Source organism: Bombus vosnesenskii, unplaced genomic scaffold, assembly GCF_011952255.1.
Source record: "Bombus vosnesenskii isolate JDL3184/JDL3185 unplaced genomic scaffold, Bvos_JDL3184-5_v1.1 scf7180000013395, whole genome shotgun sequence".
NCBI lineage: Eukaryota > Metazoa > Arthropoda > Insecta > Hymenoptera > Apidae > Bombus > Bombus vosnesenskii.
The window spans coordinates 216,002-715,937 of record NW_022883020.1 but is presented as its reverse complement, the minus strand read 5'-3'; the positions used below and the strand labels follow the sequence as shown (position 1 = coordinate 715,937).

The 499,936-nt window shown below is 40.2% G+C and overlaps 6 protein-coding genes and 1 pseudogene across 26 annotated transcripts in view; 4 read left to right on the top strand and 3 right to left on the bottom strand.

Annotated features, from left to right (window-relative positions):
* The first annotated feature begins 1,043 nt into the window (after positions 1-1,043).
* LOC117237651 lies at positions 1,044-3,418 on the top strand. The gene is made up of 5 exons (XM_033501821.1): positions 1,044-1,093; positions 1,428-1,716; positions 2,126-2,296; positions 2,399-2,573; positions 3,074-3,418. The coding sequence occupies exons 1-5, from the start codon at positions 1,044-1,046 to the stop codon at positions 3,328-3,330; spliced, it is 942 nt and encodes a 313-aa protein (XP_033357712.1). The 3' UTR covers positions 3,331-3,418.
* A 20,255-nt stretch (positions 3,419-23,673) lies between these two features.
* On the bottom strand, positions 23,674-438,438 carry LOC117237668 (polypyrimidine tract-binding protein 2). 18 transcript variants are annotated; one of them, XM_033501880.1, is made up of 17 exons: positions 437,662-438,438; positions 245,984-246,035; positions 223,834-223,896; positions 180,132-180,185; positions 143,539-143,643; positions 114,677-114,826; positions 87,523-87,672; positions 66,015-66,155; positions 44,547-44,598; positions 40,812-40,870; positions 34,391-34,619; positions 32,067-32,284; positions 28,880-28,913; positions 27,494-27,586; positions 27,038-27,254; positions 26,575-26,716; positions 23,674-25,730 (listed from the first exon to the last, which is right to left on the bottom strand). In XM_033501880.1, exons 4-17 carry the CDS (start codon positions 180,132-180,134, stop codon positions 25,662-25,664), a joined length of 1,662 nt encoding a protein of 553 aa, XP_033357771.1. In that variant the 5' UTR covers positions 180,135-180,185; positions 223,834-223,896; positions 245,984-246,035; positions 437,662-438,438; the 3' UTR covers positions 23,674-25,661. The 18 variants fall into 18 exon arrangements, with proteins under 18 accessions (XP_033357771.1, XP_033357773.1, XP_033357764.1 ...); XM_033501882.1 differs by lacking the exon at positions 437,662-438,438 and adding an exon at positions 340,096-340,942; XM_033501873.1 differs by lacking the exons at positions 180,132-180,185; positions 223,834-223,896; positions 245,984-246,035 and adding exons at positions 269,178-269,332; positions 302,643-302,695.
* On the top strand, positions 370,828-377,310 carry LOC117237667 (esterase FE4-like). Of its 3 annotated transcripts, none has more exons than XM_033501870.1 (11): positions 370,828-371,140; positions 371,374-371,511; positions 372,584-372,758; positions 373,133-373,331; positions 373,816-374,080; positions 374,508-374,676; positions 375,003-375,172; positions 375,579-375,732; positions 376,065-376,151; positions 376,624-376,765; positions 376,914-377,310. In XM_033501870.1, the coding sequence occupies exons 1-11, from the start codon at positions 370,904-370,906 to the stop codon at positions 377,239-377,241; spliced, it is 2,064 nt and encodes a 687-aa protein (XP_033357761.1). In that variant the 5' UTR covers positions 370,828-370,903; the 3' UTR covers positions 377,242-377,310. The 3 variants fall into 3 exon arrangements, with proteins under 3 accessions (XP_033357761.1, XP_033357760.1, XP_033357762.1); XM_033501869.1 differs by having other exon boundaries at positions 376,059-376,151; XM_033501871.1 differs by lacking the exon at positions 376,065-376,151.
* Positions 438,439-440,382: 1,944 nt separating the features above from the next.
* LOC117237648 lies at positions 440,383-442,878 on the bottom strand (annotated as a pseudogene).
* A 19,202-nt stretch (positions 442,879-462,080) lies between these two features.
* On the top strand, positions 462,081-470,785 carry LOC117237656 (pancreatic triacylglycerol lipase-like). Its single transcript, XM_033501826.1, has 8 exons — positions 462,081-462,332; positions 462,700-463,658; positions 465,204-465,475; positions 466,031-466,301; positions 468,881-469,120; positions 469,530-469,763; positions 469,941-470,268; positions 470,434-470,785. The coding sequence occupies exons 2-8, from the start codon at positions 463,487-463,489 to the stop codon at positions 470,537-470,539; spliced, it is 1,623 nt and encodes a 540-aa protein (XP_033357717.1). The 5' UTR covers positions 462,081-462,332; positions 462,700-463,486; the 3' UTR covers positions 470,540-470,785.
* A 4,466-nt stretch (positions 470,786-475,251) lies between these two features.
* On the top strand, positions 475,252-498,209 carry LOC117237655 (pancreatic lipase-related protein 2-like). The gene is made up of 10 exons (XM_033501825.1): positions 475,252-475,519; positions 493,459-493,613; positions 493,711-493,865; positions 494,037-494,156; positions 494,528-494,674; positions 495,121-495,349; positions 495,697-496,128; positions 496,777-496,903; positions 497,399-497,614; positions 497,843-498,209. Coding segments are annotated over exons 1-10 (1,686 nt in total). The 5' UTR covers positions 475,252-475,517; the 3' UTR covers positions 497,946-498,209.
* Positions 498,210-499,815: 1,606 nt separating this feature from the next.
* LOC117237652 overlaps positions 499,816-499,936 on the bottom strand; it is a 7,534-nt gene continuing 7,413 nt past the window's right edge. Inside the window, exon 11 of one of the 2 annotated variants that reach the window (XM_033501822.1) lies at positions 499,816-499,936. This exon is cut by the window's right edge and continues 191 nt beyond it. In XM_033501822.1, the coding sequence (XP_033357713.1) occupies positions 499,933-499,936 (4 nt within the window). In that variant the 3' untranslated portion in view covers positions 499,816-499,932. The other variant, XM_033501823.1, reaches the window with a different exon arrangement.

The following is a 499,936-nucleotide window of genomic DNA, read 5'->3' as shown; positions in this document are numbered from 1 at the left end:
TGTTTCCTTTTACGTATACACGAAATGAAATTTCCGATAGACTATCTCGCGAAACTTGATAAAAATCCTGTTTCTTTCATTTAGTCTCGTTGTTGCAAACGGAATTTATGAAAATATTTCTATTCTATTCCTTTTATTCCTTTAATTCCTGTATTATTACAGACGTCCCACTCTTGTTAATTTGGAATTACAGATATTATTTCACTGCCTAACGATCTTTTCGCTATTAATAGTATGAGTAAAGTTTATATCAAATAAAGAATACGTCACACGTTCATTGCGTAAAAACAAAATATTATCGAGAAAACATCATAGAATTTTCAACTTGCGAATTGCGCTCTACACAATCCACGCACGTTACAACGCACCGTATCGTACCGTAGTTCGTACATTTTATATATTTTCCGTACCGTATTCTATTCATTTTTACGTCTTCAAATTTCCCATAAATGCGTGAAAAACCTACCCGCAACGTGCCTAACATATTCGCGAAAGTCATCTACAGGCGTTATCTACTTTCCTAAGCTTGTGTAACATCATAAAAATTCCTTATCCACGTATTATTTTGTGAAACGGCGTGAATGGAAGATTCTTGGCAGATCTCCGCGGCGAGACGACCGTGAAGATCGTACATATTAGGGCATAGCTGGATGTTCAGGTTTCTAACCGAGAAAAAAATACTTGGTGAAAATGTTCAAGAGCCGGATTCCAGACGATAAAGTCCTTGAGGACAGGCGTGACCAGTTTCATGCACCTCCGATCCTCGCGTTTCCGCGACCCGAGCTGGTAACACCCTCGAGGCTCGCGTGTTTTCTATATAAAGTGGCGGATGCGTGAGCGAAATTTAAAAGAACTCGAATCCAATCGCCATGAACAGCGTATACGTAAGGAAGAACGTGTGATTGCGTGGGTGAATGGAATGGTGGTTGCTTTGCTCGCTTTACGGCCAAGTGGGCTGGTCTTACGGGGTTGCAGCAGTGTTTCTCAAGCTTTCGCTCGCTCGCAGATGTTATTTCGATCGGATTAGTTTCTTGTTACGTAATATGTTTATAAATTACGCTGATTTCACGTTATTCAGTGATTTTTCAGTTGGGTAACTCGCGTGCTGGATCCCTTGCAGTGGATTCTTGTATTTAATAATCGGATTTAGTAATCGGATCGAGTAATAAGTTCGTTCTTTCACCAGTGTCTATTAGCTCGAACGATGTTATTTGATTGTTTCTGTATTAAATATATAAATTTATGAAGAAGCGGGAATAGAATTTTATTTGAATGTAATTTGATTTGCTGTTTCAAAAAAATGTGAGTGAACGTATTGCTCGACTTGATAGGGAAGTTTAAATGCGATTAATAGAATTTTGTTCATGGTCTGGTAATAGTGCAATTGTTGTAATACGATGATACGAAACAAGAATTAATTGTCTAAGAATAATAATCTATGTTCAGGTCCTTCTTTTCTCTTGTTCTCTCGTTTCTTTCGGCTTGGCCAAGCCGACTGCACCTATCCTGGGGTATCAGGACAGTTACGGCCAGTACAGTTTTGGCTATAGCGCTCCAGGCTCTGCAAGGTCGGAAATCAGAACGTTGAATGGCGAAACACGAGGTGTTTACAGTTACGTCGATGACGCAGGCTTTATTCAAACAACCCAGTATACCGCTGACAGTAAAAATGGCTTCCGAGTGGCGGCTACCAATCTACCCCAGGCGCCATATCCGGTAAGAATTAAGGGTATCGTAGGAACATATAACAGTGGGTAATAACACGAATATGTTACAATTCTGTGCACTTAATAATTTTTTGACCTATTACTACTATATTACTTGGTACTATCAATTAATATACTTATTAACTAATGTAACTTGCTAGAAATATTTGTTACTATTAAAGATATTCAGTGTGTTATTATTACTTGATATTATTATCGATATTTGATGCAATGAATTACTTTGATGTAATATTATTAATATGTTATACTATTAGCTGCTTGATACTACTTACACTTAAGGATATTAACTATCAGATATTACTAGTATCTGAACATTAATCAATAATTAGTTGGTATTACTAACATTTGATGTGTTTTCGATGATTTTCGTTCAATTTTATTAATTACGATTCTCTCAGGCACAAAACACGCAAGGCGTGATCTTGGCTCGAACTGAAGCTCCTCGAATATCTGAAATAGCTCAGCAAGAATACAAAATAGGGGAAAAGAATGTATTTCTGCAAGGATTGCAACAATTAGAGAGGAAGACTGTCGAGTCGAATGAAAAAGAGCAGTCGCGAACGAACATAGTATGATTAACTTTTATTAATACTAACGACAATTTTTTAATATACTGAGATTGTTTTTAAAAGTAACTAATTTATATCACACACGTATTTTTAACGAGTCAGACGCAGTCCGAAGGGGAATCGTCGCAGAACAAAAGTACCGAGATTTCAGTCAAATCAGCCACCAGTCCAATTGCGTCTAAAATAATCAAACAGACCGCGGTACCTGTCTTCCAAATTTCCCAAGGAAATCTCTTGATCGATCCATACTCTATACGAGTACCAACAAACGTCGAAGGTAAATATCTTACACACTTTTTGCAAAATTAAATTTTCCGTAATTAAGCATAGCAGAAATAATCCAATTTTTAATAACAGACCATAAACAAGCTCTTACACGAATAACTTGATCCATGTTTTTATAACTCAATCGATAAATTATGATTCTCGTTAAGATTGCACGTTTATAGGCACCAGAAACGAAAAGTAAGAGCGAACCGATTACTTTCTTTCCCGATTAAAGGATCTCGAAATCAGATCGAGGCGTAAGAATATACCGAGCAGATATTTTATTCCTCGCGAAGGTCATTCTGGTTCCGGTGCCAATGATCTTTCAAGATCACTCTGTCATCAGCCTTTAATTACAATTTCACATTTTTCCTTTTGTCGTTAAAGAAGATGCGTATCGAAGTAAATTCTAATCAAAACCAACTTCTTAGTATATTTACATAATAAAGATTTACGCATTTGAGAAGGATTGAGAAATTAAGTAATCGAAGACTTTTCCATTTGTCACAGGTTCTTCTAACACTTTTGCGAGCGCTACTTCAAAGATCGATGAACAGTCTGTTGAAAATAGCGAACAGATTAAGACGAAAGAATTGCCTGCATCAATGAAGGAGGAAGCAGAATCAGAAAAACAAGATAAATCGACTGATCTACCCAAAGACGTAATCGCACCTCTTAACATTCTACCTCTGAGCTCAAATTATCAACCCACTCCTATCAAATATTCTGCTATTCCCACTCTTCATTACGTTGTTTACAGCATATAATTCATGCGTATCGTAATACGAGATTTTATTTTTTCTATATTTTGATTGATATTTTCATGTTTGAAGTATTAATAAAGCATCTGAAATAGAGAAATAATCGCTTGCATCTTTTTTTATTTAAATTCCACAAATTTTCAGAACTTATTCCTTGTATCGAACAGACGTTAAGTCATTGAGTTATTCACGAGATATCTTTAGATTTATAAAGATATTTTTATTCGTGGTATGCAGGAAAAGAATCAGTCGAGCGGTACTTGTACATTTGTCAATTTATTTTTATTCTTCTTTACAAAATAATGCCGGCTGCCATAGGACAATGAAACGTAGGAATACACGATGCATATATAATTCATGTCAATAATTAATATCGATCGAAAATTAACTCTAACATTCTCCATCGTCCTCTTCGTCATCCGCCATCGTCGGTTTCCCCATAGAAAATATGTATCACGCTTATAAAAAACAGCTGAATCGTTGAAATACAATTTAAATCATTATTATCATCCCTTCGTTCGTCATTGTGAAGAAACTTAATCTAACTTAGTAAAGGCCTTCGTTAATCAACAATACATCATCGTTATACTTTGTCTTCGTCGCGCGAAAAACTTACGATAAAGAAAACCTATGTATGTACATATATCGATTGAAAGTGGTGAATAAAAATGAAAGTTATCTGATTGATCTATGAAAAGAAGGAAAAAGTATAATTCTTTCTTAGACAACTATAAATATTTTTGTTCGCTTAATTATCATATAATGTATACAGTCTACTTTGCAGCTTCTTGTTGGCTGTAAATTGTTTATCAATTATTTCGAAGAGAAGTGGCATACAAAATAATGGGAAAACGATGAGAATTTAATTAAGAAATAAAGTCTTTAACGGCCACCGTAAAGAACGTTGGAATGGAAAGATGCTGGAATTATTCGAGAAGTACAGAACAACCCTTTTCAATTTTCTTGTGCACGATAGTTTGAATTTTCAATCGATTAATCCTCCGCAACATCTCTTTGCAATTAGCCAATTCTAATTTCATTTTTATTTCATTCATTGTACTCGCATCTGAGCTGGTGATTACTTTTGTGTCTTTTATTATCCCCTGAATACTAACTTCGATTAATACTGAAAAAAAACGCCGTCGAAACACGATCGATAGATCTCGTCCTCTTCTAATAACCTCGACTCTATGCAAAATCTTAATCACTATTAACCATTAAATATAATTGATGATTAACCCGACAATAATTAGAGGCGTAAGATCAGACGTCGACGTCGGTAATAACGAGGGCTAAATTTCCCATTGCTATAATCCATATACTATAATCTCGTTTAAAAATTGTAATAATTCATATATTCAACGGAAATATTTGCTTCATCGCTAATAATCGGTAATGGTAATGAATTATTAATAATAGTAATAAAATGACGCAAATGTCCCCTGTGTCACTCGTTTCTTTTTTTTTTTTTTTTTCATACCCCGCCGTTGCCACAATCGCAATATACGTCAACACATCCCCCTATACATATAATATAAATCTAAATATTAATATATATATATTTTTTATAATATTCATATTTATATATATAACATATTCGTCCTAAAACTGCGCGTTGTTCACGCGCGATTAAATCTGATTAGCAATGTTTTTAAACACCACCTCTCTCAACCCTTCACTTTCCATCCCTTTCTCTTTCGCTACTGTTTCTCCTTTATCATTTTCAATTCTATGGAACCTGAACTTCTCCTTTTGGTAAATAAAAGAATTTTATTTCCTCCTTATTCCGATTAGAAGATATAAATAATTTAACAAAGCCAGGAAAAATAATTTCAATCTTGATATGTAGTATTCAGTTAATGGGTTTTTGGTAGCTTTGTTAAATTATTGATCAAGTAGCTTGTACATCTTTATCTATATCGATAGTCTTATTAAATACTCTTCTGAAAAAATACCGACCAATTTTCTCAAACGAAGACAACAAGAATTTTCCTGTATGAATAATTACGTACGTTTTTGTTTATAGATGGATACAGATGAATTCCAAAATCTCCTCTACAAAAACCATTGCAGGAAATTCTACGTGAAATTTATAAGAAACTGTAATAACAAATGTTATTCTTAGAAAAACTTCTATTTTTTATTATCATAGAGAATTGTAAATTTTAATATCGAATAACTTTGTTTTATCAATTATATCTCTCTTTCTTATTACGTACCGAATAATTGTTGACGTTCCATAGAACTCAAATATCCGTACAATTTTTCCATCTTCCATTTTTGTAGAGGGTGGAAAGTGAACGAATTTGGAGAATGAAAGAAATACTGCTGGATCGAGGAGTATTTTACTCAATGTCCTCCCCTCTATTGCCGCACAGCTCTAGATTTTTCAACTAATTTCACAACGTACTCGACAGTTTGATATATCGATGCTTCGACAACTTCTCCCCATCTTTTCTTCTTCTTTCTTTTTTTTTTTTTTTTTATTCGAATTCGAACTTTTCACTGTGAGTTAACCCTATCGCTTTCTTCCTCCTACAACCTTCGACCTCTCTCTTTTCTGTTTTAGTAACGTGGGCGGTATTATCTTGAAACGTCAACGAAAGAATTCACATTGAGCTATTTTTCGTCCGATTCGTATAACAGCTTTCTTTTTTCCCATTTTTTCCTCTTTTTTATTTTCGATGATCGGAAGTTACAATGATTCGATCGATTTCGCTTGGGCCATGAATCTTTAGTTATTTTAGAAAATTTTTGTGGAATCACACAGCGCTTTAAGAGATGGAAGAAAAGATTCGAAAATTACGAAGATATTGTTGTTGACAGCCAATGTTACTGAAATTTTTTTTTTTTTTTTTTTAGGATTTGAAGAATCCAATCTTTCATATTTTAGTTATTCAGCCCAGGACGAAAAATGGCTCGACGAATATTTTTCATACGGCTCCCCTCTTCGATCTTTAATTACAGGCTAATAATTCGCGAAACTACGTCGATTTACCTTAGCGGCGATAAAACATTATACAACGTTTCTTAATAATCTTTTTTCTTTTTTTCTTTTATCCTCGTATAATATATGTTGCTGTGTATCGTGTATGTGTATGTGCGTGTGTCGGTGTGTGCACGAGTATATCGAATAAAAATTGCATAGTTTACGACAGCTTCCTTCTTCCTTTATCTTTGACCCTCGGAATTATTATTTAAACGATGTTACATAGCCAATAATTACCTATGTGTAAATTTAATACGACGATTTTCGAGCCATCGAAATAAAACTCAATGTCACTTAGAAGTAAGAAATAGAAAATAGAAAATGTGTTTAAATGCACTTATATTACAATGTTTGTCAACTGATTGTCGATATCGTAAAATTTCTAACGATATTAGTACGGTACGCTACAATTTTGTAAATTTATAATATTAGCAAATAATTGTTCATCTGAAATTTAGTAATTCTACCATATTATAATATCATGTAGTAATTACACTATAATAATAATACGATAATTATGCTACATCAGTACATTATATTAGTATGCTATAACGTAGCATATAGTTAATAATAATTCCAAGTATCAAACAGTTTTGCTCGTCGAAGTACGATTATGTATTTTTTCGAAGGGATACATCGTTTTTCTTGGAGCACGTTCAGCATTGACTCTCGTAGCGTCGTTAATCGTATATCTATACAATACTGTTTACGAGTATCGAATAATCTTAAGATCGAGACTAATTACCATCAGCGACGAGTTGTCCAACGTTAAACGATAGAATTACGAACAATTGACTTTTTGTCGTCCCTATATTATATTATAGTGTTCAGACGCACGTCTCGAAGAGACGAATTCTCGATATTATAGAAATAGAAGGATGCATTCTTTCTTTCTTCGTCCATCATTCACGCTGCAGCTTCATTTTCTCGGAAAGATACGAGTCTTTATCGAGATTTCTTAAAAGTGTGCTTTTTCTCTTTTGTTGCTTCGTTCTCTGTATACTCGAGTTTTCGAAAATTTTCTACGAGAAAAATGGGACATCTTTTTTTAAAGAATTTTTCACGGTATATATAATTAGATTATAGATTGAGAAAGTTAAGCGTATTTGGGATTTTCGGTGCAACGATGCACAAACTCGTCCAATGTTATTTTCTCAACTGGATTTTGAGAAATATTACGATAAAAAAATATTATTATCGTTTCTAGAGAAAAATACTTTCGTGCAGATGAAATTAAATTAGATTAGAAATTTTATTTGGCGAAGATACCATAAAAACGTTGCGATTTTAGTAATTTCATGTTTCTATTAAAAGGAGTTTATACATCGTTACTTGAAAGAAAATCGATAGAACACCATACACAGAGAACAGAAATATTCGGAGAGAAAAACGTCGACATTATTCCAATTTCACGATTAACAAATTGTTTTTCATAATTGTACAACCACGTTTTACTGTCGATACTCCAACAATGCATTGTCAAATTTCGACCAGAATTCTTCAAGTTTATACTTGTCTAATTTCAGTAAGATTGGGGTAATGCAAGTTCTATAGTGCGATAATCAGTTAATTAATCCTAAATCATGATAATCTTCAAGTTAATAAACAAATAACAAATTATTATGAATTATCGCTAAAACTGTAATACCTCTTAATCGTACCTTTTAATAACAGGTAATCTGAGATAAAAAAAAAGACACATTATTCTAAGACAAATACTTGTATCTTTAGAAATAAGAAAATTCAAGGGAAATAAATTTTCCGAGATGCTAACTTGACAAAATTGAGTCAGATTAATTAATTATCGCACGCTATATCTACGAATACTTTACAATTAATTATCGTAACACTATCAATACGCTTTTACAAGGAATTATCGTCGAATATTAAACATTATCTATAATTAGTACTATCATTATTATCATAGTTATCGATTAAACGTTAACGATACTAATATTTTCTTAACGATATTTCTCGATTTTACTAGAATTTTCATTTTTACCTTTTCTATTCTACAGAATCGAGTTTCACTTTTGCAAACGCTCTCAAAATTTCGGAAATTTCTTTCGACAACACGCTCCTCTTATCACAGATAAGATTTATGATAGCTCACGTCGCGTTTGCAACCGATCGATCGAAATTTGCCAATGCACTATTCCCTCGATCGGATCGAAGCTTATCGGAGAAAAGAATCGATCAGGACCCCATTTTTTGATGCGGAAAATCAGAACGATTTCCTTCCCGTTTTTTTTTTTCATCGAATTGTTTATAACAAAATTTGTGATATCAATAAATCGATCTACTTTCAAGTTTGATTTAATGCAGGACAATGTTGCGATTGAATCGTGTCGAGGAATTGTAAGAAAGACACTCTATAATTGATGTTCTTAGGCCTTGTTCAAATCCTCACATTTTTCCATATTTTACGAAATTATTTTAGAAAAATGAAAAGTTCCAATTTTGTCAGAAATTATAGTTTAATTTGATTTTTCGATTTGTTCTGTTTTTATTCTCCAATCAAACACATTGTTGAAATTTTTGATTTGTCAATACAAGGCGAATAATAATGGACAAATAATTTCTTATACTTAATATTCCTTTCTTAGAGTAAATTTTTCAATAATTCTAACGAAATTGTTTGAAACAGAACAATTGGATTTCGTAAAATACAATTTGAACCTGTTTGTCCGTGTTTGTACATGTGTTTGACAGATTTGGCATAATGGTGTACGGAGGACAGCATCATGCAAAAGATTTCTTATTGAGAAATTATAGTCATCGTCGATTCGTAATTTCATCACGTAACATCGTTCACGTAATTTTTCAATACTCTTAAACTAATTACCGTCCCATTCTACCCAACACTAAATACTACCATATACTTCACGTTCCATATTACAAACTTTAAAACAATAATATCCACCAAAAACCTCTGATTAACAAACATTTTGTCCAAGTCTAGTTTCTTTCGTTTCGCTTTCTTTTACGTACTGAACAATATATGTTACATTGAAAAAATAATATTTGTTATTGACGAAATTTTCAATTCTGACGTTTCGATCGAATCTTTCGAACGTGCATAACATCGACCATATGCATTTTGATAATTCGTTTTTTATCGGAACGATGGAAAGTGCGATAACGAATCAGCAATGACACGGGCGATAAAAATGCCCCAGTGAACGTTCACGTGCTGAGAAGATCGAAGCTTCGAGTGAGAGTAGCAGCAAAGTAAAAATAGGGGAATTTCTGCAAAATGGAACCTTCCTTCAAAAAACTGAATCTTCCAATTTCAAAATTACGCATATCGTGCAATTTTCCTAGAAAATAAGGTGAACAATTTCTTTTTCTTCTTTTTCGAAGGTCGAGCTTCCCTTTTGCTGTAATAATTGTGAAAAATGACAACAGTAGTAGCGATAATAGGCCGTTCGTGAGTTGACGAAGAGGAGGAAGACGACGATAGGCAGTAGAGTAGTGAAATGGTCGATGATCGGTTTTCGAGCTGGAAGAAAAGTTAGTGGAAACAGAAAAGGCGCGAACAACACACCGTTCAGACAAGTGAAAAGAAAAGCGAAGAATCGTAAGAGCAACTTTAATTTCGCGATTTGTCCATCTTTTCTAATCTTTCGATATCGATAATTAAACGTTTGAAAATTTGTCAAACTAATAAACATTATAATAAAGATTAACATTATAAAAATATCCAAAGAAAAAGTACTTGATATATTAAATTAATATAAAAATTATACTAATATGAAATTAATTATACGAATTTTATTAATTAAAATTAATATAAAATTTGATATTCGGCTTGAATTTTTCTTATAATATTTGATTTTCATATACTAAAAGAATATTTCGATAAAACGATGAAGTGGTCCATGACGTGGTTTCCCTTCTCTCTCTTCATTCAAATCTCTTCCTTTTTCTTTTCGTGACAGAGTTCATGCTGCAGATGAAAACTTTCAGAAGATAGAAAAAGGAAATGGTAGATGTATATACATCGAGTAATTACAGTGTACATACTACTACACATGTATATAGAACATATAGTATATAGATATAGAGCTACATATAGAATACCATATCGCGAAGCTTGAAATTATAAAGTGCTATTAAGTGGAAAATTTCTTGTATACTATATCTGTGTTTCCTTTTTCCTCTGATTTTTCATTTAAGAAAAAAGCTTCAGAGTCTCATAAGAATTCAAGACCAGCAAATTACGACTGATATTTTCGTTCGGAAAAACGAGTATGGCCCTCGTGCTGCTCGATTCTCAGAAAAAAGGATTTTATGGGATGGATTTTAGAGAAATTCTATTGAACAGAGAATCGAGCAACGCTTGATTGGATTTGGAAAACGACGAGTTTCGTCTGTTTGAAGGCAGAACTCGCAGAATCGTTATTGTTTCTTTTTTCTCTTTTTTCGTTTGTTGTTTGCGCTGCATTTTGGATTTGTTTAATTGAATTTCGGTGGAATTTAATATGTCTCGTGATGGATGGTCTGCGATTGTTAAATTGAAACTTTTCAACGGAATAGAAATGTTTCTTCTGTTTCATTTTCTGAAAAAGAATATGGGTATGTGTGTTTTTTGGATCCGACAAATTAAATTGAATTTTCATCTTTTGAAAATTAAATTTTCAGTCACATGGATGTAAAACTGGAGTTTAAGAAAGTTGACTTAATTTGTAGAATTCTTTAGGCTACTTTTTGAACCTTATATATTACGTAATTTAGATTTCCTATGATAATTTAGAATTCTACGAACTTGTTTATACCATTTATAACAAATGTCTTACTTCGCTACGTAGCTGAATTATATTTTAGCTTCGAATAGACCATTAAAATTTTCTAGATTATTGTAAATATTCGAATCATCGAACGAATCATTGATTTCAAAGGCAGACAGAAAAGATAGAGACAGAACAGCGTGTCAAGGTTTTAGAAGAAAGACTACTTTGTTAGAAAGAAACATCGAATAACAGGCAAAATAAAATATTGAAATTCGAAGAAAAAATGCTGACACGTCGTCTCGGTGCCATCTTTTCCTTTCGTTCCATTGGAATGTCACGAATGATCGACAATTGATTATCGATCATTTGTGATGTTCGATCTAAAAAAAAAAAAAAAGTGAAATAGAATTAGCGTGGATAATTAGTGAAGTGAAAAGTGATCGAACGCGTAAGAAGTTTCTCGTAAAATGGTCTCTATATCGAAAAGAATTTTTATTATCACAGTTTGAGTAAGTAAATGATATTTCCTTCAAATTGTCAATAATTGCCAATAATTCTACTAATTATCGACACTAAATTTTGGAAACAATGTCATAGGAAAAGCATCCCCTCGTTTGTGATATAACCTTACTATTTAAATATCTTTTATATTTCTACCTTTTTGAAAGAAAAATCTGAGAGCCACTTCATAGAAGCTTCTTACGCCTCGACTTAAAGATTAAAATATAGTTTTAAATAGAAACAAAGGAGAAGGGGTAGGTAGTAGCTGGATACACAGAAAGAACACAAAAAACGGACAGGTTTATTTATCTTTTCCATTCATTGTTGCTTTTTTTTTCTCTTGACAAATCGGCTATATTTTGTATATGTAAATTACCCGCTCGCTAGCAATCATATTCCCTCATCTGTGCTTGCTTTATCTTTATCGCGTTTAAACCTCTATCCCTTTTCATTATAAACTTTCCTTCCCTTAAATTCGACTCACTCGATTGCTCGTTTCATTTCCTTTTCTTTTTCTTTTTCTTTATCTTTTTCCAAGACGAGAAAACCGTGATTGGATGGTGGGATGGGGCATGAAGATTAGAGAAAAAAGAACTGAAACTCGCGTGTTACAAACGAGAACGGCGTGGAGAATCAAAAGTACGAAATTATAATTAGTATAATATAAAAATTAAATTTTTTTTTAATATTTATATTATATCGATAGGGATAGCGAGAAAGGAGAAAAACTAAAAGTTGTGATTTTCCTTTAGATTACAATCGATCATCGCGAGTATAGTAAGAAAGAAAAGCAAAACGAACAAACAATGGAACACCGAAGTGGTCGTGAAAGAACCACCCCTTTGCCTTCTTCTCGTCGACTATTCACACCCTTTGCGCCCCTCCATTCGATTATCGCTTTTTATATTTCGATACAAAAGTTGCCAGGGGTTTACAGAGAAGTATTCTTCGGAGGAATACTAGATTGAGGCCGGTGCGGAGTGGAACTGAATTTAGGGGTTGCAAAGGGTGAAAGAATTGCATTATATTTTATGTGGAAATTATTTTTGCGGACTTCGAGGACAATGGTTTTCAAATTTTGCAATTTTTATGGGACCTGCGTCCTTGAAGCGGCTTCTTAATTAGTATCGACTGAAAATTCATTTTAAAGAACATCGACAGTGTTGATTTCGAGGTTGTCGATAATTTGTCAAAAAATCTTGCGAAACTCGCATTCTCGAAGTGGCGGAAGTTTCGTTTTGCTTATTCTTTAATCAGATTCAACGGAAACTTAATTTTAATTTAATCAAGTTTCAATTGTTAAAAATTGATAGAAAAATACTTCGGGGGCATTGGTTTGCAAATTTTTGAGTCCTCGAAGTATTGAAAATTTCGTCGACGGAAATTTAGGGGTGGTAACCATTAGGGGCGAAGATAATAGAGCGCTACTAGTAGTAATAGTAGATGGATAGATAAGTGGATAGCAAGATAAATAGTATAGTAGTAATAATAGTTGTAGTGATAGTTATAGTAATAGTGATAGTAATAGTAATAGTCGAAACGATAAATACAGTTGTAATAGTAGTAGTAGTAGTAGCAGTAGTAGTAGTAGATTGATGTAGCAGTATAGTTTAAGTAGTAGTAATAATAGTAATAGTAATAGTCATAGACGATAGATGCGACGGTAGTACGCAGTAGTATTCGACGCGATAGTTATAGATATAGGAGTAACAGTAGTAGCAGCAATAGTGGTAGTATAGTAATTATAGTGTTAGTAATAGTTATAGACGATAGATAGATACAGCGACGATATTGGTAGTAATAGTTATTAGTCACAGATAATTGCAGCAGCAGTAGTAGCGATAGCGATAGATATAATAGGTGTAGTGTTAGTAATAGTTATAAGTGATAGATGCAGTGACAGTAATAGTCGCGAACGATAGATACAGTGGTAGCAATAGATAGATATAGTATTAGTACTGATAGGTGTAGTAATAGTAATAGTCACAGACGATAGTTAATAGTAGTAACAGCAATAGTGATAGTAGTAGTAGTAGTTATAGTGTTAGTAATAGTAATAGTCGTGGATGACAGACATAGCAGTAGCAGTACCAGTACCAGTAATAGTCATAAGAGTAGTACTACAGTACAGTACAGTACAGTACAGTACAGTACAGTACAGTACAGTATAGTAATAGCAATAGCAATAGTAATAGTAATAGTAACAGTAACAGTAATAGTAATAGTAATAGTAATAGTAATAGTAATAGTAATAGTAATAGTAATAGTAATAGTAATAGTAATAGTATAGACGATATAGTAAGAGTAATAATGATAAGAGTAAGAAGTACAGTATAAAGGTATACGATATACGTATTAAGATAGTGAGAGAGAGAGGAGGACACAGAAAAATGAGAAAGTCAGAAAAAGAGAGTATAGTGTGACTACTAGAAAAGTTACAAGCCAGACAGTAAGAAACAACGAACAAATAAATCAGAAGTAGAAGAAGAAGAAGGAGGAGGAGGAGGAGGAGGAGGAGGAGGAGGAGGAGCAGAAGAAGAAGAAGAAGAAGAAGTAGAAGAAGAGAAGTTGAAGAAGAGAAATAATTCGAAAGGGTGAGAGGCGGTGAGAGGTCACACAGAGAAAATAATAAGAAGATGGTATGAGGGGGGGGGGGGAATCGTAGCGCCGAAAAGAGTTAAGAAAAACAGGAAAGATGAAGTGTGTGATTGGCGAGCCTGACAACTAAAAAATTGGAGACCTTTTCCCTTCCTTCTTAACTTCGCTTTTATATCATTATTCTTTCTTTTTTGTTTACGAAAAACCGAACCAATCGAAAAAACGCTCGATCTTACAAGAAAAAAAAATCGTTTCTTGCGTGTCCGTGTGTATACAGATTTCGTATGTGTTCGTACGTGTATATGTATACGTGTATCGCGTGTGTTCCTTAATGAACTCTTTATTTCCTTTCTCTTTCCTAATTCGCTTGCAGCTATGTTTTACATAAATTCTAGCATTTTTCGTTCGCTCGTTTAAAAAACTAAGCTCGTGCGTCGCAATAGTTGATACAGCCTAAGAGTTACAGAATTAAAAATAATCAAGTAAAAAAAAAGAGAAAACAAAAAATAGTATGATAGCTAATAGTAGATAGCTAATAGTAGTAGTGATATAGTAAATAGTAGTAGAGGATACGAACTAGGGAATATCAATGACAATGTTAAGGAGTAATTAAATGGGTAATTAGCGCTAGGATTAATTATAATAATAGCGAATAGGTAATAATAATAGTAATCTTAATAAAAAACGAACGCGTGGCGATTAAAGAGAGATAGTTAATTAATTAATAGCGACGACGAAACTGTCGTATGCGTGTGTTGTCTCTGTTCGTATTCGTTTAGACGATTAAAAAAATAGGCTAAATAGGTTAATAAATCTTAAAAAAGAAACAAAAGAAGGTTGAACATCGGATGAATAAGAAAAAAAGAAAATTAACATATATATATATATATATTTATATATATATGTATAATGTATATGTTCAGAGGCGACGTGAACGCAACGCATCAGTAATAGCGGAAATCAACGAATCTACAATATGCTCCTTCGGGGGCAAGTTGTAGGGAATCGCGAAACACGTGACCCGGAAGTGACCTTATTAATTTTCAATTAAGCGACCATTTCCTATTTTTTAAAAAAAACTTTTCTGTCGAAGAACGATAGTCGTATTTTCGTTCGTCCCCCTCTCCGACGAAATTCCATTTTCTGCTCTTGAATATTTCCACGTACAATTTTTCCACTTTATTTTTCAATTTATTTTTCGTTTTATTCATTTATGTAGAAAATATTCGACGAGTCTCGAGGGAGAAATACGTAGTTTCATTGAAAAGAAAAATTCGTTCGCAACTTTCGGGTTGCGTGAATCGCGAGTATTTTTCCAGGATACTTTTGTACAGGGCGTAAATGTGCATGTGTGTGTGTGCGCGGGGATGGCTCCGTTCGGTAATCGAGGTATAAAAATCCGTAAATAGTAAATCGTGTATAATAATAAATCGTGTCGTGCCGAAAGAAGACACGTGGAAGAGCGATCGTAAACGTGTCCCATACTTACTATCGGTTTTCTTTTCGGAGTCAACTCGATTCGTATGGTTGTGTGCGTCTCTGATTGGCCTCTGTGTGTGTGTGTGTGTGTGTGAGTGTGTGTGCGCGCGCGCGCCTATGTACGTGTATTGTGTGTTCAAATACGAAGAAACGCGAACGTGAACGTGAACGTGAACGTGCGAACGCAATTCTGATAAATGCTTCGCGCAGATCGTCGATCGTCGTCGAGAAACGTTTGTTAAAAATTCAACCATTTTACGTGATTTATTTAATTCTACTTTTGTTAATTCGATTTTTTTTTTTTTTTTGAGATTTTAATTTTTGGTATTTTCTTAGAATTTCTAGGTATCTTAATTCTTATTGTGTTGAATTTTTGGAAGTTTCTAAGTCTCGACAGTCTAAGTCTTGAATAGAAAATGATTGTCGTCAATTGTTTAACCTTGCCCGGGTTCATTTTCCCAGCGTTTATGAGCTTCGGAATTTGCAATTTGAGGCGGAAAGAGCATTGTGGAATTTCAAAATACTTTACAATTTTTGTTGAAATGTCTATATAGAGAAAACACTAAACAGCACTAGATATCGAATATCAGTACCAGTTGTCAATATTTAAAGTACCTATGCAACATCATTAAAATCAACAGTCTTGAATATCAGAAAATAATATTTGTCCAGAACACTAAGTGTAATAACAAACACTCGTAACTTAAGTGAAACTTAATTTCCTTACTTGGAATAATTATTTGAAATTTGTATTTCCTTGACAAAGTGGCGTAAAAAGATCCACATTTCCAATTCCACTCACAAAATTGTAAATCCTTCGAATCTCGATCAAACAAACAGTCTACGATCCGCTGTGCTACTTCCAAAACAGACGTCTAAAAAAATAGATATCACGATCCATAAAAAATCTATCTCTATCGTGCAAGTCACACATGACACATTTGGAAGTTCGTTTCTCGAATAAAAACAACTAAAAAACCCATCTTACTATTTTTTCTTGATTACAGTTTCACCGATAGGATTCGACGACGATCGATCGACGAGAAAACGAGTTTTCTTGGCTGCCTCTGCTTTCGTCCCTGAACTGGGTATCGATCGCTAAATCTCCTGATCCAATTCTCCTTAATAAGAAAACTTACTACGAAACAGCTTAACCTTTAAAACACCCGCTCGGACAAATCCACGGAATAATCCACCGCGGCATCTTACTATGTGTATATTCCCGTGTACAAAAAAGCAAAAATTGATTTGTCTTGCGAGCTGATTGTGACTTGCAACGCAATTCCTGGCCCACGATTCCGATTCCCTTGATCGTCTCTCTCGTGTACTTTTCCATCTCATCTAAAACAAATCTTTTCTTACCAATCTAAGTTTTAATAAAATTATCGATCTTCTATTGTTTCTATCTATAACATATTCATATTTTCCGCTTCGATTCTCAGTTAACGATTCGGAAAAGAGCAGAAGAATTTCTAACAACACCAATATAAAAAAAGAAACTGAACACGCAACCAACCAAAAGAAAACGCGAAAAAGTGGCGCGACGAAAGAGAACTCCCACGGTCGTAACAGAAAGGCTAGAAGAGTGCTCGAGGAAAAAGAAGTAGAAGAGAATACTGGAAGAAATCCAGCGGACACTAGAAACAACAGTTGCTGAAAAACAGTAGCAGCTTTTACCGTTTCAGAAATTCCCTTATAATCATCCATGTATTTCCTTTCCATTCTTTTTCTTCTTTCCATCCTTTTTTTTCCATTTTCTTTCTTTTTTTTTTCTTTAAATATTTGTTTCCTCCCCTCGAGAATTATCGATACAGAGAGTCGAGTGATTGTCGAGTTCAACTATACATTATAGTACTCGTTAAGATCTGGAGGCTTAATTAGAAAGGGGGAAGGGGTGGGGGGCTACTACACAAGTCTAACACGCTACATCGTGTGTACATTGTGTACGTATGTGTATGTTTATGCATGTATGCGTTTGCCTGTGTTTTTTTCATCATTATACGTGTCTCACGATTTTTTGTTTCTTTTTAAATCATTTTTTTTTTTATTATTTCTGTGTTTTCGTCCACTTAACAACTACCCTTAGATAATCCTAATGTTCTGTCTCGCGACTGAAGGCTCTCCTCCTAGCCGGTAAAGAAGATCGTCAATATTATTTTTCCCTATATATATTCTTTCTTCTCTTTTGTTTCTGTTTGTTGCTGTTCGAAATTCGATTCGATGGGGTCGTCGAGAAACTCTTTCGTGTTAATTAATTAGGCTTAGTTTTCCAGCTTTCTCTTCCCAGCTCTCCTTTCGCATTTTTTTTCGTTTTTCTGTTTTTTTTTTTTTATATATCGCTTTTTTGGCAATCATATCGACGTCAAAACGACTATAACGACCAGCTAACGACCGATAGAAGTCCGGCTTAATCGAGGCCCGTATGAGAGAAGCGACATTTCACATCGTCTCGTCACGGAGCCTCCTAATGTCTATTACAGCGGCCGTAGAAGAGAAAAGCGGACAAAAAGATCGCAGAATCACTCAACAGGCACACCAGAACGTCTATCATCCTGATCGATTTCTCATCGAGGCGCCGCTATGCCATGAATAACAAAAAAGAGAAACGACAACAACTTTGGAGCGATCCCAAAGTACAACGTTATTTTTCTACGAAAAAGCGCGAATTTTTTATTATAGATTTAACATTGATATGTCAGCGACTTTAGAAGAAATTGAAAATTTACAAAGAATAAGGAGTACGAGAAAATTCAGATACTTTTGAATCGATCGTCGACCACGTGTGTCTCTTTTCAGCTGATAGCGTTCCTCTTTGATTGAATTCGTGTAACAGCCATCGCGTATGGAGAAAAGCTTGCTCGAACATCGTGAGAAGCGTCCCTTCGCTATCTGTGTCTGTTCGTTGGAGATCCGAGCGAACAGCTGGCCCTGGTTCCCTTTTAGTTCTATCGTGAACGACGTCTAAGGCCCTGATTAGGCAAGCAAACTATCCTGAACTTTCAACGAGGATACGCACGTAAATTCCTTCGTACGCGTATTTCGGATATTCCCTGGATTCGTTCATTCGTTCCATTACATTCGCTCTGTCCCTTTCTCATATTTACTTTCGTTCGTTCTTTCTTTCGGTTTGTCGTGCTCAGATCTCATCGTGTCTCTAATATATATATATATTATATATATGTATATGTACCGCGTGTGTTACGACAGATTCGTAATAGATTAACTCTTCTCTGCTCAATTTATCCATTAAACCGTTAACGTCGATAATCCTAGTTCCTTATCAGTTATTAATAAAATATAGATTATTGGGATGCAGCTGCTGCGCACTTTTGGACACACTTGTTACATTGCGATATATCAAATATATATATATGTATCGTATAGGTTTCCATGTGTATTTGAACGTGTGGTTTGAGTACCGTTTGAACGTGTTTCAGAATACTTGAGTACCGTTTCAATGTTTTTGATCCGTATTTCAGGGTGTAAACCGTGTTTCAGGATGTTTGAACGTGCATGCACGGCGTGTATGCGTGCGATCGTTTGTCCGTGTTTCGTGTGACGGTGTTCGCGATCGGTGTGGGTATACATGCGTGCCTCTTCTTTAATTATTTATACTCCTAATAACCTCTGTAGGCTAAGCTTCGTCTACTGCGTGGCTCGAACCAGACCCCGAATTTCCTTGGTCCGAACAGGTTTTTCGTTTCAATGGATTTTTTCTTTGTGTGCTTAACGTTGGAAGTTTCGCTTCAAATTTTGAGCACCCTGCATCTCCTTCTTAATGACTAACTTGGCATTTCACATCCTCATTGCTGTTAACCTACTGGGTCTTTGGCGATGGATGTTCGACCATCGCTTTTGTCAAAGTTTGAAAATGTTTATGTTTAGACTTGTAAATAGCACCTAACATTTTCAATAATCACGTTGAGTTCGAAACATTTCAATTTGATTATAGGAACAAATTAATCGAACGGGCAGTTAGATTTTAGATTTATATTATCAGACTTCTGTCTATCTGTAAATTTCGTGAAACATACAATTTACAATTCGACTGCAACTTATTTGAACCTAAAAGGAGGTATGACTTTTATTAAAATTTTATACAACCTGTGCGATTCTATAATGATTGGATAAAGATATTCGATTTGTCAATGATGCTATGATAGATTAATCTGAAATAGTACACTAATATCATAATGTTATGTATTAATGGCACAGTAACAGTATACCGTAATAACAAAATATTATATTGATAATAGTATGCTATCTTAACAAATCCCACCGTATGATCAAATTTGTAATTTGTAACAGTACAAACAAAAACACGGAGATTATCAGATTCCACGATTAAAACAGTAGAAGAAGGAGAGCGCAGGGTGTACAGTTAGCCGGGATCTCTTCAACCATTACGCAACCGTTATCTAAACTTTCGTCCCGATCGAGATCTTCATCGAGATCTTCGTCTTATTTGGTCTCTTTCGTTTCTATCTCTCTGTTTCTCATTTTCTATTCATATAAAAATACGTCGTCTATATGAGGAAGTCGCGGGCGAACGCGCGTCGAATAATCTGTATACATAATATATTTGAACGACTCGCGTAGAAATTTCGCAAACGAGCTTTGTCAATTTCTTTCTTATCAATTCTCCACGATATTTTGTTTGAACTTGGTCTGAAGAAATTTCGGAGCCTGAATATTTGCGACACCATGTAGCGAGTGCTGGCTATCCCAACCCTCACCTCGGCCCCCCTCAACCCAGCTAGTGATAATACTCCATGTCTGAACCCTCTACAGGGTGTGTGTGTTCCTTCAAGGAAATCAATTAACCCTTTCAAACCCCCGCAAACTATGTCAAACACAGAAGCATTCAAAATTGAACAAATGAAATATATTTTAAAACAAAATGTTCGGTCAATTTTGCAGGCTATTAAAAAGAAGAAAGACGAAATTGAGGAAAAGAGCTACACGACGTTGTGCTATATGATACGAACACCCTGTAGACACCCATAGAATTCATAACAACCTCTTAAAACTTTTACTACTGTCATCTAAAACGGAAATCGAGCTTTCTTCCCCTCTGATTCCGGAGAAACCAGGCAAAAAAACGAGGAAATCATTGTCATTGCGTGCCTTCAACGTCCGAAAGAATCAATGAACGAGTTTTAACGATGATGGAGGAGTAGCATGTTTGGGTTTCACGCCGAAAGAGCTCGAACGTCGCCAGAGCGTGCTTCAAACATTGTCAAACGGGATCAAAATCCTTTAAACGAAGCAAGAAAACAGCAAAAATCCGAGAAAACATAATTCGAACTCGTTCAGCGTGGACCAACATGTATGAATGCATAGGTTTCTGTAAATGTGTACGTGTGTGAGCGTGTTTGAACGGGAATGTGTTCAGAAATTCCTCGAGAACGCTAGTAAAATGAACGGAGAATGCAGCGCCTGCGACGGAGCGTGTTTTTATTTGCTTTTTCACTTTTTTCTTTTTTTTTTTTTTGGAAAATTGCTCCGTCGCTGTAGCGACTCGTTTACACAGGCTTTTCAGGTACGCTTGCAGACATTGTGCTGGGAATACTATTGTGCGCCAGGCCCTCGATCGATCATTTCGCGCGGGAACATCCGGAGGACCGACAGTTTTGTGCGCTTGCGACTGGACCAGCCGCGAATCGATTGAAAGAGCCTGTTTTTCTTTGTTTATAGATTTTTAATACTTGAATGAAACGATAAACACATGCTAAAACTGCGAGGCAACTCAAGAGCGAAGCTGACGCTCAGATATTGAAAATTGCCAAGGAAGAACATACATGAAAAATTTTGTTAACCGAAAATTTGATTTTATTGAAATAAAAGATCGGTATATTGTAGAGAATTAATGTGGATTATTTCTCTGTAATTTTAAATAATAAAATATTTCATTCTAAATTAATGAATATCGAATTTACATTTGTGAATGAATAGTAGTAATTGGAATGATTGACTTTTCCATAATATTCTGTCAATTAATTAAAAATATTTACAAAATTGTATTCTTTTCGTATACTATACTGAATGCCGCCCAATTTTCTCTTATGTTACAAAAACTGAAGTTTCGTTATTAAAAGTTTAACACTACTACATACCACAAACAAAAATTTTTTTTGCAGTTCCCAGTAATTTGTAGTAAAAATTCCGAACCAATAATCTATATCTACACTAAAACATAAGAAGACTATTATTAATTAATCCAATTATTATTATGTAGGATTTATTTAATTCTAAAGAAAGAAAATATGGAATTCCTAAATTTTAGACCCCTCCACAATAGTTTCCGTACCCTACTAAGTATTTCAAAAATATATCAATATATTTAAAATTACTTAAACCAACCCAAATAAAAATTTCAGACACTGTCCAAACTATATCATCGACGGTTTCCATATCTTACCAACCATTTCAAAAATATATTGATTCACCCCGAAACAGCAGATCCTTGAAATCAACCTAAATACAGCAAGCCACTTAAAACAATTAACAAACATCCTCCTGAACGTCAGCATCGAGTCGAATACCAGAAACAAGCCCGTTCTGAGGAAGCCAAGAATTAGAAAAAAGAAAAGAAGAAGATATGTCAACCAAACTGTCATAAAAACCTAAACTCTAGCATGTATTCGTGTACAGCCAGTGTGTCATCGACGCGAAACGAGTTCAGATGCGTCCAGGATAGGATCTATAAATGCAGTCGTCGGATTAAACAATGTAAATACATCAGAGATTCGAAAGACAGATCATAATAGATGCAAAGACTGGCCCCTTCGCTCATGCCGGCTACTCGCTACGTCTCTAACATGATTGGTCGAATTCTTCCCTCTCCACGAACCTCATCCAACGCCTTCCGATCACAATCGTTACATCTTTCAAGAAAGTTCATTATCAACTAGCTAGAGATTCTCTTCAAAGGCGTAGGATCGACGTTCGATCGTGAGAAACATCAGCTGGCTCGTCGAGAGACCCATCCCCTAGAGTCAACAGCTAGCCTACTTTGGCACAAACAACACTGCCCGGGCCGGCACTCGCTTTGTAATATATATTTTTTTTGTAGTTTTCTCGTTTTTTCATTATGCTTCGTCCGCCACACTCACTCCAGCCGCTTTTTGGATCAGTCACACTCGCGGAACAGGCTCTCTCACTCGCTCTCGTCAGCTAGTAACGTCACGTTCATCTCTCTTCTTGCACACACATACATACATACACAAGCACGCACGCACGCACATACACACACAATCTCTTTCTTTCTCTCTCTCTCTCTCTCGCTACCTTTCTACGGTTGATATATGTATATTAATAAGATTTAATTGACTCCAACAGAACCTCGGTTAGACAAAAATCGATAAGGCCCAGGAACGAGTTGCGACGTCCCTGGATCAAAGCCAAGATGGCGCTGTCCGTTTCAAACAGCCAGTGGCGTCGCAACCATTTTTCTCGTCCTGGCCCAACCTTTTATCACGACTCTACGACACTACTGATAATCTTCGCTTCTTGACACGAGGATTCGATCTCGCTAATATCGCGCGCCACTCTCTGATCTTCTCTTTTGTGTAGTGTATATTTGTGTATAATTTGTGTATATAAGTCGTGGCAAATTTCATCGTCAGGACTCATCGTTCTCTCTCCCCTTTCGAACCTCCCTCCTCGTGATACCTCTACGATATTAATTTGTTACGCTCTGCGGACTATAGGCTACTTAGGTGTGTACCATTATAGCGTTTCTATGTTTCTGTCTGTTCGTGTGTGTGTGGGTGAGTGAGTAGAAGTGTTTCTCTTATAATCTTATTATCTTACACGACACTAGCGCATCTTAACAACACAACAGACCAGCCCTACGAAGAAAGATGCCCCTCTCTCTGAGTGCTCTCTGGTCAGATCGGTTCGTTCTACGTCGCCTGCGGGCGCGTTTCTTGAAGAAAAAAAAAGGAATGCTCGGTGATCAGGAACTAATCGTCGACCGGACCTAAACACGAGCCTGAATCACGCGACGAGCTCGCTCTACTTATCGCTCTGTGACCTGTTTTCTTCTTTTTTTTTTTTTTGTTCTTTTTCTTTATATATTTTTATCCCTTAAACGGAGTCAAAGAATCGCGATTCGTCGCGCGATGGAACCGCTCTCTGCCGGAGCAATCCCGAACCAGCGAAAATATACCAGCTCGCGAAACACATGCGCGTGCCTTTCTAATTAGCGATATGTTCAACGGTCCTTCATCCACCCTCGTCAATGATACTTAACGACGGCGCGTTTTGTCTCCTCCTCAGCCTTACTTATACGATTAAGAATCTACGCAATCCTAAGCACCTATCAGCTAAGAAAACCTGCATCTGAATGTCTCTGCGTTTTTCTGTGTTATCTATTTGTGTATTGTTCCTGTACGTGTATGTATGCGTATGTTTACGTGTCTTTATGTGTTTATACGTGTGATTAATACTTATTATATATAATATATATCGTGTGTTGAACATACAAATTATAAAAATACCACCTGCAACGACAGTGCGCGCCGCTCCGCCACGTGTTGGCAGTCGCGTCGCGAGCCAGCCGTCGTATTGTACATGCCCGAATCCAGCTCTCTCTGGATACTTTGAATACTGAAAGGGATTTTCTTTCTATTTTTTTTTTAGAAAAGTCAGAACGAAACAAAAGGAGGATGGTGTGTCGTGTCTGGACCACGAGGACGGCGACACGTGGCGGAGGAGACATCGAGAAATAATCGTCCCCTGTCCCTAAATCGATCCGACAATAATCGGCTCGCGTGTTTGGATCGGCCCCAGGGCAGAGGGCACGAGTGTAGCACCTCGCGAAAGCTGCAAAGGGTCCCGTGACAATTAGCCTTAAACGACTAATCTGGCTTGGTACGCGCGCTACTTTCAAAGTCGACCTCCCTCGTTCTCGCTTCGATCGTGTACTCCATTTCCTTTATTTTTTTCTTTTTTTTTTTTTTAGTTTTTAAATTTTCATTTGATCGGATCCTTCATCGACGAAGCTTTTTAGTTATTTTGTTTCAGCGCGTTCGAGACAGATTCTCGCGACGGTTAAAAGGTAGATGTGATATAATATTTATATATATATCTATATATATATATATAGAACGTAATTTTTTCTCTTCTGTCAGCACACATACACGCGAATTCAGCGTGCATGCGTGTGGTTATTTGCGGGTCATATAACGCGCGAGGCTCGCGGCCAGAGTGCGTCACCCTTGTAAAATATATCATATATATATAGATTTATGTGTATATAGAATATACCTTAATGCTCGAAAAATTGTTCTTAACTCTGTACAAGAACCCAATCGGCCCTTTTTCTTACTTCTCACCGAGCCCCTACGTTTCCTTTTTTTCTTTTTCGTTAAAAACCTAGTCTCTCCCTCCTCCCTTCTTGAATAACATACACCTATCACGCAAAACACACGCTTCCTGTGTCTCTCCTCTCTCCTTTTCTCTCAATATAAGATCGATCCTGGCTTTCTCCTTATCTCTGGCCTCGTGAAAGCCAGCAGTGTATGATTACTTTCTTAATATTTTCTCTTTCAAACATAAACCTCCTTTTCGCTATTTCGCAGCCCTAATCCTTTTTTATCTTCGTGTATTTAGTTTTTTATTTTGTATCTTTTGTATCTTTTTTTTAGTGTGTGTGTGTGTGTGTGTGTGTGTGTGTGTGTGTGTGTGTGTGCATGTATGGAGATAACAAATCGTGTCGATCTGTACGCTGTTCGGAAATAGTCTTAGAGACGGTCTGTCAAGAAAAATAGAAGTGCACTGCACACAATTGTTAGGTCGTGTTTTGTATATCTGCTTCGCAGAGGAAGCTTTATTCCTTCGGTTCCCAAGTAAGATCCAGAGGTTGGCCAGTCAATGGCGTCGCGGTAATGGGACCAGCGACTGACCACACACTCAGCGAGGATCATCATCATCGCTTGTTATCATCATCAGTCGTACACTGAGCCGGGTATCCAAAAGGGGACTAGGGCGTAGGGCTGGTACCACTGCCGGTTGCATATTTGTGACTCTTGTTAGATGTTGCTCTTGGAAAATGACACTCTCAGGTGGTTGGATTCGCTCAGCTGGTAGTTGTGCATTTTCTGGAAAAAAAAAAACGGAACAGTTTGGGTTAGCATGATTTTTAAATAAAATAGGTTAACACATTTAATACCGCATGGACTATCGGTGGTCCACGGTGGACTTTTCATTTAGACTATTGTAGTTTGTGTAAAAGAAAAATCGATCGTAAAATGCTTCAGAATATAATCAGTCGATGTATAACGGTCATATATTATGCAATTATAATACTACTCACGGTCCATACGATTTGAATGAAGAGTCAAAACGAAAATAGTTCGTTCACCATTTAACGTGTTAAGTAGGCCATTTGAAAAGACTCGTAAAGGTAATATCGAAGCTTCAGGTGATAATATTCTTAATATTCAACGTAATAATATTATCGACAAAGCTGAAGGTACTAGTAACGTCACATTTAACAATAAATAACTGGTTGGCTTCGATGAAGAAACACGTATGAAACACGTGGAAAATGACGAACAATTATTATTTTATAACGAGTTTTGAAACATTGTAATATCGCACAAACTTAACATAGATTTGTTATGTATAATTTCGCGCAATTGTATCAGAGGCGAACATCAGGCACCAGTGACTAAACTAATTACGCCACTGATGAATTTTCATCGAATAAACAATAATAAATGAGCTATACATTCACAAGCAACATCGTCAACATGAAACAAAACGAAAACTGCAAGTATATTCGAGCGAACTATTAAATTAATCAACTTTCGAGTTCTAGATTTTACATTTTAGAGTCCAATGGAAACGTTAGAGTAGAACGAAATTAAAAATTTCAAATATTAAATCCTCGACAACAATCTAAGCTTGTAGCGAATTTAAAAAAAGGCAATTAAAACTTACGATCAAAGCAGCTACGGCGTCGTCCATGCTGGGCATCTGTATGAGCGCCATTTTTCTGTCTTTTGGGAAGAACTTGAACGCCTTCACGGTGAAGCCATTTTTGGTGAACGCATCCCTGATCTCGTCTTCAGTCACAGTTGTACTAAACACATGCCAAAAATATTTCACTATCTTATATAATATTACAATTATATTTATTAACATACGATACTATATATTGAATTATTTAATAGCGCATATTTATACGTAATATTCTAATATTTTATTATCAATTCTAGGTACATAATATTCTAACTATCAAATATCGGAAGATTGAATTATCCAATATAGAAATATAATATATCCAATATAGAAATTAAAGAATCTGATTAAAAAAAATTAATTATGTAGTGTTATATTTCGTATCATACGTTATCTTTCAATTACAGAAAAACAAGGATGAATTTGGAAACAATTTACTTACGGAATATTCGATAAATGCAGAGTGGAGCTCGGTGGATAGATATTCTGATAGTTCTTAGAACCCGGTTTCTTGAACCGATGAAGAGGACTATTGGTATAATCTTTCGTCAATCCAGCGTCTGGTTGGCCCTCCTTTGGTAACTGTACCGTCTGATGTTTGCTCAGCATTACCTTGATCTGCTTGCCAAATACTCGCAATTTATCCATGTGTGTCAATGCTGTGATTTTAAACAAATTATCAATACATTTCTCACCGCTTCCATTTTAGTATAATCCCAAATTTTGTAAATTTTCGTTTTTAAGAAATTATACCAATCATTAAAGTATTCTCCAAAAAAAGATATGTTCGTTACAACATTACGCGTACGTTTCATTTTTAATTTATAAACATCGTAATTCTTTATTTTCAACAGTTTAATAATTTTCGATACTACGTAAATTATTAAAGAAAAATTACCTAAGTGCGCCTGATGCGGTTCGGCCATTTGAATCAGTGCCGAGTCCTTCTTGTTGTAGAGAATCTTCACACGCTGAACATCCCCGTAAACGCCTACATGCACAACACGCAACACATCATTTTAATCAGTCCGATCTCGTTATCAAATTACGAGCGTCTAATCATTATCGAGTCGAAGACGAAACGGGACAATAATATAATAATAATCGGTAATAATAATCGATCGAGAACGGGGTACGATCGGACAAGATCTGGGACATGCAAATAGGCAACCGATTCAGCCACCGATTTTATTCAAAGCTTGTGCTAAATGTTTCTCATAAAATTTTATCTGTATGCAAGTTTGTCTTATCTTTTTACACAGAAGTTTTATAAAAATTCGAGTTCTACGGTAGTCTCGTATCAATCATAGTTCTATAGAAGTTTTATAAAAATTCTATAAAAATAAAATTTATAAATTTTTACTTTGAAGAACGAAACTCTTTCAGGCTGGGCTGTATTAAAAATTATATAAAATGGCTGAACCGTTTGGCCCGCGAGAAGTGAGCTCCTATGGAGATATTACGATAAAATAAGCGAAAGCTTATGTAATATTAAAAAAGGTGTCTGGAACTGATATTAATAAAATATTAATGAAACAATTTAGAAGAGATGCTTGGAAATAGAGAACGGTGAAAAAAACGGTGTTGCTGATGAGAATCGAACAATGATCATGGGGGTCGTGGTGGGTGGGCGGGGGTGAAAATATCGATGAATGAGATTGCGAATAAGAACAGTTATAGCGAATAAATAAAATAATAAAATAATAAATCAATAGAATTAAAGATCGGTAAGAGACGAATAAAAATAAATAAAATAATACCAAGAAAATTCACAGAGGTGAGTAAAATAATAAAAATAAAATTAAAATTAAAAAAAAACAATAAAAGGAAAGAATAAAATAAAAATCATAAGTACACGTGACGAGGAGAGTGATATAATGATTTAAATTTTCCACAAAAATACTTTTTCTCAAAAGACCAGCAAAAAGATAAAAATGTCAGAAATTAACAAAATAATCATGACGTACGATCGATGATTATAGACTATATACATATATATTCTCTGTTCGTGTTCCCATGTATCACATATGTAAGAAAATTTTGTAAAAAAAAAAAAAAACAAATAAATAAATGAACAAAGGAAAATATTGCTATTAATATTTAATTTTATTTGTTCACTCTCCAAAAATGCTCACAGTTACTACTGATCCATGTAAAAACACGTCTAAGGAATGTCACTGTGTAAAGTGTGTTTGTGTGTTGCGTATGTGTCAATGTGTTCCGCGAGTGTAAATACAATAATTAATAATGTAATATAATTAATAATATAAATGTGGAGACGTACCAAACAGGGTAAAGAGAGCGTCAGGCGTGACCATCTACACAGAGAACAGACAGAGTCCAGTCAGTAGTCAGCGAGTATAATAGGATTCAAATGTATAGTGTTGGCACGCGCACAAGTTTCGCTGGCCTCACGTGTATACGGGCCACTTTTGGACCTTACAGATCTTCCAGATCATTTACTGACTTTGAAGAATATACCTGACCAAATCGTGTCACTATGACGAATCTTTATAAAAACATAAAATCTCAAATGTAAATACAATTTGGAAAAATTGTAGAAATTTTACTTCAGAATTTTTGGAAAATTTTCTGAATTCTAATTTGAATTTTCATTGAAGTGGATTCTTATCGAATTCAAGTTTTGTCTAATTTGGATTTTTAGCGAATTTAATTACTATCGAAATCAATCTCCATTTCATTCAATTCTTATATACTTCGATTTTTATAAAATCCAGTTTTCAATTTACAATGGCATACATTTTTTCCAATTCAAACATATAATATAATTCTACAACTTTTATGTAATTATTTTCGGTACTTTCAGAAATGCAAACTTTTTATCAAAATAATTTTTAACTCCGTAGATCATCTTCTGGCAATTTAGAGAATAAAAAGTAAAAAATATGAAATTCTTTCTATCATCTGACTGAATTTCAAGGAGCATCCAAAAATTTCACGAATTAGAAGGAAAAAAAATTTTCTAAAAGAATCTCGGAATCACAGTGACCACAATTTGTATATATATATAAAAAAAAAGCAGATACAGAATGAAAGTCAGCGAAAGGGCTGGAATTTCTTTTTACAGTCGATTTTCCTGCGGTCGCAATCGAAAGAGGAGAAGAACAGGAGAGAACAGAGAGAGACACAGAAAGACTTAGAGAAGCAGAGAAACAGCGGGACCTTCTCGTCAATATGAATCCCTCGCGGTTCTTATCGTTTCTCGATATAGTGATATCACGTGGGGTTAAAGAGAAAAAAAAAACATTTAAAGGAAGAATATCGTAAAAATATGTATATGGATAGACCACACTATTGTCACAGAGGTCACACAGTTAAAAAAGCACGTCTTTCGAACTAATTCACGGAATAACGTGTTACATTATGTTACATATAGTTTTTTGTATTTTTTGAAAAAGTAATGTTTTTCACCTGTGTCACTTTTGAAACAAAAGGGCGATATGTATTCAATCATCCACAAAAGTTTTCGTGCACCCTGTAGGAAAGCTATTTTTATTCCAATAAAATACTAAAAAAAATTGCATTACAAATATCGTTGTAATATGTTATATTCTATCATTAATAAATGTTAAGAAATGCGAATAACAAGGAAAAATATTGGACGACGTTGTACTATGTTTTGTATAAATAAAAATTGCCTTTTTCAAGGTACAAAAAAGTTTGCGTGGTAGACTGTATTTATATATAAAAGAGAGAGGATGATAGACATAGTAAAAAAAACACTTGATCGTTTGCTCGCCAGAGGGAAAAGACACTCGGTTTGGAAGCTTGTGCGCGCGGCGCAACGATAGTAGTACACATAGTTATAGTACAGTAGTGACAATAGTTGCAGCTGCGAAGTGTGACGTTGACATACAGTTTCTTTGTAAGGCGCCTTTCATTTCCACGAAATGAATTTAGATGTTGAGGGAACCATGATAAAATAGAAATTCGAAACTTTGCAAAGTTAAAATTTCTAGATTAGTATTTTCAATGTAAAACTGTACTAAAACCTTCATTTCTCGTATTTATCTTAACATTTACGATTTCCGCATAATTTTCAGAAACAAAAGACGCCTCGCCGGAAATAACGTTGCGATTAACAACGCCACGAATTACTCAGGACAGAGGATGATAACGTTCGGAACGATATCTATATATGTATTTCGAAAATATGAGGGGTAGTGGGGGGTAAAAAGGTAAGATAAGAAGGGACGTGACGTAAAGAGGGCACATACGCATCGAGAACTCGATTTATTTTACTTGTCGAACCCAATACTCTATTCGAAGATTAACAAAAATTTATTTAGAAATAAAAACGATCGCTTATAAATGCAAAAATATATTCGATTACATTTGAAGATACATTCAGAAACGATCGACAAGGAAAATTCGAGTACAGGGATGGAGAAACTGCTAGAGTTGCCTACGTAGCACTACATTATAATTATATCGTTGTATTTAGGTAAATTTTTAGTAGATAAGTACATACCTAAGCCATTTTCGTGTACATAGGCAGACGCTGAGAGAAACGAAGAATGTAAAAAGAAAATGTCTTCTCTTTTAATCTCGATGTAATTAAAAATTGAATTTGAAAATCAATTTGAATTGAATTTTAAAAATCAAAAAATAAAATTTATTTTCACCATATCATTATATCTATTTAGCGTATTACTTGTATTAAAAGAATGAAATTGAGCAAAGGAAATATATTTCGAGCTTATTGAGAAAAGTTATAAAAAATAATTTACCAATGACTACAAATTGGTGTATCGTGGAATCACGTTATCAATTGCAATTCGCTTGTAGAGAAATCTAATGGTCCATTTCTCTCAGCGTTAAGTGAAAATCATCCTAATTGAAAGCGTACAGCACGTCGATCACAATTTGCGTATTTTATTAATGTTTATTTTGCTCAATGTGTGACAACGTTCTATACGCTTCAGCGGCGTTCCCTTGACAAGGCACGAAGAAAAATTCTATCCCGTTAATTCAATGAAATTTCGTGAAAATATAAGAAAAAAAGCAAAAGCAATAATAAAGATTCAGCAAAATCTTTTTTATTTATATTGGACGTGCCAATAATCGCTATTTAATTCTACACTTTAATCAAAATGATCATTAATTTATGTATATAACAAATTATGAATAACTTTCCCGATAAAATTAAAAGAATAAATATTCACACATTACAGTATGAATAATAATATTAAATTATAAATCATGATTCTCTGCAATAGTATGAAAAGAAGGAATATTCACATACTTTAACGAGCTTCGCAATATTTTACGAGCAATACGAAATTAATCACCAATTAAAAGAAAAAAAAAGGAAACAAATTTTCGTTCCTTACGCTCCTTGATATCTTAATTCTTCCTATTGTAATTTTTCTTCGTGCCTCTTCTTGGATCTCCATGTCCTCGACCACGTCACAGAACAATTTCATCGAGTACCATGAAAAACCACTCACCTCTTCGTTGAGATTGCTGACGAGCAGGACCGCGGAAGTTTGCGCGTTTGTAGGAACGCGTACTCCAAGACCAGCTGCACCCAGAGGGAACCCACCTAAGCCAGCCAATCCGCCGGTAGGTGGGACCCCGTTGTATGGGCCCGCTAAGGGCGAGGGTAGACCGTGCATGGCCGCAAAGGGCGTGGGCAGCACACCCGGTGCCCCTGCAATGGACTCTACTTCAGGAAATTTACAAGCTATAGTTAGCATCGTTTCTCTAATTGGAATTTGTGGCGGTGGACCAATGGTGGGTGTACTAGCGGAAGAATCGACTTGATGGTGAGGGAACTCGAGGTCACGAGAGACAGAATCGAATGGACCTATACCTGAGCTGACGAAATTACTCCAATACTTATGGATACTTTTTATGAATAAATTTGACTCGCCATGTTATAAGACTCGACTATCGAGGCTTGGAACAAATACAGAAATAGACGTAGATACAACAATTTTTTAAATCATTATTGTGGAATTTATCTGAAGTTTATTTCACGTACAAACATGTGCCTTTCGAGAAATTTGTCTGTTTGGTAAATTCGGGAAATTTGAGTGCGAATAATGGAGTATTGTATTGAAAGAACACAAAACATCTTGCTTTCGTTTGATACCAAGCCACAAATGACAATTTAGGGAAAATTTGAATAATTTTAATTTGTATTCAGTGTGTTATTACGCAAAATATAGGATGCACAGAGCAAAATTAAAATATCCCGAAAGTAAATGAAAAATAGTAAACGCTGGAGTCTGTCAGTTTTTTGAAATTTCACGTGCCAAGTCGATTCTTTCGTCAAACGAAAATTTTTTTTTATGTATTTGTGGGACTCTGTGGGATGAGATATAGGGAATCCTTCGATTTCGCAAGTTTTCAACGTTGAAGATTGTTTAAATTTTAAAATAATTCGAAATTGTTCAAATCGAAGGATTACCTGTACTTCTCTCATAATAAAATAGAATTTCAACAAGAAGCAAATTCAGGAGGTAAAACTACGTTAGTTGATACAACATTAACAAAATTCTTTAGGCATCTCAACGTGATCTGACAAAGAAGCTCTTAAATCTGAAACCTTCCTAGGTACTTTCATATAACTTACATCAGACTGCACAATTTAGAAACTTAGCGAACAATCCCTTTAAACTTCAACAATTTCGCACCTTCGCTGTCTTTTAACGCTCAAAATCTTTTAACTCAACTATTTAAATCCTCATAGTATCATCTGCATAGTATTTTTAATAAAAATCTTCCAACACACTCCAAATTCCAATCGCCTCTATAGTGCAAAAAGAAACAAATTATTACAAGTTTCAAAACGAACCCTCGTTTATACTACTATGATGAAAAAATGAATCCAATAAAATCCAAGAAGAAATACAATGAAACAACAAAACAATTGAGAATGTAGGAACAGGAGGAAAGATCGATGATAGGTAATCGTCAGGCTGTATCGATCAGCAGTGGCGTTGCAGCGTAATTAATTAATTTACCCCAGGAAATAATACTGTCTAACCGCGTGCAATTCGATCCCCCACGGAAATGAAACTGAAAACGAGCGGCAAATTGGAAACGGACCGATCGACTCGATATAACAATTTATCATAAACCGCGGGCGAGACACGCTATTAATATAATTAATTCTAATGGACTGGACCGTTCTGGGTACACGGAACTAATTGATCGATCGATTTTTATGGGTTCCCTTGACGATCGATGTCGTGTGACAACTTTATTAGAGCACTGGGTGTACATAGGGATGCATAACATGTAATGCGTTATTGGTTTTTTTATGGTTATCGATTGTTTTCGATTTTCGAATTTTGATAACGTCGTTTCAAGGTATCTAATTTCTATATTCTCTAACGTTCGAACTTCTCAAAGTTTAAGATTCCAAATTTCATGACCCCGGACATTCAAAAAAGTAACAGTAAAAATAATCTAATGTACTAATACTTTATATAACTAGTTTTATCTCCTGAATATTAAATTAATTATAATAGAAATCAAACATAAAAAATACTTAATAATTAATTTCATTTCAAAGAAATAAAGAAAACAAAAATAATAGAAAAGCTGTATCAAAAGATGTCATGAATTAAAAGCAAACTGTTAAAAATAACAATATCAAAAAAAAAAAAAAAAAATAAAACAAATTGAAATTTAAATAAAGCAACTTATTTTACCACTTTGTTTTTATTTTTCTACGAAATTCCGAATTATTCCAAGCAGCGTATCCATGAACTATCTTTCTTACTATTTTCATAAAAATTCTATAAAAATTCACGGTTCTCACCGGGTATTCTTGCACGGGGCTGCGATCCAGCGCCCATTAACAACTGTGGAAGAAGCTCGCCGCCCAAAGCAAGAGAAGCCGCGTCCAAATTCGCGTCACCAGTTGGCAGAGAAGGATTGGTATAATCTCTCGACTTGTCATTGTTATACTTCACGTTCAAGTTCTGCATCTTGCTATAGTCGATACGCAACGTGCAACAGGAATTATAGATGTTCTGACCCTCCAGCGACTGAAACAGAAATGAATAATAAAAATGTTAGCTGGAATATTAGATCTTATGAAAGGTGTAGGGAATCGAATAATGAGACTACCAATATATGTAATCGTCAGTGTATTTAAAACAGATCTTGTCGCGAAACGGTATCTATACAGTCGTTTAGTCACAGTTTATACTGACTCGTTTGCGATCACGTTCGCTTATTTATAATCGTCAGGAGAAAGTCGAAAGACACAAATTCGTCTTGTTTTACGGTTACGTGTAGCGGCAGCATTGTTTTGCCCGGAGTATATAACTCCTTACAATACCTGTGACCTAATGGCCTTGATACTCCGAAGCAAAACAACAACATGATTTGAAGCAAATTCTAACTCTTGTGCCGCTACATCACCCCCCTACCAGTGATAACGTTTTATTGCCTTTGCAGAGAAAGTCCACGTGTGTAATTTTTTGTGATGCCTACCCGAAACCTGCCTGTTATATACAGCTATGGTCAGCATTTAGCCCCCTGAGTATCTCATATTGAATTTAATTTTTTACAATTTCTCATTTATAGTATTGATTAAGTTGAGAATTACACGAGATTATATTAAAGAATTACACGATGAAACAGAACCAATGGCCTGATATTAAAAGCGAGACACGTAGAATTAGCACGCGTAGTTAAATAAACTTCGAGAACAGATTTCCAACCATAATCGCAGCCCATACTTCGTGTAATTGTAGAGCTAACTCCCAGTGCTGTTGGACTCTACCAGCATCCACCAATTACACTAATTAGACCCTCCTACCCTTATTCGAATTACCACAAAACACAAAATCCAGTCAAGCCTTGCCTCCAGTGGAAACCGATATTCCGCCGAAATGATTCGAGGGAAACCACGTTTGCCCCGTTCGCGTTCATTCTTCACTTTTCACCGCAAACAAATCGTCTAGCCAAAATCTACGCTAAAAAAATACTTCCGAGTATATATGGCGGCTCGCTAGAACTCGTTTCGAATCGATCGCTCACCCAAGGTCGTTCACTGCTAACTCCTAATCCTCCCCTCACTAATTAATCAGCTGGCGTGCTTGCAATATACCGGTTTTAATCGTCGCTCGCTCGATGCTACTATACCAATCGAAGAAAGGACAATCATAGGGAGCGCGTTCATACATTTATATCAACGGACGTTACAACAAAAAGTCAACCTTCTTGTGTAATTCTAGTTGAAGATTACAAGAAACAGCAATAACAACCTTATTCTTTTGCTTCTAGATCTTGTAACTCAAAACACCGTTAGTGTTCCAACACATAATATCATGGATCTCTCCCAGTTTTGAATTTTCCGTTTCAACTTGAAACTTTTTCTACGGACATGAACTTTTATCAGAAATTCAGTAGCTTTTTCTATCGATAATTAGCAAATTTAGTAATTTTTAATACTAGAAAAATGAAATTTATTATAACTTTCACAATTCCCCACAATTCTTAATCTCTCGCTCTAAATAAAACAAATTTTAGCCAATTTCATTCAAATAATATCGAACCACAAGCCTGATATCAATATGATTATTACCTAATCGTTGGATGGACAACAGATGGACAAAAGACTGTCTCCTTAAATACCAACCTACGCAACTCATATATCTAACAATTTTTATATCTTTCGCTCTTTCTACTCGCTCTATTCCCTCTGAATACCCTAGGAACAATTAAACCAATCTAAATAATACTTGGCAAGTGTATCACGAGTACGGTCATCGCCTAATGCTTCGAAATAAAGGTATAAGTTGGCGAAAAGGATGGTCAGAGGAGTAGATCCACGCCACGGAGAATAGCTGGACGTAGGCTAACCGGTAATTATGTATGAAATTCATTAGCCCGTGTAAATATGGCCGGCGGAGAGATACAGCGAAGCGTGTACACGCGTGCATGCTGCAACAATGCACACGCAGGTCAAACACCATGGCCTCCGTCGAGCAGGGTTTGCTCTAGTCTACGCCTACGCGGAGAGTCGAACGCGTGCATACGTAATTAGACTGCGTCTTTCCAGCCCTGCAACTGCATTAGACCAGCTAGCTAACATTGTTATTAATAGGGCTGAAACGCGTTGAAAGGGCTAGCTTGCTGTTATCGTTATCCCTGCCTTGGCTCTATCCTAACTTGCCCGAATCATTATGGAAACAATGATTTCGGGATCTAATGAGTCGTTGGCTTGATGAGCGCGGACTTTGGAATTTTGGAATTTTAACGTCACGCGTTGTTTAATATTTTTTCCTTGCCACAGTTGATTGGCGTCAGGTTGGCGTTAATATTCTAGTACTTATGGGAGTTACTTCTTCCTATCGGTTTGAGATAGGTTTGTACCAGTTTGATGTTGATTGCGAGCTTGATGCGTTGAAACCTTGGTATGCAATATTCTTTGTTGTACTAATCCATTAATGCCTGTTGTACTCACAGAAATACACCATCTGATATATACCATCGTAGTAATTCCACAATGGGCAAACATCGAATGAACCTTAATAGGACAATATCTTGTCACGCAAGGAATAACGAGAGACAAAAAGTTCCGTTTAACCCTATTATTACTCGTTTTTGTAAATATATGAATTTGTATAAATGTCGCAGTCTACTCATCACCAATCCGTCCGCTTCCAAATACACTCACCGATGTTTGTTCTATAAACACAATTACGTTAATTTGCATTAATTCGACAGCAGAAGAATTAGTTTCGATTATTGGCATGGCCGGGCTATCAAAAGCGCGTCGCGTTTAATTAATTGGCTGCGCGACAGGATAAATTTCAAACTGATTAGTCGGTCGGAAGGAAAATCGGGCAGAAAAATTCAATTGAAAAATATTCCGAGACTCTTGAACGCGAACGCGGAACTGCGCATAATACCAGACGCAATATTCCACGTCCTTCCCCCTTTTTTTATCGTTTCTTTTTCTCTTTCTGTATGCCATCACACGGCGTAGCGAAATGGCAGGCTTCTATGACGTACAAAGAATACGTAATCTGGGTTAACAAAGTTGGTCGGATATCTGCAATGAAATTATTTTAATATCGTGCCCTGTCGCTCGAACGAATGGTATTAAGCTTTGAAAATAGTTTGGAAACTGAAAGGAGGGGGGAAACTTTCCGAAAGAGGCTCGATGTGCTGTTTTTTATTTCGTCGTTCCTCTTTCTCTCGGGCAGGGTGGATTTCGAGATGCGATTGTGGAGAATAACGACCCTATATATAATGGTGTAACGTATAATACTAAAATTAATACACTAAATTATACGTTATAACAAAATAATAATTTATATATCGTATAGCAATATAATATTCATCGTTTATTGGAATAAATTTGTGTACAAGAGTAAGAATAAAAACACTAATGCACATAAAACACAGTGCTAATTTTGTAACAAAATCTTCATTTCTGATAAAGAAGATTATACGGACGATAGCAGATGATCTTCTAATTTCTGTAGGGAAATACTGGAAGGTGAAACACTTTTTTGATTACAATTGTATAGGAGTCGGAAACAAAAATGAAATAATTCGCAGGCAATATAAAGGGTTAAAAAAATAAAGGAGAGATTCGGAAAAAGACCAAAATATTGTAGATTCACGTTTCGGTGACCAATGTTTCATGGAACTCCATTAAACGAAAGGAGGGAGAAAGAAGTGGCGAGTGGAGCACGAAGAGAGCACAGATGTCTCCGTTTCTGCCAGCCAGATTTTCTATCCAGGAGAAATTCAACGCGATTATTTGCATTTGCCCCGGACGGTGATGTAATTGCCTGCCGCGAAACGTATTTCGCCGCGTTCAATTAATATTTACGGTCCGCGAGCGAGTTCAAACAACCGGGATTATAATATCATCGCTGGATTAAGTGCACGCCGATGTTTCCGAGTTATGAGACTATAGACGTGGAAGATTGCCGAGGGCTCGTGTGTGTTTAACGTGGACTGTTTGCAAATGCGCGCTACGCACTTTGTATTTTATCGTTGAAATCGTGATCGAAGAATAATAGAATGGTTGACTTTAAGTTGCAATAAAAAATTCAGTATCTACATCGTACCGCATTTTACAGCAAGAAATCAATAATTTTTGAAAAGTTGTCAAAAATCATTTCATTCCTGTTTAAATTTGAGTATTTTACAATAAATCGTTGGACTATTTTTATATTGTTGTCCGCACGAAGAAGATGTTAAGTTCCATTAAATTATTATTATCATTAAAGATATATTATTTAGGTCGTTTTAGTTTCTTTTCGAGGGAAATTGGAAGGAAGAGAGAATGATAAACACGATCGAAAGAGCAGCTCAGAGGGCCGACATAAAATTCCATTTAGTTTGAAAGCAAAGCTAGCTCCCTATAAAATGGAAAATTATACAGAATAACATTTTTCTTCGATTGACTTTAGAATCCCATAAATCCGATCGATCGGAACTTGTTGATAGAAACCGGGGACTTATATCTAAGAGGATTGCGGTGAAAAAACAAACTCGAAAAAACGGGGAAACAGAGAATAAGGGTTCGTGAAAACAGTAAAAGTCCTTCGGCTTCGACTGGAACTCTTAAAATATCCCCGAGTACCAAGATTTTTTTAATTTAATTCACCAGCAACTTTCTCAATGAAATTTCTCGATAAATTTCTATCCTCTTCTATCGTAAAATTGCGAGGATTTTCTCGAGAGAATAGACTATGAATCTCTGACAAATGTGTTAAAATATTCTCTTAATTACTATGAAATACTAGAACGTATAGAAATATGACTGCAGATTTATGAATTTCGAACAGATATATCATAAAATTCAAACAAGAACCTATATAGTATAGTGAATATAAGTAAAATAAAGCAAAGTATAAAGTATGGATGGTATATCGGAATAGTTATGAATACTACTGTATATCCAAAAGAATTTATTCGTTTATTTAGATAAATATTTCAATCCGCTCCAAACCACTCGAAAGCCCCTCGAAACTACCAAACGGAAGAAAAGGTCCAGACGTTAATTAACCTAAAAATCGGGATTCGAAAATCAACGTGGAATCGAACAGAGCCAGGTGAAAAAAAAGACAAGGACTGGAAAAATATCGAAAAATTCGGTTGCTTTGATATCGAAACCGGCGGATAATTCTGGAAATAACGCGACAACCGCGTCGAGCAAGCGTGTTGCAGCTTAATTTTGGCCGCGAAAAGGGAACATTTATTACAGGAAACGTCGACTGGTAACCGGCTTTCGCGGATTTCCACTCGTCGAGTGGTCGAATTAGCGTTCGTTAACGAGCAGATTCGCGACGAAAATTCCAAACCAGAAATCGCGGCGAGGACTCAGCGGATTCCTTGCTAAGAAGCGTTGCTGGCTTTCGGAACGTTGTTGAGGTTAGATGGAGTGTCCGAGGGAGAAGAGGTTTCCTCCGGGTGAATATTTCTTTGACTAAAATACAGTGGGATTTAAAAGTGAACATATATGTAGATCTTAGACGAATTCAAAAACTCTCGAGCATATGTTGCACAAAGTGGCACGAGTGTTGCATAAAATTCATCGAAAAAATATAGAACAAGAACACCAACCGAGGAGCCTACGTTGCGTTAAGAGAGAAGATGTATGAATTAAAATATTTTGAAATATACTATCTTGTTGTTTGTTCCTTCTTACTATGCAGTAACAATTTATCATCAGTCATATAGGATTCAAGTGAAAAACTTGTAATAAAATAACATACATACGAATACAGAAATAAATTAAAAATATTAAACTAAATATTAAAATATTAAAATGTATGGTTTAAAGCTCCGAAATAGGAACTGAAAAAAACAGAACCATATTTAACCACATATATTTAAAAATATATAAAACTAAGAGGACACTTTAAAATACAAAAAAAAAAAACATAAAAAAATAAAAAACAGTACTCCAACGCAACGCATTTTCTTTCTGATAAAAACAAGGCTGGGGAGGAGATTAAAATTTACATTATTTGCCTCATGGCACCTGGACCTTCTAATGGATGACACTTCCGTTGGTATTCCACGAAAAATGTCGATCTGTCCCACGAGAGGACAAGGATAAACTGTGGCTGCAGGAGAAACACTGGTCTCCAGACTCGAGAAACGAAGAAGAAAAACGGAGAGAGAGAGAAAAAAGAGGGAACACAGAGAGAGGGTTGGATTTTTGCGTGCGTTTCGGCGGAAAAGTTTAAGTGGATACTCACCAGTTTGGCGGTTTGCGCCGACAGCATGTCCGCGTACTGTATTAGTGCCTGGAAAGTGTCTGAAACAAAGAGAGAAGTATTTTGTTAGATTGGGTTACGAAAACTGTTAACTGATTCGTTCGGAAATTACGGAAAATAAAATATTAAAGCGCTACTTTGTGTACAGTGGCTGGTGAATTTCAATATTTAGAGAATATATTACGTGTGTGTACTTACGAAGTATTTTAATAGAATTATTACATTACGAATCGATTATGAATAATTATGATTTATATATTATCTGGTGAATATATTACGTACGTAACATGAAACACTTTGAAACATCAGTGGTGTAACGAGTAGTAAGCATAAAAAGTGTTAAAGATACTAAAAATTTGGTAAATAGAAAAATATTTGTTCTACGATATGAAACTCCCAACAATCCTCTTAAAATGAAAATGGTAGAAAAAATACGTAGCAAAACAGGGATTATCGTTCGATTTTCGAAACCAAATGCCGTTCTCACGGTGGTTTGCGCCGGTGAAAATTAAATAAAGCCGAAATTAAATGGAAATAAAGGGAGATCTCACTGGATTCGCGGTAATATGTTGTGACACCGGTCACTTTTTCCCCTCTATGGAACAGAATTTTTATTATCTTCCCGATCTCACCCCTGTCGCACGATCAAATAACGATGGAAATTGAATAACGTTGCTACCGGCGAAAAACTCGATCCCGTTATTGCATTATATCGCTAATAAAACGTTTTCCCATGTATTTTTCGCGCTTTTTCCAACTTTTGTCGGCGAACGAAAGGTGATATTAAGGGTATAAATATTCGTATGTAATGCGCGAAGATCTGAAATAAAATGGAAATCGACTACTATTATTGTTCCATAGAGTTTTCTGCTATTTTCATTGCTTTCTCATTTCCATCGACTTTTTTTTTTATCTAATTATTACGAATACGACAAGCGATGTTTTATTTACAAAGGCTGCGACTTTTAATAGGATTAAGTTTCACACCAAAAGCCATTAATTTCGTTTAAGCGTCCCTCAACATTCTCTTCAAACACTCTGCAACATCTCCACCGTATCTTTCCACCGAGGGAACAGCTAGAAATATCTGTTCCAGCGTTAAAAAACAATATCGACGCCGAATTGTCTTGGCGACAATTGGTCAGGGATAGCCAAAAGACGTTCAATCAATGGACGCTCGATCGAACAAAAGGTGGCTGTTGTTCGCGATTGAAAGGGATGCGACAGTTTCAAAGAGCCTGGCTTTGAGACAAATAGCGGTTGATTGGCGAAATCACGGAGCCACGGGCCCTAAATTAAAGCGAAGACGCACTCAGTGTCCAATTAAAGTTCGATTCGGTCAAGTGGCTATTCGTTCGTTCCATTTCCATACTCTCTATTCGACTCTCTCTATTTTATTTTATTTCATTATTTTTCTTTATTTTATTATTCCACTTTTCTATTCACATTTTTCTCTTTCTCTTTAGTTTCTTTCTCCTTATTTTGTACCTCGTTCCGATGATAATTAGTTGTTTGACTTTTTGGGTTATTAGTAGATCGTGGGCGGTGGTTATGTAAATTATTCGTACAGAAAATTACTAATTTGACATTCAGAAATTTGTCTTACTGCCAGATTTTACTTGAAATATAAAATAAAAGATGCTTAAAATTCATAGCTCAACGTTATTTTTATCTCGCGCACGCTTCGCGTGTTTGGTCGTTAAAAAATCTACGTGGAATAATATTCGCAAGAAACAGAAACCTGGAGATTAAAAATTTCGAAGATCGAAGCACAGAGATTGATAGTTCGACTCTCGAAAAATGTCTCGATATGAAATTTCTCCAATCGAAACTTCGTTCATAGAGCGTCGAATATATCTATTGAAAATTTACGAATCGGAAGTTTTCCAATCGGAACTTCGTATAAATCGGACATTCGAAAATTCCATTTTTCCAGCCACGTAAGTACGAATAACGAACAGAAGAAAACAAACGGCATAGTCCAACGAATTCCCGCCATTCTGTTCGCCAAACAAAACCTTTAAAGAAACGGAAAAGACAAGGAAACGAGGTAGAATCTCAAATGCGAGGCACTTGGTGCTCGGTGTTCCTCGACGTTGCGAGCTGACTGCCTCGAATTAAAAACATACGCGCGGTTCTTTTCTTTCTCGCCGCTCCTTTCCACGGAGAACACCTCAGGCTGATTGGGAGATTCCCACTTTTTATTTCATTTCGTTTGAAACGCTTTTCTGGGACGGATTCCCCCTAAAACAACTCGTTTCATTTGCTTGCCTTCTTTATGTCTTCGACTCGAAAATTGAATAATCCAGTCCACGGCCGATTTTTCCGTTCTGTTTATCCCCTATCGTATGTTTCGATAAAGTGATTTATAATCGTACGAGTGGATTCAGATATCAGATATTTTCAATACACTGGCTATTGATAAAAATAGCGTTGGATTGTAGTAGACGCATAGAATGCGTCGTCGTGGTTGCAATACAAGTATACCAATATACTTGTAAGATTACTTGGCAGTACCATAATGAGTAAATAGACGTATTCGATAACGTTCAAACAAACAAAAAGAAACTTGTTCTGCTACTCTCGTCAAGTTCTCTTTCCTTCCTTCTTTTCTTACTTTTTCTAATATCGAAGGGACTCTGCAGAAATACAACAGAAGGAAGCAAAGTTGATTGGTCGTGAATCGATGTTACAAAAGTGTAGGAATATCTATTTGCCTTTCTATAATTGCCAGCCGCGGAAATATATCAGGAGCAAAAAAGGAAGGTTGCCACGTCGCAAAATAAAATACTCGAGACTTTTGCTGTCTGAACCGACATGAATTTGTAACGCATTTTTACCGTGGGTGAAGTGAACTCTTTCTATGTATATAACGGGCGTGCGATACGAATGCTCCGTGTTGAATCAAACGTAAGATGTATATTTCGCTGCATCGTACAATTTTAGTAATTAATTTATCAGCTGTGACGTAACAAGATGGAAAAGATCGTATTTGCTTCTAGTTTCTTATTTCGAAAATACATTTATAGAGAGATTAGCAGCAGGGTAGACGCATTTGAAACACCCGTTAGATTCGAGTACAACACTGAAAGTACTAACAGCGTCGACGTCGTCGGGCCAGGATACACTTCAAGTGTACACTGAAGTACTAAAGTGCCATGGCGTGTCTGCCAGCAAGAGTGGCGTCTATACAGGGTGGTCCAGTAGCTATTGCACTGGAGGAGGAAAACAAGAGCCACTTCGAAACGTTCGAAACGCTACGGTCTTTCCCCACTGCAGTCTATCTCCTTCGAGATAAACGCGAAAAGTTTCGGTGGATATTTGTGAAAGTCTTTCTGTGTAACAGTCCCGTGAAAATTTGGCAAGAAAATTCATCGGTGTTGAATAGAAGATCGGGTAAAAATTGGTTAAAGATTAAGGTAACTTTAATGAAGCGTATATACGTTCTTTTAGATTTTAATCGATAAGATAAACCGTGGCGAAGTTTTTCAAGATCTCGTAAAAATTCTCCAAGTATTCAAACACTAGGGTGGATTTTTTTAGACCATTTAGGAATTCCGTTGTTTTACCGAAAAGAAAATTTTTAACGTCGAATGATATAATCCTATTCAAATTATGCGATTTCGGCCAAATTCTCGTGATACTTGAAATTCAAGCTTCTCTACGAGGTACTAATTGCGTAACTGTAAAGTATAAATTTCGTAAAATGCCACTTACTGTTTTTCGTGAAGGTGACGATCTTGAGGACCTTGCCGAAACGCGTGAATATCTGCAACAAAAATGAAAATACGAAATTAGTGAAATTTTTAGTTAATTCAACGCGAAATAGAGAACTTACCGTGTACAAGATAAATTCGGAAACGATCGATATGTAATCCAATTATGATTTCCAGCATGATCGTTCTACCAGGGGTAGTTAAGCTAATAATTCCGATACTCAAACGCGAACTCGTTAGTTTCGCAAATTAAACCAGGATTTTATTTATTATACGAAACATTCTCGATATGATGGAGAATTCGCGATTCTTCACACATAGATGCACATTCCATGCATTTTATTTTTTAATTGGAAAACTTCGATAACACAGATATTTCGCGACACATTTGAGAAATTTTGTAAATTCGCGCTATTGTAAATAAATCAACTACATATCTCGATATTAAATATTGAACAGGTGCGTTTAATTAATTAACGTCATTTTTGCTAGCGTCCCGATGATCGACAAACTCTTCTCAAAGCAAATAAACTAATAATACCAAATACGCTATAAGAATATCACAATTTTTGTAATTTACGCGTGAAATTAATTTGGCTATCCAGGATGTGACAAAATTCTTTGACACAGGCTAAATCATTAGACGAACAGAGTCTTATTTAATTTGTAATATCTCAATTGAAACAAAGGAGGAGGAAACATGAGATAATTACGTAGTAAAGTATGAAGAGATTAATGTAAATGTTGAGGGTTCCTACCCCATCATCAAGGTAATTAAAAGCTTCGGATTCGCGGAAATTTTACGCTTTGGCTGGGCCTCGAATTTTTATCCGACTCGAAAAAACGAAATTCATTAATTAATCCCTTGATTCTATTCTTCATTCTCACGCCCAGCGTAATTAGAATATCGTACGGTTTAAAATTATCTTCATTTTCATATTCCGAAGTGCTTGCGGAAGCACATTTGTTTTTAAATAATTTATTTACCTTTAGTTGGTTTCTAACTAAATTCGGACAAATAAATTTCAATATCGTTATCGTCCTAATTTCTCGAACAATTTTTTCTCAATTTGGAAGACAATTTCTCATTATCGAAAGCTGTGGAGAGACTCAAATCAATAACCAAACTAATTTTCAACCACACAGGTCATCGCGTGTAACAAAGCACCTATCTTCTCGTTTCGCTATTAAACCTCCAATTCTCATATAGTTGGCCAAAATCGTTAAAAGCGTAATCGAGTAGATTCAAAAATGGTTATCGCAGCTTGGAGCAACGAAACAAAGCGTGTGCAGGCGAAAATTGTGCTTCCAGCCGCGGACTGATAATCGCGATCAACGTGAAATCGTCGTCATTGTCATACATTTCGTCGGTCGAGTAGACCAGGCGATCGTATTAATAATACCAGGACCAATATTTGTCTTGGTCCATGGACTTGCGATCACCTGCGCCAATTCCCACTGAATCATCGTACAGAGTTGCCACTGGTTGCTCCGTTCTCTTGTTATTGCGGAACTTGTGACAAGAAAATTACCGGAGATGGGATAATTATGTCTTATTGATGTTATTCCAGCGATAGTTAATATTGTTACCTGATATTGATATTTTAATAGATTGTTCACGTTGAACGATAATTTAGTCTTCTTAGCTTATCGGGCGTACGTTTCAATTCGTAATTTCTCTGATATTATTTGATCCTTTAATTTCTAAATTTTCACGAGATAATTTTTTATACAGCTGGATATTATAGCTTTAAGTGACATTTAAATTAAAGATATAATATGATAGTACGACGAACCTAAAATTACAAGAACATCAAACATTGACTTTCGTGGACCGTAAAAAATAATTAATGTTCGTATCTCGGGAATTTTAAACGAAAAGAATTTTTTACACACCGGGATTTAAATATTCCACGGGTTTAAAATTGCAAGAAATATACGAGGTTCGCATTGGTAAAATTCGTAACACGAAAATTATAGTAACCATGACTTTGTACGAATATTAAATTGCGACGAAGAATTTAAAAATGCATAATAAATAATACTTAACATATATAAAAATCGTATATGTGTGTCAAATTTTGCGAATAAACGTTTCCCCATTTAATATAAAGTTCTAGCTCGTACATTCCCGAAGTTATCATCTGATATAACTGGTGGTTTTTATGAAATTTAAATTTTAATGACGTAAACGTAACAGTACGTTTCAATGAGAATTTTTTAACGAGCCACTCGTTTCTCCTAATATCGGATAAATCATGACCAATTAGCGTATGTACAAAAAAAGAGAAGAAAAAAAGACGAAAAAGATGCATCCATATATTCTTCGTATTAAAACAGTCGATATAACGGTGAAGTCGTCGTCCTTGTACGATATTCGATAAAAATAATTAGACGATCGATCATCCGATCAAATTACCATTAGTCCACAAGTAAAAAAATTACTCGGTATTTTAAAAGATCCGATAACAAATACGACGTGTTTACAGACACATACTGGAATATTATATATCACATACATGTTTCGGTAATTAATCGGATATGCTTAATCCCGAAGATTGTGTCAAAATTTTTCTAGATGAAAAGAACGGTATTGATTTGTAATCGAAATTCTGAATAAAAATATCGTACAAGATAATTTTTGTCACAAATACATAATTTGGATCCTATAATTTTTCTTAATATTTTTGTAATTAGACTGCGTTTATCGGAAACTGAAAATCGCGAAAAAGGACAAAATACGTATAACAAAGATAAAAATTATAGTATAACTCGCTATGATATCTAGAGGGTGAAACAAATCTCTGTGTAGATTCCATTTCTTTAATTACGTGTATAAATACCAAGTTACATAAAAGTTTACAGTCTATTCATAGCCAACTCCATCGTCAATCTTCATCAAAGAGCCATAAGCTGTAAAAATAAACTACGTATGAAACCACCCTCGTGTCCACCGTAAAATCCACTGTAAAAGCACTACTACACTTGCAAAAAAATGTCTCTCTCGAATGAATCCCCACAGTGAAATATTTTTAGCGACGGATTATACTCGTCAAACTATTATACTAAATACTGTGGTGCGCGGTTGATATACCGTGCATACGTCACGCAAGAAACGCCCTGAGAAACGTCCCTGATTTAGCTCTGTTTTAAAGAGTTCGTCCTCGTTTTAACCGCGGGACGCTCTAAAGCTCGGATAATTAGATTTTTCGCGTAAACAACAAAAGGATCGTCGAGCGTATTTTTATCCATCCGGCCGCGAAACAGCCGTGAAAACGGAAACGGAAAAGAGGAGAATGTAACGGACGATACGAGGGACCCGGCTTCGTGGCCGCAATTAAAATTTTAATCTCTGTCTCAGGGATAATAACTGCACCGTTATCGTGCTCGATTAAGCATACAGTCTCTCACGAGATGCAATCTCTGTCGGTTGTATCGTGAAAAATCCGCGTGACACGTACGTGCAACTAAGGAAATATTAGCGTGTTTAAATAATTTTCCTAAGGATTTTTTCATTATTTAATTTTCTCATTCGCAATTTCCAAAATAACTCTACTGCTCTCAAAGGTCCCTATTGCTCAAATTTCCAATTCTAAATTTTTCCTCCAACTTTACTTGATGCTACCGATGGTATGATCATCCACAAGAATAAGGATAATCTCCTTATTCAGATTATCACATTCTTGGGGGAAAAAAAATGAAAAAAAAAAAAAAAAAGGGAGAAAAGAATCACATAGTCCTGATACCGAGTAATACCAGAAACATTAGTAGTACTCGTTCCAGAAAATAATCTTCTCACCACTATAATAAAAAGTAGTAATATTTCATTGTACAAGTGTGTAATTCCATCAGTAAATAACTGAATCTCATAAAAATGCATGGCACCGAGTTGACGCCAGAAATATCTGCAAATGTGAATGGGAATCGCGCGACGGAGGGGCTGGATTCGTATAACGGGGGTGAGAGGTCGCTAATGCAAGCAGTGTCACGCGTTTTAGTTCTCATCGAATATTCAACATCAGCGTTGTGACGGCTGAATGAAGAATTTATATTTTTCGTCGTCGCTACGATAAACCCGCCGCGTTCGAAAATAAATAGGATGGTGAATGAGAATGGGAGGGAGCGGGAAGAAGGGTTGTGACAGCGACGTACTTAAAAGGATCGCATCGGTGCGCTGATCGGCCCTTTTCGATTCGGTATAATATCCTCATTTCGTCTTTTAGACTTGTCAACCGCAGTTGCCGTTTTCATTAACTTACTAACCCACTGATTTACTAACTCGTTTACATACCAGTTTGCTAACTTGCTAACATACTAATTTTAGCATCAGAGAGACTGATCAACATCTTTCATCCGTTACAAATAACGCAATAAACGAAATCGACTGTTTTTTCTGTTGCGAATTCGTGAGAAACTGGAAATGCAGCAAACCAAGAGATGAATAAACAAAGGAGGCTAAAAGCACGGGGGGAAAGCAAAAAGTGATCCGAAATCAATGGAAATTCTCTGCGCCCTTTCTGAACCATTCGGCCGCTAATTATTTAAGCTCAACCCTTATTTTCTGCAAACGAGCCGTCGGAAAAGCAATCCCCTTCCATTGCCTCGCTGGCGGATTCCGCGAAATTAACCAGAAAATGAACAGAAACCGTACGCAGAGGCGCGTAAAGCGTCGCTAATAACAATAAAAATTGCTACTTTCCACAGACAGATGCTCATTATCGTTAACACTCGCGCTGCTCACGGAAATGGCTCGTTTTTAGGGTAATTGCGTCCAGATTCGAACTTACTCCCCCGAGAGTGAAACGAATGTTTAACATTTATTCGATTTTAATCAGTGCCGGTTTTATCGAACGATATTATCCGACTTTACCGCCACTAATTTAATCAAATTACGAGGAAAACGTGTTTTCCTTTGTTGCGGTTATTACGAATTATCATTTGCACGGGATTATAAATAATAATATTAAGTGTAATCTTTGATATATTTAAAGCTGAAGTTGTTTAAACCTTGTACCGTGAAGTTTTCATTAAACAATTTTGATAATAACGTAGAACATGGAAGAAGGACTTACGATACGTGTATATGAAAGTATAAATATGTAAATGTGTGATACGCATGTATATTAATCGATATATACGAACTTTATTTCTTTACGAATATTAAACATCCAAATAATATCGGTGGCATATATTGTGGTGACGTTATTCCACCGTTAAAAAATTCTAACAATTTCATTCTTCAGAAAATACCAATTTCAATGGAAAATTTTAACCTGATTATACTTGCCAGAAACCATTAATAACGATATTAACAACTCATTAATATCAATATCATGTATATCACCTTTAATCTCTTTAAGCCAACTAAAGCAAATTCTAGTATCAATTACGTAGACAACAAAACACTACCATCGTTTCTCCATTACAAATTTTAAAACGATTATACCCACCAAAGATTCCCCATTGACGATAATATCAACTAAAACCTCCATGAAATCCGATTAAAAAGATAACAAACTTAAGGCCCGATAACTTTGCAAGGGATGATCAGAGATCGATCGAACGATCAAGCCCATACTTGAAGATGCCATTTGGTTCAGCCCGATCGGACTTTCGCTTTCTAAAATATCGTCGTTGCAAGCGAAATCTAATTTTTCTGGTTTCGCTATCGCTGTCCCGCTCGCACCAGCGCATTAACCTATCGCAAGCGAGTCACGTGCGCGCTACTCAACAACACCCGTTGAATCAGCGAGTTTTTACTACTACTAGTAGTAAGTACTCACTTCCGGGAAAGAATGTGGGGCACGCCGTTGACTGGTATCACTGTGTCCCAGAGCTAAACTTTGCAAGTCCATATGTTAGGAACGCGTGCATATCGACTTGAAACAAGGTGGTTTTCTTTTGAGAAGATTTTCGGAATTTTAAAATACTCTGTAGTATTCGTATTTCGTGATTAAACTTTGAACTGGATAGGTTTAGATTAGATTAGGACATAGAAATCTGAATACAAGAGAAATTTTTACCGATTATGTAAGAATGGAAATTAAGAAAGTATTATTATGCAAATATGTCTAAAATATTCAAAGCAGTGAGCTTATTATAGTATCTCATAGGTGAGGTATAATATCCAAATCTAAAAGAGTAACGAATCAAATCCTCGGCAGATCAAATTTGCCACTCGACGAACCTTCGTTCGAATCATTAAAAAATACCCAATTAAATACTTCGCCGTACGATCACCGAGACAAAGAAATCTATTAATCTAACGACCTAACGATTTGACGTAATAATTAAAAAGAAACGGTGTCTTTTCCAAAGTTCGTATCAAACGAACGATAATTCCTCGCAGCATAAACGCCCCGGGATAAAGCAAGCAACGTAATTAACGAAAATCGAGCCAGTTGCAATCCCCGTGTGCACTCCGATTCCGATTGCATTTTCGAATTCCGTAGAATCGATGACGTTTCTTTCGCCAGCGGCCACGATTCGCGCGCGGTTTTGTTTAATTATTGCCGACGGTTATTTCGTCTGCTCGCCGCGGTTATTTCGGCTATCAGTGACGGGCAATTTGCCCGTTTGCGTTTTTCAACCGGCTCCTGGCTTCCTCTTTCTCTGTCCAGCCCCATAGTTCCATTCGTTCGGTTTTGATCGCGGCGACGAAACTATGATCACGAATTAATGGAAGGAAAATTCGTATCGTTTTGGCGGACGAGATTTCTATTAACAGTCTCGGTACGACGCGGCGCAAATTGCATTTGCCAACGCTGTTTTCGAAGAAGGGAACGACGAATCCCAGTGAATATTGCTCGCAATTGTTTCTCAGTGCCTCGGAAAAATAGTTTCATTGTTCTAATGTAAAGAAACGAAGGAACGATCATTTTATTGGTAATAATTTACGACGAATATAAAACTGTTAACCTTTTGCCGTGAACGTTCAACTATCGATCAGTATTGAAAACGACGTGGACGATAACTTTCAATTAGTATTGATAGCGATACAGAAAGAGCAATGAAACTTTCGTAGTAGTTCTATCTGACTACGATTACTCGCAGAAGTTTCTATATGTCCAATGAAAAAAGTAGTTTTTATTATTTTTTATACTCTTTATTAGCCGGTTGCTCAAGTAGTATATTGACCACTTCTTTCTTCTTAACTACTTACTTGGGTAATCTGTTAATTAAATACAATACTTATAAAGAATCTGCTACTTACTACCTTAACGTATTATTGATGTAATTTAAAAAAAGGAAAAATCATTTAAAAACAGTAGAAATTTTTGAGTCTTCTGCTACGACATGTTTATGAAAGAAACGTATAAAAAGATAGATGACAATTAAAAGACTTTCGACGAGAGAAAGAATTCTTCAAAAATCATTTAAATATCGATTCCCGACGCAATTATTCCCAACTCGAATCGCGAGAATATCGGCAAAATCGCGCTCGAAACGCGCTCTCTTTTTACCCTGCCTTTCGATGGTAAAAATTACGCTGTTGTCGTTCGAACGGCTGTACTCTTTCTCGAACGCGCCAGCCTTTGAACAGCTTGATTTCCCGCGGGATTTTTCGTTGAAAACTTGCTCGAGTACGGCCGCAGGATCGAAAGTATCGACGCGAGCGATACGGCGATTGAATCCCAGCCGTGGGCATAATTCATTCTCCCGAAAATGGGAAATTTATACGCGTTAGTATCCCTAATTTTTCGAATATTTTTCATCCTTTCCGTAATTCGGTTTGATAAAATTACGTTTTTACAACTCGGTATTTAATTACATATGCCGCGATTTGATTATACATTTATATATTTTTAAAGGAAGCTAATAAAATTACGTCTTCTGCTATAAAGGATACCTTTCGAATCGATACAAATTATATTTTATTGGCGAAATTAATGTCGCGAGAAGAATATTTGTAAGAGGAAATTGGAAGAGCTTAATGTTAGAAAGTTTTGACACAGTTTCAAAGAAAAAGTTATAGAAGTTTCTCAATAATTTTATACAATTTTATGGCAGAAACCGGCATGGCTATGATTAAAACGAGTGACATAATTTATTTAAAACGAAATGAAGCGGGATGAGGGATTAATTAACGCGGAGAAAAGTTTGGCTTCCCCCTATCGTACTTTGAAAGCAGAATTAGTTAATAAATTAGTACTATTATAAATTCTGAATATAAAAGAGTACAGTCAATATGAAAAGTATCATTATACGTTATATAATACTTAAAAGTATGATATTACAATATTTAACGCAACTAGAACAAAATATGAACAGCGTAACAAATTCTGCGAAATAAAAATGAAAGAAAGTTTCAGGCTCCATAATATTATTCGTCTAACAAATTTATACACGCAGCGTCGTAAAAAAATTTGAATCCTTGATATAGCCACGATCGAAGGGGGCGGCGTAATTTTTTAAATCATACCTCGTCTTTTGATTTGTCAATATTTGCGAAAGGAACTGTAGGTTGATTAAACATTTATTCGCATCAGGACGTTGAACGTATCGTTTTTCAGCAACAAAACGTATTACATATCGTTTGTTTGATAGCGGGGCATAAAAACGGAGCGAAACAGAGGGGTGGAAATGGAAATGAGAGGATAAAAAATTCAACGGCAATCCGCGGTTTCGTTTAATTAAAATACAGGCAACCGGGCATGATTTTTTTTCAATAAATATCCACCGCCGTGGACCGCGCTTCTATCGCGTTTGACGTCACTTGGAAACTACGCTTAACACGTAATGTATTTGTTATTGCCGCGTTTTAATACTTAACGCGATATCGTCCGCCTTCTCTCGTTTCCTGCCATCTCCAATTTCTCCTCTTTTCATACTTTTCGCTTAAAATACTTCCTTCTCTCCCTTTTTTAGTGCATCCATATGAAATTTCTGAATCCTGAATAGGAATTGCTTTCTGAATACGAAGATTATTGTTATTCGTATTATACGCGACGTTGCTTCGGCGCAATGATTTTATTGACTTTCCCAAATAATTTCATCCACTTCGTTGCGAAAGTATAGAAAGCTATTATTGACTCTGAAATTACAAAATAAAATAACACCACAGATGATATATCACGGAATCATCAACTGCAAAAAATTGCCGAAACTCGAATGCTTTCTTCTTTCCTCCATTCACGTACCACATCAATTTCCAAAACTCGGTATATCCCCAACCAACCCGCGGAGAATTCAATTCTGACAAAATTAATGGTATTACCGAAAAACGAAAGGCGTTCGAATCACGTCTACCAATTTACACAGTAAGTTTAAGGTCGATACCTAGAAAGTTTTCTCATCGCGGTGGCAGGTCTCGATTCAACTGCAAACTCGAGCGAAAAATTCTTAAACGACCTCCATTACCTCGGCGACAGAAGTCCATTTCGGTGGCTGCAAGAGGCCGGTCTAGTGGAAATGACGACACAGTGAAGGGGCTGATAATAAACCATCCCCGGCTGTATTCTCGGCGAATTATATTCCATCGGTTCTATCGAAAAATTCAATGGACGTTGGACAATGGACGAAAGCTATGGACGATACGAAAAAATGTTTGAAACAAATGTTGTGCAATTCCTAGGGAGACGTATCATACCGATATTTATTTTCTCTTACGACGATCTGGGAAAGCACCGGGGGATCTAGGAAATCGCGATTATATTTTCGAATGGAAACTACATTTTTGTATTCCATATTCGTGTAACCGACAGTAAAACATTTTCAAAACGCCACTTGTATTTTTCGCACAAACCACTATCGAGATATTAAATGACAAAATTGACATGCCAGCGGCATTGGCGTTATCCAACGAACACGTCAGCCGTTCTACGTCACGATGGTTCTAAAAAGAGCCGATTCCACGTGTACTAAATGCGCGAGTGTACTAAATAGTATTCCGAAAATAGCTAGTCGCTCGTCCTTCTACATGTTCGTCATTTAAAAGGACGCAATTTTCCATTCTACTCAAGAATTAATACGTCGACAGCAGTTTATACAAAGAATGCAAGTAAATAGTGTTTTGAGAATTTTTTCGTATCAGCTACGATAATAAGGAATAAAAAAGATGTAATTACCATTTCAAAATATAACCATGATCGTCACAGCACTTTTCAAGATCATCGCAAGATACAGTAAATATCGGTACGATGTGCGATCCTCGAAATGATACAATATTTGTTTCGAACATTTTTTCGTATCTTCTACAGTTTGCGAGTTATTTACGCGTCTCCAGGTAAAACGAATACACTGTATAACAGCGATGGTTCATTATAAACATCTAGGCGTCTTCGACTGAATACTAATTGAGAACATCAACGATTGCATCCCATCGCCGATATTAAATACAACGAACAATGAATTTATTTAAATTCCTCTGAAATATTCCTATTTTCCGGTTTCGTAAATACATGAATTATTATCCGCAAATAAACTAAATGACAACGACGACAATTATGGGGCGAAACGATGTAAAAAGGCCGGGCGAACGTTGCAAAATGGCCAGCAATAAAAAGAGCACGACACGTGCTCGTAATTAAACACAATCACGTGTACCCCTGTGACAAAACATTTTCCAATAAACTCTCACTTTCGATGCTTTTCAATTAACCGACCTTTTCACCGTGCAAAAATTCCTCTCCGTTACGCGTCTCGTTATTTAAAAAAAAAAAAAACCATTCCGTCTAGCTATATTTCCCTCCAAGTTCGAATTTCTGCTCAACGAGGCTATCAACTGTTGATTGGCATAACTTTCGATCATTTAAAAAAATTTTGCGAATTTTTTATGATTTATGCGAGCGTTTTGGATCCAAGCTGTCGAATTTTTTAGGAAAAGTTAAGAGAAGAGGAAAAATTAAAAGATCAGATATTGGAGATTATTATTCGATCGTAGTATTTCGCTGTATAATAGAGGGAAATTGGAAATGTATTAAATGTATTAAAATACAAAATAATTAAACGGTTGTACTAGTAGTAATATTTCGCCAAACAGAATGTTATAAAGAAGCATTCAGTTATTATACGATTGTAGGAGTTGTTATGACTCGCAAATGAAAAAATATGATCAACGAAAAAATAACACTAACAATTCACAGGCATTCAGCCTCCGAATGAAATATTATATTTCACAATTTTCCATTCATTTATTTTCCACCTTTACCGTGTTATTTGTATCCATTACAGAACACGCGGGAAAAATTCAGTCTTCTATTGTAACCAATCAACATTCAATTTCTCCGATTTTCCGAACAAATTTTAGGCTGCATTTGAACGTTTAATAAACATTTCCTGCATCCACATACGAAGAGAGCGACTATTTTCAATATTTCTCCAGTGAAATTAATATCGAATTTCGTGTCAAATATTCTTTAAAAAAAATATCCAGACTCTGAAACTAATATTCGCTATGGAAAAATGAGAAGATATTTAGAAAACTAGAAAATGTAGGAAATAGAAAAAATTAAAAATTGTATAAAAGAGGGACGTTAAAAAAAAGAAGAAAAATGTATATAAAAATCGCTCTTCATTTGGATGATTGTTCCATGCTGGCAACAGTATGTTTGCCCGTTGATTGTCAAATCACGTCACTGTCAACGTGGTCAAAATAGAGAACAGCAATCGCTTCTGCCGAATATCGATGAGAATCGATTCGTGGTATATGTAGTGTGAAAGCGGCATTAAAGCCGCTGATGTAATTCGAGCACGTTTCACGTAACACACAGATGTTTAAACGTCTAAATAATCTCCTTAAAACGTAATCTCTATTCTATGACGTTATTTAATCCAGAAATTATTTATTGCACTTTAAATGCAGATATTTTATATTACAAAACGTTTTAAAGATACTGTATACATTACACATTGATTTATCCTATATGAAATAATACTAATATAAAATAAACTTTCAAATATACCAATGCACCTTCATCGAACGTAAAACCAACCCTTCCTATTAATTTCCTCTACATAAAATAAAGTGTCCTGCCCCAACTTTTGAATACACCTGTACGATCAATCTCGCAAAACACAAAATCCACAATTTCTACTATATGTCCCTATATAAGGTAAAATTCTGAACTTTTGGACTTTTGGAAATTCGGAACTTTTGGAAGAAAGAAAAAAAGACGAAATCCTCCCTTGTCATTATATTTTTTGCTATATAAAATAAAACTCCAAACCTTTATATATATATATATCAAATAGGGAATGAACACTTCGTACTCACTAATTTCCCCGTAACACCGCGACAACAACCATAACACGAAGGAAGAGAGAGTTCATTCGTTTACTCCGTGGAAATGATGGTCGTTCATCGGTCTCCAGGGAACCACCTACGTCCGTTGCCAACCATAGCAAACATCGACCCTTTCATGGTCACCGTGGCACGCATCGTCGACAGAGGGGTCGCATTGTACATATTGATTGATGTAACAGTTATTAATTCGCGTTCTCGATTATCGACGCGTCTGTGACCGTCTCTCTCTCTCTCTCTCTCCCTCCCTCCGTCGTCGCTAATGCAATAACGAACAATAATAGTAACGTAATTTCGGCCATATCCGCGTCGACGATCCGACATTATTCGTGCTTGATGTACACGTGATCGAAACTACGCGAGTAAATTTGGATCCCGGTCGAATTTTACATTTATGGTTGTATATCAGTTGTATATTGACAATGTGAAAATATAAACCGCTTTTCTGGTTCTAATATAGCAACTATATTTTATTATACTGTAAAATTTCAAAACGTACCACCTTTTTTACTTTTTCATAATTTCAAGAAGTTTTACGGGACTTGTTTGTCATAACAACATAGAGATAAACAACGATCCAAAAAGCCTTGGGTATAAAAATAATTTTTAACTTACTTCTAATCTAACTTAAACAAACTTAAGGTACATTTGATATGATCTATTGTGGATCTACATACGTGGATACGTCAGATACTAACCATTTTAACTATGTACAATGGCATTTTAAAAATTCGGGTTTTCTTTTTCGAATGTTTCATATTTTCATAAATCTTTCTCGTGCAAAATAATCTAAAAATTAATTAACAAGATTTTTTTTATCTAGGACATTAAGAAACCTGTCGACAATTTTCTACAAATATATTTATTCATATACATTACTGCTTCGTGAAATATTTCTATAATGAACCAGTATATAATTTCCATAACTCCCGCGGCTATAATTAAAACAACAAATCCTCGAAATGAATACTGAATCTGTAATAAACACTCCTATATAACAAAATAGCATATTACACGAGGCAGACGGTTGAATGAAATAATTCATAATCCCATCGCAATAACCATCCACGTGTGTTAAACAAATTTTTAATCCACGGTAGTTATTAAAAATCATACGTCATAACAAAATATGAATTTAACACAGCGTATCAAAAAATAATCTCGATGATCGATCGATACACGTGTACTTGCATGCGTACCTGGTGCAAAAGGTGCACAAATCACAAATTCTCATTGCTTCGTGAAATTTATCTGAATAATAGAATCTTGAATCACAAAGAATTCGTATTGAAAGTTAAATGTTGCAATGGCAACATATAACGTAAAATTTTGATTTTTGTTTCGTAATTGGTATATAAGCATCGCTATAAAAGCGTACTATAGAAGATTAGATCTGTCACTAAATATAAATATATAGATATTAACCTATCAACAACCCCTAAAACTCAACCCACCCTCCACTTCGCTGTTAACCAAAATATAACAAAAAACACTCGACAACCCTAATTTCCATTCCAAAAAGACACCGAACCGTTTCATCCGACGCTGCTTTAATAAGACGAGATTTAAAGTGTCCCAGGTGTCCAAGCTACCCCGTATACCCCATCCACTTTCGCTTCTCAAAATTTCCTCCTCCTTTCTTCCACGGAATAAGTCACGAAAAAGACAAAGAAAAAAAAAAAAAAAAAATAAAAACGGTGGAAAAGGAGAAATCGCTCGCCATTTGAAGCAACTACGCGCGTAAACGTCAAAAGACCGGCATTTACGTTTCCTGAAGGAGCGTTTTTCAACACAGGACGTTGAGGAACGTGTTCAGAGAGAAATTACAGGGAGGAAACGACCGGTTTCGAGGATGCCATGCCGCTTTTACGAGCCTCCATCCAACGACCGTATGTATAATCCGATTTACGAACTCGCGGCCTGCCTCTATTTCTGCTTACTTTCCCTTCGTTCCTCTCTCTCACCCCCCCCCCTTCTTTCCTTTCCGCCCTACCTTCTTACGTGCCTTGTAACCCCCATGTAGCACCGAGGGTGGTTTTTCACGGTTAGCTGCGGTGTAACCGATCGTCTCTTCGTGGCTGATGGCTTTTTTACTTCCCCTGTTTCCCTTTTCCACCGACGAATGAACGAACGATTAAGGGCTGGTTTTACTTCGTCGTTCTTTGAGAGATCTAGTTTGTCTTCTTTATTTTTATTTATTATTTCATTTGTAGAGATCCAGTTTCTCCGTTTAATTTTTATTTCTTCTTACTATTTTTACAGAAATCTATTTCCTTCTCTTAATTTTTGTTTATCATTACCTTATACAGATTCATCCTCTCTCTTTAATCTTGTACGTTGATTACTACCCTTAAAGTATTTAAATTATACAGCGTGTTCGTAATAAAGTTTAGATACATTTTTGAAAAAAACGCGCGAATGCATCGAAGTTTTATAGTCAGCCTGTGTTTCAAATGTTATTTTATTACTAAATGTTTTTTATTTAGACGAAAATGGTCACTGATGTGATTTCAAAGATGACGAAATCGGTTACGCGTGCCTACCTACCCTTGTAAACCTTCGATGCATAATCAAGGAATAAGACGAAGAAAGAGTGGCCTGTCGAAGTGACGCGATGAAAACTTGATAATGCAGTGAGACGCTATTACTCAGCGTCTTAAAATTTCTAATGATCCGTGAAGTTAACGAAACGTATCCTATCGAGGGACCATTGATCGCAAAACTTTTAACGACCCTCCTGTTTTTATCGTCGATTACTCTGCTTCGCCCTGAAGACCGTGAATTCTACGATTACGGGCGTTGTTCACTTTTTCATTCTTCGGAGTGATGAGGATCGTAGTTAATAAAATTTTTTGCGAGATAATTTGCTGCATGTTAAATATCTGTACCAAGAATTTTCTCCGATTATCAAAGCGATACATATAATCGACTTCATTCTTACTTTGCAAATTGGAATTGGTTAATAAAGTAAGAAAAATGTAGGCAGACCATTAAGATACAAATATTAATATTAATTTGAATCGATTATTCGAATATAAATATTACGACCAAGCATATTTCTCAGACTTCCTGACCGTTATTAAATTTCTCGCGTTTCAACTCCACGGATAACCATCTCCTCTCTTGAATTCTCCATGTTTCAATATTTGCAGATTTCTTTGCAGTTGTTCTGCATCGATTTCATTTAAATCGCGAGGATTACGTGCTGCGGGCAAGGAATTGCAGTCGAAGCAGCTACACGACTCGCGCAAAATTCTCACAGCTTTGCCACTGCTCGCATTTGCTATTTTATAATTTCATATAACTTACCTAGTCTTTACTTGCGATTTAAAATTTTCCGTATTTTCCGTGATTTTTGAAAGTCATAATACAATTTATTACACGCAATTTATACATTTTTCTGCATCAAGCATACAAATCTCCATCGATAATCTCCTCCATTCGTATTTGATTACTACTAATCAGGAATTACATTATGAATAATGCACCAGAATGATCCATTAAATTACGAGTAATATTAAGCTAATGTGAAAGCAACACCGTCGTATTAACTAATCTCGATTACCTACCACTATCAAGCCGCTATGAAACGATATGGGTAAAACATAAAATTTAATAAAATTCATAAATCACGGACCACCTATAAACACGTATATTAATTAACACGTATATTAAAATATGGAAAATACGCCAAGTAGAGTACTGGTTGTAATATTTAATAAGTATATGAAACAAATTTCTGCTTAGGCTCTGTTTCTTTACTTGCTTTTATATCAATACGAATTTCTATAAATATTCAGAATCTAATTGCAAAGGGTGGAAATCTATTTTACGCTTTTCAACTCTTAAAGGTCATCATCGTACGTGGAATTGGAGCACGTGGAAATTTTGTTACAATAACCGTAGTACTATAAAATCAGCTCGATTCTCTATTCAATTTTCGTCCAAACAGAGATTCACAAATTAGATAGCGCGAAACACCACGAAACTTCGAAATAGCTGTTACAGGCCTTGGTTACTATATAATGCACATTGTAGCGAACAAAGGCAGCGGAATAGCACTTCCGGTCAGCAGGCAGAATCGACTTAGCGTGATGGCCGGGAGCTAATCTTTCGAAGCGATCGCGATGCGTGTAAATTCGGCGTTGAAATCGCCGCGTAAGCCTACTTACGCGGCCAAACAACGGCCAATGCCAGGGTCTGTAATCCAGCCGTGTTTTCTAGTCAGTCCATTATCGGCTTACCACCTTTCTACTACTCTGTACTTCTACCAAAATCCCGTGCATCAAGTCACCGCGCGAAATCTTCTCGAATCTCTCGGCTCTTCCTTCGATTCCAGAATGCATCTGATCTTTCAGAATTCTCGACTTTCCTATAAATTATTTAATAATACAGCAAACGTCAAACCTTCGTAATTATAGACTGCGAATTTTTATGGAAATTCATGGTTTTATAAAAACAAGCTGGCCGCTAATCTTTGAGAACTTTCGGGTTTCACATAGAATTATTTAATGGTATAATAAATTTCAAATCTTTGTAATTAGATTGCGAGTGTTTACGGAAATTCATGCTTCTATAAACACGATCTAGCTAATCTTTGAGAATTTTCAGCTTTGGTAGAAACGTGAAAATTTCAAACTTTTGCAATTGGGAAACCTTAAAAATGTCAAACCTGCGTAATACGAATGTTCATGAAAATTCATAGCTTTCTAACTACAAACTATCTCGCCTTAGAGAATTGCAAGATATCTGGCAAATGCTTAAGAAAACACGAAATAAATCTCTATTACCCTAAGCCCTATATTATTCGCAAAAAAGCGTGGAAAGCAAGGAAGAAACGCTTTTTACACTTTCCATTTTTCGTCGCCTCGTGATCTCGCGAACCTTCGTTCAAACTAGCCCTACAAGCCATCCCGCGCGCGTTCTTCTTCTTTTTATTCCTCTTTTTCCTTTTTTTTTCTTAACCTGAATCCAACAGAAAGAATGGTCCAAGCCATGTTTAGCATACCGTAACCACGGTTGGCATTACGTATGAAAACACGTGACATTCAGCCGGAAAGAAGCCCTCAATTTCCGGATTCGTGGGCCATGACGCAACGAACCTCCGAAAAATCCACGGAACTCTCTCCAAAACGGAAATAGCCGCGATTATCGCATTCAACGGCTTCTAAAGGGGTCTCGTTAAAGGGGAATTACTAAACATATCCAAATGCACGAATTACACGCAACTAATAAACAAGTAAGATAATCCAACGATAAAAATATCTCTGTTACCTTCAATACGTACATTTGCGAAATCATATACAAATTCTTTCGCTTGTACTTATTAACAGGTTTTCAATTTCACGTTCGAATAATTGGAGATTCTATTCCCCGGCCTTTATTTCTCGCTCAAAATCATTTTAGTACATATATTTTTTATAAGAATAAAATAGAACCGTCTGTACTATTTCACTTTCCTATCGATTCTTTGTTTCCATTTTGCCTTATTTTAACAAAAAGCCCGCCGTTACAATAGGTATTGTCTTACGTTTCCTTTTTTTTTCTTTTTTTTCTAAACTTTGATTGCGATCAGCACATTCCCCCCACAGTGAATCACTCTTTTGTTATCTCTTACTTTTTATCGTTCCTTTCCCTTTTTTACTCTTTTTGCCACGTCGCGAATTTTCTATTTTTTCGTGTCGAAATATTGACAGAAGAAAAAAAAAAGCGGAGGAAAAGTTTAGATGAACGCAGTTGTGCTCGATACTGATGAAGATTGGTTGCATTCCTTTCGAGATCGATCCCACATGTCAACGCGGTGAAAAAGTGTTATAGGGAAACGGCAGTTTCTCGTAAGCAAAAATTGGTGAAATATCGCGCCGATTTTTTTCAATTTCGATGTTCCCTATCGTACTTCGCTCCTCGAGTATTTCGGTAATAAATTACGACGTATTTATCAAGGAATTTGTCATATTTTTGGTTAACCTTTCACTGAAGCGTTACATTTATCATAAATTTATTACAAGAAGTAGGTGCGTATATATTCGGTGCACGATTTGTCAAATATTTGTCGGAAAAAACTTTGTGACTGATTGTTAACCAGCATAGTTTCTTATGTTCATTTACCGTAACAAAAATAAGAAATTGTGTATTCATTTTGAGAAGCAGAATTTTCTGACGTAGAGAATCTGACGATTGCGTTACGTTACGATTTATGATACGTTGTACGTATTTTTTAAGAGATTGACAAGATTTCGGTAAACGACCTATGTATATTTTATAGTGATCTATATAGGATATAAGTATATTCTGTACATCTGTTATAAGCAGCTACTATACTTGACACCAACACTTTCCATTTTCACAATTTCTACGGCGCGTAAAATCTCAACTGAAACAACTGCGCGATGATCTAATGGCTTCGATGATATGAAATCTTTTTATTTCAGCAACGGCAGTCGCAACAATAGTGGCGATAATGTCGCGATAATTTTAATCGACTCGTTAATCGAGCGTCGCGGAACGCCAATTAATCGTTCACGAGAATCGGTTTCTATGTACCCGAAACAAGCAAATTAATTCAATAACAACGCGGCTGCATAATTCCCGCGTATCGTTAATTGCTATTCGTAATTCTGTAAATATGTAATCAGGCGGGGGAAGCCGTTTCCTTATTACGAATTGGTAATCCAAAATTGGTGCGACGGACCATGTGACGCGATAGCTTCACACAATTGCCTGTTTCAATGACTTTGCATTATGCCAATCAATCGCTCGTTTTCGTCCTGCTTAGTCCAGAGAATTATATGTTAAATTAGAATTACATTTGAAACGCTGATGGAACCTGTGTCACACATAACACTGTGACATACAACACGTGTACCTGTGTAGCGACAGCTTCTGAAACACTTGGTGTCGCCTGAAATCTGTATACACAGGATGATCCGTAATTCACGGTACGAATAGGATCAAGGATGATTGTATGGCTCAAAACGACGCGAAAACGAAAAATAATAAAATTGCATCGAACATTTCAGTTTTTTGACAAAATTGAGCCCGAAAATTTGGCAGAATGAAAAAATAACGGAGGATAAGTAATTAATCGGAAAACTGTAATTAGTATTCCTTGGATAATTAAAATTATTATCAAAATTCTAGTTCTAGAAGTATCACGGCTCAAGTATAATTCAGAATTTTTATAATTATCTCTGGCATTTAATAGAATTTAAAGGGACAAAAATTCAGGAACAGTACGGAGAAAATAAATTAACCGCCTTTATGCGAAATGAATCAGAACTATTATAAAACGTAGCATAAATTTGCGAAAATAGTGGATTAAGCGGATGAAAAGGGACGAACTAACAGGGAATATTTGCTGGGAAGTTGTTCACGTTCGGCTGCAGCGAAAATCCGGATATTTTGAACGGAACGCTTGCCTGGTAACATGCTTCCATAAATTCACGTTTCAGATGTCGAACTCATATTATACTCTTCAAAAATACGTATTGTGATATAGGAATATATTTCTGTCTTTTCTTCTTTTTTTTTTTTTACAGTCATATAAAAGTACGTATTTTAGTTCGTCGAAATCTTGCAGATTTACTACACCATTATGAAATAATTCTCTTTGGTTTAACAATCCCTATGGAAAATAATGCGTGCAATTCCCGCATCTACTACGTTTTTATAAATGTGTCCAGAAACTTCTGTCTACTGTTTATACCTATTCCATTAATCCTCTAAATTATAATTGAATTCGAGCCAAAATCTAAAAAATCACGATAATCAATTTTATTGTCAAAAAGTAAGCAATTAACTTATTATTATTATTAAATTATTAAGTCGAATATCATAACAAGCTGTAATTTTAAAAGAGGAATTTTAAAGAAGAGATACTTGCGAAGGAAACTGACAAAAATCTTAAAAAATTTGCCAAAACACTGCTTACTGAACCAATAACAAATAGTTTATAATACAAACATTTCCTACATTACCGACCGTCCTAATTTCGTCGTCCATCTTGTCCTACTACTCAATAAAATGGCGACAAACCCGGTGGAAAATCAAATTATGGATCATAAGCGTGACAAAGAAGACTCGAAGTAGTGGAAGATCGGAGGTTGGTCGAATTCTAGCGAAACGGTAAATGTTTCGCCACCTAACGCGGATTGTTTAATATTCCATTAACGAAAACGAGACTAAAAATCTAGCGAGCTCGCGGCGGACGAAATATGCCGCGGTCCTCTTCCATTGTAATCCACGCGCTCGTCGGCGAAAGAAGAAAATATCCGATTAATCGGGAATCGAATTCGCCGGATACGCCGCGAAATCCGATTAATTTCCCATCTCCTGCATTATTCCCAACGATTTCGACCGTTTTTACCACGCGTGCCTGATCCCTAGTATAGCTGTTGTTTTCAAATAAATTTCGCGTTCGCGCACTCGGTCGTTCGTCGACCCTCTCGCCAATGCTTTGAAGATGAATAGCTTGTAATCTGTGGTGTAACTCGGAATTTGATAATTATTCCGTAGATTTTTGGCGAATTTTTTTGAGAATGATGTACAAAAGGAATTTTTTTTTTAAATATACTTGGATCTTCTTATAAAATATTAGGAGATCTTTCAAGTTGTTCACAGGTAAAATAAATACGTACGATGGTCGAGTTGATCGAAATTTAGCAATTTTTTGTTTTTAGCAATTATTTGGCTTTTTTCAGGCTTTTTTAGATTGTTCTTTTGCTTTTTTTTTTTAATCGCTGTAAAACGCTGTAAAACTGTCTGGTAAAACTCTATGAAATATAGACTTTTGGATTTACATCGCCGGTGTTCACGCTGCAAATAATCTATTATGTACTTTGTGACTCGAGAATTGGGACGCGTTGTTTAAATCTGTTACCTTCCTTTGGGAAGATTCAGCCAATCCTTTACAACGTTTTAAAAGTTTCAATTCTTTTTAATGCTACCGGACACAGATTCTTAAATATTTATATCTGTCAAATTCTAGAAAAGTCACTGGTAGCCTGTATTTATACGATATAAATTGTAAGTTTCGCGATTTCTTCCAAAATTATTTACTGAACCTTTACAGAGCTGGGAAAATATATTAGCGAAATGTCCATAACCTATAAAACTTACAAATTATCGAATCTTGGCAACGATAAGAAATACAACACGATTAATCATTGCTAAGCGTTAAAGTTACCGAGAAATTAATCGATAGTCGGCGAAACAGAAGTCGTAACTTACCTGATAGAGGACGTCCAAGGAAATTGGGTAGACCATCTGCTCGACGATGACTCTGAGAACGGTATTGGGCCCCCCTTGGGTTTCTGCTTGCGTCTGGGCCACCTGGTTCTGTCCAGGAAGCGCAACTTGGTTGTTCGAGTTCTGTAACAAACGAGAAAAACAACGACAGTTAGTTATCTATTCACTTGACAACGTGGAAGAAACTTTTTTCAAGGAGTCTTTCATTTTTCTTTTCCAACAGTTGACTGGGAGTTTAGATTTGAGACTGCAGTAATTTTGACGAGACTTTTCTTTAAAAAGTAGGAAACTTGAGTGGTGGGTAGAAGCGTTTTAGAAGAACAAAAGCGGGGAGATTTAATTTGTATCAAATAACTTTTGTTTACAACAATGTTTGATGTAAATTACGAAATTGTGAAACATTATTTTGTAAGAACTACTTTTGCACGAGAGATGTGGCGTATACGTAAAACACTATTGGGATAAAATTTCATTGATGTTATTTGGAGTATTTTGAAATACTCCAAACAAATGTGAACGATATTTGTAAAAATTTCATTAGCGATTATTTAATTCGTTTCGTTTAAAAAAAGAAGTATTAAGTATATATTGAGATCATCGAACGCACGTGTTTTCAGTAAAGCGAGATATGTATCCATTCGTGAAAATGAAAATGTATATAAAAATTCCGATCAACATTTCCAACTCGATTCAAATTGCAACTTGATTATTAATTGAAATGCAAAACACAAATACACAGGAGATCTCGCTGATTTTCAATTTCTCACATAAATATATAATAAACACAGCTTTTACGAATTTTAACTTCCAGTGATACGTTTCAAAAATAAATATAAATTATTAAATATGCGACGAAATGTAATATAATTCTCTAAAAGATTTAAGCGGAGGACGTTAATTAACATTGCTTTATGTTCCAACAATCTAAAAATTGTTTCTTTATTTTCTGAGACATCAAAGAGGATCAAAATCCCATGGCCGTCATCAGGTGTTGCCATGGAACCAACTTCGCCAACGATTAGCATAAAATGCAAAAGAAATGCGGCACATTAAATTCACGATGGAGATTAAAACGCGGCATGGAAGCCCGACGGCACCGGAAGTGTCGAGAAAGAGGAACTTGTTACCGAGTTAGTCGCTGGACTGACGTGGAATCGATCCAGTCATTCGAGATAAGCTTTCAAAATGGTTTTTAACAATCTACAGGACTGCAAAGAATCGAAAGAGAATGCGGAATATATAAAACTCTTCCACGTTTCGTGTAATTACAATTTTTTGGCTACGCGTAAAGTCTTTTCCATTTCCATTTAACTAGAATTTTTCAACTTCTTAATTTCATAACGTTAATTCGTTGGTTCTCCGATTCCACTGAACTACTTTAAAGAGCCTTTTCGCTTTAACCAGAATAAGATGAGGACACGCTCGACTGACACACGCGTACATACTGGAAAATAGTCCTGTTAAATGTGACGTCTGCGATATGAGACCATCGATCACTCGCATAATCGTAGTGTCCTATATACGATACAACGAAGAAAGGGAAAAATATAACGTTCACAATAATCTTAAGTAATAACAGCCTCACATCGATCCGGTTCCAGCAAAAGATTATCAACTTCTCTAAAGAAACGAAGATATGCAACAGAATTTAACAAGCCATCGAATATGAGAAATCGCTAATGACCATGGCAATCCGCGCGACTTTAAACGAAATAAATAATAATAGTAACCTTTTCGATGAAAAAATCGGCGAAAGATCTTCTCAAAACGAATTGGTACGTAAACTTTTCGGACAGACGAGCACCAGACGCACGTAGATAATTCGACGCGACAAAGTTGAACAGAAACTTCCTTCCGGGACAGCGAATTTCCGGTAGTTTTGAAGTCTGTGCCATTTATGGCCGTCGTTGGTCACGTAGACCGTTGGTGTAAAATTAGAATGACCACGGGGTATAAGGACGACCGACGTGTCGAAGTATTTTTATGAAGCAACACGGGTATGAAATTACGGGAAATTCAGCGGCGTGCAGGTCGTAAAACGGATAAAATAAAATTAACTAATAAAAACGGGAATCTCTGTCGATGTCTTCGTAACTAGATCTTCCAAGTTCGTGATATTTTACTTCGTATAACGATGCCAATTTTTCCTCCGTGGATTTACCGTTATTGGATATTAAAAGGCTGATTTTTATTTCGGCTTGATGTCACGCGAACCCTTCAGCGAATTTTTTCTTTAAATTGCCCTCGAATCGCGTACAAACGCACGCAAATAACACGGATGTTTGTTCGTCAGTTCGATTACGGTAAATTTTGAATTCCTATTTTAATCGAATTCTTTTTCGATAATTAAAATACTTTTACTACAGAAAGATACTGTTTACCGCAACGAAACGTAGCACGGTTACCATAAAATTGTTTCTTTATCAAACAATAGAATCGATGGATTCACGTGCTCGATGCTACTGAATTTTTCAACTGTACCATGTTGGCAAACACATTTTTCGAGATTATCCGCGGATACAGAAAAAAAATAAAGTTCACGCGTCACAGGAGCGTATTTTCATCCATTTGCGTCATCCACGTTCAAATGAAAGTAAACAGGTTGTGTACATCGACAAAATAAAATACGTGGACCAATTACTTCGATCCCCGCAGCACGTTTCAGCGGAGGCACGAGAGTTTGAAAAATGAAGATCAATATGCGACAGGAAATTAACGCAGTTTGTCGCGAATCTAGACGCGAATCAAAGAACTTTGGTTATTTAATCTAACGAATTTTTTCAAGAAGATTCGTAGCTTAACTAACGAACCTTCCGAAAAATGAAGAAACGCGGAGAAAGGATTTCTCCCTCGAGTATTGCTACTTATCAGCATCCGCAGAGCGAATAAAAAATAATTACAAAGCACGTGTCCAACGATGTCCGAGTTTAACAAAAGTTAAAAAGTTTAACAAAAGCTCGCAAAGTTTCATCAAACAGATATAACAACAGTGGTTGCAAAGTTTAACAATCGCGCGGCGATCTAAATAAAAGATTCACTGGGCGGAATTCCAGAGTCGTTACATGGTAATCAAGATGAACGGATGAAGAAACAGGATCATCCAGATTCACGACGGACCACGTTACCGGGACGCGGAGATAAAACGCGAGTCGACGGGATACAATTGCGACGACAACAGTTTACGAAGCTGCAACGAAACGCGGTAACGCGAGCTTTTCATTCCCAAACATACGTACTACGTTCCACGAGTAATTTCCGGTTATCTTTCTTTACGATTCCGCGGTGACGCTTATACCCGGGCTCTGTTCTTCTCTCTGACCAAGATCTGACACGACTGATCGAGAAATGTCCGAATACAATGTTCGCGCTTTATACACCAATGCTTAATTTCGCCCTTTGAATCCTAACTGTGCAAGTTTTCCTCCTACGAAAGATCCAAAAACATCGATGTACAATTTTTTGTGTGCCATACAAAATATTCCCGAGTTGTGGTGTATCACAGAAAGGATCTCCGTCTCTAAACCTGCATATATCGTACAAAGAACTTTCAATTCTCGATAAATACTTCCACGTAAACTGAAACTTGACATTCGAATCGCCAATCGAAATTCAAAGAATTCAGGATTACCAACTAAAATTCGAGGAACCCATCGCTATCGAGTAAAGTTCGAAGAGTCGTTCAAAGGATCGTCAACTATTGTACAATACACATAAACAGCATCAACCCCATTAAAATATAAAGCTCGCTTGTCTGAAAGCACACAAGAGGAACCATGAAATATTTACACAACCAACGAACACGCTTTGCTTTCGCAACGTTTCCAAGTTTGCATCGAATAATCCTCCTTACGGCGTCTAAAACAAAATTCCCAACTTTTTCACTGCGCCATCAACTATTCAAGGACTAAAATAACTTCTTAAACAGCGAACGACGCGTCGTTAACAGTCTTTGGATCGAACTGCCATGGCAATAATAATTTCAGTCGTTTCATCGGTGCAAAGTGTTTTCTGATGAAAACTACACGTTGTGTTGCAGGATATTCAGTTTCACGTCATAAACTCGCGTTTCCCGAATAATGGCGAGTCCGACGAGTTTTGTTAGGATGGATTAAAACTTTCATCGACCAAGTAAATGTGTTTTGTATGATGGTTTTTCGGGGACTGTAGAGAGAATCGGTTTAATGGTTCGACCGATGGAAGTGAATTTTGATTTTCATGGTACGTTAAAGGAAGATTAGAGTACTTTTTATCCGGTTTTCAGTCGGCTCTATACGTATTTATGTAGAATTTTGCGAATTTTTTAAAACCTAAAACATTTTTCGTTGCGAACTCCTACACTGCATTGTGAAAGAATAATATTGTGCTTGTGCATGAGAAACTATAATTGACCTACCTATTTTCCTCCGTTTCTTTTAGTGTCATATCGTGATATGAAATATCCTGTTCTTTAAAACAATTAATCGAAATAGAAGAAACTCTGACTTTTCAGAAACTCATCGATATTAGAAAAAATTATTTTCCATATTTCCATTTCAATTCGAGTTAAATCTGATCGAAAATCGATTTCATTAGAAACTCTCAAGCTTACTGGTCGAAATACGGTGATAAAACCCGGAGGAAATTAAATCTGATGTAAGAGGGTGAATTTTCGCAGGCGCACAATGCTTTTCCATTTCTTTGCCTGGAAATTCCTTCGATTTCACGTGCCTCCTTGGAAGATCTACGAGTCTGATGGGATTCTTTTGAAAAAAAAAAAAGGAGGAAACGTAGAGAAGGGAACCCTGGGATCAAATTTACGGTGAACACGCACGAGAATTTATCGGTTGCTAATTGCAGAAACGAAAGCGAAAGCCGAATGGGCGAAAATTACCGTGGAACCTTAAATTTTGGGATCCTCTGCAATTTTCTGATCGCCGTGAATAGAAAAATTCGTATAATTTCTCGTGCGTATTTAATTAGCAAATAAAAATCCATACCGACATATTGTTCAAAAGGAAGAGGAAAAATTAATCATAACACGAAGCAATGAATTTTTCAGACAGACGATAAAATACGATAATTAATTCTTTTCTAAAAGAAGGGGAGATCGATAAACGGATAATGAATTGAAATCACGTTTTTTCTCCACAGAAAGAAGGTCAATTAATAAATAAGTAGCGCCCTCAAGCTACAAATTTTCTTCGAAAAAGAAAGAAAAAGAAAGGTCTCAGTCGACGAACGATACATTGAAATTACCGAATCAACCGCAGCGACAAACTAAACACACCTGGAAAAAAATTTATTCAACTCTGAATAAAATTGCACGAACTTAGCCCTGAATTAAATTTCAATACAACGAAATTCTATAACGTTACTTACACCCAAAGAATAAGAAGGACGAAGCATTTCGACCCAAATTTCTGCAAAAGAAAATCACGTGAATTCACGCGTTCTCGAACGAGAAAATATTCTTAGAACGTTACTTCGTATCGTTTTCTCATCCGGCGAACAAACTTTCGAAAGAAAATGGGGGGGGGGGGGGAAGGAAGCGACGGTTTGCTTCTGCCGAGGAAGCTTCAAAGAAACGCGCACTTCTCGCCGCTTAAAAAGATGCAGATGGTTTAATTATACTGAATGTCGATAATAAAGTCGCCAGCTGCGAGCTGGAAAGGCTCAATTAAACTTGTACCTTAATTTCTGGACGGAGGTCGATGGAGGGTGGAGATAAGAAGAAAATCGTGGCCACTGAAAGAAATGTAAAACAGCTGGAGGAAGAGAGAGAGGGAGAGAGAGGGAAAGAGAAAAAAAGAGGAACGGAGGAAAATGGAAGAAGCGGGGAAAAGGGAGACGAGTTAGCGAAACGCGCGGCGAAGGTGCTAAATAAACAAAAGGGAAGGGTGGAATTTTAAATGAGGCAGAATTAGAGAGATGCAGTTGATTGATAGAGAAAAAAGGGAAAGAAGTGTTTCGATTTGAAGGACGAAATTGCGAAAGGCATATTGAATAGAATTCGGATGAGATATTAATCGAGCGAATTAAAAAATTACAAACGTTTAAAGGTGGAGTGGGCGCAAATTTAAATTTCTAAATTTCGTTCCATGTTCGTCTAAATTTAATTTTGATAATATTCATTAGACGAAGATGTTAGCGGTCAGAGGATGTTTATGCACAATTCTGATTGCCACGAATTTCATTGGAAACGTCCAAATCTTAGGAAAAAGAATTTTTCAAATAAGCGAAACCAATTGTCCAACAAAATTTACGATTTTATTCGACGCACAAAGGTATTCGCGAACCGTTGCATCGAAATACGAATCGCGATATTCATGGGTGAATCGAGCGATTCTGCGAGGTTGGCGATCGTTTTCAGAGATTGCAGCCACCAAAACAACCGTTCTGAATGCAAGTTTAACGTATTATTGTTGCCCGACACAATAGACGCGTCCGTTGTTTCCGAGTCGCTCTTGTAAATCGTGCTTAATGATAGATGAACGCGGATGCGCTGGTGCCTGAAGGAATTGCCCCGGAGTTTCGGCCAATTTATAATTCCGAAACTTTTAACCCAGTTTTTGCTTGCAACTTCCTGAAAATTTCCCATTTGTACATTGTGTTTTTACAACGGACGTGTCCTCGTGTTTTCCGAACCGTGACAGCCTTTTTAAACGAGAATGCAATTTATTTGAATTCGATTTCGCTTGGTAAATCGTTATTAAAGAATGTAATTAGTGGAAGAATAATTTATGCACGTATGTATAGTAAGTGAAAGAACTGCGAGAGCTTAACGAAGGTATAACGATCCAGATTCGATCTTGCAACTTCAAGGAAAAAATTAGAAACTTCCATTTCTACGAAATTCAATTAAAACTAGCTATCGTCAAAAGGAAAATTTAAACGATACACGCTACTTCGAAGAAACGTGAAAAAGTCCAAGGAATTCTCGGAAGCGAGGGTATAAAAGAATAGTTTTCAATCTTAAAGAGTAAAATACATTTCACGAAAAAATTAATCAAATTTCCATTTTCACAAAATTCAATTAAAACTACCTGTCACGAAAACGTAAATGGAAAGTAAAAGAAAAATTCATACGATATAACCTAGTCTACCTTACAATGAAAAGTTTAAATGGAAGATCGACGGAACCATGGAATGATAGAAACACATCATTTTTTGATATTTTAATACGCCAGACTCAGGAAGGAAGAGAGAAACGAGCGCGTGAGTTATAAGTCGAAATAATCCAAGAACTTTCGACGAGCAATCTTGCCTCGGCGGAGACCGTTACTTTGACTATGCACTCGAATGGAGCAGCTTTCAACAGGCGAAATAACTACTCTAAAGGGTAGTTTCCAACCCCTTCTGATGGCTCGTCCCTCAACTAACCGTAAGTGCTCGGACTGAGAACATTACCATAACATACCACGCTACTTGTTGCAACTGATATAGTCCGAGCCTTTTACTTCTGCACTCGGATCCAAAGAGTATAGCGCGATTGAAAGCTTTTATATCCTCGTTCGACCGCGGATAACGAGGGTCGAGGGTTCCTTATATATGCATCAAGCTTTCTTATAGGTTGGAGTAAAGTAAATATACCGAAATAGCATCTTTTTCCATTTCTTTGTTGTTTCAGAAGAAATTATTTACATTCCGTGTTACCAATATTATTGATATCCCAAAATGCCAACACACAAAGTAATAAACTTTTTCCTCTTTACATTTTATTTTTTGGAAAACCGTTCTGTTTATTTTTGAACGAAAAATTAGTCGAAAAAATTTCGACTATTTTTCAGGAAACATCGTCCAATTTTTTTTTTCATTCGAAAAATGAAATCCATATTGCTTTGTGCGCTGTAAATAAAAATGTATCTCTCCGTCCAAATAAAAATTTCCTTTTTCTAAACAAAAATTAAATGTCTAAAAATATTACTGATTGGATAAAAGAGGATCGACATAAATCAAGTCAACGGTAAATAGCAGTCATAGTATACGATGCAAGAATGTGCGTAAAACTCTATAAACCTGGAACAAGTCTCCAGAATATTAATCAGAATCCGAAGATTCGAAATAGATCTCTTTCGATTCTTTCTGTTTCCTCGCAATCTTTCCGGAATTGTCAGAGTAGATAACATACGATTGCACAGCATCTCCGCATTTCTCAAATTTGATGTTTATTCGCGTCCGGAACCGGCCAATTCTCGTATTTCCTCACGGTGCAGCCCGGTTTCTTACGCTTTTCCATATCTCAACGTTTCCAGGGTATCCACTATTTCCAGTTGTGTTCCTATATTTCACAAATCCTCGATTTCTCTTCGTTTCCTATCCAACATGCCGCTGCACTGTCTTATACACGCTGTAAATCCCTTGGATCTTTATTACAGTTGTGCTCCCGTATTTTTGTCATTTTCGTTGAAGCATTCTCGGATTTTTATTTGATCCTTTGGTTGGTTTACAGCGAAGGATGTTGCATCGACGGTCTTTCTTCAACTGCTTTAGGAATCGTGGAGATTACGATGTACAATGACTCGCCAAACTATTCACTTCCCATATTTGCTGCCCATAGGAAATTTATCTTCACATCGTACGTGTCACATACAACGTTCTACAATTTCGTTAACACTGCAACGAGTCATGATCGTATTGGTCAACTTCCGACACAACGTGTAAGTGTATTGTACATGCGAAAAGAAAAATAACTACGAAGAACAAAAGTCGAATCTAATTAATAATTCCACTCGTCGCACCAGTCCCTTTCACAGCGAAAAGCCCGAACGCGTTCCAACATCGACCCTTCGAAGCACGAAAAGAAACAAAGAGCACGGAAAGAAATTCGCAAATTCACCCGGTGATACATTATTCCCCGAGTTAACAAAGATAAACGACGAAGAAAGGCGAACGTGAAAGACGAAGTGATAGGGAGAAGCGGCTCGTCGAGTGACCTCATGATCCACATTCGCGGAAAACGTTTCGACGTAGCGAAGAGCAACCCCACAGCTCGTCGTCCGGTTAAATATGCATCGATGGAGAGCACGCCGCGGGATGTGGTTCTTTCGAGAACGGTAACGGACCAAATAATAGAAGCCGCGACGATAAATAACAATGCTGGTGGCGTTCTATCAGTTGCTCGACTTTTCAACCCTCCAAGGCTATTGCAGTTTTTTGAAAACAAAACAGAGGTTAATTCCATAACTGGACGATCGCCGGAGTTTCGCAATTTTTTGAAAAGATCGGTTCGTTTGAAACATTTTCGCTGCATCGATGTTTGATTGCTAAAATTAATAGCACATACCGATGTAAAACATCGCGCGCCACGGTATTGGCGTGATTTCCTTTCGTGAGAATATTTAAGGGTTAACGGGTGTTGAAAGAACGTAATAAATATAAAGCCTCATAACTAACCATTCTATAACTAACCATTGACCACTAAGACAACGAAGAACGTTTATGTATAAAATTCTTCAAGTCTTAAGCCATTAAGTTTTACGCTGGAAATAGCGTTAATGGTGTGTTGCATAATTGGTGCTTCGTAATCGTTAATTTCGTGTATCGGAGGTAATTCTGGACGCTGAAGTTGTGAAGTTGAAATTGAAGTTTGTTGGAAATTTTGGATAGCGTGTCTCGTGTTTCGAGTAGAATTAGTGGAATATTGGGGATGAGTTGGTATTATAAGTTAAAGGATTAATCCTACTATGGAGTTAATTCTACAACGAGGTTAATTCCGCAACCTTTTACTTTCAAGGGAATGGAATTTTCTAAAAACGTAGAATTCCGCTAGAACCTACTTTCCAAGACTCAAGACCAAGGCTCGATTCCACTCTATAAACCAACAATTTCTGATTAAAAGGAGAAACAAATTCGCTTCGATCGATCTGGAAAAACAAAAACGAACCGAGAAATGCCAAGCGTCGGAACAGTTTCAAATATCCTCCGTTCAATTTCCCGGTGTACGATTTCGTGCGAGGCTTTCCCGTTTATTCGTCGAATCCGAAATATTTAAACGGTTGTTTCCGCCGGCGGAGAAATGGCGAACGGCGTACGCGCCGCGAAAAGAAAATGAAGGAATTAAGAATTAACACGATGGAAAGACGGTACAGCGGAGAAAGTCTGTAGGAAATTGCCAGTCTGTTCTACCCGCCTCGAGGAACCTGCGATTTGTTTGCGAAACGAGCGAGCATCCTGAGCCCGCCAACCCTCTCTCTGTTATCCTGAACGAAGCACAGGGTGCTCTCCGAGTCGGTGCCACCGAATCGACGAAGGATGGTTGTTGGAAGTTTCGATGAGGGTGGGAGGGGAGGGGGGCGCCCTGATGAAAAATTCGTACGCTACCTCAGGAATTTGTTTTGGCAAGCCTGTCTTAGGATCCTAATATCCGATTCAGGATCATTTGTCTAGGAATGAACGTAGAGGCAGGGGCCAGTAAAAGTGAATTGATCCGAGAAGTGAATTTTTACTTGTATCGTATAACATGTTTTAGAGACGAAGATTTGATTAAGAAAGGCTGTGAAGGCTTCGAGGGGCGAAAAGTGGATTTTTCTTGGATCGTGTAGGGTGAGTTATATTCCAGAGAATGACGATGTGAAACGTGAATCGAGAGATTCCGAAGATTTGTGATTTTGATCACAACGCTATCGTTCTCTTAAAATCCAGATTCACCCCGTAAAATCAACAGAAGAATGGGAAGAATCGCGAATTGAGAATTTCTAGAATTCTAATACTGGCAAAAGGTGAAAAAGCCCGTAAAGTAATTTCCGAGCACCCTTCAAGCTAAAACCGAGCCCCGCCAACTAGAGTTTAGTGGAAATACTCACCATACAACTTCATCTCCATAAATCTGGCAAAAATATCACGGAGGAAACAGGAAGAACAAGGAAGGTGGCGGTATTTCGTCAGAAAAAGAAGCCTGCCTGTCCAACTTTGCATTTCGCTTAGCACTCTGATCGCGGAAATAGCATCGGGGACGTAAAAGAGAGCGAGAGGCCCCGTGCAGTTAGGCAGAAAGAGAAAAACGAGCTGGGCGGAAACAGGCCGAGAAGACTGATTATTCTGGCTGCAGAAGAGTTCGTCTGGCTGCCTAGCCACTCCATCATTTTGACGGCCGCGGATCCCTCCCGTAATATTGTCCAATGAACGCGCTCCTTTATCCTCAACGAATGAGGTAGCAGCATTAAAAGCGAAAACCAGGGAAAGGGACGGTTGACTGCCGAAAAACAAGCTAGCGATGGAATCCAGGAATCCTTTGGTGGCCTCACGCAGAGAGAAAAAAGCCGCAAGTCGATGGAATTGCACGTGATCGAAGTCGATGACGAACGTTCGCTATGAAGCCTCGATGATGCTTTGTTCCCTGCGAGCTTAAGGTGTCTTTCCTGACATCTTTATTTTTCCTTTCTTAGTTAGTTTAGTTGATAGTAACGTAGTTAGCTTCTTTTGCCTTTATTTTAAATGCAAACGTTCGTGTTTCTCCGAAGTCAAAGTTATATCGTAGGTACAGTCAACGTTACTTAAATGTAGCAATAAGTATAGATATACTTCCAAGTGGCAATTATACGAAGAATATTTGCCTATTTCATTCTAACGCCATATTAGATATGATCGCTATCGCTAATCCAACACCAGCGTAAAGAGTCCATCTCGCGTCCACTTCCATCCATGTAGATATAGGAACTTGATAAATATAAAATCCATAACCTTAACTCCCGAAACAAAAATCGATCAAATAGACGTGCGACGGCTGAATCGAATATGGCCGTCGGAATTCTTTAATTGGGCACGCAATCACGATTCCATTTAGGCGAGCGGCGTTTAGCTTCTCGTTTCAGGATTTTAATCGCACGAGCAGCAAGCGATGTGCATCATCATTCCTCGCGTTTCAGGTTGACTACGTGAGAAATCCAAACACCAGTCCCCGTTCTTTCAGCCAGTCGGGTTCCATTTTCCGGCCGCAACTCGTTCGCGTTATCCATTTTACTCATATTTCATCCCCCGGCAACGTCGAAATGGGGCGAAAAAAAAAAAATATCAAACGAGTATCTCGCCTCGTGTTGCCAGTCCTTTCACCCCGGCGACAGCTCTCGTCTTTTCACGAGATCGCAAGAATCACTTTCTTTTTATCACCTTTTACTCTGTATAATACTTTATACGCTATACTAGTACCGATTATAAATTGTTATTTAGCAGATACTTTATATCGGTACATTGATTATATTATAGTTCTCGGAAAGTTGCTACTGAAGAAATTTGTCGCGGGGAATTAAGATGGAGAGATATGTAAATTGTTTTTTTAAACTTCGACGATGATTCAGTAACGATAGCGATACGGTAATATGTATAGCGATGATATTTCCAATATATTCGTGTAATACAAATTTTTGATGTATTTTAAAAACCCTATGCTATTTGATTGTTTGAGCTAATTACTGATATTTTGTTAAATATTTGGATCAGTTACGGCTATACATTTGCTTCATACATTACTATTTGCTTGGTTGGGCTGTTTATTATTATACAAATATCAAGCATCATCTACTGTACATTATTTAATTACCTTTTCCCAACCCACATAAAACAGTCGGTCTTCCAACTGGCAGAACAGCCATGGTGAACAGCCGTCATTTTCCATAAACACGATATCTGCACGCGTATTTCACCGATCGATACGTCGGATACAAGTTTGCCACATTGTTACTGCGAATTCCGTCTGAAATGCCAAGGAGCCACGTGGAAACGGCGAGGAAGGGGTTGGAGGGTGGTTATGCTGCCAAGATGGCGTAATATTTTTAATGGAGGGTGTCTTGGGTGATCTACGACGCGCTGCATTGTCTCTGCGAGACACCTCGCGCATTCTTCTCACCCTCTACCTTTTCTCCCGCCCTTTTCCACCGCCAGCCGCTCCTTTTCCTATTTCTGGATGTATTTTCTGGAAATCTTTCGGGATCTTGGAATTTTTGGACGTTCCTAGTAGTAGTTGCAATATTTGACAATGTTTTGTGAAAGTTGCGACTTTCGACATTCCTCGAATGGTCGATGAAAATTGTGACTGCTTGGAATTTTTAGTCGCGTTCAATTTCAAAGAGTTTGTAGTTTTTGATATTTCACGGAGGTTGAAGGATACCTTTAAAACGTCGTAAAAGTAAGCTGGCGTAGAAAATGTAATTTAACTAGTATGCTCAACTAGTATCATTAGGCCACAGTTGACTACAATGAAGCGAGTTTCTGTTGGGTTGCTCAACTCTTTCGTATTCTATATTTCACGAGATTTTATTTGCCACTATTGTCATATTTTTTATTGATAGGAATAAAAATGTTTTTATAAACCTAAGCCAGCAGCGAGAATATTTATCGCTATTTTGTGACGTGGTATTATACGGTTTAAGACGTCCGTTGCAAGTTTTCCTCGCAAACCGGCAAGTGTTAAAGGCTAACGTTGTCGTCAACGCGTACACAGGCATGGCACTGACGTAAGTTGGGCATTGTTTTCAACGTCAACAAGGAAACGGCTTGCTCGCGTGTTCATGCACTGAATAATTGATACCAGACTATAAACTGTCCTGTCATTCTGTACGGTATCTTAGAACGTGCTGAATTTTGCCTTCGACTAAATTTTTATCCTCTATGCTCGCACTACGAAGCCGAAAATACCGTTGCTTATCTTCTTCGAACTTTCATCGGTTGATCAATTCCAAATAAAATCATTAAAATATTCTCTTTTCGTCATAAATATCGCTAAATCCAGTCGTCTGTTTCAGGTTTCTCCTTTACGCATCGAATTTCCTTCTCGACGCCGTCAGTTCGGAAACTTTCGCGTCCCTTTTCGCTTGTGGTTAAAAGGAATAAGAGGGAGAGAGAGAGAGAGAAGAGGTCAGAGGAACCGCGGCCGGTGTAAGGTAGAATTATGTCACGGCTTTACGCGGGACACTTTTTATGGGGCTTCGTAAAGGCCGGCGAAACTTTCCTTCTCGCTAAAACCATTAGCCAGACCCGTATATTCTCGTCACAAAGGCGAGCCGGTCCTCCGCCTCTCTCAGGCTATTGGAAACAGGTGTCTAAGCCGTGTCGCGAGGAAAGAATCGCCCGTGTCGTGTGACGATGCGTCAACCGAGTGTCATTCTTTGTGCACAACCTCGCTAGGATCTTGATTAAAACGAGGAAACGCGAGCAGTCTGTGGTGTCAGTTTAATTATGGCAGAGGCGAGGTGGAAATATTTATAAATAGCGCGTACTTATGCTTATTTAATGGTTATAAATAAGGGGCGAGGGGAGACTAGTATTCAGTAGTTACTGTTTACTTCACTATTTAATACTTAGCATCTACTACCTGCTAGGCATTTAGTGCTTAGTAGTTAGAACATGGTACTAATATTACGTTAACGAACTTACGCGAAATAAGCGAACTGTTACGACATGGCAGTATCTTCCCATAAAAGAGACCAGCTAAATCTGTCGTTACTATATAACGAAACGAACTAAAAAAGATGCGCGTAAAATCTCACGAAATTTTCTGTATACCCACTCTGAATTTCGCTTCCGAATCTTTCAAACTATAATTCCATTTATGAACATTTATATCAAGGCGATGTCAATACAACATATGTAATAACGTCGGAGGATCGGATCGATGCAACTTGAAGATATCCTGATCGCTGATAACTTATTAATTCATTTTCTACCTGAAGAAAGTGAGACGGAGACAAACATCCATTGGGACGAGAGCCTGTAAATTAATTACTATAGAATACAAGGATGTTTTGTCGCACGGTGTCTATTAAACGAGTTCAGAGGCGAGCTTCACTCGCGTCTCTTTTACTTAACCGACATATTAGCCCCAGGGGCGGTCGATGTATTAACCGTGCCCCACGTAATTCTTTCCTCTAGCACCAACCAACGAAATCCCCTCGTTTCGCGCTTTTGTTTATGCAATAAGGGGCCACGAGACTCGATATTGTAGAGATTACACGTTTCACTCGCCCGTGGAGACTTAACAGGGAATTTGTGGTGTTGCTCGCTGAAATATGCACAGGATGTACTAAAACTATGTGCTTTTTTAAAGCCACTCTTAAGTCTTGTATGTACTTGTAATTATATGACGAAGCTTGTAATAGTTACGTTCCAACTGTTTCACTATACTCGAATATGTATAGTAAGCAAATTTTAAGGAAAAAATTTTTTTTTAAGAAGACAATGGTATAAAAATGGTAGAAATGTAGAAACTAAATTGCATTCCGTTAAAAATAAGCAATAGAGTGTCCACATACTTTCGAACGCGTCAGTGTAGGGAAGCCAATCGCAGTTTCCTATTTACAATACATGTACGAAACAAATACCTGCTTTCTAAAAATCACGGGCCACCGGAAATTCAGAATGAAATACCGCCGATGGTCCGGCATTCCGGCGAGTTCCTTGCACACGCCTTGGACAAGTCCGTTGCTTTATTCTTCCGATGCACTTTATGTGGCTAAAATACTTCGCATTCGTGGAAATTTCCGCTCGAACGACACCGGGAAAAGTGGTTTCCAGAAATTCTCCGGCGTCTGTCCACGCGTGACTGCGTTTAATTTCGAGCTTCATTCGGGGAAAAAACGACCACCTGATCGAGCCTCCGACTGCATCATAGAGAATAGAACGTAGAGAAACCGTGGGAATTTCCTTCAATTGTTTTCGACCAACGAATTCCACGATTCTACGAAAAAGTGTATTATATTTCACGCATGGAGTAATTTTCGAAATGATTTATTCTAAAATCGAACGTCGACTTCGTTCTTGAAGATTCCCGAGAACGTAGTATAGAATAAATATCGTATAAATTACGCTGTTTCGCATGATCTCAAAATTGTTATTAATTTACTAATATCGTTCACTATACGAAAGGAGCGTGGCCCTTGAATCAGGACTGCACGTAGAAGAGCATCATCTTGACTTCTGACAGCTTAAAGTGAATATCAAACTTCGACAAAGTGAAATTTCATGTACACCAACCCAATAACGAACAACCCTCCAAAATACATCCTAATTTTCACCTGAATCTGACGAAATTCGCAAAAATCGCTACCTGTGATCTTCCTGTAGCTTCAAGAATTTTCTGTTTCGACGAAGACAGATGCAAATCGAGTTCCGTAAAGGGTCGGATGAAGAAGGTCTGATTTTCTTCTCGCGCAGCCGCCCCCGTAAAGGGTCGAATGATTTCTCGCTGAGCATCCTCGTGACAAACGACGTCGAGGAAAGCAATCGCCGTGAAAGCCTCGCTTGCATGCACGTGCGGTTCTTGATGTTGGCCAGCTTGTACAACATCGCTTGACCAGCGTGTTTCATGGCCCTCGTGAAAGGAAACGTTCCAGAAGCTCTGACGCTCTGCCGATCGTTGTGGGTTTGTAAGAATTTTATAAAGACACGTAGACAGGACGTAATTGGGGTTACAAGGATGTATAATCCACCAATTGGATTATGCAGGATATTCTGTTTTGTGATCATTATCAGACTCTGAGAAGATGAAATGCGTAGTTTGATTTGCGAGCTGTAATAGCAAAAATTACAAAAGACTTGTTTCTTCGTCTGGTTTTTTTGTCGAAGAATTAACAATTTCTAACATTTTACGTAATTTGTGTTCATCGATGATCGTTCACTTCGTAGAAAACAAAATTAAATTCTCACGCAAAAACGCCGTGTCAGGAAAGCAGGAAAAACATGTAACAAGTCGATAGAATCGGAAAATATTCCAATACTAGTTTTCGATGTCCACGAAAAGAAACAAAAAAAAAAAAAAGAGGGAAAAGCAACGCATAAGTTGTTCGCCCTAGAAACTTCGCCCATAACCTACTTCCACGCGATTTATGATTCAACGATGCCTGAAACTTATCATCTCCTCAACAAGACTATAAATCTATAGGAGAATGTAGGTGGGTACTTTTGAAAAATCGAAAAGTTGTCATTCGATGGGAAATTTCAGGGTTGATCTATCTGGTCGATCGATCGAGCCACGATCGAAAACAGTTATTATTAATAAGCAGCCAGGATAAATTGTGGCATAGGGGATGTCCCGAGTTTCTCGATGACACGCAGTCCCCAGGCGAAGTTGCCGGGAGTTGTCAAACTGTTCTTTCCTCCCCAATGATCCGGCAACTTGCTGGAAACGGACACCGATTCCAAGGGGAATGGCAGGTTTAGCGATCAGCTGAGTAGACAAGTGACAAATAAGGATAATGGCTCTTGTTTATGCAGGTACAGGTACACTGACTCACCCAAGTGTCTGAGCACTTGCTAGTACTTTCCACATACATATATTAAATGAATAAGAAATGATACCAGCTACAAATCTTAAATATTCCTTTCTTACGCCTTCTTTCCTCAATAGTTAGGTATATCGTAGTTTCCAATACTAAATACCGATATTTAGTATTACATGCTAAATATACAGTAACTTCATATTAGGTAATCAATTTCCACGTTAAAAAAAAGTTACTTAATCCAAGAAATTATTTCATAGCGATAATTATACAATGATATTCCTGAAGTTTTTTTTATGCAGAAAGCTCTCGACTAACTCACTAACATGATAAAAAAAAGTTTGCAATGTTCTCCAACTATTTTATTAAATTTGCCAGATATTCATCATGAGATTTATTTTCAAATTTCCCAAATTTCGAATTCTCTCTCAGTTATAAATATTTATATCAGGGTTTATTCAATGTATCTTCGTAAACCAGCATATTCTTTTTCCGTCCTAAGATGTATTAAAACTATTCTTGATTAAAAAAGAAAAACGGAGGACAGAGAAGGGAGAAAAGAGGAAAGCTCGTATTTCCGCGCCCGTACGGCGGCGAAGAAAACTTTCGTAATTAATAAGTAATTTCCTCGCTTTATGGCGGAGAGAAAACTGTCATAAAAAGTTGGCCCGCTCGTTTCTTTCTCCCCGTGGCAAAAACAATAGAAATAAATATCGAGGATATCGGCGCCGTATTTCATCGCCAACTAATTCCCCGCGATCCTCCCTGCCAGATACGCTTCTCCAAACGTGTGAATGCTATCGATTACCGGGCACGTAATTAATTTCGTTTCCTAGATTGCGATTTTTCTGTTTGAAAGTTAAGGCGTTGAAAAACAGTTGAAAGTCACGTTTGCGGTATATACAGAGTGTCGTATAATTGCTGATATAGCCAATGAAAATTTTAGGTGAAAAAGCGAATAAAAGATTTAGACGAATATTTGCCCATTTTGAAAGTTCGTTTCTGAGAAAAAAATCAGTGAAAAATTTAATCAGTGTATTTAACTGCTTTTTCAGAACAAATTTCAATAATCATTTATATGTATTTATTACATTCGATAATTACTGGGCAAAATTAATACAATCAAAACGAAATGTAAAACATTTATAATTGTTTAATTAGTAATTTTATCAATCCCGAGTCAAGGAAAAACAAAAATGGCAATTAAAATACGAGAATACAAACTCTTTCTGGTACAAGCAATTTAGTCCACTTTAAACATTATAAAAATAACATCGATTAAAAATAAATACTGTTTTATTGATCGAAGAAATATTTGTGAGTTAACGTTCAACAAACAAACGCAACAAACGCAAACGAGACTTCATCGATATCCACCGAAAACCAGCTAATTTATTCGAATTTTGAACCTTCGTCCTATTTAAGCCCGCGTTTGACAAATGATACGCTTATACCACTTGATTAATGCTTCCTTCGTTCAAACCAATTGAAAGGCTTGTAACAAAATCAATTCGTATAAAATTCTTCGATTTTCTTTCGCGTAACGGTGCATTTTAATAGGTTCGAGTGAAATTCACAAAATGATGGAGCACGAAATGACGGAAGGTAAACGATTTATACTACTGAAAAATTGCAAGTTCCACGTTCTACGCTTATTATATTTTTCTGCAAAAAGATAAAAATCGGCAAGAGTTATTTCCGTCACGAACCGAACCCTTTAAATATTTATCAATCTCCAAATATGAAACCACAGGTGACTGATTTTCAAAAATGACACGATACGATTGTCCACTGTCGGAAAAATCGTTGGAAAATCGGGAAGTTTCGATACGAACGAAACAAACCGATGCGAAACAATGGAGGAGGCGAGGCTTTCGCATGTTGCAAGTGGATTTGTTTTCCATGGCACACGTGTGTACAGGAAAATCGAGCTCGTAGAGAAGTACAATTGACGCGGCTGACTGTTTGAACCGGCAAATTCAAGAGTAGCTGAAGTGGGGAATTTTATTACCGGTAACAAATCGAAAGAAAGAAACGAAAGGACAAAAGAACCGGAGAAAAACACCGGAGTTTGGTTTACATTCGACGAATAGCTCGCACAGCAGCTGACATATCGAGCATTTCCTTTTTTTCCCCGCGTCTTTTATATCTCGTTTCCGTTCTTTTAACGTAAAAGAGAGAACCGAAAGGTACTTTCAAAATTGATTCCGTTGGAAGGTTTCGATGGAAGTAATTATTTCGGAATTTCAGAGTTTCGTCGAAGATCGTTGTCAAGTCGAACGTCTGACAATTTATTCTGTTAAAAATTAATTTCTGTTAATTATCAAATTATTTCCCGAGTATCCAGGAATATCATCAAACCAACAAAATCTTTGAAAAAATCAGCAAAAATTTCTTCGCGTTTGATAGAACCCTTCCTAGTTGGAGTACAATACTAAATTATACCGAATAGCCAGAGATCCACGACCACAATGTGTCCAGCAAAAGGATGACAGCGGCAAAGAGAAAGAGGGATACGTGCAAGAGACACGTAACACTTGCAAAGACAATGTCCGTTGGACTGAGAATAGAGCGGAAACAGAATCAACAAGATGGAGTCCGTTGCCCTAGGGATTGTTCATAAATTATGGACGCGTTAATTGTAATGGAGTTCCCAAACCGGACTGTTTATTGACTTCGCGCCGTTGATGAACCTTTGTACCATGTATTTTGCCGGGAATTTCGAATATCTTGCGATGATGTTTCACAAGTTTAATTTACGTCATATTTTGCGAATTAAAGAGAATTATTTCTAAGAATTAAAACACTGTCCTTCGGATTGAATTCGTTCGCCCAATATTCTTATGCGTTTTGTCGAGAATGTTGCGCATCTTGTACTGTTATTTTAGCAGTTTCATTTATATCATATTTTGCGGATCAAAGAACAAGTTAATATTTCAAGATCGCAAGTTTCTTTCGGGGTTTCTTTGAAGATACTTCGCAGAAAGATACGCGTGTAGATACTTTCTTCGTCCATTACACACAACATGCAACCCCAATCACAGAGAATCGAAAGTCTATCTTTGGATCGAAATAGACGCTCATTGCGCCAAAGATTTGTAACATAGCCGAAAACCTGATCAAATAATGTTGCTACGTAGGAAAGGAAACTTTTCGAAAAAGGATTCAACGATTCTCGAGTCACGAGGTAATAGATAAGAAAGAAACGCGCACAGATGTTGCGTCTTATACCATACGCGACATGCTCGCGCCTCAATTCTAGCCGCGATCTCTACTTGCCGATACCTAATGATAAAACTAAAAACACCGGAGCACCTCGGATAAAAAGGCTCTCGTATTCTTTGATACAGGTATGGCGACAACAGCTGGCGCGAACACGGTTCTCGCGCATAAGCATTTTTAATGCGCCGCTGTTCTGTACTTTAGATGCATTAAAAGTTTAAAAAACGGTCAATACCGGTTATTTTAAACGCTGTCCTCTGCTAAAAACGTATGTAACGCAAATGGTGTAGACGGCGCGGGCGGAACCGCGAACGTAGCTAGTATTATATACAACGAAAGGACATGTTTCAGAATTACTATTATTACCACGATCGTTATTAAATTCGAAATGAATTTATTTGCGCGGAAAATGTGAGAACAGTGTACCTGCTTCGATTTTGATAATATTGAAATTGTTTGTGGGTGGAGTTCATGCTTCGATTATCGGTATCTTCGCTGCTGTATCTCCCCGGAAGCGCATAATCGAAGCTTTATGCGACAATGTCGGACCAGGATCTCCTCTCAAAGGCTGCAAACGCGTTTTCGAGATTCAAATTGCCCCTCCGTCTACCCCTACATCCCTCGAACGATATTACTCGACGAACGTGATTAATTAACGTGTCTCATTCGTACGGTGTAAAAGGTAAATTTTACGTGGTCGTGAGAACTACGACAGCAGTAAAAAAGAATTTATGGCGACTGGGAAATTGCTAGAATTTTATACGATAAATTTTGATCTCGATCGATTTTCCGATACTTCGCTTTGTTTTTCTCTCGTGTGTCGCTCTTTCAAGGAATATCATTTTTCTAATAAATGATAGAAATTCCTATAGCAACACAGAGACAGTTTAGTTTGAGATTAGGTTTTAAATAAACTTTAATTTGGGGATGTAATTGGTTGATTTTTTAAATTATTTGCTAGTTAATTATTTACTAGCTTATTTTGCTTACATTAGAAATTGCTTATCTTGAACGTTAATGCAGTTCTATATAGTGTAGAATTCGTAAAAGAAAATTCTATAGCGAAGAGTCCAAGTACTCACCGCATTGTTGGTGTGCGTTTGATCGGTTTTGAGTTCTCTATGGTTGCTGAATTGAACGTAAACTGCCCTGCCACGGAGCTGAGCCATACACGAGGCATAGTAATTTACCATCGTCGCGGCAGCATTTTCATCCGCCATTTCCAGGAACGCCTGCAACAGAAAATCATCAGAATATGGTTAGAAAAATCTATTAAATCAGAAAATTTAACTAGGACGACCGCTTTTTTATAAACAAGTGATTTATTGTAATGATCTTTTGCCATCTCAAAACATCATTTTCCAAACATTCTATAACACATTCCAAAGAAGAATTGCAGTTTGCAAATCTGAGAAATCTTGAGAATGCCAGAACAGAAATAAGAAAAGGAATTCCACTTTCGTGGACGATTTCAATATGGTCGAAGGTAAAATCGGGAAACGACGCGTTTTGAAATCCAAAAGAGAGGTTAGCTCGTCGCGCAATGCAAATATTAATGCAGAATTATCTCTGTAATTGAATTTCCGCGTATTCTCCGTCGATGTTACTTAATTTCCACTCGAAATTCCCTCCTGGTCGCGGAATACAACTTAAATATTTGCCAGAAACAATAAAAACTACTTTGCAAGGCAATGAAACGTCAACATTTCGATTGCATCGTCTTTCGAATGTGTTTTTAATACGATAATGGGGCAGGAACGACTTCGAGCCAACGACCATACTGTCCCGATGAAAATCTTAACAAAATTGAGAAACAATAGCAAATTACCTTAGAATATTTTAATATCATATTATTTCTTCAATTTTACTAAAATTTCGCGAATTTAACGATTGTATGTTGAACTATACCGACTTCGATGTAGATTATGTAAAAAATGCAAAAAATTATACCATAATTTTAATCTAGCTTGAAATAGAAATTCTAAAAGTAAAATTTAATTGAAATTAAATGAAATGAATTTAGTTTTTGAGGCAAAATTTGTGATAATTTTGATGGTAAATGAATGTTGAAATTATAACGATGGATCAAAGGAAGAAATTCTGATATTGCACTGATAATTATGATACAATTAATAGAAGTGTAATGATTAATTGTAGAATGGATAGACTAATAATGGGAAATTTAATTGCAAGAGATGTTTATGCTAGGTAAATTGTTATTCATTCGAAATTCTACACCGCCTGTCCTGTGTATCATTTTGAATAGAATAATTAGATTCATTTATTTAGAGAAGGTTGAAATTTATTTAAACGTATAATTTTTCTATCTCTCGTCATATACGTCGGATACCAAAAATATTCATGTTGGATAAATAAGAATTTATTTATAATGCATATCTTAAATAGCTCTTAATTGTAGAAATGGGACAGAGTTTCTTTTCCATCGTAAAAACGAAAGGAGTGGCAAAGTCAGTAATATTTCAAGATCTGTATGGAATGCAAGTTGCAATATACCGCTTAAATAACGTGAACGGAAAAAAGTAGGCAGGTTGTAAATTCCCTTCATGGGGCAACTACCGAAGAAAGTATGTTTCTGAAAATGATAAATAATTAATTGCACTTCGTTGGCAGAAGTGCCTTAAGAGATATCGATTTCTCGTTAAAACGTCTCAAAGGACACTTTTTCATTCTTCTCTTCCCTCCACCTCTAAGCGTTCTATATTTTTTCCCTCGAAACGAGGCATTCTTCTTTGAGCTCGCTGGAAAATGGAGAACAAGGGATACTTTTTAGAAAGAAAGAAGAATAACAAAAAATTCGTGAAAAATTAATTTTTCCGTAGAACCTACCCAGAGAAGCTTCCAAGAAGATATAAATTCGTCCTACTTGCCACGGAATGTAAAAATTAATATGAGAATATTTATAAACAGAGAAAATAAATATAATAAAAATAATTCACGATTAAATCGACAGATTTATATATCGAAAGATTATTGGAATAATCTTTAAAGAATTCCGTATAAATATCATATAGAAATTACGTTAAATAGTAGACAAAAATTTTAAGATCGACACTGAAATTTCAACAGACAATTAATTTGAATGGCAAATAAAATTTAAATTAAATACTGGTTAAAATTAAGATCGAAATTTAAATAGAAAATTAGCCGAGTTTAAAAACAAAATTGAAAATTAAATTAAAATAAGATTACATAGAAACTGGTCCAAATTAACATTACGATAATCTTACTTAAATATTGGTAGACTTTTAAAGAATTCATAATACTCCTCAAAATATTCAGAAAACTCCTATTTTGCTCCTTTACTTATCTATATAAAAATATCTATATCCGAATATTCGAGTCATCTTTCCAAAAATGTTCTCACAAATCAACCTCCTCTATTAAAAAGCAAAAAGAAAATCATTCTACCTCTCCATGCAATAATAATTTCTTTCGCCGCCCTTAAAAGAAAAGAAATGGAAAAGGGAGGAAGAAGAGGAGAAAAATCTGTCGAACGATCCAGAGAGCAAATTCGAGATTCCAGGTCGATTCGCGGAGGGAAAAGGGAGAAACAGCTATGTGCTTGGAAGGCATTTTTACATTTGCCTCGGAGCACAGCCGCCGCCATAATGGAATATCTGAAGTTCAGCTCGGGTAAACACACTTGGGACACGAGGAAATTCAGCGGAAAAGAAGCAGGATGAAAAGGAAAACAGCCCGTTTTCTTTCCTTTTCTTTATTTTTTTCTTTTTTTAGAAAAACGGCGCACACAACGAAAGCTTTCATTTCAATTACGCCATCCCATTAAAAACTATGTACAGCTTCGATTGTTAAGAGAGTATTTCTCTTCTTTCTCATTTTCTATTAATTCTTGCATTTCACTTGCTCCTTTTTGTTCGTTTGTGAATATTTAGAATTATTTTATTTATTTAATATGTTACTTTGTTTAACTAGAATCCAAAATATCTTTTTAACATAGTCCTGACATTCTGTTTTTTAGCACATAATAATACGAGATCGATTCGTAAATGTTATTCAGTTATCAAACTTTAAATTACTAATTACAGGCTGTACATCTAATTTCGCACGCGAAGCAATTCCCTTTTTCCCTTCTTTCGTAATTCTTTGAAACTTTGAAATTTTATTTCGCTCTCGTTTTCCCTGTTTTCCTTTTTATTCCGTCCGTTCTCGGTTTCTCGACGTCTTTTTCTCCACATCCCTTATATTTTTCTTTCGTCGAGCTTTTGCTTCTCCTTGCTTCTCCTGTCAGTCTACTTTTAACGAATTTCTAGTCTGAAAACTATATTATAAAGACAAGAGTGAAACGCTCCCCGTTCCTGACGATTCTCTGAATTTCCATGTAATTCCTCGAAATAAATTCTTGTATCACTGACGTGACTATCTAAAAATGTATGTATTTAATACAAGAAAAGAAACGATACAAAACAAATAGTTACTTATGAATTGTAAACGTAGTTCCGTCCGGCTTGAGTCGCGGAAAAAATTAAGAAATAAGATTTTCGAATGATCGAAAGAATGGCAGTCGCGTTTCACCGCGTTTACAAAGGGTGAACAGCTCCAAGAGGTTGAATACTTAAAGCGTACCAACCGGAATTTAATAAAGAGAATCCGCTGTTGAAGATCGACAACAGGAATGCGGGAATTATTTTATTATTACATTCTGTTGCGTTCTTGAAAAATATTCGTCGATTCGAAATGCGGTTCGTGAAAGAAGTCTCAAACATATGTATCGTTTATACCACCAAGTAGGAATAAGAAAAAAAACCAAAATCTCTCAAGGTCCGAAAGGGTAAATCAGATCAATAAATGAAAATTGATTCTCAAACATTTCTATCACAAGAAACATAATTTACGAGCGTTTGAATCGTTGAATCTGTTGAGAACTGTGGATCTTTGAAGCCGAAATAATGTTATAGGAACGCTAAATTTATACCGAGGATTAATATTAAAATAATGATATATTTATTTCATGGACGAATCGATACACACTTGCACGCGTCTCAGCGCTTTCTTCTATACCCGACTGTTAACCGACCGTAAACGGACTCTTAACGGATTGAACCGTTTGCATTCTTTTGTTTTCGAGACGCTTCGGGCACGCATACTTCCACACACTGATATTCACATACAAGTATCTCCATTACGCATTTAACCTAGTCCAGCACAGAAAATTATACATATCTCAACAGCATCAATCTTGAAAAAATTTTCCGGTCCTATTCTGCTTTAAGAAAAAAATGTTCGATTGATACGAATATTTTTTGCCATTAACATTAATTGTACAACCCAATTTACCCAATTATTCGTCCCATATGCGGAGGAATTATTTTATACAAAAGAATTCACGCAACAAAAGCAGCTCGACCGAGCTATAGTAACGTGGAACAGCTTCGCTCGTTCGCTTTAATTCTAACGCGCGATTCCCATTAAACGAGTCGCAAAATCCGATCAAAGAAAGTCCCGGAAACTTCCAACAACTGAAATTAACGACATCGAACTATTAAATTTCTGCAAACTGTCGCTGCGACTACGTAAACAGGGAAATGAGGCGCGGCGGAGGAGCGAAGGTGTTTTAGAGAAACACGGAATTGCAACGGGACGACGATCACGCACAGGCCTCGGAAGGAAAACGAGACACTGGCATGATTGCTCTCTCTTCCATTGCAACTCGGATTTTCTCGAGAACCCGACGAAACGGCTCCGATTGTCTCGGTTAGGGTAATGCAAAATCTCGATCCTCATTTTGCATCAGAATTTTCTCATTTTGAATCGGAAATGTAAAAAACGAAGGAAAGAATTTTCCAGCCCCTGTTTAGAAAAGCTCCATTGGAAATAAAAGATTACCACCCCCGTTGAATCATTTTCTTATCTAAAAATAAAAACATTGCACTTTGTCATTCCCAAGACAAATGTGAAAATCCAACGCCCTTTCAAACGTATCCGCATAATACCCCTGTCAACTAAAGACAAAAAAAAAAAAAAAGGCAGAAATAGGAAAAAAAAGAAGGAGAATTGTGAAAAGTCATAGAAGGGGCTTCGTTAGAGAGATTTCCGGATGTGGGAAAAACGAGGGTAAATCGAGTTTTGCGGGACGAACGATCATTCATTCGCATTTCCATGGGGTTAGTCATCGCCCTGCGAGAAGTACGACGGGGGAATAATATCGTCGGCAGTACGAGAACACCGCCAGTCCTGAATTTAACCCCGTTAACTCCGTTTCGAGGCGCTAATGACGCATAGAGCCGCGCAATTGGGTTTTCGTTTGGAACGCGGGCCGAGCGCGCGGATTTCTCGCGAGGACTGGACACACGCTCGCGTGTCCTAATGTCGAACCGTGCTCGGCAATTGTTACACCCTTGATTGCCGTGAAAATGATCTATTCACCTGGAAATGAACGCGCAGTCGGCCTCGAAAGTTCCGGCGATTTGGTTGACACTTAACCTTGCTACGAATTTTTATGTTTCGATCTTGCTTGCCTTTTAGCGTGTAAAAAGAATTTTTAACGTTCTTGATTGTGGTCAAGTTTCACAGCGGGTCAATGTTTAAATGGCGAAACCCGTTTTTGAGTAAAATTAAAGCTTAATTAAGCAAAAAGGCAAAAAATAGATAAGACACCAACCTAGCGAATAAATACCCAACGATAGCCAGCTTGCAATCGTCCCGAAATAACGACGTACTCGATTCAGAACAAAATTAACCCTTGATAAGATTCCTAATTTTCTATCCTTCGTATATTTAAAAAAAGCTCGCTAATAGCCCAAAAATAAAACGAGAGAATAAAATATATCTCATGAAGGTAACGTAAATAGACAATCAGAAGGAATGAATAAAAGAAATAAGAATTACCTAATTACCTAAAGAATGGAAGCCTGTTGACGATGCAATGATAATGCGAAATACGAGAGAAATTAAAAGAAACACACGGTAGAGCCCATTGAAGACGACAGAGGAAGAAAAGAAAAAAATAAATATCGAATGAATGGAATCATCGTACACCGAAAGATACAAGAGATTAGAGAGAAGAAATCTAGGAAGGAAAGAAGAGTACTTAAATGTTAAAATTCCACTGAACGCAATAAAAACAATAGCTCAACTAAGGCTAGCTGAGAAAAAAACACTCTACCACAAAGAAAAGCATACGAGAAAACAACGTAGAAAGAGAATTATGCGCATTGCGCAACAGGTACAAAGAGGGGAATGTAAAGCACACGTTATTAGAATATCCCCTATACGAACAGTTATAGGCGGTGCATCCGAAGGGAAAAGTAACGACGAACGAATTGCTGATAGTGAAATTCGAGAACGGAGCACGAGAACTATTATACGATGTTTAAAAGCAATAAAGTTAAGGGCATTTTTCGGTAATTACGATAAAGAATTACATACATACGTACATACATACATATTTAAAAAAAAAGGCTCGATTAAAAATAAGAAAGAAACCAAAAGATTCTTGATACGTCGTCCGAATCTCGCAAATAAATAAATATAAATAAATATCCAACGTTAGCAAACCTGCAATTGCCCCAGCAGGGTGAACAACAGTTTCCCCGAAAATAAATAGAATGCAGCGAATTTCAAGGAAACCACCGTGAAAGGGTAATACGGAGACGAGGTTACGACAGTGGTCGCGTGTAAAGAGCCGTTTTCCCGATCTTAAGATCCCGTCCAGCCCAGACGAATCGTGATCCCTGGATTACCACGCGTAACCCATCCCCAATGGCGGCGGGGCAATCTTCTCTCGCCGCCTGTGTTCGCCCTATGTCGCCCATAAAGACGTTATTGGATCGAATTCCCGTGCCACGCCGTAAACAATCGCCTTGCTGGTGTGTTCTACACAGAATACAGCCTGTATGTCGTTCCGATGGACACGCGACACCGTCAATGGGGCGACTCGGCCATTCTTGGCGCTTGGATAGTGGACGCTGCGAGATTTCAGAATTCTTCCGGATTTCTAATAAAAATAATTACGGGAACTACCGTAATTGAGTTTTAGAATTTTGTATAATGCTTAGCAAGTTTATTTGGAGCTTATTTGAAACGTTACTGCGATAGATTTAAGGGCTGTTTTAATACCGAAACTATTAGGATTGGCTTTCGCTATTTCGTATAACGTTTAGTTCATTTGCAACTTCTTTGAAACGTTACCGTACCAAATTGAAGGGTTCTTTTAATATTAAAATCAGATTTAAGGATTCTTTTTAAAATTTCGAAAACTCGTTGACCCTCGTGCCTCATAGCAGTGCCAATGAAATTTCGAAACGTTTTATGTAACACATACGACATGGACGCGAAAGTTTCCTACGATAAATATCCAAATACTTTCGTGAGCCAATGTACGCTTCGATACAAGAAAGTTCGATATAATTTTCGCCTGGAGGCGAAAGAAAATTCGCGAGAAAAATAGAAAAGTATAGTCTTGGGAATGTACAATCATCGGAAGAATGGGTGGCATGACGATAATCGTAGAGGCGTGGATATCCCTCGCGGTAACCAAGCCCATTACAAGGGTAGAGACCGCGTTTATGGCCTCGTAAATCAACTAGAGGGGGTGGCCATCGAGCGATTATTATTTTGTGGATACACCCGCCTCTCTGTCTCCCTCTCTTTCTTTGCACATACGCTACCCGTGAGAAGTTAGGAATCACCTGGTTTAAGAGCTACTGTGAACCGTTAATCATTGTGGTTTATGAATTTTCGAACCAACCCCTTAGTACAAAATGGAAATTGTCCAAGGGTTTCTTTTAACAGAAAATTATCAAATTGTCTCGTAGCGCCTATCTAGTACCATTATCTCTGAACAATTTTAAATAATTCAGCAGAAACATTTCGGTCTTTAGCCATTAATAAAAATTCTTACAACTAGTTTTTAGCTTTGTCAGATACCCACTTTTCTTGCTAAGCTCTGCGAAATCATAGATTCGTGCTACTTCGATATCCATAATTTCAATTGGGAAATAAGTCTCCGAAAGAAACTGTTACACTTGCATTCAGAAATTTCTGTCCCTATTCTTAATACTAACTTCGACAAAATGGCAAAATGTTTCATTCGCAATTACCAATTTAATACTCGAAGTAAACAACGCAAGAAACACTTCGCTCAGATTATCAATAATTTTCCATATCCGCGTCGTTTTACCAATTCTAAAAACGTTGAAAAATTCACACGCACTATAACGCTACGGAAAAATCGTACACGTAAAAATCATTTCAAACGAGACTCGACGTTTCCAGCAGATCTCTGATCCCTCCGAGTTCGTAGAATGGAAAAATGGAAGAATGGCAAATATAAGGACACGTGTAACACACCTACACGGTCTTATACACGTATACAAATGCGATGGAAGTTTCGCAGGACAGGTCGTCCCAAAGGATCAAGGAGAAAAGCCGCTTCTGTCCTCGAACGGAAACCAGCGGAAGAAGAAAGAGGGTCAAAAGAACAGGATCATCCTTCTCTTTTTCTCTCGTATTTCTCTGTTTTTCTTCCTGCCCATGGAGGAGGGAGTCTTCTTTTCTGGACGCTCGATCAAAATTTATTCACGCGCGGCAAAATTCTCCGCGGACTTCCGGCTCTCCCTCGGAAGCAGCGATATTTCTCGACACTGTCTCCCACCGTTCCTCCCGTGAAATATATTTTCTGATTCTTATATGGCGGGGCTGACGGTTTTATTACGATTGATCTTCTGCTTGGAGATTTTCTTTTACCTGTTTAGATGGATTTCTTTTAAACAATTTTTTCGTCATTTACGAAGTTCTAATCCTTAATCGTTCAATGATATAGAGACACTCGTTTTACGTTTCTTTCTCCGTGCATTTTCCATCTTCGCAGAAAATTTACAATAACAAAATAAAGATATCTAATTGTCTACAGCTTTAAACGATACCCTAATCTATCAACACGTACACAAATTTTAAATTCGAATCGCGTTAACAAGCACTGAATTCGTAATAATAATTGGCATATGTTAGCTAATCCGAAATAACTACTTTTTCAACAATCTTAATAAACAACCTAAACTAACGCTTCACTTTATAAATTCCACCGAAATCTATCAAAACAGCCCCTCTTTTATTTCAAATAAAAAGTCTTCGTCGCTTATCAAAAAAGCATCAAATGTACCGTAAGGGTAATTACGAAACACCAAATTTCCAACGATCTTAAGCAACCACATCATAATTAGTCAACCTACTTCGCAAGCTCGGTCCAACCCAAGCCGAAGCTCTTCCAAATAAAAAGTATCGTCATCTTCAAACCCAAACCTGACCCCCTCCGCCCCGTTCGTATTTCCGCGATTGATGAAAACTGTAAGCGTCCGGGTGGCAAACTATCCCCACCATCCTCTCCACGAAGAGTAAGAAGCCGAGTTATTTCTGATTTAAATAAACTCGGAGGATCTCGTCTCGACGATTCGAACGAGGAGAGCCAAGGCTTGTTTGCTCGTCGACGGAGTCACAGGGGCTGATAGTGGGGGAGCCGGAGCATGAATGTAATTTATCCGGGCTATAAGGGATGCGAAACGACTACGTTTGAACTCCTCCATCCCCTTTACTGCCTCTTTCTTCCTCCATCTTTCCACCGTGCATCCCTCCAACTCCTTTTTTCTCCGTTTAAACGAGAAACGCTGCACACAGAGGGAAATATCAAGGGTTGGGCGGCCGTGGGGGTTGTTAAGGTAGAAGCTCCGGTGAATCAAAGAAATATTATATCATTAATACAGACCCCAGGGTGCAATGGCGCCGAGTGTCTGCGCCGAGTTTCTCTTACCCTCTCACCCTTCTCGGACCAACCCCCTTTCAACTCCCCACCAGAGGGTCAAAAGAGGAAAAAGAGGTTTGGAATATATATCTTCGTAATTTGACGCGGCTTATGTACCGAGCGTAACCATTGTTTACGGCTTATAGGCGCGCTAGATGGGGCTCGTGCTTTATGGCGTGTGCGAGGAATCGAAACAAACTCGTGGATCGAGAAATAGTTTTTTTATAAGCTGTTGAAGAGCGTTCTTAACGCTTGCATTGCAGTTTTGCATTTTTGATGCTGTGGTTTGAAGCGTTGTCCGGTGCTTCTCGTCGCGACGATGACAATATTTTTCTCTATAAAATTGTTCGATAAATCTATTCGACATTATTCGTCACAAATGAAACACAGGATCACCTAATATTTAAAATATCGTAATCCACTAGCATCCGTACCGCCGTTCCAAGCTTCTAGCAACCAAAATTCGAACGTGTTTAGACGACAATCTTCAATTTTCATGCGAATGTATGATTTTGAATTTTTGACAGCTGTCCTGCGCCAAATTTTCACCAGAACCACTCATATTCAACCACTCTAAATTTTCAAAATCCTGATAAAATCAATAATAGGCAGAACATGTCAAAAGTAATATAAAAGAATGACAAAACAGAAAAAGAAATTCCGAAAAATTATAATAATAGACAAAGTTCGATCGATTGAGACATTAATACATACACTTTTATTTCCCTTTGGAATAAATTCGTTCGGTTTTCCTCGGTTTTCTCGATCGGAACGGGAGATCGGATTTTCACCCGAAAAATTAATAAACACCCGAAAGGCTAAGAGGATTACCTCGGTTTCGGTTAAAGCTCGTGTTTCCACGAGTCTACAATGACGCGTGCACACGGCCGGTTCTCACGGCCGCAACAAAACTTGATATAAACCCCCCACCCTGTCCCTTCTGGTGCATTATGGTTTTCGCCGGACGAAGCTGCTTATAATAAATCATTCGGACCTCCTGAATGTTACTTCCCTCCCGGAGTATGCCTCAAATGAACAAAAGGGATCTCGCGGTCGCGTGATTCAGCTCCGAATGATGAATCTACGCGTCTCGTCTCGTTTCCTTGAATAATAATTAGTCACATGGTATTTAAAGACTCTCTTAATTTTGCAACGATTAATTTAATCGAATTTTTCTTCCTCTCATATTTATCTTTGCGGATGCAATTAGATTGTTCGTTATTTAGATAGGTAAATCTTAATCTTCGAATTTTTATTACCACTTACGTCTTTACTATTATTCGACAGAGTTTTGTAAAAGAGTGAGAAAGTTACAAACACGAAGGCGTACCTTTCGAATGCACTCAATGCGCAAAAACATCGAAAATATCCAAATTAGGGCTACTAGCTGTTTAAAAAAGTCCAATTGGAGACAAAAGCTGCAGTCACCAAATACCACGTTATAATAACCCTGGAACGCACACATTCAGTCGCTCGCCAACTATCCCGTATTTTCCAGCCAATGGCTATATACATATATATGTATATAGAGAATACGCAACGAAGCAAACTATAGTCTGCTATACATTGCACGTTGGAGAGTTTTTCGCCCGAGCGGTTCGCGTAATAATTTTCCACGGTTCCGGAAGCGAGGTTCCTGCAGGTTAAGCTCTGATATCCATGCATTCTCAAGGGACACGTGGCTGGCTCCATTGGTTCGATTAATTAATTAGCACCCATTATCGAGTTTCAAGAGCGAGTCGAGAGTCCGCGCCGCGGCTCTGTGTGTTTTCCGTACCCTCGAGGAAGCAGACGGCTGAGCTGGTCCGGAAACGAGCCAGAACCTCAGGGAACATCCGCGTTACGAACACATACCGTAGTATAGGGTGAAATGATCGGCCCGGTTAACATTTTTATTTATTTCTGAGCCTACAAGTTGTTTCAGAAATGAATGGCCAAATTCTACTCTCCCTAACGGACAGAGATTCAAAGAATAGTATTTTATTCTCTGTAGCAGCGGCTCCTAAGCTTTTCCGACCCGCGTACCACTTGGCAACCAATTTTCCTAAACTGTGCCCACCGTATCAGAGAAACAGCGTAAACGCCAAGCAGTCGAAGTGCCGCCAACTCAGTATGCTTGGTGTATTTTGCATTTTTCAATCTCTTTACCACGCCCGTGAAACAATAATCACGAGAGATTCTAAAAACTATGGAAAAATGTGGGTTGCGTGAGCAACATCCTTTGGGACAAAAGTTATGAGAATATCGATTGGAAAATTGCAATAAAAATCACGAGTGAAATTATTTGCATCGAAAAGTTGAATAATATACGGCAAAGGGCTGATCAATCGAGAATCGATGAATGCATTGTCCGTAACAAGTATTTCGATCATCGTTTTGTAATTATCGCGAAACTTCCTCAATTCACGGTTTGGTAGATTCGGAATATTGAATCACCTAATGGTTGTTTCTGTTTCTCTGAACTCGGTGAATGGACTAATAGCGTTGCATCGTCTACCCAACTTTCAGCTAACAATTCCCTTCGATAACTTCTCGTTTTAGTCGCAAATTCATACCTCGTGTATTTCAAAAAATCATTTAACGGGTATCAATACAATCTTCTATTTATTTTAGTATATAGGAATTTTAGATTTCAATCAAGTAAAACAGGAAATTTATTAAAAATAATGAAAACATAAATCATAAACGTAAGTGTACACATTCCTTAATTAGTTTACTCCGATAGGAACGATATCGCACATGTTGATTCTACGCCATAGATGAAGAAATTAATTAAACATCGAACAAAAGAAATGACAAGCCAATAAACAATTTCAATCACGGAATAATACAATCTTTCGCTCTTTGCAATCATCATTAAATTGCTTCTCCAGAGCCAATATGCAATAATAAAATTGATGTTCCATCTGTCAAACTTTACGCAACACCAAAAACAAACGTGCTAATAATGGAGTGCAACTTGCTACTATTAACTTGTCATGAATTTATGCACCTCTAAAATTCACATTTTATCTATATATTTTATCTATATATTTGTTCACGAAAACAAATCCCTTGGTATATAATGTAGAGAAAGGGGATAAATAGACGAAGCATACGTTATGAAGTATATATACGTGGATATAAATTACAAGAAAAAATAAACATAAAATTTAGACGCGTGTACCTATAGCAAGCGTATTAAAGAGTAATATTAAAGAGTGAATCATGGGCCTGACCGGATACATCAATTCCCGAATATACAGCGCTAGTATGGATAGCTACGCGATTTACGCGATTAAAGTAGCCATATACCGTACACCGTTGCCCAGAATGGAGCAAATTGAAATTCCTCGGATTTTCAGAAGGATATTTTAGTTATATAAGACATACATACCTACCTAACATAAAAAATCCGAGGTATTAGGTGTATCTACTTAATATAAAAAAAAGAAAGAGGTGTACACGACGAGGAATTTGTCGAGGAGGGTTCGAAAATCCAAGTAGCAACCCCAAACGGCTGCAAGTCGGGATGGAAAAGTTTGGCGGGTGAACTTTTCGCGAATGGATCGCGAGAGAAGTGAAAAACGTAACTAGCAACGGGGACAACGGGCGACACACACACACACACACACACACATATACAATTCATCCCTTTGGGAGTAGTGAAAGAGGGAAAATACCGGCCCGCGGTTGGCCAATGGGAATCGAAGCCGCAGAAAAGCCCCTGTGAAAACTCTTGGCCGACCTCTCCGCCCGGTTACTTCCACCCTCGGAGCAACAACCCCCGACTTTCTGTAATTTCCTCTTTCTTTTCGTCTTCATCGCGGCTTCCCTCGTGGGGAAAAAAAGTCGCCTGCAAGCCGAAAAGCCGATCGCGTGCCTCTTTCGTCCCAGACTTTTCGGACTTTCCATGGGATGCTCGCTGCTGTGGAGTGGGTCTGTGGTTTGTTTGGGTATACTTTGGTTTGTAGGTATGTAGCATGGTTTTTTGCGTGTATTATTAAGTTAGTTGTAGAATTAGTGGATAATGTAATGGATATTGCCAAATATTTGATAGAAATTATCAAGTAATATGATGGAATATATACGAATGGTTAAGGCTCGAAAATTCAGTGTGCGATTAATCTTAAATTAAAGTCAAATTTAGTAATTCTTCAGCTTCTGTACGTACACTTATTATACGTACAGGTTATCACTCGTAGCAGTAGGATACATTACGGAAATATTTCTTTCGCTTTTTATTTGTATGGTGAAGCCCGTAAGATAGCCATTATTTTAATATATTTTTACATCTTGATAAAACGATACTTTTAAGTTACTGTATGTATATCTTTTTAATAATATAATGATTGTGCAATTTTTATGCATTATTTCACTGCATAGTTCTTAATGGGTTTACGACGAGACGTGCGGAGGGAATTGAAACGAGTAATCAAAAAATTTCCTCGAATACGAAGGCACTCCACGATTTTCCATGAAGCTAGTTAAAAGGAATTCGAGTCCCTCGAGTATCTTCCGGCAAATCGGAACGTGGATAAAGTTCACCTGCATTAGAAAAATTTGTTTTCGTTCGTTTTAATCAGACAGTGTTAGAAACCAGCAGATCAATTTTCAAAATGGATTTTCAACTCTCCAAAGTTGAGTAAAGTATATCGAAAAAGTTCAAAGTCCCAAATGATTCCACCACGGTTTTATTTTATAATAGATTGACGGTATGTGGTTAAAATAAGCTAAAAGCCCGTACATTTTTACAAAGGTAATAGGACGCTACGTTGATAAATGTTAATAACTAAATATAATAATTATCATAGCAAAGCCAAGTATCACGACAAACAATCTTTTCCGTCTGCTTATTCGTTGAAAGAATATGGCGCAGAAATTCAATGGCAAATTTAAAGATCTGTACTTGCAATTTATTAAAAAATTTCAAATTACATCAAAATATCTTAAATTCAGATTCGCAGTCGAGAGATTCATACCCTTTGCCTGCGCTGTCTTTGACTTCACAGTCTCCCTACGTTTCTACATCGGCTATACGTGTTTAGCGGGGCAATCTCGACCAGGGGCCAACTTTTCAATTTTCCGTCGGTCGATTTCGTTGCACAGAGTAGCTGGGAACACGTGTGCCGTGTGATTCGTGTGTGAGCCTCGCTCAATTTCCTCGGTGACGAGCCGGTCGACTACCTGTAGACGAGCCGATTTATCACGGCCTATAATTGAACGGAAGCAATTTATTAATCGGCCTCGCGCGGCTATACGATCGATCCTACGCCACTGCGCGATTCTTTCATTCAAAGGCTCTATTCCAAGGCCCTGAATGCAGATCCTGGCCCAGTTTTCACGTTTTTATGCAAGCTTCAGCCAAGAGTTATAAGTTAAGGGACTGAGGACCTGGACCTTTCTACTTCTTTTTAATTAGTTTAGAGCTCTCTACTTTTCTTTCTCTTCCGGAAATATTGGAATTGTTGTTTTATTTCCTCGTGTTATTTCGAGCAACATAATTTACGAGAAGAAAATAACATCCTGGGGATTTCTAAATTAAAAATGGATAAAAAAAAAAAAAAGAATACAGGGGAGAAATGTTTCACCGTTAATGGAAGTTTGCACAGTGAACAGAGATAAAGAACTGACGCGAGCAAAAATGTTGGAAAATCTTGAATGAAACTGTCAATCAATTTTGAGCACATCGAGCAGATAGAGAGTAAACACATTGTACGATACACGAATAAAGCGCGATTGTTTTCCCGGGCAAACATTTTTAATTAAAGCAAAATTTGGGAATTTTACTTCTGGATACTTAACTGTACTTTTATATTTGTATTATAATAATAGTAATTATTCAAACGTTCGAACAATTCGACAGGTGCTCTTTTTTTTATCGTAACCCCCTGAAAATTCATTCAAACGGCATAATATTTCTGGCGGAAAATTTCAAATTAACGAAATTGAAGCTAATTCGCGATCGACTCAATTCTCGAAACTACTCCACGTGAGTTTATTTTTGGCGATCGTATCGGCTCCAAAGATCGACTTGTACGGCTTGACAAAATTATTTCCGGTTGACCGGACGAAAATTCAGCACGACGCGACGAGTTAAACGACAGGATCAATGCCGAGGTTAGACCGAGCCAGGTCTTAAGCGAGTTACTTTAATCCAATAGCAAACAGGATGAGATCCGATTAAGCCGCGTTAGCCGGCTATTTCCAGCGATACCGACGCACCGGCGCGTCTTCATTTTCCAACAGCTTCCTCCACCTCCGCGTTAACGTCAACGTTATAGCTTCTAATTCGCACAATATCTGGCGAATGTTTCTAAAAATTAGAAGCTACCTCGGAAGTTAAATTGGTTGGACGAAAGTTTGTTGGTGTTTGTTGAGATTCCATTTATTGCAATCAATAGAACATTCTGACGAGTCTGTGGTTGAAAACCTTTTATCTACGTATACGAACAATAAGTTCATTTGCCTTTGCCATACTAGCTATTTACCAGAACTAATAAAATTTCACTAAGATATAATTCTTATCGTATAATCTTCTTCGCTAATTTATTAAAAATTAATTAATATTTCCTCTTCGGAACCATTCTCGTAATATAAATAATAGGACACGCTGAAACGATCCGTCTAATTAAGATCGAACGCGTGGAATTACGTCCACTTTTGCAGCGTCACAGACATCTGTCATTTCATAACCGACGCTCGACGAGTTCATTCAACTCGACAGTGAAGAAGTTCATTCACGTCTGGCTACTATTGCGATATTAGACGTCTCTGAAGGGGCTTCTACCAACTTTACATCTAATTTACGTAGAATTATAGCCACAGAGTTAATCACCAATCTCTCTCCCTCTTTCTCTTTTTCTCTATATCTCTTAACGTAGGAAATAATTTTGGTGTAAAAGTAATTAACGGTCGAGGATGGATCGTTTTCGTTCGTAGTGAATAAATTCACTAATTATTCTAATAATCCTAATTTCCTAAATTGAAAGAGAAATACTTGCAAAAATTCTTATTTTTCAACTAAACTGTAAACTGATAAATTCTTAAAGAAAGGAAACATACTTCGAATATATTTTATTTGTAAATGTTATTATATATGTATTTGTAAATGTACTTCAATATAGAATTACCTCAAAAGAAAATAATTATACGATTATATAAATAAGTAGCTAACAAAATTACAGATAGTGGATCTGTTAAATATCGTAGAAAAGTATAAATAACATGATAGCGAGAGTAAGGAGGTCGCAAGAACGACGATGCCGCATAAAAAGCCATTAACCCGGCCGATTAACCGCATTAATCACAAATTAAACGTGACTCTTCCGGGATAATGATCAACGATCGTGAGCAACTTCTTGCACAATGAGTTTTCAGATAAATTCGCCACGCAGCAGTGATAAAAGTGCTAAACAGCTGTACAATCCCGCAAAATCTCGATTCACTAGTTAGAGAGAAATAATCTTTTTTGATCGATTAGTGTATTAAATAATACATGGTTCTACCTTTTTCCATAAGAAAATAGTTCCATATTTTCAACTTTCAAATGAGATTTCTAATTATATTTCCCGTCCATATTGACACATCATCTAACATTCATAAAATTCACGGAATTAAGCGCATGAAATTCTCAACCAACTCGTAATTTCAAAGTTACTTTCAAAATACGTTTTAACTTAAAACAGTTTGATCGAAATCAAAATTTTTTTAGCAAGCGAGGGCATTAATTTAATTATCAGAATGTTCTTCTCAATACCGATAGAAATATTATTGTAAGATCGTTATTAAATTTTATAATAATGGGAGAAATAGAAATCGTCGAGTTACAAAGATAACAAAATTCTGAAATAAAATTTCCTTAAAAACAACAGCTAAATTATTTTCATAACTGCAAAACCAATCTTAGAATCTCAAAGATCTTCTTAATTAAAACTTTCTCGTGTCATCATAAAGAATCAACCAAACTTTTATGTCTCTTCTTGCATAAAACGCGAACTAGTTCAGGAACGGAAAGAAAGAAAAGAAGAAAAAAAAGGAAAGAGGAAAATGGAAGAATCTGTCTACTTCGACGCGAGATCGGTAAAAATGTTCATTTCCGCGGGAATTTCGTATGGCGGCCGGAAGTGACCCTGATAAACGGTATTAAACGTTCCAACGCGTGCTTTGAGAGGTCTGAAAACGGTTTTCAGTGCTTCCGCAGCGTGATTCCACGCTTTTATTTGAATTTTCAAGCCCCGGTTCTCTGATAACGACATTCTAAATTCTCCAAATCTCTTCGTACCGGAAGTAGTGGTCATCAAGCTCGACTACACGTCGCATAAATTATCTTTCTGCGTCTGTATATCTTTGAAACCTTAAGTATGATTCTCGATGTAAAAATTGATATATCCTAATTTCTTTCCTTTATTATAGTCGCGTTTTCTGATTCAGAAACATTATCATGCAATGCCCATTTTACGTTTTCTGGAAGATACACCGCCAAGGGAGCACTATATTAAGCCATTGCAATTCGTTCTAGTTTCTGACGGACGGAAATTAAGAAAAGAAAAACGCCCTGCTCCGATTGATTTCGTAGAGGATCTTTCCATAAGCTGGATTCTGAATTTCAACTGAACGTACCGATGTTACTGGTCTGAGCGGAAGAGAGAAATCTTTGATCTTAATTCGAGTATAAAACGGAACTTCTCATTCTGCAGCAAGAAACAATTATTTAGAAAGAGAGAAAATGATCGGGCAAAGAATTCTATTTTTAGAAAGGTAATTTGATCTTTCCATTTGACAAGGGAATGAATGATCGGAAAAGCTACATCGAAGGGATCGTAAAATTAATAACGTTCCGTGGAAACGCTAAATAACAACGTCGAACGAATCCTCGCCTACACCCGCTGCTTTCAATTGCAACAAATCTCGTTATTCAGTTTTTCCTTTTGTCAAGGAAAATAATTAACAATTAGACACAGACCGTTGCTTAAGGCAATTACAGAATTAATAGCGTTCATGGTGGAATAATAAGTTCGGGGTAGGGAACAATGTAGTTACAAAACAAAACCATCACAGCCCATAAACCTCCACTTTCATCTCTTAAAACGAGCCTTAATCCTTCTCTCTGGCATACGAAAATCGCCTTAAGAACCGCACAAAGACGGATATAACAGTTGTAAAATACGACGGCACGATCTAATTCACGCCTCATAAAATTAAAAAAAAGAGAGAGAAAGAGAGAGAAAGAGAGAGAGAAGGAAAGAAAACGGGGGAGAAATAAAAAGAGAAGAGAATAGAGAAACAAAAAGAAGGAAACGGTCGCGCCTCATAAACCGTAATTCCCAGCAATACGAGAAGGAAAACGTGAACAAAACAGGAATTTCCTCGATTATACCGCCGGGACGTTGATTTCAAAACGAGTCTGTTGCGCGCGAAATTTAAAAAGATACACGCCGACATGTTTTTTTTTTTTTTTAATTCCCATGATTTCACAGAATTCGTGACTTTTGTTACACAATATATAATACGATATCAGACACGCAATAACATTTTCATCGGCGAAATAACACTTTGAGCATGAACATGTGTGACAACATTTTAAACTCGAGAAAGATGCCATACATGCCGACGAAATAAAATTTTCTTCCGTATTACACACGAAACGTAACAAAGGGGAACCATGTAATAACACGATACAAGCCTGGCACGAAAATCCGGGCTCGAAACCGAGCGTAAACAGCAAAATTCAGCAACTTCTTGAAAAATAAACGAGCGATTAATTAGCAAAATTAAAAGCATCCAGGAACACGGCACGCCGTGTCGTTCCAGCCTAAGTATTCTTCTCACGCTGTGTCTTAAACAAACGTAAATCTAAAGCGTCGAGTGTACAGCAAAGCTGTACCAGCCTACTATTGAATTTATTAATCTCATTACGAAGTACAACGATGAGATTTAAAAAATGAAATTTTCGACAAAAGCTGTGACGCAGCGAGTCGACCGCGTCGAGAAAGTGGAATTTTCAATTCTTTGATATCCGCTCCATTTCTGCCATGTGTTGTTACTTCGTTGCTAAAAGAATAATAAATAAAGAGAGAAATAATAAGAGAGGAAAGAAGATCGAAGAAATATTTTTGTTGGACGGATAGGAAGAACTTATGGGGGTTGGAGAATGTCAGGGTAAGTAGGTCGTGAATCACAGAGGTATGGGGTTGATATTCAGATGAACGAGCTTGTTACACGCGATACACCGTGGAAATCGATAGGTGCACGCAGCCAGCCCACCCTTCGATGCAATTTTTCCTCACCCCCTTTTGCGTAATGGGAATTTAATATTAACTCGATACGTCTGTTTGATAATCTAGCGATACAATTCTAAGGAATTTTCTCGTATTTTTATTCCTCCTGTTCTTTTAAAAATATCAATTCCATATACCTTCTGGTATTTTTACGCATGATTATTATTAAATTTTATAAAGATTGACATAAAAAATTCAAGATTCCTTCAAAATATCTACGAAATTTTCTCTATTAATATTGACACGTTGCACGTAATAACTCGAATAATAAAAATATATTTTACAGAAACCAGCGAAAAATTCTATTACCAAAAAATAGCATTACAAGCATATAATTACTCGTAAGAGAAAAATATATTGCCATAGAAACCGGTGAAAAGAATTGCTAAAAAATTTCACGATTTTGTCAAACAGTTTCTCAACGTTCTCTGTCTTCGACAATCCCTAAGCTTCATGGATGATTCAATCCGATAATCGACGAAGAATACGCAAGAAGATTCGCTATAGAAACTATAGACTGTAAATAAAGAGAGTGGAAGAAAATGGAGATATAATAATTAGGGAAGGAATCGAGGACTCGCAGAAAGTTGTGCTCTCGTTTTGCCAACAAAACCCTCTGCTTCGTCTGTTTTCATTCCTGTTCACTTCGAGGCATCCAACCCTCCACCCTTACGAACGTTTGACCGATCGTTTAAGCAGTTTAAGCGGTCTGTACCAAGTTTAATCGAATTTAAATTGAATTTAAAATGCTAATATAGAGAAGCACGGTGTTTCGATGCTCACGTTTTATCATATACTTCGCGTTCTCTCGCATAGAAGTATCCCTCCGTCGCGAAACGTTTCCATATTTACCGTTCCCTCTACCTTTTTATCCTCGTTTTGCTGCACTCTCCTTCTGGCTTGTTCTTTTCATTCGCTTTCTTTCAAATACAATTTACATTTCTCATGCGATGTATAATTTTTCCGTAATTTATTCTCTTTATTGTGTCTATTTATTTTATTACGTGACTTTTTACGTTTTATAATTTGTATGCTCACATTTTCATTATATTATACCTTTTGTATCGCTCATATCGTACAACGTGTGTATGCTATGATCGTACTTTGATGCGTTTCACAATGGAAATACATCGATGATTTCTACAAAAATAAATAAAATTACTCATTTAGTCGGGAATAAATCGCGTTCGTTTTACAAACTTTATTCGACGAAACTTCGTCGTGTCGCGTTATAAACGAATTTCTCTTTGCGGATTTTCATTCGGAAGAAGCGATAAGTGGTTTCCGAGTTGGAGAAAATTTTGTTTTCACCAAGTTAAATTTATTGCGCCAGAAGAATTAGATTTTGCAGGAATACAGTGAAATTTCGTTAGGCAGAATGTTCCAAAATGTGTAACGCAAACTGATAGAAACTAATTTATCTCGGCGAAATATAGAGCTGGAAATTAATTTCACTTATTTGGAAGAGTTACATTCGTGATTGTTCACTTCCATTATGAATTTTTTCCTCGCGTACGAATGTGTTCCTTTCGCTTCCGTGTGGTGAAATCATCGTTTCGAAGTTGATGGTAGCGAAAAAAAGAAATTCGATATTTCACCAACGTGTTTCGTCATAAAATCGTAAAGAAATTTGAAGGGAAAAAGAGTATGAAAACTTTGATGCGACCGGGAAACAGGTAGATCGAAGTGAGAACAAAATTCATGCGGAAACTTTACATGTTATCGATGATCGGAACCATAGTAACCGCGATACTCATCGGGAAAACAAGTACAATTATGTTGAAAATAGAAAACAATGCACATCGAGCTTTTCCCTTCTTTCGCCGCTTGCTCTGTCACAATTACTCAACAAGAACAAAATTAAAATCTGACAAGAAAATAAGTAAAATTACGAACCAAGCTCTTTCAACGGAATAATTCAGAAATTGTGGTATATTTCAACACCACGAGCAAGTTGTTAATCGCACGTGAAACAGTTACAACTTGTACATTTAATAACAAAAACGAGGCAACGAAATGGAAGATTACTTCGTTTCAGTTAGCCGCGTTAAACTTAGTAACGCGAGTTAATATTAAACCACGTAAATAGAGCGGGAGATTCTTCGGCCTGATACAGAGCACGAAACAAGCGGGATAATGCGAGAGGTTCGGCTTTGTGCCGCAACACGTCGCAGAACTGCGATTAAATATGTTTGAACTTGAACCAGGAACTTCTCTTCGTTAGATTCTGTCTTTGAATAAAAGGAGAACGAAGATAAGAAGAAAAAGAAATGTTCAAAGGATGGCGCGAAAAAATTCCACGATCTAAAATAAATTTATTAAGCGTGTAAATATTCCCCCATCCTCTTCACAGCTCAAAAGATATTGTCACAACGCTAAAACGTCGTTTGCCGTAACGATCGTGCGTTTGCCTGAACCTGTCAGATTTTCCATAAGAATCAACGAAGATGCGTTTATTGTATCTACTTCGACGATCTTCACCGGCATTAACACACCACCCCAAACATACGTTAGCTCATGAAATACATTATAATGTAATAGATTCTTGAAATCGTTGATAACATAAAGCAATCTCTAAGTATTTACACATAACGTACTTCACGAGTATTCAAAAACGTAACATATTCTATAAGCGTTCACGGATACTTTCGCAACTTGCTAACCCTAAAACCAACTAAACCCAAAAATGCACCTGCCATTCATCCTACGCAAATTCATCCCAATCAAAGATCAAGTCAAACAGCAGTCGTACACACTGAAGCATCGCTTCTCCGCGTATCCAAAATTTCGTGGAAAATCCCCCTCAGCCAAATTAGTCTTTCTCTACCGAAAGGACCGCGGACTGAAGATATAGCAAACGCGAGAACGATATCGAGAATTCAGGAGGCCTGGCGGGTCCGCGGAATCAGACAAAGAGGCCGACCGGCCGTTCCGGTAACCAACTTAACCGGAAACTTCGAATCAAAGCAAATACAGGGAAAGTGCCCGCGGGGACCAGTTCGTCGGTTCATCGTGAAACTCGATTTACTATCCGGCACACCACCGCCAGCGTTTTCGCCCCTTCTCTATCACAAGCGTAGAGAGGGGTATCGGATCCAAGAGGGGTGCGCTTTGATGCAACACAGCCCAAGCACCACCCTCATTGTCGTGTTGCAACAATGCGAGCTTACAGTCAGTTTGCGTGTAATTGGGAAGCCTGTTAGCCCCATGAGCCAGCGAGTGCACGATAATGATGAGAGTTTCCTGGCTGATCGAGTTACTTGAATTGTCTTAGACGAGGCTTTGGAGGACAAGCTTGTACCTTGGAGAGATCGAGAGCCTGGTGAAAACGGGGATAATTTGTTTTTCGAGGTTTCGCGAAGGTTTAGGCGTGATTCTGGCAGGATTCTGCAGAAATACGATTACCGACAGTGGAGAAACGCGAAAGAAGGAATGACCTATTAGGATTATCTAACGATTATTGAAAAAATCGTTAGACGTTGGTCGTAAAAATACCAAGAATCGGCCTATCTTTTGAAATCTTTATCAAAATCCCGATACAAATAGAAATGTAAAAGAAAAAGAAAAAATGCTCTTTAATTTGTCCTCGCTTATACTATTTTATTCGAGAGTATCGGAACTTACAACTTTGTAATGAATCTTATCGAATGCTAACGCCCTCAAATCGAATAAATAAACGAAATACCATATTAATAGTCGCAAAATACAGGAAAAGATAAAAGTGGGGAGAAATTCGGGTTATCCAAGTTTGCTAGAATCCTGATTACGGATATTTAATGCATGTTAACGGAAACGTGAACGTTGTACGCAGGCGAAACGCGTGTAGAGCGGTCAGTACAACAGGTACGATAATGCGTGCTCTCGGTTTGTTTATACCGGGGGGGATTAAAATAATGCATCGATGCGTCGGTCCGCCGCATTGAGCCAGATGAAGAGATTTAGCCGGAGCGCAAATTACATACGCATTAACGTGGGAAATATACCGTGGCCGAGGGTATGCATAAGCCACGATAAACGCATGTGCGTATATGCGTGCTCTTTGTTCAAAGGAGCGGGTAACGGGATTCGATGATTTCCTGTGATCGAGTGTGTCCACCAGTACGCGTCAACTGTCTCCAAGAATTTATGGATAACACGGAACAAGCTGATTTATGTATCGTGATGCGATATTATAACTTTTTCGGTGATATGGCGAGCTATGAAGGTTTTTGGTTAGAGTGGAATTTCGTTATAGCGATGAGAGTAAGGAATCGATGAAAAACAGCGTCTTTAGTTTCACGGCGATGCGTCGCGTTGAGGTTAAAAATCTTTCTTTTTTTTTTTTTTTTTTTGGTTTTTACTTATAGTTTATATATTATGTACAGTAGTATCTATGTAAAATCGAAACTTGTATAATAGAATAAATAGTTTTTTTTAAATTTTACACCACTTTCCTGTATAAAAAAGATAATCCAAAAATCTCTGGAAACACGCGCTATCTTTTATTTCAGTAACTGAGACAAAGAGCATTCCGATTTTCTTTACACTATTAATAAATCAGTTTGCATAAAACAACCTGCACGATATAACCCAAAAATAATTCAAAAAAATATTTAAATTCAATAACGCTGTAAAACCCAAACAAAAATTAATTTCATTCGGTAAAATAAATTAAAAGATTCTATTTACTGTGTAAATGTTATATCCTATCGAATACTAGATCGTCGATTAAACCACGCCACAGTAACTCCAAGCAACTACAAAATGCGACCTCTACAACAAAATCGAGATGTTCGCCATCTTTCAGTAACGTTACATCGTTGCAATTGAAACACGTTGATTTAGCGATGCGTTTTCATTTAGGCAAACCTTCCGCCGGAAAATTACGCGTGTCCAGAATGAATGCAATCCTCTGCTAGGTCGAATATTTCGGTTTGGAACGATACGTTCCGCGGGATTATTTGTCGCTTCCTACGCACGTTACACGCAATTCGGGATAAATTAATATTAATCGCCGTTAAACATACCGTTTATAGTTCCCTACGATTACTGACTCGTTGAATATGATTTTCGAATGACTTCTCGAATGACTAAAGAGTAGAATATGTTTGTACGCTACTGGCGAAATTATGCGATTACAAAGTAGAAAATATATTTGTAGAATTTTCAGGAATACCGAGTTATTCGTTGAGTAAAGCATACGAGGAGATAGCGAAAACGACGAACGGATACTCGTACGATTTTATATCTTTCATTTAACCGAAGAAATAAAATCTAAATAAATTTTGGTACTATCACGCAGGATTCGTTAATATTTTGAACCAGATTCGTGGAAATTTAGGCTTCTCGTGTCTGTACATATGTATGAGCGATGTCTGTAGTTAGATGGAAGACTGTTTTTACTTGCGGTTCTTTTGTTAAATCTGTAGTTGCGGAGAAGCGTTTTAAGTGGAAGGAAAATTTTTCTGAATGGCAGCTTGCACAAAATTTTCTTTTTCTCTCTGACAAACTAGGTTACGAAGTTGGTATTCCGTGAAAAGGAGAGTAACTGTATGAGCTGTCGGCGTTGAAATGCGAAATTTTGAAGCAGGTTTACGTTAATTTTAATTATCCTAATTCGCTGGAAAAAAGTTTGGAAAACGTGGCAAGTACCATCTCCCCTTTTTCTACTAAATAATTAATATTAATAATAGCGAAACCAATTCCATTTCCGGAAATGCAACATTGCTATTGTAGAGATAATTAAACAAATGATAAATATTAAATAAATATACAGATGATCTCACGCTACTGAGTCAAGACATAGATTCAACATAGCAAAGGGAGAAGAAAAATGTTATTATAGAAACTTTCGAATGATGCATACGTTTCGTTTAAATTTATTCTATATTTCATATACTATATTACATTGCATTTAACTATTTAAACTGCGTTTTAGTAATTACACTCCTAAGGAACAGTGAAACAATCAAGAGCATTTGAATTAATTAAGACTCATCAAGATTTCTCAATATCTTTTCCATGACAATTCGCAAACTTTTTACCAATCTCCCAATCGGTCGACAATTTCCACAGAGAATACTAGCTTTGTGAAATCGTCACGCAAACGGATAATAATAGATAATGATGGTCAAACGGACGGCCATCGGGCCGAATCGATGATTCGATTGTTTCTGTTATTACTCTGTTTGGCCATCCGCGTCCTGCTCACCAAGTGACTCGCTGGCGCGGCACAAACTGCACTTCCTCGTACGGATCAAATGCGTTTTTACATGGATTTGGCCAAGGCCGCGACTAAATCGAACCTAAGTTCCAGTTTCGTATTCTGTTCATTTTCCGATCATTTCAATTATCTCTATTAGAATGACTTCGATCTTAGAGCCATCGTAATATTTATAAAAATAAGAACTTCAAAATTTGTAGCAGTCACGTCGTTTGCCGCTCCGTTTTTTCAACTACAGTTCCATTAATTTTAAACTACATTCGGAGCGATTTACCAGGAATTCTGATAATTCGACCGAAACATTATCTAACTTTTGATTTAAACAAATTGAATAATGACCATCCACTTGGTAAGTTTGGGAATTTGATTAATATCTCGCCTCATTACCATGTTAACAAGCCCTACTTAATTCACAATTATTATTAAATAGTTCATTCACCCGGCATTTTGCGCATTTGACCGACATTTCAAGCTGCACAGTCTGTACAAGTGGTTTTCACCGAGAAATGAATAATTAAATTCAAATAATTACCTATCTTCTCTATTTAGCTCGTAATCACTACCATTAATTGACAATTCTTTCAATCGAATAATCTTCTCGTTTAATAATTATTCATTCAGTCGCGATTCATTTTCCGCGATCTCGTAAATTTGAAAAATTCTAGAATCGGAAAATCTACAACTGAGAATTCTAGCAATGAGAATTCAGGAAATAAGAATCCCAGAAATGAAAATTTACAATAATTTACACAAGAATTCGAAGAATCAGCATTGAAAAAATACAATGAAAGTTATAAAATTCAAACTACTTAAGTTAAATTCCGAAAGTCCGGAAATTAACAATAACGTTGGAAAGGAATGTGAATTCCGAATGCGCGGTAACCTCGGCGAAAGAACATTGATATTAAAAAGCTGCGTCTATTTTTATTCAATTTCTAAAATTTACTTGGATTCTTATAGGACTACGTAAAATGAGATTTTAGTAGGTTGTCACTTACCTGATTTTTGCCTTTGAGGACGAGAACGTTTGTAACACGGCCGAAGGGGACGCCAAGATGGATGATTTCACCCTCTGATACTTCGTTGGGGATGTTTCTGATGTGGATAACCCTCGAAAGTTTGCCGTTGTGGCTCTTGTCGAGTTTAACCTGCGCATACACAAAATTCTCATAGTTAGTCAGAAGTTATGTACTATACAGTATGTGTGTATAATAAAATTGCAAATAATCCACGACAGTCTCGAATAATCGAACCCTGTATTTCAAAATAAACTTTTCGTTTTTTCAATTATAGCGAGCTATTAGAATATTTGGTACGTGGACGAAACAAATCCTTCTCTCGAATCTCATCTCTCTATAGTCACGTGCGTAAAAATACAAAAACGCATAAAAATCCGCGGTCGGCTTACAAACGATATAAATAAAAAAGCATGCACGCAAAATATCTCCAAACACTGTATCGAATAAAATTGCATTCGTTCCTCAAGGGTGCCGGCTTTTAAAATTCCATCAACCCTCGTTAAAACGGGGGTGGCATGCGTGCAGACCTACACCACTTCCGGCCTAGGAACGAGGCCCCGGTGTACAAGTAACGAAACTTTTCGCCCGCTTTCGTATAAATTTAAATCGAAATCCCGCCGCCGGCGGAATTTTCAATCACGGCTCAATCTAGTCGAGACTCTCGGCAGTCACTGCGTCCCTTTTCGCCCCTCTTTGCCTGTTCTTCCGCTTCTGCCGCGCGTCTTTTCCTGTTCCCTTCCAGCCTTGGTTCCCTTTATTCGAGGCCCGGAGCTTTCCGTCGGGTTTAACCGATCGGAAAATGCGCTTCTTACCGAGTTACGGAAGACAGATACTTCTGCAGCCTCTGTAAACCCTTTCCAGATATTTTTCTTCTTCAGGGGACGGGGGTGAAATGTTGGTTAAGGTTTCGCGGCTGTCTGCTCGACGTGTAGGAATCTTTTCTTCTTGTTTCGCAAGTAGTTACTCGTGAAACGGATGTGATCTCGCTGTTTTTATTGTTTAAGTGAGTTTATGAAATTCATAAGCTCCGAAACTGCGAGAAGCGTACGAAGTTGAAACGGTATCGAATATGCAAGAATAATTTCTGTTCTTTGTACCATCGACGAAAGAGCTGTCGGAATTATAGCGTACTTTTTGGTGAAAGGATGGTTGGAATGAGAAAAGCTTTTGACAATACTCAGCAGAATGATGGGACTACTAACCCTTTGCGGACGCGTCGGCATACAGCCACCAGTGCTTATCTATCGTTTTTAGCGATAAAACAGCTAGGGTCATAGCATAATAAACAATTGGAGTCAGAATACAGCCCGTAGAAAGATACCCTGACCAAATCTTATCTCTGTTTCAGATAAACTTTTGTAACTGTTTCGGATAAACTTGTGATTGGGTTGTTTCACAGCGTATTCCTATCTCCGACGTCGGTCTTTTGTGGAAGCTAACAGTCATCCAATCCGTTCAAAAATTTATCTACCTATATACATATGTGCCTACATTGAATGAAGACACACTTTTCATTTCTACTACTCGAACGTGAAACGCCATTAAACAAAGATAATCCGTAGAGCTATAAATAAAGAATACACTTTATATTATTATTATACTTATTATAACTCGAGATATAAATAGAGAAAGAAGTAAGGGAACGCATTATGCGGTAATTGAAGAGTAACGATTCGGAATCTTGTGTGTATCTAGTGCATTGGAATTATACGAAACGATGCCCTCATTATGGATTGCACGCGCGCGCTCCACTATCGAATAATACACGAATATAATACGTCATTATACAAGCACCGAGAGAACCGATTACTTCGCATTCAAATCGTACAATATCGTCGTCAAAATCTCTCGAAGGTAAGGCAAGATTTAATCCGTGCCGACATTATTCCTTAGAACCACGATAATTCGTATACTATCACTGTTATTATCCACCTTATTTACATTCGATACTTGTCTTTAAAATACCTCGAATATTAATGCCAGATATTGTTCCTTTGAGGCTCGTACTTTCCGTGTTTCATTGGATTTATCTCATTTTCAATTTGACGCTTTGAGAGCTGATGCTGATGAAATACTACGATTAGTAGTAGTAGTAAGTTAGAAAAATATTTTTTCTTTGATAAATCGTTATTTTGCGAAAGGAAATCAGGTAGGTCAAGAGAAATTACGTATCTAGGTATTTATTAAAAAATTGGTCTCCTCCAAGTGACAGTTAATAAATCACGAGGAATATATTTTTGAACGATACATGATCAAAATTTGTAGGTGTACCGCTATTGTAGACGTCGATTTGCCTGTCATCCTCGTGCTTCCCGGAAAAATACATGTGGCAGATCGAATATCGTTTCTCTATCATTTATCTTGTCGCCGATAGAATGACGATTTTGTAAAAATTTGCCGACAAAAATTCCAGCCAGCTTTTCTGAGAGTTATTCTCATAAAGAACAAATAAAACGTGAAAATGGACCAAGGAATAAAATATAGTCAGTACAATACGCTCTATTGTGTGATTCGATAAAAACTTTGTATAAAATTGTCGACAAAGGTTCTACTCATTCTTCCAAAGCATCGCTTCCTAATTAAACAAGGAGGAAAACTTCTCAAAAATGCCGATTCCATGAGTTCTCAAAAATGTCCATCTAAAAATTTCCATGTCAAAAATTTTTAAGAATTTCTTTGAAGAAGAAACTTTTAAGAAAAAACTCCAACTTATTTCAGAATACGTATCTAAAAAAAGTATTGGAGATATTAAAATCGCCGAGATTCTTCCGCATCTCTAAATTCCACCCCAGTTACATCACCCTTCTCAATGTCAAAGCACTAAAAACGTTCAACAATGCAACATAGAAATCGAAATAGCCAGGAAGGAATAAAGAGGAAAAAAAAGAAGGGTCACTTTTCGACGTGTAACCACTGAATACTCTTTCCGGTGCCGTGGACAGGGGCTTAAGGGGTGGAAGAATCGCCGCGGGAAAGAAGTCGAGGGTTTAATTTCAAAGGTTGGCCGAATCCGTCAGAAGCCACTCGAGGAGATTCGAAACTCGGAAAGAAGCGTGGAAAACTCGTCGAGTGGATACTTATATTATGTACCTAAAGCTCTTCGAATGAGAAACAGACAATAAACGAGGGTGCGTTATATAAATTTTATTACAGTGACGCGAATAAAAAAAGAAGTGACAATAACGTAAGATTTAATTGTCTTTAGAATCATACATTTAATTGATAAATTTGAAATTGAAAGATGCGATTGTAACATGATTCTATAGTATCAATTAGAGCTTCTTTAGTATCTATACTACTATCTATAAATCGCATAATATCGATTAATTTCAATTTTTATATTATTCCTTGCTTCCGTAAACGTAATTTCATTTTGCAACGTTGCAACATTCTTTCTACTTGTTACGTTTTCTTTCGTTCGCTGCTATAAATTCAAAAAGAAAAGGGAAACAAAAATTACTTTAAATTCGCCTAACATTACAATCATAAAAAATCAGCGTTAACGCAAAACCGAAAACGAAAATAGAAATATAGGGACGAAATTGGATAAAGGGCCGAATAATATAGAAAACAATCGCAGTGAAAAGAAGCATGATTGAGAAAAAAGATGTGAGCTGGAAAGTTGAGCGCGAGCAATTCCGAAGAAGTGGCTATCAAATGAGACACTCGAGATGTCGAGGACGAAACGATGCGGTACGCGAGTGCCTGTCGATCGCAGAGAAGAAGAGGCTTAATTGGCCGGCGTTTTCCTCGTTTTTGCAAAGGTAGCTTAGGCCACCGAGAAACGCTGCAAACAAGATTCGCTTCGAGGACCGTTCAATCGTTCTCAACGACGACCTCGAGGACCTACTCGTGTGCCTGGACAACGTGTTCTCGGTGTCTTCCTCTCATTCCACTTAGCTGTCCAAAACTTCGATTTGACCAGTGTCTTTCTTCCAGTTTTTCTTCTTTCTTCCATGAAATTTTGAGACAATTGCTATACGTTCATATGTTATAGCATTAGTACTTTTTTAATATTACTAGATTGGAAGGATAACGCGAAAGTTTGCCTACTTTTGTACACGATACTAATTTATTTTCACAATTTCGCTGCAATTATTTTTATGAACCCTTTTATTCTACGTTCCTTCCTTCTACACAGTTCATCTTTATACGCGACACCAGCACATTTTTAGATATAATTATACGATTATAATAGATAATAATTTTTTTTCTCCTCCTTATGTAAGAGAGAATAAAAATGCGAGTTATAAAGGGTTAACCCTAAGGGACGATAAAAATCCTACTTTCACCCCCTTTCCTGTTTCCAACCAGCCTCTCGTCGAGAATACGTCTTCCTTCATCCGAGCCGATAATTGGACATAATGGAGGCAATTCGCGGAAAATCGCTTGTAGGAAATGGGCACCGTGACCTCCTCCCACCGGTTGATAACGAGGGAGGATGCGCTCCGCCAACCGGAAGTCAACATTCCAATTCCGTTAGAAAATGCCTCGACACGGAATACCCTCTCTACATCGCAGGGAACAAGGGATACCATTTTGCTCTCTGTTTTCTCTTTGTTTTACTACACTCTGTTGTTCTCTCATTCAATTTTTAAAATAATTACAATTAGATTGTGAATTTTTGTGCAAATCCATATTTTTATAAATACTATTTAGATTCCAAGTCTTAATTCCGAGTCTTTTAAGACTCTCTAAACTGTTGCAACCATGTGTCAATACTATTGTTTCAATACTATTAATAAAAAGAATACCATAACTGATTCGTGATGTTAAATAAATACAAAAACTCTAAATTAAAAGGACGGAAACAAAAAGTGGGATTCCCAATTATCGCATCGCTGAAAATGGAAGGCAAAACTATAACGTGGCTCGAACACAAGTCAAATACCAAGAGATCTCGTATTTCAAGACGGGACGTGCGGCAATATGCAGCGGCAAACAAGTTCAAACACGCGAGGAGCAACCGATCCTGTCCCAATAATAAAAATCAGCTGTCGTATTATTCGAGGAGAGCCAAGCATGGTCCACGTAAAAGAGATTCCCATCGATATCGCCCTGCTTATCCTGTTTCATCTCGCTTGCTATACTAGAAGTTCCCCATCTTTTCGTCCTCCCTTGGCTCGATAGGATCTTTGCCAGCACGATAGAAAATTCGCTTCGCTTAATAAATAAATAATATACACAAAATATTAAACGTTAAGTATTAAAATTTCCTTGTATTTAAGATTCTAATTCTTATAAGCTGTTTACTAAATGTTTTACGCTTAGGATCGCGTAGACGGAAACGTCGTACAATACATATAAATCTTTTAGTAATGTGACAACTATTTCTTACACTTTATCTCGAAATTATATAATCTATCTCAAGGCAATGTATTTTTAGGAATAAGAGTAGAGGTAAATATTACAGAGAAATTTCTTGGAAACGTATTGTGATCACGCAAAGACCTACTGACCACGTTTTGTTTACATACTTTTCGTTTCTTCTTGCATGGCCATGAGCTACATCAGAATGAATCGACTGCGTTCGTACAGGAAGAAAAGAAAATAATACGTAGCATGTAATATTTCATCTCAGACTGTGCAAAAATCTGTCGATTTTAATTGAAGAATAATTTGCCCGCTAGAGCAGAAAATACTAAATTTATGTACAGTTCCTAAAAAATTAAACAACTCGAAAATTAAAAAACGAGTGAAGTATTCAACTGAATGTTTACATGTTTGTATAATAATCTTGTACACGAAATACCAGCAAATAACTATAACCAAGAGATATAGGAATAAAATAACAAATTTCAGTAATAATAATTTTGCATGAAGCACTCTCAGAGAAATTTTTAAATATATTTATATATTAGTATAATAATATCCTCTGTAATTGTACTCTAGCTTCCTATATGCAATGCATTAATACGCCTGTCAAATACCATATAAAACACTAAATAGTTATAACCTGCATATATCAAGAAACAAGAGTACTGAAAGATAATTATTATTCTTTGAGAGCTTCCTACTTTGCTACTGTAAAAGAAACACATCTTACGAAACACAACAGATATATAAACAATGCCGCCATATTGCGATATGCAGTTTGATTCTCGATATGCAAGCAATCGATATAAATCTTCAACTATCGAAACACGTATCATATCTTTATACCTAACCATTAAATAAAATGCGGCCAATAATCAGAAATTAAAAACTTACGCGTACAGGCAATACATCCAGCAAGGAATATGGACCGTTTGTTGTCATAGAGTTCGCGTTTTAGATCGTTGCGCATGTCCACGGATCGTTCGAACGTCGACACACGAAACTATCACTGATGCGGCACAGAAATACAAAAAAGCACATGTCACGCAAAAAAATATACAACACTAACGCTCGCGAGTATGTTAAACGATGACGCAACGGTTTCCGAATCAACACATCCAAAATACGACGGAAAGCAAGACTGAACGCGGGAAAGTGATGCGAAACGACGACCGGTCAATGTCACGTTGATGCTCGCGCGTCCCCGTCACTACTCGGTTTCCTTCGGTTGCGCGCGCTGTCGGTATAGGAGTGGGGAAGACTGTCGCCCGCATGAAATATAAGTGCGCGAAAAATGAATATAAATACGCTGTTTGCGAGAAGTATTTGTATTTATGATTAATTAAGCATGTCGAAGTATATTAAATTTAGTATTATTTAATCCACTGAATATTTTGATATTTTGTATATTTTTGTATACTATGTGTACTTTTTGCATTTTTGCAGACTTAAAATTTCCTACAAGTGAATAAAATTCTGCAGTCCAGTTATTAGTATTCTACTATTTTCAGTTTAGTCAGATTTACACTTTATCCTGTCTGTATTTTAATTAAGAACCAATAATACGCCATAAATACAATCTAATTTTATAACAACAATATTCGATAAGATTAATGATTATCTTATTTGTTCGATATTTTCTATTTTATAAAAGTTTATTGCTTTGAACCATCACAATGCTTCCTTAATTAAAAAGGACAAAAATTATCTGTATCACCTTGTAAAAGTTATAGTATAAAAATATATCTGAAAAAGGAAGTAGAAGGGAAAACGCACGTGCCGGGACGCAACAGGCGACGCTACTCTTGCATCCCCATTAGAATTCCAAGTAGGTTTCCCTTTTTCTCTTTCCTCCCGTTTCGCTAGCCATAACTTCCGTCCTTCAGGCATGTTTCCACCCTCGACCACCGACAGGAAACCCAGATTCTTTTCTTCGAAGACGAACCAGAGTGCAGATAAGCCAGCGCCATGTCGCCCTTTCGCGACAAATGCATTTCAGCGACTCCTTAGAGTGCACTGAGGCAACCTCTGATTGTGAGAGTATTATTATGGAGAGATACGCTTTTATAAATCTTGCTTTATTAGAAAATGCTTTTTCTATCTTTTACCAAGATTATTGAAATTTTTCAGAATTATTACGAATCCTTAATTCATTACCATCTTATCGTGTATTTTTACTTCGTTGTGAATTTATCGTCAATTTTAGGATTTTTCTAATATATTGCGAATTTTTAAGTACTAAAAAATACGCCATTAATTATTAATTAACATGCAAAGTACTATAGCGTTAGTCATAATTTCTCACACATTTTAATTACTCCTCATTAATCTCTGCGTGAAAATAAATACTCGCGATCTCGAACCGGGACAATAAACTAGCATACATATCATCGTTTTTAAAAGCATCGACGCACGATAAATCAACTCCTTGTTCTAGTAGCGAGAAGGAAAAGCCCCGAGGAGCATCAATTATCCGGACAAGTCAGAAACATACTAGTCGAAGCGACGAACAGAAAAAGAGAAAAGAAAAAGGGAAAAACAGGAGAAAACGCTGTTCGAAAAGAATCGAATGCAAAAGAGCACTTTGGCGTTCAGCCATCGCTCTCGATCTTTCATCGAATCGAATTAATTGCGTCTGGAAGAGGGAGAAAGATGCAACGATCCGTGGCGAGAGGAAACTTGCGTGAAGCAGGCGAAGAAAAATCGAACGTGACTCGTCTTTCGTTTTTCAATTATACGTGGTAAAGGATATCGACGATTCTATAAATGAAGACCGAGCGTGGTGGAGACTGATGGATGAATACAGAGGCAGGAAAAAAGCAAAGGAGCCTGCTGTTCGTTTAATTGGTCGCCACCCCTTTCCAAGTGGAATCGCCCGAAGACGAATGAGAAACGCGAAAAAAGGCGAATCAGAGCAAACGGATGGAAACGACAAAAAATTATGTGAAAATTATGTGAAGACATTTCAATATTATTGTCGGTTGGCGTGTAAAAGTTTCGATAAAAAGGAAAATTACAAGATGAGATAATGCGAAAGTTTTTCTTGAAATGATTCCCTGAATGGGTTGTTTTGATGAAAAAAAACTTGGTGACATCTGATTAGATTTTTTAGACGTTTCGAGTAATATAAAAAATTGTGAGTCCCGTTTAATATCCTTCTGGTTCAAGAAAATTCAAGATCAAATCGAGAATTAGAGTGTTTCATCTAGAAAATTGTCGATATAAATAGCTCACATTTTTTGCGTTTATAAAATTAATTTTACGTCAGGTTTAGACTTAGTTTTAATATAGAATTAAGAATTAAGAATTGGAATTGTTCGCGATGCTTTTGATGTTTTAGACCTTTTAGACAGCCCTTTTCGATATATTGTAATTTGAAAAAAACTTTCAGCATATAGTATTTAATACCTCGCATATAGCAACCCTAGTACATTAAATAGTTACATGAACATAAAATAAAGCAAGGAAAAGAAAATATTCTGGTGTTACAAAAACACGGTCCCCGAGAGCTACTCGATCTCCATCCCTGGCGTTCATCCCCTGGAAAGACTCGCACCGGTATTATTACAAAGCGACGCATTAAACTACACGATATTTTACTTTTATCTCGATTTGCCCTAATAAAATAGCCAGCCTTCCCTTCGGTAGAACGTTGGTGTGCGTTCATGTAAAAGCCAGTTGCCACCATTTTTCATCCCTCCGACACGTCCCCTTTAGACTCATGCTCGCGTTTCGATCACGATGAATACACGCCACCCGATATCGATTTCGATAGGTCACTTGTCCTTTTTATACGTATACATTGCGAGTTTCTTTATGATTTCTCTGCACCCGGCTACATTTTCAATACCACCCCCTAGCAACGATTCATCATTCCATCGACGAATTTACACGATCGGTGGTGGTGTAATATGAAAAAAAGGAAAAGAGGAAACAGGTAGAACGAAGCGTGCTACCTGATTTTATTTATTTGGTTTTCGATTCGTTTGATAATTAGGTGTGTCAATTTTCTGTAATTCGTATAAAATAATAACTTTGACGACTATTTGTTCTAGTTCGATATCTCAGAACGAATATTTGTCAAGGTGTCGATTCGAACATTGAACTTTAAGGTCGGAGTAGGTGAACGAATATTAAACGAAAAAAAGAATAGTACAACTACCTGACTAGAACGAAATTCAGGCAATAGAAGCTCCGAAAAACAGCACGGTACTTAGATACAAAAAATTCAAGTGAAATTCAGCGAAACAATTGTCATTCGCTAGTACCAACAATCAGGAAAACGCTTCAAAGATGAAGAAAATATAAAACAAAAGAAAGTACATCCTTCGATAGCAGAGGTAGCTACGCAAATGACACTAAATTTGCTTGTATTCAACGAAACAAAGGCGCTAACAATTCTCTCTCTGCATCACGCAAGATAAAAGTTACGGAAAACTGAACGAACGAACCATCCTCTGTCTCCCAAATCTATCAGTATCGTATCGAAAAATAAAAAAATGAGTTGGGAAAAGATATCCTTTGGCAGGAGAGGACCAATTGCAACCAGTGTCACAGTGTAGTCAGTAGGTAAACAAGAATGAAATTCGATCTACGTAGAAACAAGGAAGCCTAACAATTTCTATTTTCGTTGGATCAACCCTTTGTCTTGCAATATTCAGATACAATCGAGTACGACGCTTCCTAACGCAATAAATCTGATATTAGATCATCCTGAAAATTTCCACACGAATATTTGGTTTATCGAACAATTTCTAAAGAATCGGTAAGTTTATAATTCACATTGTAGATCGTTTAATGTATCTAGATAAATATTATCGATTCCTTCTAAATCTTTCATAGTTAGAATTTTGGTCACTTATTTTAATTATAAAAGATTATAATCGATTACAGACGAGACAGAGCAATCCATCAAGCGCAAGAAACTCGAGCTACGTTCGTTGGAGATTGGCTTTCGTGAAACGTAGAGCTTCGGGGATAGTGCTTGCAAGCCGTGCAATCGAAAGGGGTTGCCTAAACGCTCGTATGGTCGACGAGGTAATACATATTGACGTTTCGCCAATAATTTCGCAACGTCCCGACGCTAGGCGTCGATGAGATTCCGAATGATGTACTACACCCCTCATAACGGCTGCAGAAATCGGAGACACGAAATTTTATCGAACGCGTGACTTTCAGAAAATGATTTCTCAAATTTTATCCGAGTCACGGTGTTTTAACAATTTTTCATAGCCGAATTTGGCGAACAGCGAGGCAAATCGCTTAGCTTGATCCGAATATCTTTCCGACTCGTTATAAAAATCGTTCTATCTCATCCTACCGACAAAGTTTCACTGTTCACTCCTGGGACACCCTGTATATGCGATAAATTCCGGACGAATAACAAGAATAAACGGATGCACGAAACGCACGGTTCCGTTCGACGTATATTTCTCGGTTTTAGCTTTCGCCCCATGCTTTTCGCAAAACAGAGGGAAAACGTCAAAATGCGAAAACAATTCGCCCGCTAATAGGAACAATTCCGAGCAATACAGGCGTCGTTAAACTTTATTTATCACGATGAACAGAGATAAAAGGCGGAATGGAAAACGCTTGACGATTTTTTTTTTCAGGCTAAAGGGCGAAAAAAAGAAACGGAAGGGATGAAAGTAGAGTTTTCACGATTCTATATATTCGTTCGTAGAAGACGAGGAGTCGTGATTAATGCACCGTAGAGGATGATAACGGCGACATCAAAGAACGTCGATGTTCCCACGTAAAAGGGGATCTTTCTGTGAAAAAATTTGGTCAGAGGAATTCGAGTATGATCGCTAATTAATTAGGAGTGTTAGTGGTGAGTCGAATAGAGCTTTGAAATTTTATATTTTCGTGCGAGTGGAATTTTGTACATTGGCTGCTGGGTATTCAGGCATATTTTCGAAAGTAGTAGAAATCGTAGAAATAATCGGTAGAAATGAAATATAGGAGAAGAATTATATAAAAGATTATAGAAAGAAATTATATCAAAGAAAGAGAAATTTACTATTGCAACAACCCAGAGATTCGACAGAGATCGAAGGCAGATCATTTCCCATCGGTCATAAACAGCGACAATAACTCGGGCGATATAATCGTCCCTAATTTTCTGTCACTATTTTCCCTTGGAACACGCATTGTCACGCTATCCCAATAAGCAGTAATTGAACGACGAAAGGCACATGGGAGAATTGCGAAACGACCCCGTTCCACTCGTCGCCATTTTGCTCGAGGAACCATGTCCGTCTGTTTACGAGACTCTGTCTGCTACATCAACGAGAGAACACTGCGATAATCGTAAAACCGTATCCAACGGGTAATCGCTAAATCGAAAGAACAGACAGCTGCGAGCTCTCGAATTTGACTGTCTTCGTCGAATTATAGAAGGTCGTATATTCACGATGACAAGACGAGTAGCTGTTTAATTGGGAAATAATAGCCATCAGATGTTTTATCCTCGAGTGGTCTGCTTGTAATTTAAGGATTTTGGATTTAAGGTTCAAAATGTTGAAAGGCTTTGTATTCGATGTCAACAAATCTTGACAAGTGAAAGAATTTTTTGAATTTGTGTTTCAACTGACATCGTTGATCTATATGTAGAATTATGAATTTCACTTGAGAACTTCATATACTCTCTCAATACATACTACTGAACTAAAAGCGAAGTAAGAAAAGTTATATTAAAATAAGTATAATTACATGTACAGAGATAGTGTATGCCGGTTTTAATCGTCGCTCGCACAACGCTACTATACCAATCGAAGAAAGGATAACAATACTCTTCTAGGGAGCACGTGCATACACATTTATATCGACGGATGTTACCACAAAAAGTTAACCTTCCTATGTAACTCCGGCTGAGGATTACATGAAACGGCAATAACAATCTGCCCCGATTTCATTTGCCTCTAGACCTTGCGAACCAAAACAATCGTTAGCATTCAGAGGCGCAATAATATGAAACTCTGCCAGATTCGAATTTTCCGTTGACATTTTCTACGCTCATGTGCCGCCGCTACATTAGATAATAGCGAAAGGCTGGCAAAGAAATTTCTGTTTCACCCCTCAGGAATCCTACGTTTCCGTGCGGCTGTCGTACCGTAGAAGATAACACGGGACGCTATTAATCATGTCAGGTGATGCACCGCGTCGAAACGCGTTATAAACGCGGCGTACGCCATTGTATCGCGGCGTGCAGACGCCACTGGACATAGGAAGGGGTGTCGCACGGGTGGTAACGGTTCATCAATAACCGGCATTTCCAAGCTGACTGTCCGTTCTACGGTTCTACATCCTTTCCATAAAACTGGCAAGACCGTCTATCGGGCCATCGGCCAATTTATTAACCCCTCGCCGTGTCACCCTTCGCCTATTGGCACCCTTTCGTCGTCAGAGAAATTTATCGCAGGCGCAGTCTACGATCGCACACATCCTCGTTCTACATAGATTATGTTATAGATTATGTCTTTTCTAGATAAAATTCCGTAGCTCGGCTGCAAAAGGTACTTGTGTCATATTTTTGCAAAAACGAATTGAAACCGTTATTGAATTTTTAAAGAAAAGTATATTCTATGTGAAAAAAGAAAACGACAATTTCAGATTCTACCTTAGAAATAAACTTGATGAAATAAATTTTCTAGAAAAAATAGCAAAGTCAAAATAAAAAGATACGAATAGCATAAGCTTCAATTTTCTCTTCTGGTGTCAAACAATAAATTAGAAAAGGAACAGTAGAATGTTCTGTGTCAGAAATTATTTGGACATGAACTTTTTAACGTATCTTCGAGCGCTAGTATCTCAAATTTATAGATATCGACGTTGGAATTTTTTGCGCCAGGTGGCAGAATTATTTCGAGAGAAATCGTTTAGTTGAAATTTTGGTAATTATTTAGAAAAAGGGACAAGGTAATACCATTATTCCTGACGTAGGGCGATCATGGTTCAAAACATAATTAATGGTTGAAAAGTTATAACCGAAAGAAAATGCTACTTGTTGCATTACTTCTTATTAGGATTGTGATACTAATGGTGATAAAGTATGGCAGATTAGATTACGTTAGATCGCGTGGGTGGTCCAAAATCCAATTTTTTACATACTATCACTGACATTTTAATTTAATTTTTAATTATCTTCTTTAATTAAGATATCTTGTTAGGTATGCACATTGTATTAATTATAGGTTAATTGAAACGGCTATTAAGAAGGCTGAATGGCGATTGTTGTTGAATAGATAATGTGGTCAAGGTTGCGTCGTAGTAATGGAATTCGTAGGCGGGTGAATTGAGTTTCTGGAACTGGGGTGGTTAATGGGAATATATAGTGGATACAAAGGCTAATTCTGTGCTTCTGTTTGGCTTGTGTTCTTGCTTGTTAATACTGCAAGTAGGAGGGCATTTGACGAATGCATTCCTGATTAAGTGGCAAAGAAGGGGTTGAGAATTAAGAATCGAAATATTATTCAATAAACTACAATCGATATGTTCAAACGATACATTTTAACAATTCCTCGCTGTATTAAAGAGATATTCCTATGCCGACAAATAAATGAACAGAGCAGGAGACAAAATAAAATTCGAGCGAAAGCTTCCACTTTAAAATACATTCGCAGTGTGAAAATCATTTATCAAAATATAAAGCTCCTCGCAGTAAAAGATCGCGATCTCAAGAATTCCCGTGGCACTTCTCTTCTAATGGCAACAAAGAGGGACAGAATCTCGATAACGCCACGATCGAGCAGTGCATTCGAGCTTTTCAAAGCTGTTAACGAACGAAAACGCGAATAATCGAGTCGATGACGCCGGCAATGCCTCGAAGTAACGTCCATAAATCACTGATGGCGTTTTCCGCTGGATAAAAAAAAAAAAAAATGTAGCCCGGAAACGAGACGAAACGAATTGAAAACCAGCCCCGATAGTGATCAATCAAATTGATATTTATTCTGGCTGTTTAATACGTTTAATATGACTTCCATCGACCGCGGCAAATGCACGGATGGTCGCAATGATTTCCAACCCCTCTGACGGTGCGTGCGGACTGAAATATGAACGTTGTGTTTCGCTCGATCGCTTCGAGATTTGTTTTCCAGCGAGAATGCCCCGAATCGATTGATTTTTTTTCACAGACTCGAGAGAAGCTTTACTGTTGGGGTTAATTTTGAAAATTATTTCTCTTTTCGTTTTATTATCTTTAATAAGGAAATTTCGAAACAGTTTTGAACTCTTCCTTGAAGAATTTCTTCTTTTATCAACTTCTCGATATGCCTGTTTTTCAAAGTAATGTCATTTTCTTTTTCTATATCGATCACTTAAATTAAATTTGCAACGCTGATATTAGGCAATTTCTTAAGAACCTTCAAAAGTTATTGGATAGTTTAAAGACTGTTTTCAAGAATTGCAAAATATGATAAGACGACAGCCACATGTACAATGAGAAAGAAGTTGATAACAAGAAAGAAACAGGTCTTCGTATCTTCGAAAATCATTCTCTGATTCTTCGCATGGAACATCATTTAATCTTCGTTTCCACCCATTTCTTAACGTCGATCGGTTCTCGAGAGAGCTTAAATGTTTGCGCGAGCCAGGAGGTTGCGTTTGCTCGAATTTCACATCGAATTTCTCGTCGCTCTCGAAACGGTGGGTCGGGATATTTCGAATCGACCGAAAGTTTCTCTTACGTATGTTTGGATTCGCCGGCAAATATAACCCTATATTAACCGTGCGATCGGAGAGTGCACGGTGCCCCGGGGGTGCTTTTGACGCTTTCGAGCTTCTCTGTCTCCCTGCCTGTCGCACGCGTTCGGCTCACGCTTTCTAATTTGCTCCACCACCTTCTCCGACTGATGAATATCGGCCTGAATTGTCGCCAACTGGACCGACGATCGATTCGTAGAATCGTGGATGGAGAAACGCTTTTTCAGAAAATTATGTCGGGAAGATCGAGAATCTGAGAAGCGTAGCGAACGCCTCTCATTTGTTCGGCGAAGTTTAGCAAAGTTTGGTAATGTTTGATAAAGTACGAATATCGATTATCGGAGTTCTTGGCGCAGGGTTACTTTCGTGAATTATTTTAAGAAGAGTGGAAATTCAGGTAATGTGTATGTACGTGTACAGCGAGTGTTCGGTGAAGTTTAGTTTCGTTTGAATAGTCGTCAATGTGACAAATAATTGGTTAGTAAAATGATAGATGAAGAATTGCTTCTTCCATCATATACAATAAAATGAAGCGCAGCGATTATGCGAATACTTGGATCATAATTTGAATATTAAATGACTAGTTATGCACTCACTATTTATAAAAAGTACTTAAATCGCTCAATTATATTTCGCTCGCTAGAAAACGTTAAATATTTCAACAGGATTTCGTAGCACCCTAAAAGCGTTCGAAACGACGCAACATCTGACGCTGGAGGCGAATCTACCTGCAGCCATCGTTGTAGAAGGTTGGTTATCTTAATCCCCAACATTATCACCAACGAAATATTTCAGAAGAAAACGCTTACCATAAACTTACAGTCAACGTGTTAAATTCGAGTGAAAGACCAAATATTAATCACGTGTTTCGGTATTAAAACGAAACAATTTTTTAAAAACGATTCAATTATCGATTAGAACCTCTAACATATTTAACATCATCGAGAATAACAAGAGTAACAAAATGTGAATATTTGGTGCAAAAATTGTCTGAAATTCGACTAAATACTGAACTTGTTGTCTCGTCACTGCTACACACCCTCCTTGAACCTTCGCATTTATTTTAGCCTCGATGAACCCGCACTTTTTCAACATTGTTACGTCCAGCGACGCTCTACCTAGACCAGACCACACAACCAGGCTTACTGCGTACCCTCAATAGTCTTAAGAATCTACCATAAATCTCAGGAATTTTCTAGCTAAACTCCTTCAGACCCAACAAACATCTCTTTACTAAATCGTTTTCTAAAGGTTTATTGTTTACTACGGGAAAGTTAGTTATCTCACGCATGATGCTTCCCACTAGCAACTGTCTCTCTCGGGGGCGGATAGCACCCTTCCTCGCCCACCGACCTAGAAAACAAGTCAATTGACAGCGAAGTCTTTCCCTCACTCGGCCAACGAAAACTTGTCCTTAACAAATCGGCTCTTTTCGTGTCGTTAGACCCACCCACAGCAAGCATCCTCCGCAGCATCATCTTCACAGAAAGTCAGTGATCGTCTAAGCGTGCTACACATCTCTCTAGTGAAGAAGTTGTTTGAATAAACATTGATTTATATCTGTTAAATCAGTGTAAACTCATTTGAACCATCCCTATTATCGTAACAAAAATAAGGGGATCGATCAGTTCGTGGCGTCGATTATTTAATCGTAACGGGAATTTACGACTCTGGTTGACGTGCTATCTCGCGACCGCGTCTCTCCGCGAACGGTCGAAACAAACATCAAACTCCGACGAAGGCTTTCAACAAACTGTCTCCAAAATCTAACCTAACAAACGTCAACGATCCCATAGGAACGAAAGAAAAACAACAGAAAAAATAAACAAAATAATGAAACTAGATCGATGATTCTTCGAGGTCGAAGAGGAGACGACTTTTTATCTACAACGCGAGAACAAATTGTCGTCGAAAACGGAATATTAAAAGCGTAAAGAGGTAGCGAACTTTCGACCGTTGCTAGGCTTATTTATACTGGACGAGGCTGTTTAACGCGGAACCGTTTTCCTTATTTTTACGCCCGGCCCCATTAAGAACTTCCACGCTTTTATACCGTGACGTCCAATTTTTTTACGACCACGCTTTCGCGTCTTTACGACCGCCAATATCTTTTTATCGTCGTGGTTCACGGTAGCGCCCTCCACGTTTCGGTTTCGAAGCACCGACCGTTTAAATCTTAATCACTGGCTTCAATTCCACAGCGGTTTGCCCCATTCACCGGTTTCTTGTTAGACGCCACCCTAAGATACTTCCGATGCACGTGGCTTGCTGATTTTGGCGAAATTTAATTTTTTTTTCTTTTATGTTATTTTGTGAAATATGCTGCAATTGTAAAATATTTATCTCGGAGACTTTGCCATTCTCTTCCATAATCTTGTTCCGATTATTTATATGTATATCGTTTTATAAAACGTCAAACATTTTTATCGGGTTGCAAACATTTTTACAATAAAAATTCTCATTTCTGTTATAAAAGTACGTTTCGATTCGATTAGTACAGGATTTTAATAAAAATAAAGGCAAAACAGAAACATTCTCTTACTACTGCATCGTATTATAAGTAAAGAAAGATTTACAATTATCTGTGGGAAAGTGAATAGCAGTGTAGCTTGAGAATCTTAGTTAAGTTTTACATGGAACAACTTTCAGAATAATGCGCGTATCAAAAGTCACTGCAAACTATGATTGATCTGTACTACCAGCCGCTGGGATGGACTGCAAGTGAAAACAGATCGTGCACTGTCAGACACGTTTCGCAATTGATATCACGTAGGAATTACGTCTCTAATTTTTCACATTGATCCAATTCTCTTGCACAATTGAACTAACATTATCAGTGAATTTTTAAACCAATGATCAGACTAAATTTAAGCGTGAGTTTTGTTTTAGATACGTAGTATTAATAAAATTTGAAGGAAAAGAATTTTCTCTTGGGAAATATAAAGAATCAAAAACTTAGAAAATATCGACAATGTAAAGAGCGCAGAATTGTATGAAACTAGAAATTAAAAAAATCGAAAATTTCATACTTGAGAAATTCAGTCGATGATTTAGTAGATTCGGCAAATTTGTAATTTCTAAATTATAGTCGAATATATTTATAAAGACGGAAAAGCGAAGCAAGGGAGGGTGAGTTACGGTAAGATTACAAGGAGAAACGGGCGAAAATAGCAAGAGCAGAGAAAGTAACGGGGTGGAAAGGGAAGTCTGGCACGCAGCCAGACCCGGATCTCAATGGGAATCGTGTTACCTGTCTCATGCTACTTTGTAGCGCTACCCTAATCTCGCATCCGGTGTGATTTATCGGGCTGTGGCCTTACGGCGCGTGCCTTACGATCCCGCTGGATTTGTTCCTGCGGGTAATCGAGAATCGACCTAGAAGAACGTTCTAGGAATTGACGTTTCCAGGAGAACGATGTGTCAGAGCACAAAAATATTCGCAAATGCTGAATCGAGTGAGACAGGGTTGTTCGAAATGAACGAATTTCTCCACTTCGAGATTCGAATCTTTGTCTCGTTACTTTCTTCGTTTGAACAAAAGGTTTATCTGATCCAAGTGTCTATGATAATCGATTCTCATGGTGGCAAAATATTCGTAAACGAATCGAAGTGAACTGAACGAATTCGTGGTAAGTAGACGCAGAATTTGAGAGAATAACCTTCAACGTATCTTGCACTACTCAGCCAAAGCTTTTAATTATCAAAAAGTTGCTCTCAATTCACTTAACTTCCATCCAGTTCGCGAAAACACTTCCCAAACCAGCCATCAGAATCGGATCAAATGAAGTTCGATGAAAGAAAACAGCAAAAACAGCGAAGGAATAAGGAAGAAAGGCTTAAGAACGCGTTTAAAATTCAAAAGCGAATCGTTTCTACTTTCTAGGCGTTTTCGTCGATTAGCAAGCGAAATTAACAGAATACTACAAGATACTTGGCTGTACGGTACCGTATGCTGGTAACGAAGCAAAATTAGCAAGGAAAGAAATATTTCAGCCACGCGAAAGAACCAAAATTAGATAAATGCGAGGACGGTTTTTCTTATGGAGAGCAGAATGGACATGCAGGTAAATCCCCTGGAATATTAATGAACGAATGCGTCCTTTTACTGCATGTAATTTTTGTCATTTTTAACGTTTCGCGAGCTTCGCGTTTCTTATGATACAGAATATGTGTTTGAATATTTTATAAAGGAAAGCAGAGAAAGGCGAAGCATTCGAGTCGATTCGACAGCGTGAAATAAAATTTTTAAGAGATTTCGATCTTTTAAATATTCCGCTAATGAAAATTTGTAAAAATAAACATATAAATCACAAAGAGTCGAGAACATTGCCAACGAAAAGAATTCTTTTAATCAGACTCGACGGGAATTCGAAATTTCGTAGTCAAACTGAAAAAATATCTGCAGTACGTCGGTCGAAAATTCCACGTTAAAATGCAGAATAAAAAATAGAAGGGAAAAAGATGTAATATGGAATCTTTTTGCAGGCTTTTACAGCGGACGGGAATAATTATTCCCCCCGTAGGCGAAACGGTCGTATCGAAGCTTATTAACGACCGTTTAATTACCGGCTGCGATAATTATATCTGGCCGCGTCGATTAAATTCGCTTAAGGGTACCTACATGGCCTGGGAATATCGCAAGGGTCCGATTGAAATTTCGCGAAAATGTTTACGCGAACGTAAAAAAGAGCCAGCCGAGTAATTACGTTTGTTATCAGTTTACAGGGTGAAAGTGCAGTATTGTTTGGTAAATTACATGTAGCTACTAATGAACGTACTGTTTCTCCGCTCTGGATATTTCCAAGGTTTGCTTCCTGCTTTATCCACGTTGATTTCATTCGATACAATCGATTGGTCGTGATTTGTCTATACAAACTATTCATGTCTGACGATAAGATTCTTTCATCAAATCGGTTGAGATATCGTGCAGAAATTGTCTACGGGTTTTTGGACTTTTAAATTTAGAATCCTGACAAGTGCGTAAATGGCTAATTTTAAATTTGGAAAAAAGCAGCGTAAAGGTTGCCGAAAATAAATTTAGCATCCAGAGAACGTTGAAAGCATTCGACATTTCCACACGGAAAGAATTTTATTTTTGAAAGAAGATATTGCGAAAGCTCGGCTGTGAGAATTTTTCAATTGCGGCGCTAATAATTCTCATAGACCTAAAATAATAGAGGAAAGTACGTTGAAATGTACATTTCAGCAATCTCGGTGCAGTTTTATTTGAATAAACGACATTCCATATGCATAAACTTAATAAGTATTTCACGGGTAAACAGCGAACGAAGATAAAGGAAGGGGAAAGATTGGAAATTTGAACAAAAGAGACTTTTAGTGGGATAGCGAAGTTTTGAAATGAGATTTTTTAAATATTTTTTTAACTAAAACGAGCAAACGAAATTATGACAAAAAATTGCAAATTTCTGCTGGATGAGCTTTTAGTAGAATATTGTATATTTTTAGAACGGTTGGAAATTATTTTCGACGTAAAATGAGAATTTTTAATATCCTTTGCGATAAAGTGGCAAACGAGATGAAAATCGAAAATTTTTAGTAAAAGAAAATTCGTAATGGAATATTATGTTACGTTTCACGTTCTGTACGTATAAGGCAAATGAAAATCGAAGAAGATGAAAATACGATATTTCTAATAAAAGAATTTTCGCGAAAATATTTCGTAGCTGTGGAAAATTGAAAATTTAAAAATACGAAAGATTAATAATCTTTGCCTCCAGGGAAATGAAACGTTATTTCTCAAAATTTCCAATTCCAAACATTACCATATACATATGTACATTTTCCACATAAATTACAAATATCACACTTTTCTGTAATAAAATAATACAAACTAATATAGAATAAGAAACGAGTGTATGCTTCCTCGTTGGTTTATCGTCCCTAGTTATTTCACCTATGGATATTATCCGATCGTTACATCGATATTACATCGTCTATTTTATGCTATAAAAAGAAAAAGAAGGAAAAAAGAAAAAATAAAGAGACGAACAGCATAATAAGCCTCAAAAAGAGAAAAGTAGAAGGAGAAAAATATGCTACAGGCTGATAATAAAAGGAACAAGGACTAACGAAAGGCACCGCCTGATGCTGGAAGCAATTTATCTAAACGGTCGCGAGGTCATTCGAAACGAAAGGCAAAGAGTCCATCCGGAATATTACTGGGCATTGGGCGCCATTGCGCTTTGATTCTTTTGTGCGTGGCTCGTGGGACCTCCGTCTTGAGTTATCGAGGCCACTGAGGGCAAAACGAAGCGAAGAAAAAAGAAGAACGCCCGAAGAATGGACGTACTTGGCGATCTACGGAATACGCAGGGGCCAAGAGGAAAAGGAGGATGAGTACCAGCTTTTTTTTCTTTTCGAGAGTCGCCATTTTCTGCACGGGAAATTTTCAATCGATGAGAACGGAGTCCGTACGACGCGAAAAATGTTAATGAATATAAGCTTGCTCGAGATTCTTAAATTCGGTCTGCTGGATTCGATCGTTTGAATTACACTTGGAGCGTAAGGAATATTCGTACGGCAATCAATTTCGACGAAAACTTTGTGAAATTTTGTAAAGTATGTATCTTTGATAATCTTAATGACAATCAATCCTGACGCGGATATATTGAAATTAATAAGTATCGTTTATTTGTCAACGCGTCAATTATTATAATAAGCAATTAGAAAATATAAATAGGTAATTATGGATTGTATCGATAATCGAATTAACATAAGTATCGATAATTATCAATTTTGAAAGGTAAAATGTGCATAATATAGGAAAATAGACTCCAAATTGTAGTTTTATCAGTAACGACGATAATAAATAATTTCGGACGCAAAAATACAGAACGTCATTGATTTCGATAGTAATTAACCTGAATGGCAAATTATACGAGATAATATATTAGAAGAACGCAGAAAATAATTAAACGTAAAGCGTATTTTAAGCGTATCTTCGAAGAAATAATTGGAATGATAAAGCGTAGAATCTAGAATAAACAAGTTTATTATCAACAAAAATAACAATCGCAGATAATAAATTTATTGAAATAAAATTCCATATCCGAATCTGTATCCAGAATTCATAACTATCTTTTTATCTTCGCTAAATCTCTTACTAAAAGGTAAAGTTCTCCCTACGTTCGAATTTTCTTCATTTTCTATGTCTTCCCGATCCTTCGAAATTATTTATTACGACATCTATTCCGGCATCGAAAAGAGACTTCTATTTTTAAGAATATTTTAACAAATTACAGAAAGACTTAAATTAATATTTGACAACCGAAAAGAAATATAATACTCTGCATTTATCTTTCTCGAAAATGTTGATAACCTGACATTCTGATCCGATTGCGGTGGCCACTGGTGAAAATACCAGGTGTCACGAGATTATTGGTGAACGAAGAAAGAAAAGCAGGTCGAAATAGAAGCGGCGGAAAGGCCAGTGAAATCAGGTTGCCACCGAATTAAGCGACGTCCCGGGGTTCGGAAAATAGACGACCCGATACGTGTTCCTTTAATAAAACTTATCAGAGATCGATTTATCATCGTTCGAAAGCACCGGTTAGATACGTTTGCGGCTTTAACTAGCACTTTCCTTGGTTTTTTCATGGGTTTCGCTTCTCCACTCTTCTCCTTCCATATCTTTTTCAACTAACATTAATCAGTAACTTGTAATTATTTCTACACTAATTTACGCTATATACGCGATGTATTATTTCATCAATACATAATTACATCAGAAACTAAGCAACCTTCCTGTATTCTTTACATTTATACTTATATCCATCGAGCTTATATCTATCTATATTTACCTGTATCTTTACATTAAGTTCATATTTATTAATTCTCAAATATCTGCTTGCACGAACGACCATGAACTTTTGATCACACAATTAAAAAATTCAGTGTGTCGTCAAACTTCAGAATATACCGAAAACCAGAATAGTAAAAGCCAGATTTCATGGATCAATCGTTGGCCGCGATTCGCAATCTCCTCTCTCCGACGGTACAATTGTTTTCGGATTTTCGCCATCCAACAGCGGAATGTCATATCAGAAAATCCGGAATGAAAATGGGAAAGGGACGGACCAATCGACCATGGGGACTTCTGAAACCTGGCCGAAACTTCTGCTTGGCATGTCTGACATATTTCATGCTGGAATGTTTCTCTGCGAATGCACCGGAACGCACACCGCGATTTCCGGGATGCCATCATCAACCCCCGACCGCTATTCTCGTGCGAATAATCACCATCTCTCGATTTTACGGTTCGAACCACTTTTCCATTCGCTTTACCCTCGTCGTGCATGGAAAACACTGTTAATTAACTATCGAGGTTGGTCGGAACGATAGATTTTTCAATAGCACTAGATCGTGGATGAAACGTGAAAAGCGAATGCTTCTGTAGAATCGTGGAGATGTTGGCTTATCGGTGTAAGCAGATTGTATTGAATTCTCTTGAATTATTGCGGTAGGAACGAATAAAAAATTGCAAGAGTTTTGAAGAAAATATGATATCAGAAGACAATAGCGAAATAGGATATTTTATATACAAAATAGATATTTTTAGCAGATATAACCTAATATTCGTATAAAATATTGTTTTTAGTATAAACTAACGTCAATATTCAAGTACCGATCAGCTTTCTATGTACAAAATCTGTTTCGGTATAACGCAGGCACCGATCTTCGAGTACCAACTTTTTTTAATTAAAAAATCCTCTTCGGTATAAGCAAAGTCAATTTTCGAATACCAACCGACATTTCACTGGAAAAATCCACTGAAATGAAAAGAATGAGAAAAGAATGGACGCCAACCAATTTTGCACGAACTCGCGCCAGAAGCCTCGTCCGCGAGAATATCTACGAACATGCCTCGATTCATCAAGTAAATAAGAAACTGGCGAGACTCCTCGAGAGCGAAGAACGAGGAAACTTCTCTTTCGAAAGGTTTGCGTCATCTTTCCGAGATTCGATCGAGAAGAAAAGCTACGAACAATCGACTGTCGACGAGGCAAAGGTGATCGAAGCACGGGGATAACAACGCGGCGGAAGATAAGGTTGCACTTTTGAAATTAGCTCGCCAGGCCGGAAACGACTTTTCTTCGACGAGGCAAGAAAGAAACAGGGTCTCTGGCCGTCGTTGCCGGGGCTTCCGTCGAGCTTAATCGAGAAAATGGCTGAACCGTGGCGCAGTGAAAAGAGGGATAGGCGCGTGATCTCGCGAGATCGGAAGCCATTTATGGTCCCTGATCGACTTAGAATCGTCGACTGCGTGTAATCTGCTTAGACGATGCTATTCTCCGACGTAATTACCGATAGATCGCCTTCTTCATCCCTTACCCGTTGAGGAAATTGCGATTTTCACGGAGCTCCTTCATTGTACATATTCCAAGATCATTTTTAGCTCTTAACGGTCCACCAACTCGCTCATTCTCCAACAAATTACACCTTTCTAATATTAAAATTCCCTTTACTCGCCAAAACGAGGAAAAAGCGTGTACGTTTAAATACGACAGAACAGAAATCTAAATAAAACTCGCCAAATATCCCCAATCATCGATACTTAATCCGAAACCGTATCACAAAGGAAGCCAATTTCACAGTCATTCGCCTGTTAACAACCTTCACGCCCTTAGACTAACGAAACATCAAAAACTTGGAGAAAAAAAACTTCAACGCCCTCGAGCGACCACCACCGTCTCAGGGGTCGTCAGCCGAGTTTTTCATCAAAGGAAGAAAGGCCATGACAAAAGAGAGAAGAAAATGACGAAGGTGGAGAAGGAGAAGAAGAAGCAAGCCTGAGGGAGTACTAGAAAAAAAATAATGTACGGTAATTGACTCCGGTCTAACACCTTTAACGAGACTTACGCGTGAACCCTTTCATTCGATGGGGTGAAATCCACGCGAATGAGTGACGCAGCATCGTGACCATTTGTGGATAATGGGACGGAACGAGGCGGAAAATGGCACATCAAAAAGAAACTGGGACAAAGGAGACCAGCCGGTTGTCCACCTAATAAAGCAAAGTGGCTAACGATACCCAAGATGTTAGGGCTGATTTTCATCAGGTGTCCCTTCAGACGCCATTTATCTTTTATTATATTTTGCGAAGAAGCTGCTTTTTCACGATTCTGCTATTTTTAGCTAAATTAATCCTTTCACCGAAGATTTCAGACTTTTGCAGACTAACGTTCATATTCAGCAAATAACACACAGTAACAGTCTGGCAAGTATATCGTAGAGTGATACGACATCGGTGTTTGGCATCGATAGTGGCACGAATCTAAAAAGTTTCTGCTTTTATCGAATGGAACATTATCGCGCTATTCTTATTACGCAAAACAGTATATTTGTAATTCGATCGGTTTCGCGTTGCAAAATTATTATTTATACCGCTATCAACCTGGTCTTAGTTTTACGACACTGAATTCGGTTGTATCGTGACGCTACAAGTGAAAGGTTCTACCGCTGTCGCGAATATCGGCGTATCTTTCGTTAAATCAACGTTACAATGTCGTTGAAACGATTCGCGAAGATGTCTTTGTAAATTTTAAAAACTCTCTCGCGTAAAATTTACATATTTTTGGATGAAACGAATCCTTAGATAAAGATGAAAGGTTAGATAGAAAAAGAATTTAGTCCAACTACGTGCCACGTAGGAAAGAAGTTCGTATACAGTTGACATGTATCTGGATGATTTTCGCGAGAACGATGACGAAGCGGATCGTTAACTGCAAAGGAGAGACAGACGAGAACAACGGGGGATTCGGTGACAAAGCCGGCCGCGTTCTTCGCTTTTACTTTGAAAACATACACGTTCTACTTTCCGACGCTCTATACGTTCGCCGCCGTTTCATAGCATCGCCGAAAAAGAGCGCGAAATTGTTAGCGGCCCACGAATATTCACAAAATTGCCAACGACAGCTAAATAATTAGTACTTTAATTAACACTTTTAGGTCTTCTGGCGAAGCTGCTATCCTAATCAAATATTCTTCCTATGTATAAAATGCCGTTAAATCGTAATTTTCGCAATTGGCCGTGTACAAATTGAGATTATCGTAAAACATGTGATACAAATTAATCCCACAGTCTCTAAAAATTTCTAGAAGATAAGACGGTCAATTTTTACAAAATTTCTACATTCTACGTACTATTATTATAAAAAGATTTATAATAAATTAATTTATTCTTGGGAAATCGTAGAAAGAAACTTGGATTTCTAACATTATTATAAGCAATAGGTATAAAATGCACGTCGACTAACCGCAACCAAGTAAAATATTGCGAATTGTCGTAACACCTAATTGTCGTCATACCTAGGGAAGGCCTTGTGCAATCCATTTCAACTTAACGTAGCAAATATCAGTAACAAAAGACAAGAATCGAAATCTTTGAACCATCCCGTGGCTGACAAACTCTTGCCCCTTTTTTCCCTCCACTTTTTCCAGTCATGCAGCCGAATGATTAACGAGGGTTGCAAGTTTTGATGCACCCGGTGCACGTGCATCATCCACAGAGCTTACGAGCGGCTCACACAGCTGCCTCTATTCGCCTAAACTTCCGACATTTTTTCGCTCCTCTCACGTCACGCCTGACTGACAATAATAAATATTTCCCTCTGCCACCCTTTACCCTCGTCGACATCGCCAAGTTTTCCTTTTTTCACTCTCGGTCACCAGGGAAAACGTATTTTTTTTTCAACAAGGTTGATACGAACGATACACTAAATCGGACAAAACGGCGATTTTTTACAGGGATTTTACGATATTTAACCGCATCGTGATACGAAGAACATCTATTTTTATTAAATTTACACAGTTTGTTTAAGAAATTGTATGGTTTGATAAAAAAAAAAAAAACTGTGTTTTCCTTCGACTCGTTGCCATTTCTACGATCGTTCAAATTTTTGCAAAATCCTATGCTATACTTTACCTCGTAGATTTCAGTTTATGAACCGAAAAGAATTTTCTACTTTAAACTTTTCAATTTTCGCAGGGAGATGTGTTCTACCAGAAGAAACATAATATCGACATTTTGGAATATTTGGAAACTGAACCAATACTAAATCGAAAAAATCTGGACATTTTGTCTTATAATCGTTTACGAAAGAAATTCTCAAACTACATACACCTATTTTCAGGATCTGAAAATCGTTTTATCGTAACCTTCGATGCATCATGTCATCTTTACACACAACATTTTATTCTTCTATTAACGGAACAGTTTATTATTTCATCATCGTCACATTTCCAATTTTATTTTACTTTTCCTTAACTTCGTCAAAGATGGCCGCATAATTAATGTTGCTTTGCGACCAACAGGTGTGTCCGATTAATTTCCCTCGACCCGAGGCACAATTTATTATCACCTTTTTGCGGTTAACGTGACATAGGATGAATATTTCACCGTGCATTCCCATACCCCGTTAAGTATTTCATTTCAATTTCTGATCATTTTTTCCAACTACGATTCTGAAAGTGTAAAAGTGGAAATTGGTTATCGTCGAAGCTGGAATATGACTGACGGAGTGATATTTTTGCAAAGCTGTCATAGTTCGAAATTTCCACAGCAGGACAGTGAAAAATAGATACGATTTTTTGACAGAGACATGGAACGATTGGTTAATCCTGTCAGGTGTATTTTCAGCGCAGAAGGGTACAATTTTTGAACGTGTTTTCGTTTGAACGAATGAACCTCGTTTAATGATTGGAGCTTAACTATCCTCTTCGAGAACAAATTTTTCCATTCGGAGTTAAAAATCAAATTTTTATTCAAATTCTTTATTCTACTCCACCCTTACCTTCTAATTAAATTATTTTATTTCTTCGTAACAGTATCACGAGTTTATTTTAATTCCGGACGAACTAGGTCATTCGTGCTGACGATTACGAAGATGGTGCAGGTCTAAAACTTGTTTGAAAGTTGGATTTTTCATTTACTTTATGTTCCATCGATCTATATCGCAGCGAAGATAATATACAAAAAATTTTGTATGAAAAATATTTGACTTAAGTCACTTTCATAGTTGCTGGCACGTTTCAATTTTATATTTTGATCGATTTATCTGTTTCCCAAAGAATTTTTTGTTCCTCAACTTCGACAATATTACTTTTCCGCGAAGCTACACGTTTCTCTCTTCCTCCCATTCGGAGAACAGAAAACCAGCCTACATCTAACGGAAATTCGGACGCACAGGTGTATTTGAAACCGGAGCAGAGAGATGCCAGGTCCTCTGACCTACTCGATCTTTCGCTTCCCAACAGAAATTTTTCGCCGAAAGGACGAAAAATTCATCAAAGCTATAGGATCGCTTTTCCCTCGAAATACGTTATTTTTCAACTTGTTTTTATCCTGACCTGGCTCAATTATTCCAACAACATGGTATGCCTTTGCCCTTGTCCAACATCCATCCGCGATTTGTAATGTTCGAAGATGGAACAAGCGATTTCTGAATAGAGATCGTATCTCTCCTGTGCTCCATCTTGTGAATATATTTCTACTTTTTACGCTTTTGGAAAAAGACCTGGTGATTTATCGAATAAAAAAGAGATATCATTGTACAAACGAGTTTTAACATCGCTACATCGTATTCCCTAATTGTTTTCTCTCTTCGAGTTACTTTCACCTACGAACGCAATTTCTTGAGGTTTTAAAAATATCCACGTATTTTTTTAACGATTGAAAAAACAAATTTAGGACAGTAAACTCAAAAGAATAAGAATGATCGAACTGTTCGACGAATTCGAGATGCTTGAGATATTTCGCTCGAAAAATTTAAGTTTAATAATTAATTTCTGTTGCCACTTACCTTCTTGGCGTCATTGTTGTTGTCGGCCGCGTGATGTGGTTGTGGACTCATTGCAGCACCATTGCTAACTGCTCCGCTTTGCGACAGAAGCTCGTCGCTACCCCTCTGCAACAATAAGAGAGACCAACAAACGTCAATATACGAACGAAAACCGTTTCAACGTAAGTTCAAACTATTTTCACGACATAGTTCAATAAATATTCGTTTCCTAACACTACCCGAGTTCAAAATTCTTCCGCTTTTAAAAAATGAACCTTTCCATCCCAAATTCAAATTCAGACCACTTCCAAATACAGTCAAACAAGACTTGCTCCTAAATGATCTACGTCCGAATAAAACTCTCTATTGAAAATCCATGACGGAAAACCTTTCATCTTTAATCCCAATTCAGATCGCTTTAACGACACGGTCGAACTAAAAATTTTGGTGTCCACCGTGACGGACAACGCGTTGAGTCTAACTCGGTGCGCTTCTCGTACCGCAATCGGCAAAAAATTCGCTTGCCAATCGCATGAACACCGAGAATCAAGACCCCAGCAAAGCCCTCTCTCTTCAAATCCAAAACCACTCCAATCCCCTCTCTATTCCCAACCTAACCTTAAACCTCTCTGGCAAGAAACCAGCCAGCTTGCCGCTTATACGAGTCCCCAGGTGTATTATTAAAATCCTTCCAACTCCGTAAACACGTTTAACCGGCGATTCTCCGCGGTAACAGGATCAAGAGTCTCAGTCCCTGAGTCTAATTCCTCGAGCTGATCCCTCAAAGGAAACGCGACGATAAACGGGATACTCGCGTGTGCTCGATCGCGAGACCTACGATCCGATCGCTGGAGGCTCACAAACCAAGGAAACCTCATGGTGGATGCCCTGGATGGAAGTATGGCGACCTTTCAACGAGGAAAATACGCAGCTCCAGCTTCGAGATAATTCATAAGCTCGAGAGAGAGAGTGAGAGAGAGAGAGAGAGAGAGAGAGAGCAGGTCTGCCAGTCACCAGCTTTGGAGAGACAGAATGCTAGATCAAAGAGTCCCGCAGGATCACGCTTGCGAGCGGGTAAGAAAAGACGCGACTCCATGGATCTGAGAGTTGAAAACCCTTTGACGAATATTTATGGAAATCCTTCTTCTGGTCTTTAGTCGATAAGATGCGCTGGTGGTTGCATAGATGAAGATCTCTCGGCTCTTGTCTTGCCACAGCGAACTTCTTTCAGAACAGTAGACAATCGATATACGCTAGAGTTACTTTAGAACTTAAAGGCGTCGAGATGACCAATTTGTAACTTTGTACGGATATTCTATAGATTTACAGCGACGCATTCTGGAGGCGTTGAATGATCTTTTATAAAATATATGCAAAGCTTTATATACTTTTTCACATAACTTCTATTTTCGTTGAACGAAGTGTAATGGGCAAAATGTTTATACAATGATAAAGTGTTTGGAGATATTTAAATTTTAATTGTATGCTTTTGTGGTTATGTGTTATCAAGTTTACTTTTAGTTTTATTTTATATTCGTGAACAATGTAAAATCAGGTCCAATTTCTAGGTCATCAGGACGAAATAAATAAATTCGTATACCTTTCATTTCAGTTTCTTTGATACAATTTTACGCTTAATTTTAGTCGTCGGTAGTTCTAACGTTGATCTCATGTATTTTTATGTATTTTTCGTACACATGAAAATTGATTCCTGCAACATTGCTAAAGTTAGATTTAACGAAGTGTAAATCATTTTAGAAACGAGTTCTTCGATCCTCCTTCGGTAAACGCAAGAGAGCGATTTTTTTCAATTTTAGTAATTTCGCTTCTGTCTTGTAATTTCCTAAAAGTTCATGCAATCCGTTCGCCATTCACTGAACCACGAAACCCATCAAAGATCTCGATCCGGTCCGCGGATGAGTGGAGAGAATTGAAAGACGAGAATCGGGAAATCTCTCTTCCGAAGATTCCATAATCCATAGATTCGCGGGAAGTAAATAATAGAGTAGGTCCGGTGGTGGTTTGGTTGCGCCGGATATCAGCCAAAGGATGAAGCTACCGCCGTATATCCGGCGAATATATGAAACTCTCCTTTCTTCGTTTCTCCGCGTCGTAAGACGCTCTTAAAGAAGAGTTTTCCTTCTTCCACAGAGTCGGCTATGTTGTTGTATAATTGTATTTTATTTCTACTACAATTGATGTCGTCTTCTTCCTTACAAACCCCTCGACCATAGGAGAGAAAATCCTTCCAAATAGTCCATTTGTCAGAAATCTTATTTCAGTAAAATTATCACAAGTTAGTAGACGAAACGATAACTACGAAACAAACGGAACTACCTAAACCGTCTCTTCTCCATAATTATTATAATAAATCATTATAAGAAGAAGGGTTTTTCGTTACAGAAAATGCTGTCTGAGCAACCTCGATCACACCTTGGTCTATTCAAACCACTCGGAACCCTCGCAAACGACCACAGACCTTCAGAAAATACAAGCTTGAACGCCTCTATTCTTGGTTACATAACGTACACGTGCAGACAAAAACCGAAAATCAATGATCGTGTAAGGCCTCCGTTCGTCGAACCACTTCAAACAAGTCGAAAATCTCAAGAAACCAAATTCAAACGTCACTATCCTCGATGAAACAAGGCACACGCGTACTGAAATACGAAGAATTTGCTCGCAATTTCTCGGACGCTTAAAGTCTGGATCTCACGTGTCCGACGAGGCGCATAAAATCGTCTCACGATCGTCTGGCCAGCTGTCTGCAGTCCCTTCGGAGGGTCTTCGCCGGTTGACAAAGCAATTTCACGACCGAGCTGCAACGCGATCCGATGAGTTTCCTCACAACCCACCTCTCTCTCTCTCTCTCTCTCTCTCTCTCTCTCTCTTGCTCTTTCTCACCCCTGCGGTTATTTGCTGGAGGATTCGCGCGACTCGCATTAATTGCAGGGCAAACACGCGGTGCGCTCCGCTTGCTTGACAATTTGCTCGACGACATAGCTAACTGGGCCACGTTTCCGGCCCGTTACGAGTTAAGTTAGGGTGGACAATGGATCCTCTCTCTGACAGCCATGTTGGTCGTTGCGGGTTAATTGGTCTTTTTGGTACTTTCCGGAGATTTGTTTGACTAGCTCACTTTGGGATAATAAGAATGTTTTTGTGGAGATGTTTTGGATCCGTGTAATGTCGTTGAAATTTTGGAAGCCTCTTTTGTTTTAGAATTTTTATAATTTTGTTTCATTTGTGACATTTCAGGGTTATTATTTCGCTTCTGTAATTTTAGGAATTTATTTCAGGAATGTATTTATCGCGTGATGTTTTTTTTGGATATAAATAAAATTGAATATTAACGATAAAGTGATATTGTTGCGTTCAATTGTTTTGTTAAACTATGAACATAGAAGACAGAAGCTGTTGGTTAATGCAAATTTAATGAAAATTCAAAGTTCAAAATATGAGCTAGCAAAACTCGATATACGCTTTCAAGCTTCCACGATCTAATCATTATCAAAAACAAAGAAGCTTAATTTCCGACATCGATCTCAAATTCGAAACTTTAAACCGCAGAACCAAAATCTATCCTCCCGCGCTCCGCAAGATTCAAAACCAGAGTCCCGAACTACAAAATCAAAACCGAAATATCCTTCGATCGACGGGAAATCTCTTTCAACAAATTACGGACTTCACCAAATCTTTTCAAATTACGTCAAACGTCTCCTAATATAAGCAATTCCGCGACAATTTCGCAAAGTCCACCAAAAATAGAACCTTTTATGGAATTAACAAAGAAACATCTATCGAATTCGATGAAAATCCCGTAAAACTTGCCCCTAAAATCGCGACAAGATGATGGATCGTGCCAGACGATCGAACTACCCTCGTGAAAGTGAGTTTTCACGCGAAATCTTTCGAAGAGGCTGTCGAGGATGAGCGTGGCTACACTTTGAGCCGGTGAAATAATATTAGCTCGAGATAGTCCTCGCGATAAGACGCTGCAACACAGAGCCGGTTATCGTTTTTCAAGATGGATGGCTCTGGTACCGCGTCACCGGGATTCGTGTATCGTTCCGGCAGACGCGTATAGGTACCTGAAAGGATCTTTCGTGTCTGGAATTCTTTGGAAAATTGCGTAGGGATAAGCTAGTTGTACTTGGAATATCGCCCTTCTTTTCTTTTTTTCGGGGGTTTTAGGGATTTCGTCGTGGCGATAGTGAAAGAAGACGCAAATTCTTTTCTGAAATAATAATAATAATAAAAAAAAATTAACAAATTTGATACAATCACTGCGAACGTTCAGAATAAAAAAATACCCTTCTCGGAATAGAAAAAGACTTGGAGCAAAACTTCCAATTTTCTGACCTATTTGATACATCAGGACCATCAACTACAATACATAAATCACGTTGAAGCATATCAAGCATATGGTTCACGACACGCTATGTGAAAATACAGTTACGTTATGGTCGGAAGGTCAACAATCAAGCTATCGAAGAAACGGACAGGAAGGGTTGTTCCTACCCTCCGGCACAAATGGATCGTGATCCAAGTCTAGCTTGACCAGCAGGCTGCCAGAATCAAGAGTAGATCATTTCGTGTTACTACGACATTGTGTCCAAGATTCAGCGTCTATTTGTCTCTTTATTCAGTCATCGATTTCTTATGGAGACAGTGATATAGCGAACGATGTAACACAGAATATTAGAAATATAACGATACTCGTTGGCATAGTCGTTGTTTCGTGTTTGACGATCGGGAATGGTCAAGTTGAAAACTTTAAAACAGAAACTACTTTTAAATAAATAAAACCTAATAATAAATCGACAGATCAAGAAACCAGGCCGTAATAATACACCGTAAACTGTAACAATAAAACCAAAAACTAAGAAATCCATTATTATCAGATCATTACATTACATTATGTTATTGAATTAAAAAATTCAGGATTAAGAACGTAAAATTCACTATCCATAACAAGATCTCTGATTGATCGTCGAGATCAAGTCCGAAACCAAAAATCGAAGAACGTTAAATAACAAAGTTGCCCAAATCAACCCTTTCTCAAAGCCTAGAACCGAAGAAGGAAAGGAGGCAAAAGGGAAGATCCAGAAGTAAAGAAGGAAAGGGGAAAGAAGAAGAAAAAAAATTGGAAAACGACGAGAATTCGAGTCAGCGAGCCAGATAACCGAATGAAGATTTGTATGAGCCGGAAGATTTGTGTCAGCCTGTCGTGATTTTCATCGAGCCCCTTCTCTGGAGCAAATGACGCGGAAACAGGGCAGAAATTAAAGCCGCTCGTTAGGGTGAAAACGCTTCGAGCCGATGCAATGGGGGAGCGCCATTCACCCGCGAACACCGATTCGATATTCGAGATACAAAGAGAACCGAGAAAGAAAGAGAAGAAAGTGGATCGTGCCTCGCGATTCCTGCTTGCCATATTAAATTGGATCAACTTGCGATCAGAGAATACGTCTCGTGGAATTTATTTCGTCGTCTCTTCTTACGACGCTGGTAGTTTCTCTCGTCTTTTTATTATATTTAATAGTCCTTTCCAATCCTGGCAAATTCACTGTTTCTGTGAGTTACAGGATGTTTTCGTCGAGTTCTAGCAAGTTTGAGCGACGATTTAACGATGATTCTGTATTGTAGATTATTGATTTGCCCTTTCAGTTAATCTTCGAATTTTTAATTATTCTATTCTATTTTGGGCCATTATTATTCATATATTTAGGAACTGATTTATTAAGTGATATCTTCGCATAGACACCATGATCGTTAAATAATTTTTTAGCGATTTGAAAAATTACTTGTAACCTGTAAAATTAGCTTCTTTATAGTTCATTCAAAAATATATTCAAAAGATTCTTTAATTCGAACGATGGTAGACTTTAGCGTTGTCCCATATCGAAAAATCTCTTTCGCGAGAGAAAATCAAACTTTGATCACAGACTGGCGTAAAAATTATTTATCCGTTGTCGCAGTTTAAATTCTCGTTAACATTCATCACGAATGAAAATTTCTACGATGAAACACCCTCTTCTACCCTCGCATACGCGGACATTATCAGCAATCGATGCCAGATAAACACAAAATTGAGGGGAAACATTGAATTGCAAAACCGATCGAGTAGGGAAATTTCGTCCTCGATATTTATTCAACAATTCTTCTCCCCCCCTTTTTTTTTTGTATTTTTCATCTCGTTGTACGAAGTATAAATAACGCGAAACAGAAACTCGAGTTAACGACGTCCACTATCGAACCAACTGGTAGCCATACTTTCGTAATCATTTCATAATTAAATATGCATCTTGCTCTGCTCGTGAAACACTCGTGTTTATGGGTTAATGAGGTTGATTAGAAGGTTCCATCTTAATTGGTACATCGAGCTAGACTGGCGGTTTCCTTTCTAATTTTCTACATTCCACCATCTATGCACGTATTATGGAAGTTGTGGGGTTAAAATATAGTAAGAACGTAGAAACGCGAAACACAGAAATATGATACAAAAAGAGAAAAAGTATAAAAATACGAAGATGCAAATATACCAAAAAAATATAAAAATTATAAAACAAATAATAAACTTAAAGAATTGCAAAATATCGAAAATCCATAATTTAGATATGTAAAGCGTAGAGATTGGAGAAACGTGAAGTAACGTAGAAATACATAAATGCAAAGACCCACGAAGGTGCAGCAACGTAGTAAATTCCTGAAGTGGAGAAACATTAAAACAAAAATAATTAATACTCGAAATGTAAATCTGGAAATGTTGCATGGAAAACAATTCCTCGTTCATTAACTTCCCAACAACTCTACGCTTAATGACACAAATTACACTTTCGTATTTTCAATCGACCAATTAAACACATTTATATTCCACATTCAATTTTCCTGAACTTCGAGCACAGTCGAACATTTTAAAAAACCAATTAAAACACAATATAATAACAACGAACGAAAAAAGAGATTGTAACAAAAAAAAAAAAAAAAAAAACGGAAAGAAAAAGAGAAAGAAAGAGAATCATCCTCGCGTTTCTGTATGCCATCATTGTGAACTACAACATCACGTTTGCCATCTCGAAGCTCAATTTCCCCCATTATACGCGCCCTCAATTGAAACAATCAAAATCAAAGTTCCATTCTCTGCTACATAATTTCCCTCTCGCAAATTTCAATCTATATCGCTACCTTTTAACGTTACGAAACTATAATATCAACCCTTTCATTGATCCCAATTAAAATTCTAGCCGACGATATGGCCATTAACGCGCGATTAAAAATAATACACTCGTACATTGAATATTTTTGTATATACGAGCTTCTTACAAGACAAACCGATTGACTTCACTTTTTACTCATTTCTTAAGTCTGTTACGTAAGTACAGGTTCAAAAGTTACAGACGCAGAACCTAGAATGTATGATTTTCTACGATAACGTTGGTTTAATTGTAAAACTTTCCAATTCCATTTTTATATACTCTATATTTGTTATCAAAGCATTTAATAAATAGAATTTTAAGTACACAATTTGTTCGATAAATTCGAACGTTATGAACCTACGAGCTTAAAAATAATTTTATACGTATGTCCCGCAATAATGTCAATTTAATCGTACAATAAGACCTTGAACTAGAATAACACGCTAAAATAGCACGCAACCGTTCTTTGTCGTAACAGAAATTCGTAAAAATCTGAAAATTTTAGAAGGCCGTTTCTCATTTTCTCGTTGCTCGGTCGCGAAAGTATCGCGCTTTAAAAAATGTCCTCGGACAGATGGATTTACGCGCGTTTCCGCTCGCATAACGACACGTGCCGTAGGAAGAATTCCTTTCAGTTGTGTTATTTTTTCCTCTCCTCCACTTTCATTTTTTTTCTTTCTTTTTGCCCTTTCGACACGCATTTTCAGTCCCGCTACTTTACTCCGCTCCTCCCCTCTGTGTTTTATTACTCTTTTCTCCTTTTCTTCTTCCTTTTTTTTTTCGTTTTTCGTCGAAAGAGAAAGAAGGGAAAAGCCGGCAAACTCACTTTGTAACGCCGGTAGCTTTGTTGCTGAAACTGAATCACGGCCAGATCGCCGGGCAAATGAAGCGAGCATCGTTCCTTTCTGTTTTTTAATACAGCGTGACGCGAGCGGGAAACAAAGGGACGAGTTAACGACGCTGAAAAACGACGAATTCTCTGGACACTGCACAGAAATGCTCGCCCACGCACGTGCGGGGGTGTTCGTTAGCGGAAAATTTGGATTTTGTTTCGATGTTGCAATCCGCGACGGCTATTTTTACGGCTATTACTAGTTGCAGAACATTCGGTGTAATTTCTTTATTGGATTATCGATTTTAGTGGCAGTGTTTCCCTGGCAGGGTTTCGTTTGTTTTGCGTACGCGGAATTTAATTGGGATTATGAAATTGGGCGAGATTGCGATTTACCAAGCGGTTGGACTTTTGTTTTCAATTTTTACTTCCTGTTACAGCGTATAACGATCGTTCTTATTTTCTTACGATCATCTCGATCGTCTTCGCATATAAACATTTTCCACTTCTCTCTGACTACCCGCATGATTTTCGAAGGATTTGACGATCATTCGTACGAGGATAAAATTTTCTTAATTATTCTCCGAGATGTCAGTCTAATATCGTAATCATTGGAGAAAGCATTCAGACAAGGGATGTTGACGAAAACGAAAAGCAGCGTCGACGTTTCGGCAAGTTTCTAACAGAGACTGGAATAGAGGAAATGTAGTAACACGGTGTAAAGCAATTATAATCCATGCTGTTAGACTGCCGCGAATCTGACAAGACCGCGAACAGTTTGCTGGAGAACGACGATGACGAGGGTATACGCGCCTCGAGAACGCACTTGATCGGACAAACTTATCGAAAGTAATGGAAGAATTTTTACGCAACTTTCTACGATAATATTTATCGTAATTTAAATTTGAGATCAATTCTTTAAAGACCAATTGTGTTCCAACTGGGTCGTATCACGTTTGCAATTTGTTTCACGTTCCAGTTACAGAACTTGCAGGTTTCATTGAAACTGTTCTAGTTACGTTTGAGTTATGAATGATCACTGACCTCTGACTTTCTACCGGACATTATAATTCAACGAAAACTGATCAGCTACGGGCGAACAAAATTTCACCAACAAATTTTTCCAACAAACACAGAGATATTACACCAAAATAACGGACCAAGAGTAGAATTGAATGCAAATTTACTCTCATGTCGAAGGCTCTTCGAATATCCATCGACAAGTTTCAAACACAAAATTTCCACCCTTCCACAGATCGCCGAGAGAAGAGAATCCTAAAGAACAGGTCCCCAAACATCCAAATTTGTTGGTTTCCGACAAATCGCGTTCCAATGTTAAAATAAATCACATTTCCAAACATCCAAACCTCTGCTCCTCGAACATCCACAAATCCTTTAAAACGAAACAATACGAAAGAACATCCCCCCTAAAGGAACTATCTGTCTAAACGTTAAGCGAATTAATTAGCGAAAATTCGTGGGACGTGGAGCAAAATTCCAGGTTTTTAACCGACTGGTTTGGTTTCGACGTTCCAAGAGTGGTTTATTGAGGTTCCCTGAAGCAAGCGTTGGATCTGCAATTGAATATCGTTACCGCGATTCGGTCCGGTGATATTTTCTTCGAGGACTAGGCCGATTGTTTCACGATTCCTATTCAGGCCGGTTCAACGGTTTCGCGGTTTATTGGGATTACCTGGTCTTCCCGTTGTTTTACAGACGATTGTGGCGGAACATCGTAATTGAGTATTGTTATACCGAGTTGTTCGGTGATAGTTTCCTTTCGAGACGAGGAATATCGATCCGATCCAAGCTCAACAAGTTCATCCTCCGGTGTAACTGACTCCGGTCTTTGTCGTCTCGGGGGCTTCTGTGTTTCAGTTTTCGATCCATCCTTTGGACTTCTTAATGAATTATTAAGTCTCGGATATTTAATCTGATGTAAGAAACATCTTTTCTTTATATTGGAATTTTTTTTAATCGCTTCCAAGGAATCTAATGGTCGTAATCGTAACTTTTTCGAGCAATCATAGATTCGTTGTACTAAAACATAAACGAGCACATGGTGTGTAACAGCAGACATTCTTTAGATTCCAAGAAATTCACTTTTCTCGACCCCCAAATGCAGCAAATTACGACTGGTCGACTTCATAACGGTATATACGTATCAAACTCGGAGCAATTCCTCCATCTTCGAAATCAGTAGATTAAACAAGCTGCTTGAAAACCTGCTTACATCGAAGATCAACAAATCAATCCCACTCGCCCTTTTCACAGACCATTAAATTTCGATAGAAACACGGATAATTCACATTCTCGCCCCTAACCCTGATGTAATCGGAAAACGATTTATTCCAATTTATTCGAACCAGCCTCCGAACATTCTTCGAAAGATTTTCCGTATCCCTCGACGAAAGACAAACAGTCGATGTTTCAATGTACGTATTCAATTCGCAACTTCTTCGTCGCGGAATTTCTTTCTCTTGGCGAACTCGGCGCGTTTCCGCGGACTAGAACAAGCCGAAAGAAAGCGGCGGCGGGGTGTTGCGCGCGGAGCGAAAGGGGTGGCGACGACCCTTGCAATCTCGTTCGAGGCAACAACTCCCAAGCAGCCAGCAATCGCATTTAATTTCAACGAAAAGCGGATATTCAAATATCGAGGAAGCACTCGACGCCGTGACGCGCAAATAGGGAACGCGTTTTACCACCGCGCGACTTTTTCCGCCGCGAAACTTCCTTTCTTACGCGGTTAAGCCATTCGTCCTCATGAATTTCAAAGCGACTCGGGGAAAATACCAGCGTCGCGGAAAATAAACCTTCGTGACCGGCAAAACCTGGCTGCGTGAAATTCTAGTCCTTTTTCTTTGCCTTTCGAATGGATTAATGGTAAAGGGGGAGAACGAGGGTTGCCACGAATTCGTATAACCGATTTGATAATTGGCGCTAGTTTCCTTCGATATCTGTGACATTCACGAAACGGCAATTTTTATTTTTATTCTATTTTATTTTATTTTACTTATAAAGGGTATAACTTAATATAATAAATATTTTCAGACACAAGTAGCTCAATTCCTCGATAAAAATTTGCGTGAACCGACTACAATGAGACGGACAAATACGAAATATTCGTTATAAAAATATCGCAAACCAATCTTTATGGAAAATTTGCACAAAATTCGAAGAAAATTCGCGATATTCGGCCCAGGTGGCCAGAAATCGTTGGCGGGGAAAAAAGAACGGCAACTTATACAGCGAGAGCTGACCGACATTCGAATCAGCAACTGTAAATTTTCATCTGGCTAGCCGTCGGATATTCTCCGGGGATCGTTTCGATCGCCTGATCCGGACCGAAAGTTATGTGCATACCATCCCATCGACTCGAGAACCATGCAGATATAGAGAAGAATTACGAATAGACGCAAAGTTGATCGATATTCGGCAGGAAACGCGATTTCTTTATACTTGCGTTTCGAATTCCAACCCTCTGTCGATCTCTGGGGATGAGAAACGATAGATTTTCGGATGTGGCAATAGGCTATCCTTCGAACGTGTTACTGCTATTCGCGAGAATTCGTATAATTCGACGAACAGCCCCGATGTTTCCGTGTAATTTATTTTTATATCTTACTGCGCCTGCTGTTTAGTTAGCAGTGTTACGAACTGCTTTCTGCTCACTACTACAGCTACTAAATAAATATTATTACACGCACAGATGCTAGTACGAATACTATACAGGCCGTTCACGCTGTTAGTTTTCAGTGAAAATAAAAGAGGCAATGAAAGATGAATGGTTCAAAACGAACTACGTATTATCCATACGTTACAATGGCTACCAAAAGTATTTGTACACCGTTCTGGTCATTATAGAATCTATATATTTACTAGTTTAATACCAATTAAACGTAAAACGGCGACCTTTTGCACGTATCAAGATGTAAATTGAAATACCGTGCGCCAGCCAAAAGAAACGAACGAAATTACGATAGGATCCCCCAGAAAGTAAAAGATCACGTTGGATGACCAGAAGGGCGCGTTATATTTCTGCTATGCCCGATACGATTTCGATTTCATCGCCGTACAGCGCTCTGTCGGCGTTATTATTGCGCCAGCGATGAAAACGGTCCCGAAGGAGAACCACGAATGGGAAATTTAGTCGGTCGGATGCGATTAAGGTCGGTTCTGGTGCAGATGAAATTTAAAGCATCCGCTTCCTCGCGAAGAGCAACCCCTTCGAGAGATCGCCGATACAAATGGTCCGATGGGGGGTAGTAGGTTTCGCGGCTTCTACGACGAGTCGCTACCGACGTTACTCTTTGCAATGCTGATATCGACAAGAAGGGATCCTGCAAATATTCTTACACCTCTGCTTTCCTTTATTTCCACCTAATTTTTAGATAGATGTCGTGGAATTTAAAAAGAGGAATTTTCGGGTTTCGAGGGAACAACTACCAGTTGCTGCTAAACGATCGTTTGTATAGCAAAATCGAACATTTCTTTAGTCTATGATCTACCATTGAAGAAAGTAAGAAAATTTATTTACCCAACGATCTTTTTGTTCCATTTCTGGAAATATAGGAATGCCTGTGGCATCTTACGCAAAATATACACAAATTTTCGACGAATACCTGAACGTTCTATGATTTGAACTTGCACGAGAATTCGAATATTGGATCGGAAAATAATGTTTACGAAAGAATAAAGCAGAAAAAGCGGCCGTCGTTATCATATTAATGGTCGCGTCTACCAGAGAAAGTTTTTTAATATTCACCGGTTAACAGGTTGTTTAACTTTTAATAACCGAAGAAGTAGTCAGAACGATTGGCTGCAGCGAACCACGATTCTGTAAAAATAGAAGCGAACCACGCTTCTCGAAACTTTCCTTTCTAGACTAAATTAATTTGAAAGATACGTCCGAAAGTCCTCTTTGTCAAAATTTTTAGCGAATAGTTCAATAAATTACTTTAACTTTTTACAATTACTGGTTTATAGGGTGAAATTACTTTCATCTAGAATTGATTTGTTTTCATCGTCGCTATAGAGACGCGTTTCTCTCGATTCTTTCTGTTTAATTCTCCTAATGTCCTATTTCAGTATTCCATTAAAAAGAAACACAATTGTCGCTTCATTAAATTTACGTGCATGACTGTCATAACAGACGAAGTGCTATTTACTTTCCGTCAAATAAGACGTCAAATAAGTTAGAAGATTAGGAAAAGCAATTAAGTTTATGGTACTATAAAATGTTCAACTTTCTCTTAATGGAATAGCCTACTTTCTCGCGAATCATTTCGTAGATTGCTACGGACATGTAAATGTTCGTGTCATTGTAGCATACGACAACGTACGATATTCTAAATTCTTATTCCTATTGCGGATTAATAAGGATTCCAAACTTTCCAGGGGATGAATAATTAAACACGAAGAATAAACACGAATATAGTCCAAAATAAACATAGAAACCAATCTACCCATAAACCACAAAGTTCAAAACAGTCCTCGAACCAACAAATTTCCCATTAGCGTTTCACAGACGCGTCATTTTCCCCGCGAAACTATTCCTGGAATCCAATCTGTAAAGAGGGAGGAACGGTTTTCTGGTGGATAGCGATCGTCGGATGGACGAAAATCGCGAGAGACGCGCAATCTTCAACGGCATCCGGACAATCGTGGAGCGTCCCTTCCGGTTCCGGGCCGAGCCGGACTCGATCGTTCCTCCCGATGTAATTGCTATTATGTGGCAGGGAAAAATGGCCGTTGGCCGGTGTTCGATGGCTCGATTTTACCGTCGATCGACTTTCGGGATACCGTAACCGCTAGCAACCGCCATTTTGTGGCCTCCTGCCCTCCGACAAATTGTTCTCGGGGTAAAAGGAAAGGAAAATTTGCTAGAAAAACCATCCGGCTACAGGGCCGGCTTGTTTGATTCCAATTATTTTGGAAAACGAAGAGATGCTTGGTTTTTTGCAAACTTGTACGTTACGCTTATAGTTATGCAAATGAACGTAGAAATAAGCTATTTATGAATATCCTTCGGATTCATCGGTTTCTTTACACTCGATCAAATCGACAAAATCAGATCAATTCGGTATTTCATTTTTCCGAACTGGAATTTCGAAGATCAAAAACGAAGATGAGACGAAGAATGCGTAAATTTTCCTTTTCGTAAAATTATTATCCTTTCTCGAAAAGAAAAGAGAAACAGAAAAGAAAAATAATGCGAAAGACGAGAAAGAAGAGAATTTTCGCTCTTTTGTACGTTACATTTACAACATCCTCTCCTCCCCTCCGACGTTTCCAAACGTTTTCAAGCACATCGAAAAGATTGCATCCGTAATACGTGCACTGGTCGTCACACGCCCCCGATCCCCCCTGCCCCGCCCCGCCGCTCTTTCTGCATCCCTTTCGACGACACGTCCCAGCACCCTCAGTGAACCACCGCGACTGCCTCGAAATTGGATTGTTATTCTATTTTCGAAAGCAATTTGCAAGTGTTATCAAAAAGTTTCCTCGCGTCACGCCTACCCCTACACCCAGCTCCTCTCTTTTCCCCTATTCAACCCCCTTTTTTCACTCACCGGATCTTCTTCAGTTCCTCGCTGTTTCATGTTTCTTTCACGACTCTTTAATCGAGTACGCGATTAGGTCAATTTTCTAAGTCGACTCGCTCTCGAAAGCGGAAGATTCTTTTCGTAGGTGAGCGTTTTGCGGATTTTTTCGAGCAGTGATAAAAGCAAATAGTGCGATTAGTTGGTTTCGTTGGATTTTGAGTAGAAGGAAATGCGCGATGAATCTTTCTTTGTAGTTAATACTTTATTTTAATTTGATCGATATTGGGTTTGTATTAGAATTTTTTTTTCTTTTTTTGAGAAATTCGTTTGTTATACTTCTTTTCAACATAATTTGTTCGGGTTTTGCAATTATCGTAACTATAGCTCCACTAATTAATTTCAAAATGATCTTCGACTCGAAACTATCCAGCAAAGCCAAAGAAGCATATTTAAAATATACAAGTTTGAAGATCGCCGAAGAAACTAATAAACGAATCAAAATACGCTTCTTTCCCTAATCGTTCCTCGTGATAATTCTTGAACATTCTTCGAATGGGACAATAAAAGAGGAAAATATCAAATCTCAGATTCAAATCAAGTATCAGAATCTTGCTGGTTATAAAATCTTCATTTCTATCCTGCTTCGTATTCCGCTGTCGTTCTATTTTATTTTGAAATCAGAAAAATCCGAAACCAACCGTTTCAAAAACTTTAACGTACATTTCCTTCTATCATTTCCAAATCCGTATCGTTTCGTTATTCGGCTCTCGACGAGCCCGCCATTTCGATTTTCATCGGTCAATATCGTCGCTCGTTCGCTCGCCTCGGACATCAAACGACGAGGATCCCGCGACCGATCCAATTTCTGTCGCAACGAGCCGTTTAAACTGTACACGACGAAGTCATTAAGTCATCTCATTACGGCTATCACGAGTCTCGCATCGGAATTAACGGACGCGTTGACGTTTCGCCTCGTTCCTTATACAAATTTCCCGCGTTGCGTCGCTCGAGTGTCACTTAACGCGCGTGCGCGCGTAGCTTCAAATGTCGCCTTTAATTCGTATACACGGATATCACTTTACGCCTGGCCTAATGTCACGAATTAATTAAACTTTCAGCCGTCTGCCAGCTCGGAGGGACGCAAGACGTCGACAGACGATCCTCGGAGAAACTGTTGAGAAAGATATAACGCGGAAAGGTCGAGTATTTCGACGGGTTTTCAGTTTTGTAAATGGCGCTCTCAATGCATTCGCGACGAAATTATGCTGATTTATTAGTTTCAGAGGCATCTCCGATGTTTTCGTTGCAGCCTCGAATTGATTAAATTAAGTCGCGAGGTGTTTTGCGAATTTTAACGTAGAATCCTGCTGTTAAGATACTTTGGTCCTTTTCCTTCTAATATTCTTCTAAAATATCGAGGAATCTTCTTTACGTAGCAAGTTTTTCCTGTTTATCGACCACCTTAACCACCACGATGTTACAAAACTACGCTAAGACTCTGTAATTGGCGTGTATTAGATAAATTGGACTCGTACCTTTCTAAATGTCACATTATCAGATAGTTGCGTAAAATGAATCCAATTCTTTTAAGCTGTAGTCTATCAGATTGCAAAAGCGTGCTATAGTTTCCGAGACCCATCAAAGAGAATTACTAAATTAGCAAATCGGTACGCCGATGATGAACTACTTATTTCTTCAAAATATTTTTCCCTCCTTTTTACCTTTCTCTTTCTTTCCTTATTTTGCTTACATTTTTTATTGTTTCGTACTTATCATTTGAATTGGCCCATATAGTAATAACAATAATAATAATAATAATAATATTAACAATACGTTCGTAGCTTGATATTGGTGCCATTACTCTTCTATAGCAATATTTATAGAGATTCCTCAATCGTTTCACGAATATCGATAATCGTTTTACGATTCGAGGGAGATGAACTAGTAGAATTATTATAACACGTAGAGCAATTGCACGAAAGAGTTTCAAAAGTACGTGGAATAAAGATTTCACTCTATATTTTACAGCTTCGTCGTATTTTTGAAATTGGTATAAACGAGTAAAAGATCTCAAATTGGAAAAGATGTTCGAAGAACAAGCTTTTGAAATTTAAAATTCGTATTTTCATTGCAAAAGCGGTATTTTCATTGCGATATTGCATTTAAAACAGAAGCGGGACGAAGGGAGTAAGAGAAATCGGGTCGTTCAAATTTAATTTTGAATATTGCCGGACCCTTGTTTCCCCTTCGAGGAAAGGAAACATTTTCGCGACGCGTTCGATAAGAGACACTCTCGATATTACGACGCAAGTGCATTTCTATCGGCTCGTTAAGATATTACTGCGGATCGAAGCAAAGTCGAGGGACGTTTACCCTCTCAGAAACTTTACTCCTCTTTTTATTGTCCTATCGCTTCGTGTCAATGATTGCACGCTCTAGAAATTTAATTTCCCCGCAATTTGTAGATAATAAATGCATCCAATTTTAATGCTCGATTATTTTTACGCAGTGCAGATGACTACTACAAAAAGTTGAACGAGACAGTCGTTACTTACATACACATAAATTGATGTGGCGAGAAGATAGCACACAACTGAAAAATTGCGACAAATATGTACGAAAAATAATTTCCCACGTTCGCTTCTTTCTTTGCGCTGCACGTATATCGTTTTTTAAATATATTCTCGCCTTTTAAAATTATTCTAGGAAATACATTAAAGGTACAATATTTTTGTTACACGCTATCAAAACCACCTACTCCCATAAACCACCTTAATAAATTCTACGCGTTACGTTTTTTTCATAATTAATGATATCGTTACCCCAATAAACTTGAATTTCCAATCGTTTGCAAAGTCATATCATATAATGCAAACTTAGAACCGTACTTCCGCCATCGGAGCACCATAGTAAATCCATCAGCCCCCTAAAATCTGGAAAATCATTAATCCAAAGCGGAGGGAATCGCTCGACAGAGAATTCCATAGAGTACACAGAGAGAATCATAGGAGAGAGGCTGTCAAGTGGCTGAACCGAGCTCGAGTCCTGTCGTCGAAAATAAACCGGATTGCAGGGACTTGTTAGCTCACAAACGCTCGAGCAGCCACGAGTTACTCCATTTCCGGCGTCCGAGAGTAGGCTAACGTCCCTTGGGCGACGGATGAGCTAACTAATTCCATTCGAACACTCGGAAGGAAAGCTCCCTCTCTGCGTTCTCTGTTTCTTCTCTTTTCACCCCTCCCTGCACACCCTCCAGATATCACGCCTCGTCTCGTTTCAAAAGCACACGGATTGACGCTTCCCTTTTCTTCGTTTTCTCTTTCTTTTACCATTGTAGTAGCCAGATTCCTTCCTTCAACCATCTTGTTTCATTTTCTCGTTTCCTGGGGTACGGAGTATTGATTTAGCATGTTCGTGTTATTGTAACAGATTATAGTTGTACTTGGTATATTAGTGTTGATATAATATACTATTGATTTACGGTTTAGAAAATTTCAGTTGCAATAACTCCAAACATTTCCCTTAGAAAATGTCGAAGAAAATTTTATACAATTCCGCAGTAATAATTTCTACCAACGATCGTCACAAAAAAATAATTAAACGATAGATTCTATAAAACTCTGGATAATTCGAATAACTCTAACACTTTTCACTGAAGATGGAAAATAAAATAATTAGAAAAGCGAATAAAAGTCCAAATCCAAAGAATTGCAAAGAATTTCAATGACTCGAAATTAACAATTTTCTCTCTTCTTCCTATTACAACTTTCCTATGTCACTTTAAACCCTTCCTGATTTAAAACATCTAATTTACATCTCTGTAAGTTACATTTTTCTCCCTCTAACGTTTACATGAGCTCTTAAAATAGTTCCAACTCTGACGAATTAATAGCAATTCCCAGAACCGTTCAGTATCTATATCGACTAACCATCGAAAACGGCGAAAGAGCGTAGAGAACAATGCGCTTGGTCGGCCCGAAGAAAACACAGCATCGAAACAGATCGTTTGGAAAGGAACCATCGTATCGCAGATAATGATCCGTTTCTTTTCTTCACTGGAGGAAGGATCTTTCGGGTCACCGAACGTGAAACGACCACGCTTTCGTGTCCATGGTCCAGGATGCAACAATTGGGTGCGTTCTAATTCCCATAAGAATAATTAAAGGCCACGATCGAGACGAGGAACGCCATTGTCCGCCAAAGAGGGAAATTCGCGGTCCAGTTAAGTCTTTCGAACGACAATTGAAACGTTTCTTTGTTTCACGTGCTTCCATCGGTATAATTCGAGTGGGCACTGAAGAATTTAATTGCTGAGATTTCGTTTCTATCGATGGTTCCTTGTGAAGCGTTCCTGCTATACTTTTATTCCCTTAGATTTTTTAGTTTGAAAGGAAATTTATTGTCGAGCTCGTTGTATCGTTGAAATTAATTTTTTTTCACACTTCCTCGGCATCTCCGATTATGAAAGACTGCAAATTTATCAGAAACGTCCAATAATAAAAATCGCAACTAACAGTTATTTGTCGAACATACCATCTACAGCAAATTCATCCTGGCAAAATTTACTATCACAGAAAATTCTACGAATCAGCAAATCTTCTCAAAATATACCACAAAACGATTCTCATGCCAAAAATCCTTCGTACGTTCTAAAAGCTGAGAAAAGCTGAGAAGAAATTTCTTAAATATTTCAATATCAAGCCTACTATTCCGAAAAGTTCTTCTCGATTTAAATGTAGAGCCTGCGTTCTACGATAAAAAAAAAAAAAAAAAAAAATCCGAGATCCGAGCGAGCCATCGATAGCATTGCAGGTTTAGAGTAGCGCGACGCATCGCGAGGACGTACGAGCGTCGAGTGGCGCGTAAATCAAATTCTTCGCTGGTCCCATGACGCGTCCGGCGCGTTTCGTTCCGGTCATGAAAATACGTGGCCCCCGGTTCTATAAATACGCGAAATAAAATACCACGAAGAGAAGAGTTTTGCCGCGCTTGGTTCCCGCGGGTGCCGTTTCCGATGGGCCGGTCTGTCAGCCTCTCTTTCTCCTCCAAATTGAATCAATGGCCCTTTCTCCGCTCTCTCCTCTTACTCCCATTTCAACCCCCTCCCATCGGTGACGATCCATGAACGACGATTATTGGATTTTAATTCGATTCGACGCCTCCAGTGACTCGACTGTTTATTCGATTTTTACGTACGAGATATGTCTAATTAGCCTTGCGTGATTTGGGGTCGTTTGGTAAAGTTTGAGGTAAGACTAAATCTAGTTACTTGCGACCGTAAAGGATTTATTATGATCCGAAATAATCCAGGAAAAGAAATCAGTTTATTAGGTTTTGCGTTGTTTGAAAATCGTTCCTTAAAGTTTGAGTTAATCTATGCAAAAAGATAAGCGAGGTAGGTAGACGGACAAATTTAATTAGTTGCGGTCGTTTAAGGGTTGTTACGGTTTGAAACAATTCTTCCTGAAAGACTTTCAAATGATCATTTATTATGAAATATATATATATATATATATATGTCGGGTTAAGATCGGAATTTTGGGCGCGTGACAACTCTTCGCGTGGACTAGCCATCGTTTCACAAAGCCGAGATTATATGTACACGTATATACAAGGCTATCACTAAGCTTAACAAATAATTAAGTCTATTGAATGATAAATTTGATGAACAATGAAGTCAATGAATAATATAATTTACGAATAATGAATTTATGTACACTATTAACGATGCTTTTTGGGGTTCAAACGAATCCACGGCCAATGAGATAACTCTTTACTAAGCGTAAAAAAATGATCTTAGGCGCAAAATACGATTGACGAGAAACGTTCGATGAGTCACTCTCAAAGGCAATCGCAAGAATGCCAGCCTCCTCTGCAATTCGATACGCACTCGTTAGAAGCATCGAGAAGTTTCGAACGCCGTTGTTAGGCAGTTTCTGCCTGGAGTTTGGTTATTGATACAATGTATGCCCCATCGTCTTGGCACCTCCGAGGTAACCTCACACGTGGCTAGGCCCGCTCAAGAGGCCGCATGCCGCCACAATCACACTTCTCGGAAAACCCATACAACCACTCCAGACCTCCGTTAGGCAAAACGCTTATCTCGTGACCGTGACTACGTTCGGCGACCAATTGTCACCTCGAACCCAATCTCGCTATCACAAATTTTAAACAATTACAGCTATAATAAAATCTAGACTAAAGTACTAGAGGATGTTCCCAAAATTTCCAAGGAAAGGCTTCGGCTTTCCTTTCATCTCCGACATATATATGATTGAAATAATAGTTCCTCACGATGAGTGTAAGTAAAATAAAGCTTATTTTTAATTGTCCTGATACATTTGGTACAATTTTGTCGAAACAAACGTCAAATCACCCCCTACCCCGAAAGAACAAAACACGAAGTTAAGCCAAACCTGCAACCGCTACATGACGCATCTTCGAATCTCAAACCCATTCCTATTAAATACCATTCACCACCGTTTCACCCTCTTTAAAACACGGTGAAAGGACTCGACCGACACTCGTACCCTTTCGAACTTCATCAAACGTCCCTCCTCGATTGGCTCTCGCGGCAAAATTGAGGTTCCATCGTGCTGGCGGGACGTTTAAATTAATCATAGGCGAAAGGGGGAGTGGCTCTGTTTTTTCAAGCCTCGAGCGTTTTTTAACCCCGCAAAAAGGGGGTGGTCGAGCGCGAAAGGGAAACAAGACCGACGCTCGCACACGACTACGTGTGATGTGTGCACACTTTTAAATGGAGAGGCTGGCCCCCGTATAAATATGGAAATTTCAAAAATCGAGTTAGCCCCGGCCAAGTGTCGACCAGCTCTCTCCTTTCTCTCTCTCTCTCTCTCTCTCTCCAAGGCGTGGATGGTTGTCTCTTGATTTTTCCGCGAACTTCTCGCGTTAAACTCGTTCGTTTGAAACAAGAATAGAGGTTGCCTGGAAGCAGGGGATTTTTATGAAGAAATTGTTCCGTGAAAGGATGGAATGGGGTAAGGGTTGATTATCTTTCGACACCAAGCGATATCGAATTTTTTTTTTTTTAAGAGGCTCTCTGGCTATTTTAAGAAGTTATTACTACGCTTCATTTTGATATCGATGCCTCGAATTGGTTTATCTTAGGTGCGTTTTTTTTCTTTTTTATAGTTTATAACGATGGAGTGTATGGTAATTACGAAACTTGATGAAGAATTGATGAATAGTAATCTATGGCTGGATATTACGATAATAAAGCTTCAAGAGAGAGTCAACATTTTTTAAGGGAACTCCTGAATTTCGGCGGACATTTGCTATTTTGGAACTTAGATTCACGAATTTTTTAATCTTCGAGAAGCTTTCAATCGCCAATGTTTTAGCATGTAATTAACGAATTTTGATACATTCCACTCAATCCAAGTCTTTAAGCTGCCAAGCACTGCTTCGTACTTTCAAATTCTCGAACTTTTCAAGCTTCTTATTCTCTGACTTCTCAAATTCATAGGTCTTCGATAGCTTCGAACTTCCGCATCTTTAAGCCCTCAAACTCTCGCTTCTTTCAGTACTCGCATCTAAAGACTTTCGAAAACAGTTATGGTTTCCTCTTCGCAAATACCATATAAACTCTCGAAGTACCAAAACTCTAACTTTAGGAACTTCTTCAATCCGGAAATTTCGAATTATGATCAGATTATTTACAGATCTTTATGATCTTGCTTCGTAATCTGCGATACTCGAGCCAATCGAATCAACGAATAATTTGATTTTGTTTGACAACGACGAACGCATCCAGCAAATCGATGGGCGCCCTAATTTCACAAGAAAATAGCCACAGAAGAGAGAAAGATGATAAGGAAAAGAATGTCCAGCTGAAGCAGGCAAAATATATATCTAAGAGTTCTTGTACTCTTCGTCGTGCAGCCTCATTGAATATTTACCTGACCAGCGCATTGAATATTCTCGGCTGGCAATAGATTTGGAGTACGGTGTAATGCGAGGTGTCGTGGTGGTAGTGAGCACTTTGTATATCGGGTGTTCTTTTCATGCGCGATTCTCGTTTCTCTCTTCTACGTATTTTGAGACATTTACCTATTTGTGTTAATTTATTCGTATTATTTAGTTGTCGCTATGTTATCGTATTATATAACACAATAACAAGTACTAGATTTATTTATCGTATTCAATTACTGTCTTTTAATTTTAGATTAAAGCGAATCGGAATTGTAAGTTGCCTCGGTCGTAAGTAAAAATTCTGATCCGAGAGGAATAGATTTGTCTGTTTGTGAAAGATTAATCCGGACAAATCGATCAAAATTGTATTCACGGAGAGATACCCCCGGAGAAATTTTGCGATGTACTTGAAAATATATTTCAAAGTTTAAAGTTACGGGGCAACTTTTTCCCCGGTTACTTTGATAGAGACGGGCAAGTTGGAGTTTTCGAAACTAACTTTTCGAAAACCAGCTTTAGAAATTCAAACTTGGAATTACGTAGGTTCAACTATGCGAAAAAGATTCTGTAACTTCACTGAAATACGATCGATGCAGTGGCAATGATTCAGATCGCGCGATTTTAACGCGTTACACCTTGCCTATATCTGAAAAATCATTTTTGCGACAAAATTTTTAAACGTACAAGACACCCTATAGAAGCGTTGAAGTCGAGGCGAAACGAACACCATGAGAAATGGCGGAAGACAGGGTGGCGTGGAACGACCGATCGAAGAGGGTAGCGAGTATCGAATTTTCACTCCATCCGAGAGCATTCGTATTAATATTTTACAGGATGCCGGTGAACCTACTAAACCAAGTAGAAACGAAGCTCGACGGTGCAAATGCGTGGCATCAGTGGCGAAGAAAGTTGATCCTTCGGAGCGCGTCTAACTTCCGCGATAATGATGCGCGGGGAAAATAGAAAAGATACCGAAGACGCCCGTCGATAACGCGAACACGAAAGTCGAGATATTTTATAAGAGCCTGAATACCGTAATTTTAGATGTTACGAGAGGAATGATAGGAAATTGAATACTCTAGATAGAAAATGGTAATGTAACACAGTGGCTTTTATATTCGGATAGACTGTGAAACTTGTAATTTTGTTAGTCTAAGAGTTTATCTCGGAAGTTTCAAGTTAAAATAGAAAGATGTTTGTTCGACGGATATTCGACGAATAGGAAGTTTCCGGTAGAAAATTTTCGTAGGATGTTACGACCGAAGATGTTTCGACGTACTCGTCCGAGCAAAAGCTCGATATTTGTATTCCTTGTTACACAAACGTTGTAACAACGATACGTTGATTCGTTGGTAAAAGTATCTAGAGCTTTCGAAGAGCATTTTATAATTCGAAAATCACCGAGATCGAAACGAACGGACTCCATATTTCATTAGAAATATCTCGTTATTTCGGTAAAATAGATAGAAAAAGGCAAACACGGGAAAGGAGTGAGAAGGGTAGACAGTGATTGCGGGGAAAATACCGAAAAGGAGCTAAAGAACAGGAAGAAAAAAGAAAGGAAATCCCTAATAATCCAGGAACGTTTCTTCCAGATTATTTCTGCCACTCTTTCGCCCGCCTCTTTTTCTACGGGGGTTGAAGGGGGTTGGAGGCGTCTCCGTTACAGGTGAACGTGCACGAGATTTATCTCGTGAGTTTTTCTCGTCGCAGCTGCGTGAAAACTTGCCCTGTCTCCGGCCTTCGCCCCTTCTGACAGTTCTCCTGGCGATCTTTTATTTATTTACTTAAAGTATCAGCCCACGTACGGCGATGTAATGGGATTTCTCGTTGGACGAGATAAATCTCCGATTATTTTCTTTGGATATTTGGCTCGTTAGTACCGTCATTGTGTCGATCGTGATTTGCAAAAGATAGAATCGATAGTTTTCTAACGGTTGTTTCGCCTTTTTGATTCAATTGCCATGGTTTATATAATAGTAGCATTATTTCATTCGGGGTTAAAAAAGATTCGCTTTCGAGGAACACACGACAAAATTTCATTCCGTTGTTTCTCGTTGATTCTAAAATTTAAATAGAGGGAAGTACAATTAGTTACATTAACGATAAAATATTACAATGAATTTTATAAAAAAAAAAGTTAATATTTAATGTTGCAGAAATAGTCGAAAGAATAAAAGGATACGGTTGAAAACGAAAATGTAACAGAAATACGAAAATTTAATTAAATGAACGGTGCGTCGATCAAAATTCACGCAGCGGAGATCTACAGTAATAAAACGTGGATTAATTTCAGATAAAACTAATTAACTTGTAACGCGGCGGATCACGTCGCATTAATTAACTTCCGACTATGGTGTCGTTTCGCTGTATGATCCATCGATTTTCCTGGAAATTAAACAGCATTCCAAAACGTAGACTCTCCGACCTAACCGAAATAAATCGTGGCGTGGAAAGATCGACGAGTAAATCTTTTTTTAAGAAAGAAGAATACTTTGAACCCTATTCTGGAAAATTACGTGATATAACATGGGGAAGGATGAGCCACGCGACGAGATTTACGTGTACGTTGATAAGGCATGCCGTTATCGGTATGCCGTATAAACAGGTTTATGATATGTTCGTGTAAAGTTCGAGGAGATCCAATATTCTCGAATGGACGTAAAGTGAAAAATACATCGCACAGCGTAAACTACTTTCCCGTAGCCTAATTTCCCCCTTCTTTTAATTAAACGTTTTTCGATAGACGGGCACCGTTTACCGGGTTAATTGAATCATTTTTTAATGACGCTTTAGACGCGCGTTACGTATAACGAACTTGTTCCTCGATATTAAACAGTCTTTTTTATATATTCGGAAAAGGAACTTTGCGCTGAACTAGAAACGAGGAATCACTCGTCCTGACAGTTTTTCCTCTCTTTTTACGTTGAAAATTGTTGAAAGAATCGAAAGAATTTCACATTGAAAAATAATTCGGTCAAAAATCAAGTAAATCGAGATGGCAAGAAGACAGTGTAAAAATAAAGAACGCAGTAAACGTTTAAGAGAAAAATTCCACTTTCCTATCGAAAGAGAGCAGCACCACTTGCAGAGAGATGGTATCGATGCAGAGCAATTACCCGAGCAGCGGGCAATTACCCGCGAGGTGTGAGAAAAATTTAAATAGTCCGTCTTTTGCAGCTTTAAATTGCCCTGGCCAACCCTCGGCCCTGTCCTTCATCCATCTTCCCGTCATCCGAAAATTTATCTGCGGCCACGAGGCCCTGCCGGGATAACCTAGGATAGGATCAGTTAGGATAACAACAAAACCGGAAGCTGACTGCGGCCAACTATCCTTCGACTAAGAATCTCGTTGTTCCGCGGATTGTTTCGATCGTCATTACAAATACCGTTTCGATTCTGGTTTCAGGTGAGCTGAAATCACTCAGAAATCACACGGATGGACGAGATTCACTGTCGCCAGCTTGAAAAAAGAAACCGACCTCTTACAATTTCTCCTTTGGAACGTCGAAAGCGTGGAAAATCCAGGAAGGTAACCAAGAAACAGGTGATCACGAAGGGAAAGTAATTTCAGAGATCCCTATCAACGATTATCGCGGCAAACTGGCATAATCCAGCGAGTTTTCAGGCTGGAAATCCATTAAACCGGCGGTTGCAGTTCCAGAACAAAACGAGAATCAGCTGCCGAGCGAGAGAAAGAGAAAGGAGCAGAGACAGAGAAGACCAGCAGTTTCCTGCCGGTCGGTGATTAATGCGAATAGGGGTTCGAAGAAACAACGAATCCTCGCTGGTAGAAAACTTTTTCCTCGCGCTCGTGAACGAGTTCTTTGGGTATCATTGAAAATTAGGCTGCTCGATTAAGGGAAGCTTTGTTGAAGAAGGGGTATCTCTCGGATGATTCGAGGGGTGAATTCTTGAAAGGATTTCTGGAAGACTCTCAGAGGTTGGGGGATGCTTTGGGGATAATGGTGACTGTCGGAGCTTAAGAATTATTATTTGATAATGTTACCGTACAGCTCGCTCGATAATATATAGCTTTTCGACTGCGAATGAAGCGTAACGAAAGACCGTACGTATTTATGCAAAAATTCGCATCTTCGTCAAGATAAACAAAGAACGCGGAAGTTGCGTTAAATTTTTTACTATCCTTTTTTACACTCTGGCTCGATAGTAAAACAAAAAAAAAAGGTTCTCTTAACGCCGCATTAGCGCCCTAATAAAAATGTAAGAAACTAAATATTCATAGATCGGACAAAATTCCTTTCTTCGCCTGCCTTTACTCCATCCAACGTAAAAATAAACAAAAGCGAAAGGGAGTAAAATACGCGTTTATTGGTTTAATACAAGTTTAACACGCGCCCGTTGAAGAGAAGTGGAAGAAATGGGAGATAAATCGGAGATGATTTCTCGTTTCGTAGATGATTTCTCGTTTCAGAGAAGACGAACGACGACGAGTTAAACGTCGAAGAGAGCGAACGAGAGTGGAAACGAACTCGCGGAGGGAATTTATGCAGGGGCCGTCGACAGGAGGGCGCAAAACACGCCGACTAGCAAATATTAATGCGCTCATTAGCAGCGCTTCATATTCATGCTATGAAAATTCATCGTTTATTATGTAACGATCGCCAACGGGCACTCGCTGGATAAAATCCACGCCGGATTACCGATTAACGCTGATCGACGGTTCCGCTAGGTTTCGATCGCTTCCGAGATCGTCCATTTTAATCCCTTCTCTCAAATTTCCACTATAATCATCCATGTTTTTTTCCATGATTTTCTACAAAAACGTTCTCTTTTCTTTTTACCGTAGTAAGTATTTAGTACCGTATCTTGAATTTAAATATCACAAAACGCGTCGCAATAAATCTTCCTTAAAAATATTCTCTTTTTCCACGTCCTCCAAATTCAAACCAATCTGTACTGACAAAGTTGACAAAACATCCGAATCTTCCAACTTCGAATTCCGACGAACTGAAATATCGATATCGTAGTCTCCTAGCTGAGAAAAATCTTCAGAAATTCTAATTCTCCCTGGAAGTCTCAAGATACAGGATGTAATTTCAGCTCGAAAAACTCGAGACAAACATCGGTAAAAAGTCTCTTCGAGTACGAATCGACGTAAAGCGATAAAATACTCTTTCTAATCCAGCCTGGGATATCGGAATTCGCGATCTAACAGAGTTACAACGCGACGAAACGTCATTCAGCGACGCTTATTGCAATAACACGTGCATCCTACACACACAGTGGGTTCCTCGAAGTGCCTGAAAAAGATTGCTCGTGCCAGTTTCTCTTCAGCAGCATCCCCCTTTGTCGTCTCCAACCCGCGAATCGTCGAGGAACGGGGCGCAATAATGCGGCCTGGCCTCGTTTGCGTGTCGCTCGCCGCCGCGTATACAACCGAGAAACCGGAAACGAGGTGTCCGCGGTTATCTTTTTGGAGCAGGCCGTGCAACAGGGCCGTAGAGAATGGCGGAGCGTTTGTAACGCGGTGGAAACCGCCAGCGATACGATTGTGCCCAGCGAAAAACACGCGTCGACCCGGTTCCATTCGCGATAGTTCCGTCACCGTTTCCGGTAATCGCGTCGCAATCGTCGAGGATACGATACCGTAGTACGCTCCTAAGTACGCGAACGTTTCGCTCGACTTACAATACGTCAACGACACACGAGTACCGGTACGAAATTTGTGAATGGATAAGAAACTAACGATCTGTACCAAACTTGTTTAGTATTGTTAATTCTAATTGCTATACCGCGGACTTGCCTGCAAATTCACATCTTTGAAAATGTAATTACGGAGATAGAATCTAGGTAGAGAACTGTTTTATCTACTAAGTATCACAGAGAGCATTACTACGTTTTAGATATTTTACACACTTTTCCACATCGTGTGCATTCTGTGTCCAGTAATCGTTAGAGTATCCATTCAATTTGACATTATAACCATCGACGATTAAAATATAAGGCACGTACCGAAGAAATCAGAATGGAAATTAAGTGCGAAAAACGCGCAGCTGTAAATTCACAACGTATCAAATTATTAGGAAAAATCACGATTATTTTTACCACTGTGATACGGTCAATTATAATATTCGCGAATCGATATATCATTGAGAACGACTGTAAAACTAGGATCTGCGACGATCTTAATCGTCGACCGTTCGTGAGAAATAGTCTCACCCTTTCCATTTCTCAGAAAGGTACAATCCATCGCAGCACATTAATCACAGACCAATTTCTTTAATTAAACCGCGACAGAGCCTACAATTTCCTGTCCCTTGCCAGTTCGAACTTCCTCGCTTATCATCGAGGAGGGAGAAAGGGGCAGCGTGAGAAAGAGAGTCGATCGGGGAAAAGTCCTTTGAAATCCTACTTCAAAGGCGGTGGAAGTTTGACGGCGATGTCACAGGCAATCCACTTCCGGCCTTATTTAGTAAATCGACTCCAACCCCTATCAGCAGAGGAGGTGAGGAGAGAGACGAGTCTTAGAAGTATCTCAGCAATAAATATATCGGCTTATGGTCGTCTCGAGGAGTTTCACGAGTCATCAGAAGCTCGAGAAGCCAAACTCTCTGCTCGATGAAATAGCAACCGGTCCCTTTGGACCCTTCCCTATTTCTGATCGCGGCAGAACCACGATATTCCAGCAGATATCGACACAGGCGAAAAACTCGAAAAGATTCTCTCTCTTGGTTTCGACGGTGGACGCTGCTCGAGACGGATTCGATGGAAGGTTTCTACGTGTTTGACGACATTAAGGGTGATTCAGGGATTGTTCGGCGTGTAACCGATGGGTTGTGATAAGTTTTTCCGCAGTTCTCCGAGTAATTGGACGCAGAAAGTTTTGTATACGGCGTAGCAATGCGTAGGATTTGAAAAAGTCATCCGAGAGAATTTATATTATGCAAATAGTATATACTTGATACTGACGCTGATGTTGTTGGTAGTCTTTAAGACGAGATACATAATCGAAATTCCGCAATGAACGCTAAATTGTTAAAAAGAAACGACACTTGACAGTAAACGATAATTTACTCGAACGTACATTAATTTTTCATCCTTCCGACAAAATTCCATCAAAGCTATCTTAGAAAATGTACCGTATAAAAAACTAGCACCAAGTTCTGAAAACCAAGTCTTAAATTCTTATTATTATAATTCGAATACTAACAACGAGCACGTAAAACGTTCCAAGGATCCACATGGGGAAGTTCTTCGAAGGATTACGTAAGGATAACGATTGGATATAGGCGCACGCACTTCCGGCCCGATGCAACCGGAACTTCGGCGCTGCAAGCCCCAGCAGCAGCTGCTGCTGCTCGATCGTACCCGATAAAGTGGATTCGATCGAACCTCGAACACGTAACTGGCGCGTTATCTATTAGCCCTCCTAGCTTGATAAACGATTCACTTCCTTGCACGAACGCGAACTTCGCGCGTAAATCGACTGGAAAAGGGATAAGCTGGTTGGATATTCGGCTGCGCTGGTTTCCTTTCTTTACAGGGTTAGAGAATGTTCTTCTATCGTGCGAGAAAGAACGTCGTAAGGTAATTCTTGTTTAGAATTCGGATGCACGGCGTTGCCACTCCAAGACGTAGATTTACCAGGCTCGCGGACTCGTTCATAAACGTTAGAACGCTTATAGAGAAATAAGATCAAGTCGAGTTCATCGTATCATTTTTTTTCAAGTGTAACGAAAATAGCGCAATTGATCACCGACCCTATTTTATTTTGATAAAGAAACCACGTAAATGTCAAAAAGCAATGCCAATTACAATGTTTAAATGAAAAAATCTACGTCCGTCGAAACTTTTACCCTAAAAAAAATCACCTGCAGTTTCCTTCCAACCCCTTCACCTATCTTACATCCCAATTGATCTGAAACATATTCAACTCGATTACGCGATACGTATACGAATCTACAATAGATCCGAGAGATATCCAGCTTCCGCGTGAAGGATCCCCGTGAGCCAGGATATCGCGTTATCCGTCACATGATAGATTACTTTCACTGAGCTACGAATACGTCAGCCCGTCGCGAGAATAGATTCCTCGCCATAGAAATTCCATTCGTCGAGTCAGCCCTGCCACGAGCGAAGGAAATGACGCAGCTACGAGAAGAAACGTGCCCGAGGGATTCCGATCCCGGGAATCCTGGAACGATTTTCCTCTTCTGTGAAGTCACGGCCGCCAATTACTAGCTGGCTCCTTGAAAAATTGGAATATAGAGAGACACGCTCGATTCCGAATCGTTTCGGTTAACTATTCATCGTCTTACGGTACTTTTCTTTACGTTTGACGTGATTTTATGTGGCTAGACGAGGTTCGATTAGAAGTTTCAATATCTTAAAATGACGAAACTCGATCATAGAATATTCACATATATTTTTCATCAAGTTCCAATCGAAGTTTGGATATATAAAAATATATTTTGGTTTTGATAAATCAACGCCTATACAAAGTATAGAATACCTTCAAAAAATACCTTCGAATAAATAATTCTCAAAAGAAACAAAGAAATAAAAAAAAATAAAAAAAAAAAGAATGCTGGGAAAGATATCGAATTCACACGAAATACATTCAATGTTCGGAAAAATGGCCTGAAACTCCCCTAAATAGTAGAGCGAACAAACGACCTCTTTTCGAACGACTCTGTCGCCATTCATCGCCCTTCCGGTTAGATGAAAAATGCGGCTGACACGGTGTCGAACGCGATCGTGGCTATTCACACTGTACACGGAAATGAGCCTGCACTTTCGCGAGTTCGAGCTTTGAACGAGAACCTGCTCGCCTCTCCTTCGCCAGTTTCGGGAGGCGTCCACATTTTTCACGGCTTCTCCGCCGCTGGCAAAAGAACGCCCATGGGTAGTAAGTTCGCGTCCTCTCGACGGTGCAGGAATATCAATCATCCTGACGAATATCGTGACGAAAGCGGGCGTAATTAATTAATCAACCACTCGTGAAACGACGCGTCAAAGGGGTAAGTTTCTTGATGCAGTAATTGGAACAGTATTTAAGGGTTGTTTTTCAAGTTCTTTTAATCTTGCACGATATCTCGTAGTTTTATCTTTTTCTACTTTCTGATGGAGCTTCAATAAACGATGTTTATTAACTCGTTTCAGGTATTTAATAATTTGGATTATTCGAAGGGGTGAATTTCTAGAAATGCTAATTTTTTAGATCATTCTGCTATTCTGATCACGTAAAAATGTTCAAGTGTACTAAATGTTTCGAATATTTAACGAATTCTTTTGGAAGCAGAAAAGCTGAATTGTTATTTAAAGAAGACGAGCGTCTGATAGTAATTATTTAATGTCAAAACAATAAAAAATTCCTGCAAAAGCTATTGGCAATGGTGGACGGAGCAAGAATTCACGAGCAGATCGCTCGAGGTCAGGACGGTTTACAATTTTACGATGAATAAAACTGATCGCCAGGGATAAGAGGAAAGTTCAACGAATGACTTATGCATGTTTCGAGGCGAACGACATTCCATGGTTGAATTTTATGGGGATGGCGTGTGGCCATGGCGAGTGGACTTTATGTGAAACAGCAAGTTGACTGTTTTACGGTGTTCTCCTCGGGACCACGCACGCTTTACGAGCTGTCGATGAGAACACAGAGATTCCTGGTTCGATGATAGATCGATCGACTCTTATACTCCGTTCTATATTTTGATCGAGTCTCTTAAATACATGGAATCGTGAAATCATAAAAACATATGTAACGTTGATGCAGTTCGGGAGTTTGTTTCCTGAAAGACTCGTGTATTATTAATAATTATTATCAAATTTCCATTATCATAAATACGTAGGCGATCGAATTAATAATAATACCTTCGAAGCTGTTATTCATCTCTACAATACGTGACATTATAACAATATTATTCAACAGTACGAGAATAAAAAGGGACGTCCATCGTTTAACAATGAATTCATGGTTGAAAAATTAATTAAAATCCCCCGCTCTCAGGGTTTCCTGATCCATAAACCAAATGAAAGATTAATATCCCCCTGTATCCTATTTTATTGTACGAACACACACGCGAGTTTCATATTAATTAAAACGTATTCTTCAAATATGTTCGAAAATTACGAATCGAAACGGGAAATCTGGTCTTCTGTCACATTCACGCTTCCATTCCATTTCGATGTAATGCGCAAACAATATAAAAATATAAAATTCCATTTTAACATGAATGTTTCCGATAGCACGTTTTAATTAATTAATAAATAATTAGCAGATCGATATAAAAATTATCTCTCATTTCGGTCTGAACGAACAAACGCCGTTCTTCAATAATTTTTAAATAAATATATTTTTAAATACATCGTTTCTGTAACCACCAACTGCAATATTCGCCAGTCTTCGCAACTGCGAAGTAATTAGCACCGGAAAACTTTTTCTCTTGCATAAAAAGATTCTTTAAAGCCGTCGAAATCGATCTGCACGAGACGTAACAAGAGAACCAGTAGAAGAAGGAACAATATCGGAAGAAAAAGAAACTAAAACGCGGTCCATTTCGTCCAACGGACTTCCAAAACGCGAGATTCCGCTCGTTTTCTCGCGATCCGTCTTCCCGAGAACACGAAGTACACCCTCTCCCATTTCTTTCGCAACTCTCTTCGCCACTCGAGCACATCAAAGCGTTCGCCTCACGGAATTTTCTCCTGCAAATTTTTCTCCTCAAATGGAAAACGGATCGCGGACCAGAGAAATAGGGAAAATTGAAATTTCCAAAATTTTTGCAAGTAATTCGTGCAGACATCGAAGACAAAAAGAAAATAAAAAGACAGTGTTCTTTCATTGGAACGGTTATGTAGAAACTTTAAAGTGTCTGTTGAAACAGCGAGGAACATCTCTCGAATTAACAATTATTCTATATCCTCGCGAGATCGGTCAAATTTATTACGAAAATTATACAGAAAATACTAAAACCACGTAGAATTTTCTCGCACTCGACACTCAACCAATTTTCATTTCCGCTATCGCGAACACGATATCATAATGAAAGATACAATTATACCCTAAAAACGAAAGAGGAAACGGAAACAGGAGTAAAAGAAGAAAAGAAGAAAAAAAGAAAAAACGATAAGGCGAAGTTACAGCACGATGAAGAGACACCAAGTGTGCCGATAACGAGGCGGAAAAAGGGAGAGAGGGCACCAGGTGTAAGTGGTAATAGGCAACTTGCAGCGGCGTGGAGCATGTCAAGAACATGTTTGACTTTAACGATAGCCGCTGGCTTTAGCCGGCTGATAAGGCCTGTCCTCGTTTATGCGGAAAATAAAGATAAGCCACGGCCGAGGGCTGAGAGGCTTGTGCAACAGTTCCATTAAAAGAACGAAGAAAAAACAACGTGGCTGCGGTGGTAGGCGACCAGACGAGAAGGGGTTGCTCGGTGGAATCGATGTGTATGCACAACATGCACGAAGGCCGGAGGAGGGGATGACGTTGGGCTTTCGAAGCATAATTTGCTATTTACCCTGGGCGAAATAGAATTTTAACGAGCAAAAAGCTGCCGAGTGATCGATACTATACTAGGAAGATCGTCTTCTTCGAATCGACGGTTTCACGGGGGTGAAGGAGACGTTTGCGCAATGAATTTTCTTCGACAACTGTGTCGATAATTACGTGTTGTATGGCTTCGTCGTTGATTATTGATTAACGTTTGTTTATGTATGATGAATTTTTAACGTCACTGCTTTAATCCGCTATCACGATTTTGTTGGGGTAAAGTAAAAAGAAAAAATATTTTTCAAATCAATTTTTCATATTTTTTTTTATCAAATAAATTTTTTTTTATCAAATAATAACGAGGGATGTGCGTTCTATTAAAATGATCGAGAAAAACGGCCCTTTGCAGGGGAATGGCCGGTCTCGCGGTTCCTTTGTGGAAGCGCACGAGGAAAACACTTCGCGCGACGCGAGACCACGAGAAAACTGTTTCTGGAAACTGTTTACACACCCCTTTGAGGAGCTACAAATTGAAAGCGAAATAGGGTCGGATTTTCGGGCGTCGCGTGCCTCCATTTTTCTCCTCCGTCAGACACTTTAAGACCGTCACTTCCACCACCAAACGAGGCAAAACTGTGTATACGTGTAACGCGGCTGGTGTCTCGTACAATCTCTCGTTATTTCAGCGACGTACAAACGACGTGGAATCAGCGTTTAAGTAAGTGAAACTGTTCTATCCGTGGGGGAATTTTCCTCGGCGAATTATCTGCCCTAGAAGTGTCTGTTACGTGGCAAGATCCTCCACTTTCGCGGAATTTCTGCTCCAGCAGAAATTGACTGTCTTTGAAATTTCCACTCTTGGGGAATTTAGGTAATAGATAATACCGATGAGATACTTTGGATAATAGATACTTGCCGACCAAAGTATTTCGACACTTATGTATGTATTATACATCTTATGTATATACATACGTATAACGCGGGGTATCTCCCGCCTAACTTTATCGTCTGGAATATCCCGCTTGTTTTTCAGAGTATTAAAAAATGTTTCACGAACAGGTTGGATGGTTTCAAGGGGGAGCCATAACTCGTCATGATTAGTTCTGACAAGATAAATATACGATTCCATAAAAAAAAAAAAAAAAAAAACAACATCGGTAACCTTCGTACGTCTTCTACGCGCTCTTCTAGGGAAAACATTCAACTTATTCCTGAAGCATTTTTTAATATTATCGAAAGCAAGGGAGATATTCCGGGTGACGAAGTTAGATGGGACAACCCGTATATGTGTCATATAAAATATTTTGAAGTTTCATTAGCGTTGCTAACGCGGGTTTTTATACATTTATGGAAAACTTGGGAATGCAAAAATGCACAGAACGCAGATAACAATGCACGTAACGTGGAAAATTGTCTAAAATACGATATACAAAATATCCAGGATATAGACGTCCATAGAAAGTAACCTTTTCTAATATTTAACGCATAAAACAATTCTTTACGCAATTCTAAAGCAATCATTTACTCGAATTTTAGTAAAATTTCCGTTATAATATTTAACAAGGTGAAACAATTTTCCAACTAGCTCTTTTAATTGTATCTGTAAAAATATAAATTTACATAAATATGCGCAGTCTAGTAACGAAACACGGCTGTCATGGTCATACTGGTTAAGTTTGAAAGCAGCCTGAAAATCTATATAGAAACTGCGAGATATTTATTGCAAACATATATTTAGTGAAAAAATTAGCATATGTTACCTCGTGTCACGCTATCATATTATCAACGTAAAACGAGGTTAATATATTGATCCAACGCCAATAAGGGCACGTTTCATCCCAGTGACACAAAACGATTTTTCGCTGGTTATATGCGTTCCAGCCCTTGGTGGCCATTCTGACGATATACAAACACATTCGTCTACATCTCTCTCGAGATACGTCTTATTTTACAGCGGCAGTAACGTAAGAGGATGAAACTTCCGGACGAGAGCTGATTTTCACTGTTAAAATTGTCAACCTCGCTTAACTTTTTATATTTGTTCAATAAAAGTTGTTTACTTGGAACACCTCACTAGTTATATTTCTTTCCCTGTTAGAATATGTAGAAAAGTACGCAAACTGGAATATTTAATTCCATCCTTTCAACGTTGAAAAAGTTTTCTGTCCTGAATTCCGAAAACTATTGCGTTCTAATTACAGAAATTTCTCTCTACAGACTCTCGAAACAAACCCTAAAATCCATGCCTTTCGATATCCTCAAAAATCTTTAACACTTTTTAACTCTTCTCTTTAACTTCTGAAAGCTATAATTTTGGAGAAATAAATAATTCTTTATTAAAAAATTATTACTGAAATTCTTCGTTCTATCTATCCATCAAAACTATCCACGTCCGACACGCGTATCCCTCTCGCTTCCTCTTGCACTTGTCAGAAACGGATCGCAACGTTGTATGTTGTCAAACTGCTGAAGCGAGAGAAACGTACCGCGAAAAGTTAATTAATAAGGATGTCCGTGGGCTCGCGTGCTATGTTCGCTGAATAAGAAACTAGGGTGGGACTGGCGCGCGGAAACAGGCCACGTGGCACGAGCAAAGCGGTTTGCACGACGCACGAAGGCGCAGGGTACAGTGCTTTATGGCTTACCATCGTAAGGGACGCGCCCGTCCCTCGAGCGTACTGGAATTCCGGGACACTCACCTGAAAGCAAAAAAACAAACGACTCGGTTAGAATTTCTCAGAAGCTTCGAATAAACCGTTTCAAACATTTTCGAATTTTTTGACAAATTTCGTTTGCGGAAGAATCGGGAAGTTGTTTTTGAACGTAATTAAGTCAGATTCGTGGACAAGAAGAGCAATGCTCGTAAAACAGATCCAAGTGCTCTTCTGTCTTCCATTTTTAATTCTTAACCCTGGGAAATCTTGTAGTCAGGACGCAAGTAATAATAGGACACAGTTTGTAGGATACGGTACAGTGCCTCATAAGTCAAAACTCCCGGCCAAATTATAAAGATAAATGAACAAGATGATATTTTCATGGCGACAACTCGAAAATCGATATGTACGATTGTACGTTAAATCGTTTTTAAATTCGCACCGTTATCAACGTTTCGTAAAAGCGTTAACAATTTCTTCTTACGGGAATGAAACACTCTGCTTCTTCCAAATTTCAACAAAATGCTTTATAAATATCTCCTTGCTACATCCAGCCCTAAAACCTTCTATAAACCAAGTTCTATGAATAAAGTAAAGGACAACATTTGAAATTTTCAGCGAATTTTTTAAACAAGACTGTGCATTCTTTCATTTGCAGTACAATCTATAAACCATAAATATTAAACTATAGTAAAGTTTATTTAGGAGTACGGCGGCTGTTTTCTTCTTGTAATAATCGGCGAGCTGGTGGAACCAAGCGTCCGCGAGTAGTAACAGTCGACGCATCGTCAGACGCCGGAAATTAATCCACGGGAATGCGTTTATATCAGCGGGACGCTCATTCTGCCAGTGAATGCCGCGTCAGTCGATCAATTTCGCCAAGATATCCCGCGGTCTATTTAAACGAGCAACAACAAAAGCCGTACACGAACAACAGAGGGAGCGGAGAATTTCCAAAGAACGATTCTCCACGTCGCGATTGAAAAATTATGTCGCTGGTTTACTATACCCACACCGATTTATAAACATAATATCGTAGATGCACGATGTTTCTATTACACATGTACAAGTCACTTCTTCGTTGTACGTTAAATATTGTATATCTCATGAAACGAAGAATAATACTTCGAGATAAAGTTCTTTTTATCAAATGTCGCTTCTACCGGAGAATATTCGTGAAAAATTATGGAATATCCATGAATTATAGCATATCTATAAACTTCTAAAATAGCCAATATGTGTAAAAAGTTGAAAGATATTTAACATGTCACTCAACAAAAACCGTAGAATACTTGACATTATCGGAAATTAAAAAAGTCTTACATATATGCGAAGAACTGAAAACATTGCAAAGAATATCAGACATTTGTAAAAAAATCACAAAATAACGAACGATCATAGAAAGCTGTGGATTATTCGAAACTTGTAAAAATGAAAAAGTCCTAAGAGATCAGATACCGATAAAAGTAGGATAAAATTCTCTTCGACCATGGAACACCGTAAAATAATTAACATTTTTAGAGAAATTTAAAAATAGCAACGCGGACAAAACTTTTGCGTCACGCGTGGTTCAATTCGCGTAAGAACAGAAGCTGGCAGTTTCATCGCGTCATCCCCCGTAGAAATGCAGCTCCTTTTGAAAAGCGAAGCCGCGGGCTTGGCCTCGTCACGCCATGTCCAATTTGTGCGTGCGTTTTGAAGAGCTGTCACGCACGACCTGCTTTTCCAGGAAAATTCGCTTATTAGCATCGTTTCCTATCCTCGGATACAACGTTAACGTTCCGATTCTACCGATTCCACGCTACCATTTCTTTACATCACGATCCTTTTAAATTTCTTATTCGTTCATTTAGTCTTCTAAACGATAAGTTTAATTTCCAAGAATGTTTGCGATAATAGTATTTACGAAGAAATTGTCGTTACAACAGCCTATGATAATAAATAATAAGAATTCGAAGTCGCGTGAATTTTTCTAGAAATTTTCTCAGCACGAATTAGGAATGAAATTTTTCGATAAATTTCAACCACATGGAAAAGTACACAAGTACATAGGGAACTTTTTGTTTTTCGCGATTAATTATAACGAAGATTATAAATAATAAAAGGGGCACGCATGAATTTCCTCCAAATATTCTCAACATGTATTAAACATCAGATTTACCAACGAATTTCAGCAACATTTCCTTTGAAAATGTACGTGCATCGCAAATGTTTCATCAAAATACTCGAAACATTATTAATGTACACATTTCCATCAGAAAAAGATTCAGCAACTGCATAATTCATATGGAAAGTTGCGCTCGCGAGAAAGGTTTTCTAGAAAGACACCCCTCTCTTTGAGCCCCTCCAACTTTTTCTCATAAAACATTCTTCTACATGCAATTAAAACAAGAATCACGACTTTCCTCAATTACTGGACGTTCTACAAACACGAGGAAACCTAAGAAAAATTCTCCCTCGAAAATTTCACGAATTTCATCACAATCACAAATTCGTTAAAGTCTCGGAATCGTCATTTTTTTTTTTTTAACAAAGATTTTTAATATATCGAAATTGCAGAATCTAATTTTAATCTTTGAAATCTTTTTAAAAGAAAGCGGGGGGTGGGGCGGTGGAGAAGTAAAGCAAAGGAAAGAAAACCAATTCAATCTGAGCTACGTAGCGTTTAATTAACAGCTCTCTGCAAATATCGCTTCTTCGATCTTTTCACAATGCGTGGGATACACAACCTCCGTGTTATCGAAACCAACCGTTTTCTTCGTAGCATTACGAAGGAAACGTTGTGGATATTCTGGATATCCATATGTGATTCCATTAGCTCCAGGCCTGGAAATTCCAATTAGAATGAAGAATTCGTCGTGGACCGTATTAGCCGCAAAATAAAAATTTGCTTCAGTTATATCATAATAGGTATTGCAGTAAGTAAATAGTAAACAAGCACTATAACGAGTACTCTAAGTACTCTTAACATGCTATATTTATTTACATTACATGCTACTCGATATACTCTTACACTAAAATATAGTAAATATTGTAACAAGTACTCTACTTTGGATACTTCATATATATTTTTGCATACCATATGCATTTTTCCGTCCTTCGTTCTCCCGAAGGTATTTCTATTTGCGGTCTATATATAAACATAGTGTATAATAATAAATGTAATATTGTAGATGTAAATTTTGTAGCCATTGTGAAAAGGAAGAAAGCAGAAGTACATGGAAGAGAAGAAGAATCAGAAGGGATCGGCCAGAGAAACGATACGCAAACGGTTGGAAACGGGTCGATGTTTTATCAGGCTGGTCACGCAACTTCCACGATTGCCGGCATTTTTCCCCGCCCCGCTATTATCGGACACCCTTTAACGTTGGCAACGAGCGCACGATAAGATCGTGTCGTCCTTCGATATTCGCTATTTATGGGGATGGCGGAGCGAGCCGCATGTAAATGGCAATCAAGACGAAACTAGACTCGAGGGTGGATTGCAACCGTTTCAAAGGAGTTTCGCGGGTATTTTGTGCGGTTGTTGCAGGCTTCTGGCCACTCGAGTATTGCGCATAATTTTCTAGTATTTCCATTCTAGTACTTTTGCAACGACGAGTCAAAGACCGGTTGTTACATTTCGAACATTTCCAGATACTAAAACTATAGGAGTTAAAAGAAGAAGAATATTTAAACCACGTCCAGAATTAGAATAAAAATTCCACCTGCCTAAAAATAACAAGACGAACATTTCCAATAGATAAATCAAAGATAAACAAAAGTAAATATTTCTCTAAAATAACGAAAACCCTAAAAAAAAAAAAAAATCCACATCGCGATCAAAACTTTCTGCACTCTACCTAAAATCAATCTCACCCTTGCGTTTCGCCATTCACACCGTAATTCCCTCAAGCTGAAACGAAACAAAGGAACGAGAGAAAGAAAACGAATTTAAAGAAAGATAAAGAGAAAGAGAGAAAAGAAATACAGGAAGGAAGAAATCCGGCGGAACGAACGCTTCCAGGGCGAGCCAACCACCACCTTCTTCTTCGCCTTTGCGCGAAAGACGCTCAAGAGGGTGGTTACAGAGACGGTGGGTAGAAGAGGAGAAAACTCGGAGGCCAGGGTGTAACGTTGCAGCCAGGCAGGGCAATTTATCTTGTTGTATTAGCAAATGGATGATAATGACGTGGAATGGGGGCGTACAGTGGGGGTTGGTGGAAACTGTCGGAAGCCCCTGTAAGCAGCTGCAGTTACCGTCGGGTTCTATGCGGCCGACTTAAGTGTACATGCATTAGTGTGGCACGGTCTTAAGTGTACGGCCGTGTAGTCGTGACAGTTTCTATCCGTAGCGGGGCCAAGGTGTGTCTTTTTAACGCTGTGTATTTTGTACGTGTGTTGCCGGGGGGAGGAGGTCGGAGTGTCGATACAGCCACCCCATCGCCCTTAAGTGAACCAAGTGTTTTGTTATTTAAGGCGGCCTTCTCGAGAAACGAACGATTCTTCTTTCTTTTGACGAGGATGAATGTTTCCTTTGCTGGAAGGGGTGGTTTCTTAGGCACGTTCTTCAGGCTGTTCAGGCACAGTGTGTGTTAATCAGAGAAATAGGAATTTGTGTTTTTCCTCGGGGCTCTTTCGACAGCAGCTTTGGATTTTTTAAACGTTTTAAGGAAAAGGTGTTTGTCGTTCGATGAAATTGTTTATTACTTGATGGATCGAAGCTAACGGTGGTTCTCAAGCATTGGAAGAATAATATTTCGTATTATTGGAGGGCTGCGCAGGCTATGATTAATGATCGAAATCTGACCTTAAATTGATAAATCGAGGCGAAAATTCCCGCGTAAATTGTTCTAGATCGAATACGGAAATGTTTCCGTCGAATTTGCAAAGTGTGTAAAGGACAGCTTATGCGTATTTAATTATTCCATTCTCATCATTTATATAGGCAGGAAATGTAAATACACAAAGAATAGCATCTCGTTTCGAATTCAGGCACGCAAATATACATCTGTATCTTTTATATATGCACAATATAGCAACGAAAGAATAAACGAGAAACGTCTTCTAAAAGTTTGGAAGAGCGTAGATATAAAAAAGACGCGCGGAGTCGCTCATAATTATTTGTCACGAAATAATGGAGTTATTATACAATTATAACGGAGAATGTGCCGGGCGGCAAGATAGGGCACGATGTTGTAATAAAAGAACGTAGATTAAGAAGAATACAGTACGGAATGGGAGCAAGAAAAACGCAGACGTTATAACGCAACATTCCGCTGTTTCCACGCAAGCCAAAATAATAAACATTTATTATGTTCTTCGAAATTTCATCGTCGTCCGAAACGAGAATCAGCCAAGAATCGAAACGTCGTCGACAAGAACAAGCGCGTTCTTTTAAGGACAACGCGTTACGCATTTTCCTACCTAAAAGTCAATCCAGCAAGAAACAGTGGCGATAAAACGACAAACTGTTCCACCGATTAAATTCATTAAAACGTAAAATCTAAATAAAAACGAAGGTCTCTTTTCATCGTCAGATCGGAGAAGATCTTTCGAAGAGCTAGCTACGAAGCAGCAAGCCCGAGTCGCTTATCTTCCTATCTTCCACGATTAATTCTTATATTCGTCGTAAATCAAACGAAAATCCCACGCAAAATTCGATCTACGCTCGAACTAGGATCGCGAGGTCGTGAAAGAAGACAGGCTGGAAGCTTTGCCGTCAATTTACGCGAGTCGTTATGCTTGCTCGTTCATCCCCCATTGTTACAACCTCGAGCAGAGAAGTTGCAGAAGGGTTGGAAAAGTCGATCAGAAGGCTTTGTGGCAAGGAGCCACTCTCCGGATGCTTTCACCGCTGTTTACCAACCTGTCCATCACCGACTACCAATTAGTATTGTAACCGGTGGACGTTTCTACCACGCGGCGAAGAAACAATGAAGAACACGCTTGCCATCGCATCTTGGAACGTTCTGACGATGATGTTCGTGAAGGTAAATTCGTGACAGAGGATTACTGGTTCCGGGTTTACGTTCATTTTATAGAGTTCTGTGTTGCTTCTTTGGGAAAAGGGATTGCGGACGGAGGCTCGAGGGCTCGATTTATAACGTAAAACGCAAAATAAATTCAAGCTCGTTAATCGCCAAATAAATATCTGACATTTTCACGATCATTTTGGACAGGGTAGAGGTTCTAATACGAAGTTGATCTCTACGGCGGTGTCATTTTTTTAATACATTACGGTTGCCAGAGTGTATACTCTACGACGAATCCAACGTTCACACAACGTAAGGGTTAATAAACACCTTACATACTAATCGATAGAAAAAACAAAGGTCAACGTCGGTGATTTCACCGTGGAAAAAATAAATCTTCGTTAGTACCGCGAAGTTCGTTTAATCAAGAACTTAACGAATCCTAACGCGTCCTTCCATTAATCTTCCTCCGATTCTCCAGGCAATGGCAGTACGCATGCATCGCGACTATAATGCAGTCATCGTAACTCACGCCTCACGAGTTTCGAATACCCACGGTGATTCTAATTTACTTGCGAGGACCGAGCAGCGAACAATACAACCCGAGGGCCAATTTACATTTTCGTTCGCCTGATGAAATAACGACGGGGCTGCTGGCAACGTCGAAAAATCATTGCTGATTTTCAGGAATTACCCAGCAGAAAGGTTTCTATACGAGCAGATCTATAAGTAACGACGTCTCTTTGATATAGCGTTGGTCGATGTCCTAGCGTATTACATATTTTGCATAGTTCTTCGTCATTTACATATTATGGTATTTTTTCTTCGTGCCGATCGTATTTGTGCTAGAGTCCTTGCCAACTTAATTGCAAGATAGCGTTACTATTAGCAACGATCGATTACTAAGTATCGATACTTAATAGAATAGTTGCGAGTACTTATAGCTCTTAATATTTATAAGATGTTAATCTTAAGATGCTAGTCCTTTCTTTTCTTCCTTTTCTTTATCGATCTTCGAGGGACAAGCGTTATATCTGGATAGTCGGGAAAAAACTCCGTAACTATATTCCTCGTTATAGTTGTATAGAAAATTTTCATAAACTTTAAGTCGGAGTTTAAAAGATAGACCGGATTTTAAGCAAGAAATAGAGTGACTTTAGAGTTAAGAGAAATTCAATTAATTATGTCCGTTCCCGGTGAAAACCGTAATTTCGAACCAAAAAACTTCCCCCGGGATTATTTCGGTTCTGCGCAAAACCAAGTCAGCTTGTGATTTCACTGCATTAAGGAAGAATGACAGGTTTACAGGGGGGAAGATTTAATTCTGATATTACAACAGTTCAAGAATCTCTCAATATATTTTTATACAGATAAAAAGGTCGGATCTCTTCTCTGTTGTTACGAGAAATTTAATTGAAAAATATAGCAAAATTTGCTACGGCACTGCCAAGAGAGGAATTTATCTAGACTTTTGAATTAAATGTTAAACAAAAGCAAATATTCCGCTCAAAGTTCAAACTAAAATTACTAAAATTACTAAGATTACTAAAATTGCCAAAATTAAAATACAGTACTTGTCGCAACGTTCAATGGATGAAGTTTTCTGCTCCCATTTGTACAATTAAGTTCGTAAAATTACGAATCTGCATAGAAATCCCGCAGTCTGATTATCACGAAACCCTTTACCAAGAGTCACACACATCTAAACACACTGGCAAACTGCCGTACTAACTGCGAAAGTTCCCTCTCGCCTTTCGAACGCGTCATTACCGCGACACAATGCACGCTAATCCTCGATACCGATGGGAACGCGATATCTCGCCAGCGTCGTAGGATTTGTTCCCCTTGGTGGATAAGATTGAAAAACGGATTACTCGAAGGTGATCGGAGCATCCGACGAAAAGGATCGACGGCGGAGGCCATTCAGCTGGCAGCCGGGCTTTTGTGATTTTCTCATTACCGGAGGCTGGTGCCTCGACTTCGATTCACCAGGCGGCCCGCTTTTCATCCCTTATTTCTTCCCACTCTCTTGCACGCGAACCCACGTAATACGCTTCCTCCTCTACACCGCTACGCCAGAGGAGAGGATCGGTTGACCCACGTACCGGAGAATTACGCTCCCTCCGAGCGTATTTCCGCGCCGGATGCTGATTCCCGATAACCGCCGGGAAATCATGTTTCCCAATCGTCTTAGATACTATTCGTGCTTCTTGCTTGCTTCTCTCGTTACGTTTACACGAATTAGGGAAAGATTAGAATAAACACCAATGCTCGGTTCGATGGCAGATACGCGATAGCGTACAGTGACAGCGTATAAGTGTATTTAAAAAAACAAATATATATGTGTAAGACGAGATACGCGTTTTCGAGATGGCAGCGAGGATGGATGCAGGTTTTTCGACGTGGTGTCAGTCTCGCCCTGTTTTATTTTAGCATTTCTCACGGATTTGTAACGATTTAAGAAACTATCGAACGAAAGATTAGGACGAAAAATCATTATAATCAATTAAAGGAATTTTATGCCGCTAGAGAGCATAATCGATAATATACATTTAACGATACATTTAATAATAACAATAACGATGGGCTTGCATATATTTTCATACGATAATGACTGGAATAATACGATTAAGGACATAGTCGATCATAATTACTTCATCAATTTATTATTTCACCAACGTGTACACACAGAAATATATTTTCGACTCTGAAATTATAATAATCTCTACCATTCACATCCATCAGCGGCCAATCCGCTAATTACGAAATGAAACATCGAAAATGGAGGTTCCTTTCTCCCAATTCGTACGGCTACAGGTAAATCGAGTTTACCAGAAACTTTTAATGGAGCCAGCCGGAATAATCGGCGAGAGATTTCGGTTTCGCCTCTCGAAACAGAATCCAGAAAATTCATGTTCATTCAATTTCACAGGAGCAAACAGTGACAAGGCACTTCCGCGAAATTAATTTTCCACTCGTTATGTTCGAATTCTTTCGAACATTCAAGAATATTCCAAACTCGTTACCGCTTTTTTTTTTTCATAATGTTTTATTATCAACGAATACGATATTTTTTTAGCCCTAAGCGAAAAATGATGGAAATCCATACAAATTATGATTAGGCGATAAATATCGGTAATAGACTATATCGTTGAATAGTTCTATATATATTTCCTGAAAATACAAAACGAATATCGAAGCTGTTTCTTTTATCAATTTTTATCGCATACTTCGTTAATTTCAAAACGTTTAATTTTAGAAGATTTGCTTTGAAACCATCGTGTGTAGATATTCAAGAACACGTAGCAGCTATTAATACGAGATAATGATACGAAGGGTAGATAGAACGAAATTAAAGCAAAGGCTGACTGAGCTGTTTCCGGTTTTTCTAGCCCGGATACCGGTAATTGAAAAGATCGGAATAAGCACTAACATACATGACAGAATGTGCGGTCCGAGGTTGGCGATTTTGAACGTTTTGTTTCTACGGGGTGAACAATTCGCAGACAGCTCGTTTCCTGTTATTTCAGTCAAGAACCTTGGTAACATTCTACGTTACTAATTTTAATTTTGAATAAAGCTAGAAAAGATTCGTGATTTTTTCGCTTTATGTATATTTCTGTGTTATAACATATTATTTAACGCGTTTCGATAAGACTATCTACAATTTTCAATAATTTACGATAACCATGAACCCCCGAAACAGGACAAATACAAGTTGTCTTTTGAACTTGGTTAGTTAAATTAGTTTTATTAAACAATCAATTCCCCCAGAAACAACAATCGCAAAAAACCATCGATTCAAAAATTTAATAGAAACCACTCAACGTATACAGAGCAAGCAAAATAAAAAAACCCACTAAATCTACTCATGACAGTCTACCAAACCCACCTGCAACCACAGGGAATTAACAAACCCAATTGAAAAATTAAAAAATCTGCGAAAAAATCGACCAAACCTAGCTACAACTAAAACTTCCGATTCCAGAAACAACGATCAAATACTAGTCGATGCGAGAGCACGCTGCTGCCTGCGTGTAAAAATCGCAAATAAAACTTTCTCATAAAACGTGGGGCGGACCTCGAATGGAGAAAACATTCCTCCGCGAGATGAACGCGTGTCGCAGAAAATGGGGGCTGAGGGCGATGAGAACAATCGACAAAACAAAAACGTGGAACCATCAAATGCGTCATGGGAGGGGTGAAAGTGGTGAGTTTCGCGAGGGTATCGAGTGGAACGCGCGAAAGGGGCGCAAACGCTCGGTCCAGCGAAATGACACGTTGCCTTTCGTCGCTTTGTTTCGTCTTCCGGATTCGTTGGATCGTCGACGCACGATAAAGAGGTTGAAAGCGGGTTGGAGGGTTAATTTCGATGAATGACCATAACCGAAACGTTCATGGTTGGTGGTTACGGAGTCATAGTTGCGATTCTTTAACATTTTTGATAAATCAAGCATGAAATATCCCAGCGTGCAATAATTACGGTCCAATAAAAAAGATTTAATCGAACGTTTGATGGAATGTTCCCAGTTTGTCAATATTTCGTGTGGTACTAACAGCAACTTTTCCTCAAACGTTTCTCTTTCTCGAACGAAAAACGTTGATTTCGCGGTTGCTAATGAAGCGGTCAATGAAGCAGAAACTCGCCAGAGACTGGAAACGACAGCCTTTTGAAGGCATGCGTTAATCCAGACCACCTAAAAACTACTAGGCAAATCGCGAGAAAAAGTTCCTACGAAACGAGTCTGTCGTTCGTTCACCAAACGCACATTAATTGGTAAATAAAATCAATATGCGTACCAGTACAGCCTCTGGTGTGCTGAAATGCATCTTTTGTAAGAGAAAATTTTTATTTTATATTTATTATTATTTTAATTAATTTAATTAATAATATATATATTATTATTTCTATATTTTATTTATACAGCCTAACAATTTGTAAATTCTCGTTAAAAGCAGAATGATTCGATGCAAAATTTATGAATTCTCGTCAAAATACGCTCCACGGATTCCTAAATTCTTCTCAAGATCCACTCAACGCATTGAGAAGACTACGTCGTTGAAAACGCGCTTTATTTTAACTGGATACCTCGATCCGTTCGCGAGATATGGATCCGAAAGGCGAGCTCCGAGACGCAGGGATGTTGGTCAACGGCGTGACCCACATTCTTTCCTGGAGGTGAGTACTCACTATTAGTAGTAGCAAAAACCCGCTGACTCAGCGGGTGTCATTGAGTAGCGCACACGTGGCTCGCTCGGGATAGGTCAGTGAGTGAGTGAGTGAGTGAGCGAATGAGTGAGCGTGATTGGGAGGTCCGAGCGAGCGAGCGAGACAGAGATAGAGAAGGGAGAAAAATTAGACTTGGCTTCCACCGACGATAACTTCGGAACCGGAAGTCCGATCGGAATGAATCGAAGGGCATTTTAAAGCGTAAGCTGCCACTCTTCCGACCATGTCAATTTGAATAATCTGGGATGGTTTGTTGCAAAGTGGTCGAATAATTTTTGCAAGCTCCGTTTTAGCGATCTGTTGGATTTTTGCTATTTTTTAATTTAATTTAATGGTAGATATAATTTTGGTAAAATCAGTAGTGAAGAATATGGATATTAACGGCAGCTTTGTACGTTCATTTCTGCGTACTCGTTTGATTTGTTCAAATGGAAATTGTTGTCTTATGACTGATAATGGGAGGTTGATAAATCATGTAGTTGGTTTGAACTGAATAAATCTGAGGGAAACGGTAGTTGGATAGAGATTAGATTGTCGGAGCAGCAGGATTATGTCAGTATTAAATGTTTAATGTCGTGTATTAAGGTTATCAACGTTTATTGGGATATTAATTGTAAATAAATGATGCATTCTTTCGCAAGAGTACGAAATGATAATGCTGTCTTAATATCGAGTCGATTATTTGATTACTAATAAACATTTAACTGTAATCGCAAATTACATAAACTGTTATTCAAAAATAAGGAACGAGATTGATTTTACTTGAAATTACCTTTCACACGAGGCAAATCAATTAAGCGACAGTTTTTATTATATGAACGCTAATTTAGTAACTTTAATAAGATAAACCAGTATAATGTGTTAACTAGGAAAACCTTGAATAAGACGACGAAGATCTTCGTTACGCGATTTAACAAGCCGAAGACAATTCGAAGGTGCCAATTAAACAAACCATGGAACTGTAACACGAAGACTCGAGAAGTTTAATGAAATAATTCAACAAACTCTAACGCGACAATTTGACAATAGAAGAAAAGTTTCAGCGTTGCTGTTCGTCGAATTCGAGACAAGCTGCCAAAAATTCTACCCGTAGAGTATTATAAATTTTCAAAATTCTGACTTCAAACCAAAGATTCCAGCGATCACGCGAAATTTAGATAAATTCGGACGAATTCTAAAGAATAGGAATTCAGATTAATTGGAACTTGGTGCGGATAATTAGATAAACTTACATAGATTAGACAAATCCCACTGATTACAGTTCTAGATGCAATCTGACGAATGTAGAAGGTAGAGATCTAGATGCATTTACATGAATTCAAGAGAGTAGAAGCTGAAATAAATTTTACTAGATTCTCATATTTAGCGAAGATGAAATTAAATAATATTTAAATTTAATATTCGCTACAGAAACACTCAGAACTCTAATTAGTGTACTGTACTGTACTGTCTGTTTAATAATAACTACTTTATTCCATTTTTACTTATTCTCATTAATCTCGCTGTATTTCTTCCTTTCGCTATTCATCCGTTAACAACCTTCTAATATTCGTTCTTTCGATCCAACCCCCTATCCTTCCTGCACTATTAATCTCATAAAAATTTTTCACAATTTCCCTAGATGGCAATAACGACTAGAGTGCAGAATATGATAAATACTATCGAGTCTTCGATTCCCTTTACACGTCTTCGTCCTCGAATTCAATTCGGGGGGCTCGTTTTCAACGTGCAAAATGACGCTACGAGCGCGTCCGTGGCACAAGAGAGGGGTTTATGGGGGGAGGGGAATTACATGTTCCACGATAACGTCATTAATCATTCTGTTTCGAATGTTCACCGTGTAAATGGAGGATCGTTTTGAAGGGCGGCCGTTTCCGCGCGGATTATCTCCCCGACGTCCATGCGAAACCGGCCGGCCGGCCGCAGTTTGTAAGCGTGCATGAAATATTGAACTATTAGCCGGCGGCGATATATCATTTTAATATCGGCCGGAATCAATATCGCTGTCCGCCGGGTTAATTACACGCCCTTTCCGCCAGATCATTCCGCGACAAACGCTTTCACAGCTCTTTCCTTCGCTTTACGTCTCTTTTCCATCTTCCATCTTTTTTTCTTTTTCCGACATCTGCCGCGTTTCACGGAACATTCCTCCATTTAATCAGCATTTGAGTCGTTTAAGGAGATATTCTAGTGTAAGCTTTCTTTGCACTTTCTTAAAGAATATAGCTTCAAAAGTATATGCGCAAAACCCTGTATCTAAACTCCCAAAATTCAGGAAGCTGCTCTTGAAAAATTTTTATACGAATAATCGCTATCGATGTGACTTTAAACGCGTTTTCCTCGTCCACGCTTAACACGGCGTCCACGATCCCTTAAAATCTACTCGACCAATCGGCTTAAAATTTCGCGTGTACCTTCGATTAAAATGAATTCGGTACATTCCTCTTTCCCACCTTTTCGAATGTTGAAAGACGACCGAAAACGTTGGCAATGAAACTTCTTAACGTTGTCATTTTTTTAATTATCGACTTTTCTATTCTGTTCTAGTTCCTTTAGTTATAGACAAACTGAATTTAATTAAGGATCTTCTTGAGTTTATTTTAGATAAGTAGAACGACCGCAATCATGGACGCCATGAGACGAGATTTTTCTGTCAATGCGACGAGGATGTATATAAAGAAGGAAAAAACGAGGATAAATGTAAGGAAATCTAGAAAAATTGAAATCGTCGAGGCACGCGATATACGCAGGACAAAAGCCGCAGTAAATGAAAGAAAACGTGGACGAATATAAAAATGGAAAGTGCGAGAAAAGTAGAAGCAAAAGGGGTGATAAAACGGCGAAGGATGACGAATTCGCGGAGCTGGCGTCGATATCCTGGCACTTGCAGCGCACTTTCGGTTTCCGTGACTCGTTCCAACGGCAATGATCGTTCAATCACACCGAGCATGCGATCGTTCCGATCGAAAGTAATCAGCGATCGAGTTCGCAGATCGAAAGCCTGTCGACCGTAAAAACGGATTAAAATAACGCCAGGGCTCCAGATAAATGTCATTGATAACGCTGGTAACCAAGTAACGATAGTTAGTCTCGACGTTGATAAGCGCGATAAAGTTGCAAAAGGTATCGAGGCAAGTTTGAAACAAGTTCTTTAAGCGCAGAGATTCTTAATTTTTTGTTTTACGTTCGACTTTGTAATTGGAAGTTCTTAATTGCACGCACACATTTCCCCCACAAATTCTGCCGAAAACAGCTTCACGATATTCTTAATGATAAACGCCAGAAAGAGATCGTTATTAACGCCTCTTTAAAATTAATTACCAATTTCCTTACGACCCTCTATCAGATCACGCTAACTTCACCGCATTTCCCAAATTTCACTAATAAGACGACTCGTTATCACCGTCATCAAGATTCTTCGTGAATTAACGTTATCGTCGAAACTTAACCAGAAACATGAAAACCACGTTATAACGAGGTAAAGGGTGGGCGAGAAATCGCGAAAGAGGGCCGGCCCTAGTCGGCATTAGCCGATTCTAATCGAAACTGGGTAAAAGCTCGTTATCGGAATTGTCTCGAGCTAAACAGAACGGGGCTAATAGCCGAGCACAATAGGCACGGGCCGTGATCGTGTGAAACACGGCACGTTGTACGGAATCAGGCGTGCTGCTGCGGGGCCGAGTCGGGGGTGCGCACCCCCGGCACGTTTTAACGCGCAATGCCCCCAGATTATTCTATTCTACGTTATGCTAACGCGTCTCTCTTCTTATATAAAATGACGAAGCCTGGGTTGCGTTGCAAATATTTCTATTTAACCCCTACAACACGTAACAATAACGACCGAGTTTTTGTAAAGTTTTACGATACAACAGATACGGTATAATAATAACGGATAATGGTGGATCGTGGGAGAGTGTAGCATTAGCGAGATAAAAAGCAAAATACTGCACCTCCTACTCGTCCTTGCGTAACTTTTTACTCGTAGTACTAAAACGAACGATTAATTTTCCCTTCGATGAATTCTTTAGAAACCAACTCGAATTATTTTTTATACGTACAAATTCCCAAAATGGGATTTTCAGATCCCATCGTTGTAGTACAGTGTCGTACACAGATACACCGAATCGTTTTCATCTGTATGAGAGGGCGGCGAATGCGATGCGTTTCATTCGATATGGTCCCAACAGGACTGAGAAGCGCAGTCCAGACGTGCCACCGTGGGGATCGAGGAGCTTCTATTATTTTTCAATTGGCCAGTCGAGCACGCAGGGCATCCCGTATCCCGTCTGTAATTGAAGTTGGCTTTGCCACGATAACACACCGACGAGATAAGACGGCAGATCGAGATAAAGAATAGCGACTGTCGCGAAGGCCGAAACGACAAGCCTGGACTTTGGGGAATGAAACTTGTTTGGTAGATTCCCCCTTAAGCGTGAAAGCTTTCTACCAGTTAGCGACCGACGAGATTTTACTTTATTATCATTTTTATTTGACTTTCTCGCGTTTTATTCGCTCCATTGCTAATAATCAGACTGCGGATTATTTATCCAAATATACTGTCGTTACATACTTGTTGGCTCGATATACGACACAAGTGGTTACTGCTTTTTTTTTTTTTTTAGAAATATTTCAGATTTATTCTTGTCGAACCTTCTTATTTAGGAGGCCAGCGGCGATCGGAGCCTAGAAATCTGTTCGTTGTTTCCAGAAGAATTAATTATCTCCATGTAAATCCTCAACGATGAGAAGGAAGAACAAAGAAAAACAAAGAAGAACAGAGAAAAGAAGAGAAAGAGGAGGAGACGGCGACGGGAGCGAATCTCCAATAAACAAGAACAAACAAAGGGCTACAGGCGATCGGAGTGACACGCATCGGTGGATTTCGGGATTTGCCAGATCCCCAGGGCCTGGACACCAGGCGAACGGAAGGTGAAAAAAATGAGACAGCAAGCGGTGATCCACGTAGAGCGGACACTGGTGAACGTCGTCGCTCCGTACGCTAGATATATATTCCATTTCAGAGGCGTAGACGAGACTAGCATCCGTGAAACGCTCGTGCAGATTTTCCTTTTTCTTATTCCTTGCGCCCCTTTCGTTGCACGTAGCTGAGCGGAATGTAGAATTTCTAAATTTTTGAATTTTTCCTGCTGCTCGAACAGAAAATAGCGTAAAAAAGTAAACGCGATAAAGATATTTTACAATCTCAAACGTTTAATGTAAATATTCTTTTCCCTCGAGCCTTTCATACAGTTTTCTTTCCGAAGGCATTTTTACAAACATTATAGATAGATAGAACATTATAGATAAAGAAAATTTGAATTTTTTACTTATATTCTACAGCTTCCACAAAGTGCTATCAAAATTACGATCCGAACAAGTTCCTCGAATAAAAAAAAAACGAAGGGAAAGGTATCAGAAGGATATCCGGCTGTCAAAATGTCGACAGGATCACAAAAGCTAGGACTGGTAAACTACGATAAATGCTAATTAACGTCTGTAACCGGCAGTTTACAACTCGCCGCCATAAATGTCCAATCAACGGGCAAACTTCGCGACGACGGTTCTCGCTCCTTAAGCTGTCGAGTTAGTTTCCGCCACGCTAGTTTCCAGCATTCCTTCTTTCCCCTCTTTCTCCGTCTGGTTACCAGTTAGATTAACCCTCTCCTTTACTCCGCCGGTCTCCTCTCTGGACTCGTATTTCTAAGTAAATTTCGTTGTATAATTAACGTTTAATATCCAGGCAGACCTGTGCGCGCCCGCTTTTCGTGGTTTGCGTCACAGCGTAGCCGGATCGCCTCGAATTAACTGCACCGACGACGCGACGTAATCTGAAACGCGATAGCGGCGGGAGCCTAGTCTCGTTTGATCGGGGATCAAGCGACCATTTTCATTCCCGTTTCCATTTATTTCCTCGGTATTTCCGTTTCTACAGAATCTTTTTGGAAAAAATGTTTATTCGAAGGGTAGTCACGCGCGTTTCTTAAGGGACAAAGAGTACTTCTAGCCATTCTGCAGCTTATTCGGAGTCCCGGGATTGGCGTTCTTGCTATTCGCAGCATAGGAACGTACATTTTCCAAACAAAAGGTATCGTTCGCTCGGATATCCCTAAAACACGCATCAAACGCCCAAAAGCCTGCTAAATAAACTTCTCGTCTTTACATGCCATCGGCAACGTCCGAAAACTGTCGCCAACACTTTCTTGACCCTAAAAACTCGGAAACGACGTAGCACAAGCTATTAAACGACCGTTCCGCGTACCAGTTACGACATGTCCAAACAATCGAACGCTTCGCTATTCTGGCTGCAGGCGGTCATAATGTAACAGAAACTCACGGTGACCAGCGTCGGTGAGACACGTCGTCCACGTCGGCCATAAAACTGATACATTACAGACGCGGTCACGCGGCCATAACCGGTGGTTTGCAACAAAGCCCCTAAAAGCAGCCTGTACAATGCCACCGAGTTAATTGGTTTGACAGGGTTGCGCGAAAGCACATCCCGAAGCCGGGAGCGTAACAAGCACCGGAAAACTACGCTAAGCCGTGCTACGATAAGTCTAAAGGTATTTATTTTAATGAACATACGTATACGGAGTCGTGTCCACCAAAAGCTAAGCCAAGTAACATCGGTAACGCGGTACTTGAAAGTAACGCGATGCAGAGCCGAACCTTCCTGAACCTCAAATCCGTCGATCATCGACAAACACCATCCAACTCCGCGAAACACAGAGTTTCTCGCCGGTAACGACGTTCCGCCGTGAAAAATTCTATCCTAAATACCTAAGCCAAACCTGTCAATCATTAACAAACTCGATCCAACTCCAAGAAACTCGGAGTTTCTCGCCAGAAACGACATTCCACCGTGAAAAATTCTAACCTAAATATACCTAACCAATGCCTTCGTCGGCACAAACTTCGCCACAAGGCCTTGACGAGAGTTCGAAACCACCTGCTCCGCGCTCCAAAACCGGCAACCGAGAGACGTCAGATTTTCAGCGCGAAACTGCTGGATCAATGAACCGTGGTTCGAGAAAGGTCGACTCTGGTGGACATACCGAGCCAAGCCCCTCTCTTATTCGCCCGAAAAGTGTCCGTTGTGCGCGCACACCTAGCCATCCCCCCAACACACGTGTAATGGCGTGTTCGTCACGCAGGGGTCGGTTTTAATTAGAGAGGCAGCGCGAGATCCTACGTTGCAGGACCGAAACAGGCTCTTCGATTAAATTATTAATTAACGTTCTCCTGGAAATACCACATCACACACGACTCCGGTGTGCCCGATACGATACGGGAAAAGGGAGACGGCGAGAGGGACGAGAAGAGAAACGAAGGCCACAAAGAGACGTAGGGCGGGATTGGTGGGGCAGAACGGGGGGTTTTCGAGCTGGAGGGATTTTACGCGCGCGCGTAATCTCCAGCCTGGCCGACGGTATGACGACGAAAGTGTATTATGCCGGCCCGGTACACAGAGCTTTCAGCTATTCACCGAACCCCATTTGGCTTTGTATGGGGGCTCCGGTTGTGTTGTATCGATTTCCAAACCTGGTTTTACGTAGATTCCCGTATTTAGGTAGCTGGCTTTCGCGCTATGTCCTGGCGTACGATTTTTTGCAGGTTGAAAAGAGTTGGATGGTGTTCGACGGTATGCACGTTCATAAGGCATCTTCGGCTGCTTGGTGCTTCGCTCGTGACAGTTTGCGACAGTAGGAATTCTTTAGGACAGAATGATTCTCGGCTAAATATCTTTATCAGGATAATGCTTTTAACGAATCGAACGTTGGTTCGCTTCCATCTTTAAAAATTGTCACGATAAGAGGTACTCGTGGCAAGAATACGTAAAAATCGTTTTCTACAATAGATAGCAAGGAGCTAAATTTAAAAAAAAAATGCGTTATCGCGCCCAGATATTATTAGCAACCAAAAGGCAAAGTCACCGGAATTTCGAGTAATAATTAGCCCCGGAAGCGGGCTTAAACCGAGGGGAAAATCCAAAATTACGGCAGAAGACAAGCAAGACACCGAGACTTTCACGGAACACGCTAAACCGGCGGATGTTCACCGTAATATTACATCCACTATTAACCCGCGTAACGAGAGCTCATAAGAAACGTACACCGTCGTAAACAGAATATTTTATTACGCGAGAGTAATGAGGAAAACCCCACAGGTCTTCCTAGGGGGCACAGCTTAGAATCAAGCTACGAAATATCCTAACTTATTACGCCATCGCTCCGACGTTTTCTCGTGACTAGATTTTCGTTTCTGGTAGAATTTTTATCTGATCGTTAGTACGGAAATTAACGCTTGAAATTTTGTTGGCCAATATTGCGTGATATTTGGCAGAACTGATATTTGTCAGAGTGACACGTATTTTAACTAACCAGGGAGACCGAATTGGACTGGATGCTTACTTGGAATAGGAAAATTACAAAATTACGTTATGGTTGGCTAGAAGTCGCTTTTGGAGGATCTTGTAACGTAAGAAGAGAGAATGTCTTATTCTTCCAAGATAGTTTTATTGAAAATAGTTTATAAATATCTTTAAATAAGACATTATTTAGATTATAAAGATCACAGCGTGCGAAATATCAAATAAAAAATATTTCTAACCTACAATTTCCATCAAGATTTTTGTCGTAATAATATTTAGTTTCTTCATAGTTGTATTGTTCGTTTTCAATACCATTGAAATAATCAGGCTACTACCACGTTTCAGTGTGAAATAATTATCAATCTAATTTAAACTTACTTATGTTATGTTCCACATAATAGGAACATGAAACGAACACCTCACCATGGATTAAAAATTCAACGACAAACGTAAAACGTAGAATCGGTTTATCAACATTTTAACTAAAACAAACAAGCTCTAACGTAAACACGGAACAATGAGTTACCTCGAATTTCAAGCAGATCTAAGCTCCACGAGTTTATGACTAAAACCATCTGAAATTCAGATCAAAAGTGGAAACCTATTTCTGTAACTCTACTCCAATTTACATTTCGATTTAAAACATCAAAGAATTAAATTTCAAATATACATTTTAGTAGCTGATAGCAACCTCACGCAACGAAGCTTCGCCGATGCTTTCTTTTCTTACGCCAAACATAATACTTGAAAAATAAAAGAAAATACGTATCAATCGACATAATAAATAATATAACCATAATATCATCTTTCTTCGGCGTTTTGCAACATAGTCACAGTCGCGACACAGCGTTGTTTCGATCCACGGTTGAAAGGGTTGAAGCATGAAAACCTGCAATGCCACTGACTCTTCGAAAACACGACGCTCTTAATCCTCCTTCTCCAACGGTGCCCGGGGTAAAACCCTTCTTACCGGCTAATTAACACAGAAAATAGGTAACAGAGAAGCGATGGAACCGCTTTGATAACCAGGATTGACCCGGTGAAACACCCTAACAAGATTGTAGTCTCGCGTTGAAAAATTCAAAGAGCTGGTTCGTGTGACGTGGCTGATTGGCGAAATTAGCGTGGACTAAGACTTAAGGTTGCTTAGACCTGCACACCCTATGGGGATGAAAACTCTGGAGACGATATTAATACCGGCTCTTTGTGTGACGCATCGTCTAATTTCCTGAAAGTCCATTAGAGGGATCATGAGAGCGGTTCCGGGATACAGAGTCTGAGAAACTGCCCTTCGACCGAGATGCAGACGAAACTACGACGTTTATGGATACTCGCTACCTAAGGGCAGACAGCAGGGAACAAAATGCGCCACTTTGCCCTTTGGATTTACCGTGGCGCCAGTTTTTAGAGTCTAGCGTAGGGTTATAGGGTACTTTCGATGTTTCTCGGACAAACGCGGAGGATTCGAGAACATTTCGGTGGGTATTTTCTATAATATTTATACAAAATTTAATCAACACTAGATCAGGATATTAGTGGGTTTTAAAGGAACGAGATACGCGTTAGTTTGTTCCGTAGATTTTTTGTACCGCGAGACTCTGAATTCTAACAATCAGTTTGGGTTACTTCGAATGGTTTGAGAGAATATTTCGGAATGTTTTAGAGAAACCAGAATTTACGAACTTTATACAAAACTACCTACGAACTTTCTCGATATAATTTACAAAAATGACGGCGAAAAATAACGCAATAAATAAAAAGAATAGGACACCTCTAACTTCTGATCACAGAGCCGACCCTCGAAACATCAATTTTACGACTTTCTCCTCCGAAAAGACTAGGCTTTGTAAAAATCAACCCAAGCCTCGTACGCTGGATCGAAAGCTGAGAATCGTCGGTATAGAAACGAAATCCCCATATAAAACGATGTTCCTCGGTGGCACGTCTCTAGAGACGCCTAATCGCGTTTTCCTTGGGCAATCGGGCAACAGGGACTGGGGAAAAATGCAATCGCGCGGTACGATTAATGTTTAAAAAGGCGCAAGCTCCATTCCCGGAATTGCGGGACGGCTTCGTGACCCCGTAGAACCCCGCAAAACGAGAGGAATTTTTCTCCATGGCAGCCTCTGAGCGAGATTAGTCCCACCCTAACTGCTACCCGCCGCTCCATCAGGCTTTATTAATCTTTCTGATGCTGCATCCAACCTTCTTCAAATATTTCTCACATCAAGATTCCCTATTTTATCGAACTCTCGAAATCTTCATATTTTATATTCGATCTCTTCTCCTTTTTATAAGAATCGATGCGTTGTTGCTATTATGGTCATTCTCTGATATTTCATCGTCGTTAGTGCCAATTCTATCGTACCGTACACGGTATTACAAATGTAACTTATCACGTTTCTCGTCTATGATCTTTGGTAATGCAAAGCATCGTCGTCGTCAAGTCGCAGAACGTCGAATCACGTTCGAAACAGGCTCTCGTCAACTACGAATAATTTCGTGTATACCAACGTCAGATATTTATAAAGACACCCTGTATACGCAAATCTTGCAACAGTGGAAGGAAATCAGACGCTTTTAACGACGTGATCCTGGCAGAAGGTTGCGCATCCGCTCGCCTAATCGAGGCGTCTCGATCTCCCACGCTTCAGGGACCTTCGACGTGCAAACGAGCAACGAAATCCGTCGCGCGTAAATATCAAAAGCCTCGACGACCAGTTCCTCGACGACCAGTTCCTCGCCACCTTTTCCACGAATAAGCGGATATTCTCAGCCGAGGAGAACGCTTCCGTGAATATCTTCCATTCCAACGAATAAGGGTTGAGCATCTGTCGTTCTGCAGAACGAATCAAGAGTGCGAGGAGAAATGTTTTTCCTCGATAGATTCCAGGGCGTAGATACAGCCGGAAAGAATGGACAAACGTTCGAATCGACTCGAACTTATTTCTTCGAGAAAACTTGTGGAAAGCGCGAAAGGGCGGAAAGTGGTCGCAAGTGCCGAAACTCGAAGGAACAGGCTGAAATTGGGCATGTTTGCCTTTCGTTACTCGACTTACGATAAGTACTTAGAAAATCCGCGCAACAAGTCGCTGTAATTCGCAACGAATCGTTCTTTCCCACCTCGCCGACCAATTTTCACAAACTGTATCAACAACGACGCATCGGATTTCCATTTTTCACCACCAGGCTAAAATAAATCGAAAGTACAACAACAGCGAAATAATGGATCGATCTAGCGCTGTTCCTGATCGCTAGAATCTTAGAAACCTCCTCCTATCTTCATTCATTAACCCTCGCTTTCCTAACGAAAATCGTGGACAACGAATCCCTTTTCTTCGTTCAAGAAGCACACCCGCACCGAGCTTTCCTCCGTAATAAGACGAGAGCGGACGGGCATTCGAAAGGCCGGCGTCAAGAAGTCAAAAGTACGGGACCAAGTCGAAAACGGTAAAAAAAATCCGGCATCAGCTCGTAAAACGCCAACTCGAAAAGAGTCAAAACTTGGTCGTCAACTCGACGAGTTGCTAATACCTATACGAGTCGAGCACTTTGAACCTGATTGCAAAAGACATTACAATTCGACATCGTAGCCTGACCCACGAGTATCTCCGAACATTCATGTAATCAGCGAAATCAGTTGTTGGAAATAAAATATATATAATAACCAGTTAACCGCAGTGTTATACTAACTCAACCACCCCTAACTATCCCAACGGAAATAAGGGGATCGACTCCCGTTGACGCGCTCTCTCGCGATCGTGTCGACAAAACACTGTATAACAGATATAATGTACGCTGTACAAAATAAATATATATTTATAACAATCCTATATAGCAGTAATAAATTCTATAACAATAAAATCCTATCCCTAATCTCGTTATTAACAATCTTTTTTTATTTCGCTCCTCCTTCACCCTCTCGCCATTTGATTCCCGATAAAATCTTATCTTTATTCCAACCACTAACTTTTTTATTCCGTTTTATTTTATCCGTCTTTTCGCGCTGTCAGCAACCCCTCGAAAACTATACGAAGAACTCACCGGCGAGCTAAAATAAACGAAAAGGAACGACGACGAGCTATCGCGCGATGTCTCGCGGCGCACTTTTCCCGCCGACGGATGCGGCGAGAAGCGTGTGTGCGCGAAATTCGGCTGATGCATAGTCAATCCCGAAACGGTTTCGAAGCGGATGCCGGCTGCAGCTCCGCGGAAAGTCAAATTTGCTCATGATAATGCCGGAGAATTTCTCGGGGAAAAGTGAAGAAACTGTTTGCGCCCGCAGCTCGTCGCGCTACGTTTTACGTTACCGTCATTTCGCTTCCTTTTCGAGCTAACTTCCGCTACGTTGGGTCGAAGAATACCTCGAGAGACACGGAACAGAGAAACCTCGGTGTGGATTCAAGTTTGTTCGCGACTGGATAATCGTCGAGTTAATCCTTTGGAACGATTGTTCGGTGAAGTTTTAATCGTGCACGTGTGTTTTTCTGCGTTCACGAGACTGGAGAAGGAGATATGGAGGGCTGCGAGTCGTACAGGTGCAAGTCGGTTCACCGTTACTTTTCGCAAAATAAACGTATAAAATTGACGCATAAAATAGATATCCTGCGATTATTATTACAATAAATTGACTATATTTTCCAGTCTATATTTTTAAATACAATATCTTTGTTGAAAATTTCTTTAATCTGAGAACACGATTAAATTACTCTACGAGACATAAACTATAAGAAATCGTAGTCAGCTCAGACATTATCCAGAAACCTATTGTTTTAAACCTTTCGAAAATTACAAAGGAAACGATGAAAGAGGAAAATTGTTGGAAAGCGGAGGGAAAAGAAAATCGAACCGTCCTACTCTAAGGATAAATGTCGCTCTAACGAACCGTGGCTTCCGGTTTTAAAGAAAACGATTCGCCTAGCTCGAGGAGCGAGGAGGGACTATCGGCTTCTCTGCGTGATACTCGAGGGGCTACTTCAGGATCGATTACTAAACTTGGGACATCGATTCCCGGCCGCTTAAGCCTCGCCCATCGATTCCCGTGTCAATTCCATGCCGCGGTTATTCGTCAATCTTGTCGATTTTCATTTAATACCTAGCCTTCTTCGAAATCGATGCAATTTCAAAAACAACGGGCGAACGGAGACGGAGGAACGATGACTCTGCTCGACGAAACTGCAGGCGACACTAGCGACGTCGAGGAAGCGAAAATTTTGCAGAACGAAATTCTAACTTGCATCGGTGTTTCTTGAAGGAAGGTTTTAATGCCCATCGTGGATTTTTGGGGATTCGGTTGGCGTTTATCGCGGTGTTTTTAGTTGGTGCTTATTGAAAGACGTATTGTAAGAATAGAATCCCAGAGATAGAGGTAGAGGTAGAAACGTCGGTGTTCGCTGTTGGTCGTTTGGTGTTGCTGCTTGCAGCCCGCGTGCAGCAAATACGCGTCATGATAGGTTGATTTTGCTCGATTCCAAACTTCGGCCGATTTATCGGCCTATTTTCCTTAATTATTTTTAGAATGGTTCGATATGTGAAAAAAGAGAAGATGAAATACAACGCTTAGGCGAGTTCGATCACTATCGTATTCACACGTTTGAATCCAACTTCAACAACTTTCCTATCGTTTCTTGGGAAAATGATACGAATATTTCTTGTCCCTTGGGAGACACTCATAGATGTCCTGCGTGAATTTTTCAACTCCAGACGATACCAAGAATGGACATTTTTTTTCACCATCCCTCTTTGTCTCCCCTAATAAATATTTACTCGAAATATTTTCTATATTTCTGCGCGATACGTAAACTTCTATACATACAAATTTCCCACAAATACGTGACGCCATACATATAAATTTCCCATAAATGCATGGCGTGTACGCGCGCATCAAATATTGAAAAAACATTTTGAAAAAGTATTTCGAGAGCCAGCCTCGGCCGGTGAAAATGCATTTTTCTAAGGGAAATTTCTCGCTAAAGATTCCGCAACAAATTCAACCGTCTCTATCTCTTTCCTGAAATGGTTTGGAGATCCAAGTATCATCGATCTCCTGCGGCGAACATCAAAAACCGAGTCGACGCCGTGATTTACGGGTCGAAATTTTGCCAATTCTCGGAGGAGCCGACGGACCAGACCTGTCTAGGAAACCGTAAAGCACGATCGAGCATGACAGGCAAGTTTTCCGTAGCTAGGAAAATTTCAAGGGAACAGAGTCGAGAAAGACAGACAGAGAGAGAGAGAGAGTTAGGGGCACCAGGGGCACCATAAATCCTCTTAAATTGCAGCGACGACCTTCGATCTCGCTGCAATTATTCCCTTGGACTGGCACGTCCCTTTCTTTCGCTTCGTTACCTCCGACCTTTCGAATTTCGAATTTAGAACTGCAGTTTTTGAATCAGCTGAAATTTGCTTGTTTTACCGGTGGTTATGACTCATTATTGAAATACCTGGTTATAACATGTCGTATGAAAATTTGGCTCTTTAATTTCACTATAATTATCAACGTAATATATTCCGACATGTTATACAACGAGAAACCGATGTGACCGATGAAAAGAACGAAAAGAAAGTGTGTAAAAAATGTACAAAAAAAATTAAATAAAATAAATAAATGAGTCAAACAAAAAAAAAAAGAAAAAAAACAGATGAATTCACACAGAATGATACAGAAATTGAACAATATAGAAATACACGTATATCTGAATTTCTTGATAAAAGATATATATATACACTCATGGAAAAAATAGTACAAACAAGTTACTTCTCGATTGGATAGATCTTATAAGAAAATAATAACACTTTTCTGTTTTTTGTAAAAAAAAAAAAAATATGGATTACTCAAGCTAATAAATTGATAAAATCATTCGAATAGCAATTCATCGTCTCCAGCGTACTGTGAAAGATAAAGTTTCTGTGCGTGTTCGAAGCTTGGTGAAGTACACGTGAGCGGACGATCAAGCGGAACACGACGATAAAACCGGTCACGTAGGCGAGCGGAAACGCGTAACAGGGCGACATTTGTTTCGGCCGCGGAGAAATGGTTGCGCGATCAAATTTGCATGAGTCGTCCTCGAGAGATTCCACTGTCGCGTCATTGGGTGGCGGTTTCAATTTTTCGTTAATGCTTCCGGCATTATACTCCATTTTATACGAACTTTATAACATTAGAAATTGGATTTGATTAAATATTATCGCATAATCCTTGAAATTATCCAGCTAGCGAAAGAGTATCGAGCTACACGAATTATTGTGTGTGTTTTTTTATCAAATTTTACAAAAACATTTAAAAATTGGACGTTTCCGCGAAGGATGTGCTTCGCTTTGTTAACAAATTGACACGCACGTACTTTGTTTTGTTTTACTAGCAAATCTTCGCCAAATGTTTCATCCATGTACCTTTATAAATACTAAACACAGCTAAATCTCTCCATCTACATAACGTGTATCGTTTGATCAACAGAATCCTGCAAATTCAACACGATTTCTCAACCCTTTTCTACAGCCAAAAACCCACGCACAACGCCCACGAAGAAACGGAATTAAATCAAACTTTCGAATATAACCAATTTGATCAACTACTTTGTTACATGAATTTAATCAGGAACTGCGTCATTTCCCCAAACTGGCACGTGCGATTAACCCATTAATCGTAAACGCGTAAAAATCGTGTAAATGGAAGAAGAAATTCCTGGAAATGGAATGATACAGAGCAAAATACTAACTAAATTCTTGGCATTTCTTTTCATAATTTCACCGCGAACTCGATGGAATCCAGTAATGTAAGTTGACGAAGATGAAATTGCGTTAGCGCAATTTTGACGCTTAACTGGTTAATTATCGGATGTTAAAGAGAGACAAGGAACATTTTTTCTTCTTCTAAGTAGAATCAGATATAGTTAAAAACGAATTCAAGGCGGGTTTAAGTGGATAAGACCGCAAACGGTAGACCCACAGCTTTCGACCTACGTCTGACCATCACGGTCTGTTGCTACTTCCGCGAAAGTTTGGTTTAGTCTCTTGTTTCTCGTCTTCCAACCGCTACGCGATAATTTTTTGCTTGAGGTACTTTTATATTGAGATTTAGGCATTTTATTTTTTACTATACAGAGTGGTTCGTCTAAGTAAGGGCACCTAGATATCTCTTTGGAACTGTGATGTCGCAAGGAATATCTTTTACGTATCGTGAATGGTCCGGAAGGACCAACATCCGGCAAAAATCTTTTTTCCCACATGATCTTGAAATGATCTTCATCTCCATAGGTTAAAGTTTCATGAAATTTATGTCTATCGAGATCGCGGGTATACTACGCGAAGGACGAAAATGGATAACTCCATAATTCACAGAACCAATTTTCTAACTGAAAAAAAAATCACTAGCAGTAAATTATCCTCTAAGATAAAAGAAATAAATCGTACAAATTAATCGAAAGAGAAAACTTTCTGAGAATTCGATCAAAGAAAGACGGATAATAACTAACTATGGGAAACGAACTTCTGGAGGATAATGGAAGGATAAAGGAAGAGTAGTAACGATTTATACCCATTCTTTGGCGGATACGATAGGTTGCAAGAAAAAATGGCTAGCCGAGACAAAAAGGAATTGCGCGCTGTGGAACAGAGTGTCGTGGGACGTTTTAATTGAAACGAGAAACGAGGGAATAAAAAACTGATCATGATGGAAAGGAGGAAGGAAGGAAGAAAGGGCGGGAGGAGAAAAAAAGGTAGGAAGGAAGGAAAACGAAAGAAGGGCGAACAGAACGAACTCTTTCAATCTGACAGCCAGTAGCTACCGCAACCTGTTGAACTTCAGACCACGTGGTTAAATTGCTTCTCGAGGAAATATCCCTCGAAAGAATAAATTCCCAGTTAAATAATGTGCCGATTAATGAGATTCTTTTTCTTGAAGCTTCGTTTCTTTCTTTTTTTCTGAGTTTTGTTCGGGATTAGAAAAATCAATTTTTCGCGGTTGTTTCAACATCAATGTAATATTATATATAACGATATTATATTTACAAGGATAAAAATATTAATCGAAAAGAAAGAAATTTGGAAAAAAGGAAAATATAATAATAATAATAATTTTGTTTTGTACTTTACACCTATAACTTTACACTTATTGCAAGGAGATTGTTGGGTTTCTACTTCTAATTTCTTGCACTGTACTATATTCTTACGGTGATCTCTTAGGAAGGAAGGAAAATGGTGGAACAAAATATGCTATTTTATACGCTAGAATCTACTACGGATAAAATACATAATAAAGTTGGTAAGGTTAGCAGAGGCAAGAAAAATAATTATTCGCGAGACAGAAGAAACGAAAGCAAGTTAAAGGAAGTATGTCGATTACCGCGCCGAATAAGAATTACAAAGAAACCGCAGAGCAAACGTTCGAAAGCGAGGACAAGGGCAGCCAGTTCGTTTCTTCTTCTTCGTGTCTGAGAAACGAGGGCCTTCTGTCCCGAGGACGAATCCTCTTTTCACCCAACCATTCGATTTGTACGTTTTTCCCTCGACCAACGAAACGAGATTATCGTAACACATTGTTCGCCGTGGGTTTCGGAAGAATTGTTTGTTGAAATTTTAACGACGCTCCTAAAAGAGACCCAATTTCAAGCTTAGAACGTACCTTGCTACTTCCATGCTTGCTTGAAACAACAACTTTCGTTCTATATTTTTATACGATTTATCTTCTAACGATCTTTTTCACCATATTCGTCATATCGCTGCCCTCGTCTTTCTTCTTCAAAGAGAAAATTCAAATTTTGACAATTAATTTAAATATAAAAAAAAACAGTGAACATTAAATCACAAAAAACGTGAGCAATCTGTGATGGAATTTAAGATAAATTGTTACAAAATATTGGAATAAAAATACTAATTGAAAATTCATCGATGAATAAAATTCAATAATCTAAAATAATTGGAAATAGATATGGGTCAAATTTTTGATAAAAATCGCCGACAGAACGCAAGATTATTCGTAGTAACAAGTTTTGGTTCAATTTCAAAATTAATTACAAGAAACATTGATCTCATTTTTCATATGTTAGCCTGTGAAAATAATTTATATCGATGTTCGGGCGAATATACGGAATAATTTGCTTCTAGAATTTAATTATCGTAGAAATACAAGGAAACGATTTAACAATATTTCTAATAATTAAATGAGGAGTACTCGACAAATAAAAATCAAAGCAAACTCGATATAGGTAAGTGAAGCGAGATCGTTTGCATACCAAATTGCATTTGCATTTTATGCTGCTTAATGAGCTGTTCTATAGTATCCCTAGTCAATTTTAATTAATTTTCGGCCAGTTAACATCCTCTCTTACAATTAATCACAATTTTACCATCTATTCTCCTCTACTATTATTTATTACGCACTCTAATATTTTTTTTAAAGATAAGTCTCTTTATTTTTGACTCACCGATGGAAGAGTAGCGAAAAAGTCAAGTTGACGGTATGGTACAAAATATTCGGATGCTTACCTGTAACAAAAAAGAGGCAAAATATTTATTTGTACGACCTATTACATTTCGTTAATTCGCGATGGTAATATTATAAGTAGAAAATATCTTTTCAGAATTTACAGAACGAAAATTAATTTCCCAATGTACAATATTAAATCTTATATGTAATGATATCGTACGTTATAATACTATCGTTCGATCTTTCGTTCATATAACTTCATTTTAGACGGATCGCAATTGCCAACTGCAATTTTATCACAACATACGCGTACATGTCTATAATAATTTGCTGCTGTTAACCTAACCACAAAATCAAATTCCGGTCTCCTATTGTGTGTTTATAACAAATTAAACGATCAAACTTGGCGAGGTGTTGCGAGCGTGCTCTTTGAAGCGCGCGTTCACGCCGAGAGCCAATGTGTGGAATTTGGTAGCGCAATATTCCCTAATGCATGGCGGAAAGATCAACAATCGGTGAATCATGGTGATTGGATACACGAAACCGTCTGTGTTACGTTTGATCGTAGGTCTCGATGCAAACAAACGAACGAACGTTACGGAATGAGTTACGAGTTACTTTGTCGCAGCGTGAACGCGGCTTTGCAGTTCACGCTCCTGCGTTCCAGTCGCCAATATTAACTCCATTGTAGCAATGCACGGATATATCCGACCCACACCGCCTAACAATATCGTGACATTTTTATTGTCAAACGTGTTTTAGTAAACTGGAACTTTTAACTTTGAATTCTTATTGTTAGAATTAAATTGGGAAAGGGGGAACTTTTTTGGAATTCCTAGAACATTTCAAAATTTCTAGACGCTTTTGCTATCAATAATTTGAAAAGTAAAAATTTCTCCACTATTTTAGAACAATTCGTTCCTGGAAGAATTAACAGATATCCAGCCTTACAACTTTTTATCTTACGCAAGGAAAATTCGTCGTTCCGTGTGTATTTCTTCGGGAATCACGCGTCGAATAGCCAGACTGAGAATATGGTCGCTTAGGTGTGCCTTGACCTCAACCTTGGAGCAGAGGAATGCACAAAGATGCAGCTCAGCGTAACGTTACTGCTCAACGTTGCACAGCCGATGTCTGCGCTTCTTGGTCGTTGCACTTCTCTCCTTTTTTTCTTCTTCTGGTGACTTGTGCTATCTTTTTACAGTCCCCTGCCATTCGCTTCTATTTTAAAACCCACGTTCATCCTCGTTATCATTCCTTCGAAGCTTTCTTCTGTTTCGTCGTTAAAATCTTATTTAGAGACTGTGAAGAAAATTTGATGAATCTCGCGCGATAAACCAGTGGTAAATATTATTTTGAAATTTTGTCTATTATTTCTGATACGAAGGTCTCTCGGCTAAATAAGACCGCCCAAATGTCTGTCTTGTTTACGATGTCTGGAAATGCTTTGAAGAAAATTAGCGTACGACACGAGTAATAATTTTAAGCATACAATTAGTGCCGAAGATGTGGTCGCTAAATATTGTGGCTAGTTGCTATAGCGAATAATTTATTGTTCAAATGCTATGACGATCTCTGCGAAGTGCAGGCGTCCAATAAATATCTTGTAGCTTCGTTGTAGCCTCGTTACAGTGCTAACGAGGTTAGAAAATGTTTTGTGTAATATACAGGGTGTCTTAGCTAAATGAGATCACCTAAATATCTGTTTTATTTACAATCGTACGAGGAAGCTTCTGAGAAAAAGTTAAACTACCTCAAGGCGCACGTGTATTTTTCTTAAAAAGAACTCTACGCATATTTCTTTGTGGTTATATTTTATTCTTTAAGAGATGCTGATGTTTGAAAATGCTTAATTCAAAAGATATTTCGATTTTAATTTCGTCAAACGTAGAGCACGGAAGAGAAGAAAAACAGAAAGACAAGAGTATCACTTTGCATCTTTCCTTGTCTTTCACGCCAAGTTTTACGAAATCAAGGTTCAAATATCTTTTAAGCCAAGCCATTTCAGACACAGGTACCTAAACACTTTTGCACAGAGAATAAACAAAACGTATCGATCGACGGATAAAAAGATAGAGGGTTTCGTTTAAGGTTATACGGATAATCTCGAAGTCTCGCGAAGAAATAATTCTGAGAGAAATCTCTTTCCATCGTTACATCCGTCCCCTGGAATAGTTTAATTTTGTCCATAGAAGTTCTTTCGTGCAATCATAAATAAGGCACATACTTAGGTGGTCTCATTCAGTCGAGACACCATGTATAGGTTTTTAGAAAATTCGAAGCAAGCAACTGCTTAATCGTATCGTACGGAGGGGGAAGCAGCAGTTGCGAAATTTTTAGTCTGTCAGTTATAAGATGTTCGACTGCAATCTATAGGAAACGTTTCAAGAATTTGCATAGGAATGATTATTCGTCTGTACAGTTGACGTTGCTAATCACCTCGTAGATCACACGGGTGAAGGGTCAAAAGTCACGAGTTCTATCTTCTAGATGGAGCGAGTCCTGTGAAATGGAATCAGCTGTCGGGTGAGGAAGGCGAAGAAAAAAGCGACACGGCGTTGCATCGAAGAGCCGTCGCCCTCAGACTTTTGCCCCGACGGAGCCAGCGCTGGCAATTTCTCGACACTAAAAGGTTATATGGGCCGGCTTGCGAGCTGACACACACGTAACTCCACCGTGAGCCTTTGATTTGAATTATTTCTCCCTTTGCCTCGACGCCACCGCCTTCACGATATGCCCCCTTTTACTGCACGCCTCGCCTCCTCGCCCTTTTATTATTCTTTCCACTTTCCTACAGCCGACTGAAACGCCTCCACTCAGTCCACTCGCCTAGGATCGATGCTTTCTACTCTCCAAGCTTCGTCTTCGGGGATTTTTTTATGACAGATTCCTTTATACGCCGAGATTCCAAGCGTCTCTTTATTTGATTTCGTCTGTAGGATCGGTCAGGCGACTAAATTTCGAATTGGAATGTTATTTTTTAATTCATACTGGCATACAGTGGCTACAAAAAGTAGTAGGAGACTCTCGTCTTCGAGGATAATTTCACGGTGGATTTCTTTATATTTCGAGATTCCATGTTTCCAAGTGGTTCTCCATTTAATTTCGTCCGTGGAATTAGTCAGATGACTAAATTAGTGGCTCGAGTGTTATCTTTTTGTTTGGCATACGATGGAAAGTAGTAGTAGCGGAAGTAGCTTCCGATAAAACGTGGTCGAGGACTCTGGATTCGAAGATTTTTCCAGCTTACAAGTGTTTGACACTTTACGAGTAATTTTAACGTTTTACGCGGAATCTTGTTCTAAATCCTGTTAATATAACAGAATCCACCATCGTCATAACAGCACACTACATTTCCTTCAAAGACCATAATCAGCTGAAAATGATAAAATTGCTCAAAGTCGGTTAAAAACCATTTTCCCTTTGTTGAAATACCTTTGAAATAATGAAATTCATAATTCCATCCTACAAACAAGTTTCTTGGAAATTCGTTAAAAAATATCTGGTTCCCGTGGCATATAAAATTTCGTGGAAAAATATCACGTTTACCTCTCGTCTTTCGTTAAAACACGACCCACAATTAATTCCATGAAAGAGTAAAAGAGTAGAACGAAAGAACGTTTTAACGTAAGAGTATAGAAAGTATTCCGGTATAAAATCGAAAAAGTACGATGTTTCACGTTTCCAAGGAGTCGACAGACGATTTAAACGCGTTGCCAATCCTTCTTTTTCCAGATGATCGATGTCTCGAATCTCTTTACATACTGGCCAAGGGGAAAAAGTTTCGTGGACGGAATAAAATAAAGAACAGATGGAGAAATGCTATTGTTTGAGAATATCGATCGAGAAACGCCGTTATTCGTCAAATACATGTTCGAAAATTTGAATATTCCAAGATTTGGAAATTTAAATATTTGGAATAATGAAAAATTTTGATTTGACGAGTTCCGCTGTTTCGGAAGAGAAGCTTTTTCCGGAACTTTGCGCGAATTTATCGATCGATCAAAAAATTGAACATTGCCACGAAACTTTGTCCATTATCTCGTGTCGAAGAAATCGCGATTCTATATCGTGTCGGGGAACCCGTTTGGAAGGTTGTCTGGTCACAGGTAGGATGCGACTACAGACTCGACGACCTCACGATGACTAGCCTGCATTGTGAACAGCCCGCTGAGCCTCACAATGCTATGTAACCTTGATGCACTTTGTACGAAGTCGAAATAAGAGTCATTGAGTGGAGAAGATTGATCGCGTACGCGTTGTAACTACACTTTTTGGTAAGTTCACTCGCTTAACATATTCGATAACTCTACAGCAGTAGCAGAGGTAAAAGTCAGAAACCATTTTTCAAAGATTCGAAAATAATCCTTGGAGAAACATTTCTGAAATTATTACAAATAAGCTAATGTACGGAACGATTTTGATGAAAATATTGTCGCGCGTTTCAGTAGACTTAACGCCTTTATTAAAACGTGAATTCTACGAAAATAAATAGTCTAGAAACTTCCACTAACACCGTCTAATATTTCCACTGTTCAAATATAAGCGTTCCTATGGAATATAATAACGCGAATACTTTCACGGGCTTCTGTACAAAATTCCTGTTTAACCTTGGAATTTATAGAACAGTCCGTTTGAAACGAAGTTGCCCCGATAAAAGTCCATTGCCATTGGCAGTCTGATCTTGTCGGAGGAGCCGAATCGAAAGAACAGACGAAAAACGTAGTGGTTGTAATGGAACGACAGTGTTTCGCCGCTTTATAGAAAGTAAACGGTCGCATTTCGCCAGGATGGCGAGGGAAACGCTGCTCTAAGGGCTTTCGCCTGTTCCTCGCCTGTTCCTCGCCTGTCACATTATCCTGTCCGCTGAAAATCCCTTTGTACGCCCTTTCTCTGACGCCACACGTGTCTCGCTCAAGGGTTTCGCAACGTTCTCCTAACGTTCTTTAACCGAATTTCAAACTGACGGATTATTATTTCACTTCTTTTTCCAACATGTATCGAAACAATATCCAATCTTTCATTAAGGTACGATTATTACATCGTTTCACAGCTTGTCGATCGAACGATGGTGACTCGTTCAACCCTCCGTACGTATACTGGCTCGTTTTCCATCTTTCATTTCAAGTAGTTTTTCGTTTTCTCTATATTTCTGTTTGAATTCTGCTCTGCTCGAACAATTGTTAAAATCATTGCACGATATTCTAGAAACTTGGAAGAGTATTTAAGGATCTTTCGGGATTTTTTAAACAGAAAAACCTGAAGAAAAACTGCGTTTAAATCGGACCCGGTATGCAAACGACGTCGATAAAAATAAAGTTTAAAAACAACCGCGAGCCTCGCCTATAAATTATGTCGATAAAAATATAAATCTTGCACAAAAATCTGCCGCCGGTTCTAACAATATTCCAATTCGTATCAAAATAAGAAGAACGACGGGGTGAAACCCGAAATCCTTTGGTGCGGCGTACTGCAGCGAAGAAAGTAAGAGGCGAGTATAAACACGCGAAACTAGGGAAAAAACAGAGGGATTTTCGTGAGCCACGTCCATGGCGACAGACCAAGCCTGGACTGTCGAGGCTAATGTGACAGTGGAGGAAAGAGGCGAAAGCCCTTAGAGTATCCAACGTTCCTTTCTCCTTTTTTTTCTTTTTTTTTTGCTTTTCCTTCCCTGTGGATAGATGTTCTCCTTGTATTCGCTCGAATGGTTTCAGTTCTGACGAAATTCGTGCAGGATATCGAAGCAGAGGATGTGGACGATCGAGAAGCTTTGTCCGAGAATCGAGTTTTAGGAGAAATAGGAGCTGGGTTCTGGGGATTTTTTGGTGTTTTTATTAGGGACATGGTCAGGGGATTTCTGAGGGATTTCCGTTCAGATGGAAGGGACGTACGGTGTTGAGATGGTAAATTTTGTTGTTACTTTACGGGGAATTCGACTCTTACGCTGAAAAATTATAGAACGTCCCGTAATAGTTATCATTCTATGTGATGTAACGAATATCAAACGTTAGAGTATTAAAAAATATTTCGGTGATAAAAATTGCAAGATAAGAATTGATTATTTATTCGTATTTTTCGGAAATAACGACCAACTTAATTTAACTAGTCCAATTACAGATGTTTGAGCTCTACAATCAAAAAAGTGAACGTAACCTTCCACGTTCAAAATTTCACAAAACCAAAACAAATAAAAATCATCAGAATCGAATCAAATCGAGCTCCTCGACTCTAACGATCATCTTCGATCCTTTCCTAAAGCAATTCGACCGGCTCTAAAAGCTGGTAAATTAAAATCTGTGATCGACAAACATGCGAAAAAAAACCTGCTAGATTTTTCGACGTTTGCTCGGAGCGCGGTGAAAAAATATTCCACCCTCGAAATCGACTTCTCTCGCTGTGTATACGTTCATATCGAGACGTGCAGCAGCCAGGGACTGTGCATAAACATACTTATCGTTGGCGAGATTTAGAACGCGAGCGGGCGCTTCCGTTTGAGCCGGAGAGAGCAGATACACCGTGAGCAACATGAATATCTCAGTTGGCTTATTTACATACTCCTTCTGCCGCTATTCACCGGATAAGGCGCTCGATAGTATCGAAAACGCGACTTTTTCTTTTCTCTTTTTATTCCTTTTATCGAGTACAAGCTTTAGACCCTGGCGAATCTGTAATCAGCAGTATCGAATGTTAGTTAACGATATAACAGCGATATAACAACAATATCAAGGTAGAAAAATAGTCAATAGCAGTTATAACATAGTTAATAGCAGTAGTGGCAGTGAGTTAGAGCTAAGAAGAAAAAACTGGGTGATTGCGAGGATTTCCTTATAGTCTCAGTTGGAGGATATCAGACATTTTACGAGTTCCGTTTAAGGATAATTTTCACAGGATATAAACAAAATATAAAACACATAGGGCACAGCGTATGGTACATTCTGTAGAAACAAATTGAAAAACAAGTTACACGTTTACCGAAAACGAAAGTAATAATCGTAGAAATGAGATACTACCGACGATCGACTAATTATGCTAAAAAATTATTAAATGAAACCACTCGACCGTTCATCGAATATCAATATCACGACGTATCCTTACACGTTCATCATCGGATACCGATATCGCATGTTCAAAAACGAAATAATAATTTCCAATAAACAATTTCCTACAACCTCCACTGTCGTGCGTATTCTCTTTTCCCAATTAACGATAATTAATCACGAACAATAAATAATGCACAATATCAAATTCACCATAACAAACAGCATGAAAAAACGTATAAAACGAACGGACTTTGCACGAATACGTAGTATCTCTTACACTAACGAATTTCAATGGAATCAACGAAACTATCAAATTATTGGTATTGTTCGCGATCGACGAAATCATTTTTCGTATTCTTAGCTGTTCCTTTGGAACGCCCTACAAATTTTCTTTCGACAATTCTTCAATCTTTCCAACAGAAAATAAATTCAAGACGATAATATCGATAAAAAGTAAAATCATCGAACTTCTAATATTTTATTTCACGATTAAATTAAAAGGAACAAGCAAGCGCTTGAATATTTTTAAACGAATACTATGCACTATGTACTAATGCGTACTAATTCGGATACTAACGTGTATAGCATACATACTAGTAGATTCGATCGAAATGAACAAAAGCAGCAAGGTATTGGAACGACTCGAAATCGACGAGAGCTTTCATCGAGATTTCATGGCAACCATGAAAAGCAGAGGACCAATGGGGATGAGGAGTGGTTGTTGCACAGGTTGCAGCGAGCTCGTCACCTCGGTAAAAGCTGTGTCCGATTTATCGAAGGGAAAATATTCCCGTATTGTGAGACGACGCCTCTTTCAAGAGTTTCTCTGTACGAATACCGGTTCTTCACCTTTTCGCTATAGAAATAATCGTTTCAAAGCGTTCGATGGAATAGATTCGAAGCGGACAGGCGTGAAATACACCCGTGGATGCAGATAGAAAATTAATAAACTGTACTTTGACCGATATTCTGCGATTATTCCAGGAACGTCGGATATTTGCTTCGATATATTGATTTTTCAAGAACAATTCTTTCGATATTTCGGTAGAAACCCTTCGCGCTGCGGAAAAGTTAGTTCTAGGCTGCTTTCTCGTCCACTTACGGGAATTTAACGGGAGATTTGTTACAATATTTCTTCCGGACCGTTCTCATAACAATCAAAAGTTACTGAATAAATCGTAAGATTCCCAAGTTGTCCCGGTAGGCTTTTAACGTGGGTTTATATTTAATTACTTACACGAAGTTTAAGCGGGTTACGGAACATTGGGCGTAAGTTAGCTGCGATGTCTCGACAAAATACCGGTTACCGAACAACACGTTAGTCGATCGATGTTGTTAGAGCTTCGGTGGCACGTCTCTGGCATGTTGGGTAATAACGAAAATCTTTGAAACCTATTGTACGCTCCTGGAACTTCGATTAATAAAACTTAACGAAAGGTAAATATTTTTCTCGTTTCTACTACTATTACATGTCGCAATAATACGTTTCAATGCGTCGTATCAAAATCAAACAGCAACTAAAAGTTGGCCATTTCTACCGATATCACGATACAACAGACAAAGACACATAAATTTTCCATAAACCCTAAATGTGAACGGAAGTGCAACCAGGCGAAAAACGCGTGAAATACGCGAAACACTTGAAAAGGACTTCTCCGCTCTTCGCTCGCTTAGACGTTGAAAGCGGCTGTACGAAGACCAAACATATCCTCATTTTTGCGCAATAAACGCAACTATGAGTAGCGGCAGCGTTTGACTAACAGCGAGTATCATGTCAGGGAATAATTAAATGCGAGACGAGAAACTAGAGCATCAGGTAGACTTAGGGGTTACTTTGCCCTTCCCTTACACGTTGTAATAATCTCTCCAAGATTCGTAAACGCGGTGCGTTTGAAAGGAATGAAAAGGCAGCCGCGCCTTTGCGCGCCATATTGCGGATTCGCGCGACTGTAGCGAGCACGATTCTCCGCCGAGAATGGGGGGCAAGTGAGAAGAGGAACGGGGAAGATCAACCCTTTTTGCCCTTTAATCCGCGAGACTATCCCATCTGCCCGGGTAAATTCTCCGTCTGTCAACTGGAAACTGGAAACCGGAAACTCGAAAAACGGTTTTTCCCCTGATTTCGTCTGCTTTGCGAAGGAGATGATGCGATTTGTATCTTCCGACTCGCGGTATTTTTACTTTCCTTTTTCTTCCTCTGTACTCGAGTTTAAATGCCTGTACGAGCGAGTATTAAGGAAATTCCGAGGGCAGGAATTTTCAGAAATTTTTGGTAATCTAGACAATTTGAACTGTAACAACCAGTCTGCAAAAATCGTAATGGTAGAACTATCTGCCGTCATTGAAAATTTAATATAGCGAAATATAGCGAAAAACACGAATACCTCGGTTTCATCCACTTTACGATAAATACGATTGCAATATAAAGATTCACTTACATAGAACTAACTACTCGATTTCTGATCACGAACTAATTAATTGTACGCAAGAATACAAAGAGAAAAATATTCTAAAAAAAAATATTCTCTAATAGAAAAAGGAAAAGAAACAGAGAATAAAAGAACGTTTGAAGAAGGACTTTAATAAAACGGAAGGAAAGATAACTAAAATTCGCGGAGCTAGCGAGGGATTCGCTTTCAAAGAAATGTCGAACCAGCCGGATTTTCATTCTCAAAGGGACCAACCAGTCGTCGGTGCAGCTTCAATAAAGCGTCCTTGTCGGTTATAGTTGCACGACGGTGTAGCGAAAAGGCCCGATTCCAGCCTCCAATTCGTGCCAGCCTGTATTCACTAAGAAAATTACCCCGAGGGCAATCGGAATCGGGCAAGAATTTAAAGAGCACGTCGCTCTTTTTACAAACCCTTTTGGCCTTTCGCCTTTTCCACGCTCACTTGTTGCTGTCGACGTCCGTTGTTTTTCGCGAATTAAAGCATCACGAGCGATTATCAGCGTAATTAATAGACCGAGTACATGTAAATTTAACAAACAAATAATTCCTACCGGAGAACGTAGCATCGCATCCGGAATTTTTTTTACAGCAAAAACTTTCCTTCGAGATTATGTGCCGTTATCTTTGATTATAAATAAGAGAAACTTTAAAATTATAAAGTTGCCCGAGAATTCAGAGGATTCTCAGTTAGAAACTTTAATCGAGAGAGATGTACTTTACAACTATAAATTTCTTAGTAATCAGAAATCTACCTTTATACATTTAATTAAGAAATAACATTTACACGACAATTACACAGCTAGTTATTCCAAGAAAAATACGTGGAACAATTTATATTCATGGCAGAAATTCCTGAATTTTATTTTGAACCATTGCTTTTACTACGTTCCTGTATAATTCCAACGCGATCGCATAATTTTTGTTATTTTCCAAAAATCAGAACGCTGTTTACAAATCAAATCCCTCTGCCTAGAGCAAAAACTTTCCATCTAAATATAACTTTGATATTTTTTCAATTTATAACTTTGATTCTACGGTAAATTGCTGCCAACTCTAATTCAAAGTTTTCGCCGATTTTTCAAACGATTATCGATAAATTCATCCGCGAAACAAATATAGAATAAAACTGGTTAAACGAAAAATATAGGAAATTGTCTGGTAATCACAATTTACGCAGGGATAAATTGTTGATGCGGGCTGCCAATCGCTCGGAGCAAAATCGAAACTCGAATTAGGGTGAAAACAGGGTGGCACGTTTGAAGTCCTGATAACTGGAACCTGTCACCGTGCCAAAACGTGACGACGACATTTGAATTCGAAATCTCACCCCCTGAGCCAAACCCTCTCGCTTCGATCCTTAGAATCTCCTACCACTAATTGCCAGAATCTTTAGACCACGGAATAGTGCAACTCCCTGGTAAGCGTTCCAGATCCAATCTGGTTTGCTGTGCAGCCAAAGCGTGACAGCTCGTCTAATTCCTCGACTTCCGGCTAAATTTACCCGGAAACACAGCGTCTAGTGTACGAGCTGTTTCGTGTTTCCACGGTATCTCTGAATGTATTATTTATTTTTCCGTATATTTTGCTATTTTTAATTGGTTTCTCTCGTACGGAAATTTCGGTATCGTTCCTACACCAGTGAAATTGGACGTTGAATTAAGAAAATCGCATTTCTTCTACTGTCGCAAAATACAAAAATTTCACTAGATGTCGTAATATTATGAGATACGAAAGTTCTATTAATTACGTCATATAACGTTACGAGATGTAAAAATTCGACTAATTATATGCCATTGTATTACGCTTGTATTATATTATAAAAGTTCGATCAATTTTATATTGTCACGGGCAAAAATTTTATTAATCGTACGAGACGATATTGTGAGACATAAAAAAATTCTATTAATTACACAACGCAATGTTGTGAGATAGAAAAGTTCTATTAATCACATGACCCGATATTATCAGACACACAAATTCTATTAATCATACGACATAATATTGGGAGACTCGAAAATTCAATTAACTATACACGAGCCGCTACTACAAGACACGAAAATATTCTATTTCAATCATAGACTACAAAAGCTCTACCAATTTTTTATAAAATCCAAAAATATCCCTCGTGTCGACGAATATTCACAAACATCGTAACGAAACGTCAAAGACAATTTTCATACGCGGTCAGATCCTTTCTTTTCTCATTCACTTTGCATTAAAATATGCAACCGACGGTACAAAAATAATAAATCTTCGAGTTGTTTCGTCGACGACGCTCCACCCGTGGAATTTCATTTCCTGAATCGTCGCAACGAAATATTTCGTTTTCCATTATTTATTACACACGCACAGAGTGCACGCGTGAATACAAACGCGCGAAGAAGAGAGAGAAAAAGAAGAGTACGATTCTTTCATCAGGCACCAAGATATCTCATTTCTCGCTTGCAAACGCGTTCGCTTTTTAACATTTCAAATCCGGCGAGAATTCTTCAGCCTCGATAGACCTTTACCAGGGGTACTTTAATCCCCGCAGCAGGGGTCGCAATCGGCCAAACTTTTAATAGTTTTTTCTTTTTTCACATCCTGCCCTCGACATTGTTGCAACGTCAGAATACGTTCAACGAGTTTAACCGAATTCTTTTTCTCATTAAAAATACAGGAAACTCGATTTTTCGCTGGCGAAGGATCCGTTTCAGTAGAATTGGAATTTTTGTTTTATTAAATTGATTATGCGGATTTAGCATGAAATCGTGTTAGATGCAAGTTCCGAGACCAAAGAATTATTATCGTGGAATTTCGTAAAAACGTGCCGGGTATATAATGTACGAAATACGTTATACATCAACAGTAGATAGTAAATTTAATGTTGCAAGATTCCTAGCCTCGATATTGCTACTATTTTAGAAACTGCTAATACGAGCAGTTCAACAGCCGCGTTTCATCATCGACTCTATGAATCGAAACGTGCAGAAAAGCGTTCCGTGAAGCTCCTACGGTTACCAAATCATCTATGAGATCTGAAAATCTTTCGTACCTATAATACACGCAATAAATTCGTAAAAGTGTTGAAATACTCTCATGAACCAGTGTATACACGCATCCGGAGTATGCAACGCGCGTTATATCCTAACCATTCGATATTCCGTTGGGCGACAAGAGGAGGTGAGAGAGTATAGCGTGTATAGAGAACGGTCTACACAGGCTGGAGGCTCAACGCGGCACGTTAATGACAGGAAACCGGCAATATGAACTTGACGGCTCGGTACCGCATCGTGTACCACAGTAACGTACCGACAAACCGCAGGTGCCCCGACGACGTGGCTGCTTCGTTGCTATCCGTTACCCTCTCGCCCCTATGCCCCCAAACCCTCTCGCCCTCTCATTATCTGCCTGGGTTATGCACTTTGGTCCTGGCTCCGCTGCCTCTCTGGCTCGCAAGAGCAGGGACGTCCTCGTTAAGGAAGGACTTTCACGCTGTAAAAAAGTTTCCGGATCGACCGACGGCCTCTGATCGTGCTGTCTTTTCTTTCACCTTGTTCCTCGTTCTCGCGTTTCTTTCTTTCTTGTATTTCGTTTTTCCTCTGGAATTTTGTCAGCGGTTACCATCGTTTCGTCTGAAATGTTTTCATCGATACGATTCCACCGACCATGTTTCCGTACCGGCACATTGAAATCACCGGTAATCATTTCGACGACGATAATTGTCATACTTTGCACCGTACGTTATCGTTGATTACGCATCTTCATCTACGTGTTCGCTTTCGTCCATAAAAGAATAAAGAACGGTACAAGATAAAAGGAACAAAACAAAATATAGTAATTGACGGCAAAAAACGGTGTCGGTGATTTCATTCGTTGTAAGAGGAACTCGGTGTCGGTCGGTGAAATCGTGTCGACGAAAACATCGTCGATGAAATAAATGATCGTCGTTGATTCGAAGGTAACCCTTTTGCGAGATATAAAGCCAGCGAGAGTAAAGCTGTGTTGGAAGCTCGCCATTAATCCTACTGTCTTCTTTCGAATTTTTTTTTTTTTTTTCAACCAAGCGCAGTTTTCTCGCGTTAAAATATATATCAAGTACGAACAGAGTGCGAGAGAATTGTCGTTGGTTTCAGTTTTATGTTAAACATTTTCCTCGTGCTAGAACTACCGATCATCGTATAAAAGTTGTATCAACGAAATTAAAATGGCAAATTAGTTGATAATATCGATTGCGACTTACCAGTGGAAGGAATGGACCGTTGTTGATTGAAAGAATTTTAAGTGAATTCTTTGAGGAGCTTACCTGTAACAAAAAGGGATATATTTTTTAAGATGTCCGCCACATTTCCTCAAATATACGTTAGAATAAGAAATTTTTCTTCAGATACATGAAAAGTTTAAAAAAAAAATGAATATTTATTTTATTTTGAAACGCGACTGTTTCAATGCATAGTACATTAGTTTAAGAAAGTAGATTTATTAAAGGTAATGAATTCTATACAATTTCTGTGTTTATTTGTTATCATATTTTACAACCTTTAATGCCATACTCCAGCAGTGCACATGTATATGCTACGAGTTATTAATTATGCTTGGCTTTAAAATACATGATATACGATATCTTGCTCTTGTTACTTCCATAGAATTTCTCATTCTGTTACAGTTTCACGGTTATTTTGTAAACTACAACTGTAATTATTCGATTAAATCGTATCTTAAATTAAATCAATTTCACGTGATATTTACCGGTACGAAAAAAAGAATTTCTCGTCAGTTGTACCGTAATGGTTAATCCGTCTTGCGATATTTTATTCTTAAACATAGAATACTTATAGGAAGCACTGCATTTCAAAAATTCCACGCACATCTGGCCACAAAACCATTCCTAAGAATTGCCAATATCAAAGCCTTACACGCAAAATCCATTTTACGACCTCAACCCCTAAAAAATATGTTTCCTATCAATTCTGTCGATCTAAAAATCCTCCAACCCCAAAATTTTACACGGACCTAGTCTCACCCCAATCTCTCTCGATATAAATCGTCAATACCGAAACCCTACACTTAAAATCAATTCCTGTATGAAACAAAATGGTTAACAAAAATGGCCAGCGATTTAACAAATTTCCTTGATCGAAGGGTTTGCAGCGTTAAATTTACTACAAATCGCATACAATCGATATTAAGAAGAATATTCGCGCCACGATTTTTAATGCGATTTTTAATGCGATTTTTAACGCGATTTTTAACGCGAATTTAAACAACGATCTGAAACGCAAGAACACCCTTAACTCGCTTTCAAATAATTGTCCAACGATCCGAAAGCGGGATAAAAATCGCAGAAAGATTAGGAAACTACAAATCGGTAATGGAAATGGAAGATCGTTTCGTTTGAATCGTCCTGAAAGACGTGTAAGGAAACGGAGTCGCACGTAAGGGGTAGCAAGGTGGCTAACGATAATTCCTATCCGGCGTCACGTGCCGCCAATATAAATCACCCCTTGCTTCCTCGGTCCTCACTCCCCCACAATTACCTAATACGTCCGCCACGCTATCCCCAGACACCATCGGTGCAAACCACCCCCGTGTACTTCGCCAGCAGCCCCTGCGGCCACTAACTTACGTTCCAACGCCAATAATAGATCCGGACAGGCTCGAACCGCTTCTGACGAATTCCCCTAAATCACCGTATTTCTCATCGAACGACCTCCTCCCTTCTCTTAGTCGTCGACCAAAGGGGGTTGGTTACTGGATATTCGTCACGAAATCATTTCCTTGATGAGATATTAAACCGTACGTTCGAGGATATATGCGGATGGGGTGTGTAGAATTAGTTGTTGGCATGGATAGGGGAGACAACTATGGGATTAATCGGAGGACGTGTGTTTGGGAGAGGGAGGGGTGGTTGTGAGATACGTTTCGGAGAAACAGAGGTGGAAAGTCGAGAATTCTTGAGAAGAGATTTAAGTTTCGCGATATAATTGCTTCGTTAACGAAGATTGTTGTATGTTGCTAGGTGGTTGCGTGTAAGATTCGAAGCAGAAAAGGTAGAAAATTGAAAATTCTTGGAAACAGATTTCGATTTGACACTGTAATCGAGCGTTTGATCAAGAACGAATTTTAATTTGGCATTTTTCTCTAGGAAATTATCGCGTATGGCGTTCGATTCGAAGAAAAGGGCTGAAAATTTGAGAGTCGATCTCGAGAATAGATCGATTTAGATTTTTCTTCTACACTTTGCGATCGTTCTATCGAACAAAAATTCTAGTTTGGAAAGTACGTTTTAAGATGTTGTAGATCGTCGCCGATCGAATATTAAAAACACTACGATATTATTGAAGAAAATAGCTCGAGGAAATTAATTCACAAGAGAAACAGGTCCTGGAACAATTATCTTTGCATAGGAAATAATCTACACAGAATCTAAAGAAAACTAACCGCCCCTTCGGTGATAATTCCATCCCCATTAACACGCGATAATTTACAGAGCATATTTCCCGGTAGCGAGTATCTTTACACAACGTCAATTATCAGCGACGTTTCAACATGGCGGACGTTGAAATTCGTTACGGATAATAAGTTGCGTGGCATCATTTTCAAGCAGCTCTATCGCCAAGCCATCGTGGTACGACTATAAATTTCCGGGCAAACCCGAGAACCCATTCCCGTGCAATCCCATAGAAACTCGCTTAATCGTTATTAGTCTGCACCCCAGCGTCTTACGGAAACATAAATTCGGTCTTCATGCACGTGAACATCATAGACACTCCCATTTTATTGACACGAAATCTTTTTAGTCAACGCTTTCATACAATAATACGTTGGAAGAAATTTTTAATTCGAAGAAACAACGTATCACGACGATATTTATTTTATCTTGCAATTCGTTCGAAAAGCCCTGTGAAGATCACGTCAAGTTATATTTTTAAACGGAAACTATATCTCTTCGGTTCATATTCTTGCAGCCGATATCAACAAATTGTCAAAGCACTTTTACGCGTATCTTTTGCATAAACCACTATCGACGTATTAATGTTTGAAAAGGATGGCAAGTTGAATCCTGTTCAATGGTGAACATCAAACGGAAGGACAAGCGACTAGCCGTTTTGGGAACAGTATTTAGTACACACAAATGTACACACACAATCGGCTGCTTTTAGAGGTACCATGATGCACAAAGTCTGACGTGTACATTGGATAACGCCAATGCCGGCGGCGTATCAAGTTTGACATTTAATATCTCGATAGTGGTATGCTCGATATGCAAAAAATACAAGTAAATAGCGTTTCGAAAATGTTTTGATGTCGGTTACAAGCAATGTGGGATACGAAAATATAGCTGTTACTTAAAAAGATAGCCACAAAAATAGTGACCACGGAAGAGCTTTTCCAAGCAATTGCAGAAGATAAAATAAACATCGACATGATATGCCTACCTCGAAATTGTACGTTTCTTTCAAACGCGTTTGTGCGTAGCGTAGTTTTCCAGCTATTTACGTGTTTTCAAAGAAAACGCACGTATTTTATATAACACAGGGTATTATGCAGTGACTCGGTTATACACCGTAGTAGTCAAAATACACGAATAAAGATCACAAATGGGGAAAAATGTGATTCATTTTTGCCGATTAATTTTCGTCCATTAATTTTCATCGATTTCCTTACGTTGGGAAAATCGCCTGAATATTTACGAACCTTCGAACCTTATCAACCATTAGGTAGTAGAGACCTTTTCTCACGATTTCCACGGTCACTTATCCCCACTAAAGGGAACAACCCCTGGACCAATACGAATAGACCGCGCACGTACAATGCACACACTCTCTTTTATCATTTACTTTGCCCGTAACTGATACTAGGGGCATTACTTTACCTACGATATACAAGGGAATGGTTGGAGTCGATGGCCTCTCGTTGTTACGTACACCTTGACGTTTTTCAACTTCAGACAATTTTCCTGGCTAATTTCCACAATTTGATAATTTATTTCGAAAACCTGTAGCGGATTTAATTAAAATTAAGTCCTTGTTCTATCGGCTTTTGTAATTAAATATATTTCAGTTCAGCTGGAAGTGTAATATTATTAACGATAAATTAAATATACGTTGTATATTAAATTACAATCATATCACGATAACAGATAGAGAAATAGATAATATCGTAATAGAATATTCATCAGTTAACTGCGTTCGACGCGTATACACGTCAAACCAAAACTTTATTTCGCTGCGGTCGACGTGTATACTCGTCGTGTAAAATAAAAAATTACCATTCACTGTAAAAACAGAAGATTTTAGTAAAAAGTAATATAAATGGCATTTACTGGTATGTCTCCTTTCTACTTCCAGTATATAGTAACGCTATTATATATTTTATAAAAAAACGTTTGATCAATCGATTATTCCCTTTGATCATATCGATTATACTCCCTCCTATAATGTATTGCTTTTTATAAATTCAGTTGATTATTTTCCTCGATCCATCCTCATTTGTGTACTTTACCGCGTATATCGGCTATTCTCCGAATTCTTTTGTGCACTTTATTTTATTATTTTTTCGCAATTTCTAAGTTTTCGATAGCAATACCTTTTTCAACGACGTATTGCTAATTTTTCACCGAATAAAAATGTAATCTTTCCTCGTTTTGCTTCGCTTTTCTCGTTAAATTTATAGCACCAGCACTTGTCCTACGTTCGACGTGTATACTCGACATTGCTCGATTCCAATTACGCAACCCGCAAAGGATTTTTAAAACTAAATTTCGCGGTCAAACTGGTTAAGTGTAACCACTGGTACATCGATATTAGCAACGTTCAACAAATATTAGAATTATTTTAGTATCACTGAAGCAATATGGAATTCAAGGATAGCGAACGTTTGCGATGATGCAAACAGAAAACATTCGACGAAGAATTTTCAGAAATAGAGGCATAGATTCAATGACAACAAACTTAAAACGGAGATCCTTGAGAAACACCTAAGAGAAACCTACGTGACACCGATTTTCACTTAGAACGAAATAAACAATTAATATAAGAGGTAGGATAGATTCTAAAAGAATTTTACAAATATACATTCGTCCGGGTTCTTCGTAATATTTCATACGGATTAAAATTACTTTCCTACGATTTAATTAAAATATGAAGAATCTCGATGTTATTTTTACATATACTTGAGATGTCTTAACGTTATGTAAAAGTTCAATGAATCCACACGTTATTCGTTGGACGACTGAGTTCAGTAAAGTAAACAACCGTATAACGAATATTTATGAATTTTGTAGCTGTTTAAGATAAATACCATTATATTACAGATTCTCTGAATCGAGATTTTTATCGCTTTCAACAACTTGAAATTACTTGATCCTGTGCTATCGAAGTACGTCGGTGGGATTATTATCCCGCATGAATAGCAAGAATACACTTCGATTAAACGGAGAAATGTTAAACTTTTGGGCAAATATGACAATTTGTAAATGAAAAGTAAAAGGAAATTTATAATTCTTCGTAATCGAAATGGAAATGGAAATGGAAATGGAAATGGAAATGGAAAGTCGTATCGTTAAACGCGTATATTTATTTAATCGAATCGTATAAATTGACGACTGAATACAACAACTAATCGGAATTTTTATAGACCAGATATTTTTTTACTATCGCAGTGATACATTATCTGTTATACGTTTACAATATTAATTTTTCACGAGAGAATCGTCTGTTATTTCACTCCTAGATACAATTCCTGCGAATTCGTATTTTTATTGAAAAACCTTTCAAACATTCGATTCTTTCCAACGATAAATATTCTTACGTATCGTTTTGACAACGTAGAAAACATTACAAACGCAAAGCTACGGCACAAGCGAATCAACTTGCTTACAAAAAGCAATAAAGCTCTATTTACTGACGCAAAACAATCATCGGTGTATACAACATTGTGCAATGTTACACAACTCGGTATTAATATTATCGATTATTGCGTAATCTCTACCTTATTGCATCTGTAGAAAGGAAAGGCGTATTGAGGTGCTTGGGGCGCTTGGGGTACATTCACACGGTCGTAGAAAATCATGGCGGACGATCTTCACCGATGCACAAGCATACGATACTGCGACAATACACTCGCGCACACCACGATCACTCGGAACAAAGGAAACACGTGAAAACTGGGGTGAAAAATTCGAGCAACACGACGAAGAACCAAACTGTGCGACGGTCGAGGGAAGACTAACAATTCGAAAAGGTCGACCAGAGGGGACGAACCGAGGGGTTTTGAGTACGCTCGGGCCTGCTCGACGTCGCTTCAGACCGATTGTGTTTACATTACCGACAGAAACATTCTATTATTTACAGTTAACGTTCAAACCTACGATCTTTTAAATATAACATAAATTTCGTTATTTTATGTAGCACAGTATATTCGTCCGAAGATGGATAAAAAAATACGGAAAAGTGATTCAGACGAAATGGTGGAAATTTAACGGAGATTCTCGAAAGAACAATCTTTTCAAAAATATTCAAAACCACTACGCTACCTATTTTTTTCGACAACTCTTTCCTTCTTCTTTGTTCCTTCCATTCTGTATTCCTATTATGGCAACGCTGATTTTTATAATAAACGGTTCTCTTATTACGTTACCCATTACATACTTACATAATAATATCTTTAACGTACATCTCACCCGATCTCATTTTATCACTTGTCTTTTTTAGTCCACCAGCCCCTCTAAAGCACCGATGGTCTTTAGAACATCGTCCTACTTATCCCGCTCCGATGCTGTCGACCTCTTTTGCCCAATATGCACACTTGTTAATTGTATTAGTGAGAAAATTGACCTTTTTTCGGGCAACGTAAATACGTTAAAAACCTCGCTCTAGAACACTGTGCTACTCGATAACGACGGCCAGCTTCCCTCCGCTAAACCGATCTGTCTCGTTGCTTTCGTCAATTGTTCGTTCTCTTTCTGCTGTGCTTCTTTTCTCCGTATTGTTACTTGTCCGTCTGGTATTTTCTTTTCTCTTTATCTTTGTACGGGGAGGGTATTCAACCCGTTTAACCCTCGAACGATCGTGATGGGTTTATCTTGATCCAACGTGATATTTACCAGCGTCCATATATACGCGAAAATCACAATTTATTACAATTTAATGCAATTAATTTATAACAATTTAAAATGTTGGTTTATGTAAACAGAGGAACACGTACGGAAGTGCTACGAAAACGAGGAGAATACGAATTGGATCGACAACGAACCGTTACGAGACTCCGTGTCGGTAGTCCGAGGATTACTAAATCAAATCAAATTAAATTAAATTAAATATCTATGGCATCTATTACCTTCGAATTATTAACAAAAAAAAAAAAAAAAAGAAAATTCCAAGGATCAATCGCAGCCAAACCATCCTTTCTTCTCTAACTTCATCCAGTAGCAGCATCTCAGCTGAACCTTTCGTGAACAACAGAGTCAGTCCGAAAGGCAGGGGGAGAGAGAGCGAGGAAAAGAGAGCCTACAGGCACGTCCTCACAATACCGCATTACGATACCACCCCATTTACACCCTTTCCTTTTCTTCCAGCCACCCTTTCGTGTCTCGAACCCACCCTTTTGCCAAGGGAATTGCCGTTGAAGGTTCGAGGCGGCGCAAGATGGAAGGCGATCCTTGAAAATGAGATCGAAAGTAGGCCCCTGCGACACCCAAGACACAAAAGAAAGAACAAGAAACGAGATTCCCGCTCGTTCGTTTACTTCTCTTCTCTTCTCTCTCTCTCTCTATCTATCTATTTCGTTCCTTTTTCGGGCACAAAAGGGAGGGAAAAACGGGCGGCGAGGTCTCACTCCTTTCGTCGGGACGCCGTTAGAGCTCTGGATTTTGAATTTAGGTCGCGTGATTCTTCTCTCTCTCTCTCTCTCTCTCTTGTTTTTAACCTTCCGGAACTCACAAAGATTGGAATTACGATGTTCGCGACACTCGCGATGCTTTCTCGCATAATCGAGCGAGCTGGAAATTGATGCGTCGATCTTTTCTTCATGGAGGCTCTCATTGTCTCGCGTTTCTCGCGATCGTCGATGCTTAACTGTGGAGGTGCGAATAGGAATTCGCGTCTTACGGAATGAAAGTCGTGGATTAAGATTTTGGAACGCTTAGCAGCGTTTGAAACGTGTTTAGAAAGCTAGTATAAAAATTCTTCGCAGTACCAGATCTTTATTATCGCTATGATTCTTGAATATTTAACTTTAACTATTATTTAAGAATCTCTCATAACTATTTTTCGAGGATATTAAACCGCGGATGAAATTATTTTATTTCATTAGTATTTTAAAATAGGGAAACATTGATATTTCCTAAGTTTTATATATTATATTGTTACCGAGATAACCACATTCGTACTGCGATAAGTAATGGCCACAAGGCTTTATAACACAAGGCTCACAACTCGAAAATAAATAAATCAATCGTACTTTGAATTTCAAACTTTCACCACGATGTCTTTTAGATATTTTAATATTCGCCTTTCGGCATAAGATATTCGTGTTTCGATTTTGCATTTGTACCTGGCATTTGGATTTTGGACCGACGTTTCGTAGTCACTGCAGTCTGCTTCATAAGGAACGTCTTACCAGAATGCAAATGTGAAACGCAATTGCACGATCGAAAAACGATCGTTTATCCTGAAATACAAATATCGAAATAAATGAATATATCGGTAGAAGAAACTAATTGTTTCATTCTTATTAGAAGAAGCACATCGGCGAATAATAGAAAAATAACGAATCGCATTCCTACTTTTATAATTTTATAATTTACAATTCCAAAAGCAAAATTTCGCAGTTGAAAGTAACATTTTATTCGAAGCAAGTACGGTATTCAGATCCTTTTAAAAATTAAATAGGAATTTAAAAAACCATTCTAAAATTATAGAAATAGTAGAACAATATAAAAGTTCCATAAAACCAATTAACCAATTACAACGCTATTCTGTGTGCCACCCGCTTTGCACGAAAATTCGTTTCAGCGGCACGGTGGGCAAAATAACCGATAACATCGTTGTTCGAGCGTGCCGATTGCTCGTCCAAGTTCGATTGGGAATCAATCGAGTGCATCAGGCGGTGCTTTAATCGAGACGCGACGGTAAATCGTAAGAATCGGAACGGTTCTACCGGTGGAAGCGAGGGGTGGCGGGAATAAATTGAAGATTCGTTGGAAACTTCGAGATCTCTGCGAAACTTTGTTTAACACGACGCCCCGTAGATATCTCGAAAAATTTGCTCGATTTACAAGGAAACGCTCGTCGACGCTAAAAAAATTATGTAAATTTTGCTTTCTACGTTTTTAACGACGTAAGGCGAAGAAGAAGATAGGTTTGTTACTTCTTTTAGAATATCTATGTTTGTAATATTCAAAGACCGCGTGGAAAAAACGAGATAACTGATTCCTTTTATTTCCTGTCTTTTCTGTCGCTTCGTGGTCAGATAGGAATATTTTAATACGAAATAGCTGAGAAAAGGAATAACCTAATAGATTCGAATATACAATACATCCACGATGTTTTTCAAGAAACGAATAATACCAGTGTACTTTAACTTGACTAATATTAGTCCGCGTAACTAATGTTATTAATATTTCGTTAAATGTAAAGCGCGAGAAAAATACACGTTTAAAGCCAAAATTAAATCCAAAGACAGTTCCGATGTGGAATCGGTTTTTAATTTTCGCATTGTGTTTACTTTTCCATAAGAGACGTGAAACGTGACTTGTTATATTTTTCGCGGATACTCTGCAAATATTACAAACGAAAAGAATAGTTTAAAATATAGTTCCATGAACTTTGCAAGCTTCTGCCATCTATTCGAAGGTGTAAAGTTAAATAAAGTTAAATCTCTGTTTCGTTTTCGATGATATATGTCATATGATGTTTTTATTTTCTTTTTTTTTTTTTACTTTTTCTTTTATTCGTATTTCGTGTTTTAGCAAAATGCAAGAGAGACGATGTTGGAATTATGAATGACAGGGATGGTTGAAGCGTATTAATATGTTCAACGATGAAAGGTTATCGGAATGGATTTTTACTTTGCTTGAAATATTTCGTATTAAATATTCTATGTTTCCATTTGTGAAACAGGCAAAAATTATTTTTGAGTTCTGTCTGTGTTTTCGTTGCTCTGTTTTATTCGCATTGAAATTTTGTGTTTGGAAAAAGAAGATGTGTGTGTGTGTGTGTATGTAGTTGAAGAAGATATACATATTTCATTCTGATTTTTATATCGGTAATGTAGAAAACGTATTATGTGCGTTCTGTGAATTTATTTTGCACTTTCAAATTTCCTATAAATGTACAAAAATCCGCAGTCTACGAACGATCGACGAGATAAAAATTTGTTCACGGTTCTAACATCGTTATGTTTTACCAAAGTAGTTGGTCAATGAACGAACAATCGAACTGCAAACGTTATTGCAGGGAAATTTAGCACCACGAACAGGAACAGAAGTTCCTCGAATCCCAATCAAATTCCAGTCGATAAAACCGTGGAAATTTATCGCGAGTGGCCGAGATGTTTCGCAAACTCGTATCGAATCGACGCCTCGATACACAGGGGTTGGAGAAGCGTCGTAAACTCGAGGCTGGACGAGTCTAGGGAAACTACGATGGAAATATGTGTCGCTGATAACACGGATCGTTGCAGTTTCTGCAAATTATGCAAATGCAACCGGTCTAAGTGGCTTTCCACACAGGGCTGTTTGCGTATTAGAGTGGTAAAGAGCCACACTTGTTTCGGGGTTGCTTAGAAGCGTTAGTTAGCTCGAGTGGAAAAGTTGAGTTTTTGCGCAGGAAACTCGATCGAGCGTGATATTTGAATTTTATTTAATCGTAGTCCTGCATATTCTTTATTTCCTCTTTTATCTCTCTAATCCTCTTATAACGAACTTCATTTCTGAATGGATTTCGTAATTATTATTTCTCCAATGAATTCTAACTTGTTGGAATAAAAAATAAATTTACTTCTAGGCTACATTATAAAAAATAAAGTTACTTCTAAAATTAATGCTGTCCTCGAGTAGAAGATAGGGAATGGCGAATAGGCGAATGTTTCGAGAGAGAAACGTTCGAGAATGCATGCTCGAATAATTAACCAGTGAGTAGGATTTTTCATGGCATCCACGGGCCGGAAGTGGATGCAGACGATACGGTTCTTGAGCACAGCGAGGAAGACGAACAGGTAGCGGAGGAAGAGAAACAAGTCACGGGGCTCACTTCCATTTTTATTGTCAGCGAGCTCCTTCCGCTAGACTTTTATAATAATTTAATGCAGGACCGATTAAGCGGCGATATATTTATCCTGTGTTAACGACGCTGATACCGCTGAATCGACGCAAGAGTCACGCAATTAGGAGAAGTGAATTTTCCAGAGGATTTGCCTCTTCGACGCTCCTCCGCGCTATGAAAGCTGCATAAAGAAGATTCGAAGATTAATCTGTTATGTTTGTACATTTCGTAGTATTTTTAATGCTGTAGAGTGGGTCGAAGTGGAAATCTCCCTTCTTGCGAAGGGCTCCTAAGACAAAAATTTTCAAGAACCACTCGCGATAAGCTCGCCAGGAAACGGAGCGAGAGCTTCCCTGGCAATTTTCAGCGCAAGAACATTGCTCTTGCGTTATTCATGCGAACCTAAAGTAGCGTTCTTAAGAAGCATCTCGTGGATGATGTGCCGCTTTGTGAATTTTTCTACGGTCACTTTCGCATCGACGGAGTTATCAAGAATTTTCTACCATTTGAATATTCAAAGGGAGATGCTCGTTTCGTGATAACGATAACATAGTGGAAATTTCAACGATTCTATTATATGTATATGAGTTACGAGCAATTGATGCGTGTCATAAATCGATATCTTGTAAGGAAAAATCTCACTTGGTACGTATTTTTTAAGGATACAATAGCGCGTGTTTTAAATTCATATTTTTCTACAGTAATCTGGCCAAGTGTTGCAAGTTTAGCGTAGCGTTAATTCCAATATATTTTTCGTATACGAATTTTTCAATTTTCAAACTGAACGAATAATCTTGATTTGCATAAAGATAAAAATTCTGAATAGGAAGGTACATCCTAAAATATCATCCTTTATTTTTTTCATTTATTCTGAAACCTACGTATCGTGTTTCCTCCTCTGCTCTTCAATTAACAACGTCTCGAGAATCACAGAGGGGCAAAAACCACCGTTGACCCAACAAATCCGTCAAACACGAGAAACCAAAGAAATGGAAAACTTGTTCGAACTTCTCAGTGGCCGAGAAACGCCGAAGCCCAAAGGAACTTGGTTCGCAAGGTCCCAAGAGATCAAACCAAAGCCCCGACAGACCGAAGCGTCTGATACCAACTATTTCCCCGCAGCAGAGTGCTAATTAGCCGGTGTACACAAGGAACGGACCGTGAAGATAGCTCGAGACGCATCCCACCGCATATCGCCGTCGGCCCGCTGACGTTTCCTTCGAGCTTCCAGAGAAATAGGTGAACAGACGCTCGTCTTTCGCTCGTTTTATCGACAAACAACGAAAGAAGTTTCTCCCATCATCGTGGACCAGTGAGAAACATGACACAGAGGTTGTTTATCCGAATCGTTGTACGAATCGTGTTTTGCCAAATTGTTTGGAACAAGGTGAATTTAGGTATTACATTCTTTTAACTGGAACGAGACAAATTTGGTGAACTAAAAAGTTTTCGACAAAGCGAATGCTTTGGACGATGCTTTTGCAGAAAAATGTGAGCGAATGCAATAATTGGCAGAAATTAAATGTTATGGCACGGTATACGGTGACGTTGAACCAAATTGTATCGAGTCCCCAATTATTTACACGAATATATACGAATATATGAAATGTAAAGCGAAATTCAAAGCTGATAATTTTTCATTAAAGAAAGAAGGAGAACTGAAAAATTCTATCGACAATGACGTGTTCAAAGAGATTACAGAAACTAATCTACGACAAACGGTGAGATAAATAGCGTTTCAAAATGAAAGTAAACTATTCGTCCATTACACGTCACTTGTCCCAAATAGGAAAAGCACGAGAAATGACAAATGGTGTTTGTGCATGCGTGTTAAGCGATGTACAGAAGCTTAGACAAACGGAGATAGCCGCCATTCTAAACTTTGTACATTTTTTAAAACTATCAGCGCTTCTTCTGACAACAAGCGAATCTTATATGACGATCGAAAACGTAACGGTAGTCTGATAAAGATAAACGTGCTTCTCCGTCCGAAGAAGATAACAGCGACTGTGTGACCCAGATATCGTGTAATAAGGAAAATTAATCGTAATAAGAAACGCGCGTAAAATAATACACCGAAAATTCTAAATCTAAAATTTTGAAATTTACGAAACAATTTGTGTAATAAAATTGGTATTTATCGCATTCCTTCGTAATGATTTGACGGCAATCGCCAAATACCTACTAATGGTATTTCAAAAATCATCATAAAGACGTTCCAAAATGAATATCGCCATTCTAAAATATAAAAACCGATGAAAATCCAAGGTACAAATTTTCTAAACGTTATTCTTTTATTTGTAATAATCGGAACGACGAATATCATTCGGAAACCTTCGTAGAACAACGATTGCAAAGTGAATGCTGGCTACGAGGTGCAAATTTTCCCACAATTTCATGATTTTTTAGGGACACGAAACATCTGGTTTTGCGGAAGATGGCAGAAGAAAGACGCGAGACAAAGCTCCGGCTAACGAGGTTTCCGGTAACGAGCAGGGCATGGTAACCACTGAATCAGGAACAGATTTAGCGACGACGATGAATCACCCGACGCGTTTGCTGTGTAAACAGGGACGAGTCTCGCGCCAAGGGAACCCCCGACCTTGCCCTATCACCTCCGACGAACGCCTATCATCCCTTCTGTTTTCCGCTGCTCCTCTCTTTCTGTTTGTCGAGGTTCGCCAACCAAGACGCGGCATCCTCTTTAATCCCGCTACGATCGACAGGTGTCGAGAGGATGCTGATCGAGGATCCTGAACAAACTCGGGCTTTCCGCTCGATCGCGTCTCCGCATGAAATCGGGGTGGTAGAAGAAGATGTGGTCGTAAGCGAGGGAAGAAATTGCGTTCTGGTGTTATTGGACGCTACAACATTTTTTTGAAACGTAATTGATGGGATTTTGGTGTGATTCTAGGTTGGGTTTGTTCGATGTTCGACGTTGTTGGCTGAAAGGAGACTCCTTTCGGAGGGCGACCGACGAAGAAACTATTCGGGTTTTCCATGTGATTTTGTTCGATGTTCGATGATTGAAGCAAAGTAGTACAAGCGAAAAAATCAGTCGTTTAAGAAAACGACCGTTTTAATAATCGTATTCGCTCCACGACAGTGAACGACGGACTTAAATTCCATCTGAATGACTCGCGTTGCACCATATCCAACTTCCAAACCTGGAGAGCCATCTATCACTGAAACTCCTTTGGAAATATCTCAGGGACATGCGGAAATTCAATGCAACTCTTTTTCCTAGTGGCGGCAAGAAGGGAAACCGTGTTCCGCCGCGAGCTGGCCGCGGAATCGTCGAGTCTGGGGATTTTTTCGCGAGATCCAACGACGAATGCAGCTTACGTCACGCTCGAGGAGCTAGGGGGAACGGTCGTTGCCTCTTGACAGCCCGTTTCAATGCACCGTTGCTGAAAAGATTTACGCGCGCGAGCGTCACTCGCGATTTCGTCGCGTCAAGATGTCTGTGAATTGTATTACGAATTTATATACACGTGTCACGACTACACGCACGTTTTCCCAAGGGCTGAAAACGCAAATTCAAAGGATCGAGAATGCTGCCCCATCGGAACTCTCAATTTGTTCGCGTTCGAAATATGGATTGACGTATTACACCTTCTGACCCAAATAATCCTAATTTACTCTACTTTGGAATGGAAAGATCGTTCGCAACAAAGAATCGGACACTGCTCTCCTACCTTCGATCGAAGGTTCTGATTTAACCGTTGAAGAAAGCTACCTACCACTCCCAAGCAATTCTTACTTCTCTAAACTCCTTCGTCCGATCCTGAAATTGTTCTCGAACGCACTAACCACCACAATCTCAGAGACCTAATATCCTTCGATAAATGGAACACTATCACACAGATTAAAACGTAACACGGTAACTCCGAAACGCGAATCGATCCTCGAACATGGAATACGTAACCAGTGCGCTCCAAGTTCCGCATATTGACCCAGCTTATTAGTCGAACATAAGCAATCGTCGAATAGAGTATTAAACCCGCTTGGCGAGCGTCGGGGGACAATCGCGTCGTAAAAGCTGCTTAGTGGTTCGGAGCGGCGAACAAATGGACAACCAGGGGATCTGTGGCTAATTTATGCGACGGACAACGATATTAACGAGAGCCCTTTAACCTGAAGGACGCGTCGTGGGACTGACCCAGTGTTGCGAACTTCCGACTTCGAAATGAAACTCTGACTCGGTCGATTCTCTGGCGAGATCCCTAGATAGGTTTCTAATTTGCAAAGATCGAGGACTATGAATCGTTTATGGTTACGCTGGCTCAGAATTTTTACGTCTCTATCGCGCGTGGAAAGTCTAATTTCCTGTAACGCTTATAATACAACATATTCGTGAAACGTATACATGTTGATGAACACATGTTTAAGACAAATGTCTTACGATCCAAGTAAAATTATAATTGCGTGATTAGCACGGTCAACAGATTACTTAACTAACTTAATTTAGTTAACTACGACCGATCAAACCGAACATATTATATCGGTGTTTCTTGCAATCCTGTTTTGTAAACTGCGTCTTCTTGTTCGGGTCTGTCCCGAAGAAGAGACACGGAATGTTCGCGAAACGCCGACATAGAGCGGATCGTACTAACAACACGACGGAAACCCGCGAACCTCGTCGACATCGAAAATTCTCTTTTCGCGTTACATCGGCCGAAAATGCGCCACGAAAGAAACAAATCTTCCACTCACCATGGTGTCTTTGATGTGTTCAACCGGTTGCAGGAGGACCGTAGTGGCAGCGATGGGACGATGATGATGCTGTTGTTGTTGCTGATGATGGTGGTGGTGCTGCTGCTGATGCTGATGGTGATGGTGTTGTTGGTGGTGCGGATTGCAATTGGCGATATTCGTGCAGGTGCAGCTGCAGCCAATGTTGCAGGCTTGCTGGCCGGCGAAGAGGTGTCCTACCAGGCCGGGGGTGATCGCTGCTGCCGCCGCGTTGTTGATGCTGTTCAGCAGGGGCGGAGGCAGGGACACCGCACCACCCGGGACAAACGGGTACGAATGAAAATACGTGGTGATGGAGGAACGTGCCTCGTCGGCGCCTATCGTCTCCGCTAGCCAACACTTCCCGTTCCCCGTCGCCGAGGGTATGAACAAGCCTTGGCCGCCCAACGAGTGCAATCTCCAGAAAAACCTGCCTCGTTGTTCCTCACCGGCCCAGCCGCGTTCCAACGACGGCTGATGATACCGAGCTTCCGTCTTGCTCGTTCGGCCCAACTCGCACGACGGCCACCACAGTTTGGCCGATTGCCGCTCGATCCCTCTTCAAATCAATTTTCGACTCCTCCCGCGAGTTCGAGCTCGAACTCGGCGCGGAGATCGAACCGCGAGGCCAGCCAAGTTCCTTGAAATCTTCTTAGAGAGATCTTGCCCCGATTCGAATTTCGGTTAATTCAATTTAGGTATAGTCGTCCGGACGTGAGACGTCAGAGAGCCTAACTGGTACACCTTAAGAGCTAACACGCGCGTACATCAGATTAAACGCGGTCCTTATTGTACTAGACACACATACGACCGGTGACACGCATACAGAGAGACTCAGAAGACGTTGGTTTAAGCCTAGAGCGATAGTGTGCGGTTTAGTCTAGACGAGCGACCGCTCTGTTAGATATACGATGATTGTCAAAGTGTGTGAGCGAGTTAGAGCTAGGGCAAGTAGGTCTGTGCACCGAGCAAAGATAAAAACAGGTGAAGTGACACGGCCACGCGATTCAGGCGCATGCATACGCGCATATACATGCAGAGGGCAGAGCGTACCTTTCTTTTCCTTCTTTTTTCGACGGGTGTGGGGGTAGAGGGGCTCTCGCACGGTTCGCTCGCACGTTAATTGAAACGTCGTAGGTACATACGTGGATTCGTGATTGTTCCTTCTTTTCTTTCCGTAAAAACAGACACTTTAGCTAAGAGAGCTAGCTGAAAAAATGATTGTCACGAAGATTGACGAGAGGACGCCCCTTGAAATAGGGGCAGACAGGGAAGAAACACGGTCGGGCCTTGCTCTACTTCCGGTGCGGATCAGCTGGCGCGGCCCAACGATCGGATATGTGCGAAGGGTGTATACATATAAACGTATGTATATATAAGTGTAAATATATATAATATATATATATATATATATTTTTCGTATGTGTATATATATATATATGTAGAAGTATATATACATAAATATCTATGTAGAATAATATATGTACGTAGAGCGTGTACGGAAGTAGTACAGAGGCTGGAGATCACATGAAGACACGAATACTCGTTTACTCTCTTTCAACCGGCTAGACTCGCACGCGGACGAGGAGGAGGAGGAACCGCACGTGGTTGCCGTTCCTTCCCACCTTTCCCTTTTGAAAATGTCGTTAGAATTCCTCTCGGTTACGTCCAACCTGCTACTGTGCTTGATTGTCTTGACGCGATTCTCTTTAGTGCGATCGGTCGCTCATTATTCACGCGCGACCATCTCTTTATATACGTTACGTTACTTAAATAGCCTAATTTTTACTTATACATAGGGACAAACACAGATTCGTGTTTACTTCTAAGAGGGACTATACTTATTATATTTATCCGAATCTCCCTCGCGGTTTCTAGCTATACAGCACGTTTTATTCTTTTTTTCTTTTTACTATAAGGTAGTCTCTCTTTATAGACGCGTAAGCCACGTCTAACGCCCGAACGACTAACAACAGCGTTCTCTAGTACCGACGAATCGCGGCCAGCCGCGGCAAATAAAAATATAATTCTCTATCCCAGCCTCGCGATTCTTCCCGCGAGCCCCCACCTCTTGCCAAGCTTCGCCGGCCTCTTCTCGCCGCTCCGCTTTAAATGATCCTCCTGCTCCAGATTCACCGGCTCCTTCTCCCTTTCTCTTTCTATCTTCGTTCGACTTGGTAGCACACCGACGAGGGAGGTCTCCGGCGATTGAACGTGTGCGACCTTGAAACTCGTACACACGGCCGGCAAATACGAGGAAGCCTTATCTCTTTCTCCCCTTCTTTCGCTCCGACCGATTCCTTCGCTGGCCGATGCTCGTAGCACGGGGACTCCCGTTCGACACACACAGACACACACACACGGTCGGACAGTGGGAGAGGGCAGTGAGACTGTGATCAAAGAGCCGGTGCATGCATGTGCCACTCTGTGACAGCTGGCTTTGCTCTTTCTCTCTCTCTCTCTCTCTCACTCTCTTTCTCTTTCTCTCTCTCTCTCTCTCTCTCTCTCTACGTTGCTGTCGTTGCTCAAACTCGTTTCTCGACACACTGAAGGGAGGGAGACCAAAGTAGCCTCTATGGGGCTCTCGTGCACACGGCGTATCACGTGTCGACCGTTTTCACACTGAGCGTTTAGGGCTGGTCCGCGTGAGATCTCTCGGCCGGCTGGCACGCGCGCGTGGCCAGCGACACGGGCAGGCGTAAACAGTGAGAAAGAGGGAGGCAGAGGATATAATACACCGGACAACGACGGCCGATCGGTGGAGGACCAGGTGGACACCGTTTTCGAGAGAGACAGGAACGTACGACGACGATGCGACGTGTCGAATCGTAGAGAGGACGAACTTAAGAGACGTATCGCAGTGGAACTAACTCTGCTGGAGATATACGGGGTAGAGAGAAGCACGGAGTTAGATATGACAGATATCGGTCGGGCGCGCGTGTGTGTCTGTCTGTGTGCACGTGTGTTACTGTGTGATGTCGCGTTGGCTTTCGAAGAGCTGGTTCGTTGCCGCGGTTCGGACCGACCTGCACGGGGTGTTCCAGAGAAAGAGAGAAGGAGAGAAGTGTGTGTGGGAGTGTGTGTGTGAGGCGGTGTGTGTGTACGTGAGAGAGTAACTCGGAGGCGGGAACGATTAAAGAGCGTCCTACTCGATCGCCTAGCTTGACACAACTGAGAGCAGCGTCTCTCTCGCGGCGCCCGCGTAGGCCTCCACCGCCACCGTCGCCGCGGCCGGGTCGTGTCGCCGCGTATACGCGGCTTTCAAACGCTGTCCCCCGCTCCGAGCGCCCCGACGCGCCTGGCGTCGCCAATAGCGAGCGAGCGACGGCCGAGCGCAGGCGAACTTGCACGAAACGACTCGAGTGTGCGCGCCAGCGCGCATTCGTGCCTCTCCGTGCCTCTACGCCGCCTACACGATCGCACATACGCTTCCCCCACCACTAACACTCATCCCTACCACCGAGCGACGATTGAGCTCGGCCGAGAGAGCAACGGTGTGGGTCTTTACTAACCCTGTTTCGACCGCTTTCGTCTCTTTTTCTTCGAGTCGCGTGTCTATCTCTCTCCCCTTCTCGCTTCTGATCGACCGACTCCGTGCTCGCTCGGAGGCACTCTGCGAGTAAGTAGATTCTCGCTGGCCAGGTTAGACCGATTCCTTCTTCGCGGGGCAACGTGGCTGCTTTGGTGACTGATCTTTCGCTTTTATAGGGTTTTCTCTACTGGTTGTGCGGCGTTTTCGTGATAGGTGGGGAGAGGCTGAATGGTGAATAGTGGTAGACAGGTGGAGGGAACGTGTGATTTTCCGCATTGTTGCACGGTTGTGATGTGTTACAGTGGTTTTACATTAATGGGCTTGGTAGAATTAGGACTCGTATTAGGATGATTTATGGAGTAGAGATGGGAATATCGATGTATCGAATGGTTACGGCGGTCTATGTTTCATATGCTTAATGGATTCCATTTGATCGAGTTTAATAAGTTTTTTCGACTCTCGGTGAGGTTTGCGTCTTGAGCGACGCAAAAAAAAAAATTGAAAAATTTTGTTTACGCAGTACAGATTGCTCAAGTTTCGAGTGGCTCGCCGAGCTTGACTTCCTAACGTTTCGGTGAAACGAGAACCACGAATGAATCGTGTGTAACTTCTAGGTTTTGCGCACAATTCGTTTCTAAGATACATTCCTTAAACGGAATAAAATAGAACTGGAATTTACGAAATTGTCAGTTGGACTGACAAATGAGAAAACGAAGCAAACGATGAATCTTTAAATCGAGGACTTGCGGAAAAAATATACAAAGAAACCAGGAAACTTGTCTTAATGGATACGATTAAAATTGACGTTACTGAGACGAGTTCTTGATAGTTGGCAGTATCGTTAGAAACGAACAGTCTCATCGGTATTTCTTCGATATTTCTTTCGAAATTTGAAAATTCAATTTTCTCTTCCGCTCGCGTTATCAAGTTTCTTCGAGTTAGAGTCGTTCTTTAACTTGCTATCCTGTTCCTTCAATCTTTCTTAATCTCCCTGGATTTTTCTTTAATTTTTATTTCAACGCGTTTCCCTCTTTCAATGATAGTAGAGGAACCAAGAATTCACGATCGCAAACAAAAACCCCAATCAACCACCTTGAGAAGAACAAAAGTACGCCCTTCTTAAAGAAAACGTTCAGAAATTTAAAAAAGGAAGAAAAAGGGGAGAGGGAAAGAGAGAAAGAGAAAAGAGAGAGAAACAGAAAATTGGAAAAATCAGAAAACAAGGTTCGTAAAATTCGCTCTCGAACAAATAAAACACGTTCCTCGAATTGTTTGCCAACGGCGAAGATTACGATCATTGAGGCAAGTAAGGGATGAAAAGCGGAAGAAAATGGGGGAGGGAATCGAAATTCGAAGGCGTGATCAGACAGTGGTCCTCGAGGGAAAAAACGACGGGAAATTGGTGGCGACCACGAGCACCATCGATGGGTTCTTCGGAGCTCTGATTGTTCAGAAACGAGCGGCGTCGATCAGGATCGACTGCGCAACGAACCGATTCACCCTCGACGGACTCGAGAATGCTCGAGCAATCGGCTCCCTCGAAAGTGGTAACCTGATTATCCGCACTGGACGAATAAATGAGGGAACGAAGCCGCGGTTTTGTGCAAGAGAAAGATTCTCGCTTCCCCGAATTGGGAAAAGCGCGTACGAGAACATCTCCGGATGAAAGTGGCAATCTTGAGAAACAGTTGAAAGTCTTGTTTACGTTACGTTAGTAATTCGTTTTATATCGTTGATACGATGTTATTATCTGTACTTGTATTAAGAATTAACGTATCGAAAAGCGAAAGAAGAAAAGAACGAAATTTAAATATCCCGCTAATCTCTCTAGAGAAAATTTCGAGACTAACACCGAGGAGTCTGCTAATCCCTCAGACACGAATATTTCCGTAGACCAGGGGGTGGGGGGATGGTGGAGGAGGGTATCGTTAATTAAACGCGACCGCGGTTCCATAAGGTGAGACGAAGGTTAAACAAGAGGAAGAACGGAGCTGACTTCACGTCTGACGCGCTAATACTCGTTCGACCAAGTGGCTTCGTTAATTACTGTCAAATCGAGAAGTGGCAAATGAAATAATTACAAGGCGTCGCGGCTCTTCCAGATCACGGCCATCTTTAATTAACGAGGCACCGGTGCTGTTCGCGTTTTCAATGTTGTTATTTTTCTTTTTTCTATTTTCTTTTTTTTTTTTTTGTACGTCCTTGGCTTTGAAGAAATCGGGTTTCTTTAAGTTTGGGGCAAGCTGCTTCTGATGCCTATTCCCTAGTCACTACAGAATCACTGTTTACAATATTCGTGAGATCGTGCTATTATTAAAAGATTATTTACGAGTTTCACGCTACAAAACACACCCTACAAAATTCATCTTTCCATCAGAAACATCAACAACTTCGGTAACTATAACTCAGAAGAAACGCTTCGTTTCCTAGATCTTTCAAATAAAATCTCCAAATCTTTTCGTTAAATTAATACTAAATTAATATCTTAATTTCGTCTCTAAAGTTTGTAAATTATCCCGATTTTCTCAAGCATATTCAACAAAATCTTCAAAATTGGCACAAAAATACAGAGAGATCTGTCTTCAATTGCTCGAAGTATAAAGTCTAAGTAAAATCCCTGAATCGGTACTCTAAGGAAACGTTATTTGTAACCGTTTCGCTCAAAGATTTACCTAATTACATCTCGCAACCGGGTTTTGTACAGAGAAAGGTGTTTTGAAAATATTAATTGAAAGAGACACGTAACGAAGCTTTCGTAGTAATACGGGCTACGCAACAAGCAGATAAATTTTCTTTGATCTTTTTTTTTTTTTTAAATTACGGCGGTGGGGTGTAGTAAAAGAAAAATTTAATTAACTTACCGAGCTGCTCGCGTGCCAAAGGAAACGGAGCCAAAGAAGCCAGATATCTTACCTGCAACAGAAATTAATATACTTTCTTAATTTAGTAAGACACCTCGACGAAAGCTGCGTGCAATCGCAAGAGCATACAGCGTGAATACAGCCGTCAAGCGAACTGACTAATTTTTTAAAAAATATTATAATATACGTATAATACGATCGGTAGACTGTGGATTTTTATGCAATCGTGAGAAATTTAAAGATATAAAGACGCATAGAATGCGCATGACATACGCAAAAACGTATAAAATATTCAAAGTATACTTTTCATAATGTTTAATAAGTAAATTGAATTTCTGCCTAGGTCCTACTCCTTCCACCGTATTCGCGAAAATATGAATTTGCATAAAAATCCGCAGACCAGTGGTCGGTAACAATATAAGAACATAATACGTTACAAAAGATTGTCAATCCTTATACGAATACGTGGTGCAAAATATATAATATGACAAGATCTAACATTTCACAAAAATTCATCCAACAACTAGGAGAAATAATTAAAAATACTGAAAAATTGCTGCATTCATATACGGTAATTCGGTGCGTTTCCATTAGAAAAAAACAGACATTTCAAGCCATAAAATTAAATCCTTTAGCTCGTATATCACGTATTCAAGTCTGTACAGGGGAAGCTTATCAAAAAAACTTTACCAAGTCTTCCTACGTCATTAGCGCATATTTTGGTACATACGTGTATAAAATTACAAGACACTGTAAAAGTATTTCTCCACATGAGAATATCAAACCTTGGTGCAGCACGGTAGCTTGATTTTTTTTTAATGTTTCCCTTCGTTTTGGCGAAGATTTAACGAGGAAATTAACCACCTGCAGTTTAACTACGTAAATGGTTATTTTATGAAATATTTCTGTCCAAATATTTACCAGATTACCAAAGTCGCTGGTTAAAACGATATAACAAATTAAATTATAAAAGAGTCGAATACCAGGTGGAGGGAAAACATGTACTTCGGTAAATTAAAAATCAGAAATTAGGTTCTTCCTAGGAAAATCACAATTTATTATATTTCTTCGAATGGTGTAATTTTGCGCTGAAAAAATTTTCACAAAACAATTAACAATTTCCCCAATCTTGAGCTGACGTACTACTGAATCAATCTCTTTGTTTACGTTCAAAGAAGAAACTCACTCGCGACATCGAATGTTCGTAAATGATAACGATCGATTTTACGTCGACAGGATTGATCGCAGGGCCTATGTTGATTGCATATTTCTCGCTCTACTCGCCGAGTATCATAAACCCTTAAAGTATCGCATCCTCTTCCTTTTTTCACACGCGACATATAGATAGATGAGAAGTCTAGTCCTGGTACGATTTTTTTTGCCATCTGCTTCGTATGTAATTTCGCAATATTTTCCTTTCGGCAGTGAGATTTCTGAAAGGCACGAAATCCGGATCTAATTCCAGCTCACACACGGGTTAAGTGCAAACGAAATCGCGAGTCGATCGTTAATCCCGGCGCGCGGCAACGACTTAATACGTTGGGCAAACCGTTTCGTGCGCGGCGTCAGCCGTTGGGAACCGAGCCTAAGTCCCTGGGAAATTACTCCGGGCGGGGCTGAGCAGTATGCAGATCGCGAAATCGCGACATACGTCGGGGATTAGCTCGGTGGAGACTGCTAGCTAAAGAGGATCCGCGAAATCGGCAGATCGAAATGTCCCTAGGAATCCTATTTAACTTACTCCGCGGCGAGACGACCCCGCCCTTCGCTATAATTTGTGTAATCGCGCCGTTCGCGGCGCACAGCCCACAGGATTTTCACTCCCGTGATAGATTCGTCTTTGGAACGGGAGACTTTCGGGCTGGCTCACGTTTCTCCGGGATTTCCAGCGTCTTCTGGGAAAATTGTTCGTCATGAGAAATTCGTTTACTCGCGTTGCGTCGATATAGCTTGATTTCGAGGATTAGAAGCGACTTTCGAGAATTAGGTCCGCAGAGAAAGAGAGAGAAAGGGAGAAAATATCATTTTTCATATTTTATAATTTTATTTTATAAAGAGGATTTTTATACTCTTCTAGCGAGACTTTCGACCGTGTGATTCGTTTTTTAGTTTTGTGACTTCACTCTGGACAATTTTTCGACTTTGCCAACGATAGTTCTAATCGTAAGAAATTCTCTAATTTACGTTATTTACAAGCATTGCTTGGTCACTCTAACGTACTTTTCCAATTGCTTGAATTTATTCTGCGAGATTTCTCCGATCTTTCGGTGGAGCTTTTCACCGTAGAGAATTCAAGATCCGACTACACACCTAACAACTTCAAGTTTGACCTAATAGATTACTTAACAAACTCGAAATTACGTATTATTAACCTAAATTACGTATATACAACATTTTATACAGACATTATTTCCCACGAATCACAGTTTTTAGATACTTTGGAACATTTCTGAACTTCCTCGCCGACCAATTTAGAAGAGAATCAAACCTCTTAGATACTTGGACGTTAAACGAAATATTTGAACGAATGATCTGCCATTTTTATCGATGTTTGTTTCGACGCGCCTTTAAAGCACCGTTTGGTCCATGGCACGACATCAATCATCCTTCGTAATTTAACACGTGGAACAATCGACAGCTGCGACCGTAAATGGATTTACCGGCACGTATGTACGGATGACCGCAATAATGATTCGTTCAAACAGAATTATGCACGACCGATGCCACGATAACGACGCCGCTAAACGTGGACAAATCGCTGTTACACAATTCCAAGCCGGTGACTGGCGTCCCCCGGAACCAACCATCGGCAAAATCGATCGAAACAGAGATTGGCTATCGTCTTTCTTAATGTTCTCAGTATTTGATACTCTATTGTTAGCTTCCAGATAGATTATAGCGGTGTGCCGTGACAGTGGTCGAGGAAAAGAAACAAAAATTTCCTTTGCTTTTTAAAAAGAGCGAAGGAAGATTACTTTCAGCCACCTAAGATTCTATTCCACTAAGGCACTGTAAAAGTATTTTTTCTACGTGAGAATATCAAACCTTGACGCAGCACGGTAGCTTGATTTTATTAAATGTTTAGCTACGTAAACGATTATTTTATATAACAAATTGAATTGTTAAAAGAATCGAATATTGCCAGTTGGAGAAAAAACACGTACTTGGGCAAATGAAAAATCAGAAACTAGATTCTTCCTGAGAAAATCACAATCTATTACAGTTTAGCACTGGGCCAGGGTTACTCGTCGTCATTAACATACCGTACAAGCTCGTAGAAAAGATAAAATCTAGTTACGAATACATATTTCTTCAAATAGCGCAATTTCACGCTAAGAAAGTTTTCGGATTTAATCGGACGCGAGAGTCTTATATTCGCCTTAACGTTCATCTACGATAGCGTTTCACGATCTTTACGCAGATTACAGCGACGCATGCGACGCGAGATTTTCACGGTCCGTAAAAGTGAAAAGAGGAAGGGAAAACATCCATCGACCGGTCTCACGCAACGAAGCTGTCGCCCTTCGTTCGCACACGATCTAACGCGATTTTTATCGCCGGCAGCATGGTCACGCGACGCGCGGCAAACTCGAATTCCGGATGAAAGACCAAGGGAACCGCAACCAGCGAGAAAGTTTCGCGGAAACGCGATAAAAACGAGACTCGGTTTACGATGATGGATGATCAAGGAGGCAGGGTTTAGATCTTACTTTCTTTCCACGTCGTTTATTCGTCTTGTTGGCGGACGACAGCGGTTCATAACGACGACGAAAGTATTTGCACACTCGTGGACACTTTTCCCGAATACGTCGTGTCTGTTAGGTATACGAACCATTTCGAAATTTCATCAAATTTCGCGACTATTAGGTACATACAAGTATATACGGGGAAATGAAACGTTAAATTACGAAAAAAAAAAAAAGATACAAGAAAGAAGATTACTCGAACACCGATCGCTCGAAAAGTTGATAAAACGTACGAGCAGTGCTCGAAATTGCTTCAAGTTTATAAAAAGTGCATGAAAATATTTGAAATCAAAATATCACGTTTTACTCGTCCAATACGCATATTGGCGAGGCAAGTGTTAACAAAGTTATAATTACTACACAATTAATATAAGAGTAGTATTTTATAATTAGTACAACGTGTTATAATTTCGATTAAATAGTTGAATTTCGCCACATCGATCAAACGTCAGTTTGAAATTTAACCAGGTGGTAATTCTTCGTTAAAAGCTGAAAATGAATGAAAAGGGGAAGACTAGAAAATGCCATTAACAATAGCGTTTTAATACGTATCGCTGGAACTAATTCGGAACAGCAAGAGAAACAGCGTTTCGAACGAAATTAATCCATTCTACCATTATTCGCCTGCTGCGTGCCGTTTAAATTGACAAGTTCCTAATTCACCTAGAACTGCGACGTATATATACGATATCTCTGTTATAAATTAATATATCACAGAGTCAGGTTTGTGTTTTGGATGAGACGGGAATAACTTCAATCTTCGTACGATTGTTGGTTTATTGTTCACGAGTTGCATTACGCCTCGCGTATCCTTACCTGCATTTACATTTCTCGGATTTCTATGATAATCAATAGACCGTAGATTTCTATGACGATTAACAGAGAGCGGGGTTCTATATAATATAATATAATATGCAAAGGCATTCAAAATATCGAGAGTGTAGTAATTATTATAATATTCGATAGATGAAATAACGAGGAATCTTGCGTCGAGTGATACTTTGCGACGAGACATCGATCATTACGAATTTTCTGGCGAAACATGTGAAAATTCGTTAACGCGTCGGTTCAAAAATTCTTCTTCGTGTTCGATCCGATATGGTGGATGATACGTTTCAGAAAATTCTTACCACGGCGGATAATTGCACACATCAGGATTGGATTTCCGAATCCAACGATATTGGCCATATCCAACGAGCCATACAACTGTCATAAAGTGACTGTAACAGCCAACAGTTGGGCCACCACTTTCGTATGTGCAGTAATATTCCGCGATTGATGTTCATCCGGTTTCAACCTCGTCGAAAAGTATTAAAATGCGGTGATGGCTTTCCACTATGACAAAATCATTATTATTAAAGCTATGACCATCGCTTTAGTTTTGAAAATTTACTTTATACCCTTTTACGTTACGAATATTAGACGAAAGTTCTATGAAAATTCGAATACCTTTCGACATACGAAGATCTAAATTGAAATTCGTTTTTCGCGGCAGTCGGCGAAGCCTCTGGCAATAATTTCTTAAACTATTAACTTCACTTATCAAACTATTAAAATTTTCACACTTTTCGCCTCCTATATTCCAGCAATTAATTGTCCGTTCAACTGGGGAATTCGATTCTTCTTACTTTTACTTCTATTCTATTCGTTTAATTAGATTTATAAAAATATAAATTCTACTAATAACGATTGGTCAAAATGGTTACGTACAATGCTCGTAATATGTTCGTAAGGATATTTCTTAAGTAAAAAAAAAAAAAAAAAAAAAAAAAACTTTTCCATATTAACTATTACGTTACTCGCATCGTTTATCATTCCAGCTGGTTGATTTCACAAAGATCCAATGAGATATTTACTAATCGAGAAGGCTAACTCATTTCCCCGAATTTTGGTTACATCTAGGCAGTTAGGCTGCGAAGGGTAATAGGACTTGATGCATGGCTCCCTGGATGCCGGTCCCCTAGATCTACCACCATTCGTCCTGCCGCCGCGTCTTTCCCCTTCTCGAGCTCTTTATTTATTTAAAGCTCGTCACCGGGTCCGCGTGTCCCCAAGGAACCCGAATGCTCGGGCGTATTCCAGAGTTCGACGGTCGATCAGGACGATCCCTCTCGTTCCAGCCAATTCTCTGTAGACCGATCGCCACTTGGACGTCGTCTGCGGCCACCGCAGGCTGAATATCGAGGATTTTTCGGCCACGGCCGATTGCCTTTTCTCCTCGGAATGTTCTATTCCTTCTTTTGTATGTTATATAGAACACTCTTGAAATTTTGATGTTTCCATATCGGAGAACATGCTTGAAACTTTTCTAGATTAGACAATATTCTTGGAATATTTTTTTTTTCTTTCCATAGATATTACAGAATTTCTTATATTCTTCGAGTTCTTAATTTCTTACTTCCTTCTTAAGTTCTTCGAATACATTCGATACTCTTCGAACTCTGACACTGACACTTTGACATCCACGTCAGGTATTTTGTTTAAAGCGAAATATGATAGAAGATTCGACGCGTTCAATTTCCTGGTAACCACTTGTCAAGAACTAACCGAAGGAAGCTAGAAAAGTGGAGGAAAGCGGGGACAAAAGCTGAGAGTGCAATCTACGAAAGAAGAGTTACAGCACAACGGAGGATCCATAACAAGAAGGAAAATTCACGGTGAACCGGTATCGAAATCCCTTTCTTCCACGACCTTTCCGCTAGTCCGAGGGATTAGCGAGAGGATCGGGAACTGGTGATTTGTAGACGACGGGCAAATAGATTTCTGGCAAGTAGAATTTCGTCGACAAAAAAGAACCTGTTTGCATGGTTTTGTACCGGATATACATTGCCGATTTTCTCGAGGTTTTCGCTTCGCCTAGTTACATACAATTTATTCATCTACTTGTTACGAATAAACGCATTTGCAACGACAGGTAGTCACCGGATACGAACGCTAAGAGAAACAAAAGTGTCGCAAAATATAGATGAAAAAGAATAGCTACTCGGTAAATTTAGAACGAAGATAACGCCTCGTAGATCACTCGCTTGAACGATACGCCGCTGATGGAGAAGAGATCTACGCGGTTCGAAAACTTACCTCGACAGGAAATATCAGAGATTTAGGATATCCAGATGGAAATATGCAGACTTGTGAGCGTAACATTGAAATACTAACGGTTTCCTGAAAGGTCTAAGTGGCGCATTAAAATTGATCGATGCAAGAATATGCAAACTTTTTATGCAGCAAACACGAATCACCGATCAATCTACGCTCCACCAGAGACCTTGCATCGACTAACGACGTTATCGGTCAATAATAGTGGTACGTTCTGTTCACAGGGCAGTGTGGACGACTGCGTGCTGAAATTGAACGTCGAATTATCTCGAGAAGCATTATCGCGTGTTTCATAAGGTAAGGGGACCAGATGAACGATGCGTATTCCAAGTGGAGCCTGACTAACGACCAGTATAATAATCTAATCGTCGAAGGCTGGATGAAATCAGAGGAACAGCGTACAACGAGTCCTAAGGCTCTCGAGGATGTGTTTCGGATACCTTCGAAGCGTATAGAGAAGGTTAGGTCATACTGGCCAGAGCCATAATGATAGAGTCCAAGATGACGGATCACCGGAAATGAATAACTAATAATAAACTTTTACCATTTCACTCCAATACTTTTCTACGTGGAACGACGAGAACGGTCTATCTACGTAAAAAAACAATATGCATCTCTAATTGAAAAAATCATGCGATTGTTGATCGAATATACACCATTGCACAACAGAAAACAGTAAACAGAAAAGAAACACGATCCTACGAACGTAGTACTTCTTCTTTCGACATCTTTCTCTATCTACACCGGTAACGACGATGTTACAACCCGAAACAATTGCGCGTGATCTATTTTGTATATGTAATATATACCATATATATTGTAAGAGGATTATTAAAAATATACGACAAGTAGTACATTTGCAACGTCGAGTACGATAAGTAGGTGATATCGGTAAAAAATTACTTATTTCCAAAGAAAAGCAGTAAAAAAATTCCATCTTTTTTTATCCCACTAAAGACATATTCTTCGTGCTCCAAATTAAAATACAAATACCCTTCCTCGACAACCCAACTTCTGAACTAAAAAGCTCTACCAAACCACTAAAATTCTTCAAGTAATAGAATTTCACGAACAAAATGCAAATGGAGATTAAGACGTTCTTAAATCAGCGATTTAAAAACACAATTTAAAGTCGAGCAGGTGCGTGCTATCTCTTTCGGCGAAGATCGAGAATTTCGAAATAGACGAGGAGCAACGTTGAACATCGGATTAAAGTAAAACGTCGGAGGAACAACCGGAGAACCGAGTGACCAAATAAACCGTGGACCGAGATTAATGGAGCAGGAGAAACGCGGCAGTTTGCTTAATTTTCGCGGGGTTAAGGAACGCGAAATCGAATGGTAACCTGCTGGAGATTTGCTGGAAACGAGGAAGAAGAATCGATTACGGGGTTGAATGTCCCTAGTTGCTTCGGATAATCGAAATTGATACGTTTCCCGTAATTCGGTGACGTTTTCCACGTCTGGTTACTTCCGATGGGAAAACATCGATTTTTTTGTACTTTGTGGTTTAGATAATATTACAACGCCTGCGTATTTCTCGATAGCAAAATATCCAATTTTTATTCGTAATACAACGTACGAGAATATTTAAATGTTTCCTTTATACTCTAATTTCTCCTTAAACTACAAATTTAATTACAAAGTTAATCACCGTGAGAAGGCAAGAAGAACTATATTTGTGACTGTCGAGAGCAAAGTTGCTTTTTCTACGGTAGATGAAGAAAGAAATCGAGGGGGAGAGATTTCTTTCGTGATCGAAGGCTGGAGCCGATAAACCGGAAGCCGATTAAATTTATAGACCAGGAAGAAAGGTCCTTTGTCGTTTCTTGTGAATTTCGTATTACAATGGAGGATTAAAGTGTGCGACGGACAGGCTCATTGTATCTTGCTGCCAGATTTCATTTTCGAAAATCGATTCGACCAGAATGTGCCCAGTATTTTCACTTCATTTTTCATTTATCTTTATCGAATTAATTTTTCTCATATTCCTTTCAAATTTTTTACGAACGAATACTTCCATAAATATTCGTTTGTTCGTTTAACGTATATTTCGTTAATTTCTGCGCTACTCTTCCCAATTCTTTATGAATACAGATGGATGTTTGAAGAAATATTTATAGACGATATCGTTCGTAGAAAAAGTTTTGAGAAATTATTGACAAAATATTGAGAAATTAACGAAAAGAAGGTACATGAAAAATAGAGTGGAAAGAGGCAAGTACAAGCTTGATACATTAATCAAACGCTTTAAATCCAGTTAAACTATACAGAGTATATTTACAATTTCTGTTTCTTCTTTAAATAATATTTTGTTTTAGGACTTGTTCAAGAGTACATGCATGTGGTAAGTTTTATTCAAATAATCTTGCACAGTAATTTACCGAATAATAATATCATTAAACTGAGAAATTAGTAAATTGAAATTGTACGATGTAGGGATTTATCAATTTTGATGATTCATAAAACAGTCGTGCATGGCATGCATTTCTTGAAACTTGTGAAAAGGGATTAGTTCAAAGCATAGGTACCTTTCTCCGTTACTTTCTCTTTCTATGCACCTTTCCTCTCTTTCTAATTTCATCGGACGATGGCGAACAATTCGGACAGAGCAGCTGTATAATTGTCGGTAATTCGATTCTCTAACACAGTCTAAACGGAAAAACTGTCGCGTTCGTTGCGCAGTCTGTCGCGCTTGTGCTTAATTGAGTACGCTAATTAAGGACGCGATTGAGCGATACCTCACACCCTCGAACCACCCCGTCACACACGCTTGTCGACACACTCGTGCCCTGCTCTTGTCGAAAGCCTGCGCACGCGATTTCGCTCCTCTCGCGTCCAACCGGAGACAAAATGAGCAGTTTAACAACTGTTTAACCCCTTATTGTCCGATTGGCCGAATTTTCAATGTGTCCAGCATTAATGGAACCTCCTGTTTTCCGTTTCGCCATTGAAAGAACACCAAAAACACATTCGCCCGCAAAAATATCGTCAACGATAGTCGCCTATCAAAGCAAATCCTGATCAACGCCACCTAAAAACGCTACGACTTTTTGTTCGACGATTGTCTCTTTCGACTACCGCGAAAATCTAAAAAATCGCGATTAAAGCGGTCGCCTGGATAGGAAAGTGTATTAGAAGCGGAGCTTCGGGTGTCACGAGCGAAAGCGTGGCCTCGTTGGAGAAAGGCTCGACGCCGGAGCGCGCGCGGCCGCCAGGCTGATCAAATTTTCGGCGCGGTTGACGGGCAACATGGCGAACAAAGTTTGCCGAGCGCGGCAGCGTTAATTCGGTTTGCCCCGTGTTTTTCCACCGCGGAAAGACGTCCCGGGGCGATGTTGCTCTCCCGTCGTAGACACCGTGATAGGCGAATTTTAAAGCGTGCACCACACCCCTATCCCGTCACGCGAGCCTGATTCTCTCGTGAAAAAATTCGATTCCCGCGGCTCAATCCGGAGTTTAATATGAATTTCATAATCAACGCGCTTTAAGCACTTTCTCTCTCTCTCTCTCTCTCTCTCGTTTCTACCTTAGTTGCATTGTTATCAGTGCATTAGGATAATTGTTAATATGGATAATAAAGAGATTCCTCGAGGCTCATCGTAAAAGCCTATAAATTGTTGTACCTATGCTCAAAAACCAATACAAAAGACGCAAAGTCAAACTAACCGTTGATATTCACGCCGACTGATTGAAAGAAATTTGCAGTCTAAACCGGAAGATGTCCAGAATCCCCTAGACTTCGGTAGATGTCGATATTATCAGGAAGGCGGATTCCAGAGGTTTTCGTTACGGTTCGACTCTTTACCACCGGTTGGAGAAAGAGGAAAACGCGACGATGCAATCGAAAGGGGATGTGTACGAAGCACGTGGCGCACTAAAATCGTACGAGGGATCCGTTTTCCATTTGCCAGCGGCGGGGTACCGCGATTTCCCCATTTTCCACGATCGTACCCGACAATGCCCAACCTTCTTATTATCGTTCATCGAATATACGCGGTCCTCTCTGCTACTTCCTCTGTATATAATTTCTCTCCTTTGTCTACAGCGGATTTTACATTTTTGTAAATACACACGAACAATTAAAACACTGGACTTTATTAATAGAATTCGGAGAATTGTTCTACTCGTTAAATACATCGCAGCAGACACCGTACTTTGAATATTCTACGTAAGGTGTTTCAGTTGACTCGATCAGATCGATCGAAAGCAAAGAGGGGAAAAAATCCTCTAAAATATTATAAATCGTTGCGCGAAACAACTTTCGGTCAATACGAATACATTAAACTAAATGCTGGTTGGTGGATCTAATAAAACTTGAAAACTGTTTAAAGTCGAGCAACTTACTTAACCCACTAATTAATTATATCTTAAACGCTCCGGCGGAGCCATTAATCACTCTCTCCCGAGCAACTGAATCCATTATTTCCCACCTGCGCGCAGTCTTACCCGTGAAAAACTTTCGATCGAGACGTTTCCGAACATTCGCCGTAACGAGCCTGAAGGATACCATCCCCGTCTCTCTACAAATAATTATCCAGTCTAGTGATTCGATACGATGACTCAAAAATTCAGTTTTAATACAGCTTGGTCCAGCGTAATTTATACAATATAATATGTTTTGCTTACTTTTCCAACTACACATTGTATTCTTTAAATACAGTCGATTGTCTTAAACCGACCTACAGCCTATAAAAAGATAGTTAACCAGCGGTAACCACGAACTACAGCGTAGTTAATCTCGTTGAGAAAAATAAAGAACATCAAATTATTTTAAATTTCGGATATTGCTTCTACCCTGGATTTTTAAGCTTTTTTGAATAATAATTTTTTTCTGGTTATTTATATTTATTTTTAATATTAATGAAGAATAGAAATTTTTCTGCGCTTCCTACACCCGTAAAGACTATGAAAACGGCATAAAAATTGCACGAGAAAAATCTACCGACGAAAAAAACCCAAGATTTTTTGGACTTTTATGGAAAAAGTTGCAGAGTGGTGTCTTGTTTTAGTCAAGAGTTGTAACCACCGATGCGTTTCGAGAAGTGGATACTTCAACCGTTTCTCTTTTTTTCGCCCAGGAGCTTGGTAAAAAATCTGACACCGGAAATCAATGGCTTTCTACAAATACGCGGTGGTCGAAAGCAAGGGAAAATATTGCTTTTATTTATATTTATCGCTTTGATCGACAGATTGAAATTCGTATAATTCGTTTGCAATTAACATACTACGATATTTCGTAATATTGTCTATAATAATACTCTCTTGAAGCGATAAAAACGATGAAAATCAAAAATCAAATAAAATATATAAGGTAGCGGTCATCCCAACCATAAGTCAAAATTCGAAACGAATTTACAGCTCGTTAATTCAGACGTCAAACAAAAACCAACACGCAGAAACTAAAAATGCACGGAGAGAAGGTTGCCAGGGAATTTTATGATTTTTCAGAGCGTACGCGTTGGGGGAATTTCGCGGCTTTCAACTGACCCAGTCGCCCCGCGAATTTCAATGGTTTGGCGTCCCGATGTTTGTCCGTTTTCACCCCCTCCGGCTTGTACTCCCTTCTGTACACCACCCCTCGACTCGCACAAAAGCGCCGGCTGGGTTTCCATTAGTTTAATTACAGACAAGGTCGTCGTCGTCGTCGTCGTCGTCGTCGTTGCCCGAAACATCGTTTCGAAGCTGTTCGAAGCGGCGGAAGTTAATTTCGTGGAAAAGGTAAATCGCAAGACGTCCAACCAGACCTTCCAACAACTACGGAAAAATGCTAGCTTTGAAAACAGGATGATCATCGTTTTGACGATACGACGATGCGAGTGCAAACCTCGTTATAAATTAATCTCATAAATTATCTCAGCGCGCAATATTATCGTTAAATTTCAGATTATTTTACAAACGCATATCTTCGTGTCCACGCATAAAGAAGTGGAATCTGAGGAAAAACTTGTTGATTTATCGAGTATTACAACGAGTAGTATATTTTGGATATTCAGTATTATGAAATATTTGACACGGCGGAAGGAGTTCGAGATGATTCGGGTATGTTTTGGCTTCGGCGAGTCGAGCTTTTAACAGAGAAGAAGATGGGAAGGTGAATGGAGACGCGAAACCGGCGGACAAGAAGTTTGTATCTTTGGGGAATCGTGGTTGAATAGGTAAGGTTTGAAGGTGGATATTTTGGGAAGTGGTTGACTCGCTTTCAAGAGTATCGAATTCGTGGATCAGAGAATTTTCAAGTTTGACAAAGTCTAAAAATTAACGTCGTCTGAAATCTAGACAAGTCTGATACTTCATTTTCCCGATAACTTTCTTTCGTAGCATTTTTTCAATTTCCAATAATTTCCAAATTTACGATTACCACCGATTTTATAAATCGTGGAAACGCCATCGTTATTAATTACGAATAAACGATCTGCCTTCTTATTGTTCAACATCGATCGTTCGTGACTGTAATTCATCGCTCACCTATTACCTCTCATTACCTGCTATTAATCACTCTTGATCACAGTCATTTGTTTCTAGTCATAATTCAGTATCACACCACTAGTGATTACTATAAAGACCTCCGTCGAACTGTATCGATCATCGATGATGAGTATAAAGAGTTATTGACTGCTGTTATATCGTAGCGAATGGTACATTAACTGCCGTAGATAATTACGCACTACGATGCATCAAACGATGCAAACAGTTCTATACTCCAAACTTGATCGAACAACGCACACTGCCCAAACGCAAGATATTATCATACATCCATCGTAGCTTTACAATCGGTAACATCCACTACGAGAACTTTGGTACTTTCGCATAATTACATTTCTATAAATCGCGTTAAACCAGAGCAAACATCGTCGTTTCTGCAGAGAACGTTCGTCGTACGATCCTCGTAAATCGTTATCATTTGCTGCAAAAAATGAAGTAGAAGTTGCGCAAAAATTTTCTATAAGCATTATCCGATACGAAGAAGCTCGTATCTCAAACTATATCGAACAACGCTGATTACCGTCACACGACAAACCAGTTAAAGGCCGCCAAAAAGAATTTCCGCGACGTCAAACGACGCGCACAAGCGCATACTTCGCTTTGATACTAAATCAAACAACGGCGGTTGTCGCGAGCACAGGAAGCTCGATCATCGGCGACGTCGCGATGCGAGGCAGCGAATCAAAGGCTGGCATCGAAATGCCTCGAGTTCGGGCTACGGAAAGCGAGGGTGGGCCGTTCCACGACGAAACGTTCGTTCCATTGAAATATGCACACGCTCCCGCAACGAACGCGCCACGAATACTCGGCCGAAGATCTTGCAAAATACACGCTAACTTGCAGGCAAACGGGCTCTCGATCTCCAACGAGGACGCATCGCGTCCCGACCACGGTTATCTCGAATCAGCTCTTTGTTGCGACCACCCCCTCCTTTTCCATCCGTTTTGCCGCTGCACCGTGCGAATCAACTAAATTAGAACCGAACCGTGCTACTGGCGACCAATATCGTTCCACGCCGCCCTCAGCGACGCTGTCTAATGCTATTAGGGGCGAGTTTCACCAGTTTCGAAATTGTGTAACGGTAAGTGTAGTGTGTACACTGTACAGTGGCTACAAAAAGGAACCGAACGCGATTGAATTTATTTCATAGTTGGACTACGCATCTACCAGTTTGGGAAATTTCAAAATAGACAGATGCGCAGAATATAAGTAATACGGAAAAGCGTATGAAATGTACAATGTCGAGCGCTTATTTTTACATCCAGCAGATAAGAAATAAATTCCTATTTGGCCCAAAACTTGCCCCAAAAACCGAAAAACCTTCGGGAAAACTACCAAAGCGATCAAATGCCTGGCAACTCCTCTGAAACACTGACTCGAGTCATTAGCCCGATCGCAAAAACCAAACAGAACCGGAAAAAAGAGAAACACGAGGGAAAACACGCGAAAATCGGGGGGAATGGCAGCGGCAGTAAACAAGGGGGAACTTGCACGGTATAAAACACGAGAAAGCGTGTTAGAAACGGTAACGAGAGAGGCACAGGTCGTCTCTCCTCTCTCGCCTCGGACTTTTACTTCATCCAGCTACTTCGCTCCAGCCGATTTTTCCGCTGCCGCCGCTTTTTTTCCACCGGCGGCTTCCGCGCATTTTATTAGGCCCGTTACAGACCCGTGTCGAAACAATAACCATTGTTAAAGTTTCGCGGAGCAATGGCTGCCCGCTCGCTGTTTGCACGGACAAGCTTTCCGCTTTGTTTCGACCTAGGCGCTGGATTTCAGTTGGCCGGCTTGACTACGGCCCCCATTACCACCATTCCGGCTATGTACACGCTGTACACCACCTACGGCCATCTACCGCTTTCTACGGTCGTTTCGGAAAGCTCACAATGCCCGTTGCTGCTTCGTTTTCGATCTAAGCCGCGTTTTTTTAATTACATTCCTCACCGGAATAACGATTTTCCTTCAATGGCACGTGCAAATGGATCCTTGAAGCGAATCGACGACACCGCTTTTTCGTGCCTGCGTGCAACTAATTGCACGATTAAAAATTTGCAGATTTCTTTTCCTTTTCTCATCGCGTCATTACCGTTTTTGTTAAGGTTTCACGCATAGATGGCTTAAACCGAGTTTACGACGCTTCGCAGCTATTTTCGACTGTTTTATTTTATTCGCGTATCGTTATCATTCACTTTCATTTAGTGTCGTTTAGAGCTGCAAGAACTTCTGACTTTAAGGTTAACCGGGGATAATACATAGTTTCTTCCCGCACCTCGATAGCGATAAATCTCAATAGCATCGTAAACTAGTCTTAGTCCCGGCACTACGCGAGCGATAGGTATCGTTATCTTGGGTTCTGTGACGCGTGATCCGCTCCAATATCCCGAAGCCGATGTTTTCACGGACGATGCCACTGTCCAAGAACTGATAATTAGCCAGTTCCTGGTCGGTCGGCACTCAGCCATCTATCAGGAACAGAATCCGATGCATCCTACCCTCGTGGAAGGGGACGAAGGATACGGGTCTCAGACTCTAGACTGGCACACGATCAGTCGCGGCCGAGATATAACAAGCTACTCGAACGTTCAAACTAAACGCATCGCAAATTACTCGTCGTGTATTCGCTGAACCCGTTATATCGTGCAATCGATTTTAAGGTCGCGAACCGCCAACTATTCGCGACCTTCGAGAAGAATCATGCATTTACGCGTTAAATCTGAAGCTTACGGCCCCTATAAAGCGTAAAATATCCAGCCCGTATAACACGACGAGGTTCTAGTCGCCTTAGGATGAAAAATTCAGCGCCGCCTCCCTTGATCGAACTTAAATTACCAAATCAACGATAACATATGCAGAACCAAAATGGATTCCTCGACGGTGAGTAACTCGGAGATGGTTGGTCCGACGACCACGTGCTGGTTACGATCAAGTATTAAACGCGTTATCAGCAGCCCTCTTTCCTAATTCCGGCATCCTGAATCTCATCAAAATTATCGGCTCCCCGTAGTGTCTTTTCTTACGTTTAATTAAAGACTACAAAATTAATTAAGCGATTCAATTAACTGGCTACAGCGTGCACCTGTGAAGAGGTTGTCACCCCCTTTCCACCCTCTTCTCTCCGGCTTCCTCTTGGCGGGGGAATCGAGACAAAGCTGATCGTCTGCGATCTATCTTTGCACGAAATTTTCCTTCCACCTTTATAATTAGACTATTTTTAGAGCTGTTGTACGCTCTATGGAGAAGAGGAATCTTTGTATCGTAGAAAATCTTCGAAACCAACGACGACCAATAACTTTTCAAGAAACTTTGTGAAATCAGAGTCCTTTTTGCTCAAAAATGCCTGGGGAACTTTCAATTCGGCGTTCTTAGTCGACTCTTTTAAACGACACACTGCGACAAACATCATGCTCTTTGTAGAAAAAATGAGATTAGTTCGGCGAATAGATATTCGACGAATTCCTTTCTAAATTTAAGCAAAACAAAGCTTTTCCGAGCATAGACTCCGAGGTCTTTACTTTCGAGGATTCGACAAATTTCGAAACGAAGAAGATGTCATCGGATAGTAATTTCGCGCGGCCGCGACTATCGCTCTTGTTCGTCGGCGAGAAATAGCTAATAAACTAGAATTACGGGATAAATCGGTGTTAAGGAGGGCGAAGACCGAGAAGGGAGAGCAGTGAGTCTCTTCGGCGTAATAAGGACGCCATCGAAACTTTATAAACTGAATATTATTGAGATAGCGCGCGAGCCGCGGCGTGACAGTGAGCGATGAGGCGGTTCCCAGCCGATTTTCTATTAAACGCCGATTTATTTATGGAATATTCGATGGGACGTGTCCCGGGAAGAGCCGCGGGCGCATCGAGAAAAATTCAAATCAGCCTTGTCGCGCCATCACGCCCAGAATTTTCCTCGCAAAAATAATACCGCGGCATAGACGTCCTCCTGAAAACCGGAAGCCTTCTCCGAACACCTTTGATTCTCCTCTCGATTTTTCGTCTGTTCTCGTCTGTTACTGAATCTTCTGACAGAAAATTTCTGTCTATCGTATTATATACGTTTCAGAACGGAGATGATCGCCGGTATCGTTCGAACAGCGAAGAATGCTTCTTAATAGACAATTAACGAACGTCTCACGATCGTCCCAACAGCCGAAATCGTTCAAGTTAAAAACAAGGTAGACTTTTCGTAGTCTTCTTTTTTTTTCTCCTTTTTTTTTCTTGACTAGACGTGGAATACCGCATTTTTAATTTCATTATATTCGCTACTTTTGCCATTCTCTTCTTCTCTTCTTCTCTTCTTTCTTTCTTAGAACAAAGCATTCGATCAATCTTCAAAACTGAAAAAACGCCTTTCTTTAAATTATTGTACTCCATTTTCCAAATGTCTGCCCGTAATTCAATTTCCAGTTGAAAAAAGGTCTTCGACTCCCTTTGAAGTAATATACACGGGAGGAAATCGATTTTCGGTAATATTCTTTTCATCGTGGCTACCAGGAATGATTTTTAATGGGTAGAAGGTCCGATAGATGTGCAATCATTTACCCTACGTCCCACGTTTTATCGAGGCAAGATAATTATTTGCGTGAATAGAGGTGGCTGCGACGGAGCAGAAATCCATCACACTCGATCAACCGTCGTTTCATCTCCAATAATGTCTAACAGTCAGTCAATTGACGACGTATCCCCCGGTTCGTTTATCTTTTTATGTGCTCTTTTACCATCCAAAGGACAACCTCGCCGCTTTCAAAATGGAAAATTCGTCAGGATATACAGGGTGTCTCGTTTTAGTCTACCCACTCGCGTATCTCCCAGCATGTTTCAAACACGACATGTTTTACGAGATCAAAGTTAAAAAATCCTTTAAAACTCGTTCGTAGAAATCGTTCGTCGACCCAAGTACCTCGATGCTTAATACGAATACTTGATATTTTCCTGTAGGGCTTTAAAAATTGCATCGATTGGCGTACAAGAGGGGATAGCGTGCAGTTTCACTTTGAAAAACAAAGATCAGGTTGAAATCTCGAAGGCACGTATACCCCTCGAAACAAGGTAAGTTTCGTTCGAGACGAAAGTAGCCTCGATAACGAGACAGCCTGTATAAAGAGACAGATTCGTATTCAAAGGGAATTGAATTTGGAAATTCTGACATATCGATTGTCTTCTATATTAAAAAATATATATGTCGGGTTGGCATTAGAATTAGGGTTAGGGGCGTAAAGCGAATCTTCGTTTGGATTACGCGTCGTCGTTATGCAATAGAGAAGACATTGGCTAGTGCAAATACGATTACCATAGAACCGGACAAGTAACCGTGGTTATTAGATACTCGAGAGACTAATGACAATGATCCTAGGTTCAATAACGAATCCGCGGACAACGGGACGGTAGTCGTACGCACTCGCAAAAATCTAAGTCGGATTCTGTGTTAATATTCGCTGACCGTAAGGAGTTAATCCTTTTTTGTCGATGAGACCGCAAGAGAGAATGACTTTCCGTCCCGGTGATACCCCAGAGGAAAACTATGACGGGGTGTGTCTAAGGACACGAGATCATCGGATTCGTCGGGGACATCTTACGTTCGGGAGACGTCGTTCGTGGAAAAATAGGTCTCTCCTGTCTTCCCGTAACTGGGACAAAGACTGTGTATCTGTTGAAGGATTTTAGGTAACTAGATATTAGTGTTTATGACGGTCCTCGGGCTAGCCGATCACGTACTGTGGAGACGCGTCGACATCTGGTAAACATCCTGCCCGGAGAATAGGATCTGCGTGTGGCGAGCTACGGGACAGAAACCGTTGGAATGTTTACTGCCACGTGCCGCTACAAATCTTTCTTTTAAGGAGAGCTATAGGATTACTCAATGCCTTTGTTAGATGGAGAGTTCGTCCCGTTGACCGCGGCTACGTTCGGCGACTAATTGTCGCCTCGAGCCCAAGCTCATTGTCACAAGTCTCAAACAAATACAATTGGTTAGAATGACGGCAAATCGTTTAGTTACAAATGTAGATTTTAATTACAATGTTTTTATGGATTTTCCCGAGGTTTCAGAGGGAAGGCACCGGTGTCCTCTTATCTCCGACATATATATTAAAATTATTTCTATATTAAAATTTCGTTCCTTTTTAATCGTTATTTCCATTTCCTCTGTTCGACGGTAAACATGGAAATTAATAATACGCGTTAAAGTGGCAAACACGGAAATTGATAATACACATTACACGTTCGAGGAAAAATTCCATTCGAAGGTGAAAATTTCACAATTTTTAACGACGAAAAGAGGTGGACGTTAATTGGTAAATCGGAAAAACAAATAAACGCACGATTATTTACCTAAAAGGAAAGGGACGTGGCAGATTGGTCAGGCGATACCACGTGTTTCACATCGCGCGAACCAACTAGTACTTTGAATCCGAAAATAAAAACTAGGGCAGAGAAAGAAAAGTTGAGTGAAAAGTTAGGTAAATGTTGCATAAAGGCAGGGAATGAAATCCAACGCGATACATTCGGAGTCTTAACGTGATTCACAGGTCCAGTTTTCGCGGAAGAGGCCCGTTTCGTTCTCCGACTACGAAACGGGGCGTCGCATTCGCTGTTTTGCATTCCAGCCTTTATAAACTCGCCTAACGGCAATGGTTATCGCCGTGAGAAAGCCCCGGTCGTTTCGAAAGAACGCGATCGAGCTGAAACGGCACGCGGTTCGGGAACAGGCGACCATAAAATCACGGCGAATCCCTTTAATTGCCGAATGGCCGCTTTGGGCGCGAAAATCGTTTGTAATTTCGCGCCACTAGTTGCTGCTCGCTATAGCAGGGGGCGAGATATTGCGCTTCGGATCGTAGAAAATGGTCTTTAGTATCTCGTGAATTTCGTAAGTGATATTATCTTTTGGCTAAACAGAGAATCTGAAATTTAATCGCCATTACCAATTATCGACGAAAGTATCCTATGCTCTTTGGATATCAACGAATTATCCCTATTAACCAAATCTTTTCCAAATTTCAATAACCCAAAGTTCCTGTAATATACCTGCAACATTATTAAATTTAATATAAAATACCGTAGAGACACGACGATTAAATTATGCAAGGAATATCTATATCGATTGAAAAAACAGTAAAATTTATCAGAAAACAAATTACTGTTCGACTCGAACGGTATACGAAAGAGTGTCTTATAAAACATAAAACAAGCCGCGCAAAATCTCAAGGAAGAACAAAGAAAGGGAAATATTTGAATGCTTTAAGAGGCGAGAGAGGGTTTGGCGTGATCGTCGACACGAAGCAAACAACGGAAGAATTTTTAAAGGTGCATGAAAATGCGGAATAGGGAAAATGGAAATGGGCGCGAGGGTGAAAGAGGATTAAGAGGAAGGCCTTTGAACAGCCTAATAGACACAAAGTCACCAGAAATAAGTTTCATAAGCTCACTGAACCGATTCGGATCCTCTGTCCGACGCGGAATGGCCACGGATAGCAGTCGAGACCTGTTGCATCGCAACGCTGTACCGGCTTTAGAAAACCGACTTGGATCTAGATATTCTCGTTTCACGAATTAGAATTTTCGTGCGCGACCTCGCGCCGCGACAATTTCATTCTCGAGTTTACAAGCTTTCAAATTTTTACATCGTCGGATCGTGAAAAGATTACAAAATATCGGATATCTGTAGATCTCGAAATTTTCGAACTTTCGAGTTCTCCGATTATCAAACGCGCAAAAACTTCGGACGTTCAGTTTCGCGGTATTCGTCTGCGGAAATGTAGAAAATACAAATAAGAATTCGTTATTTTATGGAAATAAAACGGTTCGCTCAATATGAAAATTAATTCCCTGTTTTCGTGTTTTCAGGACACAAAACCACGCGGTAAATTAGTCGCGTCCTCGACCAACACATCGATAGATATCGTATCAGTGGTAGCCACGTAGATTCCTCGCAAGTATTTCCGGAGGAATTTTAATTAATATACCGTGGTTCGCAGACATTTAACAACGTCATTCTTCATTCTTTTTCATTCATTTGCAAATATCCGTCTTCTATTTTCCTATAAATTTCAGTGTAGCATATTCGACATATTTTTTAACCACTTATTTCATATTACTAATTCAGATATTTTCTAATAGAAGAAGAAGAAATTATAATACCAATTCGTACAAATTAGCGATATAACAAACTTATATTTAGCCGATCTAATAACACTACATAAGGCATCGCTGCGAATTTAAAGCGTTCGTTCGATAAAAATGGAGCATCACAATCGAGACAAAAAGCGAAACGTTTCTGCTAATAAAAGGGATCGTAACATCGGTCGAAAGTTGCAGTAAAAGCTAGCCAGCCGTAAATATTAAACAGTACGGTTCGAAACGAGGGCCGTTAACGCGAAAGTGCGATAGGAATTCGGATGGAACGACCGCGACCGGGTTTACGCCTCGATCAGTTTCGCCAACGATGCTTCTAACATCTCTCTGCATTAACGCGTGCGTCCATTTGCCGAATTAAAACATCAGAAAAAGCGTATAACGGACAAAGAGTCCGAAATAGCGACGAATTACGCGATCGAAAAGAGCAAGAGTGAAAATTGATTAAAACCCTACAGATGGAAGAAAATCGACGTTGTTTGAAATTTCTATTTCAATAGGTAATAATATATTCGTCGCGTGTTCAAACGGTGTCTCGCGGATACGTACGAACGTCGCAAGAACAATGGCATCTGAAAAACTTCGTAGAATTAACTTTTCATCACTTACCAGACATTGGAAATTATCCAGCCAAAGAACGACCATCGAGACACACGAATACATACATATACATGGTATAAAAACATCTTAACAACGACAAAAGCATGCCTTCTTCACATTGATAGAGAAACTGAAGAAAACACGGAAATAATAAAGGAAAAAGGAAATGACGCGTCACGTGCTCGCGACGTGGAAAAAGAAGCAAGCTCTACACGCCATCAAGTACGCTTTCGGCAACGGTGCTGTACAGGAAAATAATCACTGAGACAAGAGAAAGCTCGGAAAGGGTGTACGACGTTGGTTCACTTACCCCTGACACCGACTCATCTTTATCCTTTTTATCCAAATTCAACGTTCTCTAGTATTTCGATAATTTTCGTTCGATCGATCGTTCATCCACGACGTACCGATTTCTTGCTCCGCGGATCGAATTCGCGTTTGATTAATCCTTTCAGCGGCAACCAGTTTTTTCAAAACGGACGTATCTGGAGAACAAGCTCTAAGATAATTTCTCAGTGCCACGAATCGTTTGGAAAGAATTTACACCGAATTTACACTCGAAGAACGAAACTTGCTTCCTTCAATTTCTTTTTCATGCTTGTGATGCCAACTTCTCTCTCTTTTTTTTTTTTTGTATTGCACGTAATAGGAAATTCTTTCAACGGAATGAGAAACATTTTTATCACACGCTTGTAGGATATTTTTTTCGATGATTCGTATCTGATATCAACGTTAAATCGTTTAGCGCCGTAATGTGGTACGCGCACAGAAATTTCACAGAAATAAAATACGTTTCGCGAATGTTTTTTAGCCAAGTGTCGTTTTCTTTTTAAAATACGGTAGATAAAAAAATATCGACATTTAACGTCTTAAAGGAACGATAACGATAAGCAATGATATTATTCGTTCGTGTCATGTTTTGTGGTTTCTTGTGCTACAATATATTTGTGCTAATCGTATTTTACCGCTGAAAGGATCGATAGATATACGTTTCGGCAATAACGTTCGATAAATGCGTTCCTTCGGAAATTTCCTTATTCTGTGAATTCTGCAGAGATTTCTTTTAAATTTGTAATTTGTAATTTCGTTGAAATTTGAAAGATACGCTGCCAATCCAAACTGGATGATGGCGACTCACCTTTATTCCGAGGGTAGGAGTCAGCATCCCATAGTCGGTAAGGGGTGGCAGCATAACGGGGGGTAGGTTTGCCATCATCATACTGTCTAGAATCTTCGCACGTACTTTCCCTTCGTGCACAGAACACAAATCAATTTATTGCTTACTAGACCTACCTGGAACACAGAAAGACAAAGAAAACGTTAGCTAAGCACGACAAAAGTGAAAGAAAATTGGAAAGGTAAAAATAAACGACGAATTATTACAGAGACGAAGAAATACCGTTAAATTAGCGCGGTAAAAGATTATTTGGCAAGCTTACAAGGCGAGTATTATTCGAGTCGAAGTTAGAAAATAATCCTCTCGGATACTATTTTCCGTTTTTGGGAGCGGTGGCAATGTTTACCGAGACGCTTTCGGCCGAAAATTTGTAAAGTGGGCTAACTGTATCTAACGCGAAACAGCAACTGCAGTCTGGAACGCTGCGATATCTCAGTAAGTAACCGACGAGATCAATCGGCAACGGCGGAAACTAAAAGACAAACGTATTCGCGCTGTAGCTTCGCTTGGAAATTTATCGTCGAATCCAGCCGATCGTTGTTTCTACGTAATTATCTATCAACGTAAGAGTATCGAAATATTCATTTTGCCCTCTTTCGACGTCAGCGTGTTTCTCATTTTCGAAAGCTTTTAATAACATCAGGTGTTCGCGTTGAGTACAGTTACCCTGTACTATTGGATTTACTATTCGATAATAGATAAGGCAGCGCGAGGGCTCTCGAGAGTCGCCAGCTGATGGCCGGAACAGCGAAAATCGTTGGTAGCAGAATCTGGTTTCTTGGAAACGAGTCGCTTCTGGCATCGAGATGGTAATTCCGTATCCGCACGCATCCTCCCCGTGTAAATCGCTGGCTTAGGAGCTTGATTGTTTGCTCGCCGGCTAATTAAAGTGTACTTAGAGACCGGTTTCGTTCGTTGCCGGGATCGTCGCCGCTGTAAATCCTCAACCTCGTTTCCAGACCGTAGGGAGCTGCTTTTTGTAGCCGACAAATATTATTCGCCGTGTTTTTGCCGAGTCTTTCGAACGATCCTTTAAAATTCAAAAGTTGAAGCGCGAGAGTGAAACTAAAGATTTCAAAGTTCCAGGTAGTATTTTACCGTACAAAGATATTTACAAATTGAACGGGGGACTCGCGTGTAACAGCGATAAATGCAACTGATTTTTAAGAACTTTTCTTAGATTATCTACTATCTGCTGGTCATATGGGATTAGATCTCTTTCAGACCTAAATGAATAGTCACGAAGCATAAATGTCATCGTTATTAGATACGCCACTGCTGATACCCGATCGAATAAAATCGAATAAAATCGAATAAAACGAACATTCACGTGTCCTCGAGTTACCACGAGCCTTCGTCGCGTTTAAACGACTCGAGAAATCAAAGAAAGAGGGTGGTCGTGTAACAGCAGGAGGATAATTTCGTCCCTCAACCACTAAAACAGCGCGGCAACACGACGTTCACGGAAATAGAAATTTCGCCGAAGGTCTTACTTCGGCTTTGCCGGTTAAGCCGCCACGGATCGTGCTGTTACAACGTTTCCCTCGACAACCTCGTGGCACAGCAACCCTCAACGTCGCCCCTCATCCTTCGGTCCAACCCGCGAATCGACCGCTGCCACATGACACAGATCTAATTTACGAACCTAAACTGTCGTGCTGGCGTTCAAGATTGCGACTCGATGACGGGGATAAGTCGTGAAACGAGTCGGTAAAACGTCTCGTTGGCCAAAGACTTACGCACGCGCCTTGCGTTGGTCGAATATCGTCGAGCAACGCTGTCGTATTCCGGCATGCTCACACAGAGATTCGATTGAAATTGCAGTGCAAAATTGTTAGAGCTTAAAGTTGATAAAACGTTCTGATTCTGCGTTTCATTCGCCTTTTGTCACGTTACGTACCATTTTCTTTCGTATATTATAACAATTCGTAGACATGCGAATTTTCATCGATACCGTCGTATAATTATAGAAAATTCGAAGACGCGAGAGTACAGTACAGAGTGCACGACTCTGATTAAAGCGAAGTAAAGAAGCGCATCGAGTTTAGTCGTTTCGAATAACGCGCTTGTCTCTAGAGCCAATTCGAATGGACAAGCCATCGAGTAACGTCGAAGGTGCCGCTCGGAGTGTCGTCTCTTGACGTATCCCTGTTCTTTGGTTCCATTCTACCACCTCTTCGATTCTATTCGCAAACCCAGGAAATTCTATAGAGACAAATCGCAATCTAACGACAAATAAACATCGAGAATATGCCATAAAGAAGAAAAGAAAACGAGGGACGCGTGAGAATCGTCAGACAGATCGATCGCTACGCACCCTCCGGCAACTCGACACGCGGAAGCTTGCCCGTGTCGCTTAATCCTCCGTCAGATGAATTTTTTTCCACCGAGTTCCTTTCTCCCCTGTCCACTAGGAGGCGAATCCTGTCTTTCTCCCAGCCGTCGTGCCTGGAGAAAACGCCTGGTTCGCTGTTTTATGCAAGCCTCGGGTTTTATGCAATGAGACTGCGATATCAAACGGCCGCGAGAGCCGAGAGCCGTGAGCCGGTCGAGTGCCGCTGAATAAAATATCCGTTCGCGTAAAAAGAAAAAGGAAAAAGGAAAGAGGCAAAGGAAGAAACAGATAAAAAGAAAAAGAAAGAAAAATGAGGCTTGACCAGTGTCGGCAGGGTGAAGAAGCTCGAGGGGTGGCTGCGAGCCAAACGCGCCACGATTCCCCGTATTCCACGGTTGTTGCACCGCTGGATCTTGCTTTGCTCGCGGATATATCGGACGTTGTTGCTGTTCAAGCTTTTGTACGTTCCGATGCGCGCATTGTCGATGAACGCGTTGCTAATTCTCGTTTTTTCTTCCAGGTTGGAGGATTGCAATTTTATTTGGCAAACGGGATACGTAGATTTGACGACTTCTTTGTTCTCGAATCTCTGTGTGTTTCGCTGCGTTCTTCGTACCACGTGCACGTTATAGTTGATCGCGTGTTTCTCATAAGCGTGATAGTTTTATATCGTATAATTATAATTTCATTTTATATCGGTACAGGGATTACGTGAGATTCTTAAAGGCCATGTCGATCGGTTCTACTTTATGCTAAGTTCAATTTTGTTAATTTTATATTCAGATACGTAATTTTAGTTAATAATTTTAGATAATAGTACAAATATTACAATATTATTACAATATAATCTCGAGCCTCGCTCCGTAAACGTTTCAACGGTTATCAGAAACCGAAATCGGGCTTGGTTACATTCGTCACGTTTTTCAGTGGACGAAAATCTTCGAAAACGCGTAGAAAGATTCATACGGCATTCTCGAGCCTTCCAAATAGATTCTTAATGTTACCTATCCTGTAACTTTGTTTCAGGAGGAGAGCCAAAGGTCTGTCACCTGCCCGTTTTGCGAGAAACCCACGAAATTTTCCAATTTGCTCGTTCAAGAAAGATCCCGGTCTACGGAGTAAACATGGTACAAAATCCATTGAAAAAAATATGTGCCGCTACTAATGTGAGCCGATAGACTAAAATTAACAGATTAAAACGTTACAAAATCACAGAAACTCGACATTCAACGATAGACGATAATTACCGAACACTAGCACGATCGGCAAAATTTCAACTACGGTGCAGAGATCCGTAAGTTATTCTACGATAATAACTATAACTCAAACTATAACGTCGCTCCTTTCCTCGAAACCAGTCTCCATTCCAAACGAATCAAGCAAGCGTTCATTTATCATTCGAGCACGCGAACGCACACGCACATTCACGAATCGTTTGCAACAAGTCGCAAAGAGGAAGAGAGAAAGAAACAAACAGGCGGACAAATAGAGAGAGAGAGAGAGAGAGAGAGCGCGCGAGAGAACAGAGAACGCTCGACATTTCCATTCTCACGTCGCACATTCTCGTTTTTCCCTCTTTTTTCGCCCCTTGCTCGGAGTTAATCGCCGGAGAATTAGCCACGGTTGGATGCAGAATTAATCAAACGCGACCCGTTTCTCCGCGTGCACGGCGGAAACAGAGGGTGCAAGAGGAACTCGCGGCCAGAAATAAAAGGAGAGGACGTGGACAAGCGTCACGGGCGCTTTATCCGCTGGTATTAACGCGGAATAACGTGTGCAATTATCGCTTTGAGCAAAGTGTGGCTCTCTCGTCTATTTCCACCGAGCTCGCAGCTACGTTTAGCGCGTCCATTTCGTTGTTTTTATTGGAACGAAGAAGAGAGGAGACCCGACAAGAATCTTCTTGATGTTTACGATGTTGATGACGCGGGCGAGTTTTAGGGTGCGTTTGAGAGACGATTTATAACTGGATGGTGGACTAACGGCACGTTAGTCGATCTCTGGCAAACCAAACTGACCCGCGTTTTCGTTTTTCATCGAGTTCTTGATTTCACTGTACGGATCGGTACACGATCCGTATTCGAGCCTAAAAAAACAAGCGATTTGCTCTCGTAAGCTCGTCCATAGCAAGATAACGTACATACAGGGTGTCTTATTCTCCGAGGAGACGAAGCTCGACCGTGAAATCGGGGGATGATCGCGAAGATCCCAGAGAATTCTCCGATCCGAGACGATGGGTTCTTTCGAGGTTGTCGTTAACGAGTACGATCGGTCGACCGTGCTCAGCCGGTGGCTTACGATCGATCGACATCGAGCCGCTAATTGGCAATCGGTGTATCCGCATTACGGATATCGACGGTGACGCATGAACGATGACGCCACACCGATGTTTAGCACGGTTCTCTGCTAACGATGTCTGCCTTCTCCTACTACCGGTCCGTTTCATTTCGTAAAATCTTACGAAAGCAAAGTTAAACACATAGATATACACAGACGGTTTAATACTCTTATACGGAGAGTGCAAGATAGGATTACGTTTGTACAACCGCGGTCAACGACGTGTATGTTGGACGGCTACCAGAAAACGCCATCTTCGAAGAGCAGTTCGGCGCAATTTTAGAGAGTAGCGGAGCGGAAGTCGAACGGTACCGGAAGCGATGCGCCGGGACCCCTCATCGTAGCCGGAGATGACGCGTGTTTTCAATTACTTCACAGCCGATGCGCGGTGCGCGCTCGAACGAGGGACAATTTGCATTTTTAGCCAATATTCGAGTCATCGGTTTCGACGACCGTAACGCCTCTCCCTCTCTAACACGCTCTCTCCCTCCTGTTCGTTTCAAAACAACGATTTGGTTTCGATGTACCTGTTGCCGATTCGATCGCCCGTCAACTCCTCGCGACAACGAAAATTTCTTTCCACATTTGGAACACGCTCGCTTCACTTAGTATTTCTTTATTATCGTCTGAGCAATTTGAAAGACTGCGACGCGATAATTTGATTGGTTCTAAATGAATTGGTTATTGCACGCAACGCAAATGGAAACTATAACTGACTGTACTGAAATTCAATCGCTGTTACCAGCAGCCAATTTGAAAAAGTTGCACCAATTTCCTCGGTTTCATTTTCCAATTACGATGGCAATTCGGAGAAAGTAAACAAAATATCAAACTAACTTATCTCCTTGCACAATTTCATTCTCGTCGTGACAGACTCTGAAAAGTCGCGGAACCTTCGAATGAAATATATGTCGGGTTTACATTAGAATTAGGGTTAGGGGCGTGAAACGAATCTTCGTTTGGGTTACACGTTGTCGTTATGCAATAGAGAAGACATTGACTAGTGCAAATACGATTATTATAGAACCGGACAAGTAACCGTGGTAGTTAGGTACTCGAGAAACTAATGACAATGATCCTAGGTTCAATAACGAATCCGCGGTCGACGGGATGATAGATGAACGTACTCACAAAATCTAAGTCGGATGCGTAATATTCACTGGTCGTAAAGGGTTACTCCTTTCATCGGTGAGATCGCGAGCGAGAATGCCCTTCCCGTCCCGATGATGCCACAGAGGAAAACTATAATGGGGTGTGTCTAAGGACACGAGATCATCGGATTCGTCGAAAAAAGCCTTCGTTCAGAAAATAAGGGAAATTGGCGTTGCTGTTAATTGGTCAATCTTCATATCGGTGGTTAGAAAAAGATGCTAGCCGCCCTCCAGGGAAAGTTGCTAGTGGGAGACGCCGCTCGTTGAAAAATAGGTCTCCCCTATTTTCCCGTAGTTGGGACAAAGACTGTTTGTCCGTTTGAAGGACTTTAGTTGACTAAATCTTAAGATTTATAACGGGCCCTCGAGCTAGCCGAACATGTACTGCGGAGACGCATCGACATCTGGCAATCATCTTACTCGAAGAATAGGGTCTGCGTGTGGCGAGCCACGGGACAGAAACCGTTGGAATGTTTACTGTCGCGTGTCGCTACGAATATTTCTTTTAAGGAGAGCTATAGAATTACTCCATACCTTTGTTAGACAAAGCGTTCATCTCGTGACCGCGGCTACGTTCGGCGACTGACTGTCGCCTCGAGCCCAAGCTCACTATCACGACTCTCGAATAATTACAATCGGATTGAATAACTACAATTGTTCAATTACAGACTCCGGTGTTCTTTCATCTCCGACATATATATTTCAATTACGATCAGGCTATTTATTCGTTCCTCCGCATAACTGCTAAATCAAATCAATTTACTAATAAATTATTTGCCGGCCTGCCATGAAAGTCGACGCGGTTTACAATTGTTGTTCTTATCTGCCTTGCACTCTTAACCGTACTACACCCTCAGGACATTCCTCTCGCGAGACTGTTATTTGACTATCCTCCTACCGATCGAACTAATTTCCACTCACAGATCCCTGAAATCGTAATTCTTCGTAGTCATTTTTCTAAAACTTATCTTCTAAATGCAATCGTCCAAATGTAGAATCACAAATTCTCGAATGGCCAGTGGCAAAGAGATGCGCGACGTTAGCAGAGCAAGCTGATATAAGACGTTTAGGTTGTAAGACTCCGAGATAGAATGTCAGCGTAAACGTAAACGAAGATGTAAGAGAAAATGGTCGAAAGTCGGGAAGCGTGGATAAAGTAAATCTGACAACAACAAGTTGCGAATTCTCGTATTGACGTCCGATCGAACGGATATATTTTTAATCGATTAATTTTTAAGGATTGATCGTTCTTTTAAGCGGCCAGTAAGGATGCAGAGCGCGGAGCGAAGCTTTTTCGCTTTAGATCGAAGGCTGAGAATCTAATCCAACTGCAAAACGGGCACGTACACGGGTACTTTACTTTAAAGAGGACTTACGCGAACGCGAAATGAACTAACCAGGCAAAATAACAAAAGGCTCGATTATAGTAATCACGCAGCCAAGTCCAGGAACGTTTCCCTGATACCGAGTTTTGCTCGCGCTTAAACCTTAAAGATCCTCGATCCAATAGAGCAACGAATAACCTAAGATCTTCTTCTTTACTCCGATGAAAGTAATTTTTACCCGAGGCTTCTTCGAAAGTTTTAAGACGGCGTTTGGGTAATTGCGAAAGCTCTCAAAGTAGAAAATTATCGATAATTAATGCGTAATCTTTCGGTTACGTACCTACTTCGCGCGTATCGTTCTATAGGGTTAATAAACTTTAACAATGTTCGAAACTTTCAAATTCACGAATTTGTAATAATCGTAATATCGATATCGCTACTGTGCAATCGGGAACTTTTTAAATTGAAAATTACCCAGATCAAGCTCGTAATTTAAAGTTAGGATAATTAGAATCGGTGACGTTTAAAATTTGAAATTACGACGTTTTATAGTTTTTCTTTGGCTCTTTTTAAACTTTAAACTCGGTTCTTCGAAGACCAAAGGATTCGCAGGACTTGGAAAACGAGCGGGACGTCAGCAAATTTAGAGATTGATGCAAGGACAACGCGGCTCTATAAATACATACTAACTCGACTTCCAGTTTGCTTGCCTCTGGTAAGGGACATAGTTGGTGCAAGAAGGAAACATCCCCCGAGACTAGAGAAATCCTGCGGGCATCTTTTGCTACCAGCTTCTTCCTATATCCTTCGGATAGGGGACGAAGTTAGGGTATGGATCGTTAATTCTGATCCGAATATGCCCGGCAAGAGGGCAAAGTCGAGTCTGATTCGGTCGATTTTCGTTTCAAAACTTGGCTCCGATCCTCGGACTTTTTCTTCCGATTCTTATATGTTCGATTCTACTTTCCAGTTGCATAGAAATATTCAACAAAGCGAAACGGGAACGTTTCGCTTTCTTAAAATTTGCTGCGAGCTTGTAGTAAATTTAAATGTCGCTGATATTGAATTACGACCGAAATGGCGAGTTTTTCCGCCAAAAGATACTAAATTAATTTCAAATACAAATAAATAAGGCCGCTTAATTCTCGTCTCTCTAGGGAAAATTACAAATTACTTCGTAGCCGCGCGTTCGTAAGATGACAAATTCCAATCAACCTAATCTCGAACCACGAATTTCCGAAATTATAAAACGCCGTAATCGCAAGATACTATATACCGAATATAAACAGCAATTTCCAGAGTAGATTAGAATTAAGTTTTCCAAGAACAGCTAAAACACAGCGTAAAATAAATTTCGACAGGGGAATCTAGTTATTTTCGAAAATCTACTCTCTTAATAGATCGTTACGCTTAATCGAAATATTCGAAAGGGTGGAATATCGAAGAGGGGTTCGAATAAGACTCGGGGTAAAAAGGGCTTCTCGTTAAAGTAATGCGATTAAGTTGGGCGCGTTTTGCCCAACATGAAAGTTCCATAGTGCTCTCTCTCCTCTTCGGTAGTGCGGTGAAAAAGAGGCAAGTGGCCGCGCAAGAGCTTTCGATATTGTCTTTGAATATCGTTGAATGTTTTACGAGATGCACTCAAGCTTTCGCCCTCTGTTCTTGCGACGTTTAACGGAGGAGAGCGCAGGATAATTCGAGAATTCTCCTAAGCCGAGACTCGATGAACGTTCCTCGATCGATCTTTCTGCTGGAGTTACGAACAAGTTTTCTTCTTGGAATTTTAAAAAAAAGTTTAACAAAGGTAAGCGGAAGAAGGTTGCTCGGTAAGAGAATCGACGATTGTAATCAGAATTCTGCGGAATTACGACCGAATTGCTCTACGAATATAACGGAATGATAATTACTAGACTGCGGATATTTACGCAAATTCACATTTTTATGAATATAAGTACAAAAAATCCAGCCGTTCTATTTACCGAATGTTACGGCGAGTATTAGAGTTTGGATATTTTATATGTTGTTGTATATTTCCACGTTCAAAGTGTTCAAAGTTGCGTTTTCAGTTTCTTCGGAAAATTCTCTACTTTTTCCGCGTACGTACGCGCATTTAAGTACACTACCGATGGTATGCACATGGAATCGTGCACGCCGTTTTTCGCTTCTACCGTACTCCTACCGTAGTACGAATGACCGTTTAACCCGTTGCGATTTCATTGGATTCGAGTCAGAGACAATGGTCGTTGATTACTGCGAATCGCCGCCATTTTCAGCACAAGTCGAACGTCATAACGCGGCACGTGCCACGACTGCAATCGCATTTGCAATCTGTCAGAATCGAATTGGAGGCTGCGTCGCATAGAAACCTCGCGGAACCTGTTGCCCGCGGGTTTAACCAGACTTCTGGGACGATCGTCGAATATAATCTCGTTCCGTCTTTGGCGGGACGTCCGTTTAATTGGCGATTTGCTCGTCGTTGGGATAAGTGGTTCTACCAATCGTCGATCAAAGCGCCTGTTAACGAACGCGTAGTCGAGACTAGAAAAACGTAAACACCCGCAGACAACGAATATTGGCAGCGAAACAGATTTCAGATAAGATCGCTAAAATTCTTGAGAGCGCGCTAAAATAAATTCCACGGGAAACGTTTGAATGTTCGGAAACCACTGGGCTAACATTCGCGTAGTTTGTCTCGGTTTCTGCAAGTATTTATCGCGTATTCTTCGCGATTTAGACAGATGCGATCCAGCTAGCAGCAGTTCGAAAACATTTACCAGCGGATTTAATATCGGATTTGTGATTTTACAGCTACTCGTATATACGTACGTATTAAAATTTAGCTATCCTTTTCTTTCCAATTCGTCTTAACGTAGTACGTAAAATGACGTAGATATTTATGTTTCTCGGCACTCGGATATATTTTTGCGATATTAAATTGCCGCAATTACGCGTTCATAAACTTTCCGAATAAACATCGCAACTTTCAGCGAAAGAGTAACGAAGATCGGCAAAAGAAATTTGGGAAAGATACATTTGCGAAGGATAGCAAAGCGAAATATTTCAGAGGCTGAATCGAAAGTTACGAAAGGTATTCCAAATAAATAAATTCTCGCAGAGGCAGAAATATCGCTCGTCGGCGGGAGAAGGCAATTTGCTACGTTAAATAAACGTTTTATAATTGAATAAGTCCAGGTGGAGCACGCGTAAAGAATTCAATCGCGGGTAACCACGGAGTCGAGGCAAAGTTCGCGAAATCTGTTCTTTCCTGCGAGATTTTACCTCGAGCCCGCGAGTCCGAACAATAGGAAAAAGCACTTCTGAAAAACTTGCACGACACAAAAGAAGACGCAACGCGGTGGAAATAGTTTTTCCTCTCCTCTCTCGTCTTATTTTCTTTCTTGCCTTCGTCTTGAACGCGCAACGCGGCTACGTTCGTTCTCATCCCCTTGTGCAATAACGATTATCGAAACGAACTTGCAGCAACAAAAGGAGATATTCTTTTCTCGATACGTTCCCTTCCTATAATTCGCCAATTTCTTTCTCTCCACCCTGCACCGCAAGTATGCCAAAGATGTGAAAAATCCGTTCTACGATTAAACGTTGTCGTCAGGAAGTGTCGTGTTCGAACGGAAATCAAATCCTTTCGGTCGTATATCACACGAAATTTATTACCGCTGCATCCAATTAACCGCCGTAGTACGTGTAAACGCGATGATTACCAGACCGCGAATTTTTACGCGTTCGTACGAAATTTAAATTTCATTTGATAATATAAGAAATGGATGTAACGACTATCGAAAGTATAATACCTATTTATAATATTCGGTGGATGAAGCGCGTCTCTCTTTAAATTCCATTCGGTTAATTGCGTTAAATAAGTACCTTCTGTATCCACTGTACCAAGGAATCCCCGATACCTGTCCAATCCTTTTAATTACAGTGTCAACAAAATTCCGATAAATTTCCCGAAAAAGGAGAAAGAATTCAGTTTCGTGTCTAACACGTTCCTCGATTCTCATCGTTGTAAGATAAAATACGTGGTGTACGGTGGTAAGTACACGTACACACACACACAGAGAGAGAGAGAGAGAGAGAGAGAAAATGTCGAGAACCGGGTGCTCTCGGCGGAAGGTAACACGGTGATTCGTTAGGTTGGAGAAGGGCCACGGTTCGATGATCGTTCTTCGACACGCAGATCCTCGATACGGCCCGATTAAGTTTCCAAACGAGAATCCACGACAGGATCGCGCCGCTTAGTTAGCAGACCGAACGAGGTTAGCCTGGAATCGGCCACTCCATAGCTTCCACAGCCAGGAATCCCGGTTATTCCGGCCGAGACTCGAGCCAGCGTCGAACGACCGCCGGAAACCGGCCAACGTGCAGCGTCGAGTGGACCGACCGACAGAGCGATGCTTGCCAGATGGAGATCGATTTTTCCCTGCTTCTTCGCGCGATCTATTCGCGATGCGGTGTTTGCGGCAGCTGGGAATTCGGATTTTCCGAGTTGCAGATAGTCACGGACAGCGAGATACTTCGTTGATCGGTTACTTCATGCGAAGCCTAACGTTCACTCGTGCACGGTCAACAACGCGTTCGGAGACTAGACTGGAATTTTTTTAAACTTCGAGCAGGATTCTTCGTTCCAAGTATCGGCGATTCGGCGGACTCTAAACAAAACGTTCTATCGGCGGATTAGAGTTCGGGGAAAGCTCGAAAAATCTCAGTTCGTGAAACTACTACCATCTCGAAATATCAAAAATCTCGATCCGAAAAGTTATCGTTCGAAGGTCCACGAACCTGGATTCGCAAAATTATCGTCTAACGTTGCAGAGATCTGGATGAAAGTGTCTAGGCGCTGGATATGCGTGGAAATCAATTTTTTTTACAAATATAATCGGAGAATGGAACTTGGGTCCAACGGTTGTCCGTAATACGATTATCGCAAAGAGCGGTACGCTTTTAACATCGTGTTCGCGCAGCATCTTTCTATACTTTGAACGCATCTCGAACACCGTATCGAATTTATCGTGTAAAAGTTGAAAAATATCGGTGCTCCGCTCCCCAGCCCGTAATACCACCATAATCCAGCATCCACCGTGAAATAACTAAGGAAAACGTTTCGATTTCTCGAGTAAGCGGCGAAAGAAGGCTGATACCACGCCCTTTGAGGATTCTTCTTCGGTGTGGAGGGGGGAATGTCGGAGGCAGGGATTCGTTAATTCAGTAAACACAGAAGGGGGTTGCATCTGCGATATTAAGCAGCGTGGATAGTACAGCGAGAACAGGTCGACGATAAGGGGATGGTTATAGAGGGAAAATAAGGCGGTCTCGTGACAGCAAAGCGCCTTCCTTTCACCAGGCGGAGCGCTTCCTTATCGAAATTCTTAATTAGAAAATTTTAATTATGTTTCGAGGCCGCGCGGCCGCGTCAGACGGGGCTGGCTAAAGGCTTTTGGGAATGGGTTGGAGAAAGAGAAACAGGCGCGAACGGCTCTGCGACGCGTTGATAGTGAATTTCCGCGAGTTCCGCGAGCTTCCAGGCCACTGAAGGTAATTAAGCTCGCGCAAAGACGTCCCTGTCCTTCCCTTAAACGCGATATATTAAATTTCACCTGTAGCGTTCGAATCTGCCGCCATAATGATTACGGTATTGTCACTGCCATCTCGAAACCTATTCTCGCAATCTTCGCGGTTTTAGCGTTTCTAACGCTTTCGGCTTCAGAAATCAGCGGTTTTCCGCTGACGTTAGATATACCAGCCACTTTTTTCCTTTTTACGAGAAAAATCATCGACGAAGAGATGATCGTTGTTCGAACAGAAGATCATCGCTAAATCTTATTACTGATTATTATCATTGGTAAGCAAAATCGGTTAAACTGTTCCACTAATTCTCATACCGTGATTTTTGTTCATTTCCCGCGCATTTTACCACTTATTTACAGTAAATACAGGGTAGCGTCGGGGACTCGTTTCGGCGATCGATTCTGCGCGAGGAAACAACGAAAAGCGTTCGTACAAACACGTGCCCTGTTTCATCTCGTTTTCCAATTCTGGTGAATTTCTCCTTCGACGCGGTGTATCTGCATACCTGCGCAAGGAATGGTCAAAACCACCTTGCCATCGACCGCCTTATCCTTTCCATTTTTCCAGCTATCGTTCTCATTTTCCGAAAGCCTCGTTCGATTCTCTCGCCAGGTATTTCGATACTGTCAACGGGCGAATTATTCCAACGTAAAACTCGCTAGAACTCGAAAACAGAGTCAAACAGGGCACGTGTTTGTACCAACTTTTTCATTGTTTTCACGTGCAAAATCCACCGCCGAAGCGAGTGCTCGATGCTACGGGCACCCTGTGCATACACGTATTTGTTCGTGTTTTTCTTCTGAAACAGACGCGATAAAATTGAGAGCAGTTTAAGCGAAAGAAATATATGTAATAAATTGTGAATGTTTCTCTTCTTTCGAGCAGTTCTTTTGCTCGGTTTGTATCGGACGTTCAGCTATTTGCTACAATCGCCATTCTAGCTTTCTTTCCGTGTTTCTTAATACCGAATTCCCATTGCTACGAAATTGTACAATTTTTTTAAAGCTTCGAAATTCAACGAAATTTTTAACACGCAGTACGTTCGTTATTGTCGCAAGATCCACGGCAACCCTGTTATACCAGCTTGTTTATTTCTCCAATTTTCTATCGTTGTAAAGAGGTTTTCCAGCTTCTCCAATTCCGCGCAGAAATCGCTCGATTCGCCTAATTCTCCGAAGAAGTCGCTTGCCGAAAAACACCGAAACTGCCCTATCGTCGATCTACTATTCGTAGTCGGTCGGTTCGTCGATGCAGTCTCGACCTTGCAAGTTTACGCTACTTCCGTCCTCCCATCGGTCACTCCGTGCTCGATGGCTAATTACTTATTGCTAATTGCTCCGAGTAGTTCGGTGGTCCCGATCCGCCGGCCTGGACGAAGATACGAGACGGATTCAACTTCTGGCGAAGACGCCACGTGCCACCACGTACCGAGTTCGATAGAAGCGTTAGTTTCCGCACTGGGTCGCGAACTCGGGAGTTCCACATCGATAACAACAACTTACGAAGCGTTATTTCTTTTAAACAGCAAACACGTCCTCGAAACTCCATTCTCGAACGATTCCGTTGCCCTTTAATCCAACTTTATACGTTACATTGTACACGTTAGGGTAGGTACTAAGTTCGGCAACTCGAAAAAAGAAAATTAACGAAGAGTGACATATATTCCAAGCGTGCGAAAGATCAGAAATTTCTACAGGACACGTCGATGATGTCGGAGACTCGCAGAATGAAAGGAAACTGGTCTCTCTTAGGGTGAGAAGCAAGCGAAACAAGCGAAGGTAAACTATCATTACCACTGTTATCGGTCTGCTTGAGAACCCGCTTGTTTCACTTGCTTCGTTCTCTCGCAATCAGCTAAATAGTACGTGAGTTACGCCGTGACGCCGCAAACCTGCTCGCTATGTTCTTATCCTTTGAGTACTTCTCGTAAAGATGATACTATTTTTTTGATTTTGCGACCGATGTGCGCGATAATACGCGTACTGTATTCTAAATGGAAAGAGCCTGGCCTTTACTCGCGGCACGATTCGCTCGGAACTAGCTCCTGGAAAGATAGTTTACATGATCGTTGATACAAATTGGCCAAAGTGTCCACGCACCTCGTACCGGGCTTTCAACAAGGCTTATTCGAGAAACGTCGACAAGATTTTGATGATGCGATTGCTTGTAACCGAAGGATCGATCGGCTCGGTCTTATCCTAACAATCGTTCGGTGAAACGACCGCGCGACATTAGAGAGCGAGGACAAGGCTCGGGAGACACGACAAAAGACACGGTCGGCGATTATTTTATTTATAGACACGCTAATGGCCCTCTGCAGGAAGAAAAAAGTCACCGGCCAAGTCGGCTCGTTATTTCCTTTCTCCCTGCAGCTCTTCCGGCTGCTGCGCCTGGCACTCTTCGCTCTTTTAATCGTCTCAGACGTCGACGACGATTTCCACGTCGTTCACAACTAAACGGCAACCCGTCACCCTCGTTCCATGTTTGCCAGCCCCGATTATTCCCAACGAGTTTCAACAGCCTCGTCCAGCTTCGATTCGTGCCGCTTTCCATCGTGTACATTCTTCATCCTTAGCATAGCTTGACCAAGTTACCGGTGAACACTATCGAGGATTAATTTTTAATCGAATAAAGTTTTATTTCTCGAGAGAGATGCAACGTTCCGAAAATTTAAACGGACTTGTGAATTTACTGAGAACTGTACTCTTACTATAATAAGCTCGATTTAAGATATACGTATTACGTGGAAAAATCGACGAAACATCTTTGCGTTTCCCGACGTTCGAATAAAAAACAAAATTCATAAATATTCAGCTTGGAAAAATAGTCGATGCAAAAGCCAATTTTTGAAGGCATTTTGAAAACCGTTCAAAAAAAAAAAAAAAAAAAAGACAGAAAGGACAAGAGGGAAATGGTCGGAAATGGTGCAGGAGAATTATCGAGCGACTTCGTTGAACAGGTGATTATATCGAGCGAGCGTCAATTGAACGGAAGCAATCGGACGAATCGTGGAAAATTACGCGATAAAATTGATTTTAAGTCTGCTAAAAACGAGAGAGCCAAGTGATTCGTAAGAGAATAGCGGGACGATAATGCCCCGGCTCTTCCTATACAAACTATCGAACGACCCGGGCTACATCGAGCTCGTAAAATAATTACCGATCAATCGAATCGGCGTTAATCGGGTAATTAGCCATTAACTGGACCGTAACGCTCGATCCTCTGTAACGTGTCCATACGCGAAATAAACTCGCGAGGAATATCAGCGATACCGTTCGTTTTAATCTCTTCAACGTGTCCCGCGGTGCACCCTTTGCCGATATTTTCATAATCGCCGAAATTACGGCTCCTGTTTTGCGCGACGTGTAAACCGTATACAGTTACAGTAGTGGTGCAAGCCTGCGTATGTCTATCGAATTTCGCGTATCTGACTTACGAGCGAAAGCGAAAGCTCGCTTCGTCGAAATTTTTCTAGAAATAAGACAGAGGAATGGAAGGTGGGAGATCAACGTTTAAACGCATTTTTGCGATCCACGAAAAATCAAATACCAAAGAACCGTGTGTCACGTCTGGACTGGTCGCGAATCATTCGAGTTCTCGCACCATTGTCCAAGCCTAACCTCCAATCGGCCATTGAAACGCGGGTCCGAACGAAGATCCCGCATTTGTCCAAATTACTAGGCGATCTTCCGTGAAAAGAGGGGCAGAGAAGCGAAAAGCTTGGCCGCTTTCTGGGGCTAACGGCCGCCATAAAACAACACCAATAGGGTAAAGATAATTCGATGAAACAACAGCGCTCGTTATTCACGGCAGAACAATTCGATTCTCGCGGACAACGGCGCGTCGCGAACCGGTTCGTTTCGTTTCGACGGCCCGCCGTTTCGACCAGGATCCTTTTACAGAGAAATCGGGTCCGATAAGCGTGGCGCGTTCGCGATTTTATTAATTGCAGAAATTAATTCGACCGAGCGTCACCGCTAACGCTTCAATTAAGGCTGGACAGCCAATCAAAGCTAATTGAAACCAGGAGAGGAAAACGACACCGTTGATTGGACGTTTCTTTTTTTCAACGCGACCATTAGCATCGATACATCGTTTACAAACGCTTTTCGTTCGCGCGGAAAACCGTTCTCCTTTCTTTCCCTCGCTTTTCTTCTTTTATTCTCGGTCCTTTCATCGACTTTTTATGGAAACGTGATTAGCGACGTGTAACGAGCAACCGTTAATGGAGTTACGGGCTCTGGTGGCGCTAGTGTGCTCGTTCGAACGTAAGTTTCGATCACTGTGCGTTCTCTTTGGTTTAAAGAGAGTTTGAAAGGACTTTTGCCTATTATGTCAAGCGTAGAATATGCTGCAACGGTTTTGAGTGTGTTACGTGCGAGAGCACGAGATGCAGAAACATTTCAATATATATGTATATACGATTCGTTCTAAATAATGGGTTAAATCTGTCCAAAGAGTAAATTATAATTGAAGACTAGATCGAAAGCTCGCGTAAACGATCGTTTCAATATAGTAACATCCCGAAATGTTATATTCTCCCATTTCTCTCGTTTAAAGCTACGAAATCTGCGAGTCCCATTTGGAATACCTAACGTTCGAACCATCTATTTCCAATATCGATTGACGTGTCATAAATCCACGCAAAACGCCAGGATCGAACGACGCGTCTCTCATTAAACCCTATTTCCTTGTTCCAATTAAACCATAGTCGATTAATTAAAGAGTACAGAAACTGGCGAGCCTTCCGGAATCATTCGGAATCTCTGTGACGTTCATCAAACCATTCGGCATAATTCGACAAAGGATCGATTACTTGCTTGTACAGTGGAACGCTATAATCGAGAAGGTAGAAATACGCCAAAAACCTTTTGCTCTAAAACTCTGAAACTTTGAAGTTAGAAAAACAACAATTTCGATGAATTTCTTTCTGCTTTCTTCGAGAAGTAAGGATTATACTTATCGTAGGATGATGAAAAACTTGATATGTCCTGATTTATAAATTCGTTACTTTGAAACGATATAAAACGAAAAATATTTTACATCAAGCTTATATCACCATCGTTTCCATTCGATTTTGCGACGAAGTTTTTAACACCTAACTTCGAAAAGACTGCTTATCGTGATATTCGGTATTCTCTTAGATTTAACATACGTTTTCGGATTGTTCGGAGTCTCGTTACAATAGCCATAAAATTTCATAATATTCCGTACAAGGCGTACGATGCGAACGTACGAATTTTCTGTAGTATAGTTACTCGGCCAGTATATGTAGACATACGTCGAAACCAACTGACTAACTGGGACGAAGATCGATCTAAAGCCTGGGCGAAAACTTTCTCACGAGTAAATTCTCCTTTTAATTCCATCCCGGCGGTTGAATTGTTCGGCGTTTCGGGGACCGCGGTCGAAGCCAGCCATCGAGCACACTTGGCCAGCTGAATGGGAACTCCCGGCGGATGTGTCGATAATTCCGTGGGTCCTCGATTAGCGCGGCCGACCGCTTCTCGAGAGCCATTACTTCGATTACTTTTCTAGCGTTCCTCATCGACGGCCGTTTGACACCTCCACCTACGCCGGTTAATTAATATAGCGGAATAAATTCTGCGTTTCCTTGGCGATAAAGAGTCGCGACCAAACAAACTTTCACGGGGAATTCCAATGACGTTTCGAACAGAATATATCGTTAGGAATTTTTGTGAAACTTGGGCGTAATAATTCAGGAACGGTGACGATGAAAAATAAATTCGATAAATTTCAATAAATTTAACATCGAAAGCCATCTACGCCTATCACAGTTCGTTTATGGTAAATTACGTTACGGTCTTCGTTATTAAAGGTTCAACATCGACATCTATCTACATCTACTAATTTATGCACGACAAAGTGTATTGGCTTTTATTGCTAAGAATTTTTCTTAAACTTGGCAATATTGACAACGCAAGATGAAACGGCAAAATCTATCCGTAACAACTAATTCATCCAATCGATATGACAACGCTCTCGACAACGTTTAACGAAAAGAACCAATTGTCTCAAAGTGTTTCCTAGAGAAACTCGTTGCAAACATTGTTCTTATCAATTCCTGGCCTCTAGAGATCTCCGGTGGTCAGAACAGAGATCTCTGTTCGTGTCTGCAAAAGGCAAGATGCTTGCGAGAAAATTCTGATCCGAGCGGAGCCCCCGCGAGAGATCCTCCGGCGTTTCGATTTTTCCCGCGCTTTTTCCATTACACCGCGTTTCATCGTCGACTCTCGCTGGCACTCGGCTGCTCGTCAAAGAGAATTATTTTTGCTCGATAACGAATTCCATTAAGATAAAAGTATGTCTTCCATTCGTTGGAAAAGCTTACCCTTCGTTTCTCCTCGCTTCTTGTTTTTCCAATTCTTTTTGCACCTCCCTTTTTTAGTTCTTCCATCTTTTTGTAATTATTTTGCTAACAGAAAGGCAAATGAATTAGTCGGAACGAAGAGCGGAAGCAAGGTTTGCGCTAACGCGGCTGCCTTTGACAGAACAGTTTTACCGATTCTACTGTAATTTCGTTTGGTAATCGAATTACGTTCATAAATTGTCGCAGAAAGTCCTTCGTCGAGAAAGGTCATCTTTGGATTTGAAAAGGCGTAACGGCGACCGATTCTTCTAGAAAGAACACCGACGGACAACAGTTTCTTCTTACTAAGAGATTAATTGTGTCAAAACGAAGATTAAGATCGATATGTGAAATTTTGACGCGTCAAACGAATCTCGCAATTTCCAAACTTCTATCCAAAGTCTAAAAAATTCCAGGTAAATGTAAAATTTTGATCCCGATTGTCAAGCAAAATTAAATTATCAAACTGATCGAACCATGCCAAACCGAGTCGAGATCTTCAAAAAAAAAAAAAAATCGCAGCAAAGACGAATGATGAATAGCAAAGGATAAAATTAAAAATGCTCGGCGCATTTCAAAATATGTAAAATCTGTGGAGAAGGATCGAAATATCGCCCGTTGGAGAAAACAGCGTCGCAAAATGGCGGACGCCATTAGTCGGCGCGGGGAATTTCGGACCAAGTTGTTTCGTGCACGCGGCGCGCATCGGAAAAGCCATCAGTGCACCATAGAGTCGCCGTGTTGTGCTCTTTTCTATTATTCCGAGGATTTCGAAGAAATACGAGCTGTCACGCAGCGACTGATGCTGTCTCCATTCGAGAAAAGGGAAAACTCGCGTCATATTGCCCCCGAAACGGAGATTCCACTCACGAATCGAGGAAAATTCTTGCCACAATTGGGCAACAACGAGGTTTTTCGTTGATAACTTTCAACGTAACATTCTGTCAAACGTTTTCACGCGGACACTAAGCTTCTTCTCGATTCAATTTTTTTTTTATAAAAAATGCATCTCACCTTGGAAGAATAGCACAAAAAATGGAATTACTCGTTTCCAATGCAATTACCGCGAGCTGACCACGGACACAAACGTATAAATAATAAATTTTTCGAAGCTCGAAATAGCGGATTACAAACCTGTTACAAGTACAAAGAGCGAGAAATGGTAGCGCGAATTTGAACAGGTATAACGGAAAGATCGATACGCGAAACGAGCTGTAACGAATCTTCTCGAAATCACTGGCGAAGGTAATGACGCGTTGAAAATCGTAAAAGGTCGCACGCGAAACGACGATTTTCATGAGAGTATTCGGACATTTGTAGACACCCACTTGCGCATATAAAATATACGCTGCACGAAACATTTTGAAATATCGTGCACATTGTTGAGAGACTCGGCTATCGCGCTTGTATTGGCAAAGTTCGTAACACATCAGAAATTAGAACACGTGTAACGAACCATTCTTAAAATGGTTTTTAAATTGGTTTAAAAATGTTTAAAAACAACATTTCGAAGGGACGATTTTTAACAGCGACCGTCTTCGTTGCGATAACTTGCGAATTCTCTTTCTTCGAAAGAGCAAACCACCGTTGTTCGAACACAAAATCAAGATGCAGAGAGTGAAGAGACTAGAGGGCGAAAAATGGCAGGCAGCGGGGCTAAGAAACGAATGTTTCGTTTCGATATCCAGAAACGAAATTGCACTCGAGCTAGCAATCGGCTGGTAATGGTCGACGTACGTTCCCAGTAAATCTAGCAAGATGCAATCTCCAACGACTAACGAACCGTGTCTAAGTGCCACCGACCCGAACCCCGACGCCTTTCCAGGTCTTTTCTATTCTGGAAATATTCGACCTACGCGAAAGCAACGATTTCCAATTCAACTATCTACTCTCTGGCGCTATTTGCAGATTTTAACGACAAGAATCGAGATGCGAATTCGCGGATATATACATTTTGAAATGGCGGTCGCGATGGGGCTGCGGTTTGAAATAATTTTCAGACGTCTCGGCCATAGCAACCGAGCTTTTTACTTTAAACATCGTTCCACGAACCTCTCTACTTGGAAACAGAAACGTAGAAATTTACGAGAAAATAGAGAACGATAAGAAGCTGTTTATTCGAAAATAGAAAAATGGGAATTTGCAGAAAAGCGAAAAGGCCAGCAGTGTAACGTGCTCGAAATAACAAAAAAGTTCAATTTCTGTAATCTTCCATCGTGTAATTCACGATCGGTAACCTTAAAACGCAAGCCAAAACCCAGGTGCGTAGCTCGTCAAGTAAGCTTAACAAGCCACGCGTTACACGCATCATTTTTTCACCAACATCCGTTCGACCAACAGGAATCGTTACTTTTTCGCGGTTAACCCGGCCACCGAATCGGCGATTAAATCTAAATTCTCGAGAATCGAATGATACCGCGCAGCTGGGTGTCCATCGTGGTTCTCGTGGATCGTTAGGCTCATGGTACACCATCGAAACAGCCTGATCGTAAATCAGAATATAGTCGAACGAACGTTCGTCACGCTCGTCCGAATAAAGGGATTCGATCGCAGCTGTGGGATGACAGGCTCGACTATAAAAATGGCCAACATCCTCGCAGATTTTATCGCCGCCTCGCGATTTACGCCTGTTACGTGGTTAGGGCAGGTTTATTAGGCCAGTGGTTCCACTATCAACAGCACGGGGCTACGACGGGAGTTTGTGGGGTTGTTTCTAGTCACCGAGGGTTGGATCGTTCCATCGATTGTTCCGACGGACGCGAAGGGATGAATTCTTTTGGTAGAAACTGTTCTTGCAGTTACGATCGCCAACGTTACAAATTGGTAGAAGCATTTTCGACTGTTTCGTTGAAATTATTCGTTGGAATCCAGTTGGAATCGTTGAAACGTAAAACGTAGTAAAACAGGTTCTGGTTCCTAAAGAAATGACCGAATCTTTTTCATGGAAATTGTTCCTTCGATTACCGTCCAAGATACATAAACGAGTAGATACAATCGTTTCCGACCATTTAGTTGGAATTATTCGATTATAAGATACGGTAACAGCAAATTCTAGTTTCTAAAAACTAAAAACCACTAAAAAGTCTTTCGGGTGAAAATTGTTAAGATAAAGCCGATCGATACGCACAAACATATCGTTTCCTGAGAAAATCGTTGAAACGGTGGCGAAAATTGTTCTTTCGGGGAGAACAATTTTTAGAGACAAGCGTGATAAATGCTTATATACTTTGCAAGATTCCTCGGAAAAGGAAAGGAGAAGGTACGACGAGAATAAGTTGGAGTTGCCGGTCGATATTCACAATTAAAAGTCGCTGCGTTAAGGATTAATTACTTTTACAAATAACAAATTCCGCGAGACAGGCTGCTGTTTACGTCAAAAGGATTGGTATCGCCTGCAATAGCAACTTGGCTTGACGTTTCTCCCCGTTTAGCATCTGTAATTACGAGAATTCGAGTTGGAAGAGCGAGTTGGCCGTCACTCGTTCCTCGGTTTCGCGATTAAGTGATTGCAAACTGCAGGACAAACCGTCTGTCCCGGATAGGGACATGGATAGCAATTACTCTTAATTAACAAGAGACGTAGAGGATGTGAGCGACGTTGCGCGGTTTCGGGCGATTGCGATTATGTTTAAGAGGCTAGGGTGACGTTCTACGATGTTTTCGAAGAAGCTGCGAGCGACCAGCGCAAAGAAACGAAGGCTGTATATCAACGCGAATTATTCTCGCGATAATTCGTCGTTTCTCGCTCCTCGAGACGAGAGTACGATGAAAGATCGCACTTGAAATAACAGATATAGCCTTTTTTAGAAACTGCAATTTGCTGCTTACGACTTTCAGCTTAAATTACAAAGTATGCATTTTTGTCGCGATTTGATCGTCTTTCGCGTACGACTGGAATCAAGTTTAACGTATTAGACTAAAAATTCGTTCTAAAGATGGACGACGATATTTGCGAAGAATCTTTTGGACTCTCGTTGGAAATGAGAGCAAGGCTCGTTACTTGCCTTTTTACCACGAATCGCCAGTCTCTGTCTAGGGAATGTGACGGCGCCACTGGTGTTAGAAACAGAATTCAAGGATCGCAGAATTTTCGTTCAAACGAACAAGTACCGTGGGACAATCCATTAACGACGGGAATATATTTCGGACGTTTCTGATCCATCGATGCTAATTAACGTAATGAACGAGCCGGTGATCGAGTGCAAATAATAGACGGGTGATTAATGACGGCAAAGTGGCCCGCGGCTGTTCCAACTTTAAACTGCAACGAATCGTTGACATTTGGACGGCTGTTTTTGGTAGATTAATTTGTAAAGGGACCGTCGAAATTCTGGCGGAAATTTATCGTTATTACGATCGTTGCGCGATTCGAAGCTAAAAGGCCACGAATCGACGAAGAAATTGGACAAAACGTCGAACGTACATGCTCTGAATATTATTTAGCCATTTTGGCATAATATGAATTTCGAAGAACCGTTTATTTCAAATGAAAATAACTTTATGCACGCAAGTCGTACGCTAAGGAAACAATTTTTAAAATCTGTCGACTTTTAAAATCAAACGTCATGAAAATACGATAAATGGTTCGCATGTTCGCGGAATAAGCAACGCGATATTTAAAGGATCCGCTCTCGCGCAAGACGGCAAATACGATCCGAATATTAACGCGAGTAACCGTAAACTGTTGGACGGCCAAGAAGTTCCGTAATAACGTAGCTCAGCTGCACTCCAATTCGCCAACACCAGGCACGTTGCCCAACGCAACGTAGATGGCGCAGCTTTGATCCGCAACGCAAACATCTCTGGTGGCGCGAACGCGAAAAGCAGCGGCGCAGGACAGAACATAAATTAATGATCTTTGCGTAAGTACCGTAGATAATTTAACGGGTATTAACTAACCCCCGGTAGCCGGGCCAGCCGTTAAAGCTACTCGGCCGGACTGGTTTATGAACGTTATTAATTAATTTGTATTTGTCGCGCGCCGCATGATCGTTACGGCTCGGGCGTCGTTAATAGCCGACCAATCAGGCTCACGCTGGCTCCTACCCGCCCTTCACCCTCTGCCCGTCGGCCAACTTTCAGTCTCATTAGCCGAAATATAATATCGTTTCCGCAGAGAGGAGACCGCCTCTTTGCGTATCGCCGATTTATTAAATATCCAACCAACTCTTTTTTCTCTCTTCGCGAGCCACACGGCCCGTCGCGTTAATTAAATATGTTTATCGATTAGTACGTCGATGAAAAGTACGATTTCAAGGCCCGGTAATTAAGCGGAGAATTTCCCTGTTCAAAGACTGCGTCGATGGGCAAAGTTTCCGAAGAGGGATCCAAGGATTTCGCACGAATCGCGGAGGATTGCGCGTGAACTTGGTTCGTAGATTCGCAGCTCGGGGTTGCTCGAGTTTTACCGAGGTCCGAACATCCTGTTGAATCTTCTAATGTAAAAGGACGTACGGTATCGAGCTGCGGAGCGCGGCAGCTAGCAGATACATCGCTGAATTAGCAGCTTCTACCATCCGTGAGCTGAGATCTCAGTGCTCGGGGTCACAGCAGACACAGCAGTGGTAAAGGTTCGAAGATCAGATTAGTCGCTGAGGAAATTGGTCCTCCAAATTCGGTTGATCGTTCGCGTATTAACGTTACTGTCGTCTATTTACAAGAAGAGATCAAACACTTGCGTCGAGTAGAACATTTTGCAGTAAAAAATGCAACATTTTTCGATTTAGGATGCTTCGAGTATCTTGGAGTACTCCGAGCGCTTAAGAGTTCTTAGCGCTATTCGCGCAAGATCACTCTCCTTGCCTATAGACCACCGGGGGTAGTTTCGATACGCAAAATACTTCGAGTCGGTCGATTAACCCCCGTAAGCCAAGAGGGTGGCTCGAACGCAGGTGCGTGAACAAGTTTTAAAATTTATAACCGTCTACAAATTTCCGGACCGTGCACACTGTAACTGGATTAATGTGGCAGCCCTGCCAATAAAGACCCAACCTGCTTAATATTAAGGGGCACTTAAGACGACCTTCTAAGGCGAAACATCGTCACCCTTCGTGGCCACCGTAACCGACTCGTTGCTTTCTAGACGTGTCTTCGGACGGTTCAGAACTAGTCTAGTTAAATTTCATCTCTCAACGGTTTGTACTCGCAGAACTTGAATTTTATTTTATTTCCTGGGTCGTTTCGGTTCTCGAGACTGGCTATTCGAAATCGAGTGGCAATTTAAATTTCTACGCGTTAGACACGTAAATTAGACTTTAAACGAAAGCAAAGTCGGAAACATATCGAAGCATAAAAATCAAGTAAATTCCGTAAAGCGCTATGAAGTAGCCTAGAATCGAAGCATTCCGTAACAATCTTCAAAGAGGCCATTTCCGTATAAATTCTTGAAAAAATCTTTTGAAAATTCTGAGATAAATAAGAGAAAATAATTGTTTCGGGATAATATAAATATAATATAAAATATTCCATCGCAACTCGCAAAAATGATTACATTCGCATCGATTCGTATAGATACTAACGCAAATTTCACGAGAAAAAATAATTCTTTCGGGAAGAACTCGCCGCGTTATTGATAGAAAGATAAAACCAGCAAGAAAGTGTACTCCGAAACAATTACCGTACATTTCTTTCACAGTTAAAGTAGAAGCTTGCTAAATGGATAAAATTACATCGTCCTTTGTTAGACAACCTATTTCCTAAGCACACAAGCTAGACCCACGTGTAGGAGACAAAGAACGACCGAACGGCCACCTTTTAGATCCGGAAAATATCGCCCTCGTTTCGACTTTTAATAACTACCGGCTTTTTTCTCTTATAACAGCGCGTCGTACATCGTTGGAAGCGTTCGCCGAGTCGGTCGATGATTTACCGTATGTACAATGTACACGGTGTCGTCGAGTGAATCGTTATTTCCTGCCCAGAAGAGGACGGTGCTGCAGGCTCGCCAACGCCACGGATATCAGGTTCGCGAAGCTTTATCGGCCGCGCTGAGGGCGGCTTAATAATTTACAACGACAAGACGCACGCCCCTGTTATTGGCCCATAAAGCATACCCGCTATGCTTCCACTCGTTCGCTTTATGTTTTCCTCCTACGACTCGGTGCGCGATAAGGGCGGATTGCCATGGAATTTTTGGTCGCAGGAAGAGACCAAAGGTAATGTTATTTCTAACAAATTTCGATGAAAGATTTTCGTCGTCGAATGGTTGTCGGTAATTCAATCGTAGATTTCTTAAAATATGTTCCGGATTTAGGGTGTTTCTCGCTTGGTCCGTTGATTTATCGTAGAGGGGTAAAGCGTCTCTATCGAAGATACAAAAATATCTTACACGTAACGATATTCGAATTATGGTAATAAATATGGAATTTTCGGAGTTTCGAAATTCGTTCAAGCGCACCTGTTTACGATAGTGAATCTCAGTTATCGAGAACGTGAACGTAGAAATTTTACTAGTCTACTGCAAATTATTACTATGATCGCATCTACGACCCAACGATGCTATCCAAGCGTTAATCTTTCCTTCGTCCGCCACTGTAGAAACCCTGGTAAACGAAGAACAGAAGAAGATATTTATGCAAATTCATATTTCTCCGAATACTGAATCGAACAACTGCAGCTTGGATGAAAAGTTACTTCGTCTATTAAATATCATAAAGGTTACTATATTTTGGATATTTTACATCATTTTACATAATTTTACATAATTTTACATAATTTTACATAATTTTACTCCGTATTTTTGCATCTCCAAGTTTCACCTAAACACATAAAAGTCCGCAGTCTATTAATAACAATTAAAAATTCAGGGATACCGTCGTATGTTATAACAACGTTCTCGTTTGTGATTTAATTACCATGAAATTTGGCTTCTGTTACCGGTCGAATCAATAATGGCCGATCGTAATTTGGCGATGATTACAAATGAAACACAATGCTCGCGATACGAATTCGCGATAATGTTTTGCATTTACGGGAGGAAATAACGGGATGGTTTGTAATAATTCATCAAGATTAATCAAGCTCGGGGCTCGCCTGCAGCCCGGTTTATTTACAATTCGCGAGTTCGAGCTTTCATTAAAATTCGTAGGCTCGGCACACGCGAGGATCACGACAAAACGGAAAACTCGTTTCGACTAGTAACAGCTCGCTGTGCGTGGCTATTGTTTCGAATCTATTCCTGAATTTACAAATGTCATTTCGACTGTATAACGTGATTCCAGCCGGAAGATGGACAATGAAAACGTCGTTTGCCAGATTTGGCATCGCTGTCGTGCGTTATCCGCTTTTCCAGGGTATATTGTGAGTTCTAATTGCGTTACTAGTACCACGATTATGACGTTCATTGCTGCTATCTTTGTTGCTATTACAATCGCCGTAACATACTGCTCTCGAGCCGCAAAATATCGAAATTCAAATCGAAGAATTCCAATCCTCCCTTCTTCGGCAGAATTTTATCAGGCGAATAGATAACTTTATTTTCCTGTCCTTCGGTCTTGAAAAAGGCTGGCACGTGGCTCTGTACCTACAAATTAGACATACACATACATCGATATCGTAATACGCAATTACGACACTCAAGCCGGAAAAGTTTGCTGCTTTGTAATTGTTGCACGACGATCGTGCGTTCGTTGTACAACAGCTTTGGAACGCAGCTAGACACGCGTTGATTTCGATATCGATATTCGGCGTGAGCACATGGAAGAGAAGAAGAAACGTTACGAACGACAAGATGGAAACAATGCAATCTCGAGCACACGCGAATCAGCGTGAATGCGACAAGCAGCAAAATCATCTATACTTTCGTTTGATCGATGGTTTATCATCGAGTCAATTAGGCGCACGAGGAACGGATTAAATCGCGAAAATTGGAGGCCGTTGAGACAGTTAAAATTAGCTTCCCCGAGCATTTCCTTCCTCGTTCTTGTTCCTCGTCATCTTCCATTCTTTCTCTCTTTCAACTTTGCTGCGCTCTTCTATGAGTCATTCTGTCTTGCCCCTGTTCGCACGATCTACAATTTTTCCCCTCTGCTTTTACCCAGAATCGATTAACTCTTCCCTCGTTACCGCGTCCGAATCTCGCCAACGTCCATCGGATACCCTGCTCTCGCCACAGTTTTATTACTTTTCTACGCATATACGTATGTACGATATTATAAATAACAAAATCTTGTAAAAACAGGTACTAATTTTACGAATAAGGTAAAAAATATTTATAAATATATAGTAAATATATTTAAAAAATATCAACGTACGAAAGATGCTAATTCGTTCGAACAAATCGAAAGGAAAAAGCTCCAACGTCTCTTCTTCGCCCCCTAAAAATTAAATAAATCTCAGCAGACAGAGCCGAGCGAAAGCCGCAAAACCTTTCGAAAAAGAAAGACGGAAATGACAAAAAGAAGAAAGAAAAAAGACACGTAGATGGCAGCCAGTAGTCGGGCGTGTTAATTGCTGGCGCGAGGGGTGGCTGAACGATTTCAATTATTCCCATCCCTGAACCGTCGATCCTTTCGTCCCCTGTTCACAGATCTTGTTCACCGAGGTGGAAACGCGTCGGGGGACGGAAAAAGTTCCGAGATTTTAATTAGAAGGCTCTCTGGTGATCGCGTCGAAGATCAGAGTCACGGTACAAGGGTCGTCGCGTCGATGTCGGCGACGATCCGCGGGGGTGCAATATACGGAGACCGCCTCTGGCTGAATTCGTTCGTTCTATGCGTGTACTTTGTATCAGAAACGCTTGCAGGTGTCACGTATATACATGCACGTATACGAAGTGTCGAAAACGAAGAAAGAAACGAGAATGCTAAAAGGTGGCCATTTCTAGACCCGCTTGCGAACGAAATAATCTGAAAACGTTATCCTCGTAACCGTGAATAGGATGGAAACAGAAAGCTGCCACGTTTTCGCCTCCGCGCTCGTTTCTTTCAACTTTTCTAAAAAAAAAAAATAGCCATTTTTTAAGATAAGCATTCACACGTAGTTATAGAAATGGGTAGTAATTCTACGAATAGTTTCGAAACTTGCAAATTTAATTTACTTTTCTCAATTTACTAATTTTACTTACTAACTTTAACTTTCATGGGACAAAGGATTTATAAAATTTGACTTCTTCGAGGAGTAAAAATGAGCATGGAAAAACCAAACCGAAAGAAATTCTTCCGACGATCATTTTCCCACCACTCCTCCTTCAAACTCCTTCCAAATTTTCGAACGCAACAAATACATCACACATCTGAAAACTGCCGTACAATTGGCAAAAGTAGCGAAATTACGTGGATAGAAAACGGAGGGGGTATGGTGGAAAACAGAAATCGTTCCGTTCGTAGTGGAGCGTAGTGGGGGAAATAGCGAGGATGGCTGAGGGGCGGCGAGAGAGCGAGAAAGAGAGAGAGAGAGAGAGAGCTTTCGGTGGGGTTGGAACGACAAAACGAGGCTGTGCAGGCTGGCCTGTGCGTGGAAATTTTCCCCACCTGTTGCCAAACAATTCCCATGGAAACGAAGTTATGGCCACGGTTTCCGCCAGATAAATACCGCGTGCATGCGCTCGCGCTCGACTACGGGACGACAACGTTCCCCTCTCTGACAAAGGGCCACCTGTCGCGATTGTTTGCGATCGTAGTGACTGAATTTCCGAAACAGGGATCGCTAATGTACCTAACTAATATACGCCAAAGTACCCCCCTCCCCCCAACACTTGCGCGCGTCTTTTACGAACGTATTTTGTGCGTCACGAGAACCATTTTGAAATTATATCGGTAATATTAGGAAACTATCGCGATCGCGTTGATGCATTCATAGACTCGTATAGTTTCATTCTTGTTTCCATCCTTATTCCATTGGCAACTCTTATTCCACTTGAAATCAGTTTGAAAATGTATACGCAAGTTACAAGATCACGACAGTATTTAAATATTGTTCGGTACGTAGACTTTAAATCGTACGAAATCTTGATCAAATGTCGTTGCAGATGTATCGGGCCGACAGTACGTGTCTTACGACGTCTTTCTACAGCAACCGACCACTTATGCGAATATTCGAGAAACTTGGGAGAAAATGATGCGTTTATGAGACACAATATCGTTGGGAAAGTACACTACCAGCTAACTTTGTACAGAGTAAATGAATCTCGATGTTCGGTCAAATCACGCTTAACTTTTATTATACGCTTTACGTGTCTATTCGTGCCGTATACTAATTTCTTACTAAATATACGTCCGCGATAAATGACTCGTAACTCTTTGTCTTTCCAGTAAAGATAGATAGGCAAGATCTTTAGAGTAAACAACAAATGCTAGTATCTAACAACTGAGAAGAAACAAAGAATTAGGAACAAAAAGGGGGAATAAATATTTACGGGAAAGTGACAACCGGGAGGATGAGTCGAAACCGGTAAAACAATTTCGTTTTGCGAACGGGTAACGCAGTTTCCTGTTCGTCGAGGTTGGCAAACGAATCGCCTGGTGGTTGATTCTCTGGGGTGCAATCGGTTATTTAGAATTTCACCGGCAACACGGCCCCATCGATTTCCCAATCGTACGCCAGTCCATCTCTTTCCTTCTTTTTTTCTCCACCGCGATAACCGTTAATTCTACGATCGTTTGCGAATTAGAATGCCAACAGCGTCGATCCAAATGAAAAGAAAAAATTAGCCATGCGTCGAACAGACGAGAGAAGATACAAGCCGCAATTTCGAAAGATCGCGCGTATTACGCAATTTTCCTTTGCTGCCTAAATTCGCCGTAAGGGGCGGCGAGATTGGCCTTCGAAAATCCAGCTATTTTTCTATCTTGCGTTATACAAACCGTAAAAAATTGAAAAAATGTTTCCACATAAAAGTCGTTCCTTTTAATTAAGACCGTCCTTTGGTAAAAAGAACTTACCGATGTTACGGCGAGCTATAACGAGAAATAGTTGGACTTTCGGGAGTTTATTTTGGGTTAAGGATCCTCCCTTGCGAGCAGACTATAGATTACGTCTGAGAAAAGAAAGCAATTATTAAAACGACTCTTCTTCGAATATCGAATTGTAACAACAGACTGCCTAATGCGTGACTCAAAACTCGCATCGCTTACCGCTAAACTGAGAATTCGAATTAACGTTGTCCTTGTTTTTCAAGTTACAGACTGAAATATAAGTCGACGGATAACAGAACGAAGGGTCTTCCATTTCGTTCGTGCGTCGTGGCAGAAAGGGAATTTTATTACAATTCTTCTGCCACATCATGGAAAATCCTTTATTTAGCAATCTTTATAAAAGGACCTCCGTTCTGTACACGTATTCTATCGTAATTTTACCGAAATTTATCACAGTTCCCTGTACCACAAAAACGCAAGATAAGAGATTCTTTATTTGAGGCTTTTTCCGCGGGGAAAGATTCTTCAAAGAAGTTTAACGAAGTTGAAATAATGCATTTATAAGGTAACTTCACGAAGAACGATAATTATCTTTTCTCTATGAGAATTTCCCTATTTCGAATTTATGTTAAATATTTCTATTTGGATTTAACCACCGTTCAGTTGTACTCCGATTGTGAAAGCTATGAATATTCTCTCTCCGTGAATCGAAAGAGTTACGACGAGACTCATAGAAGAAGTCTCTGCAAAATATTTTTGGAAATAGAAAAAAAGAATCTCTGTTCCTCTTCGCCCCTCCAAAAATGTCTTTTAACGAATAACGATAGCGGTGTAACCGGCAAATTTACTCTCACCTTTGTATTATATATCAGCATTTCTCCCAAATCGATTCGTTCCAAAATAGGAAAATTAAAAAGAGAAAAAAAGAAGAATCTTTAACTTCAAACGCGACAACCCGATAAAATCTAACTACGGAAGATATTTCTTTCGGAATAAACCAACTCAATATCCGAAATAAGAAAAATACAAAATATCGAAATAACAATGTCAAAGAGATGCCCGACTCTCCCACGCTACACGGCATCACACAAAGTCTAACCGCACAAAGTCTAGCGATACCCGAGCACCATCCGTTGCAAAAAAATATCCCGAAGAAAACAGACGCGTGAAAAGATTTGGTCATAGACGTGGACGAGAAGCTGACAACGTCGGCCGTCGGAGAGCGGAAATATCGGCTCTGAAACGGGAAAGGCGAGGAGAAAGCAAGCATCCCATCCTGGGTGTCGCGATGGCACCTTGGCTATTTTCACGGGGCAATTTCGTGTGGCGTTCGACGGCCAGGCTAATTAAATGTTTCGAAACGGGTCGCGCCAGGGAACGTAATAAAAGGGTGGCGTAATAGAGCGTAATTAAAAAACGGCATTACCATGGCGTTATTAGCGTAACGCGAGAAAAGAGCCGCGCTAATTAACGACAATTAATTAACCTACAGCGGCCGAATTAAACAACCCACGGAATTTTTGACGATACGTTGTTAACGCTCTCCGTTCGAAAATAAAATAATTCGCTTTAATCTTTTTATTTCGTTTTTGCTCGTTTTTAATGCTCGAACTTTTCATCGTATCGTCCCGTAAGTAACGTCGTTTGTTGACTCCAGCCTTCGATAAAAGAAATTCGTTATTTTAGTTTGAAACGACCGGCGTTTTCTACCACCTTTTTCCATTTTTCAACTATCTTCTCGATCGGCATTTTCAAAAAATCGTCAAAAAATTGAGGTTTTGAATTTGAAGGACTCGCTCGGTGCTGATTCTATTTGATCACCATCGTCGAATTTTCTGCCGGTTAAAAACCACCTTTCCTCGCATTTACGACGCGTTCATCGTATAGTCGACAAATGCTTTTGAAAAAAAAAAAATCTGATCGCTTCGAACGCACGTTACACAGACGCACCGTATCGAGAGAATACTCTTTAAGAAACAAAGGGAAAAGTACGTACGAACGCATCAGCGAAACACGATGCCGCGCGTTTATCTACAGTAAGATAAAACACAACGTTTCCTACGACTCGATACCTCTTCGTTTAAAATCGATATCGTCTTTCAGCCACTATATACCGATTCGAACGAAGGTTTAATTAATTAACGAACGTTTGGATAACGTTCGAAATTCCCTCTTTGCATTATAGTCGTTTACCGGCGACTGGTAATCTACTAATTCTTATAGCGAAACTTTTTTCATTTTGATCGCACGCGTTACGACGATCGATTTTAATTCTCAGGCTTATGACCTAATTTGTCCTCGTGTTTGAGTACTCGAGCTAGTTTTTACGCGCCAGGATCATTAGAGGGACAATTCTTCTTCATAGACACTGGAAGGGTCATGTTTATGGTGATATACGCGAATATGCTCGGTCAGACCCTCCGTCGATCCCTTAACGGCAGGGATTCTTACGAAACTTTTAGCCTTAACTCACCAACTCGCCGCGAAAAGTCTTTGGGTTCCTCAGGAAACGGGGAGCAAACTCACCTGAAACACAGAAAAGGGAAAAAGTTAGAATCCACTGGGAACTGTATGCAAAATAGCGTACCGATAACTAATTTTCGTTTTTCCAAAGAATTTCAACAGATTTCGATGCATGACGATTTTACTTCGATTCGTTGCTTTGAATATTTCCTAAATAGCGAGTGAAAATTCTATTCCGATCGACGAAATGCGATCGAGATACTACTCGTATCGTCTTACTATTGCGCGTTACGTCGTTTAAAGTATCATACCGTAAAACCATATTATTTGCAATTTCGTAACACCCAAATAAATTTCACTATTTCTGAAGTCGTCGAAGCGTCTAGAGAGAGGAGCAACGGTGAAAGAACTAAATAAACAGAATGTTAATCGAAAGGGGGGTAAAACGGTGCGACATCGATGTCGCCGGGCGCCATTACACGCGCGTAACAGGTGCCGAAATTTCCGGCGCGTGTTTTATCAAAACCAGGGCCAGCCTGGTGTCAACGGGTGTCGCGAACGTGCCGCAAGAAGCAGCCGCCGCACGTGCGTCAGCCTGTTAAATAAAACGCGATGAAAATCTCCGGCCAATCGGAATTCGCCGTTCAGAGTCGACAGTACGGCCACGCTCGCTGTTCATTATTCATCAGACGTTCGGTATTAACCAATAAATAATAACGAACGAAATAACAACGAAAAATATTGCGAATAATACGTAAAACTACGATACGTTGACAAGCGAATGGAGTCAAATTTCGATGAATCTTTCATTGGCAATAATTTTTAAATGAAATAGAAAGACGGCAGTCATATATATGACTATATATATATAGTCATTTATTAATACCTGGAAATTATGTACTTGGAACATCGGAAAGATGTCGGGACGCTGCGTAAAATTCGAGCCTTCTCAACCGCATTTTTTATTATCATTGTCACACGTTTCAGGGAGTACGTTCGCTATGGTTTTGGGAACAACGTCTTTTGATTGCTCGATTGCGTTTGCTTCGTTTTCCACGCTCTATTTTTAAGGAAATTCCATAGAGAGACAGAGAGAGAGAGAGAGAGATCCGGTGCAATTACATCAGGCCACCTAGGCGATCGGTCATTAAGAGTTACTTTTTACCATAAAACGATTGCGAAAACGAAAGAAAAGACTATGCACACGCAGAATAGCGACACTGAAATTAGCCAGTCGCGTGTCTTTTCACCCCGTATTTGTAATCTTGGGTTACTTGGGAAATTCGTAGCACATTTAACATCGTATTGGAAGATTATTTATCATAAAAATTTCGGGCTATAAATTCTGAGATACATCGCGTAAATTCTCTTTCAATTTCGTTATAAGATTTCTGTACAACAGAACGTGACGTACGAGCCATAATGCGTATCATCATACGTATATACCAAATTCTCTTCCCTCAAAAAAATTCGATTTCTTCGACTTAACCTCCGTCATCGCTGCTTTCCCGCTACCTTTATCCCCGAGCACACGTAGAATACAATACAATATAGGATACAAAATATAAAACATTGTGCAAAATAACGCGTAATTTATAACACACCCTAACAATCATAATGCACATCACCCCCCATTATACCTAAAAAAAAAAAAACTCCCAACTTCCTCAATCCCTAAACAACATCTTCCGCCGATTATTATCTCCAGCGTCGGCAACCCCTTTCCGAAAACTTCCACCCCGAGCAATTCACCCCGAAATCCACAGGCCACAAAGCAACCCGGCCATTACCCTAACGAGCAACCACGTCAGAACGCCCTCGGAGGAAAGAAAAACGAGTCTTCGTTCCCCAACCGAAAACCGTCAGACAAGACGGGGTAACTAGAAGAACAGAGTGAAAAGAAGAAGAACTTGTGCACACTTTGTACCCCTCCTAGCCGGAAGCGTTCCCTTTGTCCCGCGCGCACACGCTGCCAGGACAATTTCCTCCTTTTCCCCGAACTACAGTGGCTGGAAGAAGTATTTGCTCCTAAGTACTCTTATTTTTCAACCAGGCGTCCTTTTGATCAGCCACTATATTTAATTTCCGCGATATCAAATCCTTGCAGTTATACGAAAACGATATTTTCATCTTTGCGAATGTTTCGAGTTGGAATTTTTATTCGAAATAGACTGGTTTACGTAGGGGCTAGTTTTTAAGACGCGCGAAAGCTTCCTAATATACAGGAGACGAGAGAAAGTTCAAACGCGAGCGCTGCCACGAATACGGAATTTTAAAAAACGGAATCGCATTTGACGAGGGCGGCGAATAAATATAACGCGGAGTCCAGAACGCACGGTGCATATACACAAATTTACTTGGCAACTTTAAACTTTCTCCCGTCAGATACTTGGTATGCAAATACTTTTTGCAGCCACTGTACAGAGGGTGGTGGTAGCTTCGACAGTCTACGAGACGTCGAGCAAGTCGTCGAGGAGATGGCGAGGACGTACAGAGACCAGAGGGCGAGTCACGGGCAATGGCAAGTTGTGGGTGAAAGCTGCAACTTTAACCTTCGACTCCAGTTTCTGCGTGACGCTGTACGTAGAAAGACGGGCGATACGAGGATGAAACTGACTGGAAAGCCGAAGCACGAGTTTTATTCGCTACGAGGTAGAGCGAAGTATGATAAAATTGTACGGAGTAAGTTAAAAATTGGGAAATTATGCCTAAATGACCACAAATAAATCAAACATCGGCGATTCAAAGCCGAATCGAACGAAGAGAGATTAAGATATCCGCGTTTTATTCTCCGCTGCAGTCTCGCTAGCGTTGGCTATCGGACGTAACCCCGACGTCTCTATTCTTCGTCTCAAAGACGTAACCTAAAATTCGCGAGATTGAAACGCTGAGCGACATTCACAACGGAAGGCCGCGAAACACAGGGAGACAAATTTTCGCAAGTTCCGGCCGTATTAACGTAATTCGCGTCGGCGGCAGCCTTTTTAATTAAAAGTACCGCACCGCCATTATCTCGCCAACTTATAATCGCGCCTATCCATCCCCACCCACTGCCCCTTTAACGCTACCTTTCATGCAAGTCGGCCTCTATTCGCCGCTCTCGGGTCCGTAATGAGTAATAATTCATATTTCTCTACCGTCGGTAGGCCACGGAAGAAAATACAACGAGATTGTCCGCGTTTACCGCTTGTATAATATGGATCCTTGAATCGTCCCCGGATCCAACCGCCATATTGTCTCGAAACTTCAATTCCCGAACGAACCCACCGGTGTTTTCACGTGGCCAGTGCACGATTATCAATTATCGGAATACGCTCTTCTGCTTTTTCCTCTCTCCCTTTTGCAAGACGAGCGTAGATTTTGAAGGGTAGAGTAATTTATCAAAAAACTGTGTTAGTATTTCTTTCGCGATTAGGACGCGAAGATCGGTACAGAATTAGGGAAAATCGCTTCGCGTTACTCTTGAAAATACGCACGGAATTTTATTAATTTTGTTACAAGTTGTCATACCATGGTTTGGCGAGCGACGAACGGAGAGGAAAAAAGAATGACTTCTTCGAGTAAAACATTCTTCGTTTTCTCAAAATCACCGATAGTCAACTTGTCCTAGACGCGTGTCTCTGACGATGAGAGGATCTACGTCGCAACATAGAAAGAAATAAGAAAGATTCTTCGTTTTCTCGCAATCGTAACGATCAAGCTGTCTCGCTCGTCTCTTCGAACATGAAAAAAGCATGGTACAACCCGTACGACGATTAACGTGCTAAGAAGCACGGAATATGACAAAGACACTTTATTACAATACACGATAAATTTAGCTTCTTTACCGTAGCATGAAATTAGAAACTATAGTAGAAACTTGCGAATTGAAAGAGCTGTCGGCTTAGGCGCGTGTTACGCCAGAGAAGTACTTTAATAGAAACTGAAACTCGTTGAAAAATGACAAGTCGATCGTTTTAGTAAAAAGTAGTTCTCCAGTGTAGCGATTCTGGTGATGATACAAAGGAAGAAACGTCGTCCGAAATATCGCAAACACTCGGATTTGACTTCTAAACTCCACTCGTTCAGCGTTCCATCCACGGATAACTATGATAACCATACACGTTAAGTTAAGCATAAGCCAAGCAACGCGCCTTATCGACAAAATTCCAATGTCAACTAACCGAAGTAATCGCAATTGGAGCTGCTGACTCCAGCGGCCGTAAGGTGGAATTGAATAAAATCGTTCGAAGGACAAGACCGTTCTTCGAAGAAGAAAAAGATCGGCAAGAGCGAAGCACGGAAGACGAAGAAAGAGAAGGTGGTCGTGTCTCGAATAGAGGGGACACGGCTGGTCGTAAGAAAATTTGCATACCGATGAGTTTGCAACCTGGCCAATGAAGTTTCAATTTATTCATAACCGTCAACCTTTTGAAGATTCGTTATTAACTGTATGCCAGATGTAATCCCGCAGGAAACTACGGAGGCGGCAAAATATGGAGATGGCTACTAAGAAAAGGGAGACCGGCGAATTGTAAATTGGAAGTTTGTTCGTCGACTATACGATTTACGTCTGTCAACTGTGCTAAATCCAGCATATCTAAAGTTAGATTTCTTGCGTGATTTCTTTCCTTCCGCTATCTACGTGCATCAAGCAAGTACATATTTTCGGGATTTAAAGATTTCGCGAGAGAACGACGTCTTCGAAAGAGGCGGCACTTTTGAACTTTTTTCCGATCGATTCCACGGCAAACAGAGGTTCTTCGTTTCTCTGGCCACGAGAGGATAAAGTAGAATGCTTGTTCGCTCGCTGGCGGTAAGGAAGCGCCCGAAGAAAGAGAAATTCCGTACCGACTTGGAGCACTTTTTTTCGGGAAACCAATTCCTTGGTTTGCCTTCGAGAGGCAACGTACCGGATAAGAATTGTTTTCGTAATTACGAAATATACTCCGATATTTATAAAGACTTTTCGTTTTTAAATTTTTAAATATTCGATTTTGAATATTATAATAACAGTAATAATAATAATAATAATAACAACGATAATAATAAATAAAATTGAGAACAGAGATTAAAAATTCTAAACGGTAACTTAAAATTCTAATCCATTAAACAACACATTCACGTTGAAGTATCTGGGATGCCTTATCTGATAAGATGATGTAAAATATCCTCGGTAACTTAATATAATATGAAACCGAAAATACAGGAAGAACGAAGAAGAAAGAAAATCGATGAAAAAGGAGCAGCTTGGTGAAAAAAGAGAGGTTGAGAGAAATGGAAAACAAGGAATGAATCTTAGAGACGAAAAGGGAGCAACAGGAGAGAAATTGGCGCGGAGAGCGTGGTTTCATGGGAAAAGGGGATTGATGTAAGAGGCGTGAGTCGCACGGTGGCGGAAATTTAGCATAAAATTACATAAGAATGGCGGGCGGTTAACGAGAGTCGACCCGACTGGACGGGACACCGGGATGCGCCGATTGTAATTCAAATCGCGACTTAGTATGTGACGGTGTACACTCTGCGGCAAAAGTACAGGCTCTAATTAAACAAAAATTCTTCGCTACATTAGACCGTCTAATATGTGATATCGTTGTTTGGCATCGATAGCGGCACAACTTAAAAACGTAAAAAATTTCAGCGAAAGGACTTTTTGGAACGTACATTTTTTAATTTTTTTTAGTCGTGCCATTTATCGACCCCAAATACGGGCGCGTAATTCCTAAAACTAATAGCACCAAAAAACCGAACGAACGAACGAAGGAAGAATCGAAAAGAAATAAAATAGAAATTAAATCAACCAAAGAATCGAAAAAGATTTAAATGGTCATATTGAAAGATTAATCTGCGATAGTTCCTGCTGTCAAAATGGAAATTCTTTCTTCTTTGCCTTTTTTCTTTTTCTTTTCTTTTAAGCTTTGGACACGGTGCCACGGAAAGTTACGAACAAAGATAGTAAAGATCTGACTGCCTACGTTCCCATAACGCGATGGGGAGTTTAGATAGTCCGGAGATAATCACCGGACTCGGCAGCTTGCCGAGAACAATGGAGACTACGAAATCCCTCTATTGGAACTGGTAGAGCACTCGCCTTGACCTTCGCTGGTCAATGTTTTACTTACAATCGCGTGTACTACGTTGAGAGTGTCGGGACCAACGACGATGTGATCGTCCTCTGGCGAAGGACACGCCGGATGTTGGTGCATCGCGCGGGAAAATCGTACATTTACTTGCGATTAAATAGTTAACTCTCTCGATTGGTGTCGATCGATCGTAGACAGGATTCAGAATTTAGAAAATTTCGATCGACGCGCATATCGGTAGAACCGAGGTTCTAAATTCAAATATCTACGTGTTAACTTGCAGACGCCAAATTTCGAGTCTTCGATTTATAAATCCCAAATTCCAAGCGTTCCAAACTTTAAAAGCTCAACTGCAAATATTCCAAATGCCGATTCCCAAACTCTCGAGATGATAATTCCTTCTCCTACGATTCATCGAATCTACCTAATATCTACGCGAATAAAGTTAAGTAAAGCTGGCAGTCCATAAATAACGGGGCGAAACAATGCGCGCGATTTTCTCAAAAGGGACAGGCGTAACGCGACGCGTCAGGGCAGACAATGGACGACGAACACGAAGCCATAAAGCTTGTACACTGGGCTCTCGCTGCCACTTGTTGGAGGACTGCCATATGTCGAGCGACGAACGTGCACCGGCAAACTTATGTCTGTGTTCTCTGGCTCTTGTCCTGCACCGAACAAAAAGCCTGGCCACTGATTAACTATCGCCTCGTGAACGTCTTGTTCCGACCTGTGTCCTTCTCTGTGTTCGCCAATAATCTCGCGACTAACGATCGCTGTAGAGAACACGCGATTCCTTTGATTCCATTAAGCGTCTTTCGATTCGATCTTTCTTCGTTCCACTCGTATTTCCATGAAATAAGAATGAAACAGGCAATTATCAACGATACACGGCGGTTAAGTACGTATTTTCTCGAAGAATCTTAATCTTAATAATAACGTGACTTTTATAAGAATCGAAATGCTCGTGCAAAAAGTGTCTTTTTAAAGGTCCTTTAACGAAATCGACGTGCTTGGTATCGAAACACCGTCTCATAGCAAAATTACTCCTACACCTAAAGGTCAATGACTTCTCATTTTCCTAGTCGTTACACGATCTTTCCACGGAAACGGAGCGTTCCGCGTCAAAAGGTCGTTCCAGAGCGGAATTACTCGTACAAAGGTCGATAGATCGCGCGATGTTTCTATTTCGTAGCGAGATTGTCCTAATAAAAATCCGGTTCATCTATCTCTCATAAAAATCATTACGATTCTTCGACAGAAACAAAGTACTTTACATGGAAATGCAGGGTTACTCGCTTAAAGGTGCAATTCCGATTTTTGTGGAGAAGGAAAGCGTCGTTTCTCGCGTGAAAAAGTCGTTCCATGATAAAATTACACCTACAGGGACGCGATTCTTCTATTTTCTATAGAAGCCGGAATAATACGCTTTACGTGGAAAATCGATCTCGTATGAAAATCGTCGTTTTTGGCGCGAAGAATCGTTTGATTTCACGTGTAGTGAAATAGGATGAGAGTCACGGAGGCAACGAAGGTCGGATTCGGACAGCGAGGATGTACGGCAGCAGTGCGTGTACCAACGAGTAATTTCATGGCAAGACGTGACCGGACTCGCGAATCCAAGCTGGAAGCGTGGGTCCAATTGACCCGGCGCGGCGGCTCCAACCGGCTAATTGCCAATTGTCGGGCGACGTTGCCGTTCTCCACGAGAATTTGCCTGACACCTACTGCCAGTCGCCGCGTCACCACCCTTTTACCAGTTAAAAGGGATCGATGCACTCTTAAATGGGTCAAACTGCCCTACTCTCGAATCCACTCTGGACGAATGAATTTTTTCCTATTCTCTGGTGGTTTAGGGTAATCGATGTGGAAAATCATTAAGAGAATAATAACGAAAAGAAAATGGAATATCGTAAAATACAACGAAACGGTCGACACACAAATTTGAAAAACGAATATCAAATCGGATGTATATCGAGGCGGGCATTCACAGTAACGTTGAAGAAATAACCCGAAGAATGTAAAAATGCACGCGTTTGATTTTTTTTAACAAAAGATACATATTATAATTTACACCGGACAGATTTCGTACGAAAGCACATTTAGTGGGCTGTTTTGAGAAAACACGATTCGAACCTGTTACTCGACCTGACGTATATGTATAAATAAGTCTACTACGCTGTTCTAGCGTGACCAGTATTCTCCGAGAGGTAAATGACCAGCATTAATTCACGAAATCCATTCCACGTGAACCTACGATTCACCTAAAACCCACTTCAATAATAAAAACGCTTGAGAGCAAACGCGAACGTAGTTTCCGAGAGCATACGCGGATGGCATACGACAATCGACTTTCCGTAGGAAATAGTATTTTCGTCGCGGATGCCGCGCACAGCGGGGACAGTGGATAAATAAATTTCCGGCCGCGCTATTTCTGCCACGCGGCGCGAGTAAATAATTCTCGCGGCGCGGTGGGCCGCGAATGTTAGCCGTAAAAACCTATTCTTGGTGGATCGACCAGCCCACCCTGCGCCCATTCTTCCGCGTGAAATTCTCTAGCAACATCGTTCACCGAGCTTTAACCATTGTTGTTGCTTCGCGTGTTGCGTGCCAATTTGCTGGAGATTCTTCCGATTGGAACGCGACCAGCCCAGTTTCGCTCTTTCTGCTACAGGCCTTTATTCCCAGATTTCTCCTCGGATTAGGTTTGTTGCCTGGCGCGATCTTTACCGTGGCTACGATTATCGTTTGTTAAGCTTGGAATTTCCACCAACTTTTGCCTACTCGTATATCATACGAAATCAATGTTCGTTATTTAAGCCGATAGTTCGATAGACGATACGTATAATATTTAGTAGGCGATAAAGCGGCGGTTACAGCACGATAGTGATGGACACGTCATTCGTGAAGCCTCTTGTCGAACGGAACAGTTATATCCAATGATATATTTCGGTCGGTTCTTTCCAACGAAGGAAATGACTGATTAGTCTTCGGGTCAAGCTTCGTCGTTCAACCGATACGTATGTGCTAGTGTGTAAAGTCATTCATCATAGCTGCGTGAACTATCTAACGGTGCTTTCTTCTATGGTTATCGCTTCAATTCAGCTAATGAATATTACACACGACACTAGCGACGAGTATTCGATAGATAAACAAATAAAATGATACGCTTACTCGTTTATCTCTTCTGTATTAGTTTACACCAATACCATTTATCGTAGTAATTTTAAAGATTACGAAATGTAAAAAATAGGCATGTCCTGGTACGAGGTCAGAATTTTTACATTTCCATGTTGCTTTCGTTTTAACGTTTGTTTGTAGTCTTTTCAAACGTCGGAAACATATAATTGCCTCGAAAATGATCGAAAGAACGCAGCAGGATTAAAAAAAAAAAAAAACGAATGAGACCACGGATACCCTTCTTTCTCTCTCACCCTCTCTCTCTCTCTTGCGTCATTGACAGAACCCTTGGTCTAGCCTGAAGGCTGAAAAAATTCCAGGTGAGGAGCAAAATGCAGAACGAACGCAGGTATATAACGGAAACAGCACCGGGAAGCTTAATGGACCGACCTCGCCACTTCTATCTCCACGGAAGACGTCTGCGTACCACTGACGGTTTATTACGCGGTTTTGTGCAGTGCCCGTTTCCTAGCTTTGTGGTCGACGGCTCTCCCGTTGCCAGGTAGGTAGGCGCGGCGGTTGCGTTTCACATGAATTAATCGCGCCCCGACTCCGCCGGTATTAATTTCATTAAATCCGAAAACGTTCCGGGCGCCGATGAAATTAAATGGACTGGGGCTTATCGGTGTTCCGCGCTAGTAACGAACGCGTGGCGCTAGTATCGCTCACAGGCCGCTTTCATCGCGTTCTATCCGCTGCAGTTCAGCATTTTCTGTTTCTCTGTTTAACGCAAAACAATTCGTAACATTTCGCAGCGTATCTATAGAAAGTCACTTTCGATCACTTTTATCAATCCCTATGTCCAAGCGAGATTTCCCAACGCTTGCTACGTGTAACCTCTAGCATTCTTAGCCATCAAAAGCAGAGATCAAGCAGATCCAAAAAAAAAAGAGAGTCCAGGCTGGACATTAATACTCTTACCCTTGCTCTACGATATGTATTACGTAGAACCAAGATTATGTGAGACGGACCCGATTTGGAGTTCCATAGATCGGGTCCCTGACTCGCGATTTCGAGGACTCAAAAGCTCTCCTACAGGCTATCAAGTCGTACAGTAGAACTTCATTTATTCGAACGAAATTCCAATTAACGCTCAGTTAAAGAACAGGTAGCGGAGAAAATTGGCGAACTATTAAAACTATTCAGTTCCAGCGCAACTTTTCCAAAAGTTGCAGTCTACGTACGACGAAAGAACAGTTACGCACGGATACACGCGTATATTAGCCAGCATACTTTTCACCTCTCAATCGTAAAAACCAATCGCCCAAGAGGCTAGCCAGTTACCGTCTCCTCCTCTCGCCGTGTCAGCAGCGTAGTCCTGCGACCGCAGAGTCGCTGTCGACCGTTGGTCAGTCGACCCTCTGAATTATTAAAGCCGAGCCAACGCGGCTGCATGTAAATTCGTGTACCTGCCCTTCGCGTCACCCTCGTTTCCATCCCTCTCGAAACCATCCTTCCCCCTCTGGCTGGCTTTTCACTGGCGTTGCACGAATGCTTTTGCTACCTGGGCCACTCGACCGCTTTGTTTGTTACTACACGAGCCCTCCCTTGCGCGAGCAGGGATTATTGTTTGCGTCGCTAGTGCGCGCAATTATGTCGAAAACTGTGGCGCCCCGGATGAAAGCCCAGCCGAGGGCGAGTGTGTATGTGTGTAGGATGCGAAGCTAACATGTGGCAAACAGCGAACCATGCATGTTTTTTGGGCTGCGACTGGGGATTCTCTCGTAATTAGATATAATTCGTATATTCGGATTTTTTCGTACCGTTGCTTCGGTATCTCTGACGCGAACAGCTCGAAAGGATTAATTCTGGCATTTACGGCATTTTGAAATTTTGCTTACAATTATATAGGTATATCGCGATGTTTCATTCTCGACGATCGGGCTTAAGTCTCATAAATTGCTTTCTTTTTATTTTTCTTTCTAAGAATTCACTCAGGCGCTTTCGGGATTGGTCGACGGTATAATAGAATTCTAAAATCGTGCCCCGGTAAAATGTTGGAAATTTAATTCCTTATGACCCTCCCTTATGGTCTCTATTTCACCGCTATAAATTACTACTCGCGTCCACTTTCTTCAAAAAGCGTCGCTTCGTCAACGCCACCCTAAAGCTATTCGTTCATCGTGCTAACTCGTATCTTTCTTCACGCTGGGTATACAGAAGCGACACGATCACGCGAAGAATCGTGACGGCGGAGAATCGATCTATTTACCGAAGCGACGCGGTCCGGATATGACCGTCCGATGACCGGATACGCGAAAATGGTCTCACCTGTGTCCCCAAACAGTGTGTCATTCGGTTAACGCGCGTGCTAGGGGGCACAGGCCAATTTACGAACGTGATACGTTTATTTTCGGGCGTGTTCCGATTGTAGCCTGAATTAAATGAAAGTTTCGCGTGGAAAGCTCGTGTATTGTTACATATTGTTACGGTCATTTCGTGTTCTGAAATTATTTGTCCACCTACCTCTCGACCAATATAGAATTGATAGATTCTAATTCCAAGTTCTAGATATTTTTACAGATTCGAGTTTCGTATCTAAGTAAACAGTTTGCGAATTCGCAGTCGTACGGTTATTAAACTACAAAAAGTAGAGAAAATGGATAAAGTTATACGCGATATAATCGGTCAAAGTGTCGTGGCAATAAAATTTCAAAAGGTGGAGTTAGCTACTTTTGGTCTGCAGCTCGAATATCGCACAAGGTCGTCAAGGCGTGTCACGTGGCTCGAGATACTCGAAGAACGCAATTGACACGGGATGTTGTACGGGAAAAGGCGCGTGGAACGCACGCGAGGATAGCGGGACGCACGAATTTCGTCATCGAATCTTTGCTGAAACCATCATCAGGGTCAAGGTTGAGGCGTTCGAAGAATTTCATTGGGAAAAGGTGTTTTCAGCGCGATTAAATGACGCGCGAAAGAGAAGAGGCGTGTTGCGTGCTGGGATGGAATGGTGGATGAATAACGTGTCTGCTTTTACGTAACTCGATAGCTCCCGGGAATGGCAGTAACTGGCAAAAGTATTCGACTCGTAGAGAACCTTCTACAAATATTGCGTGTGCTATACGAAACGTTTCCAAGTTTCTATGGTCAATGCTGTTCAACATACTTGTGATTGTTCTCGGCTCACGATCGTGTTATTAGTACGATACGCTGTAACTCATTGCGACGTTTGGAACGTGGAACGCGGTTAGCCCGCTTCTTCGGGGCAAATCTGAAACCGAACGTTTCCTTCGCTCGCAGTCGACGATGCGTCGAAGATTGTCCTACAGTGGTCTCGATCGCGAAAGGTGGCATCGAACGCCACGCGCGAACGATGATATTTGCCTAGGAAGATTCGAAGGATCCGGCACGTTTTCCAATCGACGAACCAACGCGGTTATTTTACGGTGTACAAGGTCACGTCCGATGGGGGAGAGATCTTTAAGGGAACTTCCGTGCCACGTACAGAGAATTCCGATGTACCCAGGAAAATATTTTCGATCGAACGCGACTGCATTCTGCAGACAGGCTCGACGCTGACGCATAATGCATACGTTATATCGAGGTTCTCAACTTCCGGCGACCGCGATAGCGACCAAGTCATTGTCGATGATGTTTTTCACTTTCTTCGATCGCACGAGTTCTCGTTTGGTGCCGCGTCCACGAGGAAATCTTTTCACGCAATACCACGTAAATACCGTTTTGATTGTTTTCATATAAATAATACATACACTGTCCTACTTGGTTGGTCGACACCAACGTTTTCCCTTCTTCAAAAATTAAACAACCTTTTTACGTTCGATGTTGCCCGCAACATCGATACTCGATATACTTTTCACACTTTCCCGAGCAACCACAAATATTTCTATGAGAAAGTTGCTGAAACCTCTGAACAGATGATAATCTGAAAGAAACGGGGAAAGGAATATGAAATTCCTCACTTTTCTATCGTCGTATAATCTCCCAAATTGCACGATAACGATTATTACTATGATAATCGAGATTTTGACTTTCGGAGCTGCGATTAATCAAAGCTTATACCATTTTATACCGCAATGAGTAATTTCACTTGTCAATTTTTCCCTCGACATTAAATTAATATTAAATCGACAATTATCGAATCGTAACGTTAGTTGTCCGATCTCTTAAGATCGTAAGAATCATTTACTCGACGTAACACATTTAGCAAACTTAGCAAACTTAGCGACCGACGCCATTATAACTTTCCATTCGTCGTTCAAGCGCGATCGTTTTACATATTGCGTGTACGTAACACGCTTACGATAATAATTATCAATGCAATTAAAGTGATTACGTTAGATTACCTTCGGCAATTTTAACGTAAAACGAAAATAAGGAAATTTAACATTGACCTCGAAATAACGCGTTACTCGACGTAACACACGGGTTCCATCGAGCTCTCGAAACGGAACATCCAACTTTCCTTTTACCCGTTTCAATTTGCGATGTTGATTAATCTCACCGCGAAGATCCTTGCGAATCAGAACGCATCAAGGCACTCGGATATCGTGGTCGGAGGGGGGTAATAACGATAATTAAAGTGACACGCGCGTCGACAAATCGCCAGCAGAATACCCAACTCGGAGATATCATAGCGGCAATTAATTTTATTAATTCCTGTGTAAATAGTGGGACGAGTTACGACAATCGGGAGAAATAAAAATTAACGAATCGGTGAAATTTTATCGGCGAAATTCTTAGAACTTCGTTTAGCGAGCTTGCGAACACGTAACATTTTGGTGTCTCCAAGTAATTATCGAACAAATAAACGTAAAATATCGCTTTCGAGCGTTTGACATTCGAAAAAATACAAATTTTACCTGAAATATAGCAACATTTATGAAAACATTTCTTCCGTGCAAATACTATCACGTAACGGCAACGGTACTTGCGTAACATGTCGTAGTAAACAAAATAATTATACTGCAAATAATTTAACTGCAAAAACATACTACTCCGTGATTGAAATCTAACGAAACGATGAAACGAGTTTACATATATAATAATGCAAATCTTTTTTTCGATATTTTTTGTCGCCAGGATAACGAGATTACGATCAAAGAAGAAAATTACAAAGTGATACTTATTCCTTCTCGTTCGCTGTGGTTATTTTTCAACGTCGCGCAACTCTGTTTGCATGGCGTCATCAGAGAATCATTTACCGTTGCATTCGTCGTAAAACACGCGGAAATTACTGGAATTCTCTCAATGAAATCAAAGAGATATTCTTCTCTAATTACGTGGAATAGAATGAAATTCAAGATTTTTTTCGCGGTGAGCGACAGATTGGTTCGTGGTTGGTTCGCGTTTGCTTCGTTTCTGCGATTCTGTGGCAAGATTGGACGATTTAAAGACTATTAAGATATTCTATTTTCATACACAAAAATCGAGAACAAACGTTGTAACGAACTTTCAACTCGAGTTTCGTTAAACTTCTTCTTCTACGAAATAAATGAAAAGATACGTAATTTTATTTCGAATCGCAAGAGTCAACTGAATAATTGTAGATACTTGAAATACTCCAATTATCGAGCACCTTCTCTGAAACGTCATCGACAAAGCATTTGACTAAAACATTGGAACATGCGGAATCAAGGATAGGAGGATGGCTCTCGACTAAACAACCACCGCGTTATACGAGCCGAAACGACTACAAACGCGGCCAAACGCCTACAAATATACAACTTAACGAGATATCGATCATAGTTTTGCTTCGACGTGTTTCCATCAACAACTCGTTCCTTTGCAAGATTCGAAAGCCGCAGTGGCTACGAAAAGTATTTGCACACCGCTGTATTTATTAAAACAAGCCGACAGTTCTTTTGATCGCTATTTGGACAATGAACGACTCGATGCTTGAAGTTCGAATCGAAGGTTCGCAGAAACGCAATGTTAGATTAATATTATCGAAGAATACATTGCAAAACCAATTACGCGAAATAACACTGAAATATTTCCGTTGGTGAAGTCTTCGAAAATAACAGTTTCGGAAATGACATAGTGCAAACAAGTTGCGTAACCTCCGCTTCCAGCAAACGTTCGATAAGAATTTTCCTAGAACAACACGTCGACTGAAAATATTTTCCGCTACGTTCGAAGCGATTTAAAATAAGAGTTTCGGAGGAAAAAGAGACTGTTCTCTTGGTCGAAAGATCTATCGGAAACGCGAGGAAGGTAAAGATAGGAGTAGAATTAAGAACAGATCGCCAGCTGTTTTCGCGGTAAACGGCAAAATAAATAATCACGCGGCTTTACGTTCCTCCACGGTATTTCACTGACGAAATCGGAAATTGCCGAAATTCGTTTACACCGCATACGCGTTTCCAACTACTCGAGCCGAAATCGCACGATTTTAGGACGCTGTGTTATTCCACTATTGAAACTTAACCCCTACGTCTACGGCGGCGACAGATTCTCACTGATCGTCAACGACAACAGTTATTAACAGATATATAACGGAATAAAGTGAGAGTGACAACGTAATAACAACGAAGCGAAGCACGAAAGAAAAAGCGCTTCTAAGAAACTCTCTAATCTGTCTTTAGATTCGAAAGAAAACCCACGTCCGACCGCGATCGACCAAACAACTCCGCCGATCCACAAGTTCAGAAGAAAGAAAAGAATTGCTCTTAAGAGCAATACTGGACACCTGGCAACCGATCAATTTTCACCGATGAACAGAGAAACTGGAAACTATAAAATCCTTCTTCCCGAACCGAGAGGCGTGGACGCGGCGTAGCGTTAGAAATCGCGGATTATCGGAGGAATAAGGTTACCAGTGGACGTGTTACGCAAGGATTCGCGGCACACTTGACCCAGCAACACACTTTCACTTTTCCATTCGGGCCTGTATATGGCTGCTCAGACAGAGTGTCCGCGTTTTCTTTCCTCCGTTGGCCGAGTGATCGACAAAGCCGGTGAACCGAGACCAAGAAACGCCAAAGTCACGACACGACCAAAAGTTAACTCTCGAGTTATCTCTCGGCTGGTATCGGGCAGCTATAGGTGCCTTACGATAACTTCGGATAAGTTGTTCAAATTTCAAGTACACCTAATATTGCCATATTATTTTCCTATTTATTGCATTTATATGATAATCTGATAAGGTTGACTCTCGCGATCAATTGGTATCAGCGTCGGACAAAATTTTATTCGCCATTGACGAATAAATATCCAATCGAACGAGTATTTATCCGAATAAGAATTTACTGAAATAAGAAATTATTCGCGTAACAATTTACCCGAATACAAATTTAATCGGCTAACCTATTCGGATAAGAATTTATTCGGCTAAAATATTATACGTTGTATGGGGACATATTTGTATATTATTTAAGAATGATAGATATGGTACCGAACGTGAGATATATTTTCGAAACTACATTGTCCAGTCGTTGAAATATTGGCTTTTATGATCAACGTTTCTCAAAACGCCAGATTCAAAAGTTCGCTATTCCTTGATAAATTATTCATTTGGTAAATTAGTCGTAAAAATCGTATCGGTATCTGCATATACTTGTAAAAAAAAGTGAAAGCGATTATTTGTATTATCGTTCGAATGTATATCGTTATAATCGAATAATAGAAAATAATTTATTACAGATAAGAAATAATTATCTCACAGATAGAAGAAACAATTCGTATAATAGCCAATTTTTTATAGTTTTTTCAGCTTCGGTTAAATTATTGAAATTTGAAGTACAGCGATCGGAAGAGGTATCGCGACGCGCCATCGCTTCTATCGTAGCATTCGCTTACCTCTTCGTACGACCAGGTACATTAACTTTAGCTGTCGCGAGTACAACTAACAAGAGGAATCGAAGTTCGAGGTCAGAGACGAAAGTTCGTAGAAAGAAATCGTTGGATAAGCGCGCAAGTTGCCTCGAGGGTGGCAACTTTCTCCGAAGAGTGTACGAGGCATGTTTTGGAGGAACGAAGTTGATACGTTGAGTTTTGTGTCTTGGTACACAGCGTTTACGTCGTGTTACCTCGCGATACGTTGCGAAGTTGAACGACGGCGGAAAAAAGTTGGTTAGATTAACGAGAGCCTCGAGGCAAGAATTCCTAATGTCGATGACAGGACTTGAAAATCGTTTTCGGAACACCGGCTGCGAATTATCGTAGTACGTTTCTATTTTCTATTACTCGATTTACTCGACGATACTGATCGAAGGTTCGAGTGTCAGGATTTTTTTCTAGAAAAACGAAGCAAGACATTTAATGAAAAATTCGTAGAAAAATAATGACGATGAAACGCGCAGTAGTAGCAATAGGACGGAATAAATCGTGGAACGCTCTATGGAACATCGGCTCGAGCGCTTTCGCCACGTTCAAGGTTGATCGGAAATTTTTTCAAACCACCGTTCCACGAAAGCAAATTCCACGAAACGAGACAGGTGGGCCGAGTCGGTGAACAATGAACAATCACGAGGGCCAATCCGGCTGCGGTATGCCCCTGGGCCAGAAACTGGGCCCTGAACAAAGGAAACAGCCTCGCCCTTTCCCTTTCTGCTCGGTGAAAGCAAACCTTGCTTCCGATCGTCTGGCAAGGTTTTCATCCTTTGTGCGCTTCAAGTTGTAGAGAAAATTTACGAAAGATTCGCCAGGATAACAAGCATAATTTGGGCAACTATGTAATTTGAAATAGATTGCGAGATACTAGAATTCGCATTTTTATGAGACTAATTGAAAAAATGACACTTGAACAGAGTTTTAATAGTTCGTAACACGTTAAAGGTATTTTTGAATACGCTATAATGGTACTTAAATATTTGGACATCCAGAGCACTAGACCGTGTATTTTTATCTTTAGTAGTTATTGATTGACTCGGCAAGAAGAGAATTTAGGTTTTCCGTGTTATAATATGTGTTGACGTAACACATACAAAGCAATATAAATACTTGACTTTTCACACTCAACTCGAGTGTTATCTCAAGTGTTGCGATACAGTTAGAGGACTATGCTCGATAAAAGTACGAAAAACTTTATTTCGGAGAAACCATAGAGAATATAATTAGCAACTTATCGACTGATCGCGATTACCTCGATAATTTCCCCTCGCCCCTTTTATATTACCAAAGATCGACATTCGAATCTATTTATTTTATGACCGAGTCCTCGAACAAAAATTCCAACCCTCCTAATCTTGCAAAAACTACGTAAACTGGGAAAAATTTCCTCTCTAGTTTCTTTGCGATTACGCCGTTCATCGATTATTCCACTTGCTTCGAGCAACGATCGCTCATTCGTTAAAACTTTGATATCCAAGACTTTTCTCTTCTCTCTGCCCAATGATCCTCCGCTCTGTTCGCTCTTTTCCACACCCTATTCGCCCCTTTGTTAAAATGAAGGCCACAAAGACGTTGGAAGGAGAGAGGAGAAGCGAGAGAAATAAAGCGCCAGCCGAAGGTCTTAATAATTCAAATGTTTACCGTCGCTTTTAAAGATAAGCTGATAAAAGCGTGCGCTCACTCTCGGCTAATATAAAAGTAACCAAGGGTTGGAAACATGTGTACGTGTTACAAGTTGCTATTTCACGTGTATGCAGAGACACGTGCATTTACACGTGTCGTAAACGAATCCAAGTTTCAATCCGCGTAATGTTCGGCACACGCGTTCCCGTGTATTTAAATACGGCGATGATGAAAAGTACTGGCACGAGCTGGCTATTCTCGCGAATTTCAAAGAGAACGCGATTCGCTACTTCATCTTTCTTTCTTTCTTTCTTTCTTTCTTTCTTACGAAGTATCATTTACAACGGCTCGACATAATTACGATAACGTTCTCGGCTCTTAAAATAGATACGTACAACCTTTACTTTGAATAATTTTTACGAGGTACCGACATTTTTCTTTCGCCTAGAATATTTATATTCGTTTCTATATATTAGCTTCCGTGACAATCGAACGATACTAGTTGGCAGCCAATTCCTTCGTTGCCAATTGCACAGACTATCGATGATTTTACTCGTTGTACATTGGCTACAAAATTCCTAGAGTCGATTCTTGCATTGATTTTGCTAATCGAGACCTTACGTATCCATTTATAAATGATCGTTATAAATGATCGACAGTTTTCTGGCTACGCAAATTGTTTGCAAAGCGCGAGATCGTGGAACGGAAAGCACAACCCGTTGGATTTCATCAACGAACTGAATTATTCAATTCGCCGATAATCCGGATGCCAGGACACATTGTTGCCGAAGACTGCTGCCGTTCGTTTCGCAATGATTTCACGCCACGCCGAATAATCGCGTTTAAGAACAAAGCCACGCGTCACTGTTCAAAAATAACAGCCACGAGTCGATGGAAAAGAACGACGACGATGTCGACGACGACGACAGAGAATGTTCAAACAAAATCAACTGATTTGCATAGATATTTTGCCAATGTTTCGTACATTCCTGTCGATTTCGATTCATTTCTACTTTGTAAAGAAATTCGTTTTCTTTTCTTCTTCGAAATTGTGAATTTTCCAGGTCAACGACGCGAGATTTCCATTCCATAACAGACAGATAACACGTACTACGATAATTTTAACAAACGCTACTCTTGCAAAGGTAAACCAGGAGAAAAAATCGAGAAATTTTTCTTTCCCCGATCCAATTCCCCTTTGAGCGGAATATAAACGGATAAATCAATAAGCTGCTTCTCTTCTGGGTCAAGGTGGAGGCAAGCTTTCTTTCATCAGTGCGAAAATTAGCTTCCAAGAAGCTTACGGTTCATTCAGAGAGCCGGACCGGAGAAGAAAAAAGAAAATTCTATTTACTTAGCGTCAGTGTCGACACTGACTGGCGGATAAGAAGATAAAAGTTGGAGAACACGGGAAACAGGTGTTACTCTGTCGTTCTTGACAGTGAAACGTCGATAACAGCGTTAACACGACAAGCGGCCACTACGCCCTTCACCTTATTCCCTTTATCCGCCTAAGACTCGCGATAAATCGCGAAAACTTTTATCCCGAATATGTTTCTCTTCAATTTAGTCGTTCGTCTCCTATCGTTTTAACTGATAATTTTTAAGCTTGAAAAAATTATTACAATTGCGCCCTAAGTTTAGTCATATATCATCTCAATTAAATTTCTCGAAATTCCTAGAATTGCAATCATGGTTTACAAAAAAAAAAAGTACTCGTATTAAAAAGAAATAAAAAAAGGACAAAGTATGCAGAAATATGTAAAAGGTTCCTCCATTTATAGTAAGCTTTTCTGCTGTGAAATCGCAAAAGGAAGCGCGAGCGGGATTCTTCTGCTGGTAACCTTTCCACGGGCTGGAAAAGGTCGTGTTCCCGATCCGCGGAGAACAATTCCAGGCGAATGCGAACGCCATGATCGAAGATAAGTAGTGCAACAGGGAGCATAATAATGGACCGCATTCAGGCTGCACTTCGCCTCGGCCGCGAAATAACGAGGGTAGGCCACGCGAGTTAAATCATAACGAAGACGATCTAAATTACGAAATATTACCAAAGCGATATTTTCACCAGGTGAAACTGTCTCTTATGAAAATCGCATTAAATATCGCCTTTGTCAAACTTTTGACAAACTCTCAAACTCCCTCCCTCCCTCCCGCCTTTCCCGATGTAACAAAATTTTAGTATTTGAATATGATTTAAATTATTGACAATTCGATTTAATACTTTAAATTGTCTGTATCGTGTGCTCATTTTCAATTGTAATTGGGAAAAGCGTAACAGAAACGGTAGGAATTTTTTAAACATATTTTCTCGATATTACTAACCAATAAATAAGCGTAATGTGTAGTATCATAATTGTAGCAATAATTAATTACTCCTTCTTGCTGCAGTAAATGCAGCAAATAGAAAGTATAATTAATGGAGAAAGAATTCTTTACTGTTATAAAGGAATTCTTAATTTTCCTGCTAACAATATCTTCGTCCTTTCGTATCTTATTTGGCAAAATATTCTTATAATATTCGGATCGAGTTTCTTTGAGTTTCACGAGAAAATAGACAAATAAGGTTGCTCGAAGAAAAAGTCAACACGCGCTTAAATACGGTTCTACGTGGTCCACCTTCTTCAAGTCCGTTTGATTTCAACGGACTGAGCTTCTCAGTTGTCGACATCCTCATGCTGAAATTAATTAAATATCTGTCTATCTGGCGAGTGGATGGTCGGGATAGCAAAATTGCTCGTTTCCTGGTTCAAGAACCTTCGACTGTGTCCAACAATCGTACAATCTCGACTTTTCACCATTACGATCTCATTTTTCCATTTCTTTCAATCGACCAAGCCACGGCAGCATACCACAGAAACTGGTCCATGTATCGTTAGTTATTTACAGTTGGTAATTTCTAATTTGCTTTAGACTTTTCAGAGATTCGTTTCTACAAGCGAATATTCTCTTCGAGAATATCGTACTCGTCGAAATTGTGTGCGATAAGTGAGTGCACATATTTTTTGAAAATAAAAACTATTAAAAAACGCGGTTAATGATTTTTTTGTTGCACAGAAACTCCTGGATTCTGTAACTGCGATTAAAAACAACTGGAATTCCATATTATGCACGCGAAACGTATTTTCATGACGGCAATGCATCAGATTGTAATTAACGACAGATTAACTGCCGTTGATAGTAAAAACGTAGGAAAAAGAGAGTGAATTATTCATACATCAGAGCAGTAGCTTTATTTAATTAGTAATTTGACCGATGGTAAGATTTCAGGGAAAGATCTGTTTCGTGATAATTCCTTGTGCGCTTCCTTTATGAATATGGGTCAGTCTGGAGAATCAGAATTATTTGTACCAACATGTTCTTCAAATGAAAAATCTTGTATCTTGTTAATTAAAAAGAATTTTAAAATTCATTCATTAGATGCTTTCCAAGGGACTGAAATATCATAAAAGTTGTACAACTTGATTAAATTTCTTGTACAAATGTGTGCGCGAGCGCGCACGCGCGTGTTTGGCTCTAAAATATTTTAGTAATATGTTAATTTGTATATTTTACATTCTCTTTCTCATTGTTAATTCGTATTTCATTCCATTTAATACTCTCGTAATTACATTTCTCCGTGAGAAATGTGTCTGATATAATATTATTTTTTCGTTAATTAGCAGACTCGAAATGAATGTAGAGAACCTTAATGAAATATACCCGCGTTTTCGTTCTTTCAAAATGTGGAAATTTAACATTTGATAAACTTTCCTCGAAATTAATAATGTTAATGAGATTGTTCGTCGTTAACGAGTAATGGATTCACAACCATTCCAATTACTCTTCATTTTAATTGTATCTTTGTCAAATGTAATACACAGAATAATAGTTATCCTAGTCATTCGTATATGACAAAAGAGATACATATTTAGTAGTTGCTCGTTAATTTTCTTGTAACTTTTACAAATCATCGCCTACAGTTATGTAGAGAATTACTCTTAAAACGCCCTGATAATTTGGGAAAAATTGCGGATTTCGTAATCGTTAATTCGGTTGAGAATCAATTAAACCGATTAGTTTTGTGCGTTCGCGAAGTGAATCGAATAAGTGAAATAAATTTTGATGGAATAGAGAGAACATTAAATGCTTTAGCGAAATCACAACCTCGCAATTAAGAGAAGAATACCGTAATTCTTTGTACTGTAACGAGGAATATCTCCTTGTAAAGATATAAACTGGCCAAATAAAAGTAGAAATATCTTCAAAATCTTGATTAACGATTAACGATTCAGCGATACTGACGCACACGTTGCGTCAATGTAAGTATCCAACTGTAAACATACCTGTTGACGCAATTGTTGCCTTTTCATCATACGTTCCGGTAAAAAATCTTGGAAAAATAATCGAAATACCGAGCGACGTGTTAAAACGTCGTTATTTAACATAAAAAAATACCAAACTTGCAAACATGATCGGTTTCGTGATTCGGTTTAGTTTAAATCGCGTTCTCATACGATTTAAGATATCTATTCGCACTATTATACTGCACATAAATAAACAAACAACGAATAGGTAATTCTATATTTTTTGAATTCACTTTGACTTCCGTGACTCCTGCTTTTCTTCTCGGTTCATCCGTTCTTCCTTTCGATTTTTTCTCCTCCCGATCTCAAGCATCTGTTTTATTCGCTCGCCTTCTTCCCTTCATATTTATCTCTTTAGACTACATTCCTACCATGTATACTGGCACGACTCTTCTTTTTCTTCTTCGCATAATCTGCATACTTTCTGACTCTCTTTCATCCAGCATCTACTTTCTTCCTCTTCGTCTCAACGTCTGAACCTCGCTATTGTTTTTAACTCTGTTCCTTTTCCTTTCTGTTTTACATATTTTGCTTTGCCTTGTGTTAATGAATAACAATAATAAAAATAATAGCATTAACAGTAATATTTCTGTCAATTGTTCATACACACTACGGCCAATAGAGCAGTAAGAAAATTAGAAAGGTTTGAAATTAAGAAGGATAATACACGAAACACTTAGTTTCAGAGCTGTTATTGCGACATAGTTCCGTCAGTTAAGTAGAAAATTACCAACTCTCGTAAGTGAAATGGTATGTGAACGAGTGAGTGAGTGAGCGAGTGAGCGAGTGAGTGGGAAAGAGAGAAAGGGAGAGAGAGGCGAATTAAACGATGACTAAGGCAGGAAAGTCTTCTTGCCTGGCACAAAGGAACTAACGGCAGGACTTATTTAAATTTTATACTACTCTCCGAGGCGTATCATCGCCGGTAGTCTTGCAATCGCATATCTAATTCTCGCGTTTCGTTACGGGCGACGTAGCCTTTGTTTGCATAGATAATCAGCGGCTCGAGCTCTTTTTACCTTGCTAACGATCCGCGAGTTTTAACGTCGAGCGTCCTATCATTACCACTAGTATTTTACTAGTTTTTGTTTGGAAAGTTATGCCGATAGATTATTATTCGATAGAAATATTTAAAATCGCAGAATTTATTGTATCAATGTATTCATAAAATTAGCTATATTTGTAATATTGCGTTGATACGTTCACAAAATAAAATGTACTTATTTATCTCGTTATACGTAACAAACGTAATGCATTTATCGTGGAGAAATTATCCAATTTACGATAGTGGACTCTATTATCTTTGTATAACGCGGGGTGGACACCGGCAACCAAAGTTTTTCTTAAGAAAGCAACGTCCAAAGGACAATTGTCGAATAAAGAGCACGCAAGTTTCCGGACGCTGAAGAAAATTCGCATCTCCCGCGTTTTACGCGATCTTGTATATTAAATTAATTCGGACTTACTTATTTAGGACGCGGCAATAATCGTTTCGAACGAAGAGAAGGACAATGGAACGAGCAATGTCCCCAGAGAAAGTGGAGAGTGGAGGAACCCGGTCATATCGAATCGTATAATTTTCAGTATCGATCAGAGCCGGCACAAGCAGGCCGATTTAATTAATTAATTCACCGTGACGTGAATTACGAGCACTCTATCGGACGTTCGATCGGCGAGAAAATAGAGCTTGAACGCCTCGTGAACGTTGACTGGCCTCTAAGCCTCCAATTTTAAGGGAGAGCGACGGTGCTGCTCCCTATCTAGCGATGCCTCGCGACACACCGACAGCCATTTCCTTATAACCGATTAATTCGGACCTATTACGCGCGCCTTCCATCCTCAAATCTACGTTCAATTTTTTCAGAAGCTGATTTTATTGCTTCGTATCGTTTCTGAGAAATTTCTTCGTCTCCTTTAACCGTCTTCCTCGTCCGAATCTCGCTCCTCGCTTATTCTTACGTTATCCTTAACCTAGATAATACACGCTAAGAGTCTACGCTGCAACTTCTTTCTACTATTAATTCCGTCAGCCACTCCTACTTTTAACCGTCTGCCTATTGCGCCTCTTAATCTTTCATATATCTTCCAGTATTTCTTTCCTCGCCTTTTTCTTCCTTTTTATCTTTCTTAGCCATCCCTCCCCGCCAAATATCTTCCACACTCGCGTTTATTCTTTCTACTTCTCTACAGTCTTCCACCAAAATATTTTGCTGTTCCAATATTCCTTTTACAGATGGTTACACGTTCCTTCCTATTCCGCCCTCCGATATCTCTTCCCATCTTTCACGTTTTCACGTCTCTCGTTAACTATAGTATCGTGCGCAATTTTTAACATCTCCATCTCTTCTTTCCATTCCTCGTTGACCCTACCCGTTTCCGTTTAAATAACCCGCCCTCTCTCGACCGTTATTAATTTGCCGTTATTAATAAATTACTTGTTAGTAAATTATCAATAAACTAGAAAATCGGCACAGATATATTCGTTTCATAAAATTTCAATTTCGTCGATTGCGCACGAAGAAATTATATTCTTAACTGGTTTTCAGAGTCACCTGGTATACAGCTGCGTTTCCAAGGAGTGACAGCGCTGGAATGTTTAGATAGGGCAATTGCTCCCTGTCTAGCTCGTTACAACAGCTGTCTTACGAGACCTGACTCGAATTTTACATACAGCTAATGGATATCATGCACGACGATATGTACGTGAAAGACACGGAACAGAAATTGACGAAACGATTTTAAAAGACTCGAAACTTGAGCCAATAGAAAACGAAAGTCGAGCTACTCTGGTTGCTTATTTACGATTTCGCCGAAAAATTTGTTTTTTAAATGTAATAGCTAAATCAAGAGTTAAATAAGCATAGTCGGATAAATAAACAATAGGTTAGTAGTTAAATAAGAGGAGTGTATACGTATGAAAGGATAAATGGCTGAGAGTACAAGACAAATAACAATAACGATCGTAAACCACATACGTTTTTATGATTGTCAGGGTGAGAAATAGTGTTACTATTATCGAACATAATTGCAAAATCGTAATGGAAGAAAATTTGTTTCGTTCGTTTCATTCCATTTCGCATATTAAAAAATGTTACTCCAAAATCCTTAGGAAAAATTCCTATAAAAGCAGGCATGGAAAAAAATGTACGTCACACTGATTCATAAATATTCACATTTCGCATCAGGACTCATGATTGATTATTCAATCGTTACATCGAAAATGTTATAAGAAAATTGTTACAAACGAAATTGCTCGTCCATCGAAGTATCGAAAAATGTTATTAATAATATAAAATCGTTATTGTCTATAATAAAAAATTATCGTACACGTACGAGAACTTATACGTACTACGAAGATGCACGCGTTCTTTAACGTCGAATAAAAAGATGAAAAACATCGTAATCGACACTCGTGTTTGTACATTCTCGGTCTCTTATCGATAGAGGAGCAACACACCTAGAAAGTTAAGTATCAGCGAAAATCTACGTCGAAGTTAAAAGAAAGGTACAAAAGTCGAGATCTCGTAAAACCATTCAGCTCGAACTACAACACTTCTGATTTAGACTTATGCAATCGGCCATGCACGAAAATAATCAACGATAAACACCAATAAAAATCTGCCCGATTTTTTGAACCGCGTGTCCCCACACCCTCTACGTATTTTTAGCCACAGCAACCACTATAACTCACCACCCACGTGAAAAAAATTCGCTCTACGAAATCCACGATCTGGATTTCATCCAGCTAACGGTTCCACCCATATCGCATCAATTATCCCGTAAAAAAACATAATACAGAAGGAGAATCGAGAATACAACATGGTTTTTTTCTCGTGTAAATCGACCCGAAATCGGTTATTTTTACTCCCATTAATTCCATCGGATCTCGTTCTGTGAACGTGATGACTTTAATGGTGGCTTCGTGATATATTCCCGCATTCTGCGCTCTAAACGAGGGAAAACGGAATTTTTTGCGGCTTTTAAATCAAAATTTTTCTACAAAACGAAGAACAAGGTTGCTTCAAAGGCAACGTATATTTTCTGTATTTTTCAATCGTCATTTTTATGCACGACGAAAAATCTTAATTGGAAGAGAGGATATATTAGGGTATAAGGTTGTGTATATAGAACATGGGAAAAAATTTCTCGAGTGAAATAGAAGAACGTAAGATGAAGTAAGAAAACGTTTAGCGGGACAGAAAAATCTTTGCAGATAAGAGAAATGATAAGACGTTTTTATCCGGCAATTTCGTCTAAGATTACGGCATTTGCAATACTCGCGCTGTATACGGACGTTATGTGTATCGTAGGCAAGACTTGATTGAAATTGCGTAAATACGATCATCGCATATATAACGAGGAAAAGAAATATTTTCACAAAGAAGACGGAGAACGAAATCGAGTGAAAAATCCAGTGAAACTCGTCGTGTGGGAAGAGAGAAAGGAACTTGATGGATTACATCGTGGAAGTTACGCGACCTTGACTGAGAGAAGAAGCAACTAGTGTCGCACGTGCTTCCTCAGCCATGCCGAAGACGTACAACGTTCGCTAGCGGAAAGTTTTTTTTTTTCTTCTCCGCCGATACGAAATTTGCCGCCGATGACGATAAGCGTCTCCGTCGCGACGACAATGGCCAACAATAGCGACAGAAATCGATTTCATGAATTTTCGGTTCAACTGCGAATTTACATATGTATGAGAAATAGTCTCGTATCAGTTTTTTCCTCTTTTTCCTTTTTTTTTTTTTTTTTTGTTCGTGAGTTATTCTTCTATTGAATTGAAAAAAGGTGTAGACTCGATTGAAAACATTCCATCGATATCGTGTTGCTAAATTCAGATTTTCTTCGAGGAAGAAACAAGTTTATAATATAACTTGTAATGTACTATAGTATACGAAAAATAAAATTATAATATTAATAAACTTGTCCAATTCCTTCGTTTATCCAAAATAACGAACTATCTTTTTCGTTAAAATGAAATTATATTATATTTACAGCTGCAAGGATCAAAACTGAGCCAAGCGAAATTGAAATTCATCTATATTATCGTTTCATTTTGCGATTATCCCAATTCTATAATTCCATAATTGGAGAAGATAATTCCTGGTCGCAAAATGAGCCAATTAATAGATTAAAAACCGAATTACAGAAACGAAATTAAAAAGGTAGGAGAAACGTAACGATCAATCGAGTAACGAAACAAACCTAATCGATTCGAATTTTCCAAAGTCCACTCACAGAGCATCTCGTCGCTAATGAATCTGGTTGTCGATACGACGTTAAACCTTTCTACACAAAAACAAAAAGAATAAACAAGTAAAAGAATAGAAAAATAAAAAAATTGCAGCCTACTTCCGTTAGTTTGTCGTTTTGTCGAGTCGAAACTAAAACTGATCGTTCGAACGACGACGATACGGCAAATTTCAGGTCGCCGATTCGATAAAATGCAATCGATAAAACGCGGAACACGAGAGCAACCTAAATAACGCGACCAAGGGTAGACGCGACAGGCAAAATAGTAAACGCGTACGAGTAATAAATATTTGAACCACGGCGTTCACGATCATCGACCAGATCCAATTTATCGGGTGTGCCCGCTCGAAAATGCTGTTTTTCCTACGCTCGTTTCGAGACCAGCGAAAATGTGATTAAATCGAACAAAGGAGAACGGGGAAATAAATTAATCCGAAGGGTTTGACGTGGTTTCGAGTGGCGGGTGTGTGTGTGTTATCGCAAAACCGCAACCAATGAATAAAATGAACGATGGTTTATTTAATTAATTATCGCTCTCTGTCGGAGCTCCTTCTCCCTACTCTTTGTCTCGGACCTTTTATTTTAGCGGTCAAGCGGTCACCTTTCTTACTTTCTTATGTTTTATGGCGAGTTATTTCCCCGTTGAGTTAAAAAAAAAATACTTCTGATTTCCGCGGTCTTTGCAATTTCTCTACACGTTGTTTACACGCTGTTTAGACGTTTTCTACACTTTCTACGTATCTTGTAAGTATTCTCTATACGTCTTGCAGATTTTAGACACGTTTCCTAGATTTTAGGCTACAGGCTTTTTTTTTACATTTCACGTAATTTTCGTGGGTCCTCTCAATTTTTTATAGATCTTCTCTTATCATTCGATGGAAGAAAGTCGCGATTCGTATAATACGCGTGATGTGTTCGTACCTAAAGAATTCCGTGTTAAGTGTTGGTATGCTTTCATGAGCTACTATATGCATCTGTGCAGTCCGACTGACGATACGAATAACTATGACGCCGGATCTCGAGTACGCCAATTCCCGTGGCTCGTACTCTGGTGAAATGGAAAGTTATTTTCACGGATGACGCAAGGGCCACCTGTTTCGATGCCGCCCGACGGTTTTTAGCCGCTAGAAGGATCCCTTTTTGCCACTGGCTGGCCCCGTGGTACCACGCATCTGGAACCGGTTTTTAACTCGAGAATTCGTCTTTTTTCTTCTGTAATTCAGGAACGCAGACAAGCCTCGAAGCTCCTCGAACGTTCTCGTTCCGACGATAGAACCCGACTTTCTGGACGCATTTTTATCAAGCTTCCTTTCATTTCTTTTTATACGTGGAACTTTGTGGAAGAACGACGAGGGTGAAATATTCCTTGCTAGGAGAATCGTTTAACCTTCCCCGGATAGACTTTTTCTCCGACGATATTATACGATAATATAATGATAGATATGGACTCTAGTAGATTCGATCTAGTAGATTAATACGATATTAATACGATAATAGATTGAACTTGTAATTTGAAAAACTCAAGTGCATAGTTTAGTCGCTTGTATAAGACATAGATTTACGTAGGAATGTTGGAACATTAAAGCGAAACGAATAAATAGGCAAAGTTATTGGATAATTATTGAAATCTTCCAATGTAATCAAACTATCGAGGAATGTTTTAAACGTGAAAAAGAAGCATCGTCTAATAAAAGAATCAACATGTACATAAATAACTCTAGAATGATAATTCTTGATCCATTCGAACACCTTTTTACTTGTTAATATTTCATTCATCCGTTCGTTTATTCTCAAACCTGATTATTATTTCTTGAAAATTATCGTCATTATTACGAGTAAAAAATTTCGAAGGCGACTTTAATCCATCAAATCATCGACGTCGTACTTAAAAGGCTTACGGTATGCTAATTACTCTCAATTACGCAAGCAACACGCTGTTTATTTCATTTTTTTCTAGCAGCACGAACTGCGTTGCATGTATTTACCGCAAGACTCGTAGTCGATGCTTAATTTCCTCGTTTAATCAACTATAAAAAGTATCGGTAGCGAAATTTCGCTTTCTCTCTCTTTCTCGCAAAAAACATGGCAAAGGGAAACGCGATGACTTCGCGACTAATTACAGACAGAATTTAAAGAAAAGTTTGTCTTCCACCCAGAGGAATTTAAATCAACTCTTCTCGTGTTGCATCGCGGACACTTTCGTTTCGTTCGACTTCGAAAGAATATTAGGAAAATCACTACCTTTGGGCTCGAGTCGTTTTTACAGATTTCAGTGTGTTTGACAAGGCTGTTTTTCAGAAGGATTTATTTTTTGCCAAAATAATTAAAAACATGGAATCTAAACAGAAATTTGTTTCATCTACTAAATGTCACAAGTGCTGGATTTTTAATATCTTATACATTTTCGCATATACGCATTTAAATTTGCGAAACCTGAGATTTCCCAGAAATGTATAAACATGTATAAACTATTAATTAATGTATAAATGCAATAATAAACACAGTGGTGTACAAATAGCTTTTATAACCACTGTATACCACTGATATAATAATATCAACCGAGGATCATTGTTCAAATTATAAACAATTTATAATTCTCCTTCGAAAAATTTCAATTTCTATCGAACCCAAACAGTGATCTTCGCCATGTTCGATTCCCAAAACACGCTAAAAATAAACCCAACTTCAAACTCTAATCATTCTTCCACCATTGTACCGAACGAATCCTCTATTTGTCTAATGTAGAGCCAGCATAATACACAGCAGACTGTTTATACAAGCGTGCGAAACACAACTATATCTATAGAAGACGACGTTTCTAACGCTCGAAGAGGCCTGTTACGTACAAAGAGTTTCTTTAGGCGGTGACTGTAACGCAACAACGCGACGAGCATGTTTAGCTCGCAGGAAGGTACGCTCTGATTGCCGGTTTAAAGCCAGTTTCTATTGACAATGGCATCGTTCTTTGGGGACGGCACCCGTCTTCTCGCGGGAGGGAAATTGCAACTGTAACAGACGTCGCTTTAATTTTCAATGAAAACAGACCCGGCAAAGGCGAGCCTTAACTACCGTGAAATTGCCAACGAGGGAATATTTATCGGCTCGATCGAGTCTTGATCGTTTCGAGATGTAGTTTTGAGAATTGCAAAGGGCGAAGGAAGCGATGGATCTCGGGAGTTCGTGCTACTCGTGCGCGTGAGATTGAAAAACAGCTGTTGATTATCGGGAAAATTTGATTTCGCTGGTGAAAAAGTGAACAGATTAGCAAGAACAAAATCGGATCAGCGAGCAAGCGAAAATCATCTACATTTAGAATCGAATGAAACCGAATCGATTCGTTCATATTTAAATTGAAAATCTCCCGAAGCCATGCCCTCCCTTCTAATCTAAATTTAAATACACTGAAAATACTCCAATATACTTCGACTAGAATACTTACGTGCCGCATCTGAGCAATACGTTTCGTACAACTAATGCTTCACGGATTAAACAACACTCTCATAAACAACTTTCCACGATTTTAAATTCCAATTGCGTAGAAAGAAATAAAACATAGCTGAGCTATTCTCTGGCTCGTCTCCTATTCAAACCTCTCTCTCTCTCTCTCTCTCTCTCTCTCCCTCTCTCACTCTCTCTCTCTCCAAACGCATAAGATTCAAGGAACAGAACTTCCGACTGAAAAAATCCATAAAGAAAACCGATGTCGTTGAAAAAGTCGGGTTCCATGAAAGCCAAGCTGCTGTTCTAAATATAAATGAGCCACGGTATGCGCCAGCTAGAGTTAAGAAAATAAAGAACGGTGTACGTGCTGATCCCGTGATCGTGCATTCCCTGTTTTGCTACGGCCGCGTGATTCATAGGGGAGGCTCGGTCAATTCTCACGATTCAGAGAAAGCTTAATGAGCGTGCACGGTCGGGCAGGTGTTGTAGATACGCCGATGCAAACGATCCGGTGTTTGTTATTTTCAAACAACGCACAGGATGCACGGAAACTACGAAATAATCGAGCGGTGAAAGGTTTGATCACGTTTGCTTGGGAAATTTTGGCAACCGGTTCGGAACGAGGCAGTTCGCAATGTTTAACAGTTGGGAAAATTGATTCGGAGAATGATTAGTTGAGAAATTTCAATTTAGATGAGAAAAATTGTGAAAATTTCCATGGGATTGCAAAAAATGTTTCGGAAGTTTCGAAAATTGATTTGATCCAGCGTTTTGAAGCTTCGGAAATTGATTTGCAACGAATTGCAAACTTTAGCAATCGCAGAAACTATTCTGCATGAAAAATTTTCTGCAAATCGGTATAGAAATTTCAACGATTATTTTGAAGACCGAGATTTAGAAATTGCTGATCACTGCTTGGAAAAGCAATATAAATTGTCCACGCCAACTTTTCGCTGGAAATTCGATTTTTTCTCTTTACAAAGAGAAAGAGAAATTAAAGAGGCCGTCAACAAAAAATAATGAAATTGCTCTATTTCGTTATTTTGAAGTATAAATACATTTGTGAAATGTCAGAACGTTTTAAACAACTTTCACGCTCAACACTATGCAATTAACACGACAAATTTTGTCAAGCTTGTACATATTTTAAGTCCAATTTCGTGCAATTCCAAAACTGTATCAAAATTAGAAATTCATTTCAAACGCCTCTGGAATAACTGAAATATCCAACGCGTTACACGTACGAACGGAATGGTCGCAACCGCAACTGTTAAATTCAGTTAAATTGCGTTTTTAACCAAATTATTATATGCGTAGAAAATTCCAAATTAACACCTAAATTACCAATTCTTCCGAATAAAGTTTCAATGATGTTTCTAGTAATGTTAAACGATATTTGCAGCGTGTACGTTTACTTGATATTATAAAAATAACACTGTATGATGATCGAACGATATAATGAAAATATCAATCGGTAAGAGTTGAAAATTACAAATAGAAGAGTATCTAAGTAACAAGAATATCGATTTTCCTCGAGTCAAATTTAAGTTTCACCGAAACGCAAAACTTGCCAAGTTTCGACACGCATTAGTGCGATTTATATAGAAGTTTGCTTTGACTTGCGCCGGAATAATTTCAATTATTCGGAACATCACGAGGCTGATTTTAATCTTTGGTCTTTATTTCCTTTCGAAGCACTCGAAAAGTAACTTTCATTTGATTTTTCTTTTTTCTTATTCGATTCGCGAACTACGCGATAAAATTGACAAAAGTGGTAGAGATTACTAATATACGTACGAGTCTCGATAATTCCTATTATCTCTATATTTGAAAAGTATACCTTTTAAAAAGTTTCACATTTTTTATTCATCGATGTAAAAAGAATAGATGTATATTAATAAATGTCAAATGTTGTAAAATGTTAAATCTCGTTACCTTTTCACCTGCAAGCCGAGCAACCTATCATTTTCGTGAAATAAATACACATATTCGGTGTACATACATACATATGTAATCGGTAGAAATTGGAAATTTCAATTGTTGGAAGTGCTAGTCACGCTTTCGTACAATTTTAAACGTTATTAAGCAAGACTTTCAACGTGAGGTGAGTGCCTGTGGAAATTCAGTGGCGAATGATCATTAAAATTTAATTTATATAAATTGACATCAATTTTTAGAAATATTTCTAATCTTACTACATTATCGTGCGATTTAACCATCAAACACATATCAAATGGAATAATTCGAATTTGTTGAGAAAACTCAAATAATTGATTTTAATGGAAGAACAAAATTTCTTTTGGTATTATTAGAAACCAAAATCATGAAACAAACCGCCCTTAGAAACGAAAAATCGTAAAAAGGAAACACGTCCTACACCCCATACACCGTATACAAAAGAAATACCACGTCAAACATGATCCCGTAAAAGTCCCACGTAGGAACGCTCTCCTACCCCAGAAAGTAACTTCCAGTTCCCCAGTTCCTAACAACCCTAACTCTTCGAATCTTTCCGTCAGATCAGCATCTGCCTTGAAAATATCTCGGTCGAGTCGGACAGATCGATACTTTTTCAACGAGCGAGCATATTGGCGTGGAGGCACCACGTGCGAGGCTATTGGACCCACAGACTCCACACGCGCAGCTTAAGCTACGTCCTCGCTGGAGCGACAACGGGACATTTTTTCGCGGCCTGTCGTTGTTGCACGTTTCAGTAGCCGATAAATATCAACTCGCAGAAACACTTTGTCCACGTTGAAGCAACGTGATCGGAGTAACCGTTTCCGTTTCGTTCGGGTCTCAAAACCACGTTTGCTCTAGCAACAAGTAATCCAAATGCATCGTGGAAGAGTCGACGAACTGTGCACACCGAAGCAACGTATGTTTCCGTCGTCGCGTCTCTGTTACTTTTCTCTGATCTTTACCATCCGAAATGGAAAAACAAGCAAGAAACAGCAACTCGTGCCACTGACAATAGAAACGCGAAAGAGCACGAAGAAATATCGGGCAACGACCAGTAATTTTTTCAAGAAGCATGCAACATCGGCAGAAAGCAGTTCGCAGTTGCTTCGATTAGGACGCTATTTTACTTAAAACATCCGACATATCAAGGAAAAGCTGCTTGTTGTTTGTTCGGTGAGGATGAAGCTTTTGGGGTTGTCGTAACGCTAATACGGTGGTGGCATGTGCCACAGCCAGGAACTATACGGTCCTTTATAGCCGCGCACGCCTGCCATCGTTCCGCCCACCGCGAGATATCGCGGATATCGCGACCCGCTAACAACCATTTAATGGATCAAAACAGAGACAAGCGTTCCGGCAATTCCCGAGATAATTCGCTCTAATTAACGTCGATATCGCGGCCGATCCAATGGCTAATGAACCAGTGAAATTTCTCAATGAACGATGGGAGAAAGGAAATTGTGAGAAAGTATGCTCCAGTCCGTATGAAAAATTTAATATGTACATGTGATCCCATTATCAATAGAATAGAGTTTACTTTGAATAGTGCCGCATATTTGGAGTATAAATTTGCTTATCTCGCTTCAGTTCTCGGGATTGTTAACGTCAATGGAATTTGATACCGGTGCCGGACTGTGGAAATGATATATGAGTGAGATTTGTTAATTGGCCGACTAAATAAGAAATTGGATATTTACCACAACTGTCAGCAGAATGGCATAACGGTTCTGACGTGATTTAAAGGAATCAAAAGAAATATAATAAACAGCTAAAATTGTCCTATTACGTTGTATCGTACGTATGTATCGTTTCTTCCTTTCTTTTTTCTTTCTTTTCGATAATAAATGATTATAAAATATCAACAAACTAAATGACTCGACTATCTAGTAATATTATTACAAATACCTCATACCTAACAATTATCAAAAAATAGAACTGATTTGTGTAAGCATAATGACGTCAAACATTTCTGAATATTTAACATGTTAATGACATTAACAAGAATTCATTCGTAATTTTCATTTTATCCATATAATTTCGGATTAAAATGGAATCCATTTTTATCTTAATTGAAAATTAAAAGTCAAATTGTGTAAATAACGATAGTCATATATTCATATTCCTGAATATAAAAGTAATAAGTATTATATAATCTTCAGCTTTCATTTGACAAATTATAAATCGCCAACATGTAACCTGAAATAATTAATTCCTCGTAAGCAACTTCACGCCAAACTCAAAATTACGTCAGAAGTTACATTTACATAAAATAACCGCTTTCTAAGCGTCATTCTTGCGCAAACAAACGCAACAGTTGAAATCCGCTATGAAACGACAACACTGGCATGGCGGTAAAATTCAAATTCTCCAACTCCGTCATCAACGCATATACATATAACCGTTATCTATCTCACGCACTAGCTCACAAAACTATTTGTACACTTACCACAGACAATTTTTACTTCTATATTGTATGTATGACATGTATAACTATTATCATGATTATATCGATCTTTAAAGTCAATCTGAAATTGTATATAAACACACATTACTGTATACATGTATTTAGTAAAAAATCAGTACACTATGTTGACACATAAATATTAAATATATCCCCACTGAATATCGAGGTTTGTTAATATAAAGCATAATTCACTGTTTAAATACTTTTGTGATCGCTGGAAAGTACATACTTGTGTCAAATGTCTTGTAATTTCTATATATATTCTCAGATGTGCTTCAAACTTTACAATACAATTATGGTAGCCGAATCCCGTAACAAAACTAATAAAATTCCAAAATATTTCATTACGTACAAGACATATTCATAAAAGGTGTCCACAACATTTTCAATACCTTCATAAACCTTTGTATCTGTATAGAATATACATATACGTATAAAAATCTAACGTTAATTCGTTCATATTATATGAATACATATTGAGAGAGCATAGAGTAAAACGTACGAATAAACATTACATACATGCACATATTTTAGATATTATAGGAGAAATATGTATAAAATCATATAGTTGTTATATATACACTGCCTATCATAGAGATTAGAGCACGTATACTTGGCAATTTTGTAGACTATTACGGGTTGCAGCGAAATATAACCTACAAAACACGTACGATTATAGACAGTAAAGTCTAAGATATATTAAATTTAATTTTCAAATACCTTCGTCACCCTGTGTACGTCATGCTTCTAAGATCTCTAAACTCGACGAAAACTCGTGGAAGAGCACAAACACACAGAACAAACGGATCCATAAAACGTGTTTCCGGCATGGTCGCAGCCATGAAACGTCGAAGAGATTTTGGCGCGTAACGGAACGCGCGTGTCTACCGTGAATCTCGCCGCGCAAACGTAAACAGAGAATAGCGCAAATATTATGATTTCGCGGTTCGACGTCGGTAATCGTGACCTAGACACGTACAACTTCTATACGTGCTAACTACATACGCTTAGAAAAATTCCAATACGCAAAACAAACGATGGGTCGTGGAAATACTACATAATAACGAAGTAAATTTGAACGGAGCATCGAGTGAACGTTCATTGGACATGCGCCCTTGAATCACACGACTAACCGGTGAGGTACGTACACACTGATTTTGGAGCACGCGCGAACGCCGAGTGAATGCCGCAACGAGATTTCGCCGGGCGATCGCACCTTTACTCGTCGCTTAGTGACGCAGCACGCGGACACGACGACCGGCTTCAATGACAAACACATTCTGTATATATATATATATATACACACATATATATATATATATATATATATGTACTCACCGTGCAAACGGTAGGACGTGGCCCACAGGCGAGAAGATCGTATCCAAAAAAAAAAGTGTTCCCTGAGAGAGATCGGCGACGCAGTAAAATAATTGTACACACACCGTGAATATCCTTGGCACAAAGCACACAAACGACAAAGAAGCACAGGTTAGATATATACAATATTTTCTTATTTCTTTATTTCCACGAGATGTCGCGGTGATTATAACGACTCGATCGGGCGAAGATGGTCTCACTTTCGAAAACCGGAGATCGATGATTTCCGCGCACGCACTACACGATCAGTGAAGTGAACGAACGCGCGAACGCCGCGTGAATATCGAATCGAAGACAACGTCACGGAGACAAGGGAGCCAGCAGGAGGACGCAGCCGCCGATTGTCACGGTTCGCGAAAACGAGAGACAGGCGTTTGGAGGTTAGGTGATGGCGCGTCGCGAATCACGGTAGCCGAGCCGGTAAGCTTCGTTGGCTTCCGGCGAGATCGGGCGACTCTCTTTCTTCCGGTGCACCCGCGTGACGAGAGAGAAAAAACGTATTCAACCGACGTCGTTTCACACTGAGCTCGTGTTACACACTGGAAAACTAGCGGCCGGGCACGAGCGCACACGCCGCGCGAACCCGCGTACAACACGAACGAGGAAACAGATGACGGACGAGGGAAGAGGCGAATCGTGAGAATAGAGTTAGTATAGAAAGGAAAAAAAAGAAGGAAACGCTGCGACGAACAAAGTTGCGAGGACGAAACGTCGCGCGAACACGAAAACTGCGCGTAATAGATCCGGCTAAGAGTTGTAGGCACGCCACGAGTAGAGGTAGGCGACGCTAAAACTTCGCCACGAGTCGTGGCACGCCACGAGAGGAGCCGAGGGGACAGAGGAGTAGAGCGAGACGACGAATCTAGAGGGGGAAGAAGAAGATGGACGAGGGGATCGAAGGGAGGACGATGGCGACCACTCGACTCTGGGCTGTTGAAGGGTACGGAGAGGTCAGAGGGGGGAATATGTCGACTCGCCGGAGGGACGTGGGGTGATTGAAGCGACTAGGCTGGAGGGGTGCAGCCGGAGAGGGGCGGCAAAGGATCGAGGGAGGGGAAAACTCGCAGCCGGCAACAGCCGACTCGACTCGACTCGACTCAACTCCGTTCTTCTTCTTCTCGTTCTTTCTCTGTCTGCTTTTCGCTGGCACCCTTTCTCCGTCTCTCGCAAACATACGATGTGTATTGGTGTATCGGCACACGATTCAAGCCCCTCTGTGCCGCTCCTCGTGTAGACACCGACGCGTGTATACGGGGTGGTGTCTTTTAACGCGGCGCAGCGTGTGACATTTCAGCGATCTAGCGAGATAAAATTGTTGAAACAAGGAAATCGTGGGATTTTTTACTAGCATGAAACGTAATATTCAAGTAAAAATTGATACGTATAATGGTGAAATGTATTGACAGATTATGTACTTTGTTTTGTAAAATTATGGATTTGAAAGCAATACGAGTTTTTAAAATATAAGAAATAAGAGTTGGAGTGAAGAGTTAAAATAGAAAATAGGGGTTATGAGATCGGTCTTTTTTTCAAAATAATCTTTTGTTTCTTAAATAAAATAAATCTTAACGGAGAAATGAATATTACTAATCGACTTCACGAGATTATTGAAATGTTACACCGATGTAACGATGAAGACGATGTAACGATGAAGATTTCGCATAAAGGGACTGGAACGTAGTATATGCAAGATGTTATTAGACTATTGTTGTCTGATTCGTGGGAGCAGTCGTCCCGTTGCCAAGAGGCACAGTCAACCTGCGACATTGGACGCGGTTTTCTGCCATGGTTATCGTCCGTTTAACTCACGATTGTTCTACGATGGTGCGTTCCGATAGATGTGAAAATCGATACGCATATGGCACACGTATTTCAAAACTGACACGACACGAACAAGTTGTTCAGGAAAAGCGAGAAGTCATTTGAAAAATGATAAAAAAAATTGTTTCTCCTAAGCACGTAATCTAGGTAGAAGGAATAGGTAACACAGTACTAAATTATTTTAAATTGTGGGACACTTTTGAAGTAGATAATGCAATATGTCGCTGAATATTCACATTATATTCTATAATAGCTTTCCTGTTGGTACAATAGGAAATATAACGAAATATGAATTTAATACAATGTATGGTTATAAATAACGTCCAGAATATATAAGTAATAAGTCTTTTGACTTGCTATTCTTCGACGCATGCGCACTCCAACAGCGCGATAATCGAATCATATATCAAATGAGACGTTCTTTACGACTGTATAATCTAATAAAGTACAGGAATAAATTTTTATCAAACCAATTTGAATCCCATAACGTATAGAACCACACAATAGAAAACTAAAATAATTTCGCTATGTATTTGAAGGAATATTTACATAGTCAGATCAATGGTCCGGTTAATCCGAGTGCAAATACCGTGTACAAACGAGAAATGATAACAGTTGTGACCAAAATTTAAAAAATTACAGCATAAATTTATATTTGTATGGACACAATTACAAAAATGATGTAGGCAGAGATTTTCTTTACTCGTTAAATACTTTATTTTGGATGTATTGTATACTTTTGTGTATTATATGCATTCTGCACATTTTTTTACCTTCAAATTTTCCATAAATTCATAAAACTCGACGGTATAGTGATTTTATCAAGAATGGACGATGGTCAAAAGTAACAAAATTTTCCCAAAATCGCCCTGCTGGACCAAATATTCCACAGTCTAATGCTATCAACTCATGCAGCATGAGTGAATTCATTCCCGTTCAAAGACACCCGGTGTATGACCGTGCACACGGCCGCATAGGCGAAAAGAATACGCGGCTGAGCAAGGTGAGGAACCGAGAGGGCACGACGAGGGCCCTGAGAAAGAGCTTCGAGTATGACAAAGATGGAACAACGCCTATGAAAACGGACGAGGGACGTTGGAGAGCCAGAGGAGAGTTAGCGGGAGGGAAACGAACGGGAGACCTTGCACAGCGTGGCTCCGAGCCGCGTAGAAAACGCCGCTTTGTGTTAGGGTAGCCTGTGCATAAGAGAGGAAGTACAGGTCTAAAGGAAAAGAAGGCCCTCGTGCGTCTCCGCTGGCGGCGATTCGCAGGCGTAAAGGCCTGTTCACATGGCCGTTCTCCACGGCACGCACGAAGACGCTTCGATTGGGCTGCTCCCGTGATATTCCGCGCTCGTTCTTTTCTCATCGCTGTTTCTCACGGAACCGCCGAGGCTATCGAGATTAACGATGAAAGCGCGGTTGGAGAAGGTTTTGGAATAGAATTCTTGGTAGACGTCTTGAATTTATGTTATTATATTTTAATATTTCACTTTTTCTAACATTGAGAGAACACGTGATTCTTTAGATATCTTTTATTAGATATTCTGAATTTTCTTTGATCCATCTTGTTACGATTTGAGAACGTGGTTTCTCTCCTTTCTTGAGTAATATTTTATGTTTTATTACACGTGTTTAATATCTACGCGTATTCCAAGTGATTTATGTTAATGATATTACGTACATTTAACATTTGCGTTAAAAATGTTTATGAAGCAGGAAAATAGATAATAAATAATCGGTTGCGTGGAAAAGTCGTTCCTGGAAAGTTCGTTTTTTGAAGTATTCGCGAGTTGTAAGAGCGTTCTGAAAAATCGTTTGGAACGAGTGTTATTTGTAAATTGAATTCACGTGTTTCAAATATTTCTCGCGTGGCCAATTTTTTCCCGCGCACATTTGAAAGCAGACCGCGGTACGTGGAATTTCGATCGCACGAGTTCGTCGAATTCCTCGACAAAAACGTTGCAAGAAATCGAAACGTTAACCTTCAGATATAAATATCTCGGGAACAAATATGAGCGGACAAAAATTTCTCCAGTTATTTATTTATATAGGGACGTAGCTATTTTTTTTTAACGATCGCACATAAAATGGCGTTTTTTTAAGTTAATTGAAAAAAGTTTGAATGTTTCATATCTTTGAAGTTCAATTTGATTAATATCATTCTATTAAAAAAAAAAAAAAAATTATATAAAATATGCTCACATTGAGATTTTTATAAATAAAATTCTATATTTCGTTCTGTTTTGTTTGCAAGCGCAAATGAAACTTTTATCCGGGCATTTTTATATTCCCATGTAGATCGTCAATGAGTTTGTTAATTAACCGAAAATTTTTTGATAAAACTCTCGAAAGAGTTGAATATGGGCAGGTGCATCAACGTTATCGCGCGCTCCATCGTGAGCGATGCAAACACAGCCATTAATTAACAAACCTAACGAGTTTTTTAAACTTTTTCCACCCATTTTATCCGCGAATTGCAACCATTAAAGTGGTTAACTGTAAATTAACGAAAAAGTTATACCAGTCATGAATTTTTATTTAATTATCGAACAAACAATGGCTGTCACAATTATATAACTAAATTATAGCTGAAATTCCATAAAGACAGACTTTAGTTTTCGAAAACTTCAAATTTATGTATAATATATTAATCTTTTTCGCTTCACATTGTACCATAGCCATCAAATAACGGCATAAGAATTATAAAAGGAAAGATTACATATGTACACAGAGCCAAAGGGCCCAATCTTCGCTAGGTAATGTGTAGACGAGCCTTAAGGAATGGAGTAGGCCGTGAAACGAAAAAAGATGCGACGCGTTACGGGGCACGGCGTAAGAAAACTGCATCGAACAGTCCAAAATAAAAGGCTATAAGTCGCCGTCCCTGATGTTTCTCGGAATCCTTTAGCGGCCTCTTCCTGTCGCTGGACGTCGCACACGCGATCTATCGACCGATTAATATATACATACTCGAAAAGTCATTCGTTAGTATCGCGCGGGTTATATAAAACCACGCAACACCAATGTTACGTAACGACAAACGCGAAATGGCATTCTTCGCTAACGACAGCCCATATATGAATATTCGAATTACGTAAAAGCCTTTTGTTTGATAATAGTAAATTTATATAGCTGGTAGCTTTATGGACTTTTACGGGAGTTCTCCTTAAGCTGCGTCCTTAACGAATCAACAGCGAGCAACTTTTTGTCAATGTTGCATGCTTCTTGAAAAAGTTGCTGGTCGTTGCCCAATATTTCTCCATGTACTTTCGCGTTTCTATCGTCGATTGCACAAGTTGCTGCTTGTTGCCTGTTGCTTGTTTACGTGAACAGCATCTTTGGAGGTTACGAGACAAAGGAGTTTTAGGAAGAGGGCGCGTCGATCGATGGCTACAACACTGTTAAACCAGTCTGCATGGGAACGTACCCATAGAATCCTGGCTGGCCGCGTACACAAAGGACGAGCCACCTTCTACGTGTAAACTCGTGCCAGGAGGGATCGTATTTGCGCACACATCGGCGAACAGGTTTCTGAATGTCCTCCTGCGCTGCTGCCGTGCGCATGATTGTCTTCGAGAGGTTCTAAATTAGGAGAGCTATACAAGGTGGCGTAGAAGAAAGGAGATGAAGGGCAGAATGTCGCAGGCATTCGTGTTGAACACGATGTCCCAATGGCATTACGTTAATGTAACGATCAACACCAACGACGAAGAAAAGTTTAATTAAACTGGAATCCCGGCGTGCCTCGCGTCAAGCTTTAATTACCGGTAAATTGGTAACATTATTACGAGAGGAATAAACCGGTCGGTTTTTCAATGTTTCGTTATTGCGACGACAATTCGTTTAGCTTGACGATCGACGAAAGAAGCAAATAAAATCATCTATTTGCGGCCAATGAAGACAACGGTTCATGCTGATGAGTTATCATTTCACGCTGGACGTGGCCCAAAATACACGTTGTCAATTCCACGCCGCCATTATACAGAGCAACCACCAGGAGCACTAGTCATTCATGATCTCAAGGTTCGTTGCGACCTTCCGCCGCTACAACTGTGTTATTTGATGCGTTTCAATAAGACGATCTTTTCTAGTTCCCTTTTCCTTATTTTGTTGAAATTTATGTATACTATAAATAAACACTATGTCTAAGATTATTTTTAATGAGAATGGAATTTGCTTTATTGACATTCCAACATTAATTAAACAATGCAACGTAATTCAACGGCCTTGATACTTCAATCGATGAATAGCTTGTTATAATATTTTAAGGATTCAAAGAATTTCGCTTTTTAAATATGTATGGGCACGATAAATCCTTTTATTCTCCGTTTTAAAAATTTCGTAAGGTAATCTGTTTAATTGGATGTACACTTTTTACGCATCACGTTTGACGTATGCTATTCGTTATTGAAACGAATCTGCATAGATTTATAACAGTCGATTACCGCGTATATTATTGTTTCAGAGAACTGATTCCAAATGCGATCGACACGTATAAAATATTCAAGTTGTTAAGAATGTAAACAGGAAACTGATCACACTAAAATGACGTTTAATAAAATTATATATTTAACGAATAAATTTGATCAAATGATGCTTCTATATAATACAATGCTTAATATTTATTAGAAAATCTCCATTTGTAAACACATTATCTGTTTACCGCAATGGATAATATGAAAAATTAATCGAAATTTTTATATAATTATTAACACAACGTTTTTCGCAATAACTCAACGATTAGTCTAGAAAATACGATCTAATGTACTTGGCATTTACGTCCAGATTTTCATGAATATATCGGACAAATTAATTTTTATTTATTATGTATAATTCTGTTGTCTGAAAGTGAAAAACGTTGAGAAGGAAAGTGTCTTAAATCGGAGGGGTGGCAGAGAATGTAAGATCGTAACGATTGTAAGAATGTAATGCAGAAATTGGCCTCCTGAAACAGTCGTTTAGAGTGAAAAATGTATTGAAATATGGCCAGAAATTTCGCACGTAGCCGCAATTAATTTTTCCATATCAACAAAGTCGAATCAATTAAGTGTCCAGTTTCCGGAAACTGGCTCTCTGCTCGAAAATAAAGTTTCACCCACCTGCATCGTAATACATTTTCGAGTTAATGAGATCTCTTTCATCGTTTCACTCACTTAATTTAATAATTATTTTAGAAGGAAAGTAGAGACAAATTTTCAATTTATGGGAACGTGTTGAACAATACTGGCATACTTTAAATGATCCTTTAAAGCTGCTGTAATAATTTTCTCCGATTTATTTCGGAATGCAACAAATATTAAAATATTCCCCTCGTTAAATTTATGATTAAGATATATTAGAATCTATGTATGTAACATAGCGATTATCGAATTATTATATTCAATTCTATAGTATGCACGTAATTGAAAAATTAGCTTACCTTAAAAATAATTAATACTATACAAGCAATCGATAGATAAAAAAGCACGTTTGTAAACGAGACATATTGTTTTTTCATTTCTACGTGGAAAAGCGGAACCAGACACAACACATTCGCATAAATCACGTTACAAATATCGAAAGGACGCACGTAATTTCTACCCATTGACTATCACAGCCAACATCGAAATGCCAAATTCAAATGTGTTATCATGTCTTATCGAAGGTGAGAGGCCATGGCGGAAGTCGAAGATAAATCGAACGCAAAGGGTAAACATACAAAAGGAGGTCGCGGCTTCTCGCAACCCCCGTTTTTCACGGTTTCTTCCGGTTTAGGCGGTGTGGAGGCCATATCTCAGCCGGGAGGAAACGCTAAACACCGCTTTCAACGCGCGAATTAAGATTTATCGCGTGCTACGTTTGACCGAGAAGCCTTTCCGAGCGGCATCGTAAAGTCACGACGAAGACTTATGAGTTTTAACCAACAGCTCCACCCCGTGCTTCCGTTTGCCGCGCAGAAAACACTCAATAAGGGTTGCGATCAAAGTTAAAATCTCGACTTTTTAATATCGTTCTTTTTTCCTGTCTCGTTTCTTCCAGGTATCTGTACATAGGCTGGCGAAAGTAGAGCAACACTTTCAGACACTTTTTAGCCCCGCTGCATTCTTCTGGTCGTTTTTGCTCCAGTCACGTTCTCCCGCAGCTAACAAATTTTCTTCACTTTTCCTTAAGTATCACAAATTTCCGAAGGAAACGCGAAAGATCTTTTAGCGATACGTATGAATCTTTACTCGTTTTCCAAACTGTTCTCTCATCGTCCATTCATATTCTTGAAGATTTAAATAAAAAATGGATGTTTGTATTTTCGGTAACAAGGAACGCTCTCGACAACGATTTTCATTTCAAAGTACCGTTCAAATCGACTTATCGAACGATCGAACGAATGTGTAACATGTTCTTAAAGTGCATTTGAAATTCAGGTTCACGGTTGTTTGATCGAGTTTGTCGAGAGGCGAGGAATCGAGGCGTGTCATTTAATCGCTCGCTTAAGTAATTGTTTCCGTTTCGATGGTTCTCATGCTGGAACGCAAAGGCACATCGCCGATATAACTCTATTTCTATTGCATAATACAATTTTTTGTTTAATAACGATTTTCTCCTATCTTTTATAGCGAATAATTAATAATCGAATAATCTCAATATGTGAACGATCGATGGCCCGTGATGGATATTTATTATCTTACTTTAGGTTTTAATTAGTTTAATTAGACTGGAAAAAGATTACAAGTATAGAGGAAAATCTATTACAGAATACAAAGGTAGAAGGGTATCGAATATTATGAAATTTCGGACTAGTCGTTAGTTTGGAGCTTTTATCGTGCATGTGGCAACCTTTGATAACATTAATAGAAATTGCTGCAGCCTTAGAACATCTTCTGACTCATGTTCTTCGTGGATTCTTCAATTAATCGATAATTTAGTTATGTAATTTATGAGCGACGGTTAATGATCCGTGACGAGAACATGAGTGGCTCGTTTAGATTACCACTGTAAAAAAGCACAGTATCGGTGCGTCAGTAATACTCGTAATACCGTGGAGAAATATCGTCTTGGAATTATTATTATTCGTGTGTACTCACACGAAGAAGTATCAGTCGTAAACTCGTCGCAGTCATATATTCGCTATCTTTTCAATTTCTTTAGTCTGCGGCTCGTTTTATGTCGTATCGATCATTCATTTTCTGAAATTGAACAACGTATTGTGTAATTCGCGTTAAAATAGGGCAGATTCGAGTCATCGATTTACAAGTTTGTAAATCTTCAAAAATATATACATCTTCGAAGATGTCAATTTTTGTTCGTTCGTTATAAAAACTACATACACGTTTTTACAGAAAAATCGAGGAATCACTCGGAGTACCGGCGTATTTGCCAAAGTCGTGTTTCGAAATACCGCGAGTTGAAACTGCCTTTCGTACAGAAATAGTAGAATTAAGAGAATCTATATGAGAGAATTCATAGAAATGAATATAAGAGACAATATGGTGAAACGAAGTTTTATAATTTCTTTCGGGCGAGAATGACGAAGAAATCGGCTGGTCTGTCCACAGAAATTGATTACAATGTTACAGTCATTTTGGTGCACTCCTCTCGCAACTACCACTGTTATAAAGCTTCCACGATCAATCATAGCGCGCTCTGAAAGGCAACAAGACATTAATAACACGCTTGGATCGTTTCCACCAGATCTCTTCGTATATAGTAAGTTCAATTTCAAAATAAGACCGAGCGAAATTGAAAATACCAAAGGAAATCTCGTAAGCATAGCTGACCAGAAGCCAGCTATGTTTCTTTCCAACGCTTTCAACCCACTCTCTTGCTCCAATAAGAAAAAGAAACAGGAATAATAATAAAAATGCAACGCGTTGTACGAAAAATTAGTTTCAGCGTATTAATTATAATTTAGCACCGAAGATACGACTTTTATTATTTTAATGCAAGTAGCCCTTTCATATAGTGCATGAAAATTGTTGCTAGTGACAACTGAAGGAACAAACTGCAACATTTACAATTACAAGTACCTAAATCTTCGGAACTAACCTAAATTCCCAAAGCACAAGGATTCCGAGCTACGTACACCTCGAGCAGAGTCGTGACTGAACCGAAATTCCAGAAGAACGTTGCCAGCGCGAGGAACGAGGCAAGTAAAATTAATCTAAATTAAGTAATCGTCGGTGTCTCGGGCAAGCAAAGGACTCGATGCCTAAATAAAACTAAGAGGAACGTTCCCTGCCGTAATCGCGCTCCTCTCCCTTCAACAATCCCCATTTTAACGCATCTCTCTTACTCTTGTTTGACCCAAGGGTACGCGCCATCTGCTATCCGTCTGCTTCGGTTAATTAATTGGCCAGCTTGTCCCTGCCGCGACTCGCGTTTCCATCCTTTTCGTCTCGTACGCCAGTCAGCCGATAATAATAAATTCACGACAGCGAAAACCACCGTTAAATCATCGATCTTTCGCAATAAGTCATTAGTTAGACGAATACAGGCTGACCACTCGATGGATTTTGACATTTTGACGCGACACCGAGTTGGTGATTGAAAATTCGCTGCCATGCTTGATGGATGCGGTTAAACGTTCGGTGAAGGCGTGTTCGAACATTTCAATTATTCAAGAATTTCTATTTTAAGATTCCAATTTGATCCTAATCGATGATTTTTACTGAAATTTCTATTAATCAGACTAAAATTTTTCCATATTTGTCGTTGCTAGGATTGTCACGCGATTACAAGACACGCGGAGAGTGCAAAATTGCACAGAATGCGAACGTAGAGAGATATATGAAACATCCAAGCTACGGTGCTTTCTATGATACCAGGTAAACCAGTTTTCCACTACCGATCTACTTCTTTAAATATATATTACGAAAAATATGAAAATCCGCGTTCTAATCTACGAGCCGTTTCCCTCGAAACATGTCAATACCGAATATCCGCTGAGTTAGCCAAAACTTGCCAATTTTTATCCCTCGTCTCTCGAGGGATAAACTCAATAAACTTTGTAAACGTGTAAACAACTAGCGATCCATCCAAAAATGTTGTAAAGTCTACTTGTAAGTTGATGTTAATGTCGAGTAAATAAATTCCACTGCCTGGCACGTGCACGAGTTACGAATCTGAACCTTCGTTGCCTGTCACAACCGACGGAGAGCCACTGGCCGTGCAATTCTCATAAATCCCATTTGAGCCGAGAAACGAGAGATGGCCGAGCGACGTGGAATCAAATAGTCGTGGTGGAGGAACGAGAAGAGCGGAACTAGATGCATAAATCGCGCTGCAACCGCGTTCGTTTAAAGGGTATTCGGCGCGCGAGCACGCGTTAATTGCCGCGGACAAGTCGATCGTGGTCCTGAGTCGGCGATAGCGGGTTAATTAACCGAGGTGTCAAAGCGTGTCGTGCGACGCGACTTGTTGCGAGCACGTTCTTCTCCACCGTCGTCCCATTCCCTTCCGTTCCAACGGGACGTTGTCCGTCTGCCAGCTGGGCTTCTGGCCAACTTTCGCCCCCCTGAATCCGTTTGACTTCCTAGATCATACCTGTCCACGGTCTACCAGACGCGTAGCGGTTACCATGATCTCGCGATCTCGTGTAAACTGTCACCTATCGAATCATTTATATCCAGTCCCCTTTCTCGCTATTACGTGCGTATTACGGGAAACCTACGCAAAATCATCCTACTTGGTTATACGCTCTGCTTCTTAAAATTCAATAATGAAATAAAATCATATAATTTCTTATAATTCCTATATAGGAATTAAATACATAGAAACGTGTGAATATCTTCGAAGGGCACGTGCTTTGGTACTATAAAGACGAATGTTTCGTAGCCACTGTGTGTGTATTTATTTATTTATTCTTCGTAATGAAGATTTAGAATAAAATTTAGAATTTGCAGTTACGTTTCTCTGGTTTACGCTTGCAACCATCGTGCTTGACATCCTTCTGACCCACTGAACGTTTAGACCTTATAAATACACGGCTTAAACTTATCGAATTCTCGCAGTATCCATACTTGAAAAACATACAGATTCGAACAAAAACATAGAATATAAAAGCCTAACGATGAACGCTGCACTGTAACACATACGTATAATATCGGCAATATGTATATAATTGAAAGTTGCAAACAGTGGGTCTGACATACTGTAACGGTGTTGGTTGACGACGCGTCTCGCGAAAGAAAGGGCTCCTTGCGTAACCCGTGGGATAGCAAACTCGCGGGATATCGGTTGTCAAACTCCTGACAACGGACATCAGACAGAGAGAAGCTGGTCGTTTTCATTTCGGCGTCCAGCCGTTCTCCTCTCTTTGTGGCCTTGTCAAATCTTCACCAGGGGAACCCTGGTCTACTACGACGACAACAACGTTTCTCGATGGAACGTATACGTTTGCCTTTCCATTATCCCTTTCGATTTCAACCATTCTCAAACGATTCTCCTCCTCCTGGTTAAGCACGCTAAGCGATTTGATCGTTTTTAACGCGCGAACCTTGATCTCCGAATCTTGATATTCTCCTAATACGTACGATTATTACGATTTCCAAACGCGTATTAATAAACAACACTGAAAACAACAATTTCCTCTCAGCGTCTTTTTTTCTCGAATTGCTGCGCGAATAGACGAGACGATAAGCGAGTTTCGACCGAGAAATCCTTCGGTGTTTCATCGTTATCCCCCGGCGAGAAGAACTAGGGTGTGTACTTTAATCCCGATGAAAAACATCCACGTTTTTGTTCCTCTCTCTTTCTTGTTTGTCATCTTTTTTCGTTGGTATTCTTCTTCTTGCTCGCGGAGGGGCTGAATAGAAAGTTTCTATTATTAATCGCAAGGACAGTTCAGCGAGTGTCGTTCAGGATTTATCTGCGGATGGTCGTTGCGATTGGAATTGAAATTTTGTAGCCGTATTGCGTGCTAAGTTAGTACTTCACCAGTACGCGTTTTCTACCGACAAGGATACTTTTACTACTTTTACGGTTACTGTTGGTAATTGTCTCCAACTTTCTTCTGGTATTAATAGCGACATTCGTATTACAAATCATTAGGAATTTACATAGTTAAATGTTAAATTGAAATTAACGATGTTTGATGTCAATTTGTTTCTTTTTTCTTTTTTTTTTTTTTTTTTTTTTTTTTTGATGGACGAACAATTCCAAAAATATCGTACAAAATTACGATATTATAACGATAAACGATATTATAGAAAAAACGAGAACCGAAAAGGACCGATAGTAGACGAAAAATAAAACCAAGCGACATAAACGCTGGCGTAATGAGAAAACACGATCCCCAATTACGTTAGGGGTAGCTAAGCGTAATCGAATGGCGAGCCTTCGATCGTCGCGTTGCGCCCTCTTAGATCAGGCTCAGATACTCGTAGGGATCATCGTAAATCAGCTACTCCATCGCGTGACCTTCGAGTCGACTGCGTCACAATATTTCTTTTTCCTGCAACAGTTCCCTTATCGAGCGAACGCGAAAAGTGCGACGCGAGTATGGTTAGGGGTGCATTACAAAGGATAATTGTTCCCGTGGTTGCACAGAGGGCTAATAAAAGGTTGATGAATTTATTAATCCGTTGGACTTATTTACGTAGGCTCGGAGCGGAGATGTTTGTTCGCGATTAGATTCGCGAGTAAGGTTTCTCCGATTATTATTACGAAACAAAAGTTGCATGTTGCGACGAAGCAAAGTTGCATTTTAACGCAGTGCATTTTACAGACTGTTTTCTTTCGCATTGGAACATCAAATTACGAGGAAATCAATTTCTCCTTCTTATTCGTAATTTCCGGAAGTCCACAGGCAAAGTTGTTCGCGAACTAAGACTTCTGCTTCCGATAAAACTGCTATTTCGTTTAGATCTAGATTTAGATAATTCCAGATATTCTTCGTATACTTTCAATTCCTGTAATTCCGCGTATTCTTTATATCAATAGGATTCTCGCAATTTTTCATTTGGAAAATACTCGAAGAACACGAGTCATGGAAAAATTGCTCGTCTCGAGTGACCTAAACTAAATCATTGTAACAAATACAATCGCAAGTTTCGCGAAACGTTCCCATCTAAAACTCAAACGTGAGATTCCACTACCATTGGAATAACACGCACAATACATCCGCACCGCGTTCCAACTATTCACCCATCGCGAACAGCGTGCACAATGGACCCATACACTCGTTCACCACTTCTGCAGACTGCGAAACCCCCGATTCCAGGTTCCGTCAAAGGAACCAGCCGCGTTTAAACCTACTCGGCGGCGTTTTTCAGCGTCCCGCGAATTTCGCGTCGAGTGCACCGCCTCCGAGCGAAACCACGGGACAAAGGCTGGTGGATGGGGGGAAATCGAGAAAGAAACGGAAGCCCGCGGCGTCGTTCGAGCCCTTCTTCGAACCGACGCGACGCCATGATGCCGGAGGTACGCGTCTCTTATTATCCTCGTGCGTGTTAATCAATCGCGACGCAGCCTAACGCAGCCATTCTCGTCTACGCGAGATTAAACGACCGACGATGAGTCAAACCGTGCGGGATGAGACCGCGCCATTGGCCTTGAGGCGAACGAACAAGCGAGAAGAGAGGCAATATTTCGGTTTTGGACGTGTCGTTCGAATTACAGTACTCTACGATCGATATTAACAAATTAACGACGCTTAACGTTTCAAAATTCTACGATTTTACCATTGGGTGATCCGCGATCCGCTATCGCCCGTTCTTACCATTCCGTCGTTCAAGAGACAGAATCTCGCGATGATTCGTGTTACGAACAATCTCATTTTGAACTAAATTTAAGTTTGCTAGAAGTGCCTGTACGTCTGCAACCCGCCTTGCATCGGCCTATGTAAGTACGCGGTTGGTTAGGCGAAGGATCTACGTATTATACTTTACTTCGAATATCTATACATTTGTGTATTTTACGTAATCCATGGACTTGCGCGGCTTTCGATTTTTCGAATTCTAAAGACGAATTCAAGATCGAATTCTAAAATGTCGAGGCTTAGACGACTCGAATTAGCCTACCTTCCTATACGCAGCTCTGGTTTGCATCGATCGATCGTTGCATCGCTCAACGTTTCGATCTACCACCTGTATACATCAGTTCCACAAATAAAACACGATATATTTCCATATGAAAAATACGACCTCCGCGAACGAAACGAGTTCATCGGCAAGTACAATGAACCAAACGAAGACTTCATCGACGAGGATATCCATTAACGCACACGCGCCACGATGGATCGCGTTTAATCATCGTTGTGTATCGTTAATATCAGTTGCATTAAGTTCACGAGAAACACAGAGAGAAACAACGATGACGCGCGGATTCTCCGTGCAAAATCCATTGTTCGGAATTGTATGGTTTCGCAGACACCCTTTACGATGATTGATAATCGTTTTGCACCGATGCCTGCTCGTATATCCGAGTATTAATAATTCTAGGGTTTCGAAACAGTTCACGGCGCCTTGATTACCTAGCAAATATAGTACGTACTTATTTGTCGGCAAATACGCGTTTTGCAAATGATTAATCGATCCTCGCGCGATTTCCACGCGAGATATCGATTCGCAATTTTCCTACATTCGAGCTTTCCGACGTCATCTTCTTTTACTTTTTCCCTTTCCTTTCCTTTCCTTTCCTTTCCTTTCCTTTCCTTCCTACCGTTTGCTTACCTTCGAAACTACCGACTCTCTTTTCCCTTACTCTCTTACTTTTATATCTTTTCTTCTCTTGTTTTCCCTCCCATCTTTCTTCGCTTCTCTTATTTCCAATCTTACATCGAATGTAAAAAAATATGCGTGTATGTACAGCGTACAGTCACTCTCGCTAACATTCGAACACTCGTTAAAGCAGAACAAAGTCTTTAAAATTGGATCGAACGATTCGAACTGTTTGGAGAAGTTAAGAGAAAACCAGTTTACCAAACAACGCGCGAAAAAGATTTTGAAAAAGTCTTTTTGCTCGAGCCTGCATTCCTGTCAGTTGTGTACGCGTTGAAAATTTCGTCAGATAAAAAGATTGCGAAAACTTTTATGATCGTACGAGTTTGTTCTCAATTTGTTCCAAATTCTTCGGGTCAGTCAGCGAATTAATTCTTCTAACTGGCCAGAAAGAAAGAAAGAAAGAAAAAGAACTCAAGTTGTTCAGTTGTTCGATCCAATCGCAGAGAAGTTATTCCGTTTTAACGAGTAGCCGAAAATTACGAGGGCGACTACGTAGTATGTACTGTACGTATGATTCACAATTCGTTCTTCCTTTCTAGTGCACCGAGAATGTCTACACGTTTTAGCACGTTTAACGGGACCACGCGAGAAAACAGAGAAAGGCATTGTGCAAGGACGTATCTACGTACATATTTGCCCGAGATAACTAGTGAATGAGTCCGTTTATCGAGTTTCACGCTTCTATCTCTTCCTTTTCGATTCAACGCGACTTTACGCTACGAAGTTACGCTCTCGTTGCGCAACTACGATCCCATTCACGTGTTTGCATATCGTATCGGCGCTAGCGTGCAAACCGATACAGTAACTTTCAGTTGCTTGATATATTTAAATTAAAGATAAATATTAAACCACGTAAGATTGTCGCGGGAATTCGTTCGTTGATCCAACAAATTTTACTTTTCACTAAATGAAATTATCGTGAAAATTCAATTTGTTATATCGATTTCCGTTCGGTCGTATTCAAATTTCTTTTCAACCAACTATCCATTATTTCATGCGTTTATGGGAAATGGGAAATGTGAAAGTGCGAAATTCCAGAGAATCCGTATAATACGAAAAGATATATCTTTTGTTCGTCAATTTTCAGCAGCAGTCGGTTTCCAGCAAAACGTTTTCCAAAGAAACGTTCCCTAATGGCAAGCATGTCGTTTATGACACCGCGGCGTATAATGGCGACACGGGTGACGCGCCTGATTTTATTGAACCAGCATACACACGGTCTAAGGAAAGTAATTTATCGCTGGCCATCGTCTGCTTAAACCAACAAGGAATAATTTGTTGCGTCACGCTACCGGACATTGTCCCTCGGAATATCTTTGTCTCTCTATCACAGAAAACGGGACGGGTCGTTGTATGCAACGTTGTAGACCTCGAACATTCTATAAAGATGTCTGGGGCAGATTAGAAATAGCGATTTGGAAATCGCTATTTAATAAAAAGTAAAAAAGAAAATCGTTAATGATATTTAAGGAAATTTTAACTTTAGCAAAAGTCTTGTTGAATAGAAAATACAGCAAACATGTTATCGAACAATCGGAACGATTAAAGTTGCCACCATCGTCGATATCGAACGTACGAATCGTCTTTCAAAACAGATCACGTAAATAATTTAGTCGATTTTTCTTATACACGCATAATGCAGACAGTTATATCGATCATTAATCGAAAACGAATGAATTCGTGAACGGAGCAGCATCGTTTTATTATTAACTTACCTTTCCCGGCTGCATGAATAATTTAATAAATTTCCGTTTTCCATTACGCGTTGACAAATTCATCGGATTTGATGCCGTTCCGACTGCTTGATTTAACGTTGCTCTACTTTCGATAAAAATAAAACAAGAGGGACAAATAAATATTAATGAGAAGAAAATTGTACAAACGGCCGATACGTTCCGGCTTCGTCGAAAGCTAATATCGCGATGAAATCTCAAACTGTATATTAGCTGATGTTAATGACGGGGAAAAATGACAGAACAAAGAGTAGATAAAATACAAGCGACTGTTTGGCCGGTACGATTTCAAAAATTCCAAAAGTGGGACTGCAATTTTCGATGATGGATATTGAAATCAGGAAGCATAATTGTAGCTATAGTTGTAACTATAACAAAACGAGAAATGTTTCGATACAAGAACTGGTACGATAGTTTAATCGGTTTTGGTAACAATCGTTTCGGAATAACCGTTGTAATTGGTTAGAATATTTTGTCGTTACCGATAACCACCATCGCGATGAGAGAACTTTCGTCGTTTGCCGATGATCGTTACAGATGATAGAATTTTTTGGTTGACGACGACCATTATCCGTGAGAAAATTTTATTCTGTCCATCGATAACCGTTGTTCGCGAGGCAATTCTTTCCTGTTTACCGACGATCATTATCGGCGACGCAACTATTTTTTTAGCATGCTGATAATCAGTTACGTTAATGCAAATTTACGACGATCGACAACTGATCATGATTATCACTGTTCGCTCGTTAGCGATCTGCCGTTCAAAGGAAAACTTTGTCTTTTCGTGGATGACGTTTCTCGTAGAAATTTAAAGAACGACCGTCGTTTCCGACGCCTTTTTTCGAATATTCTCTTCAAATACTCGCAGTCGCTGTAAATCGAACGAAAATCTCCGCGCCTCTTTCCATTTTCTATTGGGGCGTGTTGGCAATTTTGCACGAAATTCTGGCTGATAAAACGTTACGGTCACAGCGACACGTGGCTGCCCCTGGACAGTGCATCGACTTCCGGATCCACGTTTCCATACGCAGCAGGGCGACCTCTGTACGAGAGTCGAGGCGTTCTCGGTCCTGTGTTTATTCGCAGCACGGTCGTTCATTACCCACATGACAATATTGGCTGATGGGAATTGCTTGTATCCCGTGATACGCACCATTTGATATGCGGGCCCTCGCCTCGCCAATCCGCCCCGACTTTTACGCGATAATTCCGCGATCCTCCGCCATTGTTGCCCGTTTCGCGCGTAGACGTTGCAACCAAAAACCGCGGTTTTCCTACGTTTCGTAGAATCTAAAGATTTAGAGAAACAAAATACATAGAATAGTTTCGAATTTTCTAACTTTGACGTATCGCGTTCTACGATTAAAAGCATCGCATATACTCTACTTTCTACTATATTATATCATTTATGTGCTAATCGTACGACCGCAATACACAGCTGGCCGTAAATATCAAATATCGTAAATATAAAATACCTACTGGTTACGTTCATTGTAAAACTTGTCGGAGGAGGAGAAGTTGGAGGAAAATTGCGGCAGTGATTGAATTACAAAACAACAGGTTAAAGCGTTACATAAACGTGGTTGTAACGTTTAATACGTTAAATAATAACGTCTGCACTGAACCTCGCAGAAGCGTTATGTTCTTGTCACTGATAAAAGTTCTATCAGTACGCAGGTAAGCTCATAAATCACCTGAAATATCAAGTCTACCTACCTCTCCAGCAAAATACACCTTATAGTATCTACATGCTGTGTCCACTAATCGCAAAACTTACATAATAGCAGAACTAGTGAGGCTCGCTTCTAATCTGCATATGTATATTATACGAAATATTACGAAAGGAGGAGACAGAATCCCCTTGAGACGAACAAAGGAGAAAAACCAACGATACACGATCGCTGATAAATCGCCAACTAACAGAATACAATGTAAGAAAAAAAAAAAAGAGATAAATACTGTAAGATTGCTAGAAGAAATAGGAATGTTTACACCGCTTATAGAAGTATAGAAAACTAGTTATTTATAGATTATTTATCAGCACTAGCTAAGATAAAATTAATTATTTAATTCTAAATTAAGCATATAAATACGATATAGCGTATAAAGCGCGTAACGTAAGCGCGTAAAATTGTAATCGCTAATAGCAGGCGATGCGAGACAAAACGATAAGAACGAAACGCAACACAAAAATAGGAAAAACACAAAACAGTTGTACAAGAAATTACGTTCTTTCGCTGATTACTCGGTTAAACGTATACTTCGGGGAGCGCAAACGATAATACATAATATTTATTTCAGCGTGTAAACAATTTTGCCGTAAACAAGGATGAGCCGAACGTTCGGTCCGTCGGAAAATGAATCGGACCGAAACGTAACAAAAGACAGGAAAACAATATTCCCGAAACGTTTATTCGATACGTCGCATACAGCTGTAATTAACGCTAATTTCATGCCGCGTACATTTCGCAAACGGTGCGACAGGCGATTTTCGTAGGATCGCGATGCTTTTCGTGCGACACGCGTTAATGAATAAATAATTCGTTCGTCCAGAGACAAACGAACGATTCCCACTGCGGCCTCTTGCGAAATAATAATTATAATCGAGTTGCTTTTTAGTTTATTTAACTCTCGCATATGAAAACTCCCGTGTGCGAATGCAGGGAAAAAACAAGCTGAAAACGATACTCTCGGCGATATAATTAGAGAGAAAAATCGTTAGGTCAATTTAATTCGAACGTACGCTCCGATTCTGTGTTGCGTTCTGGCAATCAAATTGCTAATTTATTTAATTCTCTCTATTTGTTTATTAGCTGCTCGCGTCACGAATATTAAATAAAGAAGGAATATATGTACACAGAGACGAAACACCTGTAGATATCCTTTGCGAATACGTTATGCGCATCGAAATTGAAACATTTTGAAATTGAATTTTTCCTGTAACGAGACTCGTGATTATCGATTAATTAGACAGATTGACTGCAAAACGTTCGAAGACGAAGTAAACGTCCAACTTTGTCCACGTGTCAGAGCAGAAAATTTGATCCATAGCCGTAAACTAGGTACCGAGCGTACGTGGATCTCGTTTGCCGTCATATTGGAAACTAATCAAGCGTTCTGTCATCATCCAGGTGTTATCAATCTCGATTACCGGGCCAACGACGAATAGTAATAGTAAGATCGTAACGGATGCTTCGATTAAGATCAAAGTTACTGCCGAGTGGACCGCCAAATGTTGCCATGGAGATCGACCACGCCGAGATCGGTCAGCTACTACTCGCGTGAGTGACGTTTACGTAATCCTGAGTTCATTATGTAAATCTCTGTCGATTGCAGTCTTAATCGAATAGACCAGCAAGTCTGCCTGTAGCACTTGCACATATAGGAAATTTGACAGTGCAAAAACTCGTATTACGCGCATAAGACGAAAGAATATCGGACCTACTTTCGGTAATTTGCCATCTTACCACCAGACGGCTGATATCCCAAGCCACGACTACACCAAGTTTCCCTCTAAATTTCCCAACAAAACTCGCTAGATAAGACAATTTTTTTATTTGCAATTTCCTTCGTCTCCGTTGCACCGATGAAATTTAATATTCGATAAAATTGATCATTCGAGAGTTCCGTTACTTCGACGTTCTATCAGTTCTAACACGTTTCTAAGAAACAGCGGCAAGTCGCTCGAAGGAAGAAGGAATCGACCACGTCGAACGCTCGAGATCGCGAGCATCGTATCAACTGCGAGCGTATAGGGGTTGATCGCGGTTCGGTGGCTTTCGCACGGCGGAATTTGCATCGAATATGGCGGCTGTGAACCAACGCGTGCACGCTCGTGCGCCAATCATCGGACGCAACCACGTTGATATAAACAGGCGAACGATGTAAATTATTCGAACGCGAGTTGCGACGCGAGCCACGATTTCGCGACTAATTTCTGATTCCTCCGATAGGGACGACGCCGAGTTTATCGATATTCGCGAATCTGTCGTTTACTATCGCGGCTGTCGATGCCTCGTGCGAGAATATTATCGTCGTTCGTCCACGTGTTAATTGCCGAGGGCATTGGCTTCCTTTTTTACAAGTATACGCTACAACTACGCGCTACTGGTACGCAGATTGCGAGTAAAAAAGCCGAAGACTTGCTTGCACAAGTATCGAACATACTATGTTGTTCGTTTCATTTCGTTTCATTTCATTTGTATCGGATAAAATACAGAATACGAATCTAGAGCCAAGTGGCTTAATTCGAGTCTGTCATCGTCGAGTCGCTGAACCATTGTCCATTCGAAGCTCGAAGATTAACCTTCCATTTTGCTTAACTTTCCCAGCACCGGATATTCCACGTCGTTAAATTTCCCTGAATAATCAGACCCCCTCGACCTATTGGTATAAGAGAAACGAAAGAATTCGTTCGCAGCCCGACGATGACCGATGCTCTAACGCTCTGACTAGCTGTAAACCCGAAACTCCGCTCTTTCCAATAGCCATTTTTTTCCACAAAAGGTATCGCCAGCTCGATCGATACCGATTCCAGTTATCGTTGTAATTTTCCTGGCCGACATTCTCCGCTTCCGACGTCCTCTTTTTAGCCATCGAACCAATAACGTAGCGTGACACGCGTGACACGTAAAACGGAGAACAGGCCTGTGACAAATGGTCGTAGCCGCACGCAAAATGGACGCTGGATATAAATACGTTCGCAAGCTGCTGCGCAACCGATACAAAACCGCTCCATCTATCGTCCTAGGCGAAAGAAAATAAGATTCAGGTTGCTGCGTATGACAAATTTCGCGCGAGTTTTATCCAAATCGAAGATATAGAAGAAGCAAGAAACACGTTCTTATTCCCAATCGACCGAGTTTCATCGAGATTCGTGTCTCGTTACTTGCGTAGTCGAGTAGCGTTCCTCGGAAATCGGTGTGCCTGCCTTGGGGAACGTGAACGAGAAAATAGGGGAGGAGAGGGGCGGAAATGGAGGAAATTCGCGGTACCTGGTAATAGAATAGTAAATACTTCGTTAACGCGTTACTACACCCTGGTGCCCGACTGGTCACAGGGAAATCGTGCTACGGATTAAACGAACCGGACACACCCGGCCAACAATCGCCGTTCTTTTTGCTAACGCACGCACACCAACAACGTACGTACTCTTTTTTTAGGGTTAAGCTCCTTTTAAGCTTTCAAAGTTTTTCAAGTTTTCTTCTCGCAAGACAACGACGCTTTCGGGTAACGGATCGTTGGTAATAAGTAGGCTGCGGATATTTATACCGTTTACCCAAGATTCAGATACGTTTAAGCAAGTTATATACAGCACGAGCCAAAACGCAAGGGAAGGGACCGAATTCAGCGCGGTAAAGTAAGAAGAAAAGTTCGTACGAACGTGTGTCCGATACGACCTCGTTTTCCGGTATAGCTAGACGTTGCTTGCAATTAGATCAACGATCTCCTGCCAATGGATAGTCGTGTTGGCCTTACTTATCGACCAGCTCGCTCTCCGGATCCGAATCCATCGAATTGCTAGCTACCGAGTCGTTTAAAATCTCTTGTTTATGAAACGTCGATTGACAGCGTCGAAACTGCTCGTCAACCTGACGTCCAAAGTTGCCGACAAATCCGTGTAAGCTGTTCGAACAAGTTCGACGACCTACCGCACGATGCATTCACGCTTCTCTATCGAAGTTGCGCCTGCTCGCTTTGAGCAATTTCTCCGAACTTGGGCAAGCAACTATTACGACAGAAAGCAAGCCGTTGCTCGAACACAGTTTCGTATCGGACATACGTCGGTAGCAACTTTTCTTCTTATTTTAACGCGCTGAATCAGCGTCTTCTCACTCGCCCCGTACACGTAACCAGCGATAAGTTACACGTACATAGCCAAACGCTTGTCCTTCGATTTTCGCCAAAGATATCCAATCTATGCTTTGGCCTGCAGGAACGAAACTTTGTTGTACGGAGAGCCAGAAATCCAGAAGACTTTGCCGAGCTGACGCGGAGAATCGATCGGCTTTTGAAACGGGACGCGACCGCGTCCGCGAAAACGAAACTTCCGCGGACAGCTTAATGGCAATATCATTATTGCAGCCGGCCGTTATTCACTTTAACAAACTGTTTGCCGCGATGCATTAATCTCTCCGACCGATGCATCACCCCGCGCCAGCGTTTTCCTCCGCTGCTGCGTCCAGTCGCTGTTTCGCCAACGCTAAATGCTACATTCGTTACCGGCGAAAGGACGCGGTTCCAGACTGACGGTACGTTTTGCCATTCTCCCTCTTGCTTCTCGTCTATCTTCGAGCGGGCGTGCAGCCGACGATCTTGGATTTTCTAAAACAGAGATCTCTCGCGTCGACTAGCTCGAATAATCCGTATCGTCGTAGCTGGAGAATAACGCGCGTTCTCTTATTGCAGGATTACCGGCGTGAAAGCGTTATCCTGAGAATCGAGTGCCGCCTCCTGGACAAGGCTGCGTCTTTTGGACGCATTGGAGCATTCAGGGGTGAAATATCAGGGACGTAAGGGTAAAGGGTCTCCGTATTCTCGATTCACCTCGTGGTTATCGTGGTCGAAACTTTTAGACCGAATACAAAAGCATACACGAGTACATATAAAAAAGATCTAAGCTGGACTGTGACACCTCTACGTATTTCGCAAGGACAGCGTGGTATATCGCAAGGACATCGCGGGATGCGTGCGTTGTAACTTTAATTAGATAAAAACCATAAGATAGGTGGCCGTGTCAAGCCCATTGCGAGCCAATTCTGTACAACGATATTCTGTAAAATATTCTACCGGGGTAAATCGCTACTGCGCTTTCGGAAATTTGTTTCTGGGGATGCTTGCTCTTCGTTCTTGCGTATCTCGAAAAATTGGGAAAAGTTTCTTTTAAGGATTCGACCAACTTCTTTCGGATCTCCCGATTTTTCTGAATTTCAAGGTCTTCCGTCGGTTTCTCATATTTCGTAAGCGTTTTAAACGTTTTAAACAATCGTTTCCTGGCTTTTAGAGATTTTATCGTTATAAAACAAAGATTCGTCGAAATAAGAAGTAGTCGGCTCGTACGGGGAAAGAAATTTGTATTAGTAAAACGCGTATAATTAACGTACCACTTCGATCATGTTTTGTTATTTACGATATATCACACGATACGTATATATCATCGTCGTTATAGAATTTTCGTTGTAGCACAGGCATACGAGTTTCAAAACGGAATGCCATAAAATAAAACGAGCTTTTCATTCTCCAACCATCGAGAATATTTGCACAATTCGGAACAATTTTTCCACGTACGTTTAAAGTATTTATTTCGGGAATTCTTCGTATTTGCCAGAGTATTTTAGGAGAAATTATATCGATAATTTTATTACTTAATTCTCTCCTAACATTTCTGAAGATATTTATGAAAATCGCTGCAAACTCACCGTCTCCTCCCGAATGCTTACCTGCAACAAACGGAAATTGGTCGTTAAGAATCATTCACGAAAACCACGAAATTATCGTAGACTATAACGGTACAAGAAACGGGAGAGAAACGCGAAAAGAACGAAGTAACGATAAAAGAGATAAAAGAAATTGCAGCAGTCTATCGAACCCAGAAAGTCCAACCCTCGTTCAAGGTTAGCCAGTGAACTCGAAAAGCTGGAAAAGCCCGGGAACCTCGAACGAAAGAGGGAAGCAGCTGCGATCGAGCAAACGAGGTGGTCGTTACAAGTCATAAAGCGATCCTCTGGCTAGTAATTCACTCGAGCCGCGTTTCTTGACGCTTGTCGTCGGTGGTGATGCATGGCCGCAGCCGCTCTGCAATTAGTTTCTCGCGACAAACAGAGCTTTAAAAGCGGACACGTTTGCAAATGCTTTCGAATAGCTGGCATTGATAACTCGATTAGCTACCACATACCTACCGTTGTACTTTTTCCTGTAGTCTTTTTTCATTTTCTTAAATATACTCGTTCTAGACAATATCGAATACGTTTTTCCGCTCTCGACTCTCGACTCTGTTTGCCGATAATTAATCGAATTAAGCAAGAATCGATCAAAGCGAGGAGAAATTTCCCCGAGACCAAGTTGCCCTGTAATTCCATAGGAGAACGATTCTTGTCGATGTAACGATGTCTTTCTGAACGCAGCCGATATATATCGAATTATATCGATCGAACTATATTCGATAGATCGTGTTAAATTTTAACGATACGCGTCTTAAAAAAAAAAAAAAAAAAAACAAAAAGAAAGAAAAATTGCAGAGCTAACGTTCATGCTGTAATACTTTATGTATACGTAGAAAGCCTGTACGCACAGCTTTCGCGACTGACTATATGTATATAAAATTCACTCGACACCGAACCCCTGTGTTAACCCCTTGCCTTATGACTTTTTTAGTAGCTATTAATACTTAAGCAAGCGTCAGCTATTCGCAGCAGTAACGCGCCGTGACAGATGCAAAATATTGGAACATTATTTAGTAATTTGGAACGGTGCTTGGTAATCCTCGATTTGACGAATAGGAAGCTCGAGTCGGAGGTCGGGCTAAACTTTGTCATAAAAAGTTTGCCAGAACTTTGTCGAATGGGAACCACGAGCGCGATTCCGTATTACAGGGTAACGGGTTAACGACAAGTTATCGTTCGGACGAACGATTTGGAGGGCGATCGTAATTCACCGAAAATTCGCCAATTATTCGTTAAATAAATGTCTTTTTTTTATTAAAAATCCCGTGGTAATACTGTCAAGATGAATTTACTCTCAAGATGAATACTCTCGTACAATTTATTCGCTTATATATTTATTCGAATAGTTGATATATTCGAGGACGAACTGTTTGATCGTTACTAGACAGTTACATACGCGCCGCATATCGAAGGGATTAGCTCAGAAACCGCACGAAAACGGCTCAGTTTCGTCTTTTTGCTCGCGCCAATTGTGTTCGAGAATGTACGAAATTGTTCGAAGATTTACAAGCCTTGCAACGCACGTATAAATCCCAGTTTCTAATGGAAATGAGATTGTTGGAACGCGCACAAATTTTAGCCAATCATTAGTAACTGTTAGCATATGCCATTCTATTTGCGGTATTTGCAAAATTATCCATTAAATGTTTCCGGCGACACTGACAAGTGTAAAGAAACCAAGCCGCATCACGAGCAACGGTATTATTAATCAACTTCCTGGCCAAGTATCCTGCGATGAAACCGCTCCGCCCGAAATTATGCATCACCGAGAAGCCTTCGACTATCTAAATCCCGTCCTTCCTCCGCAAATCCTCTCAACCGTTTGCCGTTTTCCAAAAATAACCCCGACTAAAGTTTCGTGCTTCCTAAATTCAAGCAACCCTCCTCGAAATCATCAAAACCAGCATCCCTTGACGTTTTCCAACTATGAAAACTTCGAGAACTTTGCTTTACTCGCTCTAAATTTCACTCTGCGATATGTTCGAAGGTACAGGCTAGAGTTACTTGCGGAACAATCTTTGGCGCTATCTCTTACGCAAGAAACCCGACGACGCTACGAAAAAACTCGAGAATACAAAGTATTTTATTTTCATTTTCAAGTTTCTTGTATTTTCCCGACGCCTGTGTAATCGAAATTTCACTGATCTCGCAGCAGATATTTAAACGTAGCCCATTTAAAATTCGATCGCTTATCAAAGGCTCGATTCGAAACTACGAGAGCTCAAAGGTCCTGTGCGTTCGGTGTGACGCAAACCATAACGCCAGGACTGTGGTTACCGGCAATTAGAACGGCAACCTATTTTCACCAGGAGGCAAAAGGGAGGTGGAAGCAGGGCGGTTGGAAGCAGGCAAGCAGCACGGCATAACTAATGACGAGGAGATAAACGGCTTGGCAAACGACGCGTAACGAAGGTGGCGCGGAGATTCCGCGTGGAAACAGACCGGAAATTCCCGCGGGAAGCCCCTTGTCGGGAAATTGTTAGGACCCCAGCCGGAACCAACTCGCCTTGAGTCGAGTAAAAGATAGAAGATAAAGATGGAGAGGATTCCAATGAAATTTTTAGCGTTATCTCGTCTTCGGTCGATGTCTCGTGGTTTGCTTACCTTCTTCTTTTTCTTCTTTTCCGTTTCGTCCATCTATGCTTTTACTTTTGGTTGCCTCTTGTAAGATGGAATTATTCGCAGTTGTCGCCGCGACAGGTATAACGGACGATAAACGCGTGTTGTTGGTTCGACGTGTCGCGAGAGAAGAAGGAAAAGAAAAGAAAGAAGAAGAAGAAAGGAAGATGGAAAAATGGATCGTCTAACGATCGGGTGAAACGCTCCTTAACACCAAGTAAGAACGGAAGATGAATAAACGTAAAAAGAACGCCGTATAGCGGTTGCATCGCGGATTTGATAATCTTACACATTTCGGTGGAAGCGAGTGGATTAGCAGTTTTCGTTTATCGTGTTTATCAACGAGCTTCATTGGACACGAGCTCGTAAGCACCCTTTACATCAACGTGGATGGTAGTTTGATAAGGGGTAATTAAGTCGCTGGATTAGCAGTTCAACTTAACAAATTTACCGCTTCGTAAGTACTACGGGCTGCTTAACTTTCCGCTTAATTCGATCATCAACGCCAGCCACTCGAAACGACGAATTCCTCTAACGGTGCTCGCTAAGTGGGGCGGCGGAAAATGGCAAGAAAATGCTAATGGAATTAATAAATAAAGAGACTCTGAATTTCAATAGGATCGAGAGGGACAACTAGAATGTTTGCCTATTTATGGGAAGTTTACATTATCTTCTATTATCTGTTAAATTGATATTATCTGGAAAGCAATTCATTTTAATATTCGCCGCAAGTATTTATACGCAACTTTATCTCATACGGCTCTTTCGATCTCAACAAAGAAATAATACAGGATTTTTGCGAATTCCTTGGATAACAATCTCTTACGAAACGCAAAAGGCGCAGGTAGCGCGAGTCAAAAAGCAACTAAACACGATGGAATAATACGCGAGAGAAGTACAATTTCGGCATTGACCCGTTACGCGCGGTGAATCCAGCTTATCTAATGTCACAAGCATTCTTATTAACATCTACCTTGAAATCTTACGCGTTTATAAATATGCGTATTACCGTACAACCTAAAAACTGATAAAATTAATAGTTATTACGATATAAATATGTATGAGAAGTCTACAAGGACGCGACAAAGCTAAAAAGTAGTAAAAATGTTGAAAAAATCGAAAACACAGTCTCCATACCACGAAACTTGCGCGTGTAAACTTTTTCTCGACAACGCGTTGTTTCCTAAATACGTACATGGAAAACTCCGATACTAAGTTTGCAAACAAACACGCTGTGCAGATAGAGCACCGCATAGGAAGTTGAAGTTCCGCCGAACAAAAAAAAGAAACGAAAGAAAAAAAGAGAGCTGTATCGAGTGACGCGTAATCGGCGTTAATGACGCTGAGGCCACGACCTTTGACCAACGAACGACATCAAGAGATGTATCGATAAAAATAATTGTATTTGTCTTGCGTAACGTTCTTCGATTTTACAATTAACAAGAATAATCATATTTGTCTCGCATAGTTTTGTTTTACGCGTCTATCCGAATTCGATACCTGTATCGATTCGTTGGAAGAAACGACGCTTGCAAAATATTGCACGCTTTACTTTGCAATACAAATGTAACGAATTGTTCAAAATTGAAGTTTAAAAGAAAACAGCTTGAATTTTAATCTTATCTAAATTTGCTACAATTACGTTTGTTCTCGACCTCTACCCGATTCGTAAACACGTCACCGTTGAAGAGAACACTTGTTAATTTTGTAGTTTCAGGGTTTCCATAGCTTTCAAAATTTTGATTTCGTGCCAAAAAGTTCATTTTATTAAGAAGCGACTTGTTAGCAAAAGATATCGAACCAAATTTTACAGATAATTTTATCAGATATCATCTTCTAACTGAACTAAATTCCGAGTTCCGATCGTCGTTACGTTGCCTTACTTAAACGAACGTTCCATCTCTCTAAAACTCTAAATGTCGCTTACCATTTAAAGAGAGAAAAATCTTTCGGCTCCCCTTAAAATTCCAAGTACGTCCACGGCACCTACACGATTCTCGCAGCGCCATCGCTGAACCACGAAAAGCGAATACATCTTGTCAAACACTCTCCCCGCGTAACAAACTTTCGCCAACATCCTAAGCACGCGCTCCAATCCCTTTCTCATCCGCTTCGTCAAACCAACAACAAACCAAACTTAACGACTCTCGTCCGACAAGCTCGAACATTCTCCTTCCTCGATTTAACAACTCCAACACAACCGTGCAAACCGTAAAACAGCCGTGAAAACCAAATAAGAAGAAGGAAGGAAAAAGCTTTTTTTCTTTTTTCGTAGCGAACATTCAGCTGGATCGATTAATGCCGTAAGAAATATTAAACGTCTATTAAAAAGTTCGCAGTTAGCCTGCTATCTCGAATAGTACTTAGTTATTAACGAGATAAAAACGTACTCGTAAATTTGCCTTGAAACATTTTTTCGATAAAGCCAATAGATAACGAGTTGTTTCTGTGTACGTAGCAGGGAGTCTGCGTGGTCCTGCTCCGCTCGCTCAAACGCTTTTCCATTAAACGCGGATAACTCTAAGAACGCGCGGTGCGAAGGAACGTTGCGCAAAGACCACCGGTGGTACAATCGCGTACAATTGTACGCAGTGCAATTTGCTCGTCCGACGTCGAAACTTTAGCGAACGTACACTTACGAACGTAAAACTTGGCCAAGTATCTAAAAACGATATAGCGAAGTGGGTAAAATCGGTGAGGCGCTAGAGCTTACATGGCCGAAGACGAAAACGTAAACCGATCTCCGTTTCAGGGGAGATGAGAAGATCGTGGGCTTATTCGAGATATCAACTCGCGACTAGTTCTTTCTTCCCAGTGACGTAAATCGGCGGTAAAGAATTGCGCGCAACTCCGGCCAGTATACGTGTACGGTTGCGCGCGGCTAGATCAATCGCTGTCACCGTTTAACGTTATTAATTTACGACTTGTTATCGATATACCGCTTCCGGCTAGATACCGACTACGTATGAATAAACAATCAGCGCAAGTTGTACCAGCGTGATTAGGTGAAAAACATTGAAACATAATTTTTCTATCGAATCGTTTAGTCGCCATTCGATCCGATGCACGTGCAGCGTACATTTTCAAATTCATCTTCCTCGAGAACAGCGTCTGGCGAGAAAAGTTTATTATCCACATTTTCCACTTATTTCCTCTCGTAGAATCGCCTCGCACCCAATCCTACCACCCGCGACTGACTATCCTGTTAATTATCTCTGCCAGTTATCGCGTCACTCGTTACAAATCGTCGTTCGCAATAGGACGATAAAAAAGGGAAAAGAATTTATTTGGTCGGTTCGAGACAAACGAATTTGGCGTCGCACCGCGTTTCGCCAGTGAATCAGCGTAACCGTCCCGTCTATATAACCGACTAGAGTCGCGCGATCGGTCATTGTTGTTCGTCTACGCGCGACTCATCCTCATCTCGTGCGCGTACTCGTGCGAAAAGCGTTCGCGAAATGTATAGCCGGCAACCTGCGTTTATAATGACCGATAGATCGATATATAGATATTCGTTCGGCGTTTTGATGGTGTTTATGATCGTTGTAAGCGGTTCGCACGCGTACAAGGCAAAAGTGACGACTCGATTCGGCCAGGTTCAGGGATTGTTGAGTAGAAGCACCAGAGGAAGACTCGTCGCGCATTATTTGGGCATTCCTTTTGCTCAACCGCCTGTGGATGATTTGAGGTTTAGGGTGAGTTTGTGTGTAAACATGTTTTATTATTATTATTATTATTATATATTAAATTATATTATAGTGCTTTTTTATAGTGCTCGATAGTATAGCATACCTTTTCATCTATGTAACATATCACAGTAATATTATGAAAGCCTGATTTCAATTATATTCTCGGGAATACGAATTTCCATAGAAATCCGTAGTCCGTCTGTAATAATTTTGGCGGCATGATAAAAATTCTTTGACAGAGTCCTAGGCCATGGATTCGCAATTGGACGGAGACATTCTTAGCAACGGAATATGCCCCCGTATGCGTTCAAGTGACCGAACAAGGCCACTTCATTGGAGAGGAAGACTGTCTCTATCTCAACGTTTACGTGCCTCTGGTAAATATTTTTTAGCGTATTCAGCAAAAAAGCGAGGTAAAAATATGAAAATAATAACAGTACAGGATAAACGAGATAAAGGAGGGTAAGAGAAAATGAAAGAGATAGAAAAAACACACGTACGTAGATATGGTAAAGCGTAAAAATATGCAACTTTGCTTATCCGAAACAGCTACGTTGGTCCTGGGCATCTACCAGGATAAATTACCGTTACAATTGAAAACGAGTTTCAGAAATGTTTCATCTTCGTACTATAAATATTTGTATCTTGTAGAGCTTATGGAAGTTTACGCTCGTATTGATTTCGTAGAAAAAGAACTCTATAAATGAAATTAATAGGAGAGAGATTTCTACGACTTTAACCGATTAATTTTCTTCTGACAATGTTTCGAGAAATTCCCAAAGTACAGAGAAAAGGGGCAGTTTGCGTACGGGACGCTAGCAAGCAAAGTATAGAAGAAAAGCAGAAAAGTAACGAACGTGTTAATAGAAGAAACAAAGAGAAGAAGAAGAATAGAAAACAGGAATACGATGGAAAAGTTTATAGCATTGAAAAAAGAACGTTGGCGATGTCGTTTCGTATAAGCGGAAGAAGAATATTAAAATTTCGATATAAATCCTATTCGAACAATTCGATCAGATTCGAAACGCAACGGTATACCGTTTTCGAGTCGATTCGCAGCGTGAAACGCAGAATTCGCGCCAAACTCGGAACATATAGCGACGTTTTGCGAAACAAATGGAAGTTTTGTTGAAACGCGATCTCGATTGAGTCGCAAGGTCCACTCTCGGTTTAATGAAATTTAAACGATTCAAGGCGACGCAGCATTTTTCCAGTTGCTTTAAAAAATATCGCTTACGCGGTTCCAGGAAATTCGGAAATTTGATAGTCGGACAGGTTATAAGTTATAATATTAGTTCGCGTCGCGATACGATGCTTCCTATTTATGAGTTTTTATTGCTTTCGTAGTTTCCGAGAAAAGTCTACGACTCTAAACGTTTGCTTCGAACGAAAGAGAGATGCTAAAAATTAGACTAAATTAACGAACAATGTCGAAGGAAGTATTTGTAGATTTCAGAGGAGAACGGAGATGGATACGAGGAGAAAAGAGCGCTTCCGGTGATGGTGTACGTGCATGGCGGAATGTACGCCACTAACGGTGGTAACAATCGACAAGTCCCACCAGAGTATATGATGGACCAGGATGTGATCGTAGTTTCGATCCAATATCGTTTGAATATTTTGGGTAATAAGAAATTCGAAAGTTCACGTTTTATCGAGCGAAATTTGGAAAAATGTAAAATTAATAGAGACGCGTGCGAGGAGAGAAAATTCCCCGATAATCCTATTTGCTGATATTCGATTTTTCAATTTCTCAATTTACTAATACCGCGATTCTCGTTCGCGCAACTTTCCAGTACACCGATCTCCCGATATTCCAACATTCGATCGCACAACTTTCGGATCGAATTTTTCCTAATATCCAGCTCCTAAATTGCCATGGTTTTCCCTCATCACGGGAATACCAATTTTCCAATGCCTCGTTGTTTCATTTCTCCGATACTGCGATTCGCTGACATGCCAGCGTTGCCACGCGTTCACTTCTCTCCGTACGTACAGGATTCTTCGCCACGGCCACCAAACACAATCCAGGCAACAACGGTCTGAAAGACATCGTAATGGCGCTACGTTGGGTGCAAGAAAACATTCGTTGTTTCAACGGCGACCCAAACATCGTGACTCTATGGGGCCACAGCGCAGGTGCCTCTGCCGTGCACTTGTTGGCTATCACGAACAAGACCGAAGGACTGTTCAACAGGTATGTTAACGATTTTGCGGAGGGACGTTCTTTTCCAACTTACGAGGGAACCCCGACCATCGACCACCGATCACACGTTGAGATCACCCGTTTTTCTTCCACGTACTCGAGCGCGTATAAATGGTAAACCATCAAACAACGTGTCTAGAGATCGAACCGAGGAAAATTAAATTGTCCCTGTGCGTCCCTTTTCTGAAATTTGAATCTTTTTCCGACAAATACACACGCCTGTTCGTTGTAAATCCATCGACCTACTACAAGTATATACCGTTTGCTATCGTTCCGTCGTAGAATCGTCAGCGTGACGTTCGTATTGGTTTCTTAATCGGACCTGTAACCGCGACGTCGATGATCTTCGCGACGACGATCTTTCGTCCAAAAGTTTTACGCGACGTTTGCATAGCCGTAAGATCAACGTTTCGTCGTAACGGGACAAAGTTATCAGGTGGGACGTCGGAGTTTAAAAATACGGCATTGCCATCAGGTACATCGTTCAAAGCGGAGTTGCTACTAGTCCCACGGCGTTGCTGCCCGCGCATTGGATAAGAATATATTCTTTGGTATCGGCCACGTTGGTCGGATGTCTTCCTGAAAGCGAAGAGGAATATACGACGACTGCGCGACCGAACGTGACGCGCGAACAAGAATGGTATGACGAGGCAGAGTTAAGCGAAGAAGAAGAGGAGGAAATGATGCGATGCTTGAGAAAGCTGGACGTCGAAAGCTTCAGAAACACGATGGACTATCATGTAAGTTCTATGCAGAGTGTCCTGCGACACCGATGATGGATTCCGCGCGTGAAACTTGCCTCGAGTTACAACGAGTTTTACGTCCAAGTAGCTCTATCGAAAGATGCAAGTAGCTTCATTTACCTATTTGCAAACAGAACGCAAGGTACGCAAGGTAGGCAAGAAGGTTCCGTTGTTTTCGCGTGCGCGATCCATCGTCGAAGCGGTTCCTCGATACCACGGGACATCTTGCATATAAAAACAAGTCGAAGAACAAGTAGAACAAAATTCGTCCAAAGTCTTGTTTTCGAGAGACTCGAGATTTTCAAATTTCTCAAGCTCGATCTTCTAAGAAACGAAACTTTCAATTTTGGTTATTCCGAACTCTGACCCATGGCGTAGATTTCCATTCGTTAAAATCTTCTTCGTTGAAACTTTGGCAAACAAGATAGTGCGGTGGAGTGGCCATTGCTGCATTTTCGCGCCGACGATCGAGGAAGAATCGGACGACGCCATCGTAACGGTGCATCCGCTGACAGCGATAAAGCAGCGCCTGTTCAGAGACATTCCAGCTATCATAGGAGTGACCAAGGACGAAGGACTGATGAAATCGATCGGTAAATTTCGCCTTGCGAAAGTAATAACTAATTTAGTATTTAACTTTATCGATAATTTTCTTTATTCGAACAAACACTTTTTCGCTATTTCGACGATCTCTTCTCGTTCGCTTCGAAAGAGACAACGAGCGCTTTCTGTCTTTCTCGGATCGTTCCGAATAACAACTTCTTTCTTCGCGGTATTTCATTTGTTCGACGAAGAACAGCAGAGTCCTACTCTTTTTCGCATATTCTTCGTATCGCATTGCCACAAGTAGAATAATTGGCGAGGTATTCGATTACAAGTTTTAATTAATTTTGAAAAAGTTGCTCGTTTCGATTTGAAGCCATCTTGACGAACCCAAGCGTCGAGGACAAAATACTAAATAATTTCGAGATGTATCTGCTCTATTTGCTGGAATATCGCGCGATGTCGAACGACACTTTGGACGCCCTTACGAATTTCTATTTCGACGGCAACGTTACGTTATCAACGCTGAGAAGGAATATCACAGAGGTACGTGTGTTCTCCGCTCGAATATTTTCGGTCAACCCTACTTCGAAACTGTCAAGCAAGATTTTTCACGTAGATGGTTGGAAGGGAGCCGTACTCTTTGGAAAACTTGCTTTTTCCACAAATTTTCTACCTTTTGATCGTTAAAATAACATCTATTTATACGCTACTCTTTCAAATAACATCTTAAACTAACAATTAATTAATCGAGCGTGTTCAATCTTCTTTGACAGAATAATTCCATGGAACGACTTATTCCATCGTCCGTTATAAATTATTCTATCTATACGACACGGACGACACGTCGTTAATTATCCGAATAAGGATAAGAATAATCACGCGATTCGATATTAACGAACACGTTGCTAATAATTTTACAAATCCACTTACAAATGTGTCGATGTTGTAGATCGTTGGAGATGCTCTTATCGTATGGCCAACGTATGAAACTTTAAAGTACCAATCGAACGTAATGAATTCGAGTACCTATCTCTATGTGTTTTCATACGAGGGCACTTTTAGCGCGACTTTTGCCTTCACCGAAGGAGTTCCAAGACACTTTGGTGAGTACTTTAATACTCGTATATTTCGTCAACTTTATCAACCATATTGCTTCTAAATACACAACGAATTCTTACGCGAGTTCATATTTTCGAGAACATCGTAATTCAAAACGTAGAACTTTGGCTGGAAGTGAATTTTTGGCTCGTCGTTTCCCATAGACGCAGAACCCATCGCCGGCTTTCTAACTTTTGGCAAAATTTCTTTATCAGCTTCCTCGTCGAGTATCGTTTTACAACCTTTTGGGATTTTGCGACTGCGGTTTCTACGAATTTCCGAATTTTAGAATTTTCAAACTTGGGAATTTTTTAATGCTGAACTTTTCAAGTTTTAGGAGTTTGCGATATCGGAATTTTGGAACCGTGCGACATCGGATCGTTGGATTTTTGGAATTTTGGAATTTTAGGATTTCCAAACTTTGGTACTCTGGAATTATTCCTCCATCTTGACAAATTTTAACTATACACTCGTATACGTAGAAGTATCGCCAATCAAGTATAGAACATTTACATTTCTTTTCTTTTTCTTTTGTAATTGAGATTTTTACGAAACGTTATTCTTCAAATTTTCTCATCGTACTGTTTATCGGTTTTCATGTTTATTGGCTTACTAATACGTTCACGTGATTATCACGCTCACAGCGATACTATACTAAGAACGTAGCGTAATATTTATTAAATTAACGAATTAAACGTGTATTTAAATATTATAAGAATATATTTGCAAGGGGGACCAACTTTATATTTTTCGATAGGGTTAAGATTACTAACGAAGAATTTTTTACTTTTTATACGTAAAAAAGTCGCGAAAAAACAAGGCGTTAAGCCGCGATATAGCAACAACCGATTCTTCCAAAGAAATTAACCACTAAATCGACAATGTGGTTCTTTTAGGAGTCTCGCACGTAGATGATTTAAATTATCTGTTACCAATATTCAACAAAGAGTTTGAAGATTACATGTTACACAATACGGAAAACGATATAACCATGATTAATATAATGACCGAGATGTGGGCCAGCTTCGCAACTAAGGGGTAACGCGAAATAAATATCTTTACTTCCTAATAACAAGACAATTGGTAGTAGACAATTAGTAGAAAATGAGAAAATATCCAATACTGTATCTTTCTTATCGTCTTACTAATAAGTATCTTATCGATAAGTGGATAATTCGTTGTTAAGCGTACCAGAGGCTTGGAGAGTGACACCATGGCCAGATTACAAGGAATCGCAAAAGTTCTTGCAAATTGGAGTTGGAAAACTTCCGGAAATTGCAATAGAAAGCGAATTTTTCCCAGAAAGAATGGCGTTCTGGGAAGAATTATCCGCGAATCTGACTTACGACCCGGCATACGACCTTTATTTGCCTCTGGAACAACGAACAATCGAAGACGACGAAGACGTTGCCAGTAGCGGTGCTTCTCTACGATACGACGAAATAATGATTTCTTCGCCGACGTTCCACCTGCTATTCACCTACTTTTTGTCAATTTTAGAACGTAATTGCTAGTACAACGTTGTCGATAACAGAGAATGTATTTATGTTGTAAAGTTTATCATATAAAATTTGTTAAATCCATGAGAAACTCGTTTCTTTATACGATTAGAGCAAATGCACGAACGATGGCGATCAAGCGGTAATTTATTTCAAACATTTCTATATCCTGAATTTTATTTTATCTTTACTTATCCGGTTTAACCACCGGACAACAAGAATGTATAAATATCATACGGATAACCAGATACGTCGAAATACGAGCGAAAAGAAACATCGTTGGTCGCCACGAATGTACGAATACGCAAGTAGAAAGAACAGAGTCAGATCGACGATGTAAAATGTAATAAACGAAAAGCGTAATGGAATCCGGCGAAAATTAAGTTGGCCACGGCGTGTGGAGAGTTAAACGCGTGCATAAAATATGCGCCAACGTGGCGCGTTCCTTCGCGCTCGGGGAAATTAATCATCCGGCCGCCCCCGTGTTTGTCTTCTTTCCGTTCAGTTCCCCTTTTCCGGCCACGTGAACTCCCCGCGTTTGCGCGTCCAGTAGCGTGCACGTCACCAAATTAAGACAAACGTTCTACCTTTCCTCGCTTTCTCTTCTCCTTCCTTTCCTTCTCCTTTTCTCCTTGCCTCTTCTTCTCTGATTTCACGGCTTTCGTAAAATTTTTATTTGCCCGATAAATCTTTGTCAACGTTCACGGAGGGTGTTGAAAAACGGCCGGCTTTGGTTCTACCAAGAGACGCTCTCGAACGTCGATTCCCGCAACGATCTTTCCCATCGAGTCAAAGTAAAATACCGTTATTCGCAAAATTCTACGAAATAAGCACGCGGAAGCGTGGACAAATGGACGGAACGTCGACCGCGGGACAACCTTGTTCTACCACGCGAAGAAGCGAGTATAGGAGAAACCACGTGAACCGACAGAGACGGTAGCTCGGCTGGAAATCGACACGTTGTAGCCGCGATTCGCGCGTCGCCGAATTTTCGAAAGGCCACTTGACCGTGTATGTATATGTAGTGCTCGGCCTGGCGTACACTCGGCCCGAGGAGGCTCGAAATCGCTTCGAAAACGATTATTCGACTGCTGGATAAACAGCGATTCGTCGCACAGCACCGAACTTATTTGTCTATGCAAATGATCGATCAACGATGGCCACGGCCCTCGTGCCTTGTTTCGCTTCGAGTATCCGCGACCACCGTGTTTTCCCTCGCACCTTCGCCGACCAACGTGTCGCCTCCCTTCGTCTCTCGTTGGCCAGTTAAAAACTAAACCGGCTCTCGTGGTCTTTTCCATCGTGGTCGTTCCTAGTCTTCCTCGACTTCCTGGTCTTTGCTCGACTTTTAACGATTCCAATTTTACGTAATCCGAACTCTTCGATCGGTTCGATCGCTAATTATACCGTAATCGTGGATAAAAGATACAGGGTAAAGAAAGAAGGCCTCCTTCGACTTTCATCGAACCACTCGTCGAAACCTTTTACAAAATTTCCTTAATAACAGCGTGATTCGTGCCTAATTTCCATTAACCAGGATGAAACTGAATGAAACTGAATGACGATCTGTTAATAAAACGACGTTTTATGCGTACGAAACATCGTCGCAGACTTGCCTCTGCTTTCCCGTCAAAGAATTAGCCGTGTAATACAGCCGTGGCGCCATTATCGCTACGAGACCATGTTTCGCGTCGAGTAACGAACGAAATTTCTCCAACAATTGCCACGGCTTTCCAAGTTTCCAGTTCGTGAAATTCGGATGCTGTTCGTGTCTCGCGATAATGAGGTATTCGCGGATTCGACGCGCTATAGTAAAGGTAAGCACGCGTGTAATTAGTAAAAGCCGGTGAAAATCGAGACGCGTCTGCCGTTTCTACGAGGCCCCTTTTTGCAAAGTAGAGGAAGACGTCCGAGTATGCCGATCGAAACGAGTTTGCAGAACCCCGAGAGTCCCGAAACTTCGAAATCCTCGAGTTTCTAAACCGAACGTCGAACGTCGAAAAGGTCAACGAACGTTCGGATGCTTTGGCGAGCCAGTTCGTATCTCTATTCGTTATCGTTCGTATCTTCGTTCGTGTATCGAAGGAAGCAAGCAAGAGGCACATAATGCATCGTTCAAAAGCGGAAATTCCGGCCTCGTCGTTAATTACTTTCTCGCCGTGGCAGGGCATTTCATTCGACGAAACGTCTGGCGAACAATGGCAGCCGAGACCGTCCCAAGGCTCCCGGAATAAGTTGTTCTTCTTTTCATCGAGAACGTAATATCGCGATATACAAGCCCTTTTGTCGCCGCAGACGTTTAATTATTCGCCATCTGGAAATTGGCCCCGGCTGGTTTTCACACGCAGCGAATGATCGATCGCCTGTACGTCTCCTTCGAAACGTTTTCTTCGACCTACAACCAAGCGACGCTAGTTTAACGCGTGACAAACGATTTCCTGGGGGGCGATCGAGTTCCTTTTTGGCATCGTTCTTTCCACATCGCCGAGGAAAATGTGTTTTTGTCGGGGGAAAATGTTTGCGTCGAGATAGATAGCAGGGCGAATAAGACGTTCGGTTCCTTCATAAGCGTCGGATTACAGCTATTCTACCATGGAACGTGTTTTTCTTACCATCTTCTTTGGTATTTTCCTACAAAGCAGGCGTACGATCGTTTTCAATTTACAAACTTTATGAACTTGGAAATTGTAGATTTTCGGAGATTGGACGTTCCAGTTGAATTCGATTCGCAACTATAAAAGTTTGAAGCTTGGGAATTTGAGAACTTGGAGATTCGGCTACTTTCACATTGAGAATCTTTGGCATTTCTAAACACAGAGACACTTGCAAACATCTCGACACCTCGGAAATCTAAGAATTCACAGATCCACGTATACAAAAGTTCTTTGCGAATGGATAATTCCCTCGATTTCCCTTTTCTTTCCCTAGTTGGTCGATTCTTGCCGAGTAACCGACCCGAACGGACCGATGGAACGGCCGCTATAATTTTCACGGCGGCGTGTGTCCGTCGACAGAGGCCACGGACTGTGCCATTGTTGGCCTTCGTAACGAGCGGCAATTTTTGCAGGGTCGAACAATGTGTCGCATTAGCGCATTGTGCTGGCCGGTTCCGCCCGTTCTGTCACGCGACACGGCCATATCGTAATCGATGCTGGCCCGCCGATTTCCATTTCCACTTTTGCCGTCCGGTCCCAGTCATTATAGCGGCAAGTCGGCCGACAATGTCATCGAGACGAGCGAACGTGTCTGGAATTGATCGACCGAACCGTTCTTCCACGGTTGTTATATCGCGCCACCATCTCCGATAATTTCCCGGTAATTTGTGCGCGCGATAATGTGGCATCGAGCTTCCATGGTGAGGACTTTTGTCGCTCGCGAGACGCCGGAGCAACGGATCGACGAAATTAATTACGATCTTCTAGTCCGTAGCGCAATTTACCAAGCGTAAACTGCTCTTCGTTCGATCGATATAATTTGCCGCCTTTTTCGCCGATCGTTCGTTCGGTCGGCCTCGACGTATTTGGAACGCCAACTTGGCGATCGATCGGCGACGACGTTGAGCCGCGTGTCTTAACTTTGGCTCGTTTTGGCAAGTTTTGCCGCTCGCGGCGCACTCTCCCAGATTTCATCGCGCATTCGACGATACAAAGTTCGTGCAAAATAAGGAAAAATATTCTGTAATACATATATGCGGTACGTATAAATAGAAGAAAATTGCACCCGATCGTTTCGAACTTTCGATCTTCGAGTTTGAAATTTTCTTTCCGACGCTATTCCAACAAGCGTATTTGAAACATCGACGTCGAATCGGACGAAGCCACGTGGTTCGACACGCAAACTTCGATTAATAGGCTGAATTCCCATGACTGTCGTCGACTGTAAGTCGAGCGACGGGGGTTGCCACGTTACCCCGTAATCCGTTGCATCCCCCAACGAGCAGCCGGTGCAGCACGCTATGAGAAAATGAATATTTGAAAATCTGGAAGGACGAGAGGCGGCGTTACAGCCCCGTTAGCTTTCCCTGATCTCACTGTATCTAATTCGCTGGTACGATTGCCCGTGGGACCCATCCCGGAGAAATTTCGCCTCTCAAATCCTACGTATTTCCTTCGTTCGTTTCGTCGAGGATCGCGAGTCGCTTTGTTTCCCCTTTCCCTTCTTCCAATTCCCTCCTCCTCCTGATTCCGATTTCTCTTCCGATTTATTATTCATTTCGTTCGTTTCTAGGAAGAATTAACTTCTTTTCTTTTAGCATCGCGTTCCTTGATCGTCGGTTTATTTGTTCGTTTTCCATTTCCTCTATCTTTTGTTCAAAGTTTCGCTCGTTCGTTGGATACTGTCTCGCAGTAGCTACAATTTCAACACGCTCCGAGAAGCGATCTCTATAGATCTTTTTTATTTTTAATAAAATAAATAAATTTTCTCGAATTTTGAAAGAAGAAGGCTCTGATCGAATGGACGTTTATTAACAAGCGAATGACAACTTTTTAACGAGACACGAATGAACGTCAAGCTGTCCACGCGATATCCATCGTCGCGATGACTTTCGATCGATAGAGTTTTTGCAAAAGTTCATCGAGTTCGAAAACGACCGGCGACTCGAGTTCCCGTAATCGTCGTAACGATGATTTGTCACTGTCACGGACAATAATACGAATGGACGCAAGAGCGTAACGCAAAATGGTAGCCTGCGGCTTTCATCGTGCGAGTATCGCGGTTCGTAATATCAGCGACTCTCAAACAATGGATATCTTGCACAAAGAGAGAGACGATCCTTTCGAAATTTAGCAAATCGTATCCTTTTCTGTTTCAACGTTCTCCAGTATTGGCAAATAGTTTTTCGTATTTGAATATTTGATTCGACGTTGCCCAGTTGGACGTTTTCTTCGAGTTTTAACGAATATTTGACTTTTTGCGCGTTGAAATCTTTTTACAACTTGGCAAATCCCTTCTTTTTCATTCCTATCGAGAATTTCCACTCTCTATTTATTTTTAAGCTTCTCAAAGGGTTGGGAGTAATTTTTCCAAAGTTAAATCAAACGTTCAACGAATATCGCGTAAAACGTTACAAATAAATGCATCGAATTTTATCGCTTTATGACGTAGCGAACGTTTCCTTTCTCTTTGGTCGCTTTAACGGATCAACGAGTCCGTGTTTAAATGCTTTGACAATTTAGTAAACGTCCCGTCCTTAGCGATTTTGCTGTTTAGCGAATCGATCGAGATAATTCTACGCGTACAGGTAATTCGATATCGAGGTTAAGGCACATTGAATTAGAATGGCAATTTGCTACATTGTCAGAGTCGAGGAACATAGGTATCGGAGGGGTAGAGCAGTAATAATACTATCGAAGTATTATTAGCACTGGTGTGGTTGCATCGCTATTAGCACGATAGCGATATTACTAATAGTACTATCGTAACTATTTCGACTATCACCGGTGAAATTAATCCGTATTTCGCTAGTTTTTACATAGGAATTACTGCGAATATCGTTGTAACGGTACTAGCAACCTACCGTTTGGCAAAATTACTAATTACTGATAAATTATTCGTTATTCGTCGTTAGTTACTGATATTTTAGGATTACGGAAAAGGTTAGAATAGTTCGTTTCGCGTCTTCTAATCTCGGCGACAAAAAGACAGGGAAAAGAGGAAGAGAGGAAATACTTTTTGCAGCTTTTGCTCTCAACGGATTTTCTTAAAGCTGGAAAACCTTCTTCTTACCATTCGAGAACAGAGTTTCCTGCCGGGTTTCCGTTTCCGGCAGACGTTCACCGAAACGATTGAGAATCTCTGGTGTGCGTAATACAGAATCTGTCTCGAGCTAGTGCTACAGCTACACTGCGGGGCACGTCGAGACAGTGACACGAGATCCGTTCGCGATTCAGAAGCGAAGAAAACGCTGGAGAGGCGGATGATAAGGGGGAAGAGCTTATACACGACGTTTTCTTGCCCGGGGAGCTGATTTGCCGGCGTTATACCTGGCGTTTAACGAGTAACCGGTAGTACGATCGACAAGTGGAAAGTTATAAACGATAAATGAAAGATTATGGGCGAAAAATGTTGTGTATCTCGGTTAAACGAGATCACCTCCCTTATTCGTATAAATATATCCGTAATACTTTTCCATAGAGAATAAAGAGATTCGGACGATTGGATACCGGGCGATCGAGTTTTCGCATCATAAATGCGAAAGAGACGATAGTTTTAGACTAACTTGGCAACGAAAGGTGAGCTTTTGAGTGAAAAACTCTAGATCGAGGTAAAAAGAAAAGAAAGACGATGTTTTTTTCTACGCTAACTTTGGGCTTCGAACAAACGCGCCATACGAAAGTAAGTCCTCGCGCTCGTTTTAACAGGTAAATATTTGCCTTTTGTACATGGATTTCCATTAAACGTTCGTAAATATCGACAATAGCCTTCCAAACCGTAAATCGTAGTATAAAAATCGCGGTATTGAAATCGACGAAAATACCTACGGGAATATTTTATTTAAACGCGAAATGCTAGAGATAAAAGAGACAGGAATTTTTTAGAGACCTTAAAGCAAACGAATCCGAAAGTCTCACGAACTTTCGAACGTTAGAAACTTGGGACAGTTGGTCAGATATTTCTAATATTTTCCGGAACCTTTGGAAAATTTGCTGGTGAAATTTGTTCCGCCCAACCGTGGTTCGTACCAAACATTCGCCATATCGACACTTCGGTGACGCGGCCAACCTCAATTTTCGCGCGGACAGGAGAAGATGAAGCATAGAGGCGAGGTAATGATAAATTCGCTCGTTACACCGACTTCTCGCCTCGTGACTCGAATTCGCTCGTTCGAAGCGTATTCTTCGCTTGTCTTCCTGCAGCTACCGTGAAATGGATGGACGGCAGAGGTTAAGTAATGTATCGCGTTCGCGTTCCGCCACGGAGAAAAATGGTGTACGAGTTGATTTCGCGAAATGTCTGAGATGTTTCCCTGGAAAACCGTGGATGGTGGAAACCCGTTGAACGTGACGATGAGTAATTGCTGTGCGTAATAAGTGTGAAATATGTATGCGAAAGTATATTTTAGTCTACGGAGTCTCGAGGCTGGGTCAGATGCGATCTCGATGCCGGTTGTCGAGCAACGATCGACGCAAGTACAACGTGTACTTATATGCGATTCAAAAATTCGTTGCACGCTGTGCCAGAGACCGACGAACGAGAGACCTACGTTTTTCTCGGACAGTGTCAGATTTTCTAGGACAGCGGTAGACTAGACACAGACTAGAGACAAACGGTCCTGCTTAAAATATGCTTTCTCTCAAGGGGATAAGAATTCGCGATACAAAATTCCATCCAAAAATCTTTCGCCGTCGTTTGAAATCCACTGGGAACCCCTACCCATATCCTGACTGCCAACTCCCAAAGAACCGTCTCCTATCACGGTAAGAACTTACACCGGCGAACGAATAGAAACTCTCTCCCTCGTCTTCCATCATCGTTCCACCCTTTCGCAAGAAACACGGGCTCCCGCTAATTGTTGGAATAACGAAGGAACTTGCGTCTGTACGAGGGCCGTTTCCATCGGCCCGCAGCTGTTCGCCTCGTTATTCCATCGGTCCACGTAGTTCTCGTCGGTTCTCGTTGGTTCTCGTCGGTTCTCGTCGGTCCTCGTCGGTTCTCGTAGTTATCGCGATCCCTCTTTCAGGGACGGGCAGGCAGGCTCGCTGATTTTGCAGCGCGTCAACAGTTTCGTCGTCGTTCCGCCGATAAATCTGGCCGCCGCGTGTTTTGCACGGTCTTTCCGCGGCAAACTTTCCCGCGCTTTTGTTCGAACGGGGCTGCGTTAACAAGCAGCCGAGATGGTAATCTCGCCGAGGCGAGGAGAAAGAAGGACGACGACCGTTTGATCGAGTCCGCTTCTTGCTCGCACAGCTGCCACGATCACCTCGCTCCTCCGCCACAGAGCTAGTTAATTTCACGCCAACTTTAAGTCGAACGTTTCGCTGGTTAGAGATTTGCTCGCCAAAGGGTCGGTATTCTGTCTTTAGGGTTCGTTGAGATCGCCAGCGAGAACAGATTCCTTTTAAATTACCTCGCCTTTCTCTCTTTTCTCTTTTTTTCTTCTCTTCTATTTTTGCATTAATTTTCTTCTATTTTTTGGATTAATTTTCTTCTATTTTTTTGGATTAATTTTCTTCTATTTTTTTGGATTTTCGGATTGCTTTCGAGAATTTCAGCTCGAACTTAACCATTCTCCCTTTGTATATTTTCGTTACCGACCGTCCGAAGAAAACACGTTGTTCGAACGTCCGTCAAACAAGTTCTTTATCGCGAAAAGACTTCGCAGAGCGCGGCACCGGTCCGCTTTGAGGTCACCCAGCCAAGAAGAGAACGAAGACCGGAAGCAGACGAGGAACGGTAGGGTGAGTTTGCAACGGAGTTGCGGTTCCCAGCAGCTTCCTTGGCCGCTTAAGCTGCGGTCGAGCCTGTCGATTTCACCCGGCAAAAAGCTGCGCCGCGATTTAGACTTGTCCGAGACTTTGTCCCTCGACCACAGCCGCGTTTCCACCAACTTCCCTGGAAGTTTCGAGGTTCCGAACGAAACTGACTGCTCCGACATACCGATTAAAATAAACACGCCTATATAGTATTAACTCTTCGTTCGATTAGGTTTGTCAGAACGAAAAGACAATTCGCTGCAAGAAAAACAATGCGATTTTAAGCTTCGTGGAATTATCACGCGCGCATTATCGGTATCGCCGTTTTTCTATGTCTGTAACAATATCGTCTGGTAATAGTTATTAGGTTAAAGTCGGTATGACCTATCCTTTTAGAAGGAATGGGTTTTATATGTACATATTATCGGAAGAGGCATGAGAGGATACTTTAACTTTGATATCTTTCCTGCCAAGTAATCGTCTATAATAGATTCTAAAAATCACAGCGCAGATTCCTCATCGGACGACGATATGTTCGAAAACAAGAACGAAACGGTATTTGAGTGCTTTCGCAACATCGTCCTAACGTAGAATCGCCCGTCTTCGTCCCTCCAAATGGCGGATCGATCGATCTTACTCGCCACGTTTGAAGAACGAACGGATACTTTTGCTTTGTCTCGTGACCGATCTCCGAAAAGAGGGTCAAAGTGCTTTAGAAGGCTCGACTTTAATTCCGTGTTCGGCTTTGTCGTCCCTTCAAAAGCGCGCGCGAAAGCAAGAAAACGTGGAGGACGAATCGGCGCGCATGAAATTTCGCGCTCTTCGAAGAACAGCCTTGTTCCGCGTTTGAAATTCTCTGCAAACTCTTTTCCACGCCCTTCCATCCTTCCTTTCTTTTTCCTTTCCGTTTTATTATCGCGTTGCATTCGAGTTTTTCATGTATATTCGATGAAACGGAAGGACGAGGAAGAATCGTCGAGGAATATGATTCTCGTTAGGATATTTTTTAGCCGAGAACTAAAAATAGACGAGGGAATACATTTGAATTTTAAGGTCTTTCGATTTGCGTGGTAGATAGGTGCGCGTAGATGTGACAAGGAACCGTTACGGAACAGAGCTGTTTGCTCGGTCGTAATTATAGGTCGTAAGTTAAAAGGCGTCAGCTACGTACATTGAAAATTCTTTGCTTGCGCTATCGTCCCTTGCCGATAAACCGATCTTCCAATTACGTTGGCCGACCAAGCAGATCTTTCATATCCACTTGCCAAACATCCATCAACGGCTATTATACCTCCGCTCGAGCCGTTTCCGACAAAGCTACACGACTGACCCGAAAACCTATGTCCACATCGTCACGCGACAGAAACAAGACACGTCATACGTCACAGGTTCCCAGTAATTAGTTAATTGGACGTCGAAAACGAGGCAACGAGAGACCGCGCGCTTCAAAGACGCGCGTGCAAACATTTTGTTAAAGGCACTCGCTATATCCGTGAAATATCGAACATCAAATTTACCGAACTCGCCGAACTTGCCGACGACTTTCGCGTTTCCGTCTAGCTCGAAAAATGAAAACTGTCGTCCTGCTCTCAGCCACACTTCGCAGGAGCCGGCCTGCTGATCTACGACGATCTACGAGGTTGCCTGATTCTCTAAAAACAAAGGCCGATCGGCACGACTCGCCGATTCTTCGAATTCCATTCTTCTCGGCAATCGATTTATGACACGACTGGACGTGGCAAGCAAAACAAAGAAAGGAATATATTTCTTCTACGATCTTACGACACGCGAACGTATGGTTTCAAAGTACTTTACCTCGGGTCCGAAGCAGCGAAAGTCGACCGAAACAGTTGTGCGAAACGAGAGGAACAGGAAGTGGCGAGCCATGTTTCAAATGGCGAGAAGCAAAGAGGATTGCAAAACGAAAAGTTCTGGGATGAATTTCCAGCTGCGTCCCGGCCGCGAAAAGATAAGACGACGATCTTGGAAGCGGTCGAGACGTAAATAATCCGCAAAAGCAGTAAAAAAGAAGGCGGTGGCTGCGACGGCAATCGCACAAAGTGGCCGAGTTTCTTCGCGTTCCCCGCAATCTACCTTTCGCGGTTTCCCTTCTTCGGTCAGGGGGTACGTGCCAAGGGGACGACTCGTTCCTCGATTTCCACGATTACACTTAGGCGAAATGAAACAGTCTTCGAAGAAAGAGGTTTTGTTCCCTCGACGATGCATCGCGACGTCGAACAACTTGAACATTCGGAATTAAACGCGACAGGAATCCCATCGCGATCCAACTTTTCGTCTTTTTGTCGATTTTTTTATCTATCGTCCGAACTGCCAGGCGACACCGATATTACGATAAACCCGAACAGAACGGTGCTCGTTCAGCTACAAGATAATTACAGTGTCACCGTTACGGTGTCTATTATTTAACACTGTCAGAGACAGCTTCGTCAGCCCGTAAATTATCAGCCGATAAAAGCCGAAAAACAGAAGCTGCAGAAGTTTCTTGCGAGAGGGCATAAATCAGAAGAGACAGAAAGAAAAGTTATTCGATGCATGGAGAGATGGCGAAGACGAGCGAGAAAAATGCTGCAGGAGGTGGAAAATTTGAAATTAAAGCACGTCGGATACGAAGAGAGATATATCTGATACGGATCCGTCGGATAGCGAAGGATGAGTTTTAAGCTCTTAATCGTACAACTATGCGATAACTGCTAAAACAACGTATCGTACAAAAGCGTAAAAAAGTACGTCTCGTAAATTTCAATATTCTATACAAGACGTCCATAGGCTAGCTTGAAATAATCTTGAAACGCGAGGTAGTCGTTTCGCAGCGTTTCCTGCAAAGTAACTGTGATCGGATGATGGAAGATCAAGACACAAAATTCCTTCTCTCATAGCCCGTACGATCGTATCCGTCGATATTATCTCTCTCGATGGAAATCGAATCGTTCTCTTATAATCGTAGCATCTAAAATCTGTAAAATCCGATTCTCAAAGCTTACTACCAAACGTTGGTCGCTTCGTAATTTTCACAACTAAGGGATATTGAACTGGAGAAAATCTTGCGAAAGTGCCATTTTTTACGCGTATTTTTATCTTCTATCTTTATCTATTTACTTACTCCAGTTCTTGTCTTACCTCGCGCGTCACCTTCCTTTCCATTCGACCCGCCAAAAATCCACAAAGTATATAACGCACAAATACGTGTAAAGTGCCTGTAAAATAGGCCAATATTTCGTCGATCTCGAATCGATTAAAGGTGAGTAGATGCGCGGCAACGGCGATACCAACGATCCAGGAACCTCATCCTCGACCCATCTGCGATAATCGCGTGTTGCAACGATGCACGGGCAAGTTGCACGACGGATATCCGTCGGAAGCGTGGCAACAAGCCGCCTCTGGCTGCCATTACGCATTCAAACGTTCGAGCTGCGAGCAACGCCAGGCGTTTCGGTGGCTTTCGAAACGGTGGATTTAACGCGGGGCCGCCGCCGGCTCGAATTTCGAACACTCCGGTTGGAAATTCGCGGGGGATCCGGTTGCCCGGTGCTAATTACGCGACTCATTAACAATGCAGCCACTTCAAACGGGGGGTCCGGTTGATTATTATTAGCGGCGGCAACAATGAGCGTCGTTACAATGTCCGACAAAATTTCACGGTAGCCGCGGGCGCTTTGCCCGCGACTAAAACGCCTAGCGCACGGACGTTTCGTTGATTTTTACCTTCCAGTCTGCAAGTTACACGCGCACCGTCGGTTCTCGATGAAATTGTGTCGCGCCGTTAGTCGGTGTACGGTTGACTTTGCGTATACAACAGAATATTCGATCGATCGTTTTTGTCGGCGCTGAAAGCTATACCAATCGTTTCGCAGATGCGTCGCGAAAATTAGAGGAATGGTTGTCCTATGTAAACTTTCTATATATTCCGTCTATGATTGTTTATCTGTTGGTCGATACGTACGCCTTGTAGGTGGATTTTTCATAACGGGGTCCAAATACCTTCGTGAACTTAAAGCGAAGCGGTATCGCTTTCGAAAGGTTCGCGTCGCGCTTCCACACGTTCCACCCATTTCGTCGCCGCGTTTCGTCACCTTCTGCGTCATTTTATATCATCACGGACCAATTGCACATGTAAATCCCAAAGAGTCCAATTACAATATTCAACGGATACACACAGAGAGCATCGCGAAGTAACGTGCAGTCGAATTGAAATTATCAATGAAACGACCAGAATACCTGTAAACTGGAGAAGCTTCTACAAGAGAATGAAACAGAGATACGCCATACCAGAGAGAGAGAGAGAGAGAGAGAGAGAGAGAGAGAAGGGGTGAGGGGGGAAGAGGGAGAGAATGCAATAGCCAATGGGATAGGCAATCTAAGCCTAGGATACAACGTTACCGAGGCGAATCATATTGCGATCCGTGGGGCAATCTGGCCGCAATACTAACGCACTTCGCGATTCCCTTTGTGACTTAGCTCGACGGCCAACGTCACCGCGTTGATTGTCCATACCGACTACCGCGTGTACAATATCGGATTTGCTTTGGAGACGACGACGTCCGTTGACAGGTTGATTGCGAGCATCCGTCGCTGATTTCCAACCGACTTGGTCCGATGGATGCGACGTTCCGCGATGGATTTCAACGATCCACCGACTTTCGCAAACGCGTCACACAAGAGGGAGGTTCGCGTCGGTCGAACACGACGTTTCTTTAGGCCAGATCGGAGATACGCCAGTGATAGGCGGGAAGAAGAGCCGTTTCGTCGGAAATACAAAAATTATTAGCAGAATTAGTTACAGAGGAAGGTATCCGTTTACCAGCGCGTCGTCAAAACTTCAAAGAGATTGCACGAAAGAAAAGAATCGCGATAAATACGTTGTTATATAGCGCGTAATCGTAAATGTCGCAAGTCGTTTCGTGATAAATCATTATACGGATACGGACAAAGGTTCTTCTAAAATTCAACCACGTATATTTTCATATAACGTATAACTACCTAATGTATTAAACAACGATTACGTTTTCTAAGCAATCGAACGAATAAAACCCGTATCGTTGATACTCTGACTCGTGAACACATCGCCGATAAATTATTTCTCTTAACGAGAGTTATGTAAAGGCAGAAGACGTGGTTCGAACAATATCGCATTACGCAGCGGACTCTTTTGTACGATAGAAGCAAGAGGGGCGAGGGTAGAGAAAGGAGGCTACTGTAAGTTGTCGATATCGTTAATCGAAGACGGAAATTCCTGACAAAGGATGAATAACCCTGGCCAGGGCATACAAAAGATGGATAGGTAAATAGTTGCGGGTTTACGTAACAGGACCTGTTCGATTTTTCCATCCTTTCTTTCTTTTCGTCGTTAAGCGCCGAACTTGTCAGGCCTGTTGTTAACGTTTTGTCAGACCGTATCGATTAGTCCGAGCGAAAACCGATATCTTTCTCCCGCGATATCTTGCATTCTGAATGGATAATCGGTGCGAACCAGCGAATAAAAGTAAGGGAAGAACCTTCGCGAGCGCTCGATGGTTTCTTCGATACTTTGATCCTTGCGTACCCATGTTTCCGATCGTTAGGTAAGATCTCAATACCAACCAGTATTAATTCCACCTTAGAAGACAAGTATTCGACGTTTCGTTTGTACGTAAAACGCTATACGACCTCGTTACCTGTCCTGACGTCATAGGTCATATTGAATTATCGCGAGTCGAACATCATCGCACGTTGTATCCTTATGTCGCATCGTTATATCCCAACCGTGCGATGTTACGCAAGTGCGCTAATCTTTTTCTGCAATCGCCTCGCTTGCTAGTTAACTACTTAACTACCCACTTGTTATTTAGTAATTCCGCGTTGGTCGTAACTGGCCGTAGTTGCTAAGCTCTTAGCAACTATAATCGCTAGTTATAGATTACTCGCTCGTTTAACGTTCCCCTTTTCGTACTATCAATGAGTTTCACCCGTCGATAGAATAAAATACAACGAAATATAGCAAAACAAAAGCGTTCGAAGCGCTTTCTGTAACGCTTGGCAGACAAAACAATTCGTTGCCAGAGATATCGATCTCCACGAAATCAACGCAGCCTAACGTCGCGGATGCCTCGACGAGGCAGCCTCCCGACCGTCTCGCAAACAAAGTCCACCGTAAGTTCGACCCAATGGAAGATCCGAAAACGTTTACCATCGATAGGGCGCGCATTAATGGCCGGCTAGAAATAAACCGGCCATCGGCCATTCGTGGGAAACAGTCGCGTTCTGGCTGGCTCCGGGGTTGATACGGTTTCTGGTTTCTACTGGCAACGCGATATGGAGCTGCACGTCGAATCCGCAGTATCCATAACAGCAGCGTGATCCTTCCGTGGCTGGTAAATCGAAGCCGAGATACACGAGCCCGGATCGCTTTTCCAAATTGAATTTTCTCTGCTGCTTAAACGTTCCCCTTCCACCGGGTCATTCGCTCGCCTTTGTTCTCGCCAACGCGCGATCGACCGTGGAAATCGCGGAAATATTCGTTCGACGTGTTCTCTATTCGCGTTCGATCGCCACCGACGCGTTCGTACGTCGATCCGAGCTACACCTACCAGCGACTCTACCTGATTATGCGACTGGTCCTCGATAGCTTACCATCCGAGGTAGTTCTTAGCCAACTGTGTTGGTCGAATCGCAGTTCGTTGATCGCTATACGTATAATAAAGCAGTGGACACGTTCAGCCTTTGACGATGAAAAAGTTGGACAAACCGAACGTTGACAAACCCTATTCGAGGCGTAGAATCGTACGCTTTAGTAGCTACCGATGCGAGCGAAAACGTTTGTCGGACGTGTGATTGCGTTATACGTATTAAATAGCGTTAACACTTTGTCGTTCAACGTCTTATTCTTTTATGCATATAACCGATACCGATTGTACGTATTCGCGATCGTGTTACGAGCGCGATTTACATAACACCGAATATCAGAAACTGCGACAATCCCTCCGATACGAATTATATTTGTTCGGATCGCGAAAAATTTCTATCGCTGACGTATACGCTCTTCGTGTAACGACGATAAACAGAGAAATCGGACACGCGATCAACGTTTCCAGATAAACGATCGAACATCGAGATGTAACTCGGAGATAAATTAGCCGAATCTATTCGAAACGTGGGAGAACAGACTAGAGCAAACGAAAAGAAGCTATTACGCAACAGTGCGATATCGTCAAAGGTTAATTCACGTTCGTAAACGGGCGAAATGGAACTATAATCATCGCACGGTGATCGCATGATTATTGACCGTGCGATTATTGACGCAAGCAGCCTGCGTCAGTGGTATGTGCGCGTAACAGGTCAGACCGCGGGATAATGCAATTGAAACTCGAGATCGGTGAACGAAACAAAGATGGTCGAATTTGTCGATCTTAGAGCCTCGTATTACGCGCGAGTTTCTGCCGCCAAATTTCCAAACGTCTTAGATTTCGTGTTATACATACGTATATGATATATATCGTTGTATCTTTGCTACTTGACATCTATTTTCCACGTTTTGTCCCGTTTCGTTTCACCATCCGTACGATCTTCGCGCATTTTCCAACGCGTTAAGCTCCAACATGAAATCCTTAAACCTTGCACAATCTTAAAGAAACTCGAAAGAAATCCTCTCTAAGGTCTATACTTTCCTGAAATAATCCCTTCGAAAGCTACCTCAAAAGATCGCTGTAGAACGTTCCGAAAAGTTTCTCATCCGGAAATTTATTTACACGAATAAACTATCGCGAGCTGACGAACGATGCGACGTATTCAGCGTAATAAAAGGAAAATTCGCGACGAAACGGGGCCAGGAGAAACCCGTTAATATGGGCTTACGCGTGGACGCGCCCGGCCAGGGCTTTCTAAGCCCTTGCCGAATTTCTGCTAGCTACAATATTCCCCTGCATTACTCCATACGACTAATGCAGTTTAGCTTTGGTTAGGTTTCCACGGTATGTATGTGTTGGCCACACGTCACTCGAGAAACAGACGCGGAGAGGTCTGCATAATTCGAACTCCGGTTCAGATCAAAGCCAGCTTTCTCGTAATGTATTCTCTATGAATAACTCGCATCGAGACCGTATATTCAGGTTGTATACCGAGAAGGGCTTAAGAAGGTTTTTGAAATCGCGGTATAATCAACGCGGTCGATAACGCTGTTACGACAGAATATTTGACGTCGTATTTACGCTATATTTTACGTATAATATTATACTCTAACTCTACATACGTGCATCATCTCATCATCATCTCATCAACTCTACATGCTTTGAGACCGGATTAAAGAGGGATTTAACGCCAAACAGCGTTTCTGCTTCCAAAGACGTCGTCGTTGAAAGAGAAGAGAACTTTTTTCGTTCTCCCGTCGCTGTCCGACTCGCGCTTTTTCCCACTATTCCTAGTCGGTGGTCATTTCCAGGGAAGAACGTCGGTCATACGGTTGACTGGCATCACTGCGACTCGATGTTGAACTTTGTAGGCTCGTATCTCGAGACCGGATCGAAATGATATCGAGTTAAAGCAACGCGCCTTTCCTATTTATTTAAGAGCATTTTAACGAGCAAAGAATCACCTGGTATGGCAGAAGCGCTGTTAAACCATGTTTCCCGTTGGAAATTCACGTATCAATCGACTACGAAATTCTACCAGGAGTGTAATAAGCTCGTTCCACGAGATTTCACGCGTTAATTTCATACAGTCTACTCTGTCATAAGAATGGCAAAGCATAGTGGAAAGTTAATGGACGTTAGTCGGAGCAATTTTACTGCAATTCCCTTAAATTTACGACTGCGGAGGTCTCGCTGAACTTCCGATGCCAGCTTTTACTGTTACTACCTGCCCGTAGTTTAATAACACGCGTGCAAAATGAGGAAGAGGGCTTCTTTGCTCATCGTAGAATCGCTCTATCACAATTTATACGATCAAGGCTGAAACGCAACGTACGCTTTCAAGATTTTACTGTTACAAACTTTGGATCTTACCTACGACACATTTCTTGAACTATTTCGATCGTCGAACAAGTCTTTGGAGGTGGTAACGTTTCAAACAAGAAAGACAAATTATTTCAGGTTCGAAATTCGACGTCGAAACAGGAACAATCTCTGACTAAGTCTTTATAGCTTTCACGTCGCGACGACGACAGCGTTAATTGATACGTTAACGAAGAGGGTGGAAACCCCTTTGACTTGCAAAATTCGCATAAACATTCGCCACTATTGCCAGTCCGTTGTTCGGAAATCCGTACGGTTTGATAAAAATTTATTGGAAAATCATAGGAAAATCGAGTAGAGATATATCGCATTTCCAAACGTCTAAATTCCTCTGTTCCTAATCTTTTCGTTTCCTAATCGTTCTCAAATTCCTCGCCTTTAAAATCTCGAAACTCCTCGAGTGCCAAATTCCGATATTCGCTCAAAACCCTTCTCAAATCCCTCGCCAACAATTTCCATCCGCTTTCCCTATCTCCAAACATTCCGCGGCCATTCTACTCCCTTCGTTCCTTATTTCCACAACAACTTCTTCAAGAATGTCCATCAATTATCGAGTTCCTTTCCTTCTACACGCACAGTACCGCGTCTACGTTTAGTCGGAGAGCCAGGATGCTTACGATAAAAGTTGGAAAATATCAGCAACGTCGGAAACGCTGTTCGTCTCGAGAACATGCGACCTCGTTAGACGAGCAAACACGCGACAAAAGAACCCGACCAAGATACGACCAAGGGATCTGGCAATACAGGATATTATAATTGTATAGGAGGTTTATTTCCCTTTAGCATAGCGGGCACATGTTCGAGTCGGGGAACCTCGCCTGGAACGCGTATTTCTTCGACATGGGGCAGAACCGATTTATATTACGCAAACAGATGGCATGAATTTTTAGAATTCGGACGAAGCTACCGTTGACATTTGTCGTTCTTATTAAAATATTACGTTACTTTCAGTACTATCGGAGATTTGTTCGATGAAATTTTAAAAGACGCGGTTCGTTTATTTTCATTCTTCGCGCAGATTACGAAACTCAGATCCTGAGATTTCTGAAATCGCTACGTTCCAAAATCTCAAATTTTTTAATTTTTTTGATTTACGCACCTCCTTCTATGGACAATTGCCTTTCCTCGGTCGATTTACATCGAGTCTTTTCACAATCCATAACGCGTCACCATGTCCATGTTTCAAATACGATTCCGTTGATTAATTGGGTGAGGGAGCCGGAAGGTTCGGGTTTGTTTTGCATGTGATCACAGGAAGGTTGGCGTATGCGCGTTTTAGGCCCGGTCTGAATGTTTCATGAAGGCGTCCAGCTCCTTTTAATGCACGTTGCGGTCACTGTGATCCACGTGTGTCCCTCTATACATAATGTGCATGCATGAACGTCGAGGATACGGTAAGTGGAGACCCTTATCGAATGTCGTATCCTTAAACATGAGATGCGAACCTGCACCGACGTGCTCCAAAAGAGACGCCGGAAATGTAAATACGTTGCAAACGTGGCGAATTACATCGAAACTCGGGCTTAACCCGTTCGCTCTATCGAAACAGCAAAAATATGCACCGAGAGTGTCGAAATTATTCGCACGTGATCAATAATACGTGAGCTAATAAGGCAACAAAGAACTTAAAGGTTTAGAAGGATCTAAGAATTTTCATATTTCTATATTTATCGCATATAACGATTTAAGAAAGTAGAAATTTCGGCATTTAAAGACCGATAAATTTCCAAATTTGGCGGATTTGAAAGGAATTCAAGAATTTAGGAGTTTTACAAACGTTCGGCGTCTTATCTCTTCGTAAAATCAATTTAACGATGAAACGAAGGCAACCATAAACCAGCTGTCCAGGATGTTCGTCGTCGCGATGATCTTCTTGGAAAGCAAATCGTTTGATACGCTAATGACTATTGTTATGTATCGAGGGAAGCGATCGGCATCCCTGTGGAGGGACGCGGCCCCGATGGTTCGACCTAAAGCTGACCTAAATTATCCATCCCTTACACGAACGTTCGACGTATACGTCCGTTAAGCCTCTCCCGGGTTTCCTGCTGGTCCGTTTCACTCGCTGGCCAGCGCTAGCAGATCGGCTTTCCTCGATCGATGACCAAACTGAATACGTTCGTCGTTCGACTTTAACGAACACGCGAGATATCGGCAACGCGTGATCCATCTTTACAACATTAACGAAAAACGATGCCTCTACGGATAGAATCTAAGGATCCCTTGAAAACGATGCAGTTATGCGCGCTATGAGTCAAGTTCTATACTGCAAATTCTAATAAGTATGCGTAACTTATTTTTTGGAAAATACCACACAGCCTGCAACGGTCTTGAAAAAGGAGCCAGCAGCCGAGTAATCCAAGAACCAGGCAAGAAATTCCGAGAGTAAAATTTCACTTGCGGTACACAAAACGTTGTTCGCGCAGTCGAGTCCGGTATCGAGCGAGTGACTAATAAACTACCCAAGAAGTTTCATCTAAATTTCTACAAAAGTTAGAGTCCTACAAAATATTAACAATTCACCGGCCAATTTGCAAAAATGTATGGAACACGGGAAGAGACCGTTTTCGATTCGACAAACACTGTCCGCGTAATCCGGTTCGACATCAAATGGTTAATTAGCGATTCGAGTAGATTAATCGTCGTCCTCCAGCACTCGACACTCTACTCGAAATCGAGAGATGCGAGACATGGGACAAAAGGGAACGAGGATCGCGTGAGAGAGAGAGAGAGAGAGAGAGAGAGAGAGAGAGAGAATGAGGGAGGGGTAAGGAGACGAAAACTGGAGTACACATCCGGTGATCGCGCGGCCTCGTTATCGAGCACAGAGCCACGTCGAAAATATCGACTGGAATATCGACGGAATGTGTCAATGCTTCCTGATGAACCGCGACGACACGCGTCCGCCAACCTACCGCGGATTTTCGCCGTTGAAATTCGATTGTCGCCGTTCGAACGGTTAGCCGTAGTAATTTTTGTCCTTTTTTTCTTCCTTTGCGCTCTCGTCTTTTTCCACTTTTGGGATTCCCCCTTCCGACGAATTTCTTTGATTGCGAGATCAACATTCAAACAACGTTCCTCGTCTGCTTTTACTCGGAGAATTGAATTAATCGACTTAACAAGTTTACTTCGCGAATAACGCGTAACTTGGTATCATTATTCCACTTATCGATATGATCTTCGCCGAACACAGTGAACGCTGCGTTTAAGAAGAAAATGTCTATCCTGAAAAAAAAACAGTTTATTAGATACTTTTTCCTCTCTCTTTAATCAATTGTACGATTTCTGATTGCATCGCGACCTTCTCCCTGCTCTGCCAATGGTTTCCTCCTTTTTTAATAATTCTATGCAATAACAGATCAATTTTCTGTCGAATTCAGCCGCGGCTGGGTTTCGATTTTTTCAAACGCAAACCATCGACGGTAGAAATGCGCTTTGTGTTACGTGTGCGTTTGACGTGTACCAATTACTGCGTGTCTTTGCCAAATTCGCCGCCATGATACTTGCCAAGTAATCGATACTAAATTTTCCGTTTCACTCTATTATTAGGTTGCGCGTTATGTCGTGCCGATTTCCTTTCAAATCGAGAAACTCCAGAAATTCCGTCTTGAAAAAAGATCGTCGCTGCACTCGCTTACAACGACTTGCCAATGACCGTACAAATTCGTTTGATTTCGTTTAATTTATTTTTTCGAAATTTTTCAATGAAACCGGAGGTGTATTTTGAAAAAAGATACAGCGAGTCGAGTCGATCGATCGAAATAATCGCTGTTGCTTTCTGTAAGTTTGAGCCATTCGTCGGACAGATGAATCGCAGCACGTAAAATTGTCGTGTCTTTAGACAAGATCCAATCGTCGGTCGGACTGACAAAGGAGGACGTTCTGCGAAATTGCCGCGTGACGACGCTAGGCGGGCGCTGCTTCTACGACGAGAGACGTCGTCAGCTTATTCGTTAGACGTTACTCCTTCGGATTACCACGCGTTCCGATCGATGCAACATGCCTTATCCGATACCCATTTGCAATTAACGGTCGACATACTGAAGCGATTCGACGATCCAATCTCGTCCAAAGACGCAGCATCTTGCCGTGATGGAATTCATCGGTTGCCTCGTAAATGGCTTACAGTTATAGAAAGCTTGGATTCGACGGTTTGCCATATTTCCTTCTCAGATAGATGGATAAGACTCCGAGTTTCACTCGGAGAAAAATTCAAATTATTCGCCCGTACGTATCTAATGCAATCTTTGTGTTACCAAAAAGATTATTACGCCTAACTATGAAATAATTCATGGTAATTTGAAGGAATTTATGGTTGGCGGGCGAAGGAGATCCGGTCGACGACGGATCTAGAAAGCACGGTTTCATCGTGTTAGCGAAACTGGTCCAGAAGGTGGATCGAACGGCGGAAGACGGTGAATCGTATTTAAATTTCAAATGCTCCTTGAGAAGGCAGCATAGTCGGATATAATCGGATATCCGAACGTTCCCGTGGAAAGCCAGGTATTACGTGGATACCGATTTACTCGGGTAACCAGCTGGAAAGCAACTAGAAATAAACTATTCTCTTCGAACGTTTTACCCCTGCTGTAACATTGCCCCCGTCTCAACCCTTTCCAGTCCTTTTATATATAGAACCTGGCGATCGATTCTGGATATTTTCACCTTCGTCACTCTTTCGATCTAACCTTTTCGTTCCCTTTAAATTATTTCTCTCTCGTCCCGCTCTTTTATTTCTTTTCGCTTTTTCCCTTGTTTGATATCGGTGTAGGCGGATAACGGGGCTTAGATTGTCCGTTTAATTCCTTAAAAGTGCAATAAAACGACGAAGAGTTCGGAAGACAATTGCTTCTTTATCGTTAAAACTTGTTGCATTTGCAACGTAATGCGACGAGAAATACGCCAACTATTAATTGGTATTATCGGTTATTTTCATATATAACTTTTCTCTTCTAAATTATTTGGAAAAGCTCGAAAATACTAGTATTTTAGATATTTAGATATTTATAAAAAGGACACGCGTCCAACTGTAGAATAATTATTTCCAAGAACGATTATTTAGCTAGTAGTAGTTAATTTATGGGCAATATTTTCACTGCAAATGGAAATCCCAGTTATTCAGAATCCTTTTTTCATATTCCTGTTACGATCGTCGCGTTTTCGGATATTTTCGCGGACAAAGAGGGGGCCGGCGACGTATGGCGAACAAAGTAAATAAAAATCTCTCTACTTACGTGAATCGAGGCAGACCGGAGACAGGTGAAAGGGAGATTTTCGGGTGCAGGATCGTATCGTCAACTTTTACGGGGTCGTCCTACGCCGATGGAAGGTCGGAAAAGACAATTTTCCCGCGACTTTAGTAAAAGCCAACGAAATCGACGTATTTTCTGTGTAAAAACACCGAGTCGACGAAACGTATCACCGAATTGTCGAAATTATTATTATCCGAACCAACAGGAAGCTTCAAAGAAGAAAAAAGAAGAAAAGCGCAGAAGAAATCCAAAAGAGAAAGGAAAAATTCGTTGCTTCGTTCGGCCTCGAAGCTTCGCTCTCTATAATCAAATTTAATCCCTAATCGATACGATGAAACAGAAATATTATAACTCTGCGAGGTTTTTGAGATGTATTAAGCTGTAATATGCGAAACATCCAATCTTTTACGGTTCGTACTTTATCGAATCATAAAATAAAAGCTGGTAAGAATCGAAAAATTGATATGGCATCGTGAGAGCCAGAGTTCTGTTTTGAAATAATATTTCTTTTTGAAAGAATGGAAATTAACGTATTTAATAATTCTTCTGAAATTATATTAATTTTCCAACAAAATCAGGGAGATAATTAAGCTATCCTATACGAAGACCACATAGGAAAAACTTGGATTTTTAGCGTAGATAAAAGACGAATATATAAAGACATCGGACCAAATGTTAAATCACCTGCCAAATTTAAGTGTTTTGTCTTTACCGATGAATATAAGGATACCGTTCGTTATTTTTTAACGAGTATTTATCCCAACAGTTAAAAATTGATACTTTTATCCGCTAACGATCAATAATTTACGCGTGTAACCTAAAGGGGACATGAAAAATTACAAATAAATATTTTCTCCGAAACTCTCGTGCTCTTCCACTTCGAAACACTGATTTCTCTTCTTCTTCTTTTTCTTCTTCTTCTTCTTCATTCCCTTCTTCTTCCTCCGGACCAAATGACTTCTCATACCTGTTTTATACTACTTAGACGTGAATTCCGCTTACTGCAGGCATTCTCAAGAAATTGGCAGACCTGGAAAAACCATAAACGAGCGACAATCGTGTTTCTCCGCCGTGGTCTCCCATCGTCCGAAGTCGGCCATCGATTCAAATTCGCAACCCGGTTTTTCGAAAAATCCTATCTTATAAACACCTTCGCGACGAAAATCGCGTCTGTAATCGGTCAGTGACTATCGAGAGAAAAATGTCGTAATATTTCGTCGATGATTATTCGAATAATATCACAGCAGCTCTAGGATGGTGAGTGACAGAGATGAACGTGAGAGACAGAAAACGTGTGAGGAACGGAAGAGCCATAAAGACGACGAGAAAGACAGAGACATACCGAGTGACAGACAAGGGAGAGATTGGAACGTACCCCGAGTGATACGCGGAGAACGTGAAAATTAAACGTTTCTGAGAATATTGGTAAGATCTGAAAACAACGATTAATCGACAGGCAACGTTGATGCGTTTACGCCAATTTTTCGACGATAGAATTTCCTTCGTCCAAACCCTCGAGAGACGAACGATTCCTAAGTTTCGTACGTTTTTAGAAAGCTTGACAAGCATTTCTTTCTTTTCTCTCTCTCTCTCTCTCTCTCTCTCTCTTTCTTTTTTTTATACCGGTAAAAGTATAGATTTACGAAACGCTTCAACTCTGCCTATCGTCGTTTTCTCGTACTCTTAATATTCAATATTCTCGTATTTTATATGCCTCGCCCTGTATAGAACAAGAAGAATAAGAAGAGGAGAAGAGAAAGAAATAAACGAAAAGGGAACGGTGAAGAAAAGAATGAGAAGAAAAACGGAATAAAGAAAAAGAAGAGACAACTGTAATGTAGGGGAGGCTCTCGTACCTTTTGCCCGCTGTGCAGAGTATCTCTGTAAAGTAAAACAGAAAAGAGAAGAGTTAGACAAAACGTACACATAAATACAAGACAGATATGAGAGGTTAAGAAGCGACTGGAGAAAATGGCCGACTCGAAGGGACAAAGAACAAAGAGAGAAAATGGAGGAGTCAAGCGGTTAAAAGGCGCCATATACAAGGTGCGAGAAAATATATTTTGCATATTTGTAGGATCGTTTGCAGGCGTTGAAACGACGAAAAACGCTCGTATATAAAAGTACCGTTCGAGGTTTACCGTCAAATTACAAATGATAATATTTTCCGCTTTTCTATAGCTATACCAAATACTTTTACCACTACTATCGTTCGTATAATCATTTTTCAACGATTTCAGAAGAGCAATAAAACAGCAATATTTCAATAGGGTATATTTGCTTGGTTCTGATTCGTCAGCTGCTTCGTCGATACCGGTATATTTTAGCGTAAAGTATCATAACAGATATTGGCAATGGAACTGGAAGGTAAACCTCGAACGATATCTTTGTACACGAGATCTTTATTCTCGAGACCGTTTTAACGTCTGGAACCATCCCGTAAATATCCCCCATATGTATATATATTCTGGCAGCCAGAGGGTATCTACGAACGTGATTATGGCGGGGACGAAGGTGCAAGATTCAGACAGAAAGACAAAAGGAGACAAAAAGACACGAAAAGCGGGCTCACAGGGAGGTCGAAAGAGAGTGTACAGTGCTCGAGGGTGATCTGTACGATGATCGGAGAAAAAATGCTGATCTGCTGCGCCGTGATCCTGCTTGCGACTCGAGCAACGATTCGCGCTAATTTATTACACGCGCGTCGTCGATTATTCGCAGCTTTTATCGATTACACTGTTTAAAGCGAGGGATCTTTATAATTTTCGTTAATGGAATAAAACGTAGCGCTCAGTGATCAAGGTTGGCATTTTGCATCGTTTATCAATCCTGAAAAGATATTACACACATTTACATTGTTCGTTGAAAATAGCCTTACAACACAATGCTGTAAATTTTATTTATTAACAGGTTATAACGGAGAACGCACGTGATTCGTCGTATCGCTCACTCGCATGACATAAATAAATTAACATTAAATAAGTAAAGAGAAACATTGTTAAAAAAAGAGAAATCTCTATAAATCTATTTCAATAGTTTACAATTTACAAAGATCGCAACTCTAATTTATAAAATAAGGTAGCACGATGGCGAGGGAACTATTTTCTACAAATTTTGAAGCTCTTCGTTGATTATATCTTCGGTGCAGGATCGCCCAAAAACGAAAAAATGCCGCCGAATTTTGCAAAAAAAAAAAGGAACAATTCTTCTTAGTCTACCTGCAACAGTATAATATTCCATTACTTTTTATTCTCTTCTCCAAAAATTTGTTAAGGACAGCTCTAGAATGCAAGTTATACGGTAGGGAAACTTTGTTAATACGATCAACTAAGAGAGAGAAATTATTCTACGGCTAATTTTATGGTTAAACGTAAGAAAGTAAAATCTGTTAAGAGATTAGTGTAACAGCATGAAACGTGAGGAAATATTAGCATCTACTTAACGATAGGTTTCCGTTCGCCCGACCTAAACGCCAAGCATTCTTAAAAATAAAAGACAGAAATACGGTTGTTCGTTACAGGAAAATCTCCAGTGACCTAGGAAGATTAAGGCGGTTAATTTAATTTAATCGAAAGAACGTTTGAACTTAAAAATAAAAAGAGGATAGTCGACGCAGAAACGCAGAATCTTTTCCGTCTATACGCTACACTCTTGTATACCAAAGAAAATTACGAATTACAGCTGTCTTTTAATTACGAATGGAAATTGCGCAAATTTCCATCCGTATTCTGAAATTCCAACATCCAATAAGAATGTCTTGGATCACGGGATATTTCGTAACGGATTAACGAACATTTCATAAACTCACTGACACGAATGGTCACACGAAAAGCTCACAAATGGTCCATATTCGAGCAGCGATAATCCATTCCCAACCATTCCATTCGCGATCAATTGGATTCTGAATATTTCGAGATAGATCAACGAATACCGCCGTAAGCCTACACAAGCGAATTATCAGAAAGTATTGGAGCGAATCGCGTTGAAAAAAGATTTCCATTTAACTGGAAATCGCGATTCGATTCGATCTGAGAATCATTTATGGGTCGTTCGATTATTAATATCTCGATAATTCATGACGGATCGATAAATGTTTCAAAGGTCTGCCGTTACTCGGAGATTATTATTAAACAATTGCCACTTAATCTGGAATATCGATTTCATCTGGAAAATAGGTCGGATTATTGCGTGAATTACGAATATTTCTAGAATTGGTAACAGTTTGGCGAATATTCTATAAATCTATATTACGTTACGTTATTGTTAAAAAAAAAAAAAAATTATCGTTTAGTATTTTACGAGCGTTTTTGTGATTCGAGACAGGTCGATGAATATCTCGTAGCCTAAATTATCAGGAAGCTGCAAGTGGTCCATATTCGTACAATTAATATTTCATCCATACGTACATTCCGCGATCATATTCGCTCGTGGTATTTCGCTCGTGATTATGATTTCTTAGATTATGAATAAGCGAAGATTCTGGCTAGATAATATCGAGAAATTTTCTGGTCCAAGTAAACACGACCGTCGCGAACAGTCGTTTTAACGATTAAGCAATCGTTTAACGCTAGAGGAGATCGAAGACGAGACGAACGAATAAAGAATAGGAAAATACGATTGGGTGGAGAACGAAATAAAGGAACAAAGAGCAGAAAAATGCAATCAGATGGAAAATTATGGTTATCGTGCGATAATTTCGTGGTGCGATAACTTTCGAGCGATATGTAACAAAAGTTAGAAAGATTTAAACGTCGATCGACGAACGTTGAAGATTTTTGCAGGGTAGGCAGGTTTGCAGGCGCGTTCGAGCATCGTCGGCCTAAGTCGAGGCACCCCTAAGCGCCTTGTGGTCGCCCCTGCGAATGGATGGCTCAGGCCGTGTTATCGTAGGCTAACAGGCAGCCGTTCGCAAAGGGTTGATAGCGCCTGCCGTCGTGCTGACTAATTAGAATTCCTTCCCAGCGATACGTAATCTCGCTAAGGAAATTAAGCGGACGGCTGGCCCCCGCGAAAAACCTGACGACGCTCGATTTTAGCGGATGGATCGCTAAGCTAATTGTTCTTCGCGACAGAGAATCGTGCATTTTATGTTCCACGTTTCTGGCGATGGTCGTGTCGCGATACAGCGCTAACGAAATTTCGAGCGATATATCCGTAAAAGGAGTTCGGTGCGTGTCAATTTTTATTTCACATTTATTTAGATTTCACAGCCCTGTGGTAATACACGAACATGTGGAAATATTTGCGAACGGTAAAGTATCTGGCTTAAAGCCACGGATCAAAGGTATTCCTGCGTATCTTTTCTATTAAAACGTATTCGTCTGCGCTCCTTCGCGCAGAGATTAATCGGAAAAGGCGAGGTTTTATCGGAGGAAACTTTTCTCTCTGCTGTTATCGTTTTCATCGGCGGTCGCTGGAATCTCTTGCAAAAGCGGCGGGAACAAGTTGAAAACTATGTAGCAAAGCAACGAATTAATATTTCAAATTCCTCGTTGTTCCCGCCATTCTCGATGTCCAATATCGTTCATTTATAATCGTGTTCGCGGAAACACACCGAAAGCTTCTGGCATTAATATCGTAGAATGGCGAAACGTTTTCGCTGGCATGGCTAGCAACGAACGACAATCGATTTTGTATCGTTTAATCGAACTACCGCGACAACCACCGTTTCCGCGAAAGCTCACCAATCATTCACAATGTGCATTTTACAATTCGCTTCGAACGGTTTTAACTTTCGTTCGGCGATGTATAGAATTAAATCAATTAATCGCTAAATTAGTATAAAATAGATTACAACCATTAGATTCTTTTCTTTTAGGTTTGCATAATTAATGATTTTCAAAATTTTTACTCGTCGCTATATTTATTTGGTTGGTTCTCCGCTTTTTCACGCGATTCAGTCCTTCTACGACTATAAAGCTTGAAACAGGCGCATAAGTGCGTCGTACAAGTGGCAAGAACGCAAAGAGGCAGAGGAGCATAATCGCTAACGGTGGAATTGGCACTCGAAATGGGCTACGAACCAGGCTGTACGGGGTTCCTGTGTGCGACGAACGTACACAGCGACACGTATCAGCATGATCGCGCGTGTCGGTAATCGGTAGATAGAGCCAAGCTGGAGTAGGATGATGCAGCAGCTACAGGTAAATGTAATTAGGGATTGATCGAATGGTAAGCACGGGCCTGTCTAATTGTCCGAGCGGATAGCTCTCTTCCGGTAGCCGGAAGTTTGGAAGTTGCTAGTCCCGTGCTTGCGATTTCTCGGCTCGTTGACGATCCTACTTTCGCAAGTTCATTCATCGTAGAAAAGTACGTAATGTAAATAATGATAAATTCCGTGACACGTTTAAAAAGAGAACAAGCTTCGCCGCACGATCATTTTTCACGTGGAAATTACAAAATTTTACAATTTAATACAATTGCCATTTAAAGTTGGAAGAAACTCCTTGTGCGTTTCACACATTTGTCATAAACGTATAAATATCCAAATGTCCGGATAATAATACGACGGGGAAAGTACAATGTCCGACGGAGTACAAATTACCGTGTAAAATCTGTTCGCCGGCACGATCCGTTTCAATTATCGCTGTTTGTCTAAGACCGAAAAGAGCGAGAAGCGTTAGACTCGACGCTCGAGAACATCGGCATATATGCGCACACAGAAACGCGACAAGTTTCGAATCAGCCTGTACGATCCTGAACGATGACAGAAAGCAAATTAGACGTGCGATATCCAGGTTACCGTAATAACTTACCCAACGCGCTCACTTCGTTTTACCGAATGCTGGAAATGCATCGTGCAATGTGCTTAATGTACTTAAAATCCTATTACAGTTCACGCCCAGGAAACGGAGATCGTGATTCCGTTTCCGTGCTTCGGACAAAAATAGGACGCAAAACGTATCAACAAAGCGTCTATCGCATTTCTCGATGTTCCTTTTTTTTTTTTTAATATTTCAAGGCAATGAAAATAAAATCAATTTTACGTTCGAACGGTCAAAGTCAATTTTAAGTTGCAGCAGTCACTATCGAAGCGATTATTTTCAAGCTCGAAGCAAAGCTCGGTTCTGTCAGAAATAAAATAAAACAAGGAGAAAGAGAGTTTTACGTTTGCTACAAATTGGCTTATTAAGATTGGTGAAACGCTGACTGATACCGATTCACGCTGGAAGTAACGAAACTTATCAAAGGAATATATACGTAGACCTTGAAAATCGAAAATCAGGCCAAATTTTCAAGACAACGAGTTAAATGAGGAACAATTGCTTGTTAATTTAACGTTAATTACCTGCACCGTAACACGATCGTTGCTTTATGCCATTTTTCGATCGTACCAAAGTTTCGGACACTTTGTATTGCTCGCTATCGGCGACAGTTTGAAATACAAAAGTTTATTATTTCCTTTGCGACGTTACGCAGTTTTATTTCTACCCAGTCTCCGCCGGAATAATTTTTCATTCGTTTCGAACGAACTGAGATTGCAAATACGCTGCGCTTCCTCTGCCAATTCGCGCTAAAGACGACAAAGCTCGCGAAAATGGTGAAAATGAACAAGATACACGGGCCAGGATCAAAGAAAACTGACATCGATGAGCATCGGGGACTATCGAAAAGGGAAATTGGCAGAAAGAGGGAAACAGAGAAAGCGTGGCTTAAAACGAGCGGTGCGGATCGAATCCGGGGCTCGTTATCCGGAACTAAACGTCCAATCGAACGTTTATGAGCCAGCCGTGCCATGCGAACAGCAGCCATACGCATCAATAAGCAAATAATCGAACGCATTCGAGTTACGTATCGATGACGATACGACAGATTGCCTTTCCAACGAAGCGGCGCACTCAAAATTCTCCACGACCGCAAACAGTCGCGGCGATCGAAATGATCGTCGGTGCAGATGCCACTTTGCGTTCATCGATCGACCATTTCGCCGCGAAGCGTTTCGTCCGTGGCTTCGAACGATCGACGGTCGATCGGATTTCTTATCGAGCGTCAAAGTATTCTTAAACGTGGACGAGATAGAAAGAAGGAATTTGTGCGAAATAAGCAGGATGAAATTGTTAATAAAACGAGAAGATGGATAGATACGGCACAAGGCTGTGTAAATTATAAATAAGATAAGAAAGAGGATTCGAGATCTTGGCGCTAAACGCGAAGAGATCGTTGACAAAACGTACAACAACAGTGTACAATGGCAATTTCGTTGCTGCGGTTAATTTTATAATATAAATTTGTACAGATGCTATATGAAATGAGAAAGACGGGAAAAGTAACAGTGTGTTTGAACAAACATTGTTACTCGAAATAAAATTACATAATTCTTCCGAATGACAACGCGAATTGTGTCAAAGAACGAGCTTTCGGTACAATTTCATAATTACGTCCGTGGAAATAAGACGTGGAACGAAAACGAGATTCGTCGGAAGGCGGTTGAATTTTCTCGAAGCAAGAAAATTCCGGACCTATAAGAAGGACGCTTTTATATATTCTTCAATTTCAAGAAACGATTAAAACATTGAACTAATCGTAACAAGGAAGAGACGGATGGCCAGAGGCATGGCCTCGCCTCGACGTTCCCCGTCTCCTTCGCTCAGCCATTTGATACACACGTAATCGAATTTCTTCGCAATTTAACAGACAACTGAAAACATGAATTTTAATCTGCCGTGATTCCTCGGCGATGCAAACGGCACAAACGAACCGAACGTTACGCAAAACGCCTACAAAAGCTCGTCCAATTTCGAAATGAAAAAGCTTCTTCCCTCGAAAAGCAATCCCAACTCACTGTTTCGCCCAGATACAGACGGATACAATTATTAACCGTGTTTCATCCTACGAAAATAAAAATAGACAAAAAAGGCAGAGAGAGAGAGAGAGAGAGAACGAATAGGGAAAGCTTTGAGAAGCGTTTAAACGATAGCTAGGAAAATCCACGAGAAATATCACGATGGGTATCAAAAACAGTCGGAAAATAAACTCAGCCAGCCAATAACGAGAAGAATCTCCGACCGAAAACGTTCGTCAGACGATGTTCCATCCGGAGAAATTATCCGTTTTTTCTTTCATCCCCTTCTTTTCTTTCTTCCTTTTCCACTATCTTTTATTGCTTATTTCGTTCGAACCCTTTCTTGTTTTTAATTTTTCGAAGAAAACGCGCGGCCGTAATCCAAGAACGAAACTTGTTCTTGAAAGTTTCGCTTTCGTTTTCTTTCCGTTCGATCAACTGCCTGATTTTACGGTCGATGGAGGTGGAAAAGGAGCAAAGTGGAGTCTTTGGAGAAACAGTGTATATCCGTCGACTCTGATCGAAGATTATTATAATTATTACGAGGATGTACGAAACTAATCATCCGGATCATCGTGATAATCAGCGGAGATGGAACACCGACGGAATCAAATATAGAAGAAAACCAAACAGCATCATCGTCTTCGATGCAAACAATTTCAAAGAACACGGCAGGATATGGACTTATAAAGTTTCGGAGAGAAAACGAAGGGAAGAGAACGAAGGAAGACGTTCCTTAGTGAAAGAGACAATGCGGTTGCAAGTCGGTATGGATATGTCAAACGCAGCCAAGCCATAGTAACTACTTTGAATTTCCAATCTTGCGTCCGTCTTGCACGTTCAGCGCTGTCTATAGATAAAACGTCGATGCAAGACGAATGCCGAGGAGAATCGTAGAAAGTTTCTCGTTTACCTCTTCCGAATTATCCATCTATCGTACAATTTATTACCCGTATTCGAGGTTTTACTTACAATTGTTAGAATAACGATATACCGATTAAACGTCCCATTAAATAAAGATAAAAACATAAGGCTGGTCTTCCGCCTCTGTCACATTTTCAAAAACCAATTGTTCCGCGTGATCGCATAAAATCAAAAATTCACGATAGTCGAACGCGGCGAGATCAACGACTGTCAATGAGAATTAAGAATGTTTGCGTTTGTTCGTGATTCTGCGTAACGAGTCTTAAGAGCAACTTTTCGGATACCCGGTACGTAGAACTGTACGGTATAACGACTTTATCTGTTCAACAATTTCAACACAGTAACTAAAAAATAACTTTATCGAAACAACTTTAACGTTTCAATGTAGCTACCATAAAATCTCCAACGCGAGGAAGGAGAGAAAGGAAAATATAAAAATTAAATAAACGCACACAAACGTACACAGAGTTATGAGAGTTATTCGTGCGGGATAACAAAAGCTGGTTATATAATTATTGAAGCGACCGGCCGATATTGGCTGGTTGTCTAAACTTTTTTACGCACCGGAAACGTGTTCGTCGAATAACGTTTTGTATTTTTCACCGCGGTTTTCATAAAACATCGATTTCACCAAAAAGAGAAAAAAAGAAAAATAAAAAAGAGAGAAAAAATTGGCAAACAACGAAATCACGGTTGTATGTCGAACATCTTTACCGCAAGCCATTACTCCATAAACTAATAAACAGAACCACGGTGGTTGAATTTCTTTTTCTTTTTTTTTTTTTTTTTTGCAACAGACCGCGATGCTTGTATCCAATTTTTTTCTATATTTGTTTTGTGCAAATGGTTAAATAAAAGTTGCAAAAATATAGCAGGTGAAACAATGAAAATTTCGATACGTTTCTTTGTTGGATGGAGTTATGAAAGTATTGGAAGTTTCAGGATGATTTGAAAGGAATATGATAGCGTTTGCGTACGCTGTTACACGTAGTAGCAATAGCGTGTAAATTTATTTACGCTTTCGATGCAACTCGATTAAACGCGGTCTAAGCTACAGGATCGATCGAATATGCAAGAACATAGCCCATAGGCAAACGGCGAAATTCAAGGCTGCTTTCGAATTTCGAGCGAGACCAATTTGAAGTGTCCGCGAGACACCGTCGCGTAAAATCTGCAATCGATTTACCACGTAGTTATATTTCTGCAACATCTGCGAGAAATCGTCGATAAAAGTCGATGCACGCGTTTAACGCATATGGCGGATTCGACAAATATTCAAGAATCGTACCAAAATTGACAGAAAATTGGTACTTTTCTCTTAAATGGTAATGAAAAAATGGATTCAATTTCCGGAAGAGGTACGCGGTAAGACGTAAGACGGTTTAGACGTTTGAATGGATAGCGTCGATTCGTTGAAATACGCCAATTTCTTTAACTAGAGCTAATTTCGTAAAAGAAGATAGTTTGTAGCAAAAAATATACCGTATAATTGTCTGAAGTTCGTATCAAATCTGAGACGTATTTCTCCTTATTGACTCTATATCGAACTTGGAGGAGGCCGTACCCTCCCTATAATTGGCAGGCGTACGTACGTCCATATCGGTTTGAGAATAGCTTCGGTCAATAGTCATAATCGGTCACCAAAGTTTTCTACGTCTCGAACAAGTACCGCGAATTCGTCAGAAAATATTCCAATCTCTGCCAAGGCATTCGGCAACGAGGAAAGAAAAAAACAGGAAAGAAGAGGGAGAAGGAAATCGCATACGTTCGACTGAAAGGAAAATCCTCGTACGCGATACGAATCCCATCTCGGTGAGAAAGCCTTTCCGGCCGATCTGTCGGCTTATTTTCACCGGTTTGGCAGAGGCGACGATAGAAAAGAAGAAGAATCGCGGCCGACGTCGCGGTACACGCGTCTACTGAATCTCAGCGACAGGCCCGAAGAACGTCGAGTATCTGTGACGATAAATCCCCTCGAAAAACTGAAAAGGAGAACGGCGCGCGTTGATTCGTCACTTTCACGTCGCGGAATACCACCTTTTAAAACGTTCTGCAAGATGTATTCTCGGTACGTCCGACATTTATCCAATCATCCCGACGACGAACAGATAGATAGCCTTTGGATACGCGAACTAAACTATATAAACTATAATTATTTGAAAGTAACTCGAAGCCAAGTAAGACGGCGCGTTATTTTAACTATAATAATAAGTTTCCGATATTTATTACGATCGTTTGGAAAAATTAAGGAAACGACAAATTTACGTATACTTTAGTGCTAAGCTTTTAATTCAATTTATAATTCATCTTGGAATATCCGTCTGTTTTAATCGATCGAAATTTTCGTTAATAAACGGAGTCGTACATTATTAGCCATTAATAGGCGAAAACAAACGATAGCGAACGTAATTCTATCCTCTCTGTCTGACATGCGTAATATCGCGTGTACGAACGTGAATAAATCGTTTAAACACGATTCAATAATACATCTGTAAATTATTATTGTATTCGTGAGATTATTATCTTTGTAATCGAATTAGATCGTTGCGATCTAGTCCGGTTATTATTACGTTTAAAGCATCGTTAAACGATTTAACTTAAAACATTATTAGGAATTAATAGTCCTGGTCAAGAGAGACGTAGGTAAAGAGACGGGAAAGGGATTCGTAGAAAGAGGGAAAACAGACGATTTGAACTTTGTGTGCAGGAACACGATCGTTGCAAAGTTCCTATATTTTAGAACAACGACAAAATGAAACAGTTTGCTGTCGAACGAATTTGTTTTTTCACAAGAACGGAGCAACGGGAGGATGAAAAATTGTCAAAAGCCCGGGGTCGATTCCATGTTTTCCGAAGAATCGTGATTCGAATGTATCGCAGAATCCATTAACACCGGGGGGGTTTTGCTTACGTTTCTTCTTCAAATACGGCAGCGGAAAATTTTAGTCGCCCTTTACACATTTTTTTCTCTCGCTCAAGCTTCCTTTCTTCTTTAGATAATATTCGAAAAATCCAGACCCGTTTAAAGATTCGATAAAATATAAAGAACCGTACGAAAATGTAATAAAACTACGAAAAATATACCAACCATGGGTAGAATATATATGGAAAAAGAAAAAAAAATGTATAAAAGAATATATATAAAAAATATTCAACGATAATAGCACAAAACACTCGAAAATACATATTTAAAAAAAAAAAAAGGATGAAAATTTAACAGAGGGCAACAGAACGTCGAGATACATGGAAAAGTACAAAAAATGCAGCAAATTCGAATAAAGTATCGTAAAACGCTAAATTCCATCGCAAAACGTTCAAAGTCACAATGGAACGCCTGCGAACAAGCCCCATTGTTAATCGAATAGCCAGAGTATTTTGCAAAATACATTTTTGCAAAAAATTATCCGATCGCTGGCAACAAATCGGACGCGTAACAGCTACAGTTTCCCGCAAATATCTCGGGAACTAGGACGAGAGACGCCTATTAACGCGTAGAGGAAAAAATTGTTGAGAATTACGTGTTCTACCGCCTATTAGAAGATCGTCGAAATCCTGCGACTCGAGTTCTATCCGTACATTTATCCGGCAAATCGAATCTGCGTTATCAGAATCGGCGAATCATTGTCCGGATGATCGCTGAAGAGCAATTTGAAAAAAATAATTCAAAAATCGCGACGAAACAGTAACTACCCGATAAAGTGAAAGGAAACGGGAGAAAATAACGTGGAAATTGACACGAAAGCCGGCGAGATCACAGAGATCTGTCGATCTATGGGCGTGATTAGCGTTCGAATTCGATGACGGTGCGGCGCGCCGCAGTGACATCGGTCGCGGTATGCCGTTTGATCTTTGCACGCAAATGTTTACGGACCCATTAGGACTCGGATTGTCTGCCGGTGTCGCTAGTTTCCGATCTCTATGGCCATCCAGGATTCGATCGGCGGCCAAATCGGCGTACCGGTCGCGCAAACGAAACCGCTCGCTATCCGCAGAACCTCGCAGATTTGATCAGCGAAAACCAATGCAACGGCGATCGCCTCTCGCGGCTCTGCAAGCTTCTGTATCGTCGCGCCGATTCGAAATTAGGTCGATTAATAACCATGGACGAAGCCGAGCTTCCGGCGAAAATTCGGCGAAACCAGCCGCGCGGAGATTACGCATCGACCGAGAACGTTCGGACGATAGTTCCTTTGACGAAAATTACGTTCCAGCTACTTTGAATCTAGCTCAAAGTTTCCTAGATCGTCGCTCGTGTGTGTGCTGACTGGATTTATGTCAACGATACGCGAATCGATACGGGCAAGTTGTGGTTAAAACCGGTATTCGCCATCTTCTTGCGGAATCAACAAATGCACGGTGTGTTCTGTTTAACTGGAAATGCTCGAATATCTGGAAAAATACGAGCGATGCGAAAAAATGTTTCGGACAAAAAGTCGTACGGTATCGAGAGGAACACGCTGTGCTTTTATCTATTTGACCTTACGACGACAACGATATCGTACAGCTTTTGTCGGAAACATTTTTTCCTACGATTGATATTTTCCTAGATATTTCCACGTTAAAGGCTTCCGTTTAAATAGGACGTACGGTGCTTCATATATTGCTTCGGAGATAAAGATTCGATTACGATTGCATATCTTGACTGCCTTTTTAGCGCAGACTCGATTTCGATAGAAATTTCAAAATCTATGAATAGTCGAATGGATTGGCTTTGAATGTTGCGTCAAAGATACTTGGAATTTACCTGAAACCTATAATTAATTAGGTATGCATGCACACATACGATATTCGGCGAATTTTCAAACACGTACCTAAGTACATAGAACAGTTTCGTTTTGAAATTTCATGGATATTTCGCGACTTTCTTCGTCGATTTGATATCTGTCTAATAACATGATCTATTTAACTAATTAATCGATGTAATTCGAGGGGTTTCTTCGAATCGACAATGTCGTTGTACGCATTACCGATTTCAATAGAGATCTACTAATTAACTAATCAAGCAAACTGACTAAACTAAACTGACGTTCAAATTGGTCTCTTTGACGAAAATTACGCGAATGCTTTGACTGTCCTTTAATGTTCCATACGTGCGTAACGATCTGTTTCCGAATGTTCGTAGAGAAAACACGTGTTCTATTATAACAGCTTATCCGATAACTGGATGCTTTTTATTTCGAAAATTCACATTGACAATTCCGATAGAACAAATAACGACGATGTGATAATAATAATTAATAAATCAAGTAACGATCGTTCGTACGTTGAAACTATGCAGATTGAGTTTGACCGACTGCTGAGCAATATCGGAAGCCTAAGTGCTTAGGATGTTGACCGATCCGACTTGGAATATCGAATTGGAAGCCTGATTGCTTGCAGAGTGACCGGGTGATACTAAATGATTATTTACCGACTAATTATCGATTGTCTAGATACGTGTGTCTGATTGCTTCCAGCATGAAATGACTCTGGATAATAGCTTCTGCAACTGATTACTAATTAATTATCGACGAAATGAAATAATCGATCGCTATTGTACCGCACGACTGTGTCAAACGACTGTTTCTGTACAAATTTACCGACCATATAACTCGATGAATCGATATTTCAAGTTTCACGCTGAATATCAAAGTTCGTTAATCGACCGTTTCGATACTTTCCTGATCTCTGTGAAATAGTACTTGTCCTATGTAAATTGCGCGAATTAACGAAATCGATCGATCGTTGGTGAGATAAATCTGGCAAGTTTTAGCATAGTAAAATTAATTAATCAGATAATAAACTTTGCTAAAATAAAATTGACGTCTAAATCGGTGAAATGAAAAAATGGCAAATAAGAGAAACGCTAACATACCTACAACGAATGTTTCGAATATTTTCACGAAATAGTGTGTGCGTACAGCTTGGCCGCGAATTTCGAGGAAATCGCGTTAATTCACGGCAGGAGAAAAAAAAGGTTGCAAGTTGCAACAGACGTTCTTCGGTCGTGAAATTGAAGAAAGAAAATCGAGTCGCTTGTCCGCGGTTCGTCGTTGATCCGCCGCCTCTTTTCCGCCCTATGGCCGCCGGTCCTAATTAACCCCCGCATAATGGAGCGTGAGGGGTGAGATGCAGGTTAAGGGCTGCAGAGACGACTGGCTTTGATATTTAATCACGTTTAACGCAAGCGTCGAGGGGCCAGGTCGCTTTTAATTCTGTTTGTACCGCGAAAGGGAGAATTTCCTGGCCGCCACGCTAATCGCGCAAAGGATCACGGGCGACGGATTATGGCGACCCCACGCCGACCATTCTACCCGAATTACCGTTTTCTCTCTTTCGTACGTTCCTCTCTTTTCTTTATGGATTAGCCGCGTTCCTTTCAAACGAATTTGCCTTTCGCCATGGTTTTACCGTTGTTTTGCTTGCTAGCGAACTTTCTGCCGAACCTTTCGGTCAATGGTAAAAACCATGTTCCTCAATTTCAACAACGAAATCTATCTTCGATTCAAATTCGGTACATCGCGTGCGATTCCAATCACTTGTGACTGCTTTCTGGTCTGGTCCGAAATGTTTGTTAACAGCGAGTGCGTACGCCGTCTGCCTCTTTGCATAACCACCATAAGCTTTCGTTTAGCGTCATCTTGTTACACCGTCAGATGATCAATCTTCCAATCCCTTTACACTAGCCAATTTCTCCATGCCAATTAAACGTTCGAATTACCGTCACATTAAAGACAACGCGGTTAATACGAAGCGAAACAGTTAAAAGGGGCAGAGGAAATGACAAATTGCGAAACGTCTTTAGAGAAATAGGAAGGAAGTTTCGATTAAGCGGGACCAGTCGGACAAACCGCTGCCCTTAACGAACGCTGGAGGCTCGTTGTTTCTCCAAACGAGCGCAGCAAACGGGCACAACGTAAGATTCCTTTGTAATTCGGTTTATCCTCGCTCCAGGCCCTTCCCTTTGTCCCGGTATTTTTCATTCTCCCGGTTTAGTCGCGTTGAACGTCAGCGAAATTCGCCGCGATAAACATAAAATAACACAGAGAGGAGGGGGGCGGGGGAAGCGAAGCGAATGAAAATTAAGACGGGCGGAAGTGAGAGAGACGAAGTTGGCGATTTAAAATAGTTGTCAAAACTCAAGATTACTCTCAAATTTCGAGCAAAACTAATTTGCAGCGCAAATTCTCAATCATACTATTCTCTCCTTTATATTGGCCTGCTTTGTGTCAACGCGTAATAATACTACGTACAAGACTATTATGTATAAGACTATTCGTTAATCCCGAGATAACAAACGAATTCGTATCTCTGAACTCGTATCTAAAGACAACAGCCGGATTGCATGTAATGCAATGCATCGAGAAAGACCGAAAAAGAATCAAGCAGTTTACGGAAGTGGAACAAGCTTTGTGCTCGGTGAAATTTCATATTTCGCGGAAATGCGCATTTTTAATTGTATTGTGTCCGGACTAACCTTTATCTCTGACTCCATTGTGGCTTCGTTCGCCAGTGAATTATATTTCGGGAAGAACGTTTCGTTTATTCTTTGGTATCGCGTTTGAACGTCGCGATGAAGTAACGTTGAACGAGGAATTAAGGGATTTCTCATTAGGGTGAGAGCGGCAGTCAACGTAGTTGAAACGGTGGTAGCGTATGTAAAGATATCTTTGCGGCGGTCGAATTTCTGCGAACTGGCAACTTTTCGAGGCCTGAACATTGTTCGAGTTACAAGTCGAAGATCCTGATACAGTAACAATTCGTTTATCGCGTCGTTCGAACGATTCCAGCAATATCGAACTGAATCGAAAATTGGAAAAATTATAGAAACATAAAACGGACGTTACGAAAGAAACGCCTAACATACTTTTCACCGGGAGAGCCAAAAATGGGAAACGAGATGTAGCAGGTCGAAGCATAGGACACGTTGGTGGAAAAAAGAGCCGAAGAAACAAAAGCGAACGTTTCAAATTCCGCCCTAAGCCACCGTTCATATACCACGGATTCTTGCAAATACTGGCGCAAATCCGAATTGTGGACGCGGTGGAATTTGGATTAAGGAAGGGAATAACGAGTAATAATCGCGTCGTGCGCAATTGGAAGTTGTTGAACCATTCGTTAGGGGAAAAATGGGCCTTCCGTAAGCCTCGATAAATCGAGCCACGAACCGGAATTTTCGTTCCGCTACGGCGGGAATCCAGTTCGGGACTTTGCTGTTGCGTATCACCCATAAACTTTCCCCTGTTTTTTCCCTGTTTTTTCTCTGCTAAGCTGCTTAATTCTCGGAACGTCGCTGAATTCCTCGCCAAGTTTTGTTTTATCGAATGGAAACTGATGTTGATTTAGGATCGTCTCTGGATATCGTGAACGATGGACGAGTCGAAATGGCGAAACATGTATTAAGTGGTAAAAACAAAGAAAAAAAAAAGAAACGAAAAAGAAAAGAAAAGAAAGGAAGGAAATTCTTAAAAAGGAACACAGTTGGAAGAATTAGGTGCTACGATTGGAGAGTAGAGATAACGAATTATGGCATTATTTGGTGGTAAAACGAATAATATCGATTATTACGAGCGGGTAAACAGCCTGCCTTTCGCATTTTTCACCTGCTGTATTCCAGCAACTAATCGTCGGCTCAACCTGATAATCCACTGCCGTCGGATTCCTAGGTTTCCTCGCGAAGGTCGCGAGGTATCGTCGGGCACGAAACTCGGTTGGAAAATCACGGGTCCAAAAACGGGCGAAAAATCGCCTGCTTTTTTAAAGTTATCGTTTATAAAACGATGCAATGGCACGACGAAACGAAACAGAAGCAAACGAACGAACGGAAATCTGGCAAAGGAACGAAGAAACGGTGGGAAACCGACAAACATCGGGACGAAGGCAAAGATGGAAGGTTTTAATGGTGGCGGAACGCGAGCAACAGAGTCCGCCATGAAATATGCAAAGGCGTAGGAGCGTATCGAAGGAGGACGGGCAACATAATCGTCGCGGCTCGCGCCATTGTTCCGGCCACAATGCGGACGTATACAAAATGCGATCCTGATAAAAGTCGTTGCAGAAACGTCGCCGTGGCGCGGCTCATGAATTTTTCGCCCGCGATTTACGTGACAAAAGCGAGCAAAAGGCGAGGAAGTGGGGTGAAAAAAGAAAAAGGAAATTCATGAAACTGTATAACAGTTGCCGGGCCAACGAAGTTATCGTCGCGAACCGAGTCGCCGTGCTGCTCGTCAAGGAAGTCGAAAATTATACGCGACACTAACGTCGCAACTGAATAAAAGATCGACCCCTGCAAATTGTCTCGCCACTGATTTTTATGATTTTTTAAGCCGCCGATCGGATCACCGGGTTGGATGCATAGACACGCAGGGACCGGCAATGACAATTATACCGCGAATTTTCCATGCATTTAATAATTGGCAGAAAAGTGCGACACATGGCAATAATAATTTATTTGTACTTTAGCCTCAAAGCCTATTATTGAGAATTCTTGTTCCTAGCTTCTTACGCTATATTATTATATCGTCACGTCGACGCTCCAAAAGTGCAATACAGCGAACGCCGTCAAATAAATTTTCTACCGAGCACTCTGTTAAATCATTCGTGTAAATCGATACTCGATAACAAAGTTACTTTTTAAATTATTCCATTATCCGGCGTGCTAATTTATCGTGTTTCCTTCGTTTTTCTATTTAAAAGTACCGCATAACGCGTCGCTAATGAACGTTTAAAGAGAGCAAAAATTGCGTAAGGGTTCTCACTAGCGATATCGGTATCTCTTTTTCTCTCCGTTTAGTTTTTTCTTTTTTTGAAATTTCATCGTGGAATGTTTCGGTAAGCACGATCACACGCATCGGTTGCCTTTAACTCTAATTATTCCGGTAGTCGTTTTTCCTTTTTTTCCGTTCGACCATACGTGCATTTTATTTTATTATGCCAGGTATAACGTATTTTAATATATACCGTATTTACCGCTGCACCGTTCTACAACGTACTCGGACGAAGAACGACGCTTCGATGTCTGCTCGCGTGGAAACCCGTTAATCGGTGAAATTTAAAACACTCGGGGCGATGTTCCGCCGTTACGTAGTTTGTTTTTCCCTTTGCCCTTTTAAAGAAACGGCGACTGAAAATCCGATGCAGAATCGACTTTTCTCGCGTACACACATTTTCCAAGTCATTCGATGGTGTACCGAGATCGAGAATAGCAACGATATTTAAAAATTGGAAAAATTGCGATACCAATGCTTCTCGTTCGGACGCTTGAAACGCGAAAATATCGGATACTGCGACGAGACGCGCAGAAATAGCAAAATTTGAAATGTAAAATCGAAGCGTAAGGTCGCTGAAATTTTATTTGAAGATTCGAACGTTTCGGAAAGAGACGTTTAATTTGCAGCAAAATTTTGTAATTTGATTTATCGCTCGTGCCCTCCGATTGCCATCGTGAAAAAAAAAACTCGACCCTTCGCGTACGATTTTATGAGTAATTGTGCGAAATTACCGTTATCGTTATAAGATATTTCGAAGTTTTCGTTTATATTTGACGACGTTAATTAATATTCCATTATTTCGAAATGAAAATGTTCGATAACATAGCGTAATGAGAATTAACGCGGCTGTGTATCTAATGTATTTGATCATTATTATTAACGGTCTATATCTCCTAATTGTGAACACTGCACAAGTGCATACCGTGGCGATCGATAGCGATAATATAGATTGGAAAAACCTGAATTTTCAAGAACGGAAGAAATAATAGCAACAGCTGCGTATATTTACAAGCATAATTAAACGAACGAAAGTTGGAGAAAAACTTGTTTCGCCCGCTAGATATAACGAATACGATACTCTCGCCATTATTTTATATTTTTACGCATTGTTTTCCCACAAGCGTATAAAAGTCCGCAGCTTAACGACCACAGGATAGAAGGTTTCGTTCAATTTCCCTTAAGCGTTCGGAAGCTGCAAAGGAATTTTTTTTAACGAACGAAATCGACGACGGAGAATTTGAAGAAGCTTTCGTAAAACGGAACCGTCGTGCGAAGAGGGAAGTGGGAAGTGGAAAGTGGAAAGTGGGAAGCAAACCGACAGGATATGAAAGCTCGTTTACTTCGAAATCCTGAAATCCGAATGAAAAGGAACTTTCGAGGAAAGAACATCGAGATTGCAATAATCCACGGAGATGAGAGTAATCGAGAGAAAGAAAGAGGGGCGGGGGGTGGAAAATGTCTTTAGAAATGCCCGTGCTTCTAGCCATGGCCGTGTAATCCGGCTGTGATCAGCATGGCGACCATTTTGACGAGTCCAGCGGAAGAGACCCAAGTAACACCTAATTTGTAATGTAAATATCCATCCTCTCTGCCGAGGGAATTAAAAAACAGCACCGCCAGCAGCGCTTTCCTTCCCTGTTTTTTTTTCTCTCTGTTTTTGGTGCTGCTACGTCCCATACGAACCGGGTTCTTTGGAAAACCGAGTTGGAAAAGCTCCCGTTGCTTCGCCATCAACCTGATGCAATTGAGATCGATGGCTCTTAAAATATCGCGATATCTTATCTGACAGATATATCGCGTCTTTCGAACGAGACGTTTTCTCGATTCTGTCCGACTCGAAAAAGTAAAACTGCCTTCTTCGAGGCCGTCGATCGACCCGCTTCCCTAAAAACAACTTGACGATTCGTCGTTTCTGCGGAGTCGCGGGAACCCGTGGAAAACGACCTCTTGGATTACCGTGAGAAATTTCCTGCGAGTCGCGACGATCGACGCCAGTCGTGACCCTTCGGACTGCTTAATTCGTGGTACGACCGCGTGAGCCGAGTAACGAAATGACCCTCCTTCTACGCCCAGAGACTCTAAACTAGTCTAAACTAAACAACACAGCCGTAACGCAAACCGCGTTAACGATGGTCGCTACAACTTTGGTGCAGCGTTCGTTCGCGTGGCTCGTTCGGCACGCTTGCGTGAGAAATGAAATATTTATTCGATGAAACGATCTTTCTGTGAACTTAAAAAATACCGTTTAAAACGATCCTACGACCGATATTTTTCCATCAATATCGAACTACCTTCTGAGATAATTTCATCGATATCCTTCGATTTTTCCAAAATACCGGCCGAATAATTCTACGACCGGAATTTATTAATTATCTAAACCATTCTAAAAACCGTCGACCGACTGAAAAACAGACATCCGCCAAACGAGATCACGCGCTAGTGTTTTTCGTAGTCGCTGTACATCGTCGTCAGCCCTCGATGATCTCACGTTATTCTATCCGCCACGCACTAGCAACTCAAAAAAGGAGAAAGAGCGAAATAGAGTCATAAGGAGGCGCGCGAGACGCGAGGCGCAAGAGAGATTAGCATTTTAATCGCTTATTCGGGGAACGAGGCTGAGTCGCATGGTCCAGTGGCTGCTTCGTACATCGACTGGCTCCAAAAATCGTTGAATTTTCTTTGGAGGCGCGACGACAAGGCCGATATTAGTCTCGTAGACGGTCTCGTTTGCATAGTCGCCTCTTCTGCAGCGTTTAATTCGGTCGGACACAGCGAAGGGAGAGTGTGCAGCGTGTAATTGGCTTGTTTTACACTGCGTTACACGGACGAGTTCGTCGCTCTTCCCTGTCCACGACCGGAAACGAAGCTACGCACCTTTTTTTCCCGCTTGAACCATTCCCCGCTGCTTCCTACGTGACCAATTACTTGCATTCCAATTTTAAATCCACGGATAGAAATTAATGGAAATCAAATTTAACTGAGAAATTCTGAGAATTTAAAAGGTTTAATTAAGCTTCGAGCGTATAATGATCTCGCAATTATTCGTCGTATTAATTATTTCGCGAAATCATCAAAGTCGGATGCGTTTCGCCGCGTATTGCGTATACCGCAAATAATCACGGCTCCATGGCACAAAAATCATTAATTATAGGAAGAAACGAGCGAATATCGTTGAAATATCATAGACGCGTAAAATGTCTCGTACAAAACCTGGTAATCGATCTACATTATCGCAAAACGATCGTAATTAATTAGAATTATTTGCCTATGCGATATAACGATGCGGAATACGCGATAAAGATGTTGAAAAATAATACGCGAAAATATCTCACGAAGAAGTAACGAATTCAACGTCGTACGTTAATATCCACGATCTTTCCATTTACATCGGCATTGTCGAAATTTTCGAATAAATTGGTCAGAAAATTGGACAAAACCTCGTACCGGATATCTTGCGACGATACGATCGTGGCAGCGCAGTACGAAGACGCGTAATGTATTCGTAAAAGCGGCCTACCATCCCGCGCTTGCGGTAATTCCAACAACTTCGATCGTCGATACTGCTGAAATACGTTTACACGAAAACGCGAGTTGTTTGTTCGTTTCGTCGCGTTTCGTCGCGTTTCGTCGCGTTTCGTCGCGTTTCGTCGAGCCGCCAGACAGTCCAACGGCCGATAGAGAGAAGAAAGAGAAAATGTGGAAAAGAAGCAGACGCGGAAATAAATGGCAAGGTGGAGCCGGTTGCCAAGAAATTCCTCGGGGCTCGGGATTTGGAAAAAACGAGGCAAAGAGCGAAAACTCAATACTACGGGCGTATTTCGTGCAAACACGACCCCCTGAATTCAACCACCGCCCCGACTGTTGGCCGATTCTTGGTGGGCCGAGGCAAGAATCAGCCGCGAATCCACGGATTTGTCATTCGCGCGTCGCCTTCGAGTGGCCCATTGTGTGTGCCTTTGGGATCGAGATATCGACGCTGCCAGCTGCGAGTCGAGCGATTTTCGGGATTCACCCGGTGTCGAGGGTGAAGTGGATCGATACGCGGATGTTGGATTTCATCTTGACGGAAGAGGGTGGGCTTTGCTGCCATGGAATTATTGAATTACGGAATTATTTATTTACAATCGATCGCAAACGCCCTCTAAATATAAAATATGGTAGAGCCGGCACGGCACCGAAGAGAAAAAGGCAAATGAAAGTAAAGGTACGGGCAAAGATTGCTTTTATGGAAGATGGCTCCCCTTTACGAAGGGGAGCGGCGAAGACACTCGGGTCTGTACGAGGAAGGAAAAATCGAGGCCAGGCGAGTACGAACGGAATGGCTCAGCGGTTTATAATAAGGAACGAAGAGAATGGCGAGAGGAATCGACAAAGTGGGAAAGGAATGCGTAGGAACAGTGGGAAAATGACGCGGTAGAAGGTCTGGAGGAGAAGAACGGCGAAGAAGGCAGCCAGAGGCGACTGTTATAGGTTAGATTTTAGAGTACGAAAAGGGAGGAGAAAGCGTAAAAACACGGGCACCGAACTAAAGCAAAGGTAGATGCGTGATACCGAACCGTGAGGACGATTCCGGTAACGCTGGAATTTTCTGTTCTCGCTGGTAAGGGTAAACGACGAATGGAAAAAGTAGAGTTTCGATGCAGTCGCGCGATCGGACTGCTCGCCGGAACGACACCGCTGTAATGGCATGAAAACGTTGTTTACGCGGCTGCAGCTGCGATCGAATGCCGGGTCGGATCGCTGAATTGGAACGCTACCAGACTAATCCAGACAATCGTACCTCCGATTCTCATATCCAATTAGATATTGGAATTCATAACATGGAACGCGTATTAATTAACGCTTATCTTTAAACGCTTTACCACGATCTATGTTTTTAACACCGACCAGTAGGTTAAATTTCAAACATTTCGATGAAATTAGTCACGATCTTCTTGAAATTTTCGAAACGCTTTTTACGAAATCGTAGGGTTTCGACTTCTAAATTAGTAATAAGCGCAGGAGCGCTTTGTAATTCGGCAATTTCCCATCGGATTTTAATTGGAACAGCGAAAAGCACGGTACACGAAGTAGCCTTGGACCAGCAACGAGCAGAGAGTCTGGCTTCGATCAGGAGGTAGAACAGACGTTGCGCGTTGCATCGCGAAGAGCAGGCATGGATCAGCGCGTCATGGGACACCGTGTGTCAGTTTTAATTAGCAGGCCACCCGGCATCGATGCCAGGAAGCCATCAAACACGAGCCGCTGGCACGTTGCGGTCGTTAATAAAATTCCAGAGGCACCGTCTGCCATTCGCCGAGACGTGAAGTCGCGCGCCCAGCCACCCGTCCGCACTTCAGGTGCATTATTCACGTTCGATGGTGGACCATGGCCGCCTCGAGAGCTGGACGTCACGTACAACACGACTTCCGGTACCGTCATCCGCCGTTCCACCTTATCCAACGTTATCGCCGGTAATATCACTAATCTGCATCGCGTGGCAGCGAATTATAATTGAAAAAGAATCTTAAAACGCAAGAAATCGTCCAACAATTATACATCGTACAACGTAGAAAGACTCTATCGAAAGAAACGAGGACTCGCGAAAAAGTAAAAAATTCGCAAAACGAAAGGAATTATAAGGCAAAAGGTATCGTTGAACACGAGGGACGAAGGTAACACGGGGGAAAATGATAAAACGGAAAAATTGTCGTGGCAATAATGAAATCGTAATGTAGGATTTTAGGATAATACGGCAAATTTAGCTAAAAAGAAAAAAAGAAAGACACGAAATTAATTTGTTCGACCGATACACCCCGTAGAGATCGCAGAACGATCGTAAATAATCAGGAAACGACGGGATTCGTGAGTCGATCGGAATCGGCTGCATCTCTCGATGCAGCGTCTCCTTGGTCCCCGATTTTGATTTCCTTCGGTTGATTTCTCATCAGGCGGGGCTAATGGGAAAGCGTCCCAACGCCAACCTTCTGATTTCTTTTCTTCGTCGAGCACCACGACAAGCCTCCGGTTCGTCGTTGTTGATGGAAATTAACGAGATCGATTCCGCGTTTAAGGGATCGAATCCGAGTTTTCGAAACGCTTGAACAAACTGAGGAAACGCTCGAACCTCGCCACGATCCTCGATTATTTCTTGCCGGTGAACCGTCGACGAGAAAATTTCCCGATTTTGATAAGACAAAGACTGTCTCGTCCGCGAGCATGTGGACATTCTGGTCGATTTTTATTAAAAGACCGATGATTCTTAGTTTAAATAAATTAATCCGAAATAATACTTGATTTTTTTCAGTCTGCCGGACACGAAAACGGACATTCCGACATACAATATATTTAGAAACTATCAATTGGTGCTATTAACCTAGTTATTGCCTATCCGTATATTTCTAATAATTACGAATTAACGAAAATCCCATCGAAACGAAGATCGTCTTACTCTCGCTGATTAATCTGTCGTTATAACAAAGTTATACTAGAATAACGCAGTATCGCAATTTACCATCGATTCGCAATGCAGAAACATCAGAATCTAACGCAAGTGCGCAGAGCTAATCTTTCCAGGGAGAACTAGGTGGTTTCCATGCAGGAGCGATCGCGTGATCGCGATGAAACGAACTGGGATAGCGGGATATCGAGGGTCGCTATCCCTTCGCAAGCCTGTGCGTGTTCCTCGTTGCTGTGCAACTGTCTATTCCCAACCGTTAATCCCAACAGCGTTTCCGGTCGGGGGGTAAGGCTATCGAGTGGACATAACGCGATATTCGTACGAAATTTCGACTATGTTAAACAAAGTGAACCGAAATTAGTGGCCCGACTGGCAACAGAATGCTTCTAGACCTTAGAACGCGTGCAACGATATTCTCCAGCGAAAAAGTTCCTTCGCCTTACTTTTTTACAAACCAAATTCTTTTACTAGGTTACATAAAAGAGATATAGGATATTTTTCGCGGTTGTTTTACAGTTGCTCGAGCGATCGTTTAATAATAGGAAATTCGGCTGTGCTATTCTTTCCTCTCTGAACGCTTCGGAAACACTAAACGCACGATCGAGTGCAATTAATCCTCGAAATCGACGGCAATCAACGTTCGCCACTCGTTCGTTTCAAGTAGGCACTTTTACCTTTAAAATGGCCGTCCACCAAAATTATGATATCGCATTGTGGTCTATGGCTGGTTCTCAAATACCAGTAAGCTGGTCGTTTACGCCGAAATTCCACCGTTTCACCGAATAACAGCGTAAAAATCAACGCGACAAAGTTTTACAGCTTTTTTAGCGAAAAATAAGGATTCCATAAAGAGCGGATCGAGCTTCTTGGTAATGGACGGACGAAGGAAAAAGAAGTGCCGCTTTCGAAGCGTCTGACAACACGCGTGGCAAAAGACTGACCCACTACACACGACGAACTTTATTATTAAATATAATATGGATATCCCTTGAAGCAGGTGCTAGCGTGAATGCAGCTGGAGTTTGAATATGGAATACTGGCTTCAACGCAGGTGCAGAAAACCAATATGTATATGCTGCAGCGTTATCTCGCTCGTATTTGAATTTGGCATCGTGGCGTCAACCAGGACTAAGTAAGTAATCCCTTCGATACTTACATACCGTTCCCAAGTATCCAGATTCCCATTAAGCTGCATTTCTATTAGCGAATAATTGTAAAGTGCGTCGAATTCGAAAGATTCTCTTTCCTTTGTATTAGCAGAACAGCAGCGTTACGCGAGAAACAATCGCCGCACACCGTCGCTTTACCTCTTTGTGAGATTTTTAATTCCAATCGATGTATCTCAAATCATGTTTCTTAACTTTTGTCAACAAGTTACACATACTCGCGTTTAATACCAACATCGAACAAACAAATTCGAAGGAAAATGGTACTAGAAAATTGATTGGCGATAATTGAATTTCAAAACTGCTTTTCTCTGCAAAGCACGAAGAACGTGACTTATTATGTTCCTCCTTTGTGATTCATACGTAATGTCGCATATAGAAAACGATAAAGCAACGATATCGGAACGCATTTCCTGAAACGCGTTCGCAGATAGAGGCGCGTAAAAATAAAACGACGATAAGGGCGGCGTTTCTAGAGCAAAATTACACGCGGCGTACGTTAGAACGCGTTGATAACAGAACGATATGGGCCGTGGGCACTGCATATGCGGGCCGTAGTACACAGTACTGCACACATTCCACAGAGAAATTCTATACAATCGCCCTAACGATGCATGAAGTTTGATCTGGCTCGCGCTACAAAAGAATCGAATCGTCGCGTTCGATCGACTCTGGAAAAGAGAAGAAAAGAAAAAAAAAGAAACGTTCTGTGTAATGAAACGATTCCTCTGTTGAAACGGGGTTTACGCAAAACGAAAAATAAGGCGGTTAATACGGAAAGAGGAATATAGAGATCTATCGAGATTTTTTCGTTCGTCGATGCGATACGACGCTAAATCCTGAAAATCTATCTATCGAAATTCTCCTAAAGCTCGAAACCTATCACAGAATATATCGCTCACCAACGCTTCTCCTCCAAAATCGCGAGACTTCTTACGCGAAGATTCGATTTATGTTCTCAAAAACTAGTCAAGATGAACTTAAAGATCTCTGTTTCCTTTCTCCAAGACGGATGATATATTAACCGGCATTAAGGCCCTCCACGCGTACGAATCGCAGTCGTAATAGTAGTCAAAACAGCGTACCAGCCAATTCACGCTCGAATCATAAGTCACTGTCGATGCACCGAGATTTGTAGCATCTTTTCGCGAACCGTTGACGATGGCACCGTGCCACCATCTATTAGCGTCGAGACATTCGTGAAACATTGTACGATGAACCGTGAATAGGCGATAACTGGGTCGATCTCAGCCGATATAAAAACATTTCTTCCCTCGCGCGTTTTTCTTCTTCTTTTTTCTTTTTTTCCTTTCTTTTCGTTTCTTCTTTTTTTCTTTTTTCTTTTTTTTTTTTTCTTGCAAACCCTGGCCGTATCGATATTTCATTTTTCGGTAGCCGTCAGAATTATCCGATATTTTGAAAATATCGTTACGACAGAACTACAAAATTACCATACACACGTCCTAACGCTTCGTCGCTCGATAAATTTTTAGCTAACGATAATTACGTTTACGGATAATTACGTAACGACTTACAACGGACAATTTGCTTCGTCTTCGCCTTCGCATTAAATTCCTCGCGACGCTCCCCCGTCCTTAGTTCGCAGAAACTCTATTACAGAATTACGATACAGCTGACTAATTAGTCTAAAGGTAACTGAACGTGCATTAAGCCGAACAAAACGAGAATTCTCTTTGTCAAATCTTTCCCTTTCTCTTTAAGCGCGAGCCAAGTGTCTTTGCAAATATTGCTGATGCTTTGCACCGAGGGTATCTCATTAAAACGAAACTCGCAGCTTCGAGCTCGCAGAACGCGAATGACTTTCTAGGCTTCAATTATTAATGGTACATTCAATATTATATCGCGCTCTCTTTCATTCCAGTCTTCAATTGTAACGCGAAATTACGAATCCTTTGAGCTGCGGCAAAATTTCATTTTGTTTGAGAAAAAGCAGACGAAATTATGACATTCCGTTTGATATTCTAATTATTCGACGTGTATTAAGAATTGGATCATCTTGCGAAATAGTAAAATAGTAGTAGAATCGAGATAAATATTTCTCATTTGAAATTTACGTGGTGGCGTTCTAATAAATTTAAAAGTACACATCGAATGTGAATTCGCGTCGAAATTCCAATAATAACTGCAACGTATACTCTAAAATTCAACGTTCAACGTTTATCGAAACGTTAAGAGGAAAATACGTTGTTTTTGACAATTAATTTGCAAACGAGATGTACGTCTAAAGAGACAAAACGCGCGGTTTCGTAAGAGAAACAACGGTAGAGGCAAAGACTTTTTCAAATTGAAATTAAACACGAAAAAGGTTGTTAGGGGCTTGCACGCTTAATCCCCGGAACCAAAGAATTATCTCGCAATTATTTTCTGAGCAAACACGCGCAGATTCCGTGCAATGAATAAATTCATCAAGAAAAACATAGCAGCGTTTCCCTTCGTAATATTTGCATATTAAAGTTAGTACGTTCAAAGAAGAACCACTAGTTTCTTTGCTCCTGCTATTATTTCTAGTTAAACAACGTCTGCGTAAACGTGAAATAATGGAGTCGTATTTTTCTGAAAAAATTCGGAATTTAATAAATCTCCTTTAATTATCTATTTAACGCAAGCAGAAATTATCGCGGCTGAACGTTAAATATCGTGCGGACATTCGTCAGAAATGTCAGAAATTACATTCGCTTTTCAACTTTGAAATTCATCCCACGCTACCTCGAGACAACTTCGTAAGCGTTTTCGAAAACCTCGACCCGCTAAAAAATTCCGCTAATCGCTAATCTGTCCTGCTAATAGTTCCACAAACTCCATCGAACCTACACTAGCGGACCATTACAAAATTATCTCCGACAAATTCGTTGACCGACTAGCCAGAAAAAGCAGGTATATCTAAAAGAAAAAATGTCGATCAAAATTGCCAATCGTAACGAAAGCAACCTTTGAAAAGCGTTTGGACAAAACGAAAAAGACTCACGCGCGTGACAACGATCGCAAGTCGTCGCGTTTACATAGAAAAAAAGAAAAAAGAAAAAAGGAAAAAAGAAGAAAAGAGATAGAACGTGGTTTCGTTGAAACGAGGTGACCCACGAACGTTTCATAAAGCGCGCGTCATATGCGTTCGAATAGTTGGCCAATAATTTTCCAATCTCGTCGGTTCGAGCGTTACAGATGGCGCCCGTAACTTCGAGCCGGAATCATCGAGATGATTCGATTACGGTCCGACGGATGCGATCGAAAAGCATTCACCGCGACCATTTTATTCCGACAAAAATCGACGCACCGTGGAAATCTCGAATCAATAGTGGTAACAACCGCTTGCTGGTACGTTTATTCTTCTGTGTTAATGGAGTGTGGGGAACGATGATGGCGATTAATCGACGTTCGGACGTATCGAGTCCACTGGACATCGTGTAAACCGTTCCAGCGTGGAACGTTTGTCTTTTGGACAAAGTAAAAACCGAAGAGAATCGTTTGGAAGAATCGATTGGCAACGAAGCGACGATTTTCGCAGCGATAGCTAGTCAGGCAACGATCGTTGAAGCGATAACAATTAACGAAGTAACAATTTCTAGGTGTAACAATTAGTAGGGCAACAATTTTTTAAAGGATAATTAATGGAACAACGATTTTGTACGGTGATCGTAATTCGATTGCGCCAGGCACGATAAATATGCGTGGCGTAATGACGTTGGCGGCGTTGATAAATGCAACGGCAATGGAACTGAATGCGGCGTCTATCTCGCTGTTCTCGATATTGCGTTTGAATGGACGTGGCATCGATCGCGCGTGACCGTCTCAAAGGGGCCGATCCTCCGCAACCATTAGATTCGCGCGCGATCCGATTCTCCCCCGTGACGCGATACCAGTGTCTTCCAGCGCGATAACGGAACCATTGTCGCGTCGCGAATTGGAACACCGCGTTGCGTCTGCAAATTGCTCGCTGTCGATCGATAAATTATCACGACACGTTCTGACAGGTAGTCGTCGTTGTTGCTTTTACAACGGATTCCATAGCCAACGTCTTTCTTTCATAGGCTGACACAGCACTCGCAAACTTTCTTTCGCGATTTCCACGACATCGCGATCCGACTGCTTTTACATTTATCTAGCTTTTACAGTTTCTAATGAAATGGAGAAGCAATTTGGACAGAACGTTTTTTCGCGCGTCGATCGCCGACTGATATATCGATAGCGAGGGTAGGAAGAGCAACATCGACAATGGTAAACAACGATGTTACCACACGCTTCGAGTCGCGTTAGCCAAGCCAAGAACTAGAACTCTGTCCCAAAATCCTATCGTCTTATTATCCAACTACGAGCAACTCGTTCCCAATGGAGTCGTAGCAAACCACATATTTTGCTGCATTGTCGCTGTCCGTTTGCCGTATCGTCACCTTGGTGCGCTTAAACCTATCGACGCTTTTTCCCACCCCTTTATCCCGCTGCCACTACTACCTCGACCGTCCAGCTACCCGGTTCCTCCGTGGAAACGTTCGAACGGAATAAAAGAAACGCTCTCGACCCATCGTAAAAAATATCCCACGGTCGATCCACTATGGTACGTATAGCAAAGCGGAGCGAGCCGAACAAAAATGGCAAAAAACGGCGCTCCAAAGGGAAATAGTAGAGAGAGAAGGAGATGGATGGAACGCGATTGACACGAGTCGCTACAGGTTGGCACACGCGGCATCGTATTCATCGATATAAACGCCGAACGATGGGGAGGGAACATGGGCTGTTTCGAGGCTGCGTCAAAAAGTTCAATCGACGGATGCGCAGCGATGCATTGGTAATGCACCCATCCGGAGCTTCGAGGCCAATTTGCCAGATAGAGGCAGACGGTGGAACGAAAGAGACGCGAGGATTCCCTGGCACGGAGGCACCATGTCCCTCTAGTAGCAATTACCAAGCATTCATCCCGTGGAAACGTCCCCCTTTTCTCTCTCTCTCCCTCTGACACTGTCAGCGATTGGCCTTTCTGTTTGCCACGGAGTAATCAAAAATCAAGCGTCCAGTTGCCTGACACGGAATTCCGACGTAGAAGCAAGAAATTCAGCCTATCGGTGTTGGTATTATCGTGCGTCGACCGATTTGCCGCGCAGTTCCGACGTAGAAGCAAGACATTCGACTCGTTGGTGCATCACACTGCGTAAATATTTGAACATCCGCGGCTACTTGATCGAAAGGTTGACAGTTTTGTTATATCTATTTTCCATGTTATTAATCGTTCGCTATTTTCGTCTGGTACAGAGGGACCATTGCCAACTAAATCTGGGCGATCGCGAAACTTGGTAGGGACACTTGTAACGGTTCCCCATAAAATGGCCAAAGCCTATTTTTCGCAACAGCGCACGCTAATTTAGCAGGGTAATTTTACGCACGAATAGAATTTTCTTATTCTCTCTCGCGAACGACATCTCTCTTTCAGATTCTATACAATATCGCGGTAAATTTTCTATATTTTCCAAGCTGTGTAGTACGCTCGATAATGGAAACCTAACGTTTCGATCGCGAAATTTCAGTTGAATTAATTTCTCAGCTTTTAAGGATAACGAAGACCTACGTACAATACACGTCGAGAATCTAAATTACCAGGTACGGTTTGCACATTTTAGAACTTATTCCGGCTTTTCGGTAACGATCGACGTCAGTGCGAATCAACGTTGGACCGCATTAGCGGAGAAACCTTAACAGATTCGCGAAACCTACAGTTGGTATACTCAAGTTACCGTGATACACGGTATCGTTTTCGTATTGTATACCTGTAACTCGCGGTATCGCGCAACTTGATATTCGAAACCTGCCCCAGAACCATCGTTTTATGAACTTGTATCCGTATTGATCCTAATACTCGCCTCGTTTCGCCTAATCTCCTGTCAGACTTTACGCCTTTTTCTCTTTTTACGTATTTCAACGATAACATATGAAAAATTGCCTGTTGGTATGTATATATACTTACACAAACACTGGCGAACACAAGTGAAAATTGAATAAAAGTAATAAATGTAAATATCGAAAACGCGTAAGAGAAACCCCTATGAAATACACTTAACTTAAAATACGCGAGATGCTAGATTTATCATTTCTTATCTACGAAAGAAATCGTGTCGGTAAAATTGCGTGTTTTTCCCCTATTTAAACTCGCAATCGAGTAAAATGATAATTTCGACGTTGACTTATCGAACTTTGAAATTGAACTCCGTTTCCAAACCGCTGAAACGCTACATCTGGACTAATCGCGTTACTCCGAATAGGCCAAGAACTGAGTCGCGCCAAAAATACCCAAAATCTCAAAACGTCGTTTATCTCCTCCCGTAATTTCAAGGCCGGCGAAACGGACGTTCCGCGCGAGGATCGTCAAAACAGGTCTCAAGAACGATCCGTTTAATTCTACCAGAATGCACCGGTGGGTGTCGGTCTCCCTTAAGCCGGTGTTACAAACGTGTCGCGAACGATGCCACCTAATAATTGTCCTACTATCGCGTGGCGGCAAGGATCGGAATCACTGGGTGTCAGGACGAGATCTATTGGCGTAGCGGAGTCGCGTACGCGCGATCAAGACGTCTTATTAAGTAGGCGCATGCAGCCCACCGATAAATCCTTGGCTGGCACTGCTCCACTGGCAGACGACGTTCCGCTCGTCTTATTGCATATCTCGCGGACCGATGAAGTGGCGAAACCTAATTTCGTCCCTGGACGATCGCCTCCTCAACGAATATAGACATCTTCGGATAGAATTATCGAACGATGTAGATATTTATGTACTACGCGAAGCTGGAAAGATGATTAGGTTGATGGCATAGGGGCAAAGGAAATATATTACTCTCTATATCTCATCGACGACTCTATATAGATTTGTTTGTACGATATCCTCCCGCATAGGGCAAGTCACGTTTCACCATCTATATTCGCTGTCTATATTAACAATTTCGTTTCCGTGATATTTTCCCATCTAATGTAACAATCGAAATATTTATATCTGTTTCGAACATCTCCTTACGCTTTTATCGATACCGGCATGATCGTACGAAAAGTGCCGGTAGTGAAAATTCTACCAAAATTCCAACGCTACATTAGCATCCAAATTTGTTTCTGCTTTAACATTTAACTGGTCCGCGTGTTCATTTTTCAATCGTTTGAACGGTTGATCGATCTCGTCTCGAGTCGCGTAAGTCGTCGAGTTGTCCCTTGTTTGGGTAGGGTTTTTTAGTTTTTCGTGCCTCGAGCTCTACCTTCGCAATGGTAAAAATAAGTGGTATACGTAGAAAAAAAAATTATCCACCAACGATAGGTTGGTGCGAATTCGCAGCTCTGACGTGACCGTGGGTTGATAAAGCACACCTGTTCGGGTCGAAACGTCGGAGCAGTTACCGCGTGCGTCGAAATACCGACCGGAAAGTTAACCCCGCATGAAACGCGACGGCTCCTGAATATTTCAACTTCCCGTCAATCGCACGAACCACGGCAAAACTGTACCATATTGCCACGTACGCGATCGCGCCTACGTATAAGAGGAAATAAAAAAAAAATGTATCTCGAACGATTTTTATAACGATAAATTTTTCATTGGAAGATTTCAAAAGAGAGGAGTTCGAATCGGCAAACTTTTCGCTGGAAAATTCATAGAAGAAGAAATTCCGATTGAAAAATCGTTCATTCGTATAAAGATACGTGTGTTTAAAGAAAACCACAGTTAAGATAAGAAGATACAGTTAAGAGTATTAACCTATACAGGTCTGCGTAGAGAATGCCCGAATGGAATTATAAGTACAGCCTCGTAAGTGTAATTGGTAAATCGTCAGTGTTTAGCGGTAAAACGCACCAGAGATAGGATTAGCAAAGCTTCTGTTAGAACCCTCTCAATTGCTCTTCAGCTGGCAATAAAGTGGAAAAATGGTTAATCGTGTTAATGGTTCTCGATATTTCCTACAAACCCATAGTTCACCAATTGCTTTTAATATATTACGAAAATATAAAGCACACTTACGTAACATCCAACGTCGCTTTATCAACTTTATATTTCATAAACATAATAGAATATAGTTTGTCGAAGATAAATTTATCATAGATTTTTCAATAGCTTGAATTCGGAAATACACCGTATAACAATTATACATAACGCTATACTAAATGGCTACTTACTATGTACGAAACTACTAACACTCACTAAAATACGATATGCATAAAAACATTACACTTTTTATTAATCCAATTCCAGATAGAGTATATGAAAATCGATAAGACTCTTGTACAGGATATTCAAAGACAAATATTATTTCAGCCAGTTATAGCAATGATTTTATGGAATAATAACAATAATAATAAAAAAGAAAAGGAGAAGTCATACGAAGCTTGACAAAATAAAAGATACCATTAAAAGGTTTCGATGGCAAGAAAGAATTCGAAAAATGAACGCGTATCCGGAAATAACTAAAATTAATTTGACTATCGTCAATCGTCAAACGGAATAATAACATCATTTTCGTGTTTCACTCGATTCTTTCCAAATTCCATTATTCTTTAGGAGTACCATTATTTCATAGAATCATTACCTCTTAAAATATATTCATTCCCAAACTAGCCTGCACAAGAGAACACACGTCCGAAACGTTAAGATTTCCCGAAAGCGTCGCATATGTTACCCAGAATTAATCGACTCGTTGGGTATGCGCGAGAGCGAGAAGAAAGGAGAAGCCAGCGGGCGCGATGACAAAATAATGATCATCGAAAAGCGTCTCGAGAGCATATTACACATGTGTGCGTGCATTATTTGAGAGAGAGAGAGAGAGAGAGGGGGAAAAAGAGGGAGAGAGGGAAGGAGGGAGGGAGGGAGGAAGAGAGAGAGAGAGAGAGAGAAACACAGTCGGCCACGCGACGCGACACACCAGTTTGACGAACAGCATCACGTGGCCACTGACACGCAGAAGCAGAAAAACCTCGAGTAACGTCTGGTTGCGCACGTGTACGTCTATACAGAGTGATTGAAAAAGGACGAACGATATCTTTACGGAGAGTATCTTGGAAATCTTGACACTATCGGTAAGAAGGCGATTCTACGTGAAAAATCGAATTTGAAAATTTATTTCACACATATATGCGTAAATACGGTTAATTACTGGTTAGGTGGCAGTAAATAATCAGCAGAAGGTTATTATACGTTCGAAATTAAGACGTTGTTCTCGAGAAAATAAAGTTTGAACACTCTAGAAAGTTTAGCTTGATACTTTGTCAAATTTAATTTTCGCGAGAACGAGACGCCATACGAAAGGATATTCGACTTCTTTTCACGTGGAATCACTCCTTGCCAATGTTGCTATGGTTGTTAGGACACCCTGTATGGTGTGACATTAGACGTCGAAACAACGAAGAAGTTCAACTTGAAAAATAAGCCTCAAACGACATTAACGTACGTGAAATTCATAGTCTTCGTGTCTTTGCGATCACACGGTATAAATTTCACCTTTTTCAACACCCTGTACATGCGAAAGGGAGACAAACGAAAGCGTAGAGAAAAGGGTACAACGTCGGCAAGAGGCGGAGGAAAAAGGAAAAAGCAAAGTTTGAAAGAGCGCCTGCTCCAACAGAACGCGTGTATCCTTATCTCTCTCTAGCCCACGTGACGCGTACTCTTTCTCTCTCACTCCAGCTTACGCGATTCCGAAACATCGTTCGCTTCTCTCTCTTCACGACGCACAGATCGATTCTTTCTTTCTCTCTCGCTCTCTCTTTCCTCATCCACTCAGCTACACCCTTTCCTTTCCCTTTCTTCCACGACCGTGCACGACACCTCGCACACATTTACGAGGCACAGAGCAGTGCCACGCTAACTGGCCGGAATTTTGCTTCGTTAACTGGCCGTCAAGTTCTTCGAACTCTCTTGTACACAACTAAATATTACTAGCAAAGTTCGACGAGTCACTAGTTATACATTTAAAAATTCTTGTCCTCTTTTTATATACGATTTACAGCAGTCTTATATTTCGCTAGTGATTAATGCTCTCGCGTAAAAGAACCAGTTTGATGATAAAATAAGTACAGAATGGTTTGTCAAATTACACAAGAGCAATAAGTTGAATGATAAAAAGAAACTACTGCAACTGAGTTTCGTAAATTACATAAGAGCGATCGGTTGATTGTACCAATTGAAGTAAATTCGTAGCGTGTATAACCTACAATTTGTAACTTATCAATACACGCATATGATAGTGCCAACATCGGTAGTAGACAATTTTCCAATATACGAGTCGGTTGATTATCCTACTTTTGACGTAAACGCGTAAAAAACGAGTTTATAACCCAATCTACAATTTCGAACTTTTCAACACACACACTGTAGTAACAAGTTTGACAAAGAAATCATATTTGACGTAAAATACTAAATACTAAAAACAAGGATAGCTAGTAACTCATTAATTCGCTAAATATACAAAGAGATCTAATATTATAAATACAAATAAACCATATATTATGTAACACATAGTAAACTAAATAAACTACATGTCACAACCAAATAAGGGATATTCCTACCTGACTCGCGCTCGTTACCAAAGATACTTAAAATTTCCTAAAAACGATAGCTGTCTCGATAAGTGGCCAGATAGGCCCCTCCCCCCCTTTGCCAGTTAACGTGACGGTATGTATGCACGCACACAGTGGCGTACAATTCGTCGATAATTCCCATGTGCACAAACTCACCCGTTCATCCTGATGGTAGACGGCCACGTTGACGGTTCTCCCCGGGGCTGATGTTAGGTTAAGTGAACTCCCGCGTTCGACGTTTACGCGCACACGGTTCGCCAAAGTGTATATCCGGCAGGCGATCTCAGCGACGACACGAGGACGCAGCGAAAACAACAGGTTGCATGTGACGGCGGTACAAAATGGCGGCGAAAAATATCGCCGTCCGACCCGGCGCGATGTAAACTCGCGGCTGAGAACGCGTGCACAAGCTCAGGCACACTATCAACGATCGAGTATCTCTCTCTCTCGCGCGCGGTTCGCGTATACGTTGCGTGTCCCTGTCGCTTGTAACCTTTTTTTCCTAACGTCTACCCGCAATGTCTCTGTTCGTTCCTTTCTCCCCTCTCCTTTTGCTGTCTGGTCGACCCGAGGGGATTCGTCTGTCCCTCGAGACTCACTGTTTTTCCGTCCTCCGACGAAAAATGTAGCAAAACGTAAACGCCGCACCCGAACGCTACTGCACTCGTCGCCGTCACCGCCTCGATCGACGTGAACGTTCGAAACGATGCGAATCACGAGCTCTCATGCGGACACACACGCGGACCCGTCCACCACGTACACAGAGAAACGCGAGTCTCGGCGAAGAATCGCCGGTTCAGGGGAGAGAAAAAGGAGTCCGAGGAGAACACAGATCGTACACACGACTCACGCACGCCGAATCGTCGTCACGAGCGACAGGAGACACGCGCTGCCACTTTTGGGCCGTGGCATTTCGCGAGACAGATGCACACTGTGCTGCATCCAGTTGCGCACGATGCTGACACCTGGTGGCGATTTCAAGCGACAGAGTTAAGAATGACACGGGTATATTAGCTGTACCGGCGAATGATTACCGACTGATTTTATGTACGAACGTGCCTTGTCTGTTCTTACATGACGTCACATGTTCTGTAATACCGACTATTCGAAAGTTTTATAACGCCCTCTACAACGTACAATGTCGCGTCGAGTATAATTAGCCCGTTTGAACAGGTTCCGTTCATTTAAACAAAACTTTAGTTAGTGCTCAATTAAATAAAGTTCTGGTGATCGAATTCGTCCATTTGAACGTAAAGTACCGTTATGTAAAACCGTAAACGAGAAATCGTAAGTACTAAAGAGAATTAGTAACCTCTTACTTATTACTTGAATTACTTGTCCCGCCAATTAACCCCACTACTCCTTCTTTTCTTCTTAACCTCGCTACGATTAAATACGATAGACGTAATGTCGCCCTTTTGTTGAATAAAACAACATCGGTAATTAAATTACTAATTGAAATAAAACGATAATCATAAATGTAAATGTTAAACATAACTTTAACCTTATCTATCCTGGGCTACCCTACCTTAACTAACTGTCTTAAACATTTTATACTATTCATTTATAACAATTAAATTATTAGTTTATTTTCATAACATTTCTAAACGTTGTCTATTATATTTAATAATTTATTAATTGTGTACAAATACACTAGACGCCAACTGCTGGACAATAGACGGGGTTCGATTTCTCGTCTACGTTTCGTGTAATAGATGCAACCAGATCGAAGGCAATGGGATCTTATCGTCTATTCAGTTGTTCTACGATTGGTGAGTCGCATGGTTTGGAATTTTTGGTGATGGGCTATTTAAGTATGTACATTTGAGTTGAAATGCGAAATGAACTATCACGATTTTTACCACAGTCGCGCGCGGTACGACGACTATTGATAATTATCTTTCGTTGATTTTATCGAAAGATATTTGAAAGATACGAACTGTGCAATTAACGAACTGTAATGGGTTCCTACTTCATTATCAAATAGTTGCACAATACATCTTCTGTTCCCAATATATAATAGCGTAGGTTGCTCTTTCCATTATAATTTGTCTGTTAGGTTATCGATAAATTGCACTGCGAGTTTCCGAGTCATACATCCTATATACTTGATAGCATATAATTAATAGAATTGATTTGAGAATACGAAGACTAATTCTTACATATTATTATGAATAATGAAAATCAGAAGTATGTAATGAAATTCGGAAAAATCTGTAATTGTTCTAACGACTCGATCACGAGATAAGATGTCGAAGCTTAAGCGACTGAAATGTCCCTGCTTTACTATATACCACACACAATCGATACCCTTCCCGCAAGAAATATCTAGGCAAATGCGTTCAACCTTCTACCATCTTCTAACATCCCTATAAGGTTGTTTATTCGTTCTCTGTTCTCGATGTTCGATTCTCGGATTTGTCTTCGACCAAGAGCCATTTCTCCGTCGTTCTTTATCCGTTTTAACACACAAATAGAGGTTAATGAAACATCGTAGTACAAGTGTATTAATATAACTAACGCATACTTGTTTCCTGTTACTGGCATCATGAACTATCACGCGAACTCTTGCCTTCATACTTTCCTGATCATGTGTGGCCGAATGTTTCGAAGTTCGCGTGGTTACTAGTATTACCACCATAGAGTTCGTATACTAACTGGAAGACAGTTCGCAAAACATTGGTTTCTATAACGCTTGTGCAGGTATACTCTCTTACGTTTATATGTATAGCTTTACATGTATTAGGAACACATGACGTCTATTTTGTTTCTAACTCTTTGAACTTTGTTTATATTTGTATAAAAGAGGTGAATTATTTCAAGGAAAATAATAAATAATAAAATATCAAGTAACAGAACCCAGAATGACAAGTTCGAAGTTCCACGTTTTCTTATAGAACTACTAATAACTCCCAATAATCCTCTATTACTGAACAACGCTTTTAAAATTTTTAAAGAATCCAAGAAACTAAAGGATTAACTATCAACAAATAAAATATCCATATTAATGTGAAATTGTTATATATAAACGCACACTTCCCTGAAAGCTCAGTTGCGTTCCAAAGAATTTTTGCGCATACATGATCTCCTGATGTCTTGCAAACTGTGTTTCGAATCAAATGGCTGCCAATGCCACAGTCGATCATGAACCTGCAACGACCTGAACGAGGCGACTTTATAAAACTGCTGATTTCCCTATATCAAGAGCTTCGATAAGTTTTATATCGTGAAGGAATATGTTAAATAATAAACATAGAAAAGACACATTGCATTGATATCTAAAGCCAAATTAAATTAAAGTCTGTTTAATGCATATTTATCTTAACCGCTAACCTTTGCACGACTGTCGCATTGACATTCAATGGCGGGCACTTTAAAAATGCTTCGAAGGCCCACGAACATTTTGTTTCCATCTCTGTAGCTTCCAGGACTATAAAAGCGACACAGAGGCACTATCGAGGAATATCCGTTGCCATTGCTCCTCTCTCGTTTGCGTTCCTGATTCTTTAGCCGTTTCTGTTTCTTTCAAAGTCACTGAAGCGGCAAATCCTTCTACCCTCCGGGAGCTTAAGGGCGGATACTCAGGTGGATTCAGATCCGCGCGTTTGATACATTCCTGATCCTCCTGGAATCATCTTCAGAAACAAACTCAACTTCGACAAACTCTCCGCTTCAGAGAAACCAAGTCGATCGCATCGACCGCGTCTGAACGCTCGAACTACAATGCTATTAATGACTCGAATTTCTTCTGATTTATGTATCGTATATATTAGAATTTTCTTACCACACGGTATTTTAGTCTCCAAACATTGTCAATGCTTCGTTGTCATACTGCTCAAATTAACAGTTACTTATATATTTGAAAATATACTCGACGAATTTAACGAATTGTTTGAAAAGATATTTAACTTGGCACGATCGATATCCATCCATGCATACCTTGAATAAATATTTATATTTCACTGAATATATTATTCTATTGTATAATAATTTACTGGCCAATAATGTTAGTGAATAGAGAAACAACAAATTGTAGGTTATAGATTTATGCTGCAGAATTTTACAATTGTACCTCGGATATATATATAGAATCCTTAAAACTTTATCATGTTTTTGCCCAATCTGTCATTGTTATACGATAGAATTTATTTATTGACTCTTAGATGTATGAGTTAAGATCTAATATAGTAATATTAGTTCAGTTGCGCGAGACAATCTACATTAGTAGAACAATAACTACAAAGTTTTCATAAGATCTAGATTGTCAACCGAATCACGTACAAACTAAAAGTAAGGGGACATTGTCACTAATTTCCAAGGAAGGAAATGCTCGAAGGACATATAAGGTTTCACAGGGGATGAGTCGACTTTACACGTTGCTATGCTATCCTGGTCGAAGGTGTTTCGTATTACACGTGCCTGTAAGCTTGAAACACCCTGGACAACATCGAAAGCGGTTCCATCAAGCCTGTTTCGAGGAAACGCTCGTGGATAGAGCGTCCCGTTAATAATTTGATGCCTATGCCCATGTAAAATTAGCATATTAATAAGAAAGACGGCGACAGCGGTCAGGATAGCAGGATGAAATGGCAGGAGGATCATCGTTGTGGCTCCTCCTTCCAGTTACGAGGATCCTTCGTGGCTCTTCTCCTTATCTGTGTTCCTAGTGATCGAGTCTCCGCATTTAGAACTCAATGAAGCGGATCTAATTGCGGTTATTACGACGATACCTGCACGTTTCGTCCATACAGTCTTCAAAGATTTATACAATCGGTTTTTTATACTTGAACACGCTAATTTAAAAGTCATTCCTTATGGATTATACTTGACAACTTGAATTAAGAATTAAATTGTTATTTAATAATAGTTATTTTATTAGTATCGGTATTAGAACTTTTGGTACTTTGAAGAATCGTACAGATTTTGTCGAAGAAAAGTTATTTAATCGAACTAATGGATTGTCTTACAGCTACGTAGATGATCCTTTTGATTCTACAATTCTTCTTGATCACATACAACGTATTCGATAAATGCGATACGTACGAACTTTTTCTAGTGGACAGATGACATTTGTTGTTATTATTAACTTTTATTATAAGAACGACGAACGTGAGAACGAAGGTAGGCGCGTTTTAAAGAAACTCAAATGCCAACCTGTTTCCGGGGCGAAACTCCGAGGCCACCATGATCTCCTGTTAACAGAGATATCACTTTTCATTTTTTTCATATCTCATCGTGGACTTTTTCGGTGGTTTGGGGTCAAGGAGCCAATCCACCCACCACCTTCTCTCTTTCTTCCATTCCACGAGAGAAACGCAAGTTCCTTACCTTAAACTCCTCTTTGAATATCTACAAATTATTTACACGACGCTTGACCTAGAAAAAAGATTCCTATTACGTACAACGATGAATGTTTGAAATTAGCATTGTTAATTCTTATTTATTTTCGCAATAAAAAAAGACGAATTTCGGAAAGGATTTTGTACGCGATGAAAATCGTTAGGTGTACAACGTCCTTGTTCTCATGGACATTCGGAAAAAGTGAAGAAACAGACAGGGCTAGACGTTAGGGTCAAACACCTGATTATCTCTCGTCGTATTCACGTGTCCCGTTCGATGGAAACGAGTTGCTCTGTGAATTCCTGTGACCCTGCTACCAACCGTATCGTGATTTGCTCTTGATGCTGCCTTTTCTCCCTTTCTTTTCACCGTTCACGTGGCCACAACGCGAAAACACCCAATCACGATACTCGAGACAATAGCTGCGAAACATGGACTCCTGGTTCTGGATGTATCGAGAACGATTCGACTTTCTCCTGAATTCTGGTATCTCCAAACCCTTCAACGGAACAGTTCGATGAAACTGTAACGGCTCTTTTAAGCGATTTAACCTATTACGATGTAGCCTTTACAAGACCGTTCGACTATTTCTTATTATCCCCGGGAGATATATTAGTTACCTGGTCGATAAGACAATATTTGGTTATATGAAAATTGCGTTCGACGCGATTATAGAAATTTGTAAATTACATCCGTACATTGGCCTTCATATAGATGTTGTAAGTAGTTATTACAACGAGAAAATCGATTGAAATAGATGCGTCGAGAGTGGAGATGTAGCCAGGAAGGAAGACGCACGAGTGACATGACGTGAACAGAAGCGTATTTGGTGCCATATTACATGCGCAGTGTAAACAACTCCGTTACATCGACGTAGCAGGGAAATAAGGCGGACGAAGAGGTACCCTGGCGGGAAACCGGCGAACCAGAGGCACATATCGGCGCGAAGCAGACCAAGAGCCTTTAAATATTCTCTGAAGAGTCATACAAGCTACCATCATCCGTCTTTCAGTCGGTTTTACGTTTCAATTTTAAGTACGTTACATTTTAACGTTCATCAGATTTACGACTCGGTGAAAATTCTTCTATACTTGCTTCAACGAATTTGATATTCTTTTATTTTCGACCTAATTAGGGCTTCCTAGGGCTTCGACAAAATTTACTGTATTGCGACTACGTTGATAAAGGAAGAGTAATAATTGGCAGACTATTGGCGATTCTAGGTGAGGTAGAAATTGATAAAAAGTTATTTATGCTATATTAGAGAGACTTTACGAAAGACCAGGAATATCGTTGTGTGGTAGATTCACCGTTTGCGATATGTAACCATAGATAGGCGAATTCATATCTTTCATATATCGTAAGATAGGAAAACAGGATGCTCAAGAGCTTCAGATTATGGCGTACTCGTCATATTTTCATGGAGTTTGGTATCTCACCATGGCAACACCCTAGCGGCCATCGCGAGCCGGCAATTACGTGTACGTGCTATTGAAATACCATTACGTAGAAGATATCATTGGGCGTATCTGAAGGGAAATTGTATTTGTAGATACTTATCTCTATATACGAGTACAATAATGACTTCGCATTGGAAATTATATCCTTAATTCGTGATTACTTTGCACGTTCGAAGAATTTCTTTATCGTAATTACGCGATACTTGATAAGAAGAATTTTGTTAATAAGAACATTTAATAAGAATCACAGAAAAACGAACAATTTCGTATACTAAAAAGAAATAAATCGTTTTTCTACGCTTGTTACGTTAACGTATCTTTTAGCTGAAAAAAAATTATGGATTTTACGCAGCATGATGTTTCTTAATAACAGCAGGATATCGTGTGAGGTAGCAGAGTCCTTCAAAACGTACATGATTCGAGAATCTTATATTCGCCTTGCAACATCTGATGAGATCCTGTTCAAAATGCGTAGATGTGCCTCGTTGAAGAAAAAGCGTAAGGGAATGAATATATATGGGACGAAATAACGTTTCAGTATTTCGACTAAAACAACAGCGAAGCGAGGAAAAAGATGGGAGATATTTCAACTTTGATACTTAACACTTGGAAGTTGGTAAGCTCTCTAGATTCTTGAAAAACAAAGTGCACGTTTATTTTCAAAATGCTATACATTCGTGTAATAACAATTGCACAAAATCATATCAATCGTTTAATTACACGAAACATGTAAAATGTTAAGATACAAATAATCGTATAAAATATTAGGAAACCGGATGACCGGAGATTACGTAAGTCTATCTTTTCCAATTAACGAATCGAACCACACTGAGCTCCACCTTCCTTCCTCGTAAATCACTTTACTCATTGCGAATGAAGCGCACTCGGGCCATCCACGGCTAATTTCTCCGCGTGTTCCATCACTTTAAAAACCTACCAACAAAAACACTAAAAATCACGCACGCAGTGATTTCAAGGAGAATTCTCGGCGATTCTTACGATCTCTCGCAACCCCTCCAGCCCTTAGATGTCCGGAATATCTGCAAAATCACATTTTTCCAGCTTGGAAATATTTTCGATTTTGATATCGTTAATATCGAAATACGAATCGATCAGTGTTCGACATTCTGTACGATGATTCGTATATTTAAATCGTAAGATGCTTTGAAACACATGCGACATTAAAAAGGAATACCCATTTAAAGATGAAAAATCTCGCTTCTTCGATTTATCTCCGATCGAACGAACCATTTCGCTTGTACTTATGACCGTAAAAACCCGTTTTCCCCTGCTACAAGCCACAAGCCACGAGCCACGAGCTACACAGCCAATATAACATATCTTAAGAGTATTTGGTGGGGATAGTTTCTTCGGCCCTAGGCGGCCCTTCGGTGGGACCAGGAGGTGTACCAACACGGGCGGAGAGTTGCCAAGGCCAAACGAGCTCCATCCAAGTGCTGCGATCCTGCTGAAAATGCGTGGGCGCGGTCTCCCCGAGGGCTGGCCTCGGCCAACGAAGGTCGCACCCTTTTTCGACTGGCGTGCGCTTGGCCCTTTCGTCCAACCTCGTGCGACCATCTGTCCCCTACCCAGCCGCGCGCGCGACCGTTGTCCTCCGACCTCTCCACCTTTCTTCGCGAGCGATCCTGAAGGAACGGCTCGTCCCGCCGTACAGTATCAAGGCGCAGGCGCGTGCAACCATACCACGTGGCTGTCGGCATCCCTTTCACGGGTTTCCATAAATTTTACCCTCTGATCGTTGTATGGTAGAGACAGTGGAAAAATTTATCAAGATAGGTAACACACGAAACGAGCTATATTATCGTATATCGGTTTTCTAAATGTTTCTATCTCCACGATATTCGATTTTATATTTCTTATTTGTATGTCTGTATGTCGGCCGTATTAGCGTTTTAACGAACCAAATATACGAAACGTAGTGTATAATGTACGATATGGTGAAAAGTAACATAACACGCAAACACGACTAGAAAATGCGGAAAACGAATGATATCGATGAACGATAATGGAAGAATAGATACGAGTCTGGCGGGTAGAATACCAAATTGCTTTCATTCGCCATCGAGATCATTCAACTCCACCCTCCAAGTTGCTCTCCACAACGCATATTCACCGATTATATCGACGCACACACGTTACAACCCCTCACGCATGCTCCTACCCTGCCTGCCCCATCGACGAACAGTGGGATTGTTGAAAAGGAGAATACTGTTGCGCAATGCGGCATGCGCGATTCATTAGGACGCTCTCCACCTCTTTGGGGTTTCAAAGCCTATGTTTACGCATGCCAGTGTCGATTTGCCGGCCTACCAGACCCGCCTGAAGGGTCGATTTCAACTTTCTAGTGGCAACTTTCCTGCACTGTGGTACATGTCCAGTGGTCCGACAAATCTGGGAAAATTAATTCATATACACATAGATATAGATATTTGATATTTTTTAAAACACATTTCGTATCCTATTCGAAGCTCGAATCCTATTAATTAATCCTATTAATCGAGATGAATCGAGAGTGCTTGCGTCTTACGAGTCTAAGAAATTGAGAGAGAAATTTCCGAGAAATATCCGTGAAATAACCCAATGTACCCAATCCACGCTATACCCGAGAGTAGAAACACATAACTCCATCGGTGGTTGCAGCCACTGAATCACCTCGGAACAACGTCCGTCGCCGAGACTCTCGTTCACGAGCCGCTGCAACTGCAACTAAAATCCCCCGTGTTCCCATTGGCGGCTGTGTCCAGCGCCAAGGCCAAGTTCATCGAGTTCGAGCTCCCCGTCTCCTCGTCCCTGGGTCGGTTCCTTCGCGTTTCTGTGTTCCTGTTCAAAGAGCGGGGGCGGCTCCCGCGGAGGGCAGGCCGTCAAACTCGCGGGGCGGAACCATGACACGAAGAGGCGGTGCGGAATCGCGACCTCGTGGCGACGAGCACCGGGTACAAATCGTACCGATCGTCCGTGGCGTAAGATCGGTTTCCAACGGCGGCTACGTTGTTCGCCGCGGGGTCTTCGGTGGTCCGAGCGAACAGGTCGACGCCACGCGGAGCACGTTGCTCCTGGATGGAAGGCAGCTCCAAGACGGAAACGCCCAGGCGTTAGGTGTATCTGCGTGGCGTCGTTGATGTACGCCCAGAAGACGTTGTGTAGGTGCACCTTCTTAACCCTAAACTTGGTGCTGCGTTCGGATGTGGTTGATCGGGTGTGACCGTCTATGGATAAATAGGGGAACGGTTGAACGTGTTTCTGGATATGGATATGGTACAATTTGCAGATTCGTAGCTCTAAATTCCGAAATAGCGGCGATATATTGCACCGTGATTACAAAATATATTAGCACGTTATCGTGTTTATCGTAATATTTACACACCGTTTAATCGGGATAGGTATATCAAATTCCATATCGTTCGATAGTACGTACTTTTATGTGGCTTGATCGATCGACTGTGATCGTGATCCGCGGACGAATAGGGGAATGGGTGTGTGTGCTTTTGGGCATGGGGGTATGATTTAAATATCGGGAAAGGATTATACAGTAGCTACGACAAAATATTTCCACGCCGTTGTATTTATTGTAACGTTTAGATAGATATCAATTAATTAGGTTCACGAATGTTCACATAGAATGCACAAATTAGCAAGACGGAGTACAAAATGGACCCATAGAACGTTACATACGTAGGAAAGCGCTAGAATTGAATATATTTCAAACATTCGGTATTATTGACCGTAGAGAAGAAACTCTCGAAACGCTTGCTTCGTACAATGATAACGCTGATTTATATAACCTGGACTTAATTACACTGCGTTAGTTAGTCCTAATTGGTCGGTACTAATTCGTGGAAGTAGTACAATGTTATAAACGAGGGAACGGATTCCGTGATTGAGAGAGCTCGTTTAAGCAGGTTATATAAATGGAGGAAATGAGAGGTTCGCTGGGCGAGGATTCAGGAAGTGAATTTCACAGAATGAAAGGAAACATACGATTACACTTTCTAACGTTCTATTATCATTTATTATCTGTAAAACGTTTCTTCTATCTTTCCATGGCAGCTTCATAAATATTTCACGCGTGTTGTTGTCGCGAGAATTTATGATTCTCCCAGATTAAACGCGAAATCCAGTGTCTAGAAACTGATAAAAGTATAACGATCCTTTCTAATATCATTAACCTACGAAATAAAGATATTTAAAGTTCGACAAAGAAAATAGATTATACAACGTATTATACGTAGTAAATTATATAAATCAGATTGCGTTTCGCGATGATAATGGATTCAGCGAAAGAAGAAGTTCGAAATAAATTATTTACAACTTGATACTATTCGTCGTAATGATCCTATACGGTATGATATATACGGTATATATGGGATGCGGTATATAGAATTATATAATTGATCATATAACAAAAGGTTCGGCATGAATTGAAGATAAATTATTCGTACCAAACGCGATGGAGTTTCTCAAAGAGCGATAACAAGTGATACGAAATGGAAAAGACGTAAATTGGCTAATAAGCTTCCCTCGCGGAATATTTCAGAAAACATTGTAAAGCGATCTACATGCACCGACGAGGTCCATAAAGAGCACCATTCGTCCATCCCATTCGAATGATCCCACCCCCCACCCCCCCGGTCGAGACACATAACGGCACAATCCATTAATCCTCCGAACCGCCTCCTGGCGGAGAATGAACCGGACTGGTGCCAGCCCCGGGGGTAACGCACCCCAATTCGCTGTCCAAACCATCTCCTCGTCGTTCCTCCTCCCCTGATCGTCTTGTTTACTCTTGTATTGTCTAAAACCATCGTTGATCGTCTCTTTATTGACACGTTAATCATCTTAAATGTTTAACTCCGTGGAAAATCACGTGATTTATGTTCCCCTAGCACTTTTGTGTGTCATCCAATAATCAGCTGGCCTTTCCATGGTATCCTGATAGCACGAGTCTGTCGATGGACTGAAGCTACTTGCCGCCGGACGAACTAGCCTAAATTCCTTCGCCACGAGTATTTCACTCGGATAGCTTAGACCGTTTCGATGCTGAAACGAAAGATGCCGATAATAACGGCACGATATTGCTTGCGTTACTTTGTAACGGCACGCGGCTATGGGACGTCATGTTCACGAGGCGTATGTATGAATATTAATTACACCGCAGGTGACACTGGTTAGGCAGCTATCAGAATGTAGGAGGTCTCTTGGCCTGGATAAGGAGGTTAAAAACCCTTTGAATTTAGGGTGGGAATGGTGGTATAAATTGGGTCTTGGTCCTGGGGGAGTTGACTCGGTTGAAGTCGTGATTCTGGCCTGGGAAACTGCTGGAAAGTTCGAGAGAGAGAAAGAGATAGTTGAGAGGGACTTTAAGGGGAAGTATCGGTTCTATCAAGGATCGATGTTTGTTCTGCTGTGGAATGGGGTTAGATCGGATTCGTAGATCGCAAATAGAAGGAGAATTTTAAGCAAATTTACAGCGTATAATTTATAGCTTTCGAAAAGATCGTTTTCCTAATTACAGGAAAAGTATTTGCTTGTAACCGTTTTACGCGACAAAGCGAAGAGACAAACGAGAAACGCGTTGGATGGATAGGTCCGGTCTAGGCAATCTCATCGCTAACCTAGGCTAGGCCTTCGATCCGATGGTTTCCCGCGGGGATTCCTCGCGAGGATGTTATCCTGTGAAAAAAGCGTGGGTGGAATCCCGACGAGGCGAACCCTTTCTCTCCAACGACGACAACCCGAATCCCTTCAAGCGTCCTCGCTTCACCCGCCATTAATTTTCCTCTCCCGTCCTGTCCGTTTTCCTAGCCTCTATCGTCGTCATTCTCCCTTCCGACTCGTCCACGGAACGACAGTTTCCGAAGAACGGGACGAATCACCAGAGCAACATAACTCCCCAAGGGCAAAGCTACAACCCGTGCCAACCTCGATAGAACACCTTCTCGCGATGTATACCAGCCTACTTCGAATATGTGAATATATTTTATTCAACCCTTTCCCTCGGGCACCAGATTAAATTATTCCTATTGGTAGGCTGTCCGACGTTCCATCATCCAGAGCAGACCGGCTCTGTGGAAACGTAGAAACGCCGAATACTACTGCGTCGGCTAATCGCCGACGAATCGCGTGACACGCTTTCGAAAACCGTGCTTCTGTCGTGACTAACCTGGTGACCGTCGAGTACAGACTATGGTACCGACACATGGAAGATCGTAGGAATTTCGTACGACTGCCAGCCAACTTCTGTTAGCCTGGGACAGGGGGATCAAACCAATAGACTGCCGATAGCCCTTTCGATTATCGGAACGATCAGAACGAGACCCTTCCTCCATCTGACTTGACCCGAACGTTGGCATTTCTTAGGTGCGCTTAGCTGGTGGTGACCCCTACTCACGCGTGTGCATTGTGCTACAACTCCTCAACGTGTATCGTGCCCTATTCCTTAGTCGAGTTATGATGCCATCGATCTGATGCGTTAATGGACAGTTTTGACAAGCGATGATTCCGGCTTGGCACGCCTGGTACGTCGGCAAAGAGCGTTTCCACGAAGCGGAACATGGTGCACTCCTGGCAAGCATATTGCTACGCGTTGTTATTTAATACAAATTCGATACTGCCCGCTGTTTCTATTTCCTCGCGTGTGTGCCTTATAAGATAAGATTTATTAGAGTTTTCCGACAAACGTAACCGACAGATGTCATACATAGATAATACTCAAATGTCCCTTCATTGCGAGCCGCTGAGCGTTACTCGAGATCTCGGAAGCTAAGTTCGTCGATCAAACATACTTTTACGTGTTTTTAGTTACGGATAGACCGCGGATGATATACACACGTAGGTTGAAATCAAATTTGAAACGCTCCCTAAACCCAGAGACAAACATTCGCCGGAGACTCTGCGGAACGAAAGCCTAACTACACCTCACTGATATCTAGATGAATTCCTTATTCGTCATCCAATTAACGCGTCTCGTTGCTCTCTTTCAAATCTCAAATTTCACGAGTCTCCTCGCTAATCCCTTTTACGCCACTGGTGTCCAGTGCACGTGTCCGCTCGAAAGGTGTATGAGGTGAACGACCAGACGAATATCAGGGCACCTCTCTCGCGGTTATGTCGGCCCTGTCGCGATGTGTGACTCGAAGCACTTGGACGACTAACCCTTTCCTTCGAACGAAGTCGCGCCGCCATTCACATATGTGAATACGGGATGATTCGTCGTCGGATCGACGACGGCATCTCCTTACCGCGATTTCTTTTCCGGTTCGTAAAAGTCTTGGCCGCGTCGCCGTCTATCAGGAGCGACGCATCGGCGACACGCACGTTTTTCTCGCGGAACGATAGGAAAGTTCGGTTTTCCCGGTCCACTTATGCTCCTCTGATAGCACCGGAAGCCGCCGATTGATTGGAAACCGCACGAGGTATTCCACCTGATCACCGAACCACCGAGACGCGCCTATGGCGTCCTGGTGTCGAAAAAAGTGGAATCGCCTTTTTTTTTTTCTTGACACCGTCGCGTTGTTTATGTAATGTAACGCGCTCGCGTGAAAACGTGTACGTGGTTCGATCGTAATTACGGCCGATGGTCGCGTGGGACGAATTATGCAAACGCTTCGATCGATCGATTGCCGGTGCTTCGATAAGTAGGCAGCGACGGTCATCGGAGATTAGCGGAACTGTTTGATTCTTATCGAATCGTTAAACTCGTTCGTAAGAAAGAATTAAAGTGTCGGTGATTGTGCCAAGTTGTTTCGTTTGTTTGGTATAACGGCTTTCGAATGGTTCGCTGTATTCGTGTTAAGTCGATGGAGTGTCGAGGCGGTACAGAGATTATATCGGGTTCGGAGGGAAACGCTTTTTGATTTAGGTAAAGCGTAATTTCCTTTGACGTTATAGAACGAGGTACAAAGGGAGTTAATCAAAGTGTATAACGGGCTATAACGATATTTCGCGAACAAAGAGAAATTGAGAAAGTTGCTAGGAATACATAGGGCGATAGGTGGTAGTAACATCTTCCCCTATACGTTTGGGGAACAAAGGGGATGCGAACGTTATTTCTATTTTCCTTCGGAGATCGCCTGCGACACGTTTTATACGAGCAATTAGTAATTGAAAAATCCTGAAATACGTAAAAATATAAATGATAGAAGTTGGCCTTGTTATTAAACAGATGTATAGTAATTACGATAAATAGTATCGAAACGTTATTCGACGTTATGAAATTCCGGGAAGAATTTTGGAAGAACTTCGCTTTGTGCCGCTGGAAACAAAAGAGGAGGAGAGAGAATCGGTGAAACGGTTCGACCAATCGACGCGGTGACGAAAGTTTGGCCAGAATTAGCGACTGTTCGCAGTCGTAAAAGGGGAAGTAAATGCCGATTGACCTCCTCGCCTCTCTGAGGGCCGGATAGAGTTTCTATGAATGTTCCGTCACCGCCCACAACCCGTTCTCGTTTCTCGGCGCGTACGTCTCCTACGATTTCCGGCGAACGCGTGGAACGAACAACCTGAACCTACTCGATCGCCACGAATTTCCGTCTGACGGACAACGACTAAAGAGAGAACACGCGGAATGAGCAAGATTCTCCGCCGTTATAGCTTCCTGATCGCTGTCACCGCATTCCTTTTTATCCGAACTCGTTCGAGCGAAACGATGGAATTAGAATCCCCTTTTAAAGCATGGAACCCGCGCAACCAATTCATTCGCTCCTCCACCTAAAATGACAAACATAACGTATAATTTGTCGCTAGAAGTGAACGTTAACCATACATCTATAGCATTAAGCCTATATACGCTTGTTTCACGCAAGAAGCTTATCGCGGATGTCAGTACGATATACGAATACAGTTCCGGATTTATAGATATATTACACGGTACTGTAGTATCGGGAGAAACCTCTGAGTAATTAAGAGGATCTATTTGACCATGGGACATATACGTACCAGGTATATAGTGTATTATCGGGAAAAACCCTGGGTAATTAAGAGGGTCTATTTGACCATGGGACATGTGCGGGCCAGGTATACCGGAGACAGGGTATAAAAGGTAGCCGTTAGTAGCGAGTTCAGGGGCTTGAGTTGCCAGCGGAGCTTTAGCGTTGCCAGAGAGCTTTTAGCGTTGTCAGGGTTGTCGAAGAGTATCGTCAGCGTTGTCAAGGAGTGTGATCGGCGTGAAAGAGGTTGTAACACGGTACTCTGAAAACACGAAAAATCGTAACAAATTGCGATCTCCTCCTACAACGCAATATTCTTGTAACACGGTTTAGATACAACACGGAACAAATTAACCATTTTATGGGAGAACTTACCGTAGTACGAGGATCGATAACGCAACGAGCGAGGAAGCGGTACCGTCTTTCGGTAGTAAAGAAAAAAGGTTTTATCCATTGAGGGCGCAAAATCTACCGAAACGTTGCATAAATTGCAATGTGTAGGTTCGATCATTCGAAAGGAGTTAAAATTCCGTGAAATTGCGTCCGGTTAAAAGGACGTACGACGGACAACGTTCCTTCAACAGCACCGAGGAAGTAGAATAATTCGTGTGCTTCTGACTCAGCCCTCCACTTTCTACTGGAATGAAGAAATTACCAATCTAGCGACGAAGGATAAAAGAGGGCGGAACATACATGGAAAAGTAACTCGATTGTTTGTTTTCCTTTTTTCTTTTCTTTTTTTTTTTTTTTTTAATTTACCGAAATATGAAGTTACGAACAAAGTTCGATTTATCTTTGGCCGAGCCTCGTACACGTAATACAGTATTTTGAAATGTCCCGGAGTATAAATGCGTCTAGAGATTTCTCAAAGAGTAAAAGGTCGATTAGAAACCAAGTTCAAGACGAAGAAAAAGAAAAGCATCGGGGTTCGATGGGTAGATGACGGGAATTATTATATAGCAACGAGGCACTGTCACACGCAAATGTGACGGATCGATGGTGACAAGTGGTGTTCCGAACATGCTGTCCTGTTACAGCACCCCAACATTCTTTTGTTCTCTACGAATTGTCGCGGCTGCTGGTTTTCCTTAGCCATCGAACGGATTTCTACGTCTCATATTACCCTGTCTCGTAGAGGAGTTGCTCCATTATTCTCAGCTTTCTTGGTTCGTCCCAAGACACACCACTTTCGACTCGTTTGCGTCGTGTTCGGACGAGACGCTTCTCCACGTTGCGTTTTGCGCCTATGTTCGATGAATTGGAAACGTTAAAGTCGTTTGCGCCGATTATACCGTTACCATTCAATGGTAACACGATGATGACACGGTGCCGCTGAACGAATATGTAATATCGATCGTGGTTGGGTAAGTCGACGAATAGAAGCGTTTTGTTCGTACATACGTGAAAATGGTTTCTTGTCTCGTTTGTTCCTTTCGAATGTTAACTCCACCGTGATCATTCACTCCTTGCACCTGGTTTCTGCAAATTACTCGCCGTTTATAGAGTCCTGATACTTAACGGTGTTCGGCTGTCATCATTGCTGGTGATTGATTCGACGACGATCGTAGCAGGATACTATGGCAATTTTCGCGTTGAGTAAGAAAGCCTAACGTCTTACGCGAGTACTTACATACTTTTCGTTGTTTCGCGTATTCTACGATTATTCTTGTATATTGCCATCTTTTTTGTGTCATCTTTCCATCAACGTCTCGTCTTCGTGCTCGTGATTCTTCATTAAACCAGTATTATCAATCACAATGGCAGAGTGCCGAAGATACATCGCTATGTACGTTTGATTTGGTTTTTGACGAAACATGGTCAACTCGACAGCTGTTCGTAAAGCACTTACGTCTCTGAACTTGAAACATTTTGCTTTCGTTTTCGATTACGTCGTACTAAAATCGATTTTCGTACGAAATGTCCGATTTTAAAGAGGATACGCTTACATATGTAAATAACCGTGTACCGTAATAATACGTGCCGCGTTAAGAGGTGCTGCTGTGTTGTTCAAGTCCGCGTTAACCCACGAGTCTCTGCACGTCATGATCTTCTGTTCTCGAAGAACGCTTAATCCTCCTCCATTTTACAGCCACGTTCCTCGCTTTAGCGCCTCATTCCCGGCTACTAGGACGGCAGATACGGAGGTCGCGGACCTCGTAAATTATGCTCGCTTGTCGCACGGACAGAGACGAATAGACACGAGCGTCAACAGGCGAGCATAACGCGAAACCAGTCCACTATATTCCAGCAAGGCAACCTTCTGGTCCCCTGAAAGGCGCCAGCGTTCAACGGCATTGACGTTTGTCGTCGATTTCATACACGCTCGCCGGACACCTGTCCACCCGTGTGCACGCACGTTCCCTCGATTCACCTGTCGTGACATGTTCGACGTGGTTTTGTTTTTATAGTGCGAGCACACGCACTATCAGGAGAGTATGAAGCCGTATATAGCGGCCGTATAAGTCGGAAGAATGACGGACGAGCCCCACCCTGCCGCGAGGTAAATTCAATTTGTCCCGGCTGAAGAAAGATAAATCGCGCAGATGTCAACGGTATTAGGACGACATGAGCTTGTTGGAGGTCAGACAATCGCGTTTTAATTCCGAGTCGAGCGACGACGCCTGGCACGGTGACTTCCTGGTTACGCTTGGTAGCGTTTATCAGGCGAATTCGAGCGAAGGTTAGGAGGAAGCGTAACGGTAACGAGCAGATGGCCAAGTAGGTTGTTCTTGCATACTGGGTTGTTATTACTATCGGTGTTTTAAACAATTTGCAATTGAAAACTTAGAATAGAGAATAGAATAGAATAGAATAGAGAAGGATAGCGAATTGCAAAAGTAGAGAAAATTCAGCGCTGATCGATCGCCAAGAGGAAATTGTTTACCTTTATTTAGTATACGAAAAGCAACGACCGGGTATCTCATGGAACGATCCGATACGAAGATACCTACTCGTCGCTATTATTACTGCGATACTCTAACAAATATCGTACTTTGTATAACGAAACACGTATGACTGCGAACGAATTAACAGACCTTTAATAAAACAATTAAAAAAGTTGTTATACTTAACGTCCAAATACATACTCGTATAGATTACAACGGAATCCGTATTCTTATTCTACTTACGATTAGAGAGCATCTTACTCGGAAATAACAAAACCTTAGAAACCCATGGTTCCCTAATACCGTTGACTACTGTGCGAGTTGTCTTGTTTCCCTACCAGGCGAACGCGTTTTACGACGGGTTTTACGTCCTTTTGGCCAATGTCACGTCAGGCCGCTTCCTGTGCGGGACACCATTCCTGGCCGACTTTGGCCTCTCCATGATTTCCTGATTCCACGATATTTCAAACAGTGAGAAAAAAAATGGCTCAGCGATTTTCACCACATTTGTTCGTGTACTTGACACACGCAGTCTCCGTTCCGTACGAAAACTATTTTATTGCACGGGCATATGTTGTTCCTATTAAAAAATCCAATTTTCCATTGAAGTTAAATTAAGTTCCATAGTCTGGAATTTTACGTGCTTCAACGATAAAATACGATAACTTTACAAATTGTTGCTCTCACTATTTCTAAATATAATTATTGTATACAATTATTAAAATTTTGTTTAATCGTGGATATCTGTAAATAACGGAACTATCGTTATCGTTAAATAAATGTAACGTAAATATCGCGACGTTAAATGTAATCGAACACTGCGTACTTGGTTCATGTACGTGTACACAAGGAAATATCGATCATGGAAAATGATATGTTAATGCGCGTGACCAATCGCGTTGTCAGACGAGTGCCATCAGTTCATGGTTTCCTGGTCGAAGCTTCCGGAAGTCGGCGGAAAAAAAGTTCTGGCCGGATCGAAGTTAAACGAGCCCTCCATCCCCTCTACGCTCATAATCAGGCGGAAGTAAATCACCCTCCGTTATAGAAACGAAGCTGACTCTCCATTAACGTTCTCTTTCTCTGCTGAGCGCGCAATAATCCTACAAACGCGTTTCAAATACCGCTCATAGGAAATGGAAAGACGTTAGAAATTATTTATCGATTTGTTTCGTTTATTTCGCTTAATTTGTTGATATTTTTAAACGAAACAGATTTAAAGTTTTAAATGTTCGTTAATTAATCTTTTTCGCCGGCTTTTAATCAGAATCAGGAAAATTTGTATAAACGCAGTCAAAGAAACGGAACTTGGGTGAAGATTCGTGTGATCGGTTAAACGCTATCTTTGAATTTTGTACGTTTCACAGTTATTTCGTTAATCCGATGCGTACTTGTACTGTAACTAAGTTTGTAACGATTATGCAAGTTCGAAGATGCGAAAAGATTCGAAGGCTGGTTAGTGTTTTACGTTATAACGAGTCAAACACAAACTTTGGAAGCAGGAACGTATAAAACGAAGACGAGAGGCTGGCCGAAAATCGAATGGGACGCCGTCGGAGAACAAGGAAGCCGTTTTATGGGAAAACGAGGACTGTTGGTCCCTAAAGGGCATACGCCTACGCACTTTTACTAGGAAACCATGAGGAAAGGACTGGTTGCGTCTCATCTCGCCGTGGCCCTTTGAGAATCCTGCAAAAGGACACGATCCGCAACAACTTCCCTCTACGTAAGACAGATACAGACAAATATATGGATAGTAAGAAAGAGAAGAAGATACTTGTATATTCTAAAGCCAGAGCCTCGCTACTTTTTCCCGAGCTTTGAGAATTTCTTAGACGGAAAACCTTGTAAATGATCAGTCACAGGTTGCAGTCAACCATCCCGTAACTCAACGAACGACTACGACAACGAGATTTTAAAACACGCGAACGGATACGATAAACGCGTAAAATAGCAGAAACGATTGTCCGAAGAGATAAATTAACGTACCGCGTGTTTGAAAGAAAAATGAAATTGAACGATAAAACTTCTTCTCAATTGTTCGAAGCTAAATGGCCGTCGGTGGCGGATTTATCCAATTGTTATTGCATTATCGATTATTATAATCGATCGTCGTATTACCAATTTTACAAGCGAACTACGGCCACCTACAACAATTCGAAGAATTAACAGAAAGTTTTCATTAATTGAAAATTAATATTAATGTAAGAATCGATATTAATAAAGTCTCTATTCGTCTGCCAGTTAGAAGGGATGCTCGGACAATTATGGCGTTCCATAGCTGGCCGAGGACACCGATGCGAAGGCATGTTCTCCTAGTCAGTGTCACCAGTCGACTTCCCTTTCGTATTCGAACGACAATTTCGATAAAGGGCGCGTACGATGTAACGGTCGTGAAATTAGGCGGAATTATTTAACCCTTTGGGGACGTTTCACAAAGGGCCGAGTTCACAGGATGTTAGAAGACGACGACAAGTCTTTTAGGGACCCTGACCGTGGTCACTGTCACGTGATTTCCACCAAAAGGGCCACGGAGCAATGGCCGTGGTCCAAAACATGGCGCTGCACCAACAACCATAGAAATTCTACCATTTTTTAAGCATTTACGATCAAACGTGCAGACAATCCAAATTGAATAGAAATGTATATTTTTATAAAAGCTAGCGAAGAAACGGGATCCAAATAGAAACTCGTTTCGACGATTAAAAAATAAGAACGATTTACTACGTGTTGGACATTTTCTGTATTTCTACGTGTCACTTGCATCGTACGAACTTTTTCAGCCCTAAATGTCGCATCAAAATTTGCACTTTTTTTCTATATCGTGATATCGTTCGACGTCGTGTTGTTGTTGTTCGATCGATCGGTTTTGTCGCTGTACGACAACCACTTGAGATATAAATCTTCTACAGTTAGTAATCGATATTAATTACATTGTTTACGCGATCGATAACCATATATATGAATTATTAGTTTGATAGGAGAAAGTTCAATTTAGAATTTAGCGATGTTCAGGAGACTCGCTACGACCAAATTCGTACTTGTCGCGTTGTGTCGTTACATGTTCAAGACAGTATACGTGAAACGCTCTACGCGACACTGAACGGACACGTGTCGGTATTGAGAACAGGGCTTTATGAACCCACGGAGGACTCAAAGTGAATTTAAGGGAGTAGTAACTTGCTTACCTACTTCCTGGAGAACGACGATCGATAGTTGAGCGAATAACGCAGATGCGCCGAACTTTTGTAGTTTTAATCGAATTACGAATTCTTTTAATTTTATATCTATTATCTTTATTCGTTGTTTGTTCAAATAGCAATTGAAATATCTTTATATCGTTACACGTAGACGTACTGCTTGCGAGTGAATTAAAAAAATTGTAAAGTAGCGTTTCTTAGCTATTAGATAAGGGTAGGGTGTTAAAAGTATTTGCAGTAGGACAAGGATACGAGATTTAGCAAATTTGACACAAGAACGAAAGAGTATTACGACCAGTATTGTTAAATTAATTACAGTATTGTTAAATTCCATAAAATATATTAAGTTTCATATAAAAATCGAATAAGGGGTAAATTAGCATACGTTTATTAAAGGTTGAACGATCGATCTTTCAATATTTTCTTCCGTGTGCAATCACGCTTCGTTTCCCTATCTTTATAATACCTTTTATTCTTGATCTTTTCCTGGTCTCTATCGCAAGCTTATCTACGTAAAAATGAGAACAACTTTGGTAGAGTTTACGACACGATTTATTACGATGAACGTTCGTCGGCGTATCAGCGGACAATATGTTACAATAAAAATCATAGGTCAAGGTGTTATCTGAAATTTTCCATTCTTTCGATAACGTTCCTTTTTCGAACTCGTCGCGTACGTACAAAAATCGACAGAGAGTTCAAATCGAAAGTGTCGATAAAATTCTGAGAATTGGGGATACGTTGTCAATTTTCGATTACCTAGGCGCGAAAAGTTATCTCGTCCAATCTAGCGAAACGTTGGTTATTAATTATACGATCATTTTTCTATACATCCAGATTGTTGGAACAATCGAATATCGGCTCATGGAGCCAAAGAAAATAATTTACTTTCTAAAACGGTGTGCACTTTCGTTCGTATCCTGCAGGGATATCCTGTTACGAATACTCGCGTAAATGAATGGGGATCCGATAGGGCGACGTAACAGGGTAACAGGGGTTAGAAGGAGCGTTCTAAGGGTCCTGAAGGCCCCTTCGTCTCAGAACCAAGTGTATTCGACTCTCAGCCATGTTTCCTTCCATCTATACGCCTATACTCGCGTGTTTTCGTTAGCGCACCAAAGATATCCAAATCCGTTTCTGACACGTGTCCGTACAAACGCATATTTTACACATTTATTTTATACGTTTGTATAATATTCGATAAAAAAAAGTGCATGAGATTAGATAGAACGAGGTAATTTGGAAAGTTTATTTTTGTAGTAGGAAACGATATAACGAGAGCTTAGTCGCGTTTATCGATTAAATAAGAAACAATGAGCGTTTGTCAATTTCATTTGATATCTTATCGCGCATAGTTTGGTTTAAACTCGGCGGAAACCGTACGTAGCACGGTCTCTATCTAACCCCGCTAAAATAAAAGAAACCCGATAAAAACCCAGGAAGCAAAAGATGGACGGTAAAAAAGATATTATGCAATTCATAAATCGCAAAAAAAGCAATGACAAACACCGTGCAAGTCCTTTTCTACGTCTAACAACTTGAACCATCCGTTTCGAAGGCCGTTATCCCCCGTCCTTCGTCCCTCGCGAAAGCGCCCCTATAGAAAAGGTAGTAGTTCAAATTTTCTGACAACCCCGACAGAAGTGTCATTCACAGGTTTCAGAGCAATCACGATGCAACCCTCGTACGATTCGCTTACCAAGCTCTCATGAACGTACAGAAAGTTCGCCGCGATACTTAGGGTGGTTTCGCAACATCCCTCGAGCAAATACGAGAAACATCTGTGGGGTGTCGAGTTTTAGGAACGTATAAGAGCGTAGAAGGTTGCTGTTTTCTACACAGGGGTTGCACAATGGGGGATGTTAGACGCATTGGTTTCAACTTACCAGGGGCAATTGCTTAAATGGAACCCCTATCGATCCATGACGTTCCTCCAGCCACGTGTTTATCGATCGCTCGCCACGTTCATTCACTGGTTTCCCTAGAAGCCTTTTCAATGGTAGAGAGAATTTTTGTCTCGCAGCTGTTCGACCACGCTTCACCGTATCGTTCAACTTATCGACTCTTAGGTGGCTCGTTGTAGTTTCCGGATAAAGTATTCGGACTGCCGAATCTTTTATACGGACGTGTTTTTTCGCTGGTATTCCAGCGTAATCTTTCGCGACGAGAGCATCGTTCGAAGCAGTTCCGACATCACGAAGCTGCACAAGCCGTCGAATCAACGCAAATTGCTAGACTCGGCCGACCGCCTTTCATCGGTCTTAATTAGCCGCGAAATGGAAGAGGGAGGGCGATTCAGCGGACTGCGTGTTGTTCCACAACATCTCAGCGAAGAAAGAGTCGTTTGTTTACAATCCATAAACTAGCCAAACTGTCACGTACGTCTGGAAGTCTACGTAAAACCTTCCGGACGACGACGAACTTCAATCGTTATTTATTCCCATCGAGAGTATCGAATAAAAATAACGAATAAATTATTGACGCTAATTATTTTCTCCTCGTAATTTATGGAATACGTTAATGTACATGCACGTAGAAATATGTACGCGTAAAATCATAATCTTGGACGGTTTTGCTAAAATGTTGCGCAAAACTTCGAATTCCTGGAAACACATTCACGAGCCACGAACAATAAAGCAACCCTCTTGCAACGGATTAAGAGAGTAGAGTGGCTTGTCCGGTTCCGCGAGGAAGCTCCCCTTGCGTTCGGTCCAAGACTTTGTCATCGAGCTAACCGAGGAGAGCAGATCGGCGAGACATCGAGAGAGAGAGAGAGTGGGGCGCGATAAAGCGGAGCTGTACACATTTTTCAGTGATTAGTGCGCGTTGCTTGCTCGAACGCCGAACTCGTCTTCGTTCCTCCGTTACACACGAGTCGATTGTCCGTGACTTTGAACCCTCGAACGGACCAGTTAGTTGCTCTCGACGTTGAACTAAATTCTTAAACGATTCTTAATCGAGAGCCTTGCGCTGATTTCCACATTGTGATTTCTCAAGGTAAGAGCAAGTATTTACTACTTCTAAAGTAAAAATTCGTTTCCTTTGGAAATTTGAACGATCGCAATATCCGATTTGAATTTTGTTCATATTTGTGACGTCAACTTATCTTCTATGGAATAGCGATATTACGCTATTATCGTTATTCTTACGTTATTAAAAGTATTACTATACCATTATTAATCTATGAGGTATTCCGTGAATACACATTACAGTTTCGCAAAAGATACGATTTGGCAAATAAACGGTAAACGTTTCATACCGAGAAAAAGCGAACGTTCCTGTTTCTAAGGATCGAAGTTGTTACACAGCGGTAACATCTATTTATCCATGCTTGCCGAAATAACAAATTGGCAACTGTTTTCAGAGAACGTCGTCGGCATTTTCCAAGAAATCGGCAATACTGCATGTACGATACAGAAGATCGGTACTGGAAAAAATCAGTGACGTTGATGAACTCGATTGGAGCGAGTTTGCCTAAGAAGATCAAGGTCACGTTTGATTAGAACCATAAATCAAATATCGAACGAAAGCATCGTTAATTAATGCAAGAACAATTTGTATCGAGAGACTTCGATATCGACGCGCAGGAAATTTTATTTTGTAATAAATTATCGTTTCCGGCCGACGGCCACCTATCGGCATTTTGCGTCAATCGATTTTTCATCGAATACCATCGCTGGCACGCAATTCTATATACAGTTGATACATATAATACGTGTAACGAACAATCGTACGTATCAGCTGGGAAGATCGGATACGCCGGAACGGGAGTTCCTTAGTTCTAGAAGAGAGACTTTGTTCAGTGACAAAATTTTCAAAGGATCGTGTTTAGAATTTCGCCAACTTCGCTTCGTTCGTTTCGAGTTTGATGCGAGGATTTACGAATTTTTCAGTTTGTGCAGTGCAATTCGACGATCTTTCTCAAGTAGAATCGGAACACGATCGCGAGACATTGGAATCGCTGCAAATATCTGGTAACATGAAGAAAGAAGAGGAAGAATACGTTTGGAAAAATGTCTGGTGACTGTGCGGCAAAGTGTTGGAACTCAAAGTCGCATTAAGCATCGATAGGTAACATTGCTCGTAGATAGGCAGTGATTTAAATTGTGTGCTCGAGTTTATTGTTATGTAGAGTTGCGTGACTGTACAAAATGTCGTTCGTGAACGGGACGATGATGCTACTCGCGTACACCGCCAACATGATCGCCACGTTACCTGAAAAAGTGGGTTCCGAGCTTGGTGAGAACACTATCGACAACACGAACGTAACCACGACCACGTTATCACCGGAAGAACGAGAAAACCAATTTGATTTTGACGATCGTGAGTACATTGGAATTTTTCTTTATTAACGTCGAGTGTTGTATTATTTTGAAAAAGGGAAGTGTCGGTTTGCGAAATCTCGACGATAATGAGCTCATCTCTAAAAACGGTAAATAATTCTCGCGAAGATGAAACTCGTCGAAATTATCATCCCTCGCATTAATATGTCTCGTCACGTGATTTGTCTGGATCTTTTACGTCAGTAGATATCCAGAACGCGATATAATTACTCATAGCAGACGTAAACTTGCAACAAAATAACAATCTAAATCGACGTCTTGATCTGTTAACTTTCCCAATCGCTTTCTATTTTTATCCTTGCCTCTAAAATTATTACGAATTTCTGTTCGTTTTATCTGCCTTGGCAATTATCTTTCTACGATGTAGCTAATTTTCTAGAACATCGACATACGTGTGAAATTCGTCTTTTAACTCGTCTTTGCTAACTTTACTAATATCGTTTCAACGTTGCTTTAACATCGAAACTTTAAAAGGCTGAGTACGAAGAAAGTTGTTCGAAGAATAACGAAAATTAGGATTTTGCGATTCGCCGATTCGTGAAATAGACTTTTTAGACCACCTGATAAAATAATTTCAGGTAAACGAGGAAATTTTCCAATTTCGCGCAAATCGATAAAAACGCGAGAGACTTTGGATGTGGTGGCGGCGCGGTATCGTTATCGATGCGAGAGAATTTATAGTAGGAGCGACAATTTTCTAAAAATATCAATCGTCACTGGCAATCGATACGAGTTACCGGATATTGTAATAAAAATATTCCAACGTAATCGAACATACTTTCGATCGAAAGTGACGTGCCTATTGTCGTGACCGTATGCGCTGTGCACGCTGTATACGTATGCATACACGCTAATCGTTAATCCAGTTCGAAGACAAAACAGTGGCGAAGCCTTCGAGGAACTGATAGCGCGCACAGATAACGAGTCAACACTCGGAGATAACCTTTGACGATGTTGCTAAAACATTGATCTATTGTAAATGACGTCATTACTCTTGTGTTGGATGGACAGATATTTAAAATAGTCACGGCCATGTTTCTAGTAGATAAAGGAACGGGAAATTTGACTTTTCGATCTTTGATAAAGATCAATTTCAAACTTGATGGATCGTTCGACTTTCCATAAATTTCGTACGATTTCGTCCGATATTTGATCGTTATCGATGTTAAACGTCAATTCCGTACACGCACGTGCAAATACTTACGTGTTATCTTCGCCGCGATCCTTTAGTCTCGATACTCCAATTTTACTCTAATTTTAGCGGCAAAAAAGATTTCGTCTTAAGTAGCGTCTTAAGAAAGCGTTAGAGATAAAATTGAGAAGAAAAATCACGCGTACCAAACAACGATTTCTTCTTGCTTTGCTTTTTTTTTTATTATTATTATTAAGAATCTTATATATATATATATATATATATATATGTATATATATATATATATATATATATATATATAGTCGTTAACGTTAAAGAATCGACGCGTTTCGGAGGCTTTTCCTTGTATCCGTTTCCTTTGTTTCTCGATAGAATGGTACATGTGGCGATGTTTCGATCCGTACGGCTGCTTCTACATCGGTTCGCCATGGTCCGGAGAGAACAGACCAGTCTCCACGTTTCCGGCTCGCCCGGACAGCATAAATCCACGTTACATGCTTTACACTCGAGATAATAAGGCACAACCACGCGAGCTCAAAATCGATAAGTACGAAACTATTCGCGGGGCGCCCCTTAGAAACGATAGGAACCTTTATTTGATCGTTCATGGCTTTCTCGACAACGGCGACAAAACGTGGGTTTTGGTAAGTACTTGATCAAATAGGTTTTCCTCGTTTCAAGTTCTAGCGAGTCTATCGGTATCTCCATGTATTTGTTGTACAAACGAACAATCCAAACTTTTCAGTTTGAAACTCAAAGTTTATTCGAAAAGATAATATCGTATGTTGTTCGATCGAAGCATTCGCCGTTGCTTTCTACGGCTTTAAGCCATTCATCGGGCAACCGACGATTTCCATGGCGAAAAAATGCCGCGTCTTCGAACGAGATTCGATCGTCGAATCGTTTTAGCATCTCGTCCACTAATCGCAACCGGGTATCCATTCCGAAGGAGGAACGCGCAGCGAACGAGCTGGCTGCTAGAGGACGTCTGAACCGAGACTCGTCGCGATGTCTTTCGTCGCGGAAGCGATCTAGAGACCTGGCGTCGTCGCGCGGCAATTTCGCGGAACGTCCTCCTTTGTCGGTGCCCTGACTCGCTGGACTTTCTTTAAAAACGAACATTCAGCCTCGCTGATAGATTTGCGTTGTTCGCTCGTACGACTAATATTCGACTATCGTTACGATCAATTTTTCTACAGAGAACGATGGAGGAATTATTAACCAAGGAAGACAGCAACGTGGTGATCGTGAATTGGATCGGTGGAGCGGGTCCACCATACACGCAAGCTGTGGCCAACACAAGATTGGTAGGTGCGATGACGGCTCGTTTGGCTTATCAGTTGATCGAAGTTGGACGAGTGGATTCCACGAGGATACACTGCATAGGGCACAGTCTTGGCGCGCATACTTGCGGCTATATCGGATATACTTTAAGGCAGACGTACGATCATAAACTTGGAAGGATCACTGGTAAGTCGAAAAGTTGTAATCGTTAGACTGCCGATTTTTACCCGTTTTCTATGCGAATGACTAAGAGCCGACTAATCTTGCCGAAATTTGCATCTTGGCGAAATAATCTCGCCTAATACTTTCAGGAAACAAACGGTTATTTAATTTTTCTCTCTCCCTCTCTCGTCACGTTGTCTTCGCCGATAACTACATAGGTGCAGTTGACGCGACGTTATGTACGTAAAAGTTGCAAGCTATCGAGGTAGCATAAAAGGTGCATATCGCTGAACTGCGTGGAATTGAACGCAGTTCAATGTCTCGTCTTTACGTGATTTCCACGCTTGTTCCGGTACGCTACGATCGATCGAGTGGAATAAAATTAGCCCCACCAACGGTGAGGAACGAACGGAGACGTACGAAGATAGCCGATCGAATCAGAAACGATCAGGGTAACAGTGGAAGGAAGAGAAGAACGACCGAAAACCTTGGCTCACGGCCATTTTGTCCCCCACGAGCAAAGTATATCCGTCTACTTCGCATCAAATATCGCGCGAATCGATCGATCAGAAATCTAACGATCGGTTCTATAAATTAAAAGGCAACACGCGCTAATTACAGTGGCGAACGAAGGTACTCGTACAGCTAAAACAGATAGCTGCAACTTGCGCTCGAACTTATCTCGATAAATTTTGTACGTCGCCTAAATACGACGTAAGAAAACGATATAATAAAATGTAAAGTTGGTACGTGGCGGTGAATTAACGTAACGTAATGAACGTAAAGTGGAAGAAACTCAACCCCTCTCACTTCGTGAACCGATAAATTCGCCCGAAACATTCCGAATCCTACTCGAACCGTCCAATAAAGCGACCCTATCGACCGACACAGCCGTTAACAGGTGCACGATCAACCCCTAACAGCCATCCTCATACCCCCGGTCCATCGCCATAACCGATCCTCCAATGAACAGAATCAAAGCTGTCCGTTCCACGAGAATCTTTTCCTATTTCCGATCGATCCACCCCTTTCTCAACCCCTTTTCAAAGCCGGTAACGGAGAAGGGGTTCGTTCGATCGGATTCACCCAGACCACTGTCACGCAAGCTATCGATCCCATCGGGAATTACCAGGACACCATGAACCAACGAGAGCTACGCTTTGGTGAACGGGCAAACCACAGGACGAAAGCGAGTCGAGGGTGAAACAGGATCCTCCCGTAGGCTTGGCTTCTGACGAACGGGATGGAATCGCGAGGCGGTAGGGTGGATTGTTTCTCGACGGTTGGAAGTTTCAGACGGATGCTCGTTGACGAGGGGCTCTAATGAAAACAGGGTATTGGCGGTCGAAGACACGCCCGAAGACGACATTTGGTAAACAGAGGGAACAAGGGAGCACGTAGGGATAAGAAGTGGCGTTGCTCGGAGAAGGTGACTCGAAGGGGTGAGTTTGGAAAGGGGATGACGAGGATTCGGGATGCTTCGGAGGTTTCTGTCGGGAACGGAATTGAACGGTTTATCAACAACGAAATACGAAGGACCTTGCAAGTACGTAATAATCGTGGTTTAAATACATCTTGTTTAAAGGGGTGAGTCGAGAAGGGTCGACGAGGCGAACAAGGATGTCCGTGATTCGGGTGATTTCTATTGAGACAACTTTTAAATAGTTTAGTAATCGTAAGATACGAAAGAGTTTATAGGTACGTAATAATCGTGGTTTAAATAGACGTAGTTGAAGCGAGGCTCAGTTGGGAAATGGCGATAAGGTTTCGGGGTGTTTTGCGAGTTTCGATCTCAAGATGTTGTGCTCGAGGTGATACGCGAGATAATACGAGCGTATCGTCGCTAATACGCGAAAGAGTATGTAAATAATCATTTTTTAATGGAACGAATTAAAATACGAAATAAAATTCAAATAAAATTAAATACACGATGTTTCGCAGAAATTGCGCGCTGTTAAAGTTCTATTTTCTCTACGAGAAAATATTTGATACGTAACCTAGCGGTAGAAAATTAGTATGCAGCCACCATGGTAAGTAGCCATCTTAAACGTACAATAACACAACAAGTAGGAATACTACTTTCGTGAGCAACTGTACGTTATTGGCTATATACTACGTTCATTAGCCTCGGAAAACATAAGCGTCGCGTAATAGTTACGTGCATCGTCGTAACGTAGCGAACAACGTTGCGCAACAGCGGAAACGATTGCCCGGTCCGACGAGATAATAGATCGAAAGGTTAAGCGATAGAAGAAGAATTATCGACGATTACCACTAAACTATACAACTTTTCCTGATTTACGAGAAAATTCGTAAAATAATCGAGTCAGTGAAAATAGGAATTGATCATCGGGATTCGCGAAAAGCCTGTTTCCGTTAGAACTCGTAGCGACTCGACGACATTCCGCAGAATTTGCTGAAAATTCCGCGGAATTCTCCATCGTTTTAAGAATTTCCTACGACCGATGGGAAACTGTTTGCACGGCGAGGGTATACGCGATACAAGTAGAACGCGACGGAAACGGGCGAAGCGACGAAAGTGTGTACGGTTGCAGCAACGATCAACGAAGCCTCTCACGTCCGTTTGGTTTCTCTGTTCCAAGGCCTCGATCCTGCCGAACCGCATTTCAGCAACACGTCGACGATGGTTCGGCTCGATCCGACCGATGCCACCTTCGTCACAGCTATCCACACCGATTGCAATCCTTTTATCAGCGGCGGCCTCGGCATCACTCAACCTGTCGCGCATATCGATTTCTATCCGAACGGTGGTCGCAATCAACCTGGTTGCAACGAGGGTGTTCTCAATTTTATCACCTTGGAACACGGCAGCTTCTTCCGTGGTAAGCTAGCTTCTCTCGCTTTCTCGATCTCAACCGTCCACGATAGTATCTTTCGATCGTAAATATAATTCGAATTAGCCTGTTGACGTTATCAATGGATATAGTCTGCTACGAGCCTGATTCGAATCGTCGTATCTATCAAGCAACGAATGAATTCTACTAAATAGAAATAAAAGATAAATATTGTATTACGTATTGTAATACGTATTGCGTATTACGATAGCTACACGAAAGAACGGTGTTAAACTAGTACACTAACGGTGTTAGCAGCTCGTGACTAAACGGTCGAATGGTAGAACCTTCGGGTTATTTGGATAGCGAGATTCGGACACTGCCGTTGCGAGAGGCTCGAGTATAAACTTTTTCGGAGAAGGATAAATAGGTAAATAGATGAAACTGTGGATTTCAGGGATAAAGAGATTCGTCGGCTGCAATCACATCCGCAGTTACGAATATTTCATAGAGAGTATCAACACGAACTGTTCGTTTCTGACGGTTCCTTGCCCCTCTTGGGACAAGTTTCTAGAAGGCAGTTGCTTCGACTGCGTGAATCAGTACTGTCCCAAGTTCGGATTAGACGCTCAACCCGGAAACTACCACGCATCCGTCTACTCGATGACTGGATCCACCAAACCGTTTTGCAGTTAGTATATTTCTTTTATATATTGTACGACGTACAGCGACGTACAGCGACGTACAGCGACGTACAGCGACGTACAGCGACGTACGTACGATATAACTTTATTATTATTGGCTCGTTATTCGAAGAAACGAAATCAACGGTCGTCCAAGAATCGTTAAGAGGCGAATAAACTTGCAGGAGGTCATTACAAAGTCGTGGTCAACGTCTCGAAGACGAACGAGAGTGTGGACCACGGTGGCGAAGTTGGAACTTTCGTGCTTAAAGTAATTGGACAAAATGGAGAAAAGTCAGGGAGAATGCCGCTCAGTTCTCAATCGACGTACTACGAACCAGGTAGCACTCACACTGTGGTACTGCTTGGTGACGTGGTTGGCAAACTGGAATCAGTGGAAATTTCGTGGGAGTACCGAGTCTCTGTTTTCAATCCGCTCACGTGGAGGCTTCTGCACACGCCTCGCGTCTATATCGACTCGTTGAGCGTCGAGAGTTTGGAGGCCGCTCACAGGTACGTGTCGCGTTATAACGATGGTTTCGAGTACGTCGCAGGTATACCGTCGCTCGTAAGCGACGTTTATGTCGATTTTTTCTAACGACGTCCGATCGTTACCAAGGATATCCGCGTGCAACTTTGATATATACAGTTGCGAGATCTTCTTTCTGTTTAATCTAGCATCACCGTGTGCCCTGACGAATCGAAAGCTCTGCTCGCCAAGCAACCAAAGATCTTGACGACCAAGAATTGCCAAACAGCTCGGCTGAACGTGGTCTCAACCTAGGGACATCTTTCGAACGACGAACATCTTTAAATCGACCATCGGTACAATTTGCTTCTTACGAATTTAGCTTCCGAGAGACTCGTAGTAACTCTGACTGTCAAGATTTCGCTTTTCACGCACTACCGTATGAAATTAATCGTCGACGTTGTAACGTTACAAGCGAGCCGTTCTTACCATTGACTCGTTGCTTATTGTACGACTTATTTTTTAAGAAATAAATGCACTTTTTTCTAATAATTCGTAGCGCACCTTTGTAACGATGTTTTTCAAATGTAACTTTTCAGAAGAAGAAGCTATCTATACGCGAAGATGAATATAAATAAAAGTAGTATCTGATATTCTAAACTTTCCAGCGGACCGTAATTCAAACTCAAAGGAACATAATTTTTCCAAATAGCGGCAAAGGATATAAATATCTTACTTTTTACTCTTTCAATGGGAACGTAGTTATCGGAATTACTCATTTTTCGATAATCGATTAGTCGCATAATCGGCAATCAACGGTCCGACGATTTGCACGTTTGGCGCATTGACCCGAGTTTCTCTTTTCGATCTTTATCTCGCCTCGAAGTTTGACGCGACGCGAGTAAACTTTGTAGTAAATCAATCGGACGCTGCTGTTCTCTGGCCACGCGAATCCTTCTGAAAGTTATCGCCTAACGACGTTCGATTAACGAGCAATCGCCAATTACCGAGAAAGTCGTAAAGTTGTCAGAAATGAAAATGTCAACCATCCCCTTTGTCATTCTTAACGTTTCTTTGTCACCCGACGAGTTTTCTTTCCCTACATCCCGTTATCCCACTTCGATATAATTCCGTACAGTTCTATTAGCTCTACGAGGAATCGTAGCGCAGGAGAAATCACAGAGGACCGTTCGTGAAACTAGAAAAATTAGGAAGAACGGTAGGCGTGGAGAAACGATAACAAAGAAGAAATTACGAGACAAGGCAGGAAGCGTTACGAAGTAAGGAGAATCGCGAAAGAGGAAGAATCGTAAAATAGCGCCGATTGCGAAGCGGAAAAAATCTTTGTTCCTTTAAATTTCCCATAAACGTGCATAACATAGCGAGCTTAGCGTGGTAACGAGCGTTTCCTCAAAACGCAAACTAAAAAATCGTGACACGGGTGAGAAGCGAGAGAGCGAGATTCCAAGCAGAGAGAGCCTGCCACACAATACCGTACGATACAGCTCTCCGTTAGAATTCCCACGATGCCATCCGACTGAACGTCGCACTATGCAAATCTCAGCTTTCATCCTCGGGTAACGTCAATCTTCTTGCAACGAGGTTCGTAGTAATTTAGCCTGGAGGAAAGAAAACAAACTCGTCCTCGTTCGACTCATAGAGACGCTATGAAAGACGCGAGACACGCACGCAAACGGTCTTGCTCGAGCGGAAAAACGCGACCTTTACAAACGTCGCGGAACGGTTTTCCGCAGTCTGTCTCTGTCATCTGGGTGGAATAATAGCTTTGGTTCCGGCGCAGAGCAATGGCGGAGCTTCCTTTCACCGTGATTATGCCCGCGTGTTTCTTTCACCTTGGCGGCTGCTTTCGTGCGACGCAAATCTGTTTCTTTCTGCCATTTGCAGATCGGTGACCCTGCGATTCGCACTCGTGGATAGGTACGGTGGCGGAGTCAGAGGAGAGCGATAAAGTGCCCCCTTCCACGATTAATAAAGTATTATTTTTTTTCTTTTGTCTTATTACCGTCATTCTTGCGTTACGCTCTCGCCTATTACAGGCTTGGCTAATAAACGGCTAATAAACGACTAACAAATACAAGTAAGGAAGTAACAGGTAACGTTACAGAAGTATACAAGTGCAAGGTTACGTATTCCGAAAGGAAGATTTATAGATGCAATGAGATTTCGGTAAAAAGGTTTGTGTGGTGTTCAAGGATAATCTTGAAAAGGGAATTTGCAGAGGAGGGAGCCAAGCTGGGCGGGTATCGAAAAGGATCGCGGAGTAGAGGTCAATTTTGTTTTAATTAAACTTTATTACGAATTCAGCAATCGCAACGGAATACACGCTGAATTAACATAAATCACAATTCACTCCAACCACGTTATATAAAACTTAGTTACACTGATGCGTTAGGTACGCGACTGTTACAAGAGTAGAGACCGGTAAAGATACGGAATAAGCGAGTCTTACTGACGATACTGTGTCTGAGGGGTGAGTGTGTCCAAGGACACGGGACTATCGAATTCGTCGATGACAATTTTGGTTAAGGAAGCGAGGGCAGTAGACACCGTCTCCGATTGGATAATAAGACGGTTGGTGGACCAGCAAGGGTTTCAGCCGCCCTCGCGAGAAAGTCGGAAAAGCCAACGGAACATACCGGATGCGAGGAAAACCAACTTTCCATGCTAACGCGTGGCAAACGATAAACGTAAAAGGAAATCTAAGACAAGAGATACTCGCCCGGTCCGAAGGACCTTAACTATGAAAATTCCAAGAGGGTACTTGAGACTATCGAGGGTACGCGCCAAGGACGTGCAGACATCCTGTCCGCGATGTGTGGCCTGGTGTCTCCGATGTGAATTGACGTTACACGATTATCGGGCACCGATTATCGAGCACGTAAATCGCGTCGTTGTTTTTCCGAGAGGCGAGTCGAATACGACGTTTTACTTTCGAACCAAAGGGAGAAAAACGAAAGGGAAGAAACCGTAGGATGACATAACTTGGACATATGCGCGCGTACGTATAATATTTCGGACTTATTACGTGATCCGGAGAGAAAGTCAGTGCTCCGCGCGCGGTTTTATTCAATTCAATTCGATTCAATTACCTCGCCGCTTCGCGATTTCTAGTTTACGCGCCAAGTCTGCCTGATTATGTAAAAGAACGTCTCTCATTGGCCCGAACGACGTTTGTCGTAGCTGTTAAAAGGAGTTCGTCGTGCTCGCGCGTTATTTCATTTATTTCCCTCGTTATTCCACTCTCAAGTCCGAAGAAACTATGAAAAATATGATTTAGGAAATACGAAGAAGATTAACGATAACGATTTCTTTTTAAATAATTACGATCTCTCGTAATTCGTTCGTTGATCGCCGAACCTAAACCAACTAAATTAACGAATTAGCTAGAATCGTTCGTCGTTTAAAATCGTTATCCTTTTATCTTTATTTCAATTTGCGTAAAGTAAATTTTCCAAATCGTCCAAAGAATCGAACGAAAAATAGTTTGGTTCAAAGCAATTAGAGGCTCGGGTATATCGGCTATATAAATGAAAAGCTAATTTTAAAGTAAAATTTAAACTGTTTCAAAGTACACGTAGTTGCGTTTCGCCACGAAGAGAAACAACGTTTCGTTATCGTAAAGCCTAATGCTAGCGTTAATGGGACGAAAGACCACTATTTAAGTAATTTCTCGAGAATTTCTCTGTTGCACCATCGAATTCTTTCGCTTTTACGATCGGAAAACATTTGTCGTTAAACGCGCTGCTTGCTCCGAGAGAAACTGCAGCCATGAAAATAGCCATAACGAAATGGTAACACGGTAAAGTAAAAATATCGAAAAAGAGATATTTCTCTCGATAGCGAAAATGAAAAAATTATAGCCCTTTTTTCTCGTCGAGGACCGTCAATTTTATTATACTTTTGTTATATTTCTGTCATGCGGTATTTCATATAGTACTCCACCCTCCGTGCAAAAATTGAATTTTCAGGCCCAATTCATCGCTTATCCCGTAAATATAAGATTCTACTTTTTTCCTCGTCTAGTCTGATTCTTCCGCTTTAGCATATTTTTACTTAAAATATAATTCTCCGCTACATATTCGCTTACACGTACAATAGCTTTGCCTATTTTTCCACGGCACAGCCCGTACGGGTATCTAATTCGAGACGACTCGATCGAGAGCATGACACGAATTCACGCTAATAACGCTGTTTAGTATTGTTCAAGTTTGTCAAACACGAAACACCCGTTGCTAGGACACGTTAAGTTACAATCGAAGGAATCGGTAATATTCCGACTATGTAACATCGTGCGTTGGTGGAACGCCTAACAATGTGTTTCCTGATCGTTGAACAGGAAGAGGAAGTAGGATATCTTCTCGATCAAGGTCGTCGAATTTGCCGCATGAAGAATAAACCGAACCGCCAATAACGCTACTACGGCGGTGGATCAAGTAGACGCAAGTACGAAGCCTCGAACTGTCGAAGCTCGATACGATATGTAATAAGAAACAGACATTTTGATTTATATAATCCTTTATCAAGATCGCGTTCCATTACAGATTATTCGCGAACAAATTTGACCATTACGAGATCGTTTCGTCGTAGAATTTGCGATCGCGTTTGTTCGATACTGTAACTCGTGGAACTCGAGCCGCAACTATCCCTGTGTACGATTGCCTGACTCGCCGAAGCAAACGTAGAAAAGGGCCGAAGAAAAGAAATCGGAATTTCAAAATCTGTCCATATCGTTGCCACGCTCCTCGGTACGTTGCGTGTAAACGTACCGTATCTGGTTTAAAGAAACTGATAAACAAGTTCGGACCACGCCGTTCTCTTTAAAACGAATTGCAAGCAAGATCGAGGAATACCAGCCAATTATTCCGAGGAGTACACCGCATCGGCGAATCTGTCTGCATTCCCCACCATTCGCAGGAGAACAACCAGGTGGTGGACTGGAGATTTCGGAACGTTAAAGTTGCAAGGCTGCACGCTCGCCGAGTTCAGTCGAGAGTCGGCCTCTCACCGCGTCGCATCCTTTCGATAGGATCCGGTCGATATCGATTTCTCTCGTGTGTTTCGTCGGTCGAGAGTCCGAGCCTTCGTTGCACGGAAAACGGAAACTCGCGAACAGTTTGCCATCGGTATACCACGGTAGACTGTCATGTGAATTACCACACCGACCGAACACTCGAGCGTTTTTCGGCTGACATTGGACCGCAGCAGTAGTAGTCATCGTCACGATGAGACCGAGAGACACGTGAGCCTGTGACATGATAGACGCACTTGAAAAATGTGAGTAGAACCGTTTTTCCGATAATATTTGCCGGAGAAGAGACGCTTAACCGCACCGTATCGGTTTTAAATACGAGCTCCGGACAAAATTGGTATCGGAAGATCAACGATCGGCGACGAAAGTGTCCGGCCGAAGAAAACATTTTAACCGGTTTTTAAGAACTTTGTGTCTAAATCGGAGGCTACGAAACTAGCGAGAGGAACAGGTCTGTCTGCGAATTCGCGAAACGTAGCAGCGATCCCGTTAAAGAAGACAATTACAGCGATTAACACGATGATCGGCAACTTACACTGATGGCCGAAATACCTAATCGTTTTGTTTCAACGAGATCGATTTCAACGGATTTCTGTACAACGACCGAGATAAAATTTTCGTAAGCTACCAAATTGTCGACGATGCAAATGACCTGGCTAATATCGCCGGAAAAGAAGTTGGCAAACACGATACGATATTTCGCAAAAGTTAAACGTTTTGGTAAATGTATATCGCAATGCATCGCGGCTGCGAAGGCAACGTGTCGAAAATATACGGAATTCGTGCGTCGAGTTAAGCCTACAAATTGATAAATAAAGGAAATTGAAACGAAGAAATTGAACTTGCAATTTCTTGCAAATTTCTTCGGGATATTCAGATTCGCTAGCAAGATAAAGCATTTCTGAATTTAATGGTGCTTGGAAAGGAGGTTGTAAGTAGACTGTGAATATAGTAGGATAATACGGATAATAGAACGATGGTAGGATAATCGGAGGTATACTAAAATATTTGTTACACGAGTGTAAAATGTACAACGGTATTCTGGCGCTAGGTACCTACTGGCTACTAACCACCCAACACTAGGAGCCTCTAAATATTCGGTAAATAAATTCCGTTAGTCAGGATGAAAACGATCGTTGTGTAAACACGTATAATTGGTGTAAATTTTATAACTGCGTTTCAAATCTGTTTGACGACGTCAGATACGATAACGATCGTTGTTAACCGTAATTAAAGTAACCACATAGCAGAGTGGAGAGCGCGAGTGTCAGGGCCGCGAGATCATCGAGCATCGAACAGTGGTAGCAGGTTTCCGCATCAGGTTCGCGGTGAACGAAGGATTTAATGGATGGTTTAGAGGACGAAGTAACAGTACAGCTGGCGAAATACCGAGTGTATAAAGGTGAAAGCAACAGTCACGATGAATGCACGACGATCGGCTGATTAATGCTTTCCTCTACGATTTTTATACAATTCGAACAATTCGAACGAGCGTCTATTTTCGTAAGAGAAATTAGAAATTTTAATCTTCCTTAGATCCGACGTATCTCTGTAGAAAAATACACGATGCTCTATATTCCGCAAAATATAAGTCTTTTATTTCGAAGATACTAAAAAATTGGAATTCCTCGTTTCGATCGGCTTAATTTATTTTGCGCGTTACTAGCGAAAATTAGTAAACCCGTATCGTGTTTCCTTTTGTCGTTAGTTTCGTTGGTTAGTTAGTTAATTTTGTCGTTAGTTCGTTTGGTTTCATCGAAACGAATTAAAGCGGATAGATCTTAGATTCGTAGTATTACGGTATACGTACAACGAATAAAACGAACGTTAAACGACTCGTTATACATCCGAATCTCGTGCACGGTGCATCGAGCAACGTTACAAAATCACGAATCGCATGTTCTTGCGTCGATCTCGCCGGTAACTGACCTTGATAACTGTATCGTTCAATCGGATCCAACCAACACCGGATCGTTGGATAAAACAGCATCAAAATCATTCGTCCATTCGAATCACGTTCGCTGTTTCCATTCGTGACGATTCGAATTCGTGGCACGCTGTCAAACGAGAGTTTAAATGGCGTTCGTAGCGTGGTGTCGTGGTTTCTGGCGTTGTTTTCGGCAACATTGGCCAACAGGATATTTCGAAGCGCGTAATAAACAACTTGCAACGGTATTGATATATTCGAACGTGACCGCGTATACTACATCGAGATGAATATCAATTCCCTGTTCGAAATAGTTATTAATAACGCTAGAAGACGGTGTACGGTGTTTAACGTCGTCTCTGCAGAGAAAAATATAAAAGTCTTGTCCGTACCATCTATCCGATACGAACGGAACATCGAGTTTTGTTTACAAATAAAAGGTGGCACGTCGGAATTCGGCATCCTCTGTTTCTCTTTTTCACGAATTTCGACTGCGTCATAAAGTATACAAGTTTTCTACGAGCGATTCTCTTTAATTCCTTAATTCCTCGTTATATCCTTTTATCGTATCCTTTGAAATCGCGCAGAACGTACGAGGTATTACAGCGAAACGACGTCCCAGGTTATCGGTTGGTCGTATTTCTCCTTACCCTTTCTCGTTATTATCTTCCTTTTTTTTTTATCAACTTCGATTGTAGTCATAATTCGTTCGTTCGACGTTCGAAACTACGTACGTATCTCACTTACGTACTGCCGCTCGCTCATAGCCATTCTTTCGCGTACCATTCGCTCCCACCTAACGCTCTTCGTTGTTATCGATTTCTAATTTCAAGTCGGAGGTGCCCGAGACTCTTTTAACGCGCGTCGGAAAAACAACCGTGTAAAAGCGAATAGACGATAAACAAACGATAGATAAAGGCGAGGTAAGAGAGAATCGCGTAAAAAGAGCGCCAAGTGTACACCGATACGATACTTTAATGGCAAATAACGATACTTGAGATAATTGGAATATTCGCAAATCTTACTCGACCCGCTATCCTTTTCTACGTGATATTCCGTCGGTTCTCTTCCCCCTTCTGTCCACGTAATCTATCGTTCTTCTCCTTTCCTTTACTCACAATCGTCTAACCCTTTCCCCACAACCGCATCTGGCTATCGTCGATCTTTTCCTCTATACTCCTTCCTCGGATACTCTGCTCGCGTCGTGGAATACGTAATTTGTCTTTCAATTCTTTTAAACTATCAGAGCGTGTCTTTCTGCCGACACGTCGGTTAAATGTAATCGAACGAGCGATGCTGCAAGTTAACGCGTATCGAAACGTAAATCGTTGCTTACATATTTGCTATAACATATTTCCGAAATACGATTTTCGACTGTATTGGAACGCGAATAGCGTGCTGGTCGTGGCAAAGGCAACGTGTTTTCTTTCGTACAAGACGTTTCCAAAACATAAATCGATTCTTCCTTTGTACCTGTTTTCGTTCCGGATGATCACGTCGCCGCTATCCATTCGCCCCTGTTTCTTCTGCTTTGTTTGCTCAAGTTTTTGCTTGTAATATAATAAATCTCTATTTTATTTGTATTTTATCTAAACACATACGTACAAACGATTAGATTACTTTTAATTACCCATTTTGTTACGAAACAGCATACCAAATACACTACAAATCTCGAAGGTGGCGCTAAGACATCTCTAGTATAGTAAAAAATGTGAACTCGTTTACATTTATGTCATTCGAACGTAAATAAAGCTGCATTTAAGTTACAATTACAGAAATTATATTATTAGAAATGAAAATAGATTATACGATAGCAGTAGCTTACGTTTCCCCGTTACGTTGTAAGCCCACGTTTCGTATCGCTTTTACGTCGCTTCGAACTCTGTAAAAAGCTGCCTCTTAGCTTTCGAGACGTCCGCCAAAAGATGCCACAACCTCGTCGAGGGTAGAAGTAATAAAATCGCGCCGTTGTGCGATTTTCACAAAAACTGGAATCGCAAATTGATTTTTGTAACTCGGCTGCCCAAAGCTATAATATATTCGCGCTCGACGTTTATCGAGTACAAGAACGTTTCCTCTTTTTTGGCAATAACGCGACGTACGAGATGCGTACGTTCACTTACGATCAGCGTTGTACCGTTAGAAATGAAAGATCCGTTTATGTCAATATCGAACGTCAAACGCCAATGAATGAGTGTAATACGGTTTTTCACGACGATACAAAGCTGCGGCAGAAATATTTATTTATCGTTCAAAGTTTAAGTTTGTCATCGTTACGAGTCGCACGTCAATTTGGCATCTATATACGCAAATTTCTTACTTTTTAACATTTACCTACGTGAATTTTCTAACATTACAACCAATTCTCTTTACAGGTATTACCGATGTAGGTTATCTCAAATTTTCCAACATTCGTGTATACCGTTTTGGTTAGATAGTTTAGCACTTACGCGTGTACCCCTACTTTTTAATATTCGAACATCGATATATAAACTGCCTAGCATTTAACGAAATGTAAATCGTTAGAAATCGAACGTTTAACGAACCAACTGTACGTCTATTTTACAAACGTAAGAAAATCACATCGAAGCTGATGGAAGGGTCGCGACATCTAGAAAAACCGAAGCTACGACAGAAATAAATCAGCACAAATTTTCCAATGCTAGCGAGGAAAGAGCAGCAGGCCTCTCTAAAGCCAGGCTTACGGGTTACACTAGCGAGTGTTTCATACTTTCTCCAGAGACATGCCTACGTGCACGTAGGCGTGTGTATCAAAGGATTCTAGATTCTAGACTCTTCGTCTGGCCACTCTGAATCGTCGACGAATAATATACGTATTTATCTTACGCGATCGAAGCGGACCACGTCGCCAGAAACATTTGGCCAGTTTTCAGGAGATTACAGGTCATCTTATCGACGATCGTTCTCCCTTTTATCGTTCAAACGTTTTTCTGTATTTTTCGAAAATTTCATATCCTAACTAAATTTCAACTTTATCCCATTTGTTCGTCGATAGTTCGTTGCACGAGGGTTGTACGAGCGTAACGCTTTGCTTCTTTGCGTGCGTGCACGTCCATAGATTCTGAAAGATCCGAAAGGGACATAGCGTTCACGTTCTTTCGTTGTGTCGTGACGCGTACGACAGGATGATGTAATTTACGCTGTTCGATCATCGTAAGGACTATTCGGTAGATAAAAGGACGATAGAACCCGAAGTAAGATTTGGAACGAAGAAAACGCGATGTCAGTTTTGTTAGCAATTTTCCGACGATCTACGTTCGGCTGGAAACTAGAAAGATCAATTACGCGATAAAACAAAAGATCAAAAAGCGAGGAGCGAGTCTCGTCTTCGACGATAATTAACCGTTAAGGTACAGAAATTCGAGGAATAACGTTCTTATCGAGACGGAAGAGTTTGGTAAAAAACGTTGCGAAATTATTAAGTTAATTGGCGTGTAATTAAAAAACTGTTAACCGTTGTTCGAGTTTATTTACTCTTGGAACGTGATATGGACAGATTACTTTCAACGCTGAGATCTTTTCTATAACTATACGATCGATCTTTTTACAATACTCGATAATAATAATTAATAGCGGAATAAGGAAGCAAACGTTTGCCTACAAAATATACGACGATTTCAACGTTAAAGTACAATGTTTGAAAATCGGTTGCCGAGCACGAGAGAATGATACTTTCAGAAAAAAACTCAAAACGAAAGTAACGAGCGGACAAAGTTAAAAAGAAAGGTTTACGATCTCCGTGGAACTAGGAAACGAGCCGAGAGTGACTGGTGGAATCGAAATCGAACGAGCAGATTTCTTCGTGATTGCGTGAATTGCATCTGTTTTGCGTCCTTTAGCGCCGACGAACACAGCAACGATCGCCGAATTACGTTCTGTGTTTTCCGCGGCCGGAGCACGAGTTAACGGGTTTAACCATCGAGTAATTTTCGCCAGGAAGAGGCTAGTTTCCGATTTTACACGTTTCCGAAACCACTACCTGCTTTGCTCTTTTTACAATCCTTACGTTTCTTTCGCAACGTCCAACGAATATTTCTCCACGAGTCGGTTTCCTGATTTCTCCGCTTCGTTTTCAGTCTTTAGCGTTTCCTACTTGCTAGCCTGAAACGCTCGACATCTCGAAACAAGCTTTTCAAATACTATTCGAAACAAACACTATTCGGTTATTTATCGCCTGTTTAGTTTTATACTCGATTAACCGATATTTCAACTTTCCTAAAATCCCACGATGGAACGAGGATAAAAGTGATTCGTTATATCTGCCATAGTTTCCGAGATATTGGCAAAAAGCTATCGGTACCGCTACAGTGAATTCAGCCTATGATCGTGCGTTCGTATCGATCGTCGGCTTAAGGCGGACGTATAAGGCGGGTATAACGTAACTCTTATCTTTTGTGTTTACAGCACGGTATATAAACGAACGTCGAATAGAGCTTACCAGATGCTTACGAGGTAACCGGCTGTACGAGGCTGTAAAAAGAACTTTTATATTTCGTTGTAATAATAATCACAACGACGACAACAGTAATAATAATAGTAAGAATAATAATAACAATAACCGCTACAATATCGATCGGGTTTGGCTCGGGTTTTTTCGCTTTCGAAACGATAGCGCTTCTTCTATTTCGTAAAATAATACCAATTATTCGTTTTCTACGTCGATAAGGACCGTACTCGCTCGAAGTTAAGACTCGAAGCATCTCGGCTAATACGGCACTCCGCTGTGTCTGGGAAACTACGGCCGCGACCACCGACGCTTACACGCGAAGCAGAAATACGTTGAAAACGTCGAGCCTCGCAACATCAAAGTATTCGTCAAAGTTCAAGTAGCATCGAAATCGGAAAAGTCGTGACGGTTCCACGGCTTCGCCTTAATTTCCTTTCTTTCGAAATTTCAAAATGAAGAATATCGTCGATGGATCGGAAGGGAGCAGCGACCTACCTGTTCCAGGCTTTCGTTCGATCACATCGAGTTAAGTGGCATTGCTATCTCGACGAAGAAAATGAGAGACGCGATTTATTAATGGGCAATTACGCGGCGAGTAGCCTGCATTTTCAGACGATTTCCGATGATATCTCGAATAAACGGTGCTTTAACGCGAGATTAGAATGGAATGGAACTTTTGCCTGCCTTGGAGATATTTGAAAATCTTCTTGCCGAGATACGCGTTGTTTATCGCAGGAAGCATTCGATGTACGGCTGCTTGTGACGCAAAACGCAACGCGCAACACGCTCTTGCAAGCACGATCGAAACTTCAACAACCGCGCGCTATTACGAGACGCGCGAATCGCGTTACGATGGTCGATCGACCGTCGCTATTTTCGCGAAAATGACGAATGCAACGCGTAAGGCAAAGAAACGTATGGGAAGAAGGTGCGCGAAATAAACGAAAAGAAAGGATTCAGGAAGTACGTTACGCGAAGGTTTCACCCGCATCCGTATGGATCGCTGCGCTCTGCCATCACGCGATTCAGTTGGATCATTTTCTCGAAACGTTATCCGAGGAATCATCTCGCGAGAGATCGTCTTTTTCTAAAAGAATCGAATCGTTCGCCTCTTTACGACGCGTTTGTTCTCTGACGCGTTGCGTGCTGCTTGTAAATTAATTTTACGTAAACTCGATCGATATCTGTAGAAATGTATAGCTAGAATACTATAGATAACTAGATAGAAATTACTTAGTATCGCCGAGAGGGATTTTACTTTTAGCCGGAATTCTCCTATCGAGAGTGCGCCTCTTCGCGATAAACCATCCGTGAAATCTCTCTCGATTTATTTCTTCGTGTTCTCTGGTAATTCCCCTCCGTAGGATTGCAATGTTCGAAATAACGAACGATCGGCTAACCAAACGAACAAAGTTCGAGAAATATGGACAAGCGTTTTTCGACGCTTCGTAAAATATTCTCACGATCGAATCGAGTCGTAAACGAAAAAGAAAGTGGAAACTCGTTGCACGACCGCCGCGTTTCAATCGTAACTCATAGGTGCATCTTGGTCGAGTGAGATTTCTCGTAGCGCCAAAAAATTGACCAGTTACTCTTTCGATTTCCCATTAAATGTCCTTGCCACGTCGAACCGAACGATAAACGAAAAGGAAAGTGGAAACTCGTTCCATGACCGCTGAATTTCAATCGTAACTCACAAGTTCATCGTGTTCTAGCGGCTAGAGATCGTCGCATCTACGTCGTATCTCGATGATCCCTTGAACTAGAAAGTAATCGCGATCCTGGAGAAAGAGAGAGAGAGAGAGAGAGAGAGAGAGAAACTGCAAAGTCAGCGGAGCAACGTGGTATTCAGTATGCGATTATTCAAAGTATCAAGGACGGAAGACGTCCTTTAATAAATCTGTCGTGTTTCGTTGAGTTCTTTTTCGATATTAAAATTTTGATCATTCGACGAATCCAAACGCCTCGCGTAATATGTACTAATTTTGGCAAAATGATCAAATCTTTCCGACATAAAATATTCGAATATTTCAAAAATTAAAACAAGGAAATTTCGCTCCAATGCAAACTATTCGAGCAACTTTCCTGAATGAATACAAACTAAGCTCGTGCTATCGCTAATCGCATTTCACTTTGCCACATAAATTAAACTATCGACGCGAGACTTTTGCCGACAACTTTCAGAAATCTACAAAACACTCTACGCAAAACGCAAAAATTCTCCTTTTGCCGACCGAACGTTCCAACTGGCACCAATTTCGATCCTATGAAAATCGATGAAAATCTCCATCCGCGGTGCAACTAATTTATCGCGTATTGTAATCGATTTTGTGCACAATGTTTAATTGCTTCGAGGAACTCGCTAATTTTGATTAATAGAGGCGTTTAATCGGAGACTCGCCACTTTCACTTTTCTTACAACGAACCTCTTTGCCATCGAAGCCGTACGTTACGAAACGAACGAAAAAATCCGCATTTTTTCTTTATCTCCTTCGACCCATCGCCGTTCGAGCTTTTGGATTTAGGTCGGTATCGGGTTTCAATGGCAATGATTAGTCATCGAGCAACTTACGTAATAACGTCCCAGAAACCCGGAGAATCAAAGGAAATACAGTTTGATTTGCCCAAGAGATCTCGACTAGGTGTCTTGACCAAGGTTTACGCTTGTGCCACGGTACAAAGTGTAGAAAAAATACTACTAGCTACTACTACTACTACTACTACTACTAGCAACGTAAGAAGTGTTTCCGTCGATTAAAGTAGCAAAGTTCGTTCGACATTTCGTAATTTGATTTTTATTTGTTTTTCGATCATCGCGTTTAATTCCAAGTTACAAGATGTCGAGGTCTTGCTAGCTAAATATCGAAAGGTGAAGTTGTAAAACCTTAGCTGTAAAACCTAAAGGTGCAAGGATGTAAAACCTTCCTTTTTCTTTCTTTTTTTTTTTTTTTTTTTTCAAGGATTTAATCTCTCAACGTACATTCTGAAAATCAGTTACTCGCGTGTAAGCTACATACGTGACAAAATCCACTTTCTCTTTCTCTTCGGTGTTGCGATATGGTTGCGGGTTTTGTTCTTTCAGGAAGCCAGCTCCACTGCGCTATTACGAAACACCATCTTACTTTACGCGTTTTCAAATTCTTCTTCGAATCTCGCAACTAGACCACGGATTTGTAAAAATTCGCAATGCGATATCGAAGTTTTCGAACGAAACTCGGTTCGCGCTTGTCACTCTTATCACCGTGCATTCTCGCTAGTTTCTGCTGCAAAATTAAACGTTACAACGTAGTAAAACGTATTTTATCCGGAGTATGTGAAAGAGCACGGGAAACGCCGTGGAATTTGCGTAGATAGGGTTACACGGTGGATGGTAGCGAGCACATGGTTTCGTTGCGCGCCAACCAACGGCCACCGTTACGTCCGATATGTAGGTCAGTGTAAAGGCCGTATGCTGGAAAGCTATCAATCCAGCGGTGGTAAACGATGCACGCTATTGTAAACATACCTGCGCCAGAAACTTATTTTGCTACGTGTTTACGCGCAATACGTGCTACGGAAATAGATCGATTATATGATACAAAGCATTTCGTTCGAAGCCTTACGCGTTTCCCTTAAAGAAAAATGAAGAGAAAAAAAAAAGGAAGGAAAGAGAAACGAAGGAAAGAAAGAAACCGCCTGTTCTACGTTAAAACAAACTGCGTCGATCGTTATTATCGATTATAACAAAATCTAACGTTTCGTAAATATATCTAGAAAGAGCAGAAACTATCAAAGTATGTAAAGTAAGTATAAGGCTGCGTGAAAACGATAATTCTTCGAGCAATTCGAAGAAACGACTTTAGTCGATTAGAAGCAAATTAATTAACGTTGGAAAAATGCAAGATACGCGGTGGAACGCGAGGCAAGGTAGTAAAACTGAATACAGAGTGAAATACAAATTTTTGAAAGTTGCACGAACCCGGCTGATTTATCGAGAAACACGTTTTCTGGCCAAATACGTCTTATTGTGGTTTATCGTTGAAACCCATTTGCCGCGGTGAAACGCCCCATAAAGTCGAATTCGCCCACCTGCTAACGTTTTCTTGCCTTTCCTTCGTTCCCAACAGCTCGAACATTGCCGTTCTCGTGGTTTGTGGCGAATGTTATTATACTTATTGTAATACACGCATTTACGAGCGCTCGAGAGTAATTTCGTTACGCAAGTTGATTTGTAATACGCGTTACAAATTTTATTCTCGAACGTGATTAATATTTTATCGACCATTTACTTTCCACCTATCTTTTACCGCGGTTGCTACTTTTACCGCGTTTCGTTATATCGCTATTTACCAAATTTTCCTAAAGAATTTTCCCTTTAGGGCAATTTAGTACACGATACGTATGTTTCGTTATATCGTATATATAAGCAGCCGATTGGTTCCAATATATCGTAACCGTGCGAGAACAACAAAATGGCCAATTATTCCCGAGCTTCGTCGGAAAGACGATGGCAATCACCTTGACATTTACCGGATAACCAACACGATCGATTAATGTCGCGGAAGGCCGACAAATCGAGTTGTATAATACCGGGTGAGTCATAGACGCATGTCCATGCTCGAGGACTTTGAACAGTGTATCAACATACCGAAACGAGTGACAAACGTTTTACGAATTACGTTTTAAGCGGATGTAATGAAAATCGCGATCCTCCGTGCGAAAGTAAGTGGAAAGCGTAGAGCGACGCGTAGAGACAGAGTCGACGCGAGGCTTCGTAGGTACGTTTCGGAGCGAGCGACGACACGCGTACGTCCTGTAGAGCCGTAAATGCTTTTGTTGCTCGTCGTCGCAAGGTCGTCGAATTCGACGAGATTACAGCGACGCGTGTCCGATATAATCGCTGAGTAAGCGGACGTGAAATCGTCGGGAAAGTCGAGCTTAGATCTCGTCTGTGTCTGATATCCACCATTCGTTTTATGGAATTCCGTCTGGTAGTCCTCTATCTGGCAGTTTCCAACTAATTCTAAATCGATCCGAGCGAATCGAAGTAGAACGTTCGCGGCAAATCGAGTCTCGTTTCTTGCGCTTTTATATAATATATTTAATAACAGGATAGAAGGTTGTTGCGAGCAACGACCGTCCGAGACTCGTTCCACTTGCGGCCGGTACTCGAGGCCGTCGCTGGCTACCCCTCTCGCCACCTTCTTTCTCGATGTAGGCTGGATCGTTCCAATTAAAACCGTGGAACGTGACAAACTATCGTTAGTGTGTCGACTCGGTGCACGTGAACTTGAGAGACGAAGAAACGGTTTATCGCATGCTGTTGTTGTTTGACCTCTGGACGGTCAAGTTTTTTCAAAAGTTCGAACCACTCTTGCGGAAACGAGCACGGGCTTCGCGCGGAACGCGGCTTTGCCAGAAATATCGCAATTTTGCTGTCGTTGGATTTTCGCTGTCGACGCTGCGAATCGTCTTTTTACAAAGCTCGACTTATTTTTACCGTCGTCGTTGATCGTATCTTCTTACCTTGCGAGAAGCAATCGAAATCGATGCCTGTTCGGTCGTCTTCGATGGAGATTGATTGGCATAAAAAAAGAAAAAAAAAAAGAGGCAACGAAATAAAAGGTCTCGACTGTTCGAAAGAGAAGAGAAACGCGCGTGGAACCGCCGAATCATCCTCGTGACCTAACGCATCGTACCGCTGCTAGGGAAATGCTTTCGATTTTTATTTACGACTAACGTAATCGAGCCTTTCTCTCTCTATCTATCTCTCTTGCCTCTCGTCTCTCCTGTTCTCGTATTTGTTACGCGCGATTATGTAACACGCGTGGCCTGAAATTCGCAGACCAAGGAATAAATTTCACCGCCGTGCACCTCGATTCCGACGTCGCAACGATTTTTCCATCTTTGCGTAAAACGAGACTGCAATGACTCGCGTATCGCAAATACGTTTCAAAGTCGGCGGTCGACTGTCGCTTTGCGCGTCCAAATGCGGAGAACGTCAGGGATAAATTAGTGATTACACGAGTATTTCTAGTATAAGTGGTCTAGTATAAGTAAATACGTGGCGATTGCTTTAATCGTTTACCCTGTAGTGGAAGCATCCGAATAACTAATATCGAGAGAGGTATGATTAACAAACGTACCGTTTTTCCAAGTATACAGGCTTGTCTCGTTTTAACCGATCCACGAAAATATCTCAATGAACTGTACGTTATTGGAAAAAGCGTTTCAAACGTGAGGGATATCTCGCGACGGTCGCAAAGTCCTTGTCTTGGTGGACGTGGCATTTCGAGCTTCGTTCTTTTCAAATCGAACTATGTATACGCTTTTCTGTACGCCGTTCGATGCGATCTTCGATTATCTGCGAAAAGGTACGAAAGCCTTACTTGTTTCGGTCGCAAAGCTGATAAAACAACAACTATCCGTATCGTCTGGTTCGTATTTTTCAACGATCGATACAAAACGTTAGTCGGAATTATTAAAATCGATCGAGCTCGGTTCGTAAATTAAACCGGTGGAAGCGAATTGTTGTAAAATAAATCGAGGGAAGCGAAACACGCGTTACTCGAAGGTCTGCGGGTCGTGAAACGTTAAACGTGGAATAGAGTCATCGATCGGAGTTGGGCTTAATCGCAGCCGTTTGTTTACCTCGATCGAAGGGAAACGAGGAATCCATTGTGCGTGCGATGGCCACTTTCACTGCTTTTCAAACTAGTAAATACCGATTCGCTGCAGCGCGGCGCAGGATACCACGTGAAATTACACCACCGAAGAATTTCAATTACCTTGCCACCTCTTAATATTAATTGCGCATCCTCGTGGAAACATTTGAAGCAATTTGCGATTTGAGAGAGCTTGCGCGTAAAAGTGACGGAACAGGTAAATTACTTTCACTTATGCGGCCACGCACGCTCGCTTGCAACGAAAACGATCGTTACTTTGTATCCAACGATAAACCGAACAAGCGTCGAACAATACCAATCGAAATTTATATAGTCGATAAGAGAAACCGCGATAGAATTACGGTTCCTATTTCCCGCTTAACGATGTAATTCAGTTTTAGGAAATTCTATTATCCAAGCGAGAATAAACGATCGATTTACGTCTCATTCTATATGAATTATTTAGGGACACGTACAAGTTCGAAAAGCGTCGCTATAAGGAAAAGAAGGCTGTAGTAATCGTCCTTTGAGCATAAATACGCTTTACTTCGGCGACCACGCGCGCCGTTATACTTCCTGTGTAATTAGTTACGGCAACGATACAATTTAATCGAACGTCGGACAAAGTATCGCTCGGATGCAGCTCGAGTCGTGGAAAAAGAAAAAAGAAAAAAAAAGCCGTGCCACTTTCGCAAAACTTTTTCTGCTCGGGGAACCTGGATTATTCGAGAGGTCGATTGTTCGGCTCTCGTTTACGAGCTACGTCGAAACCTTGTCCGCGTTATAAGAATGCGTATCCTCGATACGACTTTACTCGGCTGCGAGCGACCGTAATTCGACCGAGGAGCGATGCAACGACGACTTTCGGGATTAAAAAGCGATCGGATAAGAGATTATAGAAATTAGTAGCTAAATTCCACTAAATCTAAAGATCGTAGTAGGCCTGTGAATATTTGAAATTTGATTTTTCGCTAATACCGATGTAATCGTTGGAAGATCGGTGCTGGCTATCGAAAAATTATTACTTTTCCATCTATTTCCTAGCGATTAAAAGAGAAGCGTAACATCCGTATTTCCTTCGTTGTAATTATAAAACGACGATCGTGATCTCGAATCCCTCGCGCCACAAGGAAATTACCATGTTGCGTCGCGACGATAACGAGAGAATTGTCATTTCCATAGATAGACCATCGTGTAATTGCAACAGTTCCGTCATAGTAGGTGATCGCTATTCGGATAAGCGACAATTATATACGAGTATGTAATAGCGACTTTAAGATTTAACGACGATAAGGTTGCAGGCTCGGTTGCCGACGAAGGGTTAAATCTGTCGACGTTTCAAAGTGGCAAAGTGGCACGAAGAAAGTTTCATTGTGCGTATACACGGTGGCTGACGGAAATATCGAAACACGCGCGACGAAACGTTTGTAGCAACGTATCGCGCGTGTCGTACGAAACTTGCCGAAATTTTCTTAGCCTCGAACGCTGTTATACGAAACGATCGGTTGGACGCGATAAAGTGGCATTAGCTGCCCTACGTGGCGTCTGCTTTCGCTGCGTGTGCCGTTTAGACGACTTTCTTACGGCGCGACGCGTTCTTCGTCCTCGACAGAAACGAGAAAGAGAAAAGTCCGGTTGAAGGAAGCAAACGGACGAAAAAATGGCACCTCGTCGATTCGGAAGAGAAGAGAGAGGCGTGTGCAGGAAGTGGTACAGCATTGCCGGAGGGAAGGACGTCGAATCTAGGTCGCGATCGTGTTCCTCTCTTCGTGTTTACGCAGATATGTAGGCACCCAGTGGTTCTCGTTCGCGCCATTCACGCAGCAAATATTCCTGACTCGTTTCCTTCTTGTACGATCGACGCAAACAGTTCTGTGTATCGACACCGGATGCTTTCGCCTGCTCCGTATTTTCTTCCAGGATTTGGTCGAACCGAACTTGGTAGGTGTCGATGGTCGCGTTGATTCCGCGGCATTGGTTTTAGGAATTTGGATTTATATCGTTGAAAACCGTCTTCGCTGACATTGGTAATCGTAGACGCGATCGTTTTTTAAAAAAAAGGAAATCCGCTGTACGATCGATTCGAGAAGAACAACGGTGCTGGAAACGTCTTCGAACTTGGAACGCGTATTTCTTAGTATTTCCGTTCGCGATCGACATATTGTACCTTATATATTATAAAATGTAAAATAAAACGTCGGTTATTGGCTAACTCGTATCGGATCGATGATAACTTGTATTAGAATTTGTATTAGAAAAGGAAGAAAAGTTGAGAAAGGGGACGAGTGGCGGCGTTAAAATTCCATCGACCGTCACAGAACGAATCTCTGAGTAAGTAGGAGCGTTAGAACGGTTTTCACCGCGATTTTCATCGACCTAATTCTTCCTCGGAAATCAGGCCGCGCAAAGAGAACTCGCACGATCTCTAAACGACGCTGCAAGTTCGTTAAAAGTCGTTTACTTTCTGCGGTAACATCCGGCTGAGCATACGGCAGGGAACGTAATTAGAAAGCTTCGAAGAGGAGTTATGGCATCGTTCGCGTTATCTATCAACCGGTAGAAGCGTATTTTATAAATTTCTACCTATCGACTGCGCCCTCTGTTTCGTATACGCGGCTGTGTTGAAAGTAGTATAAAAACGGCCTGTTCGAACTTTGAACGATTAGGAAGAGTCGAAGATACGTATGGTACAGTGGCTCTCAGGGCTTTCTAATCGATTTTCAACCAACGCGTGAAATCCTCGCGAATTACGAATGAAATTCGATTTACTTATTTATATGTGTCTATTCTATTCTACGTATACGTAGAAAGAATAGCCAAAATCGATACAAAATGTGTTTTGCGCGACGAAGACGGCACTGTGTTCAAACCCGAATTCGTTACACTTAGAAACCGGCTGGCAAACCTTGCGATTAATAAACGTGCTTTCTTCGTAACGCGCGTAATCAGGATTATAGCGAACCTCTGCGAATCTACAAATTGGATATCCCAGTTCGTTCAATCGGTCTCGTATTATCCTTGGTGCTTCAATTTATATCGTCGAATAGTTTATTCGCGCGATTTGTTAACAGCCGTGAACCCTTGCGTATTGTTCGCGTCATCAGCTCCCGACGTGAGTTCCACGTGCTCCGGTTACGTCCTCCGTACAATTGTCCTATGACACGATATAATTCGATACAACTTGGCGCTATACGCTTTGACCAACTGATACTAACTAACTAATAATACGATATAATAATACGTATCTAGCTTTAGCTAGATTGGCTAGATTGGCTAGATTGGCTAGATTGGTCGAAACTCGGGTAAAGTAATCGAACGAATCGAGATAACGACAGATTTCGAGATAAGTCTGGTCTTTAACGAACTTTCCTTCGCGTTTCGATTTTTACGACGATCGATCGCCTCGATTCGTTTTCGACAGTCGCAAAACCACGACAGTTGATAGTTGCGAATCGCTGGGAACGCTGGCGCCGCGGTTACACTCTCGCTTTCGAAATAATAATTATTTAATACTGGAAGTCGTGGTGAAATGCGAGCGACCGGTTTTTGGCCAGCCTCTTTGGTCCATCCGGTACCCGAAAGCCAACCTCCATACCTCGATCCATGGGACAGGCTTTCCATAACAAGCAGCGGTATCGAAAGCATTTTCGAAAGGGCGATCCACGGTCATCGAAAATTAGACTGGATTTTACGTAACGGGACCGGGTAAACAGACTGCTCGCGCTGTTGTTGCATCTAGCGATTTCTGCGGGGCTCCGCGCGATCACCACGGTCGTCACATCGTCGCCAAAATTACGCAACATCGTGCCCGCTCCCGCTCGTTTACTCCGTAATCTTTTATGCAATTTTATGTTTTCGCCAAGAGCTTGCGTTCGTTTATATCCATCGTACTGGTTGCAACGATCTGCGCGTTGAAGATAAGATTTACATATATCCACGAACACGTGCCGCGTAAGGACGAAGAAAATACAATAATAACAGGCGAACAGAGGAGTCGGCATCTACGCGGTAATTCGTTTCGACTACTAAGAATTATGCACGAGTACTTGGCATTGTTGCTATAACGTGTCACGATCTCGAAAATATGTTTTCCAGCAAATTTCCGCGCGTGACAACGTTTACAACGTGACAGCGTTTAGATTCTACGGTCGGGGTTTTAATCTTCTAGCTTCCGAGGGAAAACAGTTCACATTGATCATGGTTTCTCATTTCGACGCGAGAATTACCATTTAGCGGAGAATACGTATTTAATCGGCCAGTTATTCTCCGTTCAACATAGGTGACGAGTATTTGATTTTTACGGATCGTCTTCTCACGGTTCCGAGATCTCGAGTTACGCAATGTTTTGTAAGTAAACTTCTCTGTCCAGTTTTCTAAATTCTCAAATCATCTAAACCACTCGCTGGTCGTTATAGTTCTCGGCGCGACGCGAAATCGACATCACTCGGTGGATAATTTGATAGAGTGGATAACAGGCTACTGTTACATTTTATCCGAAGTTTCCTTTCGCGGTACCCTATTATTTTACCATATTCCACGACTACTATCGCGGACGGATCGAGCGAAGCGTCTGATCGTATCTCGCCAATTCTACTTAGGCTTCGCGAACGCTTCTACTTACGCTCGTTCGTTCGTTCGTTCGTTCGTTCGTTCGTTCGTTCGTTCGGCTCGTTCGGCTCGTTCTTTTCTGGCAAATGAGATTTCTTTGCGCAGGTACGCTAGTTAAACGAAAGCGGTGTCGATCGATTAAACGCGATCGACGAATCAAATGATTTCGAGATAATACGTATAAATAGAGAATCGTGGCGAAGAAATCGTAGAGAAATTTAGACGGACGTAATCCTCTCGAAACGATGACTCGGTACAATTTGAGTTAAAATAAAATAGAATAATTGGGAGTGGATCGAACGTTGATCCAATCTACGCACGACAAATCCCAATTTAATCTTCGCGAACGGTCTGGCAGTTTTAAGGCACGTTTGAACTTGAAGCCGAGTTTTCTCGACGAAAAAGATCTCTCTCGCGATTCCTGACTCCTTTCATTACCCGCGCGTTAATTAATTAATCTTGGGTCGAAGGAAGCGTTTGCAGCTGCTCTCCTCTAACGATACGAGGTCTAAATCGATCGTTCTGTTTCTGCTGCAGGATGAGGAGGAAGAAGCAAGGAGTCACCGAGGGCGGAGAAGCGTCGATTCTGCTACTCGTCGCATTGACTCCTGTTATCTGTTCCGCTGGAATCCTGGACCCTTGGCAGTGGGCACGTAGCGATCGAATCGACGTCAACATTCCTTGGTTGCCGTGTAATTACATTTTGTCAAACCCGATGTAAAAGACGATTCGGGCAACCGTTTCGCTTTCTATATTTTATTTATTATCATCGTGATTTTATTTCATTAGTCGAGAACGAGACACGATGCTACGACGAGCTAGGGTGCCTGAACATAACCAGAAGCTGGTATCACCTTATCCATAGACCGCTCAACGTCTTCCCTTTACCACGAGAAGTCATCAATACGAAATTTATTCTATACACGAACGATAATAACGTCGAAGTGAGTAAAACAGTACATATTTACGATTATAATTCTTTCCAGTCGACTAATTACTACTAAAATTACAACTTGCGGTTAGACCTTTTTAATTCGTAACGCTGTTTGCAAGATTTTCCGATTATTTTTTTACCGAGTTTTGTTTAATGGAATATTCTGTCCGTCTCTTCACAGGGCCAGACCTTGTCAGCCGCGAAGGACAAGTCAATAAAACGGTCGTACTTCGATCCGAAAAGGAAAACAAAATTCATTATACACGGATTCATAGATACACCGCTCAGCAATTGGGTCAACGTAAGTGAATCGCCTCTTCGCTTCGCTCTTTCGCTCTTTTCGTTTTCCTGTATTAAGGAAATATTTTTTATATTAATTTTATATTAAGGAATTATTTTGTTCGAATAGTAAGAATATTCGCGCGTATCGATGTTTGGAGTAAGATGTACTTCATAATTGAAAATTGATCGTGAAATACGATTTTATTAATTTTTTCGCGCATCAAGTAGTAGGGGCGGTAAATGTTTCAAATTAATATATTTTCGATAGTTAAAAGTTGATACAACGGTTGAAAGTTTATTTACATGTTTGATACATTTAACGATAATATTTCCTAGTTTAATCGATTTACTTGCATTCCTATCTAATCCGTTGTTGAATCGTCGCCACAGGAAATGAGAAACGAATTATTGAAGCACGACAACTACAATGTCATCATAGTTGACTGGGGTGGAGGAAGTTTGCCGCTTTATACTCAAGCAACCGCCAACACGAGACTGGTGGGCCTCGAAATAGCTCATCTCGTTAAACACCTGCAGGTAAAATGAATTTCGCGAACGAGCAAGCTTGCTGCTCTCGGCAGAATCGTTTTTTTTTTTTTTTTTTTTTTTCTGAAAAGAAAAGAAAGAAGAAGAAAAGGAAAAAAGTGACTTTATAGCACATTGTGACGTTTAATCTGATTCCAAAGCAAACTTTTAGATCGCTTAGGTTCGTTTCTAGGTTTTATCGCTTAATTTAATGTACGTGTAGCATATACAGCGGATACAAAAAGTATTTACACGTGATACGAATTAATTAGTATCGTATGTTGTTATATTCTTATTATTTATTTGGTTTGCGTGATTACAAGATGCGAACATCTCTAAATACGTATTACGATATAAAACGCTATGAAACTGAAATGTCGAAGCTCGTAAAAGAGATGCTGCATTGGAAGATAAGAAAACGAAATGGAAAGATCAAAGTATTGTTTGTTGAAACGCAGACAAATTATGGACTGGACCCAAATGACGTGCACCTGATCGGACACAGCTTGGGGGCGCATACCGCGGGATACGCAGGAGAAAAGATGGGAGGGAAGGTTGGTCGTATTACGGGATTGGATCCTGCAGAGCCCTATTTCCAAGGGATGCCCAGTCACGTAAGACTGGACTACACCGACGCCAAGTTGGTCGACGTCATTCACACCGATGGCAAGAACTTCTTTTTTCTAGGTAACAGAAAAATATGTTAACGTGGATACCTACCGATCCCGCTCTTCTAATCCGATTATTAATAATTATCAACTTTGGTTTCTTGTTTCGCTATTTCAACGTTGAAAGTTAACTACGTATATGTTACGTTTGTTAAGACGAAGCGGTTTTTACTTGGTAAATTCTACCGAAACACAAAGTACAGTATAAAAGTTGAAAAGTTGAAATAAAAAACGAACGACAAGCAGGATTATTGAACGAAATAAAATCTTACGGACTACGTTTATTTGAATTACGAGCAACGCTGTAATCATTCTGTTTGTTTATGCAATCGTTCTATATTATAAACTAACTTATCGCGCGACAAGGGCTTCCCGGATATGGAATGATTCAACCATGTGGCCACCTGGACTTCTACCCGAACAATGGCAAGGAACAGCCAGGATGCACGGATCTCAGCGAAACTACCCCTTCCTTGCCTTTAACCCTGATCAAAGAAGGTCTGGAAGAAGCGTCGCGAGTACTGGTTGCCTGCAATCATGTGCGTTCCATAAAACTCTTCACCGAGAGCATCAACTCCAAGTGCCAATACGTGGCCCACGAGTGTTCCAGTTACGCCAGTTTCCTCAAAGGCGAATGTTTCTCGTGCAAGAGCAACAACAGTCTTAGTTGCGGTATCATGGGTTATCATGCAGACACCAGTCCAGCTTTGGTTGGAAGGCAGGCTATGGGACAGGATATTCTGTCTCTGCTCGGGTCGAAATTCTTCTTCGCCACTGGCAAAGAAGATCCTTTTTGCAGTGAGTGTTACAAATATCTTCACCGTTGGATTTCATCGATTTTTTAAGCCCTCTATCGATATTTTCGAATAATTGCGATTACGATTCGGTGTATATTCCTGCACGGACTTGGAGATTCCTTCTACCTTAAAGCATAGCTTCCAAAGAGAAGAAATCTGCGTTTCTAGGAAAGAATCTGATTGAATGCGAATTCGTCGTTTCGGACGTCTTAGAAATATTTCAAAGTGAATTTTAGATTCCATCGATCATCGTTTGAATTTTATCGATTCTTGCTGGAACGCTTCTGCACTGGATCGAACTTGTCGGGCCGTTCCGAGCGTAGGTGTCACGCAATTATTTATTATTATGAATCGCGACAGGCTGCTTTCACCCTGCTTATCGTCGAGGAAAATTGCTACGTGTCTCGAAACTAATTTAACCGTGCCCTACATAAGAATCCGCTAGAAACTTGCAACAGCCATTCAGCCGATCGGATAAAATGCAAATGATTTTTTCACGACCTCGAAACGATTTTTAATTCTTTATCGAGAAATAGAATCAAAGTTACCGAATAATAATAGGATAACTGATAAATAGAAAGATGGAATTAACGAAAATTAATAACTTCGTTTTTAAGTTATTAACATGCAAATCTCGATTACTTGTCAGGGAGACATTACAGGATCACCATCGATCTTGCCCGGCCACCGAGCGCAGAAAGTTGGGTCCAAGGCTTCCTGAAAGTCACTTTTCACGCGGAAAATGACGTTATTCGAGACATTGATCTCACACCTAGGTAATCTTCGTGTATCTCTATAATTCTATTAAAATTAATTCCATCGTCTCATTGGTAATCGAACGCTTCATTTTGAAATATTCCTCGTAAAAGAGGAAAACCACGATAAATACACCGTTGCCTATCGAAATGAAACCACGAAACGATAAATAAAGAAAAAAACGAATAGGAAAGGTAATTTGCCATAGATACAGATATACAAACACGATCTCATCCGTACTCAGAGTGTTAATAAACGGCAGTCTGACACTCGAAGGACTTATAAGTATTCTCACCTATAGGAGTAAAACGATGTCCAATCGAAAATGCACGCGATCTGCATATCGAAGAAATTTGAGACGATTTTAGGGCAGGCACGCAGCTTGCGGCGCTATTCTCGTCTCAACTTGCTACTTTCGGATACGGGACACGTGCTTTTTCATGGTCTCGCTTTCGCGATAACTACTTTGAACTTAATTGGCCAACTTTTTGCTTCTTTCATTCCCGCAACCGTAGCGGTTACATGAAATTGGAACATGGATCGACAGTCCGAATGGTCGTCGCTCATCCGGCCGGTGCATCCGGTGAACTTGGGAAAATTCGACGCGTCGAGCTTTCATGGACCTACGATATGGACGTGTTACAACCAAAGTCGCTCTGCTTCTTCTGGTGTAACGATCGCCTCTACGTCAACAGCGTCACAGTGGACGTTATGGAAATCCCGGGAAGAGGGTAAGCCAATTACCTTTGAACGTCAGAGGCGCCGGGTATTTTTCCTATTCCTCGACATCACGTCACGCATACGACGTATGTTCGTAACGTTGACAGTGTACACGATGTTCAACATATTCAACGTTTAAAGTTACACGTAGTAATTTAATAATCGTATCGACTCGTTTATAACATTATCTTTCATATACATACATCTTTGTAAATTTGCATACGTTATTATATGCGCAGGAAAAGAGAAGCAGACTTCACCAGCAGGCTCTGTTCGGCAAGTAGACAGGAGTACGCAGAAATTGCCAGCGGTTCCACCGCGTCTTTCGTCGACAACTGCTGACAACGTCTTCAACTTAATTTAACATGCATCTGAGTACAACGTGATAGTTTGCGGTTCTCGTTCCTGTGAAAAGTATAGAAATTAAAGTGCGATCTAGTGCATATCTAACGATAAGAATCAGCAGCATGAATAATGAAAATTATGGCAGAGTCTACGAAGATCGACTGAAACCTGTATTTCACAATGATGTATTTCATTCAGAATACGTCCACGAGTTTTCGTTTAAAAAAGAAGAAAACAAGGCAAGATTCGTTTCGACAAAAAATTTATTTAAAAAAAAAAAACAACTGTAACTGTACAAATACATATATATATATATATATATATATATATATATTTGTTTATATTTGTATATAATAAAATAAAACAAGTTGCACGAGTCACAGGTAAAAAAAAATCGTAAACGATAGTACATACCTATCTTTCGAAAGCGAAACACGAAACCACAATGGAATAATTTTCATATATCGTAAAAAGAAGAATATTTTGAGAAACCTAATATCGCCTTACATATAGTACCTCGGAAGAATTCGCATTTCATTTCTTTTTTATCCTGTAAAGTGCGGTGCAATATGATTATCGAATTTGCGATGAAAATGATATACATACATATAATAATATAATGTGAGAAAAGCCGACGCGCATCTGCTGCAGTAATTAATTACCATCGATTACTTTGTACATCTTGTATATATGAAATTGGATAGATATAACTAGATAATGCTAGTGTTAGTGTAAAAGCAGGTAATCGTTACGAATGATCGACGATGGCGATAACTTGCTAACGCAAACATTTTTTGGCTCGTGTGTGAACTGTTATCTACGTAAACTTCTATACAATATTTACATAAACAAAAATACCGTCCGTTGTAACGTAATAGCGATAATCACTTGTGATATTTCTCTCCTCTTCTGTTATACATATAATTTAAATACTACGTTTAAATATATAATTTACTGGTAACACTTTCCTCGTTAAAAATTGTACAAATCGGAATAAGCGGTCATTTGTAAATAATACGAGTATATGTATATCTTGTACTGCGTATTGTTCAAATATTTCTAACATTAAAAATCATTCTATATGATATAGCTCAATGTAAAATATAAACTTATTATGCCTATATAACGACACCGTTCTGATTAACAAATCACGATGCTCTATCATGAAAAATACAATCTTTCTCTGTTTCTTTCTTTTTTATCTTTTTTCTTCTTTTCATTTCTTTTTTTCTTTTTCTTTTTTTTTTTTTTTTTTCAGGGCTTTCTCACTTTTGTAGAGAGGTAAATCTTCAAAGGCTACAGGAAAAGAAACACACTTGTACAGCTTGCTAATCTTTTGCAATGTTTACTCCTCGATAAACGTTGTACACGTGAATTCGTCGCTTATACAAAAAAGATCATCGCGGAGTGCAGCTATACACGGTAACACATGATTTTTTTTTTTTTATCTTACACGAGATTCAACAATGATCGAGTAAAAAAGCCGTCCGCGTTTGTTCAACGCGGTAACAAGGGTTGGTAAAATATATAATATGAATATATAGCGATATACATAATATAATCTAATAATCTCTATCTGTATAACATATAATCTGCGTATAAATAATAAATAGAAAAACGAGGAGCGGGGAAAACGCGGGTGTGATTAGCTTGGTAATAACTTTAGCACTAAATTACCATTACGAACATCCACGGATCTATGGGGCCATCGTGTGCGTGTACGTGTGTGCGTGTGTGCGCGCGAGAGCGCGCGTTTGTGTGTCTGTGTGTATGTGTGTGTGGGGGCCGTGTGTGTCTGTGTGTGGGGGCGCGCGTGTCTGAGAGACAATGAGAAAAAAAAAGAAAAGGAGAGAAAAAGAAAAACAGAAAAGTGAGAACGATAATAGAGAAACAGTGAAATAACTAACAATACGTGTGAATATACAGCTGATTCATTTGGCATAGTAGTCTAGAGCGTTCCTTTTTCTAGCGCGCAATAGAATGGTCAG

Excerpts from the sequence above, each read along its gene's own strand:
- LOC117237651 (XM_033501821.1), top strand. The coding sequence starts at position 1,044 with ATGTTTATAAATTACGCTGATTTCACGTTATTCAGTGATTTTTCAGTT. Across the intron at positions 2,297-2,398 it reads AGCAGTCGCGAACGAACATA|ACGCAGTCCGAAGGGGAATC; the intron begins GTATGATTAACT and ends TTAACGAGTCAG. Across the intron at positions 2,574-3,073 it reads AGTACCAACAAACGTCGAAG|GTTCTTCTAACACTTTTGCG; the intron begins GTAAATATCTTA and ends CATTTGTCACAG.
- LOC117237668 (XM_033501873.1), bottom strand. The coding sequence starts at position 269,258 with ATGATGATGGCAAACCTACCCCCCGTTATGCTGCCACCCCTTACCGAC. Across the intron at positions 66,156-87,522 it reads AAACGCACACCAACAATGCG|AACTCGAACAACCAAGTTGC; the intron begins GTGAGTACTTGG and ends CGTTTGTTACAG. Across the intron at positions 44,599-66,014 it reads CCTTGGACGTCCTCTATCAG|ATATTCACGCGTTTCGGCAA; the intron begins GTAAGTTACGAC and ends TTTTTGTTGCAG.
- LOC117237667 (XM_033501869.1), top strand. The coding sequence starts at position 370,904 with ATGTATAGCCGGCAACCTGCGTTTATAATGACCGATAGATCGATATAT. Across the intron at positions 372,759-373,132 it reads ATATCGTTTGAATATTTTGG|GATTCTTCGCCACGGCCACC; the intron begins GTAATAAGAAAT and ends CCGTACGTACAG. Across the intron at positions 374,677-375,002 it reads AGGACTGATGAAATCGATCG|CCATCTTGACGAACCCAAGC; the intron begins GTAAATTTCGCC and ends TTCGATTTGAAG.
- LOC117237656 (XM_033501826.1), top strand. The coding sequence starts at position 463,487 with ATGTCGTTCGTGAACGGGACGATGATGCTACTCGCGTACACCGCCAAC. Across the intron at positions 465,476-466,030 it reads GCGACAAAACGTGGGTTTTG|AGAACGATGGAGGAATTATT; the intron begins GTAAGTACTTGA and ends ATTTTTCTACAG. Across the intron at positions 469,764-469,940 it reads ATCCACCAAACCGTTTTGCA|GAGGTCATTACAAAGTCGTG; the intron begins GTTAGTATATTT and ends ATAAACTTGCAG.
- LOC117237655 (XM_033501825.1), top strand. Across the intron at positions 493,866-494,036 it reads CGAACGATAATAACGTCGAA|GGCCAGACCTTGTCAGCCGC; the intron begins GTGAGTAAAACA and ends GTCTCTTCACAG. Across the intron at positions 494,157-494,527 it reads CGCTCAGCAATTGGGTCAAC|GAAATGAGAAACGAATTATT; the intron begins GTAAGTGAATCG and ends TCGTCGCCACAG.